The 476,712-nt window shown below is 37.9% G+C and overlaps 4 protein-coding genes across 41 annotated transcripts; 1 reads left to right on the forward strand and 3 right to left on the reverse strand.

Moving 5' to 3' along the window:
* Positions 1-4,341: 4,341 nt before the first annotated feature.
* Positions 4,342-105,835, reverse strand: MYBPC1 (myosin binding protein C1). Of its 36 annotated transcripts, XM_087968456.1 has the most exons (34): positions 105,433-105,798; positions 80,742-80,774; positions 80,197-80,238; positions 79,186-79,224; positions 76,336-76,368; positions 75,950-75,973; positions 74,689-74,724; positions 72,385-72,474; positions 69,680-69,828; positions 68,922-69,039; positions 64,533-64,581; positions 59,975-60,031; positions 53,096-53,262; positions 49,368-49,500; positions 45,518-45,642; positions 43,987-44,092; positions 40,565-40,731; positions 38,191-38,353; positions 36,244-36,350; positions 34,972-35,105; positions 32,178-32,337; positions 31,409-31,513; positions 30,528-30,716; positions 26,905-27,039; positions 24,773-24,859; positions 22,553-22,720; positions 21,786-21,874; positions 20,512-20,707; positions 19,217-19,356; positions 15,726-15,885; positions 14,166-14,302; positions 11,252-11,438; positions 7,066-7,102; positions 4,342-5,064 (listed from the first exon to the last, which is right to left on the reverse strand). In XM_087968456.1, the coding sequence occupies exons 1-33, from the start codon at positions 105,455-105,457 to the stop codon at positions 7,092-7,094; spliced, it is 3,561 nt and encodes a 1,186-aa protein (XP_087824582.1). In that variant the 5' UTR covers positions 105,458-105,798; the 3' UTR covers positions 4,342-5,064; positions 7,066-7,091. The 36 variants fall into 36 exon arrangements, with proteins under 36 accessions (XP_087824582.1, XP_087824585.1, XP_087824571.1 ...); XM_087968459.1 differs by lacking the exon at positions 80,197-80,238 and having other exon boundaries at positions 72,385-72,462; positions 79,186-79,227; XM_087968445.1 differs by lacking the exon at positions 7,066-7,102 and having other exon boundaries at positions 80,197-80,235.
* A 38,934-nt stretch (positions 105,836-144,769) lies between these two features.
* On the reverse strand, positions 144,770-161,072 carry SPIC (Spi-C transcription factor). The gene is made up of 6 exons (XM_087969112.1): positions 160,987-161,072; positions 152,690-152,720; positions 151,118-151,211; positions 148,173-148,282; positions 146,923-147,025; positions 144,770-145,641 (listed from the first exon to the last, which is right to left on the reverse strand). The coding sequence occupies exons 1-6, from the start codon at positions 161,070-161,072 to the stop codon at positions 145,181-145,183; spliced, it is 885 nt and encodes a 294-aa protein (XP_087825238.1). The 3' UTR covers positions 144,770-145,180.
* A 12,234-nt stretch (positions 161,073-173,306) lies between these two features.
* Positions 173,307-196,515, forward strand: LOC113432823 (protein mono-ADP-ribosyltransferase PARP12-like). Of its 2 annotated transcripts, none has more exons than XM_026695040.2 (12): positions 173,307-173,695; positions 177,811-177,946; positions 179,668-179,932; positions 183,098-183,190; positions 184,014-184,137; positions 185,556-185,736; positions 187,670-187,790; positions 190,034-190,130; positions 190,845-190,926; positions 192,783-192,913; positions 193,630-193,781; positions 194,412-196,515. In XM_026695040.2, exons 1-12 carry the CDS (start codon positions 173,382-173,384, stop codon positions 194,687-194,689), a joined length of 1,974 nt encoding a protein of 657 aa, XP_026550825.2. In that variant the 5' UTR covers positions 173,307-173,381; the 3' UTR covers positions 194,690-196,515. The 2 variants fall into 2 exon arrangements, with proteins under 2 accessions (XP_026550825.2, XP_087824607.1); XM_087968481.1 differs by lacking the exon at positions 173,307-173,695 and adding an exon at positions 177,328-177,387.
* TBXAS1 (thromboxane A synthase 1) lies at positions 196,515-435,193 on the reverse strand. Of its 2 annotated transcripts, none has more exons than XM_087968482.1 (14): positions 434,947-435,193; positions 420,976-421,095; positions 384,726-384,819; positions 356,900-356,952; positions 323,146-323,242; positions 296,471-296,587; positions 280,852-280,940; positions 279,494-279,642; positions 276,487-276,617; positions 256,392-256,679; positions 205,185-205,273; positions 200,839-200,976; positions 199,988-200,150; positions 196,515-198,948 (listed from the first exon to the last, which is right to left on the reverse strand). In XM_087968482.1, exons 2-14 carry the CDS (start codon positions 421,071-421,073, stop codon positions 198,874-198,876), a joined length of 1,581 nt encoding a protein of 526 aa, XP_087824608.1. In that variant the 5' UTR covers positions 421,074-421,095; positions 434,947-435,193; the 3' UTR covers positions 196,515-198,873. The 2 variants fall into 2 exon arrangements, with proteins under 2 accessions (XP_087824608.1, XP_026550826.1); XM_026695041.2 differs by having other exon boundaries at positions 434,997-435,192.
* Positions 435,194-476,712: the final 41,519 nt, after the last annotated feature.

Here is a 476,712-nt window from a genome sequence, read left to right on the forward strand (position 1 = left end):
TTATTTTTTTTTGACCCCTGAAAAAACAGCTAGTCCGTCTTTTCAGGGGTGACTTAATTTCCTCCCCCACCTAGAGCAGCCCATACACACGTATCTCACCGCGAGGCCGCTTCTATCAGCTGACGAAAGCTCCCCGAAGGCAGAGTCCCCAGCTGCTTCAGGGCGTGGCGTGGCGTGGCTGCCCATGTCCCCTCGCCTTTAGGGCAGCCTCTTTTGGGCGATGGAAGCTCCCCAAATGTAGTCACCAGCCACTTCGATCGGCTGGTAGAAGCGGCCTCGGGGCGAGCGCACACACACACTCCCCTCACCGCGAGGCCGCTTCTATTGGCAGATGAAAGCTCCCTTGAAGGCAGAATCCTCAGCCACTTCAGGGCGTGGTGTGGCTACCTGTGTCCCCTCGCCTTTAGGCAGTCTTTTGGGTGATGGAAGCTCCCCAAGTGCAGTTACCAGCCACTTCAATCGGCTGGTAGAAGCGGCCTCGGGTGAGCACACACACACACACCCTTCGCCACGCAGATGGCTCGCTTGAAGGCAGAGTCCCCAGCTGCTTCAGGGCGGCGTGGCTGCCCATGTCCCTCGCCTTTAGGGCAGTCTCTTTTGGGCGATGGAAGCTCCCCAAATGCAGTCACCAGCCACTTCGATCGGCCGGTAGAAGCTGCCTCGGGGCGAGGGGTGTGTGTGTGTGCGCGCTCGCCTCGAGGCCACTTCTACTGGCCAATCGAAGTGGCTGGTGACTGCAATTGGGGAGCTTTCATCGCCGGAAAGAGACTGCCCTAAAGGCGAGGGGACACGGGTAGCCACACCACGCCCTGAAGCAGCTGGGGACTCTGCCTTCAGGGATCTTCTATCGGCTATCAGGGTATTCTAGCCTAGGCTACCTGCAGGGCACTCCTAAAGGCAAGTTTTCTCCCCCCCCTGCCCTTCCCCCCCATTTCTCTTCACCTCGTGTAGTTCTATCAAACAATGTGAGAAATGGCGGGGAAACGCATGGTTTAAATAGGCCTAAATTTTGGGGGCGGGGCTTAATTTCACCTCATGCCTAGAAATCATGCTGGGCCTTCCTATTGGTGGAGGCCGTATTGTTGGAGAAACACAGTAGTGAGCGGAGGGGGAAAGGGGGAGGGGGGAGACTTGCCCCACTTGCCCTACGTACCTCACCTTGATACCGGGCTGCTTTTTTCCATTTCTTCTTCTGCTTTTGGCTGCACGCAAGGAAAGCAACAAAAGTCTTTCTTTCTCTCCCCCAAACTCCACAAGAAATAAGTCATTGGGACTCTGCAAGGCATCCTGCTCCAAGAGGCTGCACCAGTGTGATAAGTCTCACAAAGACTCATTTCTGGTGGGATTTGGGGGAGAGAAAGAAAGACTTCTGCTGCTTTCCTTGCATGAAGCCAAAAGTCTCTCTCCCCCTGAGAATGGAGCTGGAGGTGGTATCCTGCAATCCCAAATAAAAAATAATTGAACAGTAGAAAAATGGGGTGGGGAATTTTCCTGCAGACTTTTTTGGGGATTTTCCCAGGGTCTCTGGTCCGTGGGATTTAAAATTATGAGTTTGGTGGTCCCTGAGGTCCAAAAGGCTGGCGACTCCTGTTCTAGTGTGTCTGTGGTTTTGGATGTATTTTTTTTTTGCAGAAAAGGACTCCCAAGTATCAGCTTTTCCTGAAGATGAGGGATTTTTATTCCTTTGAACAATGCATACAGATTGTGAGGGATTTAGTCTTTGAGATGCAAAACATATTTCAGAGGATACTTGGAGAACATTCTCTGAAGTCTAAATCAGCTATACAAACTAAGGTTATCAGATCCGGGCAGCAAAAATTCATGCAACCATTACATGGTAGCCATAATAAAAAAACTCAAATAAATTTTGATCTGCTTAGGTCTAGTAGCCTTGCATGTGAAGTTTGCCCATCATTCTTCTACCTTGGCCTGTTTGACAGAAATAAGGAAGTCGATCAGCCTAATTTCCTTCAAAATACTGCATTCAAGTTTGGGAGGTACTGTACGAGCTGTATTTCAATTGCAGTAACTGTTCATAAAGTGAAGAATTAAAGTTGGTTTTGCATCCATTGACCTAAAGGGTTGTAATTTCAGGCACTCCTACATTATTTTAAATCCCAGATGTAGTTATTAATACATTAAAACAAGTACTATGCATACAATATTAAACCTTGAAATCAAGTAATACCACTCAGTTTAATTCCACTGGCATTTTTGTATAAAACATGCTTGGAATTATGTGAATAGGTGGTAACTCTATATCAAATGCTTCAGAAGAAGTAATTATTGGTAACTCTATAAATAGGTATATGTTGCTGCGTTAGAAATTATCAATACATGTCTAACATATACTATATTAATTTGTTGATGAAGATTTGCAGTCATCTAGGTAGAGTTGTCTGGAAATTGCCATGGCAAGTGGACTTATCTTTTTAGTTTGAAATGTTCTACTGCTTATCCAAATAGCTGCTTCAGTCTGAGCAAGTTGGTTAGGGGAAACCCCATATTTGGTTTCCAGGCTAGTTTCATTTCACATCTAATCTGAATAGTCTTGTTAGGTGAATAAGCATAGTCTCATCAAGTCTCATTAGGAGTAGTTGCTCCTAAATCCTTTCTCCTATGTGGGTCATTTAAGTGTGACCTCCCTGATGAATCTATGAAGTAGTCTTGATTTTCCTGGGGACTGACACAAGAGAAGTATAACAAATGGGAGACAGGTTGTGTCTGAGGCCTCCACCAGACTGACTCTGAGGAAGAGGAGGAACAGCCAACAGGGAGTGGGAGTGTGGCTTCAGAGGTGGTGGAGGAGGCTGGAGAAGGGCAGAGGCCGGCTGAGCAATCAGAGGAGGATCCAGGCCCATCCCCTATCCATCCTAGGTCACGCAGGGAGGAGAGGATCAGGGAAAAGCGAGGTCTACACAGGAGGAGATTACCATGATCCTCCTCGTGGCTTACAGCCGGGAGCTATGTATATAAGTTTGTAACTGCACAGTCAGAATTGCTGGAGTCAAAGTTTAATGTTTTCTTTGAAAGAGGTTTATCTTTGCTGGCGTTCTTCCCATGGACTCTCCTCCCTTATCTTCCTGGAATGTATGATTAATTATCCTGGCTTGCTTCGGAACTCTCATCAATGGTTTGTTTTGGTTTTCTTTTTGCCTTAATATTTACTTTTGTGACTTTAAACTGTGCCTAATAAAACAGTGAAGTTAAGTTGAAGGCATTACCGGACTTTAATGTATGTTTTGGGTTTTGGGTTATTTTGAGAGACTACGGATCATCACAGCTTCAGACCCCATATAGCTATGTAGTACTCTATTCCAAACTGTTCCAATACATTCTGAAATTTTGTATCTTGCCTAGCATTGTAATATAGACATGGCATATACATACTAGTTTGTGGGATATAGTAAATAATATGCTAGCTTGGAAAGTAGTCCCCATATTAAGAGACCCTGCCTTGCATAGAATAATGTGAATATGCTTGGGATAAAACTGGGTTTCGACCAAAATATGCCTAAACTGACCAGTACTGTCAGTTATTATTAGCAGGTTTGTGTAAAGAAATGGAATTGCCCATCATGAGCATCTGTACACTTCCTTATATGAAAATGAGTTTGCCATGATATAAAAACACAAAAGTTTAATGCAGTGGATCTTTAAGAAGTGTGTATAGTGAACAAGATAGGGTCAAGAAAAAATTAGTGCTGAATAAATGATACAAAAATTTGTGGTCAGGAAGATGAGGAAGTGTATTCACAGAGAATGTGACAACTGACTCACCAAACAAGTGTATGAGGAAAGACTAAATGTATTGAGAGAAGATTGAGAAAGTTGTGTTTGGATAAAGATTGCAAGATGTGTGAAGTGATAAATCAGGGATGTCAAACTGGCAGCTTGCAGGCTGGATATGTTACATGCAGGCCATGCCTACCCCAGTTCCACGAAGGAAAAAAACTATCACGAAATGTCACATGATAACAATGTGATGCCACAAGTTTGACACCCATGTGATAAATGGTGAAGATGAAAGCCCAGAAGATTTGCAGGACAAAAAGGTATGGAGAGGCATAATGTATGGCATTGGTGCAAACTATGCTTGCTTATATGATATTTCTTTTTCTGATACGATGCTTTTAATTTTTCTTTCTTCAATGGTTTTATACAACAGTGCTTACCCCCAAGTGGAATAATGTAATGGATAGGAATATATATGCAAGTATATCTGCATCCCAGCCCACAATCCAGTGTTTGTAATTGCAGACAAAAAGCCAAGACACTATGGAAACAAAATAACAATGACAGCTTAACATAAAATAAGCATAAGAATCCCAAATATGTGACTAGGTCATAAACACTTCAGCTTTATTATACATCACCAAAAATATCCCCTGTAGTAGCTCAAATAAATTGGATTCACAAATAAACAACAGTGGGGGGAAACCCTTTTAACTTGAGATGCATTCAGCTCAATTAATGGTTAAATGCTGTAAATCATGTGTACACAGGAGGCATGTTATTTGCTTATCAAAAGAGGTGATGTATGTTCCGATTCCATTGTTATTGGGTGTGGCAGCATCTGCTTTTCACAAAAATTAAAACATATAAATTAGAAACTAAAAATGAACTTTCATGCATATTTGTTTAGCTTGTCTTCTGTTTTGCATTAAAAAAAGAGAGGGGAAAGAGAAGGAAACAGAAATACACAACAGTACAAAATGCAGGTAAGCATCAGCTTATTTCACTAAACTTCAAAAAAAAAAAAAGAAAGAAAGAAAGAAAGAAAGAAAGAAAGAAAAAGAAAGAAAAGAAAGGCAATCCATGCGTGTGTTTTTCTTTCCACCAGGACCAGGAGGAAAACAGAAGGTGCGATATATATGATTTAGGAAGATCACGGTAGAAATGAGAGGCTGCAGAGTGGCTAGCAGTTTTTGGTGCAAAAGCAGAGAAGCACTGGGGCCAGAATTTATTTTTTTCCATACTTGCTGGCGTCCATTTCTTTCATATAGGACTGGGCAATATGTGGAGGTACCCCTTGTAGTAGTAGTCGGAAGAACGAGAGACCACCTGAGGACAAGAAAATTATGAAAACAACCAAAAGGATAGGTTTGCTCTTTATACCTGCACACACTTGTGCAATTACAAAAGGAGAAATATACCATCATTTTAGCAGAGCTTCCTTTAGTGTAAATAGGTTTAGGATTGCTCTACAATTGCTACTTTTTTTCCTCTGCATGTGAGTGAAATAAATTCTTCCAAGAATGATTGGTCAGGAATTCTATGTTCCATTGACCATTTTCACTGTTCATTGGATGGGGACTTGATGGATCAGCATGAAGTTGCTGCCAATAATGTCAAGTTATTTTTCTTGTGGCTGCAAAGTTGTCAGGTACTCATCAAAGACTCATAGTGTGAGTCTTCATAAATTCTCCAAACCAAACATAGTGAAAAAGCTTTGAAGTGAAGTTGCTTAGCCATATTCTAATTATTGGAATAAGGGAGTGGGAGAAGGAGAAGAAAGGAGACTCAGCAGGATGCTGGGGGGAGGGAGGTTCACATAGTGAAAGTCATCCAAAATAATATCTGTAGTACCATCAAGAATATTCAAAAGGGAAATACCAAGGGCAACCCAACAACTTTCTTCTGCAAACAATAATGATATTAAGCCTGCATTACATGTTAACCATGTGACTGTTTTTGCTTCCACGTTTCTTCTTTACAATTCCCAGTTACAGTGTTATATTGAGCTATATAACTAGGGGAGGGTCAACACCACCAAAATGGTGGGTGCAACTGGGCAGTCAAAGCCTCAGTCCTTTATAACATGCCTCACATGCACCATACACACATAAAAAGGGGGATGGGATTTTGATTGCCCATCTGTGCCAGCCATTTTGGAACTGATGATCACTATCCCCTGAGTATCATATTACTGCATTCAATGACCTCCCTATCAATACTTTCACCACACGACACATTTGTCAGCTATTGAAACCATCCTATCTAGGTGGGAATGGTTGATATTATGTTTCAGTGGGAGTTAATAAAATCTACCAGACCAATAATGCAAGAATATGCATAAGGTGCCAACCCAGTGAAATATAGTAACTTCATGTTCATTTTCTTGGATTGTTTAGCGATGTTGGTATCATGAGAATTCCATACAAGGATCTAGGCCATATTAATCGTCTAAATTCCAAGAAGAATTACCTTAGCTTGCTGAGATTCAATGAAGTAACAATAGTTAAAAAGCAAACAAACACTGAAATGCTTTGCTTTAAGACAGCCTTGGCTAGAGATAGAGAGAGGGGAAAAAAACATGCCCTTTTATAAATAACTTACCTTTGAATGTTTGCACCATTAATATCAAATGCAAGATTCTTTTCAAAGCTCCGTGGATTATATTTTGTGATTTACTGTCACAGAGATACATATATTGCACATTCAAGCAAATAAAAATGCAAATAACAATTCTGTGCACAACTCAGCTGAAATGAAACTACTTGATTTAACTTAGAGCAATTAAATCTGTTGTCAAATATCTTTTTCATTCTTTCTTTGTTCCTTCCTTTTTCTTTCCTTTCTTTCTTTTACCTTTTTGTGCTGTGACACACAAAATCTGGCATGCTTTAAACTAGTTCCTTAAAGTTGCTGCAATGTACATTTTCAAGAAAAGGAGGTAAGAGTTGGGTATAATTAAATAGTACTACTTCTTAGCTGCCTGAACCTTGACGCAAATAACTGGCATTAGACGGATCAAATGCTGTGATTTATGCTTATTTATGTATAGTAAACGGTTAACCTGGTTCATGCTTTAATACTCCCTCTATAGCTTGTTAGTAAGTGTTGGCATCATAGCCGGAACTGCTAGCACAAGCATTTATTCAGCAGATTCAGCGAGAGTTGTTAATTAAGAACACAATACAAATAATCAGTCCATTGCTACATTGGTTTTATTACCCCATTTTCATTAAATGACATAATGAAAATTATGCCATACTTTGGTAGGATTTGTATGACATGACAATAGAAATAAGCTTCATATGCAGAGACCATATGAAAGCTTACCTTAGATGACATACATTCAAAAATCCTTACTGTGTAACTACAGGAGAGAGAGAGAGAAAGAAGTTGTAAGCACTTTACTTCCTAAACATAAACATACAGACTTTATTGAGTGAAAGTATGTCCACAGGGATGAAAAGATGATGATTTAATTCCTTAGTCATGTAACACATGAAAGAAAGAGAATGAGAGAAAGAGAGAGAGAAAGAGAGAATGAGAATGGAAAGACAATGGAAAGTCAAAAGATGAAGGGATCTAGCACACTTTCAGCATTATCATTAATGTAGAAAGCTTAATTAATTATGCACAACACAAATGATTGGCTGCCACACTAATCTAAGAGATATAAAGGAGCCAATCTAATTGTGTCACTAATCTAAGACTAAAACAAAAATTAGGTTAAACTAAATTAAAATATTTTAATTAAAATTAAAATTGTAGATATAGATATATGTACACGCACACGCACACTAGCGTATCCAGAGTGTTTCTCAGTATAGGAAAAAGCCATATGCATAGCATTGAACCATCTATATCTATATCTATTTTATTTGAATAACTACTAGGCAAATTTATCAAGCATTATTGTATCGAGTTAACATTCCAGTATATATTTTTGCACAACAAAGTTGTATTTATTCTGCATTAGCCTTTTAAACTATGCATTTTTATAGGAGGAAAATATTTTCTTAAAATACAGTATAGTTAGCTACTAAATCATTATATTACAGGTTATAAGTCACTTTATACAATTTACTGTACATTCCTGTATTTCCTCAATTTTATGGTGTCTTATCAGAGCTTATTCTCATGTGTGGATTTCTTAATATATCATTAAATTATATGTTATCATTTTTATTCTTGACAATTTAAACACTGATGATGTGATTCTACTGAGAGACTGTTTATTACTTATTCAGCTCTGTTCTTCATAATTCTTCCCTTCTGAATATAAACTATTTAGAATTACTTTTTCAAACATATGATACATTTGTCATTGAAAACAACTACAGTATTTGATGTTGATTAAGAATCTACTTTTTTAAAAAAGAAAATGAAACTAAGACTATATTTATTGATAAATGAAAATTTAAATTTAGTTACTATAATCTAGACATTAGTTACTTTTGTCTTGATTAATTTGACCTTCTTTGCCCATGCCATAGAAGTATGCCATGAAACAAAGATGAAGAACAGGTATGAAATACACACTTATCATGCAAACATGTTTTATATAATAGGAAAGGGATAAAATGAAAGGTAATGTCCATCTGAATGTGATTTTAAACACCAGTTTCTGCTCCTCCAAGAAGATTGATTTTTCTGGCAAAATTTCTCCATAATATATCATTGCAGATTTATTGAGCAATATTTAATTTGACATTCTATTGCACCACTATTTAACAATATTAAGCTTCTTCTTTTCTTTCAGACTTGCAATACCAACTGTAATTCTTTTAAGCTTCCAACACATAGAAAGAAAGAAAAAACATTCTGTCCAATATTAAACTGCAGAGTGATATTAAAGCATCTATATATCTTGGGGCACCATAATCAGAATATGCAATTTAGGGTAGTTCTATTTATGCCAGTAGCATTTCTTGGAAATAATTAATTGTGGCTTTAGGAGTGATCCAAAGTGACTTGTTCAATTGAAAATTCCTGAGTCAGTGTGACTTAATTGAAATGAGCCTTATCTTTTCTTTCATCTGCTAAGTCTTTGGAAAAAATAAAAATAAAAGAAACTAGTCATCTCATCATTTTTTTAATTATAAAGAATCAACATGTTCAGAGTCTCTCATCTTTTTTATTGGATGAATACTAGTGGATAACTAGTTTCTTGGAGCTTATTCTGTTTGACATCTCAGATGGTGAATATCTCAGTGCCAGTTTAGGCAGGGGCAGAGACTAAACAATGGGCAAGTTCTAGAGCAGGGGTGTCCAACCTTGGCAACTTTAAGACTTGTGAACTTCAACTCCCAGAATTCCTCAGCCAGCAAAGCTGGCTGAGGAATTCTGGGAGTTGAAGTTCACAAGTCTTAAAGTTGCCAAGGTTGGACACCCCTGTTCTAGAGTAAGCCAATATCATTTCTCCCACAACAAATAATTATTATAAGTTGACTTTGACTTTTCCAAGCTTTGCCATTTTGGCTAAGAATCTGGAAAGTGTTATCCCTACACATCCAGAAGGTACCAGGATGGGAAAAGTTATTCTTTGTTTTTCAGCAAGAGAGGAGAAAAATATTGATTGCTTCAGAACCGGCAAATACCACCTCTGATTGGAGATTTTACAGTATCCTTCCCCTGCCACACCCACCAAGCCACGCCCACAGAACTGGTAGTAATTTTTTTTTGAATCACTCTAGCAGGCTGAACTGCCCTAATGATAGATGATCATGCAGGCAGTGAATAAAAGGTACTGGATTTCAGATAATAAATATTAAGTGGAAAAAGAAGAACGAAGAAAGAAAAAAAAATGCATAACCCAACCCCAGCACAACTGCAGTGAAATAGTTAGTAGACATATCTTCATGATTGCAAAAAATTGGCAACCAAGCTTTCAATATAGAGGCTTTTTAGTCTTTCCATCTCTAGGTAACAAAGGGAAGAAATAAAGAATGAAAACTGAAATGTGAAGAAAAAAATTGGTTATATTTGGCTAGGAGCTATCAGCCTTCAGTAGTTTCTTTCCAAGTAGTTTCTGGATCAACTCTTGTACCCCTAAAATGTCTCAATGCTCAGAATTGTAGTACTTAAGTCATGGTTACTAGTGCCATAGACATTAGACACTATGAATGTCCCATGGTGGCATTCTTTGCTGGATTGAAATGAAACAACCACATATAGGATTTGCAGAAAGCATGAGTTTAGATGTTTATGAATGAGTTGTAGTTCTATTATCATGTGATGTGGAAGAGTGAACTCCTTGAAATGAGGTCATGCCTTCTATGCAGAAAAGTGGGTAATAGAAAAACTGGGACAATCAGGAAATGTGAATACTATATTGCCCAAGACAGGTCACTTCTATCTTGCTTGAGTCATTGGGCAAGATAGATAAAGTATACAAATTCCAAAGCAAGTAAATACCCTAATTAACCAAACCAGAAGTATTATATGGGCAGTGAGGGCCACATTGGATTTTCAATGTCATAATAGTATAATTACGGATCTAATTAAGATTGAGAAGTAAGTAGGAAACAAAAGGTAGGCAGTCCCAAAAGGCAGAAATTAGTGAGTCTAGAACCTATATAACAGTGATGGTGAACCTTTTTGTTGTGGTATGCCGAAAGCACACACACGTGTGATAGTGTGTGTGTGTGTGTATGCTGGAACAGACACTGCAATGCACACACACCCTGCGCATGTGTACCCCCCTGCCCGCTTACCTGCACTGTGCATGCACACGCCTCCCAGCTGATTTTCGGCCCATTTGAGGCCTTTTTCGGCCTCCCTGAGGCTCGAGGGAAGCCTCTGTAATCTCGGAATGCTGAAAGATGGGCCTTCTGGAAATATCAGAAGTGCCCATTTTCAGCCTCCAGGGGGCCTCTGGAACCTGGGAGAGGCCATTTTCACCCTCCGGGGGGCTCGAGGGAAGCCTCTGCAGCCTTTGCAGGCTGAAAAATGGGCCTGTTTCAGCACTTCCAGTAGCTGGGAAGTGCACGCATGCGCAGTGCAGGTAAGTTTGGTTGGAGCTTGCTTGCCCACATAAATGGCTCCACATGCCACTTGTGGCACACATGCCATAGGTTTGCCATCATGACTATATAGATTCTACAGACAATGTGCATTACAGAATATTTTTATGAGCTCAGTGAAAGAAGGTAATAAACTGTTCCTTAGATAGGATCATTTTGTAACTAAATTATTTTAAAGTTAAAAATGGAACATTGTAAGCCAGTTACTAATCTTCTTTATGTATTACCTTAATCTGGAAATATCCTGAAGGCGTATTTCTGATGGATGTGCAGATATATTTACGATATTCAAAATGTTGCCATGTTGCATACTCTCCGTATAGCATAAACATTTGATTCAAATATTGTTACTCTACTTTTAACATTTTATTCATGAAAATGTGTTTTCCCGCAAAGCAAAAGAGGCAAAAATTGTCATAATAAGGAAGGCATCTTGCTCCCAGCTATTTTTTTATACTAAAGAAAGTTACTCCACCCAACAAAGACCATCTTACCTCTGACTTCCAATTTGCATTCAACTTCAGCCCCACCAAGACTGTTGACTGCCTTGCAAGTATATGTGCCACCATCATAGGGGCTGGGTTTTCGAATCTCCAGTGTACAAACACCCTGGTTACTAAACATTCTGTAACGTGGGTCATTCATAATAATGATTTTATTTTTCATCCATGTTATCTTGGGCTGCAGTTAGAATAAATAGACAGAGAAGATAGGAAATTAAACATCAAATTCCTTTTTTGTAGCATAATGTTAAAATCTGATGTTAATGAAGTAGATGGTCCATTTTCTGTTTTAAGGCATCTTAAAATAAATGATAATTTTTTTTAGCTTTTCAAATTATTTTATCAGATAAGTCCATTCCATACTTTTCCTAAAATTCTATCTACTCAAAAAAATTCATTTAATTATGACAGAAACTCTTAATACAGATAATCCTCAATTTATGATCAGTTGGTTAGTGACTGTTTGAAGCTGCAATGGACCTCTCCAGAGTTACTTATGACTCAGTTTCAAAGATGATGGCTACCCAATCCTTCATGATCACATGATGGCATTTTGGGTAGATGGCAATCGGTCTGCATTTATGGCCATTTGCAGCTTCTCATGGTCATGGGATGATGGTTCATGGCCATTGGGTACAATGGGTTTCCTTAATGACCACCACATTCATTTAATCCCTATATTTGCTTAACAACTGCTGCAAAAAAAGGTCATAAAATTAGGGATTGCCCTTCTGAAAGACCTACATATTTTGGAATGCTAAATTTTCATTTCATGAACAACAACTGCAATATATTTCAATTTCTGCAGCTAGTTTGTGGGACAGCTTTCTCAAATGTGATTTTTAAATGCAACATTTTACATGCATATTTTACATGCATTTTTATTGAACACATGGTTTTCACATTACACCATTAAAAGAGGCCATTAAAAGTGTTAAACAAAGGTGGTTATTTTAATATATCTAATAAAAACAAAATTCCAGAACTGGAGAACCAGAAGAATACCTTATGTAAATACTTTCATCATAGTAAGATTTTTAAAAACTCATCAGTCCTCCCAATATAAATATATTTTCTTTGGGAATAATATACAGGAAATATTGGACAGTTTTTCCTAATTTTAATTAGCAAGAAATCTATTTCATTGCCAAACTTCAGGTTCTTTGCACAGAGATAGAAACAAGTCTGAGCAAAACCATAAATCTGACATATGGTTCAAATAAAGACGTCATACAATTTATGAAGTATTGTGACAGATATTGTAAACATCCCTCCCTGATAAATTGCATTTGTGCTAGCTTCCAATTCTAAGAAAAACTCAAATAATTATCAGATTAAGGAAAAGAGGTGAAACACAATGGGTAGAAATGGGGAAATGAAGGTTTGTATCGGGGCACTGATGAAATTATTTATTTTGCTCTAGAGTGATGTAGCAGAAGAACAAACAGTTTACCTGGTAACAAGTATATTTGAGTGGTCAGTTTTGCATTTACATCTATGGATTTTCTAGGTGCTATTACAACTAGGAACAGGGGACATTACATGAGTTACAATGCCATATGTTACCTCACAGGGACACTCTTCTCTCTTTCCTCCAAAGTTCACATTTCAAAATATTTATTACAGTTAAAGACCAGTATATTTCCCTGTATTAAATAAAAAATAAATTTTAACCCAACTAGAGCACAGAAAGTTCTAGATGATGCAGACCCCCAATAGTTGAAAAAGAATTAAGGAGAGAATGGAAGGTATGTCCTCAACATGCACTGGGCAAGTGACCTTTCCTCTTAAAAACCTCCTCAGCTGCAGAAACTGAACATCACATATAAAAGTTCAGCACCTATGCAGAACCCCGTTAGAACCTATATATATATAACGTTCAAGAAGTGAGATGAAGTGAGATGAAGAAATAGCAGTCTTATACCTCAGCATTTCTCAATCTTGGCAATTGAAGCTATGTGGCCTTCAACTCCCAGAATTCTGGGAGTTGAAGTCCACACATATAGGCAGGGGTGGGATTTTACCGGTTTGGCCCAACTGGTAGCTCCGAAGATCATCTGGGAGCGAACCGGTTCACTTCAGTGATCAGCTGCTGGGCCCACTCACCCGCCCTGGCTCCATACTGACCTCTATTTTCTCCTTTTGAAGCTCAGCTGCATCATGCAACACAGCAGATTGCTGCAGGTCAGCTGATGAAGACACAGGGAGAGTGCAGGAGAAGGTCAGTAGAAAAGCTTCTGTGTGCGTGCAAAGCACGCCCACCAAGCCATGCCCACTGAACCGGTGGTACAACCATTTGAATCCCACCACTGCATATAGGTTCTACAGCAGGGGTCCCCAACCCATGGCCCACTACCAAGCCGTGCCTTATTTGGAATTGGGTTGCATGAGCGGGTGGCCAGAGTGTGCATGCGTAGCCCAACTTGTGCTTGTGGCATGCTGGTGGACACTTGCATGGGTATGTGCCAGCCCACAGCTTATGCAAGGGCTGCATGGGTGCAAGGGCTGCGTGTTCATGCTGGCCCACCACTCAGGCGAAGGACTACATAAACGTGCACTCATGAGGTACAGTTCTCTTCTCCCCCCCACCCCAGCCAGGCCGCCAAGCCACAAAGGTTGAGGACTGCTATTCTACATTACACATATAGGTTCTAATGGGGCTCTGCACATGTGTGGAACTTTTATATGTGATATTCAGTTTCTGCAGATGAGGAGGTTTTTAGGAGGAGAGGTTACTTGCCCGCTGCATTTTGCGGACGTATCTGGCTGGGGAATTCTGGGAGTTGAAGTCCGTACTTCTTCACACTGCCAAGTTTGAAAAATATTGTTGTACCTGATTTGTCTTATCCGCATCTTTTTAAAATTCTCTTGTGTACTTGTGATTCTTACTAGATTAGTATCTTACCTTTGGATTTCCTCGGACACTGCAGTTCAAAGTTGTATTATAACCAGATATGGCATATGTATTAACTAAAGGCTGAGTAAACATTGGTGGTTCAGTGAAATTGAAGTCCTCATAAACTGGATTTTTGTACACTTTACCTGCAAAAGAGAAGTTCAAGAATTGCTAAAAGACAGAATTTTGTAACATGTTCACTTCCCCAATTGCTATCTACATAAGAACAAAGTTTATCAGTAAATTGTGGAACTGTGTAATACTTCCAATGTGGCTTGTGAAAGCACTGGCAAGTAAATGTGGTATGTGTTTCTAATTCTTAAAAGCAGCAACTTTATTTCCTGGGTCATGAAGCTAACCTCTGCAGCTGACCTATAATCCTGGGAAGAGATACTGCATAGTACATATTGTTCAGTTGTCTGCAACCTACTCTATAAACTATCCACAATAAAAGATACATCATCAAAGATTTCTTCCTTCAAGAGTTCTAGAATAAGAGTTCAAACTTTTTTCCATGACATTTATAGACAACACTAAATATAAAGAAATTGAATATGGACCTTTGAAAATTCTATGTTTTGTGGACTCATAATCTAATTGCCTATAATTTTTTTAAAAACTTAATCTTTCTTGCCCATTGGTTTTGTTGGGCAGGATTAAAGAGGAAGAAGCATGTCATCTAATACCTCAAAGAATATAAATGAGATTAGAGGAAGAAAATGTTTTTGATTGGTTTGACATTCTGATTGGCTAGTAGCTGTTTTCCACCATTATATCCTTTGCCTGGTGGATTGCAGACTATCTTTCAAGAAAAGAATGAAAATGTACTATCTCTGCCTAAAGTGTGAACTAAACAAATTTCTTCTCCCTTCAAGATAGCAAAACACCGTGTTTAATGTATACTGGTGTTCTGAATGGATACAAGGCTGAACATTTCTCTTGTACAGGTGGCATGAATCCATAGGATCCTTAACTCTTCCTTAAAATAGGGTCGTAGGGCACTTAAATAGTTTTGGATAAAGTGCTGTTATTTGAAAAATTTTAAGTCACTTTCCTGACCATGTTTCTCTGTGCAAGAGAAGTCAATGGTCACAAATGACTTTTTCTTGATATTGATAATTATGGTGCATTCAGTTTTACTGAGAACCTACAGGACAATGTTGTGCAAAATCCACATGGGATACCTTGCTTCCAATTAGTATTTTTGCAAATTAGATATAATACCCATGCTTTTTAGCAGATGGGATACATGAAAAAAAAAATCCAAGTAATTTTAACATTTTTTTCTCTTCCAAATGTAGATGTGTTTCTGTTACAGCTCAAACAAGAACAGAGTCTCCATTATTTTATCCTTTCCCTCCAAACTGTACAATATTTTTTAAAAAGAATAAAGTATTTTCAATGTTCATTATTAACATGATTGGCTATGCTACATAATGATGTGGTTGCTAAAACTATGGCAGCTTAATATAATGAATAGATTAATATAAGCCTCCCAAATCTCTTTTAGCTGATTTCCATTGTCGTATTTGTGTCAGATAGTTCAGGAATTTCAGAGTTTTAGCTAACCATCCTTAGCAATCACAGCACTTTCTGTTGTTCTTGTGGCATCCTCACTGAGGCCGCACATATTTTCAGAGAAAATGCGGAAGAAATACTCATTTCCCATTACAAGTTCCGTAATAGTAGCAGCGGTCCGGTGATAATGTTCAATGACGGTGTACCATTCCTGAAAGATAGAACAAATTAACCTGAGCTTGTAATGCCACAAGAGTTATGCACTCAGGGGTAGCCTGGCTGAGACATCAATCCAGAAGTATCTATCTGTATTATGCTGCAGCCTGAGGAATGACTGCATTTTATAAGCACCCCCCACTTTAAAAGACAAATGAGATATGCAATATTAAATGAAGTTTATCTGTACATTTGGATTTAAACATATGAAATAGTAATATAGAGTGCAGTATTGCAGGCTAACTCTGCCCACAGCCTGGAGTTCTACTCTGATGGGGTTAAGGTTGACTCAGCCTTCCATCCTTCCAAGGCCGGTAAAATGAGGACTCAAATTGTTGGGTGCGATGTGAAAATAAAGCTTCAATATTATAAACTACCCAGACAGTCTATTTATTTATTTATTTATTTGATTTGTCAATTGCTTACAAGATAATAGGTATAAATATAAACATGAGTAAGAATACAGGAAATAGGTACTTATAAATGGGCTCAATAGGACAGGGATGGTAGGCACAATTGTGCACAGACCTCTTAGGAATGGGGTGAGGTCAATAGTGGATAGTTTGAGGTTAAAGGAGTGGGGGTTAGAGGATGTAACAACAGAGTCAGGTAGTCCATTCCAGGCATTGACCACTCTGTTGCTGAAGTCATACTTTCTGTAATCAAGTTTGGAGCAGTTTACATTGAGTTTGTATCTGTTGTGTGCTCTTGTATTGTTGCAGTTGAAGCTGAAGTAATCATTGACTGGTAGGACATTGTAGCAGACAATTTTGTGTACTACAAAACTGTACTACAAAATTACACTTAAGTCCAACCACAGGGGGAGTATATAAGCCTAAATGCTACTGCTATTGCTATAGATGAAAAGATAAATGTTATTACTATTATTCAACGTATATATAAATATTATACTGTGTTTATATTGAAAGAAATATTTTCTGAATGGCTTCAACCAGTAAAGCACAACAAAGGATAAAACTGGCAGAAAAAAAATCAGTCTGGGATACTAAATCTTAATTTGGCATAGGGAAAAGAAACCCTGAAGTAGATAATAGATGGGTCTCCCTACAGAAAGACTTCCAGAAATAGATTTCTGCTAACTGCATGAAGCATATATAAAATACTGTTAATTAATCTTGTATAGCCTCCTCAATCTGTTGGCTTTGGTGTCTTCTTGACTCCTGGTAAATTCCTGCACAAGTCTTGGCAAGATTTTTGGCAAGATTTCGGAATTGGTTTGCCGTGGTCTCCCTCCAAGAGCTGAGAGAGAATTATTGGCCCAGTCTCCCAATTGGGTTCATGCTTAGAGGAAGTACTAGAACTCACAGCTTCTTGGTTTCTAGCCCGGTGGTTTAATCTGTACCGCATCTTCAATTTGGTATGTGTTAATTTTTTTTAGCTTGTTTATTTTCATTTTCTTTTACCCTCTATTTTGGTTTGACTTTGATTCTGCTTCTCAAGATCTCATGATGTGAAAGGAAATCTTTTGTTTTGCTAGCCATTCATTGGGACAAGTTATGAATTACCTTGACAGAAGTGCCTTAAGTGTGCAGCAAAGGGATATCGTATCTCTCAGCTGGCCTTTTTGACGTGTGTTATGGAATCCCCTCTGGCCTGCACTGGAATAGTCTATCCTGGAAGATTCTCAATGCCACCAAAGATCCTTTGGGCTGATCCTGCCACCCCCTCAGTGCCCCCAGTCTGCTTCATGCTCTCTTAGGAGGCAGGAATGAGGTTCCTGCAGCCTGCTGTTGGAAGTTAAAACTCACCCCTATCTTAGAAAAATGAAATATTTTAGAATATATGAAAAAGACAGAATATTTCCCCTAAAAGAGAAGTAGAAATTCAGAGAGGCAGAAACTCAGCCTCCCACCTTTGTTAATTAAGGCTTGGGCCAGTCTATTCTACATAACAAAGATCTACCTCCTTGAGGCAGAGCCATAATAGGAATTGCTCAAAGCCCTTTCATTACATCATCACCCAGAAAGAGTCAACCAAGCCTGGGACTCAAAAGACAACCTACAGAGTTACCCCTGCATGGCCCCATGGGAGTCTGACAACCAATCAGAATACAAGCTCAAATTCAAAGCCCAACAGAGGGCATAAAACCCAGGGACTCTCAGCATTTCTTCCCTTTTTCCTGCCCAAGAACACATCCTGCTCATCAATGAACCATATTTCCAAGCAGTCACCATGTTTCCAGTGTCTTTCTTCCCCACTTGGAACTGAACCCAAAAGGATATTTCTTCCAACACTGCTACCCAACCCAAAAGTTCTCTTGGCCTTTTGGGTTGGCAAAAACACAGGGTTTTCTCCACCTTCTCCAGTCATGTGAGCTCTGAGGGGAAAATGTTAATAGTGGCTCTGAACTATTTCAAAGGAAATAACACGGAAACCCCATTCCTGCTTTAAAAGTAAAGGAATAATTGTGAAGTACCTTTAAGTGGTGCTTAGAGCTTCATCAAAGCAAAACACCCAGGGGTGGGATAAGACAGGGTTAACTACCGGTTCGGGATTTACAAGCTTCCCTGCAGGCTGCGAGCCAAGCCATCAGCAGCAGCTGCCTGCAGAGAAGCAGCCTTTGAAACAGCCCTCTTTTCTTGCTTTTCTAACTGCAGCTGTGCCTCGTTTGGCAGCTGAAGTTGAAAAATCAGGAAATAAAGATCAGGTAAGAGCCCAGGTGGGTGGCAGGCAAAAACATCAGCAGACATAGAACTGGTTCTATGTCTGCTGCTCTTCAGAGCTACCGGTTCTACAGAGGTGGACAGAACCGGTAGAAAACACCCCTGAAAACACCCCTTCAAAAATCCCTAATAAATAATTTTATTTTTTAACTTTATTTTCAACTATTTTCAATCCAGCCACTAACTAACTTAGAAGTCTTATATGACCTCCTTTACCACAGTTTGTCTCTGGGCAACTAACAAGAATTTATAGGAATAGCAATAATGTCTGTAAGTAAATAACTATACCAACAGCCAATTTAATGCAATAGCCTAAAGTCTGAGTCAATCCCCCTACCTCCTAAAACAAGCAAATCATTATATAAAGAAGATGTGCAGAAACAAATATGATAGCTTTAATAGTGAGGCTGTAGGGAATCATTTGAACGTAACAATACCAGGAACAAAGACAACCTGACAAAGATACTTATTATGTTCACATAAGGTCTTTTATAAAAGTGTCAGTTTAAGAATATTTAAATGGCAGATATTCCAGTTTTCAAAAGTCATTTAGATTCCCAAATAATAGCAGAGTTTCGAGGCCTTCTATGTGAGAACCAGGCAGCTTATCCTGAGATTCGCCATGTTAGAAAGTCTACCTACCATACTCTTTTTGTCTGCTTTTTGAATTGTGTAACCGGTAATGTTGGCATTGCCATCATCTTTTGGTGGTGTCCATTCCAAAGCAACATTTTCTCCCCAGACTTCTGCAATTTTTACTGCTTGGGGTGGACCTGGACGATCTGTAGCAGTAAAGAGGAAACTTTAACAGTACAGTAATTTTTTTCCAGCTTGTCTCAGTTTGGCAGGTTTTAATGTTCTTTTAAAGAGTGGCCAAAAGTTTCGTAAGGTGGCATTTCCTGTCCCTGATTCCTTCATGTGACTTCCTCCTTTATTTCTGAGTGACAGTTCAGCTTTGCTTACTGCTGCAAGTGCATCTGAAGACAGTTAATGTTTTCCAGCACAAAAAAAATCCACTCGTATTTCACTACATTTAATTCTTTCAGTCACATCCTATGCAACACGGCTTTTGCTTTTTAAATTTTATTTTACTTTATCAAATGATTTTCAGGCCAGCTTATGAAAATAGCAGCAAGATACAAAAAAGAAAATAGTAATCTTTTGATGCTGGGATGGCCAAGAACTGAAGGTTAGGATAGTCAAGCTATTGTTACTATGATATTGTTGGCTTTGCATTGAGGTATCATAACCTGGTACATAGAGTGTTCTGTCTGAGCAGGGGATTGGACTAGAACAGGGGTCTCCAACCTTGGCTACTTTAAGACTTGTGGACTTCAACTCCCAGCATTCCTCAGCCAGCTTTGCTGGACTAGAAGACCTCCAAGGTCCTTTCCAACTCTATTATTCTGTTAACTTTCTTCCAGTGACATTTCATGATGATGTCAAAAGGACATCATGTGTCATGGCATTATCACATTAATGATACCAAAACATACTGGCTTTAAAGATGTTTGTAATGATGTATGTCAATTGCAGCTCTTGTCTGATACCTCATTATACATTATACATGTATCAGAATTTGTCCTTCTGTGCCCTCTGAAGACATCTTTGGCTTCTCCCCTTGTTACAGGCAAGACTGTGTTGTAACTGTTAGATTGTAGGCCTTTCACATCCAGATGAAATGTAGCTTTGGCCTTAACTCTGGTTTGTAGGGGCCATAGATATGGTAAGGATCATAATGTAGCTTATTTCAAGCTCTTAAATTTTTGAGGAGGCATGGAAGACTCCAGACAATGGACTTAATCCAGCCCTCCACAATTTCTTATTCTTTTTATCCTGCTCCCTATATAAAATTTATGTTATTGTAAGGCCAAAGTATCGTCAAGGTATTAGAGCTAACAGGCCATATTCTACTCAGGTAGAATTTCAATACATACCAACTATTTGAATGTCTATTGTGGCTTTGTCCACGAGGTTATCTACTTTGACCTTCATGTCATATTTCCCAGAATGGCTCCTCTCTGCTTTTCGGATAAAGATGATAGAATCATTTTCACTGTTGCGGATATTAATTTGGTTCTTGTCTACATGGGTACCATTTTTCTTCCAAGATACTTTTGGTCTTGGCCTTCCCTGTGGAAGGAAACCCCCCAGATATGTATCCATTGAGATATACACCTTGATTATTATTTCCTTTTAAAGATATTCTTTAAATATGTTTGAATAGCAAAGAACTGCAAATTAAAATCAGTGAGTTGCTGATTGAAGCTACACATATGTTAATTTCAGGCTTGACATTAAGCAGGTAGAATATGTTTGGCTATCAGTCTTTTCTAAACTGGTTCCCTTCATTTTTTGTCGCTGTTATAGAGTTTCTCAACCTTGGCCTCTTTAAGTTGTGTGGACTTCAGTACCCAGAATTTTCCTGCCAGCACAACTGGAGGATCCAGGAAGACGGCCTTCCCTGCCATTTCTTCTGCCCCATGGAATATCCTCTCCCAAAAGGGGAGTGGGTCCCCACTCTGCTAGCCTTTCAATAAGGGCTTGTTCCAAATTTTGCATGGGGCTCCCAGAGCAGCACACAACCCTGGGAGTGATTGGAGTGTAAAGCTCCTTCCTGACTTTTAACTTATTATAATTTTGTTTCTACTTATTTTTAACTTTAACTTTTACATACTTTCAACTTATTTTTAATTTTGTTTCTACCTGGCTCCTTCTTCTAATATACTGCATTCTTATATGATTGTTATGCTTTTAACTGTATGCCACCCTCTCTGAGAGTGAGATGGGCAATTCCTAATTTTGGTAAATAAGAATAAATCAATGATGTTGTCAAATTTACCCTTACTGAGGTAAGGTAATGAGATTACTAGAATTAATGTATATTTTAAAAATGGGCCTTTCTTTCATGTATAGAGTTGGAGTACTCTATGACATCGAGTGACAATTAAAGGCGTTTAAAGTTACTCTGATTACAGTTGAATATATTTGTAAATGTATTGCAAATAAATTGATCAGTATTATAATTCCCATATTTTGAACACAAGGATCTTTTTAAACATTTGCTGACATTTAGCAAATATTGAAACTTCTTAGAACTTCTTCAAATGTAGAAGTTATCAGTGCAATTATATTAGTTACATACCCAGCACCTAATATGAGATATAGACCTTTATGCATATAGACACACAAACACTCATGCATTCCTTACGTGGAAAGGAATAACAAGATTCACAGCTTCTCCAACCCTTCGAATATAAGTTTGCTTTAAGTGTCTCGGCAGACGAATCTTTGGAGGTTCTTAATTTAAAGAAAGAAATTTGTTTCTTAATTCATAAGATCAAAATGTGTCAATTGAAGGCCAAATATGGCTTTTTCAAGCTCGTGCCTTGGCATGCATATTTTCCAATGAGACAAACCAAGACAGGAAGATCATTTTATTACAATTTATCAGAATATTCAGACAAAAGGGGTTCCTCTCATTAAAAGAGGGAACCCAGATCTTTAGCTTACATCCCCTTTTATAGTCAACATAACAAAGAAATCTGAAAGAGGAAAGTTGGTTGGACAGGATAATAGCATGCATGTTTATTAAAATGAGGTCTGACATCTGAAGGGGCATAAATTGTAAGGAGAAAGGCTGTTTAGAGCTCACAAAATAGATAAGCCAGAGCCCAATTTATATTAACAAACTTTTTCTTACCTGGAGCTAGTTTCCAGCTTGTTTATTAGTTTAGGAATGTTAAAAGCTAATAAATCCGAACATCATTTTTAAAAAAGAGAAAATAAATCAGATTAAAATACAAAGTAACGATGTTAGTTAACAAATTACCCATGTAATTTGCCCCTCACTATGTATGGATTTTTTTAAAATTGGAAATCAAAGCAACAGGTAAAGAAAGATGACACAGCTATTAGGCAAGGAAAAATAACTTTTATCAATGCTTATATGAGTTACAAATGAATAATTAGCCTCACCTATAACTTCTTTAACTAAAATAGGTTGTGGATGCATCCGGGGATCACTGGGACCTGCAGCATTTACTGCTTTTACTCGGACAAAGATTTTTGATCCAGTTGGAAGATCAGTGATGGTGAATTTTGTTTTATCTGTTAGATCTTTATTGGCCACAATCCATTCTTCCGCTAAAGTGGAATAAAAACAGAAAAAGACAAGGAGAAAGAAAAACATTCAGAATTATATAGAAAGACAGATAATATCCAGTTCAATAGTTTTTTTAAAAAAATTGCTTTTAAAGTCTATACTGGATATGTTATGGAATTTTGCACATTTCTGGTCAAGTCATTAGCTCCTATTATGGTGCAACTAGAAGAAACAAACATAACTAGCCTGCAAAGAAGATTCAATAAGAGACAGACAGGCACAGACAGACAGACGGTCAAGACATAAGAATTTTAATCCTGAAGGCCAGCCCATCAATATTATTATGCTCTCTTTTTTACGATAAATGTTAATATGCAAGAAACATGATAATTGACAGTTGGAAAAATGCATTTCCACATGGAATCTATCCAAATTCTGGATCTTAATGATTTCCTGATTTTTTTTTTAAAAAAAGAAGAGGTTTTCATATCAATATATTTTCACTCTGTATCATAGTTTTCTATATTCAGAAAGAAAGCTTTGCTGATTGGTCAACAATCCATGCTAATTAAATCCTGGTCAACAATCCAATCTAATTAAATCCTAGTGTAAATATGTTGTGTGTTAATGTAACCCCTGCAGAAAATGCTCCAGTATGTATCTTGGGAAACTTCCAGCAAGCAAATATTCCCCAATTTTCAAATGTTATTTTGCTATTATCAGCAGTATTAAGTTTAGAAGACTGCATGAAAACTGAATTAATTTATCTGAACAATGCATAAACAGCTTATTTTTATGTGATGCAAACTGTGATATTATGATAACTTTATTAAAAAAAATAAATGAAATATAAAAGCTAAGAGAAACTAATATTTAGAACAAAGAACGAAAAAAGAAAGAAAATCTAAAGAAGAAACTATAAGAAATATTTTCTTTTTAGCAAATATATGTGTAAATCTCTTATTCTATTATTACAATATGATTTTAATTTTTCTCTGTAATTATTATTTTTTATTACCATCCAACTATGGCTTTTATCTTAATACAGACAACCAATTTTACTGACATGGACAACAGAAATATAAGGACAACATAAATCTCTTATACAGACAAAAACATTTTCAAAGGCCTTAATTAGCAATGTTATTTAAAATGTTCTTTTGATACCAAAGGTACATTCTATGGTAAAATAAAAAAGAAGTAGCATTCAATGCTGTTTAAATAATATCTTCTTGCAGAAAAAAGGCTCATGCTATAAGAAACCTTTTGTGCTTTTGTACCTGGGCTATTGGATCTGAACCTCTGCACCAGGATTTCTCAACCTTAGATGTGTGGACCTCAATTTTTAAGAATTTGCCAGCCAATTTCTGGAGAAGTTCTGTCCACATTCAAATTCTATTTCAACTTTCTTACTTTTTCTTTTCTACTTACAAAATAATAATAGCAAGCAACCTTGGGAAGGACTCAATAGGTGGATAAAAATTCCAGATCCAGTCTAAATATCTGGCTGGCTATGTGACCAACCATAATAATGATGCATCTCATAGAGATACTATACAGGTATGAGCTGAAAAAACAGTTGTGTGTATTAAAATAGAAATTCAGCTCCTTGACTATTTCCCAGGTTTTCCAAATTCCATTGATTTTATTGGAATCTATCTGCCTATCCATCGATCTCTATTGCTCTTTCAGTAAGAATGTTTAAATATATTGCATACATTACCCTCCGGATTATGACTTGCCTCCAGAAAGTCAGCATTACATACTTCCGTTGGTAGACCTTATTTGGGATTCATTTTTATTATTAACTCAGAGACATCCATTTTCAGACAAGCATAACATAGTTAGTTAGTGTTCTATTAGTAAGTACACACATACTGCACCTTGAAGAGGAACTTGTGATGATCACAGAGTTGACAAAACAGTAAAACCAAGTATGCATTTATGTGGGGCATCAACAACTCCTTTAGGATAAAACATTGCCTGTCTTTTCACCCCCCAGTGTTTCAGCTCCAACCACTGATCAAAGGAAAATGGTACAATGAAAAGAGGCGAGAAAGAAGGGAAGAAAAAGCTTGATGCTGAACACTCACAGGGTTTGGATGTCTTCTCTTCCATCTGCCCTGGGCCCCCGGCTGTGTCCTCACTAATATTTTGCTCTGAACCAGAGTCAGAGGAACCTAAATGATTTGGAAAGCACAGGTGGGGATTTACAGTCATAGGCAGAAGTGCCTTTTGGACTGGTATAGCCGAGCATCCACAGAATCAGAATCAGAAACCAAGACAATTGAGAAATGTGGAAAAAAAAAAAAAAAAAGAGATAGGCGAGAGGCATCCATTCAGAAAAAGAGATTTAAGAGGAAGAGAAAATTAAAGCATGTTCCAGGATAAGCAAGAGGAAACTGAAAGAAGAAGAAAGATATACGTGGAGGGATATACAGGTTTAAGATGGTTGGCAAGACTACTGGCATGACTATCGTTGAAATCCGTTGGTTATCAGAAACTCCGGGTCTGCCAATACTCCTTGCTGGATAGTTGGCACCTGCAGCTCTCTGCCTTTTGCATCCTGTACTTTGTACTGAATGTATGGAGGATAGGTGTGCCTTGAAACATCATATTCAGGATCTGGACAATTAGCTCTGGGGCATATCATGAATCTGTCAACCACAGAGTTGGTACAGTGATCTCAACAGAATCCATGCTTCTGTTAGTGATTCCTTGTAGCATATAAGAAAACAATATTTTACCATATCATGATTTTTGGATTGAATCAGATGATTGTGTGCCAGTCTTTCCACCGAGTGATTGGTTTAGAGGAAGTATCATATAGAATACATTTCAAAAATAAATGGAAGACAAATATGGGGATCTCATAATGATAATGTTTTTCACTAGCTGAAGAACACTTCTGAGTAACATCTAACTCTAAATTTACAAAAATAAGTTTATTTTTACTCCATCTATTTTTCATTGTTGTTAATCTGTGACAAAACCCCACAAAACAGGAGAAAAGAGTAAGTTTGCTCCTTTTATTTTCTGTTCTTAAAAAACTTTCATTCCATTCTTGTAATGTAAATACTGTTGTTTGATCCTTTGAAGCTATTTATTTACATAGGTCTATTTAGAATATAGTACTGTTATAGTACTGTTTCCAATGAAAGAGTATATTTTATTAACTTTTAAACTGTCGTGACGTTTGTCTATTTTTCTATGGTTGGTTTTGTATATTTGAAAAGATTTTTTTAAAATAAATTTTGCCTTTGATTAAAGTGGTTCTACTAATACCCCATTTGAGAGGAACAGGCCAGCAAGAGAGAGAAGCAGAGAAAGGAGAGATTGGTTGATAGAATAAATAAGTATAAGCAAGAAAAGGTAGAACTGAAGAAATGGAGTTGAAAGATTGACAGTTAAAGAAAAAGATTGCTGAAGATCCAGGTAAGAGATTAAGTTTTATAGAGACATTAGTGGAAAGAAAAAGTACTGCAGGAAAGAAAATGAAGAATACAGAAATCCAGATACTAAAAAAGACATACAAAAGAAACAATGCATAACAAGAGATATAGCAAAGTAAGCAAAAAGTATTATTTAACCCTCTAGATTGTTCTGTTCTAAAACTTTACAATATATACATGAGTAACATAATTTTTGTGTCTGTGTATTTGCATGCATACATATACACAGGCAGTAAAAATGTAGCATGTATAATTTATATACCAATGTGCAAAAGTAGAGAATATATAGACTGTATACCAAATTTGTTTGTAAAATATATCACTATTGTATTTAATTCAAGGTGGGTCATGTCAAAATGGCAGATACAATCTACATTTGAGATATGTCCTCATTGTTCAAGCTCTTTTGTTTCTTGATGTACCCACTTAGCTTACTAAAATAGAAATAGCAATGTATGTTGACATTCATAAAAATCCAACATGGTTATCTTTAGTATAATCAATGGCACAAATCATCCACAGCCAGATGTTTTCACTGATTCAACAGTTGAGAAGCTGTATAAAACAGAACAATACACAGCTTACTAGTTACTTAAGAACTTCTGTGGGGAATTCAACACAAATTTTGAAATGGACTTTTTTTTTTGTTTACTTTGGAGAAGCTTTATATTTTACATACTTTGACCTACAGGTATAAGTAAAATCAAAGCTGTTGCTGAATAGAAAAAAATGGGTATATTTGATCTTTTGCATGAAATATGATTAGGACTTACTTCCTTCAAAGCAATACTCTATGACATAACCATCTAAACCTGCAGCTCCAATCTGATCTGGTGGTCGCCACTTCATGGTAACTGTAGTATCAGTGACAGAGTCCACTGCCAGACAAGTAGGAGGACTTGTGACAGCTAAAAATAACAAAAGAGAGTATTGACACTAGCCTAACAAAATATACACAATCTCTTGTAGGTCACTAAACAATTTTCATGCTCATTATATTAGTTAGCAAAGAATCTTACAGCATCCCCAAGGTAATGTGATTAAAATTCAGACACTTGGCAACTGGATTATATTAATGATGGTAGCACTGTCTTTGGGTCATGTGATCACCTTTTGTGACCTTGTCAAAAGCCAGGTTTATTTAACAACCAGGTTACTAACTTATCAACTGCAATGATTCACTTAACAACCATTGCAAAAAAAGTCATAAAAGGGGACTAAACCCATTTAACAAGCATGTGAAAGACTTTCAGTGTCGCATTATTAATCTTAATAATTTTTTTGCATTTGGAAAATACAGATGATAATACCAGCTTCTTATCTGTACAATTCTCTTGTTTTCATTAGGTGATATTTAGAACCATTGAGCTCATCCTCTGCAGTCCTTAACATAAACAATTGAAAAATCTGATCTCTCAAAAGAAATATCATCTTAAAATCATCAAAACACAGAGAAGAGGAATGAAACGGCAGTGTCAGTGGAATAAGGATTAGAATGGGGATGGCTGTTGGAGTTTCCGGTTTGTCGGCTTCGCGGCGGCAGGGATTTGCGAGCTGCGCGATCCCTGCCGCGCTAGCCGTTTTGGGGCTCCGACCCAGACGGGTACAGAGCTAGGCTGCCCTGCAGGGGCAGCTGAAGGTAGGGGATCCGGAGAAGGGTTTGGGGGTGCTGCAGACCCCCTCCCCAGCCGGCAGAACCCCTTTTCCCAGGACGGTGCAGCGGCGGTCCGTAATGGCGCCACAAAGAAGCTGGCAGCCGGGTAAGAATGCGCAGGAGGAAGTGGAGAAAGTGCTTGAGAGGAGAAAGTTTTTCTTGGTTCCTAGGACTCTAAGACATATTTAACAAAATTCCTGAAAAGCACGACTTTCTGAATGATACCTTCGAGAAGAGGAAAAAAGCGGCAGTTTAATGGTGCTGAAAGGATAGCTTACCCTCTTTTTTACGGAATAAAAAGTGAATATTAAGAAACCTATTTTTTTTAGGTGAAAACTGGCTTTAAGCGATGAGTGGGAAAAGAGAGGACTAAAAAAAAAATATTTGTATGCTAAGACTTTGTTGGAGGAGATGCCTTAAGGATTGAAAGACTAAAATATATTGCAATAAGATTTTAAGAAACAGATTTGGACTTTCTTTTTCTCTAATTGATACCACCCTAGGAGGAGAGAGTGGGAACTCTGTCTTGGTTTGGACTGACTGATAACTTTGGGATTGTCTTAATTTTCCTTTGGAATATTCTGGCTGTTGTAAGAGAAAAGAAAAGAAAAGATTTATAATGGCTTCTTCTATCGAGGAACTGAGAAAAGATTATGAGCAAGCAAAACAAAATGGTAAAGCTGGTTTGAAAGAAGCCTGCCTTTTTTGGAAATGGCGTTCATTAACTATCAACAAACATTGCAACAGATGAAGACAGCAGAAGAAGAACAAAGAGAGGAAGCCATCTTTAATAAATCTCAGAACTCGACCAAGAGGGAAGGAAGAGGGAAAAGAAGAGAAATAAAGGACTTAAGATTTAAAAAACATTTAAGAAAGGGAAAAACAAGGTGCAAAATCAATATAAGGATGGTAAACAAAAGGGAAGAGGAATACGACAGAGAAGGGAAGCCAGTAAGGCAGAGGCTAGAAGAAGGGGGGGTAGAAAGGTTTGTTGGGAGAAGAAAGAAAGGGAAAAGGTGGAGAAAAGCTACAAAGTTTTGAAATTAAATGGGAAAAAAAGAATTTTTTTTAGGGATAAAGGATAAGTATAATTTCTTCAAAGAGATTTTGCAAGGTACATAAGATGATATTGTAGTATTGTATCAGAAATAGAAAATTTAAATGGCTTGAGAGTTGATAAGAGATTAAAATGTTGAAATGTTAATAATGATTGGTTTGAAAATATAATATGAGGGAGATTTAGAATATTAAACTTTAATTAAAGAGTTTAATAAGATTATGGTATTGATGTTATTATAAAACTTTCATTATAGTATTTTGTTTTTAATATTTAGATTTATTGTTTAACTATGTATTTAATTGTTTTGGATGTATTATTCAGTTAGAATGTACCAAGCAAAATCGGATTGGGTATTTTAAAGATTAATTTGATTAATTTAGTGGGGAGATAGAAAGGCATCATACTCTGATTAGTGATTTCAGGAGAAATTTCTTTCTTTTTAAAAGGAATGAGACAAAGGTACAATAGAGAATGGACAAAAGATATAAATATAATGACTCAAATTAAGATGATTAATTAAGATAGAATTAAGAAGAGTGAAATATGTGGAGAAGTTAATATAGAAGACTTAGAATGGTAAATAAAATAAGTAATGATATGTAAGATGAGCATGAATATAATTGAAGTCCATGAAAAGAGAGATACCTGGGTCCAAGTTACTTCACTTCAAAAAGATCTTTTTATGTTTTGTGTGTTGTGTGTATATGTTGTTGTTTTTTTTGGGAGAATTAATAAAACCTTGTAGAAATATAGAATGAGAATAATGGTGACTAAGTCAGAAAGAAATAGATGAAATAATAATAATAAAATTGAATAAGAGTAAAGAGAAATAAAGGGAAATTGGATAAGAGGTTTTTGTATGTTTATATGGAAATGGTTTAAAACAGAATTATAGTTTATCTGACTTGTTAAATTTATAATGGAAAAAGGTTAAACATGTAATGGATAATGATGACTTGTGTGTTTTGAAAATTAATAAAACTTGTTTTTTTTAAAAAAAAAAAAAAAGAATGGGGATGGCTGTTAAAATAAAACGAAGAATATAGACAAAAGTTAGCAAAGGAACAACTATTAACCTTAGGAATGGTAAATGGGTGCTATTGAGAAGGATGCAGGAGTCTAGACCACTGTTTTTAAACCATGGTGACTTTAAGATGTGTGGGCTTCAAGTCCCAGAATTTTCTCTCAGCCAGCAATTCTGGGAAATGAAGTCCATGCATTGTAACACTTCTGAGGCTGAGAAACAGCGAACATATGATCCTACACAGCTCTGTAATATCTTCTGATGAAAAATATGTGTTAATTAAAAATGAAGCTGCAGCCAATATTGAATCATCAATAATAATAATGTTTAACATTGGTCAACTTCACCAACTTTATTGGTGAAGGTATTTCTTTCTGATGGTATTCCAGTATGTCAGATCAGACCAAAACAAAAGAAAGCATCATGACTGCAACATCAAGTGAGAAAGATTACTTTTTTTTCCTGCTTCCTATTTCTACATAACTCTAAAAAAAATTCTGAAACGGAATGAAATTAACTATCTTTCTTCCTGGATTTTATGACAATGAATATCTCCTGTATTTTTAATTAATTTCCAGGCTGCTACAGTACTGTATTGCAAATAAAATCATTCAATGAAAGTTTTGAATAATTAAATACATAGTTATGATTTACTTACCTAGAGGCACAAAAGGTTTTGACGGCATGCTTGGTTTGGAAGTCCCAATGGCATTGACTGCGAACACACGCACCTCATAGGCAACTCCCTCAATCATCTTTTTGGGCTCAAAAGTTGTTTCTTTAATAAGATCAAAATTTAATCTCATCCATCTGGAGCTTTGCTTCTTTTTCCTTTCAATATAGTATCCTAAATAAAACATAAAACATAAACATAAAACTATTAGTTGAGGGCTCAGAATTTCTAAAAAGAGCAAATGCAACTGACCTATTTCAGGATTAAATCCAGGGGCGTCAAACTCAAGGCCTGGGGGCCAGATCTGGGGGTGATTAGATGTGGCATGTGGGGCTGCCCTGGAAACAGCGAGGGAGTGCCACAGGACTGGTCCAGGAGGCCAGAAACGGAAGCTTGTGAGGTCTGTACACAGTCCTTCCAAGCTCCATCTCCACTGGCAAAGGGTTGCAGGAAGCTGTTGCAGCCGGAAATGGAGCTTGGGAGCCTGTTTTCATTGGTAGAGCACTCTACCAAAGGTGCCCCCAACACGAGTGACATGGAGCTGGCCATGCCCACCCTGGCCACATCCCTTCAGCTCCCTGAGGTCAAATACAACCCTAATGCAGCCCTCAATGAAATCGAGTTTGACACCTCTGACCTAATAAGAGTCCATCAGACCAGAAGTTTAGTGCTTTCAAAAGACCTATTTCACTTTGTCACCTCCATGCCATCTAAATAATAATAATAATAACTGACACATTTCCTTGAGCAAAAACTCTCAGTTGAAACCCTTCTACTTATGAATACTGTATACTTCCATTTCAAAGAACCACCAAATAATTCTACAAAATCATTAAAATACCAGTTTCAATGAGTGGTCCACACACCTAAGAGAGGAGATCCGCCATCATAGGCTGGAGGTTCCCAGGTCATAATACACCAGTCTTCTCCTATCTCAATCACATTGGGTGCCTCTGGGGCATCAGGAATATCTGTTGCAATTAGAAGTTTTAAGTTTTATTGGAAAAGCAAATATTTTTGTTCATCTCAGACAACATTACTTATAGCTATATTGGAACAAATATCCAGACTCACTTTAAAAAAATCCAAAGTCACTTACATTATGGAATTAACCACAAATAAGCTAAATCCTATTGGTTTCAAAAGATTGGATTGAAGACATATTTAGTTGGGATTTCACATCAAGTTTTCATTAAACAGATAATGTTTAATGAAATGTTACAAATGTTATAATCGAAATCAGTGTTTCTCAACTCAGCAACTTAAAAATGTATGGATTTCAACTCCCAGAATTCTCCAGCCAGAAATTCTGGGAGTTAAAGTCCAACAATTTAAAATTGCTGAGGTTTCCAGGATGAAATCTCTACTGAATTAGAAAGAAATTCATTTGGGGAAAAATCACTTAGAGTCCTATTTTAACTCACAGCTATTGAAAAGCTAAAGCCACACCATTTAAAATGATTGAAAATATACTCTTTTGCAGAATTCTAAGTCATTAGGTCAATTTTCATGCTGGTTGGGACTTATAGGAGTTTGCAGTCACAACACTTACTGAGGGCATCAGCTTGAAAAGGCTGAAATAGGAAGAGCATTGGTGCTACTTCAGTATAAAAGCCATGCATAGCATTGACATACCAACTACTTTTATATTGATGAGGGCGGAGTCTTCTCCAGCTTCATTCTTCAGCAGGATTCTGTAAGGACCTGAGTCATCTTTTTCAGCTGAATCAATCACCAAACAACTACTGTCTGGATAATTCTCTGCCCGTATTCTGGATGCAGAATCCATGATCCACTGTCAATCATTTTGCAAAAGGGAATAGGGTAGGGGGAGAAAAATAGTTTAAAGGGGGTGGCGGTTAGAAATCACCAGAGGATCGACAATCAGAATTGAATTAGGATAAATCATATGGAAGCTGCACAAATGTAGCAAGGAATTTGTCAGACACTCCATGGACTCATTCTTGATACCTCAGGGTTTGTGCTTACTTTAACAATGGTTTTTGTTTTTTTTAATTTTTAAAATCAGAATGAGAGGTTGGCAAGCCATAAAGCAAAGCGCCATGCCACCAAGTCATCTTTATGTTTAAAGACTGGCTGCAGCTTAACATGTGCCCTCAAGACTTTCTTAGCACAATTAAAAGTACATGATTGCCATTTTGTCTTGATTTGGAAGCATATCTATTTATTGGGAAAGTGTGTATGTGTAGGGGAAATCACTTGAGCTAATAAAGGAAAACTTGGGGGAGCAGCAATCTTCCCAGTTTATTTTTTGATAAATGGTTATTTTGCAAGACATATTCCACTGTGCTCAAGGCCCAGTCACAGATATTATTGAATCCCCTTGGAAAAATATTTGCATCCTTAAAATGTATCTCCCTACTCATGCATTAAGGAAGCATTGATGCTGCATGCTAATGTCTACCAATATTTCTCACTTGTACAGGTAGTCCTCATTCAGTGACCACAATTGGACTAGCAATTCAGTCATTAAAAGAAGTGATCAATAAGTGAAACTGCAACTGTGCTTAGGATCTGACTTCAGCGTTACTTGGCTTTATAGACTTGTCAAGGCTGTAAATGCCAGGATTGGTTGCAAGATTACTTTTGCATCATGGTTATAACTGTAAAGAGTTGCTAAATGAGGCAGTTCCTAACTGAGGACTACCTACATATTCTTATGAGTGTTTTCAAAACAGTTAGGAAACAATGGTCTAGCGACTAAGAGGGATAGTAGGCAGTCTTATCTGCTGGGTATGGTAAAAACAACAACAGCATGCCAGTGAGGATGGTATGATTGAAGCTTTGCCTATTTTTTATCCACCATGTTGGAAGAAAAAAATCTGGTCCATTTCCAAGCTGAGAGAAAGGCGCTGGACATAAAATGGAGGTGGATTGGAAAGAAGGATTCTGTTTATTGGAATCAGAACAATAGCATGCAGTTCTGGGACAGCTGGAAAATTGGTTGAATGAGTGGGTGGATCTTTATAGGTTTCTGTGACTTTGAAGTTTGAACTGTTTTTGGGATTGTACAATGAATGGGCTTTTGTGTCTCTTGCTATTTCAATGGTGGTGGGTTAATCCTATTCTGTCCTAAAGGTCATATCCTGTTCTTAGTATTTGTGTGGGGCATGTAAATTTTAATCTCAGCCTGGGGGAACTGTGGCTGAAGGTGTTTTGTTTGTAAACAGGATGGCCTGGATTTCTTAATGGGCACAAAATATCCATCTCTAAAGATTCCAGACATCTGCTGGAGGCTGTTTTACTATGCAGGAAGTTGGGGCTACTTTCTGCCTTTAAGAGTATGTTTATCCATTCCTCCTTTGGGGAAATATAATATTCTGCCTCTTAATATTCCCAAAAACATTTCCTTCTCTAGGAGCGGGGGGGGGCTTCCCACAATCACACCTAAAAAAGAGATGCGAAGCCTGGATTTTTGATCACACCATCACAGCGGCCAACTTGGATTTTTTTTACTATTGCCTTTGTAGGTGACTTAAATTCACAGGAAAAAAAAATTAAAGAATGTTGATCTATTCCTAATGTTTTCCTAATTTTACTGGTTGTCCTGGACTTAATGATCCTAGTGGAGCTGCCCATCATAGTTGTAAAGCAATTCACTGTGGGACTTCTCTGATTTTATGACCTTTTTGCAATGATTGTTAAGCAAACCAATTGTTTGTTATGGGCCAATTTCGGCTGAAGTAAAAACATTGCAAAATGTGATGATTTGATCACAGGCACTGGAAACGGCAGTAAATACAGGCTGCTTGCCAAGCACCCAACAAGTAGTCACATGTTGTGGAGATGTGTGTGGCCATCAGAACTTCAGAACCAGATCATAAGTACCAATTGGGAGGTCCATTGTAACTTCAGGTCACTAACCAATTGGTTGTAAGTTGAGGACTACCTGTTTGTCATCTCCCAAAGATACCAATTATCCCTTCTATCTTTTCTGGATACCTGTGATACTTTATGAATGGTTACTAATATACCCAATTATCTGAAAGTAGATTATTAGATGTGATTGCAACTTCAGCACCTTATAACCCCTCCTAAGCTTAGTTCAGATGCATAGTACTTATTGGTAAAAGAGATTCTGAGTACTTCAGCAATAGCAATAGCACTTAGACTTATATACCACTTCACAGTGCTTTCCAGCCCTCTCTAAGCAGTTTACAGAGTCAGCATATTGCCCCCAACAAACTGGCTCCTCCTTTTACTGACCTCGAAAGGATAGAAGAAGGCTGAGCCAAACTTGAGCTGGTGGAAATCGATCTGCCAAACTCTTGGCAGTCGGCAGTCAGCAGAATTAGCCTGCAGTACTGCATTCTAACCACTATGCCACCCCTTTCATGCCATTGCTTATATACCACTCTTTGTTTAAAAGATTGGACTTAAGATGTATTTGTTTAAATTACAATTTTACCTTCTCTCCCTTGCTCCACATAACCTTTGGTGGAGGCTCCCCAGAAACAGGGATTTCAAGACGTAATTTTGTTCCTGCGACAACTGTTACTGTGTTATTATCACCAAGGCCATCAAGGTGAATCTTAGGAGGATCTGTAAAACCAAGGTACTTAGGAAAACATCTTAAAATCTGAATGTGTGATACAAGAGACATTTCCATCTCAGAATGGAGAAACATCTTCGTACATACAAAGGCAGAGTTAATATAATATTCTGAAGAAGAGTTTTGGGAGTCAAACTAACCTTCCTAGAAAAACCTAAACTAGCTCAGCTATATAGTATCAAATTTAGCAGTCACCCTCTGCCCAAAACCATTTTCCCAGGGTAACTGAATTGTCAGCTCAGCCAAAAAACATTTAGAAGGTGAGCAATGAAATGTTACCAGAGAGCAAACAGACTCTGAGAAGTAGGAACATTTTGATTAACTTTGTAACATTAACTCCTCAAAAAGAAATTATGTATATGAATTGCAGCTTTTTTTGTTCTCTCAACCCCCATTGTCTTTTACAGTTCTGCTCTGTTATCTCATAGTTACACCCTAACCCTAACATTGTCTTCATTAGATACATGATGTACTATAGTCACATCATGTTGCTATTTCTAATTATGTGTACACCCTGATTTGCATATAATCCTACACTTTTTGTGTTATCTCCAGCACTGCCAATAAACTAATTTATGCTTTGACATACAGTAATTGTGTCCTAGTCTCTGGTTCAAACATATCCCTGGAAAAATGCTCATACAATATAGAGGATAGCAGAGAAACAATTTCTACATGTAAGTTTAAAAACATTTAATATATTCCTTATTATTTTTAAATCAGTTCTTCCTAAGTATTGTTTCAGATATTTATTAGCAAACTGATTTGTTTGGATGCAGTAATAAAAAGCATCAATATTTTTAGTTCTTTAGTGTGCTATAATCAGGACTCCCATTCCATTCCATTCATTTTCTACTCCATTGTACTCCACTCCACTCCACTCCATCCTCATCTCCACTTTCCATTCTCCACTCACTCCACTCCACTCCATTCCATTCATTTTGTACTCCATTCCATTCCATTCCACTCTACTCCACTGCACCCTCATATCCACTCTCCATTCTATTCCTTTCTTTCTTTTCCTTTCCATTCTATTCCATTCTATTCATTTTCTACTCCACCCCTGTGCACTTGTCTTATTATATAAATACATGACAGAACCAAAAAAGAGAGAAACATAGGAGTTACCTATAATATGAACTTTACAAGGGATGTTGATATTGTAGGCATCTGGAACAAACATGTATTCACCATCATCCTCCACAAGTGAGTTATCAATAATTAACCGATGGATTCTATAAAAAAAATCAAGATAGGAAACCAAAATAAATATTCTGATTCCTGCATGGCCAGATAAGTACATGGGGCAGAGGGCCCTACTTTGGAGAAACTGGGTGAGGGTAAATGCAAAAGGACAGCTAAACTGGAAAAAACCCTCTGAACTTGGTTATTAAGCTAGAAAAAATAATAATGGAGGAGACTGCATTGCACCAGCATTTACACAATTGTGTTTCTTCTATTATACCTTCACACAAGCCTATTAGTTTGTGTAAAACCTATAATAAGTTTTATTGTTGTGAAAAGGTAAGGCAACTTGAAAAGCTGAGCTTTTCAAAAGCTTTTGGGACTTTGGCAAATTCAGCATATCAAGCATTTCTTTTGTGTGCAAATTGCAGGTAGTTCTTGACTTACAACTGTTCATTTAGTGACTGTTCAAAGTTACATCAAAATTGTGATCAAAATTCAGACACTTGGCAACTGGATTATATTCATGATGGTTGTAGTGTCCCTGGGTCATGTGAGCACCTTTTGCAACCTTGTCAAAATCACAGTCAATGGGGAAGACAGGTTCATTGAACAACTGGGTTACTAACTTATCAACTACATTGATTCACTTAACAACTGTGGCAAGAAAAGTTGCAAAATGGGGGAAAAAACCCACTTAACAAATGTTTCACTTAACAACAGAAATGTTGGGTTCAATTGTGGCTGTAAGTTGAGGACTACCTGCATACCTTTTTAAAAAAAATAAGGAGGTATTGCAAAAATCTGCATAGAAACTTTATTTGAAAATTGAATCTTGAGTTCAAGAGGGAGCTATATAACATTTTGCAGAAAAAGGATGCTGGTGAAGAGTTTAATAATGTGATCCTAGGTAGGTTTAATTAGAAATAAAGCTTGGTGAGTTTAATAGTATAAATTCCCATGTAAATTTGTCTTTGTATCTGTTTATCATTATTACTGCAGCTTTTGAAAATAAATGCACTGGAGTTAAAGATGGGGGAAGAAATTAATTTAGTTCATATTTTAATTGAACGTTGGACCAATACATGAATTAACTTTATTAATTAACTTACAGTTGTACAGATTTTGAGATTATTCAACCATAACTTAAAACTATTTTAATCACCTCTTCTTCATTAAAACAATCTCAAGGTGAAAAAAAATACTGTACAAGTATATATATTCATAAACCAATATACAAAAGTGCTAATATTGGCAATTGTTTGCAAAACATGGCTGCAGTAAGCAAAATTGCAAAGAAAATTGCACATACCTGGAGGTATGTACATCGAAGTACAATTTTTAGGATTAATTAAAAAAAAAAGACTTCTCAAGTATAATGAACTAATGAGATATTTACAAGAATGAATATCTGAACTTCATATATTTATCTACGGAGCTGCAAAATTTTCTATTATGGCAACAGAGCTTTCTAATGCTCCCTGGAATCTTCTGATTTTCTTTCACCTGTTTTGGAGCTTGTTCAACATGTTCTGGTTCTGATTATTCTGAAATGGTTCCAGGCATTTTTCAGCTCATCATAGTTTCCCAGATCTGGGGAACAGCCACCCAGAAAACAAGGAACTCTTCCAAGAATGACCAGGCTGGCACATACCAAGTGAAAGCCAGAATATTATGGTCATTCAAGAACATTTTGTTGCTGGAACAGAGTTTTGCACACAACTAGATTATTGCCAACTTTATTGGAAGCATAAATGGAATGATTTGGAAGAATAATTGTTAGGCCAAAATGTTTTTATTCCAAAACCCTGGTTCAATTTCACAAATGTCTTTGAGAAAATCCTTTGCTTTTACTATCATTATTTCACCTGGTCTAAATTACAAGCTTACCTTCCTTTGTGATATATTTTGATGCGATCGCTGGGCTGGAGCAGCTGCCCATTTTTGTACCACTTTCCATCAACATTTTCAGAAACCTCACACTTCAAAGAGAGCTCTTTGCCGAGCCTGACGGTCTGATCTTCCAGTGGATGCAATATCTTCAGTGGCCTCACTTAAGAAATGAGGAATGACAGACTGCTAGTTTTGCCTTATTACGGGATATTTATTCAGTGACACCAGACTAGATCACATACTTACAAGTCTAGACTATGGGGCTGGTATATGTGTGTGTGTGTGTGTGTGTGTGTGGTGCCCTGCTGGCCACCTAATTTTGAACCTTGTAAATGTGCACAAAAAGGAGTGCATGTGGCATTGACACTTGCATAGATTTGGAAATTCTAATATTTATTTACATATCTAAATTTGAAATCACCCATCTTTCTCATAGACGGATACTAAAATTTTAGTACCTAAAAATGGTACAGAAACTTTAAAAACAGACTAGCGTGATTGAAAGTTAATTATAAGGCAGAGGGAGGACTTTCAGGGTGCTAAAGAGCCTGAATGGCTGTGTTCCCCAGGCAAGGTTGCCGAATCATGTTTTTCCACCTTTCCAAAAGGCCAGGAGGTTTGGGGCCTGTCCAGGAGTTTAGCAAATTTTAGCAAAGGGTTCTCTGCTCAGTTGCTGGGTGGGCATGGCCAAGGTGAGTGTGGCCTAGTTGGCCTCCTACACCATGGCGGGGGGGGGCATTTTTCCCCTCCCCAGGTTCTGGAGGCTTTTCTCGAGCCTCCACGAGGGCAAAAACAGCCTCCCGGGCTCTGGAGGCTCTGTGGAAACCGGAAACAGGCCCATTTCTGGCCTTCCTGAACTTCCGGGAGGCCCGTTTTCACACTCCCCGAGCCTCCGCACGCACCCTGCGCTTACCTGCATCCAAAATGGGCTATGTAGGGACTCCTGGGAGGAGAGGGGAGGGGAGGGGTGGGCAGGGCCAGCCAGGAGTGGGATTTGGTTTTTTTTTTTGAACTACACAGAATCTTAGCTAGGCGCTCTCCCAAACCCTCAGCAGCCCACTCCTGGACCTTTCTCACTTAGGGGAGGGAGAATGAGGATGAGAACAATGCCAGATAAAGTTCTCTTCCTGGACTTTGCCAGTCAGAATTCTTTAGCTAATATGCATCTACAACTTACCAACTTTTAAATAGGCTGATATGAGATGAGGAAGTATTATTCTTTAAATATAAAAAAATCATTTTTATGTAAACAAGGCTCACAATATAACACTTATTTGATGCAATGGGTTATCTGCTCTGACAGCTTACACTTGTGGGTGGGGTTGTTATTTTAAGCAATTCTAAGTGTTATTTGAATTATTCTTAGCTTTCTTGAATAGCTAACCCATAATTTATTTATGTATTCAAACATCTATGGGACTCAAAATGTTTTATAATCAAACAAAATCATAAACAATTATTTTTGTTTGGTCTAGTGGTTAAGGCACTAGGTAGAAAGTGGGAGACCATAAGTTCGAGTCCCACTTTAGCCATGAAAACCAATTGTGTGATCGTATGCCATCATTCTCTCTCAGCTCAACCCACCCAGAGGTGGTATTCAGCAGGTTCTGACCAGTTCTGGAGGACCAGTAGCGGAAATTTTGAGTAGTTCAGAAAACCGGCAAATTACCACCTCTGACTGGAGATTTTACAGTATCCTTCCCCTGACATGCCCACCAAGCCACGCCCACAGAACCAGTAGTAAAAAAATTTCAATCCCACCACTGAACCCACCTCACAGAGTTGTTGTTGTGGGTAAAGTAGGAGGGGGAAGGTGTGTTGGATGTGGTCACTGTCTTGAGTTATTTGTAAAAATAATAAATACAATAAATAAAATGAAAATAAACATAAGGCAGTTTGCTAGATAGCACCTTGTCATTAAACTTTTTTAAGGCCAATGGATTGGGGGTATTCCTTATCTCAGGAGGCATCAGATTCCAATTTTTTTTGGGGGGTGGGGGTGAGGGACAGCCACTTGAGAAGATAAAAGATTATCCTCAAATCCCTTAATGTATCCTCCCTCAGAATCATGGGATAGGCCATACCTAGACAGGAAAGATTATCCTAGAGGATAAGCATAGAGCAATTTAAAAGTGATAATGAATATGTTGAATTGGACTCTGAACCAATGTTGGCCTGCAGTACAAATGTTAGATCACTTAATCTGCTATTGATATGTCAATAGAGAGGCCATCACATTTTGGATCAACTAAAGGTACCACTTTAACTTCAAAGCAGTCAAAGCCTATCCATGAGGTGACAAGGACGTGCTTATAGTTATTTTTTTAAAAAGGATTCCTGCTAATAAGCTAGAAATAAAATCTTCACTCACAACCAACGTTCAGCTTGCCAGCTGATTGTCCTCCAGTTGTCATGACTGAGTATGTTGCCTTGTCCGCTTTCGTTGCTTCTTCAATAATCAAAGTGTGCTTTTTACCCTCAATTTTAACTTTATATCTTGATTTACTCTCAAGAGGCAACTCCACACCATTCTTAAACCTGATGAACAATAACAACAGCCAAAATGGTATAATTAACTTGAAAGTACTTTTACTTAAAAAAGGTATCAAAATCTTTATTTGATTGAAAAAAGCCATCCTTTAAACAAAACAAAACAATACAAAACAAAAGCATGGTCTATGAGACAAATGAAGGAGAGATAGGGAGAAATCTTGATTATGTAGGATCAGGTATAAAGTTGCAGAGTTTAGCTTAGTTTTGTTTTTTAACAACAAGCACACCAGCATCTGTGACTATGATTAAAGACAAGCAAGCTTGTAACTGCATGCATATACAAAGGTGCATGGTTTTGACCTATGTTGCACATCTTGCTTTTTTTGATCTCGTCTGCAGAAACCAGAGAATAAGCATGACATTTATCTTTGGTTTTCACTTTCAGAAAAACCATAGTTCTGGTATAGTTGAAAGGATTATTTTGACCATAAGATCCAATCTCCTATCTAATGCAAGAGTTTTACCTTCATTTCCACACTGTTATTAAATTTTACCATAATCAAGTTTTATTCAATAGCTGTGAAACAAATAGGCAATCAGAAGGGACCCCATATATCCAGAAAAGCCCTGGTGGTTCAGTGGTTAGAATGTAGTATTTAGACAAACTCTGCCCACAGCCTGGAGTTTGATCCTGACAGAGTTTAAGATTGACTCATCCTTCCATTCTTCTGAGTTGGGAAAATGAAGACCCAGATTGCTGAGGGCAATATGCAAATAATACTTACATTGTAAGCCACTTAGAGCGTGCTATAAAATGCTACAGCATAGTATATAAGCCTAAATGCTATTGTTATTGCTGTCCATCTATTTGTAATCCAGCTGCCTAGATTACTAATAATATAAATGTAAATTGAAGCCTTCATTTGGTATGAACCATGGAAGCTCCGTCTTCTTCATTCCTGGGAAATATTCTACATGAGGGGTGTCAAACTTGAAATGTCACGTGATGTATCATGACTCCCCCCCCTTTGCTAAACTGGGGATGGGCTTGGCCAGAGCATGATGCATCCAGCCCATGGGCCATGAGTTTGACAACCCTGTACAGAAACATACAAATTCCTTATTGCTGCATAATTCCAATGGGCATTTTGTTCTACTGTGTTTCTCACAAAATAAGACCGGGCCTTATTTTTTTTTTGACCCCCGAAAAAATGGCTAGGCCGTCTTTTCGGGGGTGACTTAATTCCCCCCCCTTGCAACCTCGGGTGGGCGGGCAGCAACAGCTTGGATGTTGACCTCAGCGTTGGTCCGGGAGACCTTCCACCACCGTTGCTTTCCCTTCTCCCTTGCTGCCATGGCATTTAGAGCAATGCCGCGGTGTTTGGCGCAGCCATGTGCGGCCAGCAGGGGCTCCTCCCTGCAACCGGAGCCCAGCAGAGAAACTCGGCTTCAGGCGCTCCTGTCGCCGCCTTCCCTTTGCCTTCAAAGGTAAAGCCAATTATTTTAAAAATGACGCCCTACTACAACAAAGCCTCCCCTGCCCGAGAGGGCAGCCCAACCCCACGTGGGGAGGCGAATCTCCCGGGGCTGCAGCGCAGGATCGGCCCACCTCAGGAGAAGTGCCCAGCCGCCACCCCTGCCTGGCGCTGGGCAGAGCATGAAGAGCTTCACCTGGGGCGCCCAGCGCAGTTGACAGGCGGGCCCTCCTTCCTGGCAGCAGAGCTCTCACCAAGGCGGCGAGCGCCTCCCTGCTGGATCCTCTGTTCATCCCACCAGGACCGCACCAGAGCCGTACGGGCTGGGCAGAGCCAGGAAAGTGAGCCGCGGGTGCGCGCCCACCTACCAAGCAAAAGAGCCGGGCCGACCTGAGCTTGGCTTCCTTCCCAAGTCCCTCCAGCGCGAACCTGAAGGGGCCACAGGGAGAGGCTGCCCGAGGCAGTGATAGCACCCTCCCATCCACGGATAGGGAGGCGAGGTGATGGCAGCGCTGCTTCCCTGGCTGGCGGAGACAGCCCAAAGCCGCCCGTCCTTACCACCCCTCGCCCAGCCCGTCCCCATGCATCTCCAAATGCGCCGGCAGCTCCAAACGCTGCAGCGGAATGGGCATCAGGCAAAGGCGCTGGCTCGGCGGGGCTCAGCTCGGAGGAGGACGTGGTGCAGGCCATTGCCTTGCCTCCCTGTCCATGGATGGGTGGGCGCTATCACTGCCTCGGGCGGCTTCTCCTGGTGGCCCCTTCGGGTTCACGCTGGAGGGACTTGGGAAGGAAGCCAAGCTCAGGTTGGCCTGGCTCTTTTGCTTGGCAGGCGGGCGCGCACCTGCGGCTTGCTTTCCCGGCTCTGCCCAGCCCGCACAGCTCTGGCGCGGTCCTGGCAGGATGAGCGGAGGGTCCGATGGGGAGGTGCTCGCTGCTTTGGTGAGAGCTCCACCGCCAGGAAGGAGTGCCTGCCTGTTAGCTGCGCTGGGCGCCCCAGGCGAAGCTCTTCGCACTCTGCCCAGCGCCAGGCAGGGATGGCAGCTGGGTGCTTCTCCCAGGGTGGGCCGATCCTGCGCTGCAGCCCCGGGAGATTCGCCTCCCCACATGGGGTTGGGCTGCCCTCTCGGGCAGGGGAGGCTTTGTTGTACCGGTAGTAGGGTGTCGTTTTTAAAAGAATTGGCTTTGCCTTCGAAGACAAAGGGAAGGCGGCGACAGGAACGCCTGAAGCCGAGTTTCTCTGCTGGGCTCCGGTTGCAGGGAGGAGCCCTGGCTGGCTGCACGTGGCTGCGCCAAACGCCGCGGTGTTGCTCTAAACGCCGCGGCAGCAAGGGAGAAGGGAAAGCAACGGTGGAGGAAGGTCTCCTGATACGAAGTGTCCCACCAATGCCAAAGTCAATGCAGGCAGCACCATATCCGGGTATGCAACAAAACTACTTCCTAACGGCAAGCCCCCCCCCGCCATTCCACCCCATTTTGCATGTTTAATATAGGCCTTAATTTGGGGGGAGGGGCTTAATTTGATTTTATGCCGATAAAACATGATGGGCCTTCCTATTGGTGGAGGCCGTATTGTTAGAGAAACACGGTAGTTTAGAAAAGCTTGATGAAAAAATTAGTCTCAGGACAGTTTCCATTTGTCTTCATTCTGTACTGTATGCTTTTGTAAAAGGTTATCAAGGCCCTGAACTGTTTGTCATCTTTGGTGACTTCTGTTTAGCAAGCATTAAAAAAACCTTTTTGTTTTTAAATAAATGAGTTTGGTTCATAAGGATCCAATTCAGCTCAGGTTTAAAATATTTATGAAAGAAAGAAGTAAGTGGCCTACCATTTAACGTTTGCGTCATCTTCAGACACTTCAACTGATAATTCTATTCTGTCACCAATATAACCATTGGTATCTTCCAGGCCTTTTGTCACTATTACTGGAGGCTCTGAAGGAAGAAAAAGAAAACATATCATGAACAAATGATTACAAAGACTCATTTAAAAAAAAACAAAAAACAAGCCACTTATAACAGACTCTATAGACACTATAACTTATGCCACCTTTAATGCAATATTAAACACTGAATGAAAGAGGTTCTACTCATTCAACTAATTTCTCACAGGTCCTATTAACTAGCTCATCTTGCTTCCTTGCTTCTTTTCTCCTTCTAGATTTCATTGCTAATGAACAGTGATGGAGAGAGCTTCCACGAGAACAAGGAGCTACTTCAGTGATCTTCACTGATTTTTTAAAGGCAGAGCTAATCATACTTGTTCTTCAGAATTCACCCCGCCTCAATACTTACGTTGAAATCAGCCAACATACCACAGAATATGGTGCAAACATGATCACCAAGACTCTTTTTTTTTTTAAAAAAAAAAAAAAGCCACTTACTTACAACAGACACTATAGATACCACACACAGAAAAGCACACACACTGCTAGAGAGAGAAGTTATATGAAGATGGGCTCCAGCATGAGTTCAAAAGCTCAGAAAGCAAAACCTCTGCTCCCGGTAACCGACTCAGATTGGATCCTATCCTGGGACACATGTATTCGCCTTCTTTCATAAAACAAGCCATTTCTGAAATTTGGTGGTTTCTCTTGCTATAGCTTTCTTTGAATCAGAGAGACCTATATGCCATCTAGAAAAATGAAGTTCTCAGGGATTTCAGAGGCTAATCAGGCATTTAATTTTAGGTTTATACACTTGGATCCATTTTGCATTGGATTCTAAGATCCTCCCCCATTCAACCAGCAATAATGACAGCACTCTGTAGATCTTACTGAAATTTTCCTATTTGTCTGCAAAATGATTGTCTGTTAAATGGGGATAAACCTGAGTTTAACTTGTCTGTGTTTAATCTGAAATCTAACATACTGGCATTTATTGAAGTGAGATTTGTATCAGGCTTCCAAGTAACAGACCCAAGGCAATCAAAACTCTGAGGCCTGGAGTTTCCTCAAACTATGAATTTATTAGGAATGTCATATTGGCACAACTGGGGAAAACCTGACTCTGAAGGACCCGAAGTTTCCCCCGCTCAAATCAAAACCCAAAGTTCTTGCCCACAGGTCACATGCCCATCACATAGTCCAATCAGGTCACAGTCCCAATTCTGGCTGGCCTCTGTCCATGCCTTTCCAACACCTGGTGGAGCATCCTTGGCTCCCACGGGAAATAATATTATTTTGGCTACACATCCCCCTAACTATCTTTATCTCTGCCCCCTCAAGTTCCCACAGCTCCAACTGGCCTTGCTGTGGCAGCCCTGAAGATGGTCCTAAAATGGCTTCAGGGCTGACAGTTTGACTGTATTAAAGAAATGGACTGAAGCTTTGAAATAACAACAATGATTCATTACTGTACCTCTAACAAACAATTCAGTGGAGCATTTCTCATCTCCAGCTGTGACATGATAACGGGCATCATCTGTCAGCGAGCAGTTGTTGATAAATAGGATTCTCTCATTACCTTTGTGTTCAAATATGTATCTATGGGAAAATGGCAGATTAACGAAGTTGGAATTATTAGACGATGTAATTATTCTTCAACCTTCAGATCCTAAGTGGGTACTTCACTGTGAAGTGATTGATGCAACAGGAGGTATTCAAAAACACTTACCTAATTAGGTCACTGTGTCTGGCATGCAGGTTCCCTTTTTAAACTGTAGATAGATAGGCTGCGTGCAGTTAGGGATCATAGTAGCAATTTGGAAGTGGGTATATTTATCCCTTTCCTTCTTGCTGTAGTCTTGATAACAATGAGGGATTTTCCCCCCAGAGAAAAATGATTCCCTTGTCTCTTCTCCAGCTGATATTTTTTGTACTAAATTCCTCTACTTCCACATGCTTTTTTAGAACTTGGGTCCAAGACTGATGCAAAGACAGATTTAACATTTGGCCCTAAAACTTTCATGGGGAAACATGCAGTGCAAACACAAACTTCAAGAGTTCTGAACACAACAGTGGCTGAAACTCTAGCTGGGGGGGAGATGGAAATAACCGTAACAGGAGCCTAGTTCCATTCCTGCACTCTTGAAATATTTTCAAAAGTACAATAATAGCTGGGGCAAAGTAGCTAACATTTCTGGTAGGCCATATAGCTCATGGGATACGTAATGGGATATGGTGCCTTTCACCTTAAGGTCATTGGTTCACATTTGTTTCAGGTCAATAATGACCAAAGCTCATTGCCATCCTGCAGCTGCTCAATAGTCTGGACTTGGTATATTCAGGCCAGTATATTCAGGCCAGAAGAAAGCATTGAAAGAGATACAGACTGTATTTTGGAAGTTGAAATTCTTTCACACTTGGATCAAAAAGTTAACTTAAAGGACATAGTGGAAGACTATACCTTATGCCACCTTTAATCCAATATTAAACACTGAATGAAAGAGGTTCTAGTCATTCAAACTAATTTCTCACAGGTCCTATTAACTAACTCACCTTGCTTCCTTGCTTCTTTTCTCCTTCTAGATTTCATTGCTAATGAACAGTGATGGAGAGAGCTTCCACAAGAACAAGGAGCTACTGCAGTGATCTTCACTGATTTTTTAAAGGCAGAGCTAATCATATTGGTTCTCCAGAATTCACCCCGCCTCAATACTTGTGTTGAAATCAACCAACAGACCACAGAATATGGTGCAAACCATTGGTGGGATTCAAAATTTGTTATTACTGGTTCTGTGGGCATGGCTCGGTGATGTGGCAAGGAAAGGATACTGTAAAATATCCAGTCAGAGGTGGTATTTGCCAGTTCTTTGAACTACTCACAATTTCCGCTACCAGTTGTCCAGACTGGTCAGAACCTGCTGAATACCACATCGGGTGCAAACATTACAGTTCTCTAGAAGCATTTGTCATGGAGAGTGAAGAATACAACATGTAGATTTAATCTCAAGATGTAGGCAGCCATGCTTTAACAGGTTATTGTCATGTTTTGCAATTAATCATTTCTCATTTCTGGTTATATGACTGAGGCCATTTTTCTCCTATTGGCCACCTCTGATTGCTGCAGGCCTACCCTTGACCAGAATGGAGAAGATCCTGGTTCTTTCTAATCAGGGTCTCCCCTTGCCCCAAAGAGCAATATATCCCCACTTCTGCCATGCTTGGCAGACTGGGCTGAAGATCCTTAGATATTGAAGGCTCACAAAGAAGCCCTGGGAAGGAAGCAGTTTTTAGTTCTAAGTTCTCATAGTTCTTAATTTAGTTTTTTTTTAATCAGTTCTCTGATTCCATGAAGCAATCCAAAGGACTATGGAGCTGACAGCTAAGGAATTGCTTTTCTGCATTTAAGTTTTTCCTTTTTCTTATCAATTCCTAGGAAATCAATTCCTTTCCAATTCCTAGGAAAAAGAAATGGGTGACAAGAGAAGATAGAGAAATAGAAATCTGGGGAAACTGCTCTTTAGCTGTTGGTTCTCTAATCAATTAGCAGCTAAAGAGCTGCTGCTTCCCACCTTGTCTTACTAGCCTGAGAATGGGATGACAAGATAAAGGGGGCATTTTTAACACATGTCTTATGGTCTTGTGGAAGACCACTAGACATATGTTCAAAACAAACAAATAAACAAACAATAGCCAGCTTCAAATATTGCATGTGAGAAAAGTACCGCAGGATGAAGCTTGGAGTCTCTCTAACCTCAACCAATTCTGCTCTATTTCACATTCAACTATCAGATAATTAATTTAAATTTATCCACTGAAGACCGCTAAATATGTGTCCATATTCTTCAAGATGGTCTCCACGATGGATGGCTTCTCCCTGGTAAAGTCTAGTGGTGGCAAAGGTCATAAGGTGGCTGTATTTACTATATTTATTAAATTCAAATATTACTTGATTAAAAGCTGGTTTACTAAAAGAAATAGTGGGATAGATGCTTACGGGAGCCTCTGCTTCCCATTATCCTTTTGAGTTATACCTTCCTGTTTATTTTTCTTTCTATAGCAACAAGTAATAGATTGCATATGATTCTCAAGCCATTTGTTTAGCCCCCAGAGTCCTAGGCCCCAGAGATTATTGACATTAACTTGCAAACTGCACACTAAATGATGTAGTTTCCTATAGATTTCAAGATAAATGCTTAACACAACCATGCTCAAATAAATACCCTCCTTACCACTACCCGTCTAAACAAACATTTTAAAAAATCCCTTACAAATGTGTTAATTCTACTTTGCTGCCATGGTATCATCTCATTATTGCCCATGTCATCCAGACTGGGGTAATCTATGATGCTGAGAGAGCCAGTGAAGTATAGGGAGCCAGAGTAAGGTAAGGTGCAGTTGCCCTCAACTTTTTGGGCACCAGGGACCGTTTCTGTGGAGAGGCATTTTTCTGTCGACCGGAAAGGACATGGTTTCATGTGCTGCCTGCATCCTGCAGATGAGGCTTCACTTGTTTGTGTGGCCCAATTTCTGGCATACCGTGGACTAGTACGGGTCCATAGATTGGGAGTTGGAGACCCCTGGTGTAGTGGAAAAGGTGCAAACTATGAGCAAGGAGACCCAAGGTCAGAGGTGGTATTCAGCAGTTCTGACCAGTTCTGGAGAACTGGTAGCAGAAAGTTTGTGTAGTTCGGAGAACAGGCAAATACCACCTCTGACTGGCCCCACCCCCATCTATTATCTGCCTCCCGAGTCCCAGCTGATTGGCTGGATCTTCTTTTGTTGCCCTTTACAGGACAACCGAGCTGGAAAGCAGGTTAGTGGGCTGGGGAAGGGAATGGGGATTTTGCAGCAACTTTCCCCTGCCATACCCACCAAGCCACACCCACAGAACCAGTAGTACAAAAATTTGAATCCCACCACTGCCCAAGGTGACTAGGAGTAAGGACACCCTTAAGAATGGAAGTCAGCTGAGAGACTTTGGACCAGTCGCTCTCTTCCAGTTTTAGTCTGGAAATTTGAGAAAAAAATCCCAGAAGCAGACAATGGCAAACCATTTCCATGATATTGCAAAAAAACCAAAACTCAATGGGCCCATCCAGAAAATCACCAGGAGTCAAAACTGATTTCAAATCAAACCAAATAGATAAATAAAATTTAAAACTGCATAGTAAATAAATAAAGCCATGGTCCTAAGCCACCAAGATGGCTTGTCCCTAGGCCCATATATTCATAAATGTCTTTTCTCTAATGCTTAATAGGCAACCATCACTATTAGAATAGGAATAAGAAAGGTTCTTCATACTTAAGTCAATGCACATACTTACTTTCCACTTGGTCGTATTTCTTGGCCATTTTTATACCACTTCAGTTCAATTGTTGGATCAGCCAGTTCCACGGCAAACCTTACTTTACCTCCTTTGTCCACTTGATAAGCAGGATCCAGAATCTTAGAAAAGGCTGTTGAGTGAAAAAAGATAATGGCCACTGACAGTAAAAAAAAAAAAAAGCCTTTGAAAAGCAAAATGTGATATTTAACTTCACAAAATCTAAACTTCACAAAATCTAAATCTAAATTCTAGGTGATTTTCAAATATATATATATATATATATATATATATATATATATATATATATATATATATATATATATATATATATATATATATATATATATATATATATATATATTATTATAGAAGTTTCCACATCTGAACTGCAAATCTCATAGCAAAAGAAAAACAAACAACCTCACTTCTGTATTTTTGCAGCCAATACATGCAGTAGTCCAGGGGTGGGCAAACTTTTTGGCTTGGGGGCCTCATTGACTTTTAAAATTTGACAGACGGGCCGGGTCAGCACAAGATTTTTTGGGAATCGCCCCACCCCCCACCCTTTACCCCCCTTCTCCTCCTCCTTCCCCTCCCCTCGGAGGCCCCCTGAGTCAGGAGTTGCTACCGACGGCACTGCTCCACGCGGCTCCAGTCCCGCGTTGCCTCGGGAAGGGAAAGGCAAAAAGGAAGATCTGCGGCGGTGCTTTGCAACGGCAGCAGCGGCACCGGAGGCTCAGGCTCAGCGGCTCATGGTTTTGCCTTTCCCTTCCCAAGGCAACGCGGGACTGGAGCCGTGCGGAGCTGCGCCGGCAGTAGCAACTCCTGACAGCCCCAGCCGGACACCTGAGCGGAGCCCGGGCGGAACTGCCTGTTGCTGCTGCGGGCGCTGCTGCAGGCGTCTGGCTGCCCAAGTAAAGAACCGCACCAGCTCAGGGCAACTGTGAGGAGCAAGAGGGGAAGCCAAGGTGCTCATTTCATAGCAGTCAACTTCGCTCTCTTTTGCTCCAGTTAGGTGCTCCTGGCATGCACAAGGAGCATGAAGGGAGGCAAACACCGCACGGATGCTTTTTAAAAGTCAGAGAACTTTGCCCAAGACTTCTCGTGTATTCAGGGGCTACACCTCTCCCAACGATGAGTTGGTGGCGATCTAACAAAACGTCTTCCAGCTCTTAAAGATTGACTTTAAGAGCGCCCCCATGGAAGAAGCCAAGAACGAGAACAAAAGTAGAGGCGGCGGGGGCAACAAGGGCATGTGATGAGTCCCTCCACGGTCCCCTCCCAGGTGACAGCCAGGGCTTTGGCACCTACTTTTTTCCTGAGAGGTGCGGTGTCTGCCTCCCCTCATACTCCTTGTGGAGGGACACACATGCCCCGTCACCCCTGCCACCACTACGTTTGCTCGGCTTCTTCCATGGGGGCACTCTTAAAGTCGACCTTTAAGTGGTCCCGGAACATCCGCCCACCTGCCCGGCACCCGCCCTCCCGGAGCACGCTTTCTTCCTTCTGGAGAACGTGCCTCTTCCAGCCCGGCCTGGCCCGGCCAGCCAGCAGGTGACCACATGTCCTGGGGTTTGTCGCAAGATGCCTGCAGCATGCTCTGTTCTATGTGTCAGGCCCAGCAAGTCCGAGCAGCCAGCGCATAGAACAGGGTGGTGCCGGACCATTGGAGAAGGGGAGCAAAGCCGGAGATTAGTAGCTGCCTCTTTCGGCACAGAAAGCTTCCCCCAACCAGCCGGCTGGTCTCTTCCTCCTCGGCCATACAGAACAAACAGGCAGAGAAGGAGGAGAGCAGCTGGCCAGTTGGGGGAGGCTTCTTGTGCTGCGAAAGAGGCGGCTAATGATCTCCGGCTCCGCTCTGCTTCTCCAACATCCGGCGCCGCCCTGTTCTATGTGTCAGGCCCAGCAAGTCCGAGCAGCCGGCACATAGAACAGGGTGGTGCTGGACCATTGGAGAAGCGGAGCAAAGCTGGAGATTAGTAGCTGCCTCTTTCGGCGCAGAAAGCTTCATCCAACCAACCGGCTGGTCTCCTCCTTCTCTGCCTGTTTGTTCTGTATGGCCGAGGAGGAGGAGACCAGCCGAGAAGCGCGCTGCCAGGCGGGGGCCACGCGGCGCAGGGCAACACGCCACCACCCAGCCCTGGCGAGGGAAAGCAGTGGGCATTTCCCGGGCGGCAGCCTCGGCCCCGCCACCAGGGAAGCGGCTGCCCAGCTCCGTGTTGTGTGTGCGATTTTTTGGCGCGCGGCGCGGGGTCTCTTTTGGCCGGCCCCGATTTTTTTTTCAGAGGGGAATTTTTTTTTTTCAGAGGTGGGCCGTATTAAAATGACCAACGGGCCGGATGTGGCCCGCGGGCCGTAGTTTGCCCACCCCTGCAGTAGTCCTATACTAGATAAAAATGAATTAACATTTCCTCCCCAAAACTCAGTTTGGACAGGGACAGGGAAGGAAGGATCCTGATTTCCCCAAGTTATTGTAATTGTATATTTTGGAATTTCAGTGCCTCTTTCTACATAATTAGCTCCATTTCAAATATGTGGAGCTCTGGAGATCTAGTCTTAACTCTATTTTGTCTAGTATGAAATGGTTTGAAAACAAAGGGAAAGAACCATGGCAGATTTGGGAAGTGTACTAAGATAATGATATAGACCTGCCCTGTACTTCCCTTTTATTCTCACATATTCAGAGAAATATGTGAAGAAGAAACTGTTGAGTTGTCATTGATAATGGAGTTGAATTCTTAAACTGATAATGTACATCAGGGGTGTCAACCTTGATTTCATTGAGGGCCGTGTCAGGCTTGTGTTTGACCTTGGGGACCCAGGTGGGCATGTCCAGCTCAACATCACTCATGTCAGGGGTGCCTGTGGTGGTTCAAGTGCTCTGCCAGCAAAAATGGAGCTTGGGAGGACCTCCTCCCAAGCTCCATTTTCACTGGCAGAGGCATCATGGGCAAGTCCTTCATTGTTTCCAGGGCAACCCCACGGGCCTGATCTAAACATCCTGTGATCCGGCCCTTGGGCCTTGAGTTTGACACCCCTGATGTACACGAAGACCAACTTTGTTTTATTCAGTAAAAAGAAATTGAGTTGATTAATTAAAACCAATTCCTTTCTGAAAGCTTTAATGCAGGGGTGGGATTCAAATTTTTTTAACAACCGGCTCTGTGGGCGTGGCTTAGTTGGTGGGCATGGCTTGGTGGTCATGTGATCGGGTGGATGTGGCCTGCTGGTCATGTTATTGGCTGGGTGTGGCCAACTCAATATCAGTCACATCGAGGCACGTATCTCCTCGCCTGTCCTCTCATGACTGTGGGGATCCTGCAACAGTCATAAGTGTGAAAAATAGTCATAAGTCACTTTTTTCAGTGCCATTGTAACTTTGAATGGTCACTCCACACAAACAAAGTACCAGCAAAGGAGGGGAAAAAAAACTCCAGAGAAGTTCCTGAGACAGGATGTCTAGTCCTGCCAAGAATGTAATAAGAGTTAATGGAGAGGCAGTTTCTGTAAGCAACACCAGAATGTTTCCTTCCTGCCTTCCTTACAGGATTAGGCCAGTCATTTCTTCTAACAACCGGTTCTCCGAACTGCTTAGAATGTTAACAACCGGTTCTAGTGAATAGGTGCGAACTGGTAGAATCCCACCCCTGCTTTAATGGAAGATTTTTGTGTGTGTGGGGGATTCCTGGGGGAAGAAAGATACAACTTTCCCAAGCAATTAATACCTGCACTCTTCTTCTCTTCCCTCCGAGTGCGCTTCAGACGTTTCAGCATACCCCTCAAGTCAGTAATTCCATACTGAAATGCAATCTTCTCATAGTCATTGGGATTTGCATTCTTTAGGAGTTCCCACACGTCTATATCTGGCTCTTCTGGTTCCTGCTTAAATTCCCTAATCAGGAACAAAGGTTTAAAAAAACAAAAGAAAGAAGAAAAGGGATGTGGCCTGGATTAATGAGATCTTGTATATTGTGAACGTGGCAGCTGGAAATCAAATCCAAGGAAGCCTATGTCTGAAAAGCTTTAGCTAGGCTTAGTTAGGCTCAGGAATGGGTTGGTTAAATGTTTGGTTATATGGTTAAAGATCTTAATAGCAGAAAGGAAGAGAATAGCAGGATACATACTTACCCCATGTCTTCAGTGGGCAGTACATTACAGATCTTCAATTAGCTCTTTGAATTGAAACCTATGCATTTTCACAAGAATGAAACTAGAAGTCTGTACTGTGCATTGTCTGAAAACTGTGAGATATACTAGAAACAGGAAATGTTAAAGTGTCTGGGTTTAACAACAAATGGATTAGTTGGGTCAGGAATTAAGTATGGAAAACTTCTATTAATATTTTAGTCTGAAACCTAATGAGATGTCATTTTCCGACCTACAGAAAGGATGTTAGTTAATGATGTCCTTCATTCTAAGGACATCGCTATCATGATTAGATTGCTTTTCGCTGCCATATTAAGATTTTTGCAAGGATGGACTGGTGAAATCATCACGGAAGGCAGACACATTCAGAAGAATTCTGTCTATTAGGCATAGTTTTTGAGTATCATCAGAAGTGTAATTCTGAAGTTCAGTGTTTCTATATTTCAAGATTACTTTTACCACATAATTTTACTTAAATTAACCTAGGGTAAAAAGAAAGTGGCCCGTCAAATTTGCTTTGAAATTAGTCTTCTACAACCTGAATTTTTCCAGAGGTTTTTCTAGATGTTCCAGAATTCCAAGTCACCATGGAGATCAAAGTCCAACACATCTGGATAATACCAGGTCAACAAAAGATTGATTTTAGACTCTTCTTAATTTTTAGTGTAGTGTGATCCTAATATAATTGGAACATCTTAAAGAAATGTCCTCAGATACAATACTTGCACATAGGAAAATTATATTTCATAACATGAAAACTTATTCATATATCTTATGCTGATCTTACACACTAATTAAAAGAGAAGTGAAATGAATTACATTGTGTTGGAATAAACATTTCTCCAAATAAAAGTTACTGGAAAAAAATTCTTTTTTGTTTATTACTTCAAAAGATTATTTTTTATTTAAAAGATGGTAAGAATGACTGTAGCTGATATTATCATGCCACACTGCAGAAAAACCTTATGTTCTTTTAATATAACAACATAGTAAGTCAATGTCTGTTGCAATTCTACACAATCACCTTGTCAATATATTGGAAAACTGGAATCAGCTAAAAATATTAGGACAATTAAATTATGGTATTAACATTTATGATAGTGACTTTATTTACTGCTTATTTGTTTATTACAACTAGAATTTGCTGAGCTTGGCAACTTGATGGAACACTGCAGTATCTTCCCAAAGGTCATATCAAAATATAAGCATCTTGTGGAACTTGCATACATTCAAGAGGCATTTTTTCATTCCACTACTTTGGCTGTGTTTTCTAGCTATGAAAGCTACCAGCCAGCCACCCGCCTCCATCAACAGGAATCAAAATAAGGATGTGCACCTTTATTTTTGTAAATAATAAGATGCATCCTGATTTTCAAACCATAATAAGAAAGTGTTTTTCAGCCTCTTCATTTAATTAAAGATGATGCTTCCATCAGGATTTGTTCGTTAGTTCAACAAAGAACATCTATTTCAATTTTATTTCATAGATGAAAATACCGGTTGGGTATATAACAAGGTGGATCTTTCATTTGTTTTAGACAAATCTCTAGCAAGTGATGCAGTTTTTTCTCTCTTCCCATAAAATATTTTGTTAAGCGTAGTCTGATTTTTTTTTTTAAAAAAAAACAGAAGTCATTAAAATATGTGTAAAACTATTTTACTCATTTAGATTTTTTAAAAATCCTCAAATGTCATTAACAATTACATTCATTACAACCAAATTTCTAAATCTACTTAGCTTCTAATATCTTTTTTTCTCCAGAGAGTGTGATTTTATATATATATATATATATATATATATATATATATATATATATATATATATATATATATATATATATATATATATATGCCTGATGATGGCAGATGAGATTCTGCCGAAACGTTGCTACAACTTTAAAAACACCACTACTATGACGTGGGAAAATACCCGAACAAAGCTGAATGCCACACACATATATATTTTCCCACGTCATTATAGTTGTGCTTTTAAAGTTGTAGCAACATTTCGGCAGAATCTTATCTGCCATCATCAGGCTTCTGTATTGTGTTTGTCTATGAGTCAGACTTTCACAGCCTTTTCTGTTTTAAATTTGGTGCTAGCCTACTGCTGTGCCAAAATGGTTTTTTCTTCATCCTGATTGGTTGGGAGTCTTGGTCTGTGTTTATTGGTCTTGGAGTTTGCTGTGTTCTGCTTGATTGGTGTTTCTAATATCTTCTGTCTGTTTTGTAGCTTTTTTTGTCTTGATTGGCTGGCAACATTGTGTTTCCTGTATTGGAGGCTTTTAGTGTGGCTTGGCTCCGAGTAAACAGACGGCTATCATTTATTAGCAAGCTAGGTTTCATCTGGGTGCCTAGTTGGGGTGTGTTTGAGCTGGAGGTATCAGGGGGAGTCTGTTTGTGCCCAGGTGTTTGCCTGGCTTGTGGTGTGGAGATTTTTTTGTTTGAGAGTGCAGGTTTCCAGATAATTGACAGTCTGGTGGAATCATCTCTTCTATTCATGCTTTCAGGTCTTTTTTCAATCTCTATGGCTTCTCTGACAATTCTGTAGCTGGAGTTTTCTATAGTGGCTAGGGTTTTGGTGCCACTGAAGTCGATGCTATGATCTGCGGCTTTCATGTGTTGGACTAGTGAGGAAGTGTGTTCCAGCTATTTTACTGCATTTTTGTGTTCATCCAGGCGGGTACTTATTCTTCTATTGGTCTGTCCAATGTATGTGGCAGGGCATGATGCACAGGGGACTTCATATATGCCTTGGTTTTCCAGGTCAATTTTATCTTTGGGGTTTACTTGGAGCCAAGCCGCACTAAAAGCCTCCAATACAGGAAACACAATGTGGCCACCTAGACCTACATACCTGTACCCATGAAAATCTATGAAACACACACACACACACACACACACACGTATATGTATATGTATATGTATATGTATATGTATATGTGTATATATGTATATATATATATTTGTTTTCTTAAGTTTTCGTGGGTATTTTTATGTTTGGTATTCAGCTTTGCTCCAGTATTTTCCCACGTCATTATAGTTGTGCTTTTAAAGTTGTAGCAACGTTTTGGCAGAATCTCATCTGCCATCATCAGGCTTCTGTATAGGGTTCGTCTGACAAACACACACACACACACATATATATATACTTAGATACATATCCAGCTGCCTTTGAAATTTAGTTGATTACATCACCACTGATAGTTTAATCTAGAATTTGGCCACTATTTGATGCAAGGCAAAGGCTCAGATTTCACAAATGCAGTTATGCATTTGTCTAATGACCAGGTTATTGATTGTTGACACAGATTATAATGTAATCTGACATCATGACAGATGCAAAAGTTCAGGTCCACATGTTAAGGTCCATGTTAAGCCAGGGCTGTCAAACTCATGGCCTGTGCCCGATTTAGCAAAGGGGGGAACACTCATAATACGTCACGTGATGTGATGATGCAAGATTGTCATCCCTGAGTTAAGCTGATTGATTGCTACTCCTGCCTATGCACAGGAATATTCTCAATGAATGGTTAGCACCTGCTGAGAGTTAGACAGGGAACAACAACGGATTTCAAGCAGGGGTGGGCTGCTGAGGATTCGCAGGGGTTCAGGAGATCCCCTACCTAAGATTCTGTGAAGTTTGGAGAACCCCAAAATCCCACTCCTGGCTGACCCCACCCACCCTGCCCCTCCTCTCCCCGGAGTCCCCACACGGCCCATTTTGGATGCAGATAAGTGCAGGGCAAGCAAAGAGTCTCAGGGAGGGTGAGAAATGGGCCTCCCGGAAGTTCGGGAAAGCCAGAAATGGGCCGGTTGAAAAGAAGGCTTTAAGTAGGGTATTGATTGATAAATCAGTTTTAAAAATTAGACAAATTATTTTTTTAGGAAGTGAGGATAACTGCATCATTTGCTAGAGATCTGTTTTAAAAAGTAATTAGGTCAATTAAGCAAAATTCGATTATGCTTAGACAGGAAGTAGATGGCTATTTCAATGCTCTTCTTGATTTCAGTATCCTACCCCTGGTGACGGAAGTTTCATTTTTAATATTTAAGTGAAGACCTCAGATTCACGTCAAAGCATTACTACTCTATCAACATAACAATACATTTCTATACATCGATACAGAGACATTTATATTCATATGCAACAAAATGAATATTATCCAAAGTCATCATTTCACACTATCACAAACTCTAATGAAAGGGTTTTCCGTGCATTAAGTTGCATCTTAGTAGGAAACCACAAAAGTAAAGCCAAGCATATGAAATATACATATGGAAAGAGAAAGAGAAAGAAAAAAATGAAGACCTGGCAGGAACAAATGAAAAAAAAAAGGTGGGTTTAACTTTTTAAATAATTTATTGGAGAACAGTATCTGCTGTGATTCGGAGTCAAACACTGCCTATTCCATATGTGTGTTTTATTTAATTTTATTTAACAGGCAGTGTTGGAATCAGTTTAGATATACAGGCACTTGTCAATTTACAAGTTTGTTTAGTGACCATTCAAAGTTACAATGGCACTGAAAAAAGTGACTTATGACCAATTTTCACACTTACAACCGTTGCAGCATCTCCACGGTCATGTGATCAAAATTCAGGCATTTGGCAACTGGCTCATATTTATGATGGTTGCAGTATCCTGGGGTCATGTGATCACCTTTTGTGACCTCCTGACAAGCAAAGTCAACGGGGAAGCCAGATTCACTTAAAAAACTGTGTTACTAACTTAAAAACTTCAGTGATTCACTTGAAAACTGAGGCAAGGAAGGTTGTAAAATGGAAGAAAGTTCACTTAACAACTGTCTCATTTAGCAACAGAAATGTTGGGCTCAATTGTGGTCATAAGTCAAAGACTACCTATAAAGTTAAGGCACGAGAATAGAAACCAGCAGGCTGTGAATTCTAGTTTTGCTTTAGGTGCAAAGCTGGCTGGGTGATCTTGGGCCTGTCACTTTCTCTCATCCCTAGGAAGGAGGCAATGGGAAGCGGCTCCTGAAATCTTGTCAAGAAAACTTCAGGGACTTATCCAGCCAGTCAACATGAACGTAAAGCACAAAATAAAAGAATTCAATTTATCCACCCTCCTTCTCCAAGTGACTCCCAATGGCTCACAATATAATAAAAACTGTGGTGTCGCAGTGGCTAGAATGTAGTATTCCAGGCTAACTCTGCTCATTGCTAGAAGTTTGATTCCTTCAATCCTGACTGGCTGAAGGTTGACTCAGCCTTCCATCCTTCCAAAGTCGGTAAAATGAGGACCCAGATTGTTGGGGGAAATATGCTGACTCTGTAAACCACTTAAAGAGTCCTGTAAAGCAGAATGAAGCAGTATAAATGTCTAAGTGCTATTTCTATTGCTAATCCCATTAGAAAGAAAATAAAAGAAATGAAGGATCCTTGGTGGTCTCTGAGCTTGGATGTTTTCTTGCAGGCTTTCATTACCAAAATTAGGTAACATTATCAATGCTACTAAGGAATGGAGTTTGGTCTCAGTTTATGTTCTAATGGTTTGCCCTGTCAATGTTGGTCAAAATTGTCATGGAGCTTCTTTGTTTGGGCTGTTTGCTATTGGCTTCTTTGGCAATTCCTTGATTGGGTTATTGTTTACTTGATTTTTGGTCTGATGTTAATACTACAAGTACTCTCCTTTATTAACAAAGGAAACGTTGTAGGAAACTATATGTACCACTTTCACCATGTAGATGGGTAAATTTGAAATGGGATCTCAGTCTTGAACCTTAACTATTATTGTTTTTGTAGCCTATTGAGGAGAATAAGGTGTGGAAAACCAAAACCATATAGAACTATAAAAATACAAACAAATGTCTGAAGACTTGTTCATATTGTTAATCATAGCTCAGGATTTTAAGTACAGCTGACATCTTCTTGGATTATTTTAATTTTTTAAAAAAAATGTTTCCCTCCATCTTGTTTTATAATACCTTCTCAAATTCCAGAGAGATGCTTAAGTTTACAGTCACACCATGGAAGCATTTACAATTAGAATACAGTAAATCATTTTGTAGCATTATAGCAGAAAGCGAATTCTCAAGAGCAGCTTAATTTTCTTTAAAATAAAAATTCCATACCAGGATCATTTGTTTGAATTTCTCATTCCACGTACGGGGGAGGTGGGGGGAAGCATGCAAGACAAAACACAAAGAACCCTCATCCAATGTTATACTTTAACTTATCTGAGATACTTCAATGTTATTATTAAAGCATAATATGGTATCAACTGTAAGAAATAGCATTATATTCTAGGATTTCACTCGTTTCTTGTCAATGTGCTGACTTAAATTTAAGCATGCGTTATTCTTTTGAGAACTCAGCTTTTGTAAAATAAGGAAAAAGTTATAACATTTTCTGAATGTATTAACTCTACACCTGACATTTTCTGTGCACGAACTTAACCATTTTGAATAAACATTTCTCCATTGCTTGGTTCTCACCTACGTTTCAGGAGACCACTAAAGTCAAGTTCTCCTGCATCCTCTTGTCCTTCACCACTGTTATTAATAAACAAACAAACAAACAAAAACAAACAAACAAAAAAAGATCAAGTCTTCATTTAATATGCAGAAAGTCAAACAACACATGTTGCATATATCCTAGCTGCCCTCCCAATGCAATATATATGCAAACACACAAGGAAAAATATTATGTCAACACAAACTTGTATTCTTTTTCACAGGATTTACAATTTCTGTAACAAGCACTTGTGAAACATGAACACAAAGATTTGCATTGCTCCAGGTTATACCTGTTCAGGCAAATTCTTGTAAATAGAATCATAAATTTGCCCCAATGTGTTATGTGTTTGTGTAACACAAACGTGTTTTTAAGGTGAGTTAGCACACAGGGCTTTCTTTTAACAGCTTCCAGTGTGCATACCTAAAAATGCATCAATAAATAAAATAAAGGGCTTATGCTGAACTCAGCTTTAAGTGTAAATCAAATACTTGCATTATTATTTGTGCTGTACAAAACAATGCAAAATTTCTATGAAATAAGTTAAGTTTCTTTTTAAACTAGTTAGCAAGGAGAACCTGAGAATCTGAGATCCTATCCCGCATGCATTATGTGCTGCATGATTTTAAAGATGGGAAGCCATAGGGAAAGATAGTTAAAAATAGAGAAATGCATGTTTAGAACATATTGAGCATTAACACTATCACTGAAATATTTATAAATAGGGTTTAATGTGTTTTGCTTCTCTAAGGATTGCTTTGGCACTGAATTCAAGAGCTTGAAACCAGCAGGCTTACCTCTTTAGCCAATGACTGGGAAAAAATGTAAACCAGTGTATAATTTAAAAAAGGGGGAGGGGGAGCTAGGTTGTTGTTGTTTTTGTCTGTGTGGGAATAGGGAATTATCTCTTCCTATTGCATGGCTATAGGAAAAGAAAAGGCCTTATGCTCTCTTCCCTTAAATATATTTATTCAACCTATACATGGAATATATATTAAGGAAGCTGGATTGGAAAAAGTTGAGTGTGGTTTTAAAACTGGAGGAATAAATGTTAATAATCTGCATTTTACTAATGACACTACTCAGATAGCTGAAAATGCAAAGGATTGGCAAGCTCTAGCAATAAAAATCACAGTGAAAATAGTAATTAAATTTAAAGAAGATAGTAATTAAATTTAAAGAGGACCAAACTAATGACAACAGGTACAACAACAGCCATACTTAGAATTGACAGAGAAGATATTGAAGCTTTTAGGACCAAACATCAACAGTAAATGAATAAGCAGTCAAGAAATAAACACAGGCTAGTACTTGGCAGAACAACCATGAAGACCATGGAAAAGGCATTCAGATGCCAGGATATGTCTATGTCTGCAAAGTTCAGAATAATGCAGGCAATGGTATTCACAGTGACCTTCTATGGAAGTGAAGTTGGACTTTGAAGAAGCAGCATAGAAAAAGTGTTGACACTTTTGAGATCTGGTGTTGAGAATACCATGGACAATCCAAAAACAAACAAACAAATAGATCAACCCAGAGTTCTAACTTGAGACACAAATGACCAGGCTATTCTATTTCACATGAAGACTTAGCTCTCTGGAGAAGGCTCTAATGCTGGGAAAGTGAAAGAAAAAGGAAGAGGAAAACCAATGATAAAATGGGTGGGCTTAGTAACAGCAGCAATGGAGACATCCTTGGAAGATCTGAAAGCCAGGTAAGCGATAGATTGTCAAGGAGAAAATGTATTTATGTGGTTGCTAAAAGTCAACATTGACTTGAAGGCATATAATCAATCAATCACACAGCTAAAACTTTCTATTCCTTTGTACCAATGTACAGGTAACCTGCAATTTTTCTGATATCTGTTTATTTCTCTTCCACCACATCAATTCCAACATCAAACCTCAAAGTCACTAGAAATAATGCTAGATGGAGAACAAATGAAATTGAGTAGATATGTCTTTTTAAAAAATTGACATCACAATTTGTACTTTCCTTAAACAGAATTTTATATATCTGCTTATTTTAAAAAAATAGGAAAAGTTAATATGGTGTTGAGGATATCATTAATCATTTTTGGGAGGCTGGGTATAAAAGCTCTTTTTATATTTTATAAAAGCATTTTTTTCAACTGCACTGCCCTATTAAAAATGAATGCCAATCAGTCCTTTGAGATTGTCCTTTGAGATTGTCTAGATCAGAAAACAGTTTCCTGCCTAAGCAGGGGGTTGGACTAGAAGACCTCCAAGATCCCTTCCAACTCTGTTATTCTATTCTATTCTATTCTATTCTATTCTATTCTATTCTATTCTATTCTATTCTATTCTATTCTATTCTAAGAGAACTAGAACTATGCTTTCTTGAGATAGGCTATGTTCAAAGAATGTATACAAGTCTGATTGTGTTTTCCCTTCCCTCCCTCTTATATCACAAGGAATCAGGGAAAAGCCAGGCTGAGTCTCTTCTTGATACATAACTTTCTCCTTTCTAGGATTCAAGGCCTGCGTTTAAACTTTTTGTTTTTGTAATGGTTTCAGAATATTTTCCTCAAAGTCATCTTCTTAGAACCTTACGATCCTTGTCTTAGAACCTGAATATTGGACAGAAAAAGAAATAGAGACGCTTCAAGTTCATGCAGAATTAAATGCTTGAATGTCTGAAGATGTATGAGTCCTTCTGACTGAGTAAAGGAGCCAGGAGGTCTTCATGGAGTTGGATAGAATATAGTTATAGTCAACAAAGGATTCAGCTGCTCAAATGTATTTAATAACAAGAGACTCGTGGTCCAATACCTGAGAGCCAGTTTGGAATAGTGGTGAAGTCATGAGGCTAGAAATCAGGAGGTTGTGAGTTCTAGTTCCACCTTAGCAGAGGTGGTATTCAGCAGGTTCTGACCAGTTCTGGAGAACCGGCAGTGGAAATTTTGAGTAGCTTGGAGACCCGGCAAATACCACCTCTGACTAGAGATTTTACAGTATCCTTCTTCTGCTACACCCACCAAGCCATGCCCATAGAACTGGTAGTAAATTTTTTTGAATCCCACCACTGCACCTTAGGCACAAAGCCAACTGGATGACCTTGGGCCAATAACTTTCTCTCAGCCCCAAGAAGGAGGCAATGGCAAATAACTTCTGAAAAACCTGGCTAAGAAAAGTGCAGGGATTTGCCCAGGCAGTTTCCAAGAATCAGACATGACTGAACAGAATTTTTTAAAAAATAGTCCAAAAGTAACAATACTTTGAAAAACTGCAAAATACTATATAGAAAATGTAATCAGGAATTTTAAGGAAAGATTAGTTTGTTCAAATATTCATAATATTTAGCTTTCCCTTCTTCCCCATCTCTGTGCTATTCCTCCCCATCTAAGAGAACTAGAACATATAACTTGCATTTAATTGCAATTTTAATGTGATTTTATATATAAAAATAATACGTCTTCTTTGTGGCAACAGATTTTTAAAAAGCTATTAAGTCTGAATAATTCTGAGACAAGTGGTGCCTTATATGTGGTGCATCTAAGTGATCTTAATCCATAAAAGGTCATTTCACAAGTCAGAGTCTTGATTGTTTTTTACTTTACATTTAATTAAGATGTCTGTAAGGTTAAATCTCACAATCTGTTCTAACGGGTAGCAGCTGGTCAGGATCTGAAGAACTTCTCTCAACTGCTTCTTAAGTGAAGGAAATGTAAGCTCCACAAGTGATTTACACTCTTGTCACCAGTTCTTTTTTTATTTAATATGTTCAAGGTGACCAGTCTATCTAGGTAAGGTTGGTCAAAGGAGACCATATAAAATTAGTTGGCAGAACGAATGGGTTTTTCTTGCTTTCTTGGCTTAGTAGCAATCTGTGTGTAAGTATCTGGCCTCACTGGAGGCCACTCAATGAAGTGGAAAACATCAAAGGAAAGGGGATTATAGGGACTTTCTATATCTGGAGCAGATCCCCTAAATTTCTCACCCTAAATCTATAAAAGTTGTGGAACTCACAGTCAGATAATTACAGAAGGCACCAGTAACATTTTAAAGCTCTGAGTTATATTACCATACATGCTGTTTGATCTGATCTTATAGTTCATGTTTTTCAATTGCTTCGTGAAGAATTGGAAGTTGCTTAAGATGTTGGAGCCTTTCCCATTTCTCAGACAAAAAGCAAACATCCAGACAAACCCACATGTCCATAATTACAAACTTCTTCCTCACAGCAGCATTCCTGCTGCCAAATTGCAGTAGAGAATTTTGCAGAGTTCCTGAAAGTTGTAGTGATGGGGACTTTAATTCTTTCCAATTTTCCTGCTCCAGACAATGTCTCTCTGCTAATATTAGCAACAGAGAAGTAGTGATCTCTACCTAAAATTAAGGTGACCAATTTTGGAACAAAAAGGTCAGGTAAAGGGTTTTGTAGGGGACAATCAGAGTAGCCACCGATTTTAGCTTTGTTTGAATCTACTTCCTGCAAAGGGTGTTAAAAGAGAGTGTAACTTGTGTGATGTTTTCAATACCTTTTACTGAAGGAGTTTTCAAGATCATTTAAAATTACCTTCTTTTGAATGCAGACCGGATATCTAATGACTGCGTAGGTCCTGTTTCTAAAAAATAAAATAAAAAATAAAGTTTAAATTTTTGACATTTTTCAAGGTTAAAACCTGGGCAGAGAGTGACTGTGTGATATATGACATTTATTTGATTTAGAATGTGGTATGTTCAGTCAATGCTGTGTACAGCTCAAGTAATCATGTATCCACACAGGCGAACAGAATCCTATTGGCAAGTGACAAAAGGATCTAACTCTTGGCAGTATTATAAACTTCTTTGAAATTCATTATTAAGAACGGTTTACCTGAAATGATAAATATTAAAAATAATAAAAGAGATCCTTCATAAAGTGAAAGCAATTTTGCAAACCTGTATCTGCAATATAATCAAATATAATAATCAAGGAAATTATGTAGGGAAGAGGCAAAGAGAGAGCAAGTCAGAGAGATAAATAAGAATGTGTGGTCCCCTGATTAAAGTGCAAGACTAACAATAGAGAGACAAAGGTTGTAGTCTTCGGTAGGCATAGAAACCATCCAGGTGATTTGGAGTCAGTTATTCTCTCTCAGCCCTACAATAGAAAGTTTTAAACAAAACGCTACTAGCCTGCACTGCAGTTGCGTGATAGAACATAATCAATAACCTTTGATGAAGAATTTCATCTTGCAGTGATTTGGTTTGTGATTATATATATATATATGTAGTCCTTGACTTATGACCACAATTGAGCCCAAAATTTCTGTTGTTAAGTGAGAAATTTGTTAAGTGAGTTTTGCTCCATGGAATGGCCTGTCTTGCCTTGGTTTTTAAGTGAATCACTGCAGTTGGTAAGTTGGCAACCTGGTTGTTTAATTGAATCTGGCTTCTCCATTGACTTTGCTTGTCAAAAGGTCGCAAAAGGGCATCACGTGACCTTGGGATGCAGCAGCAGTCATAAATATGAACCAGCTGCCAAGGATCAGAATTTTGATCACGTGATCTACCTGTGGAAAATGGGCATAAGTCCCTTTTTTCAGCACTGTTGTAACTTTGAATGGCCACTAAATGAACAGTTGTAAGTTGAGGAGTATCTGTATATGTAATCCTCAAATTACAACGGTTCATTTAGTGACTGTTCAGCATTACAACACCACTGAAAAAAGGGACTTATGACAGTTTTTGACACAACCATTGCATCGTCCCAGTGGTCACATGATCAAAATACAGATGGCTAGCCATTGACTCATTTTTATGACGGTTGCAGTGTCCCGGGGTCATGTGATCACCTTTTGCGACCTTCTGACAAGCAAAGTCAACGGGGAGGCCAGATTCACTAAACAACCATTCTACTGACTTAACTGCAGTGATTCACTTAACAACGGTGGCACTTAGCAACAAAAATGTTGGACCCAACTGTGGTCGTAAGCCGAGGACTACCTGTATTGTTGCAGTTGTTTTCTAAAGATAATGAATTTTTAGATAACCAGAAACAAAGTAGAATGATGTAAAAGTAAAAGGGATTCAACCCAACATTGTACAAGCAGACTTCCATGAAAAGTTTCTCTCTTCCTTTCCCTCATCTGAAGGCCCTTTTAAATGTGCTCTGGAAGAATTTGCCCTTGGAGCAAATTCTGAAAAGTGCCCAGAGAATTATGGGAGAAATGGATATTTCCCATTCTACTCTCCAAGAAAAATGGGTTCCGCAAATAAAAGCATATCATGGATTACATATCTGTTGTAAAGATTTTATTTAATTAATTAAACATATTATAGCCAAAATAACGGTGAGCTAAAAATAGAGCATAAGCTTATACAATCAGAACATCTAAAATAAATCATAAAGTGTTCCTATAATCTGGATATCCCTTAAATTCTTCATACTGATTGAAAAAAAAATGTCTTTAGAAGTCAGTAAAACATCTGACTACATTGGTAAACACAGAGGTCAGGTTCACCTTGTGTTTGATTAGGCACGTAATTAGACAAAGCCATTTACAGAAGCTTATGTCTGCCAAAAGGTTGGCTATCTGCCAACCTGCTTCTGAATTGAGCCAGAGGTTGTGGTTTGTCTGGTTAGCTGTCAGCTGCTGGACATTCCATTAACGTCCATTCCCTGATGACTTGACAGATTAATGAAGATGCTGACCTTGGTAATCTGGTAGACTTGTGTTGCTAGAGTGAACAACTCTCTGGGTTTGCTGCCAACTGCTGGAAGTCTTGGATATTTGGAAGGCCTGCCTAGATGTTATTGACAGCCATATGGTCAGCAAAAGTCCAGGAGTTGTGGCCTTCTGAGGTTCTAAATCCTTTGATCTTGGATGGACTCGGTTTAATCCATAAATACATTATATGCTGCAAATCTCCATAGGATAATTTTTTTTTGTTCCTCCACATCAGTGTTGCCTCCTGGCAACTGCCTGGAAAAGTCCCTGAAGTTTTCTTGGTGAGATTTCAGAAGAGGTTTACCATTGCCTTCTTCTGAGGGCTGAGAGAGAGTGTGTAATTGGCCCAAAGTCACCCAGATGGCTCCATGTCCAAAACGTCCCAATTTCTAGCCTGATACCTTAACCATTACATCAACCTGGTTCTCTTACAGGGCCACTAAGGCAGATTTAAACATGCTAGACAAGTATTAGGCTCTGATCTTCCATCTATGCTTAATGTTAAAGCTGAGACTTAAAAGTATATCCTAAGAAGTTTTTCATCGTTGTTTGTAAACTTCATCGAACTGGGATACCAAACTGACGGCAAAGCTGCTGCTCTGCTCCTTGATTGCCATCACATGATTCTGAGAGACAGAGACAACCTAAGATAGTTTACTGCCTGAGGGAATTCAAAGATGGCCCTTTCTCCAACTCTCATTTCATTTCTAAAAGATAGAACTGACTTTCTTTGCACAGGGAGTTTCACCAAATGATTTTGGCAAAGATAGTTCTATTATCCAACACCTATGATCCCGCTTTCCAACATCTGCTGTTTGGAAAAAACAGTTCACTCCCCTAGAAAAATGTAGAATAGGATGTGTTAATATAGACACCTCTAAGGTGTTTTGATGGTTCTAAATCACTATGATTTCATCATGCATTAATGAGGCAAAGTCTGCTTACATGTCTGGGTAAGCTCTTCTTTTTTGAAAACAAATCTATACCTATGCTAAAATAATTCAAAATCTGATGGCCCTTTATTTCATTCTTTTGTCTACAAAGATAGGAAAAGTTTGGTTTCAACGGAGTTTAAGGCTTAATGCCTTTTCTTTTGGGGGTTTCATGAAGATCTACTAACGGGAAAAGCTTTTGCTCTAGTCAAGATGAAAGCTGTTTTTGACATTCCTAAAGGATAAATTTATAGTCTTGAGCTGTCAGCCCTGGTATCCATCCTGTACTTTGTCCAAATATACACTGAATACTTCAGCAAGCTTCAGAAATAATTGCTTCAAGGATATAGCATGAGCTCACCAGCTCAAAGATATTCTGAATCCTTTCTCCCGCCAACTGTGAATTAAAGTGAGTGCTTTAAAAGATGGTGGAGATAGATAGGTCTTTCCATGGATATCAGCCAAAATGTTACATGAAACTTTCACATTCAGGAGCAGTTAGCTATTCAGTACCAGTTGTTGGGATGCAACAGTAGCAGTAGAGGAGACCAATGGATCTCTAGTCTGTCCTGTAGACTTTCAGAAGATCTTCCTTGTGAATTTTCTGGATGTTCCAGTTAGAACCCTGATCAAATTCACGAGTCTTGTATACTCATAATTCTTTGTCAGAAACACTTTATATCCTAGGACCCAAAGCTTGGGATATGAGCTAGTTGCCAAATTGTCAGAATAATTGATACCATTCTTATTTCCAGATATGACTGACATTTCTTTGAAATGGGGATAGAGATGCAAAACTCTAGGGATATAGTACTCCCTCACTGGGCCTAACAAATGACATTCTGTTCCATTCTTGATGCTTTTATCTCCTATTAGTCTCTTGATCTCTTCTTTTTCTTTCTTTCTGAATTTAGTTTCCTCAGCTCCACTTCATAGTGCCAAATCAAAAAACCCTTTTAGATTTCAATTCCAGTTCTAAAATGTTGTTCAGGATGGCACACTCCTGCTCATTATTTCTGAATAGTGCTAAAAATACAGAAGGATAATTTTCAAATATGGAAGAAAATGCTGAGCCTGGAGGCCATTTAAAATTTAAGTAAATATAAAGTAGCCTTTCCAAAGCCTGGGATAGATTTCATTTCATATAATCCCACTTGTTCACAGAGTTAATCTATTTTGTTTGTGGAATTACAGGAGCTGAAATCTAACATGGCATAAATAAATAAATTCAAGGTTAGTTTTGGGAACAGAAGTTTTTATCTTAACATAGGACACATATTCACCATTTTAAAATATATATATGTAAAACAAGATTCTTACCATGAACTTCCAGATCAAAAGAACAGCTATCAACTTTATCCTTATATGTTACTTCACATCTATAATTTCCGGCATAATTGTCCTTAGCTTTGATTATTTGCATCTCAAATGTATACATCTGAAAGCCAAAGGTATAATGCAATTATTCATATAAAATCGCAAGAATAATTGGAAACTAAGTACACTTACTTATGAGCATCTTGTATTTTGACATAATGAAATGGATTGAATTTTTTACTTCTTTTTCACATTTCTTAGTTCTGTTATTTTGCCATACTACTTCTGCAAATAATTGATTTCCAAAACCCCATCTTGACCTTCTTCTGACCATCCAGAACATGACAATTTTGGGTCTCCCAAACTGCATTGTAATTATTCTGACTCCAAGTCTGTTATGCCTTCTCCTTTTGATCACAGAATTCCCCATTTCCCAACAATTTTATGAGCTCACAGTTTGCCTGGAACCTATGTCCTATGGACTGAGCCTAAGACAATCCATTACTGTGTAATCACAAGAATCACTTGGATCAATAAATCCCATATCATCTTTCTATTTTTCCAAGCATGTCATTTTAGATAAATGGTCCCACCCACCACCATTAAATTATTTTCTTTAGAGGTATGTTTATTGTGGTGCTAACATTTGCCGAGTAGTAGAATTATAAATGACAATTTGGTTTAAAACTTAAATGATATTTTTTTAAAGTGAATATATTTGGAATGGTATATTTTGAAAAAGGTTATCTTTCTATATATACCTTGGTTTGTCGCTCGAATGTTTCTTTTAACTGAAGATGCTTTCCAACTTTGCTTGCCAAGTCCATCCATTTTCCTTTAAACCACTTAACAGTGGGTTTCCGAAGAAGATCCTGAGCTTCTACTTTCGCTATGAATGTGATATTTTGCCCTGAAAACAAGCAAGGCAACCAACATAAATCAAAATAGAATTATTCAATAGGGAATATCTGACACATGTAAATGAGATTTAAATACCAAATTCTAAAGCTGGAAAGACAGAAAGGCACACAATGGAAATTTGCAGAAAAGGCAAAATTGGCTTGTTTAATTAGGGAATAACAAATTCCCTAACAATAAAAATCTTAGACACTAACATTTGTCATGACGGAAACCCCTTATGGACTTTTTGCCATAGCTGGAAAAAAACATAAACCTGTTGTTTATGAGATTGATGATTAGAAAGGGCAGAATATGGAATGAAGGGAGCTCCTCTATAACTACATATAGGGAGAATAAAATATAAATGCATTTGCTATAAAGAAAATCACAAGACACTTCTTTATATCTCATTTTTCTTTCTTCTTCTTCTTCACTTTTTTTTCTTTTTTTCCTTGTTTATTCATTGTTTGTCAAGATTGAACCACTTTGCTTCTTTCAAATCTTAATATTTGTCAACTTGCCAATGAACTGGAGGAGGGAAATGGGGAAATAGAATGTGGAGAATATATGCAGAGATTGTAAGAGCATGGAAGCCATCAAGGTCACCGTTGCAGGTGCCTGAGAAAGAGATGGATTGTTACCATAACAAAAGAACATCTCATAATTGGACAATGTGATCATCCAGGGGAGGAGAAAGTATTGTTTAACTGAGCTGATTTTGTTTCTTCAGTATCAAAATGGTGTATCCAATAAAGTTTTACTTTGGGAATTCAATTCTCTTGAGAGTGTTTCCTTGTTGTGGGTTCACTAATTGGACAGTTAACATCTCTTCTTTTTCTTTAAATTTTTATTGTTTTTACTTCGTTAAAAAACACCCCTTTTTAATAATGAAATAAGAGATTGACATACCAAAATATTTATTTCATTATTTTTATATAAATAATTAATTCAACCGAAGGAAACCAAACAATGTTATTAAACTATGGATGGTTTGTTTCATGAGAAACGGGGGTGGGTGGGTGGGGAGAAATAATATCCAGCCCCTATCTAAGGATCAGATCATTGCTAGGGAACAGGGAATGGAAGTAGGGAAAGATTCACTTGTATACTTTCAACCTTGTGTTTACTTCCAATAACTGGGATGATGGAAGAGGACACTTGAAGCTGCTTGAAAGCAACGTATTCTTTTAAAGAGTTGGTGAAGCTGCTGTAACACTTCTTAAGTTTTCTTTAGGATTTCACTTATTGCTTTCTCCTGCTCCAGAGGTAGTAGAAGAAGCCCCAGAACAACACTGAAGTGCCACAATTAGGCAAACTGGATGATTGCTATGCCTCTATGACACAAACAGCCCACTTGGTTACATATAAAGCTTACTGAAAATGAAAGGATATTGAAAGAAGAAAAAACACCAAAGGAAAAGTACAGGTAGATAGTCCAGATATAAAAAAAACTAATTGGCTAAAAGAAAATGATCAGCAAGTAACATTAACTTGACTAGGGACCAATGTAAAGTTCTTCCCTTAAAAAAAAACACACCACATGCCCTAATATAGGATGGGATAACTGTGCTGTGGAAAATGGCTTAGAGAAGTAAGAGATTGCAAATTGAACATGGACTAACAGAAATGCTCGTCTCTTTTCTAGAGAGACTAGCAAAGAATGCAATTTGAGGCTGGATCATCAGCAAATTCTGGACACCAGACTTTAAGGATTGAGAAAAATTGGTATAGGTTCAGAGAATGACAATGAAAACAATCAAGGGATTAAAAGATCAATCCTACAAAAAGAGATTTAAAGTGATGGTAAATTTAGCCTTGAGAAAATATGCCTGAGAGGAAACATGATAGTCCTCTTACAATGCTGGAAAGGATGTCACCCTGAGGAAGATTAAGACATGTTCTTCTCATTCTGGGTGTAGGACATGGAAGAATAGCTTCAATTTATGGAAAAAAGATTCTGATTCAATGTTGTGGTTGGGCAACCTAAGTATATGATTGTATGAGTGCATTACATCCACATTCACTGACTAGAGGTCCGTGAGCAATGCTAATTCATAATCACAATGAGCTTTATCATGAACCATATCATCAGTGGTGGCATTCAAATTTTTTTACTACCGGTTCTGTGGGCATGGCGTGGCTTGGTGGGTGTGGCTTGGTGGGCGTGGCAGGGGAAGGATACTGCAAAATCTCCATTCCCTCCCCACTCCAGGGGAAGGATACTGTAAAATCCCCATTCCCTCCCCACCCTACTAACCTGCTTTCCAGCTCTGTTCTCCTGTGCAGGGCAACAAAAGAAGACCCAGCCAATCAGCAGGGACTCGGGAGGCAGAGAATAGATGGGGCTGGGGCCAGTCAGAAATGGTATTCTAAACTATTCAAAATTTCCACAACTGGTTCTCCAAACTACTCAAAATTTCTGCTACCGCTACCTGCTGAATACCACCTCTGCATATCATGCATCTATATGCAACCTAATCCTATAAATGTTTACAGAGAAGTAAGTCCTTTTTTGCCAGATAGGTATGAACAGGGTTGCAGGTGTAATTGTTCTTTTTACACTTACCTACACTAATTGAGCCACCTTTTGGTTTTTCAACAAATAAAACAGATTTCTGTGAATCTTGTTTTTCTCCTTCTTCTCCTGCAGACCATACTAGTATAGAAAACAAGGGAAAATAGCCATTATCAGAATGAACCTATTAACTAAGCAATGCTTACCTAGGTTTCTGGTTTTTTTGGCATTAATATTACTTCTTAAAAATAGACATGCCCTCCCCATAACTCTCTTTCAAGGTAAGATAAGGTTACTGAAGTAAGAAAAGTGGCATACAGAGCACACACTTATGAATGGAGTAGAGTTTTATTATATACTAGTGATATGAGCTGTAACTGTCAGTTACAGTCTTTGCAGTAGTTTTTACCATTGGAATGGCTTCATTGTTTCAAGAATGAACACAGAATACTTCATTGGGTTTCAAGTTTTAAGACGCATAGCATGGTGATCCCATCTCAGTTCTAAGCTGCACCCAACTGTGGAATGAAAGTGGGGTCTTGGGAATACCCAAGTAGGTAGCTAAGCGAAATTCTATCTATTGAGCTAAAAGAGGTGGTGATGCTAGTGCTGAATGATGCCCAGGTCCCTATTAGTTAACTATACAATATTGGGCAACAGTAAATAAGTCTTTTAATTTCTAATCCTTGGCCTTGCCTGAGAAAAAAAAAAATTAAGTTTTTTTTTTTTGCATAATAAAATCCTTCATATCAATTGCTGCAAGAATTATCCTGCTGGTGAAAGCTCTCTTCCATCCTTTCAGTAGAAGATACATTTAATGTAATTTTTTGCATGCATAGACATATGTTTGATATGTACAAGATATAAATCTCTGGACTAGAGTCTAGATAGATGTATGCTACTGGAATCTAATGAAGAATATAGTGCTATAGAAAGTATCATGTTAATGTACAGTGGAACCTCAGATTGCGACCGTAATCCATTCCAGGACTACGGTCCCAACCTGATTTGGTTGTGACTGGAAGCATGACTGACTACACATGCGTGGACATACAAAAAATGGTGCAGAAGGGGAAATCAGCATGGAAAGGGAATCTTTCTGCTCCGATTTTGTTCACCACCCAATTTTTGAATCATGACCTGATTCAAAAATCGAGTGGATTTTTTGGTCGCCACCCGATTTGGTCGCGAATAGAAGTGTTCGTGACCCGAGGTTGCACCGTATATCTTATGGTCATAGTTTTATGGTCTTCTGGCCAACTTTGTGGGGTTGTGAATATCAAAGTCTGAGTCATCTTATGAGGAAAAAGAGAATAACTTGGAATAGCCATTTCAATGAAAAAAAAAAAATCTGCAGAGGAATTTCAAGAACCAGCAGAGAAATCCCTTGACTCTATACTTATCGTACTGCAACAGATTATCTTTCCAACATTTGTCTCCCTATATAGATCATGGACAATTAATGTTGATGGCTGCATCTAGAGTGATGGCTAGATGGATGAATGTACCAAACCTTATCATATTTCTATCTGTATCATATGCATGGTATGCTACGCTATATGGCAAAAACTTCATGTGCACTTTTTATTGCCAAGTGTTGCTACTAAATCTTTATCCATCAACAACCAAGCTGCTCTATGTGTGTTTCTCTGCGAAAGAACTCATCTTTAGAGATAAATTCCTTCTTTCAGCTATATACTTCAGTAATTATATAATTCTTAGTCCGCAGTTTAATCCTGAGGGAAGAAAAATAATACATCAAAATAGCTGGAATACATAACTTCTATGTGGAATATAATGCATTTGATAACCAATTTAAAAGAATAATGCATTTTGCTAAACAAATCAATAAGAAATAGTTCCCCAATTATGAAATATTTTAAAAAGATTTTGTTTTAATATTTCCACTGTAAAAATGAGTTAGAGTGATAGCTGGTAGTTGATAGTTTACTTTATTGTCATTTCCCCTTGTACAACAAAATTAGTGGTATATGAATAAAGGTCAATATTTAGTTTTTCCAAATCCATTTCTTATATCCCAGCTAATTTGAAACACCACTGTGCACTAATGTACTCCAAAGCTTCATATGATTGGAGGCTTCTAACTTCACTTCAGGAACAAAGGAGAACCCTCGATCATAAGAAGCTATGCTTGCACATTAGGACTTCAGGAACCTTTGAAGCAGGGTTTTTATCTAGATCTGTAAAAAAAAAAAAAGAATAAAAAGTTTTAATGAGCATAAATCACTTTGCAACTGAAAAAGGAAGCTACAAAAAAAAACCTGTGAATAGGTAATGAAAATTGGAATGTTTTGAGTTTTGCCTTCTTTTTTTTCCAGATTTTGTGTATCTCACCTGAATCCTTCCTCTCTCCAGGTTTATTTGTACCATCTGAAAAGTAAGCATAAACTAGATGATATCAACATTCAAAAGTTATTATCTTGATTGCTAAATTGACTATGTAGAATTGTGGACCCTTCGTATTTTTTTCAAAAAGGAAGAAAATTATAGGTTGTAATGAATTGTTTAAAAGGAGAGTGGGAGGTACATCGTTTTGTTGAAGCTGAGCAGGTGGGGTCTTTAACCAGTACCTGGTCTGATAATGGGTTGAGCAATGGTGGTATTATTATTTACTATAAGTTTGTTATGGCCACTCCCTCCAAAATGCTTTGGATGCCTATGGTAGAGCCTCAAGCAATATTCCCGAACATTCCTAGTCTCAACAGAGCAGAAGGAACGAAGGAAGAGTATCATCTATTTTGTTTTCTTCTTAAATTTAAAGTATGGTCACTTCAATATGCACATTTTCTTCTAATTCCAGGGGCATAAAAGTATGAGGATTTCTTAATTTCCTCTCCTACTAATTTCAGAGAATGTTCCCATAATTGGGAACTGATTGCATTTTGCGTGACATAGTTGTCAACCTCATGATGTTAAAATGATGACATAGCATTCATGACATCATCACACCAATAGTGCAATTATTCATGTCATATTATTTGACACAAGCATACATCTTGCACTATGTGTAATGATACCATGAGACCTGAGTGGTTATTTACCCCACTTCTTGCTTCTACCCTGGATGCTTATGGCTACAATAATCTGATTTTTCATCTGATCCAGCAGAACCATTTATATTCTCATTAACCAACCTAGTCAACATACCTTGCTTATGCTTGAGTTTTATCAGGATAAAGAAATTATGTATAAATATAACAAATAAATAATTTTTAAGTCTTTCTAAGTCTCTTATTGGGAAATTCTAGTGAAATCAACTGGGGTGGGGGGTTGTTCAAAAATAAGTGAATTGGTTTATTTTAGATGAAATTATCCCTGGTTGGGAACAGAAGAACTAAATCTTAATAGGTCTTCATATTTTATCCTAATATCGTGGTGGTGTAGTGGTTACAATGCAGTACTGCAGGCTAACTCACTGCTCACTGCCAGGAGTTGAATTCTGAATGGCTCAAGGTTGACTCAATCTTCCAGCCTTCTGAGGTTGATAAAATGAGGACCCAGATTGTTGGGGGCAATATGCTGACTCTATAAACTGCTTAGAGAGGGCTATAAGTCTAAGTGCTATTGCTGTCATATAACATTAAATGGACCTGACCTGTTCCTGAAGAATCCTCTTCATCTGTAAAAAGAAATACATAACAGGTAAAATGGAGGATTGTGACAAGAAAAAGCAACAATGTAGTTTAGTAAAAGTGGAGGAAAACAAGAAACCTGTAATAGAAGGAAGGGAAAACCATGATAACTGGTAATGACAAAGGTAAACTTGTGAAGAAAGCTTTATGGGAGCGAGCAATGGTCAACTTTAATGCTGCACGCAAAAACAAAAATGGGATAGATGACGTGTAATCCATTATTAAAACATGGGTTTGAATGGGAGTTTTCAAAATGGCTGTGTTTGTTAGACACAAAATACAAAAACTGTGTGGGAAAATGGAATACAAAAAAGTTACAATGAAAATCAAGGTCAACCATATATCTGACCTGAAGAAGATGTTGTTTCAGTGACGTTTCCGTCTGCAAGTAAAATGTGGACCACAAATATATTTATCACCATGATCTTTTGGGTTTTTTTAAGAGGTAAAAATAATATAATCAAGAATAAGAAAGAACAAAAATTGCTGAAATCAAATGATTATTTTTCTTCATTCACATTAAGATTACCTATGTAAAAATAATATAAATGTCATGCCTGTTATTTCTGTCAAAATTAAGACACAGGGTTGGGTTTGCATAACATGTTACACTAAACTAAAAGGGGTTGGGAAAATCAAAGTTTGAATGAATGGAAAGGAGGAGAGGAAAGGATAATATATTCAGCCTGTTGTGGAAATGTAGTAATTGTTTTAGCATATTATGGCAAAAAGGCCACCATGTTTATCCATAGTATGGGTTTATGTTTTTGGACACAGTACGCTACATTGACTCAGATATTGTACTTTCCTAACCTATACTGTACAATGTCCAGTATAGTATGTAAACCCAGCCTTCTAGAATGTTGTATGCATGCCTATTAAGTTTAAAAAGCTTTTCTTCCGAGTAGAAGATTTGCATTTTGACAGAACATTAATTCAGTGCTCTGTTCCTTTCAAAGGAAGAATTAAGCATTAAGATTACTCATCATAAGTTAATGGGCCCTAAAACTGAAATCAATTAAAAGCAATAATGAGGACTTCATCCAATAATAATTACTTCTACAATGATATTAAGAAACATTATTGTTACACTATTAAGAAACAGACTGGGGTGACTTGATGGCAGCGATCCAATATCTAAGGGATGCCACAAAGAAGGGGGGGGGGGTCAACCTATTTTCTAAAGCACCTGAAGGCAGGACAAGAAGCAATGGATGGAAACTAATCAAGGAGAGAAGCAATCTAGAACTAAGGAGAAATTTCCTGACAGTTAGAACCAATAATCAGTGAAATGACTCGGGTCCAGAAATTGTGGGTGCTCCAATACTGGAGGTTTTTAAAAAGATATTGGACTATAGCCACCTGGGAATATCTACGTGTTTGTGTGTGTGTGTTAAAAAAAATAAATATGGCACCCACAAACATGTGATTGAAGTCCTGCTCTTTTTAAAAATTGTGTTGCACTAAAAGAGGCTGGCTTCAAACACATGGTCAGAGCTGCCATTTTGATGTTTCATGCACCCTACTCTGATCCCCTTTAAGTGTCCACTCTCAGGCAGAAATAAACAAAGTATTTGTTCCTCCCAATGTTTCAAAATTGTTCTTTCCAGCTCTCAAATGTTGCTTCTCATTACAAAGGAAGGAAGCCTGAAGCACATCTTAGCTGAGGAACAGGCCCAGAAAATAGCCTTCCCAGTGGTACTGATATTAACCAACTGCCTTTCAATCAAAAGCATGAAAAAAGAAAGCAAGATGAAGACAATGTCTGAAATCATCACTTTCAATACAGAGCTGAAAATTGAGAAATCTAATTGTCGGATTTCCGAGTATTGACATTTATTAGAAATAATAGGAAAAAGAGAGAGAGAGAAATGTTGATACAATTGAAACCCAGTCAATCAAGGATGCTACCATATAGCTACAATATTTTGTAGGACTGGTTACTATTTTGTTGAGAGATCTGAGAAACTGGACAATCTGAATCCAAACTATTACTGTGGCTCAGACATTATTCTTCAAAAATATATTTGGCTTTAATCACATCTCAATTTCTTTTAAAATTGACTTTTAGAAAATCCTTTCTTAAAACCCTTCACTGAACATCTGATCATATTTAATTCAGCATGTGTTGTCATAACATGTGTGCTACACATATAAAAAGTAGAATAAAATATAAAAATGTAATAAAGAAATAACAAATGTAGAAATATACCCAGTGATTCCAGTATTTCTGCTGATGGCCTGTGTATATACCTTTACTGCAATGGCTATTAAAAGAATACAGTATGAAAGAAGGAAAAGGACAACTTGTTTAGCATTTATAAGATGTAAGGCAGTTGAAAACTGGGTTGAATTTTTTTTCTTCTAATTTTCCTTTCCAGATCTGCCATGGTTGGTCCAATTTTAAAAATGGTAAACGTATTCTAGAAAGCAAGACAGATTTCATAGAAACTGCAATCACACATTCCATATGTTGACAAAGTAGAACCAGGCTAGAATAAGTTAAAAGAAAATAAAAGAGGGTTCATTAGATAACGGGATACCTGATGGGATTTAGAGAATATTAGTAAATCAATGTTAGTATTCCAAGTTATAGTCATATTGTAGTTGCTATATTTTCTGAAAAAAGGATGTTAATAAATGCATATTAGGGAATAAAATATATGAGAAACATTTATACATATATTGTATATTACATATTGGTACAAACAAATGCTATATGTATGTGGATGTAATATCTCTATCTCTATTTGTCTGTCTGATTATCTAAATGTTGAATAATACTGGGATTACATCTTTTAATGATTTTATTCTAGACAGGTGGTGACATTTTATATTGCTGAAGCTTTTCCAGAATAGATGCAATGTATACAATAATAATCCAGTATTAACTTGTTAAATCATAAATGTCTACAGATTGCTTTACCTTACCCATAATAATAAGATGTATTCTTTGTTTAAAAAAAGTGTACACAATGGACCAAATCAACTGTTAAAGGAAAAGGGAGAAAGACAGTGAGTAAACTTTGACTCTGAGACATGCACAAAAATAATCCAGGATGGTATATGGTTGATTGTACTTTTAAGAGAAATGAAATTCAAATTGAGTAGGGGGACCAGACTAAACAAAGAAGAACAGAAACATAATCTGCCTGAACTGTAGAGTCTCATCTAGCTTTTGAAGAATACTTGTACTCACCTTTTTCTGCGGGTTTCTCATCTTTCTGAGTGTTAGTTTCTACTATATAGGAAATAGAAGCACATTTTTAAAAGAAAAACCCTGATCATAAATATTTTGTATGTTTCAGATACTAGTGTTAACACTGTATTAACATTTTAAATGTGTAAACTAAACTATTGGGAATTGGGATACTTCATAGCAGTATTACAAATAACTTTACATAGCATAAAACTGGAACTTTGCATTTTTTTTTGTTTCTTTGTTTTTTAATAAAAAACCCACTTGTTAGCATACAACCTCCTAAGGACAGGAATGGCACCTATTTATATATGGTGAATTATCGTTTCCATCAGTCTGCACTTAAAACATGGGTACTTGTGCAGGAAATGAAATAATGCAACGTAGCATTAACAATAGCTACGAGAAAAACCTCTATTTAGAATCTGATCAGAGTAATCAATAGAGATGAAGAAAAATGCGAAAGACTGCATTTGCTTCGTGTACTAAAGTAGAATTGTGATGGCTTATTTTATAAATAAAACTTCCTTAATTATCCCAAGGATACCACAGCAATTGTTCGGTATCTCTGGTTGACCTTGGAAAAAAAACTAAGTAAGGCCCATATAGGTTACTATTTGAATGGAGGACTATCAGCAAATCCATAGAGCCAACTCAGTAGATATAGATTTACATCTCAGAAAATGCTGCTGAAAAACAGCATGGATGTGTCCTTGTAGTCAACAGGAAGCAAATTCTGAGAAACTTTGATCTTTCTGTTTCCTAGACAATACAGAACACTGTACTAGCAACTAAATCCTTAGAGAGAGAGAGATTCTCAGAAACTCAACAACACACAAAAAATATTAATGTGTGGTAGAACAAGTTTATACTTCTAATCGCTTCTTTAGATTCCTAATGAGACCTTTACAATATTCTGCTATTTTAACAAACTTACAATAGATAGATAAAGAGAGAGAGAGAGAGAGAGAGAGAGGTCTTGTCTAGAATTTGAAGAGTACTTGTACTCACCTTTTTCTGCGGGTTTCCCTTCTTTCTGAGCGTTAGTTTCTACTATATAGGAAATAGAAGCACATTTTTAAAAGAAACACCCTGATCATAAATATTTTGTATGTTTCAGATACTAGTGTTAACACTGTATTAACATTTTAAATGTGTAAACTAAACTATTGGGAATTGGGATACTTCATAGCAGTATTACAAATAACTTGAATACCTTTACATAGTATAAAGCTGGATCTTTGCATTTATTGTTTTTTTTAATAAAAACCCACTTGTTAGCATACAATCTCCTAAGGACAGAAATGGCACCTATTTACATATGATGAATTATAATTTCCATCAGTCTGCACTTAAAACATGGGTTCTTGTACAGGAAATGAAATAATAGATAGATGATAGATAGATAGATAGATGGATGGATGGATGGATGGATAGATGGATGGATAGATAGATAGATAGATAGATAGATAGATAGATAGATAGATAGACAGACAGACAGACAGACGGAGATTGACAGACAGAAAGACAGACAGACAAATAGATATTTTACTAACCTGGAGGAGGTGCACTTTCTTGTACTGGTATATCTGAAAAGGTTAAAAGAGAGATATTTATAACATTCTGAAAGAAATGAAATATACACAATGATGCTTCTGTTTTACTGTATAGTAATATATTAAAAAGATTTTAGTAATAATTTGTAAATGGAACTCTGCACTTTGATAAGGCCCAAGGGCTAATCAATAAAATAAAGTGAATAACTGTATAGTAACATAAATTCTGCATTATGACAGTTTAAAAAAATCACGTCACACTGTTCTTATTATAAATATGTACACAACTGGGCTCCATTTGCATATAGCCTATTACAGTATGGTGCATTATTTCAGGCAGGTTTTTTTAAAAAAAACAAATTACTAGAAAGTTTCTCCCCTCTTTTCTATAATAAGCAGCTATTATTATTACAAGGCAAACATTAATGCACAATATTTTGCAAACATTTAATACAAAAAATATTATTCCCCAAAATGCTGACAATCCATATTGCTGCCAAGTCTTGAAAAAATGGTTGTAGGACAACTAAAAATATCTTTTTCTCCAAGCAAAACTAGGATTGGCAGCAGGGTCATGTCCAACATTTCTTCATGGAGCCTCTGGTCTGATTTCATGCATTCTCAGTCTAATTTCCAATCTGCTATGAAGGCAGCCAGTGCAGACAGACAGACAGACAGACACACACACACACACACACAGACACACACACAGAGTCTGACTTCTATTCTTCCCACGCAGCCCACAGTTTGGGAGCTAGAGGAAATGTTGTCAGAAAGAGCATAGGAGGGGGGCTTTTAGAGAATAATTATCCCCACCTCTTAACTGTGAATTTTAGAGGAAACTCTACTGAAAGTGCCTTGCCCAAGATATTACCCCAACAGAAAAAAAAGGTTGCTAACCCTTAATTTACAAAGCTAAACCTCTATTAATCACTGGTTTCATCAATGGATCATTGAACAGCTAGCTTTGGGACTGCGGCGCTTGCACACACGACTTTGTCCTTTCATTAGAACATTTAATCCTACCTAGACGACTTTAGCTATGGAGCGTCTGCAATAGATTTTTAGGTGGGGGACAATAGGGATGGTTGGTATGAGGGCCTTGTCTTACATAGCATTCTAAGAATTCCCGCAGGCTCAACTGAACAGGGAACTCAACCACCTAGAGGTTTAATTTTGGTTTATCCGCATGGAAGGGTATTTCATGCATGTCAGTGTGTTTTAAATAGGACCCTTTTTGAATGCATAGCATTATCCTACTGCAGTCCTGTGGTGCTCCAGGTGTTGTTAAAGTACTCTTCTCAGCTTTCCTCCTATTTGCTATGTTAGATGAGGCTGCCATGTGATTCACTTAATAACCTTGGCTAAAAAAAAAAAGATCATAAAATAGCTGCAATTCACTTAGCAAGCATCTTGCTTAGCAACTGGAATTCTGTTCACAATTCTGGTTGTAAGTTACAGATTATCTGAGCATGGCTGTGGCTGTGGCCATGACAAAGAAAACAAATGTCTAGGTCCGTGATGGCAAACCTATGGCACACATGCCAGAGGTGGCATGCAGAGCACTCTCTGTGGGCACACGAGCCATCGCCCCAGCTCAGCTCCACCACACATACGCATGTGCCTCCTACCAACCAGCTGGTCTTTGGGTCTCTGTTGTACATGCACAGGTGCGTGTATTGTATTTTGGGGAGGGCATTTGGTACCAAAAAGGTTAGCCATCACCGGTCTAGGTGCTTTAAATCAGGGGTCTCCAGCCTTGGCAAGTTTAAGACTTGTGGACTTCAACTCCCAGAATTCCTGAGTTAACATGTCTGGAGGAGGAATTCTAGGAATTGAAGTCCACAAGTCTTAAAGTTGCCAAGGTTGGAGATCGCTGCTTTAAATAGTTTCTTAGAACTGATAGTAGTACTTCTAGCCAGAATACAGGTAGCCCTTGATTTACAACCATTCATTTAGTGACCATTCAAAGTTACAAGAGCACTGAAAAAAGTGACTAATGACCGTTTTTCACACTTACCACCAGGGGTGGGATTCAATTTTTTAACAACCGGTTCTGTGGGTGAGGCTTAGTTGGTGGGCGTGGCTTGGTGGTTATGTGACTGGGTGGACATGGCTTGGTGGTCATGTTATTGGCTGGGCGTGGCCAACTCAATATCACTCACACTGAGGCACGCATCTCCTCACCTGGCCTCTCATGACTGTGGGGATGCTGCAACAGTCGTAAGTGAAAAATGGTCATAAGTCACTTTTTTCAATGCCATTGTAACTTTGAATGGTCACACAAGCAAAGTACCAGCAAAGGAAGGAAAAAGAAAACTCCAGAGAAATTCCTGAGACAGGAAGTCTAGTCCTGCCAAGAATGTAATAAGGGTTAACGGAGAGGCAGTTTCTGTAAGCAACACCAGAATGTTTCCTTCTTGCCTTCTTTATAGGATTAGGCCAGTAATTTGTTCTAACAACCGGTTCTCTGAACTGCTTGGAATGTTAACAACCGGTTCTAGTGAATAGGTGCGAACTGGTAGAATCCCACACCTGCTTACCACCATTGCAGTACCCCCCTGGTCATGTGATCAGAATTTAGATACTTGGCAACTGATTCATATTTATGACGGTTGTCCTGGGCTTATATGATCCCCTTTTGTGATCTCCTGACAAGCAACATTAATGGGGAAGCCAGATTCCCTTAACAATCGTGTTAGTAACTTAACAATTGTTGCAAGAAAGATCGTAAAATGAGATAAAACTCACTTAACCACTGTTTCACTTAATAACAAAAATTTTGGGCTCAATTGTGGTTGTAAGTCAAGGAGTACCTGTAGAAACAACCTTGATCTAAATGTAGGTGGTAACCATAACCTGGTGTGAGGCATTTGTCTGAAACTAGTAGGAAACAATGGCCTTAGTGCTATTTCCTTTAACTTGCATGCAAATGGGAAACTGCCATTGTTTCCGTTAACTAAAAAATGAGAAAGTTCTGAAAAATGTTAGGACTGGTTAAAAAGGGACAGAAGAGTTAAGAGGATGAAATTTCTTTGTAATGCTTAGAGACAGGGGTAGGATTCTACTGGTTCGGACCGGTTTGGGCGAACCAGATGATCAATTTGCATCTGGTTTGCTGAACCAGTATTTGAACTGACTGGCTTGCCCTGCCCACCCCACCCGCCCCAGCCATCGATGCAGGTAAGTGCAGGGTGCGCATGGACTCCTGGGGGGGGGGGGGAATGGGACTTCCAGAAATACCGGAAGTCTAGAAACGGGCCTGTTTCTTGCTTCTGGAGGGCCTCCAGAGCCTGGGGGAGGCCATTTTCGGCCTCCCAGAGGCTAGAGGGAAACCTTTGGACCCTTGGGAAGGCAAAAAATGGCCCTCCCAGAAGTTCCAGTAGGCCACGCCCACCATGGCCATGCCCACCCAGCAACTGGGCAGCGAACCGGTTGCTGGGATTTTTGAATCCCACCCCTGCTTAGAGATGATTTTAAATCACAACAACTGAAGTCCGAGTGGAATGAATCATGCATTGTAAGAAAAGGTCAACCAAGTCCAGGAAAAGGGCCACAGGATTTCTCCCAGAACCCTAATAAAGGAGTCTTCCTTCAGAAATTAGAAAACCCACCAAGAGCAAAAAGGAATATAAACTCTGGCAGAAAAAGTGTGGGGTCACCATAAGGAAGAAGTGGAGGAGGGTATGATAATCAATCAACCAGAACTTTTTTCCCCCATTCTATTCAGTGCAGAAAACCAGCCAAAAAAAGCAGGTGATTTGTTAGATGGCAAAGGAGGAATAAGGATACTGTAGAATTGATGAAAAACTGAATGAATTCTTGACCTCTGTATTTTCTACAGAAGGTATAGGAGAAGATCACTACTTCTCCGATTGAGAGAAGCCAGTTGAGGTAACAAGAGAACATATTCTGGGACCTCTTGAGAGACTATACAGTAATAAATTGCTGAACTCTAATGACATCCACCAAAGAGTTTTAAAGGCCTCAGTTGTGAAATTGCTGCCCCCTTTACAAAATATGTAATTTATCCCTTACATTGGGCTCATTAGGAGAGAACTGGAAGGTAGCCAATGTGATATCAGTTTATAAAAATGGACCCAAAGGAGAAGTAGGAAATTATAGACCAATCAGTTTAATGTCTGCTCCATGCAAATTTGTACTAATCAAAGAAAAATAATAATACTAAATACAGAGGGAGGGAAATCTGCATGGATTCTGCAGAGCTAAATCCCATCTGTCCAATAGTTTAGAGTTTATTGAGGGTATCTGCTGGCACATGGAGGGAAGAAAAAGGCACAATCAATGCTAGGGACCATTTGGAAAGAGGTTGAAAATAAAATGCTTAACTTAATAATACTCTCAGATAACTCTTATCATATACATGTCCATCTGAAAAACTGTGTACAGTTTTGATTTGAAAAAGAAAGGATTTCACTGAGCTTCAAATGAATTCATCTAAAATTATCAGGCAGTACAATCACCTTCCTATGAGAAAGAGCAAGAATGTTTGCCTTTAGCTTCACAAAAAACAAACAAACAAACCATGAGACAGGTGGGGATTTGATCCAGACCTCTAAAATTATGCAAAGGATGGAGAAATCAAGACCAATGAACCTTACAAAAGCAGAGCAGTCAAAATACAGCATAATTAATCTGTGGGAATATACCACTCCAAGGGAAGGCAATGGCCACATTGATTTAAATGGCTTAGAAAGAAACTAAATACTTTTATGGAAAGGGCCTATTTAAGAGCGATTAGTGTTATGTCTGGGCGGTGGGTCCCAAGGAGAGACGAGACTCGAAGTAGTGACAACAGCTCTTTATTAGGTAACCAGATACTGAGACCAAAATCCTAGCCGCAGCAGCTCTTTTTATAGAGCTGGCTGCGGCTAGGCAGCCTATGACAGGCTTTTGAGCTTGCCGCGCTTGGTTTTACCCAATCGCAGCAACCCGTATACGAACCAATCAGGATTGCTTTATATCGTCCAATCACGGCCCGGCTTTTCCGGACCAATAGGAATGCAGGCCTACAAGCCTGCTAGTATGGAACAATTAGGCTTTAAGATTGGGGGTGGGGGGAAATGGGCCTTCCAGAAATTCCAGAAGTCTGGAAATGGGCCCATTTCCGGCCTCCAGAGGGTCTCCGGAGCTTGAGGAAAGCTTCCAGAGCCTGGGGAAGGTGAAAACGCCACCCCCCCACATTGTGGTGCAGGAGGCCGACTAGGCCACGCCACCATGGCCACGCCCACCCAGCAAGGGCAGAGAACCCGTTGCTGAATTTTTTAAGCCCACCCCTGCCTAGGGGTGTATGTACTGCTGCTGAAACCATATTTTTTTGTGTTTTAGCCAGGAGGCCAGTGATCGTTGACAATAAAATATACTTAATTGTAACTACCTCCAATGCTCTGACTCCTTATTTAGGTGGGCATTTTTCCTACCACAGAGGAGATAAGATGGAAGGGTGAAAAATGACACTCTTTACAGGCATCTGGATGGCCAATATGAGAAACAAACACTAGTATGCTTCTGGGCTAAGATAAACCATGGCCTAATCTGGTAGCAGCATTCTTATGTTCGCACACATTAATGAGTCTGGTTTCCTATTCCAATAATAATCCTGATCCATAGGTAGCATTTGACTTATGATCATCTGTTTAGTGACAGTTCGAAGTTTTGTTTGAAAAATTTGTATCCTGAGAAAAGGTTACAATGGGTCCTTGCACTTATGATATTGCAGTGCTCTTGCGGTCACACAATTTGCTTGTTTGGCATGTACTTACCACAGTTGCAGTGTCATGGGGTCATGTGTCATTTGCAACCTTCCCAACTGGCAAAGTCAAACTAATGACCATGGCAAAAAAGATCATACCATCAGGTGCCATCATGTAACATGACATCATTTAGTGTCATAAGTCCCAACTGTGGTCATAAACTGAGGATTACCTGTATATTTTCCTCTGAGTTAGCTTAGCTACACTGTATTTGTATAACATTCTTGTTATTGTTTTATGAAGAAACATTTCAGAAAGGAATTCTTTATAATAATTTTATTGCAAAGAGGTGCTATTATAGGACACTGCACACCAGAACAACTAGACGCAAGGATAGCTTTTCCCGAACGCCATCACTGTGCTAAAAAACTAATTCCCACACACTGTCAAACAATTTACTAAGACTGTATTACTATTATTCTTCTCATCCTTCCTATTACCTATCTCCTCCCACTAATGACTATAACCTTGTTGCTTGTGTCTTTACGATTTATATTATTTTATTTAGTTTCCTAGTATGATTTGATTGCTTATTTAGTATCCTATGACTAACACTATGTGTTGTATCTTATGATTCTTGATGAATGTATTTTTTATGTACACTGAGAGCATATGCAGCAAAGACAAATTCCTTATGTGTTCAATCACACTTGGTCAATAAAGGATTCTATTCTATTCTACTCTATTTAAACTTGGTCTCCCCACTCTAAATGAAAACATGAACCATAACACTTTGAACACTTCTTGATATTTGTGCTGCTTTTCTAATCTTAGCTGTTTGGAAGCAAAATATAAAGGTCAACTTATGTACTAAAGGTAACAAAGTTTCACTTCTAAATAAATAACTAAAGTTCAGTACCTGCTCGACTGACCAGTAAAACCAGTTTGCATACTTAACCCTGCCTAAATCTAAACATTGTCTGCCAGCAGTAAAATACACAAAATGGAAATTCCTTTGAACTTCCTTAACAGGGAGTTTCAAAGTTTCAAAACAACACTCAGTTATCGTCTTCAGTGTTGTAAGAACACTATAAGCTTTTAAGAACATCTCATGTTTCAATAGCATTTCTCGAAAGTTCTCATGGTTTCACAAGTTAATTTATTTTGTCACTCTTGAATCTACTGCTAGTCACTGAGTTTTTCAAATTCTTGTATAGCGAGATGGATTGTTGGAAGACTTGAAGGACCAGTTTAAGGACAAATAATCATGGGGAAAAATTATGTGAACGTTGAGTCTACATCAACTTTATGGCATATAATCAGTCAATTAATAATAATTCTGATTGTTGTCACCTTCCTGGTTCTTTTGCAATCCCAAATTCATTATACTTTCTTTCCACATTGATTTTTAGACCATTCATTTAAAATATCCACCGTCCAGATTTTCCCCATTAAATGATTTTTATACACTACTTCACATGGAATAGTCATATTTAATTACAGCCATCATCCTTCTGCTTATCTCTTGTTGCGTTTCATAGCTTTTTCTTGGGACTTTAGTGGATGACAAAGGGGAAGCAAGGGAAGACCATCTGGATACCTAATGGGAGAGTAGAAAAATGTGAGCTTTGGTAAGCACACTATCCTTTATTCTCCTCGATTCCACACTGCATTTTCTTTTAGGGTGACCATGTGCTGTCAAACCACCATGGAAACTGCAGAACAACCATCCTGACATCAATACCTAAGAAGATCCTGGAAAAGATAATCAAGCAACAGATCTGTGAATACCTAAAAGCAAGCAAAGTTATAATCAGAAGCCAACATGGCTTTGTCAAAAGCAGATCATGCCAAAAAAATCTTATTTCATTCTTTGACAAGGTGATTAAATTAGTGGACTAGATAAATGCTGTGGACATAGTATACTTGGATTTCAGTAAGGCATTTGACAAAAAAGACCACAACCTACTTCTTAGTAAGTTAGAAAAATGTGGGATAGACAGCGCCACCAGATGGATTCATAACTGGCTGACAAATTGCACTCAATGTGTAGTTCTAAGAGAAAATATATGCACATTACATGGAGGGAAGTAAGCGGTGTGGTAACCTAAGGTTCTGTCTTAAGCCAAGTACTCTTCAATATCTTCATAAACAATTTAGATGAGGGAATAGAAAGCGAACTCATCAAATTTGCAGATGACATCAAGCTGGAAGGGATAGCCAAAACTCCAGAAGATAGCCTCAAGATCCATAAGGATCTCAACAGACTTGAAAAGTGGGCTCTATCTAATAAATGAAATTCAACAGTAAGAAAAGAAAGGTTTTACACTTAGGCAAGAAAAAGCAAATGTATAGTATAGAATAGGTGGAACCTGACTCAACTGCAAGAGGGATCTTGGACCCCTAGTGGACAATCACTTAAATATTTAGCAGTGTGTGGCAGCCACCCAAAAAGCCAATCCAATCCTAGGCTGCATTAACAGAGGGATAGAATCAAGATCACATGATGTGTTGATGCCACTTTATAAAGCTCTGGTAACATTATATTTGGAATATTGCATCCAGTTTTGGTTGCCAAAACATATATTAAAAAAAGATGTTGAGACTCTGGAAAGAGCGCAAAGAAGAGCAACAAAGAAGATAAGGGGGATGGAGGCTAAAAACATATGAAGAACAGTTGCAGGAATTGGGTATGTCTAATCTAGTGAAAAGAAGTGACATGATAGCAGTGTTCCAATTTTTGAGGGGCTCAAATATTCCAAAATATTCCAAAGAAGAGAGGGGTCAACCTATTATCTAAAGCACCAGAAGGCAGGATGGATGGAAGCAATGGATGGAAACTAATTAAAGACAGAACCAACCTAGAACTAAGGAGAAATTACCTGATAGTGAGAATAATTAACCAGTGGAAGAGCTTGCCTTCAGAAGTTGTAGGTGCTACATCCCTGGAAGTTTTTAAGAAGACATTGGACATCCATTTGTCCATACTGGTATAAGGCACAGGTGTCAAACTCGCTGCGTCACATTGCCATCATGTGACGTTTCATGATGTTTTCCCCGTTCATGGACCTGGGGTGGGGTGACCTGTGCATGACGCATCCAGCCCATGGCCGCCAGTTTGATACCCCTGGTATAGGGTCTCCTGCTCATGCAGGGGATTGGACTAGAAGACCTCTAAGGTCCCTTCCAATTCTGTTATTCTGCCTCCTGGGCACTGGGAAGCAGAAGACAGGGCATCTTGATTCTTTGATCTCAGGTGGGATGGGGGAAATGCCAGCAACCAAGAAGAGTTCAAGACAGAAGCTTCTAAGAGTAAGAAGTTTAAAATAAATATTTCAAATGTTCTGTCCTAGAAGTTGATCTTAAGATTTATCAGCTCAGCTTTTTAAACTCTTCAGAAGCCCTATAGTTTTGTGGAGATGCAGAGGTAGGCACTGATAAATGGCAGAGAGGGCTGACTCTTTGATTATTAAATTTAAATTCTGTCCTGGCTTTGTTTTACCCACTTTTGGATCCTAGTTACATTCATATTTTGAACGGAGTCTCCAACATGTCACTCAAAAGGCCAAGAACAGCCCTTAACTTGAGAAACATCCTGACATGTATCAGCTATATATAGGGAAGGTCAATAGTAGCCTACTTGAAGTTAAGAGCAAGATTAGGTCTAAAAAGAAAGGCAAGAACTGGCACTTGGTATCACCTGCTGAAGGTCTGTAGTAGATTCCCTCTTTCAGTTGGCAATGAACTTGAGCTGCATGGTTCAGTTATGTATCAACAATAAGGTGTCCTTGGGTGCCACTTTCCATTCTGAAGGAAGCCAACAGTAAACATATCACAGCTCCCAGTACCAAAGGTTAATCAGACTATTAGCTTTCAGGATAGACTTTTCTGCCAAGAAAGGAAGAACAATAAAAAAAGAGGACATGTTTCCTCTGTTCAGCCTTTCTGACCCAGCATGCTCAGTGGTGTCCCTAGATGTCATTCTTTACCATCCAGTTGCCTTACAAGGTTCTCTGGTTAGGTGTTGTGGAGGCTTATAGTATGGATCAGTTCCTCACACTGAATGCCTGACAAAGCGTTTCATCCCCTCAGGGAGACGTTTTCCTCATTAAATCATGAGGACTTCTTCAGCTGCCAAGGCCGGGGAAATGTCGATACAGTTTTAGCCAGGAAAGCTCAAGGTACTTCAGTCTAAACATAGAACATGACCCAAAAGATTATAAATACCTGTAATAGAATTGCAGAATAAGAGAAGACTTAAAGGCCTGGAAGTGTAAATCTTATGTTTTAAAAAGTAGCAATATTGGTTTCTGTGTTGATTTCAAATCTTTCAAAAATGTATTTTTGAATGATTCAGTAAGAAGAAAGTCAAGTTAAACTCGGTTTCTGAGGACAACAGAGGTACATTCGTAAAATTTTGTCATAAGAATACTGTAGTTCTTGGCCACTGCTGTCTTCTAAGTTGTTTCCTGACTTTTCAGCCTACTCTATAGCTCAGCTATTCCCTGGAGGTCTCTTGCTCAAGTAATAACTAGTGCTAAACCAGCTTAATTTACAAGGTTAACCAAATATTGCCACCTTCTCAGATTGTTCCAGGTAACATGCAACCTGATAGCTCTGAGCTGAAAAATTGCGAGACTATGCTTAAGAAACAACAATCAATTACAATGACCATTCACCAGCCTCAATGAAGACATACAAGATTTAAATTTATATTTCATTTATTTATTGCATTTATTCTAAGACTCCCAGGACTATGCCATAAAAGCATAAAACAATTTTATATTCTATAAAATAGAATAAAATTAAGATAAAAATAATTTGGTGCAAAAATACAGCAGATGGACATAAGCATGATAGTCACCATTCTCATTCTTCAAATTCTTCAGGATAATTTGGTTTGAAATAATTTCTAGAAGTTGATAATTTCTGTTCCAAGAAGGGACCCATTCCAATGGGAAAACATTGGCTATCTCTTTACCTCAAGGGTGTTAAACTTGACGCGTCACATTGCTGTCACGTGATGTTTTGTGACATTTTCTCCATTCACGGAGCTGGGGTGGGCATGGCCTATGATGACGCATCTGACCTGCGAGTTTCACGCCCCTGCTTTACCTCATCAGCTTAATAGAAGATCATAGATTGTAACACATACTGGTAATACATTCTGAATAGGTTGGATGGACTACTTCTACATCAAGAAAGCTGATGTATAAGCCCCTGTCAGTACCCAGTTGTGACTCCTCATGGGCATTATAAGTTAAAAGTAGCACTGCAAGTTGCACTTGAACTCTTATTAGTAGACAATGCTGTGACTGAGAAACTGATGTTAGATGATTGTGATGACTCCAGTTTGCTTGCAATTTGGACCAACTAGACCACTTACAGTTTCCAAGTGTTCTTCAAAGGCAGAACTACGGAGAGTGACTAAAATAAGTTAGTTGGGTGTTGATGAGTGCCCGAGTATCCTTGACAGAGAATCTCACTCTAGGAACGATCACAACCATGCATCAGCCAAAGCTGAGTAAAAATACCCCACCCCCAATAAGTTCCATCTGCTTATCTAACAGTGAGTGGGACTCCTAGATCCTCCTGCTCTTTAAAAGGGAATATTAGCCCATTCATGGCTGACAGAGATCCCTTCTGCACAAAATATACCTTTTGCTTCAGATTTAGCCAGTTTTGTTTCTTTCATTCTTCCAGACTCTGATTCAAGACTTTTTTCCTCCAGAATTTTATGGCTGTCTGGTTGGCTGGTTTACTCATTCATTCATTTTCATTCCTTCATTCACATGCTTGTATGCTGTTTCCCATTTAGAACTCTCAAGGGCATTTATAATAGAGTATTTAATGATGAATTTAACTGTTAAACATGGAACATGATTAGCATTTAGCAAGACAACCTACTCCACAGAGACTTTGCTATGATGAGGAATTTGGAGGAGGGAATGCTATATACCTTGACTTGAGTTCCCGGAAAAAAATAGGATGTAAATCAACTAATCAGATAAATAAATAATGAAAAGTTCAATGGAGAGCTTTTTAAAAAGAAGAGGGGGAGGTCAATGCTAAAAAGATAATGAGTATGCTTCAGGTGTATGTCTTTGTATTGAGACAGCTAAAGTTGGAAGAGTGTCTAACATTTAAAAAGCATTTCACTAGACCAGGGGTGTCAAATTCAAGGCTCAAGGGCCCAGATCCGGCCCGTGGGGTGCTTAGATCTTGCACATGGGGCCACCCTGGAAGCAGCAAAGGACTGGCCTGCAGTGCCTCTGCCAGCAAAAATGGAGCTCGGGAGGGCCGTTTGTGGTCCTCCTGGGTCCCTTCTCCAGATGCAACAGCCTTCTGCAGCCCTCTGCCAGTGAAAACAGAGCTTAGGGGCACGCCTGGGTTCTATTTTCACTGGCAGAGGCTGCAGGAGGCCGCTGCAGCCGAAAACAGGGCCAAGGAGGGCTGTGTGCAGTCCCCCCCGCAAGCTCCACTTTCACTGGCAGAGGGCTAGTCCAACAAACTGGAGGAAAAAAGGGAGAAATGTTTCCCCTTTTGCACTTGAGCATGCAAAAAGGGACAGGAAAGGAGAAAGGGAAAGAGGAAAGACAAAGACAAAGAAGGAAAGATGGGAAGAGAGCAAGGAAGGAAAAATAAGGAAAGAGGGGAAGGAAGAAGAAAGGAGAAGGAAAAGGGAAGGAAGGAAGGAAGGTTATAATGAGAACAAGGGAGGGTCTGAGGGAAGTCCTGCCTTAGCACTTGACCAGCATAGGTGCCCCCAATATGAGTGATGTCAAACTGGTCACGCCCCCTGGCCATTCCCCCAATCATCTCCCCTGAGATAAAACACAACCCTGATGCAGCCCTCAATGAAATTGAGTTTGACACCCCTGCACTAGACATTATTGTCCAAGAGAACATGGAAGCCATTTAAGTTGAGAAAAAATCCATTACTTTCCCCATTAGAAATGGTAATATGAAAATTAAACAGATAGCTCAGTTTTCCTCTAGGACTCTGATCAATTGCCTTGTCCTCTCATAGAGTTAAAAGCAATCATCAAATTTGAAGGTGACACATTTTTTTTCTGAGCCAAGTGCTTCATTTAGCCTTTGACTGGCAACTCAGGATCCACAATCAGGAAAAGTGGCTAAAGCCAATTTAAAGTGATTTTCTTTCCTTACATTGATACATTCACCATTCACACATTTAACCATTTCTCCTCTCTATTAGGAATGACACTTAGATGGCTTTTGCAGGTTCTGAGGGCCAGAGCCATTTGTTTTTCTGGAAGAACAAGTATTTATTTTATATTGTCAGGAACATGACAGAGATGATGATATAATCTGCATTATTTATGCAATGTTAAAACAAGTGTGACATAATTATGGTTTACATGTGGTTGTACAGCCACATCTAGGCATCCCATTATGGGGGTCAAATAAGATCCTGAAGAGGTTTTGAAGAAGTTTTAATATAAAAGTTTTTATATTTAACATTTAATCTATTTATATTAGTGATGTTAAATTCACGGTTCTGAACATTTTCTGCAATTCTGGGTACAACTCTGAGAAACAAAGAATGAACCCATGGACAGAACAACATTTGCAGGCTTGTTGCAGCAGCAAATACTACATCCTGCATTTACAAAATTTATCTATTGCAGAAGAATTTCTTGAGTCACATTAAGGGAACTTTACTGGAAGGTCTCCTGAGGACACGTTCATGGACATCCCTTTCTTTATATCCCTCTCACTCTGTAGCAGAGTCAGGCCTCATCTCTATGTTTGCCGAAGGCACTCTATCTCTGCACCTCGGTGTTTTTTTTAAAGCAGGTTTTAAGATATTTTATACCTTCTTTGCATTTTGAACATCCAGATTTTCCAAATCTCTTTCAAAGGTATAAACTGGAAAATTTAAGTTTTAAAATGGGGAAAATATTTGTTGCAAAATCCAGTTTCCTTCTTCTCAAAGAGTATCAACCTTGGCCACTAGGTCTCACTGGTAACAGGGGAATCAAGTTTTAATCCTAAGGCAGGCCTAAATCTCATGGGCAAGGATACCACCTCTCCAGCTTTGAACTGGATCCTCTGGGTATTAGCTTCTTGTGTGCAGACTGAACAGCTGACAAAAGGTTGTCTGAGGCTGTGGGAGAGAGACTCCCATTGCATGGTGAAAGCCATTGCATCCACTGAGGGGCAGACTCCCCCTCCCCCCGGCTCCAGAATCTCTCTCCTGATGCACTGGACAGCCTTCGTTCTATATTCTTACTCAACAGTCCACAGGTCTATGCTGCACACTGGGGCAGAACCAATATTCCTGCTGCATCACACAATCTTTATAGTACCTGGCAGGCTGTCTTCAAGCACAGATTAGTGTTTAAATGATGGTGGGATGGCCAGGTGACACTGTGAAGCAGAACTCTTCTTCCTGCTGCACTAGGTAGCCCTTATATCTATTCCCTAATACGGCACACAAAAATCTAAAGCAGATGTCCTCAAGCAATTTCACTTGTACTATGTATTAACCAGTTCCTGCTTTTATCTCCTGACTAGCTCTACACCCGTGTTTCACTACGAAACTACGTGGTCGGGCTTAGTTTTAGGGGAGGAAAATAAGGGGGTGTAATTGTGCCTCTGCCTACCAGCATCCACTGGTATTCATCTGGCTAGCATCCTGTCAGTATGTGAGAGAGTTGAGGGCTATTTGGAAACTGAAGCAATATTTGCTGTGTGAGCAAGAAGGAGACAGCAAGGAGCCTGGGCCTGGCTTAGCTCAGCTGTTCTGTACTAAAGCTGCTTGCTGCTGTGAAACTAAAACTGAAACTCCTCTCCTCTGCTTGTGTTTTGCATTTGGAACAGATTTCTTTTCAGGTGGGAAGGGAGAATAGAACTCCTTAGCATCAGAGCATGTTAATAATAATATAAAAAATACTAATGCTCTGATGGTCATTTTGAAAAATCATTTCTTAGTGAGCACCTAGAAGCCAATACATGCCAAATTTCAAGTTTGTAGGCTTTATGGTTCTGGAGATTTTGTGATAATGCATGAGTGGTATTTCGCTTTTATATATATAGTTTCCAGATGAATTGTAAATATGCATATTTATTTTTTAAAAAGTAACTTCCATTGTGTTTGCTGGGACCCAGTATCTGATAAGGTGTGCAATAAATTTCAGCCTAATTTTGTGTTACTGTCTCCGTTGACCTAAAGTTTCAAAGGCAGCCTTGTTGAAGAAGGCTAAATGCTATAAGGTTGGAAATGTAACCCATCTCTGCTTTATACACTATTAGAAGGACATGCCTAGAATATCAAGATGCGACATCTAATTAAGAGAGTCAAAGCACAGCTGTTACTTAGGTTTGCACAGAGAAATGCTTTCATGGTTTAGCCATCCAAGAAGAGGATTATGGATCCTGATTTACATCAATAGCTAAGCTCACCAAGGAGCCTGATTCTTGCTAGAGCATTTGTTGACTGATGAAAATAGGGTAGCTACTTATGCATTACTATCACTCTTATTTTTAGACAGAACTGCATTGCTATTTTTTTTTAAAGAAAAAGACTAAAGAGGAACAGATCTGAAGAAAATGTGCCACTCAATAATGACACAAATTTAAGAGAAGATAGAGATATAGATATAGATGCAAATATAGATTTAGATATCAGGGTGCTGATAAACATCAGGGCAACCTCTGGATCTACCTTGCCTTGCGTATGAAATTGTAGACAATGTCACACAAAATATGAGATCAGATCTTTGGTTGCTGAATCTCATGTTAGATATGTCAAATGTTTTGCAATTTTCAAAATAGGGTGATTGGACCATCACATAAGATTGTACAGTTCTTGTGTGGTGCTGCCGTGGTTAGAATGCCATATTGCAGGCTAACTCTGTCAACAGTCAGGAGTTCAATCCTGACAGGCTTAAGGTTGACTCAGCCTTCTATCCTTCCAAAATTGGTAAAATGAGAACCCAGATTGTTTGGGAACAATATGCTGACATTTATAAACCATTCAGAGAGAGCTACAAAGCACTGTGGAATAGTATATAAGTTTAAGTGCTATTGCTATCTCTGGATCTCTGTAATGAAGGAATGGGCAACTAACAAGTGAACTAACAAGTGGACTTCAACTCTCCAAATGCCTGAGCCAGCCATGCTTTCTGAGGAATTCTAGATGTTGAATTCCACAGATCATAAAGAGGTTGCCCACCTCTGCTGTAATGGATGGAGTTTCTGACTCTATCCCTTTCAAATTATTGTTTGATGAAGGTCCTGGGAAACTTCATTTCCTTCATATGATTCCTTATTTGTCAGATTTGGACTGGCAGCCACTGACATATGCCCACATTCTTTATGCATTTGCATTATACTGTGATTTAATATTTAAACATCATTATAATTATTTATTGATTTGACTCTGTTACCCCATTTCCCTGAAAATACAACCTCCCCTGAAAGTAAGTCCTAGCTTGATTTTTACATGTGCTCCCAATATAAGCCCTACCTCCAAAATAAGCCCTAATTAAGATCCCACCCACTCCAGAGTGCATGGGTAAAAATTAAGCTAGGGTGGGGATGGGGAGTGGAGTTGCTGTACTACTTACCTTTGGACAGTTGTAGCCAGGCCTCACACATCCCAACACCTGCCTTGCCGTCCCATTTCTTCTGCAGCAAGCAAGGCTTTCCTGAAGGCCTCTGTAACTGATAACAGCACCCCAGATAGATCTCTGTTATCAGCTGCAGAGGCCTTCAGGAAAGCCTTGCCAGCCACAGAAGAAGAAATTCCTGAAGGTCTCTGACAGCAAAAAGGAGGTCAGGGGCTACGCATGCAAGTGAGATTAATCAGTGGATGACATCGTCTGATCATGCCAGTTTTGTAAAGATCTATGAAACACACCTCTTCATTATCCAATCTAAAATATCTTATGTCTACTATATTTGGTTATCTATAAACAAGAACCAGATTGCTGATATGAATTGAATGTAAGATCAGATTAATTGGAAAGGATTTACATAGTGCATGATAGATTGCTTTATTTATGGCACTTAAATAAAACATGGGCCCAAAGTGTTGGCAAAGGAAACCAGTGCTATTCATCAGATATATGAATGGCAGAGAAAGAGAGAATAGGATGATGGAGATAATAATTGCTTATTAATGAAAATTATAAAGTGGACCCTTAAAACATCTGTCAATAATTTTTCAGGCTATAGATATTTACACATAGTTAAAATTGATATATTTCTTCCAATTGTACAATCTTTACAAATTCTTTTAAATTCCCACAAAAAGAACAATCTCCCACAAAGAATGCTAGTTGCCATCCATACATTCTGCCATTTACATTTAACTAAAACAAAGCATCTTCATGATTATACTGTGGAAATAAAACTGAATTTGCTTCTGCTGCCTTGATTGTAAAATATTTGCTTAAAGCAGTATTTCTCTAATTTTCTGAAAAGATAGATAATTAAATAAACATTTAGAAAATGTGCAACCACTCAATTAAAGAAAGACTTTAATTGTTCTCCTATTTAAGAGCACAACAGTTCCCATTTTGTAGGAAAATAAAATCATGATTATGTTTGTATTTGTGTATGTCCTCCCCACTATTTCAAAAGCCCTTTAAAACTACATTTTGTACAAAAACGTAATCTAAAATTAAATATGTATTTACTACTTGAATTATTTTATCTACCCATACACAATAACAACTTGTATCATAAATTTGATAGTGAATGATTTTTAGTAGAATTTCTACTAATCTTCATCTAGATCAGCAGGTAAATACTTTCTCCACTTTTCTTCTTGACTGCTATATATACCTGTACCTTTCAAAGAGTATTGATCAATGTCAACCCATGAAAAATTTGAATTAACTGAAGATAAGTCAAACCTAGAGAGCCAGTTTGTTGGCTAGAGACCTGAAGTTCAACAAAGTACTACAATAATATGGATATAGGAAAATCTTCTTACAGACTTGCCTGTTGGGATTCAGTGTAATTCAGATAGTAACTTAGACTTATTGAGGTCCCCTGGGTCCCATTTTTCGACTTCAGAAGGTGGAAGGCTGTGTCAACCTTTAGCCTGGCAAGATTCAAACTGCCAAATTGCAGTCAGTCAGCCAGTTGTCAGCAGAAATAGCCTGCAGTACTGCATTCTAACCACTGTGCCACTGCGGCTCAATGTAGGTTAGTTGAGGACTATGATTGAATAACTTGACAACTATGTTTTGGCTGGTACTTTTCAGACTCCTTCCCAAATGGGAAATTTCAAAAATAGTTTGTGATATTGTAATATGTACTTGTGTGGGAAGGGATCCAATGTACAGTGAATAATAATCAAATGTACTCCAGAGGTGGTGAACTCTTGGCAGAGCTTAAAGTAGCCCTAAGTGATAGTGAGCTAAATGTCTCATAATTTGTGTTCAAACATTGGCTGATATAGTTTCCAGTGTTTACCAATTTAGCAACAACCTACTTGAATTGTCTTTAACTGAGATGCATATATTCAGTGATCTTGATTCAAATATGATGAGTGGGAGTTTTGAAGGTCAACATTAATTTAATATCATAGGAGGAAGTGTGGGAAGTGAACATGAAAACATACTTGTGAGGTAGCAGTAAAACTAACTCTAACCTCCCTGCAGAAGTTAAGTCCTGTTTCTACTGCTGGGTCTATTATGTAAGGAAAGGGGTCTCCAAAATTGGCAACTTGCTTGAGAAACTTCCCCTGGCTGTGGAATTCTGGCCTCCAAGCTCTAGTAAAAAGAATATTTGGGTTATATTTAAACTGTTCCACACAACTGACAGAACTGACCTGAGTACAATCTGAACTGCAGGTGAATAAGTATTTTTTTAAAAAAACCAAAAACAAAAAACTACATGTGGTAACCCAGGCACATTGGTGATGGCACTCTTTCTTTGTTTTGAAGTAAGAATAACATCCAAGTATAATATAGAGAAATAACATCAAAGATTCTGTCAGTTCTATCACCCCGTGAGCCATTTACTTCATCTGAACACTGCAACTTTTATTCATAAAACCTCTTTTATTTTGCCCTTACCACTGATTTCTGCTTTCCCTGTTGACAGTGCATAGACAGAAGTGGGGAAAATCATAGTAATTAAGGTAAAATCTCTGCGCCATATCCACCCAAACAGTTGGCTGTCTTGTCTTTTTTAGAAGCATCCTGTAAGAGAAAAACTTTCCATGTCCTGCAAACACTTGCTTGTATTGTCAGATTGTTTTTGTAGTCAAACACATTGGCCTGAATGTCAACTAAAATCTTCTAGACAGGGGTGTCAAATTGGATTTCTTCAAAGGCCAGATCAGCACTGTAGTTCTCTTCCATGGGCCAGACACTCTGCCAACTAGAATGGGGTCTGTTTTGGCAGGCAGAGTGCTGCAGGAGGTTATCTATGCTGAAAACTGGGTGCGGGGGGGGGGGGACACATGCCATTTTGGCTGCCAGAGGCACCGCGGGCTGGTCCTTTGGTATTTCCAGGCCGTCCCTGCAGGCCAGATTTAAACACCCCACAGGCCACATTTGGCCCACAGACCTTGAGTTTGACAATCCTGTTCTAGATTGTAATGCTTCCAAAAGCCCAACATCCTGCACTAGCATTGGATTCTAGATTAAGTCTGAATAAAATTCCTCTAGCTTGAATGCTGCTGAAAAAGGAACAGGGCCATCCTCAGAGCTTACCAAAAATGTCAAAATGATGCCTGAGGCAACACGATTAAAACCCTATCCCTTTTTTATATGGGTCAGACGCCCCTGAAAAGGAAGAAGGAAAGGAAAGCTCTTAGTGCTTAATTGGCCAAAATCCTCAGAACTTTCCTCATGATATCTGCAGTTTTGTGGCAGAGGAGAAATAAAAATCCCAGACAATCCTTTTTAGATGCTCCATTTATCTGTCAATTAGAAACTAATTTTTTCAGTTTCAGAAAAAGTTTCTCCAAAGATTGACTCTCTGTTAGCAAATATTTAATTAGTCACTCATTCTAATACGATGTTCCAATGAGCCATTATATAGCAATTCATTAGCAGTTAACAATGTATATCCAATAACTCTTTCTGAAGAATGGTATTTTAATATTGTTTTCCATTTGTTCTTTTAGACTTTGCATGAATCTTTATAGCTAAAAAGGGAAATCTGATTATTTTAAATGTCATACATTTGCTAAAGCCAATCATCTCCTGATCATTAAATCCAATTCTGTTAGAATACATTTAATGCCAAAAGAACAAAATAAACTATATCCTTGCACTTTTGCAGTTACAAAAACAAGGTTTAACTCTAGAAAATGTTACAAGAGAAAAAGGGAGCCATATAATCTTTAAAAATAAGATAAAAACAAATTACACAGGCAAAGAACTCATTTGATGTATAATATTCAGTTTCACTTATTAGGAGCATAATTTCAGAATCCTTAAACTATTAGACAATAAAAATAGAATTTATTGCAGATGAAAGAGAATAAACATAATTAATTTAACAATATTGTGAACATGATGGCTTTCTAGAGAAAGTTAAAAGCCAATCAATGACTGCAGCACATTATTAATTGTATGACATTGATTTGTATTTTACATTATAAGAGAGATAATACAATTCTAGTCCAAAAATTCTTCTATGCAAGTCGTTCTCTGCATTGAGAGCTGAGAGTCTGAGGTAGATAACTTCCATCTCAGAAAGTGAAAATGTATCTGAATATTGTAGTAAGTTTCTATTAATAAGTTTAATGTTGTTATATTTCATCTGTCTTTGCATGTATCTGTCTTTGCATACATGTAGACCATTTGAAGAAGTGCTATTCTGTATCCATGTGAACAATTCTGATTCACTAGCAATCTCCCATTTGTGACTGTGTGCAACAGATTAAACATTCTCAATATGCAGCATTACATGAAATATTGTGAACATACAATGGCACCACTACACATAGCAAGAGATTGATGGATGCTGATGAGTGTCATTTCCAGACTCTTTTCATTCTAACTTATCATTAAGATTGATTATGTTGAGTAATATCAATGATACTTCTACCCAAAGAGGTATAGATCAATGGAACAGAGTTTTTCTTAATTGATGCTCAGTTTTATCTGCAGTCATTTTCTGGCTTAATAAGCACAAAACAGGTAAATCATGAGCTTGGCACAATTTTAGCATTTCAGCTAAAACTATATAATAGATATAGATTTATTTGCATCTCTATTGCAATCCACAAATCAACCCATGATAACGGAGACCTTCCAGCTAACTTAACCCTACCCTGAAGATAAATTAGAAATATTTACTGTATCCCATTTGTATTACAAATAGAATACCTTAAAAGGAAGGCCTGAATAGGGCTTGAGCTTTCAAATTTGCACACATATTTTATACAGCTATTTTGGGGAAGGTGCCTTATACATTGTCCTCCTGCATTACAGAGTTCTGGCACCAAGAAAATAAAACCTTTCAGTCTGTCAACAGTAGTTGCTTTGGACTCAGCCTGTCTGATGCTGAGTCCCATTTTGAGGTGCTAAAATCCTTATAGCTTCCAGAGGTCTTAACCTCTTATTTCTATTGAGAACAGAAAACTTTATAACTTAGCAGCTTGGCAAGCAAGCCACTCTGTGTCACCTCATGCCACCTATGAGCATATGTTCATACATAAGAGTGGCATATACATTTGATAAACCAATAAGCAAAGTATATAACAAAGTTCTCAATCAAATCACAGACCCATGCATTTAAAATAGCTAATATTTTAAATATCTGTAAAGAAGTAATTTGCTCCCCCCCCTCCAATACTGCAGAAAATCAGCTGTCCTGAAACTAGAGCCTTTATAGTACTGGACTATAATTCCTATGTGTTGTAGAAGGTAATCTTAACCATTGATCTTTCCTGTTACTACCCCAGTCCGAAGATCCCTAATCCCTATGGCTTGACAGAAAAGAGAAAACAAAATTAGATCTTAATCCTGGAAAGTGATGGTATTTGGCATAATGTACTCATTGTAATTGGTTAAACATGAGATTCTACTCCTTATTTGTTTTTTTAAATGTCACTCTAGCTTAAATGTCATTTTTCATTTAAATTTACATTCATTTAAATTTAAATGTCACTCTGACCCTGAAGAGTTACTAAATGTTGTCTTTAGGTTACTACTAGAACTACAGGTTAAAATGGTCTGACCATATAGGAACTTTAGAAATTATTAGTAACTAACTGTTGTATATTGAGAGAGAGAGAATCAGAGAGACAAAGAGAAAGAGAATATAGCCTTTCCTTATGAATGTAACAGAATAAAATAACAATAAAGATCCCAAACTTAAAATTCACTAGCTAAACTTTGTAGTGTTTACTACTTCCCCAGATTATTATATAGTTATACAGATAATGCAAAACCAGCAGATTGTATCACAAAACCAACGCCCATGATAATCAAGTATCTTCAACTACATTCATGCTCAAAACAAATGCTCAAAACAAATAGCATGGCACTCCATTAAATCAGAGACCACATGAGAGATTTTAGCTTGTCACGACTGAAGTCACAACTAGAAAGATTTTGAAAAAAAGTACACATTCAATCCACCGTTCCAATCAAAGTTGGTCATAAAATGCATACATCCACTCATAAATTAACTCATATTATCAGCAGAGAATACAAAAAAGGGAGAAATGAAATAGAAGATCTGAGGGGTTAAACACACTAGCTATATAAGGATGTCATTTAAAGCAGGGATCCCCAACCTTTTCGAGCGCGCGGCCCGGTTCGGCGTCAGCTGAAGCGCCCAGCCCGGTTCCGGCGTCAGCTGGCGCGCCATCTTTTGACGAAAAATCACTTCCGGTGGCGTCACCGGAAGTGATTTTTCGTCAAAATGGTGGCGCCAGCGCTTCTGGTGAGCTTTTTGGGTAGAAATGGCTTTCTACCGGAAAAGCTCACCAGCGGGCAGCGCCGCCATCTTTTTGACGAAAAATTGCTTTTTTACCAAAAAGATGGCGCGCCCAGCAACCAGCGGCCCGGTAAGGCTTGTTCGCGGCCCGGTACCGGTCCGCGGACCGGCGGTTGGGGACCCCTGATTTAAAGCACACTTCACAAAACACTCAGAACATCCCTGTCACAGACAAGGTGTAATCCCCACTGTGGCATGATCTAATATGCCCTTTTCCACATCCCTAAAATGGAAGGGAATTATGTTCACAGTATGAAACAAACAGAATAACCTGAAACACAACAGAAGGGTATGAGTTTGCTAATATAACAACATCTTTTTTCATATGTTCTCCCAATCCAGAGAGCAATAATGATGGTGCTTTCACACATGGAAATTACCCATGAAAATATCATTTCCATCTTGCTAGATTAAAAAGGGTGTATTTCTCTCAGAGGAGGTATTTTTGAATAACACCTGTGTTAGGTCTTAAATAAAGGGTTGTGTTGTTTTCGTATTTCTCCTAAGAGGATGGCATTAAGGCCGATTGATGTACAGTGTGAATTTATAGTAGTGGAAAGGAAGGAACTAGGCTGGTTTTGTTTTCAGGGAGAATTGAAGTTCCCATTCTTTTCCTTCCAACGTGACAGTAATCCCATTCAATGTAATAGAATTTTGTTCCCAAAAAGGAATACACAACACTGAAAAGCAATAGAAGACCTGTGGGTACATTGTACTTGCAGTCACCCTTGGCACCCTATCCCACTTCTGACTTCAAACTTTTATTATTTTAGCTTTAGAAAAAATAATGTGACATGTGACAAAGCCAACAATCAGGGCCATCTTTATTTCTAAGAATACCTCTGCACACCGGCTTCTGAGGCATTGTTTAAAAATGGAAAGGTGGGTGGCCAGTAGGTAGTCCTTTATTTGACCTGCATGGAAAAAGAAGCCAAAGGTCGTACAGAGCATTCAAGTGGTGGGGGTGAACAGCAATGTCAATACTTCACAACCTTGTAAATAGATGCTTTGTGAATGACCAAACCCTTTTTGTCTGCCATTTTGTAAATGCAGCGCAATCATTTTTGAGAGTGCCCACAACAGCCTTTTAAAATTCCAAATAAGTCTATGGTGGTTCCAAATGTTTTCTAGTCCTGAACAGAACTAGCCTGTATGTGTTCTTCTAAGTATTCCCAAAAGAATAGTACAAAGCAAAGGAGTCTTGGTCTGGAGCTATAGGAGGTTGAAGAAGTACTGTATAAGAAGAAAGATGCTATTGTTGGGCTGTTGGGAACTTCTGACAATGAAAGTCGAGGAACCTCAAGAGCTAGCTGTTAAGAAACAACTAGACAATCTGCCCAATCTCTGTGCAGTGCTTGACGAAATGTTCATAAATGTGTACTGTAACTCTTTGTAAAGGTTTTACTGAAAAGAAATAAGGTGTATCTCCAAACTTCAGGCAAGGAGCAAAAGTAACGCCCTTGAAATTTAATGCATAACTTACAACAACTGCACTTTCATTCATATTTCTATCAATCTCTGTCTCTATCACCTCTATCCTCTATTTATCTCTATCATTTATGCTACGTTATAAACATAAACTATGATTTATTTAGGATAAAAATCAATGGAGTTTGGAAAGATAATGCAAATAAAATATCACCTTAAATTTCCAGATCTGCAAATGTTAGGATAGTATCCTTTCATAACAATTAAATACAATAATAAAAGTAGTAATAATAGAATAATAATTCAACTGCCAACAATCCTGATAAGTAAACCTGCACACAACCCACATCATAATTTTCTAGTTAGGCAGAGCTTTCTAATCTTTATTTACAAAACCATTCAAATGTGGTTAAATAATTATGTAAGTTGTTTTAGTTTCACACTAATGGCGTACATTAGCAGATGTCCATGAACAGAAATTCGATATAGCACCAATACAGTTTGCCTTCTCTGATTTCTCTTCATTTGCAAGCCGGTTTGAAAATGTGCATTTCTGAATTTCAATATGATATATGCATGTATTTAAAAAAAACAGTTAAACTTACCAGCTGTTTTAGTGGGTTCTGGCATTGTTTCAGTTTGTCTTTATTCCCAATATGTGCAAATACAACAGCAAGGAATCATCGAGCCCCCAAGATACAAATGCAGCCCAGTACGACAAGCAGAGAGTGAGAAGAATTTTTCCATTTTATATACAGCCTTAAAATATCAATCAGAGTAGTACCTCCTCTCCTCTCAATGCAAATCATCTGAAAATTGACAGTTATGGGAGCTCAGTTTACATCTGTTGTTTGAAGCCACTGCCCCCCTCGGCTTTAGGAAGGAATCTCCGCTGCATTTCATGTGGCTGAGGAGATCAGTTATAACTTTCTAATTTCAGACCTGTGGATCCACATACAACATGGGGAATCAAACAGCTTGCCAAGCTATCAGAGGGTTTTTAGAGATGAGAGATAGGTTAATAGAGAATTGTCGTTTCAGCCCATCCCTGTGGCACTATAGTCCAGACAGAAAGCCTGATCAGGAATATGCAATGCTACTTAACTATTTTTAGTGCTTTGATGGATAATTTAAATCTCAGAATGCTTTCCTTAACTTGAGGAACATAGAGCGCTCATCTTCCGGGACGGGAAATTATGGCTGGCTTTGGTGACGCTGCTCGAGACAAGGAGAACTAACAGAGGCGACACTTATTTTTTTCTTCAGTCAAAAATGATGGACAATTCTTATCTGGGAATAAGAAGGCAAAAAATTAGTACATTAACAAAGAGGACGCAAATACGATTTTCTACAAAAACTAAAAAAGCATGGCAGTAAAACAGCACAGCATTTGTGTACTTTCAGATAATTGTCCGTCCGTAAGTTCTTTAGAAGCATGGCACAGAGGCAAATGTCACAGATATCACAGTGTAGTCCAGGTCTGACTTTTCATGCAGAGTAATAAAACTAATCAATCCAAGTATGTATTTATGTGAATTAATATGCTCAGTTTCCCACATACCCCAAATTACTGTGTCATAAATGTCAACAGCTCTTTAGAAAGGGGAATGTAGTTTGATTAAAGAATTGTTCCTGTTTTCCTATTATATCTTTTGCTCACATTAACTCAACTTTCTTTTTTACTTGCCATGCTTTGCAATCTTTTTAAGGGAAGCGGAGGAGAAAAAACAAAAGGCTGCCTCAGAACCAACGGTAATTCTGTGGTACACTTTAAATTCTCTGCATAGGCTTAATGAATCATATCATGATGATTCCAGGGATGGCCCAGATATTACTTAGAGAATCACAGCCCTCAATATTCCTAGCCCTGGTATTGATCACCTAGAGCAGTGGTTCCCAAACTTTTTCAGTTCATTGCCCCCTTGGTGCTACAAACTCATCCTCAGTGCCCCCCACCCAGGGGTGGGATTCAAATTTCTTAACAACTGGTTCTGTGGGTATGGCCTAATTTTGGGGTGTGGCTTGGTGGTCATGTGGCTGGCTGGGTGTGGCTTGCTGGTTGGCGTGGCTTGGTGGTCACCTGACCGGATGGGCATGGTTTGGGAGTCATGTGATTGGGTGGGCGTGACCAGGTGGCCAGGTGACTGGCAAACCAAATATAAGTGGTCCTCGCTTAATGGTTGGTTGCTTAGTAAGTGTTCTAATTTATGACTGATCTTCCCAGAGCTACTTGACCTCTTTTTGGAGTTTTGACAGCCATGCACGCACACACACACTCCCTTCTAACCCTGCTGGAGCAGGTGATTGGACTAGATATTTCATTCGCTTTCTCCTCCCTCCCTTTCTTTCTTTCCTTTTTTTCTTTCTTGCTGCCCTTCCTTCCATCCCCCCTCTTTCTTTGCCTACTCTTTTTCTTCCTTTCTCTCTCCCTTTTTCTTTTCCTTTTCTCTTTCTTTTCTTTCTTGTATCTTCCTTCTCTCCTTCTCTTTCTCTCTCTCTTTCTCTTTCTCTCCCTCCCTCCCTCCATATCCCATTCACTTTCTCCTCCCTTTTCTTTCTTTCTTTCTTTCTTTCTTTCTTTCTTTCTTTCTTTCTTTCATTCCCTCTCTCTCTATCTTTCTTTCTGTCCCTTCCTTCCATCCCCCTCTTTCTTTGTCTATTCCTTTTCTTCCTTTCTCTTCCTTTCTCTCTCTATTTTTCTTCCTCTACTTTCTTGTCTGTTCCTTCTCTCTTTCTTTCTCTCTTTCCCTCTCTTTTCTCTCTCTCTCTCTCTCTCTCTCTCTCGTTCCCTCTCTCTCTTTTCCTCTCTCTCTATCCCTTCCTTAGCCTATCTACCTATTTTCTGCCAGGCAGGTGTGGCCTAATCTGTCAAAGGCCTGGGCTAATCCTGCATCACCCCGTATCCCCTTTCAGAGGCCCCGTAGGTCCACCCCATTGAGCTTGCTGCACCAGAGGGACTTGTCCAAGCAAGTCCAAGTGGAGTGGTGCAACAGTTAATGGGGTGAGCCTGCATGGCTGGTGCCTAGAACGCAGCGGTGGTGGTGCGTTGGAGAAGCAGAACAAAGCCATAGGTTGGTAATTTTCACTGCAAAAAACCTCCAGACGCCGCATGGTTTTTTCGGTGCGGCTGGACCCAGCTGCACCGGAAAAAAACAACATGGCGTCTGGATGCTTTTGGCAGTGAAAATTACTGACCTCCGGCTTTGCTTGCTCCGCTTCTCCAATGTGCTGTTTTGGCTGTCAGCGATTGTTGCGCATGTGCACGATGTCATGCATGCACAATAAGGACTGACTGGGCAGGGAATGGAGGAGCAGGCAGAGAGGAGCAGGGCCAGCCAGGGGCCCGTTTTATCGGTTCTCCAAACTACCAGGAATGGTAATGAACCGGTAGAATCTCACCCCTGAATTGTGCCCTGCAAGGGGCCCACCTCCAGCGCCCCGCTACCGCCTCAGTGCTCCCCTGTTGGCCCCCTTGCTTCTTAGCACCCCCCCAAGTCATCCCACCACCCCCGGGGGGCGGTACCACCCACTTTGGGAACCACCGATCTAGAGTATGTTCTAGGAGTACATTTTTTTGGTGATTTTTGCTCCAAAACAGGTAGAAACTACTACTTGTTGATTATAGCAAAACTCACAATAAGGATTCCTTTATCTGAATATCTATAGTTAGCCACATGAATTATTGTGCATTGGGAGAAGTCAATCTATGCAGCAAGGGCAATGATTGGACTAGCAGCTCCCAGCTACAAAATTCCAGATGTCCTTGGACTTCAGTTCCTCACAATCCAAACAATAAAACAATTGGGGGATGATGGGATTTTCAGCATATCAGGGACTCCAAGGCTGGAAAAGGATAGAATGAAGAAATTAATCACATGGCTTAAATAGAGGTTATTCTTGATACGTCACTTGTCCTCTGGAAAGACATAGATTGTTTATAACACTGTCTCTTAATGCTAAAGGGCAAGAATGCAGACCATAGCAGTTCTTGTAGCAGTACTCAGTAATAATATGAGCTTTGTTTATCTCATTCTTGCAGTAAAATAGGGTTGGGCAGTTTGAAATACACGGATCCATTTGTAGTGACTATTGGAATTACTTCTGACTAGAATAGTTGAAAACTGGTGGCAAAGTTTCCTGTCATTTTGTAGTGGGAATCAATTAAAAACAAATATGTATTGAAAACTGAAGAAATACAAAGGACTGCCACCCTCCAAAAATCCATAAGCCCATCAGGTTTGCATAATCTTGCCTCCCACACAGTCCCCAATCACCCAGGCTGGAAAATATTAAATATGAAAACGTTGCAATAAAACATAAAGGTGTCCAGTTTTTTATTAATATGTTTCCTACATTTTTTTCTTCTGTTCTATCATGTCCAATTCTTGGCAGCTGCCTGGACAACTCACTACAGTTTTCTTGGCAAAGCTTTTCAGAAGTTTACTTCCTTCCTAGGGCTGAGAGAAAGTGATTAGCCCCAGGTCACCCATTACCATTGTGTTGTCAAGGAAAATAAGAGCCAGATGACAAGGAAAAGAAACATAAAGTTACAAATGTAATAATTTTGCAAGCAGGGATTTGTAATCCAAACCACAGTTAATACTAGGACTTGTTTTTGCTGAATGAGTAGAAATTTTCCAACTTTGGTTGCAGAATATATAGTGAGTTGATTTTGGGTTGTCCATTTGGTGATCTCCATGTGTAACGTTAATCTTTCAGGATGTTGGAAGCTGAAACAAATATTTTGATTTCTAAGAATTGGGCTTTCTTTGCAGAACTTTTCATTAGTCTGTTTCCCACTTTGCTTCTACATCAAGGCCAAATTTCTCCATAATTCACATATTACTTTACTTCCAAATTTAGCATTCCTATAATTAGTAGGAGGTTTTTTTTCAAAGATGGGGAGGTATTGTGCCAAGTCTTCATAGAATAGTACAAAGTCTACTTCTTTTCCCTTTGTGGTTGGAACAAAGACATGGATCCTTATAAACCTTATTGATTTGTTTTGCATTCAACTAGAGATCGAACTGTACTATCATTTTGGGGTGGTGTGCAAACACTGACTTTGACATCCTTTCATTAATAAGTATGGCTATTCTATCTATAATAGACCTGATGCTTCTCAAATGTCAAGGGACACCTTTTAATGCATTTTATTGAATTGCTTCTCAGAATTTCAGTGTTGACGACAGTGTAACTATCATTAATGTGCTTTAATTCTACCCATACATTGTTGTTTTGCTCAGGCAGATCTGGTAATCTGCTGTACCTTTTGGGGATTAGAGGAAGCTTTCTAGTATCAATTGTTGTAGTCCTCCTTCCCTAATTTAGTGCATGACTTTGTCTTTTAACCTTGTAAATGTAGGGGGAACATTAATAAACAAATCCTTCTTTAGCCTCATTGGAGCTTTGTATCATTTATAGAAGCTATTTCTCAGGCACCTCACTGACAGAACAGCTTCTGTCCTTAACCTGTCCCTAACCCAGAGATGATATTCAGCAGGTTTTGACCAGTTCTGGAGAACTGGTAACGGAAATTTTGAGTAGTTCAGAGAACCAGCAAACACCACCTCTGAATCCCTTGCCCCCATCTATTTTCTGCCTCCTGAGTGTCAGCTGATCGACTGAGTCTTCTTTTGTTGCCCTGCAAAGGAGAACAGAACTGTAAAGCAGGTTAATGGGGTGGGGAGGGAACCTTCCCCCAGGAATGAGGAAGAAATAGAGATTTTACAGTATCCTTCCCCTGCCACACCTACCAAAACATGCCCACCAAGCCACGCCCATCAAGCCACGCCCACAGAACTGGTAGTAAAAAAAATTGAATCCCACTACTGCCCTAACCTGGTCTTTCTGGTCTCTCAGTAGTGCAATCACAGGTGGTATTCAGCAGGTTCCAACCAGTTCTGGAGAATCGGTAGTGGAAATTTTGAGTAGTTCGGAGAATCAGCAAATGCCACCTCTGACTGGAGATTTTACAGTATCCTTCCCTGCCATGCCCACCAAGCCACGTCCACAGAACCGGTAGTAAAAAAAATTGAATCCCACCACTGTAGTGCACTCAGTGTCCCTATGACAGTGTCCGTCCATAATGTTGTTGGTTGTCCTCTTCTTCCCTTTCTTTTACCTTTTCCTGCATTATAGCCTTCTCCAAAGAGCTGAGTGAAGATGTGCAAAGCAGGATAACAAGGGGGTTAAAGGGCCTTTTTTGCCCCAGCTCCCTGTACACGTTGAATTAAATTTTAAATATTTGATTCCTTGCTCAATGAAAGTCATGGTGCCTCTTTCAAAATTAATCAGAGTAAATTGACAGCAAAGTTTTCCTTGCTTTTTGTTTTTACAATAACTATTTTTGCTTCCCAAACAAAGTAACGTTCAGGAAACCTATAATACAAATAAGGGCCAGTGGCAGGAAAAAGATCCTCATTGAACAGTCTTTAAATAAATTATATATAATGCAGACAGGTAGGCTTCTTGGATTGAGGAAGAGTGTTGTTTATGCATGCATAATTCATATGTTCATCCCTGCCTACTTGCTGAACAATTACATAGAAACATTTTTATCGCGATTCAATGGGCTGGTAGTGGGGATGTGGATAATTATGGCATGGGGCCAGGTTACTTGAGGAACTGTCTCATCCCACTCAGATTGGCCCACTCCACCCATGCCAGCAGAGCTGCAGGCCACAACAGTCAAGGAATTCTGGCTGGTGGGGTCCAAGAGAAGAGCCTTCTCTGCCATGGCTCCTATCCTTTGGCCCCTCTTCCACTCTAGAAATGAGATCACCTCCCACCTCACCCCAGGAGCTTGAAGACCTGGCTTTGCCAGTTGGCCTGGAGCTTCAATGGGGGAAATGTCACGCTGGAGATGGTCGATAGATTAATAACAGATCCCACCCATCCCCGCTCATCTTACTTCCTCCCTGCACATCTTTTAATTATAGTTGATAATTTGTACTTTAATAGTGTTTCAGTCATATTGCATACATATTGTTGTATTGGTTTAATCTTTTTAAAGTTGTAAGCCTTCCAGAGTCACCCTAAGGTGAGGTGGGCAGCAAACAAAATTAATAATAAATAAATAGATAGATGATAGAGATAGATAGATAGATAGATAGATAGATAGATAGATAGATAGATAGATAGATAGATAGATAGATAGATAGATCCTTTGCCTTGAATAATAGCAGATTTGAACTGGAACCAATGTTGTAGCTAGAGGAAGAAAGCAAATATTAATGGATAAATCTCATTTATATAATCATAGTCCTCTATTTGCTTTTCAGTCCACATAAATTATCTCAAATAATGCAATGCATTTGTCTGATAGTTGAGCACCGTTCAGTGGGCTCTACATTTTGTCTTATACCTGGAATCTGACTGTGCTGCTGCTGTAGTTACATTGTTCAAAAACAGCTTTTTCAGAACCTTGAGTCATAGCAACAATGGTCTTTAATAGATCAAACAATGCAGCACACTGTATCTGTTTTTTTTTAAAAAGGACCTTTGTTTGGAATTATTGGAACTCGTTTACAGGAAAGATTCTTCTTCCAAAAATAAAATCTTCCCGAGAGCCGAAAGCTTAAGGGTATTAGTAGTCTGGAACCATAACAAAACAAGCTCATGATAAGTCCAAATGTGGCCGAATGGCATTTGTACTTAGTGTGGTCATTGCTTTGTTATGATAACATCAACAATCCATTTGGAATTGCTGCAAAAGTATTATTTTAAGAATATCATCTGGATAAGTAGAGAGAGACTGGTTGCCATTTACCTGCAACCGCACAAAGGTTTTACTAATTTTTTTTTTTTCCAATTGATATAGCCACACGATTGTTCTGGATGGAAGGTTTCATGATAGATGCTCTTAAGAGTGTGCAAATAATTGATTCAAAGATTCATTGGTGATTTGAATTTCTGAATGCAATCAATTTCCCAAATTAGACTGTTGATTCAGATGGAATCATTAAAATAAATTCTCCTGAAGCAGGAGATAAAGCACCGAGGGCTCTCTAATCAGGGGTATCAAACTCAATTTCATTGAGGGCCACATCAGACTTGTGTTTGAGCTCGGGAGGGGGATGGGTGTGTCTGGCCAGGGTGAGCATCACTTGTGTCGGGAGCACCTGTGGTGGCCCATGTGCTCTGCCAGCAAAAATGGAGCTCAGGAGGATTGCATGTGGCCTTCCCAAGCTCTGTTTTTACTGACAGAGAGTTGCAGGAGGTTGTTGCAGCTGGAAACGGAGCTCAGGAAGGCCTCCCATTTTTGCTGGCAGAGGCACCATGGTCCACTCCTTCGCTATTTTCAGGGCAGCCCCTTTAGCCAGATCTAAACACCCTGCACGCCAGATATACCCTGAGTTTGATGCCCCTGATCTAGATCTAAGGAAAATTGAAACACTGAGCAAAAATAAAAACATGTACCTGGTACTTAATAAACCACAGCATATACCCCAGATTTCCATAATCAAGACATAACAGTAAAACAGCACATCAAACAGCAAGTATATGAGATGATACACATGAGATAGGCACAAAAGTAGACTTGAAGCTTGTCAGTTCTCCATATATCGAGCCTTCATCATTCGAGACTGAGAATCACATCTTGCCTTCTTGCTTGGGCTGAGAGAAAGTGACTAGCCCAGAGTCAACCAGCTGGCTTTGTGTCTAAGGCAGGATTAGAATTCATTGTCTCCTAGGTTCTAGCCTGATGCTTTAACCACCACACCAGACTGGCTATCAGGGAATCGATATATATTTTACTAAAGAATATTTAATTTTAAAAAATCTACTTTGTTTTGAAAAAAAATTCCCCCAAAATTGAACAAATTATTCTGTAAAATTATAAATACATAAAGTGGATTTTTCAAAATAGGATTATGACATGATTAAATACAAGTGTCCTCCCCTTCCTTGACTACTCTCCTTCCTTTCAGAAAACTAATATGCCAAGATAGGAAAAAAAATAGCAGGCTTCTGGCCATGTTTTCTAGAAAATATTCATCAGGGACATTTCCCTAAATTATGTGATTTTTGCTAAAATTATCTTTTCTTTCTGATGTTCAGCGCCAAGCCAGTCTTGAGAAAAGTGATAGTGGTGTCCAGAACTTCACAGAGTGCTTGGCTTGACATTGTAGAAATTTGATACACACTTTAAAAGTCCCTCTCTCTATTTCTGTTGAACTTTGCAAGGCTATTCTTGGCTAAAAGCACATGTCCCCACAGTATTCCTCGGATGCTAACAAAAGAAGCCACAGAACTAAGGGAAAGAAAACATGTGCCCAGAAAATTCAAACCTTCTCAAACTTTGCCCAGCGGAGACTGACTCCCCAGAAACCCAAACACAAAAACACTGTGGGCTGGGAAAATATTTGAGATCAATGCACGTGACTTTGCACAACTATTTTGAGCATAGTATTATTGTGAGGAAAAGTTGTGCACCTTGAGTTGCAGCCCAAGATAAGCTGATCATACAAAGGGAAAATATCTTTCAATGGCAAAGCACATGTAAAAGATTCCAGGCTGAGTCTCTGACATTTCCTGGTTAAAAATATCAACAGCAGCACAGCAGGGGAAAAATAACATAGGTAGCCTCTCTACTGGAGAGAGAATATATCCAGGCAAGATGCATGGGTGCAGAGTTATGGGCATTCAGTCTCATGCCATATCTTGTGGAATAATCTAATGTTGCTTCCATTTCCTTGGAGTGCCTGGCCAAAGTCAGTAGCAGCTGGAATGGCATAAAATTGTGGCAAAATAAACAAACAAGTAACAATTTATTTCAAAATCCATCTGCAACAGGGAAGTCCTGGGAGATAAGCCCTGAAACTTAATTCTTGAGAAGCTGAGGCTTGACCTTGAGGCAAAGTATGTGCTCTTCATGAAGCTACAAGCAACTTTAGTTGCTCAGAATGGATCCACATATTTTGTTCGGCCAATGGAGCAACTGCTTCATCCATAGAACGTAGAAGACATTTTCTAGCCTAGCTGCCTGGTATTTTTAATCTCTTAAGACCTCTATGATGCTTTGCCTTTTTAGTGCAAGCTTCCTGCTGATATATTCAAACCATATTTTAACTTGAAGGAATAAAGAAGTACTTGAATCACAATATCCAAAATACCAAGGCCCCTTAACTCTAGCAAGCTTCTTTTAATAGCTCATTTCAGTAGTTCTCAACCTATGCTCTGTGGACTCCTGGGGGCCTGTGATGTCATCACAGGGGGTCTGAGAAGGCTTGAAGAAATGTTATGATTTAAATCTTGAGTTTGGTCTGTGTAGGTCTGTGGTCTGTGGCCATGATCTGTGGCCACAAAAGGTATTTATAGGGGGTCCATGGTGAAGAAAATGCTGAGAACCACTGGCTTGCTGTATACCTATACTACTGTATCCATGAGCAAAGCAAAGATGTCCCCCTTTGGGGTATGTGTGCCATGTTGAGTCATATACAGATAACAGATAATCAGAGTTGGAAGGGAGCTTGTAAGTCATCTAGTCCAACCCCCCGCCACCCAAGCGGGAGACCCTACACCATTTCTGACAAATGGCAGTCCAATCTCTTCTTGAAAGTCTCAAGTGATGGCGCTCCCACAACTTCTGAGGGCAAGCTGTTCCATTGGTTGATTGTTCTCACTGTCAGAAATACAAAGGGGTGGGGCTTGCATTGAGGCACTCCTTCCACCACAGTGCCAATTTTGAGGCTCACAAAATACCCTGAGCATGCTACTATTGCAGAAGCCTTTTCATTTCTCATTTTGAATGGACAATGCAGCATTTCAAGGCACAGAAAGATTTTATTCCTTTTCATTCTCCAATCCCAATGCTGAATCTCAGTCTGGTTCTAGATTTCCTACAGTCTCCTGTCCGGTGCCTGGACAACTCCCTTTCCCCTTACTGTAGCAACAGTGTTGTTTTGAATGCCATAAAAGGCATGTTTTCTAAGGAATGATCTCGCTGCTTTGTAAATCAGGTCTGAAGTTAAGGTTCTTGAGAACAGAATTGGCAGAATTGTTAGGGGATATCTATATTGCACTTTCATCGGTTGAAGTATCTGCCTTCATCTCTCTCCCACATGGCCCCAGCAGCCAGTTCTCAGCTTTCTTGAGCAGAGATAATATTTTTAGCCAGTTCAAATCTTGTGGTTTAGATATATCTTTTAACATTCCTGGCCACTTAAGAGGATTTTGGAGGTCACTTGTCTGACAGCCTTAAAAGCAACTTGATTCTTTATGTGATTCCCATCTTGTTATAGCAATGGGGATCTTTGAAGATGATATGCATCTTGCCAATTTGCACAATACATTGTGACATAAAATAACACATAATACATTACACATAATGCTTCCCTATTTTTATATGCAAACAACTGAATGACATCAGTGTTCTGCAAGTTTCATTTTTTGTATAATTTGCTTCCTCAGTCTTCTGTATTTTGTTCCTATTTATTAATGCAGTCCATTTATATCTGTCCTTTCATTCATCTTGAAGTGGCTGGTATCAAGTCACATCTGCTCATATTCTCTAGGACTGGATAAGCAACTTGTAGCTGTGGGCCATGGGTGGCCTTTGGATCCATTCATGCAGTCTTAGCACAATTTCAAATCAACAGTCCGTTTCTTTCAAGCAGATGTTAACTGAAGCTTAAGAGAGAGAAAATAGAAGGTGTTCAAAAGGGGAAAAAAAGAAGGGATGTCAAAAAGGAAGGAGAATGGGCACTTCTACTTACTCTTGGTTGAAGCTCCACTTAATTTATTCTGCCACCACTTAATACTGGCATGGACAATGGCCTCCACTGGTTTTCCTGCTGAAAGATGTTTGTGTGTTTTTCCCCCCCTCATGATTCCAGTTTTTATTTTACAAGCAGGACAATTATTTTATGGTCCCATTAAACCAGCAGCAGCTTTCACAAGCACAGTGTGCTGATGACATACCAATGAGGTTACATCAGTCTCCACCAAAAGCTGAGCACTTTCAATTCAGAGCATGCATTAATGTGTAAGAAATATATCTGGAACTGTCTGCAGATCAGCTGCTAAAGGTACTAAAAGTTATTATTACCTTAGCAAATGTGATAACACATCAGAATTTGCATCTCGGCACCCAGAAGAGTGTGCCAAAGCTACAGAGTGTGCTTGACTGAGGTTCAACACAAGGATGGACTATTCCAACCTTAAATTTAGGCTGTAAATTAACATCTCTTTCTATGTTCAGATAAAGAAACATAATTCTGTGCCAGGCAGATTATCTTTTTGGTTAATTTGACAGCAGGAACTGTTAAATCAGGAACTGTTAAACTGTTACAAGACAACCATCCACTCCGTTGCGCTGTATGGCACTGAATGATGGGCAGCAACAACAGGGACCGAAACCTCTGTCCATGCTCCATTGGATATCAGGCATCTCCCTTCTTGATCACATCACAAATGACACCATTCGACAGCATTTTGGTGTGGTACCAATTACAGAGAATATGAAAGAAGGCCAATTCCACTGGTATGGACATGTCCAGAGAGCAGCACCTTCCACCATTGCCAAGATAGCCTACCAACTAGAAGTCAATGGCCGACAACTTTGTGGGTGCTGAAAACAGAGATGGCAAGACACCATCAACAAAGACATGCAAGCTGGGACTTCCAGTTTGGGCTTCTTCAGCGACGGACTGAAATCGCGATCGTGCATGGTTTTGATCCGTGCTCGCCACTGGAGCACCCCGAGCCACCCGGATTTGGGGATGAAGCCACCCCGTAGAGGTGGTGAAGAAGGGGGAGCTGTCAGCTGGGTTGAGGAGAGCCACACCTCTCCTTCTTGGCTGGCCATTACTCCCTTTCCCAAAGGCGGTTGCAGCGGTTGTCAGAAACGGTCACCTCAAAGAAGAACCCGACCAGACAAGATTGTGCAGGAGGAAGTTTAAAGGAGAAAGCTTGACTGATCGGGTTGAGTGGAGAACATCTATTTAAGGTACCTGGAACCTGAACTTTAAAGACTAATACTATTCCTAAAAAAGATTTTAAGCAGGAAAAAAGAAAGGGAAAGGAAATGGAATTGGCTTTTCTTCCTCTCACATTGACAGTTTTAATTGACTTGGAACATTAAGAAGAGATTCGAATAAGAAATTGATACTAATCCTGCTATATATTTGCATATTTACCTATGATGGGTTGGTCCGTGGCAGCGGGAGATTTGAAGAGCCATCATTGGCCACAAGCCGCGAGCAGCCGGCTATAAAAAAGGCTGCCGCGGTTTCTCCGTGCTCAGATTCTAGAAGGAAATAAAGTAATAAAAAAATCAACTGGGGCTTGAGTCTCCTTTTCCGCAATGCAACACTGGTGACGAAGGTGGGATTCTGAGACAAAGGAGCCCAGTTGAGCACGTGGCAATGAGGACTGAATGGGACAAAATGGCCGGGAACAACTCGCCACCCGCACCATTCAACCCGACAACCGAGGACTGGAAATCATATGTCGACCGATTCCTCATGTTCCTAGAAGGGAGAGACCTCCATGAAATATCTGAGAATAGAAAGAGAGCTGTTTTCCTCACCCATTGTGGTCCCACAGTATTCAAAATGGCCAAGGCATTAGAGGCACCCACCAATGTAAAGACAATGGTGTGGACGGACCTAGAGAAATTACTGCGAGCCCACTACACACCAACCGTTTCATGCCTCATCAAAAGACACGAATATTATTTGCACAATCAAAAGGAAGACTAGAGTATCAGAGATTTTGTTGCAGGACTAAGAGACATTGGTGGAGCATGCGAATTTCTAAACATGGTTGAAGCCACGAGGGACCGCGTGGTCCTTGGATTAAAGGACTGTACACTACAGGGTCGATTACTAACAAGACCTAAGATAACACTGAAAGAGGCAATAGAAGAAGCCACCGCAGCTGAAGCCACACAGAAATCGACAGCCACAATGTGACAAATGAATAAAATACCAAAGGAAACCAAAAAAGCTGATCAAACACACAATAAGACACCAGTGGAAACTCAAAAACTCACCACCACAACACACCACGAGGACATCAAATTCCTATCAGAAGACGAAGAGGAAGAAGAAGAGGTAAATCAACTACGATCAGAAAAAGGAGCAAAATGAAAGAAGGTCAGAATTTTGTTGTGCCAGGTGTGGAGGAAACCATCCACGTTCCGAATGCTGTTTCTTCGATGCTATTTGGAGATATTGTGAACAGTGGGGACACATAGCTAGGGCATGCCGAACAAGAAATAACTATGGCCCTAGACAAAGATGAAACACCTAGGGGACCATGGTCTAGAATACACATTGATTTTGCAGGACCAACTAAAGGACACACATTTTTAATAGTCGTAGATGCTTACTCAAATTGGCTAGAGGTAAGCATCATGCACTCAACCACAACAGAAGCTGTTATTAGACAACTAAGGAATTTTTTTACGATACATGTATTGCCGGATTTAGTTGTATCCAACAACGGACCACAATTCACGGCAATAACATTCAAAGGGTTCCTGGCAGAACAAGGGATAAGACATGCACTAACAGTGCCGGTATATCTGGCTACGAACGGACGGGCGGAACGTATGGTCCGTTACACAAAGGAAACACTACACAAATTAGGACCTGGAGATATACAAGAAAAAATAGACAAACTACTAAGCATACAACACATGACACCCAACACCACAACAAATAAAAGCCCAGCAGAATTATTAATGGGAAGGAAACTAAGGTCAAACCTAAACATATTACACCCCACATATAGCCCAGAAAAGCCAGCAGACTTCTCCAGTAAGTGCCGTACATTCAAAACAGGGGGCCTAGTATATGCAAAGAACCTCACAGGGGAACCATTGTGGATACCGGCAAAAATAACCCAAATAACAGGGCACTGGTCATACAGGGTAGACACAGAGGACGGGAGGAACTGGAGGAGACACATAGATCAAATCAGATTGAGAACCACACTGAGAAACACAAACAATCAGGAAGAAGGAGAACCCTCAGATACAAACAGAAGGGGAGGGGGAGACCCTCCACAAACCTCTAGCAAAAACAATCCAACCAGAGAGGGGGGAGACCCCTCAAACACAAACAAAAGGGGGGGAGACCCTCCACAAGTAAAAGAATTGACAAAACAAACCCTAACAACTGCACAACAACCAATACTAACATTAGCCCCGATCGGAAGTCACAAACATGTACCGGAACCCATAGAAGGAGAAAACAACTTGGGGAGACTGGAGCAGGCTTCGAAGAACCAAATGTCTATCAATTTTTCAATGGGACATGGTCACCATTTTATCATGTAAGAGCATTATATGAATGGCTGTGCCCAAAATACCTTAAACTGCTGTTAGAAATGTCAAAATTAGCAAACCTTGCTTGCAAAAAATTGCTGGAATAAAAGAACCTATAACTCATCTATATCACATTACAATCACTTCTTACTCTACAACTATATATAAATTGTCTATATTATATTTCAATATCCCCCATTCAATCAGAATTGCCTCCAAGGCAGTTTGATAAAACAATATCCCACAAGTAGAAATAAATGTGAACTAAAAATAGCAAATAAATGAATAAATGTATGAAGTTAAAAAACGACCATCAAATGCCTCCAAAATGTCCGGGAAAATAAATAAAAATGGGTAGTTTTTTCTTATTGTTAGTGAAAACCTAACCTGATATAGGGATACAAATGGCAGAAGTACAGCTGCCCTGCTAAAATTCACATCCCTTCTTCATCATAGGATCAACCACAGCAACACACTAAATTGCATCCTGAAACAAATCCTTGCAGATTAGTCTATGTTTAGATCCTTCTTTCCAGAAGGAAATCCAAGTGGGCATTATACAAGTTTATAAAAAAGATATTAATGCCACTTAAGCAAAGTTGAAGATTGAAGCATATTTCCTAACCAGTGGATCCAGATTGATAGAATATTATAACCCCATTCATCTAGATCAGGGGTGTCAAACTGGCGGCCTGTGGCCTGGATGCATAATGCTCAGACCATGCCCACCCAGCTCCGTGAAGGGGAAAAACATTGAGAAATGTCATGATGGCAATGTGACAAGGTGAGTTTGACACCTATGATCTAGATGAATACCTCCTTTAATTATCTAAAGGACCATTCCAGTAGTGGGATTCCATTTTTTTTTACTACTGGTTCTGTGGGCGTGGCTTGGTGGGCACGGCAGGGGAAGGATACTGTAAAATCTCCAGTCAGAGATGGTATTTGCCAGTTCTCCGAACTAATTTCCGCTACCGGTTCTCCAGAACTGGTCAGAATCTGCTGAATACCACCTCTGGACCACTCAATTCCAGTCCATCTGGGTTAAGTTTTCATTTGAACGCCGTCAAAACAGCATAGATAAGGATATGAATGACATAGATCAATGATGGCTAATCTTTTCGGCACTGAGTGCCCAAAGTGCGCAAATCCCCAAAAAGCAATGCGCGTGTGTCCCCTGCGCATGTGGCTCACTCCTGCACATGTGTCCCATGTGCATGTGTATGCCCCCCCCCGTGCATGCCCCTATTCCCCACACATGCACACACATCTCCTGCATGCATCCTGTGCATGCGCAGCAGAGACCCGAAGACCAGCTAGCCGGTAGGAGGTGTGTGTGCATGTGTGGTGGAGTGAAGCTGGGGTGATAGCTTGCATGCCCACAGAGAGGGCTGCGTGCCATAGGTTCGCCATCATGGAGATAGGTGATCAATTCATCTTTGCAGTCCTCTTTAAGTGGTTTACAGGGTGAGCATATTGCCCCTAAGAATCTGGGTCCTTATTTCACTGACCTCGGAAGGATGGAGGGCTAAGTCAACCTTGATCCGGTCAAAATTGAACTCCTGCAGTGAGCAGTGAGTTAGCCTATAAATACTACATTCTAACCACTGTGCCACCATGGTTCCAATAATAATAAAAAACTGAAAGTTTAATAATTAAGCTCTCAATTGCATGATGCATATGACTTCATAACAGAAAAGTGACAACAATATAGATGAGATTTCCATTTGGGAAATAGATAGATCAGCCTTAAAGCTGGTCTGTTTTGCTGGCAGATGAGCAACAGAATATCTTCAAAGCGATATTGGGGTTTTTCCTTACCCTTTTCCTTAAATGTCAGGGAAAAATCAGCCAAGGTCTAATGTGAAGGATAGTAGGGCTGTGGCCTGTTCTTTCTCTAGGATATGGATACTTTGAATCATACCATCTCACTTTGGCCACCTAGGAAACCAGCAACCAGCTTACCTTGGGTCAGTACAATATAATATGGAGGCTAATTGCGAACTGCCCAGGATAGAATATGGTGCTTTACAGATGATAGCTCAGTACTGGAGGACAAGTTAGACCCATAAAGTCTTGAAGTCAATTCCTAATATATATCCATTCTATTTGTCTATGAGGTCCAGTGTAGATGACTAGCAGCGAGATGGATGGTTTGGTTACAACAATGATGAGTATACCATTGGGAGACTTGAAAGAACCGATTAGGGATAGATCATGACAGAGAATATCTATGGAGTCAAAAGTGACTTGATGGCACATATTCCAGCCATCCATCAAGATAATTCTGCTTTGGCAGTTCAGAATCCCAGAGTTTTCCATACCTAATATTTAATCTCTTAAGGTATTGGTATTTAAGAGCTGACCAGATGTAAAGCTGATGCAATGAAGATGAATCAGCATTTTAAAACTATGTATGGGTCCACAGAAGTCTTTTCCTCTTTAAGAGGTGTCTATATAAAGGCACCTATTAGAGGGCGTGTTCTCTCTCTTTGTGTACTGTCGCCATTGCAGAGTTCTCCATATAGAGTTAAGAAGATTGATTGCTTGTCAGGTATTTGCCTACCACATATATTTCTGTATATGTCTTGTATATAAACCACTGTTAAATGTCTAAGCCTTTGTGTGCTGTGTTTTGCTCCTGGGTTGTCTCATAATAGTAGTCACGCTGCAAACGCTCTCACTTAATCTTTTAAAATGAAGATGCCAGGGTTTGAACCTGGGAACTTCTGTATATAAAACATTCAGTTGGTTCAATTGCCAGGTATGGTTTATTTCGTTTAAATAGTTTGGATAGATGAGAAAAGACAAATTGATGCAATCTACTTTTGCCTTTCTGGACTAATAGATAACTAGTCAGAAATAAATTTGAATGCAACTTATACTTGCAAAGTCCTGAGGAACATGTCAGAGCCATATTAGTGGCAGTTCCTCACTGAGTCTGCGCTTGTGGCAGAAAGTGCAAAATTTCAGATCACCATTTCTTTTTTAGTCAAAAAGAAGATTTTAATATTAAAAAAGCAATAAAGCAAGGATTTGAGAGACTACATGAAATGCAACATATTACTGAAAGCTGAGATCTGAATTCCAAAACCACCATTCAATGAGCACTAAGGTTTGTGCAAACAGGAAGAGTCATAAAGGACTGGAGCAGATACCAAATTATCTTAGTCTGAAGATCAGCACTGAACATCATTTTAAATTAATATTCCCTTCCCATTTTATTTTTCTCATTCCTATTCTTTCTAGGCTTTCTAAAAATTTTGCCTTGAAATCCTCAGGTCCAAACACACAACATCTATTTAGATGCTTGGATTCTGCAGAACATTCTGGACAAAATCTAACTCTGGACCAAGAAATATACAACTTCTTTCCTCTCAGAATTTAATCCCTCTTCCTTCTCATTGGAAAAGACAGTGACTTTGAAAATATTTAAAAACTTCTACATCTAGTCAGCATCCTACTCAAAATTAAGAGTCCTCTTAATCTACTATAGCATACTTTTTATAATATTTGCATGGTTTTGGTTCCTTCACACAGCAACTGTTAAGTGGAATGATCATTCCACAAGTTACAATTTCAGGACAAAAAAGGGTTTACTATTTTCTTAGTATAGTTCCTCCCATGTAACAAATAGTTAATCTCTAGGCTAACTACTGCTTCTGGATTTGAGAGTTTCTAATATAAGATAGAATAATCGTGTTCTAGTTGTTGGCCATAAGCTCAGTTTCCTACCTTGATTCTTATTCTCTAATGTTTGCCTCAAATTGCAGCTCAGATCTCCCTGGCTAATGCTAATTGTAACCATAGTATGTATTTCACACTGTGGTAGCAAAAGAAAAGAAAAGATCCATAATTCAAAGCCCATCGTGTTAAATCTTCTATCATTTTGCCACAGTTGGCATACCTCTGACTTAGTAAAAATTGTACCTATAATTCAGGAATTACTTTTCACTAAGATTCCATGGGAAAAAATGAGGATGTCCACATTCTTCCCCAGCCACCTCTATTGTATCTGAAGCCTGACCCTTCACAAGGCTATAAAGAAGTCAGAAAACTGTACACAAGCTTAGGGAAGATCAGGAAACTGTTATTCATGTTAGTTGGATCACTCCATGTCCAAAGCATCAAGATATGATACTTTTTGTGCAATGTTTCCCTAATGCGAGAATCATATACAGTATGTCCAACCCTAAAGCACCACACAAAAACTTACATCTGATCACATCATCATTTATTGTTTTATTTCTTTGTTTTACACTACAGGTAGTCCTCATTTAAAAACCACAATTAGGACCCACAACTCAGTTGTTAAGCAAAGTAATTTTTCAGCGAAAGTGCAACACTGCTTATGGTCTTACTTCAGCTTTCCTTGGCTTGACAGACAAGGTTGCAAATTCAAAGATTGGTCATAAAATTACTTTTTCATCAATAAAACAGAAGATAGGGAAAATCAAGAAACATGAAGGAACGGAAAGATGAGGCCATCTCCATGTGCTCTAATTTGCATAATTTCTGCAGCTATACATCACTCATAAAGACGGTTTATTGCCATAGCAATGGCTTGTGTGATGACCCAGGGGGGAATACAAAATAAACACAGTCATAAAAACCTGGTGAAGCCCCTTTTATTCCTTCACTTTGCTTCCAAGCTCCAAATATCCTTGACGGAAGACAAAAAACTCCCACATAAGCAGTTACAAGAAGGAGGGGAAAAAAACAACACAAACCAGGCAAGATAAGGGCTGGAAGACATCCACAGATATCAGGACACACACTGGGAAGGACGCCAAACTCAGAGAGGAACCATAAACTAGAGATATTTCCATGCTTTGTTTCCAGCATTCGCCCCTACACATGTCCATCCTCATATTCAGTTGTCACAGCTGCAGCCCATGAAGAGGATCAAGGCCCCTCCTCCCAAGTAGACCACGTCTCTCCCTTATCCTCTCCTCCCTGCATGGAGAGGGGATGGGCTTGGGTCCTCCTCTAACTGCCAAGCCGGCCTCTGCCCTTCCCCAGCCTCCTCCACCACCTCCGGAGCCACACTTCCACTCCCTGTAAGCTGTTCCTCTTCTCCCTCAGAGGCAGCCTCCACCAGGGGCATGACAGCTTGGAAACACAGAAATGCTATAGTACTACTTTATATTCTCAATCCCTGGAATTTAGGCTCTGCAAATCATTTGAAAGATGTGCTTTGCAAAGGATGTCAATGCAAGCAAACATCTCTCCTCAAAGTAGCCACAACTTACATGGCTGAAGGCTACCTCACTTGTCTTTATGTTCATAGACAATGCTTCTTTGAGTCTGCCAGAAAGGTGTGTCTCACCTATCTTTGCCAGAAACTGTAACTGTTTACATTACATTAGCTTAAGAGAAAATAAAGTAGTTTTCAAAGTAATTGCTGTGCCGAGTGTCTCTCAGAACTGAGAGTGGAGGAATGGTCCAGAGTAAGGATGGAATTAACTTGATAGTCACCGTGTGAGTCTGAAATGTGAAGAACTTTCCTAAGTTATCATCACTCATGTAGAACCACAAGTGGCTGAACAAATGGAACAGCTTGGCCTACATGAAAATATTGCTGGTCTCATATTGCATTCCTCAAAGAACTGGGCTCCTGTAACTTGATTTGCATTCCCTTTTCAAAAGATCCATTTGTAACGTGTGATTCTCTGCTGTTCAAGAAAGACAAGCAAGTCTGTTGACTTCTGTGATGCTAATTACCAGCCCAATCTTCCACATGTCTTCTTAGAAATAAAATTGAGGAAAGTCAGTAGAGGATTTTAGTTTGAGTGGACTGAAAGAGAATAAGAATTAAGGCTGTAGTTTGGTAGGATGGGAAAGTTGCTATAGCCCAGTTACTTGATTCTATCCCTATTGCTTTCTATGGTCTATCAAGATTATTGTAGGAGGAGAGCCAGTAGCAAAACAAAAAACAAAAAACCAGAAGAATTCTGATTACTAATGTATTTGTGTTTGCTACATTCCTGGTCCTATTCTTTGGTTTATTATGTAAGGAAATATTTCTTCAGGAAATTGTGCATGTTCCCCCACCCAAGGAGAAATCTATTCCATTCTAAGATAACTGTAAAGATTAATATATCATCTGTGACAGTTTGACAGATTCAGTCTTGATTTTCTCATGGAATAAATATTAGACCTCTAGGCACAGGAAGGCAGCTGAAATCTCCTAGTTCCTGAGCTGGCAGAAAAATGTCACAATTACTATACTTCCCCAGCAACCAAATCCTATTCCGTCTCAATAACAAGTCCTGTGTCTGGTGCTTTCCTTATGGTTTAAAACAAGATAGGTTAATGAAAGCTTTGTTTCATCTCCCACTGGGTGAGCATTTACAGCTGTCAAGAAAAGATTGGTCTCCTTAAAAAATGACACGGTGGGGCTGGGAAAGTGTGTGTGTGTTGTGTGTGTGTGCGTGTGCATGTGTGTGCTTTGAATGTGGATGGGTATGTGTGTCCAAAAAGAGTCCAGCTGACAGTTTGCAGGTGCAGAAGAAGAATAAAGAACATAACTAAGCAGGCCACGCACTCTGGAAAGCACAAGTGAGGCATTATATGGGCAGATGCCCTTTTGCAGAAGCCAGGTAACTGGTGACTTTTGTAACGCAGGACAAACAGCCATAGAAGGCAATTGCCTATGACTGGTAGGGAGAGACATGTTTACAACTGGTTAAACTGGCCAATAAGAGCTGGAAAATCAGCCCCCCTAACTGTGTCATTAGCCACATTGACTATAAAGCATGCAAGATCATGCCCAGATCATGAATTATATTAGAAGAAGAAGGAAAACATAACAATAAAATTGGAATAATTATATGTGAACTATAAGATCAACTATAGACTAGGGATGGTAAAAAGTCAATGTTATAAGGACATGTCATATAAAAATGATTTTTGGGACTTGTTTGTGCCATAGCTGGAGAAACATGAAGCTGAGTCACCTGAGTTACTCTTGTCATAATCTCCATGAAGTTGACTCTAGATCTCCCCATTATTACAATCCTAGATTACAGTGCAAGCTGGAGAGGTCAGTAGAGATACTCTGCAAAAGTTTTCATGTGATGCTGCTGTATGAAAATCAGTGGTGGGATTCAAATAATTTAACAACCGGTTCTCAGCTCTAATGATTTCTTCCAACAACCAGTTCACCAAACTGCTCAGAAAGTTAACAACCGGTTCTTCCCGAACTGGCTGAATCCTACCACTGCTGAAAATCATATACTCTACACATATACCACTGTAATCAAACTATTCAATTCAACTGTGGCCTTCAAACTTGAATAATTTGATTGCAGGATTGGTGTTGCTACACAGGAACAAAAACCTATAGATCTCTCTGAGCACAGCTAAACCAACGGTGTTCATGGCTTACTCTATGAAGCTGCTGACGTAATTTGTTTGAGCTCTGGTGACAGCTGTTCCAAAGAGTTCATCCGGAATTGTAACTATGTTGGCAGCAGATACTTGGGACAAGCCGCCTATGCTAGGGGAAATATGTTACCCCCCACTAGGGGTGAGGAGCAGCGGCAGGAGATCTGGTAAGCCAACTATGATCTTGCAACACAGAGCAAGAACTTGTTGGCTTTATAACTTTGCAGCCTGATCCTGTAAATCTGAATTAATGATGGTATTATGAGGGGTAGTTTGCTTTCCTGTTAACAAAGGATCATTCTGGACCATCCAGAATGGTTTGTTTTCTTTGATGAAATAAGCATAGCTGGCTGGAGAATTCTGGGACTTGACGTCCACAAATCTTTAAAGATGCCACGTTTGGGGACCTCTGAAATAAGACCTTCTGCCTGGGCCCTTATTAAGGCAACAGCATCCCTTTTCTGCTGAATAGGGAGAGGTAGCCTCCAATTCTCACTAAGGCCCTGGAGCTCTTGTTGAAGTTGCCATTGAAAACTAATAGTGTGATTTGCTGAAAATCAGCAATGAGGTTTGCCAGTGAAACTGGCACTGTAGCTTTTCCAATATTAAAGTATTTCTGTTTTTAATATTGTCTTTATTTTCCAGATTTGCTACATTGAATGCCAAATAAGCATTAAGTTATTTTGTGTAGAGAGCTAGGAAGATAGCCTTGAAGCAAATATTTAGAAACTGTTAGGTTAAAAAAATGTATCTTATGCTTGTTGATGAATGTATGTTATTTTTTTCTTATGTACACTGAGGCTTATGCACCGAAGACAAATTCCTTGTGTGTCCAAACCCACTTGGCGAGTAACGAATTCTATTTTTTTAAAAAAATGACAGAAGTATTCTGAAGTCCTGGCAGAGGAAATAGTATTAAGAAGACAATGATTCCTCCCTGACTCACTGGGATGATTCCTCCCTGACTCACTGGGATGCAAGAGGAAGGAAGACAGGCACAATCAGATTTACAAAATTCTTTTATTAAAGTATGTATCAATAAAGTATAGTTTTGAAGTTCTTATGGAGTCAGTTGCCAGGTCTGATCTACCCTGTAGGTTTTGGAAGAAGGGTAAATTTGTGGGTAAACCCCTCTGCCAAGTCCTGCAATGATAGATTTCCATTACACAATCAACAAATGCACCACTGGAAGTGTGAAGGACTAGGATTTATCTAACAGTTAAATAAAGAAACAAATTATGTCTATACTTTTAATAGATCCTCCCATAAATGAAATTATAGAGTTGAGTTAAAAATAATCAGATCTACAATCCTAACACAACTGAGGAACTCTATTTTTCATTTGTGTTTTGGGTAGAACTAAGGAGAAATTTCCTGACAGTTAGAACAATTAATCATTGGAACAATTTGCCTTCAGAAGTTGTAAATGCTCCAACACTGGAGGTTTTAAAGAAGAGATTGGACAGCCATTTTATTTATTTATTTATTTATTTGATTTGTCAATTGCTTACAAGATAATAGGTATAAGTATATACATAGTTATGAATACATGAAATGGGGACATATAAGAAAAATAAAAGAAACAATAGGACAGGGACGGTAGGCACGTTGGTGCGCTTATGCACGCCCCCTAGAGACCTCTTAGGAAAGGGGTGAGGTCAATAGTAGACAGTCTAAGGTTAAAGTTTTGGGGGTTTGGGGAAGAAACTACAGAGTCAGGTAGAGTATTCCAGACATTGACCACTCTGTTGCTGAAGTCGTATTTCCTGCAATCAAGTTTGGTGCAGTTAACCTTGAGTTTGGATCTATTGTGTGCTCTTGTGTTGTTATGGTTAAAGCTGAAGTATTCATTGACAGGTAAGTCATTGCAATGTACCATACTTAGATCAGACCGAAGACGGCGTAATTCAAGGTTTTCTAGTTCTAGAATTTCAAGTCTGGTGGCATAAGGTATTCTACAACGATTAGAGGAGTGAAGAACTCTTCTTGTGAAATATTTCTGGACTTTCTCAACTGTGCTAATATCAGATACGTAATGTGGGTTCCAGACTGAAGAGCTGTATTCTCATCATTATGTATTATGTATTATGTATCTGTCTGAAATGGTTCAGGGTTTCCTGGCTTGAGCAGAGAGTTGGACTAAAAGACCTCCAAAATTTCTTCCAACTCAGTTAGTCTGTTATTCTGTATAGTTATTCTTTAGTTTGTCTTTCTCTCTTCTTGTGTAAATCATAACAAAACATACTTTAAAAATTCAAACATCAGAGTTGTAATAAAATTGCAAACCAAACCTAACCACAGGTACTTTTTTTTAAAGCCCATTTTAAAAATAAAGATCAGAGAAGTCCTACTCTGCAATGTCAAATCCATTAAAATCACCCATTATTATGCTTAGGCCTATGCTCTCCCTTTCTCTGATCAATTTTCTGACTGATGGTTTTACAGTCCCATTGTTTAGGCTTTCTAACAATGTTCCCTCTTTGTCACCTGTGCTATATACCTTTATCCAGTCTATATGAAGGCAATTCATTTTTATTATTACACACATTTCCACTCAGCTATTTTTGCCTCTTATTAAGATTACTCTGAACTTTTTACTCAGAGGAATAGAATATTCCCAGCACTAAATCAATTTGGCTGTGAGGCTGGAATTGTCCTAATAAAAAATGTCCATGTTGCATGGCAAAAACAAGTCAAGGTGCAACACATGTTAAAATGGACAGAGCTTTGATCACATCATCATGAATAACATCTTGACTTTACCTTCTTGTGACCGGGCATAAATCCCTGATCCTCATAATGGCTCTAGAGAGAAAATCCTTTTTAATGCATTCTATATGATACTCCCTTTGACACACAAAACGATAGCACTAATTTTATTCCTTATTTCCTTATTTTTTTTTTCTTTTGGAGTAGAATGAAATGAAAGTGTTGGCTTTTATTTTTGCCAATTTCTATGCAATCATTCAATGAATCGCTGATTGGTGTTCTGGTAAAAAAATAACACAAAGAGGGAGGGAATTATGTGATAAATTATCTTGCAAATGATTGAGATTAAATACTTTGCATCACTGAGCCGATTGAGGAATTCTATAACTCATATCATTTGTTCAATGGTATATATGACATCTATAGTCTCCCATCAGACGCCCCTATATATGGGTAGGTTTATTTATTTATTTACATGACTTATCAAAGGGGCTCACCAATGCCTTCCGGAGTGTGTTTTCACTTCGCCAGACTAGGTTATATAACCCTGAGATTTCCTGCACTAATCCAAACTTTAATCAGGTCTAGCCCAGATTAGCCTTTTGAAGACTAACAAAAATGGCTGGTTGTTTGATTAATATAACAACTATTATGATTATCATTATTGATGTTTGTATCAAAATGAATTATATCCAGGAGCCACACTGTTCATGTATTGATATTGTTATTCATTTAAAAATCAAAATCTAATAAAACATTAAAAAAAGAAAAGAATGGCTGGTTGTATTGGTTCACTACTCACAATTTTGGACACAAATGCAACCAATATTTCCATGGTTCCAGTTGGTCTTTCTAGTGGGAAGTCTGAGATATCATTTGTATTCATGCATTCCCTGTGGTTTACAGTCAGTTGATTATGATCTACATATTTAGGGACCATATGTCCATGGCTGAATTATGCAAAGTGAATTTCAGGTATTAAATTCTGAGAGATGGCCCCTTTGTTCTGGAAGTACAGTATGGTCTACCATACATTTTTGATATCTTCAGATGAGTTGTCCCATTATCAGTTGCAGAATTATTCAGTGGTCAGTACAATACAATTTTATACATAGGATGGAAGCTTTTGCTACCTTAAGAATTTGTTTATACCATCCATTTAAAAATTTAAAATAAGAAAAAAAGCAAAAAGGTTGCAGTAAGTATAACCCATTCAGTATCCCCTTTCCATGGTAGATACTAACAACAACAACAACAACAACAACAACAACAACAACAACAACAACAACAACAACAACTTTATTATGGTCATAGACCAGCAATAGACAAGAATCATCACCCTTTACAATAGTGTTAAAATATAGTACTACTAATAATAGTGGATAATAACATCTATGGCAGTGGTGGTTTAACCTTTTCAGCACTGAGTGCTGAAACAGGAATGTGCATGCATGTGTGCGCACACCAGAAACTGGAAGAGCATCTCTCCATGTGCATGCACAGGAGCGCCAGAAACTGGAAGCTTAGCTTCCGGGCACATGCGTGCACAGTGGCCACTGGTCTTCTGGTTACTAACGCATGTGCATGCAAAGACCAGCTAGCTGGTGCTCCTGCACATGCAAAGGCCAGCTGGCCAGGATGCACATGCCTGGCAGGGGAGCTGCTCTTCCGGTTTCCGGTGCTCCCCCATACGCGAAGACCAGCTGGTTAGCAGGCATACATGCCAGAACCAGAAAGGCCAACGGCCGTCTGCGGACCATCAGCGGGCCAGAGAGATGGCTCTGCGTACTACTTCCGGCATAGGTTTGCCATCACGGATCTATGATAATAGAATACATGGACTCAAACAGCTTGGATCATGCCTTTGTTTATGTGATTGAAGAGAGGGTAAGTCTATGTGTAAATATAGATATTGATATCTATTAACTAAAACATTATATTCTTCCTATCTGTTACTATGGATAGTTTGGTGTTGCCTTAGTATGCTCAACTGTCACTGATCTGTTTCTAGAGTCCCCTCACTTAGGGAGTGTTTAAGATTATTATTATTTTTTTTGTATTTTTAAACATTTTGGAATCCCTTTAAGGCTACTCATATCTCTGCCTTGTGCATAACTGATGTCAGTTCAGCTCAACCTGCTGAATTAATATCTGTGAGTTTCTATTAGTTTCAAGTTGTTCTTTTGCTCCATCACTGGAAATTGAAGCCAGTTGTCTCCCTTTCCCCTCCCCCTCCCCCCAAGTCCTTCTTTGTTCTTCAGGCCTTGGCATGCACTGTGTGACTCTGGAATGTCCAAAGAGATTTGTTTTTCCACCATCAATTTACACTTTGCACACTGGTGGCATCTTGCTAATGTAGTCCAGTCCTACTGAGCATAATTTTCTAATCCACTGTATCAACAGACATTATTTCATGCAGACATTCTTGACAAGATAGCTTTTTTGTCTTCTTTCATTTAATCTATTAATTTTCTTATTTACCAGGGCTTCTATACCACTGCCACCCAAAAGGACGGCATGGATAGCTTACATTTCTCTCCATAGAAGAGGCGGGTTGTTTTTTCCAAAGAATAATTAATATACAAATAGCAATTATAACACCTGCAGTAGCTGAGGAACAACTAAACATCATACAATAATCCATAACTGAAAGGCTCACCAATCACACCAATTTTATTCCAAAGGGTCTCTGAAATAGCCACATGTAGATGGCTTTCTGGAAAAAAACAACAGCTGGACACCATACACCATTCAACCTTTCAACCTGTTTTCTGCCCCTCTCAAATCAATCAACTTTCCATGAGTTCTCTGTTTGATAGGACCAGAATTTGCCATCTCAGAGCAATTGACAATTGGAACAGTCTTTCCTTCAGATAGAAAACATCCCCTTCTGTGCACTTCTAGAAAATGCAGGTGCAATTTCTCCAAGGATATTTATATCCTTTATAAAGGTGAGCCGATGTAGGAGACATCATTGCTTCATTCTTGCTCTGATGAAGGCAGATGAAAATGCTTGGGGGATAAGGACAGTTCCAGCAATCCTGAAGTTTACTATTACATTAACTTTAGCATCTACTGCGCATTCTGAAAGCTTCATCCCTTAGCAGTCTCTAGCCGAAAAACCTCCAACAGAATAAAAGCTGTGCTAGCTTCAATCAATCAATCAATCAATCGATCAACCAGAATATATCTGGAAAGGACCTTGGAGGTCTTCTAGTCCAATCCTCTGCTCAAGCAAGAGATCCTATACCAGGAGTGTCAAACTCTATTTCATTGAGGGCCAGATCAGCATTGTAGTTGTCCTCCAAGGGCTGGAGTGGGGAGAGGCATGGCCAGGGTGATCACAGATGACTAGGCATGGCCTGGGGGCATGGCCAGCTTGACGTTGCTCATGTGGGTGGTGACTATAAGGGCCGGGCAAGGTTAGGGAGGGAATCCAGGGGTTTCTGGTGGGCAGGACGTTCATCCCTCAGGATGAGGTGAGGTGAGGCAGGGGGCAAGGCAGCTACAGCAGGAAGCTGTCAGCCACCATATGCTTGCCCTCCTTTGTGTGTGTGTGGATGGTTTCTGCCTGTAGCTGCAGCCTGCCAGCTCCTCAGGTGCCAAGCTAGAAAGGCTGCAGTGCTGAGGTGTGTCAGGTGCACGAGAGCAGAGGCCACCCCCTCCTCACTGCCCCAATGCACCAGCCCTCAACCAGGCTGGTGGCCCACCTCTATAGCTGATCCTTGCACTCCCTATCCTGCTCTATGCCTGCTCCAGCTGCAGCCTCAGGGCTCCCTGGTGGCCTCCTGCTCCTTGTCGCTCCCACTGTATCAGCCCTCCACCTGTGTGGCCAGCCTGGCTCCCTAGCAGTCCCCCCACGAACCTCACACTCCCCAGCCTTCTCTACACCTGGCAGTGGTTTCAACTGCAGTCTCAGGGCTCTCCAGTGGCCACAGCGCACCCCACCTCACCCACTCCCTGAGCGGATGCACCACTCCCGCTGCCGGGTGCACAGCAGGTAGGTGAGTGCCTGCCTCGATGTAAAACCTTGCTTTTCTCCACAATAAATTTCACATTGTTGGATAGAGCCCATTGTTCAAGTCTGTCAAGAACTTTTTGGATCCTGAGCTTGTCTTCTGGGGTGTTGGCTATTCCTGCCAACTTAGTGTCATCTACAAATTTCCCCTCCTATTCCCTCATCTAAGTCATTTATGAAAACATTGAAAAGTACTGGGCCCAAGTCAGAACCTTGTGGTAGCCCACTGCTTACTTTCCTCCATGTAGACATAGTATCATTAAGGACTACTCATTGAGTATGGTTTATCAACCAGTTATAAATCCATCTGATGGTGATGCTGTCTATCCCACATTTTTCTAGTTTACTAAGAAATAGGTTATGGTCTACTTTGTCAAATGCCTTGCTGAAGTCTAAGTATTTCGCTGGTCTACTAATTTAGTCACTTTGTCAAAGAATGCAATAAGATTGGTTTGGCATGATATGTTTTTAACTAACCGGTACTAGCTACTAGTTATAACTTTATTTGTTTCTAGAGGTTGACATATCTGGTTTTTTTTATTATGTTTTCTAGTATCTTCCCAGGTATTGATGTTAGGCTGTAATTTCCTGGATCTATTTTTTTCCCCTTTTTTGAAGATGGGGAGCACATTAGTTCTTTTCCAATCCTCTGGTAGTTCCCCAGTGCTCAAGATTTTTTAAAGATATGGTACAATGATTCTGATATAACATCTGCAGCTCCTTCAGAACTCTGGGATGTAATCCATCAGGTCCTTGTGATTTATATTCATTTATATTCATGAGTATATTATATTTGTTGTCCCATTGGTCATTATTTCCTGACCCATCTAAGATTCCAGGTCATGACTTTGGCTGTTGCTGTAACTAAATGTAATTATAGTAATAAATGTTAGGGAAAGCACTAGCTGACATGATATGGTATCATCTTCAGTGAAAATGTAAGAGGCATTTAAATGCAGGAAGAATGACAGTTTTGCAGAGAGGAATATTTTCCTTGTAACAGCTGTTCTTTTAAAAATATTTTTGAATCAATCAGACCAATACACTCTGTACTAATAATGTGCCTAGGAAAGGCTTTTAGTAATTTCTTTCATTGTAATTTTCTGTGAAGAAGGAATGAAGAGAATTTTGTTCTTTCAGAATTATTGGTTACTCAGGGTAAAGGCACTATTAAATGAAACAAAATTAGAGCCAACTTAGAATAATGCAGCATTTTTTTCTAACTTGGCAACACTAAGAGGCATGGCCTCCAACTCCCAGAATTCCCCAGCCAGACTAAGGTTTCAGGCCAGAAATTGGGAATCTATGATTTCTAGTCCTGTCTTAATTATGAAACCTGGCTGAGAGACTTTGGGCCAGTCACTATTTGACTGATTAACCCAGGGGTGTCAAACTTGCGGCCAGTGGGCTGGATGCATCATGCGCTGGCCATGCCAACCCACCCTGTTTAGCAAAGGGGGAAAAAGTTGTGATACATCATGTGACGTCAACTTGACGCTGCAAGTTTGACACCCCTGGCTTAACTTATCTAAAAGGTCTGTGGTTGAAAGCTGAATAAAAAGTGGGAGCATTAGATATATACACCACTCTGATTTGATTAAAAAATAAAGTCAGGATAAACATCTTAGAATTTAGTTTTGGTACATTTCTGCCAGTCAGCCAGAGAGAACTCTAACTGGTTCTCTTCAAGGGAGATAAAACCATTGCCAGCCAGGTTCAAATTGTTCATGGATTTTGGAAACCAAAAACAGCAATATAGTCCCAATCCAGATGTTGTTAATATTTTACTGCAATATCTACATTTTAATATTTATATTCACTTATATAGTCAATTTGTGCACCCTCTGACTCACAATAGCTCTGAGCAGTTCTCACAAAAACAGGAGAATCATGTAACAATAAATGAAAATGCAGAAAGCAAAGGTGACAAAACTGAGCCACAAGAAAAAAACATTCCCACCCATCCTATCAGAGGCCTGGGCAAAGAGCCAGATCTTCAAGGCCTTCTGCAATGCCAATAGGGTGGGAGCCACCAGGATCTCAATGGGAACCTCATTCCAGAGAGCAGGTGCATCATAGTTAAATATAGAATAGTGTCTCTGTCTAAACTTCTTCCGTTAGATGAAACGTATCCTTCAAATTTTTATGATTCAAAAACAAAGATTAAAATTTATGGTTTGGATAAATGTATTTAAGAAATTGGATGGGGTCCCTTTGATACTGATTGGAGTTCTACATTAATCTTCTTCCACTTGATGGGTTTCAGATATGTCAGGTTTTAATTTTCAATCATCTTTTTTTTCTTTTGGGAGGGGTAGAAGATGAACATAGAATAGGCAAAGTTGCTATACAAAAAGAAACTAAGGTATAAGTTGCTAACTGATTAGGAAGAAATGGGCTGCTGTTCTCCAGTCCAGACAACCAAAGAGGATGGCTTTGTAATAATGGGCAAATTATCCCAAAGATGCTTTTTTTCAAGAGGCAACTGAGCTTTCTGATTTTTTCTTTGAAGACATTTCGCTTCTCATCCAAGAAGCTTCTTCAGCTCTTCAAAAAAGAAAGAAAAACAGAAAGTCCAGCTGCCTCTTGACAAAGCACCTTTGGGACAACCATGACCTGGATGACTGAGAATCTCCATGGACAATGGGCAAATTAGAAACGTTGTCACTTTTAACTGTGGTAAGAACAGCTGAAGAGGCTGGTTCAGAACTGTCCACTGTTTTTATAGTTGAAATAAGGAAGCCCGGAAAAAGGAAGCAAAGGACCAACTTATTAATTATACCAACTCAGAAAGCTCAAACTGCGAAAAGAGCTGCTGATTCAGTTCTACAGAGGAATTATTGAGTCTGTCATCTTCACCTCTATAACTCTCTGGTTTGGCTCTGCAACCAAACAAGACAGACACAGACTTCAGAGGATAATTAGGACTGCAGAAAAAAACAATTACTACCAACCTGCCTTCCACTGAGGACCTGTATACTGCACGAGTCAAAAAGAGGGCTGTGAAAATATCTACAGACCCCTCACATCCCGGACATAAACTGATTCAACTCCTACCTTCAAAACGATGCTATAGAGCACTGCACACCAGAACAACTAGACACCAGGACAGTTTTCTTCCCGAATGCCATCACTCTGCTTAACAAATAATTCCCATACACTGTCAACTTATTTATTAAGACTGTATTACTATTATTCCTCTACTACTAGATTATAATAACACTTCCTAGTACCTACCTCTTCCCACTTATGACTATAACTGTGTTGCTTGTATTTTTACAATTTATATTGTTTTATTTGTTTCCTAGTATGATTTGATTGCTTATTAGTAACCTTTGACTATCACTAAGTGTTGTATCTTATGATTCTTGATTCTTGTATTTTATTTTTTTTCTTATGTATACTGAGAGCATCTGCACCAAAGACAAATTCCTTGTGTGTCCAATCACACTTGGCCAATAAAGAATTATACTCTATTCTATTTTCACCAAGAAAAAATCCTTAAATGACACCAATGGACTGGACCATTCCACTATATATAAATTCCAGTTGAGAGGAATTTTCATAGAATCCCAGTAAGTTAAGAAAAAAGTTAATTCCTCACCATGCTAGCTTTAATTTCATCAGTTCTGGTCCCTTTCCTGTACATTTCCAACAAACTGCAAATTAGATCCATATGATTTGTGGCCCTCTATAGCCAAACAAAAATTAGATTTGCCTGGGAACTAGTTTGACATACAGCACCATCTTGTGGTACCCAAGTAAGGTTATATCAGTTTTAAACACTGGGATTTTCACCTGCTTTGCAGTAGCACTGAAATGATTTGTTACTATTCATTCATTCCCAAAATGGTGAGAAAGTTGTTCTACAGTGTAAGCCAGGGGTTGCCCAAAAAAGGATCGTGAACATTAGAGCTTTGTCCTGTTTCAATGAAGGCATACTGTGATTATCTGCTCTCTGAATTAATTGATTGATTTATCATATTTAGAGATCACCCATCTCCCTCACAGAAAGACTCATTTACCAACTCAATTTACTAATTGCTTGCCTTGCCCTAAGACTGGAGGTGGGATTCAGCAGGTTCTGACCAGTTCTGGAGAACCGGTAGCAGAAATTTTGAGTAGTTTGGAGCAGGGGTCCCCAACCACCGGGCCGCGGACCGTGCGGGCCGTGGAGCACTCTCTACCGGGCCACAAAGAATTTTTTTTTTAAAAAATGGCGGCTTTCTTCACCTTCGGTGAATGCTGCTGGGATCAGGGATCAAGGACACAAATGAAAGAAGGGGAGGGAGGAAGCAACCGAAGCCTGTCCTTCTCTCTGGGTCAGCTCTCTCAGTCTCTCTCTCGCTCCTCCACCAGCACAGGAAGAAACTGCTTCAAAGAAGCAGGGGGCTTTTCCTGTCGCCGAAGCGCCCGTTTCTCCCCCACCCCCACCCGTCCGCTCGCCCGCCCGCACGCGCGCGGGTTCAACCCAGTGCTCCGTTCTGCCTGCCTTCGTTAATGGTTGAATCGGAACAGCTTCGGCTGAGTAAAAGAGGCGAATAGTTATTATTCTCAGCCGAAGCTGCTCCCAAACAACCAGAAACTAAGGCAGGCAGGCAGGCAGGCAGAACGGGACACTGTGGATTGAAGCGGGCGGGCGGGGTGGGGGTGAAACGTGCGTTTCGGAATAGCTGCGGCAACAGGAAAAGCCCCCTCCTTCTCTCTCTCCCCCGGTCCTTGCAAAAATTTTCTGCTTGAAACCGGTCCCTGGTACAAAAAGGTTGGGGACCACTGGTTTGGAGAACTACTCAAAATACCACCTCTGACTGGCCCCCATCTATTCTCTGCCTCCCGAGTCCCAGCTGATCGGCTGAGTCTTCTTTTGTTCTCCTGCACAGGAGAACGGAGCCAGAAAGCAGGTTAGTGGGGAAGGAGTAGGATTTTGCAGTAACCTTCCCCCAGGAGTGGGGAGGGAATGGAGATTTTGCAGTATCCTTTCCCTGCCATGCCCACCAAGCCAAGCCCACCAAGCCAAGCCATGCCCAAGCCATGCCCACAGAACCGGTAGTAAAAAAAAGTGAATCCTACCACTGCCTAAGACTAAAAGACTTGAAATTCTAGAACTAGAAAACCTTGAATTACGCCGTCTTCGGTCTGACTTAAGCATGGTATATAAAATCATACATTGCAATGTCCTACCTGTCAATGAATACTTCAGCTTCAACCATAACAACACAAGAGCACACAATAGATACAAACTCAAAGTAAACCGCACCAAACTTGATTGCAGGAAATACGACTTCAGCAACAGAGTGGTCAACGTCTGGAATACTCTATCCGACTCTGTAGTCTCTTCCCCAAACCCCAAAAACTTTAACCTTAGACTGTCTACTATTGACCTCACCCCTTCCTAAGAGGTCTGTAGGGGCGTGCATAAGCGCACCAACGTGCCTACCGTCCCTGTCCTATTGTTTCTCTTATTCTTTTATTTTTCTTATATGTACCCATTTCATGTATTCACAACTATGTATACGCTTATACTTATTATCTTGTAAACAATTGGCAAATCAAATAAATAAATAAATAAATAAATAAATAAATAAATAAATAAATAAATAAATAAATAAATAAATAAATAAATAAAAGGTTAGTAGCACTGGTTCATTCTCCAACTCCAGTACTTTGACAACAGCCAAAGACATGAGTCACTCAAGGAAACAGCAGAGCTTCTTCTGAAGCTGAAAGGGAAACTCATGAATGTTCACCATCCAGTTGTAGAGACAAATACATCTAGAACTTCAGCATTGATTGATTTTCGCTATTTAGCTATTACTTAATGGCAAAAACTCTTGAGATGATCATATAACACGTACATAAACCAGGAGCTACAGCAAAAACATCATCTGAGTAGCAGATGATGCTACCAGATTTGGGTGACAATAAAATGGAGAACCCTTAGATGGGAACAATATCTGCTTTATCTAAAAGGAATTATATCAGTGACAGAAGAGCTTTATTTTTAGAATCCTGAACGAAAAGTGAAATTAATATATTGAAATATAATAAATGTGACAATTTAAACATAAAATATTCACCTTACAAATGATTCACTTCTAACTTAATAGAATACTATAGCTTTAAAATAGTACAGGTCAAGAAGCACTCAAACTTCATAGGTCTATCATCATCTCATCTTCCCAGGACCTGTAAATTGGGAAACTGTGATAGACCTCTCTGTATCTTTTTGTGCAATATGTATATTGGACTGTAAAAAAAACACCCAACTAACAATGTGCAAATTGTACATACCCGGTTCATTGGTTTATTACATGGTTCAGAGTATCATGCAAATGCAGAAAATTGGGCAACTGATGATTAAATTAATCATGGATTAAATTAAAGAGAATAACCAAGCCTGATATCCTCCTATCATTTTTGGGATTCTTTGAGATAATACATAATGACACAAACTGAACTTTTAGGGACTCTTACAGTAATATAATTTCATTCAGACAGCTGTTGGTTGATTAGCAATGGGATTAGAAGAATATAGCTTCAAAGCATTAGAAAGGAGAAAATACAGAGAGGGGGGGAGGGAGGGGGAGAGGGAGATATATATGTTTTTTCCCCCAAATAGAGGCTCATTAACTTTCGTCAACTGGTGCTTAACAGTGCAGATAAAATAAAAATGGAATAAATGTGAATTCTAATTAACATGTTTTATTGTAGGAGACAAATGCAAAATGGGTGGAGGGTTTTGTGTTCACATCCTGAATTTATAAGGCTGACAAACCAAGGAAAGAAGCCAGGCCTAGCTTGGGACAACCGACGGGGGAAAAGAGACACCAAGTAGTTTGAACAGAAAGCAAACCCCGTGTGGGGTGTGTGTGGTTGTGTGGGGCATTTATATGAGTGGATTTTCCCCGCTTTGTTGCTTTTAAAGTGAGCAATGAGCAGCTCGCCCTCAGGCTTGTATTGGCTGTGGCGCCCGGTTCGTTTGGGGAGCCCGCGGCCAAATGGTCCTCTTGTTGGGGCTGGTCGTGTGGGTGTCGCTGTGTTTCTAATTCAAATGGTTTTGGCTTTGTGTCTTGTTGGCGGCCTGGTCCTGTGGGGCCTGGCGCGGCCGGGGGGGGGGGGGGGGGGGGGGGCTCTTGTAGGAGCAGGTCTCTGGGGGCCTGGTGGGGGGTGTTTGGTGCCATTGAAGTTGATGCTATGACCTGTGGCTTTCATGTGTTGGACTAGTGAGGAAGTGTGTTCCAGCTTTTTTACTGCATTTTTGTGTTCATCCAGGCGGGTACTTATTCTTCTATTGGTCTGTCCAATGTATGTGGCCGGGCATGATGCACAGGGGACTTTGTATATGCCTTGGTTTTCCAGGTCAATTTTATCTTTGGGGTTTCTAAGGATGGCTGCTATTTTTCTGTCTGTTTTGAAGGCAGTCTTGATGTGATGCCTGTGTAGTATCTTACTGATTTTGTCCGTAGTACCTCTTATGTAGGGCAGGACAGCTGTTCCATAGGTCTGTTCATCTTCTAGGTCTCCATTATGTCCATTATGTCCATTATGTGTTTTTGTGGATCAAGCTGGTGATTTTGCTTTTGTGGAAGCCGTTGGCTGTCAGTACTTTAGTCAGGGTGCATAGTTCAGTCTTAATGTGTGTTTTGTCTGCCAGGAGTTTGGTTCTAGCAATTAGTGTTTTGGCCATGGAGTTTATCTGTGCTGGGTGGTGGTGGGATTGGGTGTTGAGGTAGCGGTTGGTGTGTGTTTTCCTCTGGTATATGGTGTGTCCTAGTGTGTCATCTGTTTTTTTGTAGATTAGTACATCTAGGAATGGTAGTTGTTTGTTTGTTTCCGTTTCCATGGTGAACTTGATTTTGGGGTGTGTGCTGTTTAGGTGTGTTAGGAAATTGTTTAGGTTTTATTTTCCAATCACACACACAAAAAACAAATATAAACACTCTCAATGACTATAGGCCTATAGCGTTAACAAGTTCCATCATGAAGGTTTTTGAACGACTAGTTTCACAACACATCAGAGACTGTCTCCCACCCTCCTTTGATCAACATCACTTTGCTTATAGAGCAAACCGATCTACAGAGGATGCTGTGGCCATCACACTTCATAAAGTGCTGCATCATCTGGAGAACAAACAGAGCTATGTGAGGATGCTCTTTGTGGACTACAGCTCTGCGTTTAACACTATCATCCCAGATATACAAGTAACCAAACTGTATAATCTGCAGGTCTCCACCCCCACGTGCTCCGGGATTAAGAACTTTTTGACAAACAGACCACAGACTGTTAGACTTGGCCCCCACCTTTATTCCACTATTACACTCAGTACTGGTTCCCCCCAGGGTTGTATCTTGAGCCCCCTGCTATATGCCCTGTACACTTTTGACTGCTCACCAAGCCACGCAACAAACACCATCATAAAGTTTGCGGACGACACGACCGTGATTGGTCTCATCTCCGGAGAGGATGAGATGGCATATAGGGCAGAAGTAGAGAACCTGTCTGTCTGGTGTTCATAGAACAATCTGTCACTGAATGTCCATAAAACCAAAGAACTGATTATGGACTTCAGGAAACATGGACAGGACCACGCCCCACTCATCATGAACGGAGAACGAGTGGAAACTGTCCTCACGATCAGATTTCTTGGCATCCATATTTCAGCTGATATCTCCTGGTCCCCTAATACCAAGGCCATAGTGAAGAAGGCTGCACTTCCTGCGGGTTCTCAGGAAGAACAATCTGGATAAGAAGCTGTTGCTGGCTTTCTATAAAGCCTCTGTGGAGAGCACTCTGACATACTGTCTGGGTGTGTGGTATGCGGGCTCCTCAGCTGAGGACAGGAAAACTGTAGAGAGGGTGATAAACACAGCTCAAAAGATCATAGGTTGCCCTCTGCCCTCCCTGGAAAACTTAGTCAGGTCCCGCTGCCAAAGCAGAATCAAGGGCTCTCAGACCCTGGCAATTATCTTTTTGACCTGCTGCCGTCTGGACGGTGCTTTAGGTCAATAAAATCCCACACCACTAGATTAACAAATAGTTTCTTTCCCTGGGCCATCCGAACCACAAATAAATACAAAGTCACTACCTTATTAAGATGTGAAAAGATGTGAAATCGCAATACCTCATTCAGATGTATAATAACATATTACAGTACAATCCATCTCTTGTGTATTACACTGGGCAAAGTGTCACAGTCAGTGTTGGATGTATATTTTGTGTATATTTGTACACAAAATTGCAAATGGAGATGCGGGTACTCTATTTTTCTTATCTTCATCTTTAAGTGCTCTGGTTTTATTGTATTGTGAACAGTTGCTGGGGTGCATCCACAGTTTCGTTGTACTTGTACAATGACAATAAAGTTCTTCTTATATTATCTTCTTATCTTCGACACAATAATCTTCCTTACAACATTGCTCTGAATAACTACAAAGTGTTAACTGTATAACTATAAAAGATCTAACACAAAAATTGTGTTATTTACAGTAAAATCAATTGATTTACATATTTACAATAAATCAATTGATCGTGACTAATTTGATCAAATGATTATTAATGAAAAATATATCCTAAAATTGTGTTCTTATATGATTTTATTCTTTATAAAAGATGCAGGTTGAAGTTGAATTTTGGACTTTAGCTGTAGATCTTAAAACCTGCAACTAAAAAGATGCCAGCTCATTTTTTATATATAAATTCCATCAAAGTTGATAAATGCTGATATGGGAAATTAATTTCATCTTGCTATTTTTATTTAGAATTAAACAGAAGAAAATTGAGTGAAGTTAAATGTGAGCTCAACTGCTTCTTTAATTATCATACTCTGGTTTACCATATAATTGCAGAACTTTTTAAAACCCTAAGCCATAGGATAGACAATAGTACATACTAAAAATCTTCTTGCTTTTTAACTGGGAAAGTCATCCAATTTTAACATATTATAATTTCATCCATGTATACTACATTCTTCCTTAACTTGTACGTGCCCTTTCTTCTTATTTCTTTCCTTTTCTGAACCTCACATTTCTGATATAAATGCAGGAGTGCAATACAGTTCTTTGGATCCCAAGACAAAATTTTTAGATGAGGCCCCCAGTGCTGAAAGAATTCAGATGTTGACCCTTCCACACCCCCAGGGATGGCAACTACAGGCAGGTAGGATAAAAGGAGGATCATGCCTTTGCTTTTTTTTTTTTTACTCACTACCATAGCAATAATTCTCCTCCCTTTCTCAGTCATCCTCCCCTTCTGCTTGATCTCCTGCACTCCTACATTCATGTTTTAGGAAATAATACTTCAGCCCATTGTCCTTGAAATGCAACAGATTCCAGTTTACATTTACAGCCAGCACAGGAACAAAGATAAAGAAAACTGCACTTAAATTAAGCACAGAAATTAAGATTTAAATGAAGTTGTAAAGGTGACAGAAGCTAGTCATTCTTAATATATTTTAGGTATAACAAAATCCAGAAACATTTCTGAAACAAAATCCAGTTAACATATGCATTCATTTTGTTACACATGTATATTTATTCCATGTATTTATATTACACCTCTAACTTTTATTGCAGTACTAAAATCAATCAGGAAGGACTAAGTTCAGTAAGTTTCCTTCAAAAAAAAAAAAAAAGGTAAGATACAGAAAATTCACTGAAATAAAAGAGATTTCCTTATAAGCCAAGAGAGGGAATGAATGCCTACATGCATGACTACGCAGAAGCAAACCCTCGTATTTAGTAAGACTTGATGCAATTAATCACGAAGTGCCAACTGGGGCACTTCAGTTCTCTAAACGCCTACTCTGAAGTTCAACAGAGCTTACTCCCAGCAAAATCTTTTTGCAGACTATACCAGATTAGCCTAAAAGGTGGTGGGGCTTGAATCTGGTAGCTGTTTTCTGATGAGTTAATCATTCCACATAAGTTTGTGGGGAGAGACATCATGAGGAAAAAGTTTCATCTAGTAAGCTTCATAGTAGAATGAACTTGTAAGGCTGCTGTCCTGTTGAAGGTCACAGCCTTTTTGGTTTATGCAGTTTTGATAAGTAAGCCAGTCAGCTGCATACAGGCATTCCTGTTCAGCTTTAACAAATTGATCATCAATATTTCCATCTTTTCCTGAAAAGCAGGCTAGAGAGAGCTTTCGCAAAACCACAGCACCAAACTGATAGGTCAGCTTTCTTCGAATTTTAGTTATTTCTCCCGTTCTCCCATAATTCCTCAGGGCTCTTGCCATTTTCTGGTAGGTCATGACTTTCCGGTTCCCTTTGCGTTCCCCCCACTGTTCTGCCAATTTCTCCTTGTTTTTGGAAATAAACTGGAAGACACCATTGGTTTTATCTATCCACTGGATACAGTTTGCCATGTCTGGATTATGAAGAGACTCAAGAATATATTCAAACAGTCGTAGTCTTTTCCGACCTGCCCAGAAGCAAAACGACAAGACTATCAATGGAATGGGTGTATGATTTAATTTATTTTGGAATTTCAACAGGAATTAAAAGAAACCTTAGCACGATTCAGTTATGAAAATTGAGATTGAGCAATTGGCTGAAGTTACTGTAAGTTGAATGCACCATGAGTCATTTTCTAGTTAACTGCACCACAACTGGGCTCATAAGCCTTAATGTGCTTTATTTGGTTCTGATCTAGTATGACATGTAAGTTTAGTCACTGTGTTCTAATAAACCATGACTTTGAATTGTATATACATAAGACCATTATAGCTTGCTCAATAAACAATAATTTAAACAATTGATGGTTTAATGCAAGCCATCAACTCATCCAGCAAGGCTATTACAGCACAGTATATGATTAAAAATAAAAAGTGGGTTCTCAAATGTGTGTTTTATCAGACACACTCTTGTTTTAATCTGATTGGAAGCATGTTGTACTATTAGGAATGTCAAGTTTCCTTCTCGGTTCCAAAGTTCCCAAAATTCCTTGGAAGACAAAATAATTATTAATCTGGGACAATTGTCCACTGATGTAAACTGGAAACTTCTAAATATGTTAATACAGATTTCCTATAGTTCCCATTGTTGGATATTCTGGAAGCAGCAAACCCAAAGTTTTTGGGAAAGTGGGTTGGAAAAGACTGATCTGAAATTCAGGAGTGATGAGGACAACCTCATCTCTGGGGGAGGAGGTTGAAGTTTCCACAATGCAAGTACCACAACAGAAAAGGCCTGCTGGTTAGAGCCTGCCAAATGCTGTTCTAACTCATTCTATTGGATCTGGTGGGACAGGCAGATGCTCCATTAGGTCTTTTGTGAAGCATCTCCTTCCCTCTTCCCACCTGTATCTGAATCTCATTTTTCTTGTCACTGTGATCTGGAACTTTGATTCTTCAGCCACTTATCATTGAATGGTTAACCTAAAACAGGGGCCTTCAAACATGACAGCTTTAAGACTTGTGGACTTCAACTCCCAGAATTCCTCCTCCAGTTATGTTAGCTCAGGGATTCTGGGAGTTGAAGTCCAGAAGTCTTACACTTGGCAAGTTTGAAGACCTAAAGAGTGGTAGCTGCCAAATCCTGAGTTCTGGTCCCTTCTGTGCTAAGGAACATATAATGAGTGGAAGGGCAAGGAGGGAAGGGAGGGTAGAATTGATCAGGTTCCCTCACCTATAGTACAAAAGGAAGGAGGAGAATAACTCAGAATCAGAATGATGTACATGTGAAAATCAAGATTTTTACAAACCTCTGTTGCTTTTTTGCTGGAGAACTGTGGTATACATCTTTTCATTTTCTGGAACAGTCTTCAGGGCACAATAGCTAGCTCCAGAATATAAGTCAATGTCATTCTTGCAAAAGTAGGCAATCACAATGGGAAGAAATATAACATTATAGCCATTAACCAATCAACAGGGAAGAAATAAGATAAACATAGGCAGCCAGTAAAAGCCACAATGAATGCCCAATGCATCTCGACATCATCATACAAAGTGAAAAGTGACATCACCTGTTCTACCCTGTGAATGCCCCTGGTTAATAATGACCCATTTCTTGTGATTTGGGAGAAAAGTAACAGAGTAGAGTTTGGGTAGAACATTCTAGATCAGAGGTCTCCCACCTTGGTGACTTGGCTTTGCTGGCTGGGGAATTCTGGGAGTTGAAGTCCACTAGGCTTAAAGTCACCAAGGTTGGAGACCCCTGTTCTAGATCATGCATAGAATCAGGAACAAAATCAGAAAGGTTGAGGAAGCAAAGGGAAGAAACTACAGTACTAACAACAAACAATGTATAGGAGTCAGAATCCCCCAAGCAACCTCCAAGAGATGGATATGACTGAATGGATAATATCATCATCGTATATGATCAGATTGCTTGGGGATTATGGCTTTTCTCTTATTTTCTTCAAATCTTCCCAAAATGTATTTTTAATCATAATTCATAGGGTTCGACTGTGTGCAAGATACATGTTGGTTGAAAGTAAGGATTAAAACTTGTTTCTGTTCCTTTCATGGTTCTATGCCTGGATCAATAATATTCAGGTTTTATGAATGATCTTATAAGCACAATATGGTGCTTATAAGCAACCCTTTTACTGATATCTAGATGACATTTATCTTCAGGCAGTCAAGGGTAAATTGGAACCCCATTTACACAATAAATTAATATGACTTCTTATGATAAGAGAATTTTATAGTCCCTTAATTAGGACCATACTGAACTTTTAGGCATATTAACAGAGAAGTAGCTTCTACAAAGTGCAATAAGATTTATTATCAAAATAGGATTCATAAGGTTACACTCTTGGTAATTCTCCTCTTGTCATCACTAATGATAAAGCCTCCCATAAATTTCTAAATACCAAACAGAGTGGCAATATTTTTCAAACTTAAACTGTACTTTAAAAAAAAGATATCAAAGCAATACAAAGCTTAAAAAATTAAATTAATAAATTAAACTAAATTATTAATCCCTTGTAAATTTTAATGTTTCACTTACTGTTGTATTATTCCAGTTATATGTTGTTTCTCCAGTGAAAGACTCAGGCAAGTTATTCACATTTGTTTGGAAAAGATTGTGATGCCAAGTCAGATAGTTTTTATAATCTCCTAAGGAAAAAAAAATGACTAGAATATGTGAGAAGGAAAAATGAAGGAAAGGAAATCAAAATAATCAACACAAGACTGGAATCCTGTTTTAAGCCCAGTTATATTTTTTCCTCAGTCACGTGAGTAAAACACATTTGCCAGAAGCATTTTATTTTACCTATGTGGAAAATGTAGGGTTAACGTAAAGAAAATTCAAATCTGAGGATAGACAGATGTTTCTTGCCCAATAGTGAGCATGGTTGGAAAAAGTGGGGTCTGCAAACATCTTTTCTGCAATTCTGAATCCCCTTCATAGTGGTTGAGGTTTTTTTAAAATGGACTTTTTGATATATTTGGGGAACCTGGGGGGATTATGACCCAAGCTCTGTAAAGGACCTTGGAATACTCACCTCTAATGATCTAAGTGCTAGAGCCCACTGCAACTACATAGCCAAAAAGGCATTAAGAGTTGTTAACCTAATCCTACGTAGCTTTTTCTCTGGTAATATCACACTACTAACCAGAGCATACAAAACATTTGCTAGACCAATACTCGAATACAGTTCATCAGTCTGGAACCCTCATTACGTATCTGATATTAGCACAATTGAGAAAGTCCAGAAATATTTCACAAGAAGAGTTCTCCACTCTTCTACTCGTTGTAGAATACCTTATGCCACCAGACTTGAAATTCTAGAACTAGAAAACCTTGAATTACGCCGTCTTCGGTCTGACTTAAGCATGGTATATAAATCATACATTGCAATGTCCTACCTGTCAATGAATACTTCAGCTTCAACCATAACAACACAAGAGCACACAATAGATACAAACTCAAAGTAAACCACACCAAACTTGATTGCAGGAAATACGACTTCAGCAATAGAGTGGTCAATGTCTGGAATACTCTACCCGACTCTGTAGTTTCTTCCCCAAACCCCAAAAACTTTAACCTTAGACTGTCTACTATTGACCTCACCCCTTTCCTAAGAGGTCTGTAGGGGGCGTGCATAAGCGCACCAACGTGCCTACCTTCCCTGTCCTATTGTTTCTCTTATTCTTCTTTTATTTTTCTTATATGTACCCATTTCATGTATTCACAACTATGTATACACTTATACTTATTATCTTGTAAACAATTGGCAAATCAAATAAATAAAATAAAATAAAAAATAGCACCTTATAGAAACTGAAGCCTAATTCACTTCTTATAACCCTTAATACTCCTGAGTCCTTATTCCAAGCAACTGAGTCCAGCCCCATTCACATAGGGGAAGGATCTCCAAAGTTGGCAACTTTAAGATTCGTGGACTTCAACTCCCAGAATTCCTCAGCTAGTCATGCTGGCTGGGCAATTCTGGGAGTTGAAGTCCTCAAGTCTTAAAGTTGCCAACTTTGGAGACTCCTGACATAGGGCTATGTCCTTTGAGTCTATTTGTTTATTTATTATATATTTAAGCTATCACAATCACGTAACACTGGGTAGTTTACAAGTCTAATGTCCATTAATGACTGACTGACTGACTGACTGATTGACTGACTTACTATGTGCCATCAAGTCAGTGCTGTCTCTGACTTGACCATATCAATCCAGGCTAAGTCTCCAAGGTCCAGGATCCTGGCTAGGTCTTCCAATAAAGCACCCATTTCACCAGAGTTTTGTTTGAGCCTGCTTGTGAGAGGTTAACATGGTCAGATTGAGCCTGATCTCTAGTGGTAAACTGTTCTACCATGAATGGGAAGTTACAAAGAAGCTTTTTCTTTTCTTCCTGTAGCCATCAAGCACGAAGAATCGAGATCACATGTATGTTACGATTCAGAAGATTTATTGTTCAACCCCATACATAAGAATCTGGTTAAGTAGCAATCAGCACTAAATTGATGCTAGATAACAGAATTCAAGAGGGGCTGGACTTGTAGCATTTGTGGACATGTAGCAATAGCACTTAGACTTATATACTGCTTTTCAGTGCTTTACAGCCCTCTCTAGGCGGTTTACAGAGTCAGCATATTGCCCCCAACAATCTATGTCCTCATTTTACTATTTACTATTTTACTATTTACTATTTACTATCATTTTACTATTTACTCATTCTACTATTGACCTCACCCCTTTCCTAAGAGGTCTGTAGGGGCGTGCATAAGCGCACCATCGTGCCTACCGTCCCTGTCCTATTGTTTCTCTTATTCTTTTATTTTTCTTATATGTACCCATTTCATGTATTCACAACTATGTATACACTTATACTTATTATCTTGTAAACAATTGGCAAATCAAATAAATAAATAAAAATAAATAAATAAATAAATTTTATCCACCTCGGAAGGATGGAAGGCCGAGTCAACTTTGAGCCTGGTGAGATTTGAACTGCCAAATTGCAGTCAGACGGCAGTCAACAGAAGTAGCCTGCAGTACTGCATTCTAACTATTGCGCCCCTGTGGCTCATAACTCATGTAACAATTCTAGGCTAAGTTGAGTCCACCCCAAGGGACTGCCTGCTGTTCTCCTATAGTAGCCCTTTGAGTCTCTTGCAGTGGGATACTTTGGATGTATAGAGTAAATATCCCAAGTCTTTAAGTAGTGGGTAATGCAATAGATAGCAAATATTGATCTACTCTGAAGATCATCTACCGGACAACAAATTGATTAAAAAAAGAATTCCCTGAATAATAGCTCTCTCTATATGTCCTGTTTTGCCCTTAATGTAATTTATCAAGTATTTTATGTTGAATGTATTAGATTTTTAAAAATTATATTTGCACAAACCTCTATAAATATCCATACACATTCATTCAGAAATGTAGAAACTAATTATAATAAAACCAGTGAATTGACCTTGTTGTTTCATTTTTACCTGGCATATAATTGTTGGTGCCATCAGAATGTTGCTGTAATACCTCCAAGGCATCTTCAAGAGCTTGTCCAAATAAGTCTTGGCCTGTAAAACTCTGCAACCATAAACATTGGTTTGATTTGGTTTGCCTCTGGGCAGTGGAAAGGAAGCAAGAGCCAGGATAATTAAATGGAACATTGGAACACAGACTTGGGTATCTGAGCCTTCATAAAGGAAAGATTGTGTCCCCCTTTGCTCTTCCCTGAGTCAAGATCATATTAATGTAATGCACATAATACAGTATAAATTAGCAATGTTGGTTCAGCTAATTTGGATGCCCCCTTGGTGGATGAGTAAAGGATTTCTGGAAGTTGCAGGCCCAAATAGTCAGGCTGAAAAAAAATTGAACCATGTGACCCCAGACTGATATAACTAAGCTTTTGGGAACCATCATTCTCCAATCCTATTTTCTGCCCAAATGATAAGAAGGTTAAAACAGATATTCACTATCTACTCATTAGCTGAGTGTGTTAGAAGGAGCTCTTTTTTTTGCAGACTGTGAATGAATGTCCTTTTGAAACTATTTCTTGGTGCATAACCAGTAGATACTCAGAACTCATTCTCATATATGTCCAGTGAACAGCTAGCAGAAATAGCTGGCCCTGATTGCTCTGACAGATTTTCCTGAAAAGGGCCACAGCCAACTCGCCACGGCAACTCACTATGGACCAGCTCATCACAGCCAACTCTCCATGGAATAAAAGTTGCATAATAACCAAAAAAAGAGAGAGAGAGAGAAATAGAATCATTAAGGAAAGGATGCAAAAAGAGGGACAAAATGAAATGTAAATGACAAAAATTAAAATATTTTAAAAATCATTTTAAATAATGAAATGAAATTGTTGAATTTTCCTGTGACAAGTTTTCCCATAGCGAATTGTTACATGGCAAGTTGGCTGTGGCAAGCTGCCCACGGTGAATTGGCAGTAGGGAGTTGTCCATGGCAAGTTGTCCCCTTCCGTTTTGTGTTACTTTTACGTAGCTCTTAAAGACACAAGATGTGTCTTCCCCACTAGGGAAAATGCATGAAGCCCCAGGTTGGACTTCAAGTACATTGGCTACCAAAAATGAGCACAGAGTAATGTTTGGAAAACTGAAATGTACCATAGATTTAATTAGCCATTTAACTACAAGACATCTTTTATCATTACAATGTCCTTATTCTTCATTCATTTTATAACTAATATTTACTTTCCTATCTAATATTAGTCCAGTTATAAAATCAATTTGGAATGTATGCAAGTTAGGTAGACATTATATATTTATTAATTATTGTTGGATTAATATTCCACTTTTTTCTTTGGATCTTGAGATGACAAGCGTAGTATTCTCTCCTCCTGTTTTCTGGTACTAACAAACATTTTTGGGCTGGGAAATAGTAAATTACTGGCCCAGATCACCTACTGAGATTCCATGGATGAAGGTAGATCCAAATGTGAATTGTACTGGTTCTAACTCATACTCCTTTATAAATGATTCTTAGATACAAATGGATAATTGTCCTCAAACAAGACATTAAGAGTTTGTACTTACCATTCTAAAATCCCAAATCAAATCTTCAAGCCTGTGAGAGAGATCAAACAGCATAATTTATTAAAGTAGTGCTTCATTTTTCCAGATGTCATACAGAAATTATATATTGTGAACTTAGACTGAATTCCTAATATTAGGGGCACTTATTAAAAATTCAGGCTGTAAACTTATTCATCAGTGTATTCCCCAAAGTAGTTTTTGGCAACAGAGGCAAATTACTTCTATTAAGAAGCTGGTGGTTCAAATTAATCAAAATCAGATAGGATTAATATTAGCAAATGATTAGCCTGTTAATTACTTATTTACTTTGTCACATTTTTAGTTCTTGTGGTATGTAACCATTTCTCTCTATAGATATATGTACACTATAATCCTTTAACCTTTATGTTTGAAATAAAATGAAAATATTTGCACTACAGGGGTTAAACATAAATGTTTTTAAAACACAGCATCATTTGAGCATTGTGTTATTTTTTTTCCCCACCAACTTTTTAATTGATGCAGTGCTTATAGCATCTATCCTACATTTGGATAGACACATATGTTTTCAGTATTTGGTGTCTGTCCTTTGAAACAGGTTTAAAAAAAACTCTAAGTTTTCAACCACATACTTAGAAAGGCAAAATAAAAAAAATAAAAAAAATAAAAAGAACATATACAGAACCATATCTGGAATTCTGTAGATTCTGGAATAATCTACTTAAATTTATGAGTGAAAGGAATGAAACAATGAAATATGATATTATAAATACATTTTGAGTTCATGGCCGCAGTTGGGATAAATATGCACTGAACGCCTTGTGGAGGTTTGAGCTGCTCCAAAAAGCTTTGCAAATATTAAAGTTTTGAAAAGCAGCTGTAATTCAGCCTTGGAAGGAAGAGCATGGCATTCTAGTACAACCATCAGGATGTCCAGAGGGGGAAGAGGAATTTTTTTTTTTAAAAGGTCAGGATTATGGTTGCAATTGCCAACTTGACATTTTTACATCTGCCTCACAAACACACAACTAACACCCCTGAGACGGTACTAGTAAGATGGTACACATTTCAAAAATGACTTGGAAGTCATTTTTGGTTAAATTTCCTCCCTACTTTGTTATTCATTAAAACACATAATTTTCTTCTGAAACTGAAGGAAGATGCTTTTTTAAGAGTTGCATTAACAAGGTATCACAGTTTTAAAAGGCTGCTGATATAAAAAAGCAGCAGCATGTTTTCAAGCTTGCACAGAAGTCTAATAAACAAGAGGCAGCATTGATGAGAAGCAGAAGGAGGCTATGTTCATGTGGGGTCCAAGGAAGTCCTTTCAAATCATTTTTGAAGATCGAACAGCCCTAAGCCTTCATGCCTTTAGTGTTCCATTAAGTTGTGACCATAATTCATAAAGATAAACTGATGTTTGCTACCAGAGTCTTGTGTGGAAGTTGTCTAGATGTTCCTCCAAATAAAGTAAAATAATATTAAATGCCACATTTTTCAAACAATTGCCTCTAAAACAATATCCACCAAACAAGTGGCATTCAGATGATTCCTCTAGGACTCAACTAGTTCTTCCTGCTTATATCAAACTGAACTTAGAGATACCAGCTGCTCATGCTTTGTTACCACAAACAAGACCCTTGTGTTAATTTTTATTTGGAGCTAAGCCATTAGCTGTCCAGGTTACAGGAGGTAAGATGAACACCTGGAAAATCAGCTCTAGCTTCAACTCCTGGTATCCTGAAGCAACTGTTAGAACTTACATAATTACTGGCATTGACATATAACTTCTTGCTGTCCCTTTACACTGGGACAGCACATGCTATTTGTAATGAGCCGCAGTTAATACCTGTGCCATTATTATCCCAAGAAATGCCATGCATTTTGAACTAACCACCCTTTTAAATGAATCCCATCATTAAAAAATAGGTAGAATAAGGCTAACAAATTGGTCTCCTCCAGGTGCAATAAATTATAATTCTCATGTTTCCTGATCATTTTGCCCATACTGGCTGAGATGATGGAACTGGTCTCAGTCTGATAGGGGACATCTGGGATGGTCTGGCACTCTAGCCCCAATCATCCAGTGTTATTACACCTTTGGTTATACCCACTGAAATATATTTTTCTCTAACCTGGAATCAGTCTTGTACATACCTGTCAATCTCTTTCCATGCACTCACCTGGAGACTTCTAGAAGGAAGCGGAAATAGGACTAAAGCTAAAAGAGTGGATTTTTTTTTAAAGCAGCTTGCTAAGGAATACCTGCTTTAATGGAACAGGAATTGCTAACAGCTACAGAAGTCAATCAGTAGAGGGGCTGTATTATGTAGACAGTTTTAGGGAAGTATTCCATTTGGGGATTTCTTTGCAAATAAAAGATGTGGTACAGTACTGTCTTAGTTGATGTATAAAGATCGCCTTTACATAGACAAAAGCAGTGAGAAAAAAGGAAGTTCCTTAAAGTTAGAGAGAGGGCAACCATCTGGGTAAAATGGACACTTTTGTTGAAAACAAAACAACTGGAATAAGTTATTTCCAAACAGTTATTTGGAAATAACTGTTTTAAACTAGGTAAAACTCCAAAGCCACTCCATCGCAGATTTTTAACAATGACAAACTATCCAGTCATTGAAAGGTTTCAAGCAATCTCAGAAAGACTCAACAAACATACTAAGTTTTTACACATTACAATTGTTAATTCATAAACTAATCATATTCTGTCTTACATGTACACATGTGCATGTACATAACTAAAATATTTTTTCTTCCCTCTTTTGAATCTTACATCAGTCTAGATCAGGGCTGTCAAACTCCCGGCCCACAGGCTGGATGCATCATACGCGGCCGATGCCCACCCCGGTTTAGCAAAGTGGATAAAAGTTGTGATATGTCACCTGACAACGTGACGCTGTGAGTTTGACACCTCTGATCTAAATATACTAATGCATCTGATGAAGTGAGCTTCAGCTTACAAACACTTATGCCTTTTAATACAATTCGTTAGTCAGAGAAGATGCTACCGTATTCCTGATCGATTAAGTCAGCTTTCCTCCTGTAATGTAAAACTTTTAGGAAAATCAAGGGCTTAGATTTAATCAGACAAGAGATATGAAGTGTAGACTGAACTATATTTTTGTTAACATTGTGCTAAATTGTAGCTAAGAATCTATTAACTGGCTTCATATATAATGTCAAACCAGGAGCCCTTTCAGGGTTTGGATTACAGCTCCCAGGATGGCTGGGCTAAAGCAAATTGAAATCCTAAACAATTGGAAAGCACCAAGGTGTTTACTTTGACATGAAGCGTGATTTATAAATTCTGTGGATGGGTTTTCAAAGAAATTAAGCTGATAAAGTTATTCTCATTGCTTGATTAAAACTTGGGGAAATCTGCTTTAGGCATGGTTCATTTTATTACTCTTGATTGGAGATATCACTTAACAATATGGAGACATTAGAACAGTAATTACAGCTGACTTGTCAATGCTTGTAAATGATGATGGAGTGATTCTGTGACATGACAGAGGGCAGTGGTAGGGGAAATGGCCAGTGGTGGGATTCACATTTTTTTACTACCGGTTCTGTGGATGTGGCTTGGTGGGTGTGGCAGGGGAAAGGATACTGTAAAATCTCCAGTCAGAGGTGGTATTTGCCGGTTCTCTGAACTATTCAAAATTTCCGCTACCGGTCTCCAGAACTGGTCAGAACCTGCTGAATGCCACCTCTGGAAATGGCCAAGGCCAAGCCAATGGGAAGCATCCTGATGTCCATTCGTTTCGATAAAGACATTAAGGAAATACTTTAGTTTCTCCCATTCATAGAATTTAATTTTAATTTTTTTCTGGAAAAAGGAAGAGGAAAGGGGTAGAAATGTATCAGTCTGAAAAGAAATTACTATAAGAGAGTTATCCTATCAGGGAGCTGGGCAGCATATATATTTAATAAACAAATTAAATACAAAATAAAGGGAGGGTTTTTTGTTTTGTTTTGCTATTTTTTTACAACCTGCTATCAGCTGAAGTAGAGTTGTTTTTAATCATTATTAAAAAGGATAATACTTCAAAATTCTATTGAACAAGGCTCTGGTCATTGAAGTCTGAACAAAAATGCTTTCAAGACACCAGTGTTTTTATCCTTAGCTTCCACATAAACAATTGACCTACAACTTTCTTAATTTCTGCTGACCTCTAAGATCGAAAAGTTGTAGGGAGCAAATCAATGCCTCCTCCTCTCTAGTTGACCAAGAGAAGAGTACAAAAAAGATGATTTATATCCCCCTTTCTGAGCAATGAAGGTTCCCACATCTTTGTATTATACAAAAGGAAAATAAATTATATTATTAGCGCCTTTCCACAAGTAACATTTTTCTATCTATATAGCTTGTGCATTTATTGGATGAAAAGTGTGTATATATATATGTGTGTGTGTGTGTGTGTGTGTGTGTATATATGTGTATGTGTGTATGCGTGTATATGTATATGTGTATATATGGCAGTGTCCTCGGCCTTCAAAAGTAAATATTTAGGGTGGAATTGACATAACTCATGTGGGTCCTCAAATGATGTAGAACAGGGTTGTCAAACTCAATTTCATTGAGGGCTGTATCAGGGTGGGCAGGGGGGTGTGGCCGGGGGGGCATGGCCAGCTCGACATCACTTGTGTTGGGGGCACCTGTGGTGGCCCGAGTGCTCTGCCAAGGAAAATGGGCTCCCAAGCTCCTTTTCAGCTGTGACGGCCTCCTGCAACCCTCTGCCAGTGAAAACAGAGTTGGGAGTGCTATCCATGGCTCTCTCAACTCCATTTTCAGTTGTGACGGCCTCCTGCAACCTTCTTTCAGCGAAAATGGAGCTCCGCTTTCACTGGCAGAGGCACTGTGGGCTGCTCCTTCACGGTTTCCAGGGAGGCCCCGTAGGCCACATCTAAGCATCCACAGGCTGGATCTGGCCCCCGGGCCTTGAGTTTGACACCCCGATGTAGAATAAAGTTTGCAATTATCTGGTGAGGTTGACAATTACTTTTTCGCTGTAACAGATTTACATACTCTTCAACATCATATTTTACTTATACGATGCTGATTAATCTCACATAGATTCTATATGCATTTATGGCAAATGGAAAGATTGTTATATGAAAATGAGCCTCTATCCTTAAAAACATAGCTGTGTAAAGTGATTTGAAGAACACCTAGTGAAACAAACTCTACTTTACACCTGCTGGTTGGACCATGAAAATAATCATATGTCCTGAAATTCCATTCTGATATTTTGAGGACCATAATACTGAAAACCTATTAGTCAGAACTGATGCAAAAGCAAATTCAATAAACAGTAAGCTCTACAATAAGAAATAGAAGACATGTTCAGTCCAAAATGCAGAAAACGTCATTAATTAAATTGAATTCTAATCTAAATGTGACATAAACTTACTTCAACTATGGAACATTAAAAGGACATTTTTTGTGCAGCAGACACAAAAATGTAGAGCCTTTGTAGTAACTATGGTTAGGGAAATTCTTGTATGCAGGATGTCCGTCTTAAAGACTTACTTGTGGTTGGGGAATAAATCAGCAAATATTGTTATTAGTAAGAAGCATTCCATCCTACAAAGTATGCTTCATCAGCAGTTTGGAAGGTTCCCCTAAATAATTTTGTAGTTCTGCAAACTGGTGGTTCCCATACATTTCTTCCATATGGATAATGCTGCTTGGATAACAGAAAAAAATCACATTTTAGGAATGTCTTAGTTTATGCACTATGTTTAGTGGCAGTTTATTTTCACTCTAATTCGTTTTGTGGTATATAATAACCTGGTTTGTACATAAAGCCTGGTTTATAAACCAAGGTGAATGGGCTCACATTTTGTGGTCATTGACCATAATAAAATTTGTTTGTATATGTTGTAAACAGAGGTGGTATTTAGCAGGTTCTGACCACTTCTGGAGAATCGGTAGCGGAAATTTTGAGTAGGTCGGAGAACCAGCAAATACCACCTCTGACTGGAGATTTTACTGTATCCTTCCCCTGCCACGTCCACCAAACTACACCCACAGAACCGGTAGTAAAAAAATTTGAATCCCACCACTGGTTGTAAGCCAGAACCAAACATTACAGCTTAGCGTGATGTATGATGTGGTGGTGGGGTTCAATTTTTTTTACTACTGGTTCTGTGGGTGTGGCTTGGTGGGTGTGGCATGGCTTTGTGAGCGTGGAAGGGGAAGGATACTATAAAATCCCCATTCCCTCACCACCCCACTAACCTGCTTCCCAGCTCCGTTCTCCTGTGCAGGGCAACCAAAGAAGACCCAGCCAATCAGCTGGGACTCTGGAGGCAGAGAATAGTCAAGGTGGTATTTGCCGGTTCTCCAAACTACTCAAAATTTCTGCTACTGCTTCTCCAGAACTGGTCAGAACCTGCTGAATACCACCTCTGGTATGAACTCAGCCATTGACCTGTATCGTTTCAGATGTGCACAAAGCTCTTTCTCTTAATGTACAGGTAGCCCTTGTCTTATGACTACAAAATTTCTGTTGCTAATTGAGACAGTTGTTAAGTAAGTTTTGCCCCATTTTACGATTTTTCTTGCCACAGTTGTTAAATGAATCTGACTTCTCCGTTGACTTTGGTTGTTGGAAGGCTGAAAAAGGTGATCATATTACCCCGCAGGACATCATAAATATTAATCAATTGAGAAGAATCTGAATTTTGATCAAGAGACCTTGGGGATGCTGTAAGGGTAATGAGCATGAAAAATGGTCATAAGTTACTTTTTTCAGTGTCGCTATAACTTTGAACAGTCACTGTTGCAAGCGGAGGAATAACTGTATATTTCTTTTTAATAAGAAATTCCACCCTATGTAGAACTTGCATATGCGGTTTGGCAAAGGCAAATATATATCTAGATATAATACAAATATATCTAGGTGTGTATGTTTACACAACACATGCATGTGTGCATGCACACACACACCCCAGTGCTGTGAGTTTAATTTAGGTGATCTTTCAATGCCTGTTTTTTTACCTATCTCTTATACATAATTCAGATACCAATCTTGGGATTCTCTGGGAATTCATACACATTCAGGCTATCAGATTTATGCTGAAAATCTCTGTATAACCATCAGATGGAAGCAAAAAGAAATTGAAATGTTTGAACACACACACACACACACACACACACACACACACACACACAAATGGAGACGGTGCCAATTCAATTTTACTTCTGATGTGCAAGTGAATATGATATTCAATTTAATGCACTGTAACATTTTTCAGAGAAATGACCCTATTAATCTGTTACAATAAAAACAATTATAGCCCTTAAGAAGCACTATATTTATTATGGTGTTTATGGACTGAAACATTCCTTTCCCCTCCTATCTTGTTTATCTTTTAATCATGTAAATACTTTTAATACAAATTATAGATACGTGATGAGAGATGTTTAAAGTAGAAAAGGCAAAACAAAATGATTTTGGACAAGGTGGAAAAAGCAGAACCTGTAAGGAGAAAAAACATATTAAAAAGTATATAATCTCTTGTGCCAGTAGCTTCACTAGCTTTATTTCCTCTTCGTTTTCTTACATCATAACTTTATTTGGCTTACCATTTCCTACTCCATTTTTGTGTTTTACATAGGATTGTTTAGTACAAAAAGAGTAGCATGATGGGCATGCATTTACATCTTTATGCAATCCTATAGACACTCAACTGAGATGTAGTGCAAAATTACTCTTGAAAACTTAACTTCTTTTATACAGATATGTATACAAATTGAAAGCAGTTAATGTCTCTGCTTCTCTTTCCCTGCCCTCTTTTTCATTCATGTTCCACATATGTCCCTATATTTAAAAATATAGCAAGCCTGAAGACAAAATTGAAATTTATTTCTATGTTCTGTTCTGTGTGATACCATGAGTCTTTATTAGGATTGCTGACTGTCAACCAGATAAAAGCCCTTATATAAGATCCCTTTTCATGTTATCTGCCTCTTTGGTCATTAAAATCGACATCTACATGAAATGTCTCTTTGAAGGTAACAGACTTGTCTGTGTCATTTGGAGAGGACTATTTTCTTCCAGCAATATTCGCTGCCTGATAAGGTCTTCTTTGGCAGAGTAAAAAAAATAGACAGAAGCAGGATGAAGAATAATGGAAGAAAAGCTAAGCTTGATTGAATTTGCATTAAAATTAGTTAGATGAAATGAGTATTATTCAAGCTCAAATTATACCTTTGGATGCATTATGCAAAGCCCTAGCTGAAGAAGGTCCTAACACCTGGGATCAGGGGTGGAATGCTACTGGTTCGGACATACCGATAGCTTCGAAGAGCAGCTGTCATAGAACTGGTTTGGTATGACTTGCTCCAAGGATCTTCAGTCGGGCTCTCCCACCCGCCCATGCTCCTAGGTACTTTTTATCCTCTCAGCTGTTCGGCACGGCAGAGTGGATTGCCCTGCTAAACAGCTGAGAGGTGCAGTGGTTTAACTTTAATCCTAGGACACATGCGCACAAAGCGTGCGATCACCGAACTAGTTGTTATGCCAGTAGCATCCCATCCCTGCCTGGAATGATGAAAAGAAAAAGGACAATCAACAACCAGGTAGATAAACTCCGTTATAGGAAATGCGTCATTGGAAATGTTGAAGAGCCAGATCATCATGGAGACAAGATGAGGGACAGATCATGGAGAAAATCTATCTAGGTGGTTGCTGAGAACTGATACCAACCTAGTGGTACATAATCAATTAATCATAATCAATTAATATTGTTGCAACATAGGCATTAGATAGTATCTAACTTTTGTCATATTAAGAATTACAATTTGGTGGCAACTTTTGAAGAGCTTATTTTAGCCATGATAATATATGTTTAAAGTCTGGACCAAGAAGACATTTCCTTATAACTAAGAATGTGAAGCCCAGATATTTGATTTATCATGTTTTAAAGTACTCTCCATCTAAAACCCAGAGTTTTGTTCAATTTAGCAATACAAGTATGGAAATGAAGCTATAGGTATAGTTATGAATGGAAGAATGCCTAAAATGTATAATTCAAAGTAGGAACTGGTATCATCTAAGATGTTGTAAATCAATATGAATATAGGGCTCATAGGTTGTCCTGCTCTCTCTCTCTCTCTCTCACACACACACATTGAGAAGTTAGGAGTCTTTATTGGAGATTCCAGCTCTGAATTAATATTCCTCAGAAATTTCCTTCGCCAACAAATAGAACACCCTCAATGAATTCAAGGCAAGGCAAGTCCACTGTCAAAGCCAGTCCATGAGAGCAAGACAAGTCCAGAAAGCGAAGGCAAGTCCACAAGACAAAGAGTAAGTCCAAGAATCAGAGCCAAGTCTACAAAGTCAAAAGACATCCACAGGCAGAGACAAGTCCAGAGTCCACAAAACAATCCAAATTCCAAGTCAAGAGTCATGAGCACAGGAGCACACATGGCCAGAAATGACACATTGTTCCCTTCCTTCTGCTGTGCTAATCAGCCAGCTCCTGGTGCAGCCCATTAAGTTGGAGGGACAAGGCTGTTGCTTGATGTGTAGTTGAACTGTCCTCTGCTGCTCCTGCCTTTTCTCCACTTTATTTATTTATTTGTTTGTTAATTTATTTATTTATTTATTTATTGTCAATTGCTTACAAGATAATAGGTATAAGTAAAAACATAGTTATGAATACATGGATACATATAAGAAAAATAAAAAAATATATAAAAGAAACAATAGGACAGGGACGGTAGGCACCTTGGTGCGCTTATGCATGCCCCCTACAGACCTCTTAGGAAAGGGGTGAGGTCAATAGTCTAAGGTTAAAGTTTTTGGGGTTTGGGGAAAAAACCACAGTCAGGTAGAGTATTCCGGACATTGACCACTCTGTTGCTGAAGTCATATTTCCTGCAATCAAGTTTGGTGCGATTAACCTTGAGTTTGTCTCTATTGTTTGCTCTTGTGTTGTTGTGGTTGAAGCTGAAGTATTCATTGACTGGTAGGACATTGCAATGTATGATTTTATATGCTATGCTTAGATTGGACCAAAGGTGGCGTAGTTCTAGATTTTCTAGGTCTAGAATTTCGAGTCTGGTGGCATAAGGTCTTGGATTAGGTGGAGAAGGTAGTTCCTCTTTGTCATTACTGACCAGCTGCAGCTGAATGCTCCCCCACCCAAAGCCTCAGGGTTGTCCTGTTGCAGTTGTGCCTCAACCACCCCTTTCTCATCCAGCTGTTCATCCAATCACTCTCCCTATAGCCACTCCATCTTCCTTGGATTCATAGCCTTCGCCTTGGAGCCTTCAGCCGCCTCCCCTCCTGGTGTATTGGAGACTGGCATATCGTCCTTTGAACTAACATCTGGAGAGGCGTCTGGGGAAGCATCTGGGGGAATAATTACATACATGTTATGCTGCAGGGAAAACTGACAATGAAAGCACCAAGAATGAGTTTTAATAAAAGCTGTGCATCATTCTGAATAGATGTAATTCAGAAGAAAAAATATTTTGTTAAGATGATACGATTGGGTGAATGGAAATGAGATGAGAGTATATGAGCCATTGGCTCATTCAGGAACCTAGACTGAATGCGAATAGTAAATGTGTGATAAGGTTGATTGGGTTGATTTATTTCTAGCACATGGTTAAGTAGCAGTCTTAGTGTTAACTTAAAATGCATGATTGGTTTTAATGATTTTTTTTTGCAAGAAATTAGTGAAGAATGTAAAGATAATCAGAGGCCTCTAATGTGGAACAGATCATTATTTGGCCGCGGAAAGGATAAGGGGAATAAAAGAGAAGTTGCATGAAAGTAGAACAACTGCAGAAGTAGTACAAGTCCTGTATGAAGAAATGTTTCCCAACATAATAATAGAAAGCAGACATGCGGAAAAAGAACAAAACAAAATTCATTGCAGACTGCCAGAGAGGTCTGTGGAATTATGCTAATAGAAGGTGTGAGAAAAGGGTGAATGGAGAAGTCATGAAATGAAAGAGGATGTGAACTGGAAAGAATACTGCCCCTCACAAAAAAAGCATGGGAAAAGGGTATTGTGCAATGTGCTTAAATAGAAAAAAAAAATGGTTGCAAAGAATACAATCAGATAGAGGAAAGAATGGCTGAGTTGAAAAGAAGTACTTAAGCTCAAATACAAATGTACATGAGTTGACGAATGCTTCAAATTTTCTCATATATGCAAATCATTTTTTATTTTTTATTTTATTTGTCAATCGCTTACAAGATAATACGTATAAGAATAAACATGAGTATGAATACAGGAAATATGTACAAATAAATGGGGACAATAGGACAGGGACGGTAGGCACAATTGTGCACTTATCAGAGGTGGTATTCAGAAGGTTCTGACCAGTTCTGGAGAACCGGTAGCAGAAATGTTGAGTAGTCCAGAGAACCAGCAAATACCACCTCTGACTGGCCCTGCCCCCATCTATATTCTGCCTCCCGAGTCCCAGCTGATCGGCTGGGTCTTCTTTTGTTGCCCTGCACAGGAGATTGGTGCTGGAAAGCAGGTTAGTAGGGTGGGGAGGGAATGGGATTTTGCAATATCCTTCCCCTGCCATACCCACCAAGCCATGCCCACCAAGCCACGCCCACAGAACTGGTAGTAAAAAAATTGAATCAGTGGCACTTATGCACGCCTTACAGACCTCTTAGGAATGGGGTGAGGTCAATCGTGGATAGTTTAAGGTTAAAGGAGTGGGGGTTTGAGGATGTAACAACAGATTCAGGTAGTGCATTCCAGGCATTGACTACTCTTGCTGAAATCGTACTTTCTGCAATCAAGTTTGGAGCATTTTACACTGAGTTTGTATCTGTTGTGTGCTCTTGTATTGTTGCAGTTGAAGCTGAAGTAATCATTGACTGGTAGGACATTGTAGCAGATAATTTTGTGTACTATGCTTAAGTCCAACCATAAGCAGTTTATTTATTATGCCAAAGTCAGTGTATGTGATTCTGAGGATGGTTCTATCCACCCAAGTAGGCCTCAAAGGAGCTACAATACCATTTTTAGAGATAATTTCCAGCAATCAGCATTGTTTCTCATGCCACCACTGTATGTCCTTGGCCTTTTTTAACCGAACAGAGGGCTTCTTTGGGAAGTCCCATTGAGAAAAGAACCCTTGAAAACCACAACAAGGAACAGATCTGCACATATTGAAAATCAAATGAAATACTTAATGTTTTCTAAAGATTCTGAGAGCATAATTTCATGAATAACAATAAAATGTACCTAGCAAAATGCATTTGGGATTCACCATTAATCCATTTAAAAAAAATCCCTGCCTTGTATTTACTGGCTCTTCTGAATTTCTCATAAATGTCAGGAGGTCATGATAAGAAAAACACAGACACATTTTCTACTAAGGGAAGGTTTTTTTTTTTTGCTAATTATATATTTTTTCTATATGGATGGTTATTCAGATGGAAATCCAACCATGATTTTGGCATGACAAAAAATTTTTTAGCCATTCCTGGTAGATTCTCATATAGCATTTTTAAAATTTAGTTTTATTATACAAATCTCTCAGCTAAGCAGAATCAATACATAAACACATGGATCTTTGATTTATTTATACCTTGTGTATCCAGAAAGACTTACAAAAATGACAAAGTTTAGACAATGCAAACAATAATATTAAAACACAACAGTACAAAACAGCAGATAAGACAGGAACCAAAAACTATAAGAATTCTCAAGTGATGTAAAAAGCAGTACAACAGTACACTTATTTGGGGAAGGTGGTATATCATGGGTGAACCAAAAGGGAAGGTATCAAATCAGAGAAGACAGCACCAAAAAATTAAAAAGCCTTGGAAAATAAAGAGGCTTTGTCCTAAAACCAAATGACATCCAGATGTGTGCCAGTTAATTTTGCATTTGGAATAGGCTGGTCACTACTTACTTATATAAATGGATGTAGTACTTTAAAAATAGTGATACACAGTTCTTTGTCTGCTGCTGAAAGCCACAGATGTCTCATTCATAATATGAACCATTACCTGAAGTGATAGGAATTACGTTCCCCGTTTATTAATCTCTATCTTCTTTCTCCCGGAGAAAAGGCAGAGCTTCTACTTCTGTTATCCTTCCCTATACATACAAGTGATATATTTATTTTTAATGATTACTGATGTTTTCATACCACTTCAGTCTCTAGTCTCCATTTAGCAGCATCCACCTATAATTACATATAACATATATACATTGCAATAATTAACAAATCATCAATATGATAAAATCATAGAAGCATAAATGAATATGGTATAAAGCATAATCAGATTAACAGAGTTGGAAGGGACCTTGTAGGTCATCTAGTCCAACTCTCTGCCCAAGTAGGAAACCCTACACCATTTCTGACAGATTGTAGTCCAGTCTCTTCTTGAAAGCTTTCAGTGATGAATCTCCCAGAACTTCTAAAGGCAACTTCTGTTCCATTAGTTGATTGTTCTGTCAGAAAATTTATCCTTATTTCCAGGTTGAATCTCTCCTTGTTCAGTTTCCGTCCATTATTCCTTGTCTGGCCTTAAGGTGCTTTGGAAAACAGCTTGATCCCTTCCTCTCTGTGGCAGCCCCTCAAATATTGGAACACTAAACCAATGACGGCACTGCATAATTTTAAAATAACCAGATTAATAACTAACTCAGGTATATCACCTATTTGATCCCCAAATGTGCATGGAAAAAACACAGGTATTAAAAAGCTATATATATGATGGAAGGATATTTCACTAAAGGAGAAATCTTTCCCCTGTGGCTGAATGCTTATTGGTTGGCATCATCTGCCTCTTTACCTCTTTATTAAACTTTGAAAGGAGGGAAATGATGTAAAACAGGATATTATGTCTGATGCTGGATTTAAACAGGGTTTCTTCATCAAATCAAACTGACAGTGAAAATTTTCTTCAACAGTCATGCCCAGAGACTGTTGTTATTTCTGTAAGAAAATCCATTAACTAAGAATCTGGTGTTTCTGTAACATTGCATGTCATGTCACATGTCTTTGTGTGTTACAATTATACATCTTAGCACATCTTGAAAAATCCTGTTTCCTATCATTCCTAAATGTCTCTGGACATCTGCTTTTCGTGACAACGCTACGTGTAATCTTCTAACATTGATTGTATTAATCTGAAGGTTGACTTCTTAAGAGCTGAGTTTCATAGGCAGGCATGAATCGTGGACTTAAATATGAGAACAATATCAACAATTGCAATCTAATATTCAGTTATAAATCCAGGGAAGAAGCACTTCGGAGATTTCATTGGAATTAATTCGGGTTTTGCCATCTAAAGCTGGTAAGCTCTTCAGCACTTAGTCAACCCTCCACAATATGGAAGTTAAATAGATTTGGCTCCAATTTGAACTTCAGTAGGGAACGTTTAATAATCTCAGGGTTTGAGACTATAGTAGAAGGTTGATAAACCAAACAGGAAAAAAACAAAGGCAAACCACTTGTTCTATTTTCAAGAAAATCACACTGATGCAGAACCAAGCTCACCTGAGGGCCATTTCAAATGTTTAAGAATGCCTTGCCAAATTTCTGATCTTTTCCTCTTTAAAAAAAAAATATCTTTTTCCAGATTGTTCTTTCATAGTCAGATAAATTGTAGCAAAAAGGGCATCCTTACAAATTTGTAGGAAAGCGTTCATATTCCTAAGAAACATCTTTCTCACTTGTTTCTACAGAAAGCTGAAATAGATTAAAGTTTCAAAAGCCTTCATCTTCCACTTTAGAGACAATAGCTACTTTCATCTTCCAGAATATACTAATGAATGTGCCAAATGCTCTAGGATTTAAGGGAGAAAAATCCAGAATAGATCCAAGCTGATATTCCTTTGTTCAAATTAATGGGCTTCAAAAGGAAAGTAGCTTAAATTGGAACAGTGGGGATAGGTTTGAAATGAATTTAGATGGCCCAGATTCTTACATAAAGGGAACTGATAAATGTTAAGGTATAGGCAAGCTTGTTTCCTTCACTTAAGGCACCTCAGTTAAATCTACTTTTCAACCATTTTTGCTACATATTATCCTTCTGGAAGTAGCTACTGTATTGGAAATGAGAAACCAACTTCTTTCTCATCTTAAAAATCTATGCAGCTTCATTTCAGTAAATCTTTAGAGATGGCAGGTGGATTCACATATCACACCAAGCCATGGATTCTTTAACTATGGTTTAATGAATAAAACACAGTGAGTTTAGATCAGAGGTCTCCAAACTTGGCAACTTTAAAACTTGTGGACTTCAACTCCCAGAATTCTCCATAGCCTAAAGGTCTAAATGCAGTGAATATGCTTTCAGCATAGCTGGCTAGAGAATTCTGGGAGTTGAAGTCCTTAAGTCTAGTTTAGATGATACAACTTGATACACTTTAACATATCACATTATGGTGTAACTTTTGGTATATACTAGACCTAATTCTTATTCTTTAGCTTCAATGAATAGGTATACAGTAATTGTCTGATAATTAACTCAGTATGAGAAATCCAATATACATATGTAAAATCAACATGAGTTTTCTCCATCATGGTGCCTGTGAATGTGGATGATAGTAGTCATTTCTAGTAGAAAACATCTACTATATATCCACTATGGCTTCCATTAGACCCCAATGTTGATGCCTTCCAGATGTTGGAATCACAATTTTCTTAATTTTCAACAGGACCTGAGAGGTGTCAGGTGATTAACTATATGTTTCGATAAACTATGATTGTAGAGACATGTCCCTTATTTTAGATTCATCACTTTGCAAATAAAAATAGGGAACTGAAGATGGACAAGCTGGTGTTCTTCAAATGTATACCCATAACTAATGGAGAGGAATTGCTGAACATCCTGGAAGATACTCTGCTTTTCTTTTACCGAGATTGTTTGAGTACTCAATAAAATCTCAGTGTTTTATTATATATCAAACTGCCTATCTGCTAAGCCAGAACAGACTTACATATTATTCTTCCCATTTATATGATTTTAGCTGAGTTCACAGAGTTGTTAATGTATTTTGTCTTAAAATATCTGAATGAACACCTGTTGTTTTATAAACCCTAGTTTAAAGCTTATGGTACGTGATCTCAGCCTAACAAACATAACAAAACACAGAAAAGCAAATCATGTCTCAGTTCAACATTTGAACCTAATCCATAGTGAACTGCAAACTCTTGTCTTCTCTGTCTCTTAACGTTGTTTTGGCTTAGGAGTCTGGCTCTGGACAGAGCCGCTAGCTTTGTTTTAGTTGCTCCCGTTACTAAGAAAACAGAAATAATTTTGCAACAAAGTGCTAGTGCACCCAGATCTTTTAGTTAGGGGGAAATCATCAAAAGTTGTAACTTGAGGTGATGTCTAAATGCAGTGAATATGCTATCAGCAATTTTAGAGGTAGGAAACAGCTTCCCACTCAATTTATCTTCTAGAGGCTTTGAGAATAGAGCTCAACTTTGAACACAGATTAGCAACTCACAACAGTAAATGTTAGCATGATATCTTTCTGTAGAGAATAAGAAAGCATCTTAATAAGCACACACATTAAAAAAACTGGCAACTATTCAACTGGCTTCTGTTGGATTTTCCCCCCTTTAAGTTAATAGCTTTTGGCTTTGCCTTCTGAAGCTTTCTAGCTGTTAGTCTAGCTGTTATCAAATGTTGCATTCTTAGTCAAGCTTTAAAAAAAACCAGAGAAAGCCATCTCAAACTACATTTCATCTGACACAAATGTTCTTTGTTCCTCTAAGGGGGTAATTTTTAAAGAGGAATTACTTCAATCCTTCTACAATAATGGTTCATTACATGTAGATTCTTTGCTATTGTAATATTTTTCCTGCTTTTCTATGATTTGTTTTGGGTTTGTACAGCCACATCAATATGATTAAAATCATACATAGAAGTGAGAGACAAGATATTTGTGGCTTACTCTGTATGCTATATATACAGGAGCTACTTAAAAACCCTTTACAGCAGTGAATTATTGGGTGTGATTCACTGCGTGTTTATTTCTTATGTCACTTATGCAAGATTGATATACAACATAAACTATGCTTTATTTTGTAGGGCTTTAGAGAACTTCGGAGCTGACCTGCAGAATCTATTTCCTGCAGTTCAAAAGTGAAATTATAGCACCTGTTTGCAAATGTCTTAAGGTAGCTGTCTTCTCTTAAGATCCTGGGTAAAGATACAGCTACTTTAATGCATTGCAGATATATCTTTTGTATGGCTTCCCATCAGTGGTGGGATTCAAATAATTTAACAACCGGTTCTCTGCCCTAATGATTTCTTCCAGCAACCAGTTCATCAAACTGCTCAGAAACTTAACAACCGGTTCTCCCGAAGTGGTGCAAACTGTTGCTTCCCATATATCCCAAAGTCCCCCTGGAGAGGGAATCTGAAGCAGTGAACAATCTAAGTGTGGACTGGACTTAGTGTCACTTCCATGTGCTACTTTCTAATCTGATTATTTTATCAGAAATAAGCTCCAATGACCTTTGAGTGAAAGTGTATTATATTAGTGCTTCATAGTTCAGGAAGATGCTAGATAAGAGAAGGTTGAACTTTAGCCAAATCCTTTCTGTATTGCAGTGATTTATTAATCTTTATATACAGTATGTGAAAAAAAAAACCACTAGCGTTTGGAAATGTACTCACTGCATTTTAAATATTTTTCTGCCAAGCAACTTTGCCTAACCTGGTTTACCTAATTAATAATTTTTTTTTGGTGTTCACATAAGACACTCAAGCATAATGTAGCTATTTAGATAGGGGTTCACTTGACCAAGCAGCCAAATTGCTGCTTCTGTAGCCCCTACCAATAGTAATCTCTGATCAAGGGAGCACATAAATTCTTTCCCCTCAAAGATAACAAATACACAGCCAGATATTGCTTTAAGAAGATCTTCCCTCAGACACTGAGGTTTCTGAAGGACCATCTTCTTCATCACTTCAACAGCAATATTTATCAGCCAGTAGTCAAAATGTACAGTTGGACATAAACAATATACTGATGAAGCCTAGCCTAACCTTAACCCAAAGATGATCTCATCCAATGGAAAATATTAAATAGGGGCTTATTAGACACTATGGCACCTATAATTATTACAAATTATAATTAATTAATTATAATTAAGTATTTCCTAGTCAAACCACAGACAACTACAATGATCTAATACATATTGATTTTACAGTAGACAATGTTGAAAAAGCACTAAGCAATCTAAAACCATTTCTATCTATTGGACTGGATGGAATATGTGCCTACTTCTTAAAAAAGCTATCCACTGCCATAGCCGAACCTCTAAGCATAATCTTTGAAAAATCTTTTAGGACCAGCTCCTTGCCAAAACTATGGTCACAAGCCACGGTCATCCCCATCTTCAAAAAGGGAGACCCCAGCCTACTTAAAAATTACAGACCAATCTCCTTATGCTGTGTCACCTGTAAAGTCATGGAATCAATTATTAACCAATCCATTATCCTCCACTTAGAGATAAACAACCTACTCTCTAATAAACAATTTGGTTTCAGAAAAAAACTATCCTGCAATCTGTAACTCTTACACTGCAAAAACATATGGACTACACAACTTGATCAAGGCAAAGCAATAGATGCAGTCTACATAGACTTCTGTAAAGCCTTTGATTCAGTGGTACACGGCAAACTACTCCTAAAACTAAAATCGTATGGTATCTCTGGAAAACTGCATAACTGGATAGAAGCATTCCTGTCAAACAGACAACAAATGGTCAAAATTGGGAGTGTCCTATCAAATTCTGTACCTGTCAACAGTGGTGTCCCCCAAGGCAGTGTTCTAGGACCAACTCTCTTCATACTCTACATAAATGACCTCTGTGATCATATCAAGAGCAACTGCGTTCTCTTCACTGATTATGTAAAGCTATTCAACACCACAGACAACACTGCTACCCTTCAAAAAGACCTTGACTATGTATCTGAATGGTCAAACAAATGGCAACTTCAATTCTCAACAAATAAATGCTCTGTCTTATATATTGGCAAAAATAAATAAATCAGAAAATAAAATACAGGCTGAATAGTCAAGACGTTGTTGATGATCCAAACTCTGTCAAGGATCTTGCAGTACTCATCTCTAATGATCTAAGTGCTAGAGCCCACTGTAACTACATAGCCAAAAAGGCATTAAGAGTTGTTAACCTAATCTTACGTAGCTTTTTCTCTGGTAATATTACGCTACTAACTAGAGCATACTAAACATTTGCTAGACCAATACTTGAATACAGCTCATCAGTCTGGAACCCACATTATGTATCTGATATTAGCACAGTTGAGAAAGTCCAGAAATATTTCACAAGAAGAGTTCTCCACTCCTCTACTCGTTGCAGAATACCTTATGCCACCAGACTTGAAATTCTAGACCTAGAAAACCTATAGTACAGTGATCCCCTTTTTTATGCCGCGGCCCGGTACCGGCATCAGCTGGGCGCCGCCATCTTTTTGATGAAAAAGTGCTCCGGTGACCTCACGGAAGCACTTTTCATCAAAAAGATGGCGGCGCCAGCTTCGGTGAGCTTTTCCGGGTAGAAATGGCTTTCTACCGGAAAAGCTCACGAAGCGCTAGGCGCCATCTTTTTGATGAAAAGTGCTTCCAGTGAGCTTTCTAACCGGAAAAGCTTACCGGAAGCACTTTTTCATCAAAAAGATGGATGTCAGCAACCAGCGCCCGGTAGGACTTGTTCCGCGGACGGTACCGGTCCGCGGACCGGTGGTTGGGGACCCCTGCTATAGTATATAAAATCATACATTGCAATGTCCTACCTGTCAATGAATACCTTAGACTTTCTACTATTGACCTCACCCCTTTCCTAAAGGTCTGTAGGGAGCATAAGCACACCAACATGCCTACCGTCCCTGTCCTATTGTTTCTTTTATTTTTCTTATATGTATCCATGTATTCATAACTATGTTTTTACTTATACCTATTATCTTGTAAGCAATTGACAAACCAAACCAAACCAAACCAAACCAAACCAAACCAAATAAAATAAAATAAAATAAAATAAAATAAAATAAAATAAAAAAAAAATAATTAAAAAAAATAAAATAAATAAAAAAAATAAAATAAAATAAAATAAAATAAACAATAAAACAAAACAAAACAATAAAACAAAACAAAATAAAATAAAATAAAACAAAACAGGACTTGATCTCTCTCTTTCCCAAAACTCTCACTTGGAGAAAGAGGAGAAACGTGCAAAACCCAACCCAACCCTCAGAGATGGCTCAGGAGGATACTATGACTGAAAGCACCTTTGGGACAACCATGACCTGGATGGCTGAGAATCTCCACAGACACGATCCCTAGCATTACTTTGGGATCGTTTCTCCTTAAGGTTAGCGGATCGCTTCACGAAGAGTCCCGGACGAGTCGAAAGCTTGCCTATTTTTCTGGCCCTTCAGGCGGTCGATTTGGAAGGAAAAGTTTCCCTTCCCCCAGCCCTCCTTCGCTTAGCAACCCAGCAGCACTTTGCTCTATGGGGAAGCTCCGGCTTTCGGTTTCATTTCTCCGAGAAGCGAGAGTGGAAGGAGCCGGAGTCGGGTCTCGTCCGAGGGGGCGGGACAAGCGTTCTTGAGAGGCGGGAGTCGATCGATAGATCGGCCGGAGGTGGGTGGGTGGACTGCGCTTCGCAGGGAAGAGGAAAGGGAAGGGGCGAGATTCTCGGGCCAGGATGGACGCGGGTTTGGCCAAGGACATCTTCCAGAGGGTGTGCGCCGCGGGCGGCTCTCTGAAAGTCAACGAGATTAAGGTGCAGCTGGACTCGAGCCGCCTGGACTCGATTCTGCAGGATAAGGCGAAATTCACCCTGGTGACCCGGGAGGATCCCCCCTCGGCGGCCGGCGGCGAAGAACACCGTGTTGTCGTGGCCACCACCGGGGCGCGGCTCTGCCGGGAGCACGGCAAAGGGAAGTGCGCCGGTGGTTGCCGGCAGCTCCACCTCTGCCGGTACTTCATCTACGGGGGGTGCCGCCAAGAGGCCGCGAGGTGAGCCCGTCGCCCCAACTGGGAAAGAGGAGGGTCGATTGCGGGAGGGAGGGACGGAGGGGGGGGGGCGGGCAGTCTCGATTCTTCCCCCTTTTGGGGGAGGGGGTGGCGTAGAGGGAACCCGGAGCCGCGTCCTCGGTCGGAGAGGAAGAATTCCGCTTTGCGCGGATCCTGGTTTGCCGGGAATTGATTTGCCGGTAGAGGCAGCCGGATGTGGTCCGGGTAATTGCGGTCGAAAGCAACCGGTCCTAGAGCCGCCCAGCCTCGGAGGCACAATTTGCCATTCTCTGTGGGGAATTCCGGCAGAGCGGAAGGCGGCGAGGGTTGGGGGGGGGGGGAAGTGCCTGGTACTTCGCAATTCTCATTCCAGATTCATTCAGGGGATTTTTATTTATTTATTTATTTTTTTTGAGATGGCAACTTTCCGTCTGAGAGGCTCGCTCCGTTTCCCAACCTGGTTGGGGGGCGGGGAAGCATTCGAAGGACGCCTCCCGGTGCCAAATTTTAGCCGCCTGGTCGGGATGCTGTGTTTATGGAAGAAGACCCATGGCATTTTTGTTCCCTGGGGTGGCTGCGCCTTGGAAAGGATTTCAAATTCTGGGTCTTTGGTCTTGAGGGAAACCGTGGGCGATCCCCCCGCAGATATTTTTCTTCAGTTGGCTTTGTACTCGTGATGAATGAAGCTGGGATAATTTTTATCCCAATCCAGCTTTTCAAAAATAAAAAATAAACGGCACCCCTATCTAGGCAGTCCTGGGAAGAAGTTACTCTTAGGTCTTTTTCTTACTTCTCTGTTTCTGGCCATCCTGCTTACTCTTTAAAAGACTTAGTCAGAGGTCTCCAAATTCGGCAACTTGTGGGCTTCAACTCCCAGAATTCTCCAGCCAGCATAACTTATCCACAAGTCTTAAAGTTGCCAAGTTTGGGGACCCCCTGGACTTAGTTGAAAAGGAAGTGCAATGTTGTGCTTCTTCATCAGTTTAAAACAATACATTTCTCTGATTATCTAAGAAAGGAATGAGTAACAAACTGCTAATAACAAGGCCTGCCAGCAGCATTTCTCAGTTGATTCTCCCATTGTTCTCCATTTACCTCTTTTACTCAGATTCTTCATTTCCCCCTCCCCAACATTTTATTGACATTATTACAAAATTAGGATTTTTTTTCCTTCAAGTTTTATTTTCAAGACAAACAATACATAAATACACATAAACACAAAACATAAAAGCATAAAAAATCTCTTTTCTGAAAGTTGCTTAGTCCCGGGTTAAAACTCTTGGTACAGACACAAATTCAAATTCATATTCATTTTACATACCATTTCATATCTTATTAACATTTTCAATTTTCTATATGACTTCTCTCCTTTAAATTTTCTTTATTTTATTTTATTTTATTTATCTCCTCTCAATTCGTATCATAATATTTATTATTCTTTGTCTGTCTACTCCAGCCAACCATTTATTTTTCTTCTTTAAAAAAAAGAAGAAATACTTCTCCTGTACACTATATGGAGTATGATGTCTTTATCTCTTTCCCCTATATTTATAATACTTAATATAAAACACATGACATACATTGGGATTCTGTCTGGTACATTCTAAAATTATACTATATTATCAAAAATAATACAAATCTATTCATTAGTATTGATATTCATTCATATCTTAAACATTTAACTCATTGCTTTTCAATTAAATCACATACTTTTATGGGAGCCCTATTTTCCATAATTATTCCCCCCCCCCACATCACATATTATAGCTCAATATTTAATTAAAATGTTCCTCCTTCTTCTACTTCAAATCTCATTTCACAAAAAAAATTCACTAGTATACCATATTCTAATCATTAATATTAACAATCATTTATATCTTAAACATTTTATCCATTTCAATTAAATATCATGCCTTTGTGGGAACACTTATGCTTTCCAAAGATTATTACCCCCTCCCCCCCCCACATCACAATCTTGAATCATGTTTCATTACAGTACTCCCTTTTTCTTAACCAAAAATTTCACTAATTTATGTTAAATATTTTATCACATTTTAAGTTACATATTTCTAATTTTCTATGATTACTTCTAAATACAAGTATAAAAATGCAGTCTTATGTACCTTTCTAGAATCCCTTTAACAATAAGATTTATCCATTATCTCTAAAAAGCTTTTGTTTCTTAACATCTTGCTCCCCACCATTAGGACTTCTCATCCCTTCCTTTCTCTCTTGCTTCTTCTTCTCCTTGTCCTCTTTAACCCCTTGTCTCTCCACCTCCCTTTTATTCTGCTTTCCCCCTTTCTGTTGTTTCTTAACATAATGTCCCCTTTTCACCTTATTCTTCTCTTTTTGGGCTATTTTTCCAGATCTTAAAGACCTTTTTTCCTTTTTCTCTTGCTTTTTCCCTTCTCCAATCAAAGTCATTTGTTCATCAAAGATGGCTTCTTCTTCTTCTTTGTCCCCATCATCCTCATTCTGCTTTACATAAGTATAAACCGCCATTTCTAAGTATTGAAAAATAGTGCCAAGACCATCTTCCCCTCCTTGTTTTTCTCTTTCATATTTTTGATATATAAGTTTCAATCCATCCATAGATGATGCCATTGTGTAGAGAAAAAGTTTTTCCAAACAACCACCCAGATGATTTAATCAGAAGTAATTTCCAAAGGTTCCAAAATCACCAAACAATCCAAACAGACTATTTCTTTTAGATACCTTCTTCTTCTTCACTTTCTCTTTCTGGGGTTAAAGTAATCACAAATCCTTTTCAAATATATTTTTTGGAAGTTTTTTAATGTTTAACAACTCTTTGCAATTCTAGGCAATCTTCTCCTTATTTTCAGATTTTTCTCTAATTTTTTTCCACTCTCCCTTCCCACTCACAGCCAAAAAGGGTTTGTTTTTTTTCCGCTGTCACTTTAGGAAGGCGAGTAGAACAAAGAAAAAACTTTCCCCTTTAGAGTATTCGCAGCTTGTAACTCTCACAAGGAACAATATATACTTAGCAGCCTTCAAGGTTCCAGGTCACTTTCTCCCGTCTTGTCCCGGTTAGAAGCAACTTTCACTTTTCTTCCAGCTTTCTCCCTCCTGCACCTGCTTGTCCGGCTGCAGCTTTCTTCGTGGCGGCCATTGCTGACCGCCGTTCTTCCGCCTTGGGAAAAGGGGGTTTAGCCGGCTGAGGAGGGGGTTTGTGGCACCCCCAAACCCCTTGCCGGATCCCCCCTGTCTTCAGCTGCCTCTACGGGGCAGCTATATCCCCCAGATCCAAATGGATCGGGGGAACCTTGGCGGCGAACGCAGCAGGGATCGCGCAGTCGCAAATCCCTGCTGCCGCCGAAAGCTTGCAAACCGGAAGTTCACAAAATTAGGATTTTTAAAAACACAATGTATCTAAAGCATTTATTGGCCAACTTGCAGTCCTATGTACATCAAAAGCGCTGGTTTCCAAGTTGTTTTTTTAAAGCACCCTGGAATTCCAGGAAAAAAGTAAATTCATTTTCAGATGAGGTCTGCTGAAAGTTCACTTGGATGTAGCTGTAGAGATTGCTTAGCATGAAATGGAAATAGTTTGCCATTGCTTTCTTCCTGGATTATATTATTTTTGATTCCTAAATTTTAAATTGCCATCCTTGGAATTCCCAGAAAGTCCCTATTTCAGTGATGGATAACCTTTTCATCGTCGCACACCAAAAGTGCGTACGTGCGTGCACCCACAATGCAGTGCATGCGTGACACCCCCCCATGCATGTGTGTGTGACCCCTCCACCTCTGCGCATGCACACATGACAACCCCGCATGCCCTGCCTCCTGCACATGCGTGTGCGTGCCCCCTGCGCATGGGCAACAGATACCCAACAATCAGCTGGCTGGCAGGAGGCGCATGCGCATGCACAGTGGATCTGTTTTGGGCGACAGCTCGCGTGCCGGCAGAAATGGCTCTGCGTGCCACAGGTTCGCCATCACAGCCCTAGTCCAAGGGCTGACCCAACTAAGCTTTCATGATCAATCTACATACCAACTTTCTGCTGTCTGCTCATGCTTATGAACAGTGTGTCAATTAAAACTTCAATCTGGATACAATTACAAAACATGTTTAATATTTTCAAAACCTTTAGGAAACCATGCAAGTTTATCCATGACATTAACACAGGCCACAACCTCTCTGTCGTAAAAGAACATGGCCTAGAAGTCTTAAACTCTGATGAATTATGTCAACTGCTGCTTCAGAACGATCCTTCACTCTTGCCTGAGGTGAGATTATCACACACAATTGATGCTTGTTAGGCAATGAAATTTCCATTGCGCAAGATATGGCCCTCTGAACCATTCTAATTACTCAAGAAATTCAATGTTGGGAGAATTTCATCTTTTACAGGTAGTCCTCAACTTATGACCACAATTGAGCCGGGTGGGTTTCTACCAGTTCTGTCCACCTCTGTAGAACTGGTAGCTCTGAAGAGCAGCAGACATAGAACCGGTTCTATTTGCCCACCCACCCGCCTGGGCTCTTACCTGACCTTTATTTCCTGCTTTTTTCTAACTTCAGCTGCGTGCGAGGCATAGCTGCAGTTAAAAAAGCAGGAAAAAAGGGCTTTTTGAAAGGCTGCTTCTCTGCACGCAGCATGCTGATGATGATTTACAGGTGCATGCTAGCAGCGTGCAGGGAAGCACATGGTAAATCACTGAACCTTATAAATGACCGAACTGGTAGTTAACCCTGTCGGATAATTGAGCCCAACATTTCTGTTGCTAAGTGAGACAGTTGTTATCTAAGGCTTGCCCCATTTAATGACTTTTCTTGCCACAATTATTAAGAGAAACAGTGAAGTTGTTAAATGAATCTGGCTTTCCCATTGGCTTTGCTTGTTAGAAGGTTGCAAAATATGATCACATAATCCTGGGGCACTGCAACTATCATAAACTTGAAGTGGTTGCCAGGCATCCAATTTTTGATCACGTGACTATGGGGTTGCTGCAACCAGTCGTAAGTCTGAAAACTGATAAGTCACAGCTTTCAGTGCCATTGTAGCTTTGAATGGTCACTAACTGGTTGTAAGTCAAGGACTATTTGTATTTAGTGGCACTTTTAGTGACTATCAGTGGTGATAAATCAGTATATATCCAGTGATAAATCAGTATTTCTAGTTGGAGAGATAGTTTGGTGTGGTAGTTAAGGCACTTGGCTAGAAATAGGGAGACTGAGTTCTAGTCTCTGGCACAAAGCAATTGGCTGACCTTGGGCTAGTCGCTTTCTCTCAGCCCTAGAAAGAAGGCAGTAGCCCAACTATTGTGACCAAATTGCAGAAACATGTCCAGGCAGTTGTGAGGAGTTGGCTGAATTGAAGACACCAAAACAAACCCCAAACCAAAATGATCTCAATTATTGGGCTTAATATTTTATTTGGGTTTAATCTTGCTTTCAAAACGTCTATTGAATAAGTGATATAATATAATAACCTTCCAAATAAATGAAGACCATAAATGTAAGGTTACAGCATAGCTATCTTTATAATAAAGAGACATAGTAGTATATGCTGTTGGGTTCCTTTAATAAGACAGTGGAAAATTGCCATTGAGTGGCCACGGGTATCAAACTGTTGGCGTCATGTTGGCGTCACACAACGTTTTGCAATTTCCCTTCGTAGAGCTGGGATGGGCGTGGCCTGCGCATGACACATCTGGGCCACGGGATGCCAGTTTCACACCCCTGGAATAGACATTTAGGAGGAAAGCAATCTATCAGTGCAACTGGTGGTCGTAGGTGTTCTTTGTATACCAGAAGATATGCACCTGGTATTGAGGTAGGATGGTTTCTGGCTCCATTTCTAAACATCTCCGGAGATGCTTTAATCCCATGTTCTTTGTGACATTTAGGCATCATTGTGTATTTACATCTTTGCTTGGCTAGAGATAGACTAAATATATCCATTTGCTTCAAAGATACCAATGTAATATTTTCTTCTCTTTGTTAGATTTGTCCATATTACAACAAAGGGGATGGGCCTTACGGATCGTGCACCTTTAAGAAGATCTGTATTAAACTTCATATATGCCAGTACTACCTCCAAGAAGAATGTAGATTTGGGAGTAACTGCAGACGCTCTCATGATATTTTTAATCCTGAATGTTATGAGAAACTGGAGAAGTGGGGAATGAGCCAAGCTTTGATTAGTAAAATTCCATTGCTCTACAGGAATGTGTATGACATAAAAAACAACACATCTTCAAAATGCAAAGGTAAAGTACTTTATCCAGTTTGGAAATGACTGTTGTGCTATTTTCAATCTGATGACCTTGGTGTTGGGAATACAATTCCTATTTTTTCTGGTGTGCCAATGGGTTCTGGGAGTTGTCATCTTTGCATAATTGGAAAGCAGTAAGTTGGGAAGGTTGCAGTGTCAGAATCACCTCTCTGCTTAGTATTGTCGCAGTTAGCTGGTTTGTGATGCACGAGCCTTGCATTGGGATAACTCAAACTTAAGTCTGACATTCACCCATGTTCAAGGAGGTGTGCAAGGGTTACATCTGTCCACTTTCCATTATGTGACCAGCTTGGTCCTCTCTGAAAATAGAGAGAAAATGATAGCTGGTATTCCATGCTTTCTTAGCTGTGTTTATCAATTATGAATTTGGAAACAGTATTTAAGTAGGCTGTATTTGGCTATTTGCCAGTTGGGATTGCATAGTTGAGTTTTAAATAATTTATGGGAAGATGAACATTTGGGAAGCTCATTTCTGTCTGTTGCATGATTAATCAGCAGTTACCAGTCATTCTTTTTTTTAAGCTCAAAATTACAAATCCTTGCTTAGGGATGGCAATGTAGACTGGAATTTCTATAGCTAAGCAGTGGAGTTATAAAATGTGATATGTGTCTATATCACTTAGCAACAGCAAATCTCCATTTCTGTTGTTGAGTGAGGATCGTGGGTTTGCTAAATAAGGATTTCTTTGTGACTTCCTGATAACCTCTAATAAGCAAAATCATTGGAGAAGCCATCAGTAAGTCACAAGTGCCCTGTGAGCATGTCAGTGATATTATGCAGTGGGAGGGCGGCCAGATAGGGAGTGGCTATCACTAGGTGCAAGAAGATGTACCAGTGACTGCTACAGCACTGCACAAGCATGGCTGGGAAGGCATTCATGCGCTGTGGGGATAGGTGTGCACTACAAAGGATAAGGTACAAAATCCAAAGGATCTCATATCCCATAGCCAAGATCCTTGGGAGAAAAAAAACAGCATAAGTAGAAGTGCTTTACAAGAGCAAACTGTGACCTGCCTTGCTGCCTTCCCCATTGACTTTGTAGAAAGCTGGCAACAAAGATCACAATGAGTATTCATTGACTAAGGTTTACCTCAGGAGTGTCAAACTCTATTTCATTCAGGATTCTGCATCAGGATTGTGTTTGACCTTAGGGGCCTGGGGTGGGTGTGGCCATGGCCAGCTTGACGTCACTTGTGTTGGGGGTGCCTGTGGTGGCCCAAACACTCTGCCACAAAAACAGGCTCCCGGGCTGTGACGGCCTCCTGCAACCCTTTGCCAGCGAAAATGGAGCTCTGCAGCCCTCCTGAGCTCCATTTTTGCTGGCAAAGGGCACTGTAGGCCGGTCCTTTGCTGTATCCAGGGTGGCCCCGCAGGCCAGATCTAAGCATCCCATGGGCCGAATTCGGCCCCTGGGTCTTGAGTTTGACACCCCTGGTCTATCTGAACCACCCAGGAGTAATTGTTGTGGGAAAAATAGGAGGAATCTCTCCCCTCTCTCTCTCTCTCTCCCTCTCTCTCTCTCTCTCCTCCCTCCCTCCCTCCCTCCCTCCCCCCTCTCTCTGTATGTATGTATATGTGTGTGTGTACACACACACACACACACACACACACACCATCTTGAGATAAATGAAAGTAAGGCAGTTATGGAAATCAGTGTGTTAATTTATGTTATTTGTTTCTCTGAATGTTTTGGTCATTCCACACTGATCTGAGAAAACCCATGCAATTCCTATTCTGCTAATTTTGTTCTCCACAAATATTTCTTCGCAATAAGCTAAAGATAAGACCCTGTTCTTTCCCAGCTTGTTGTTCCTCTTCCAAATATACAGTATTGCTTCTCCCTTACCCTTCACCACTTTCCCCCCCAATTCTTATATTTTCTTATCTGTGTAATGCAACAACATTGTTCTTATTTTGTACATTTTTTTCTGTAATGGCAGGAGTGAGTGTAAAATGAAAACATTAGAAAACATGCAACTAATTCCCCCCTTCAGGTCATTGGAAGACAATTTCTGATCAGGGAAATGATTTCTTGGTTGGCTTTCAATTTGGAATGATTTTGTTAAAGTACTGGGAAGAATATTTGTGTCAAAATGCATTGAGTACCAAGTTTGATGAGTTTCAAAGCAGTTGAGTACCAAAGTACCATTGTTATCTACATTTTATTGGTGACTGGAAACCCATATAGGCCTTTTGAATAAAAAAGAAAAAATCTTACATTTTATAGTTTTGATGATTAAACAGGATAGATTATAAAATGAAGAGAGCCATATAATATAATTTTAGAGACAATTTTCCCTGAACAATTGTACTTATAACTGCTATGAAAAAGCCACTCCTTACATCTTTATTTTTTCCTATATTTTTGCTGCTTTTTTCTTTCTGCACTTTTAGCGTTTTTTTTCCTTTTTCCCTTTCTGCTGCTTCTTTTCTGTTTTATTTTTGTTTGTATTAGTTTTCGTTACAGTTGTTAAAACTTTCAAAAATAAGAAAATTATATAAAGCATAAAATAGTTTATTCTTTACAGCATGATTTGTTTTAATTGTGGTTTGCTGACTGGCCCTGTTGATTGGATAAACCATGATAGATGAACCACAGGACTGGATTCATATCCCACACTAAGACAAGACCAAACTGCATTATAATTTCATGCAATTTTCTCCTCTTGCTTGTTTGTGTTTGTAAAAGAGGAATCACAACTGTTCTTGCTGAAAACAATTTATCTGTAAGTTGAGGATTAGAGGAAATATTGCATAAAACAATTCTTTTATTTCTGATGTTAATAAAGTTTTGGTACTTAAAATGCTGAGAGAAAGATAGGAGGTGCAGCTCAAATAAACTTGTGCCTGTTAGTAAAATACGTTAGTCTGAAAAGGTTGTCCGAACTACTGTTGTTTTTTTGCCACCATAGATTAACAGCTCTCTTCTTATGGAGTCTTCAAGAAATCAAGAAATCATCCTTGAAGTCATGCTCCCACCCATAACTTTTTATCCACAACTTCTATCTGTCTTTGTAATTCTAGAGCTGATCTGATTACTTATTTTTTCCCTTGAGGGCAATCAGGAGAATTGGAGGAAGTTAAAATAATGTATCTTTTATCATCTTGAGTCAAAGTGTATACTTCATGTTTCCTTAGAGAGAAGAGAAACTCAAATAGTATCTACCACAGACATCAATGAATCAGATACAATTTGTTTATACCACATTAGGAAAAGTTGTAGCTTTCAAGGTAAGTGGGATAAAACCAGTTAAGTCAAGCTTTCCCTGTTTCTGATATGAATGCTATGATTTCTCACCATACCCTTAAAATCATGGAGCTAGAAAACATCATTTAGGCTGAACCCCAATCCTTGCTCAATGCAGAAATCCAAAATAAAGGATTGCTAGATTGATGGCTCTTTGGTCTCTATTTGTATGGAGAACATCACCATTCAGAAAAATGGCTTCCCTTGTCAATCTGGTCTTGGATTTGTATATTTCCAGATAACCACAAAACTGACCTTTAGCATCATTTCAGAACAACTTATCTGTAGACCACAGGACTTTTTTAGGTCTGCCAACACCCACCTAGGTCTAATACAGTCCCTTCAGTAGAAGAAAAAATGTATCAAGTCCATATTTGTGCTGTGAAGTGAGGTTGTCATCTTGCTGTTATGATGTATGTGAGAATGAATAATTAAGAATAGGATCTACTATATTTAGGCTGCAAAGATGTGAACTAATTATTCAGCAAAGAATTATTAGGGCTTACGGTTCTTTCCTTTGCAGCTCAGTTTTGGAACTCTCTTAGAAACTCAAGGTCTAATTTGTAATACCTTTGATGATTTCTGATACGTAACCCAAACCAAGCTATTAATATGCAGCTGATGTACTGTTTGTAAGTATTTTAAAAAGAGAAAATAAAAGGTCTAAAAATGGAACATTTGCAAGAGGCTCTCCACCCCTCTGTATGCCTGGCAATTTCATCAATACAAATTCCTTACATTTCTCCTTGAAAAGTATCTTAGTGGATCGAGAATGTAATACAACATAACATGGCTTTATTTGTTTAGATAAATGTACCCGAGTTCATTACCATTTGCCATATAGATGGCAAGTTTTAAATGGTACTTTGTGGAAAGACATGGACAATATGAAGAAAATTGAAAAAGCCTTCTGTGACCCAGGCAATGAAAGGTATAAATATAGTGATAATTTGTTCTTATAATAATAACATGTTCTTGTTTGACTTGAATTGTATTGATGCTGTTTTGGTACTTTTCTCTTCTTTGAATATTTTAATGCATGTTTTAACTGGCTTTAATGGTTTGCCTGTTATTGTAATATGTAGACGTGATATGAAACATTTTAATATAGATTTCTTGTGTTAATTAGAGGTGAGGGAGGTTCAAATCAGTTTTGATTCCTAATGAGATTCCTGGAATTTTCTTGATACGATTTTTGGAAGTGGTTTGCCATCGCCTTTCTAGGTTATCCAACTGGCATAAATTTCACAATCAAAATGTGTGCGATTCTTGATACTTCCAATCATACATAAACCCCATATCATGTTACTCTGTTTCTGGATTTACATTTAGCGTAAATACACAGTAATCAGGTACAGATAGCAAGTGGATGAAAAAAGCTAAATGTTTCAAGCTTTGTTTGCAAAATGTTTCCCTCCAGTAGAGTTGTTCTTCTCAGTTGCTCAGGAATATATTAACGAAGGATGGGGGTGGAATGGTTTCTCTCATTCCATATGCAGATCCTAATCTGGATTGGGCTGCTATAATATTTACCGCAAATAGAATCTGAAAGTGGATTATGTGCTTCATATAATTCAACTTTTAGACTCGTGTGAGTTACTCTTAAGATTTTGCTGAAGTCAGTACAAAAAGATATAGAATTCAGTTGGTCCCAATTTACTCTTGAGTTACAGACTCCTCTTTTGAGTTTGCAAAATGGGAAGAATGGAGAGAATGGAAGGGGAGATTTTTCAAACATTTGATTTTAAACAAAAGCTAAGTACTAATAGAGTATTTATCATTAACCTGGTTCTACCCAAGGTTTTGGGATTGTACTCCTGTGGTTGGGCAAAGCTTATTTTGAGTGAAAGCATTCTTGTCTTAAATTAGCTTCACTTACCCTTAGAAACATAATGTTCATAGCAAATGTGATACAGTCACTGTTGTACAGGATGGAAAGGTAAAACTTTTCTTTTTGTGCAGAAAATATTTCTCACTGTTCTAATATATTGTTCTGGTTTCCATAAAAAAATAGAAGAGTGATGGTGAATCTTTTGGGCTCAGCATGCCAAAAATTCAGAAAGTGACTAACTTGACTCTTCTGATATTTTTACACAGACACAGACACAGACACAGACACACACACACACAGAGAGAGAGAGAAGAAACAATTATTTATCTCCCCCTCCCCCTATTTAGGCCACTCTGAACTGTGGCACTCAGCATTTGGTATTGGTGAACGTTGATGTGTCACCCAAAATGTTCTATGTTACTTTTGACAGGCATGTCATAGCTCACCATCAGTGAAATAGGCTAGAACAAGCCTTTAAAAAGAACAATTATAACTTTTTAAAATCCCATTGTCCACAGTATATTCCAATTGGGAGGACCAGAGCAATTCAATTTCTCCAGTATGACATGGGGCTCTGCTAAGATTAGACGGCTTTCCACCCCATCTTCTGTGACCAAGCCTCCACACTATATTCTTACAACAGATTGGATCTGGTACTGGAAGGATGAATACAATCAATGGAAAGAATATGGAAAGCAAGTAAGCCTTACTAATGTTTTCATCATCTTCATGCTGTATAGCAGGTTTCTTAAACTTCGCAAGTTTAAGATGAGTGGACTTCAGCTCTTGCAAGTTTCCCAGCCATCCAGAGAAACACAGCTGCATAGTATCCTAATGACTTTGATACCTTTAATAACTTTGATACCTTTAATAAAAATCCAGCTTTTACTACTAAATCAATGCAACATATAAATGGTGGGTTATCCTACCGGGTCCTCCATAACACGTGTCAGAATAGATCTGGGTAAGAGCTGCATCTAGATTAGTTACAGGTAGTCCTCAACTACACAATCATTCATTTAGTGGTTATTCAAAGTTACAACATGCTTGAAAAAGTTACCTATGACTTGTCCTCACGCTTTAAATTATTGCAGTGTCCCCATCATCACGTGATGATAATTTGAGCACTTGGCAACTGGCATGGAGTTATGATAGTTGCAGTACCCTGGGGTCATATGGCCACCATTTGTGGCTTTCCCAGCTGACTTCCAATAAGCAAAGTCAATGGGGGAAATTGGATTTGCTAAACAACCATGCTGCTCACTTTACAATTGTGGCAAAATAAAATCAGGTGCAACTTATTCAACAACCTCGCTTAGCAATGGAAATTCTTATCCCAACTGTGGTTGTAACTTGAGGACTACCAGTATTGGTAAAACTTTGTTACCTAAACAGAGAAGCAGTGAAATTAAGAAACAGCAGTACAAAATGGAAACTTTAATAACAAGAACAAAATAAAATCAATATCAAAGTTTAAAAAAAAAAACACCAAACAAATTAAAAAGGTGTTGGAAAGATGAGGAAACAGACTTCAACACTCATAATCTGTAGTAAGGTAGCCAATAAAAAGTAAACTCTATCACAGGTTGGTGTTTACTGCAAGAGATGATACCCTGAGTTTAATTTTATCTTAGAAATATTTTTTAAATGATGGGTATTAGGAAAGCCTAATGGTACAAATGATATGCAATATTTGGGGCACATACCTGCTTCAGCATCAGAATGAAGGCTCAACCACTTCTAATTAGGATATAGGGTTTAAGATTTCTTCCTGATCTATGGAGGGAATTTTCTGTTCCGTCTATAGCTCTCTGTTCTTTCATGGACAAAGGATTGAGGTTCAGGAAGAGTAGATTTCACCTCCAGCATTGTGAAGAAAATGAGGCAACCTCTTGCACTGACCATGGGTTGCAATAGAGAAGTAATACTGGGGCTAAGCAGCAAATACTTTATGCAGACTGACAGTTGATTTAGATTCTCGTCCAGGTACTAACTGAGTGGCATCTTTAGCTGGCCACGTCTTGTGTGCCACTTCCCATCTCCATAGTTATAACATGGCTCCCTTCTTTCCAAGGCTACCCTTTCCAATTGACAAATCCATACATCACAAGTTCTTGTTCTCTGCTTTTGACAAAAAGCCCATAAAGGGACTTTTAATGAATCCAATTGTTGTCTTTTTCCTAATTAAATAAGTCAGTTTTGCCCTTTCTGCAAATTCTATCATTTTCACCAACCATTCCTCCATTGTGGGTATTCTAGAGACTTTCAATCTTTGTGCATAAAATCTCACAGCAGTTACCCAACACAAAAACACTTCTCAAATTGTCTATCCATTAGTCACAGATTTTTTTTCTCCCGGTTTCAGTGGAACTGGAAAAGTTTTTATATTAATACAGTTCATAAAGTTGGTTGAACCCCAAATATGCTGCCTTTTTTTTAGAACTCCAAGTAGGATAAAATGACCCTTCGCCTCTTCAGCATTTCCAAGATAAATTTGAAGCAGCTTTAAACAATCCACAAATAGATAACTCATTCTAATTCTTAAGAAAGTCCTTTTTTAAAACAAAATTCAAAGGACCTTAATTTTTCTGGAGTGATGTGCAAATGCTTTTGTTTGGTTCTGTGGTATCAGGATGATGATCATGTTGCTGCTACTGTGACCAGCTTTGACTTGGAGAAAGCCTACCAATCTGAAGCATTTACGACCGACAAGTTCTCGGCTGGGACACAGAATTATGAGATTGATTTTAAAGGTGTGTTTTCTCTCTTGTATCAGCTGAGTTTTTTGGAAAAAGCACCAGATAAAAATCCACGTTGATCTGCCTTGGCCATAATATTTGGTTCCTTTACTCCAGGAGGTGTCAAACCCGATTTCATTAAGGACCGCATCAGGGTTGTGTTTGACTTTTGGGGGGCTGGGGGGGAGGCATGGCCAGGGTGGGAGTGGCCAGCATGACATTACTTGTGTTGGGGGGCACCTGTGGTGGCCCGAATGCTCTGCCTGTAAAAACAGGCTCCCAAGCTCCGTTTTCAGCTGCAATCACCTCCTGCAGTGAAAACGGAGCTCGGGGTAGCCATGCACAGCTCTTAGGAGCTCCATTTTCACTGGCAGAGGCACCACGGGTCAGTCCTTTGCTATTTACAGGGCAGCCCCATGGGCCAGATCAAAGCACCCTACAGGCTGGATCTGGCCCTCGGGACTTGAGTTTGACACCCCTGCTTTAGCCTAATATTGTCTATTAGGAAGAAAGGTCCATCTGATTAGAAATCAAGCAAGCAGGTTTTGTATTAATAAACTTGGATATAATTAAGTTAGCATATTAAATTGGTGGTTCTTAAATTGTTTCCCCAATGCCCTTTTCATGGTCTTAAGGATACCTAATATTATTATACATCACAAAGAAACCCCTCCAAACTCCCTTGTTTTATACAGATATTGTGGCCGTGGCTGTCCTGAACTTCAAACAAGCAATTATAAATTGCTCTGTTAGCAACAGCAGTTTGACTTATAGACCGACCTTGGAAGGATGGAAAGCTGAGTCAACCTTTAATCCTGTCAGGATTGAACTCTAGGCTATTGGCAAAATTAGCCTGCAATGCTACATTCAAACACTACACCACCAGAGATCCTTATCTTTACTCATTATCCCCCAAGATATGCTCGAATTGCCCCCACTTTAGTCATACAATTGAGTAGGATTATCGTGATAGAAGAAAATTTGTCCTCAAATCAAATGGTCTTCACAAAGCTTCTGTGATTGAACGACTATGCACCTGGTTTAAACATAGCTGATTACGGTGGATAAAACTGTTATGTAAAGTCCAAAAAAAAAATCTCCCTAGGATCTGTTATATTAGTGTGAATTGCTGGTGAATCGTACATCTCTATTACTCAGGTTCAACTGTTGTTTATCATCTTCTAGGCCCAATTTCATAGGGACGCGGTGGTGCAGTGGGTAAGACCCTGAGCTTGTCAATCAGAAAGGTTGGCAGTTCGGCGGTTCAAATCCCTAGCACCGTGTAAAGGAATGAGCTCCCGTTACTTGTCTCAGCTTCTGCCAACCTAGCAGTTTGAAAGCATATAAAAATGCAAGTAGAAAAATAAGGACCACCTTTGGTGGGAAGGTAACAGCATTCCGTGGGCCTTCAGCGTTTACTCATGCCAGCCACATGACCACGGAGATGTCTTTGGACAGTGATGGCTCTTTGGCTTTGTAACAGAGATGAGCACTGCCCTCTAGTGACAGAAACTAGCACGTATGTGTAAGGGGAAACTACTTTTCGGCCCGGTTTCATGGATGGTATCATCTGAGTTTGTAGTTCCTTAAACAAAGGAGTTCTGTGGGTCTCTGCTAGAGTGGCCTTGCTTGGCAAATAACTTTGATCTTTAAAGCATTAATATAATTTGGCATCAGGGTTGGATAAGAAGGAGAATAAGTCAACTTGGACCCTTTGATGTCTTGGTTAATAAAAGCGATTTTTGAATATAGTAAGGAGTTTTGAGATAAAAAGGTAAGGCTAGGTCACCTTGACTTTCTGCTTGGTTTTAAGGGTAGATTTTTATTTGCACCAATTTTCAATTAAAAATCAAATTGGAAACTTGGTAGGTCAGATCTGTGGGCAGAAGGGGGTTTAACATGCCTTAGAATGGTAAACAATCTTTGGGACCAGAAGCACGTTTGATATTTTGTAGGCAGAAGGATGCCTACAAAACATGTAATATGTACGAGTTCCAAGAAAAGCTGGAGAACAAAAAAGGGGCCTTTTGGCAGCTTGATATCAGTTTTTTATGATATCAAGTTGATATCAGCTTGATATCATACAAAAGGTAATAACAGTCCCTCTTGCATTGTTATCTGGTCTAGATAAGGGCGAACTTTGTTCTGCCTAGTGTTTCATCTTCTTAGAATCCAGCTAGGATCCTAGGCAGACTTCGATTTCATTCTTCAGCCACAAATTCAATGTTTTGAGAGATGTTTCTGTGGGCATTTTTCAGCCATGAAACAGAAAAACCTGAAATATCAGACAGAAAGAAGTGTTTGTAGACGACCTAAGTTCGTGTCCATGGAAGAGGTGGAGAAAAAGAAAAGCAGGTTGGTGACCAGATTTTGTATGTGTGTGGGAGGTGGGACCTCATTATTTGGTTTGTAATTTGGAAAGTATGTATGTGCATATGTATGTGTCTAGATCTCTAGAAGATTATGTTTTTCCTTGGTATTCTATCAGTCCAGGGTAGTACATTTTGCAGACCGTCCTGATTGATTTCCCCAATCTGGTTCCTGCCAAGATATCGGTCCAACACCAGTAAAATTCCCCGCAAGTTGTCAATTCTGCAGAAAATGGGAAGGCCAGTTTAAGGCAAGAAAAGAGAACCAAAATGACTATTATATGACATATCCACTATCTGCGTGGCCTGAAGAAAGTCCTAATGTAGGGGTTCAATAATAGATAATGAGGTGCACTGGAACTCAAGGATATCCACAGGATTGGTTTTTTAAAAAAGGTCTAAATGGCAGCCATGATGGTGTAGTCAAAGTTTTGCCTGTTTTTTTTAATGTGCATTTTATGTGGGTATGAAACTCAGTGCTTTCAATGTAGAATAAGGAAAGAAGTTCACTCACACATCACTCTCAAAGTATTGTTGGTTGCTTCAATTTCCCCTCCTTTATTCAACTTATAGTTGTTAAGACTTACTTTGAAGTCACATTCCAAATCAGAATTCCTGGACTTTGTTTGATGAACATTTTTTTCCTTTGCATTATATAAAACAGAGTGTTGGTTAATTCTGCAATCTCTTTGTTTACAAGCAAAACAGAGCAATCAAAGGGAAGTGCTACACACATTCCACCTCACTGGGACCAGGCAGCTTTACCAGAACTGGGATATAAGGTAGGTTTTACTAAATTAGCAGATGTTTCTATATTCTTAGTGTAGTTGTTCAACTCAGAATGTTGTGTGTATGTGTTTTAAGTCAGGTACTATGCATAGTGCTAATAACAAATAGACAAATAGCTATTCTTCTGGAATACAAATGCTGGTATTCCATCTTTGGCAGGTTCTGGTCCATCATTACTCATCATTTCTTAACCCTTTACTTTGAATGTCCCAAAGGTGCTTTTTCAAGAAGCAACTGGAGTTTCTGGAGTTTCTTTGAAGAAGTTTAGCTTCTGATCCAAGAAGTTTCTTCAGCTCTGACTGGGATGGTGGGGAATGGAAGGATTTATACTCCTTGCAGATAGCTGGTCATTTCTATTATTTTAGAAAGAATAAAAGGAAAGCGAAAAGAATGCAAATGACCAGCTGTCTGCGAGGAGTATAAATCTTTCCATTCCCCACCATCCCAGTCAGAGCTGAAGAAACTTCTTGGATCAGAAGCTAAACTTCTTCAAAGAAACTCCAGAAACTCCAGTTGCTTCTTGAAAAAGCACCTTTGAGACAACCATGACCTGGATGATTGAGAATTTCCATAAACTTTATTTTGAATGTTTTGTTTGAGTCCCTTAACGTATGTTTTGAGGAAGTAAGAAGTTTTTATTCTACCTCTTCCTCTGTGTGAGGGTGTATGACACCCTGTGTGAGGGTGTACTCTAATAAAACTTAAATTAACAGTCACCAACAAATCAGCCACAAAGCTCATATCCAGTAATGTGGGGGTGAGTTCACTTATTCAATTAACTCTTCCTCTGCCCTCTCCATCTCTATAAAATAAAGAGTAAGGTAGCTTGATGATAAGTAGGTTACAGAGAACAAGGAATGAAATTGGTGGCTAAGGTCTGGATTACAATATGTAATCAATAGGATGTGCTGGAAAGACAGGCTGAAGGCTCCTTCATATGACAATATGATGTGCTAGAAAGACTGAGGTTAAAGATTCCTTCATAGGAGAAGGATGCCCACTGAGTGATTTGAGGCCAGCCTATTTGATTTCTGGACTAATCTATATCATGGGGTTGGTGTTGAATTGAAACTGAAGCGAGAATCCTATATAAGGCAATTAACCATGGAATAAGCAAACTCTGCAATTATGCCTTACTCAGAGCAAGTCTGCCTACTAAGCCTGAGGAAGGAGAGAACAAAGTTCTCCTACTGACTTGGCAGTCACAGAAATGGGCATTTTCTTCCTCCCATCCTTTTGAATGTCATGGACCCCAAAGTAGGATCAGCCCCATTTTTAAGCCTACTAAAGACTTTTTAAAAAGTTTTTGTTGCTTCAGAGGGCCTTCCAAAATTGATAGTGTTGATGCTGAGGAGGCTGTTTCAATCTAAAGTTGTTATATTTCACATAGTGTTTTTAAATATTTTAGCAGTGGGACACATCCTGTGTTTTTCTGTCACTCACACTGTATATGGCTTAGACTGAAGTGGTACAACTTAAATCTTATGAGTAAAATAAAAAGTTCCTGTTTCTCAAAATGACCTGTTGAGAGTCAGATCGTGGAAGAACTCTAAATAGGCCCAAGCTGGTTCAGATGTTGTTCTACAACTTAAGTTAGGTAGTAGTTGGTAAGCCCTTGAAAAGCAAGAAAAGAACGTGTTAGAAATTTCTGTGGGCTTTTTCTACTAGGTATCCACTAGACAGAGAACTAAGTCTTCCCTTTCTCATCTTCCCTGATCAGTGAACACCCAGTGATTCTGTGACTTGGTTTTGTTTGATTATCAGGGTAAATAACTTTTATTTCAAATTTTGCTGCCTATATTAAATTTTGCTCCCATTTTTGAGATTGTACCCTTTTTTCCCTTTGCAGCTGATCAACCTCCTTTCATCCTCCAGCGAGTACATAAAAGTCCAGACTAACTTTCTGCGCACACTGCCCAAGGTCACAATACTGGCCATCAAAAGAATCCAGAATTTGTCTCTTTGGGAAGTTTATCAGTGGTATGTGCAAACTGGCTCCACTGTTGTCATTGGCTTCTCTGAAATTGATTTTTTTTTTCAAAAGCTTCGTGTTTCTGTTGCATAGCAGAATGCTCGATTAAAGGAGAATACTTTCTTGGAAGAATTTCTCAGTGTTATTTAAATTCAAAGTACTGAGGGTTGATCATGGTTGTATTGCCAGGGAGCAGAGAATTCTTTCTTACTCTTTGGGAACTACTCGGTGATGGTCATATAGCTAATTATATGGTTGAGAGTTTCTGTCTTCATGTGTAGTGGTTATCTCCATTTGGCTAGCAAAATGTTGGAGAAAGCTAACTAATGATGATCAGAATAAGCAAAATAGAAACTCTTACTCTTTCATTAATTTAGCTGCTGACATCTCAATTCTAAAGACCACATGTACTGAGACATTCCAAGCCACAGAAGAAAACCCAGCTTCTTCTCTTATGGAGTCTACCATCCATTAGTGTTCATCCCAGGAACAGGACATCATTAACAGCAATATTTCTCAACCTCTGCAACTTTAAGATGTGTGAACTTCAGTTCCCAGAATTCCCTAGCCAACTGTGCTGATGGGGGAATTCTGCTGAAGTTGAGAAATACTGATTAAGAGACTTCAGTGTCTTGGTAGGAATCTTAGCATCAGGTTTCCCCTTGCCTGTTCCTATTTTATTTTTGCCTGATCATATTTGTGCCATTTTTTCCCATATTTGTAGGCAGAAAGAACAAATGAAGAAGGCAAATGGGGGAAATGATGTAGTTGAAAGGTCTCTGTTTCATGGAACAAGTACAAAACATGTTGATGCCATCTGCCAGCAGAATTTTGATTGGAGGATCTGTGGTGTTCATGGTACAGCTTATGGCAAAGGTAACTTCTATGGTGTTTTGTGCGTAATAATTTAATTGAATTTGATACACTTCCTATACTTCTGTACCATTTATTTGGAGTCAGATGTTAGCAAAAATGGATGGGGAACTCTGATCATCCAGATGTTGTTGAATTGGGTTCTAGTACCTGTCTTCAATGATTATATTGGCTGGAAATAATGGATGTTGACATCTAACATATCTGAAGGGCATCTGGTTAAAGAAAGATGTAAAGTATTTAGCAGAAAAAACCTCTCTGCCTAGATACAGATTGCGCAAAACCTATCATTCAAAGTATGGAAGGTTCTGTTCTTCCTTTGAATTATGCTGATCCAGCTATGCTGGGGCTAGCCTGGCCCTGCCATAAATGATTTCAAATTTTAATATTGGATTTATTTGCTGCATTTGTATCCTGGTATCCAGGAGGTTAGGTTGGCCACATCCTCTTTTTGTCCAGTTTTATTCTCACCAAGGTGGATGGAACTGAGATGGAGTGACTAATCCAAACCAGTATTGATTTGAATGTTGGTCTTCTCAATCCTTGGTAGGCATGAAAACCATTAAATATACACTACAATTTTGTTGAATTTGTAATGTGGCCTGTTTTTCCTTATGTCTTTCTTCTTTATAGGAAGTTACTTTGCAAGGGATGCTGCATATTCTGATAACTACAGTGGAGGCAGCTCTTCTATCAAGACCATGTTTCTCGCCAAAGTATTGGTGGGAGATTTCACAACTGGCAATTCTTCCTATCTCCGCCCCCCTGCCAAAAATTATGAGAGCAGTCTTTTCTATAACAGCTGCGTGAACAGTCTCCTGAATCCATCAATTTTTGTCATTTTTGAGAAGCACCAGATTTATCCCGAATACCTGATTGAATACAAAAAATCCTGTTTAACACGCCGCTAGATGAGCTACTTTCTGGATGACCATTGAAGACCTTAGCCTGTCATGTTAGCTATATCAGCATTTTGTTGAGCGATTTTTAAACAAGTTTTTAATAGATTAAAAAGATATCCCCTCTCTTCCCTTCCCCCTGAAATTAGACACCATAAATGTAAAAAGCAGACTTAATTTTTACTATCAAAGCTCAGTACACCTATGAATGTTAAGTGCTTTTTTTTTAGAAGAGACATTATTGCTTTCTCAAGGAAGAATAATTTTGCTTCGATTATACTTGTTCTGATAGCTGTATGTCATGTAAAATCCAAGATGATGCTTTTGTATTCAGTGGAGAAATTTAATCAGTGGAATCATAAATGACTCATTGATTAGGTTTTCTTAGAAAAGCAACACCCATAATACTTAGCCTTAAAAAATATTATGCCCCATCCCTTTGCATTAATTGCAGCATAGGTCTGCAGTGGTTTGAAAAGCTGCTTTGGGACAGGCGTGTTTATACACCCTGCATATACATAAGGCAGTGTATTGTGTACGTGTGCCTTATTCTCATAGATGTGTGCTCATTCACACTTGCTCAGAAACAATTTTACAATATTAGATCTGAAGCATTGGATATCTCTAAATACCAGATGTTACAAGAGCCCACATGAAGAAGCACTGATTTTAATAATCTCTAAAGTTCCGTTTTAAACAATTCTATTCTTTTTGCAGATTTTAGTATTTTAGTATTAATATCTTTCAATGCTGTTCCATCTTTCTAAGGGCATAAGGGTAGAGAAAACCTTCAGATCAGATTACCTTGTTGTCATTTAGATTCTAAAAATAAATACTTTTTAAATGTCTTTTGTAGTATGATTTTTTTTAAACTTGTATATGACTGCAGAATACTCAGCATGGAATTCCAGAATTATAGCCCTAAACAGTGGTAAAATATCAGGTTGAGGAATGCTAGTGTAGCATTTTTCTGTGCTTTACTTTGCTAAATCTTGTGCTTCCTCTTTGACACAGTGATCTATATCACTGTATATCATTGTATATAATGATACAGAAAATTGTTTCTTCTTTCATCGCCTGTCAACAAGGGACCAACTTTTTAAAATTTTTAGATTTTGGATATAAAATATACGTTGGGAATGTGGCTTAAGAACTTGCCAGCTGCTTAAATAAACTTTAGCAAAAGAAGCCTTGTTTGGTTTTATTAGATAATATCATTTTGCTGCGTCTCAATGGATATATAGTTGGCGGTGGTGACTTAATCATGTGCTATTGAAACTTCAAGATACAGCCTTTTAGTGACAAAATGATGAATGCTGTATGGAGATTTGCAGGTTTATAATGAAACTCTTGGAGCAAACCATATCTAGCTACAGCTGTAAAACTCTTTATGGTTTTTGTGTTTCAGATAGATTTTTACCTTGAGGAACCATTCTTTCCAGCATATCTGCTTTCCCAAGTGTAAATTATGGGTTGATGCTATAAAGTTTACATGTATTTAAGTTGGCTTTATTGTTTGCTGAAAATCTCAAGATAGATGCCTTATAACAAATAATATAAAGAAAGTACTATCAGTGATTTAAAAGCCACCAAGGGGTTTTTTAAAAAAAAGTTTTAATGGCTATGTATGTTGGAAGTTTCAGCACTGTACCAAATCAGGGTGGGCTCGTTTTTGAAAGTAAAGTCTTAGAATTTTAATAACTGTAGTAGACTTCAAACCCAGGAAATAAGGGCATTGTGAGGTAGCAACATTAGTAGTACACTGATTTACACTACAGAATGCAGGAATTTTTTTTAATCAGTATACAGATTATACTGTAATAAAGGAATTTACAAGTGGCTTTAGAATCCTTTTATTTTCTACATGTAAAATAAACTTATAATCATTTGTTTAGTGGCTGTTCAGAGTTACAACAGCGTTGAAAAACGTGGCTTGTGGTCAGTGTTCACACTTACAAACTTATCACAGCATGCTCACAGTCATGTGATCAAAATTCAGACACTTGGCAACCAGCATGTATTTACAATAGTTACAGCATCCTGGGGTCGTGTTATTGGCTTTTGCCATTTTCCCAGCTGGCTTTCAACAAGCATAGTCAATGGGGGGGTGAGGGGGGGAGATCCTTATTTGTCTAATTACTTAGGATTGACTGAACAATTACAGTGACTCATAAAATAGGTCACAACTCACTCAGAAATGGTATTGAACCAGTTCTGACAGGTTCTGGAGAACCGTAAATTTTGAGTAGTTTGGAGCAATGGTCACCAACCAGTGGACTGGGGAACACTGGTGGTCCACGAGAAAATTTTGGTGGTCCACAGAAAAATGTCCCCCCAAAGCAATTAATCCAGGCTACGTGGGAACACAAGGCTGCATCGCCCACATGGCCCACCTCCACCCTTTGGCCGAGTGCAAACCTTAACTTGAGTAGAGCCACTGGAAGGTAAGACCAATGGCGGGAGGGAAACCCACTCCAGGGTGGCTTGCTGATGGTGGGAAAGTCAGTCCCATATTCCAGAGCTGCAGTAGTCACAGTAGTCACAAGTAGCCCTTTGGTCATCCCAGAGCAGCTACTCCAGTCTATGGCAGGCTGGTGCACCCGGGTGGAGGAGCAACTGCTCTAGGATGACCAAAGGGTCAGTCCTGTGACTACTGCAGCTCTGGAATATAGGACCGACTTTCCCACCAACGTCAGCAAGCCACTGTCAGTCAAAATTCATATTAGTGGTCCGTGGGATTTAAGTTTAAAATAAGTTTGGTGGTCCCTGAGGTCCAAAAGGTTGGCCCCTGGTTTGGAGAACCGGTAAATACCACCTCTGACTGGCCCTGCCCCCATCTATTCACTGCCTTCCGAGCCCCAGCTGATCAGCTAGGTCTTTTGTCACCCTGCACAGGAGAACGGAGCTGGAAAGCAGGTTAGTGGGGTAGGGAGCGAATGGAGATTTTACAGTATCCTTCCCTGGCCACGCCCACCAAGCCACGTCCACAGAACTGGTAGTAAAAAAAAATTGAATACCAGCACTGAACTCACTTTAACTGCTTTGCTTAGCAGTGGACATTCTGGCCTCAAATGTGGTTGCAAGTTGAGGACTACTTACACATTCATAGGAATTAAACTACATGTCTAACATTTAACAATCAACAAGAATAGTTTCCATACAAAAGAAATTCTTTAAGATGATAAAAGCAATTTTCTTCAAGTTAGGATTTAAAACGGGGGTCCCCAACCCCCTGGTCCATGGACTGGCATTAGTCCGCGGCATGCCAGCAACCAGGCCACACAAACAAGCGAAGCCCCTTGAAGGCAGCACATAAAACCATGCCCTTCCGGTCCCCTTCTCCTTGGAACCAGTGCCCCAAAGATTGTGGGCCGCTGCTTTAAAAACCAATGATTTTCAACTGAAATGAAATACGAATTCCTTGGGGGGGAAATTTAGAACATGTTACATAAATAACCGCAGTGCATTTTATTTCTAGTTCTCAGAGTTACTATGAATTACCATTAACCAAGCAAGCAGAGGATGAAAAAGGTTATAAGCTGTCATGCATACAGAACCGGATTGGAGAAGATTGCCTTGTTTAAAAGAAAGGGCAAAAACACTAGGTTCCAGATTGTCAGTTACATCTTGGGATCTTCAAACTTGACAGCTTTAAGATTTGTGGACTTTAACTCCCAGAATTCCTCCTCCAGTCATGTTAGCTCAGGAATTCTGGGAGTTGAAGTCCACAAGTCTTAAATTTGCCAAGTTTGAAGACCCTTGGTCTAGGTAAATCTGTCCATCACCTTAGACAGGAGAGGAACAACTCTTAAAGAGAAAATAGAGGCTAAGCTGATGATTGACCAATTATAACAGCCTGATTTAAAAAAAAAAAAAGCTTTCATTTTTAACAACTAAAACAGTTCATTTTATGAGCATCCTACTTTCATTATTAGCAAATACCCCTTCCATACACCATACCGCCACTCAACATAACGCTTTCGCAGTTTAGATGCATATTGGGCACTAAAGGTTAAGTTTGCAAGTATAGAAGTTTAACCGTCTTTGGAATTGAGCATTGTAAGTTGATTAAGGCTGGAAGGCAGACTGGGGTAAGAGCTTTGGCACCTTTAACAGGTTTTTCCATGTTACAAAATAGGTTTTCAGCGTGAGGTAAGCCAAAGCTTCTGGAAAAGAAATGGGAGGATGTGACTATCTTAACGAGAAACAATCTTGATGATGACACCATCCCGTGGTCCTAGTGTGCTGTGAGATTTGACCTGCAAAGGGATCTGGGAAGAAGGTGAAGAAACAAAATACAAAGCAAGTTAGGAAGCGGCAGTAATTATAGGAAAGGCAATAATGCTCTATACCAGGGGTGTCAATCTCAATTTCATTGAGGGCCACATCAGGGTTGCGTTTAACCTCGGGGGAGTGGGTGTGGCTGGGTTGGGTGCGGCTAGGGTGGGCATGGCCAGGTTGACGTCCTTCAGCTCACGTGGGCTCTGTTTTCAGCTGCGATGGCCTCCTGCAGCCCTCTGCAGGAGCTCGGGACGGCTGCATGCAGACTTCCATGGCCTTCCCAGGGTCCATTTTTGCTGGCAGAGGGCTGCAAGACAGCCCTGCTCTATATTCTTAACTTCTAGCAATCAATCGATACAGGTTTCTCAGGATGTTTTCCAATCAGATCAACCATGGTGGACAGTCTGGGCAACAACCATCCTACCTTGCAGTGTGCTACAAGGTTTGTTTAAGAATAGTTGGGGGCAATAGGTGGGCTGCATTTACATTCACAACCGGTTCACTGGTTGTGAGCATACACGCGTGCCCCTTTGGGACTGAAGCGGAGCTTCAAACATGCAGCTAATCAACTCGGGTAGCTCCAGTGAGTACAGCAGGGGTGGTGTGCACCTCAGCTGGGCAGCGTGAGTGGGGGGAACGAGCCAGAAAATTAGTTATATATGGAAAGGGTGGGCGGGCGGGCCCAGCCAGCGATCACAACTAAGAGTTCGCATGACCAAGCAGCAGCCTTGAAGATCATCTTGCGATCCTTGAAGCTCATCTTTTGGTTTGTGTTCATTTTTTAAATATATATGTATATCAAGCAGGAAGCCTTGGTGGCCCCATATGTTGGATGCTGTGTTGGGGATTCAGGGGAAATAGCTATCAGTCTATACATTTTCATTCATTGTACACATGTTGTACATTGACAATACATGTTTGATTTGATGTTTGTACTAAAGAGAAATGAAAAGCAATTCTTTCCTCACCCTCTAGTTTGCCTTTTTTGTTGTTACCACCTTCTCCAAAAAGTAAAAAACAGGCACAAACCTGGGTCTCAGGGCAGGTTTTGAACATGAATCTTTGCAAAATTCTCAACAGTGCAATTTTTATTATCATCAAGGCCAACTTCATGCCAATGCAGCCACGAGGACCTGCCCCAAAGGGCAAATAAGCAAAAGGATGTTGTTGCTCCATAGCCTCAGCCGTAAATCTGTGGGCAAAATTAAAATATAAATCTGCGGGCAAGATTAAAACATGAGAAAGGACCTTCCATTTGCATTTTCCATTTTAAAACACTGGGTGGGCCCCAAATGGCTTGTTCAATGATTAAGACATAGCAGTCCCAGGTAGTTCATGACTTAGAATCATTCATTTAGTGGCCATTTGAAATTACAATGGTACTTGTAAGTGACCAGTCCTTGCGTTTATGACCAATGTACCATCCCCATGGTCACGTGATCAAAATTTGGGAACTTGGCAATTGGCATGTACTTATGATGGTTGCAGCATTCCCAGGCCATGTGATCGCCATTTGTAATCTTTCCAGGGGCTTCCAACAAGCAAAGTCAATTGGAGAGGGGGCGGAAAGCCGAATTAATTTAACAACCATGTGATTCATTGAATTGCAGTGGTTTGTTTAACAGCCATAGCAAAAAAAAAGGAGCGGTCATAAAACTGGGAGTGATTTACTTAACAATGGCATTGCTTAACATCAGAATCCCAATTGTGGTGGGACCGGCTGAAGAGTAGCTATATTGTGTTCTGTGGGAGGGTACGCATTTTGCATTATGTGTAATTGTACCTCCCAGTGCTTTGTTGTTGCTGTTGCTATCTGTACAATAAATAATATTGTGATTTGACAGTTTTAACATTGTGATTTGAACGATAAGCCCATGTACCTCTCAGGAATAAACTTTTCAGGTTCTAGCCAGAACTTTGGATTATAATGGAGATGTCCAGCAGCAATTTCTATGATAGCGCCAGCTGGGACTTGCTGCTGTAGCACTGAACAGTCTTTTGCTGCTTCCCGGGTAAACCTACAGGAACAAAGATTGCATATTGCAGAAATAAGAAAGGAAAAACATGGCAATTGAAACACTTGAAGAAGCCTTCATGTGTAAGCTATTTTAGACCTAGGCTGTTGTATAAGTAGGAAAAATATTGGGATCATTGCAAAGAAAATCGAATGAACACATCAATATTGATTGAATATTTTGCTACTCCTTAAAATCTAGTCCTAGGCTTCTATTTTGTTTTTTTAAGAAAAAATGAAATACTTTTTTTTTAACTTGGATCGAGACATTCCCACATAGCAATTTCTGTCTTCAAATGGGAAAGGTATGTATATATTTATTTTATCTGGTTATATGCCACCCAATTGTGAAGGCTCTAGGCCAAGGGTCCACATGTTTAACATTTGTGGACTTCAACTCCCAGAATTCTTGAGCTAACATGACTGGAGGAGGAATTCTGGGAGTTAATGTCCACAAGTCTTAAAGTTGTCAAGTTTGAAGACCCCTGCTCTAGGCAGTTGTGGAAAGAAAGGAAAGAAAGAGGAAAGAAAGGAAGGAAGGAAAGAAGGAAGGAAGAAAGAAACAGGAAAAAAGAGAGAGAGAGAAAGAAAGAAAGAAAGAAAGAAAGAAAGAAAGAAAGAAAGAATGAAAGAAAGAAAGAAAGAAAGAAAGAAAGAAAGAAAGAAAGAAAGAAAGAAAGAAAGAAAGAAAGAAAGAAAGAAAGAAAACAAAACAAAAGACTAAATATTCCTTAGGATTTACTGGAGTTTTCCCACTAACTAATATGGTTATCAATATTTTCCCCCGAGAATGCAAGGAAAGTTATGCCATGTAAGGACATCATTTGCATCATGACTCAGCCTTGTTAGAGTACACTGTGATAGGGGGAAAACATAAGAAAAAAAGATTCAGTGTTATGCACGAATGTCCTTCATTTGACTGTCACACTGTTAAATTTTCAAATGACACTTATTTTGCTTTGTCTGAATTCAGCAGACAAAAATGGAGTGTCATTTTAGATTCAGCTTTATTAATCCTGTGAGTTATCTGGGAGAAGGAAATCTGAAATATTTCCTTCTCTTATATTCTGAGTCCATGTTTGCTCCTTCCATCCGAAGTTTTATTTAGTTATGATGGTTCCAAGACCATTATTCTTTACTGCCAAATTAACATGTTTCCTAATATTTGTTTCTTTTATTGTTACTTTTAATTGTCCACCATAATTTTCTGACAGATTTATTTCTTGATGTTTTTAAAGCAGATTTTGCATGTTGAAAGTTTATTTTTGTTTTAAAGTTTAAAAAAAGGTAGTTTGCAAGTTCTGATGGAAAAATATATGGTTGAAAACAAAACCAGATGTTGCCTGCTTTAAAAACGTTGAATTCAGCTTGATTTCTAATATTAGAGAGACTATTGAGAATATCCTAACAGATGACTTTATATTGGCATAAGGAACAAACACCTACTCAACATGTTATTGTCTTGTGGGGTAAAAATACTATGTACAGCAAAGGAGTAGAAAGTCTTAAGCAAGGAAAAGCACAAGATAAGCCCATAGAAATCTAATTCATTGTAATTTATGATAATACATTTGCCACAGGTCTCCATACTTTTCATGCAACCCATACATCATTCCATCAAATCCATATATACATTCATTCATTTCCTTTCATTCTGTAAAGATCTCACATTCTCTTTCTGAAAAAAAGCCTGATTCAGTCTTAATTTACTCTCTGTATAATCGAATCACATCCTTCCTTCATCCTGGATCTCATTTGTGGATTCAATCTGCATTAATTCAAACTCTATTAATTCTTCACCCCATCTCTTCTTACCTCTTAAATATCCCACAGCCACAGCATTCAATTTATTTTTAGTAATTCCTCCCTCCATATTGAGTTCTAACAACACGGGCAGAAGCTATTATTAAGTATGGACACGTTGGGTTTTTTTTTTTTTTGACAATCATTCCTGACAAGAGACCACATACAATCTGCTACTTTTCTGCAACCATTTGCACACTTTAAAATTGAATTGTCTATCCATTTTTTCCATCTATCAAAGTGGAATAATATATTTCCAGTTTTAATATTTTGTTGAAGGATATTTGTTAGCCAATGCTGGAGAAAACTTCAACTGTATAACTTTGAACAGTAATTTTCATGTAGCAGTTGAACAACTACAGATAGTAGGCGCTTACCATTGGTAATTGAGATTGGTAACTCTGACACCAAGCATCACAATTGTAAAATATGATGACACGTGACCATGCTGGTTTAAGAAAGCAGTTCCAGTTATCACTGTTAAGCAAACCCTACATGGTTGTTAGTTACAATGTCACATGATTATCATTTGCAACTTCCTGCTGGCTTTCCCACTGACTTTGCTTGGAAGCCACCAGTGAAAATTACAAATGGCAATTGTGACTGCAGGAAGCTGTAACATCATAACTCAGGGGTAACTTCAACCCCCGGTCCACAAACTGTTGGGACCCAGATCGTGCAAGCAGTGAGTGAGCCTGCAAAGCTTCATTTGCACATGCACGGGATCTAGGTTGTGTGTGTGAAACCTTCACCCCTCCCCCGGCTGCTGTCACAGGTCTGTGAAGCCAGAAAGATTGGGAAACGCTGTCATCAAGTGTGAGATTCTAGCAGTTCGGGCCGGTTCTATACAACCGGTTGTTATGATTCTGCACAGTTCAGAGAACCGGCAAATCATGTCCCTGGCTGGCCCCTCCCCTCTCCACCCAGCCCTCCCCTCCCAGTCAGTCACTATCTTGCATACGCGACATTGCATGCATGCCTGACATTGCTGACTGCGTTCTCCCCTGCCCAGTCACTCCTTAAGGTATTTTTTTCCTCCTGGCGATCAGCTGTGCCGGGATCCCTCTTGCTGTCTTACTGCTTCGCCCAGGAGGCTTCCCTGAGGACCAGGAAGCAAAGGAAGCTTGTGGGGGTGAGGGGAGAGCTGTGCCCCCCTCGCACTCCATTTTTTGTCTTCCTGGGCCCCAGGGAAGCCTTCTGGGAGCAAAAATGCCTCCCCAGGAGGCTGGCATCCCTGAGGCCCAGGTGGCAAAAAAAATGGGGGGGATGCGCTGCCAAAAAAAGAAGCCACGTCCGCTCAGTCACATGGCCATGCCCACCTAGCCATGCCTACCTAGCCACACCCACAGAACTGGTTGTTAAAAAATTTGAATCCCACCCGTGGCCTGTCATAATTGCAGACCAGTCACTAAGTGCCCAAATTGCAATTGTGTGATTGCAAGTATGTTGTAACAGCCATAACTACGAGGACCCACCATAAATATCCTTTGTTCAGTCCTGTTATAACCATGAATCATTCTGAACAAGTAGATGTTAAATAAAGATTTATTGCAAGATTTAAACACTCTACAAGAATCTGAACTACTAATGGCCAAGGGAAATTAACAGGAGTTAAGAATAGGAAGGAATTCAAGATGGGCTAGATTTAGATCTCTTGTGGGCACACAAGGATTCATGACTGATGATGTGTTTGACTCCTCCTTCATGCTCAGCCTGGTCATCTCCTACAATAATAACCTTGTAATGGAGTTTCATTGTTAGAATTCTTTGCAATGTGAGTTTTGAAATGTTCAATTCACTAGATGTATGGTACATTGGTTTTGGGAGTCTCTGTTCAAATACCCTCTCAATTTCTATTTGCTTGCTCAGCATCTCTTAGATCTATGCTCATCATGAAATGAGCCAGTTTCCCTGAACGTTTTTCATCCAGTTGTTAATTAAATTTCTGCTGTGAGCTTCCTTCTTGTAATGGAAAGTGAATTTTCCTTTTACTGCCGTTTGTGACTTAAATTCAGCTAACCAGAAAATGCAGCTGACTTCCCCACCCCCACACACAATATTTGCCATTTTACAAACAGAGAGACTTGAAAAAAAATTAAAATCAAAAACATATTATTCTTAACTCACAAATTTAAGTATAAAAGAATTTTGATTCATTAAACTTTCCAATGACTTTTTGGTTTTGTTTTAAGCTTGTAACTTTTATACTTCTGAAGTTATTAGAGTTTAAAACTGAACTAAGAATTTAGGAACACCCTGTACTGTACCATGCCTCCTTCAAGACTCAGAAAAATCCTGACTCCTTATAGGTTAAGAGAAGACTCACATTCATTCCCTGGAGTGGCGTGAATCACCTACATAAGAAAAAAAATATGCTTCAGCAGCCGCAGTGCCTCCTATCTTACTAACCTGAATGCTGGAGGATACATGCGCAGAGTCTCTGCTATCACCATATCAAGGTATGGAAGTTCCTGTATATTTTCATAATGTGGAATGTCCTGTGGGAATGGGAAGAAAAAAATGGTTATTAATTTAACAAAATATTTATATTATACCTATCTCTTAGCATCACAATGGCCACCAGAAACACAACATGAAAGCATGAAGTATCAACCAAAGAGTAGACCTTAACCCTAACTGAACAAAAACATAGCAAATAGCAAAAAGAAAGAAAGAAGAACTAGCAAATCATATTCCTTGATGAAAGATTGCACCTAGGTATTACAATATTTTTTACCCAGGAACTTGTAAGAGATGATGACTTTGAAGATGACTTGAAAATGTGGCAGTTCATATGCTGGCAGAAGATACTTGCTTCCGCAGTGGTACATTTATATCATGGATCCTTCACTTATTATCAGAATGTTTCGAAGTACAGTTCAAGAATGTTGGTTTGTATTGATCATACTGTCTGGAGCTAGTGTCCAGGTATACAGAGTCTTCAATTATCCCTAAAGAAAATCTGCAGGTTTTGTATGACTACCCAGGAATGGTAGCTTACAAGCAGGTCTACAACACTCCCACCCTTCAACCTTACAAAGACCTGAGAACCTATGTTGCAGAGCTGTTTTACTCAGGGAGCGTTATAATATTAGTATATAGGAAAGGGAAGGGAAGGAAAAGTTTATACTAATATATATTTGGATTGTTGTGAGGAAAGGAAAAAAGAAGCCTTGCCCTTTAAGGAAAAAGGCAAAGTTCTTTCCTTTTGTGGATTCAAATTTCCCGGCTGGGAGGTTTTAATGCAAAATGATTTGGTCAGCTGCGTTGAAAGTCAGAATCAGTTTATTAATAGGAAGGCAGATAAGAAGAAGTCTCACAGAGTTCCTAGGATTAATCTAATAAGTGAGTAGGAAAACCTCTCTCTTAATATACTTCAGGTTCTTTGATTTGTAAGTGAAGTGTGTTGAATTCCTGTCTCTTTGAGATTGGGATCTCTTCCTGGGATCTTGGTAGGAGTAATTGTTTTATAGTCCAATCTGTTTTTCCCTGACCCTTTGTAGCTATCAGTTTGCACCTGGTTGCAATATCCTGAGTTTCCTGTTATGCTGTTTGCTTTTCTCAAGTTTTTGTAGCTTGCTATCTATTTGATTTCTATGGGAAAGGATCCTAGCTAATGTGTGTCCCATGCAAATGGAGCTGTCCCTGCTTGTGTTTTCACCTCTCCTTTCTTTTAGGGGAATTTTCCTTCCCCTTCTAACGTTTTCCTAGAAGAGAGGGGAATCGTAACTTCCAACAGTTGTGAGCACAAAATGGAATGATTGCCATGACCACAACTCAGCTTCCTGGAGAAAAGCTGGTCTGCAAAATGTGATAAAAAACAACAACTCTATTTACAACTTTGGTTGGAAACCAATTCACACTGTGAATCAAGGAGCCACAGTGGATTGGATCCAGAATCATAAATACTGTTACAGAGATAAAGAGTTTGATACAAGGGCTTCCAACACAGTGTACGTATCTTGATGACAAGAAATGGGGTTGTTCCCTTTTGTTCTCCCTGCCATCTCCTAATTCATACCCCTCAATTTTCTGGGAGTAGCAGACAAAATGGGGCATTCACAAATGTCATTTTTTCTGGGAGAACCATCTCGGTCTAGTTATTCCTAAAGCCAGAAATTGGAAGAAAAAGAAAAAATGAATCCCACCTTTTGATCTTTGTCACGTTGAATAGCATTTTTGGATAGGATTTGGATTCATTAAATTAATAAATATAAATTTACATGTCCTCCTTGGGTTTTAAATTGTAAAAAAAAAGAAGCAATTAACATCTTCCAACCCTGCTTTCTAAAAATCATGGTTTTTTTCCTTACTAAACTATTATCTGTCCACCCTTCCCATTGAGAAAAATCAAACGGAACAAGGAAGTAATATAATACTCTGATGAGCCAGGTGAGGGCAGCAAAACTATACATACCAATTATGTGGCTAAAGCAGAACGCTTTACAATACCTGAATGTTCACTTCAAATAAAACACGACAAGATATTTTATGTTAACATTTCATATTAATTTTGAGAAACGTTCCTTAAGGTTTAGAATATATTAGCATTAGAATTTAATTCCCACAATCCTTACCTCTATTATGGCAACTGGCCATCTTATTCAGAGATTATGGGAATTACCAGTCTGTGTGTCTTAACCAACATATAAAGGACTCGAATCAGGTCGGCATGAAAAAACACATTTCATTTTTTAAAAAATATGATCAAAATCAATGTAGGGTAGCTATTTATGCTGGCCTTCCTGTTCTTCCTGAGATACATCACTATTTAATCCAGGATCAGCAAACATGCCAGCTACAGATGAAAGTTTACTAAAAGACTGTGTAGAAACAGGCACAGATGTCTGACCTTCCTCAGTTTCTAGGGGCAGGATAAGCTTCCAGCTAAACCAGATCCATTTCGATTTCCTACCCGGCCAAGAGAGGTCAGGGAAATCTGATAATGTTAGGCAAGTTCAGAGCCTCTTCGCTGAACACATTTGCTATTTTGCCTTACTGATAAATGCAAGGACAGACTCTGGGTGGGATTTAACAGAATCTCTTCCAGAGCTGTTTGCTGAAGCAGGTTCTGTGCTTGCAGAAATTGTGAAGAGGAGACAGTGGGAGATCCTTGGGGTCCATTCAAAATTGGAAGTGTGGGGTTCTTGCTGCTCAGAGACCACCCCACAGTTCAACCCTGAGCTACAATATTCTCTTGTTAAAATTGGAAGTGCAAAGCCCAGCCTGGACGTCATTACATATACCCAGCCTGTGTGAAAAGGGAAGGCCTGAACATCCATTTGACATGGAGTTTTTGACAAAAGTACATTTGAACTTTGAGCCATGGTGGCGCAGTGGTTAAAATGCAGTACTGCACGCTACTTCTGTTGACTGCCGACTGCCTGCAGTTTGTCAGTTGCATTATCACCGGCTCAAGGTTGACTTAACCCTCCATCCTTCTGAGGTCGGTAAAATGAGGACCCAGATTGTTGGGGGCAAGATGCTGACTCTGTAAACTGCTTAGAGAGGGCTGTACTGTGAAGCAGTATATAAGTCTAAGTGCTAGTGCTAAGCGCTGAATAACCAAAAAAGGCAACCAATACTGTCTTTCTGAAATTATACAACTCAAGGGGATTATTTGGTTTCACTCCTTTTTCATAAATTTCCCACTTACAAGAAGGTGGGAAGAAAATTTCTAAGCTTGCTTCCTCTCGCCCAATGTGCTGCTTTTTCTTTATAGAAAAAGGGATTCCTTGGGGGGTTTGTTTGGTCTTCTTTAATGCAAGGAGGCATTCATGCTTGAAACTCTTCCACCTATATTCTGAAACATTAGTCCCAGACTGGCTACATGTATGCATGTGTAAACATTCTATCAAAGCTTGATTTAAAAAATTATAAAGAAGCCTCAGCCCTCCATTTTTCAAGAAAGGAGGTTTCCAGTGACAAAGCTTAGGTAAACAAAAATTATCACTAGCCACTGCTACATTTCTTGGCTCTTTTTAAAGCTGATCATCCCTTATAAGAGGCGCAGTGGCACAGTACTGCAAGCTACTTCTGCTGACTGCCGGCTGCCTGCAATTTGGCAGTTTGAATCTCACCAGGCTCAAGGTTGACTCAGCCTTCCATCCTTCTGAGGTTGGTAAAATGAGAACCCAGATTGTTGGGAGCAATATGCTGCCTCTGCAAACTGCTTAGAGAGGACTGTGAAGCGGTATATAATCCTAAGTGCTATTGCTATTGCTATTCAGTCTTTTACTTCCTGAAACTGCCATTTTATGGTCTCTCAAAAGCTGTGTGAGATACAGTGGTGGGATTCAAATTTTTTTTACTACCGGTTCTGTGGGTGGGGCTTGGTGGGTGGGGCAGGGGAAGGATACTGTAAAATCTCTAGTCAGAGGTGGGATTTGCTGGTTTTCCGAATTACTCAAAATTTCCACTACTGTTTCTCTAGAACTGGTCAGAACCTGCTGAATACCAGCTCTGGTGAGATATAAGGGATTTCCTTTCTGAGGGACTGAAGAGAACAAATCATAGTATCTTTCTACTGTTTTTCTTTCCAATAAAGGGGAATATTTGTAGCTCAAGGTTGAAATTCAAGGTTGAAGTCCTTAGTGCTCTCAGAGCTTGCTTGTTTTCTCGCAGACGTTTCATTACCCAAACTATGTAACATCATCAGTGCTCGTGTCTTTCTTTCACCAGCAGCACTTCTACTGCAGTGAAAAGAAAAGTGGGGGGGGGGGGCAGAGAGTGGACAGTTTGATTTGCAAAATTTCAATGGTCTGGATTCAAAGGGCCTGTGGAGGTGCACCTTGCACCTATCACCATCTGCATCTCCTTAAATCAAATGGGTCTTTTCCTAGTTTCATGCAGTTGAGGGAAAGCTTAATACAGCTTATTTAAGGAATTGCTGACAAGGATTACATGATAATTAACCATGCTCTGAATCACCTTTTCCCTTTAAAGTACATAGGCTTGCACAGCTGTGGCAAAAGTACTGAAAACATGTCAACCCTAGTGTTATTCTCTTTCCAGCTGCTTCCCCCCAAACACTGGCATGACTCTGACAATAATAAGCTTAATTAAACAGGCAGTAGTTTAATTATAATGCCCTTTCAGTTCACTTGGCAAACCACGGGACATCATGGCCATTGTCCTATTGACTGGCTTTCCTGTATATTACCAAATGCAAAGACCTGCATTTTTAAAGCACATTCATCTATTCAGTGATCCTCAACAAAGAAAAAAAAAGCCCTTAATTTTACTGACCAGGAGTTTTTATTTGTAAGCTAATAATCAGATTTGGGGATCTCAAAATAGAAGATTTAAAAACCAGGGCTGGAAGAATATTTCCTGCTCTAGTATCTACATCAGCTTTGGCCATCTTTTATATTAATGAAAATGAATGGCAACATGAGTTAATACACTTGAGTGAATATTTCCCATAACCTACATCAGGCAATGTTGAGGCTGAAGATAAGAATGTTCAGGTTGAAATAAACAGATCAAGTTAGCCATGGCAAATCATAATCCTACATTCATTGGCATATAAAGCCTCAAGATCTAATTTCTAATAACTCAACAGACAAACCATTGAAATGTTGACTTTACATTTTTTACTAACAATAAAGGGAGACTAGTATAGATCTACTTCAAGCTATTTAGCTCTCATCCGCTAGCCATACCCTTCTGGGATTCGAACCTGGGCTACTTGCATATTAGGTCGATGTGGCTTAGAGGTTAATACATCTATCTAATATGCAAGTAGCCCGGGTTTGAATCCCAGAAAGGGTATGGCTAGCTGATGAGAGTTAAATAGCTTGAAGTAGATCTATACTAGTCTCCCTTTATTTCTTTGTCGGTAAAAAATGTAAAGTCAACATTTCAATGGTTTGTCATGAAAGCAACTACCTATGAAGCAACTACCTTGGGGCTGAAAGGCGAAAGCGGAGCAGTATGCTCTGTCCCATAATTGGGTAGACCAGGGTTGCCCTGATAAAAAGCACTTAAACCACTGAAGTGTTTCACTTCTTCTATTTTGGCTTAAGGTTATCCAGTTAAACTGGGAATTCCCAGCACAATCAGGAGGGCTTGAGTGGAGAAGGATTATGATGATCGAGTTTATAAAGAGCAATCAAATTCAAGTTGGACAATGGTGGAGGAAGTGGGGGGATATCCATAACTGGGAGATGGATCAGTTATTAGGAGCAACTGGTATAAACCTATATTCACATGCATGGGTATAGGTCCTATTAAACCAGTGCTTTATTTTACTTGTAATTTATTCTTCCCTTTCTATTAGTCCAGTCCATGTGCACATAGGAGTTTCCCAGGCCACAAAGTATCAGTCAACTGTTATAGGCACATTCAGGGTCTTTTGGGGGGGGGGGAATCATGCTTACAATAGATTGAAATTTGTTTCTCTCCCCTCACCTTTCTCTCTCTCTTCCTCCCTCCCTCTCACCACAAAAAAGCTATTTTTCTTTCTTTTGTACTTTCTCTAGTTGCCTCTAAGTTGGTCTGACACAATCTCAAATTGTATGTGGGTAACAACCCATCAATCTCACACCTAAATAGCAAAGTGTCCCAAGGGGGAAAAAGCAGAGAGAGGATATGAAGTTCTCTTAAAAAAAAACAACAACCCAAAACACACAGCTTCTCATCCTAATGGAAAATGACATAGGGGTCCAAAGAGTATCACAGCAGTTAAACACCACACAATTTTTGCATTACTGTTCTGCATGAGATATAATATCCAGAAGTAGTTATTACGGATATTTTACAATACAGAAATCTCCAAACCTCCTGCCTCTTTCTCCCTTGTTTCCACCACCCTCCTGCACATCTCAGCAGACATTTTTGGGTCTCACTTAGAAGTCAGATGGTAAATTTAAATCATTTTTCCTCCAGCTGGCATTTGCGATGTGGAGGTGACGGCGCTTTAAATTAGGATCTGTAGATATAAAAGGCCCATGTGTTTAGTTTAATCAAATGTTCATTTCCTCAAGTTTGTGTTTATATTAAAAGCCATCAGCAGCGGTGTGAATTTTCATACGCCGCCCTCTACCCTCCCCTTGCAACAATGATGATCATGTGAATCTTGAACAGTGCTCCTTTTCAATCCCCTTTTCATCTACACAGACTTTGTATGCCAAGCAGGCAGCAGCAAGTAAAAAGATTTCCCCTCACATCTGTGCAGAAGGCAGGAAGGGATAACTTCGCTGGGGGGGGGATGTCTGGTTTTGAAGGAGAATGGAAGGTTTATCCAGATTTTAAAACTTTAAAAAGCCCAGTCCAACATACATTTGGACTGACAAGAAAAATGTGCAGGGAAAGTTATCAAGGACCCAGTCAATCCCACAACCTTCCTGTTTTCTCCAGGAAAAGCAAAATTAAATGATGCTAAATGTAAATACCCAACACTGCTATATCAGGAGCTTTAACCAACCCGGGGCCCTCCTGAAATTCTAAGATTACGCTACCCAGAATTTCCAGTTCGCAACACTGGAAGTTGTGGTCTTAATACATGAAGCCACTTTTCCAGGGAGCGCAGCTTCAATTTTAGGCTCCTACTAGGAACATAAGAGTTGAAATAAAGATTATCCAAGATTCTGAGCCAAGCTAACATTTGTACTTGATTTTCCCTAGACCTGATTCCATTCTTAACATTTTTCATGCAACTTTTCATTGGGCTAAGGCACAAGTCCACAGGTAGAAGTAAGCAGTGGCACATTGAAAACTCTGCACAATTAAGTGTTGGCCAGGGATTCTGAACTAAGCTAAGCTCGTTTCAAGATCAACTGGAAATGGTGAATGTCAACTAAGTCCAGTGATTCATGAATGGTTTCATTCAGAAGAAATAGCAAGTCATAAGGTAGCCAACATCAGCAAGTCCTTCCTTGCATATCAACTAGTAGAAAAAAGATGAGCGCCGGGACAAGATTTCTGCTTCAAAACACATCAAATACCGAGTTCGACATATTTTGAAACAGTCAAATGCCAAGGTATGACTGTATGGTTCAACCAAGGGAGAACAAACAATTGAGTAATCTATAGTCTTTGACAGCTTGGTAGAATCCAGAAAACTATCTCTGTATATTGACCCCCCCTATTTGGTGGCAATTGTGGATTGTGGGCTTTGAGCTGCCTTCCACAGTTTCTTACTTCAAATTTCTGATGAACGCCATCAACATCTTTGTAGTTGAGCCTTTCAGTTTGAGACAGAGCTGTCACATTTCAAAATTGGATCTTGCAGTTTAGCTTGCATGTACTGAATTTGGAAAAACTCTGTATTAATTCGGGAGAAAGATGTTGCCTGACAGAGCAGACATAACCGTGTCACACTTTGGGGTGTCAAAATTATTTTTCACAGGATGTAGAAAAATCTGTATATCAAAATGAATATCTCAAAAATGTTGAGTGAGCTATGCCATTATGGGAGGTGACTCTATCATTTGATTCACCAGAGAAATTATGATTAGATAAGCTTGAAAGCGGTAAAACTAATACTGAGTATTAGCTTTATCTCAGCTAAGATTTTGCTGTGCTGACATCATGGCTTTGGTCAAAACCTGAAAAAATGCTTTTTATTTATTTTATTTATTCTGATGATAGAACAATTGTTTCCAATAAAGAGGAATATTTGTAGCTCAGGGTTGAAATGAAGGGTCCTTGGTGTTCTCTGAGTTTGGTTGTTTTCTTCCAGATGTTTCATTACCCAAATTAGGTAACATCTTCAGCACATCATCAGCAAAGTAAACAACCAAGCTCAGAGAATACCAAGAACCCCTCAGGACAATTATTTCCTAATCTTCAAAATATTTTATAATGCTACTGTTGGAAGAAATATCCTTCTGGGTTCAGTTCCAAGTGGGGAAGAAAGACACTGGGAACATGGTGACTGCTTGGAAAGATGGTTTAATGGTGGACAGGATCACATGCCTTGGGTGAAGAAAAACGGGGCTGAGATGCTGAGGGTCCCTTGGTTTTATGCCTTCTGTTGGGATTTGAATTTGAGTTTGTATTCTGATTGGTTGTCGGACTCCCATGGGGCCATGCAGGGGCAACTTATAGGCTGTCCTGAGTCCTAAGCTTGGTTGAGCCTTGCTGGCTGATGATGTAATGAAAGGGCTTTGGGCAATTCCTATTATAGCTCTATCTGGAGTAGATCTTTGTTATGTAAAGCAGACTGGCCTAGGGCAGAGTAATGGCATATTAGCAAAATTGGGGGGACTGAGTTTCTGCCTCTCTGAGTTTCTACTTTTCTTTTTAGGGGAAATATTCTGCCTCTTTAATATATCCAAAAATATTTCATTTTCCTAGGAGAGTGGTGGGTTTTAACTTCCAACACTACTTTACCATTGTTTGATAACTTTAACCAGATAGGCTCAAATGCATTTCATAGAGAGGTATATCACTTATGTTCTCATAACATACACTAACGTACATATTATAAAAGTCCCAGAGGAAAACAGAATTGATACATCAAGGCTTTAACAATTAGGAAATCAACTTCACAATCCCAATGACTGGAAGGAAACCAAAACACATGAAACCTTTGGTTTGGTTTCAGGGAACACATTACTGACTTTGTAGATCCCTAACCCCCTGTCTGCGGACTGGCACTGGTCCACGGCATACCAGAAACTGGGCCATGCAAACAAATGAAGCTCCATCTGTAGGATGCAAGAAGCATGCAAAACCACGCCCCCTCCAGTCCACAGAAAAACCTCTCTCCACGGAACCAGGTCCTGGTGCCCAAAAATTTGGGAGCTGCTTTGTAGATCAGGGGTGTCAAACTCAAGGTCCACAGGGTGCTTAGATCTGGCCCACAGAGCCACCCTGGAAACAGTGAAGGACTGGCCTGTTGTGCCTTTGCAGGCAAAAACAGAGCTCAGGAGCCCATTTTTTCTGGCAGAGTGCTCAGGCCACCACAGACGCCTCCCAACACACGACTGATGTCAAGCTGGCCACACCTGCTCTCCCCCCCACCCCCCCGAGGTCAAACACAACCCTGATGCAGTCCTCAATGAAATAAAGTTTGACACCCGTTGTGGATTGAAGAACCTAAAAAACATATCCCTTAGACTTATTTTTTCCATCCCTAGCTTGCTTGCTTGGTGGCATGTATTAAGCATTTTCCTCTCTTCCCTTCCCCCCAATCAATAGGAGAGTGTTCTCTCTTTCTTAATTCCATCTGACAGAAACTTAAGAGGTGATTGTTCCCATTCACACTTCTTATATCAATCACCTCAACAGACTGTTGCCAAGTGTTAATGGCAGAATCCTTCCGCGGTACTCAATGAAGTACCTTTTAAAAGTATTGTAAATCTGCTTCCCCCTCCTAGCCCCCATGCTTAGATCAGACTGGTTCATCCTTGATCTTTCTTGTCAACCCCCCTCTTCAAAAAAAATATATGGGAAAAGATGAAAGCATTAAATTATAATATAACTTGGGCAAGTGAAAAGCTGAATGCTATATTGGTCTATTTTAAGGATAATGGATCACTACTTTGAACTGTTTTATTATTGTATGGCACTTCTATGAGCAGAAGGGACAAACTACAAAAGATTATTCTGGAGACTAACAAATATAAGCTTTCATGCATTGCTGTCAACTGCATAATATCCATACAGTATTTCCTTAAGAGCATTAATTATATCTCTGTATTTATATGCCTGTTTCTATGTCTAGCTTTGGGGAAGTCAGGAAAATCTAGTTCTAAATTTGGAATCTTATGCACATTTATTATGGAGTAAGCACCATTATACACAATGATACATTTCTGAGTAATCAGGCAGAGATTTGGAATGCAAACGTGACTTGTTTGTGTGGTGAATATATATAATAATAACTGATTGGTGAGCTTTCACAAGTTTGCAGATTGCATAGCAATTCAGTCTTCTTCTATGTCACACTTTGTTATCTCTATTTTTATCTTGTATTTTAGATAACACTGCCTAGATTAACAAAAAGATTGGCTATACTAATTGGTTTCTATAAATTAAGGCCAGTTGAAGACCAACATATGTATTTTCACAAAATATTAAGCTTGATTAATATCAAGCCTGGCTTGGTTTTCTTGTAATTTATAGTGCTGTATGAAGCCAGCCCTCTTGGCTATTTCTGTTTCAGTGTACTGATACACTGTGCAAATTCAGAAAATTGGCTAACACCATATCCAAATCAAGCAAGTTGCACAAACCCAGCCACTGGGGATAATGTATTATCTCTCATCTTAGTCTAGGTCAGAAGGTTGTTATGAAGATAAAATGGGAAAAGAGAACTACGTATAGCAGCCCAGAGTTCTGTTCATATTTATCTTAACTTTCATAGAGGGTTTGTTACACTACAGGTACAACTATTTGTTAGGAATATAAGTCACCTAACAGGTATTTGGGTTGACAATATATAAACCAGGATAAACATTTTAATATTGTCTCTTTAAGAAAATGCAAAAACTGTAGTTGGGTGTGGTTTCTCAAACAGCCATAAAATGGAGCCAGAAACCTGGGTTGTCTTAGTCTTAATCTCAGAAGAGAGTGTGTCTCAGTCTCTGTTTCCTTCTGTTGGAGAGTATTGCCGTTCCTCCATTTTTCCTAATTGACCTCTATTACTGGATTTGATGTAAGTCTGATACTGAACTGTTTTTGATACTGGACTTTGTTATTGGATTATCCCTGGATTGAAAACTGACTGATTTAACCTGTGAATGACTTTGGACTGCCTATTCTGAACTTTGTTTAAACCTTTCTGGAAGTAAAAACCTACATTTACTGTACAGTGTATCTGTGTTCTGTGTGTGTATTATTCAAACACTACTCTCTATACGTCTCCCTGTATGCGCTCATTCTCCTAATGGGGAATTACCTCAACACTATTCATTTAATGATCGTTTGATGTTACAATGGTACTTTTGACTGTTTTTCACATTTACAACCATTGCAGCATTCCCACGGTCACTTGATCAAAATTCAGGTGCTTGGTAACTGACTCACAGTTGTGACCGTTGTAGTGTCCCAGGATGATGTGATTCCCTTTTGCCACCTTCTGACGAGTAAAGTCAGTGGAGGAATCCAGATTCAATTAACAACCATGTTACTAACCTAACAACTGCAGTGATTCATTTAAATACTGTGGTGAGAAAGCTGTAAAATGGAGGAAAACTCACCTAACAACTTTCTCGCTTAGCAACGGACATTTTGGGCTCAATTGTGGTCATGAGTCAACGACTACCTGTATCTCAAGTCCCACTGTAAATAAATATGCCTAGCTACATTAAAAACTGTGATCCTCAGAAGAAAACATGAACTTAACAAGCCCAGTTGTGATTGTGTTGTGACCTAATAACTTTCTGAATATGCAGCAACTTTCCTGGAGTATTTTCAGTGATTGTTCAGGGCATGATAATTGTTAACCTAACTACTTTCTTCTGAAACTACTTCCCCAGTCACCAGCAGATTGTTTGTACCAAAGACTCACATATATAACCTTTCCAGACACTCACTGCACCAAATTGGGGCAGTGGGGTGGCTTAGCGGTTAAGACACTAGGTTTGTTGGCTGGAAAGCCATCAGGCCAGGTTCAAGACCCGAGCACCACACTATGGGGTGAGCTCCCGTCCTCACCCCAGTTCCTGCCAACCCAGCAGTTTGAAAGCATGCAAATGTGAGTAGATAAATAGGTACTACCACGGTGGGAAGATAATGCTGGCCACATGACCTCAGAAATGTCTTCGGACAGCACTGGCTCAATGGCCTTGAAACGGAGATGAGCACCATCCCCTAAACACTAAACATAAATAGTACACTAAGCAACAACTAGAGAGCAAAATCCACAGGGGCTTCTTTACCTTTACTTTTTTACTGCACAAAATAGGACTTGAATCAAGGTTGTAAGAGCCATAATTTGTGCATACCATACTGGAACATCCTTCTTCACTTCTTTTTGCCTCTATTTCAAGCCCCACAGGACAGCCTTCCCATCTGCTTATGATTTTCCCTGAACAATACCTTGTTTCTGATTGCACAGATAAACATACTTGGTTATTTTGCAGGCAGCTGGTTAGTTCTAATTACACTCTTACTACATCAGAGCCATGAAAACCTTTGCCACCCTAGGAGAAGAAAAGAGGTGTCTAATGAGAGCTATGCAAGAAACATTATTCTGATTTTGTTTACCTTCCTAGAGCAAACCTGTCCGATGCCTTTAATCCTGCTGATCGCCATAAAGTACTTTCAGATTGAATGAAAAGGAAATAATGAAAATTTCATAATTCCCTATATCTAAGGAGAAAAAACTGGCAATTGAAACTTCACAAAGCTTACAAAATACAGAGGAGGGAGAGGATATTTTTGTAGTCATCGAAATATTCTGAAAGTCAACTATTTTGCTGGAATTGTTATTTTTCTCTACTTCGCATAAATTCATGTGTCCATGGATATTCCTGGAGGAGTTGATTCCTGAACAATAATGGCTGATGAAGCTTTTAGGAAGAGTTTAAAAAATTGCATATACTGACAAAAATACTACTAGAAGTTACTACCATTCTAGAACCTATAAAACAATTACAATTATCCTTTCAAAGGTTAGCATTTTTTTAACACTCCCAACAGTTCTAATAGTTTGATACATGTTTTGCTTTGGTAGACAGAGCAAAATGGTGGAGGAGTATATGATTTATACTGAATGTACTCTATCCTTGCTGGAAATTCATATTACAAGTAACCTTAAGGCAATTGTACATCTTAAGTGAAAGATTCCGAGTCTGGCACTCTCTCTTCAAAATAATTATAGCTTCTTTGAGTTCTATGGAAGAAGCAAATCAGAATATACAGTAAGTAAAATCAATCAGTCCTGACCAGCCAACAGATTCCATGTTTATTCCTTGTTAGGTTCTTATACTCTGTATACATAATTTCATGCTGGATGACTATGTGAGACCTATAAATAAAGAAATAAATAACTAGCCAGACACCCAGTCAGCTTCCTAAATCAGAAGAAATGAATACTCCAATAAATACTTCTCCTTTGTGGCTTGATACATAAATAGTACACTAAACATTGATGATAAGTGTATATTATTTCTTTAGTATTGTGAACATGAAGGAAAAAACCCAGTGGATTTTTTTTCATTTTCTCTAGAGAGTACACAGCACAAACATTTCTGCTTGTGTGAGATTCTACTATTAAAAGATGAACAGCATTTTTATATTTGTTCATATGAAGAATGTTAAGGAACAAAGGTATGTGTGACAGTATAATAGAGTAACAAAAATACAATTTTCTTACAATTATCAAAGACATAGGATTCCTTTCCTCCACTTTTGTATTTCTCTTTCAGGAAATAGGAATGTTGCAAATGAGGATGCTCTTTTATCTATCTGCAGTTATCTATTTTAGTAGGAAGTGATTCACCTGGAGGATCCAACTTTATTTAGTCATTTTATTCATATCCCACCTTTATTATTTTGAACCATGAGTGTGCTGGCGCACTGGTTAGAATGCAGTATGGTAGACTAACTCTGCCCACAGCCAGGAGTTCGATCCTGACTGGTTCAAGGTCGACTGAGCCTTCTATCTATCCAAGGTCAGTAAAATGAGGACCCAAATTGTTGGGGGCAATATGCTGACTTTTGTAAACTGCTCAGAGATTGTTGTAAAGCGCTATGGAGAAGTATATAGGTCTAAGTACTATTGCTATTGTTATTGCTTTTACACATAGTTCAAAGTTGTGAATATATAGAACACATCTTCCTCTTCCTATTTCCCTACAACAACAATATGAGATGGGTTGGGTTATGAGAATGTGACTGGCCCAAGGTCACCCAGCTGGCTTTCATGGTAAAGGTGGGACTAGAACTCACAGTCTCCTGGTTTCTAGCCTGTAGCCTTAAGCACGAAACCCAATTTTTCATCTGAAGAATAGGCTATTTTAGGGCATCTAAAATAGTTGGACTTTCTTATCATCCAGCCAAAAACCATCCTTCAATATGTTGGAGCTGAAGTCCAACATATTTCAAGGTTTCCATACTGTGGAATGCAACCATACATAATTATTTTTCATGTAATTTGGAAAATATTGCATTTATGTACATTATCCAGAATGGGTTCTACTTTTAGCACAAGGGAATCCCATTCAATCTTATGAGAAATTGGACTTTAAAAGAAATAGTTCATTCTAATTATATATGGTAATAATACATAATTTGGCTTAACTGATTTTATACATAATACATTACCCAAAATTACTCTCTGGCCTTTTTATGACATAATATTGTTAAAGTTTTTAAAATTACAATTAATATTTATTTAAAATGTAGTTATTAGGATTTTGTAATTAATAGGAATATAATTATATCATTGCATTACTATTGCATAAAATGAGGACTCTTAAAACAAATCTAATCCCCTGTATAAAAAGAACTATATGGTGAGTCGAGAAAGAAAATAAAACAAAAACCAAAACCTCCTATACTTCCTAAAATACCTAATGTAAAAAAGGCTGGCTCCAAGGAAAATGGAAATAAAGATTTTTTAAAAAATTAAATAGAAAGTTAAAAACTCATGTCTAAAGTATATCTAATTTTAATTATTTATTTTATTTATATTCCACCTTTATTTTTTTACAAATCATTCAGGGTGGAGAACATATCCAACAAACCTTTGTCCTTTTCCCCTCAACAAAATTCTTGTGAGGTAGATTGGGCTAAGAGAGTCTGGCCCAAAATCACCTAGCTGGCTTTTATGGCTAAGATGGGACTACTAGAACTCACGGTCTTGAAATATTTGTTTGTATTTATTTACATTCTTTAAATACCGTATTTGCCGGCGTATAAGACGACTTTTTTGCCCTGAAAAAAATGCCTCCAATTGGGGGGGTCGTCTTATATGCCGGGTCGTCTTATACGCCGGCAAATAGTAATTGGGTAGCACTGCGGCTGCCCGCGGCTGAGGCACTTTTGCGCACCGTGGAAACGAATCCCGTGAAGCCGAAAGGAGCAGCCAGCCTTCTCCCAGCTCCCAAGGAAACGAGGCTCGCACCGCCCGAGCTCCGCTGAGGTATCCGGCTGGGGCTGTCAGGAGTTGTTACCGCTGGCGCAGCTCCGCGCAGCTCCAGTCCCGCGTTGCCTCGGGAAGGGAAAGGCAAAACCAGGAGCCGCTGCTACCATTGCAAAGCGCCTCCGCGGCTCTTCCTTTTTGCCTTTCCCTTCCCGAGGCAACGCGGGACTGGAGCCGCGCGGAGCCGCGCCAGCGGTAACAACTCCTGACAGCCCCAGCCGGATACTTCAGCGGAGCCCAGGCGGTGCGAGCCTCGTTTCCTTGGGAGCTGGGAGAAGGCTGGCTGCTCCTTTCGGCTTCACGGGATTCGTTTCCACGGTGCACAAAAGTGCCTCAAAAAAAAAAAGTGCAAAAGTGGAAGGCGTGCGGAAGAGAGGGCGAGTATATAACAAACTATATTTTGAGTGGAAATGTTGGGGGGTCGTCTTATACGCCGGGTCGTCTTATACGCCGGCATATACGGTAATAATCCTTTAAATAATAGATTCGTGTATCAGTACATAATAATCTTTTTAAAGAAATTTAGAACAAACTCAGTGCATCCAAAATTCTTCATGGAGGAACAGTTTCTTGTGACCCCGAAGATTAATTGCATAGTAATATCAATGATACCTAACAATATCAGTAACACCTAATTCAGCCTTGGGACTTCATGAATTTAACATCTGGTTGGGGGAAAACTTTGCTTCTTTTATCTACACACCTACTTAAAAGAAAAGAATTAAACATCATGCCTGATGAATTGTTCTGAAGAACTTGAAAACTTAGCACATTTTTAAATAATTATTATTATTTTAGTTAGTATCAACTAAACAATTAGAGGGGGACCAACATAGTTATGACTGCTTTTAATCATAGATGTAGTAACATACTGAGGAGATGAGAGGGAGTGAAGTAGCCTGTGATTTTATTTCATCATTTCTCCATTGCCTGCCTTTCGAGATATACTTCAGCAATATTAGATCAGCTTCTCATCTTGAAAGAAAGAAAAGTCACCACAGAACAAAGTATGTTGTATCTTTCTTAAGGGAGGGGTCGGTTGTTGTTGTTTTTTTCACGGTACCCATGACCCCATGAGGTTTGTTTCACAATGAACAGTCACTGGGAAGGAAATAAATAATGAGAGGATACAGAATGAGTTGTTATGATCTCCTGGAGGAAAAAAGAAAAGAATACAAAAATGACCCCAGAGACAAATGGATGAAGGAGCTTTGGAGGTTTAAAAGGGCTGTTTGTTTTTTAAAAATTGTTTATTGTTCCATTGCCTCTTGAATAGGATTGCAAATCAAAAATTAAGTTTTCCTTTCTTCCTCATTATTAGAAGCCTGAGGTAGAGAAGAAAACTGATTACAAATCAATTCATAAATAAATACAACGCAGCAAGTAGACAAGAGCCTTCAGCAGAATGTGATAAGATCTACAAGTAGAATGCCATTATTATAATCTCTGAAAGGAAGACAGTCCCTATGGATCCTACAAAAGTAGTTCATGGTAGTCTACCAGTTTAAGTGCTGGATTAGCAGTTGAATCATTATAGCAATGAAGGGCTATAGCAGGGCTCTTCAAACTTGACATCTTTAAGACTTGTGGACTTCAACTCCCAGAATTCCTCCTCCAGTCATGTTAGCTCAGGAATTCTGGGAGTTGAAGTCCACAAGTCTTAAATTTGAAGACCCTTGGACTATAGGATAGCTGCTATCCTTCCACTTAATCTAGGGCTGTCAAACTCGCGGCCCACAGGCTGGATGCGTCACATGCTGGCCATGCCCATGCCTGGTTTAATGAAGGGGGGGAAAGTCGCAATACATCACGTGACGATGCCGTGATGCGAGTTTGACACTCCTGACTTAACCTAATTGAAAGGTTTTGGTAAGGATTTGTTGTGGCCTTCAAGGCATTGCTGAATTCTGGGGACTACTTGGACAAGTCCCTGCAGTTTTCATGGCAAATTTTTAGAAGTAGTTGCTTCCTTCCTAGGGCTGAGAGAGTTTGACTGGCTTTGTGCTTAAGGTGCGATTAATTCCTTCTAGCCTGGTTCTTTAACCACTACATCAAACTTGCTCTTGGTGAAGATACATTGAATCATATATGGAACATGCAACTCTTGAGTTTCTAGAAGAAAGGAAACAGAAATGTAAATATCTCAGTGGCTGCATAGCAAATAGCATTATTTTGGGACAAGTACAGGTAGTCCTCACTTTATAACAGTTCATTCAGTAACTGAAGTTACAACAGCACTGGAAAAAGTGACTTATGACCCTTGCCGCATCCCTATGATCACATGATCAAAATTCAGATGCTTGGCAGCTGACTTACATTTATGAAGGTTGTAGTGTCAGGCTTCAAGACTCCTTTCCTTTCTCTCACATCTTTTCGGCTGCCATAGTAGCGGGGGAGGGTGAAATAATTGGACTTTGTGGGAGTGGGAAATCTGCTAGAGATTTTAGAAAATGAACTGTATAACTTGGGGAAAACTTTATTGTTTATGCTTACTTGCTTGCTTACTGTGCAACTGCAGCTCTTTATCAAATCAGGTCAAGGTCAACGGCCAGATGTCTGCATCACCACCTGAAGATGCCCCACATGACACTATACACATCTTCGATTGGATGGACCGTTTGAACGATGGTGGGTGGGAACGTTGCCATCACTTTGTATGTGTGTTTTTCGCACCTAAATCCTCAGATCTAGAATTCTTTTGATGCTACCACTTGATTTCCAGTAAAAGTTTCTTTTCTCTATAATAATGGAGTCTAAGAGTGTCTTTCTTGGATTCTGAATGGAGCACCATCTGACACCCAGGCTCATATGATCTCCTTTTGCGACCTTCTGACAAGAAAAGCCAATAGGGAAATCAGATTCACTTAACAAACATGTTACTAAGTTAACAGTTACATTCATTCACCTAACAAATGTGGCAAGAAAGGTCATCAATTGGGGCAAAATTCACTTAACAATTGTCGCACTTAGCAACAGAAACTTTGGGCTCAGTTGTGGTCATAAGTCGAAGACTAGCTATAACATGCACAGAACAGAAAAGGAATAAGGGGCAAACCAAAGAAATTAAGGCATGAGAAAAGAGAAATAATACAACTAGTTATGGGGGGGTGGATACAGCTAAATCTACATTATAGTTACATCATTCATTTTTGCATCTTTATGTCTTTGCATCCTTGCAAATCATCTTATTTCTACCATGCCCAGACACTATTCAAATATTGTTTTTTAATGTATTTTTAATATTGCTCCATGTTGCTCCTACTGATGATTCCATCAGTTCCATCCAATCATAAATTTTCTTGGGCTTTTCCTTTATCTTAAGCCATTCACTCTATTGTACTCAATCCACATTCACAAAACATTCATTCTTTTATCTGTTTCTTCTTATGTTACTATGCATGCTTCTTAAAATAGCATATTTCTGCAGTATTTATTTATCTATTTATTTGAGCTTCTTTGCTGTTAGATGTATTTTCATATTTCTCCTGACGTTTCCAATGCTCACACCCAGGTAACAAAGAAGGTGCATAGCTAGCCATTTTGATTAAAATTCAGACAATACCCATAGCCCTTCTGGAACCATTTGTACATCTTAAAAAAATTTCTATCCATTTTGCCAACCTTCTGTCATGGTAAAAAAAAAACAACCCACCTTCTTCTATTTGACTTTTCCATCATTTATGTATAACATAAAATTGTTTGCTGCATTTTTGGTCTTGCTACATTAATTCTCAGATCCATACACCTTGCTACATTATACAATCTAACAAAAGCTGCAAAGATGTACGTTCTCAGTCAATAACAAAGCATAGCCTGCATACCAAAATTCATATTCCAGCCGCCACTTTTCTAATGTACCACATTATTTATACATTTGTCAAAATATGTAAACACACACACACACACACACACACACACACACACAATTGAAGGGTACAGCGTACATTCTTGTTTTATATTCTGATAAATGTTGAAACATTCACTAAGCATTTAATCGATTTTTGGGCATGTTTTACATTCCGTATTAATCAAAGTCAATTTGTTGTATGCTTTCTTGAAATTCTACAAATGTATAGTGAACTTTTTGTAATTAATGAATAGATTGTATACATTATTGGCAAAGAGGCATGTGTCTACAATTATTTGATTAGGGTACAGTGCCGAATTATCAATCGTTCTTCTACCACTGTTTTGCCATTGCGATTTATTGCAAAGTCACAAAAGTACTGGATGACTTTTTTCAACTCTTAATAAACTTTCAGAATCAAAAAGTCAGCAAATTAGAGACACAGAATCGTAATGCAAAAGATTTATAAAAAATACCTCAAATGTTGAAGAAGGAGTTTCATTAGGACACATTGAAGGCATTATGGGAAAAAATCATAAATAAAGATAAAAATACTGATCAAATCCCTCTCCCAAAGATACCCAAATCCTGAACAACAACTTGGTCCATCATCTGGACTTCCAAAAAGCCAAAAATATTGGCTTCATTAGGAGTGGTTGATTCAATATGCAATCATAAAATACAACATAAATCTATATATAAAACATAACAATAAACAAATAAATAAAATTCTTGGCAACCTGATGCATAAAGATAATGGGATGTTTACATCTGAAAAGTTCCTTGCATTGACAAGTAACAAGACAATATTTTTTTATTCATTAACCTTCTCACCTACAACATAAGTGTCTTATCACACTCAAATAATGTGTACTCACATTACAACTCCTTCCTACTGCATTCTTTGCTCATTAAAGAAACAACTCCTCCAATTCTGCCTTTGTTTTCACATAATGAGGTCTAGTTATTGGGTGTGTGCTGAATTTTTACCATACCACTCATCCTATTGAGTTGGCACTGCTATATTTGATTTTTGTGGGACCTGCTGTTTCTGATTTGCAAGGCTATGCTGACTTCTGAAATTCTAAATGCTCTGCAGTTTCAGAAGCTGAGCTCCTAGGAGTGACAATAAAAAATGATGAATAAATAAACACGAGGGAGGCAGCTTGCTAAAGGGGCTTAGTTAATCTCCAACTTTGAATATACGAAGGGAAATGAGATTGCCCTTACAGAGAGGAAAATATGTACAGCCTAAAGATCTTGATTGGCTGTGACAGACAGATGAGTTCTGAGGGTGGAATAAAGAACATTCCCAGTGGGGTCTGAATCACCATCATCATCTCTGTTAACAGCTGAGTTAGTTTATTTTTCATTTGTTTCTGGAACAACTGTGTTACATCCAAAATTACAGTGAAGCCAGTTTTCCATAGTTTTCCATTTTCCCATTGTTGGGAATTCTGGCCTCATTTTATCTCCTGGCCCCTAAGTAATCCTTCACAATAAAACTTCAGCTTCTATAAAGGTAAAGGTTCCCCTCACACATACATGCCAGTCGTTTCCAGCTCTAGAGGGCGGTGTTCATTCCATTTCAAAGCCAAAGAGACAGTGCTATCCGAAGATGTCTCTGTGGTCATGTGGCCGGCATGACTAAATGCCGAAGGCACTTGGAGCGCTGTTACCTTCCCACCAAAGTGGTCCCTATTTTTCTACTTGCATTTTTACATGCTTTCGAACTGCTAGGTTGGCAGAAGCTGAGACAAGTAACGGGAGTTCATTCCACTAGGGATTCGAACCGCTGAACTGCCAACCTTTCTGATCAAGCTCAGCATCTTAGCCACTGAGCCACCACATCCCTTTTTCAGCTTCTATAGTTTCATGCTATTATGTCTTTTCATCCCCCATCACAGCTACTCTTCAGGGTTTTTTTTACATATTATCTAACAAATGGAAACAGCATGAACCAAAAGAATAGAGGGGACAGGATACTAAATAAGATGGTTCACATATAATTTTGAAAATAATTACTTTCAAACCTGTTCAATAGTACTGGTTATTATGCATAAACATTTACTGAAAACTGGATTTCCACGAGATACACTGGGTAGAAGAAGTGCTGTACGTTCAATGCATCTATTGATGCTTATTATCTACATTGAAAAAATTCCATTGCTATGAGTTAGCAGATTAAAGGAGCTTCAGGATGGATCCCCATGCTTGCACGAAAGAAGAGATCTGCAGAGCTGAAGTAAGTTTTAAAAAGCTGAAAATATGTCAGCAGAAAGGAAGGCAGGAAGACATTTACAGAAAGACACACAAAAGGACTTTGCACGTATCATTTCCATTTTGTTTTGGTTAATAGTTGATTAATAGTGGTGTAAATTCAATAGATTGGAAATTTAATTTAATATGAAAATATCAACACATCTTGGAGGATCAACACAAAATTAAACTGTGTAATTTAGGGGGTACAGTGGAGAATGGACCTACCTATTAATTTTTAATGCACACATTGACACAAAAAAAGTTGTCATGTTGGGGAAAAAAAACTACTTATTTCCACTTAGTAGTGACTCAATAGGGCCACAGTTATCTATTTTTAAAGCATCCTAAGGAGCATACCAATAAAATATGTATTCAGAGAGATAATGTGTAGCAGTTTGTGTTTCCTGTAGTTGCACACAGGAACTCTTCTTCTGTATCTATTTTCTTTCAGTATGAAGAACAATTTTAATTATATTCTTCCTGGCAGAAAGCCAACTCTGATTACCAAACAAGAAAATGACAACTGTCTCAGCCCATTTAAATTTCCTGCTCTAAATGACATTTTGCTAAATTGTATTTAAAAGAAAAAAAAAGAAATAACTGCTAATAATACAATTATTATTGCACCAAGTATAAACCATGATTAACTGTATTAAGAACTCCATTTGTGAAGAAAACTGACAACCCAAAAAATAAACAAAAAAGGGAAACTTGAAAGATTCTAAAACAAGAAGACAAGAGGAAGGGAAACTAATGCTCAACAAATATAGAAACTTAACTCTAAACCAACCAGAAATAACTTGTTACTATATAATTGCTTGGTTTTCCATGAATCTAAAGGGCAATTTACAATATATATATATATATATATATATATATATATATATATATATATATATATATATATATATATATATATATATATATATATATATATATATATAGAGAGATTGAGAAAATAAATTCCATAGAAAAACATGGATTGTTCTATATTCTATCATTAGTTATAACTCAATAAGGAGACTAAAATTTGAGATCATCCAGGTTTGGAACATTTATAGAAAATCTGTTGAGCATCTATATACAAGAGAGTGTCAATTACCAATCTGTTGTTGCTTTTGAACTAGGTGTTTGCTTAGCCTTTATAGGAAAAGCACATTGTCATGGTACGGTTCACAGAAATTGCTCTTAGACCTCAGTACAAGTTCTTTAAATGGTATCTGAAAAGAAATATGGCTTCTCCTATCTAGGCAAAGATTATCTATGAAATGATTATCAGGAAAGAAAGCACTGTAATACACAACTGATAAGATCACACAGTGCTGGGCATCAAGAAAAGAATCTTGTTGTCCTTGATCTAAGGTCTTATTGTAACAACTTGCATAAAGATTGAAACTAATGAGACTGGAAAGCTGTTTTATAAACAAAAGACAGATGGCAGAGAGCTTCAAGGCTGGGAAGGGAAGGTTAAAAAGGTGGGAGGCCCAGGATTTGGACCTTGAAACTTGACATGTGTATAAGATATGGTGTGACACAGAACGTCACATGTATGGCTTTCTAATTCTCTAGCTGCTTTTCTAACCTTCTTGTGCTTGCCTGGGAACGTGGCTTTGGAAAAGAGTTTTCTATCTATCCGTGGTACAAAACCTTGATAGTGGGATCATGTTTTCTCTTCTTGGTTCTACAAGAGGCAATTTGGATCTATAGTAAAGCAAGGCATGAGAGGAAACTGTTAGAACAGGGATGTCAAACTGGATGTGTCATGTGCAGACCACGCCCAACCCAGCTCCATGAAGGGGGGAAGGTCTTGCAATATGTCACATGACAGCAATGTGACACGGCAAGTTTGACTTCTTTTTCCAAAAGTTGGGCCAGGATAAAGGGGGTTAGAACCCATCTTTATCCTGTCCCAACTTTTGGAAAAAGAAAATAAGAAATCCAAAGTAGATAAAGTATTTGGATCTAAATCAGGATCCCATTTCAACCCCTGTGTGACATGCTATATATTGTGTGAAGATGTACAGCATGTCATCTTGATGTATTTGTCCTCAAGTCATTGAAACTGCTAGTCAGTTTCACTGCGTGACTCTAAGTTGAAATCTTATAATAAGGGAAAATATAGTTTATTCACCCTAGGACCAACACCTCTTACACAGATATTGTAAAAGGTTGAGGGCCTTTGCCATAATATACTGTATAGTATACAATAAACTGTACAGTACAGCTACATTTTAGCAATAAGTCCAAAATGCTTAGTGGCAATTGCTGTTTTGGGAATGTGATAACTAAAATAGCTTGCAGTTTGTAAACGTAGCTTTCTAGTGTGGTTTTACCAGTGATGAACCTTTCTGAGGGATTTTAACAAGTACTGTACTGAACTTCTTTGAACATCTTTATCTGCTATTTTGCTAAATGAAAAAAGCTATTTTTTTCTAGCATCTACTTCCTCAGACTTGAAATTATATTTTCTGTGTAAGGTTCCCAAACTCCCACCAATGCCCTAGAGAATCTAGGTCCTAAGCCCAAGATTAGACAAGATGCCATATTTAATTTTACAATTTTATAGCTACATTCCTTCCAGACAAATGACTTAAGCATTTAACAATGAAGTATTACATAGCTTATTTACTTTAATAATTCCTTAAGTCTCTTTTGATTAAAAAAATCAACTTCGATATTAGGCTAGCTAATATCTAACACTCTTTTGCTACTTGGCACATAACACCAATATGAAAACTGCATGATGGCCAGTCATTGATCAAAAGATATGGATGGTTATTGTTTCATATCATGTACTGTGTAAGCACTTACAGGAAAAATAAGCATGTACTGAATCAGAATTTAAGACTTTTTAGAGAGATCATATTGCCAGCAATGCAAATACAAAGGCTAAAACTAAAAAGCAAAGACACTTTTTATCTGTCCTTGTTGTTGCTGATTCTAAGGGGTGGTGCTCATCTCTGTTTCAAGGCTATTGAGCCAGCATTGTCTAAAGATGTTTCCGCAATCGTGTGGCCAGCATGACATCACAGAGCACTGTTACCTTCCCACTGAAATGGTATCTATTTATCTACTCGCATTTGCATGCTTTTGAACTGCTAGGTGAGGATGGGAGCTCACCCCGTCATGTGATGCTCAGGTCTTGAACTTGAGCCACGGTGGTGCAGTGGTTAGAGTGCAGTACTGCAGGCTACTTCTGCTGACTGCCGGCTGCCTGCAATTTGGCAGTTCGAATCTCACCAGGCTCAAGGTTGACTCAGCCTTCCATCCTTCTGAGGTGGGTAAAATGAGGACCCAAATTGTTGAAGACAATATGCAGATTCTGTAAACCACTTACAGAGGGCTGTAAAGCACTGTAAAGTGGTATATATGTCTAAGTGTTCTTGCTATTGGGCTGCTGGCTTTCTAGCCAACAAGCCCAGCATCTTAACCACTCAATCACCCACTGCCCTTACATATATGCACAGATATAGATACATTTACAAAATCAAATATATATTGGCTTAGATCACATGCTCCATTTTCTGATTAAAATTATGAAAAATTAGAAAATCAACTGTGTGATCCAATAAATGATATTGAATTTTATCAACATAGATAATAAATCAAGGTTGGTTACATAACATAACAGTAAAAGATTGTGTGGTGGATTTGTGTCACAATTTCTGGGGACAGATATACTGAGTAGGTGAGCAATAAAGCAGGATTTCATTTTACTTTACTTTAGTGTTCTCCCAAATGTAAACAGACTCATTTAGCCAGGTGTATCATTACAGGATCCTACATATCTTAGTGTAAAACACAAAGAGAGGAATAGAGCATACAGGATCCAGTTTGCCCAAAGTAAAAAAAAATAAAAATCTGAAACAGTTTTCTCTGAGGTCTGAGTTTTTCAGATATATCATGATGGGATCACAACTGCCAGGATTCCATTAGCAGGTTGGCTGGGATTTGAGAGAATTATAGTCCTGTTACATCTGAATGAAAACAGGTGGAGAGATCTGTTAGACAATCAACTTCCCGAGGAATTGAAAACTAGGCCAGCACAATGTAAGATAGGGAGGGGGAAAAAAAGGAAAGCTGTTTAAAAATAGAAAGGAAAGAAGGAAGAAGATCTTGAAACCTGATAAATGATAGCAAGACCCTTTACAATTTTTGAACATTGGAAGAGCGGTGGAATAAAGGCTGGTAGAAAATTATGGGGCACATTTTGTTGGTGAAAAGTAAAAGCCCATCCCCTGCTAATATAAACAGTTCTCCCTGCTGAAACAGCAAATAGGGAGCTCACTGGAATGTCTGCTTTCATTTCACAAAGGAATTAAAAGGTCATTGGCACCAATCTTTGAACAGGCGGCTGCTGAGACAAGGACCTGGCGGTGCCAGTGGCTTTTCTATTCCTTCCCTTTTGTTCTCTCTCTCTTTTCCCCTTGATTTCCCCCCCACACACACACACACACACACCCACGGGTAAAAACTCAGTTTGGGCTAGTGACCATTTAATCCAGAAGCCAGAATCACTTGCATTCCTTGAGGCCGCCCAGCAAGCATACTTGCCCATTTGCTGCAGGTCATTTTTAAAATTGTAATCAAATAGAGTGCGGTTCGTAATGGGACTTTTGAAAACAACTGTGAATAATATTTCCAACACTGGGAATTGTGTTTCCTAAAAAAATTACTTCTTTTTTTTTTTTACTATGAATAGATTTGTATTACACATTTATACTCTCTCTCCTTCCCCTCCTCTCTCTCCCCTTTTCACCCTCCCTCTGGTTCTCATTTCTGCTGCTACAATGAAAAGGGAGGGCAATGAACTCAAAATGGCCGTGTTCATACATGCTTCAGGAAACCACAGGTGAAATCCCAAACATGGGTTCAGCAAAGAATCTATGTTCCCAACTAAACTTTGCTCTTTGGAGCAAGCACTGAAAGGAACGACAGCAGACACGCAACGTTTGCAGTAGCATTATGGTGAAATCATCCAAATCCAATTCATCCTGGCTCAAAAACAGTAACTGTGAGAGGGACCTTGGAGTTCTAGTGGATGGATCACTTAAATATGAGCCAGCAGTGTGGGGCAGCAGCTCCAAAAGCTAATATAATCTTTGGTTGCATAAACAAAGGCATAGAATCAAAATCACCTGAAGTACCACTTTAGAAAACCTGGAATACTACATCCAGTTTTGGTCACCACATTACAAAAAAGATGTTGAGACTTTGGAAAAAACCGCATAGAAGAGCAACTAAGATGATTGGCCTGGAGACTAAAACATATGAAGAATGGTTGCAGGAATTTAGCATGGCTAGCCTAGAGAAAAGAAGGACTAGAGATGACATGATAGCAGTATTCCAGTATTTGAAGGGCTGCCACAAAGAAGAGGGGGGTCAACTTATTTTCCAAAGCACCAGAAGGCAAGACAAGAAACAATGGATGGAAATTAATTAAGGAGAGAAGCAACATGGAATTAAGGAGAAACTTCCTATCAGTGAGGACAATTAACTAGTGGAACAGCTTGCCTTCAGAAGTTGTAGGTGCTGCAACTTTTAAGAAGAGACTGGACAGTCACTTATCTGAAATGGTACAGGGTCTCCTGCTTGAGCAGTGGATTGGACTAATAGACCTTCAATGTCCCTTCTAGCTCTATTCTGATTGATTGAAATTTTAACTATACACAGGACAAGACCTATCCAAAGGAAAGCAGGAATAAATCTAGCAGTGTTGCCCACTGCATGGCTGTGTTCAAATTAAAGTCAACCCACGCTTTCAGAGTATCATACCTTCAGCACTTGGAACGTCATCAGTTGAGAGGACTGTGGTTGGGGCTAGAACTATCTGAACACTCACCATATCACAACAGAAAGATAAAAAAGCTAGCATGCAAAAAAAAATAATGCCATTTGCTATATAGCAAAGGAGCGGGATAGAAAATGTAATTTACAAGGTGAGAGTAAGGTATTACCAACAATATCTTATGTGGGAGAAAACCCAATAAAGAATTAATGCAGGTGGAATAAGAAGGATGAATTGGTGGAAAGCATTAATGAAAACTATGCTTTTTTTGCTTCCATTAATCTTGATATCTTTAAAGCAGAAAATACTCTTCTTTTCAAAGTTAAAACAGTTCTAACTGAGCGCTGCCTGTATGCATCACTTCTGTTTGTGTATAAAGTTGCAGAACAGGAACATATAAATCCACTAGAAGTCACTTGAGGAAAACAAAGGACTAGATAAAAGGGGAAAAGCAAATAGCAGTAAGTTGGTTAAACATCAGAACAACATTTTTGTATGTGACTGATAGACTTTTTTCTTTGGAAAGAGAAACATCTTTTTCCATTTAATTCTCCTTTGCTCTGTCTTCACAAATCATGCACAACTCCTTTCTCAGAAAAGGATACGACAATCTCCTCCAGAACAGCAAATTCCAGTTACGGTGCCTTGTTATTTCCATTTATAGTAATGGAAATAGAGAACCCAGAAAATATCTGAGAAGGTGCAGAAAGCAGAGCTGAAAATGGTTTCCATTGGTTATGGGGAGCGGAAAAACATAGATTTTTCTTTCTTATTATCTGCTTTCAACAACCATGACAATCAAATCACTACTGCAGTGTCTGTCTTTATTTCAGGAATGGAGATACATTACAGCAGCCTTGACTCTAAATTCCAGCAAATTGCATTGTGTTGATAATTAGAACTCCTGTTCCATGTAGAAAGATAAAGTCACTTATTTACTTGTAATATTTATAGTCTACCCTATTCCCGAGACTGGGCAGCTTACATAAAAGAATAAAGAAATTAAGTAATAAAAGCATAAACATAAACAAGAAAACATCATAACATTTTTTAAGGGGAAAATGTAATCTGTATTTGTGACTCCACATTCAAATACCCTGATAAAAAGCCAAATGCTTGTTGCTTTACAAAATTACACAAGGAGTGGGATGGAGGACTATTAATTTCATAGGAAAGCACATTCCAAAGTCCACAACAGAAAAATCTGCTTCCAGGTCCCAAAAATCCACAGTAGAGCAGTCAAGGAATTGATCATTCTTCCTCCACCTCTAATATTGAGAAAACCACCTATTCAGAAAGGAGCAGAGCCTTTACAACACCCTCTCTACACCTTTACTGAGCCATGGTGGCACAGTGGTTAGAATGCAGTACTGCAGGGTACTTCTGTTGCCTGCTGCCTGCCTGCAATTTGGCAGTTCAAATCTCACCAGGCTCAAGGTTGACTCAGCCTTCCATCCTTCTGAGGTGGGTAAAATGAGGACCCAAATTGTTGGGGGCAATATGCTGTCTCTGCAAACCGCTTAGAGAGAGCTGTAAAGCAATGTAAAGCATCATATAAGTCTAAGTGCTATTGCTATTTACATTTCCCGATTCCCTCCATTATTTTCCACACCAAATGTAGTTTCCACACCAAATGTTTTAACCACAACAATACTTAAATGTCATAAGCACTGATGGCACTAAATCATAATAAAGTATTACATTATTTAAATGGTCATCAGAATAGTTAATATCCCTTATGACTTAATGTTTTAAAACTGAAGAGATCATGAATTGAATTTAGGACTTCCTGCATGCAAAGCACATGTTATACTGCTGAGCTAGGTCCTCCTTCCTTTATACAATAGGATTGCAAATCCAGAGTAACATCAAACCCAGAGAAAGGGAAAACTAAGCTTAATTAAAGCACGCAGCTTTATGGTTCAAAAGGATACTTCATCTACTAATTCTTTCACTATAAACTATGAGAAAAGAGATGGGTGACAGGACAGAAAAATATGAAACTTAACTTTCAGGCATATTGCAGAAATGAAAAAAAAAATGACCATGATTGGTACTGTTATTACAAATAAAAATTTGAAGAGGCAGATATCCCCAAGGTGAATCAATAAGTGTGGCATTTTACAGAAAGATAAGAAGAAAAGAGGAGGATGGAGCAACAGCAGGAAGCTCCTTCCTAAGTCGGAGATAATGAAATGCTTTTAACCAGGCCTGACTGCTGAATATTACAAGAACTATCATCTTGTGTAGGTTCCATGGGGCTTTATTTTGTGCTTCCCTGCGTGGAGTGAATGCTGTTCACAGTGGAGTTGTGGGAAACAGTCATTACTATTTATTCAGAGAGCAATGAGTGACTGTTCTAAAAAAAGCATCAGATAGCAGCACCTGGAAAGACTTGAATTTTAATTCCTCTAAATTATTATTATCATTTTTCCTTTCCAAACACATTCCCCATACTTGCCTTGTTCAATCCCAAGTCTCAGGCCAAAACTAGAGACTGGGAAATCTGATTTGCAAGCATATCCATAGAATGATTTTGAAGTGATGAGGACAGGAGAGGATAGTATTCTTTACTAGCCAAGTGTGATTGGACACACAAGGAATTAGTATCTGATGCATAAGCTCACAATGTACCTATAAATAGCAAGTAATAGGTCATAGATCATAAATCATAGTTACAATCATTAATCATAAGTTACAAGTAACAATTGATAATCATAAGAAACCAATAGGGGAACATTTCCCAAACAGATACCTTCCAATTTGGACCAAGCTTCCCACTTTATTGAAGTGCCTTGTATACAAAAATAGTATGTAAGTAGTTAAATATTAGGATAGGTCTAGGGAGTAACAGGAATGCATCCACTATGGAAATTCACTAGGTTAAAAAAAACATCTCAACCTTTGTTAGTCCAATATTTTTTGTAAAACAAAAATATTGAAGATAAAATATAATACTTGCCATTTCAAACTACTGGAACAAAGTCAAGATAGAAATCAAAGAAGCAAAAGTAAATATCTGTTTGTTTATATCATTGCTGTGATTGGAGCAGTCTGCTTGCTTCCCTTCAGGTTGTAAAAAAATATATCCAGAAATCTGTTTTGGAGCTAAGTGTCCAGAAAGGAATGCTGGAAAAGCAAATATATTGCTTCTGGTTTAGCTATAGAAAGATCCACCCTTCAATTTCTCTGCTATATTCTTTTGAGTGTTTGCTCCTTTAAAAATAATGACCAATGTAAACCAAGAGAGTTTACTTGTAGACACGGCAAATGGGAATGTCTAACCATAATCATTTCTACAGATTTGAAATCCTGAAAAACAGCAGCTGAAATTGTTTTCCTGTCCCAAGCTGCTGAAAAATTTGCAATAACAAAACATCCCTGACTCCACAGAAAAGAAAGAAGGATTGTTAGTTACAGTGCCTTTTCCAGTACTGTACTAAAAAAGGAGAGTCTAATAAAATTTTGTTCAATTTCACCACTGTTTCTTATGTTTGGGGTATTTAGGAGAAGCTCTCAAACCAGTATTTGTCTTCTAGGACTAACTAAGAAGCTGGGAAGATGAATACAAAGAGTTCCTTGTAATAGGAAAATTGAACCATAGAATCTCAAAACAACAAACAAATAAAACAATCCTAGCTTTGGAATAATTTTAATTTAATATGCTGACTCTGTAAACGGCTTAGAGAGGGCTGGAAAGCACTGCGAAGCGGTATGTAAGTCTAAGTGCTATTGCTATTGAACAGTCTGGCTCCTAACATCAGGGACCCATTCAGGTTTCATTAGTTCTGCAAGGAAGGGAGGGGAGAGCTTTCACTTTGCAGGAATGTCATGTTAACACTTAAAGTTCTAAATATTGAGAGTAAAAAACAAAAATAGCCACTTTTTTTTACTACAGGTAAAAATGACTGTGAAAGTTAGCTTTGCCGATATGCTAGCAGTTGTGAAGCAAAATGATCAGTTAAATAAAGTCACACTCCTAAAACATAGTTTAATTAGTTATTTGGAATCTTCTAGGAACCCATTTGCTAAATGGGGAAAAAATGATGATTTTCCACCAAGGTCAAACTGTGAATAAAATAGTTTTCTAGCAACCTTGCTATTAGAAGATTGCGCATTCTTGTCTGTGTATACATTATGCTTCCCAGAGAGCTGTCTTCAGCTGATGTCTAAAGCAGGAAGAAAGGTGGGTAAAAAATTAGATTTCACCTATACAGAATGGGGCTGGAAGCAATCAAAGAAATCTAGGGAAGTAAATTCTATGAATACACAGCACTTATTTAAAATGGGTCTTAAAATTCTATCAATCCTTCAGGGGACCATCACTATTTTTAAAACCTGTCCATGATAAAGTGCGATTTTTGTTTTGCTTTTCATGGAGAAAACACAGCAATTGTTTTGCATACATGGCTTTATAACATCTCCATGCTGTTTATGTAAAAGCTGTATGTCTGGAAGAGGAAGAGGGGGGTGGGTTTCTCTGACTATATGCAAGTGAACACCAGGTCATTGCCCCCTTCCTCCAGTGGCCATGAAACCAGGCAATAAAAACAACCAAACATGATTGCTGCTTAAAATATCAATTAAAAAGATACACAGTGATTAAAAACTGGCATTCTCTGCAAAAAGTATTTTTAATAGCCTCATTTGAGTAACACACACACACACACACACACACACACACACACACACACACTGTTTGGACATATTGGTGCAGTTTTCTTGGCAAGATTTTTCAAAAGTGGTTTGCCATTGCCTCCTTCCTAGGGCTGAGAGAAAGTGACTGGCCCAAGGTCATTCAGCTGGTCTTGTGCCTCCTATCCTGATCTTTAATCACCACACCAAACTGGCTTTTTAAAACAAACAAACAAACAAACAACTTCTGAGATAATGTGAAAAGACAGGTACATTTTTGCCTTGCAGCTGACAAATGATGTATTAGCAATAGGCGCTTCTGCTTGATACTGTATTTCTTGTAATTTTTCTCACTATATGTTCTTTTCCTTGGGCCAAATTATATCACAGCCTTTTTTTAATGAAAAGCAGACAGCACTCAAAACTATTTTTTCATAAGTAGAAAACCCGAGAAAGTGACCATTTTAAATAGAAAAACAGCTGGAAGAAAATGGTAGAAGCAATTCTACCTCTCCTTACCCTCCTCTGGCCTTGCTTTGCTAAACTCTCAACCTTCCATTATTACACTTTACTAAAATAACAATTACAACATTAACAGAGGGAGCCTCTTTCAACATACAAGGTGCCGTTTGTCTTATATAAATCACACATTTAGGATTAGAGACATCAGAGAGAATGGCTTTTTTGTGGCTCAATGCGTCCCACTGTCTCTCCTCCAATTAAACGGAGCCTTAATTATTTAATGATTTGAAATATTTACAGAAGACAGAATTGTTATAACAATTGGTTAATTGTCTTGAGACTAGGAACAGTGATGCTCTGTTTCTGTACCTGCCATCAGAGATTCGGGATTTATCATCATGCTAATCACATCAGGTTTTTATCTGCCAAGCTTTTTTTTTACACACAGAATCTAGCAGAGATACTCAGTGATATTCTGTAAAGAACTTGGGCAGAAGAGGAGTGAGACTTGGCAGAGAGGTTAAGGACAGACTGGTTTTGGCTCCACATTAAACTACAGATAAGATGCCACTTTAGAAGGTTCCCTTTTCTCAAGCAAGAAAACAAGCAAGGAAGCAAGCAGTACAAAACCAGCAGAACAAGAAAAAGGTTGCCTCATGGAAATAGCCTTTGGGGTAGAACCAGGAAATGTTGGCACTCTACAGCAAGGGTCTTCAAACTTGGCAAGTTTAAGACTTGTGGATTTCAACTCCCAGAATTCCTGAGCTAACATGACCGGAAGAGGAATTCTGGGAGTTGAAGTCCTCAAGTCTTAAACTTTATGGATTTAAAGCTGTCAAGTTTGAAGGCCCCTGCTCTACAGAACTGACTTGGAGGGAGGTGAGATACTGTAAGTATTATTTAAAGTATCTCTTTGGCAACAAAATGTTCTCGGGTTCCAGATTTGGACCATCTATTTTTGCTGATCTTTTGATTAATTCCACTCTGTCGCTAAACAGAGTCAAAGCTCTATCCTAGACAGGAAGGGCTCTCAAAGGCTTGCTGTTTAGGCTGGAACTTTCTTTGATGCAACAATGGAAGCTTCGATCTGCTGCTCTCCTTTTTAGCTCTGGCGTCCTCCTTAGTTGCTCTTTAGACACAGCTATAACAGTAGCATAGCATTCAGAAGTTGCATATTCCCCAAAGATAGGCTGATACAATGCATTCCTTTTACCTACCCACCCCAGCAGTCTATTAAATTCTTGGCAACAGCAAATACAGAACCAACTTAAATGCTTTATCCAAGGCTTTCCTTCAATATGGCACCAGCAGATTCATAAATTCTGCTTCCCTGTGAAGCTGCTATGTAATCGGTAACTTCTTGGCTCCTCCGTATCCACTTAAATCAACAATCTTTGCTATTTTCCTCATGCAACCTTTAAGTAAAGCATCTATAGCTAGTTCATACATTGCGCTGGGCAAACTAACCTCATCAAGACTTAAATGAAATATGTAAACTCAGCCATGAGAGATTATAAGCAATGACCCATGGCTTTGTAAGATGTAGAACCAGACCGACTGTGGCTTATTCAGCAATCTAAGCTAATAACCTTGTTTATTTGCCCAATGTTTGAATGCTATCATGAACTGCACACCTAGACAGGTTGAATAGTAATTTCTACTCTTTAGGACTTCATAGAATCAGGATGTAAACTGACTGGAGTTATAAAAGAACCTTCATAGGACTCAGTACTGGTCATGAAGCTCTATGGCATGTGCTATTAATATCAGTTTTTCTCAATGGTCCCACAGTAGTGCTTTTACCTTGAGTCCAACATAAATGAAACATCTTGAAATTGTCATTAGGTACAACAGTGTAAAATGCTTCCGTTTTAAACACGCAACATCAAGGAGTAGCGCCTGGACCTGAACAAGTCAGCATATTTTTTTGTATGAACACAACTGGTTTTGGCAAGTGCTAAAAGGGATATAGCCTCTTTTGGCCTCAGCCAGCCTCTAGCATAGCCATTTATCTCCCAGTCTCTTGTCTTTCCAGGAACACTGTGATTCCTGAGTTCCTTTCATAACCGTTACTTGCCACATATCCTAGTCTTTTATTCCACTTTTTCTCCAGGTCATGAAAAGAGCAGAACTCCACTAATACGTCAAGGTGACTCAGTGTTTAGCATTGCAGGCAAACTCTGTTGACTGCCAGCAGTTCGATCCTGACCAGGTCAAGGTTGACTCAGCCTTCCATTCTTCTGAGGATGGTTAAAATGAGGACCCAGATTGTTGGGGGCAATATGCTGACTCTATAAATCTAAGTGATATTGCTATTGCTATAAGGGAGGGGGGGTCATTTTTGTCCTATGCTGCTGTAACAATATTTTGAAAGGTTCACAAAATAATGTCAAACTGAACATATGGTTTTTGTTTTTTTTTAGTTTTCCTTATATTTGTCCGTTTCAATCATTATCCCACATACTAGAAAGAGAAGCTGTTGTTCAACAGTTAATTTCAGTTCGCTTGTGATCCTGGACCTAATTAGTTGCGCAACCATGCCAAGGACTCATTCCCTTCTCTCTGTGATTATTTCTTTCTTGGTATATTATATTTGCATGTGTTTATTTTACATTATATTAATATCATCCTAATTTTTAATTTGTAGCTGGGTGTGGAGTTCCTAGGCTCAAACAAAAAACACAAACCTTCTAAGTTCTCCAGAATGTCCATAAGAACAACTTGTACATAAAAAGGTAACATTTTGCTTTATGTCTGAAAAACTCCAGAGCTCACACAACTTTTTGTCATGCTTTAATACTAAAAGAGCTATCATTCAGCTATGGCTTTTACTTTTCTCTCCATGAACCAAGTTGATTATGATTGACTTCTACAGGATTCATAAGGTGCTTCAGTTATACAAGGAGTAAGAACATCCGAAGTGCCTGTTATTTAACTGTCTCCTTTCATCTTCCCATGTTTGTAGAAAGTTAATAGAATAACAGAGTTGGAAGGGACCTTGGAGGTCGTGTAATTCCATTCCCTCAGGCAGGAAACCCTATACTGTTTCAGACAAATGGTTGTCCAATCTCTTTTTTAAAAACTTCCAGTTTTAAAGCACCCACAAGGTGCTCTGGAGTCAAGTTGTTCCGCAGATTGATTGTTCTATCAGGAAATTTCTCCTCGATTCTAGGTTGGTTCTCTCCTTGATTAGCTTCCATCCATTGCTTCTTGTCCTGTCTCCAGGTTGACTCCCTCTTCTTTGTGGCATCCCATTAGATATTGGAACACTGCTATCATGTCACCCCTAATCCTTCTTTTCCTTAAACTAATCATAACCAATCCCAGCAAATGTTCTTTATGTGTTTTAGCCTTCAGTCCCTTAGTCATCTTTGTTGCTCTTCTCTATACTCAACTCTGTATTAGATAATGCATGTAAATTATGAGTGGTAATGACCTTAGCATCAGGTTACAAGCAGAAAGGTAGAAAATTAAGATAATAAAGAAGCTATCTATGGATTCCTTCTTGTTCTTTTTTCCCCTTGCAGTCTAGGTATCATTTCCCTCCCCAAAGTCATCAATATAGCACTCTGTGAGCTGCCCACAACAGAAGTAATACTAATCTGAAGTGATGCCTGGTAACTGCAACATATAATTTCAGACTGAAGGCACCAATTTGCTAGTCAGTTTGTAGTGACATTGCTGTATTACTGTAACAGACTTTCTGCACAATTATCTTCATAGATTAGTATGCTATTCATTCTGTCTGCGGGGAAAGGAGAGGAATATGATCAATTTGCTATTTCCATAATAAAGACGGTGTTCTCCCCTAAATCTTTTGAAACACGACTTCCAGTATTAAATAAAATAAAATACATTTTCTGCAGAAAATGATGAGATTTGTGAAACTTTGTTAAGAAAACAAAAGATTACGTTCATTTTCATAATCCAAATTAAAGAAAACACGAGAGAATGAGAGGGGGGCAGGAAGGAGGAGGAGGAGGAGGAGGAAGAGGTAGTAGTAGAAGTAGAAGTAGTAGTAGTAGTAGTAGTAGTAGTAGTAGTAGTAGTTTGGCAAGGTTAAAAAAAGAAAGATTTCACATTTTCCAAGAAGTATTTTTAGCTGATCATAAAAAATTGGTACAATATGTTAAGCTGAAATTTTACTTTATTGTTGTTTTATAAAGATTTATCTTGAGTCCCACTGTGCCAAAGAAGCCCTCCATCATGCAACTGAATGACTACAGACCAGTTGCTCTAACATCTGTAGTTATGAAAATCTTTGAAAGGCTTGTGCTGTCCCACCTGAAAACCATCACGGATTCACTGTTCGATCCCATGCAGTTTGCATACCAAGCAAATAGATCGACAGATGATGCTGTTAATATGGCTCTGCATTACATCCTACAACACCTTGAATCTCCAAATACCTATGCAAGGGTCCTCTTTGTAGACTTCAGTTCAGCATTCAATACCAAGAATTCAGACATTCTTCTAAGTAAATTAAACCAACTAGCAGTACCCGAACACACTTGTAAGTGGATCATAAGCTTCCTAACAGACAGGAAGCAGCAGGTGAAGCTAGGCAGAATCACATCTGATACCTGTACAATTAGCACAGCTCCCCCCAAGGCTGTGTGCTTTCTCCACTTCTCTTCTCCCTATATACCAATGACTGCATCTCAAATGATCCATCTGTTAAAATATTGAAGTTTGCTGATGGCACAACAGTGATTGGTCTCAACTGAGACAATGACGAATCCGCATACATGCAGGTTGTGCAACTTGCCTCGTGGTATAACTGGAACAATCTGGAACTGAACACACTCAAAACCGTAGAAATGGTGGTAGACTTTAGAAGAAACCCTCCCATACTATCACCCCTTACAATGTTAGACAACACAGTATCAACAATAGAGACCTTCAAATGTCTAGGTTCTACTATATCACATGATCTAAAATGGACACCTAATATCAAAAAGTCATCAAAAAAGCACAACAAAAAATGTTCTTTCTGCGCCAACTCAAAAAGCTCAAACTGCCCAAGGAGCTGCTGATACAGTTCTACAGAGGAATTATTGAGTTTATCATCTGCACCTCTATAACTATCTGGTTTGGTTCTGCAACCCAACAGGACAGACACAAACTTCAGAGGATAATTAGGACTGCAGAAAAAACAATTACTACCAACCTGCCTTCCTTTGAGGACCTGTATACTGCACAAGTCAAAAAGAGGGCTGTGAAAATATTTACATCCCGGACATAAACTGTTTCAACTCCTTCCCTCAAAACGATGCTATAGAGCACTGCACACCAGAACAACTAGACACAAGAACAGTTTTCCCCCCGAAAGCCATCACTCTGCTAAACAAATAATTCCCTCAACACTGTTCAACTATTACAAAGTCTGCACTACTATTACTGTTAATCTTCTCATCACTCCTTATCACCCATCCCCTCCCATTTGTGACTGTAACTTTGTCGCTTGTATCCTTACAATTTATATTGACTACTATGATTTGATTGCTTATTGTACCCTATGACTATCATTAAGTGTTGTACCTTATGATTCCTGATGAATGTATCTTTTCTTTTATGTATACTGAGAGTATTTGCACCAAGACAAATTCCTTGTGTGTCCAACCACACTTGGCCAATAAGGAATTCTATTCTATTCTATTAAAAGATAAGAAATTAAATAAAGAGTTTCAACTAGTCTAAAACATTTCCGGCAATATTATTTTTGAAACACAGAAACAGAATTTGACTTTTCCTACTCCTCGCCCCCATTTAGAACAACAAACTAAAATCAGTAGGAACCCCGCTGAATTCACTTATTGCATCAAGCATAGTTTATTGACTATGGACTGTTGAATTAAGAAAAAACTGGCTCAGATTCCATATCATGCTAAGTTCCAATAAGGGCATAAAGCTTGTTTTAGGCCAGAGGTCTGAATTACAAGTAGCATGCTACGTGTCTCAATTAAAAAAAAATACTGAGTGGAGCCCATTAAAAAATACATTTTATTTTACTTACATTTAATTTTAAATTAAAAATTAATTTGATTACTCTCCATACTAGTTTTTCCCTTCCGGGTCATTATAAATTCCATAATTTGTAAGTATCTAGGGGCCATATTCAAAGGTTTGGCACTGAGCAGTTGGAGTTCAAGTTTGCATCCTCAGGTTTAACTTTGGCTATGTTTCCATATCCTGCAGCTAAATCAAATCATTATTTATTTATTTAATTGGATTTAAAGGGTAACCAATTCCCAAAAATCTCTGAGTAGGCTACATTTTAAACCTAAGAAAATTCAGCTTTAATCTCCCCTTTATAGGTTCCATCCTGATTTTTTTTATCATAATCTGTGGACATCCAATAGCAACAACAAATACATACAAGTTTGCACTTTATACTTTTAGTCATTTAGGACTTGGAAGTTATAAAATGAGAAAGCAAATGGTCAAAAATACAGTAGAAAGAACAGGTCAGTAGATAAAAGAAGTGTTCTAATCATTACAGGTTTTTTTCATATTCATATAGAAAAAATAAAAACATACAAGACACAAAGTTGTTTTGCAGAACTCCAATTACCTGTACAATCAATTGATAAATATTTGAGCTGAAAAAGTTTTCCAAATGTTTTGTTTCAAAAGATCACAATTTGCCAAAGAAACCAATTTGCTGATTAAAGAATGGAAAAGAAATTGGTGAATATCTAATTTTATCATACATACATCCCTGCATCAAAGAGAAAAAACAAAACCTTTTCTTCCCAACAAAAAGAAAACATTTTCTTAGCATATACCATATATCTCCTTTTACATAATCCTAGAGTAACTTCAATGTTAAAATCCTGTTGAATTAGACGAATGTTTTAAAGTTAATCATTCCTGTATTTACCGAAATCTTCTAATTGCAGAAGATCTTTATCAAAGCACCATCAGATCTGGGATAGAAATTCCAAAGAGCCACTAGATGGCAGCAAAGAGGATTCACCCTCTGAAAAGATGGGGATCTTTTCAGTTATTATGACCACCGTGAGGCACTAAGTGACCAGCGGAATCCTATTTGGGACTTGACAGGCAGAGATAGCCAGACTTTTATTCTGTGCTGGGGTTCAAACATTCAATGGTTGTAACTGTGAAAAACAGTCATAATTCACTATTGTCAGTGCCATTGCAACTTTGAACCGTCACTAAATGAACTGTTGTAAGTCGAGGACTACTTGTATATTTAAAGGAGATAATAGTGAAATGTCCTTCATATATACTCAATTCACTTTTTTAAAAATCCTAATAAACACTAAAAGAATATTATAATTTTTAATAAATAATAATAAATACTCTCAATGAATTAATAATTAATAATTATAAATTAATATTAATGATTGATATTATTTAATTGATATTGATAATCATTAATTAATTGTAATAAATAATAAAAATAAAAGAAGAATTCCCATCTTTTGAAGATTGGGTCAAATCATTGAACCTAAAAAATAAGGCAAAGTAATTGATCATGTGGCAGCAAAAGTCCATTCCTAGGGTCAGAGTATGGAAAGAAAAACCCGGAAATAGAAGGAAACAGATGTTGAAGAGAAGGAAATTCAGAGAGAGGGAGAGTAAAACTAGCTGGATATATGACCATCAGAGAATCCTAAACACACTGATGCATATAACAAACCTCAGCAAGGCCCAATTTCTAACAGGCAGTGGATGTTCACTTGTTTTTTCTATAGCCAATCCTTGAGCAGATAATGCTATAACTTAGCTATAAAGTAGTTTCAAATGAAATTATTTATTATTATTTATAGCCAGCTTTGCTTTGCTGGGGAATTCTGGGAGTTGAAGTCTGCCAGACTTAAAGTTGCCAATGTTGGAGACCCCTGATTTATAGGGTCCATGGCAATGCAGTTCCAACTTAATCAGGTTAAATTACATACAAATATGTAACTTGATGGTTGGAGTCCAAGTCTTTTTTTTCGAAGGGGAAGAGTGAGTGTGTGATTTTGGGAGGGGTAGGGAACAACCAAAAGGTATAATGTTTGGAACAATGTGGAACTGAGGTTGGGATCTGTATTTTCAAGGGTTTTCGGGGGTGGTGGTGGTTAGGTGGGAATGGGTTTATGATATAGGTTGCCTTTAAAATTATATGTTGTGTCATCACTTTTTACTCCGGAACTTACAAAAAGGGGTTAGAGACGACATGGAATTTTATTTTAGATCAATCAGATATTACCAATGGTTCCTACTGCATTCAGCTAGTAGTGCATGAATCAATAAATAGAAAACGTGCTAATTCAATCCAGCAGTATGGTCAGCTGCAGAAAGTAGGGTACACCAAGAAATGCAAAGCCAAACAAAGTTTCTCTTCACTTCACTGAAGGTACTGCTTTACATAACCATTACATACAAATGAGTTTCCATGCTTTCGGCAACTGGTATTTCAGCTTTCACTTTGCACAATTATTGACAAATAAATGGACTCTTGATTCCCATTAATGCTACCCTAATTTATGTACATACCTGGAGGAAAAATTCCATTCTGACTATATACTTATAACCCTATATTCATACAATCTGGAACATTTTTTAAGCTACAGGGACATTAAATTGTTGCCTAATTCCATTAGTGATAGCTTCTAGGGATTTAGTATTTCTTAATAAATTAGACAAGCATTCGCATTGGTATTCAGACTTTGCAAATAGAGTGTGCATAATTAAGAGTGGGGAAAGGGGGATTAGGTGATAGAATATACTTTCTTTCCTTACCCATTTTGTATCCTGTCATTTACCTCTGTAACACACAGGCCTGCTTCATGATTTATTATGTGGCTTGTTTGGTTTTGATTTAACATGTAATTTGAAGTTAGATAGTTATGGTTTGGTAAAATATACCAACTTTCTTCCTTCTTCTCTTTAAGAAGCACACTGGTTTATGATTATTCTTTTATGGTATATAATAGGGTTTCTTGTTTACAAAGGATGGGGTTTTGGCAAAGTTATTGTTATTGGTTTGATTTTTCTTCCTTGTTCTTGTTTTAATACCAACCATCTGTACTCTGCAAATCTCCCACTACTGCAGTTCAGGTGATGTGGTCTATATAGCAATCACATAATAAAATATAAATAAGGGCACTGCTTAAAGAGGCAACAACCATTTTCCTACATTTCTAACCCTTACAAATAGCTTTGTAAGGGAAAAAAAGCTGCTGCAACAGGTTGAGGTTTTGCCAGTCTAGGAAAATGTCATTTCAGAATAACTGATGTTTAGAGACTCAACTGTCTACATTCTCTTGACCAAAGACTTCTGTAGATCCTTAAGGAATACAGTGATTGATAGTATTTGGAGAAACTAGAGAGACCTATTCTTAAGTGTAAAATAATAATGTTCAGATTGAGCATTTATCTTCTAAAGATTTCCAGCCTTTCAAATTTAATTCTGGAATAAATTTACAGAAATATGAAATTGTACTGTATACCAGAAAACACAGACAATATTCAGTATTTACTTTCAATATATATCTATAAAACAATTTAACCTGATAGATCATTGTAATAATTATGATGCCTAAGTCACTAGTATGAAATCTCCTTTGCCTATAATATGAACCATTCTGTTTACTAGGAATATTTCAGTTTATAATTCTCTCTTTCAAAGCAAAATCTTCAAAAAACTTTGAATTCCCCTAAAATGACTGAAGCATTTATACATCATCAGAAAGTTTACAGTTTGGAGTAAAATAATCTTATGGCTAAAAAACAAAAACAGAATACTATTATAAAATATACCTTGAAATATCTCATTTCACACAGAGCTTTGAAAACTGAGAAAGTGTCAAAATTAAAATACTGTGCACAATTCTCAAAGATTCATTGATAGGACAGGGATCTTAAGCTATATACAAAAATATGTCTTTTTTGAACTTATAAAAATGCCATTAAACAATGGAGAATACAGGATTTGGCTGGAATGTATTTTATAAACTCTATTCATGACTCAATATCCTCTGTAATAAAGTTTCATTTTCTTGAATGCTTAACTAAATTTACATATGCCCTTTATTTTGTAGACTTTAAGTGGGTATGCAGAGTAGCACTGAAAAGAGCAAAAACTATGGCAGGTGTGCAGCTATGTAAGTAAAAGGGAAGGGAAATATAGAAATATCTGTCAATCAAAACCCATCTTTGAGACTTTACCCTTCATCTTGACAGGCAGAGTATACTTCCACTTTTTTCATCTGATGAGAGGAACTACAGAAATTTGACAATCTTCACCCTTAAAATGGAAATCTTCCCAGTGATTCAAGCAAATATTAAATGTTGCTTTATAAACAGTGATCTTTCTTTTTTTAAAAAATAGAGATTGGCTCTTTCCTTCCCTAGGAAAGAATTAGTGATTATGTTTTATTTTCTATAAAACCCCTTTGCATGCAACACAGGTTCTAAAGTGCAGAGCACATATAAAGAAATCAAAGTACTTCGGTGTTTTTGTTTTTGGAAAGGCAAATTATATCTATTTGCTGCACTTGCTTCTGTTGTGTGCCTTTGTACTCACAATAGTGTCTTTCACCTTTGCAACTCTTCTTCCAACTTCTGTTGACACCTCAGTCTCTCCTGATACATTCAGCCTTTTCAGCAGCATATTGATTCAAGAAATTGTAGCTTCTGTAGTTCTGGGTGTAAAGTGCTTTGAGACTACATGGATGTCACTAAATACATGCAATGGTTCCTGGGTGGTTTCTTGGCAAGCTCCTCTCTGAAAGTATGACAATTGGTTTCTTTTAATAGTCAGAGAAAGCTGTTTTTGTTGCTGAACAGTTCACTGCATAATAACCTAAAATATAAAGTATCAGAATAGGGGGGAATGAACCACAAAAATCTTTGTTTTTCATTGTTGTCTAAAAACTCCATGGAAGGAAAAGAATTTACATGCTGGTGCATGTAACATGAAATCATGGCTTACCATTACGTGTGAATTTGGCCAATGTATCACTGATGTAGGGGTAGGGAAACAGCCTTGCAATATATTTTTGTTCTCAGATAGTAACAAGTTCAGTGAAGTAAGGGGGATATTTTCCTCTAATCACGGTCATGGATGAGGGTGTACAACTTTTAGGAATCAAGAGCTCCTGAGTTGTTGAATAGAATGCTATATGTCATACTTCAAAAACTGATGATTTGAGTTAGAAAAGATGGTGAGGCCAGAATAAAAAAAAAGTCTATGGAGGACTTCCGGTTTGGGTCTCTTCAGCGACAAACTAAAATCCGCAATTGTGCGTGGTTTTGATCTGTGCTCGCCGCTGGAGCGCCCTGATCCGTTGGATTTGGGGCTGAAGCCACCCCATAGAGGTGATGAAGAGGGGGGAGATTGCTAGCTGAGTGGAGGGGAGCCGCATCTCTCCTCCTTGGCTGGTCTAAACTCCCTTCCTCGAAGGCGGTTGCAGCGGTGGTCAGAAATGGCCACCTCAAAGAAGAACCCGACTAGATAAAATTGTGCAGGAGGAAGACAAAGAGGGAAGCAGGACAGACCGGGCTAAACAACAGAGAACATCTAAGCAAAGTACCCTGAATCTAAAAGTACATAGAGGGATACTTCTGAAAGAAGACCTTTAAGTGGCGAAGGAGAGAGAAAAGGAGGTTAAAAACCCTTTTTTAACTTTTATATTGATAATTACAAATGGTATGGAAAGAAATTTATATTAATCTATTTTGACACTAATAGGCAACCTTAAGCTGAAATCTAAGTGTCAAAAGGAGAATAAAGATTTTTTCTTGGTCATTTTAAAGCCCTAAAAAGAAGAAGAGTGGAGGCAAAAGGGTGGGACTTGGAATAATGGAAAAATAGAGTGCCACCTGGAAAAATAAAGAGGATTAACAGTGAAACTTTGAAAAGACTCCCAAGGATACATTGTAACTGAAATCTTATTAAAAGATACAGTAACTCACGGAAAGAAAAAGTAAAGGAAAGAAACAAGAAGGAACAGTCTGGGATCATTTGGTGATTTTTTTAAAAAGTTTTTGGCATTGGTTTTTTCTTTCTTTTTCTATTTTTACTTAAAGTCAATCGGGTGGTTGTTCAAAAGTGTTTAAAATGCCATCACTCCTGGAAAAATTGAAGATAAGTCTTAAAAAACAGAAAGAAGATGCAGAAAGGGGAGGAAGATCCTTTGGCTTTGTATTTGAATTTTTTGAAATGGAAATCCTGAACTATGAAAAGCAAAAGGAAAAGCTTCAAGAGCAAGAAGAAGAAGAAGAAGAAGAAAGACAAAGACAAAGAAGAAGCCATTTTCAATGATCAAATAATGCAAAGTGTGGCAATAAGGGGAAAAAGGGGGAAAGGAGTTAAAAGTTTGAGATCAAAGGCAACAGCCAAAAAGAAAAATAGTCTGAAAAAGAAGTATAACAGCAAAGAGAAGCAGAAAAGAAAACTACAGAAGGGAAAATTAGAGAGAGAAGGGTATAAAAAAAAGGGATGAGAAAAAGGGGGGAAAGATAGAAAGGGAAAGAACTTATGAGGGACAAAAACAAGAAATAAAGAAAAAGGGGAAATGTACTAGGATTAAAGGTATTTGCTCAGCTAGAAAACACAGAGACAATGGTTAAATTAAGTTAAAAGTGAGGATTCTGCAAAGGTACAAAAGATACTGTTGTGACAGTAGAAAACTGTAATGAGTTAGAAATGAAATAAGTAAATAATCTATGAGATAAAACTGTATTGTTATGTAATGCTATGTTTATTTATAATTAATGCAATAATAAAAAAGAGAGGGAGACATTGCAATTGTTTCTAAAGATTGATAAAATATTGAAAAGAAATGTGAAAGATTTATAAGGAAATTTATACCAGTTATTAGAATGAATTTGAATAATTATTTTGCTTATTAATAGTAAATAATTTATAAGATAAAACTGTATGACTATCCAATGGTATACTTATTAACAGTTAAGTAATAACGAAGAAGGGAGGGAAACATTTCAATTGTTCTCAAAGATTGATAGATATTGAAAAGAAACATGAAAGATTTACAAGGTTCATACCAGTACTATATATATATAGTGTTTCAGCTTTGTTCAGGTATTTTCTCACGATTGTGCTTTTGATGGCAGCGGCAGACTCATTCTGCCATCATCAGGCTTCTATATTGTGTTGCTGTGAGTCAGACTTTCACAGCCGTCGTGTGACTCACAGACACACAACTATAAGCCTGATGATGGCAGATGGAAAATACAACTTTAAAAGCACAACAAAGCTGACCAACAAACCTGAATACATGTAAGTACCTGCGAAAACTTAAGAAAACAAAAAACATAATATATATATATATATATATATATATATAGATATAGATATAGATATAGATATAGATATAGATATATATATAGATATGATATAGATATAGATATAGATATAGATATAGATAGATAGATAGATAGATAGATAGATAGATAGATAGATAGATCTTTGTTATTCGGTTTTCCCGCATAGAATTGGAAGTATCTAGGCAACATTTCGATGAAGTCTCATTCATCATCTTCAGGCTTGTGTCTTCAGCCTTGTGCTTCTCAGAGTAATGTGAGCTTGCAGCTGCTTCTTCCTTTAACTGCTAGTGGGGTGTGACTTGCACCGCCTGCCCCACCACATACATCGGACAAACTAACAGAAGAATAAGTGCATGCATTGAAGAACACAAGAACTCAATCAAAAAGAAGAACCGACCTCTTCCCTGGTCCAACACCTCAAAGCCACAGGACATGAGATTGACTTTAAAAATACCAGAACTATCGCCAAAACTGAACACTTCAACAACAGAATAATCAGAGAAGCAATAGAGATAGAAAAACGCCCACACAACATGAATAAACGAGATGATACCTCCCGCCTACCAGCCATTTGGAAACCCACCCTCATGAACAAACGAGTACCTAACATGAAGAATGACACCAGACCCACACCCACGAGGGCCACACAAGATGCTACCACCACACTTCCATGTAGAAAGCAGACTCACACCCACACAGAAGATGAGACACGACCACGGACCAGAAGCCGTACTGCAGCTGCATCACTACCCGCTTCAAACCCCTCCGACCCACACATGTAGCGAACTGATGCCCAGCATGAAGATGTGGCACGACCATGAACGCGGAAGCCAAACAGCAGGATCACAGCTCACCAGCTCAAATCCCCCAGCAAAATAGACTAACCTGAGCACAACCAAGCCCCCACCTGAACAGAACACACCCCAGACAATCAGAACACAGCCAAGCCCCCACCCAATCAAGTCACACCCCACTAGCAGTTAAAAGGAAGAAGCAGCTGCAAGCTCACATTACTCTGAGAAGCACAAGGCTGAAGACACAAGCCTGAAGATGATGAATGAGACTTCATCGAAATGTCACCTAGATACTTCCAATTCTACGCGGGAGAAAATCCGAATAACCAAAGATCCACATACAAATACCCCAAAACCTCAGAAAACAAATATATATATCTATATCTATCTATCTATCTATATCTATATCTATATCTATATCTATATCTATATCTATATCTATATCTATACACACACACACACACACACACACACACACACACACACACACACATATATATATATATATATATATATATATATATATATATATATATTCTTAATATATGTTTTTCTTTCATATATATATATATATATATGTTATTCAGCTTTGTTTGGGTATTTTCCCACGTCATTGTAGTTGTGCTTTTAAAGTTGTAGCAACGTTTCAGCAGAATCTCATCTGCCATCATCAGGCTTCTGTATTGTATTCGTCAATATATATATTGTTTTTGCTATTTTTTTAGAATTTTTCTTTTTACATTTTCAAGGGGATGATGAATGATGAGATCTACATGATATAAAATAGATATTAGAAATTTGAATGTTATAAATTTAGAATCCACAAATTTGATGTTTAATGAGATATCATATGATAATAACAATAAGATTTAAAGGTGTTGCACTTCGATTGGCAATCATCGGGGGAATTTTGCTTCTTAAGAATGTTGGAAGAGAACATATAAAATTGTAAACAAGACAGACGAAAGTATAAGTACAATGAATAAAAGATATAGAGATTTAGGTAAAAGAAATACAATTGAATAAGAAGAAAATAAGATAACCATAAAAGAAAATTAAGAGAAGTAAAGGGATAAATAGTGAGAAGTTGGAAAAAGAGTAATAAGATATGAAGTTGAATACATAAGATGAATATGCATATGAAATTGTGTCTGTATGGAAATGTGATAACCTGGAACCATGCTGTACTCAAATAAGATGTTTTATTTGTTTTGTTAAAACTCAATAAAATTTTATTAAAAAAAAAAGTCTATGGAGATTCTCATTTATCCAGGTCATGGCTGTCCCAAAGGTGCTTTTTCAAGAGGCAACGGGACTTTCTTTGTTTTTCCTTGAAGACGTTTCACTTCTTCAGACGTTTCTTCAGTTCTTCTTGGATGACAAAGATAGTCCAGTTGCCTTCTGAAAAAGCAGCTTTGGGACAATAAAAGAAATAGTTATTTCCTTTGCTTTTACATTTAATTACAATCAAATCCTGTTTTAATGTTTTGCTCCCAAATACTGCATATAGTATGGCCCTTTATCCAAATCAAATAGTAAACAACTACATATGTGGATATGATGGACTAAATTGTAGGGATAATGTAGAAATTTGATTTGCATTTCCTTTTAGTTCTATCTTTTTGTAACGCATGGTCTTAGTATTGTTCTGTATTTTATACATTATATCCTTATATAGATTAATGGATGATCAATAAAGTAAAGCATTTGGTAATTTTTCATCCTTTTATGACATTAGAAATGGCTTGCAATAGTGGCAACAAGGGTAAAGGTTTGTTCTCCGAGCTTGTGGGTTGGTTTCTGAATATTTCATTACCAGGCTGGGTAGCATCTTCAGTAGAGTTTAGTGCCAGTATTCTTCTGTTTATAACAGTTTCAGGTGTAGGTGTGTCAAGTGAGGGTCTTGTGATGGGTCAGGTGTGAGTCATCAGTGAGAGTCTTGGGACAGGTTTTGTGATAGATTACATAGGTCAGAGTCCTTGGGAGGTGAACTGGCTGTGGAGGTGGACTTGCATGGGTTGGTTGAGGGTCGGTGCTATCTCTAGTTGGTTGTGCAGTTGATTTGGATTATGAGGGGTTTGTAGGCTGATTGTAGGTCAAGATGTCTGTTGATGGAATTGCTTGTGAAGTGTCAGGCTTTGATGAACTCATGAGCATGGCGGGTGAGGTACATGGCCTCGATGATTTTTGTGTTGTACCAATCAAACTGGTGCTGTTTGTAAACAAGACAGACGAAAGTATAAGTACAATGAATAAAAGATATAGAGATTTAGGTAAAAGAAATACAATTGAATAAGAAGAAAATAAGATAACCATAAAAGAAAATTAAGAGAAGTAAAGGGATAAATAGTGAGAAGTTGGAAAAAGAGTAATAAGATATGAAGTTGAATACATAAGATGAATATGCATATGAAATTGTGTCTGTATGGAAATGTGATAACCTGGAACCATGCTGTACTCAAATAAGATGCTTTATTTGTTTTGTTAAAACTCAATAAAATTTTATTAAAAAAAAGAGATTCTCATTCATCCAGGTCATGGCTGTCCCAAAGGTGCTTTTTCAAGAGGCAACGGGACTTTCTTTGTTTTTCCTTGAAGACGTTTCACTTCTTCAGACGTTTCTTCAGTTCTTCTTGGATGACAAAGATAGTCCAGTTGCCTTCTGAAAAAGCAGCTTTGGGACAATAAAAGAAATAGTTATTTCCTTTGCCTTTACATTTAATTACAATCAAATCCCGTTTTAATGTTTTGCTCCCAAATACTGCATATAGTATGGCCCTTTATCCAAATCAAATAGTAAACAACTACATATGTGGATATGATGGACTAAATTGTAGGGATAATGTAGAAATTTGATTTGCATTTCCTTTTAGTTCTATCTTTTTGTAACGCATGGTCTTAGTATTGTTCTGTATTTTATACATTATATCCTTATATAGATTAATGGATGATCAATAAAGTAAAGCATTTGGTAATTTTTCATCCTTTTATGACATTAGAAATGGCTTGCAATAGTGGTGACAAGGGTAAAGGTTTGTTCTCCGAGCTTGTGGGTTGGTTTCTGAATATTTCATTACCAGGCTGGGTAGCATCTTCAGTAGAGTTTAGTGCCAGTATTCTTCTGTTTATAACAGTTTCAGGTGTAGGTGTGTCAAGTGAGGGTCTTGTGATGGGTCAGGTGTGAGTCATCAGTGAGAGTCTTGGGACAGGTTTTGTGATAGATTACATAGGTCAGAGTCCTTGGGAGGTGAACTGGCTGTGGAGGTGGACTTGCATGGGTTGGTTGAGGGTCGGTGCTATCTCTAGTTGGTTGTGCAGTTGATTTGGATTATGAGGGGTTTGTAGGCTGATTGTAGGTCAAGATGTCTGTTGATGGAATTGCTTGTGAAGTGTCAGGCTTTGATGAACTCATGAGCATGGCGGGTGAGGTACATGGCCGATGATTTTTGTGTTGTACCAATCAAACTGGTGCTGTTTGATGTTGGTGTGGATTGAGATTAAGGATTTGGTATCATGGTATTTGATTGCCACTTCGTGGATCCTGGTTTTTAACTGTTGTGACGTTTGTCCCATGTAGAATTGGTTGCAATGGTTACAGTTGATTTTGTAGATTACATTGTTTCTTTCATCCTTCTGTATCTTGTCTTTAGTTCTGGATAATTCCTGGCGGAGTATGGCTGTGGGTTTGTGTGGGCTATTACTATTCCTGGGGTTTGGAGGATTCTGGCTGTCATTTCCGACACAAAAGGTATAAATAAGCAAGTAAATAAATAAAACTATTGGGAAAAACTGAAAATGCAGGGGGAGATTATGTATTTCAACTCACTGGCGGAGGGTATACTGATGCAAAAGACTCCCAAGTTTAATATTTGGAATCCATTAAAAGAACTGAGAAGGCTTTTTGTCTGAAAGTATGGAGAACTGCTCCTAGCCAGTTGATAGAGCAAACGGATCAATCGAACAGTGTTTATCCATTTGCAGCAGAATGCATGCACTTGAGAAATAGACAGACACATCTGGCCTGTGAAAATATTATAAAGCATCTTCTCCATTCACAGAGATAGATTGCACTGATCCTCCATCTGGAATTGATCTGGCTGTATTGCTTTGTTCACAATAAAGATCACCGATGGGGCATGGATTTGCCCTGATCAAGATGGCTTGATTTTGACTGAAATATACATTTTATTATCATGTGGGGCAAATGTAACCCACATTTAAGCCACAGTGGCACAGTGGTTAGTGTGCAGCACTACAGGCTACTTCTGCTGACTACTGGCTGCCTACAATTTGGCAGATCGAATCTCACCAGGCTCAGCCTTCCATCCTTCCAAGGTGGGTAATATGAGGACCCAGATTGTTGAGGGCAAGATGCTGATTCTGTAAACTACTTAGAGAGGACTGTAAAGCACTATATAGCGGTATACAAGTCTAAGTGCTATTGCTATTTTAAACCAGAATGGCAGTCAGGATGCCTACTTACATGTTTTGAATAGAAGTCATCCACCTCTTGCAGCAGCTTCTCCTGGCATTGAGGGTTGGTAGCCAGCAGGTACGTGCCAAAGGAAAGTGTGCTGTTGCTGGTTTCATAGCCAGCAATTAGGAACAAAGAGGCTTGTCCAGCTATCTCATCATCATTCAACCACACCTGCTGCTTTTTGGGCAGAGCTTCGGGAAAATCATCTTGATTGACTCTGTCTGACTGCTTCATGACAGTGTCAGTGGTTGGGATGCGCGCATCAAGCATCAGCTGCAGAAAGTCTCTGCGTCTCTGTAAAGCATATTGTAAAAGAAATTAAAAATCAAGGAGTCTCATAGTACTTCTTCCAACTAAGAAAATATTTAAAACTATACATATATGGAATTGATGAAGTGAGTTGCAGTTCATGGATGCTTAACTGTTTTTCATAAAATGTGATAAGTTAGAAAAGTTGACTACTTTGCTCCTGATATTTTGACATAAGACCTCTCTGCCCTGCAGTGTAATAGAAGTTACTATTTGAACAGCAAGTTACTAGCTGGTAGATGGACATACATTTGCAGGTAGTCTTCGACTTACAACAGTTCATTTAGTGACCATTCGAACTTACACCACCACTGAAAAAAGGGACTTATGACCATTTGTTCACACTTATGACCACTGAAGCATCCCCATGGTCACATGATCAAAATTCAGCTGCTTGGCAACTGATTCACATTTATGACGGTTTCCTGAGAGGATCATTTTTTGCGGCCTTCTAACAATGGGGAAGCCAGATTCACTTAACTGTGTTACTAACCCAGCAACTACAGTGATTCATGCAACTGTGGCAAGAAAGGCCTTAAAATGAAGCAAAATTCAGTTAATAACTGCCTTGCTTAGCAACCGAAATTTCGGGCTCTGTTGTGATTTAAGTCAAGGACTTCTTGTATTTTGACTGCTTCCACGTCTTTTCTACAGAAGACAGCAAACCTTCTTTTCTTCATTGCTACCGTAAGTAATTACACCCACATTCTCCAGTCTCTCTATTTTTTTAAAGCATAGGTGAGTAACCCACAGCTCATATGTCACATTTCTTCCCCAGGATTGAATCAGTGATTTGGTGGCAAACTTACTGTTTTCAATGCTGCAAAGTTTTGTGTTATGTTTTATTGTTGTTGCTTGGCTAACATTTAAACCTAAAACAGGTTGGGAAATCACAAGAGCCACATATTGGGGTGTGTGTGTGTGTGTGAATTAGCCTCCCCCCCCCAAATTTGATTCCTGATGACTTCACTACACTGAGGTGACAAACTTGGTGAGCTGAATATGTAACAACGAGGAAAATGTAAATACATTTCTTGGGTGGGGAAGTTGCCTAACTCTTCAAATAAAGTTCAGAAGTTCTTCTTCCCAGCTAAACTAAATATAGTCTGAAGAAGACCACATTTTTTCTTTCAATTATTTTTTTTAAATCAGTTCAGCAGCTTGAATTTGGGATCATATTCTAAATCTTTATGGGTGTCCTTAACACTGAAGTGGGAAAACTCCATGCCCAGTTATCAGGGGTGGGATTCAAATTTTTTAACAACCGGTTCTGTGGGTGTGGCTTAGTTGGTGGGCATGGCTTGGTGGTCATGTGATTGGCTGGGCGTGGTCAACTCAACATCACTCACATTGAGGCATGCATCTCCTCACCTGGCCTCACATGACTGTGGGGATGCTGCAACAGTTGTAAGTGTGAAAAATGGTCATAAGTCACTTTTTTCAGTGCCATTGTAACTTTGAATGGTCACTCCACACAAGCAAAGTACCAGCAAAGGAGGGGAAAAAAATCCAGAGAAGTTCCTGAGACAGGAAGTCTAGTCCTGCCAAGAATGTAATAAGAGTTAATGGAGAGGCAGTTTCTGTAAGCAACACCAGAATGTTTCCTTCCTGCCTTCCTTACAGGATTAGGCCAGTAATTTCTTCTAACAACCAGTTCTCCAAACTGCTTAGAATGTTAACAACCGGTTTTAGCAAATAGGTGCGAACCTGTAGAATCCCACCCCTGCCAGTTATTCTCCATAATGTATCAAGGCTACAGCTGCAAATTACACTAACATAGGATTTCTTTTAATGTTGGTTTGTTGGACAAAACCAAAGCCACCAATGACTTATATAGGCAAAGTACTTGCTGGCTTTTTTCCCTTCTACTTTTTAGCTTCTGTTAATAGACTGATTAGCCATTTGGGGCAGGGTATATATAATCTCTCCCAAGATTACTCACACATGTTATGCTATGTCAAAAAATCGAAACAAAGCAAAAACATCAACATTGTGATTTATCACAAAACATAGATCGAGCAACACTCCGCAAGTAGCCTCTGTTAAACTTAGATTGCATCTAGAACTAACACAAAGCCTTTTTTTTTTTCTTGGCTATATGCTCCTTTGAATCCAATATTGAAAATGAGTATCTTAGATACATGTTGCCTTTTTCAATTAGCAAGGTATATCTCCTCCCTTAAACAAAGGCTTTTAAAAGAATCCTTTCTAATAATATTAAACTGGTGCTGCTGACTCAGCGATGCATATGACATTCTCTTGTTTTCAGCTCCCTTCCCTAGAATCTGCCTACATGGTTTTTTTTTTCTGTTTAGCAATCACTTTTTATGACTTTATGAGTGAGTGACCTGACCCACTAGCCTTCAGTCCTCCATAATTTTATTTGTTTGTTAGATTCATATCCTGCCTTTCCTCCAAGAACTCAAGTCAATTTACATTTCCACATTCCTTACGTTCAGCTGGACTGAGAGAAATATATCCCAGTGAGTTTCTATAGCTAACTACTGACTCAAACTGGGTTTCCAGAGCCTACTATTAAAATTTATACATCAGGGATCAAAATATTCAGTGATGCGCAGTATTTCAGGGACAGTCTACAGAATTTTTGCATGACAAAATGTTATGAGAAAAATTGCAATATTATAATATTCTCATATCATGTATTATAATATAATATAATAATTTTTAATTTTGCTTTATTCCCCCCCCTGCTATTGCCAGTACTGTAATGTTTCTCCTTATTGGCCAAGTTGACTTAAACAAACTTTAAAATGTTTGTCAAACTTTTTAACATTGTCCAATCTCATAAAGACCCTAGGATGACTATATTAAAAACAAGAAACAATATTACAGAGAAAAACATGATGGCCATAAATAAGATTTAAAAAATATCCATGTTTGTGTGTATGGGGGTGCGTGTGTGCGTATGCATGCCTTCTGTATTGACTCCTGGTGACTGCCTGGACTAGTCCCTGACGTTTTCTTGACAAGATTGTTCAAAAATGGCCTCCTTACTAGGGCTAAGAGAGAATGACTGGCCTAAGGCCACCCATTTGTAGCTAAGGTAGGACTAGAATTCACACTTTCTAACCTGGTACTTTAACTATTACACCAATATACAGGTTTCTGTAAATGCTTGCAAGGATCTAAATAGCTCATATGCACTCCTGAATGGAGCGTGTATGTGTGTGCATGAGTTGATCAAGAGGCACAAGTCCAAAAAGTACTTAAAAGTGTCCAACTTAATTTGTGATTCCTTAGATCAGGGGTGTCCAACCTTGGCAACTTTAAGACTTGTGGACTTCAACTCCCAGAGGAATTCTGGGAGTTGAAGTCCACAAGTCTTAAAGTTGCCAAGGTTGGACACCCCTGCCTTAGATTGTGCCTACTGTTTCAGATTCTGACGAATAATCTGTCTTATTAGCAATGCTACGATCTCACATTTTCACCACCAGTTGCAGCTCAACTCACCATTCAGCTCTTGCCCTATACATGGAATATTTGATAAATAAAGTTGCTTGAAAAAGCAACTTTCCACAGAAATCTACCTGATGACAATTTATTAAATCTGACATTTAGTCCAATGTGCCATGCATTGGTAAGTACATTATGGCATTAAGTTGTTTTCAGTTCTTGAAACTCTTGTGTAATTTGACAGGAGAAAAAAAAACAGATGCAAAATAAGTGCAAAGCTACAATTACTTCAGATGCTCGTGCAAGCTGAAACAAGGTTGATTATGCATTGTTATAACAGTTAAAAAGAGCAAAATAAATATTCCAAATTACATTCCTGATATGATAGGAAATAGAGGGAGGGCAAGAGGCAGGAGGAAAGGGCAAATGAGATAAGAGGGTGAAGGAATAATTCGTTACACAGGTCAAAGGACTTTATCAGATTATTGTCATAGGAATGGTGAGAAACAAAGGAGCAGAAATATTTAACATACTGCACTTTGACTCTGCAGCTGGTTAAGTGGCATGACTCAGCTAGAAGGAAAGGGCCTTCATAAAGTTCCTTGGGCAGGAGAAGGGATGGGTGTTCAATAAAACCAATTCTGGGCATTCTGTCTAAATTCTAAGGAAATAATTGGCGTAGCCATTTCCAAGTCCTGCACCCCATTTCCCTTATAAAATGCATTGTCTCTTAACATCCTATATGGATAGATAGTCCATAACAATTGAGATAGCAATGTTATAGGAATGTAATTTGGTGTTGGCTGCATACACTGGAAAAACAATGGAAAAACAATATCAAAGCATTAAATTGTAGTCAATGATGGCAATAAAGGATATTGACTGATACTACAGCAATATATTTCTGCAATTGTTATTGGGGGGTGGGGGGGGGGGGGAAAGACACGATATTCCACCTGGCAGTATTTCAAAATTTCCATCAGAATGCACAAGACAACTATATTTGCTGCTATATGCCAATGACACAAATTGTTTATAAAATAAGTTATGAACAAGTCTCACCCTTATGTAAATGTTCCTTTTTTCCACATGTTTTAAGCAAAAACCCAGAATCTCCATGGGGCCACATTTTGCTTGATATGGGAGGCAAAGACTGCTGCATTCAGTTCAAAGTCACAATATTAAATATACTCTGAATAATACTGCAAGTTCCTGGCATGTCCCCATCCAGATTTCATCATTTCTTAATTTCAGCAAAATAGCAAACTATGTCTAATTAAAGCCTTTGAAATTATGCCCAGGAAAGAGGGAGGGAAGGAATCATGTTGGAAAGAACACTAAGAGTTCTAATATTTAATTTGTTTTTCTGTTGCTTTGTTCATTCATTCATTCAAATTTTTCAGCCATTCAATTTCATTGGACATCTCTAGCAAGTCTGATTTGATCCCCAGGAAAATATATCCAATTCTAGTCAACAGCTTGCCAGAGTTAAAGATAGCAAGGCAGGAAGAGGAAAAGCTGGAAACTGAGATGTCAGTTATACAAATATTATGCAAGTGACCATAGGAGATAAGGCTGAGAATAGGTCAGCTACCAGAGATGTAAGGACAGCAGAATGAAATTTAGGATTTAATTCTGCATTAAGTAAACATATGACAGGACTCTAAAGTCGTTAGAATGTGTTCTTTGTCTCTTTTAGGCTGTTGTGACTGTAATAAAGGGGTTTTATATAGTATTGTATATTCAGTGTAATAAAGGGGTTTTATATAGTATATTCAGATTGATTCTAGACTTTCAGTGAGCGTATCCACTTGTTTTGGTAGAAGGTCTATAAAACATTTTTCCTCTTCTACATTGTCAATGAGCCCACTGAACCAGCATTTATATACCTTTATGGGTATTCATGGGTAGTATATGATATGGATGTAGGGATTTTGACAGATACAGAGGGAAGGAATACTTAATGGGAATGGGGCATAATGATCTTACTCCCTGCACTTGCTTTAAAGTGGTATTTCTCAACCTTAACAATGTTGAGATATCTGGATGTCAACCCCCAGAATTCCCCAGACAGTATCCTTGCTGGGAAATTCTGAGAGTTGACATCCAGACATCTCAGCTTTGCCAAAGTTGAGAAATACTGCTTTAAAGAAAAACAGAAATACTAAAAACAATGGGATTGTTTTTTGAAGAAAAAAATTTAAAAGTCACATGCACTGCACTAATTTTAATTTCTTTATTTGCATTACTTTGTCACTAAATATTAATTTGGTTCCCATCTTCATGGAACATAAAACTGCTCTACTGACTGAGATGCATCTTGGTCTAAGATTCAGTTTCTCAGAGTGGGCAAACAGGTGCCCCTGAAGTGCTTGCAAGTGGAATAAATACAGGTAGTCATCAAGTTACAAACCTAATGAGACTGCCCATTAGGGCTGCATGTCACAATGGCCATTTAGCAAAACATTCTTGCTTAAATGATCTTCTGATGCATCTGTTAAACAGAAATGTACTTTATTAAACAAAGCACAGGGTGCTTCAGAGTTGTGGGAAACCCTTGGAAGTCTAGCACAGGCCCAGAGCCACCTCTGCAGACTTCATTAAGGCAGCAAAATTAAGCAGTTTATCCCATGGCCGCCATTTTGATGCACCCCCAAGTGGGCAGAACAAAATGGTAGCTCTTCCCAGGTTGCTGCCATGTGGTCCAGGGACAAATTGCTCAATTTTGCTGCTTTAATGAAGTCTCACAGTACTGCAGAAAGCTTCTGAAAGCTTTTGCAGCAACGTGAAAACCTTATTAAGGTAGAAAAATGAACCAGTTCGTCTCTAGACCACGCAGTGGTGACCCAGATGTGGATGCTATTTTGTGCAGGTGAGATGAAATGGCAACCACTTTTGAACTACGGCTATGCAGACCAGGGATGTGTGGCTTGTCTGCCTTTCCCAAGATGAAGGGGAAGATCTTGAAAGATCTGGAAATCTTCAAAAAGGCAGGTATGATGAATGACAGGTATATGAGGAAGAGGCACAAGCACAGTGGGGGCCTAGTGGGATGGGAGGTGGGGTCTCCATAGCATCACTATGGTCAGTTCTAAGAGCAAATGACTACAGCAGCTTTGCAGCTGCTGTAACTTTGAAATGGCACCAAACACTTAAGGAAGATCTTAAGATTATTTCTGTCTCTTGAGATGATGCCTCAAATGCTGTGAATGATCAAAACTGCTGGAAAACACTCACTGCCCAATGAACCTAATGATGATGTCATAACTTAGAACGGCCATTAAGTGATCGGTTGTAATTCAAAGATTATCTATAAACCAGGGGTGTCAAACTCGCAGCCCACGGGTTGGATGCATCACAACCTGATCCCGCACCCACCTGGTTTAGCGAAGGAGAAAAAAGTCCCAATACGTCACGTGACACTGCCATGATGACGTGAGTTTGACACCCCTGCTATAGACATATGTTCCTCTCCAATTGTTGTTCCTTTGCAACCAACATTTGGAGGAACACTGAGTCTTCAAGACTAGAAGCTATTGATGGATCTATCCCCTATGGCTAGAATTATCATAGAATTATGCCCAATGTTCAAGATGTAAACATATCATAGATTTAATGAGCATTAAAAGGATCTGTCCTTCTAACATTTTAATTTTAACTCTGTCTTAATTATTTCTAGTATGAAGATTGCCTTTGTAGCTGCTGTAAACTGAGCTTTCCATTGTGCTCCCAATCGTTTTCCTGGGTAGAGATAATTCAGACCCTATTAATGTGTCTGTAAAGTTACTGATTCTTATCCTAATGGGCATTAGTTTATCTTTACTTAAATTGTGTTTATTTGCATTTCAGTTAACCATCCACTTAAAGAAATACCTCCAGAGATCTTCATTTTATAACCTATAGGCCTTACTAACTCACTGCTTGTCCCTAATCCAAGATCATTTGCAAGCAAGTTAAAAGCACCGATGCCAAGACAGATATTTGATGGGATCTTCTTCCTTCCTTCCATTGAGAAAACTGTTTGTTTACTGCTATTCTTTGTTTTCTGTTAGCCACTTGTTAACAATTTGCAAAAGAGATGGCTTTTTTATCCCATGAGCACTACTCAGGAGACTTTGATGAAGAATGTTAAAGGTTTTTTTTGAAAAACTAAACATATCAGTCTTATCTACATCCACATGTGTGGTAGAGTCCTTGGTGCTGAGTTTGTTTACTTGCAGATGTTTCATTATCCAACTAGGTAATAACATCACAAGCAAACAGGCAAGCTCAGGGAACACCAAGGACTCCACAATTCAACCCTGAGCTACAGATAACTTCCAAAAGGTCAGTGGGACACATTTTCTTTTCCATGCTGATTTTCCTACAGCAAAGTGGATAGCTAGTTACTGTATACACACATATATTTTCAATTACTGTTTCTGCCAGCTTGACTGGAACTATAAACCTATTGATCTATAATTTCCTGCAACATCCTTGAATCTCTTTTTTTAAAAATTAGTGACACACTGGCTACCTTCCTGTTCTCTGGCACAGAGCCTAATTTGAGAGATAATAAATTTTCCTCTGCTGGAAATTTCACATTTGAGTTCTTTCAGAATTCTTAAGTGACAGTTTCTTTTTTTTTTTAAACCATACCCAATTAAATTGACCCAGGCTCAAGAGAGAGAAGAACTGGATCCTGGACCAGAAAGTTTCTTTATAGCTTTTTCCTCCCTCTGGACTTTCCCCTCCCTCTGAAGTAAAAATAATGCCTTTCTTTTGTCTGCTGTACTTCTCCATTCACTGGTGACTGCCGAGCTCCAAAAAAGATTTCTCTTGTCCCACACCTGTGTCAAGGTTGTTAGTTTAGTGGCACAGCTCTGCCGCGTTGATGTGGGAAGAAAGGCTCCAAGGAGAGGGGAAGGTGGCAGCACAGGTAGCATTGCAATTTTCTTAAGCAGCCTGCTCTTCCACACTTGGGTGGGTGTCATCAGGTCTCCATTACAGTAGAGTCTCTGAAGGTGATCTGGCATAATTTCTCTTCTTATCCCCATTTATTTTAATTGTTTATATTGTTTCCCTGAGAAAAATCAATATAGGCTCAGTACAATCTCTGTTCTATTAAATGCAAATGGAACCCTTTCATTCCTTCTCTGAGGTCTCTATGTCCACCTCAAGAATTCATTCATTCTGTTATATTTCACTACACAATTGCTTCCCTTCCTGATTTTTTTGTTTCCAATCCATTTATACAAATTGTCCCATGGTTTCCTTTAAGACTGTTGTCAAACATCAAGCTTTTGGGGAAAGCAGATTTCCCCCCCTTTGTGTTCTTTCATCACAAAATCAAAAAGAGTCAAAAAGAGGGCTGTGAAAATATTTACAGACCCCTCACATCCCGGACATAAACTGTTTAAACTCCTTCCCTCAAAACGACACTATAGAGCACTGCACCCCAGAACAACTAGACACAAGAACAGTTTTTTCCCGGATGCCATCACTCTGCTAAACAAATAATTCCCTCAACACTGTTCAACTATTTACAAAGTGTGCACTACTATTACTGTTAATCTTCTCATCACTCCTTGTCACCCATCCCCTCCCACTTGTGATTGTAGGACTGTAACTTTGTCGCTTGTATCCTTACAATTTATATTGACTGTTTCCTAGTATGATTTGATTGTTGATTGTACCCTATTACTATCATTAAGTGTTGTACATTGATTCTTAATTTTTAACTAATGTATCTTTTCTTTATGTAAATACTTTATGAGAGTATTTACACCAAGACAAATTCCTTGTGTGTCCAAGTCCAATCATACTTGGCCAATAAAGAATTCTATTCTATTCTATTCTATTCTATTCTATTCTATTCTATTCTATTCTATTCTATTCTATTCTATTCTATTCTATTCTATATCGACTAAGGTTTTACAAATTCTTGAACATTACTGGGATGCTATGCTAGTCTCTTCCTGGATTTTTCAGTATTGTTTTCACTAATGCCCTCATTTTTTTATTTTAGAAGTTTCCTCTTTTGTAATAAAATGTGACTGTATTCCACAGTGCTGGGAATTCTCATTCATGTGTGTGCTGACAGTATTATGTCCAGTTTTCTAATATTGGCTTCAACTACCACCAGATCATTACCACTACTAAGAATTAAGTCTAATTCTAATAGTCTCCCCCCCCCCCCTTAGTTCCAATGTGCTCCAATAACTCATTTACGTTTGTGACCAGATATTGTCAATCATAATAATATGATTATTATGATAAACATAATGATTAGGGGACTGGAAGCTAAAATATATAAAGAACGGTTGCTGGAACTGGGTATGTCTAGATTGATGAAAAGAAGGACAAGGGGTGACATGATAGCAGTGTTCCAATATCTCAGGGGCTGCCACAAAGAAGAGGGAGTCAAGCTATTCTCCAAAGCATCAGAGGACAGGACAAGAAGCAATGGGTGGAAACTAATCACAGAGAGAAGCAACCTAGAACTAAGGAGAAATTTCCTGATAGTTAGAACAATTAATCAGTGAAACAACTTTCCTCCAGAAGTTGTGAATGATCCAACACTGGAAGTTTTTAAGAAGTGACTGAATAACCATTTGTCTGAAGTGGTGTAGGGTTTCCTGCCTAAGCAGGGGGTTGGACTAGAAGACCTCCAAGGTCCCTTCCAACTCTGTTATTCTATTGCCACTACTTAAAATTAAGTCTAGACTTGTCTCCCCCTCTGCTTAGTTCCAAGAGTACATTCCAAGAACTCATTTACATTTGTGACCAGATATTGTCAATCATAATGATTCTACAAGAAATTTGGTCTTTCAATGTTTTCTAATATGTTAGATTTTATACCCTCCTTGATATAAAGTCAGCTTCTTCTCCCAATGTTTCTTTGTCTTTTCTATAAAGTTTGTATCTCAAAATTTATTTAACTTGTTTACTGCCCAATGTGTCCCAGAGCAGGTCCCAAAATGATTGCATTTCACCGGTTCTCTTCCACACAGTTTTAGTTATATCCACTATATTTGCACATTTCATTTGCCACCTAGTACCCTAAATCCCCCATAGAAATCTTCTTCAACAAATTATTCAAATTATTGTTGGCTTTCCTTCTCAGAAGTGGGTTGTATGCAGGAAACAATAATATTTCCTTTCAGGGAATTGAAGATAGTCTGTACTGCTCATATATGGACTTTCATGCAACCTTCAAAAATATGTTCAGGTTCATTTCTAGGTTTTGAAGCAGAGATGACAAAAGTTATATGTATGCATATTAAAGAAAAAACAATATTAAGTTCTTCAAAGCCATAACTCAAGCATAGCCTTAGGGCACAATCCAGACAAAATTAAATGAAATCAATTGGGTATAAGCATTTTAACTGATGTACTGAAATTTCATTGATTTCAGTATCGCTTAAATGCACTTAGCTCTCCCTGAACTCTGGTTTTAGTGGTTTGTTATGCAGTTGTTTGGAATAAATCCCTGCAGAGTTGGGAAGTATGTCAGCAAAAAGAAGGAAAGTGGCCCTACCATTTTTGTTATAGAAATTATAAAAAAAAAAAATTGAATATTTTTCTTTCTTGACTGAATTTATAAGATTCCCTGGGTGCTTCGTATCGTTGCCAGTTGTACTAAGTACTATCACAGAAGACAGCAAAGTCCACACCAAATTTCCAGAAGGCAGGGATAAAAGGCCAAGTTAAATGAGCTGTCCTCTGTAAGGGGCTCAGAGGAATACTTGGGGTAATCAGCAGTCAAGACTGAGTTCTTAAGCTTCTTAGAAGGACCCCCTCCCTCCAAAAAGGACAATCTAGCTCTTCCAAAAACTAGCTCTTCCAAATACAAACAGCTTTTATTTTTTAAGAACTCAACACATTTCAGAATCGAGTATGAGCTTCTTTTTCAGGGGCATTAATTGTGATAAATACTTTAGACATTCCGATTCTTAGAAAAAAAAAAAATTCCAATCATGTTTGAAAGGCTGTTATTATTTGTACAGATTGTTCCAGCTTGTACCTGGCATTTTAATGTGAAAAGTATTAGTATGCTTAATGCCTTGGAAGGAGGAGCTTGAAATTCCAAAGAATATTGGGTAGTAAGAAATATCAGCCACTTGCATTTTAGAAAATTAGTTTCTCTTTTTGCATGTTCTTCCTTTTTATCTCCTGTACCACAAGCCCACAGTACAAAGATGCTTTTTATAGTCAGTTACAGTTTCAAGTGCAACTCATTTTGGTTGATAAAAGTTAACCGAATGGAGCTGGTCCATCATTGGGACTTCTTTTGACTGCCACATTTTGTTTAGAATCTGATATCTGATACATTCATTGCTCTTTAAAACATGTCTATTTGACCTAGATTTTTGTCCTTGGCTTCACTGATGTCTCAATCTTTTTATTCAGAGCCACCAAGTGTCAATATCTGAAACAAAAAGTAGATCCCTCTTGTGACCTAATAAGATAACCTCAGAGACAACCTAGATTTTTTTGTTGCTATGATCATAGGTTGGGATGGAAGCATTGATATATTTGGGAAGGTCCAAAGAGATCCAAAGAGTTTTAGCTTCTTAATACTGAGTAACAATAGCATATTAATATGATAAAATGATGAAGAAAATAGATTGCTTCCTGGAGCAAATCTGTGGGATATTGCTATACGATATCAAGCAAACATATAGGCTCTATGCTTCGCAAGGTAGTATGAATCAGATGTGGTATTCAGCAGGTTCTGACCAGTTCTGGAGAACTGGTAGCAGAAATTTTGAGTAGTTCAGAGAACCGGCAAATACCACCGCTGACTGGAGATTTTACAGTATCCTTCCCCTGCCACGCCCACCAAGCCATGCCCACAGAACTGGAAGTAAAAGAATTTGAATACCACCACTGGTATGAATATAAAATAAATTAGACTCAATGTATCATTTTTAAATATGTTAGGAAAAGGGTGTGATATGGATAGGATGGGATGGGGAGGGAAATAGAAAAGAGAATAGAATAGAACAAAGACTAGATAGAATAGATTCATACCTTCCATATCTTTTTTTCACTGAAAGAAAGCCACCCATGTAGAACACTGCTCATTTTGCTCATCGACACAATAATTGAATTATAGAAATGTGCAGCAACAGCACTAAACTAAGAGGCATATAATTAAATATCATATATTCTTTATCCAGGGGTGAGGTATGAAGACAAAGCATTTATCACAAAATCAACTGTTGCTGCATTCACAGAATATCTAGCCCAACATAGTTTTGCAAGAGAATAAAAAAACTTGACTTTATGGTATTGTAGATAATAATCCCTTCCATTATTGCTTGTGACATAGTAGCTCTGGGCCATGTCTTTTCTGTTCATTGGATTTTTTAATCACTGTCTGATTACCCAGGAAACAATTCTTCATTAATGGAAATAGCAAACTTTATGTCACATAAAGGACAAATACAAACCATGCAAAAACTGTAGTTCTTTTGGTAAGGTTTTTCAGCGGTGGTTTGACACTATTTTCTACTGGGGGCTGAGAGAAAGTGCCTAACCGAAGATCACTCAACTGACTTTATGTCCAAGTTGAGACTAGAACTCCCAGGCTCCCAGTTTCTAGCCTGATACTTTAATCACTACTGGCTTTCTCTTTTTATTATTAATTTCTATTAAAAGTTTTTATGTAACTAAAAAAAGCCAAATATATAAGCATAGAAAGAAAAGAAAGAAAAGAAAAAGTGCAGAAAAGGTAGTTAAAGAAAGAAAAAAGTTACTTAACTAAAAGACATCTGCTCTTTTTTACAGCAAACAAAATCGGTACCTCACTCTCTTCTTAACTTCACAATAACCCCTTATTCAAAAAAATTTCAATCATGAAACCAGAAATTACCATTTCATTTTTTTCTGTTTTTATCATTTTTATTTTCAAACTTTACTAAGTCAGTAATGTCCAACAAAATATAGAAATATAAAACATGGATAACCCAGTTTTACTTTTAAAAAAAGAAATATTAAATATCAATCTTTAGTTTTTTTTTCTTCAATTGGACTGATTATTTGTCTTTAACTGGAAATACTGAATGCTTTCTCAAAGAAGTTAATTTCAACTTGCATGCCTGAATTATATCGTGGTGGCACAGTAGTTAGAGTGCAGTACTGCAGGGTACTTCTGCTAATTGTTGGCTGCCTGCAATTTGGCAGTTCAAATCTCACAAGGCTCAAGGTTGACTCAGCCATCCATCCTTCCTAGGTCAGTAAAACAAGGACCCAGATTGTGACTCTGTAAACTGCTTAGCGAGGGCTGATATATAAGTCTAAGTGCTATTGCTATTTAGATATAGTACAATACCTGAAAAGTAATCAAAACAGGACTAAGAATATCAACGCAGGTTCTTACATATGAACCATCTCTTAGAATCACAATGATCAGTTATTTAACTCCTCCCTCTAACTTTTCTATACCTGCAACAGCTTATCTGAAGCCAGAAATACATAACAAAATTAATGTTCTGCAGAATTAATGGAAGCCAAGGGCTTTGTTTGCTTCTTACTATTTCAGTGTAAATTATACATGTTGAATTTGTATGGTACGGTCAGGGATCAATCATATTTTCATTGTGCAATCTTGTACAAAAGTCAATAAATAGTTTTAAATAACAAAACCTTATGAAATCATAGTAGCTCAATACCTTGTTTGAAACCTTACAGCACTTAATCATCTGTACTCTCAGATCTGAGAATGTAAAAACTAATGAAGTTTGTTAAGCCTATGAGGGTTATGCCATTGTTCAAACTCTTTAAAACTCTAAATATTAATTTTATTTAATTTTGGAGGACAGTGGTCACTGTGCTAATGATTCCCTACCTAAATTAATAGCTTTCCTGACCTACTTTCACTGGTCATGCTGGCTGAAAATTAGTAGATCTACATATCTGAATAATAGTAATAGCACTTTATATACCGCTTCACAGAGTTTTACACCCCTCTCTAGTGAGCCTATTACCCCTCCACAGTCTGGGTTCTCATTTTACCGACCTCGGAAAGATAGAAGACTGTGTCAACCATGAGCCGGTCAGGATCTAACTCTTGGCAGTCGGCAAAGTTTTCCTGCAGTACTGTATTTTAACTACTGCGCCACCATGGCTCTTATGTCATATTACAGAAAAATTATAATGGCTTTAGAAAAGAAATATTCAAGCTGATGCTTGAATCATGCTTGAATTGCTCTGTTCTGTCAGGTAGACTAGACTTGAATACCAAAGTCATGAATACTAAAACTCCTTTTATGATGATAAGGCTGCAATAATTGAATCTTGCAACTCTGAATGTGGGTCCTTCCTCTGTTTTTCCCATATAGAAAACTAGGAAGAGTCAAGCATAAGACATTTTCTCAAATACCATTCCTGCTTTGGAGTCTTATCTGACCACTGCCTTGGCTACAGCTCTTTCTCCTGTTCCTCAAGGCTATTCTCATAATTTTTCAAAGAAGACTTATAAACATTACATTATCTTAATGTCTAACCAACTACTATTTCTTCCTCGCTAAATTTATATATTATTAATTATGGTTTATTATGTCACAATTGAATGTATTTATATATCAATCAAGTTTACAACCCAAAATAGCCATATTCATACGATATTGTAAGACAAACCCAAACAAACACATCAGAGCATAGCAGGCTACGCAAACCAGGACATTCTTTTGTAAATCTGACCATCTGCTTCTATTATAAGGAATACACTGCATAATAAGCAGGAAAGAGGAAAGATGAGAAAAAGAACCACAGCAAACCCAAATTTGAAAGGTTATTTCAACTAGAGGAAGAATGAAAGATGGCACCTCTCTGTTTCATTCTCTCTGCCAAAGTGGATTCTTGTCTTGAATCTAATAGAGGAAGTGGTCATTGGATCTTTATAAACCGTGTCAGTATCTCATTCTGCTTGTGAGGGCATCAAACTAGTTTGGAAGTAATTGAGGCAAACATACCTCTATCTGGCAATTTCCACCATAATCTGCCCAAAAGGGATGTGGTGGCTCAATGGCTAAGACACTGAGTTTGTCAATCAGAAAGGTCAGCAGTTCAGTGGTTCAACTCCCTAGCGCTACGTATTGGAGTGAGCTCCCGTTACTTGTCCCAGCTTCTGCCAACTTAGCAGTTCAAAAGCATGTAAAAATGGAAGTAGAAAAATAGGGACCACTTTGGTGGGAAGGTAACAGCATTCCGTGCACCTTCAGCATTTAGTCATGATGGCCAATGACCATGGAGACGTCTTTGGACAGAGCTGGCTCATCGGCTTTGTAACGGAGATGAGTACCGCCCCCTAGAGCCAGAAATGACTAGCATACATGTGAGGGGGACCTTTACATTTTCCTTTACCTGCCTCTAAATATCTGCAATATTTAATAGTAAAACTGGCTCTGGTTAAAAGTGAAATCTTATCTCTCATATAATTTGTAGACATTTTGCTTCTTCCTATATGCCTTGTTTGAATGAGTTGGCAAAATTCTCCATGCATCTCAGTAGTTACTCCTTAGGTTTACATTTCCATTAGGTTGCTTTTACATTGATCTGCAGCAAAAAAAAAAGCCAATTAACCAAATTAACCATAACCTATGTATGTTGGTGGGTTTATAAAGCAAACAAATTCACAGCTCCATTTTTTGTAAGCTTTTAAAAAGCCACTCAGATGGAAATGCCACTGCAGTCGATGTTCCTCTAGGGCTGAACCAAGAACAATGAATTATTAATCTGCATGACAATTTTCATGATAGGAAGCAGTGGGAAAACTAAGGAGGAACTGTGTGTTTTAGAAATTCCCTGTTTGGGCTAGTTTACATTTGATTATAGCTTTTATGAAACTCATTTAGAATTTATGATGGCCGTTATCTGAAAAACATTTTCCATTCTTCTGCCTTATGCAAACAATAGGCTTAACAAATCAAATGTTTGTAAAATGTATATATATATTACAAGCCATCACTGTTTTGATACAATGATTGTTTAAAAGCTGCTATTTTAATCAAAGAATTTTTTCACAGTGGTTTTACCAGGTCAACCAACAGTCCAGCTACTGTAAACATATTTTCCTGGTTCATATATTTCCTCCCATCTGTTTTTTCAAATTAGCTATAGAAATGGTCTTATGTAGGAGTCTCATTAATAGCATCTTGGCTGATTTAGGATGTTGATGATTATAATGATGATGGTGAGGATGACAATGATTCTTATCACTTATAGTTATTGTACAATCTCTGGATGCATCTTAATGTGGAAAAAAGCAGAATGATAATTAATTACACTTAATATAATAACAATTAATCAATAGGGATTCTATCATATTCCAGAATTCTCTGAAAGTATTACTTATCCAGTTCTTCTTCCTTTCCCCTTAGAATGTACCTGTTCTGTAGATACAGCTTTTCAAAATATAGCTTCTTGCAATTCTGCTTTCATGAGCTCAGCTTTCATGGAAACAGAAAGAGACTAGCTACTTTTCTCAAAAGCAGATTTTACAAATCTGCACAGCCATAATATTCTTGCTGCCTTCTTTTTTCTCTTCTGAAGAAATTTGAAAGGGAGGGAGTTGAGGGCAAATATATTTCTGGGAATGCAATATATTGCATGCAATATATATATTGCTGAAACAACGAGGACACAAGCAACTTTGTCTCAATAAGTTAATTTCAGAAGTGGCTACATTCTGGTCTGATTTCTGCAATGTGTTGGCTTATTTAAGCCTTCTGAAACATGCCTTTTAAAGCTAACACAGATCCACATAAAACAATTTACAAAAGATACATTTTCAGTACTGCCAGTACTACTGGAATGATGGGTGGAAGGTATAATTAAACTGCATTTAAAAAACAATAAAGTACATGATGTAAACAAAAAAAATTCCTAACCCACTTAGTGTCCTGGATTAAGAATGTCATCTAGGCTGTGACAATGCTGCAAATATACACCTTCGGCTGGAACAGACTGCTCTACCATCAGGCTCAGAAACGGATGTGGGGCAATTTACTGTTAATAAGCTCCCACTTTCTTCCTTCTCGTCAAGATGCAGAACATCTAATGTAAGCCAATTTATTTTGGCATCTGAAACACAAATTCAACAAGCACATTCTCTCCTCCCTGACTGAATAATTAACACAGCAAAATTTAAAAGTAAGAGTTTTCTGTCTTTTCATGATAATGCAAACCAGCTGTTTGAGGTGACCTTCTCAACCTTTTAGCTGCTCCCTCCAGAATACAAACAAAACCCAACTATGTTTGACATCCCTTTCGTAGTCACTCTGAACAATATTACAAATGGCTGCAAGAATTATACTGGTCAGATTTCTTAAACCTGTTTTCACCACTGATGGGCAGCAGTTGCAGATTTTCTAGCCCTACTTCGAGATGCCAAAATTGTACCTAGCACCTTTTACAGATAAGGTTCTATGTCTTCTCCTGCCCCGTCCTTGTAGCTCAGATTTGCAGTCCAGTTTTTCCATATCAGTTATTGCTTTACTTGCTATGTGTTATATTTTCCCTTTGATCTTGGAAAAAATAGCAACTAGCTTCAGAAATCAGCTGCTATTAAGCCTTTGGTGCTTCATACACAACATCAATAATTATAATCGAGTCTGAGAAGGATTTATCTTTCTATTAACAGCTAACTGGAAGAAAAGAATTTAGACTTGCAACTAGAAGGAAGCAGGAAAGGCCTCTAATATGATTGATTTATTTAAGAAAATTAATATGGTATCCCATCTTGTACAACATAACTCTGAGGAGTTCACAGCAAAAATAAAAATATGTAAGAAAAAAGATCTTAAAAAAAGAGCACCCAGTGCTCTAAAATATCAATCCCCAATGACAACATAGCACACTAGAGCCAGTTTGGTCTAGAGATTAAGGCAACGGACTAGAAAGTGACATATTGTGAGTTCTAGTCCTGCCCTAGCCAGGAAAGCCAGATAGGTGATCTTGGACCAATCACTCTTTCTCAGTCCAATCACAAGATAGGATTGTTGTTGTGGGGTGAACAGGAGGAGGAAAGTGTGTTGGATATGTTTGCCACCTTCAGTTACTTGTAAAAATTGATAGTAGAAAATAAATAAATATTCAAGGATCAAATATATGATCAAGAATAAAAGCAATAAATATAAAATAAATATCTGGAATAACAGAGGATATACAGAGATGGAGGGGGGGCAAATGCTTTGTGGAAAAACAATTTTTAAATGGATGAAATGCTAATTTTGGAAATTATTAAACTTTGAAATGCAATTTTCATTCTAGTTTTAATGAGGACCTTTAACCACCAGAAAAATATTCTTGTAGTCTTTTCATACTTCCTTTTGCAATGAACTTCATGAAGAGCAAAAAAACATCTAGAAGTCAAGGTTAAAGCAATCAACTGAACTGTTTAGAATATTAAATTGAGCAGCTATGGCATTTTGAACAGTGTCCTATGCCAGTTTAGTTGTCATTCCTATCATTGGCAGAGGCAGAATACTTCTAAATGCCAGAAGAAGAGAGAAGAGAAAGTAACAGAAAAGGATTGTTGAATTAATGCCCAGTTTATGAGTTTTCCAGCAGTAGCTAACATTGTTAAGAAACAAACAATATTAATGTACAAAAAAGCTTGTGTATTAAGTTAAATACGAGTTACATTTCATGTAAATTAGAAAAATAACTGTTGCAAATATAATATGAAATAGTCACAGAAAAACAAATACAACTAGAAATTGCCTGAAAATATATACACTTTAAAGAACAAAATGCTTTAAAATCCTTTTCTTTGGCCAATTGTCAAGAAAACAATTATTAAGATAAAATGTATGGATCACCTTTTTCTGTGATGCCAGCACAAATTTGCCCATCCAATACTGTACAATAGTTCTCACAATTATCCTGTTCACCTTAAGTTTCTCATAGATTCTTTATGTTAAGGATATAACTTTGGAGTATGTATAGATTCTTTCTTTTAATGCTATTTTATTATATTATTGTAGAACATAAGTGGTACATTATATTATTTAGGTAGAGTAGTTTTTATGCAGTGTTGAATAGAGATTATTAAAACTCTTAATGTTTTAAGTTATAACTTAAACCTTCAAAAACAAAGGAAAAAAGTTTATATCAATATTTATTATGATTTCTAAAATGTTAATAAGCATAACATTATTTAAATTTACAACTACCGTTAATTGTTTAATTCATATATGTATCCATAACAGGTATGACTACTGTAGAATCAGTCTCACAATTCTATAAATTTCTACCCAAATATAGCCATGTTAAGACAAGCCCAAATGAAATAAATTCATTTTTGAACTAATATGACTAACTTGTTAGTTATATAGAATGAAATTAAACAGATCTCTAGTCTGGTCCAGCAACACATAAAATGCCTTACCTCATTTGGATCCTGCTGGTTTCGCAAGGTAATCATATTCTTGATGAGACTGATAAAAAATCCATTCACTTCATCTCGTTTCTTATTTGGCAAAATGCGAAGTAGAGGGATCATTATAAATGGAAATGCAACTTTAATAGAATTTTGAAAGAGCAACATTAGCAGTTGTTCAATTATCAATTAATGCAATTAGCCCTTAACTTCAGTCTATTCGTTCTTCTAAATTGAGATATCTACTTTTTTCCCTTTTTAACTTTTTTTTAATGATCTAGATTATCTTCTAAAAAAAGTGAGATATTTTCAGTAAAAAAAAAAATTAAAGGTTGTTCCAATTAATAACATTGTCTAAAATGATTTTGCTGCATTAGATGCTGAAGCACATTTAATGCATGACAAGGCTTTAAAAAAAGTCCCTACAAGTCGTGATGTATCATAGTTCTAAAACATGATTGGGAGGTTACAAATTCATACCCATCTTACTCTGAAATCCAATCTGCCTCACTCACTAATATCTGTATATTCTTCACAAACAATATTTACAGAGTCCTGAAACAATTAGAAGGCCTGCCTTATGGCTGTGGCAAGATTTTGTGGAGATGTACCATTTAATTAATGAACCATGAAGCAGAAGGTCAGAAGACTTTTCATATGAGGAATTTGCCCTGAAATATTTGTCCTTTATAGGAACTATCTTGCTGGTATTATTACTAATATCTTACTTATGTTCGCTGCACAAATTTGAAGCTTAATTGGTGTTCCTTACGTCAGTACTTTAAAGTGAAGAACAGTGCATTTCTGTTTTACGTAGTGGCTATTGTAATATAGATGGATTCAAAGTTTACTTGGAAGTAAATCACCATGGGAGGCATATTCCCATGAGAATATTAATAAGATGTTATTATATTTTAGCTACACTGAAACTGGGACATTCAAGAATGAAGCTATAGCAACAAAGCCACCAATATTACCACTTGCAAAAAAACAACATAGTAGACATTCACTGTTCATTTCCACTGATGTTTTTTAATTAAAATATAAAGTAGCATTGTTAAAGAGATATTTTATTTTATGTTTATTTCAAATATTTAAATTTGCGGCATAATGCTACTTGTCACACAGTTACAGTATTTGATGGTATACCCTTTTCTTTTTGATGATTTTATATCGGCTACATCCAATCAGTACTACTAATAAAAATATTCTTAAAGGTGGGATAGAACTCTATAAGGACAAATCCAGGGTGTAGGGGGAATCAGTTCAAAAGTTGGCATTCAAGAACAACAGGTAGTCCTTGCTTAATGATGGTAGTGGAGACTGGAATTTCCATTGTTAAATGATGCAGGTGTAAAGCATGATGTCACATGATTGTGTTGCTTAGCAATGGCCAGCAGTCCTTGTTGTCATCATTAAGTGAAAATTGTGGGTCACGAAAGAGGATCTCTTTGCATCTTCCTGCTGGTTTCCAAGAAGCCAAGTAAAATGGAAAAGCTGGCAGGAAGTTACAAGTCCTTAGTGATTAGTATACAGGCTGGTGGGTGGGTGAATGAGGTCAGAACATGGCCATGGAGAGGAGGGAGAGTACAGATTGCATCTGCCGCACTAGATGAACACAGATGGGAGGTTACATTGCTGGCTGCCACTTCATTTCACGGACACAACCAGCTGGGTAGGCAAGAGTGCTGCAGGTGGCCACACATTACACAGTATAAAATCCTGTGGATCTTGTATCCCATAGCCACGCTCCTTGAGAGAAAAAGCAGTGGGAGTAACTTGAGTAACCTTTGCTATTAACTTTGCTTCTGGAAGGCTGGCAAGGAAAGTCGTCAATGAAGATCACGTGACCAGGGGTGGGCTTCAAAAATTTTAGCAGCAGGTTCTCTGCCTGGTTGCTGGGTGGACGTAGGGGTGGCCATGGTGAGTGTGGCTTAGTCAGCCTCCTGCACCACGGCGGGTGGGGGTTATTTTTGCCCTCCCTGGGCTCCAGAGGCTTTCCTCGAGCCTCCGGAAGGACGAAAACAGATCTCTGGAAGCCAGAAACAGGCCCATTTCCAACCTTCCAAAACTTCTGGGAGGCCCATTTTTCACCCTCCCCGAGTCTCTGTGTGCACCCTGCACTTACCTCCATCCAAAACAGGCTGCGTGGGGACTCTTGGAACGGGAGTGGTAGGCAGGGCGTACCACAGAACTGCACAGAATCTTAGCTGGGTGCTCTCTCAAACCCCTGCAAATCCCCAGAAGCCCACCCCTGCATGTGACTGTGGGTCCCTGCAACTGTCTGTCATACTTGAGAACTGGTCGCCAAAGGCCCAGATTGCATTCAGATGGCCACAGGGGCTCTGGGACAGTCAGAATTCTGAGGACCAGTCATAAGCACCGGTACCATTCATTTAGCACCATCAGAAACTGAATAGTCACTGAACGGATGGTTATTAACCAAGGATTATCTGCAGATCTCAGCCCATCTTGATCCTGCAAGTTTAATTAACCCATATCATGTACCCAGTAATTTATTTTGGAGCAGAAGAAAGAAGACAAGTAGAAAGCATTCCTCAGATCCCAGAAAGCTTCTTCTCCAAATACGGATGGGATTTGAGGAATGATAGAAACAGGAAATTAATGGATTACACGTAATTTCACTCTATTGAACAGAAAGATGTGGAGAATGGTTGGTTGTTTGCAGCAAAGGTCATTGGACACATCCTCTGTACTTTTTACAGTTATTAAATCAAGGGAAAATAACAAGATTTTATGAAAATGTGATATCTCCCAAAAGTTTCCCAACTTTCTCAGAAATTTGACACCTTGCAAAGCAGCTAAGAGGATGCTTAGGCATCTCTAAATGCAAATAGACGTGCAGTCGCATCATAGCTAACAACAGAAGAGCTAAGAAGTTTTTCCAGCTTTTGAATCTTTCTTAGTTTCTTCTGATATTTCTCAAATGTTTTGATCATCCATTTGGATTAAATGTGGAGGAATAGAAGCAGTCACCAATGTGAGATATACTTACCAGCAAGGATGAGAAGAGGTTTAAATATTAAAGGTTCAAAGAATCTTTTGGTGTACTTAACAAAAATGTCATTAGGAGTCTTCTGAGAATTAATATGGGTACCAAAAGCTATGCTTGCAACAATATCCAACATGAAGCAGCCATAGTTCCTACAACAAATTCAAAAACATGGAAGTTAACATGCTGTTTTTTCATTACATCTTATTTTTTTTTTTTGCTGCAAGGCATTTTTTTTTTGGAAGGGGGGGGTTGCATCAAAGCATTTAAAACTCATATCATAGTATTAAGAGTTATTTATAACAACTTGCCATACGATATGTAGCTTCTTTTAATGATGATTTTTAAACTGTATTTATAATTCTTGTTTCATGGCAAAAAAAAAAATCCTATACAATACTTTAAAACCATAAAATGGAAAACCACAGTTTCTTATGCATGGTTCTAAATGCAGTACCACTCATATTATAAATTCTGATGAACAGCTGGAAATCAGTTCGTCCTTCCTTTCTCTAAACAGAATTTTCAAATGGTTGATTCATCTTTTGATGCTTCCCAGATCAAGTGATAATTGCGTTTATGAATGTGACACCACAAATACAATTGCAGAATGGATCTTATTTAAGATGTCAATGGCAATGAAAAAATTTTACATATTCAGTTGCCAGCCACTAGGTACCGAAATGAAATTAAAATTTAATTAAAATTAAAAAGTAGTATTAATTGCTTTTAAAAAATTAAAAAATGATATAAACAACAAATAGCTAAAGTCCCTTTCTTCTGCAGCAAGAGCAATGAAATCCTTGTGCTAACATGTAGAGTCAATATTTTGTTTATAAATACATAACCAATCCAACTTCTTCCAACAAACCATAGTCCAGGGTCACCATAATGTTAACCTGAAGTTAATCAAATCAGGAAACAGGTATTTTGGATCTCATACTTGTAACTGTGCAAGCAGAGAGGAGAGTTTATATAATCTAGGCTTATTTTTATTTATTTTTATTAAATTTATACGCCATCTATTTCACTATTGAAGTGATTCTGGGCACTATCCTACAGGTTCTCATGGCATGCAAATGTAGTTAGAATTTGGGTTTATTTCCTTTCTAATTTTTTAAAATTTCATTGTAGACATTTATTGATTTGGATACCCAAGAACCCATCATTTTAGTTACAATTACTGTTTTTGAATAAATCATTATTATCAAATCAATAGAAGAAATATATGCTTGCCTGTCTACTCTTGAAAGTGACAACTGACAACAACAAAAGGAAAGGAAAAATTAAAACATTCACAAAATAATTACATGTTTAGGATAGTTTGGCAAGTCAATGATGATAAAATTATCCTGTAGTACCTTTGAATGTCAAAAGCAGCACCAGATTCTGCATAGACCTTTAAGTTATTCAGCAGGATATTGCATGCCTCATCAATTAGCGGAGTCATCTATAAAGAAGCACAGTATATGGTCCAATTTTAAAATATACTGTATTTTTCTACATAATTATATACTGTAGGAGCAAACGTATCTCAAGAGCCCCTCGTTGATGAAGGAAGTTATTTTCTCAAGGAAGAAAGTGAACTGTTACATTTATACAAATGAGATTTCATATTTTAAAATGCTTTCTCTCATACTGAAATGCCCCAACAGTCTCCTCTATCTTGATAATTGTGATAATTATTGTTGGCCAAAAGAAAGCATTGGATTCTTTTTATGACAAAATGATACCCAAATTGTACATAGTTTTAATAAGAGTTGGAAGCAGGACTTGAAGCTTCTTAAATAATTATGCTTGAAGAGTTTTTCTGGTATCAGAGAGATTTTGAGTTTTTTGTTGACTGGTTTAAAAGCAAGTATAAAGACAAAAACGAGATCTTTCTGGATAACACCAAGAGCATGGGTAAAGGCTATCAAAACATCACACTGCTTAGTCTTGTTGTTGCTGATCTGCATCTCTTCCCTGAATTTCATCCACCCCAATTTGACTCCAATTTGATTCAAGATTTGTGCAACTACAATATTTTGGTCCAGAAATGAGGTCAAAAGTTCTGTTGGCAGCAAGCAGCACCTATACAGAAAAACTGGCACCAATTATGCCCTAAAAGGAGGCTAGCAGACAGGTTCTGGATGGCTTGCACATTGACGTTAGTCTCGCAGAAAAGCGGATTGCCCTCTATGACCTTCCTTGCTCAGCAATTTCTAGTAGCATTAGAGAATAAAATGATATTAATGTGACCCAGGAATGACCTTCCAAACCACTTACGTGACCAAAATTGTACAAACATCCCTTCCATTGAATCTTTTCGGTAAACAAAGGAAGGAGCCTAAAGATCCTATCAAGCTCTATCAGCTTCTTTGACAATCTTTGTTCCTGCCAGCAGGAAAGCCATTCTAGAATTATGACCTTTAAACTTCTGCTTCTGTTCATTAATCATTGTTTTTGTAATGCAGTTTGTGCTAGGGATGATATTTTTCCCTCTCCTTCCAATACCCCCTATCTGGTGTCTTTTGGTTTAGTAACCCTTTGCCCTTAAAAAAAAAAGGCCATATCCTTTCTTACAGCAAATGCTACTTAGAAACAGGAAGAATTAGAAACCAAAAGCAGATTCAAGTAGATCTTGCTGACCAAGCCATTGACCAATAATATTTTAGCCAAATATTTTAGCTGCTGATACTTTTTGGTGAAAGATGTTTCTTTCCTGAAGTGTAGACTCCATGCATTTTTTTTTCTTTTGCACTTAACCCCATCATACTGTAATATATTGGTTGTGCAAATGTTTACCATTCCAGCTTGGTATAGGCAGAAGAGAAAAATTGTTTTAAAAACACAAGCATGTTAGGTGGTTCTGTGAGCACCCTATCACCACAAACTCTATTTTACCTTCCCTCCTCCATTAATTTTTGTGCAATTGAAGTTGATTTATTTATGCCAAAACAGTAATATTATTATTTATGTATGCCTGTATCTGCATTTGCATGGACACACACAAATATGTATATGTACATATATAGAAAAATATCTTATTGTCCTTATGCTGGATATAAATGACATGGATTCATTTTGAGAGATTAGAATAATTTGTAACTCCAGTATTCTATGTTTACCATGTTTTGTGACTTTTGCCAAATCTGGTCACTGCAGTAAAATCTATTGGTTAGGCCAGGGCAATGCAACAACTAAAAGATTCTATCCATCATTGTTCCATAGTACTAAAGAATCTCATTCTCCCTTGGCCTAAATCTACATACGAGAAATAAAAACCAGATTTGCCTTTTCTTCTTTTTATTTAATAACTTATTGATGATCTCCTAAGAGCCAGTAGGAGAATTTTGATTTTCTTTTTTATTAGCTAAATCCTTACAGAAATAATAACCCAGGAGTCGGAAGAAAGCAAGGTGTGTGACACACTTCTCTCACAATCTTCTTCCTTCATCCAAAATAAGGTAAGCCAATTTCTATTGGAACTCATTTTCTCACCCAGCACTTCCAGGAAGGGTGATTCTTTGTCTTTTTCTCCTTCTTCATCCAGCAATCCTCCCTCCCCGCCTAATCCCTCCCCCTCTAGCTTTTTTGTAGAAACATAATTTTCTCTATCTTTATTCTACACAAAGACTTCTGCCTTGGGCTGCGGGTTGGACTAGAACACTTCCAAGGTTCTTTCCAGAGCTATGACCCATCACTCCCAAATTAAGTTGGGCCCCTGGCAAAAATGCTCCCCTTTAACATGGGTATAGAGTTAGTTAGAGCCTGTGTCAGCCTTGGAAGCCATATTTTACTTGGAAGATTCGAGGCTGCTGCCTCGAGGGAGGGAGGCAGCTGTCAGAAGTTCTAAACATTAACTCCCAACCACCAGTCATCAGTCAAGGACTATCTATGGATGAATGATGCTTCTTCAAACATCCTGCTTTCTTTGTAGAAGCAAGAGGTCTTAACATTGCTTGCTTGGGGAGGAGACTCATATATCTTTTAACCTTACTTTGAATTCCTTATTTCCTTCTCTTGGCGGGAAACCTTGTCATGTATTGTACTGACTTAATTTTCTTCTTTTTCTAACTAGAACTGAATAGGTATGCACATTTTCACTGACATTCTCTCAAAATGTCCTGTTTCACCACCTTTATTTGAATTAATTCTTCATCTCTTTCTCATGTAGCAAATGTGTTAATTTCCCCATTGACTGTCAATTACTTAAGAACCTGCTAGCTTTTAAATTGTGGAGTACTTCTGATTTCTGTGTTAGCTTGTAACCTACTAAATTTAACTACTAAAGACCAAGCGATTATTTGACAGCTTTACATTAGCCAAATATATTAGCCAAATATTATATAATGGATTCTGCTGAATGATGATTATTATTTATAGTTTCATTTTTTAATTTCCTGAATGCAGAAGCCTGTTTAATAATTTGTAGCATTCAGTTTTAGCAAAACTGGCATTCTGGTCTGATACACTGTACTTAAAGAAGTCCTACATTTTAGTAGTTTTATCTGCAAATTAAATCTTCACTTAGCTGAAACAGCAAAAATTCTTAGCCATTTGAAAGACGGAAACGTCTCCCTTAATTATTCCAAACTTTTGTTAGCCCGCAGTTAACATTTTATTTAAAAAAGTTGTTAAGTGAAGATTTCACACAGCCGAACAAATTAGAAAACAGAGCTAGTGGCCACACGAGGTAATAGCTAAGTTGTGCAGTATTTTTGAAGAGTTTAGACCAATTCGTGGAGGTTAAGACAATTTGTGGCTGCATGTCAAGATGATTATATGCTATCTCCAAGTTCAGGCACATCATGCTTCTAAATTAACAGTTGCTAGGACGCAAGTGGAACAGAAAGTTATGCTTTTATTTATTGAGGAATCTGGTTGTCCGCTGTGAGGAATGGAATGTTGTGCTACATAGACTTCAGTCTGATTCAGGAGTATTGTTACCACAACAGTGTTATCTGATGTATGTCACCTTCAACTTCCAGAATTTTCAGCAATATTGCAGTCATGCAGGCTAGGGAATTCAAAGAACTGAAGTCTATATACTTGATAGATATACCAAAGAGAGTTACACTGAACTTCAGCATGAAAGAAAACTTTAAAAAAACACTGAAGTATTTAATATTTTCCTTATTTGATAAATCATCAATTAAATTTAACTAATTAAGCATCAGCTTAATCACTGCCATGAAGATACCACAATCAAAGGCACAGACAGGGAAGGAGATTGTGATTCACTGTACTCTTCTATCTTTTACCATAGCCTTCTACCAATCCTCATTCTTTGTGAAGTTTTGCTATCTGTAGCAGCAGGCACCTAATGTTCCGGTTTTCTTTCTCTATAGTTATCTTTCTTATGCACCTTTTTAATGTTTCCATCATAAGTCCTCTTCATCTGGCACAGATATCTGTCCTGCACAGTTCTTTGATACAACTACTGTAGCCAAACTGGTTAGCAAGATGGGAGACAATAGTTTGATTTTTTTTTAAAGCACTAAGATACTTTATAGAATATTCTTGCTATTTAAATTATCAAAACCTTAGCAATAGTACTTAGACTTATATACCACTTCACAATGCTTTTATAGCTCTGTCTAAGTGGTTTACAGAATCAGCATATTGACCCCAACAATCTGGGTCCTCATTTTACTGACCTCGGAAGGATGGAAGGCTGAGCCGCTGAGGAAGATCTAAAAATAATATTCTCAAAATCTACAGTATTTGTATACTGTAATTTGTTTTTCCTGTTTTAGATTTTGCTAGGTAGTGCTAACCTGGCTAGGATAGGAAAGTCCATTTAGATATATTCACTGCTTATTTAGCACTGAAGTTCACATAAGCTCATTAAACAAACAAAAATTCAAGAATCTCCAGATGTCAAAAATCACATCCTGGCACTTTATATGTCATATGTGCCTGTTTCCAACTTCCGTTAATTATGACACTGGGTAATTCTCATCAGATTTCATAATTTTCAAACTGTGCCTAAATGTTATATTTCCAGCAAGATTTTATTTAAATTACTATTAAATTGTGATGAGATTGGAAAACCACTTCAGAGTACCTAGCTATATAGGTTAGGGCTGTGATTTTATTATGTATGTATAAAATGAAAGCAATATCACCTTTTCAATCAGGCAAAAGGAATGTCTTAAGCTACATCATAAATTTTATTGATGCAAGCTTAGTAAGTTGAAGAGCCTCCTAAAAAGTCAGTATTGTAATCTGAGAATAGAAGTACATAATCTGAATTGCTAGGGCCATACGTAACCCTTGAAAAGTTGAGATATGACAACAAAATCAAATGATTATCATCATATTGTAATTTTATGGTGATACAAAAGGGAAATTGCTAAATATATGAAGGATGATTGTCATTATTTATAAACATAAATGAAAGGGTTATTTTTTTTCCTGCCCTCACCCACTATTTTGCCTGGTTCTTCCTACATCTGTAGAAAGCTGATAAAAAAATGAAGATGGTGGCTTTGTTCTTTTATACATTGCACTATCTTCCAATAAATTCTATTAAAATACCCATAGTAAACAAAATAAAAAATAGGGATATAATGAAATATATAAAACATAAACATAAAATTAAAAATTATCACCACAGTAATATAAATAAGTACCATATTTTTCACTGCATAGGACACACTTTTTCCTCCCCCAAAGTGGGTGGTAATGTCTGTGTGTCTTGTGGAGTGAATATTGCATCACGGTGCCGTTCCTTTGGTGAATAGCATCTGGGCCTGTGGCGGCGGGGTCCTTTCACAGTGCTGAACACCGCCTCTTCTGTCTTTGTCATTGCGGCCTCTTCTGTCTCTTTTGCACAGTGCAGGAGTCAATAGGCAGAGCTGGCACATGGAAGGACACCTATCGTCTTCTCAGGCTCTGATTCAGAATAATTTTTTTCTTGTTTTCCTCCTCTAACCCTAGGTGTGCCATATGGTCCGGTGCGTTTTATGGAGTGAAAAATAAGGTAGATGGCAAAGTCACAATTCAAATATTCTTCTAAATAACTTTGAATGTGAAACTTCAGTCAAGTATTTAATCATGTAATAGTGTTCAATTATTTAATACTTTTCTTCTCTGTCATATTAATCATTACAATTTGCTAATAATTTTACAGGTTTCTGAGTACTATATCCCAGACTTCTGAGAACTACATGGAGTTCCAGGAATTCAAGTGAGGCAATGCTATGCAGAGAAATAAATATGTAGGAGGGTTTTTTTTGCAAATGATTTTATCCTATTAAGTTATTACTAATTTAACTCTGTAATATAAATGAGGAAGAACTTCATCAACTATATGTTCCAATTACTTAGGATTCTGCACCTTTGTTTAATCAATTTTCCATAGAGTGTGTAGGTAAAACTATGCATTAAACCACACATTGATAATGACAAGAGTACAGTCAGGAAAAATAAAAAATCAATATACTTTGGATGATGTCAGCTGAACAAAGGAACGAAGTTATTTATCAAGCCTGACAAGAGATTCTTAAACATAGGATATTCCATTCTTCTAGTCTATCCCGCAGCACTAAATCAAGCCTTCCTGTAGTTTGGTACAATATAATCAATCATCCATTCTTAACATACTTCCATAAAAATGAATTGGAATGTCATTAAACATTTCAGCCATCTTAAGATTGAAGAACAACTACTGCTAATGCTTAGCTTTATTATAGAATTCTTATATGCCACCTTTCCTGCAGAAGATCAGAAGTTTTAATGGAGATTTCCGCTCATTTTATCACTACATGATAAAAAGCTCAAACACACCCCAACCAGGCACCCAGATGAAACCTAGCTTCCGAATAAATGATAGCCATCCATTTACTTGGAGCCAAGCCGCACTAAAAGCCTCCAATACAGGAACACAACGTTGCCAGCCAACCAAGACAAAAAAAGCCACAAAACAGACAAAAGATATTAGAAACACCAATCAAGCAGAACACAGCAAACTCCAAGACCAATAAACACAGACCAAGACTCCCAACTAATCAGGATGAAGAAAAAACCATTCTGGCACAGCGTAGGCTAGCACCAAATTTAAAACAGAAACGGCTGTGAAAGTCTGACTCACAGACGAACACAATTCAGAAGCCTGATGATGGCAGATGAGATTCTGCTGAAACATTGCTGCAACTTTAAAAGCAGAACTATAATGACGTGGGAAAATACCCGAATAAAGCTGAATACAGTGGTGCTTTTAAAGTTGTAGCAACGTTTCAGCAGAATCTCATCTGCCATCATCAGGCTTTTGTATAGTGTTCGTCTGTGAGTTAGACTTTTACAGTGGTTTCAGATTTAAATTTGGGGCAGCCTATTGCTGTGCCAGAATGGTTTTTTCTTCATCCTGATTGGTTGAGAGTCTTGGTCTGTGTTTATTGGTCTTGGAGTTTGCTGTGTTCTGCTTCTAATATCTTCTGTCTGTTTTTTTGGCTCTTTTTGTATCTTGATTGGCTGGCAACATTGTGTTACTTTATTGGAGGCCTTTAGTGCAGCTTGGCTTCGGGTAAATGGACGGCTATCATTAGTTAGGAAGCTGGGTTTCATCTGGGTGCCTGGTTGGGGTGTGTTTGAGCTCATTATATATATATAATGTAGGTCTAGGTCTTTTCCCGTGTAAGATTAAGAGTATCTTGGCGACGTTTTGGCGAGGTCCCACTCGCCATCCTCAGGCTGGTGGTTTCGGCTTCGTGCCAGTGCAAGAAGTGTGTGATCAGAGCTGCTCTCTCTCTATAAATACTGGGGGTGGGGGCTGGTGTGCTGGGCTGGTTGGCTGCACTGCTGCCTCTTGATTGGTTGATGGAGTTGATGTTGGTATAATGGGCTGTGTGATGGCCTTTTGAGTTTTGTTGTGGAGATATCCTGGATCTTGTGCTGTAATCTCCTGGGTCGTTTGTTTTGTAGTGATCTTTTTTCCATTAGCCTCTCGTGTTTTAACGGCTTGGGTAATGGGTTGTGTGATGGGCTTGTGAGTTATTTTGTTGTGGTATCCTGGGTCCTGCACTGTAATCTCCTGGGTTGTTTGTGTTTTGATCTCTTTTCCATTAGCCTCCTGTGTAGTAATGGCTTGGGTAACGGGTTGTGTGATGACCTTGTGAGACTTATTGCTGTGGTATCCTTGGTCTTGTGCTGTGATATCCTGGGTCATTTGATGTGTTGCAACTTCTTGAGTTCTTGTGGTGTAATTTCCTGAGTTTTCTGATGTGATATCCTGAGCGGGTGGCTGTGATGTAGCACTCTGAGTTTTAGTCTGTCTTCAAATCCAGAAAACAGACCATGGCTGCCTCGCCAGCTGTTGCACCCCCCGACCCCAAAACCAAACAAGCTGACACACGCCAAGAACACAGACCCAGACCCCAAACTCGAAGCCAGACTAAAACCCAGAATGCTACATCACAGCCACCTGCTCAGGATATCACATCAGAAAACTCAGGAAATTACACCACAAGAACTCAAGACGCCGAAAGCACCATCCTGAGGATGGCGAGTGGGACCTCGCCGAAACGTCGCCAAGATACTCTTAATCTTACACGGGAAAAGACCCGAACACACCTAGACCTACATACCTGTACCCATGAAAATCTACAAAAACAAATTATATATATATATATACTGTAGAATTCTGTTTGTGCATATAACTCTTTAATTGTGTGTGTGTATGTGTGTGTGTGTGTGTGTGTGTGTGTGTGTATTCCACAAAAGAGATTTCTTGGTTCATTTTTATATCCTGAAACATTAGGGTAGCTGTTTGCTATCCTACAGAAAGCATCCTAAATCAATAGTTTTAAATGTAACAGAGAAGTGGAATAAGTTTCCAAGAACAAAATGGCACAATAAATCTGACAATCTCATTTTGTGTCATATTAATTTTGTTCTTTGGTTTTTAACGTATATCCATTATTTTAGTTCACATTTAAATATGTTCTGATTTTCAAAATATACAAAACTGAAATGTAGTTTATTAGGCATGCTTTTTCTGTTCTCTCTCTCTCTCTCTCACACACACACACACATACTTTCAATGTGAAAATCTGCAAAAATTGCATTTATGAATGTTGTTAACCAAAATGTGTATGTTTGGAAAAAGTGTGTGCTAATTTCAGTGCAAACTCTAAACAATTCTCAAGTTCAATTAACCAGAGAGCTAATGTGGCCTAGATACCTGAACACTCTGAATTCTAAACTAGCCTCAGCCATAAAACCCTGGGAAAAAGTGAGCTTGATAGATCAAAAATGAGAAACTGAAGGGAATTAAATGTGTTGCTAAACATCAGGCTGCTAAGGAAGTTTATTCATAAGTTTGTAATAAGGTATCATCAGTCCTGCCTCTTCATTACAGAACTGGAGCTGGGCAGAGGTGGAGAATGGGCGGGGGGGAACGGACCACAGGTGTTACTGAATGAAAGGACTATTTGTTCTGGATAAAATCACATTTCCGTGAAGGAGTAGATATATAGACCTGGATCAATTGTGTCACAGAAGTCAGTTTTGTTGATTACACAAAATACATTTTTAGACCTGTTGATGTGTTCACTGGATTGGAACAAATGGGATTTTATAGTTCCTTGAGTTTTCTATCTTTATTTTGCTCTGCAAATTGCTCTGTAATATTTTGTGAAGAACAGTACACAAATTAAATAAATAAACCTCTTTCATAAACTTAGCAAGGTTGTTCAACTTTTTGATATAACCCACTGTTTTAGGTTCCTCCATGATAATGTTGAACTTTAACCCTTCAGGTTGAAATTTTCCATGCTTCATTCCTGCCAGTACTTGTTTTCAGCAAACAGCAAATGAAGTAAAATTCCACAAGCATGTTTTGTGTATTTCCTAATAACAGCATGCACCTAGCTTTATGAAAGGCTGAGAAAAAAACAAGATAAATGCTACTAAGTTCAGATTCCTTAAAAAAATAAATAAAAATCTCTATCTGCAAATGACCGACTGAAATTATCATTGTTGACCTGTGCTGTAAATACAATTTTTAGAGAGCATCTAGAGACCCTAGCCAGAGAGTTTTTTTGGGGGGAACACGTTTATTTTTTACATAAATAACTGGAAAATATACATTTTACATGAGGCCAGGTGCTCATTAAAGAGTTTGCTGCATTTTGCCTACATCAAAATAATCACATAGATGGAACAATGATCCGAAATGCACATTTGAAAACCATGAATGTGTCAGGCCAGACATATGAAGACAGCCAGCAAGAAAGAGATTGCAGCATAAAATATAATGTGGGTAACATTGAGTAACTACAGAATGTGGTCATTACGGGGATAAAAGCCAACAATCCTCAAATATTCTTTGGTTGGAATAAAACTAAAGCATCTTATCATGCTAAATACTGAAATGCAGGACAGTTTTCCTCTGAATCTCACACTTTACATAGAAAAAATAAAATGGAATGCAGATGGAAATTGAACTGTCTCCTGTTGTCCCTTTGCTTCTGTTTTGTTTTTTATTCATTTTTATTTATTTGATTTTATTTATTTGATTTGCCAATTGTTTACAAGATAATAAGTATAAGTGTATACATAGTTGTGAATACATGAAATGGGTACATATAAGAAAAATAAAAGAATAAGAGAAACAATAGGATATTGTGATTGGTAGGTTCAGATGAATAGCAACACTCCTCTAGATCAATTCAAATATATTTTTGAAAAAAACCTTGGCTCCAGGTATCGGTCATATCTACTTTTAAGATAAAGCATTGCACTGCCTTGCATTCCCTTTTGTTATTTTGATCTTTGCCCCAACAAACCCTTGCATTCTGTAGCTCTTCTGTGCATGCTTTTAATTCCCAGTGGACTATTTGGTGGTGTTGGCCTCCCTCGTTTCTCTTTATTTTGCAGTTCATGCAAATGTTATGGTTTTCTTCTCCCTGCTTTCTCTGCATAGATGGTGGTGTTGTATAAGCTCTGTATAACATACTTCCCAATCTTTTAAGATTTTGTAACCTGTAATTTATGTTGTATGAATCTACTCAATTGTGGCTTATTTATAGTTAAAATGACTTGCTATGAAGCATGAATAAAATTATCCTGCTGTTGTTTTTTAAAAGTGCAATTGTTTATAATTTTCCTCTGAGACTCCTGCTCCTTTTCCTCTCTGGACACTTTTTGCTTTCTTTCGTGCTGCTTAAAAAGCAACAGTGTGAATTTTCCTCTTGACTTAAATAATTAACTCTGTAAACAGAGAAATCTATCCCTCCAAAGCACAATATCCAGGAACTATTTGTCCTTCTAAAGTGTGTCTGGCTCCTGCAAGCAGGGTCTGGCTCTGCGCATACCAGGGGTTTTATCTTTTGTTAGATTTGAGGAAGGGAAGGAACGGAGGCAAAGATTTGTCTTGTGCCAATGACCCATAGTAAGAGGGATTAATTTCTTTCAAGGCAATACAAAACTCTCTTCTTTAGCCTCTCTTCCTCCAAATTATAGAGCATTTATTTGCATTTATTGTTTCCCTTACTTTAAATCCTGTCAAATTCACTATCAAACCAGAGAGTAAGCTAGTTGTCTAGGTGCATTACCAATGATATTGTCAGTTCTGATTAATCAGGGGTCCTTGGCAGGCTTATGGCCAATTAGAATTTACCATAATAAGGGGGTGACAGCTGGTGTTGCTAAGCAACAGCTGTCTATAGAACTAAAGAAGCCAGACACATTTAGATGCTACTGTCGAGTTCGACAGCAGCATGTCAAAATAACATAGGCTTCTGTCCAGCAATTTTATTTCCTAACCAAAGAACAGGCAATGGAGTGAGAAACATATTTCCTTTTCAAGAATATGATTCTGAGGGGGGAAAATGATCTCCTTCTTATATCCTTTGGAGATGAATTTTCAGCAATGGAGATGCTATCCTCATTTTCAATTAAGAGAACATATTAATGAACCTGACGTTTATCCCACCATAAATTAAGTCTCCAGATGCTTGATGAGTAGATATAGAGAAATCAGCTATTAGACTAGTGAGCAAGAGAAATTAACACCCCCAAACACTTTCAGATGCCCTCTCTATAAGTGCGCTATAATCTGGAAAAATTAAGTCTGGAACGATCTGTTTAAAAGACAGCAAGAGTTCTTTTTCTAAGACAGGCAATGGTTAAAGCCAAGTTACCAATGAAAGATTAATTACCATTCCTTAGCAGTTATCTAGGCAAATCCCATTCTTAGCAGAAAACAGGATCCAAATTTTCAGTTGGTTTGAGTAAAATAGGTATTAGGTTAATGGGATTATATTGCATTTCAAGTTCTTGTGTTAATCTGAGCTGGAATTCAAGAACTATTGCTTTCCTGGAAAAGCCCAATAATACTATGCAGTTGGCAAAGTAAAAAAATCAACATTTTTGTGGGGAGCTGGATAAAAATAGGCATGCGCAAGAAAAATTCTCATTTTATTTGTTTGTAAATACTGTTTTATATGTGTGGGCCCAGAGAGTTATTCTTAGAAATACGTCTGCATATATTGGAACAAGTCATATGAAAACAATAAATAAACATACAAATGAAGGGAATTAGAGAAATAGCTTCAGGCAGTTCTCATTTAGAAAGTTAAAGTAAGATCATAAACACAGTTGCGATTTCTCTAAACATCCATTTTGTTTAACAACCAAGTTAATCTGTGATAACTATCAAGTTAAACTGTGATAGCTAAATGAGGTCTATCAGCACAAGCTTTAATTTAAGGGTGGGTAACCTGCAGGGCCGCTGAGAGGATTATTAAGTGCTGGAACAAGACTAAAATGGGCCCCCTCACCTACACATTAAGTTAACATCTCCCCTCCCCACCACCCTGTGGATTTCATGTTACTCCTTGAACTAACTCCTAACCAACCGAGAGGCTCGTTAAAAAACAAAAAGGAGGGGGGCTGCCAGGGCAGCATAGCAGATCGGGAAGCGGGGGTGGGGAGGTGAGGACGAAGTACAGAGAAGCAATGTTAGAGTCCGTGCAGCCCACAAGTAGATGTTTTTTACAGACTGGGAGAAAAATGATTCACTCTAGTCTATATGGATGAAAGAAAAGTGATGCTTCCCTTGCCTGCCCCCCTCTCCTCCTCCAGTTTATCCTCCTGTGTTTTAAAGCCACCTCTTGCCAGTTATCCTTTGGCATGGCTGGTGCACATAGATCCTCCAACTAAGCCAACAGTGGCACCTCCTTCCTTTTCACATGGAGGATTTCGACAGGGTGAGAAGTGGGTGGGGTGAACATTGCTGCCACTGCTGCACAGGAAGGGCACACCTTCCTTGCCGTTTGCCCTATGATGAGTTGATTTGATCCAGCTTCGGAGTGTTTCGCTGTGAGCCGCCACCACCATCCCCCACCATCACACCCACCTGGCTGCATCCAGGTTGATACATCGTCCCAGTTTTTCTTTTTAAAAATTTGGTTTTGTAAAATAATTTTTTTTTTTAAAAAAATTCCTCTTCATGGACCCCCTTTGAGCTCCATGAGCCCCGGAACAATGTAGTGGCTGACTCCCCCCTCTCCTCAGGCCTGCTAACCTGCAGCCAATCCTCTTTTTAGCAGACTATGAAACCTCCTCTAGCATCAGATGCTGAAAAGTGACAGCACTATTTTCCACTATTTGAGTTGGGAAACAGATGAAGAAATATAAAATTGTAGGGACTGATGTCGACAAAGCAGTAACAAGCTCTGTTTGGGGCAGCCAGAATGGTTGTGCAAACACTGAACAGGTGCCCTCTTATCACAAGGCTGGGAAAATGTCTACAAAAGACAGCAGGAAAAGTTGGGGGATTTAAAACTTGGGGGGAGGGGAAGGGAGAGAAGAGACAGCAAGAGACAGACAGGCAATCTAATTTATGTGTTTTGCATATATATGATTTCTTTCCTAAGCTGTCTATGAAACATCTGTTATTGGCTATCCTAGTTGATTTTATGGACAGTAGAAATGTATTTTTGTGTCCAATATGCAACCTGAGATTTAGGTTAAAACAGAGATAAATTAAAAACTGAAGAACACCCCTACCACAACAAAGGCCAACTCACATAACTGATGTGGTCCACATAACGTAGTTTGTGACCACCAAATATTAACATACACAGCTCTTCCTATTCTAACACAAGCAATCCAGAGATGGATTCTCTTCATTTGCAAAACACAGAACATAGATTCCAACTATTTACTCTAAGCCTTTGTTCTCAAAGGTATTTTTTTAAAAGAAAATGCACTTTTAATGATACATCATTGAGGAAATCTCAATTTTATATACTAAATACGAAGTGTTTAAAAGTTGTGGTAGCTTTACTTTTTGGGGCACTCTAAGGAAACAAAATACATAATGTCTTGTGGTAACTTCAAAGGCCAACAAATGCATTTTTGCATAAACTTTCACTATCAAAGGCCATGTGCACTATAATCCCTGCAAGCTTGTGCACTAATAAATTGATTCTTTTTTAAACTGCCACATCAATTTTAAAGTCATTCATGTAATCTCATGTGATTTATTAATTTTTAATGTGCCACAAAATTCCATATTTTGCTGCAAAAAGATTAATAAAGTCAGCCTTCTGGGAAGCTCTTGAAGAAAATATATGCTTATATAAGCAGGGGAAAAACCAAGTCAGGAAATTTCCCATTGGCACTGTGAAACTGGTTACTTATTTCCACAGTGGTGACTTACAACATCATTTGGCATTATTCAATATCCCTATGCCAAAGTAACAGTAATAAGGATAGGCTTTTCTTTGCTGCACTGATGCTTTGATAATGTTATGTCACTATAGGAAAATGGCCTAATGTATTATGAAACCAATTAGATCAAGCTATTGGATAAGACAAGCTTGTGAAACATAGAGACATATCACATCACATCACATAGGGACCGTGGCAGGAAAGGAGTATTTCGAATCCCTGCTTTCCTCAAGAGGTTGTTAGATAACAAAGGACTGATTGATTGGTGTAATGTTTTTAAAAATCTTACATCCACAGCAAATAACAATTTGAACTCATGCAGTTTCATGTACAATTTTTTTTAAAAAAAATTGCAACTACTCACCTCAAAAATTCAGCTGCTACAGTTATGGCAATAATAGGATGTATGCTTTTTATGCATGCCCTAAATTAGGGGTGTCAAACTCAATTTTATTAAAGGCTGCATCAGGGTTGTGTTTGACCTTGGGGGGCAGTGGGGGCCATGGCCAGCTTGACGTTTCTTGTGTCAGGGGCACCTGTGGTAGCCAGAGTGCTCTGCCAGTGAAAATGAGCTCCCAAGCTCTGTTTTCAGCTGTGATGGCCTCCTGCAACCCTCTGGCACAGAAAACAGAGCTCGGGAGGGCCACACATGACCCTCCCGAGCTCTGTTTTTCACTGGCAGAGGCACCATGGGCCGGTCCTTTGCTGTTTCCAGGGGCCTCAACTGACCTGTGGACTTTGAGTTTGACATTCCTGCCCTAAATGCAATGGATGTTGTGTTGCACTGTTCTTCTGAACCTACTGAATAGCAAGTATCTTAGAAAGTATTATTTTTATAGTGTTTCACACATGAAAGTTGTTCTAGTTGAGATTTGGCAAAGGAACATTAACCAAACATTTCTGCCAAATATATACTGAACTACTATGTGGAAATTGTTCTTCCTATGTTTATAGATATTTTCCAACTTTTGGGGGACTCCATAGTGGTATATAAATTTCTAATGTCATATCCTTTGGGGAGGGAGATATATCAATCACAGGGAGACCAAATCTGATAGAAAAATACAGACAAAATGCATATAGGTCATTTGTCCAGTTGAAACAAAGCTCATTCATTTTCTCATTAAACACCCCAGAAATCCTTCTCCTTAAAGGAGTAGTGATTTTGCAAAGGGCAATCAGAAAGGCATTAACTGTGTTGCAGTGGATGAGTGAATCACTTTTTATGTAATAGTGCACATTTAAGAAAGACGAAGCAGAAAGAAAAAGAAAAGGGTTTTATATGTGCAAATGTGACACCTGCCTGCATCTTACCTCCTTTATCTTTGCAATACTGAAGGCTGGGGTCAATATGCTCCGGACCTTTTCCCACTTCTCATCACGCAACATGACAATGCTGTCTGCAAATGGTTTAAAAACCAAATCTGGACTCTAATTGAAGACAAAGATAGAACAATATCAAAAACAGACAAATCTTAGTAGCAATTTTAAAATTCAGAACTAGTAGAGACATATTCTAAAGAAAGATTGCAAAAACAAAATTTTATGAGTCCAAGATTTAATACCATTGACTTTAGTTAGCTTAAATTCAATTTATCTAGGTTTAAGCAAGATGAGAATAATATTATGACAATTCAACATTTCAGTAATGTTATATGAGAACTGTTAAGCTGTTGAATTATTGGAACCTTTGGAAATGTATATTAGTTTTAATAGCATTTTTCACAATGCTAGAGACAGATAAAAATCAGAATGCTGCATCTTGGACCTCACCCATTCATATAGTGTAAATTCCAGCTATGTCTCCAGGTCATCTCATCCGTTTTCTAATATAAGTTGTTGGCCACAGGGTGGACACTTTACCCTAAGAAACTGCAGTGAATGATCTCAAAAAACTATGCCCCATGTAATGTGTGCAGGGGAATGTATCACTAATACAGAGTCAAGAGGACACAGCTAACAAGTGTGCTATACAGATTTCTGCTCTGAGAAACCCTGGTTCTCAATTACACTCCAACAAAATTGAGGTACATTTAAATTTGTTGCCCAGCAGCATCACTAAAAAAAAAAAAAGCAGCACTCCACACTGCAATATTTATTGCAAATCTGTTGTGACTTGTCATTCTGATCAATGGTTGTAATAAAGAATGGATCTGTTCTGGCCTAAATGCATACCAACTGAGCATTCCCTTCAGATCCCTCTTCAAAGTCTCTATTTTTCTTAAAGCACTACAGAACTCTGAATCCCATACAGTATAACCAATCCCAAGTCAGGTTTTTAAAATTTATTTATTTAAATGATTTATACAGCTCATCTTAAGCAACTTAGGACAGCTCTCAATATTTTTTCCATGCCTCTATATCCTTCTCCTGCAATTCCTATATCAAACATTAACTTAATCGTTCATGAGGTAAAAACCTATCCATTTATACTTTTCTAATAGGCTTTGATATTATCTGTCTGTAAATACTAGGCTCTATCTCATTTCAAATTGGAAAAGTCAAGCCAATCAACCAGTTATGCCTTTCTGCAGGATATTCCATTCTGTGTTCCTCACCCACTTTCTAGGTTACTGTTCTAACTATCCTTCTACATTCCATGATTGCTGATCTTCCTCAAACCCCATTAGGCATTTTTAAACTAGCAGTTGTTCCTTTAAAATGTATTTAGCAAGCTAGAGTGGATTGCTGCTACTGTTATTGCTTTGGTATTTTTGCAATCGTTAGTGTTCTCTGGAGATGGGAGATACTTCTTTATTTCTCAGTCTGAATTGTCAGGTTGTCAATACTCAGTCACACTTGAGGAGTGCGATAATTGCCATTTCTATATTCCATAATTATAAACTCTGAAGAAATAGCACACTGAGTCCAACAGAAGAAGTAAAAAAAAAAAAGCTTGAAAGAAAAAAGAAGTTTGTACTTTAGTGAATTTATTTACCACAATAAATAAATTATAATAGTAAATTTATTAATCAAATTTATACAACCATCCATTTTACCAAAACAACTCCTGGTGGCACACAAACTCATACAATTGAATATATTTCTTAGATTTTTTCCTACTGAAATTTTATTTGGTAGAACAAAAGCATGCATGCATTTAAAAATGTCTTGTTTTGTTAATGAATCATAAGTATATTTATAATCAAGAGTATTTACAGTGTGTAATGATTGTACTAGGAAACCATTCCTGTGTGTAAAGAAATGCTATGAACAATATCACCCCTTAATTAATACTTTTCCTTGCCAGATATTACATATGTAGAAGAGAAATAGCCAGGGACTCTACTTCAGTTTCATTTCTTTCTTTTCTCTACCAAGTTACAACTAGTAAAATGAAAATGCTATGTGACATAGAATCATTGTGGTGAAATGCACTTCTCCCTCAAGGCATCCAGTGAGATGCAATACGTACATAGACAAAGCACCCAACCAAAATCATCTGATCCTCTTTTACATGATTATTCTCCCTCTTAATCTGTATCATGTTTAAATCTTACTCATGACTTGAACTAATTCACAAGTTTCTTCAGAAGCTACCATTATTCTCCTTCAACCCAATATATCCTACCAAGGTGTTCTTGTAGAGCAGGGAGGACTGTGTACACTGCCCTGAATACCTGGACAAAAGGTAGGATATGACCTGCAAATAAATAAATAGTATCTAGGAAATAGTTCTTCAGCACTTAAAGGCAAGTGCCTTAAAAAAAGAGATGAGCAACACAGTGTGTCCCATTAAGTGCCCAACTTTCACTTTCTGAAAGCTGATACATCCATAATTAGTGGATTTGGAGTGGCACAGTTTTGAAGCTTTTTTTTTTTTTTTTAACAATATCCACTAAAATTGTAGATCTATTCTTCCAGTAAAAAAGAAACAAACCAACATCACACAGTTGCATACAAAAAAGCAGAGGGAGACAAACTGTGTATCACCATATGTCCTCTGGAGCCTTCACAGGGAATATGTGTTTTTTCCCTTCCTTATATCACTTTTCACCAGTATTATGTTGGGACATAATGACATTGGCAGAGTGTTTCTCAATCTCAGGAAACACAAGATGTGTGGCCTTCGATTTCCAGAATATACCAATCCACTTATTACAAGTTTTCTCTTCATTCAAGCTGAGTCTGTACAAGATGAACAAAGGAACTCAGCCCATAGACTTGTATTTTAAGATACTGCCTAATAAAAAAGTCAAGAGGATAAACAAAAACCCTTGAGGCTTTTTTCCCCATCTTAGAGCCAATGTTAAAAGATACATCACTTTAGCACAGTTACACGTGTCATTTTTTTCCTGAAAAAAGAAAGACAAGTAAACACAAAAATGCCAGTCAGTAAAATACATGTTTTCTCCTTTTGTAAAAAAAAAAAAAAAAAGGCATACACCTCAGCAGGCAAAGCTATGAATAAAGTTACAATTTATTAATACCTGGCTGTGATAATCCTACTAAAAATGCTTGTTTATAACTGCAGAATGAAAGCTGAAGAAATGAATGCAAAGACAACCCTAAGGCTATGGGGCACGCTTCTATCCTTCTGAACTCAGAGAAAGTGGTGTGAATGTGTTCAAATGTTGCTGATTTAAAACTGGATTTCTGAAAGTCTCCTGCTTCTGCAGTTGTCAGTAAAGAGGTTCATAAATAAAGCCTCCTTTGTGTTCACACCAGCTTTGTGTACAAGCCCATTTAGCTTTCTTGCTGACAATATGGCAATTGTTTATTATTGTCTTGAGATATTTTCTACTCTCCAGTCAAAAACCACAATCTTCCATCTAAATATTAATGAGGTTCAACCTTGCTTGGCTTTCTTAGATCATCCAAGATCACTTTGGTGCAGTCACCTAGCTAACAAAGCAGAAGATAGAAGATAATTGCAGTAGAATAAAAGAATTAAGTGGACCATGATGGCCGGACAGTATAGCTTCAGCTGCATTGCTAGCATTGGATGTCTACTGGTCACTGATAAGACTGATTGATTGTGCTTTAATGTCATTCAATAACAAGAGTTCTTTGGCTAAGATGTCAATGGACATCTCTTCTGCTCCATCAATGATGTCTTTTTACAGCTGCAACTCTATCAGTTCAGAACTTCCTCCTAATACACTTTTATACTACCTCTTTTTTCCACAAATCTCTCCCAAAAACCTTTAGTATCAAGTCCACCGAAAGAAAGCAAAGTCCATGTAAGTAAATCAAATTTATATTTCTCCTTCTATCTACTGAAATTAAGCCCAGTTAAATGTAACAAATGAGACAGGATATTTTCCTTGTTACATTATTTCCAACCATGAAATCTTCTGTTTCTTTATACAGAACTTTAGATTATCAACCACTTGGATGAAGGATACATTTTTATTCTTGTCCTATAACTGCCATGCAAAATAAGAGTTGTACACAAATTGTTGAATAATGTCAAGATAAAGAGAGAACTTAACAGACTGTAGCTTTCACTGCTAAGAAACCAATAAACATTTGTAGGTAAAAAAATTCTGTTTACACATGTTGTCACTGTATGGCAGTAGCAAAACTGAGTTAGATGAAATTAGATCTGGAATTAAAGATATTTTCAAGGTCTGACAGTTCAGTAATACTTAGAGATCATGTAATTTACGATATCATCCATTCGTATTCATGTTAGCTCCCAATAACTGTTGGGAGCTAACATCTTTATTTTCTTTATTTTAACGTTTTTATTTTTCTTATATGTATCCATGTATTCATAACTATGTTTTTACTTATACCTATTATCTTGTAAGCAATTGACAAACCAAAATAAATAAATAAATAAATCTCTGAAAAGGATATCACGAGGGCAGCCGCATTTTCCAAAATCAGTTAATTCTATTTCTACTCCTGCCTGTTTATTTATCTGCATATTAAATGTGTGTGGTCATTAAACTCAAAACAATGTAATTGTGGGTAGTTTGTAAAAAAAAGAATCAAATAAAAACAGTATCAGGCACTCATATTCATATCATCATTGGTTGTGGCTGAGTGTGGGTCTTTCCCCACTCAATTCTACCCACAGAGTAAAGTTTCTAAGGCACAATTATGCTATTATTGAATGTTTAATGCATTATACGGTTGCAATCTTTATTGTTTTGAAAAGAAACAAACTGTGTAAGTAAAACTTTACTGTAAAATGAGAGGTTTCAACCCCATAGCAGCAACTCGTGCAGAGAGATAATGGGTAATTCCTTCAAGCATTAAACAGCCTGCACCAAGTGTAGATTCACTAACACTGAGCACTGACTTATGCCAACATTCCTAACTTTGGAAAACTAAAAGCAGTGACTCAAATTGTTCACAGGTTCTAATAATATTTCATTATTTAATGAAAACTTATAGGAAGTTGCCTATGGAGAGGAGTTTCTTATATGTCAGATAACTGGGTATTAATATTAAAAGAGGTATTCAACACAGGCCTGCTGACTGCAGAGGGCAAACAAACGAGCTGCTTCCAGTGATGATCAATAGGTCAGATCATGTGTTATTCAGCATACACAGAGAGGATTCATATAATGGTGGACTTTTTTTAATTGCCTCCACAACTTGGGCAACTCCAGGAGTCAGTTCAAGAAATCTTCACCCATGCAACAGCTTTTGCAAAAATACCTCACATTGTTCTTCAACAATAGTTAGCTGCCACAACAATCAATAAAAATATTGGGTGGCTTCTTTGGTCAATGCCCCCGGGATGAGTCTTTAAAGATTGCAACCCACCTGCAGAGTGAACACTTTTGAGAAGGAAATGCAAACAGCTGACACACAATAGAAGTTAAATGTCAAATAAAGGTTTCCACTTTGAAGTGGGGAGGGCTCCAAAGCCGCCTCACTGACTATATTATTTTCTTGTGCAAAAAAATACTAACAGATTTCTAGCCGTATTGCCATTTTTTGGTATCTAGGTAATCTTGGCTTGTCCTTAAGGGATTAATCACTGTATCCTCTGTAAACAGACACGTAAGGAATGAAAATGGGGTAGCATTTATTTGAAATGCAGCTCAGCATGTTGGTGCATTCATATAGACCGAAATGATATAATGGTTCAAGTATGAGATCACAGAAATCCATGCTCAGTCCCCACTTGGAGATTATGTTCATGGAAAGATCTTGTGCCAGTCATTCAGTCTAATTAGGCTTTTTACCCTGAGTTTTTTTTTCTTTTTTTTGAACAAGGGTACAATAAACTTGCAATAAATAAATGGACCTTTTAAACGTAGGCTTAATCAAGTCTCAATGTACTCTGCTAATAATTCTGCACTTCATTTCACATTCCTTTCCAAGCAGATTTAATTCATTACCATATTACAATTATAACCTGTATTTCAATAAGATGATTCTCAAGAGGCTCTATGACAGTTACTTACTAAAATGCAAGAAAGACTTAAAAAAACATGGAATATAAAAACATACCATGGCAATTAAATAGCAGATCAGCAGTAAAAATATGCCCTCCATGTTAAATGCCACCAAATGCTCAGATACACAGAAATATTTTCAGTTGGCATGTGGAATGCTAACAGAAGACACCCATTAGAAGCCTGGCTGCCAGCCAACTTCTGGACACAGTACAAAAGGCTAATTATGACCTGTAAAACTGCATCAATTTTTTAAAAAAAAAACACCTCAAGTCAAATTATTTTAAGATTGTCTTCTCCTATAAAAGCTGAGATTCTCCAGAAAGTCTCTTATTCTGCTGTTCCTACGTGTGCTGAACTCTCAACATTTAACCAGGAAAGCAAGGGAAATAAATAGTAAGCATGAATAATCTGTACATTTTATCTCTTCTGTTTATGGTAACACCAAAACAACCTTGGTCATCTCAAAAAGCTAACCATGGCCACGTTTTCTTAGTATTTGGATGACTGGTCCTCTGGAAATCCCAGGGCTGGGGGCCAAAAGTTAAATCTGAGAGGAAAGCAATAGCAAACCATTTATGTACTGCTACCATAAACACTATGTGGGTAGGGTTACATTATCTCATCAGGGTTCAATCTAGAGAAAAGAAGGTCTAGGGGGGTGGGACATGATAGCAGTATTCAGTATTTGAGATGTTGCCACAAAGAGGAGGGGGTCAACTTATTTTCCAAAGCACCTGTAGGTAGGACAAGAAACAATGGATGTAAACTAATTAAGGAGAGAAGCAATCAGGAATTAGGGAGAAACTTCCTAACAGTGAGGACAATTAATCAGTGGAACAGCTTGCCTTCAGACATTTTGGGTGCCTGATCACTGCAGGTTTTTAAGATGTTTTTGGTATACTGCAGGGTCTCCTGCTTTAGCAGGGGGCTGGACTAGAAGATCTCAAAGGTGCCTTCCAACTCTATTATGATTATTACCAAAGGGGGTGTCCCTTAACCATATTTACTTTATTAGTTTATTTTACTTCTTTGGTCTCCAAAACAGAAATTCTCACAGAACAGGATTTCTGTCACAACCAGTGAGCAACCCATGTTTTGTTTCAGACAGATGCTTGGGACTTTAAATGACATTTTATTTTATTTTTATTTTATTTTTATTTTGTATATTTTATTTTTTTAGAAATGTCTATAATAGAGCTTTTGTTATTTTACAGCAAAAGCATTTACAGAACACTATCATTGGCTGTATACAATTCTCAAGCACCTTTTCTCTAACATATTTAGACAACAAACTATAAGAGTTGGCAGCATAATTTCTAATTGTTTTCCAACAGAAAAAAAATACACCTCTAAAATTCCAAAATATCCTCCAACTTCTGTCTAATACCCTACCGCACTCCGCCCCTCAGAAAATGTTGGATTAAAGACTTTGGCCTGGAGGCTGCAAAAATAGGTGCTGAGGTACTGAAGAGTGAATATCCCTGAAGTCATATTTCAATAGTTCAGGGAGAAAAACAGTGTTCATCCTCTACAGGCGAGATGAGGAACGATGGCCCTTTTATGACTTGTGGACTTCAACTCTCAGAATTCCTGAGCCAGCATGACTGGCTCAGGAATTCTGGGAGTTGAAGTCTACAAGTATAAAAGGGCCATTGTTCCTCACCCCTGCTCTACAGGGCCAAGGAGCAGCCCTTTCTCACTCTACATTCCTCAGAAGATAGAGGAAGAGGTGGAATAAGGAAGAATATAGCTGATGATTTTAATGTTTTCATACTGTAAGCTACCCAGAGTTGCTTTGAAAGGAGATGGGCAGTAAATAAATTTAATAAATCAATACTCATAATAATACTGCATCAATTGTTGCTTTCTCCCCATTCTCAGTAAGTGCAGCTACTGCATTTCGAAGGTGTATATCTACTATTTGTGGTTTTATCATGTTAGTATGTTGGAAGAATGATCTTTCTGGGTTCAGTTCCAAGTGGTGAAAAAGACACTGGAAACATGGAGGCTGTTTGGAAAGATGGTTTAATGGTGGACAAGGCCACATGGCTTGGAGCTCCAAAGAAGGAAGGATGATCACATGCTTCAAGATGTTGGGTGAAGAAAAAAGAGAAAGGAAGGGCTGAGATGCTGAGAGTCCCTTATATACCCTCTGTTGGGCCCCACCTTAGTGTTGCCTGTTCCTGTGTAAGAAATGTATCCCATTGGCTGTCAGACTCCCAGGGGTGGGGGTCTTAACTTTGTAGGCTTTGTCTGGACCACATGGCTTCACCTGAGTGTTGGCTGATACAATCTTCCCAGGCCAGGTGGTAAGATGGGTAGAGGCCTTTATTATGTAGAATACTCTGGCCAAGGCCTTAGTGGCCCATTAGCAAAGGTGGAGGGGCTGAGTTTCTGCCTCTCTGAGTTTCTACTCTATTCTTTTTAGGGGAAATATTCTGCCTTTTTAATATTTCCCAGGATATTTCATTTTTTCTATGAGAGGGGCGGTAACTTCTCTGCAAGTAGAGAGGCAATCCAAAAATGAACAATGAAATAAAAGGGCATGTTACCATTAACTCTAACAGGACATATACTTCTTCGCGAGCAGAGTAATTTTTAAATTTGACCAACCTAGCAATAATTTCTGGCAAGCATACATGAAATGCCTGTTGTTCACATTTCATTTAGTCCTTTAGATGTACCCTTTTAAAACCTTAGATTGATCCTTAAGAAATATTATATGCAAGATGGCCTCAGATCAACTTTTGTGGGCCAGAAAGACCAGTCTATATTTATCTTCATGTGTGCACATGATAGTTCTCCCTATCCTGCCATAAAATCCAGCATGGCTTGCCAAAAGCATGCTCAAGATCATATGAGGAATCTAATAAAGAGACCCTCATCACTTGAGAGCGGCTGAAGAATAAAAATGAAAACAGATCAGCTTCACTGCATTTTTGACAGACCTAAAAGTAAAAACTGGTGGAAATAGTGTGATCTGAAATGTGCATGTCCTTTTGGAGGGTGAGGGCAGTGCTTGGCCTCTGAGTCATATCTAGGCAGATGCACCCTTAGAATTGTGTGGGAAGGGCCAGAATAAAAGAGATGAAGTGAGAACAAAAACTACATTTACAGTTATGTTAAAATTAAATTGAGCATTAACTGAACGTGACCAATAACTTTACCCACTATGTGGTTAATTCTTTCTCCCTTTTGTCCTATTGAAAGTGTAATTTGGTCACAACCTTTAGTGGAGAGTGGGTAGTAGGTAGCCTTGAAGATGGAAGTCCTATGTCCATGCATAGCATAGTCACTGAGTTATCTATAACAGCTGGATTGTATATTTTCTGAATGTAAAGTCACAAGTACAATCCAATATTCTAAATGGTGCTAAGTTTCTTTTATGTTTTTACTTACTAATCACAGAAAATCCAGCAATATAAGCAAACTCCAGTTTGTAGAAACTCCCAAATTCAACTTCACTAAATGTCTCTCTTGAGACCATATGACATTATAAACAGCTCTCCAAAACCTCTGATTATCCAGATGTTTTGGATGTCCTCCAGCCCATTCCGACAAATGAAGTTGAACTCTACATGCTTAGCTTTAAACAACTCTTCATGCCCTGCTGAAACTAATGGGAGTTAAGCACATAATTAAAATGCTTTTCTAACTGAGGTTTGCTTCAGAAGTCTGCTTACCAGTCTTTGTTTGAATAAGTGTTTGAATAAGTGTTTCCTAAGTTGCTGACATTCTCATTGTAATGAGTGTGACACAGCTAAAAAATATTTTAACATCAAGGCATTTCTTCCTGCTCTTAAGAGCAGGGAGACTGGCTGACTCCCAGGATATGCTTGTTGAATGAGGATATAGTTTCTTTTTCCTTGCTTTCATGCAAGGTATGCAAGGTATAATCCTAATATTACAGCCAGGGATTTTAATAACTCAATAGTAACATGCAATATACTATGAAAAAAAAGATTTGGTTGCACAGAGGCCTACAGAAGCTGACAAAGAGCATCTTATCCCAGTTGCTAATCAGCAGATTAAGCTTTGCTATAGTGTAAGTGACTCTAATGCATGGAGTTCCTCTAAACATTCTGCCATCCAGAATGTGGGAATATTGCACGAATAATGCTGATCATGTGATTGGTCAATCAATGTTTATTGCAATTTGCTGCCAAAGTACCACCCTGGGAATGTAGTGAACAATTCTACCAGGTATGTGTTGGGTGACTGACAGAAAAATCCATCCCTCCTTTTCCCCAGTTATCAAGGATGAGCACAAGGAAGTTTAAAGAAACAAATTACACAGGTCCGTGTAGAAAGAAAAGCTCTCTTGCCTTGGCTCTGAATATGTAGGCAACAGAGATTTATCAGAGCCCCCCCCCTTTTCTGAGTTTTTTTGCACCACAGTATATTTTATTCTAGCAGCTCTTAATTAGTAATTTTAGATACCATAGCTGCTCAGTTTAACTGTTTTATATACTGCTGATTTTAACAAAAAATTTTATTTGGATTCTATTATTGCATTTGGTTTAATATGCTGCCCAACACAGCATATTTTTAGAAACACAAAAGAAAAAAGCAAAGAGAAACCAAGAGGATAATGTAGAAAGTTAGCACCTATCCAAGAAGAATGAAATATTCTAGGAAATATTAAAAAGGCAGAATATTATATTTCCCCTGGATGAGAAAAGGAGAAACATGTTTTTAAAGACAAAGCACCTTCCTGCAGCTCCCTGCCCCCTACTTCAGCTCCAGGGTGATGGGATTAAGACATGGCCCTCAGGACATGATAGGATTAGCCCTCTACCCATCTCACCATATGACACCTGGGAAGATTGCATCACCCAGCAAGATTCAACCAAGCTTGGGACTAAAGACAACTTACAAAGTTATCCCTGCATGGCCCTATGGGAGTCTGATAACCAATCAGAATAAATTTCTTTCACAGGAACAGGAAGGAAGTTCAAAGCAAGTTCAGAGGGTATAAATAAATCTCACTCTCGACTCCATGTGGTCAGCTACCCAGGACTTCAAACCACGTGGTCCTGTCCACTGTTAAACCATCTTTCCGATCAGCCTCCATGTTTCCTGTGTTGTTTGTTTTCTTCCCACTTGGAACTGAACCCAAATGGACATTTCTTCCAACAATTATAAAGCTGTTAACAGTATTAAAAACCCATTAGTATAATTAATGCAATAGTAAAGATGAGATGCCCGATAGGAAAGCAAGGTCCCAGTCTGACTTTCAAAAAAATACAGCAAAAAGGTTCAGAGATATCTCTAGGACAGAAATACACAACTTTTTCCAGGATGAGGGCTATACTAGCTGGGGCTGTTCTCCAACAAATGTAAGATGGATCCAAAACAATGTTGAATATGATTTTATTTCAATCTAATTAAATTATAATAACATGCATATTCCCTTGTGGAATATGTAAGATTTTTCCTCTTGATGCACACTGAGAATTACAATGTGGTAACAACGGATGATCTCCAAAGAGCCATATTGAAAGTCTGTTATTTCTATTCCAGAAAGAGTCCATTCCGCAGATCATAAGCAGCACTAAATGGAAAACTTCTTCTCTTCTAAGCCATCTGTGGGTGGCAACATCTGGTGAAGAAGTTGTGATATAGATGCTGTCAGCTTTATAACAACCTCAGGAGAGATGCAAGGCAGAAATAGCAAATTACCAAGTTTCTCATACAGCCATATGCAACATTAAATATTTATTTATTTTGAAGGCCAGTTTGAAGGCAGAAAATTAGAATATAAGAAGTAGCCGTAACAACTGGCTCTTCAACCATAAATATATGAGTGGTAGATAAAATTTTAATAGCGTTAAAAATTACTTGGAACCTTCCTGAGTATAGACTTCTTTTTACTGTAAGAAATACATCGGACACAAAAGGAACTGCCACTGAAGTGAGCTTAAGGAATGGGTTTTAATTCAGTTCACACCAATTTACATGATTTAGTCAATATATAAATATGTGACTATAGAAGCATATATAGGAAATAAATCCATCCAAGTTTTATTTAAAATCACATGCATTTATTCATTTTTTCATTTCTAGACAATACAAGAACTAAAATTTAGTTATCATTTGAAGCATGTTTAGCATCATTAATGACAAGCTATTTCAGTTAATCAATTATCTGATCAATTATTAATCAACAAATAAAATGTAAGTTAAGGAAAAATGTACAAAGCATTCTTTGTATTAGAAGATGGTTTGTGAATATTGGATGCATGTTTGGAGAAATGTTCGCTAAAATGAACCATCATTTTCTATGAATTCAGGAGAATGTACAAATCAACTACAAATAAAAATGGAGAAGGAATTTGAAAAACTGAACAAGGGAGTAATGGCCAGTCTATATTATGCTGAACCTAATATATTTAAAATATTCAAAGTTTAGTGTCAGGAACCTTTATATGTCCCAATGCCACATAGTTTAAATTCACACATTAAAACAATGACTTTTCAAATCATGTTTGCTGAATAAGTTACAAGTTACATAGTTTCACACTTCACAATGAACAGTTCACGGAAGACATTTAAGCAATCCAGTTAAAGTTCTCAAAAATTATCACTTGCAGAACAAAAATAAATGTGTTTAGTTTTTATAGTTTGGTGTACATGTAAACTCTGTGAACTTATTATAAGTGTGCATGCTGGCTAGGGAATTCTGGGATTTGAAGTCCACACATCTTTAAAGTTGCCAAGATTGAGAAATGCTGGATTATGTAAAAAGAATGAATAGATTCCATTCAGTTGGTGTCCGTTTTAACCTATTTCAGGGCAAATTGGGATTATGGTATTTGGGAAAAAGTAAACGGATACTAATACTTTAGCCACATCTGAATAAGCTCCATCTAGAATAATTGCCCCTGCTGTAAAGATATAAACTTAATTCTGTGCAATACTTGTGCAATTAATATTCTGTCACTTGGATAGGAGAATGAATATATATCCAGCACTTTAAAGTAAGCCCTTATTTAATTACTTTGGAAATGTAATGTTGCTGTTCAATTAATAAATGGTGCATAGGAACATTGCTTTTACTATCTCCTGTCATTGCAAAATTAGGGATACTGACAATTAGGGCAAGAATTACTCCATTTTGCCTTTCCTTGCTCTCTGATAGTTAAATGCTTCTAAAAGCATTACAGCTTTCTACAAAAGTGGAGAACAGTCCAGAGAACATTAAATTTGCAGGTCATGGTTTAGAAAATGCAAGTGCAATTAAATTCATCAGAAACAATCCAGGACAATAGGGATCCAAATGAGCAATAGGACTGTGATCCTTTGTACCAGTGGTGGGATTCAATTTTTTTTACTACCAGTTCTGTGGGCATGGCTTGGTGGGTGTGGCATGACTTGGTGGGCGTGGCATGGCTTGGTGGGCATAGCAGGGAGAGGCTACTGCAAAATCCCATTCCCTCCCACCCCACTAACATGCTTTCCAGCTCCATTCTCCTGTGCAGGGCAACAAAAGAAGACCCAGCCTATCAGCTGGGACTCGGGAGGCAGAGAATAGATGGGGACGGGGCCAGTCAGAGGTGGTATTTGCCGGTTCTCAAACTACTCAAAATTTCCTCTACTGGTTCTCCAGAACAGGTCAGAACCTGCTGAACACCACCCTCTTCTTTATACATTTGAGAAAACTAAAACTCACTAAACAAACTGAAAATTTCAACAAAAAAAAAGGATGTCTCATTCCACTGCTTTTGTATGATTTAACTGTTTTGTATTATTTAATTTTTGTGTGCTTTTGTATGATTTATGCCTTGATAAGGCCACACGTGGAATATGCATCCAGTTTTGGTTGCCACAATGTAAAAAAGATGTTGAGACTCTAGAAAGAGTGCAGAGAAGAGCAACAAAGACGATTAGGGGACTGGAAGCTAAAACATATAAAGAACGGTTGCTGGAACTGGGTATGTCTAGTTTGATGAAAAGAAGGATTAGGGGTGATATGATAGCAGTGTTCCAATATCCCAGGGGCTGCCATAAGAAAGAGGGAGTCAAGCTATTCTCCAAAACATCTGAGGACAGGATAAGAAGCAATGGGTGGAAACTAATCAAGGAGAGAAGTAACCTAAAACCAAGGAGAAATTTCCTGACAAAACAATTAATCAGTGGAACAACTTGCCTCCACAGGTTGTAAATGCTTCAACACTGGAAGTCTTTAAGGAGAGATTGGATAACCATTTGTCTGAAGTGGTGTAGGGTTTCCTGCCTAAGCAGGGGGTTGGACTAGAAGACCTCCAAGGTCCCTTCCAACTCAGTTATTCTATTTCTATTAACTGTAACTAATTGGATAAATATTAGTTTTCTGGAGTCATTGTTATACTTTTTCCCCTACATACATAGACATCACTAAAATGATCCCACGAAAATGATCCCACGAAAAGATGAGGTTTTTTTGACACTTTAAAAGTACACAAATCAATTCTAAAGTATTTCTACCTTTGTATAAGCCCATACAGCATCTTTCATCTGTATCTTCCTGGCAAACATCATAAGTTTTGATTAACTATCAGAACTTCTTTCAATGAGAGCATTCCATCATAATAAGCATCTATAAGCACTTGTTTTAGTTGGAAGGATATAACCACAGATTTAGTTTTCCCAAACTAATTCAATGATTGTGAATTAATTGGAAGACTTTCTAAGAGATGGAAATAACACACATAGAAATACGCATAAATTTCATATTGTACAAAACCTACAGCAACCTTTGGTCCAAAGTCTAAAATCCTAGGTCTGCCTCTTGGACCATTTGAACCGTGGTGGCGCAGTAATTAGAGTGCAGTACTGCAGGCTACTTCTGCTGACTGCCAGTCGCCTGCAATTTGGCAATTAAAATCTCACCAAGTTCAAGGTTGACTCAGCCTTTCATCCTTGCGAGGCGGATAAAATGAGGACCCAGATTGTTGAAGGCAATGTGCTGACTCTATAAACCGCTTAGAGAGGGCTGTAAAACACTGTAAAGCAGTATATAAGTCTAAGTGCTATTGCTATTTCTCCATAGCTGCACCAAACCGATCATTGTAGAGCTTGGCTATTGTTATTTTATGCCAATAAAAACATCAGTTAAAATGTTCCCTCAAATTAAGAACCAAAAGAATGAAACCAAAATAATAACATTTCAGTGTGGCATTAAAATGAGAGTGAAAAAACATAACACATAGGAAATAAAATTAATATTTTAGAGGTGGTCCTCAATTTATGAACACAATTGGGACCAGAATAACTGTTGTTAAGTTGTCAAGGGAAATATTTGTTAAGTGAATCAGGTTCAGTTAGTTGCAGTGGTTCTGTGAATCTGGCTTTCCCCATTGATTTTCCTGTCAGAAGCTGCTTTGGAAGGCTGCTAATGGTGATCACATGACCCCAGGATGCTGCAGTCCTCATAAATACACGTCGATTGCCAAGCGCCTGAATTTTGATCCGGTAACTGTGGGGAATGCTGTGATGGTTGTAAGTACGAGGTCCAGTTGTAAGTCACTTTTTTCAGTGCCCTTGTAGCCTTGAATGTTCACTAAATAGTTGTAAATTAAGGACTACCTGTATTACACTTCATAATGAGTACAAAAACGTATATTCGGCACAACAATCTGCAGTCAATTCCATACGATACTAATATATCATAATACACAGATAGACAAATTCTGATTGAACCTTAAGGAAAACATACTAATATAAAGAACAGTTTAGTAGTGGAACTAGTCACCCATTTGTCGGGGATAGTTTAAGTTCGATTTTCCCACTAAGCAGGGAAATTTGATTCATCAATATCATTAATAGCTAAATGAATCCTCTTCTCCCTCCCTTTTTTATTAATTCACAAGAAAAAATAATTTCAGGAAAAGATTAAATACCTTTGCCAAGCACCACAACTGGCTCCTTGATCTACTTATCCTCTTTATTATTAATACAAGAAGCCATGAAAGTTCCTGCAACTGCTTGAATGCACACTGTTTAATTAAGGGTAGTAGGGGTTTGGAGAAAATGTACCTCTGATAAAGAAAGCTGGCTAGAATTAGTGGGAAGCAGGCAAACAAAAGCCGAATATATTAGTACCACTGTTCCTCTTTTATTGTAATTTTTTTAGGAGTAGGAGTGACAAAGGGAAGAGTCTGTTGTAACTAAACACACACAGAGAATGTTCAATGTTTAATACACAGAGCCCTACCTATAACAGGTGAACACCATCAGAATAGCTAGTTACGATTCACAGCAAATATTTAGATTAATTTAAATTAATTTTACTTTGTTAGAGTGAGCTAGTACTAATGATTACTTTGTCTCCAGACTTTAGTGTGTTTCAAGGTTGAAATCTACATTAATTCATACAAAATAATAAATATTTTTATATTGTTATTTTTGTTCATTCTTGTTTTGTTAGCTGCCCAAAGTTATTCTGGTGACTGGATGGCCTTATAAATTAAGTTTAAACAAATGAGTTATAACCCAGTTTAGTTCATGTGTATGTTAAGGAGAAAAAGATTAGGCCATTACAGGTAGTCCTCAACTTACATGAGTTTGCTTAGTGACTGTTCAAAATTATAACAGCGCTGAAAAAAGTGACTTATGACCATTTTTCACACTTATGCCCTTTGCAGCATTCCCATGGTCATATGATTTACATTCAGATGCTTGAAAACTGACTCACATTTATGACAGTTGCAATGTCCCATGGTCACATGATCAACTTCTGTGATCTTCTGACAAGCAAACTCAATGGGGAAGCTAGATTCACTTAACAACACTTACTAATTTAACAACTGCAAAGATTCACTCAACAGTGGCAAAAACAGTTGTATAATAGGGCAAAACCTCACATCTCACTTAGCAAAATTTTGGCTCAATTGTGGTCATAAGTCGAGGACTACATGTACTGCCTCCCTAATAATAAAGTGCATAAAAATGGAATATACTTAGTTCTACAGGAAATTAACACTCTGTTTGTTGTATTTAGTTGTCTTTATAAAGTAGACACACCCGCAGGAAATCTTACTGCTGTCTGGATTCATAGCTTCCTTCCAGGCCTGCTGCAAATACTGCACATGTAATTAATCTAGGCCTCCCAAAAAAATCATAATTAAAAAACTGGGAGGAAAGCCTAAAATGCTTTTCTGAAGAACATTCAAAGGAAATTTACTTGAAGATCTGGCAAAGCTAAAGCAAGTAAATATAAAGATACAATCTAAGAGCCTGATGCCCACAAAGGCACAGGAGGCTGAAGTTTAAATTTGAATCTCTTCCTCATCAGATTGATCAGAAGATTACCCCGAAATCTACTTTTAGAGTTGCTGTTTTGGTTCCGGCAAAACAAGTTAAGAGAAAAATGACCAACCTGTTGGAAAGCAGAAGATAAAAGCACAGGTGGGACAAAAGGAAGCATTTAAGCTGCTCCCCATTTCTCAGCTTTAGTCTTTTGGAAAGAGGAAAGCAATAGAGCAGGGGTGTCACACTTGATTTCATTCCATATCAGGGTTGGGTTTGACCTTGGGAGGCCGGGGTAGGGTAGGCATGGCCAGGGTGGGCATGGCCAGATCGAAGTCACTCATCTCATGTGCCCTTAGAATCTGTTCCACAGAACTGGAAAAAACCCCTGTAATGAGCTCTGGAGCACAAGTGTCCAACCTGAGATCTTCAGAAGACTAGGTTCTCCACCAAGGCTTCTCCAATACTTGCCTTTAAATTATAATTTATTAATATGAAAGAGGAAAATCTTAAATATGTATAATTAAAATGTATTCAATAACATTTACGTATGCTGTATATTACATAAAATCATTTTTTTTTATTCTAATACTACCTACTTCAGGGGTGTCAAACTCGATTTCATTCATCAGGATTGTGTTTGACCTCGAGGGGGTGGCGTGTGCATGGGCAGGTTGTGTATGGGCAGCTTGATGTCACTTGTGTCAGGGGCACCTCTGGTGGCCAAGTGCTAAAGCAGGACTTCCCTCAGACCCTCCCTCACTCTCATTATAATCTTCCTTCCTTCCTTCCTTCCTTCCTTCCTTCCTTCCTTCCTTCCTTCCTTCCTTCCTTCCTTCCTTCCTTCCTTCCTTCTTTCCTTCCTTCCTTCTTTCCTTCCTTCCTTCTCCTTTCTTCTTCCTTCTCCCTTTCCTTCTTTTTCCTTCCCCTTCTTCCCTTCTTTTTCTTTGTCTTTCATCATTCCCTTTCTCCTTTCCTGCCTTCTGCCAATGGAAACTGAGCTCAGGGGGGGCTGTATGAGCCCCCCCGGGCCCATTTTCAGCTGCAACAGCCTCCTGCACCCCTCTGCCAGTGAAAACGGGGCCCAGGAGAGCCACACATGGGCTGGTCCTTTGCTGTTTCCAGGGCAGCCTGCAGGCTGGATCTAAGCACCCCGTGGGCTTGAGTTTGATACCCCTGACCTATTTCTTCATCCTGGCTCTGACAGCTTTTTTGAGTGTGATCACTCAAGTGCACAAACCGAAGACCAACTGTGTCACAGACCAGCAGAACCAGGCAGCTGTTCCATGTGGGAAAGAAATGCAGAAGGAAGGAAATAATAACAAAACTGAAGTTTGGAAGGGACCTTGGAGGTCTTCTAGTCCAACCCCTTGCTCTAGTCTAGTGGTTGCTCAATCTCTTTTTAAAAACCTGTGGAGCACCTACAATTTCTGAAGGCAAGTTGTTCCACTGATTAATAGTTCTGTGAGGAAATTTCTTAGTTCTAGGTTGGCTAGTAAATATCACAGTACTCAAATGGAATTTAATTCATAAGAGAATGGATTTTGCTGGTCTGTAATGGCATCAAACTTATGAAATTCCCTCCTTAGGAAAATTTACAAATCCTTTCTTATTAGTTTTCAGATGCGAAACCAAGAGGGTATACATTGAAAATTTCTTTGGCCTGTCCTAACAATGGACAGAATTGTCAATTTTCAGTTAAGTTTGCACAACATTTTGCCAAAGATGCAATTCTTTCCACAACAGTGGATTTTTTACATTAGTTTTTATATTTTTCCTAATTCATTTATTTATACTGGTAAATTTAATCCCAAAATCTGGGGAAATATGAATACATATTTCATGTTGCTAAGAAATTGTTTTATTTATGTTGACATTTTTAAATGACATGAATTTCTACTGAATCTTGAAATCATTCGGCACATTAAAAAATGGAATAAATTTGTCTAGTATATATGGATTCACATTTTTTACACTAACATCCTAAACAGAACATGAGTGACAAGATATCCTGAAACTACACTTGAACAAAATGCTTTCAGTATTTCCAATTTTGTAAAATTAATGTCTTAACTACATTTTTTATTAGCAGCCTTGTCAATCCTTTAATGGAAACACAAGTTATACATTAATTCAACTGAATTAGTAAAATACTAGTAATACTTCTTTCTGATATTATGTAACTACTGAATAATTTCAATCCTCTAATTTTAAAAAGGAGTTGATATTCACTTGGAATTCACTTGCAAGATAATATGGTGAGTCTACATTTAACAAATTAAAATCCATTTTTCCCATGAACAAAGGCTGAGACCTGGTTATAGGCACTTTAACAAAAAGAAAACTGTTAGCACAAATGGTCATCTGACTTTTTTATTAACATCTGCTAAAAATATTTTTGATAATATGGATTTTTGTCCTACATGCCTGGGAAATTTTCTCCACTGAAAGTTTTTACAATTCCATTCTGGTAACAAATACCTTAAATTCCTGCTTCTTTTAGATACCTGTATCACAGATCCTTCCGTCAATCAACTCAGACATCCTAACTGCATGAATATTCAACAATTTGTGGGTATTGATGCTTAATGTTTCAATTATTCATTTATATCATAATTTCATCAATGTTTCTAGTTTGTTGTTTTAATACCCCATCCAAGGCTTGCTAATGTCAATTAAGTAGCATTATTCTCCCCCATGTCTCTAAATGTCTCTAAATTTCTGGCAGTTGTGCCCATTTAATGCCAGGGTCAGTACTTCTTCTTGACATGAATGAATAAAAATTTCTTGAGATATCAACAAAATATTGTTTTCATCTATTTTCAAAAGTCCTCTTTCAGCATTGCATTGTGCTGGCCTCAGAATTATTCATTTATCTCAAAATGGACTTTTGCATTTTTAGTTCTTCCAGCTTTGTTAGGAGTCTTTTGTGGTAACAAGGTGGATAGGATATATATTTAATAAACAAAAATAAATCATGCACATAATGTAAACAGCTTAAAATATAACAACATGCAGGAGAGCATGTAAAACAAGCAGTCAAAAACAGATTTCTGAAACTAATTGGTAAAAAATAACAGCAGAACAGTAGAAATGAATCAACCTGATAAAGACCTGCTTAAATTATGTTGAAGAGTACTGGACCTAAAACAGATCCTTGGGGTACCCCCATTGCATGCAGTTCCACTGAGGGCTACATGTTCAGTTCAGTTGGTCAGCCAGTTACGAATCCATCTGGTAGTGACGCTGTCTAACCCACATTTTTCTATCTTATCAAGTAGTAGGTTATGGTCTACTTTATCAAATGCCTTACTGAAGTCCAAGAAAATTATATCCACAGCATTCCTCTGATCTACTAATTTTGTCACTTTGTCAAAGAATGCAATAAGATTTGTCCGGCAGGATTTGTTTTTGACAAACCCATGTTGGCTTTTGGTTATTATTTTGTTTGCCTCTAGGTGTTCACTAGTTCGTTGCTTATCTTTTCCAGAATCTTCCCAGGTATTGAGGTCAAGCTGATAGGTCTGTAGTTTCCTAGATCTATTTTTTCCCAGATCTTGGCAGGTTCCCAGTGCTACAGGATCTTTGAAAGATACAGTCCCGTGATGGCAAACCTATGCCATGTGTGCCGGGAGTGGCACGCAGAGCCATTTCCCCCGGCACGTGAGAGCTCGCCCGGAAGAGTCCCACTGCACATATGTGCACGCCGCTGCCACCCGAGAGCTGATAGTCAGGTATCTGGTGAGCATGTGTGGGGGGGTGCATGGGAAACATGTGCGCATGCATAGAGATGCATAGTGTACACTGGGGGTCACAGGCACATGCGCAGAGATGCTCAGCTTGCACAGAGATCACGCATGCATGTGCAGATGCATGGCACATGGGCGGTGATCATGCGCGGCAAGGGGAATCACAGGTGCAGGGTGCGCAGAGGGAGATTGCACACATAGGCGCAGACGCGCAGCGCACTGCAAGGGGATCACGTGATCAGGCACAGGAGGTGTGGGGGGGAGCTGGCACGCCTTCTGGGTGCTAGCACGTGAGCCAAAAAAGGTTTGCCACTACTGATATATCCAATGGTTCTGAGATCACGTATGCCAGTGCCTTCAGAACCTGGTCCTGGTGATTTGAACTTGTCTAGGGTGAACAGGTGCTCACTTATCATTTTAAGTTGTGTTCCTAATCTGTTTTTCGTGGTGGTGTTTTTGATAAGTTGAACTGTTTTTGCCTTTTGTGTAAAGACAGAGGCATGGGCTGTTCTTTGTGCAACCCTTTATTTGTTACAATTCTTGGACTTTATTGGGTCTCCGCCCAGATTTTCTAACCAGACCTTTTTATCCTCACCCAAACTTAACCCTAACCCTAACTAGAACTAGAGAAGACTATAGGTTGGATAAAAAAATAATGTTACATGACTCTTCAACTACACATACTACACATACAACAGCAACAAATTCCATTTAGATAATCTCTTGCATGGAAAAAAAAACTCTTATGGAACTTGCCTGTCAAATTTCTGTGCATGTACATGTAAAACATCACAACTGATAGTAACTTTTGTTATAGTTTCTTTAAGCTACTCTACTAGGTTTATAAGATCGAATCAGTTAGACAGGGAATAATTTCAATGAATTCTAGCAAAAGAGCAATTATCAGATGAAAAATGATAGATCTGTAGCCAGCTCCAACATAGTTTTCAATTTTGCTGTGGACTTAAATCAGAATGACGTGCCTTTAAATTTATCTCAAAAGCAAAACTGGACACTTATACATTATCAAAAAATATAAAAGGTCTCAAACTGGGCAGCCTTTCAAACAATGTCTTCAAATAAAGGAATGTTCTCTGTTACTTGAAATGTTCATTCTAATGCTCTACTGTTCAAATTAGCTTATGAAACAGATATGTCCCACCCATGCCAAGTTCTCTGAAGGGTGACAGAGAATAAGAGTGAGATATTTTTTTTTAAAAAAGTAACATTTTATAGTCATTCTAATCTGAGAGGGGAAAAAAACAATCCTAAGAATATTTTGTTTCAAGAATGATCTGTATTATCACAGTATTGTGGTCAGCATTTACGCCAAAAAGCTTAATGCTTTATTCTCTCTGTTTCATCAGAAAAGGGACAGGAAAGAACAATGCTAGAGAGTAAGTTTTATTTTTGCACCGTAGACTGAACTCAGGCTCTGAATAAAAGTATTGGAGGGGGCTTATTGAAGTGATATTCAAAATATAGTACTTCTTACCTAAACAATCTATTGAGCTTTACATTTGTGAAACCTACACAGAATGAGTTCTGTGTACTAGGTTGAATGTTTCTGTCTCATTGCATATCTGCTTTTGCTTGGAATACAGTTGTGTTTTCAGACTAAGACTTAAGTTTGATTGTATTTTATATAAAATAGACTCTCCAAAGGGATTATCATGTTGACCTTATGCAGGCTGAAAGCCATGTTGGCTTGACTGTGAGCTTCTTATAAATATTGTTGGTGCTAAACTTGAAAATGGAGGGCTGAAACCGAAAATTGTGGGGCTGAGGGTAGGTGGGGTTCTCCAGACATAAGAACCGCCAACCCAACTACTGTAAAAGGAATTCCGGATTCAATTCAGGAAAAGGTAATGGAAAACTCTTTCTTTAAAGATGTTAAAGCAGGGGTCCCCCCAACCCCTGGCTCACAGACCGGTACTGATCCGTGGCCTGTTGGAAACTGGACCACGCAAGTGGTGGGCAAGTACACGAAGCTTCATTCGCACATGCATGGGATTTAGGTTGAGCAGTGCACGCAAAACCATCCCTCCCCTCAATCTCCACCTGCTGCCACTGCTACTGGTCCATAGAGCCAGAAAGTTAGTGACCGCTGTGTTAATGGACATATATGGACATGGCTAAAATATTTGTTTGAATAGATTCCCTAGTCAAACATATGTCTTGTTTTACTGGAGAAGAATGCTAAGCTTTCCTAAGGAAGTCTGAAGATGATGACTTGACCAAATCCGTAAGAAAGTCTAAACACTTCTTTACTTACTAATTGTGCCATTACAATTGTTTTAAACAATACATGCTGTTAGAACATAGAATATGAAAAGCATAAACCAGGGAAAACCTACAATTGAAAAAAAAGAAGAAGAAGAAGCACATTATATTGGGCATTTTAGAAATATGTGAACATAAGTAAATTTGCAAGGCTACTAAAATCAAACAATTATATGACATCCTATTCAGAATTGGAGAATATACAAAGGAAGCAGTGATACTAAAGCAGATGGGAACCCCAAAATAGTAAATATTCAATGAGCTTTCAAGATTCTATTACTATAGCCTTTATCACTAAAGTATTTCTTGTGCATGTCTATTTCCTGACTTGGCTTATCTCAAAGGGCTGGCACCTACAGAGCTTGGAAAGAATTTTTTTCCCCTACAGGCAATGATTTGTTTATTATTATTTATTCAATTTATATGCTAATCATATCCTTGTCAAGTGACTCCAGGTGGCTTACAACATTGTAAAGGTAAGTACAAAATGTTAAAACCTTAAATAGTAAAATAAACACCGAATAAATAAAACCCAAAATATAACGTGGTGGAGATGCGGGGAAGGAGGCGGGAATCTCCTTCCCAGTCCACTAACCACCTCCAGCATAGCGGTACACCCCCACTGTGCCCCCCCCTCTGACCAAATGGCAGAATCAGATTTTGAGGCTTTTTTGGAAGGCCAGGAGGGTGGGGGGGGGGTGGATCTCAACTTGAGGGGTATCTGTTTCCCTATTAATTTATTAATTCTGATTTCATCTTGATTAAACAATTATATTCAAAGGCGAGGAGGAGAAGGAAGAAGAAGAAAAGAAGAAGAGTTGTCACTTACTGTTCCTATGTCCTTGCCTTGGATAATTGCCATCTCACAGAGCTTTTGAGAAACAATTGAGCAGTGGCTTTTTTTAAAGCATTCAAAGTTGAACCAGGGTGCTTCCCCCCCTCCTGTCTCTTTAAAATGTTATTTTGCATTTCTTATTTCAAGCAGTTAGGATTGCATGTTGAATCTGGGTGAAGTTTCATTGCAAAAACCTATCCCAAATCATTTAAAACAGATGTATTTGTGTACCTTGTATGCATTTTGGTATGCCTTTAAATATTGCACACATCCTAAATTCTTGGGAAAGGACAGGAGTATATATATTAAATTCAGGAGCCAGACATAAAGTGAGAAAATGACTGAACCTAAAGCTGTCTGGTTGACACCATCAAAGTGTGCTAAGTCTGGGAACGAGACAGGATCATGAAGAGATTATTAACTGGCCAGAGATGGAATTTCAGCCTAAAGGCATGTGTGGCCTTTTAAAAGTTTCCAGGTATTTATTTCATCAGTCTTGAATACAGAATTTCGGAGTTGGAAATACGAGGTAAATTCATGAAGAAATTGGCTATACAGGTATAAGCTTCCAAAAGTTATTTTACTAAAGCAGAAATAAACAAGAACCTGTGATATGATTTGGATATCATTGTATCCAAATTCTGCCCCTAAAATATGCAATAAAAATTAAGGCAAGAATGGTATAAGATTTTGCATAGATTTAATACATTTAATAGCAATAATAATCATTATGCAACCCCTCCCCAATGTGCAATCTGCCTGAACTGTAAATGTATCTATATATATCACAATATCACAGCATTCTCCCCCAAAATTGCCCATCTCTGCTATAAAATAGACAGTGGAGAACTGTATTCTCATCTCAAACTGAAGACAATAACAATGAACAAAATTAAAAGATAGTGACATCTTTTACTCCTGGACAGGAAAATGACATTTCATTTCTTTTCTACAAGTTCTCATTCAGTTTTTTGACAAATAATTTCTTTAATAAAGTATTTCAAAGGAGTTTTGAAGACATTCTTATGGATACAGTGTGATGCATGAATGTGTTAGTCTTTTCTGTATTCTTTCAAGAAATCTACAAGTTAACTGTAAAATTCCAAAACATTGTGGAGAAACGCTGTTCACAGTTTATATACATTGCTTATGTATAGAGATCCTTCCATTTCTTTCTCATGTGCTATGATGCTCTACCACTTAGCTTCGTGCTTTTTTAAGAGGCAACTGGACTTTCTGGTTTTTCTTTTTGCTTCTCATCCAAGAAGCTTCTACAGCTCCTGAAAAGCACCTTTGAGGCAACCATGACCTGGATGACTGAGAATCTCCATATTTTAACTTTATTCTAAGGAATAAAGTTGATGAAATTCTACACAAGCAACTAGCTACTACTGAGTAAATGGCTTTTGAAAATAAAGGGCCTGTGACTATAGGTAATTTGTATAAAAAAAATGTGAGACAATCCAATTCATTTTCTTCTCATAGCATGGGCCTAATAAGTCAAAGCAACTTGTATATTTTTTCCAATGGGCATGGGAAGGGAAACTTCAGTTGAAGTAATGTGTAATTAACTTCCCCAAATGTAAACAGCAACTATGTAAATCCTTGTTTGGATTGAGCAACATTTAAACTGTAGCAAGCAAGCAAATAAATAACTCGAATTCTCAATTCAATTTTGCAATTCTAATAGAAACAAAAAATTATATTCCTGTTATTCTTTCCCTTTCAGTCATCCCTTTATTCCAAACCTTTGATTTTAAATTATTTAAATTAAAAATATTTATAGTTACAAATTATTTAAATACTTAAAAAAATAGTACACCCTGCTTTACATGATTGTCTGTTATCTTGTATGATACTGAACCAATCCAAAGTTGCTGATGGAAAAATCTGGGCAAGGGACTTATTGCTAAAACTCTTACCCATAACATAGTTCCATCCCTTTTTGTTCATTTATTTAAAACATTTATAAGAAATATGGGAAAGTACTGGAGAGATATTTGTCCCTCTTTAGAGTAACTTACATCGTATACCAAAGAATCAGTGAAATACTGAAAACAACAAAACAGTCAAATAGTCCTTGTAGCATTCTTACTATTTTGTTTGCTTGGTTTTTCCCTAAATTTAAAATTATTTATTTATTTATTTGCCACCCATCTTGCCTATATGTTGTCCTTCAAAACAAAAGTTTTCCTAGTGTGGTTTTTAAACATTTTAAAGTCACAATTAAATGTTTCAATTAAAGACAGCATAGCTATTTTAAGACCTCAATTGCTTAGAAGCATAAAAATGTGTCAAAAATCTACAATTATCATGATAAAGCCTGAGAACATGGAAGTGTCTTAGTTTTATACTTAACAGAGAACAAATTGCAGGCAAACTATTGGGGAGGGTATTATTGAAAACGGGGCCACCTACTCTTTATATCTCTACACAGGAGACATTCAGAATAGGATCACTGAAGGCAATATTAGGACATGAAACAGAGAATCAAAGAGAAGGAACCAGAGTTTTAATCTGCTGACTTACCATTCTGTTCCTGAAGTTTCTGAAATCATCCTCTAAGATACATTTTATCATATCTGGCTCAGATATCACGATGTACATTCGACGACCAATGTAATACCTGTATTCAGTTACAAATGAACAGAAAAAGGAGGTTCCATTAGCCACTAAAGTAAGCAGGCAGTAGATACATGGATTTCCACAAAATAGCAACACTAAGTATAGATGGAAGTCACAAATATATGCTTTGAAATATCAGAGGCTAATAAAAAATTGTTCAGTACCGGTATTCATCAGAAGTTTCCTGGTCACTACTATTATAATGTAGTAAAGAATCTAGTTTGATCTTAAGAAAAGCAATTTCATTCTCGATTTTCCTTTTGGTTTATGTGAGTTGTATATCAATTTCTGGAAGCAAGATTGAGCTGGAGAGATACACAACAGAATCCCTATTCTCCCTATTCTAGGAAAGCTAAATAAAATATTAACATTTTTGCTATGCCCTCAATTGTAAAGTCCCCATGTTACACTAAAGCAAGATGTGATTTTTACTTATTTTATTTTTTATTTATTTATTTTGATTTGTCAATTGCTTACAAGATAATAGGTATAAGTATATACATAGTTATGAATACATGAAATGGGTACATATAAGAAAAATAAAAGAAACAATAGTACAGGGACGGTAGGCACGTTGGTGCGCTTATGCACGCCCCCTACAGACCTCTTAGGAAAGGGGTGAGGTCAATAGGAGAGAGTTTAAGGTTAAAGTTTTTGGGGTTTGGGGAAGAAACCACAGAGTCAGGTAGAGTATTCCAGACATTGACCACTCTGTTGCTGAAGTCGTATTCCCTGCAATCAATTTGTTTCTTTTTGCTGCGAGAACCCTGTCAACTGTAATATATTCAAGCAATCATAGATTTATACACAGGACTTAGTCTAAGAAGTAAGTCCAACCAACAGGGTTTAGCATAGTTCACTTTAATGTCAATCACACTACGAATATTACTGAATAAACAAGTAGTCTACATAGCACATAACCCAAATTCTTACAAGAATACATGTAGCTTCTATGTAACTTCCCTTTTCCAACTGTAATCCCACATTTTATCAAAGGGATAAAGTTAACCATTTGAAAGATACAATGTTCTTGACAAAAACCTGACCAATATGTGCTATATTTATTTCAAAATATACAGGCAAGTGGATGTTTGATAACAGATCTACCTGACCACCTATAATGAGGCTAATTGTAGCAATTTCTTGTGCCATCAGTAACTTTAGAGAAAGAGCTTGCAAACAAATCCTACCAAAACACAAATGAATTTTAAAACTGGTGAGGGAAATTGAGCAAAATGCCTTTCATGTGAAGATGCCTTTATTGAGCCAATCTGCAATCAGGAAAAGAAGTATGAAGAAAAAGTGAAGTATAAAGCAGCCTACTACTTCCTTTCATCTCCAGCAGCAACTCTTACCTCAAACACTTTGCTCTGGTTTTTTCCACCAGCATATTTGCAGTATATTTCACCCAGCCTTAATTGGTAAATAAAAGATGTTGGATGCACTGGAGCACTCGGATGGAAGACAGATAGCTTTGGCTTTTACAGATTACTAAGTACAACCTTATCATAGGTAAACACCACAAATATTTTTCTATAATTCAAAGTAATTTGGTTTCCTTTCAAATTCTTATTCAGATCCTTTCAAACTGATTTGCAAACTGTGCTCAAAAGGACATGGTGTATAAGTTTTAATGAATACATTCAATTTTGTGTTTAGGCATTTGTGAAGAGGGCATTTGTCTCTTTCACTCCTCAAGTAAAACACCATTTTATTCGTCTTCATTTCTAATGTGTATATGTAATATTATTTATCGAGTATCACATTGTTTTCCTCTATGGAATGCATTATATATTTCCTCATTTCATCAACCAACAATTTCATGGTGTTGGCCAGAATAACCAGTGATGTGAGCTGCCCTGCTCCTCTATCACACACATGCACACACAGCAAGATTTCTACAAATATTTATTCAACACCCCCTCCCCCCTGCAACAGGTACTCAGAAAGCACCCCGGTTGCACAGGTTTGGATTCTGAAATCAGCATGGCAAGAGCCACTGGGTAATCGAGTCAAACAGGCATACACAAAGTCCTGGAAAGCCGTACACAGGTCACACGGGTAAGGATACATGGCATGAGAACATAAGGCATGGAACTGGGCATGCTGCTCCAGCAACACTCAGTTCCTTGAGACGGGATTAAGTGAGCAATGCTACTGCAGCCCTTCAAGAAGGTGCCTCCTTCCGAGTAGTCTAGCTGACCAGCCATGGTGCCTGCCCCCTCTCTGTTCTACATAGCCTTGGATCAGGAGGAGAAGTGGACTCCACCTCCTACTCATTGCTAACAGGCGGCAGCTGCTCTCTGTCTTTGGTTGGCCAACTTGCTGCAACTGTGGCTAATCTCACTTAGCCTCCCTATGACCAAGCTGAGGCTGCTCCATCAGGCTAGCACTCTCCAAGCCCCAATCTAGGCCATAACTCAGCTCCGCACTTTCCTCTCCTCCTCCTCCTCCTCCTCCTCCAAACTTGCATCTGAAGAGGGATCTGAGGGGGCGGATCCATGACGCAATTATCACGGAAGCATCCAGTGTCCAGTTACATATTGGGTTAGACATGCAGCATTCAGCTAATCCTTTCTTCCTAATTTTTTTTATTCTGAAGTTTTTTATTCTAAAATTGACAGAAATAGCTGACCACTCTTTAGTTGTTTTTTTAACTAAAAAAAAGTGGCGAAACTGCAAATCAGACTGGGAATCCCTGTGCAAAGGAAACGACGAGTTAAGTTTGCTCTTTAATGCACAGTATAAGGGAGAAAACAGGACGAACTAGAAATCTTCACACAGAAAAGCAAATATGACCTGTGATAGCTATTACTAAGACTAGCAGAATGGGAGTTAAGCTTGAAAAGAGGAAAATACAAGTGCCTTCTTGTAGTATCTTCTACTTGTTCCAAAGAAATAGAAAAGGGGAATCAGTATGACATTGTATGGGGGGAAAAAGAATCCAAAATGACTGTGAAGAAATTATTGTCCTTGAATAAAAGCCCTATTTGAAAGTATATAGATAAGGTTAAAACCAGTAAGAAACCATTGTAGGAGTTTACTACAGGCCATCTACTAGACAGAGGATGTGAACAATGCCTTTTTAAAATTCTCAAGAGGGCAGATTAGAATGGTAATTGAAGACTTCAGCTACCCTGACATTTTCTGGAAAACTCATTTAGGTGTGTGAGATAGAGCAGAATTCTGATATGTTATAAATTTCATCTTTCAGAAATTTATTTTGTTTTTTGTTTTTTCAGAAAAGGGAAGAAATACGGAGGTCAACGATTCAGGACATAATTCTGACTAACAGAGAGGAATTGGTCAATGACCTAAAGGTACAAAGCAGTTTTCTAGAAATTGGCCACATCATGTTTGAATGGAAGGTATTTAAGGAAGAAAAGATGGGAAAAGTCAGTCAGGTACTTTGAAAGCTCTTTTTAATTATTTCAGGAAAATGGGCAGCTAATTATGGGATGAAATTGTCAAATAAATTGAAAAGGAGCAGAAATCGTAGAAAAAAATAGTCTAAAAACCATAGGTATAAACAATCTCCATGAGAAGGAAGATTTGGAAAAGTTTAAAAAAGCCAGTATGTGATGACCCGGGGCAGGGTACAAAGATAAGACAGGCAGCTGGCAGTTCAAACCACCCCTTTATTGCTCCCAAATTACCACAAACGCTCCCACATTTCTGGCAAGTTCCATAGCAAAGTGATGACAAACACGCACACACACCTCAAGCAGCCAATTTTCTTGTATATATGTACAATGACCATAAAGGTTATTATTATTATTATATACTTTATTCATTAAACATGAATCCCAGTCAACTGAACATTCAAAAATGCATCGCAAATACCATTGACTGGTGCTAATGGTTGATATGGGTTGCTGCCAGCCTCCTAGGTATCAACCAAGGACTTTCTTAAGATGTAGGATGTTCCAAGTAGCGCATTTTTTTTGCAGTTCCGCTGGTGTTATTGCAGGAAGCTGCAATTTCTTGATGTGTTTTGTAAAATTCTTGGACATGGTACCAAGTGTCCCGATGATAATGGGTGTCACTGTTACATGTTTCATCCATAACCATGTAGTTTCAATGGCCATGTCGTGATATTTCCTGATTTTTTCCCAGTTCTTTTTCTCCGACTGTGGTATCTCCTGGTACAGCGATATCAATAAATTGTACACTTTGGCCCTCGACAAACATAATATCTGGCATTTTCTATTCCAAATGGCGATTTGTCTGTATTCGAAAGCCCCACAAGATCTTCACCATCTCATTTTTGACAACTTTTTCCACTTTATGTTCCCATGACCTTTTGGCTACAGGCAGGGTGTATTTTTTACCTAATGACCAGTGGATTAATGGATTTAGCAACTCGATCATGTCTAGCTTTGTAGTCAGTTTGCATGATTTTGCTGCACTCGCATATTAAGTGTGAAACAGTTTCAACTTTGTCATTGCAAAGTCGGCAGTTTGGATTGTCAGAGGATTTTTATATCTTCGCTTCCATGGCATTAGTTTGTAGTGCGTGTTCTTGAGCAGCAAGTATTACACCTTCCGTTTCTTTCTTTCTCTCTTAAGCCATGCCTATGTCAAGTTGTTATCACATTTTCCTTCAATGTTTTTCAAGTGCTGTCCATGCAAAGCTTTGGTTTTCCATCCATTTAATCTGTCATCCAGCTGTTTTCCCTTATATTCTGCCTTTGTTTCTGTTGTTTTTATAATGTTCTCCATTTTCACGGCCTGCAGCAATTTTTCTGTTCTTTGGTTCATATAACCATTCAAACTTCATTTTTCTTCCACAGTTTGATAGATTTGCAATAGCCCTCTGCTCTCTATTCTTCTTGGCAGGTATAACCTGTCGATGTCATGATGATGATGATGATGATGATGATGATGATGATGATGATGATGTAAGAGTACTTAGTGAGCCACCAGCTCAACACAGGGAAGCAGCTAAAAAGCCCAATGCAATGCGGGGCTCCCTGAAGGGAACTGTGTGTACAATTGATCATGTTTAGCTTGCAAAAGATTCAACTAAGCGAGCCATAATCTGAATCTAAAATACTTTGTCATGTGCAAGGACAGATGTGTTCTCCATTGAAACAGAGAGCAGGCAAAAACTTGTGGGTTCAAAATAAAGGAAAGGAGATTTAAGATGAAGATTAGGAGGAATTCTTGATATTAATAGCTATTGCAGGGTGGAACATGAATAGACACCCACCCCTCCTGCTGGAGTTTTTCCAACAGAGGCAGTTGCATTAGAATAATAGTTCCCTGCATTAATCCAAAGAAATGGACTCAATGATTTAAAATGTCCCTTTCAACGCATGCATTCTCTATGAAGAGATATTGCCAGAAGTGAAAACTTCTTAGAAAACTTCTTTTTACTATGAAGGTGATTTTTTTTAAAAATACAACTTGCTAGAGAAAAAAGAAGGGAAGGCATTTTGATTTATCATTTGGACTTACTCCAATCCAGATGATGATTCCACAATATAAAAACTAAAGAGAGAATCAGCAAACATACCCTTCATTCCCTACAAAGTGCAGATTAAGCTTCGCAGAGACTGAAACAGTTTCTCCAGTTCTAATCTTTAGGACACATTTTCTGTTTAATTCTAGTTACAGATAAATGGTCCTGAGACCCAGGGCCTCAACACAGCAGGAATCACGAAAGTGGACAAGTAATACTACTGTACATAGTTCATTGAACAAAAAAATGATAGGACTACATGTTTAAGTCAAAACCTGTCTTTCTTTACACAAGGAGCTTCCGTATTGATTCTCAGAGTGTTTCAGGGGGTCGGGATGATATATTTCATCTTACATTATGCGAATGTAATAACCTTCAAGAAGAGATTGGACTGCCATTTATCAGAAATGGTGTAGGGACACCCGCTTGGGTGGGAGGTTGGACTAGATGACCTATAAGATCCCTTCCAACTCTGATTATCTGTTAATCTGAATGAAAATGTTGTTTTTTCCTCGCTCCAACATGGTACAGCTCTCTTGGCTCCTGTATCACAAAGTTTTCTCCTGGGTATGTCTAGTTTAGTGAAAAGAAGGACCAATGGTTACATGATAGCAGTGTTCCCAAAATTTGAGGATGCTGCCACAAAGAAGAAGGGGTCGACTTATTTTCCAAAGCACCAAGAAGGCAAGACAAGAAGCAATGGATGGAAATTAAACGAAGGGAGAAGCAATTTAGAGCTAAGGAGAAATTTCCTGACAGTGAGAACAATCAACCCGTGGAATGGCTTGCCTTCAGAAGTTGTGGATACTCCATCACTGGAGGTTTTAAAGAAGAGAATGGACATCCATTTGTCTGAAATATAGGGTCTCCTGTTTGAGCAGGGGGTTCTACTAGAAGACTTCCAAGGTCCCTTCCGATGATGAAAATGACAATGATGTTGATGATGATTTACCTGGAAGGTGAGTAGCCAATTGTATCCTTGAAGATAGGGTGCTCACTGATACTCCTCGGCCATCTCAGAATCATGTCAGTGCAAGAATCATGCAGGCCAACCATGGAAATCTCACCATTTGGGAGTAAGGCGTGGAAAGCCATTTGTTTTCCACTAGTTCAGGGCTGTCAAACTCGCAGCCATGGCTGCGCTGGCCATGTCCAGTTGAGCAAAGGAGGAAAAAGTTGCAATACATCACGTGATGCCACCATGACAACGCAAGTTTGACACCCCCTGTACTAGATGAAAAGGGAATAGCTGAAAAACTCCAGAGTTTTCCACAAAGATATAGTGATTTCTATCACTCTGATTCAGCCTTATGAACAATCTTGTCTTCAGACGTAGCCACATCTTTATATCTCTATAGGCAATTTCAATTTTAGAATGGTGTTGGGAGGAAATCTAGATTATTATGGGCTAGGAGACAGGCATATTTATCAAATATTTATATTTACAAATATTTATATTTTTCCCCATATATATCAGAGACATTTGATTATCAAGAACAATTCTGTTACATCACCTCAAGAGGGAGCCAAAGAGATTTTGTTCCCGCAAATTAGGTTGCTGGGTTACTAATGTCTGCGTATGTTTTCTTGCACGTTAAAAAGGAGGAAGAAAGAAACTGTGAGAGAGAAGAGGTCTAGATCGGCATAATGTAAGTAATCACCCTTCAAGATGTTACGATTTTATGTTTGTTTTTAAAGGGTTGCACAGATCACATACTTCAAAAACAAAAAACCCATACACCTCCCAAATACCGATTCCTATAGGCAAATATCTATTATTATTGAAAAGTTAAAGATATATTGCACACACTTCCACTGTCCTAACAATTTGTTCATTTATCTGTACTAAATAAAGCTTCAAGCAAACAAAGAAACCAAATAGTGAAATGAAAGAGAAGTGCACAGATAAAACAGTTGTCAGCTAAAGACTTACACATCTAATTAAACAAGAACCTACTACATCACAAGACTTTTTCTATACCAGTATAGCCTGGGGAGGGAAGGAGAAATATATGTTCAAAACAATGTAGAATTGCCACCCCCTCCCCCAGCCAAAATAAAAGCTGAATTGCAAAAAAGGAACTAGTCTGAGGGCATAAGCAGGCCGATATGTCAAAAAGGCTATTTATAGAAAATAATAGACCAAAAAAAGACATCTTCTATTTTCATAGACTTTCTCATTCTTGTTCCTAGAAAAATCATTATCCATATTATTATTATTTTATTTTTGCGGGTGCCTTCTTATTCTTTTTTAAAACACATACTGCTAAAATGGCCATTTACCAGGGATATAACTTGCTCCTTGGAAGTTTCTTGAAATCACATCTTAACACACAGGAACCTTGCATCTTTTTCCTAATGCATGAATAACCAGGATAACCATGCAACATCTAACCTGCTCATTTCATAATTAGGCTCCTAGTAGATCAATATATTTTGAACTACTGATAATCTACTACAAAACAATTAGAATTAGAATAAGTCTACTTTTAACTACAATGCAATTTTGTGGTTTTTAAACTAGTGGAGAACAGTCAGAGGTAGAATAAATAGAATTAGTATAAATAAAACAAAAAGCATTTTTCAAAAGTACGTAATGGGAAAGACTCAATAGGAAGAATTATATCCCTTTTAGCATATATGAAATCTACAGAGAATGTTATTAGTGACCATGTTAGTGAGCAGTGGATGTTATTATTGGGAAAGAGTTGTCAATCAATCAGAATAGAGCTGGAAGAAATATTGGAACATTGCTATCATGCCACCCCTAGTCCTTCTTTTCTCTCGAGTGGCCATATCCAATTCCTGCAACCATTCTTCATACGTTTTTGTCTCCAGGCCTTGATCATCTTAGTTTTTTTCTTCTACACACTTTTTCCAAGTCTCAATATCTTTTTTGTAATGTGGTGACTAAAACTGGATGCAATAGTCCAGGTGTAATCTTACTAAGGATTTATAAAGCGGTACTAATACTTCATGTGATTTTGATACTATGCCTCTGTTTATACAACCAAGGATATTAGCTTTTTTGGCTACTGCTGCATATGCTGGCTTATCTTTTTTTTTTTTTTTTTTTTGTAAATTTTATTTGAGTTTTCACAAAAAAATACAAATAAAACATCTTTTTTGAAAGTAGCATAATCCCGGGTTACATTTCTTCGTACAGACAAATTCAATTTCATGCTCATTTTTATGTTCTATTCCATATCTTATTACAGTTTTACATTTTCTACATAGCTCCTCCCCTCTTTTAATTTTCTCAATTTTATTTTAATTATCTCGTCTCAATTCAAATCATTATATTTATACTTTTTGTCTGTCCTGTTTCAATTTCATATTATCTTTTCTCATTAAACAAAGTTTCTCTTGTAGCTGCTGATTGGAGTATGACACCTTTATATCTTTTAATTTTATCCATTTAACTCTTATTTAAGCTTCAATATATACTTTAGAGTTATAACATTCAATATAATACATAACTTCCATTCGGATTCTGCTTGGTACATTCTTAAAATACACACTATATTCTTTAATAAAAAAGATTATAAATATATGTAATTAAAACAACACATTCCATTCCAATTCAATTCTATCATTAATGTTAAAATTCATTAAAATCTTAACTTCTTTAACATTACTTTTCAATTAAATATCATACTTCTATGGGAACAGTTATAAGCTTTCCATAATTAATTCCCCCCCTTCACTTATATTTTATAAAACATTAACTAATTAAAATGTTCCTGTCCCTTCCTAATTCAATTTTCTCATTTATTTTATTTCATTTATTTTATTAACAAACATTTCACTAGATTACAGTAACTATTTTATCCCTCATTTTAATCATACATTGTTTCCAATTTTATAAAATTATTTCTATTACTAATATAACAATACAATTCTTATGTACCTTTACAGAATCCCTTTTTTCAGTTAAATTTTCACCCATTATCTCTAAATAGGCCCTGTTTCTCTATATCATGTTTCTGTCATTTGTAACTTCTTTTCCTTTCCTTCTTCCCTCTCTTCTTCTCTCTCCCCTTTTTACCCCCTCGTCTCTCTACCTCTATGACTCTCTTCTGTATTCCCCTCTTCTGTTGCTTTCCAATATTATGGAGAGAAGGACCTGTACATTGACTACCATGCTGACTGTATCAAAAGTAAGCCACGCAACCCAATACTCAGCTTTTACCCTCAACCACAACCCTACCTCAACCCATCCACCATCACCCAAGACTAGGCACGCACGCCCCCAACTACCTCAATTCCAATTACTGACGGCCTTAAATGCAAACTACTCAATGCAAGAAGCCTTGTGAATAAAATACCTGAATTTCTCTTCCTCCTAAATATGGCTAACTTCGACATTATATTTGTCTGTGAAACATGGCTCAATGCATCTCTCCCCGACTCCATTACCACAGTAAGAGACTATCATGTTTACAGATCAGATCGTGAAAATCGTCGAGGAGGTGGTGTTGCTATATTCTATAAAAAATCCTTACATCTAAAAAATATCCAAGTTACCCAGGAGCTTGCCCTTCCTGAAACCATCATCTGTGAACTATCCTCAAATATCACAATTCGATTCTTACTATGTTACAGAGCACCTGATTATGACATCGAACATGTAAACAAGCTAAATACATTACTAACATGGGCTGCATCCTGCCCATACCCTTTTATCCTTCTTGGTGATTTCAATCTACCTCATATTGACTGGACCCTAAATGATTGTACAACTGAAATCATACACACAACCTTCTACAATGCTATTACAAATCTGGGACTGGAACAACTAGTAATCAACAACACTAGACTAAACAACTGCCTCGATCTCATCTTCTGCAACAGTTTGAACCTAATTTACGGAATACAAACTAAAGAACCCTTTTCCAGTAGTGACCACAATATGATTGACTTTTGTCTCAACATACATCCACACAAAAATCACCACAATGATGTAATCCCCTATTGTAACTTCAAAAAGGCAACTATGATCTTATAGACAACGCATCTCTCATCCCTTGATTGGCAATCTCTATTCACTGGATGCAATACCGTTGAAGACCATTACAACATATTTTTACTTGAAGTCAAAAGAGTCATCAAACTATATGTTCCAACAACAACTCCCAAAACAAAACAAAAAGCAGATTACCCATATCAATAAGGAAACTTCAATCCAAAAAGAGATCACTCTGGCGGAAAAACAAATCTGGTCACGTTGCCAATTTCAAAAACCGATACAAAAATTTATGCCACCAGATAAAGACTGAATGCACCAATTATCACATTAAACAAGAGGAAAACCTTCTAAGCACCAATTCCACCCGAGCTTTTTACAATTTTGTAAACAACAAACTAAAAGACTCAAGGTCCATCCCTCCCTTGATAGGACCTGATGGTAAAGACTGCAACGACGACACCATTAAAGCCAACATCTTTAACACATTCTTCGCTCAGTATTTGTAAACAGCAATGGATCATGCCCAGTATTTCCTAGCCGTACCACAGATAACAACAATGATCTAATACATATCGATTTCACAGAAGACAATGTCGAAAAATCACTACGCAATCTAAAACCATCTCTATCTATTGGACCGGATGGAATATGTGCCTACTTCTTAAGAAAGCTATCCACTGCCATAGCCAAACCTCTAAGCATAATCTTTGAAAAATCTTTCAGGACCAGCTCCTTGCCTAACCTATGGTCACAAGCCACAGTCATCCCCATCTTCAAAAAGGGAGAGCCAAGCCTAGTTGAAAATTACAGGCCAATCTCCTTATGCTGCGTCACCTGTAAAGTCATGGAATCAATTATTAACCAATGCATCATCCTCCACTTAGAGACAAACAACCTACTCTCCAATAAACAATTTGGTTTCAGAAAAAACTATCCTGTAATCTGCAACTCTTACACTGCAAAAACATATGGACGACACAACTCGACCAGGGAAAAGCAATAGACGCAATCTACATAGACTTCTGTAAAGCCTTTGATTCAGTGGTACACGACAAACTACTCCTAAAAATAAAATCCTATGGTATCTCTGGACAACTGAATAACTGGATAGAAGCATTCCTGTCAAACAGACAACAAATGGTCAAAATCGAGCGTCCTATCAAATCCAGTACCTGTCAATAGTGGTGTCCCCAGGGCAGTGTTCTAGGACCAACTCTCTTCATACTCTACATAAACAACCTCTGTGATCATATTAAGAGCAATTGCGTTCTCTTCGCTGATGATGTAAAGCTGTTCAATACCACAGACAATACTGCTACCCTACAAAAAGATCTTGACTATGTATCTGAATGGTCAAACAAATGGCAACTTCAAATCTCAACAAATAAATGCTCTGTCTTACATATTGGTAAAAAAAATCAGAAAATAAAATACAAGCTGAATAGTCAAGATCTTGTTGATGACCCAAGCTCTGTAAAGGACCTTGGAATACTCACCTCTAATGATCTAAGTGCTAGAGCCCACTGCAACTACATAGCCAAAAAGGCATTAAGAGTTATTAACCTAATCCTACGTAGTTTTTTCTCTGGTAATATCACACTACTAACCAGAGCATACAAAACATTTGCTAGACCAATACTCGAATACAGTTCATCAGTCTGGAACCCACATTACGTATCTGATATTAGCACAATTGAGAAAGTCCAGAAATATTTCACAAGAAGAGTTCTCCACTCTTCTACTCGTTGTAGAATACCTTATGCCACCAGACTTGAAATTCTAAAACTAGAAAACCTTGAATTACGCCGTCTTCGATCTGACTTAAGCATGGTATATAAAATCATACATTGCAATGTCCTACCTGTCAATGAATACTTCAGCTTCAACCATAACAACACAAGAGCACACAATAGATACAAACTCAAAGTAAACCGCACCAAACTTGATTGCAGGAAATACGACTTCAGCAATAGAGTGGTCAATGTCTGGAATACTCTACCCGACTCTGTAGTCTCTTCCCAAACCCCAAAAACTTTAACCTTAGACTGTCTACTATTGACCTCACCCCTTTCCTAAGAGGTCTGTAGGGGGCGTGCATAAGCGCACCATCGTGCCTCACCGTCCCTGTCCTATTGTTTCTCTTATTCTTTTATTTTTCTTATATGTACCCATTTCATGTATTCACAACTATGTATACACTTATACTTATTATCTTGTAAACAATTGGCAAATCAAATAAATAAATAAATAAATAAATTATTCTTATTTTTCGAACAATTTTTCTTTTCTTTGGTTGTTTTTTTAAGTCTTAAATTCTCCATTCTCTTTCCCCCCTTTCCTTTTTCTTCCCCACATAGAATTACTTGTTCATTAAAGATGGCTTCTTCTTTGTCTCAGTCTTCTTGTTTTGCAGACGTTTCTTGTTGTTTCTCATAGTTCCAAATCTCCATTTCTAAGAATTGAAAAACGAAGCCAAAAGAACCCCTCCCTTCTTGTGTATCTTCTTTGTACTTTTTAAGTTCCATTTTCAATTCATCCAGAAGTAGTTCCATTGTATAAATTTTTAAACAACCACCCAATTAATTTTAGTCATTCAAATGCAATAACCAAGAATCCAAAGATCACCAAGTAATCCAAATACATGCAAGCTGTTTCTTTTTACTTTTTTTTTCACTTTCTCTTCCTGGGGTTCTACTATTTAGTTGCCAAGTTTCAGTTAAATGTATCTTTTAGAAGTCTTGTTGAAGTTTTACTGTAGATTCCTTTTAATTCCAGGCAGTCTCCTCCCTTTTTTCCAGATCCTGCCCTTTTATTCTTTTTCTCTCCTTTCCTGCTTATAAAAATTTTTTAGTGTCCAGAAATCTTTATTATCCCTTTGACATTTTGTTTTATTTTCAGCTTAATTGCCTATTGATGTCAAAGCGGATTTTTTCCCCCGATTTCTTATTTAAGTCTCTTAGTTGTCAGTATAGGGAAAGGGAGAGAAGAAAAAAAAAAACCAAACCTTTCCCTTTTCACTTTCCTTCGCTGCTTCAGAATCTTCTTTGGAAACGATGTTGTTGTTTTTTAATTTAAATTCCAGGGTACCTTAGTTGTTGCTTTTGCAATTTAACCCAGTCAGCTAAAACTTTCACTTCTTATCTTCCTCCTGCACATTCTTTTTCGGTCGAGTTCTTTGAGGTGGCCATTTCTGACCACCGCTGCAACCATCTTCGGGAAAGGGAGTAATGGCCAGCTGAGGAGGAGAGATGTGGCTCTCCTCAACCCTGCTGGCAGTCTCCTCAACCCTGCTGGCAGTCTCCCCCCTCTATGGGGTGGCTTAGCCCCGAAACCAGCCAGCTCGGGGCGCTCCAGCGGCAAGCCCAGACCGAAACCACGCATGATTGCGGATTTCTATTTGTCGCCGAAGAAGCTCAAACCGGAAGCCCCATATGCTGGCTTATCTTTAAGTGATTGTTCACTAGCACTCCAAGGTCCCTCTTACTGAGTTGTGCATGTTAATATTTTACATAAAGTTTGAGATGTAAGAAGGCTTCTAACAAAATATTGTGCCCGATTATTGAGCAATTGAGGATATCTCATTTTGCTGAAATTTCTGATTCAGCTCTTTCTTTTAGAAAAAAATGTTTTTATACCATATTCTTATTTTCTATTTTTATTTTGATCTCTCTCCATCACAGAAGCAGTCGGCCACATTCTCTGATCAGAAATATAGATAGTAATGTAGTTATTTGTCCTATTAAATCTCTGCGGATATCTAGTTTCAAAAAGCTCCAATTAGTTCAATTATATTAGAGGCCTATTTATATACAACCAAAGGGCATCACATTAAGGAAATACAATTTATGGTAAATAAAATTTACCCAACATTAGATCATTCATTATTTCAGAAACCATGCCATTGTTATTTGCATGCTATACTCCAGATTACAAATTGCTGTTATCTATAATGGTAGCATCGCCCAGTGGATTTGATCAAAACAAGCACTTGGATAAAGTCTTCAAATATTCTGAGCATTTAATGTACATTTTCTTAGCAATACTTATTTGCTCATCCTTTTTAACAACTGAATAAAGTAACTCAGCAGTATTCTCAATATATTGCAAATGATGGGGTTCAGGAGAAGAATGTTAGCTTATTAAAGACACCTTGTAAGTTGGTGACGAGATCTAAGCAAGGGACTCCAGGCCTCAGTTTGGCAATTGTGAAGTACAAATATTCCTTGGGGGGGGGGTTGTAATATTTTGTCTGCTACTTGTATATTTGTATAATAAGAATCATGGACCAATATCTAAATAGTCACAGTTGTTTTTCATTTTAATCACTCTTGTAGACTTATTTACATTCAATCCCAAATCTTCTTATTTCCCCCCTCCCCTGTCATTCATTAATGCTACATTAGGCATTAAGTCTTTATACAATGTGCATTTGCCACCACTTAGGTTCTGCCTCGCTTCACAGACAGGCACTCCATAAAGAAGAGGCTTGTATGTGGGAAAACACCTGTGCTCGTTCTCTCTGTTTATAGCAAGGCCATCAACTTGCAGACAGCTTTGATCTGCCTTTCTGTTATCAGTTCTATGCATTTCAAACATGTTGCATGCATCATAATAAAAAGGGAGAAAGAGCAGGATGTAAAACAAGGCCTTGCTTTATTCTTTAGACCAATGTCTGGCAGAGCCACACAGACAGCACCTGAAAAACCAAATGCAAAGGAAAGCGATATTATCTTTTATCTGGCTGAGAGAAAAAGGGGGAAATTGTCCTCTTAAAAGAGAGGGGAGGGGAGGAACAAGCACGCTGAGGTGAAATGCTTTTTTCTAAAGTGTCCATTCATTTCTGAAGAAAACAGTGGGAGTGAGGTTATCCTGTCTCTTAGCTTTAGATAGCCATATTCATAGCAGGTAGTGAATCTCCCAGCAAATAAAGCTCACATTGATTTCTTTAAAAATAGATATTCAGCCATTACTACTTGCCTAATATATGTGTATGTGTTTTTTTATGTGTTGTGATTTAATAAGCCCCATGAAAAGCTTGAAAGTTGCTTTGACAAAGCCAACAATTTTGAACCTTTAGTGTCTGTGTGCATCTATTTTTAAATGAAAGCATAGTTGTACTCATATTTTTTATTAGGTAATTGCATTCTATGGCAAATTTCTAAAATTGCTACAAGAATGGACATGACCCTTAAGACTTCAGGAGGCAGAGAGGCTGGAAAGAATAAAAGAGCCAGCAAAGAAGCTGCTTACAGATAATAAACAGGGAGGAAAGTACATTTCTATTTTTACATGCATCATAATTATAGGTACATTAAGCAACACAGGTTGGCAATTTGCTTTTCTTAGGTGAAGAAAGGTATGTCCTTGGCATACATATTGTGAACTTAGCCCATTTTATTATTTATAAGAAATGTACTTTATCACATATATGTAGTGTTTACCTCAAAGGGGGGTGGGGAAAAGGTATGACGTGTGAAGGACATCCTTTCTCTCACTTAATATGTTGCTATTGCTTTAGACTATTTTTTCCTCTGGCACATTTTACATGGTTTTGGAGTAGGATTGGGAGGAAAAACAGAGTAGGAAGCTATCTTCTGCTGAGTTAGAATCCATAAACTTTCTGAACCAGAATTGGTCAACAACAGTCTTCTTTGGGTTCAGGCAGGATTTTTTCCCAGCCCTACCTAGAGATGCCAAGAGCTGAAAATAAACCTAGTTTGTTGACCCTTGTTCTTATAAAGTTAAACATCTGAGAACAGACTTGTGCACATTGTTTTGTTCAATCTAATTTAGAATGTAGAAGCAGTCAGTTATTCAGAAATAATAGGTGCTTATGAAGTAATTCTGATCCTTCAAGAAGATAGCCAATGATTAGTCAATAAACTACAAATGGCAGCTTTCTCAGTGAAGAATTGCCCTATATTCCATTCATGTATCTAGCCTGGCCAGTAAATTCTTCTGGCTCCAATTTTTTTAGCTGTATAGATTTGGTTCACAGAGCATTCTAAACCATAGTTTAACAATATGCAAACCACAATGTTTGGGTTTGTCATAAATTCATTGTATGAATTAACCAAATTCCATTCTGGTTTAGTTTGATATGAAAGCTGTGTCTGAATATATCCATGTAATCAAAATTATGCATTGATTTTGCATTTTAGGCCTTTCAGTTCTGACTTGTTTTTGTTCCTGCCTTCTGGCTTGTCCCTGGTTTCTGGATTCCCATTCCTAACACTGTTCAATTATTGACCTAACTGAACAAGCAATTATTTCCCACATGTTCTGTTTTAAGCAGGTCTTAATCATATCCTTTGACCTAGACCTGTGATGGCGAACCTATGGCACGTGTGCCAGAAGTGGCATGCAGAGCCATCTCCGCCAGCACGTGAGCCATTGCCCCAGAGCAGGTCCACTGCGCAGATGCGCATTACTGCCCGTCCGCCAGCTGGTTGGGTAGCTGCCATGCATGTGGGGGGTGCATGCAGGAGATGCGCGTGCATGTGCAGAGATGTGTGGCATGTACAGGGGGTCATGCACACATGTGCAGAGGGTGTGGGGGTCCCCGTGTGCATTGCCTTATGGCAGGGGTGGGATTCTACAGGTTTGCACCTATTTGCTAGAACCACTTGTTAACATTCTAAGCAGTTCGGAGAACCGGTTAATAGAAGAAATTACTGGCCTAATTCTGTAAGGAAGGCAGGAAGGAAACATTCTGTGTTGCTTACAGAAACTGCCTCTCCATTAACCCTTATTACATTCTGGGCAGGACAGACTTCCTGTCACTGGAACTTCTCTGGAGTTTTTTTCCTCCTTTGCTGGTACTTTGCTTGTGTGGAGTGACCATTCAAAGTTACAATGGCACTGAAAAAAGTGACTTATGACCGTTTTCACACTTATGACTGTTGCAGCATCCCCACAGTCATGAGAGGCCAGGTGAGGAGATGCATCCCTCGATGTGAATGATGTTGAGTTGGCTATGCCTAACCAGTCACATGACCACCAAGCCATGCCCACCAACTAAGTCACGCTCACAGAACTGGTTGTTAAAAAATCTGAATCCCACCCCTGCCTTATGGGTGCTGGTGTGCGCGCACACTTTTGGCATGCAAGGACAGAAAGGTTAGCCATCACTGACCTAGACAATTCCACAAAAACTTTGCAGTATTTCTGACATTAAACTTTTGTGGAATTATTTTTCTTATTAACTGGGCTATGTTTTCTAATGCATGGTAATTCAGGACCGAGAAACTTCATACCTATCTTCCACCAGGGATTTTTTTAAAAAAAATATATATCATTTCATTAGTAACTTAAAGAATAAATTTGTATTAAATCAAGAAAGGTGCTTGGGCTGTTATCTGTTCAGGGTGCTGACAACAAGCCCAATAGACAAAAAGTCCATTCAGACAATTATCAAAATAATTTAAAGAACTGCATGTGGCTATTTCTACTGATAGTTCATTTAAGGGTTTTCTCCCATAATTGCACCAATGACAGCATACCAGAAAGCTTGCTTTGTGCATAGGCTATACCTAGACCGCAGATGATTAATTTTTTAAAAAGAAATTTTAGCATAGTTTTCAAGCCTTATTGCATATTATCAATAACTGTCAAGTGAACGGAGTTTCAAATTTCATCCAAATTAAAGTAATCAGAACTGCAAACTGGAAGCAGGGGCAGGAATACATGGTGCGATGACCCAGGGTGGGATATAAAATAAACACAGTCACAAAAAACAGGTAAACCCTTTTTATTCCTTCACTTTGCTTCCAAGCTCCAAATATCCTTGACTGCAGACAAAAAACTCCCACACAAGCAGTTACAAGAAGGAAGAAATGCATTTAAATTATAAAAAGTAAAAAAAACCACACAAACCAGACAAGATAAGGGCTTGAAGACGTCCACAGATATTAGAATATACACTGGGAAGGACACCAAACTCAGAGAGGAACAATAAACTAGAGATACTTCCATGCTTTGTTTCCAGCACTCGCCCATACGCATGTTCGTCCTCTTATTCAGTTGTCACAGCTGCAGCCCATGAAGAGGATCAAGGCCCTCTCCTTCCCAGTAGACCACGTCTCTCCCTTATCCTCTCCTCCCTGCGTACCCTAGGATGGAGAGGGGATGGGCCTGGGTCCTCCTCTGATTGCCCAGCCAGCCTCTGCCCTTTCCCAGCCTCCTCCACAACCTCTGGAGCCACACTTCCATTCCCTGTCGGCTATTCCTCCTCTCCCTCAGAGTCAGTCTCCACCAGGGGCATGACACATGGCATGCTATTTCAGATTTACATACACATAGTTGCCCCTTATTGTATCACTACAGTATCTTGCTCTTGAAAATTAGCAGCTTACAGAAAGAAACAACAATTGAACAGATTTTGCAGCGGACATAAGGAAGTGTCCCACTGACTTTAAATGAAATTTTCGTATGTGTATGAACTTTTAGAACTCCTCCCCACTTCTCTATAAATATATACAGATATACAAATACATTTAGCTATTTTCATTTGATTGTATGCATATGTGGTATTTGGATTGCATACAAAGCCCGTAGAAAAAGTGACGACTGAATGAAGTATAAGAAAAATAATTCCACCCATCAATCTCCCCTATTCCCTTCCTTTCCTTTCCTTCCTGGTAATGAAAACAGGCAAGGCTGCGACAACATTTTTTATATGATATTGCATACAGACAACTATTCTTTCAGCTTGCTCTTTTAAATGACACTCTAAACACATCAGCATTTGTTACACTTTATTATTTTTTTCTAAAAATTCCACAGTGAAATGTTGAACACCCTGCCTTAAAAAGTGACCCTATGTTATTATTATGTTCCCATATAATCCAAAAACATTTTTTATCACGTCTACATTTTAAAAATATTGAAAAAGGAAGAAAAGTTTGAGTTGTTAAGTATACAACACTGCTAAATCAAGCTTTCAGTGAATGCTGTTTGTACAGTTTTTCCAAAAATAGCCAATCATGAAGGCCTGCAATAAACCGCTTACTTAAGGGTCAGTAAGTAATAGCCTGTTCTGCTACAGCTGCTAATTCAAGGGTACTTCTAGACGGAAAGCTTTTTAATGCCTCTCGGTAATTGCTATTGTGTTGTAAGCTACATGTAGAATTGCAATCAACTTTCAACACTTTATGGGTGGAGCGTTTTTTAAATATGTGAAGAATATGTGTTAAAGCATCCTTAATACACTTGCGTGATTTTTTTTATTAAAGACAAAACAAACAAACAAAAACATTCAGTGCCACTTAAAAATTGAGTTGTAAAAACTCACACAGTTAAAGTGGGACTGACCAGAAAAGCAGATGAGAAGATATGCTCAAGTAAAGGAAGACAACAAGGGAATTCAAGGCCCTGAAATGTTGTTTGCGTCAATCAAAACCACAGAAGATATTAAAATGAACCACACATGCAATCTGTTGTTCCATTTCTTCCAGTATCAGTGGAATTGTGCAGAAAATAAAATACAAGCTGAATAGTCAAGATCTTGTTGATGACCCAAGCTCTGTAAAGGACCTTGGAATACTCACCTCTAATGATCTAAGTGCTAGAGCCCACTGCAACTACATAGCCAAAAAGGCATTAAGAGTTGTTAACCTAATCCTACGTAGCTTTTTCTCTGGTAATATCACACTACTAACCAGAGCATACAAAACATTTGCTAGACCAATACTCGAATACAGTTCATCAGTCTGGAACCCACATTACGTATCTGATATTAGCACAATTGAGAAAGTCCAGAAATATTTCACAAGAAGAGTTCTCCACTCCTCTACTCGTTGTAGAATACCTTATGCCACCAGACTTGAAATTCTAGAACTAGAAAACCTTGAATTATGCCGTCTTCGGTCTGATTTAAGCATGGTATATAAAATCATACATTGCAATGTCCTACCTGTCAATGAATACTTCAGCTTCAACCATAACAACACAAGAGCACACAATAGATACAAACTCAAAGTTAACCGCACCAAACTTGATTGCAGGAAATACGACTTCAGCAATAGAGTGGTCAATGTCTGGAATACTCTACCCGACTCTGTAGTTTCTTCCCAAACCCCAAAAACTTTAACCTTAGACTGTCTACTATTGACCTCACCCCTTTCCTAAGAGGTCTGTAGGGGGCGTGCATAAGCGCACCAACGTGCCTACCGTCCCTGTCCTATTGTTTCTCTTATTCCTCTTTTATTTTTCTTATATGTACCCATTTCATGTATTCACAACTATGTATACACTTATACTTATTATCTTGTAAACAATTGGCAAATCAAATAAATAAATAAATAAATAAATAAATAAATAAATAAATGACAGCATTAAGGAAATGATTTGATATTATATACAGGCAGCACAGGTTTTTTTTCCTGCTACTTTTCCTTAACTCTGCTTTGACACTGAGTCTAATTCTCATTGTTTCTCTTCTATAACTCAGTTTGAGTTTGGTACAGAAATTATATTAAATAAGTCAAATGAAATAACATTTCTCTATTCTGCATACTAGATATATGAGCAGATATAGGGTCCATCACATTTGAAGAGTGGCTATAACACAAAAGCACATCTTTTGCATGTAAATTATCCCAGATGTATCTGCAATTAAAACTGAGACAGTAACTAATGCTTAGTTCATACATCATAATAAACTATGATTTCAAAAGTGCAGCATTTGGGTTCAATATAACACTAAATCAGAACCAAACAACCACATCGTGTACTAACACAATGCGGAAACCAATTTATGAACAGACATATTAGTTTACATCAAAGGTATCAAACTTGTGGACTGTGGCCCAGATGCATCACACGCTGGCCATGCCCACACCCGGTTTAGCAAAAAGGGAAAAAGTTGTGATATGTCATGTGATACCGCCATGATGATGCATGTTAGACATCCCTGGTTTACATGAATAAAGTCCAATCTAATGACGGAAAATCACTTATATTAATCTTACAATGAAGCCAAGGGCTCATACAAAAAGAATCTGGGAATGAAAACAAATATTTGGGATACTGTGCAGATATGGGGAGAATGCAGTTAATGGAATGGGCAAATTATTAAAATTGTTTAATCAAGGCAGGGATGTATTTGAAGAAAGAGTAATTTAAAACACTCATTATATGACTTGCAAGTTAAGTGTATAATGCATAATGTGCAGTCTTGGGGTGGTGGGTCACAGGGCCCCTCCAAAACCATGGGACTGATTGGCCCCATGAGAACACTCCACAGACACACCTGTATTAACTACTGCTAACCTCCCAATCTTGGAACTCTTTATCTTTTGAAATTTTATAATGTTGTTTTATAGTTTTTAAAAAAGTTAATCTTAAATTACTCCATTTTTAAAGCTTAATTTTATTGATTAAATTGTACACCGCCCAGAGGGAATTCTGGGGGATCATATAGACCTGACATATCTGAAAACTATCAGGTTGGTAAGCCTGGATTACCTTTTAAAAAAATGAGACATTAGCAGAGAGCATCTTGTTTGGTGGGTGGGCATCCTAGAATTCCAAGATTGTTTTGGCTCCTATTGTTGTAACAGGCTGTACCAGAACTACATCGGTGAGCATATGTCATCTTTTGCTGCTGCTGATTAGCTGAATCAGTATTCCATTTCATTAATGCATAATGAAAGCAGTTAATAGGATTGGGCTTCTCAGCTCTGAATAGAAATGTGATGCTAATAAAATAAGAGGTCACCTCTCCTGCTTGAGAGGAAGAAACTGTGGACAATACTTTATCTTGGCAACCCCTGGAAAACAAGAGTGTTTTTAAATGTTTTTCGAAGCCAGTTCCCATTGTTATTTGTCCATTTCATTACCTGTGTTTGGTTGTGACATTTTAACTCAGCTCATCTGAGGCTCATTTTGCCTGCATTTGAAAAAAGACAGCTTTTATCTGGCTAACCTTTTGTGAAATGGCAAAGTTTTTAGTGGCCTAGCCTACTGCTATGAGGGAAGGGTTGTTTCAAATATGACATTCTCTTTTGTACACTGAAAAAAAACCAGTTTGTTTGTTTATTTATTTAGTTATTTCATTAAATTTCAATATTATCACCTCACTATCAAGTGACTAAAAATATTTCATATCATGCACATTTTCTTAACACAGAAATGATTAAAATTAAATACAGTGAATATAACTATTAATGTATTACTTTGATCAGTTGGATAAAGATTTTATGTGCCTACAGTGTCTGTGTGAGCAACATTCCTGTATGTGTTTCTGTTTTACAAACACACAACTGTTCATCCATATTCAGTCTATTTACATAAATAATGTACCAACGTGAGCAATGTCCCCAAAGAAAAAAAGAAAGAAGTGGAGATGGTAGGCACTGTGTAAATTGCTGACTTTTTGATTTTACATACCTCATCACATTTCTTTTCCCATTTTATATATATAACATTGGCAACTCTGATTTTGCTGCTCTCCTATATTTCTCCAGGGCACTTGACCAATTAATTCCTTCCTTTCCTAAGTATGGTTGACCGTGACATTGGGACAACCGCCTCTTTCCAGTTCAGCCTCGTTTTTACATAATTCTAAGCTATATAAGCAATCTGTTTTCTGAAAAAGTAACTTATGTTTGGTCCCAATACAAACTGAGAAACAACACAGCTGTTCTCCGGATTTTCAGTTTGTTTTGCTATAAAAATACCACAATTGTTTTGCTGGGTTAAAGCTAAATCCACATACAGTACCCCAGGATTCTGCATCCAGCCTGTAGGGCAACAAAAGGTAGGAAAAAAATTATTCTTGAAACTCATTTCAAGTCAGGATTCAAGGATCAGTCTTGTTAAATGTGAAATCAGCAGAATAAGAAAGCAATATATGTAGATGTTATGTAGGCTTACAAATAAATAAATAAATAAATAAATAAATAAATAAATAAATAAATAAATAAGAACATGCATCTCTGAAAAACAGGGACCTATGTTCACATTTGTTTATTTATTTGGTATATAAAATCAAAATGGGGCTCTTCAGGAAATGAAAATCCTTATGGTCTCTGTCCCTGCAGGGGGATATATTAGCGAGTAGCCAGCTGTCTGTTCAGCAGCTGTAAGCTTTTCTTCTATTCTCTTAAGTAAACAAGTGGACACTGTGGAAGTAAGAATGATTTCTAAGGATAGATTGGTATGGAAAGGTATGATGGTTTGTTGGTATAAACAAGATTTAACTGGGTCTCTTTTTCATTTTCTTATCTCGAGTCTTTAATTTTGCAGGCCTGCTCTTTTTACTTTTTTCCCCTGAGTTATGAATAATACTGTTTACTCCAAAAGGAAACAGCTAGATGGGTTAGTATGTATGTTAAGTATAAACAAAAATATGAGCAACTGCTTACAAAACTCTAATAAAAGAGGGAAGAATAACTTTTACAGTTAGATGCACACATTCACATATGAATAATTGTGCATGACAACACACTATGATCTGTCACCCATGCCACTAAATGAACATGCAGCTCATAATCACTAGTGATGTCATTCATCCTTATATGAACATGCAGCTTATCCAAGGGAAGATTTGGCTGAATACCGTATGGTATGAGAATCCAATCCATTGTGACTGACTGACTGACTGATAGACTTTGTGCCTTTTGATTCAGTATCGACTCCTGGCAACTGCCTAGACAAGCTGCCGCAGTTTTCTTAATAACTTTCTTCAGAAGTTTCCCCCTTGCCTCCTTCTTAGGATTGTAAGTGTGTGACTGGAACAGGTCACCTGGCTGGAAAGCAGGACTAGAACTCATGGTCTTCCGGTTTCTAGCCCAATGTTTTAATCACTACACTAAACTGGCTCTTTGGTAAAATATGATTCCAATGTATTTGTTCACTCAAGCTATATTGCCTCCTTTGACTTTTCTAGGTTTGGGGCAGTCTCATTTTTTATTTCTTTTTGCCCATTCCAAGAAAATTAGCACAAACATTGCCTTTCATGATATGAGGATATTTTAAGCATGAATGATGGGAAATATATTCAAGTGGACTATTTGTTCTAGTATGCTATTTGACATGATTGCAGTGTTCCAATTGAGGGGCTGCCACAAAGAGTGGGGGAAAATCAACCTATTTTCCAAAGCACCAGAAGGCAAGACAAAAAGCAATGGATGAAAACTGAAAAAGGAGAGAAACAACCTAGAACTAAGGATACATTTCCGGACAGTAAGAACAGTCAACCAATGGAACAGCTTGCCTTCAGAAGTTGTGGGCGCTCCAACACTGGAGTCTTTTGAGAAGAGGCTGGACAGTCATTTGTCTAAAATAGCAATAGCCCTTAGACTTATATACTGCTTCACAGTGCTTTACAGCCATCTCTAAGCAGTTTACAGAGTCAACATATTGTTCCCAACAATCTGGGTCCTCATTTTACTGACCTCGAAAGATGGAAGGCTGAGTCAACACTGAGCTGGTGAGAACTGAACTGCCGAACGGCTGGCAGTCGGCAGACATCAGAATTAGCCTGCAATATTGCATTCTATCCACTGCGCCACCATGGCTCTTAAATGGTATAGACGTTGTCAAACTTGATCGTGTCACGTGACAAATTGTGCTGTATTGAAATGTTTTTTGTCTTTGCGGAGCCGGGGTAGGCGTGGCCTACACGTGATGCATCTGGCCTGTGGGCTTCCAGTTTGACAGCCCTGCTCTAGAGTCTCTTGCTTAAGCAGGCAGTTGGACTAGAACAGGGGTCTCCAACCTTGGTAACTTTAAGACTTGTGGACTTCAACTCCCAGAATTCTCCAGTCAGCTTTGCTGGCTGAGGAATTCTGGACGTTGAAGTCCACAAGTCTTAAAGTTGCCAAGGTTGGAGACCCCTGGACTAGAAGACCGCCAAGGTCTCTTGCAACTTTGTTATTCTGTATTCTGTATTCCTTGAAGTCAATATTGTTTTATTTGGCGACAATTCAGATTTTAGTGTTTCCTATCACTTTCTCCCAGACCTCTTAAATTGCAAATACCATAACTGTATTTAGTAATTAATGTGTACAAAATATACTTTCCACCACTGAACTCATACCAAATGTTTTGATGCAGTTATGTGAATTCCCATTCTTTTAGGTTTCAGTGAACAATGAAATTTGTTTGCATTTGGACATTCCATATATAAAACCGGGCTTGATTTTTCAAACACACACCCAGAACTAAAGGTTATCTAAAGAAAGGGGAGAAAAAAATGGGCCCTACAAAACCTGAACTGAAATAATTTCCCAGAACTTGAAGGCTTTCAGAATAGACAGACTACAGCATGTTGTTCTGACTTGATTAAAGCTGAAAAGTTGATTTGACATCCTGTTGTCAAGGAGACCAGTTCATACTGAAAGAAAACAAGTTGTGATCCTATCAGTCAAATGATTCAAGTGACCTTAGGAAACAAAAATAATAAAGGTAATAAAGGTTCAATTTTCAAAGCTCTGCTTTCATGAAAATGAAGGAAGGCGTAAATGAAGCTCTTCATATTCATTTGAAAACAGTTTTCAATCTGGAATGCATAAAATACAGCTTCTTCTCCAGCGCTGTCATGTCAAACCCTTGAAGTCAGTTATACATATAACGCTTCCACATAGCATTCATTATCAGCATTCATAAGAACCATGAGAATTGCAAAAATGAGCACTAGCAAGGCTTCTTGAGTGACAGGAGATGATGCATTTCTCAAGCATAGCAATACTGAGTCTACACAGGATTGTGTGTATCCCACAACACCCGCCAACAATTTGTGTGCCAAGAATAAAAACACAAAACGCATTTTCCTTGTACTTCAGTAAATGGTATAATCTCTTCTGCTACCCAAGAATCAGAGTTTCAAAGGATTATAAAATCAGCACTCCCACAGAGAGTTTTCTATATTTTGACAATTTATTTTATTTACCCATGATGGACATGAAATGAATTTTCCTCTCCACTGCCACCATCTGTAGCGATACAAGAGGGGAAATAAAGAAATGCAATATATAATGTATACAGCTCATAAATACCATGGATATGGCCTCTAGAACTATTCTAATAGTTGCCATCAGATGGTATATTCAGCAGTAGCAGAAGAGGAAACTGGCTAAACATTCAGGGAGTATATCCATTATTAATTAGTCATCTAATGAAATGTTATTTTAATTCAATTTAAATGGAATCACATTCAGTTTTCGTCTGTTCCATCCATTTCTTCATTTACATGCTACTTACATTTGGAGAGCATTCTTCAAAACAGCAAACAAAGTTTGTGCATTTTTATTTATGTATTTGTTTGTTTGTTTATTTATTCTGTGAAAAGCTTACAATACAATAGAAATAAGAATAAACATAAGTTTAAATATAAGAAATAGGAACTAAAATTGGGGACAATAGGACAGGGATGGTAGGCACGATTATGCACTTATGCATGCACAATGTCTTGTCTTTAGGATCACGGAAGCCCTAATCTCATTTCCCCGGTCAGTTAGGAAAAAGTCAGGGAGACATCTTGTAAACTGATTGAAACAAGTCAAAGTAAGGTCCCAGCAGCTGAGAGGCAAGTTTCCAGAGATGCACATCAACTCTTCTCCTGCCCTTCCTAGAGACACCCTAGATGTCGAAGAACCTCAACAACCTCACTTAGCTATAGTAGCCAAAATGCCTATCAGTTAACAAACAACTATGTTTGAAGCAACTGCTGGACTGGATTTCTTTAAAGAAAAATTAATCTCTTCATGACTGCCTAACAGAAGCAAAGTTTTCTTTGAATGAAGCTCAGCTTCTAAAGACTTTATGGACATTTCCATGCTGACTTCTTGGCAACTGTATGCAAACTGGTTGAAAAAACTTGTTACTAGTCTGTATCCAGCTGAGGGGATGAATTTGGTTACTCTTCAGTTTTCAGTACTTAGTTTGTTGTTATTTTTACTTCTCTAAAGTTCTCAGATCCATTAACAGACACTCTAGAGTGGGGTCTAATGTCACAACAACCAATTTGTTCCCCAGTATGAGCTTCATTTCCTGAAAGCTTCTGTCAAAAATTCACCTCAGAAATCTGGAACAATGTCACAACTGCTGTTTGTTTCTAGCAAATAAAATGCTTCTGGCACTCTCCATATTATTCACCTCCACACTTTTCTATGTCAATTTGCTCCATAGTAATGGAATACTACATGTGCTCAAATGTTGGCACTCTTTTTAATAACAAAGAGGCATGCGATCTCTAATGGATGAACCAGCTAGAAAAATTAGTTTAAACTGTTAAAAATAATCTTTTAAAAGCAACTACAGTAGGTTAACATTCTTTTTTCTGTTTTGGGGCATTTTTAAAAGTTAATTGTTTTAATGAAATTATAAATATATACAAATTGAATATAGCAAGCAATCCCCTATCACACATAAGAAGGAAGATATTTTAGCCAGTTGTAGTCAGAACATATTTGGATTTCAGAAGGTATGTTCTGTGTGATATGGTGGCCATGAGGGACTTTTCCATTCACAAAATGATTGTCAAGCCAAAATGGTGGCTGCTTTAGCTAAAACAAAGAAATCTATGTTTTGTATACTATACATCTACATATATTCACTAGAAACAAAATAAGTTTAAAGTATAAACTTCTGAACAGAGATATAGAAATGTACTTGTTTTAACTGATTAAAAGGAAAGGGATTAAAAAGGAAAACAACTATGTCATAATTTCCCCATGTACTAAGGAACTGCTATTTTGTGGCAGTATCTGTATTTTGAAATAATTTACAATTTAAACTGAGTTTTGTCTTCTGGAAGCTATTGAATGTTTGGAAATTGTTGAACATTTCTGGATGGCCTAGGTCCTAGAGTGATACATGATACTTAAGACAGATGACTGTATTATGATTTTCCACTTTTATCATTTTTTAAATTTGGATGTTTCATTATACTAAACAGTCAGCATTAAGTATTTCAGAGAGAGCATAGAAAATGAATATATGAGAAGAGACTACTTTGAAGGTTAACCAGAGGGAACCAGAGAGAATTAAGCATTATAATTAATATAGTAGCAGAGACCTATTAAGACAACAGAAAAATACTATTTGACTAAGGCTGTTTCAGTTTAATTGTGGTCATAAGACAAAGGCTACCTGTATTGTTTGTATTATTATTTTTATCTATTTGTAAACTTTAGAAAATTATTTTAATTCAGCATTCCATTCACTATTATTTTGGAAGTATCACTTCCCTTTAGAATTTTTTTAGAAAATGTTTTTGTGCTTTTGCCAACATTGGCCTTTCTTCAAAGCAGCAGATCTTTTCACTCAGGTATGGAGTGAACAGATGTGCTACCAATTTATTTTTTAGGGAGGGTGAAGGAGGGACGAAAGAATTGCTAGAAATCTAGATTTTAGCAAAAACTTATAAAGTGCAAAGTTCTTGAAAAAAGTAAATGCTAAATACTAAAGAACGAATAATCTGTGTCTAAGACAGAAATAAATCAAAATCTTAAGAGGTTTTGTATCATTAACATAAATTATTGAATATCATAATATAATAACAAATGGTAACAAAAGAAAGATAACACACAAAAATTTCTTATCAATATTTAGCACTAATTAAAATATTTCAACATCTAGAATATGGCACTTAAAATAATTAGCATTCTCTTTTTTTGTAATCAGTAAAGGCTTAAAAGTGATTAAACATGTATCACTTGAGAAACTTTGTTATTTAAAATTGCAGAGATATGACATTTGAAGATTTTGGAATTTTGTTTTTAATGGCTTTAAATGCAAGTGTCATCATTTAGCATTAAAAAGCACATTTTCAGGAAAATGGGAGGTCAGTCCTTATAAATGAAAAAAAATATTGAGAAGATAAAGCTGAAATGTCATAGCTGTATTAGTTTAACAGAAGTCATATACAAATTATAATAATTGTGAGAAACTAAAAGTGTTCCATTGGAAATTACTGTATGTATTTTGTCTCATCTGACAAATCTATTCTAACTGTGGAAGCTTTCTGAAGGAGTGTTAAGTGTCTGGGTGCTCCCCTGAACATTGGTGGGGCAAAACAGATAGCTCATTTGACAGAATTTAGAAGACACGAGGGAACTAATCATCTCCTTTTAAATGATGATGAATCGACCAGGTCCTATAGAAACAATGAAAGTTATAACACAATGTATCTTCAGACAGAGCTTTTCTTTCAGATGATAGTAAAAAACAACAGCAAATCTTTGAGTAAAGAGGATAAAGCATGATATTTGCTTAAGCAAAAGGATTGAACATGAGAAGTCTTGAAGGGACATTCTGAGAATGTAGAAACTAACCTAGTTTATTTTACCAAGTCCTGGTTGAGCTTGAAAGAGGGTGTACTATTCTTAAAACAGTGTTCATTCAACTTTCTGGTTTTGCATCAGCCAAGACACTCTTCTTTGTGGAAAATCTTAAAAACATGGCTCCTGGCCTTGGGTTAAGTGGGTGGGGCTCTTTTTTTTTGTTTGTGGTTGTTAGATTCACTTTACATTTTTAATTCTAATTGTTATATTCTGTTTTTATGTTGTTGGTTTTATTGATATCTTCCAGAGCCAGTTGAAATTGGGCAGTATCTAAATTGAGTTAACTTAAATTATCAACTAGCCCACCAACTCAGGAAGAAATGGAACCACTGTAAACCATTGCAAAGGATTTAGAAAGATACCATGGTAAATGGCATGAGTGCAATTTTCAATGAGGAATCTGGAGGCAAGTATATTAGGACATGTTAGGAGGTCTGGAATTCTACGATGACTTTATAGTCTGCTGTTCAAACAGTGGCTCACAAACAGGATGAACCACTGTGATAAGCCTGCTTAGTAAACATTTCACAGTGCTAACAAGAATCTGCTACATGACCTTCCACAAAACTGAAAAGAGAAAGTTTGTGTTCACTCATATAGGAAGTCTGCAGAATGGAGTTATCCAGAATTCTTCAGACAGAGAAGTAAAAAATTAAATAAAGTAATTGAACAAATCAAATACATTCTAGGATCATTACAAGCTCAAAGAATGTGTGATATGCCTATATTTTGGTTCATAATTTATCTGTATGAAACTTAGAGATTACAATAAAAGTACAGTTATTATAGTATTATTAAAGAAACTTCTTTTTCTTCCTTTCTTAGCCCCAGACCATCACGCTCTACCTCCTCTGTCTGAAGGCAAGCAATATTATGGAATGAGGCATATGCAAGATTCATAATATTTTGGAGAACCTCAATACCTTCTGCTTATCCTCAACACCAAGCAGTTCAATGGTCTCCAAAAGTAAATCCTCTGTGCTGGAGGTGTTTCAAAGAGTACCAGATACGTGTTTTCCTTTTTTTGTTGTTGTTTTTTTAAGTCTTAAATTCTCCATTCTCTTTCCCCTATTTCCCTTTTCTTCCCCAGCTAAAGTTGTTTGTTCATTAAAGATGGCTTCTTCTTCTTCATCCCAACCTTCTTGTTCTTGTAATTTCTGATAGGTAGAAATCACCATTTCTAAGAAATGAAAAACAGATCCAGAAGAGCCCTTCCCTTCTTGTTCCTCTTCTTTTAGCTTTTTAAATTCCATTTTCAGTTCATCAACAAGTAATGCCATTGTGAAAAAATTTTAAACAACCCAAATGTTTTTAGTCTTTCAAATAATAATTTCCAAAGGTCCCAAAGTCACCAAGCAATCCAAATAGACACAAACTGTTTCATTTAGCACTTTCTTCTTTTTATACTTTCTCTTCCTGGGGTACAGTTCAATTGCAAAGTTCCAAAGTATATCTTTTAGAAGTCTTGTTACAATTTAACTCTGATCTTATAAGTTCCAAGCAGCCTCCTCCAGCAAAATCTTAATATTAATTCTTTTCCTCTCCCTTCCCACTTATAGCAAAAAAAAAAAAATATTTTTTAATTCCAATGTTCAGAAATCTTTAATGTCCCCTTGGCTTTAGTTTTCCAATTTAATTACCTGCTGGTGCCAAAACGGGTTTTTCCGATTTCCATCTGCTATCACCGTAAGGAAGGAGAGTGAGAAAAAACAAACTTTCCCTTTTAACTTTCCCCCGCCGCGTTTTCCGATCTTCGTTGGGAACAATGTATCTTTAATGAAATTAAAATTCCAGGGTATTTAAATGTTACTTGTTATCCCGGTTCAGCCAAAAGCTTTCACTTTCTCAGCTTCCTCCTGCACATTCTTGTTCGGATGAAAGCTTCTTTGTGGCGGCCATTGCTGACTGCCGCTCCACCGCTTTTGGAAAAGGGAGTTAAGCCAGCAGAGGAAGGGGGTTGCGATTCCCCCAGACCCCTGCTGGATCTCCCCTGTCTTCAGTTACCTCTACGGGGTAACTATTAGCCCACAAATCCGGCTGGATTGGGGACACTCCAGCAGCGAGCGCAGCAGGGACCACGCACGATCGCGGATTCCTGCCGCCGCCGAAGCCTTGCAAACCGGAAGCTGCTGGAAGCCCACCAAACTGGAAGCCCACCAAAAAAAGGGAAAAATAAGGTGAAAAATCGATACAATGTCAGAAAGCAACAGAAAAGAGGAATACAGAAGAGGGTGGAGATTAAGAGGGTGGAGATCAAGAGACGGGGTGGTGGTGGTAAAAAGACTAGATTGGAGAAGAAAGGAAGAGAAAAAGGGAAGAGAAGTTACAAAGGTTTGAAACAAGATGTAAAGAAATAGGATTTATTCAGAGATAATGGGTAAAAATATAATTAAAAAAGAGATTCTGCAAAAGTACATAAGACTGTATTGTTGTATTTGTATTTGAAATAATGTTAGAAAATTGGAACATTATATGATTATAAAATGGGATAAAATATTAAAAGGAATGTGTAAAATGCTTAAGATTTAATGATAGAGTTTAATTTGCTATGGATTATTTTAATTGTATTATAAACTTATTATTTTCCTATTTTAAAATATAGTACGTAGCTTTAGAATGTACTAAGCAGAATCAGAATGAAAATTATATATTATTTTAAGTGTTAAATTTAGGGGGAAGATATAAAGGCGTCATACTTCAATCAGTGATTACAGGAGAAATTTTGTGTTAATGAGAAAAGATCATAGATCATTGAAATAGAACAGACAAAAGATACAAGTATAATGATTTAAATTGAGATGAAATAAATAAAATAGAATTAAGAGAGTGAAAAGAGGGACGAAGCTATATAGAAAATGTAGAATGGTAAAGAAGATATGAAATGGTATATAAAGTGAGCATGAATTTGATTTATGTCTGTACAAAAAGATGTAACCCGGGACTAAGCCGCTTTCCAAAAAGAAGTTTTATGTTTTCATGTTTTATGTTTTGTTTGTGTATGTTTGTTTATTGAAAATTAATAAAAAAAATATTTTTAAAAAAAGAGTCCCAGATACGTGTTTTGGGTCCAGAGGCATGTTTTTCAACTGGCGAATTTGCACATCTCTATAGTTAAGAATATTATCCCTCTCATACTACATCTTGATGTGTTGATTCCCTTAGTTTTGTAACTGCTTACAATAGATTCAAAACTACCTTATCACCTTGCTGTAAACCTTAATTAGCAAATTTATGTCCCCAGTAAGCAACCTTTTAGATGAACTGGAAGAAGGGGCAAATTCTGTGTTCCATCTAATTGAGCAGAGGTCTTCAAACTTGACAACTTTAAGACTTGTGGGCTTCAACTTCCAGAATTCCTCCTCCAGTCATGTTAGCTCAGGAATTCTGGGAGTTGAAGTCCACAAATCTTAAACTTGCCAAGTTTGAAGACCCTTGTAATTGAGGAATGATAACTGATGGGATCCAGAAAGCATCTCTTTTATTTTGCTGCACCTGCTTTTGAAATATCATACCCACAAATTAGGTTGGCTGCTGATCTTTTGGAGGGCACTTAAGACCTACCTGGCTGATCACCCAGGCCTGATGAGTTAAGAGGTCAGATAAGCCTATGTGCTATTGTTATTAATATGGATATTTATACTTGGACATTTTTAAAAATATTTTTTCTCTGTGGTGTACTGCCATTTTTATAATTATATTTATGTTTTTAACCTTTGCTTGCTGTCCAGAGCCACATATGTAAGATGGATGGATGGCCATATAAATTGAATAAAACACAGAAATAAATAACTCAGGGAGAATAATGTAAATTCTAATTCAGTATCATTAAAAATACCAGACCAGAGATGAGTGATGGCTGAGCACATGTCAAAATTCACAAGAAGTTTCATGCCCTACATCAAAAAGTAAACAGGAAAAACAAAAAGAACAACTTACCCACAAGAAGGTCCATAATTGCGGATCAGCTTGTTGTGACTCTCCCAAAAGCCCTGAGTGAAAAAAATGACAGAAACTATAGCTGGTTCTTTGCATTATCAGCACTCAAGTATCCATCAGATTTCAAGAACCTTTTAGATGATCTATTGCTGCTCTAAGCAATGTTTTAGGTATCTTCAGGCAACTCTGTCCACATTTTTGCCTACTTGATTTTTTTGCTTTTCCAGTAAGGAAGAAGTGGGATATACTTTCTTTTTGTTTTCTGTCCCTCATAAATGAAGAAGTCAGTAGTTAGTTTCTCACTGGTGATATACCTTGTACAACTTTCTATAAGCATTTCACTAAAGATACTTTTACCTTCTGAATCACTGGCCCTTATGCAAAACTATCTATCCGTTTTGAATGAGCAGGATTAAATGCTTTATTAAAGGCTATTAAGATTTTTTTCTTTTTAAAATTCTTATTCAAAGAACATACATATGTTTTCTGTTTTAGACTAATTCTTGTTTGTATTTTAAAGCTGAAACTCATTGTATCATACAGAGATATGATTTATTTCAAAATCATATATTTCGGCAATTGATTCATGGTCTATTATGGTAGGTTCCTAAGTGTGATATGACATATCTTTATTTGGAATACCGATGGGTTGGACATGACTTCGTGACTAACAACAATAACAAAAAAGCAAGCAGTACAGTGATAAACTTAAGAAACACTGATAAAGTTCATTTATATGCTGCCACATATTTTCCAGGAGCATTTAAGTGTTTCTCGTAGCATTTGTAATTTCTAATAAAACACAAAATATTCAGATAAAATTGTCATGGAATATGAATTTCTAAATGCACAAAACTGGCTAATAAAGCAGTGGCAGAGATATTCAAACTCAAAGCAAAATTAGGCTTATAATGCTGAACATCAGCAAAGAATTTCAAATGAATTGATTTACCAACATATCATTTAGTTGAATTATGATGCATTTGTTTTTCAGTGTAAACACTGGAAAGTGAGATGTATGGTTTCTAAATAAATATTTTATAATGCCTTATTGAAACAGAGAATCAGCCGCCAAGAATTAAAGATTGGCTCTATGCAGTTTAGGGAGAGTCACTGGATCTTATCCATGACCATGATAACATGCAAAATATAAAGCTGTGATGAAGGGAATGGAACAACTTGCCACAACCAACTTGCCATGGCCAACTTGCAATAGCCAACTTATCATGGCCAACTCACTGTGGAACACGCCCAACTCGCCATGGGAAAACTTGCCTCAAGGCAATTTACCAATTCTATTTAATTATTTAAAATAAATAAACATTATTTTAAATTTTGCAATTCATATTTCATTATGTCCCTCATTTTGTATCATTTCTTTAATGATTCTACTCCACCAATTCTTTGATATTAGTGTAACTCTTGTCCTACAGTGAGTTGTTCTGTGGCGAGATGGCCATGGCGACTTGTCTTGCAGCAAGTTGGCCATGGAAAGTTGGTCTTGGCGAGTTGGCCATGATGAATTGTCATAGATCTGTGGTGGACACAACTTGAACTTAAACACAGAGTAAATCCAGCCATTAACCTTTTTATCCTAAACATTGCAAATGAGTCACTGTAGTTAGATCTGAAAATGACACATCTTCCTTGTCACAATCTCCAGTTTCAACAATCCCCTTGTTTAGCAACCGTTCAGAGTTATGAACACAGACACACAGACACACACACACACACACACACAGACACACCCCAAGGCATTTATGACCCTATTTTGAAGTTCTGAAAGCCACATTCTCTCCATAACCACATAATCACATTCTGGGCATTTGGCAACCAGCTTGTTTGCAAAAAACTGTGGTCACATGATAGTGATTTTTGGCATTTTTTCTAGTTTTGGGTGTTTATTTTTGACTTCTGGGGGGAAAAAAACAACCAGTGGATCAATCAAATTTGCTTAATGACCATGTGTTTGTTTAATGACCACTGCAAAAAGGTTGTAAAATCTGATGTGTTCACATGGTTACCTGCTTAGCAACCACAACCATTTACAACTGTAAATATGGGCTCAATTACAGTTATAGGCAGCATCTCTTGTCCTTATCCCCAATATCTTCCACACATTGCAATACAATAGGGTAGATGTTGGCATAATATACATTTTTGTACTATCTGTAATTTCTTTAGGATATGATCAAGTCAAGCAATTGCTCACTCAAAGAATAAAGAATAGATTTTAGGGTTAGGGTTAGTTAATAGGTAACTCCAACATGGCAGAAACTAGATAAATAAAGGCACTTGGAAACCAGCAAAGTATCTAAAAATGTAACTATCTTCAAGTCTAGAATAGCATTTTTCAAAACTGGCATAACATTGATCATCTACATTGCTACAAGTTAAATGGTAGGGATACCTGGCGCATCAGTGGTAAACATTGTAATAGATATATTGCATCCATACATGTGCACAAATGCAGACCATTTGCAAAGCATAAGGCTGAGAATCTGTATAGACTTTCAAAGCATTAGTTTTCAGTCCTTTAATTATGTCAATCTCCATATAGCAGAAATAGGTGTCTTTTTAAAAGTTGTGTTTATACTGTTATATAGCCTTAAAGAGTATGCAAAAATGCCTCCTCCAAAAGATCAACTAATGAATAGTAACAAATAAGAGAATAAGCATATTATGTGTATCTCTAGCATGATATGAAAATTTCTAATTTGAAAGAAAAAAAATATGGTTGTTGTGAAAAACAACGCAAAGAGAACCATGCCACCTTTTGATGGATAGAAAAATCTATCAATTTCAAAATGTCAAAAATGGATAGATTACAAATCTCCTGAATCCAGTCCTTAATATTACTTTTCCAATTTCTCAAAATGAATCTGTGATTTCCCATGCCCAACATAGCCAAAGTTCCTCAAAACAATATCAGATATTTGGAATGTAAATTTTCCCAAAACCTACTTACACATATTAACATATTGTTTCCAAAAGATGCAAATAGGTCATAAATACTGACTATGAGGTCAAACTATATGAATCAATGACCTCTCAAAGACTGTACATCAAGCAAAAATCTCTCCAATGACCATTGTTTAAATACATTTGTTCTTAATAAAGCAGAAATAAGCATGGAAACCAGTTGCTAGACACACGTGCATGAAATTCTATCTATGCCATTCTTTTTTAAAAAATAAATAAATCATGTACACAGTTTGCTTCCTTTGATCATAATCTCTAATAGTCATCCTCTGTGGGTAATATTCTTTAATTTATATATGTGCCATTTCAAATTTTAATGCACATATACTTCTGAATTTAATAAAAACAGCTTTTCTACCCTTTAGAGTTATTGAGAGGTTAGTGTTACATAATTAAATTAATCCTCATTTGTAAAGGCTAATTAACTAAATGCTAATTGAATCCACATATGAACATTAGCACAATGCACTCTCATTAGACAATTTTAAAAAGTTACCTTAACTAAAACCAAGCAAATTATTTTGCTTCTTATAATCTTTATAGAAAACGGAAAAAGAAGGCTATTTTGATACAACAGCATGCTTTTTGCCTGTGATTTGCATTTTCTTTGTCTGACAAAATATACAATCAAAAGCTATTGTTGCCTGTAGCATTTTACCTAAGGCTAAAATTCTATACCTATTTACTTGGGAACAAGCTCCACAGAATTTATTGGGACGTATTCCTAAATTAAAATCTGGAAGATTATACTATAAAGAAATTTATATTTTAAATCTACTGTAAATGGCAACTCAAACATTCCAAGGAAATCAAGAAAAAAATTAATTGCAAGTTATTGTAGTATGTGTATTTTGCCATCTTGGTTTAATTTCATATTTGAATAAATTGTCCACACTGTAAGTTTTGTCTCCTTCATCCTTAGATCTATGAATCCTGAACTCAGAATTTCCCAGAGCACTTACACAAACATGCCTCTTTTTCTACACATCATGACAGAGAACAGATGATGAAAAAGGACAGCTTCTTACAGCTACTACATACTTTCCCAAAACAGATCATACAGATAGTCAGTTTGAAAAAGTAGCTCAATCAGCCATTATTTGCCAAATAATAAGGAGCTATACAGTAGATATGTGGTGAAGGGCTGCCTATATCCAAAGTACAAATGCTATGAGAAGTTTTCAGTATTCTTTTATGGTCTCAATGAGGAAAATATACACAAAAGACTTACATAATTTATCTTTCTATTCTCTTCACTTTGAATCAAATCAGGGGAGCCAAATTTGTCTATTGTGGAGCAGCCTCTGTCTTAAATGATTATATTGGGGTATTCATCAAACATGCCAGACAAAGTCTATTGACAGCTACTCAAAGCATTTTAGCAAGCTGTCTGAAGAGGAGAGATCTATGATGGGTATTCCCCCCACAATTGGTGGTTTGTAAATTTTAATAGAAATAAAAATTATTTTCTAGTTTTCTACTAATTATTGGATCAGCTCATTTTGCACCACACAGCAACCACCATTTTATCTGAACCATCAAAGGTTTCCTCATACTCTTCATTTCAGTGAAATCTTATACAAAAGGTACAAAACATTTTAAAAAGTGAGAAAATAAAGGCACAGTAATCTGTATCAGGGGAAATTCCTTCTTTGAATAGTTTTAAATAATAAAACTGTTTTAAAAAGCTTGTGTTCCAACATTTCATTCCACCCTTCCTTGACTTGATGATCTCTGAATATACATCTTTCAATTCCTCATAATTCCTGGTCAACATGTCACACCAGCTGTGAATCATACCATCTGAACTCTAATACACAAAGGACACCAAGTTTGAGGTGAATATTGAAGTTCTGCATTCTCAATTTGTTGCACAAAACATTTTTATTAGAAATTATTGCTCTTTTATTCACGCGTCATACATCTATTGTTTTAAGTTTCATATTTTAAAAAAGGATTAAATATTCTGAATTTAAGAAATGGACACCTGAAATATATGGACATATATTGATTCAGGCAACACCATTAACAAAAAAAATTAAAAAGCTATTGTGGAAAAAATAAAAGATAAAGTATTTTCTATGAATGTTTTGAACTTCAGCAGACATTCTATGCTATGGCAGCTGAAGCTTTTACAAAGACCAATATTTAGAGAAGAAAAACAAGGGTCTAGTCCTTTTATTCCTATGCACCTATCCAAATATCTCAAGCAATGTTCCTAGCTAATCATCTTATTTGCTTTACCAATACTGCCTTGTAAGAAAGCTGAAAAATAATACTAATAATTAAAATAAATAAAGGAAGAGTGTGAATAATTGATGTGGCAATATCAGGTCATAGATACAATAAAAGACAAAGAATTGGAGAAATTTGTAATGTACAAAGATCTGAAAAGCAAAGTTGAAAGATTATGATATAACCAGCTGTCATAATCCCAATGTTTACCAAAAGATTGGATAACATACCCCGCCCCCCAAAAAAAAATTGGATAATACTTAGAAAATCTATGCATTGACAAATTTTCATTGGCGATTTACAAAAGTCCATACTTCGTGAATCCACATATATACTATGCCAATACATTAGAACAGGGGTGTCAAACTCAAGGCCGGATCTGGCCCATGGCCTGCTTAGATCTGGCCCATGGGACCACCCTGGAACCAACAAAGGACTGACCCGTGGTACCTCTGCCAGTGAAAACGGAGCTCAGGGGCCCTCCTGAGCTCTGTTTTCACTGGCAGAGGGTTGCAGGAGGCCGTCGCAGCTGAAAAGAGAGCTTAGGTCACCACAGGTGCCCCCGACATGAGTGATGTCAAGCTAGCCATGCCCACCCTGGCCATGCCAACTCTGCCCCCCCCCAAAGTCAAACACAACCCTGATGCGGCCCTCAATGAAATTGAATTTGACACCCCTACATTAGAACATAATTGATTCTTGGGAATAACTTGATGTTTATGAAAACCAACAAAGGGGGGGAGGAATCAGCAGTTGTAATTTCACATTATTGTGTACTTAATAATCATTCCATGCTTACCATTCACAGGAGAAAAACAGGAAAAAAGTATTGAAGGAATCAAGATGCCCTGTGGAAATAATATCAAGAGGGTGGATAAAGAAAACTACTACATATACCTGGATAACCTTCAAAATGACAACATGAAGCACATTGAAATAAAGAAGAAGGTTAGAAATAAATATATCATGAAAGTGAAGAAGAACTTAAATTCCAAACTCAGTGGAGGAAATATCCAGGCAAATAACACCTAGGCAATTCCTGTCTTTAGACATACAACTGGAATAATGAACTGGTTTTATGCAGAACAGAATGTCCTGAATTGGAAAAATAACGCAATTAATCATGCCCTTCATCTACCCAGCAATGTTGACAGATTTGACTTACCAAGGAAAATAGGTAGGTATGGAATGTTGTAAGTATGTCAGACAGTTGAAGAAGAAAAGGACATTGGAAGACTATCTGAAAGATAGTGTACAAGATGCACTGACTTCCGGTTCGGGCTTCTTCGGCGACGGACCGAAATCGCGATTGTGCACAGTTTTGATCCATGCTCGCCGCTAGAGCACCCCGAGCTGCCTGGATTCAGGGCTAAAGCCACCCCATAGAGGTGGTGAAGAAGGGGGAGCCATCATCTGGGTTGAGGAGAGCCACATCTTTCTTCCTCGGCTGGCCATTACTCCCTTTCCCAAAGGCGGTTGCAGCAGTGATCAGAAATGGCCACCTAAAAGAAGAACCCGACTGGACAAGGTTGTGCAGGAGGAAGTTTAAGGGAGAAAGCTTGACTGACTGGGTTGAATGGAGAACATCTGTTTAAGGTACCTGGAACCTGAATTTTAAAGACTAATACTATTCCTAAAAAAGATCTTAAGCAGCGAAAGAGAAAGGGAAAGGAAATGGAATTAGCTTTTCTTCCTCTCACATTGTTTTAATTGACTTGGAACGTTAAGAAGAGATTTGAATAAGAAATTGATACTAATCCACTTTGACATTAATAGGCTATTTTTAGCTGAAAATAAAGTGTCAAAGAGATAAAGATTCTTGGATAATTTAAAAATTTTCTTAAAAAAAGAAAGAAAGCAGAGGAGGGAAAAAGGAAACAAGAGGGTGGAATCTGGAAAATGGAGGAGATCACCTGGAACTTAAAAAAATTGATAGTGGAATTTTAACAAGGTTTGCAAAAGATACATTATAGCTGAAACTTTGTTACAAGATAACAAAACCCCTGGAAAGAGAAAGTGAGAAAAGAAGCAAGAAACAGTTTTGGATTATTGGATGATTCCTGGAATTTTGGATGGTGGATCCTAATAAAACAAAATAAAATCAATTGGGGGTTGTTTAAAAATTTTTAAAATGGCATTACTCCTTGAAGAGTTAAAAATGAGACTTAAAGAACAAAAAGAAGCACAAGAGGGAAGAGGATCTTTTGGCTTCATGTTTCAATTTTTAGAAATGGAGATTTTTGAACTATGAAAAACAAGAAACACTGGCAGAACAAGAAGAGCGGGATAAAGAAGAAGCCATCTTTAATGACCAAGCAACTTTAAGTGGGGTTAAAAAAAAGGGAAAGGGGGGAAATGGAGTTAAAAAATTAAGCATTGAAGCAACAACCAAAAAAAAAGAGTAATTTGAAAAGCAATCATAATATCAGGATGAAGCCAGAGATGGTATTCAGCAGGTTCTGACCAGTTCTGGAGAACCGGTAGCAGAAATTTTGAGTAGTTTGGAGAACCAGCAAATACTACCTCTGACTGGAGATTTTACAGTATCCTTCCCCTGCCACGCCCACCTAGCCACGCTCACAGAACTGGTAGTAAAAAAATTTGAATCCCATCACTGATGTGAACATGCTCGCACTGACAAAATCATCATCAGTCAATTGCAAAAGGCAGCTCTATCTGGAACAGCTTACATCCTGTGACTACATTTAACCCCATCAAACAACATCTCCAAAGTCCTTGGGAAGGACTGAATAGATGGCTAAAAATGCCAAATCCACTCTAAACATCTGGCTGACTGTGGGAACAACCATAAGAATAATAATTTGTTAATTTTATATGCCATCTGGCTCCCAGTAACTCTGGGCAGTTTACAGTTGTTAAAACATTTAAAAAGAAAAAGCAATACAAAACCACAAAAACAAAAGACAAAAGAACAATAATGGCAAAATATATATATAAACAAACAGATCCAGAAGGGAACAAATAGGAAGAAAGGGATATCAATCGTAATTACTAAAAGCCGGAACACCAGAAATCTGATGTTATTTGTTGCACAACTGAAACAGAATAATTGCCAACAAATTATTTTTTTTAATGCTGCAGTTTCTCTTTATCAAATTTTTCCTTAAAGTTAACATTTCTTCTTTACTAGCTGACTACTCAGAGTAGAAAACAACTAATTGACTAAAAGAAAGGATTTGTGGAAAAAAATAATAAATATGATGAGATCATATGATGAGAGAGATGTTTGCAAGAAGTGATCAGAACCTAACATCCTTGCACTGTTGCTTTCACAACTATCAGTGCACAAACTTAATGAGATCTGATGAATAAAAGGTATTATCATGACTATGGATAGGTCCGTATACTGGATGAATCCATTGTGTGTTTTATTTGATTTTGGCTAGTCCTAGTATAAAACCCAGCCATTATAATTTGTAACTCATACTGTAAATCTTAATGTGCTATGTGAACCTAGCCAATAGTGGCTTCTTCAATAAAACATCATAAAACAAAGTATGATATGTACATCTGGCCAGGCACCATACTTCATAAAGATTAATGTAATCAGCTGACCAAGGAAGGCAATAAAAGGTCAGACAGTGGGAGTCCAAATAAATAAGATTTGTGAGGAAAGATTGTCCAACAAACTCAGGGTTCTCCAAGAACCCTGATGGAATGCCAGGTTAACAACAAAAGAGGAGCTACGTAGCATGAAATAACTTCAAGTGTGATGCTAATAGTGCTTCATTTGGCAAAGCATTTCTTAAGCATGTGATAGCCACAATGCTCAACCCCCTGCATAAATAACATAAATGGCCCAATATGAGGGGAGGGGTTATTAGAACTACAGGCAGACAGATATAGAAGAATCCACTGAGAGGAAGCCAAACCATAGCAAGATGCCTGCAGAAATAGAGATAACAGCCTTCTTTTCCCAACACGAGTATCATAGTTGTCCCAGAATATACTATTAACAAATTTTGGGGATGGTTGAGTGAAGTAAGAATTGCATGAATTACACATTCATGGATATTATGACTTCCTAGAGGTAACCTTATCAACCTAAAGCATAGTTAGATGCCCCATGCTCTGTAAGCTTGAAAGAATTAATCTTCTGCAAGGCGACTGAAATAAGACAACAATTCTTTGTCATTGACTTTGCTCCTAGCATTGCACTCAGTCAGGCTCTGCATAATTAAATACAGTAAAATTCTCCAACCTGGTGCACACCATTGGACTACTATTTTCAACACTCACAGCCTGCATAGACAATTAGATAATGGGAACTGTGTATTATTGGAGGGAGCTGTTCCAAAGAAGTCAGGTCTGTACAACAGGCCAATTAGTCCTATGTTCTGCATTGTGAAAAGTCACACAAAGAAGCTGACTGTTTAGGTAACCAGAGATAGCTTGTTTTCCTAATGTGTTCAGCATAATCTGAGAAGCCAAATGCTAGTCATTCTACCATAGCAACTATACTTCAATCAAATGGATGAAATACTTAGTTTTGAATCTCAATACATCTCACTGACAAATTTTTGACAATCCTGGTCAAAATATTGCTCATAGAATCAAACTGTTAAGAGTTTCTTTTGATGAGCGTGCAATCTTCAATGTATAAAGCATGAACCACAGAAACTTAATAATATATCTTTTCATTGAAAAATCGCACAGGAAGGATATTTACATTTCAGAAACTGAAAAGGTGTGATTTAAATCCACATGGAATATAAGAAGAAATGAACATAAAATTGCCTACTATGGTTAGATTAATTCAAACAAGTATTTTTAATTTCAGCAAGTTCATGTTTATCATAGGTTTTACACAATATATTACACTGTAGTATTATACTTAGCTTTACTTTTGATTTAGTGTAAAAGGATACAACCTGATTCTCTCAAAGCCTTTATTATAGCACTCTTGAATTCCTTCAAAAACTGACATATTCTAAAAATTATTTCATTTATTATTCAAAGTAAGCACCTTCCCAATCAGGGAAAGTAACTCGGGGGAGCATACAAGTTACTGATATTTATAAATTGCAAAAGTTGCCAGAAAAATATAACTATACATTTCACTGTGAAGAATTTTGAACAATCTGGTCAAAACTTATAGAGTTGGTTTCTAGACTTTTTAAAATAATTTAATATGTAGACCATATAATTATCAGTATCATCATCATCATTCTATCCACTGTCTATCTACTGCATATGAAGGCCTCTTCCGCATATTTCCAACAAATACAGTCTTGAACTTTCCTTTGCCAGATGAGCCCACAATACTTCCCAATGTCATCGCTCCATCTTGTCTTAGGTGTCTTTCATGGACACTACTGTCAAGACACTTAGCATTGGCAAATCCACAAGGTTGTGTCCTTAGTCCACTACTGTTCTCCATCTATTCATCTGATTGCACAAATAAACATCCCAACAATAGGATAATGAAATTTGCAGATGATACTACACTTGTAGGTCTTATTTCTGGGGATGATGAGTCTGCATATCGGGATGAGGTATTACAGCTATCCCGCTGGTGCAAAAATAATAATCTTCTATTTAATATTAAGAAGACCAAGGAGGTTATAGTGGATTATAGGAAAAAAAGAGCAGACATTCAGCCACTGTATATAGAGGGAGTTCGTGTGGAACAGGTGGTTGAATGTAAGTTTCTCGGGACCATCATTACAAATAACCTGACCTGGAGTGCAAACACCGCTGCTTTAATTAAGAAGGCACAACAACGGTTGTATTTACTAAGGATTCTTAGGAAACAACAACTGGCTGAGAGTCTACTGACTACCTTCTATCGGAGTTCAATTGAGAGTATATTATCCTACTGTCTCTGTGTATGGTTCTCGAGCTGCACAGTGGCAGAGAAAAAGGCAATTCAGAGGGTGATCAAGACGGCCCAAAACATCATTGGCTGCTCACTCCCCTCTTTGGAAGAACTGTATAGGAATAGACGTAAGAGGAAGATACTTAATATATTGAATGACTCCTCTCATCCGGGACATCAGCTCTTTGAACTATTACCATCGAGAAGGAGATTTAGGGTATTAAGAACAAGGACGACCAGATTTAAGAACAGTTTTTATCCAAGTGCAGTTTTGAGTTTGAATGCAGGGTCATAAGATTTTTGTGGAATTAAATGGCTGAGAGTAATGGGGTATTTACATTTTTAAATTGCATAGAGATGATTGTATGGTTGGTTGTGTTTAGTTTAATTTTTTTTTCTTTTTAGTGGTGTTTGTCCAGTTTTTACTTTGTGGAAGAGCACCTCATTTCGTTGCACCCGCTTGCGAGTGTAATGACAAATAAATTCTTATGTCTTATGTCTTTATCAAGTGGAATCCATTCTATGACTGCCTTATTCCACCAGGCAATTATCAGTATATTGTTTTAAAAAGCAAGCACACACCGCACAAAGGATTTACAGTGTTAGATATACTAATGAGAACAGTGAGATTCCAGTGTCCTTCTTCATGTGTACTGTGTTAACATAGAGTAGGACTGGCCCCTGTCCTATTAGGAATAGGCTTCCATAAGAGAAAGCTGATACAAGCTGATGTCCCGGAAAGTGGGATGATGTTTGGAGCAGCTCGTCATTCCATCTGGGATGGGGGCCTGAGGAGGCACCCCTATAGCCCCATGCTCTGTAGAGTTCTGCCTTCATGAAGAGAGCCACAGTTAATTCCCTTTGCCTTCAAAAGGCTGTATACCAGAAAGAATAAGTTAATTAACCAGATTCTCTGATTATATGAGACTGTTTAGCTTAGATGAAAGAAGGAAGGGTGAATGAGTAGACTAAAACCACAATGCAAAACAATTTCCTACGTAAGGGAAATTCTTAATTATTTGTTTCAATTAAAAAATGCTGTCACCGCAAAGATTTTAATGTGTGGGGGTCATGAGACAGTAAAAACAGATGAGATGGATTGCAGTCTAATGCCTCCAGCATTTGCTATGCATCAGCTAAAAACCCGTTAGTACATTTATATAAATCTTATTTATATAGTGGAATTTGTTAACAATATATTTTTATAGTACAACATAAATCTTGTTACTAGATTCTGATTCTGTCACTTCCAAAGTAACAATCAATAATGGATAATCTTTAGACAAATAGCAGTGCTTAGAAAATCTCTTGAAATAATTATAGCACTGTCGTCTTTCCACAATACGTAATATAACAGTGTGGCTTGCTGGATTCAAATAATCAAAAGCATGGCATCAGTTCTAATTCTTACTATAACATTTTAGCATGTTATTTAGGACAGATTTAAAGGCTCCGTATCTGTTTACATTTTTAAGCTTTGACTTTGCAAAAAATAAAATTAAACCAATTTATCCTTTTTATTTATATATAATAACAGCATCATAAACTGCATCAAATCAGGAAGAGAAATTGAGAAATATTGCCAAAATATGTTGTTAATAACAACAGTCTCATATGTATTTTTGATATCATTTACTCCTAGTTCCCCAAAATACAGAAACCTAAAATGAATAGTCAGAACCACAGATCAATATCACATCCATCTGGATTCATTTCTGCCAATCAGTATTCAATTTGCAGGAAGTATTAGTCCTCTGAGAAACCATTAACAAGTTCAAATCTCAAAGATTAACACAAAAAAGATTCTGTAGCATTTCACATTTCATACTATACATTATCTACTATGATACTCAGCAGATTTTGAATTGTTAAAAATCTACAAATATGAACAAAGCAACCATATTGCTAAGATTATCATTATGAAACATGTAATAGCAAGTTGTGAATTTGTGTGTTATCCCTCCACACAGAAGATTTTGCTTTTGATTCTATGAATCCTGCTTGCCCATCAGAATGAAATGAATTATAGTTAGCCTAGAATACAAAATATTCAAATCTTGGGTTGTGATAGTTTATAAACAATAATAGTTAAGTTTAAAGAAGAGGGGTCAACCTATTCTCCAAAGCATCTGAAGGCAGGACAAGAAGCAATGGATGGAAACTAATCAAGGAGAGAAGCAACCTAGGAGAAATTGCCTAACAATTAGAACAATTGATCAGTGGAACAACTTGTTTTTAGAAGTTGTGGGTGCTCCAACACTGGAGGTTTTTAAGAAGAGAACCATTTGCCTGAAATGGTATAGGGTTTCCTGCTTGAGCAGGGGGTTAGACTAGAAGATCTCCAAGACCCCTTCCCACCCTGTTATTCTGTTAACCACAGTTGAGATTCACTCGGTCTCAATTGTGGTTAACCTACAACTGAGATGTACCCATCCTTTCACAGCACAGGCAGCAGCACATGGACAGGACATTTATATCATCATCAAAAAGAGAACCATCTACCCCTTCTTTTATTTTTGCTACAAAAACTTGTAATTTCTAACTGGATAATTTATAAATTTAGTAACATCTGGAGGGTCAAATATTTCCCACTCCTCATTTACACATTATATATTCTGTTGAGGTAATTCCCCGTTAGGAGAATGAGTGCACACAGGGAGACGTAGTGAGAATGGTGAAGAATAACACACAACCAGCACACAGATACACTGTATAGTAAAATGTAGGTTTTTACTTCCAGTAAACAGTTAAGCAAAGTCCAACAAGCAGTCCAAGTCATACACAGTTATAGCAGTCAGTTTTCAGTCCAGGGATAATCCAAATATCAAAGTCCAGTATCAAAAACAATTCAGTAATAGACTCACATCAATCCAACAATAACGATGATCAGCAACAGTCAATAGGGAAAATGCAGGAACCAAAAATAGCGAACATCAGAACATCGACCAACTAGCAACTAGCAACACTCAGGGAAATCAGGTTTCTGGCTCCATCTTATGGCTGTTTGAGGAACCACACCCAATTACAATTTTAGCATTCCCTTAAAGAGACAGTATTAAAATGTCTATCCTGCTTTATATATTTCCAACCCAACTGTTAGGTGTCTTACATTCCTAACATATTCTTTTTAAAAAAATACAAACTAGAGCGCATCTATTCTAGCACATTTTAGGGTGGTTCGAGGTACCTTATTAACAAATACAATACTTACTAATATAAGACAATACTGAATAAAAGTTCAAAAGTATCAAAATTCAAATATTTAGGAACAACATTCAACAAAGATGATAAAATGGACGAAGAGATTAGGACAGTGGCGGGAATCAGCCTGTTCCCACCAGTTTGGGAGAACCAGTTGTTAACTTTCTGAGCAGTTTGGTGAACTGATTTTTAGAAGAAATCATTAGGGCAGAGAACCGGTTGTTAAATTATTTGAATCCCACCACTGGATTAGATATGATACAGTAAGGCAAACCAAGTGTTAGGACAACTTGCTCCACTCCTACAACTTAAGGTAGTACTGACCAAGCACAAAGAAGCATCTTATGCAAAGCATATTCATCCCCACCCTATGTTAATGCTAAACATGGACCATTTACAACAAAACATAAATAAAAGTTAGTCACCACAGAAGTGAGATGTTTGAGGAAAGCTGCTGGAGTGACCAGAAGAGATAAAATCAGAAATGAGACCATAAGAGAAATAATAAGCATAAAGTGGTTTGCTCACATAGAGAAGATATTGTGGGATTCCATACAGTATCAGATGTATACGAAAAGAGGAGGAGGTAAAAAAAACATGAGGCAGACCCAGAAGAAGACAGAGGGACAACATCAAAGATATACTACAACATCAATTAACAATGATTGAGGTTGCCAAAGAGCAATAGCCAGAACTTTAAATGTACACTAATCGGCATAAATTAAAATAAAATTCATTGCATACAGATCTCAAAGGGAGGTGGTTAGTGGTGGGATTCAATTTTTTTTACTATGTGGGCATGGCTTGGTGGGCGTGGCAGGGGAAGGATACTGTAAAATCTCCAGTCAGAGGTGGTATTTGCCGGTTCTCCGAACTACTCAAAATTTCTGCTACCGGTTCTCCAGAACTGGTCAGAACCTGCTGAATACCACCTCTGGAGGTGGTGAGCCTTTGAGAGCTATATGCAATGAAATTTCATTTTAATGTATGCCGATTAGTGTACATTTAAAGTGACAATAAAGTTATTCTAAATCTAAGTTCTTTGTATCTCCTCCACACGCAAAGCAATAAAAGAGGAAGTCAAGAACAAGATACAATAAAATCGAGAATCACCATAGTACTATAGTCAAGATGTCTCAAATATTCACAGGACCAAACACATACCCTGGCCCTAAGCATGAGGGAAAAGCCAAGTCTTCACACTCTTCTGAAGTACCAATAGGATCAGGGTTATTTGAATCTCAGGAAGACAGCTGTTCAGGGCAGATGTTGCAACAGAGAAGGCATGTCTCCCGAGTCCTGCGGGATGATATTGTTTCACAGAAAGGACCTGTAACATGACCATCTTGCCAAAACTGGTAGGATGGGTACAAACATTGAAGAGAAATGATGCTGAAGTTAACCCGGCCTTGTGTAATGCAGCAGGACTTTAAAGATGATTACCAGCACCTTAAACTGTACACATCTTAATGTTGCTGAAGTTGAGAAACACTGACATAGAGAATTCATACAGCACATTCCAAACCAAGGTCATTATCCCCTGCTCACTGCAGATTGTATAAGATCTTTGTTGGTCCATGCAACAGGGGTACAGGAATAATCCAAAATTCCCCTTGAAACCCCAACGGATCAATAGTTACATGGATAAACGAACTATCCTAAGGTTGGAGCAACTGATAAGATCAGATTTCCCTGCCCTTTCTGCTCCCTCCCACCAAATGTTATGCTGAAAGATGAAGAATTAAGTTGAACCCAAGGACTGAGATAGAGACATGGGAACTTTTATGAAGGGAAAGCCTCATAAGGACATCTCTGCAGGGCAGCAGTCTCTTTTCCATCCAGTGGACTATCTTCTTTAGTAAGGTTTTCCACCCTACGATGTACATGAAATGGAGGGAAGGCTGTAGAGAAAAGCAGACAAAAATATTGCTGCATGAATTCAAGCCTGGTCTTAATCTGTTATTTATAGATGGGTATTAATATATGCAATTTAATTTCTGTTCTGATTAGAAATATTGTTACCCGCCAAGGAATTGCATTCAAATTAGAAACAATCTTTTTAAAATAACTCACTGAACAGAAGACTCTAAAGACTCCCTCTCTATAACACTGAAAGATTGTTGCTCTCGTATTTCCAAAAAATGCAATAACTGGGTTTAGATATTATGATTTTAAATCTGAAATGTGAAGCTTCCTCCCTATGCTTCCATAACAGACCTCACAGAAATTTGTAGATTATGATCTGTTCAATCCTACAGTTTATATTGGCTGAAAGGAGCTCAATTTTAATTGGTTTGAACATTACAATGAATTCTGGCTTCAACAAAGTAAGCAGTATTCCCTCAAGCCCAGGGTTCGATAGTAAGGAGTCTCTCTTAGACTGCAAAGCTAGTTGAATCTATGTTCTCTTTTTAATCCCTCTAACTGAAACTGCCAACATAAGTTTCCTCTTAATTCTGATTCTGCTGAAACTGTGCTCTTGTCACTTTGTCATTTAGAATATTATTGAAGACCTACTAAGACTATTCCCAACCCAACCTGACCTACTATTTTATTTGGTTAAAATAGCATGTGTTAATGGCCTGCCTGTTTAAGTTAAAGATTCTGTACAAACAGTGGCAAGTCAATTTTCTTGTTTTAAGTTACCTTCTAAATTGGCTCTGAAATGGAGAGCTGAAGTAGACACTGTTATGAGTACAAGCTCTGTGGATGAAGGATTCCCCACACAATCACACTGGACTCAACACTGTCCAGATTGTGAGTTTTACATGCCAACGCATTGCTCAAATAAAGCTAAAATTGATCTTGGCACCTTAGATAAATGCCTGGAATAGTTTCAGCAGAGACTCCAAAACTTGGAGGCTTCCATATTAGGCAGAAAACCACATTAGGGATTCTTTGGGGGAAACATGCAGGTAAATGGAGCATGAAGAGAAAGAGAAAGTGGAAAAACTATACAAATTGAATAATTCACACAAAATGGAATTTTCTTAATTAGACTAGTATACTGTCCCTATTTGCAGCTCCATAGCAAAGTCTACTTTTTTTTCGCCTTGGGGAGCCATTCATAGGGTCACAATAATTGTTTTATTTCTCTTTTCAGAAATTAAATGTCATGAAAGCAAAATTCTGTATTTACAGAGGTCACATAGGAGAGAAGAGGGAGCATAAAAAGCAATGATGAAAAATGTAAATATACCTAAATATGGGAATCTATGTGTTTCCTAATTTAATCTATCCAGGATTCTTTATTAAAGTGATGACCTCTGGTAGAAAGGCAATTCTACCTGTGGCCCCTATCACTCCATTATAAACTGCCCTTCAGCCTCCTTGGTTATGAAGGGATTCTTCCTATGCTCCATCTGTCATTGCTACCTATGTTAGCATTTATCTTGCTCAAGGGAACCAGCAATTTGAGAAATAACTCACAAAACTCTCTGCAGTATCGATATGAGCTGGCTTTCTCTAACAGGGTATATACTAGAGAAACTGTATTTGTTTATATTTTATGCATGAGATCTACTGTATATCCTTCTCAGGAACTCAAGACAGCTTACATGAGGATCTCTCTTCATTATATTTCCACACCTATTCAGTGTGGTAGATTGAGATGAAAGTTATTAGATTGGCTGGAATTGATGGGAAGCGTAATCCAACATATTTGAAGGTGTTGGGTTTGAGAAGTCTGGTGTTAAGTGGGTTGGAGGGTTGGAACTGGCAAGGCAAGAAACCAAGAGCTTCAGATCAGACAAAACCATTATGTAAACATAGTGCCTATGCCGTGAATGAGGGGAAAAGAGACACAACAGTCTGTTTACTGTGAAAGAACAGGAGGAAGAAAGCTAATATTTAAACCTTGGTGTGTTCTCTCTCTCTCTCTCTCTCTCTCTCTCTCTCTCTCTCACACACACACACACACACAGAGAGAGAGAGAGAGAGAGAGAGAGAGAGCTATATTCCTGTATTCTGTAGTTGTCAACCTTCTGCATGGATATGACTTCTAGTTTTCAGCCAAGCTTTCATCTACTGTGCTGGGTGCTTAAATGTTCTGTGATTAGCTGGTACTAAGTATGGCAAGTTGTGCATCTCAAGAGTTGTAAATCAAGACATGCCTGGATGATATCCAAAGGCAGAAGTTAAACCAATCAACTAATAATATGATGAAATAATCATGAAAAGATACATAATTTATGGATTACTATATGTTTCAAATTATTGAAGTTTTTAAAAAACTGAAATCATGATCATATTTATGTTAAAGAAAAATGTTTTAAGAGTTGGAATTAAGAGCAAAGGAAAAGTCACTATGATGCTAGCACCTGTGATACTTTGAATTTAAGTGAATAATTTGGGGCTTTTGTTAAATGTACTGCCAAACAATAGAATTGTTAAGCTGCCAAACAATAGAAACAAAGACTAAACAGACATTACAGAGGAAAAGCACAAATCAAAGTCATACCAGGATTTATTTACTGACCTGGGATTGATGATAATGAATTTAATGGATGTTTTAATTGGATAAAAGAAAAACAAAGGAGTGAAAAGAAGACATGCTCTTAAATTATGAAATAAAACCTTCCCCCAAATTAAACATGAAGGTTACATCAACAATAAAGCAGAAGGTAAGAGAGAGGGAGAATCCATAAAAAGACAGAGAAGTCATTAAATTTTTAAACAATTAACATTTACAAATGTTAGCCATATATAATGCACAGATATTACTCTGTAAGCCTAGTTTCACATTATTATACAATCTTATCAACTGCATGATAATATAACAATCTTAAGCACATTTACTCCCAATATCTGCACAATTATTACCTCAGTTATTCATATGTGTATGTGTAAAAGCTTTATGGGGTTTCACTAGCTAGCATTATAGTTTGTAAAAGAAAGCTAGAACAGGAAATGGGTGAATTCCTCCATTAAAAAAAATTGGGAAGATGTTTCTTACAGAATCCCAGCTTGGCCAGCTTGGTATAATCTTAAGTATTCCACATCTGAAAACAAGTTTGCTATAGTGAGTAAAAACACCAGGCTAGAAACCAGGAGACTGTGAGTTCTAGTACATCTTGGGCATGAAGTCAGTTAGGTGACCTTGGGACAGTCAGTCGCTCTTTCAACTCTTAGAAGGAGACAAATGCAAACTGTTTCTGAAATCTAGCCATGGAATCTACAGAAATTAGACCAGGAGTCAACAGTGATTCAAAGACAGAAAAACCAAAACCATAATTATACATTTAGGACTTGTTCATATAAGGAAGCTACTAAGCATAAACCAATTAAAATTGCTTCCGCAGGCTCACTTACCAGTCATAACTTGGTATATAAATGGAAAGTCCTGAATCCATTAAACTATGTATTTATTAGCCTCAGCCACACATGTATCAGAAATCTTGGAGGCCTCGGGATTGCATGCAATCTCCAAAAGGTTGACGTGCAGTTGTGGAGAGCACCAGAAGGTTTTTCTAATTTTTAATTTGGTGTACAAGAAATGATTAAATTCATAACTGGAGAGTATAACTGGAGAATCAAATATAGATTTTGCCTTGATTTTACCTGAGGGGACCAGGATGATAAAGTCCCAGCATACCTAGCCAAGTATAGCCTTCAAAGTTTGTTTTATGTTTGTTTTATGATCAGAGATCAAAAGGAAAGTAATAAGACAATGTAAGCAATAAAACAAGGTGAGATATTAGCATATTAGAGAACAGAAGGTACTGGCAAACAACTAAGTGCTGACATTCAGCAGCCAGATCAACAAACCCTGAACATAATTCAAACCCAGAATCTTCTAACAACAATCACAACTGAACAGAATTTGGCAATTTATTCCCTTCTTAATAATGCAAGGGTTAGCTTGAAATGGAATTTGTCTGCTCTTTATTAACAGAACCATTGACAGAGATTTTTAAGACAGTTTCCCTTGTTTATTTGTTTTAATAGTGTAGCCTTCAACTTGGGAAATGTCTGAACAGAGGAAATACATGTTTGGGTGTCAATCCAAATATTATTAAAATTAATGCAGCATGCACATCCACTTTTCCCTTTCAAAGTATTTGCCAAAAATATCAGTAATTGTCTTAAATTTAAAAGCCTACATTTAAACAACTGCTGAAAACAATGTCCAAAAGCAATATAATTATGCCCCTCAACTAAAGAGATGGGAAAAGACCCCAAAGAGCCATTGCCAACACTAAACTTCGTGGCTAAACAGACTAATCTCTTCTGAGCAGCATCCTCAGATGCTCAGGACTTGCCAATGAAATTGTAGACAACCATCAGCCAAAGGCAGTTTAAGGAGGCCTTTGCAGGGCAGTCTTAATATTCTAAGAAATGAAACTTCCTGTTCTGCAAAGCCAGCCTAATAATGAAAACCCAGCAAAGCCAGAAGCCCCTAACTCAATAGCACCTGTCAAAAAAAAAAAAAAAAACTAATGAAAATAAATTGATATCTATTTACACATATGCTGTAGAGTATATGCATAATGTGTTTAAATATCACTAATAAAGTTAAGTCTCAGCTAAATTTATTGGCTGACATATAAAGACCAATCTCAATAGCAAATCAAGGTTGACAGCAATCTTGGCTGTGCAATTGTTCCTTGGGAATTTGTTTTGTGTGATTTTTTTAAGTTGTCCATTTAAAAAAAAGTCTTCTGGCCATCATGAAATTTCAGAAGCATGATCAAAGCAACTCAGAGGCAACAAGAATCAGGTAGGGAGGCTATGAATAAAGCAGCAATTTTCTAAGCTCTGCAACAATGACCAAAGAAGGGAACAGAGACTGTTCAAGGTAAGATCTAACTTCTGATAATTCTCCCTCTTGAGGAATCATGTGACAATTATTCTATTTTACTATATTGTCTAATGCCAGGCTATCTTGATAGGCTGAACTGCTTCAGCTAGATCAGGTTGTCAAGGGGTATTGGGGGACCATTAATTAACTTTTGACAGTTAGACCGTTTTCTGTTCATGCATTTTCCTGGCCCAACATCCTTTTCTATTTGGGGGCAACTTCACATAGCTACCCTTTCTGATCTCAAGGGACATTAGCAATATTTCTTTTATCACACTTGCTTAACAAGTCTTTTCCAGTTAACTGTTTGTTTGTTTTTAAAAAAAAACTGCTATATTTTTAAGGCAATGCTCACTTTAAATGAGTAGACACAAAAGATTTATAAAGGATTAATCAGTGACTTGTTTTAATAAAAGGTTAAAGAGTCAAAGGCAACTCTTTGGGATTCCAGTTAATCATGCATTTTTCTGCGAGATTCCATTCCATTTCTCATCCCTATCATTTCCAAATCTCTCCAAGAGTCAATCCTCAGTCTATGCCACTGAGCCTTTCTTCATCAGAAAGCCACAGGAGTTATTGATGAAGTGATATAAAACCCTGTTGACATAACAATATGTTAGATTGAGTCCCACAGCTATTCAATGTGTTTTGCAGCTAGCAGAAATCCAGTTGGCAGACAACATACTCAGGCTGAACTGTTGATGGATAACTAATGGCATGTCTGGCCTGTCTTTCTTGTATCAACCTTTTCTTCCTATCAATATCACCACCTGGGCTAAGAATTCAATAGTGATGATCCGGACTGATCAGATCACATAAACATATCCCATCATGCTGCTATAGAAAATCATCACTGGCAAATTCACAGAGCTAGGTGACATCAACAGTAACGTATTTCTATACCTTAGCAAGAGCTCAGGCTGATAGTCACAAAAGGTGGCAATAGCCAGCTAACTTTGGCTGATTTTGAAAAAAACTAAGGATTAGAGGAACTGTGAGCCATGGTGGCACAGTGGTTAGAGTGCAGTACTGCAACTACTTCTGCTGCCTGCCGGCTGACTGCAATTTGGCAGTTCAAATCTCACCAGGCTCAAGGTTGACTCAACCTTCCATCCTTCCGAGGTGGGTAAAATGAAGACCCAAATTGTTGGGGGCAATATGCTGACTCTGTAAACCACTTAGAGAGGGTATCATGGACTCTGATTCTGAGGGGGAGATTGAGCAGCTGACAGGGAGTGGGAGTGTGGCTCCGGTGGCTGTGGAAGAAACGGGGGAAGGGCACAGTCCGGCTGGGCATTCAGAGGAAGACCCAGAGCCACCCCCTCTTCATCCTAGGGCACGCAGGAAGGAATGGAGAAGGGAGCAATGTGGCTTGTAGGAGAGAAAAGGGCCCTTCATTAGTTGCAGCTGGGAGAACAGGATATAAGAAGGGTGTTTCCACATAGCACCTTGCTGGAAGCAAAGCGTGTATTATCTTTGTCGAGGCTTATCTGGGTTTTGGCATTCTCCCAACTGTGTGTGCTGCATTATCTGTTGGAAGTCTGCAATTTATTATCTTGGCCTGTTGTGTTAATTACTTCAGCGTGGTTTGTGTTGGTTTTTTTTATATCTAATTTATTGGTATTTTGGGTTCGGACTGCATCTCTTCCCTTTGTAGACTGTTTTTGGAAGAGTTTGATCTCCAGCTGAGGATAACTGGACATTGGGGGCCAAGTTGGAGGTATTAAAGGGAATTTATCAACTTTCGTGACTTTGTTATTTTTGTGCCATGGCCCGGGTCATCACAGAGGGCTGTAAAGCACTGTAAAGTGGTATGCAAGTCTAAGTGCTATTGCTATTACTAACTGGAACCCAAAACACATATACATGGAGGGCACAGTGTCTACCCTGTTGTTGAGTGAGACAGTCAGTGATGCAGAATAAACTGAAGGAAAAAATCAATGACAACCTGTGCACCTCTTTGCTACTTGTTAAGTCATGGGAACTGGCATCAATAAGAACAAAGAGGAACAGTAATCTTGCTTACCTTCCTTAGAGAGTGTGCAAATTGGACCTAAAGGTGAAGATCAAGCAAATGGATTTACTGGCAACTCGAGGCAAAGAGGAAATTGGATCAATAAGTCAATATTACTCAGATAACCACCAAAACCTGGGGATAGCTCTGATTCCAATTACTATGGGCCATATCTCCCTTAGACTATTGTGAGCCAAGTAAAATTTTACAGCTTTGGTCCATCAGTGGGGGAAAATGCAGTGGTTAGATAGGTGCATTTCAGATAGCTGAATTAGGTTTAATGAAAATACCAAAGACTACACAGGTATTCAGACTTACCTAGTAATCAAGGTAGATGTCAAAAAAACAGAAGATGGAAAAATTGAAGTCCAAATCTCTGACCAAATATTATGCCAATGAAATCTACAGCTCATTTGTGGGGGAGGGAATGGTTTGTAACCTGAATGCATTTGTTAATTATAGGTATCATCAGACATTTAAAGGTACAAGAGAGAAAAGTCCAGATGAGGGTTAGAATCTGTTTTCAAAACTCAGAAAGATCATCTCAGGAATACTCTATCCACAGAATGGATGAGAGACAATGTGTTAAATGTTCTAATACAGAGGTCGCTAACCCCCGGTCTGTGGACCAGGGCCAAGCCGCACAAGCAAGTGAAGCCCCATCTGTGGGATGAAGGCAGCATCTGAAACCATGCTCCCTCCAGTCCACGGAAAAACCTCTCTCCACGGAATTGGCCCCTGTTGCCCAAAAGATTCTAATAAACCATTTTGCAAGAGTAAACTGTCCTCCTAATGATGACTAAATTAAACCATTACTGTTACATCACTGGGAGGTATTAACATAGAGTTGTTATCCTGCTTCCTATTTCCAAAGAGCAACATGGTGCTTCCTTGGAAGGATATTTCTGTTACATACTTCATTAACTTCCTGATGGGTAACAGGGCTCTGTGAAGTTTGACCATGACAAAAATCAGAGGGGAAGTTGAATTGTTTTTCAATTAAATCTGACAGTACTGGCAGCGAGAGGCCACTAATACTGTAGGAGGCAAAGAGAACACATGATACTCTTTCAGAATCTCTGGATGAGGGCGCAGAACTGTGATCAGCAGCTTGTAAAATCCATGTGACCAGAAGCAAAGGGAATCTGGTGGAATGTTTGACACAATCAGACTTACAATAAATCAAAACAACTGGGCAATTAAATGCATTTTACCTAATGAGAAATAATGATCTAGAGAAAATGTTCAGAGTTCAACTCTTAGGATTACCAGATTTCTCCTTAACCTGAAAATTATCTTTCACCCAGGAATTTGGAATTTTTAATTTCATAGAAGTCATATTATTTTTAGCTAATTAAAATTATTTTGCAGACTACCAATTGAACTTGTCTTAAGAAATAAGAGTCCTGCTTGGCAGGCACTCACTAAAGGGTGTGTGTGTGTGTGTGTGTGTGTGTGTGTGTGTGTGTGTACTGCACAGTGGTGGGATTCAATTTTTTTTTTACCACCGGTTCTGTGGGCATTGCTTGGTGGGTGTGGCAAAGTTAGGGTTAGGGTTAGGGTGGCAGAGATGGTATTTGCCAGTTCTCCGAACTACTCAAAATTTCCACTACCGGTTCTCCAGAACTGGTCAGAACCTGCTGAATACCACCTCTGCTGTATATGTATTAGCTATGTACACACACACATAATTTAAATACAATACAAACAAAATGTGGCAATCAGTAATGAATTCAATTCCTAGTAAAAAGATTTGCAAAATAAACCTTTAATCTAGCAATGTCCAAGAGGGCATGTGGTGACTGCAGCTCCTACAATTCTTTGCTCTGGAATCTATTTAGATGTCACAGCAGAGAAACCTCCTTTACAGCTTACCCTCCGTATCCAAATTTGGGAGGGGAAGAAAAGAAAACATTAGGTTTTGTTTTTCTTCAATGTAAATATCAGGCAAATGGCTAGAAAATACTCCAGTCAGTTCCATTCTATTTACTTCTTCACTGTCCAATGTTTTTGGTACAAGCTTTTCCTTTCCAAGATATACTGTAAGTATTGGTAATATAATTTTTAAAATAGCATTTTATTTCTGCAAGTCTGTTCTACTCTGTGTTTGTCTTGCTTATCAAAGGGAGTTTAATGTGGGATAGAGAATGGGTAATGTCTTCTCTCTCTTTTCCCTGCCCCCTCATCCTCCCAGCAGCTATAAAATAGCTCAGCCCAGCCAGAACCAAGAGCTCAACAAAGCTCCCACACCCCACCAGCTCCCATCTTCCATTCAACCAAAATGGGCCACTCAGGCAGAGCAGTCCAGGAGTTACAAATAGGCCAGACAGGAATAAACAGAGCAAACAAAGAATATCCTGTCCACTCTGAGAAAAGCTCAAGAAAGTGATGTCTCCATTAAAATTCAAGGCAGGGAAGCTGCACACACCCTGTCAACAGCTTGGCTAATAAAATGAAAGGGGAGGGAGGGAGGAAAGGCTTATAGAGGAAGGGGGGGAAGCTTATGAAGGCATGCCGATAAGCCAAAAATATTACAGCCAATATTTTTACAACGTTATAATTTCACTCATCTGTTGCAATGAAGCAGAGCACAAACTGTGCCATGTGCCCCCATCACCAACAACAACCGACCCCAAGTCCCATTCACTTTCCATTTGGTAGCATTCCCAAGATCATTTCTGGGGCTCATCGGTTTAGCTGTGGTTTCTGAGACTGCATGGCATTATCCAATGTTTGTTGAGATGATTTAAATAAATAACTAGGAGCAGGAGAGGACAGCGTCTCTGATTTAAGAGGTGGCGTTGAATTTGGGGCCGTCTTAATTGCAACACTGAGGAGCTACCTACTGACACAGAAGGGTATTGCTTACCTGATTTGTAAGTTTCTTCCCCAAATGCTGACATTCTAAATGTAAACAAACCACTTCATCTGTTTTGCCGCACTTTTGATTAGCACTTGTGTAAAATTAACTGCTGAGGAAGCTTTAAGCAATACTACTTAGAAGTTAATGCTAGTTGCAGGGTTGAGGAGAGAAGCTGTACATATTCCCATTCCTTATCTCTACGTGTATTCACTTTAAAGTTTAAAGAGAACCTATGTACATATATCTTTACATGGGTTGAGCCGTTTTGCACAACCTCAACAAATGTAATACGTTAGCCTGAACAGGATCCATTTATTTTAGCTGTATGTTTGAGACACAGAATTAGTGTCTTGGTGTGAATTAATGAAGCATGAATAAGAATGGATATAAAGCATCGTCACCAAATAAGCACAAGAGCACTGATGCTAAGAGAAATAAAAGGGAAGACAGGGAAGTAGATATCTTGTTGAATTATCTCTTCCTGTGAAAGCCATTGAAACAACAGATTATAGATACACACCTCTCTATATTTCAGAAATTAGAATAACCTCATTGAAATTCTGACGTTCCAGCAAGTTTTTCAGTCTGGATTATTGCAATACTTGTATGTAATGATTACATTTCTGTGTTTTTTCTTTCTTTTTTCTCTCTCTCTCCTCTCTCTCTCTGTATCTCTGTCTTAAAAATGTTTTTAAAAGTTTAAGATGAGACAAGATATTAAAATTACTTAAAAGGCTAAGGGAGGGGTTTCAGGGGACTAACCAGCTCCAGGGCTGCATGCTCCCTTGGGCTCCTCACATGACACCACAGTTTTAACTCCATTTTAGAAGTCCAAAAGAGTGGGGGCCTGTCTCATCTCCAAGGGAAGAATATTCCCTAGGGCAGCGGTCGCCCACCGGTGGGCCTTAAGAAAATTTTGATGGGCCGCAGAGAAATCTCACCCCCAGAGCACCCACCAAAGCAATTAATCCAGGCTGTGCAGAAACACAAGGCTGCGACGCCCACATGGCCCGCAGGAATGCTCCCTGCCCACTCACTCCTTACCCGGCAAACTTGCCTGCTAAAATTGCTATTTTTCCTTTTTCCGATCATCATCTGTTCTTCTGTGCTGGGAGATTTAGATTAGCTAGGAAGCAGGAAATGGTTGGATTTCTTGCTTTCTAGTTCATCTTTAGATCTTCGGCTCTGCTTCCCTTAGGACTGAAGGTTTGCTTGCAAGCAAATTCAGTGCAGACTCATGGCAAGCAAATTTGAGAGACTGAGTTAGCCGATGGCAGATAGATAGATCACTGAATGATTCTGTGAGCAACTCAATCTGCCTGCTTTGCCTGCTTTGGGGTAAAAATTGCTTTTTTATATAAAAGAAATCAATATTTATATACATGGTCTGTTGTGAGTTAATTTTGTGAGTTTGCTTGCAAGCAAATTTTATGTGACAGACTGAGCTAGCCAATGGCAGATAGATAGATTTCTGAATGAATCTGTGATTCTGTGAGCAACTCAATCTGCCTGCCTGCTTTGCCTGCTTTGGGGTAAAAGTTGCTCTTTTTATAAAAAATTCAATATTTATATAAATATTTATATTTACATACAAGCCATGCCCAGCCAGTCACATGACCACCAAGCCACACCCACAAATTAGGCCATGCCCACAGAACCGGTTAGTGGTCCCTGGGATCTAAAATTATGAGTTTGGTGGTCCCTGAGGTCCAAAAGGTTGGCGACCCCTGCCCTAGGGTGAGGGTGATGGCAGTGAAGGATCTCTTCCTAGATCCTAGCAGTTGGGATTCTTTAGCTCACAGGGTCTGCAACATACCTTTCCTGTCTGACCGAATGGAATGGGGCGGATGGGAAAAAGATGTCCAAATTGCTATCATTCAAAAGATTTCTTACCTCACGAAAATATAACAGATTTCCAATGAAAGGCAAAGGCGGAGGATGACGGACTCCCACTTTATCAAGCCTGGAGAACGAAGAGGTGGTATGCCTGGATTTAAAAAAAAGGGGAAAAATTTTCAGAGTTGAAGGAATAGGGCTCAGAACTCAGGTGAGAGGAGAGCTGTGAAGTCCAACTGGTGCAGCAATCATGGGGAAATCCCAGAGTCACTTGCAGTGCAAGATGGGATAGGAACCTTTTGTTCCATTTTTATTCTCAAATGTGCTATTGCTTTACTTCAGAAAAGGCTGTTGATTCAAGCTCTAGATATATGAAATAAAATCAGATTCAGTAGTCTTAGATTGCCCCAATATCATACAACACTATGAAATCCAACCCTACTGATCTTACTACATCAGCCTTCACCCATCTGGTATCTGCTAAATAATTTTGATTATGGCCTTTGTGGGCCATGCAAGCTGTAGATTTATGGAAATTATCATCTAACACAGCTGGAGAATGCTACACAGAGAAAGTCATTTGAGATGCCTTCAATACAACTCAACAAGATCTGATGTTCATTTGTGAAATTGCTTGCTTGCTTTCCAACATTTCGATCTAGTGCTGGCAAAGACACCTCAGGAGACAGTAATGGGAAAAATTCACTACTCTTTTTCCTTCATGGTATAATAGGAAATTCTGCTTTATATAATATAACATTTTTTCCTGGTACTATTAAAGCAGAGACAGGCAATCTAGTGGGAGAACATGAGCTATTCTGTGACAGGACACAACAAAAAAAGAACCCACAGTGAGCAAGGAGGTGATTTACAGTGAAGATGGGATTTCAAGGATGGTTCCTTATGGTTGGTTTTTTTCTTTTTCCAAGGGGTAAGCTTTTTTGTGGAAGGAGATAGCTAGGCCTAAAAGAAAGCTTGCATAACTTTTAATATTTGACTTTTCTCTGCCCTCCACTCTGAAGAAAAAAATACCCTTCTTTTTGTCAAAGGCAGAATTTCTGGGTGTTCATGATCACAACAATGAAGGCCAAGCATTTGCTATAAATGTTGTTTCCTATAAATACTTTCACAAGATTATTTTTCTTCAATTTTGTGAGAAAGCAGAAACAAATGCTGGCTGGTACTCCAAGCAGACAAGCATGGTTTTCCCATCATTGCTGAGTTTCAGATTCTTCTAGTAGTTTTCTCATAGAAGAGAGTTATTGCTCTACAACTCTTCTTGTTAGCTCACATTATCAGAAAACTATTCAACAGGTGTAAGAAAGAAAAGGCCAGCCAAAGGCTTCAAAGCTGCTGTGTAGGGTACTACTACCCTGAATAGGGTACTATAGATACCAACAAGCTTTGAGTAGGGTACTATAGATACCATCCAATGGTCACCAAGAAATTGCCATTTTTAATGTGACAGAAATTAAATACAGAAATTAAATTGTTATTAAGTACAATAGATGCAAATTTGAGGGGTTAAATCAATCATCAATCAATTATTTTATCAAAAATCAATCCAGCAATGAACTTGAACTCCTTTTTCTCCTTCCTTTTCATCCTCCTCCTCCTCATCTTCATATCCCCCAAGCTCTTCAAAGCTGAATCAGCTACATGCAACATTCAACATTGTACAGCTGCACCAGATGTGCTTTGACTACTGCTAATGCTCAGATATTAATCCAAATTAAAACATAGTTGGAAGATGAAATATGGGATTTTTGCATTAGCAAATGAATAAGTGTTGAATAAGGAAGGTTGTAGTGCTTGCAAATCCCCATCAACTGGATTTCAAGAAGTTTTTATATTACAGAACATGTGTAAGCAGTAGTACTTTTGAACTTTATGAAACAATTTAGTAGATCCTAGCTAAATATGTATCCTGATGAGAGCAAATATCAGTCAACGTTAGTACCCTAAAAAAGCAAACTCAATAGGCATATTTTTTTTTATTGAAGTTAGGGGCACATATGATTTTATACATTACTTGTCTTAAACACATTGTACAGGCAAATAGTGTCAATTCAACCCCAATAATGTTAGATATAAGCCATGGTTTATAAATCATATTGTGGCATAGCACAGAATGTGACATTACCCTCTGTTTACGATCCTTCCTTCTTTTGGCCTTCCAGTTGACAATGACAAAAATGTCACTTTTCCATAAATCCCAAAGCAATGGATTATGAATCACTCCATTTTTGTTTCAAATTTACCAGTCAACAGTAATATCTGGCAAAATCTGGGACAAACGTTTCACCAAAGCTATAAAGATATTTGCTACACACCAGCCAGTGGATGATATATATATATATTGAGGTTTTTCTCCCAATTCTATCCAGTGTATCCTAATTAATTCACTGTCAACCATAAGATGACAATTATTTATTCATTTATATCATGCAGGAAATTTACTAGGTGCTAAATAACATCAAAATAACACCACAAATACATTTTTACACTTTCTTCCATCTCTGACAGAAGGAAACAGATACACTTGCTTGCTGTATATTTAGTGAAAAAGGTATAGTAATGAGGAAATCATAATGAGCTAGCCACGATTATAACATGCTTCAAGGAATTTCTCCACTAACAATATCTAGGTATACCTTACTGATACTAAAGCAGAGGTGTCAAACTCATGGCCTGTGGTTCAGTTCCGGCCCATGGGGTGCTTAAATCTAGCCCCCGGGGGCCGGCCTGGAAATAGCAAAGGACCGGCCTGCAGTGCCTCTGCCGGCCAAAACGGGGAACAAAGTGCTGCAGAAGGTTGTCCAGGCTAAAAACGGGGCATGGAGTGTGTGTGTGGAGGTAATATATATTTCATGAATCTCATTCTTGAATATTGTCAACCATAGTCTGAACTTAACAGTGATCATCTCGTGGTAGCAGAATTACAGGGTGATCTTCCCTTCTTAGGGATTAATCCATTAATGACTAAAACTGAATACACAGGTAGTCCTCAACTTATGACCACAATTGAGTCCAAAATAAGTGAGACATTTGTTAAGTGAGATTTACTGTAACCTTCCTTGCCACAGTGGTTACGTGAATCACTGCACTTGTTAAGTCAGTAACAGGGTTAAGTGAATCTGGCTTTCTGTTTGATTTTGCTTGTTGAAAGGTTGCAAAAGGTGGTGATCACATTACTTTGGGACACTGCAATAGTCGTAAGTATGAGTCAGTTGCCAAGCATCTGAATTTTGATCACATGACTATGGGGATGCTGCAATGGTCGTAAGTGTGAAAAATAGTCTTAAGTCCCTTTTTTCAGTGCCATTGTAATTAAATGAACTATTGTAAATAAGTTGAGTCCTAATTCACATGTTGCAATGTTGTGAATAAACAATGATGCCATAAACTATGAACCATGGTTCTATAAATCATCATTTATAAACAGTGGTTCATATAACATACAAAACTATGGCCTATTATGGCTTAGGGCAACTAAGTGGCCTTATCTGACAAATGGATGATATTATTTAAGAAGGAAAATGCAGTAACTATTTTATTTATTTATTTTTGACAAAAAATGGGCAGATAAATATTTTGAAAAGATAATGCTGGCCAAAACGGCAATTTTGGGCAAATTGAAACAAAAAAACCTGTTAGTTGTATATAAAAGGAAAGCTTTTCTAATGGTCTGTCTTAAAAGATGTTACAGTCATCCTGGTTTTTTAAAAATAGAAATTTTACAAAATGTAATAATACGGTGCAAGTTGCAGTTCTGAAATAGACCAATTTTAAAAATTGATTTGATATCTCTGAGTCCAGATATCACAGCCCAAGTCCCCAAACGTAATCTCCTAATCACATGTTGCAGTAGGACCCTAACATACAATTTTTCCTTGATGAGTTCTGGATATGTACTTTCTTTTGCTTTGTATGCTCTTAACTCGGGCAGAAGCACAGAACATTTATTATGCCTTTGAAATGTGATATTTTTAAAAATGTTTCAATGCAATTTCAACTAAGCAGCAGAAAATTTCATAACACTTTTTCATCATATAATTACATGTCTTAATTATATAATTTGATGTCTTAATTGCATAATTAAAAAGACATGATGTTTCAGCTTAATTAGACATCTTAATTATTATGCAAGATCATATGCTAGTATTGCGACCCCCTTTGCAAATGTAAAAGAAGTGCTTCTAGATATAACTCCAGCCATTTTGAGATGTTAATAGGATGAATGAATTTTGATCTGAATACATTGAGACACATGAGAAGCAGATGGAAGCATCTGCCCTGTTGTACCATTAATATTCTTTGCGTTAAAATGAGTAAGATGAGCCACTAACTCTTCTACCTTTTAGAAACAGCACAGAGGTATTCCTTGTAAATTATTTGAGATATGGTTACAGTCTCAATAAAACTATCCAACTTCTCAAAGATTCATAAGAGAATTTTGCTCGTATCTTGTCAGTTACACACTCAAGCATCCAGCCCTTTGGTACACCATATGCTCATCATTTCACAGTTGACAAGTCAGTATACACCAGTCTGTTTTATATACTGGGCAAAAAAAGAAGATACAAGTTATAATAGTGAATAATAATAATGCACAAGAAGAGAATGGCTCAGATTGATAAAATCTAAACAAAGAACTTCTAAAAATTGCAATATACTGGTAGTTTTTGACTTATGACCACAATTGAGCCCAACAGTTCTGTTGCTAAGTGAGACATGTGTTAAGTAAATTTTGCCCATTTTATGACCTTTCTTGTCAAAGTTGTTAAGTGAATCACTGCAGTTGTTAAATTAGTAACATGGTTGTGAAGTGAATCTGGCTTTCCCATTGACTTTGGTTGTCAGAAGGTCACAAAAGGTGATCACATGACCCCAGGATACTACAACAGTCATAAATGTAAGTCAGTTCCCAAGCATTTAAATTTTGATCACGTGATCGTGGGAATGGGATGCCGCAAGTCATAAGTTTGAAAAACAGTCATAAGTCACTTTTTTCAGAGCCGTTGTAACTTTGAATGGTCACTAAATGAACTGTTGTAAGTCAAGGGCTACCTGTAATTGATAAAGGAAGGCTCTGTGCTTGCCCAGTGTGAAATTTGGGCATGTAAGATCTGTAGATCTAATTCTTAAGAGTTGTATTATATGCAGGCATCTTCAACACTGTTCTTGGATTCTCTGACTAGCAAAGGGAGTCAATCTCTAAGATGACAGAATTTGGACTATTGTTCAGGCTTAATCTTATGTTGAAATCCCTGACTATAACAATACAAGCAAAGGAGGAGCATAGCCAAAGACCATTAATGTGGGTTTTCCACCTTTGACCAGGTTTCTATGATTCAAGATCAAGGTAATATTATGTGCATATAAACATTTACTAGAAACAAATTCTAGTGACTGGCTGAAATACGGATGTTCAGATCTGCAAAAACTGTGTCTTGTTCCAAGGGCTGCTAGAAGAGACAAGCATTTATCACCCCAAATATGCAAATCACTATGCAAATTCAGTCTCTGAAATAAAAGAATTTTTAACTGGGTTATATAATTTGTAAATGCAGGTTCGCTTATTCTGAGTTCTCATCCAGCTATTTCCAAAAGAGCAGTAATAATAATTCAGGTAATATTATAAGTAAACTGGACGTTTTAGGAACAAAGTGGTAGGAACTCATATGCGATGCCAGGGCTTGAGCCTAGACATGGGGGAACTATAGAAATATCTAAGATTCTGCCACCAACAAGAAAACTCAGCAACTTTTAAAAGCTATTGGATTCTTCCAGATCTTTGTTCTACAATAATTTTGACAATAATTAATAATCTGCCAGGTACATACAGTGGTACTTCAGTACTCAATTGGTTCCAGGAAGCGTGAGGAGTACCAAAAATGATGAGTACCAAACAAATTTTTCCCATAAGGAGTGACTCACTAGGAAAATCCACAAATAGGTTCTAGCTTGTGTGTTGAGTTCCAAACACACGATGAGTACCAGATCAAAATGTTCATGTCAAAATGCATTGAGTACCAAATTCAATGAGTTTCAAAGCAGTTTGAGTACCAAGATACACTGTATAGTTCAATAAATCAAAAAGAACTATGAATAGAATCAATCTTGGGGCAGCAAAGGATGAACAAGGATTTATATTCCTTTATTTCACATACTGGGCAGAAAATTCAGATACAATTGAAATAAGATGAATAGCCTGTTAATGGATTATTTGCTGTTTACTGAAAGCAAATATTAATTGCTTTTCTAGAACTCACTTCAGTTTTTATTAAGGGATTAAAAATAGACCAAAGCAAATCAAAGAGTTGACCAAGAGACAGAAGATCAGTACCCATGTTTAAAATGGGACTAAATAAATAGTTGTTTGAATCAGTGGTCACCGGAGTACTTTTGATTATGCAATGGCCTGGCCCTGTTACCCTATTCTCAAATTATTATTAATCACATTTACTTGACCATACATCTCACAGAAATGACCCAACTCAATCAATTGGAATAGAGCCAGAAGGGCCCTTGGAGGTCTTCTACTCCAACCCACTACTCAAGCAGGAGAACCTATACCACTTCAGATAAGTGACTGTCCAGTCTCTTCTTAAAAACCTCAAGTGATAAAGCACCTACAACTTTTGAAGGCAAGCAGTTCCACTGGTTAACTGTCCTCACTGTTAAGCTTTTCCTTAATTCCCGGTAGCTTCACTGCTTGATTAGTTTCCATCCATTGTTTCTTGTCTTGCCTTCAAGCGCTTTGGAAAATAAGTTGAAACGTTGCCCCCCCCCCCCACTTCTTTATGGCAGCCCTTCAAATACTGGAATACTGCTATCATGTCACCCCAGTCCTTCTTTTCTCTGGACTAGCCTAACCCAATTCCTGCAACAATTCTTCATATGTTTTCATCTCCAGGCCCTTAGTTATTTTAGTTGCTCTTCTTTGCACTTTTTTCAAAGTGGCAACATCTTTTTTGTAATGTGGTGACCAAAATTGGATGCAGTATTCCAGGTGTGGTCTTACTAAGGATAAAGGGGTACTAATGCTTCACATGATTTTTATTCTATGCCACTGTTTATACAACCAAGGATTATATTCACTTTTTCGGTGGCGGCTGCACACTGCTAGCTCATATTTAAGTGATCATCTACTAGGACTCCAAGGTCCCTCTCACAGTTACTGTTTTGAGTCAGGTTTCACCTAATCTCTACTTGTATTTTTGGTTTTCCCTCCCTATGTATAAAACCTTGCTTTTCTCCACATTAAATTTCATATTGTTGGTTAGGGCCCATTGTTCAAGTCTGTCAAGATCTTTTTGGATCCTGAGCTTGTCTTCTGGGATGTTGGTTATTCCTGCCAGCTTAATGTCATCTGAAAATTTGATGAGTTCCCCTTCTGTTCCCTCATCTAAATAATTTATGAAGATATTAAAGGAGACTCACATAACTCACATAAACTCACATTAGACTTTGGGCAAGATCCCCATATCTTGTGATTATTATTATTATTATTATTATTATTATTATTATTATTATTATTATTATTATTATTATTATTATTTTATTTTGTGAGACCATATTGTTAACTTTTGAATTTGAGGTCCACTGAACTCAACGATTCATAATAAACCAATCTTTCTCCAGGAACTTGTTATTTAGATATATATTTAGCAAATATCAGCTAATGCAGGAAGCAGGATGACTACAATCTATTCAAAAGAAAAGGACTTTACGGGCAAATTTCAAATTAGGAATTACTCAAAATCAGTAACTTCAAGCTAACTTCCAGTTATTTTTCTTTTGTAACATCAATTTGATTTTCAAATATGCAGCTTATTGGAGAATACTGATTTCTGGAAGTCAACCACTGTTTTTCTCTCTGAAAGACATAATTCTGCATCTTCTCCAACAACACCATTTATGTTATCTGTATACTAAGAGCCTTCTCTAACTTGGCTGCTCCAGATTTACACGAGTCCTGTTCTCTCTCACACTAAACAACTGACAGAACATGACATGTAAACTGCTTATCTAAAACTTGATTGAGAATGCCAGAATCTATTCCTATTGCTTCCTCATTTTGGGTCCATATTTAAACACAGCTCAGCTTTACATCAATCTGACTGGGGGAAAAAGCTATTCTGGCATTTCTCAAAAAAAAAAATGACATAAGCTTAAGTCTCTATGATGCTTACCATGAATCTGTTTCATGTTTCTTTGGAAAAGATATGGATGTTTTCTAGGAAGAATGCCAAAGGCTGGAAGAACGAAATGCCACCCAGTTTGACCCCTGCATGTGCTTACCTATTTCAGATACCTTTCCATATTTTGTGTCTGTTTTATTAGGGGCGGAGACAGTTTGACTAATCCATCAGTTTACTGTGTTGACTGCAGGTCATAACAAATAATGTGCTTTAATAGTATCCTGCTTGATACTGCATGAGTCTCTCGAACACTTGAGGGCAATCTGTGGTCACTGTCCATCTCCACTACAGTCTGTGGAGACAAACACTTGTAGTCATCCAGTAGGTAGCTTCCCACAAACCTGCAGTAGGTTTAAATTGAGGAAAAGCCAAAAATTTCTCTCTAGTTTTATTGCTCTGATTCAAGCAACCTGAACCAATAGGATCAAAGTATTGGCAGAATCAATAGGATCTGTCAATTGGATCGAAGCGCTCCTAACTGCAATTATGGCTGAGATTGCACAATATAAAATACCCATGCATTTTGGTTTAGCTTAATGCATAAACCCACATAGCAGCTGAATTCCTGTCCTTTAGCTACATACAGTGCTCACTTAACAACATTTAACAACATTCAGCAACTGCTTGAAGTTACTTTGCTGAAATAATGATACAAACATCCAATCTTCAAAGTTATGGCTATTGCGGAGCCAGGGATTGTGGAGTGCAGGAAGGACAGAAATGCAGGGGGAGTGGAAATGAGAGCAGGAGAGTAGGAAAAGGAGTAGGAGAAGTATGTAAGAGTAGGAGAAGTGTGAGATCTGTTAAGTCTGGGCAGTGGGTCCCAAGGAGAGACGAGACTCGTGGTAGTGAACAACAGCTCTTTATTAAGCAACCAGATACTGAGACGAAAACCCTAGCCGCAGCTGCTCTTTTTATAGAGCTGGCTGCGGCTAGGCAGCCAATGACAGGTTTTTGAGCTTGCCACACTTGGTGTTAGCCAATTGCGTCAAGCTCTATATGAGCCAATCAGAGTGTCCCAATAGCGACCAATCATGGCCCGGCTTTTCCGGACCAATAGGAACGCAGGCCTTCAAGCCTGCTAGTACGGAACAAGATCCTCACCCAACGGCGCAGTGTAACATTTGCAACTGACCTTACTAAAACTACCATCACTAAGTGTGTGGTCACGTGATGTTTCTTCTATGACTGCATTGCTTGGTGATAAAAACTCTGGTCCTAATTCTGCTTGTTATGTGAGGACTACCTATATTATTTTGCATTTTCTTTACACCATTAACATTAGCAGCAGATTTTAGGACACAAAAATATTCTCCAAATACAAATCAGAGTAAAGGCTTGCTTTTTTTTTAAACACCTTCTGCAAAGCTTATGAGAGGATGAAGTATGAAAATTTTCTCTCTCACTCTGCAGGGCACCCCTCATTTTTTTTGCTCAGTCTTTCACAAAGGTTACTGCTAAAATTAGTTTCCTCATCACTCACAATTTCCTTTCTTCAGCAAAGAGAGATTCCTTGCATCTTTTTAATGTCTTGTTTTTCTCCCACAGTCCTAAAACTCTTTGTTATAATGAAAAATCAGAAATTGCCATCAAGAGAGAAGTCACCGGAAACATCTTAGTCAAAATGTTTTCCTCAAAGACGGCAGTTAAGAAGAGGTTTGCATTTTTTCAGTTATGGCTGCTGGCATATTGGCAAGCACAAGGCTGAGCCATCTCGCACTTACGCACACCTGGTTCATGGAAGAGAACAACAAACAGGAGAGATGAGTCAGTGGTGCTTATGAAACACACATTCGTCATCTGACGCTGCTGTTGTGCCCATTGTTTTGTTAACAAGCTGCAGCTGGTGATAATAAACCAACACAAAGGTTGATGGGGTCTCAGCTCCCTAAGATTACAGCTTGGTTAGATTACCAGGGTAGAAGATCAAATCTATCCTGACAGACTGTTGATCTGGCTAAAGAAGAGTAATTGGCAAATGCCAACCATTGATAGGCAAGACTAACAATTTATTTATTCTATTCACATCTCATGCCTCTATTGATCATTTATTCAGCTTTCTAAGTCACTCATTCTAACTGAGCCAATTAGAAAGCTGCAGAGGTGGAAAATCTCTCGGTCACAGGGTTTCGTTGCTAGCACCACTTCGCACATACATTTTTCAGATGCAACCTTTATACTTCACAAAGAAAAAATATTTCATATCATGCAATGGTCAAAATAAATGGATTTCCCTACTTCAGTTGTAAGCCTTAAGAAGCTAACTCATGATGTGGTCTACACTTGCAGTGAAATGAGGGAAGAGGGGACAAAACTATTCCTTTCTTTTAAATAATCCCCTACAAAATATTTGCTGGCAGTGAAGAACCAGCCTGGCAGAATTGATCTCAATCTTTTTCTTTCTAAGTGCTGTGGTGGACAAGACAGGAGAATTACACATAGTTTCTTTTATGTAGTCAGGTAGAGAGCAGTCAAAAATGGTATCTCCTACTGCATTTGTAATGGAGTCAATTCAATTACTTTAAAATGTCACAACACATTTTCTACTGAATACGCAACCTAACTGAACACGAAGCATATGAGGCATGTTTGACTGCAGACATTAGAACACTGAAACATAGAGCTGGAAGTGACCTCACAGGTCTTCTAGTCCTGTCCTCTATTCAAGGCAGGAGACCTTATATCATCCCGTCAAGTAGTTGTCTGGTCTAGTTTTGAAAACCTCTAGTGATGGAGCATGCACAGCTCGGGAATGGGGGGAAGCTATTATGGGATTCAAGCCTATTTCCAAGACATTGGGCTTCAAAACATCTTCTGGCAGCACGACTACCACCCCAGATACCCACGGTTAATTTCTCAAGACTGAAGAATGCAATAGTTGAAAATGTCAGTAAATCATGTCTATCTTATTAGATGATTCCTGGGACTGAAGTCACTCTCTGCATAGCATTAGCTTATCTCAATCTGGTGTCCTGTAGACACATTGATGAAAAAATTTACAAAGCCCACCTACTCATCTATTTAGCATTTTCTTCATGAATCTAATGATCAAATAAGTACTGGGACCACAAAAAAGGGAATAGCAGCATCCACCTCCAAGCATCTTCCAAGTCCATGGATCATTCACTTCCAATTTAAGGCATTAACCTTCACAGAAAATTGAAAGGTCTAAGAAACATTTCTTCCTTACAACAAATCCATGATTATCACTGGAGGAATGAGAAAAGCCTGGTGGCTTTCAGTAACTATAATAATTCTATGGTCAATAAGAAAGTTCTGCCCACTGTATATATGCAGGTCTATTATCTACATCTAATATCTACAATATCTACATAATGTCTAATATCTACAATATCTATATGTAGACCCATGGTAAAGCAGTGGTTAGAATGCAGTATTGCAGGTAATTCTGCTTACTGCCAGCAGTTCAATTCTGACCAACTGAAAGTTGACTTAGTCTCCCATGCTTCCAAGATCGGTAAAATGAGGACCCAAATTGTTGGGGGCAATATGCTGACTCTGTAAACCACTGAGAGAGGACAGTAAAGCACTGTGAAGTGGTATATATGTCTAAGTGCTATTGCTAAGATTTGGATAATTTAAATAGCAAGAATTTTAAACAAATGACTGTCCAGTCTCTTAAAAGCCTCCAGCATTGGAGCATTGAGCAGACAAGTGCTATCTTCCTGCCCATCAATCAACAAGATCTGTAGAGCCTAAAACATATCTTCATTGCCCTGCAACATAGACTTTTGGGTTAATATATTGCTTTTAATGAAATAATTAGCAGGTATATGTAAATGAGTAAAAGTTTCTACCTGGTGCTCTATTCCTTAAAGCCAAAGAATATAAGCACACAGTGCACTTAACATAAGGCAGTACGAAAGTTTCATTCTATAAGAATGCTGAAGAAAAGTTCCACCTGACCTAGATGAAGCAATCAAGCTAATATCTTCAGAGGACACTTGCACAATCTATATTTATACAGGTTTAAGAATGAACCCCTTCAGGCTAGTAAGTCAGTGGTACAGCAATGACCTCTGAAATCCTTCCAGTATATAGATCCACAGGATAACATGAGCAAGTGTCTGGTTATGTTGTGCTGACTTGCAGCTTTCATGCTTGGATTAAATGTAGATTCTCCTAGAATGCTAAAACTGCCATTTGAAGAGCTTTACAGGTGAACCGAAGAACTTGTCTCTGAAGGCATCTGATGATGTGTTTCCACTCACTCTAATTTTACATCATTTTTCAAGTTTAAATACCACGCACTTTTGAAAGACTTCAAAGTTGCCCTAATACCCTGTGCACAATTTTCTTTTTATATTAATCCATGCAGTCTTGAATAAGGAACAGAATTTTCTCCATGATCTCAAATCAGATTAATAGGGGCTTTGTTCTTATAAGGAGCAGATGAGAGGAGGGCTTGAGTCATACATAGGTAATTAACTGAATACCTCTTTTTGGAGAGTAGACCTATTACAGTGCCAGGTGCCAGACAACCTTTAAATTCCACAGAGCTCAGAATATTTTGTCAGTCTATAACACAGATTAGTTAATAAACTGCATAGCAAAAGAGCAAGTAATGTGTCAATTGTGTGCTGTCAAGATTCCAACTTTATACGTAAGAAGATCTTTTATGCCAGATTAGACTTTTTTGACAGACTTTCGCCCTAAATATTCAATTCTTGATTGAAAGGAACTTATGCAGAAAACCTTCCCATCATAGGTTGCTAGGATTGCTAGCAGACACATTTCAGGATTTGGGAAGGGAATCCAAGACTATCAAACTTGGCAAGTTAGGGTTTAATTATCTGAATTATATGCCATATTTATTTATTTGTGGGGTCCTTGGTGGTCTCTGAGCTTGGTTGTTTTCTTGCAGGATTTTCATTATGATTCACCAAATGATGTTACAGTTTGGTAAAGAAACATCTGCAAGAAAACAACTCTCAGAAAGCACCCAGGACCCCCACAGTTAAACCTATATAATAAATGTATAGCTTCAGAAAGGCTCGGTAAGTCAAGGTGGAATATATAATGTTCCCTTCTCCTGTTTTTTCCCACAAAAACAAGCCTGTGATGTAGTTTGGGCTGAAAGATCATGACTGACGTAAAATCACCCAACTATCATAGCTTCTGTGACTAAGGGAGGATTAGAATTCAGAGCCTCCTCACCTTCTAATCCAGCATCTTCTTCAATTAGTCTTATCTTTTATTATAGTCACAGATCAGAATATTATTTATTTTTTAAACAATGCACAGAAACTCTAGAAATTTTGTTATAAAAATGTTAATATTACAATGTTTCCTTCCTAGCCAGATTCTCAAAAGTATAGAAAGATAATTCAACATTTTGATTTTGATTCTGATGAGTTGAAAGTTTTATAATACAGTATGATACTCCCCCCCAAATGTATGTAAGTCATCAAAAACAACATAAAAATAGTTTAAACAGAATAGGAATAGAAACAGAAGTAGAATATATAATTCCACTTCGGGTAGCAATATCCATTTAGTTACGAGTTTTAGCATAAATGTTTTGAGGTTACTGAAAAAAATATTATTTATTTCTTATTATTATTATTTATATAATTTATTGTTTATTTATATCATTTATTATTTATATTATTTTTTTATTTTGTTTATTGCTTCATTATCCATTTCTAGCAAGATTTATAAAATCATATGACATAAGAAACTCATTCAATTTTTGTTATAAACTGCCAGAGCATAAAGCATTGAAAATTAAGCACAGTGTATATTTCTTTGGATCAAGTGAGATTTTAAAATATAGGAAATATCACTCTCATAAATTAACAGCAACAGAGTTCTGAGCAGTCCTTTAATTGGAGACCATAATATTTACATTAACAGCTATTCCTATATAAATGTATTTTATATTTTAGGACAATATAATGAACATTAATGTTAATGCTTCTAAACTATGCTTTAAAAAAATCTTGAATAAATTTTTTCATTATGCTATTTTCAGCCCTAATGTTTTGTTGATGTACTGTTTGCTTACATAAAAGCTTTCAAAACACCTCATTCTATCCATATTTATTCCAAATCTGTTGATTTATTTTGTACTAATTACGTCCAAGATTGTAGTCAATCAAAAGATCATCATCTTTTTCACAGCTCAGTCTAAAGGAAGGACTGGAATACCAGAGTTTTTTTACTATAACCATTAAAACTATAATTGTTCTAGGAGGGGCCTTCCTGAGCTCCATTTTCGCTGGCAGAGATACCGCAGGCCCTGTTTCCAGGGTGGCACCATGGGCCAGATCAAAACACCCCGCAGCCAGATCTAGCCCCCGGGTCTTGAGTTTTGACACCCCGATATAAATATTACTCTACTAACAAACTTTCAAGTTGCAAACTTTTGCTGATACAAACAAGCTTATTTGCACCTGGAAGTCGGGAGAAGGCAGACAGGTTTGTTCATATTGGCAAAATACATACACTGTGTACCAGAAACAAAAGCCCCTCCAGCCTTTTCCCAACTCCTTGGGTCCCCCCAGGCTGCGATTGCAGACAAGTACTGCATAATTCTCAACCATACATTGTGGTAGCATTGTAGCAAAATTTGACAGGTCCAGTGAATCCTGGACAGCAGTAAGAGAAGGAAGAAAAGGAAGATGGGAGAAGACAGAAAAAGGCTTCTACCACGCCATGTAGTGTGCCAGAAACCAATTCCTTCTGTACTCTCCCGATGTCTGCCTTATATCCCTTCCTCCCACAACCCCAAAACCACTGGATTACCGCCTTTGCAAGGTCTGAATTGAGCATATTTTTATGCTTGTTGGAGCAAAACACAAAAGCGGTGTCTCAAAATGTAGCCTGTTCATAAGTAGCGTAATATATGTAGTCTATAAATGTAGCTTAGGGCTTAGCTTTTTGTTGGTGAGACGACTAAGGCATAGTCAATAAGCCATGGTGAACTAAAAGCTTTATGTTTTTGCATATGTGTCATTTACTGAGACCTGGATGAACTGATGAAAGAAACTTGATGGGCATGAGACATTTTACTGATTTGATTTGATTTTGACACTCTCCAGCTCCTGAGCAACTCTGGGACAGTTTGGTCTAGTAGTTAAGGCACCAGGTTAGAAACCAGGAGACTCTGAGTTCGACTCCTGCCTTAGACATGAAAGCCAGCTGGGTGATTTTGAAGCAGGTACTCCTTCTCTGCCCCAACCCACTTCACAGTATTATTGTTATGGGGAAAATAGGAGGAGGAAGTAAGTATTAGTTATATTCACAGTCTTGAATTATTTATAAAAATAACAAAGTTAGGATGGAGATGTAATACAAACACAATAAAAAGCTCTATGATTTGGCAGGAAAAAAGGACAAAATGTTAATCTAATTCTAATTTAAGGATAACTTCCTAAAATAAAAAAAGCAGGAAGATGACCCTAAGTGCATGGCAATGGGCTAAACTTTTTAAATAAAGTGATTAAGTTAGAATTTGGGGGGGGGGAGGTTTACAAAATGTAAGGCTGGGTGCTTGAAATTAAAGACCAACCCAGGCTTAAATCTGGGCAAACACCTCATCTCCAGATGCTTTTGAATGCTGGCAAGCTTAGCAGTAAACTAAATATTATTTCCAATATGATCCCGATTCAGCTTCCAAATAAACAATCATTAAGTAGGAGAAGAGGCAATGGCCCCAACTCGAAATCTTGGCAAGGCAGGGTAGATTGACAGGCTGACTTAATAGCAAGATTTTGCTCTCAAGATGCCTGAAAAAGTACTGAAGAAATGCTGCAGGATCTGGATGAGATCTTGTAAATTTTCAGTGTTTGAAAAGAATTTGTGAAATCTCACTCTACAAAACTGGAAACTTGTGAAGCTTCAAACTATTTCACATAAGATGCACAAGTTTTTGCAAGTTTTAGAAACCTCTGACTTGTTAGTAACTTCATGCTAACCTCTACAAAGAGAGTTGTGTATGGATTCTATTCTAGTCAGAAACAAGAAAAATTGATATAGCCAGATTTTCATTCAGAAATTCATTAAATGGATTCTTTCAGCTCTCTTTATATCTGGGAAATAAAATACTTCCTAGTCCCAAGAAATCTCTCTCTCTCTTCTCATTCAACATTCTCTTCATTTACACATGTTCTTGGCCTTCACAAGGAACATAAACAGGAGCCTTCCATATGAATGAAGTCTTTCATTTAATTCACAGGTGCTACTGTGTATTACAGGGTGTATGTAATAAATATGGCAGAGATCCAGGCTCCTAGCACATCTGTTATGTCCTGCAAAGTGACCACCTAAGAATTTATTTTTAAACTCACACTCAAGTTGAATACAGCCAATAATTATGCACCTGGATTAACTTTTTTGTTCCTTGTATTAATGAACACAATGCAAATACCCCAGATAACACGGATGCAAGCAGGGCTGTGTTATCTCAGAATAGATCTCGGGATGCTTTCAGCACACAAGTTTGATGTTTGGCTTACTGGCAGCATGAAAGAAATCTGCAGAGGAAAAATGTTGCACAAACAGACAATTCCGACTGCAACTAACAAAGTGGGGGTAGAGAAAAATAGGGTAAAAGTGGAAAGTTATGCTTTTGCAACCCAGCGTACATTTTCAAGCCAAATTCAACAGAGACACGGGGGAGGTGGGGGGGAGGAATGAAACAAAAATATTCTGTTGCATTAGATCGATACATATTCAGGCTAGCAGTAACTGTTAGAATCTATGAAGTCTATTATTGACCTTTCGATATGTTTATTTAATATGTTTTCACAATATTTGGGCACAGGTAGGCAGGATACGTGTAGCCTTGTAACACCAACACATTTACAGTAAGTACAACTGATATGGGGGCTGGGGCTGCTGTGACACTGGAAAATGCATAGCATTTTTTATCAGGTCCAGAATGTAGAGGATAGATCTACCTGTGGGAAAATAAGGAAGTGTTCGCAAGGAGATCAAATGGCACCTTTCCCTATCAGGCTCAAACAAAGGCCCTTCTATGGCTCTTTTTGAGCATATGAGAATGATACACCTGGAATGATAGAGCTCTAGAAATAAATCACACTCTATTTACCTTTTTAAAATTATCCAAACGTTGAAATGGCCTGAAAACATACTGAAATAACAATAGCACTTAGATTTATATACCACTTCATAGTGCTTTTACTGCCCACTCTAAGCTGTTTACAGAGTTTACAGCCTATTGCCCCCAACAATCTGTAAAGTCATGGAATCAATTATTAACCAATCCATCATTCTCCACTTAGAGACAAACAACCTACTCTCCAATAAACAATTTGGTTTCAGAAAAAAACTATCCTGTAATCTGCAACTCTTACACTGCAAAAACATATGGACGACACAACTCGACCAGGGCAAAGCAATAGACGCAATCTACATAGACTTCTGTAAAGCCTTTGATTCAGTGGTACACGACAAACTACTCCTAAAAATAAAATCCTATGGTATCTCTGGACAACTGAATAACCGGATAGAAGCATTCCTGTCAAACAGACAACAAATGGTCAAAATTGGGATTCTGTACCTGTCAATAGTGGTGTTCCCCAAGGCAGTGTTCTAGGACCATCTACCTCTTCATACTCATACATAAATGACCTCTGTGATCATATTAAGAGCAATTGCGTTCTTTTCGCTGATGATGTAAAGCTGTTCAATACCACAGACAATACTGCTACCCTACAAAAAGATCTTGACTATGTATCAGAATGGTCAAACAAATGGCAACTTCAAATCTCAACAAATAAATGCTCTGTCTTACATATTGGCAAAAAAATCAGAAAATAAAATACAAGCTGAATAGTCAAGATCTTGTTGATGACCCAAGCTCTGTAAAGGACCTTGGAATACTCACCTCTAATGATCTAAGTGCTAGAGCCCACTGCAACTACATAGCCAAAAGGCATTAAGAGTTGTTAACCTAATCCTACGTAGCTTTTTCTCTGGTAATATCACACTACTAACCAGAGCATACAAAACATTTGCTAGACCAATACTCGAATACAGTTCATCAGTCTGGAACCCACATTACGTATCTGATATTAGCACAATTGAGAAAGTCCAGAAATATTTCACAAGAAGAGTTCTCCACTCCTCTACTCGTTGTAGAATACCTTATGCCACCAGACTTGAAATTCTAGAACTAGAAAACCTTGAATTAAGGTCTTCGGTCTGATTTAAGCATGGTATATAAAATCATACATTGCAATGTCCTACCTGTCAATGAATACTTCAGCTTCAACCATAACAACACAAGAGCACACAATAGATACAAACTCAAAGTTAACCGCACCAAACTTGATTGCAGGAAATACGACTTCAGCAATAGAGTGGTCAATGTCTGGAATACTCTACCCGACTCTGTAGTTTCTTCCCCAAACCCCAAAAACTTTAACCTTAGACTGTCTACTATTGACCTCACCCCTTTCCTAAGAGGTCTGTAGGGGGCGTGCATAAGCGCACCAACGTGCCTACCGTCCCTGTCCTATTGTTTCTCTTATTCTTCTTTTATTTTTCTTATATGTACCCATTTCATGTATTCACAACTATGTATACACTTATACTTATTATCTTGTAAACAATTGGCAAATCAAATAAATAAATAAATAAATAAATAAATAAATAAATAAATAAATAAATAAATAAATAAATAAACAAACAAACAATCTGAGTCCTTATTTTACCAACCTTGGAAAAATGGAAGGCTGAGTCAACCTTGAGCCTGATGAGATTTGAACTGCCAAATTGCAAGCAACCGACAGTCAGCAGAAGTAGCCTGCAATACTACATTCTAACCACTGCGCCACCACCACTTTATTTTAAAAAAGGAAGAGAACGTAAACATTCTTTTTTAACCTTTAAACATTCTCCTGTAAAACTCTCAATGGCAAAGAACATAAAAAATATATACAGCTGTTGAAAATAGGTAAGAGTGTGGAAAGAACCTCCAGTCAAAAAGTACCCAGGACATTCAAATGCTCTGAGTAGACCACAAGAAGATAGAGTTGCTATAGGGAGTCCAGTCTTTCTAAAAGTAATAAGATTATCAGGGTAGCCATTTTTATCCTTTCTTCACTTAGAGGTTGTATATTCATTTTTTATATATTATTTATATTATATATATTATTGTTTTATATATTATTTATTTCATAGGGTAGTTTTTTTATATTTTTATATCTATTGCTTTTATATGTGTGATTTTTTTTTCAATTAATGTGCACTGCCTAGAGTTGCTTTTGGTGAGATGAGCAGCGATACAAATTTTCTTAATAAATAAATATGATGATGATGATGCAATATTTTGAGTGTTGAAGTCCACCCATCTTCAAGCTGTCAAGGTTGAGAAACACTGACCTGGAGGATACCAGTTTGAAGAAAGTTGGCCCAAAGCAACTTTCCATTAGTACAATGGGAAAGTTAAAAAAAAATACTGAATAGTCAGGGAGAAGATAATAAATAACTGACCATGTAAATATCCCAGGAAAGAACATTTCGTAGGCAATCACAAAATGATTAAAATTCATGGAGTAAGTTACTCTGTGAGTTACATGGAATTCAGAATAGTTATTTATAGGTAGGTATAGGAAGTTCTTTGTTGCTAAAAATGGAAAGGCCAAGCCAGATTTAATTTTATCTTGGGGTGGTTTCTTCAAGATAATTGTGTCATGCTTAAATCCACCTCTGCCACACACTCTTCTTTGCATGAGGAATGAAAACTGAATAACAGTTATATTGTACTTTTAATTGTACATTTAATTTTAATAATGTGTGTGTGTGTTTGTGTGTGTGTGTATACAGATTGCAGTCACATTCAATGAAAGGCATGCTTAGTAGGCTGAAATATTTAAATGTTAACATTAATATTTAAAAAATAATAATTTTAAAAATCTCTGCAGCTACTTCAGTTGTTAAATATTAGAATTTTTATCTCAGAGCCCTACACAATACAGTCAAAAGGTCAGCTGCATTTTTACATCAAGGTGTATACTGGTGGTAGGAGTTTTACTTCAGATTTATGACTGCTTGAAAAAAACTAGATATTTCTGGAATGGAAGATCTGGTAAATAAAGAGCGCTTTCCCACTGTTTAAATTTAAAACAATCAAAGCGAACCAGCTTTGTTAGTTTTGCTGGATTGTTGGAAGTCACTCAGAATCACTTTCGGTGAGATAAGCAGCCATATAAATCTGATAAATAAATACATAAAAGTAATTCTCACAAGTATATAATACAGTCACAGGATAATCTAAGATATTTAAACACATTTTCTAAAGTTCTCCAAAATATAACCGATGTGGACATGCATTTTTTATTTCTTATTACTAAATAATATTCCCAGGAAGCTATACTATTCAGATGCACAGAATTTGCAGTTATACTGTAGATACTGGTGAATCTATCCAAGTACCAGCTTGAATGCAAGCTACAGAGGTTCATAAAATTTTGTTGTAAATAATTGGTGGGAGTAGGGAGGCATGCAAATTTAATAAATTACTATTATCATAGTTGATCATACAGTCAGCCAGATGTTTAGACTAGATTTGGCATTCTTGTTCACTTATTGAGTCTTTCCCAGGGATCTGGGATAGGCAGATGCAGGCTGTAAGTTATTTTAAATAAAGCTGCCTTCTGCTACTGACAGGTGATAAATTTGTCAATACCGACGGTGTTCAAGCAGTACTCAGTTGTTTTGGCATTGCATCCAAAGGGTCTATGACTATTGGTACTATTTTTGCTTTGCTTTCCCAGAATAATTATTATTATATTAAACAGAAAAGTAAAGCAATATACAGTCTCAAATTTCTCCTAGCTACAGAATTCCTGAGGAAAGTAGCTGGTTCCACTGCTACTCTTTAAGGTAAATAAATGTCCACAATATATTGTAGACATCTAAGGCTTTTTAAATTCTGCATTGAAAAAGTCAAAAAAATTCCATTTTAAGACTTCCAAGGCCCCTTCCAACTCTGTTATTCTATTCTATTCTAAGTTATTTTACATAGAACAAGACTAAAAGTACTATTACTACCGTGAAATTTTTGTCAAACAATTATACAAAGGTTTTTTAATGTTCAACTTTTAAAACCACGTATTATCAGATTGTCTGTAACACTTATACACACTCTTTGGGGTCCTATTTTTGGAATATTTAGATCTTTTATGGTGCCAAGTGTTGCCATGGTGAGTAAGGCCAAACATCAATTTTTATTGGTAGGTACATTGTTAAATATTGCTATTCCTTGTAAATGCCCCAAAAATATCTATATAAAGATTATTTTATATATTATTAACTCTCAAAATACCCTCAAGATATGTTGGTATTCAATTTCCATAGTTCTTAGCCTTTCAATCCAACTTTGACATTCTTCTTCCTCCAGACAGAGCATTCCTAGGACAATCTAATGACTAACTTTAACATAATAAATGGAAATACATAAATACAGCATGTTATATAAATGAAACAAAACAAAGTTGCATGGTTTGCATTGCTTTTGTCTGGTTTCTTTCTGTTCACAGATAAAAAAAGACTTCACCTGTAAAATTTCTACTTGTCACAAGTCTATGACAAACAGAGCAGCTTCAGCAGAAAACAGATGGGAAGCCTACTATCAGCTTGGCAGAAGTATCTTCCATTGGGGGGAAAAACTGCATACCTTGTATTTTATTTTTCTCTTCTTATTATAATGAATGGCAATGCTTAAATTCATGCTATAAAATGTGAAGTAGCTCCATTATTATCAACATCCCTCCATCTGTTATTTCCTTGTTTTATTCTTTTTTTATATAGTTTCAAAACATTTTTATAATTGATAAATGGTATTTATTCTTTGTTTTAGCTTCGTTATATGCCACTCAGAGATGCTTTTGATGAGATGGGCAGCTATATAAATTAAATCAATCAATCAATAAGAAACAATGCGCAGAATTATCTAGTCTTCTCCATTTCCTTCTGGCAGTGATCTTTCCAAACTGTAACAGAAAGCAAGTTTCTCTTCATTTGGCAGGATTTTCTTCTGAGTAAACCTGCTTATATCTATATTTCCTGAAACCAAAGATAATGTATAAGACAGTGAAAAAATACAGTCTTATGAAAACTGTTCGACTGATATTCCCTAATTGGTACGTAATGTTTCTTCCTACCACCTCCTTCCTTCTTATTATCACAAGACACATTTGTAGAAAACAGGATGTTTAGAATTCATACAGCTCACATGACAAAGTCCATAATTGGGGGGGGGGGGGAGGGAGATGCTCTGTGATCAAATGTGGATTCCCAAAAATCATGCATTGAAACAAATGCCTCCCTTTACTCTCCATCTAGAAGAAATGGATGCCAACAATGTGAGCCCAGCAAGAAGCTGTGCTTGCTAGGAGTTCTACCAGTCATAGAATGCCAGCTAATGGAGACTAGGAAATGCTTTCTCTGCTATAGCTCTGCCCTCTGGAATAATCTCACCTGAGAGAATGACCCCAACCCTGTGTAAGCCTTTTGTAAGGCCTTGAAGTCTGGCTTTGGGTCCAGGCCTGGGCCCTGAAGTTGTGAAGGTCTCTGTTTCCTGGCTATTGTCAGGTTTCCAAGTGATGGCTACATATATGTCAATTTCGGGCTCAACTGCTACATTGACATTGATAATGACATTTTTCTCACCTGCCATAAATATTTAATTGGTATTATATTACAATTGGTTTTAGTTGCCTTAGTACTGTTAACTGAGTTACTTGCTTAGATGGGTGGCTATAGAAAATGGATGGATGGATGGATAAAAGTTAATTTACAAGAATGGTGAAGTCCATATTAGGCTAGGATGGATAAAGAGAAGATTCTTTCATAGCCTACTTGCATGTGAAATACCATTAAAGAACAACGAAAAGAATGTAAAAAAATAAATGCATTTCATTATTCCAAGGATGTAAATGTTTAAACTGGGGAAACTATACTTTAAAAGGCAAACCTGGAGCACACTCCAAAAGATGGATAGGGCCAAGGCCAAACATTAATTAGCTACAGTTGATACAATTATTCCTGTATATTAACAATGTCTTCTTCTGCTACAATAAAAATAAAAATTTGGTGGCAGTTTCTGGACAGGCTCAGAAGGGGTGCATACCATAGAAGTTGAACCCATATTGTACTCCTCTCCACTATCACACCTGAATGCACCATCTGTATTCCAAGCAAAGCTGTTTAAAGTATTGCATTTTAAGTGTTTATAGAAATTCTGAGTTCTCTAGATTATCACTTTTGTGTGAACATCATAGAACCTCATCCTACAGTAACAGGACTAGTAACTGAATGGCTCAGCTTGTTATTTTTTCTATCCCTTTGATAGAATAAATCTATGCTTGGAGATTGTATACTATATTTTGTTTTTATTTCAAGCTTTTTTTCATTGGGAGAAACAAAAGTTGACACCTCTTGAATGACACTTCCAATTGCATCTTATCTGTCTCTCACATCGGCACAAATTGTTATGTGATAAGTTCCTTAAGCACAGAACTTTCGTTACTGCCAGGGAATGCAAAAACAAAAAGACCCCACGCCAGAATGAAGAAAGGCTATAATTTCTCCTCCATTTCATTATTGTTTGACCTTCAATACTTGTTGCCTTTGGATCCTTTTTGCAACTGGTTATAGTCTTCACTGTTTAGACATTTTACAAAAAGCAGCTTTTTGGTGCCAAAAAGGAAGGAAGTGTTATAATTTATTTTTGCTCCCAATTGTCTTTGGAGTAGATTTTAAGGAATGGATTTAGAAAAGAGAGTTATGGTTAATACTTTTACTACAAGCTCAATTTTAGATCACTCCTAATGAAAATACTATGAATGGCTCAAATTAGATTGTGCTAATATTAAATCAGAACAATCATTCCTCTATGTACAATGTTTTCTCCATCCAGATGGATGCCTTTATAATGTATAAAGATAAATAATAGAGAAGAATTAATTCCTCTCAGAGTAAGGGCAGAAGCATTTTAAAAACATTGTCCTAATGGGTACAATTATAGAGAAAAACTATTTTGCTTCCCAGCATGCTCTAACTTCAAGACCTTATGAGATGGATCAAAGAGAGTGGTCAATCTTTGGTTCCATGCTTGGTGACACCTCCCTTATGTTGCCAATGCTGCCCTAGAGAGCGAGAATATATGTATTTATGTGGATACACAAAGGAACTAATTAACTAAAAGACAGTTCAGTAAGAACAACTGTGGGTCAGATTATAGCTGTAATAAATATCAAGATGGGATATGGTAAAAAAAAAAAAAAGAAATCTGGAGGAATGTTGACTCTAAATAGCATATATTATCATATTACAACTAGGCTGGAAAATTCCTAAGAGAAGATCTGGTACTCTCAACCATAAGAAAGTAAAAACAATATATACAAAAGACTGACATACATAGTTTAGAGAAGTATAACACTTATTTATATTTCTTGATTCACACAAACATACAGTTGGCTTGGTTTGCTCGTGAAATCCCATCACTATGACTACATAATTCAGTGTTACATGTGAGTGAAGCCACTGTGGCTTGTTCAACAAATCATAGAAAAACAACTTACTTGAACACCTGAATTTAATCACTGGCTAAGTTCTGAAATGAATAATTTAGCCAATTTTCACTAAATAAGCCACAAGGGCCTGGATGCACATATCTGCCATGTCAGAAATCATGATTTACAAAGCCTGTTGGTTGAGTTCATCCAAGGTACTAAACCACACCATAGCATGACTGAGCAACCATTGACTCAGACTATCCATCCATCTGGCCCAATTGTCACTGCAGCTGCTCAGATAGATGATTTTACTCAACACCTCATTAAAAAGAATGGGTGGCCATATAAAGATGATAAATACATAAATAAAAATTTAACCAGAAATGCTGCAAAATTAATTTTCTGTAAATTCAACCAAGAGCTATGGCTTCACCATTCTGTACATGAATTCCACAGTGCAGTCTTTAAATCCCAGACAGTAGAAATGGAGCTGAGATTGGGCAAATTCAATTCCTGCCATAATACAAAATGGGCCAATAGAAACCAAGACATCTTTATATATGTATATGTGTTTATATAACTCCGAGAAGCACAAAGCCGAAGACACAAGCCTGAAGATGACGAATGAGACTTCGTCGAAACGTCGCCAAGATACTTACAATTTTACGCGGGAGAAAACCCGAATAACCAAAGATATATATAGTGTGTGTGTGTGTGTGTGTGTGTGTGTGTGTGTACACGTATATGTGTGTGTGTATATATATATACAGTATATATATTTGCATTTATTACCATCCAAACCTGAATCCTCCCTTTCCCTTCCCAATTCCTAAAAGCAGGAAAATGTTCTTTTTTCCCCCATGCTACCTTGTAAACTTCTCTGTACCTTCAGACACTCAGACATTCCCCTCAAATGACAAAAAATAAATTCCACTACTGCAAAATGCAGAAAAGTGTCCCCAGATTCAACTCTGTACAAATTTTCTAGTTAGAGTTAGTTCCACTATTTTTAAAATTCCTTATACATATAGTGGCAAAAGTGAGCTATGTAAATATGATGTTGAACTTTTCTTCTGCAAAGCTTCAATAAATAACACCAAACCAACTGATCAACTATTTTTACAATAATTACAATAATTTAGATCCAGGAATTCTATTTATTTATTTATTTATTTATTTATTTGATTTGCCAATTGTTTACAAGATAATAAGTATAAGCGTATACATAGTTGTGAATACATGAAATGGGTACATATAAGAAAAATAAAAGAATAAGAGAAACAATAGGACAGGGACAGTAGGCACGTTGGTGCGCTTATGCACGCCCCTACAGACCTCTTAGGAAGGGGGTGAGGTCAATAGTAGACAGTCTAAGGTTAAAGTTTTTGGGGTTTGGGAAGAGACTACAGAGTCGGGTAGAGTATTCCAGACGCTGACCACTCTGTTGCTGAAGTCGTATTTCCTGCAATCAAGTTTGGTGCGGTTTACTTTGAGTTTGTATCTATTGTGTGCTCTTGTGTTGTTATGGTTGAAGCTGAAGTATTCATTGACAGGTAGGACATTGCAATGTATGATTTTATATACCATGCTTAAGTCAGACCGAAGGCGGCGTAATTCAAGGTTTTCTAGTTCTAGAATTTCAAGTCTGGTGGCATAAGGTATTCTACAACGAGTAGAAGAGTGGAGAACTCTCCTTGTGAAATATTTCTGGACTTTCTCAATTGTGCTAATATCAGATACATAATGAGGGTTCCAGACTGATGAACTGTATTCGAGTATTGGTCTAGCAAATGTTTTGTATGCTCTGGTTAGTAGTGTGATATTACCAGAGAAAAAGCTACGTAGGATTAGGTTAACAATTCTTAATGCCTTTTTGGCTATGTAGTTGCAGTGGGCTCTAGCACTTAGATCATTAGAGGTGAGTATTCCAAGGTCCTTTACAGAGCTTGGGTCATCAACAAGTTCTTGACTATTCAGCTTGTATTTTATTTTCTGATTTTTTTGCCAATATGTAAGACAGAGCATTTATTTGTTGAGATTTGAAGTTGCCATTTGTTTGACCATTCAGATACATAGTCAAGATCTTTTTGAAGGGTAGCAGTATTGTCTGTGGTATTGAACAGCTTTACATCATCAGCGAAAGAATGCAATTGCTCTTAATATGATCGCAGAGGTCATTTATGTAGAGTATGAAGAGAGTTGGTCCTAGAACACTGCCCTGGGGGACACCACTATTGACAGGTACTGGATTTGATAGGACGCTCGATTTTGACCATTTGTTGTCTGTTTGACAGGAATGCTTCTATCCAGTTATTCAGTTGTCCAGAGATACCATAGGATTTTATTTTTAGGAGTAGTTTGTCGTGTACCACTGAATCAAAGGCTTTACAGAAGTCTATGTACCTTCAGACACTCAGACATTCCCCTCAAATGACAAAAAATAAATTCCACTACTGCAAAATGCAGAAAAAGTGTCCCCAGATTCAACTCTGTACAAATTTTCTAGTTAGAGTTAGTTCCACTATTTTTAAAATTCCTTATACATATAGTGGCAAAAGTGAGCTATGTAAATATGATGTTGAACTTTTCTTCTGCAAAGCTTCAATAAATAACACCAAACCAACTGATCAACTATTTTTACAATAATTACAATAATTTAGATCCAGGAATTCTATTTATTTATTTATTTATTTATTTATTTGATTTGCCAATTGTTTACAAGATAATAAGTATAAGCGTATACATAGTTGTGAATACATGAAATGGGTACATATAAGAAAAATAAAAGAATAAGAGAAACAATAGGACAGGGACAGTAGGCACGTTGGTGCGCTTATGCACGCCCCTACAGACCTCTTAGGAAGGGGGTGAGGTCAATAGTAGACAGTCTAAGGTTAAAGTTTTTGGGGTTTGGGGAAGAGACTACAGAGTCGGGTAGAGTATTCCAGACGCTGACCACTCTGTTGCTGAAGTCGTATTTCCTGCAATCAAGTTTGGTGCGGTTTACTTTGAGTTTGTATCTATTGTGTGCTCTTGTGTTGTTATGGTTGAAGCTGAAGTATTCATTGACAGGTAGGACATTGCAATGTATGATTTTATATACCATGCTTAAGTCAGACCGAAGACGGCGTAATTCAAGGTTTTCTAGTTCTAGAATTTCAAGTCTGGTGGCATAAGGTATTCTACAACGAGTAGAAGAGTGGAGAACTCTCCTTGTGAAATATTTCTGGACTTTCTCAATTGTGCTAATATCAGATACATAATGAGGGTTCCAGACTGATGAACTGTATTCGAGTATTGGTCTAGCAAATGTTTTGTATGCTCTGGTTAGTAGTGTGATATTACCAGAGAAAAAGCTACGTAGGATTAGGTTAACAATTCTTAATGCCTTTTTGGCTATGTAGTTGCAGTGGGCTCTAGCACTTAGATCATTAGAGGTGAGTATTCCAAGGTCCTTTACAGAGCTTGGGTCATCAACAAGTTCTTGACTATTCAGCTTGTATTTTATTTTCTGATTTTTTTTGCCAATATGTAAGACAGAGCATTTATTTGTTGAGATTTGAAGTTGCCATTTGTTTGACCATTCAGATACATAGTCAAGATCTTTTTGAAGGGTAGCAGTATTGTCTGTGGTATTGAACAGCTTTACATCATCAGCGAAAAGAATGCAATTGCTCTTAATATGATCGCAGAGGTCATTTATGTAGAGTATGAAGAGAGTTGGTCCTAGAACACTGCCCTGGGGGACACCACTATTGACAGGTACTGGATTTGATAGGACGCTCCCGATTTTGACCATTTGTTGTCTGTTTGACAGGAATGCTTCTATCCAGTTATTCAGTTGTCCAGAGATACCATAGGATTTTATTTTTAGGAGTAGTTTGTCGTGTACCACTGAATCAAAGGCTTTACAGAAGTCTATGTAGATTGCGTCTATTGCTTTGCCCTGGTCGAGTTGTGTCGTCCATATGTTTTTGCAGTGTAAGAGTTGCAGATTACAGGATAGTTTTTTCTGAAACCAAATTGTTTATTGGAGAGTAGGTTGTTTGTCTCTAAGTGGAGGATAATGGATTGGTTAATAATTGATTCCATGACTTTACAGGTGATGCAGCATAAGGAGATTGGCCTGTAATTTTCAACTAGGCTTGGGTCTCCTTTTTGAAGATGGGGATGACTGTGGCTTGTGACCATAGGTTAGGCAAGGAGCTGGTTCTGAAAGATTTTTCAAAGATTATGCTTAGAGGTTTGGCTATGGCAGTGGATAGCTTTCTTAAGAAGTAGGCACATATTCCATCCGGTCCAATAGATAGAGATGGTTTTAGATTGCGTAGTGATTTTTCAACATTGTCTTCTGTGAAATCGATATGTATTAGATCATTGTTGTTATCTGTGGTACGGCTAGGAAATACTGGGCATGATCCATTGCTGTTTACAAATACTGAGCCGAAGAATGTGTTAAAGATGTTGGATTTAATGGTGTCGTCGTTGCAGTCTTTACCATCAGGTCCTATCAAGGGAGGGATGGACCTTGAGTCTTTTAGTTTGTTGTTTACAAAATTGTAAAAAGCACGGGTGGAATTGGTGCTTAGAAGGTTTTCCTCTTGTTTAATGTGATAATTGGTGCATTCGGTCTTTATCTGGTGGCATAAATTTTTGTATCGGTTTTTGAAATTGGCAACGTGACCAGATTTGTTTTTCCGCCAGAGTGATCTCTTTTTGGATTGAAGTTTCCTTATTGATATGGGTAATCTGCTTTTTTGTTTTGTTTTGGGAGTTGTTTTTGGTACATATAGTTTGATGACTCTTTTGACTTCAAGTAAAAATATGTTGTAATGGTCTTCAACAGTATTGCATCCAGTGAATAGAGATTGCCAATCAAGGGATGAGAGATCGTTGTCTATAAGATCATAGTTGCCTTTTTTGAAGTTACAATTGGGGATTACATCATTGTGGTGATTTTTGTGTGGACGTATGTTGAGACAAAAGTCAATCATATTGTGGTCACTACTGGAAAAGGGTTCTTTAGTTTGTATTCCTTCCCCCCACACATGCTTAATAATTGCTTCCAAGAAACAGAATGTAGAAATATCATAACATACTAAAAAAAAACACCAGTGTTTGGGTAAAGAATCTGCTGGATATCAACATTTAAACTGCAGGAAAGAATCCAGAAATCATGTAACATAAACAGTCATTGTTTTATTACAGAGCACTTGGGCAATGATGATTTTGAGAAAATTTAATCATACTTAGTTTTATTTCTTCCTGTGAATATCTCATCTGATATTAAAGAAGCCTTAATAACAAATTGATCTGAATGCCTGTTTTAAGCTCAGAACCGTATAAGTTGGAAACATGTGGAAGAGGCCTTCATCCTGCAGTAGATAGACAATGGCTAAAATGATAGTGATGATACACATATATATATCTTTATCTTTACCATATTTATCTTTATCTTTATTTAGGTTCTCTAGTTTTTCCCATTATATTAAAAAAATCTACCCAAGGGCTAGAGGCCAGATTAATCATATCAAATCAAACCAGCAACTTATTCAGCCATTATTATTAAAATTATTATTAAAGCCATTATTCATCAAAAGTTCCATGTTCCTCCTGGTCTAAAAAGTAAGCAGCATTGATCACTTATGGATGGCACTTAAACAACATTTTGTGGGCTCGGGGGTGTCAAACTCACGGCCCGCGGGCCAGATCTGGCCAGTGGGGTGCTTAAATCTGGCCTGCAGGGCCTCCCTGGGACAGCAAAGGACCAGCCTGCAGTGCCTCTGCAGCGAAAACAGAGCTCAATACCATTAAAGAACAATGAAAAGAATGTAAAAAATGAATGCATTTCATTATTCTGAGGATAAGACCACGAGTGTCAAATCCAAGGCATGGGGCCTGGATTCTGGCCTAAGGGGTATTTAGATCTGGCCTGCGGGGCTGCCCTGGGAACAGCGAAGGACTGGCCTGTGGTGCTTCCGCCAGTGAAAACAGAGCTCAGGAGGGCTGCGTGCGAGCTCCGTATTTGCTGGCAGAGGTTTGCAGGAAGCCATTGCAGCCAAAAACAGAGCTCAGGATCCCATTTTCACTGGCAGAGCACTCGAGCCACCATAGGCACCCCTGACATGAGTGCCATCAAGCTGATCACGCTCACCTTGATCACGCCCACCCCAGCCCTCCAAGGTCAAGCACAACCCTGATATTGCCCTCAATGAAATCGAGTTTGACACCACTGTGTTCATTGTTTTAAAATAATGGTTTATTTAATACCTTTAAATGCCATTACCTCCCATTTGCTGGGACAATCTGTTTCTTACCCTATATATCCATATTTATATTGCCATACACTATATTTTATACCATCCTATACTTGAAATCTGCTGTTGATATGTCCATCTTTCTTTAGCGCAGCCGCTTTTGGTGGAGTGCCTGTTAGGACTGTGATATAATAATACAAACATATGATAGCACTCAAGAATGAGCTTCTCAGTCTCCACCTGGGCTAGTATAGATGAAGAACAGGAGGAAGGAAATTTATTTATTTCAAGCTGCTGTGTTATATTTTCTTTCTAATGCTGGATTCAGCCATGGTGGTGCTGAGCTATGATTCTCAGAGCCAGGTTTCCATCTGCACAAAGAAACAAAGTCTAATATGCAAAAGGAACATCGAGAGGGATCCATGTTTTAGAAACACGTCACTTGGGCTACTTGAATGCATTGCATTGCCCCTTGGACATAATCTGAAACACCAAACAGAAGTCAAGATTTGGAAAGGGGGAGTTGGCGTGGCTCACTGAGAATAAGGACCATCAGTTTTGTCAGTTCTACATTCCTTGATGTTGAGATCTAAAACCTGAGGGCCAAGTATCTTAAAGAACATTTCCTCCAATCTATTTGAGCTTCAGAATCTTTCACTAAAGCTCCTTTCATAACGTCAGAGATTAGATTGATGATAATAAAGGAGACTTTACTGTCTGTTGTCCTAGTGATGGAATTCTTTACAGTGGTACATCTTAAGGTGCTGAGTGAATATAAATTTATTATGGCAGGCATTTCAATCATTTGCATTTTAACTGGAAGGATGCTATATTTTAAGCAATGCTGCTTCAATGAATAATTGTGTTATTGATATTAACTGAGCTACTATATTAGGGATAGTGCTGTAGATTTTGTTTAATTGCATACTAAATTGTCCTTGGATAGAAATGGAGGACTGCATGTAAATATACCTTTAATGATGTGAACTAGACAAAAATACAACTGGAGTAGCTTAACAACTATGGCAAAAAAAGTGGTAAAATTAGGTGTGACTCATTTAATGACCACATTGCTTAGTGACAGACATTCCAGTCCCAGTTGTAGTTGCAAATTGAGGACTACATGGATGACAGAACCATTCATAACTACCTCTTGTGCTTCTAGCTCTGGTGATAAGAGTCACTCTAATTCTTTTCATTATCATCTCAAATTTTCTTAGGTCCCCTCTTATCTCAAAGTAGCAATCCTGACACAGAATGATATCAGTTCTTCCAACGCAATGGAAGCAATGTTATTTTACTCACATTTACATATTTCATTGAGCCACTTGTTTTAATTCTAACTAACCAATTTGTGTTGCATATCTTTCAATTGCTTCCTGCTGCACAAGCAGAGAACTGGGTTTTTTACTTAAAAAAGGAGATAGTATGATTCTGGGATCGTGAAACTATGCCCAAACTTATATGTGATTTAACAACCACATTGGCTGGGTTCTCTAACATGTTAAGGCAAAATTAGATAAGCCATGGAAAACTTGTGGTACACTATATTCCTGACTTAAACACAAAGTCATAATGAGGTCTCTTCAGTTTTGGCTTCATGTGATGGCTGGGAATATATTTATAAATAAACAAACAAATAAATAAATAAATAAATAAAAATAAATAAATAGATTTCTGCTAGTTGTAGCTCCAGCAAACCTGGAAGGCATCAGATGGGAGGAGGACAGTTTGTTTCAGCAACTAATCTTTAGGGTCTGAGGCAGAGATATTTCCTGTTACATTTTTAGTCAGAAATGGCCAGCACTGGAGCTGGTGTGGCATGAAAATAATGGGTTCTGTAACTACACTGTGGTCTCGTTACACAGCCACTAAATGCAGTGAAGCAAAAAATCTCATGGTAGCAAGGAAGATGGGATCTTCCTCCCATTTGCCAAACAAACATCTGTGAGGGTTTTGAGCCCAAAATCTGGCTATGTGGTTCTATGGAATATAGTGACTAATATCTTATTCTCTTCTACTATAGAAGAGATGAAGCTAAGCCATTTCTATTAAGACAAGGAGGGAGGGAGGGAGGGAGGGAGAGGGAGAGGGAGAGGGAGAGAGAGAGAGAGAGAGAGAGAGAACTACAACTCTATTTCCACATTTCAAAAACACAAGAGAACTCAGTTCTATAACTAAAGAACTGACAACAATACATACGCCAACAGCCAAGAAGTTGCTCACTCAAAAAGCATGAAGGTTATCTTTGCAGAGGGTAAGTGACAAGTGACGCAAACATTTTACTACCAGCATTAGCCCAGGCACATCAGGGTTGCTTTTCACAAACCCCTTCTATCAGCCAGCATATCATTTAAAGCGTGGCATTCCACAACATGTGTCTAACAAAGAGGCCATTTAAGACCCAGGTCTGCCTGTGCTAATCTTCCAACGCTGAGAAGGGAGACATATCGCAGCACTATTCGAGTGTTTAACTTAACACGGGAAAGCTGCATCCAATAGTCTCATGCAGTATAGACACAGTCCAAGAGAAGGGCTTATATTGCCACCTCTGCTGAGAAACAGAAGACATTTTTAAGCAGCATCAGATAAAGAACAGAGTCTGAACCCGCCGTCTCCATATATGAAAATGTGAGATTAGCACCTGGACTGAAAAAATAAGCAGAAAAGGATAGAGGGATACTTTATCTCAAACAACATGGGAAGGTCACAGTGTGTGCATTGCAGACAAGCTTCATTAAGTGCCTATTTCAGAATTATGAAACAAGCAATTTTGAATGTACCCCTCCTATACACTCACACACTACACACATATATACAGAGAGTGAGTGAGTGTGTGTGAGAGAGAGGGAGGGAGGACGGGAGGGAGGGAGAGAGGGAGAGGGAGAGGGAGAGGGAGAGGGAGAGGGAGAGAGAGAGAGAGAGAGAGAGAGAGAGAGAGAACTACAACTCTATTTCCACATTTCAAACACTTAGGTTTGTTTAGATAAGCTGGTGAAACTCTACTTTGAACAACGACATCTGAAAGCAGTGACAGCTTCTTCATAATGCCAAGCTTATGGCACATTAAACTTTAAATGAAAGGCAAATTCCTGTATTAATTTTATCAAGGCATTCACAAGCAGAAGTAAAGCCATAACTGGAATAAGCACACCGAGGCCAGACAGCAGCAACTTATCTCCCTATTCAATTAAATATTTTTAAAATGTACTATTTATAGCAATAATACTACAGATGAGGAACTACACTGCTCGTCATCCTCAAAATTTCAGAAGCATTGATAACTTAATACTTTCTCATTTAAATCTCAGTATTTTCAGTGCATCTATATCCTCATGCTTATCTATTATCCATCCATCCATCTACCCGTCATCCATCCATCCTTTTCAGATAACTGCAAAATTGGCTCAAAACCAAATCAGAACATTATTTGTTGGTTGATAGTGGACCAGAAAGTTCAAAACCACGATTATCATAACTAAGAAACCAAGACTCTTTAGAGTTGCTTGATAACCGCTTAAAATGATCTATTTCTTGCAAAGAACTGCTGACTTGAAGGACTACTTTAAAAAAGTATCCATCCTTAAAAACGGTCCCCTAAAAGAGTTCTCCTAGGCACATCCACACATCCTCAGCTTTAGACATACATTGTGTTCCTGTAACTGAGTTACAATGAAAATAAGTTCTCCTTGGAAAAAGTAGATTTTGGAAAATCTAGGAATGCAACGGAATATTTTTCAAAGAAGCATCCAAGTTATCTTTCTATCATTAAAGCAGAATTAGTATGCTGCTAACAAACACCAGTGAATCTATAAACATTTTATTAGATATTTGCCAGGTAGTTCTCTACTCTGACTTTAATTTTTAATTGAAAATGGAAAGTTGTGATGCTACAAATGAATGTATAACCTACAGCATCTTATTTTCAAAGTTCCCCCAAAGGCCCAATTGGCATTTTTAGAAAAACAAAATGAGAATGGAGGGAATTGGTTCAATGTTATATGTGGAAAAGTGTTCACTTACCTACAAAAAAAAAAAAAAATTAAGATATGTTGTGTTGCAGTGATATACAAAGAATCCTATATAGCTAAATCTGGTCTTATAATAAATGGATGTTGTATCACAATCCTGTAACCATTTTGTGAATAAGTGTTCCAACAATAGCTGTTTTGGAAGGAGACCAATGACATGCTCTCAAAATTCCAAATGTGCTCAGAACAAAAATACAGTAAAGTATATAAATGATAACAGTAATAGCTATTATTAACAGTAGTACTATAGGCTGCTATTTATACCCATTGCACTTTGCAGAATCCTGAGGCTACCCTAAAAAGTTTACAACATAAAAATTGATTCATGGGTATGGGAATGAAGAGGGTAGTCCCATAAAGATTTATGAATCTGTGGGTTTTGAGGTAAGATTTATAGGAATATTATAAAGCAGAAAATATTTGGATAACAGAAGATAGTAGAGCTGGAAAAGTAAAACTTATAGGCAGAGATGTATCAGAAGAAGAAAAAATATTTCCAGCTGACAACGATTACTTATTTCATTCCCATTATTTTGAAACAAAATAATCACATAAATATAAATTAATTCCTATGGAGACTTGGAGTAAGGAAAAGGAAAAAGAACAATTACGCAGTTTAAAGGCATTTATAACAGCCATTTAATTATGAGTTTTCAATAGATTTTGTTTTATTTATGGTCATGAGCCTGTTTTTTTAAAAAATTAAGTCAATCAATTTCTTTGTTTCCTTCTATTCATTGATCTCAATAATATAGCATAAAAGGCCCTTGATTATTCTAATAGTTTATGTCAAGGAGAATCACAAACTACATATTGTTATGGAAATAATGTTGAGTGACGTGTTTGAATCAGAGTACAGAAAATAGTTTACATTAGCATCTACACAGAAACTCTTTCATAGGAGTCTAATTAAAATTTAACTGCCATTAAATTTTCAAACAAGCAACCAGTTGATAATGATGATGAATTCCTGCAACCATAAAATTAACTATTTCTAATTTCACAAATATATTAGTCTTTAATATAGCACAAAATGTTTTGTTGCAAAAACAATCATAGTCACATATGTTCAACTTTCTTAGATTATTTTAAAGGGATTATTTTAAAATCTTTATCAGAGGTAACCTTTTGCAAGAACTGAGTCTGCTTCCTGAGATGGACAGAGTCTTCCTTAAGTTGATAGTATCACAAAAGTCTGTGGATTTTGTTCTTCAAAAATAATTTTAGTTTGGAAACCAAACAGTCATGAACTTGTTTCTTTAAACTGTATTTGAGAAAGCTTAATTCAAAAATCCACTTACCAAGCAAGGAGAACCAACATTATCACCAGAAAAGTCAGTGTGGCTGTTGTAACATTAGTCTCAACCAAGTCAAGCCTCAAGACATCTGTAAGTTCCATTGTCTTCTACTGGAGAAGCACACTGGTCAAACAGGCAGAAAAAAAAGGATGTTTCATTAGTTAGGAGGTGACAGACTTCCAACCGTTAATACAAGTGACAAGCTACAGCAAAAGAGGAACCAAGGAAGTTAAGTGTTACATCAGCGTCACTCCAAAACCAAACACCAACTTTTCCTGTTCTTGAATCTTTACAGAGACAGAATTAAGGGTTTCCTGCATTAGTAGGCCAAGACAATGATCTTCCAAACCTTTCTCTTCAACATTTAACGACTGCAGCAGCAATAAATATTTACATAGCTGCCGCCTGATATCACAGAGCTGGCATGTGGGGATGAATAAAGGATAAGAATGAACTAACCTGGTATAGATTTCAAAACCCAGAAGGCAGTGAATAATAAAAAAAAATCAATGAGTTCTTCATCTCTGTTTAATATAAAATATCTTACACAACACAAAGACTCTGGGTTTGCATTCTTGATTAATAGCAATACTGCTTTAGAAATAAGCTATCCAAAGACTTAAACAAATTTTGAATGGGCCAAATTGCTCTTTGCAGACCTGTCAATATCTCTTTTCCCACTTGCATCTAAGTGGGGCAGAAATATCCATGACCATATCTGGCTTTCACTGTGTCCTTGTGACATTCCCTTCATCTCATTCCTAGACTAGGAAGACCCACTTCAGTCATTTTTATCTTAATGGTTTTTAGAACAGTTTTTTCCCCTCACCCATTAACAAGGTTTGTAAAATCTGTGACACTTTTGCCACTTTTTATCCAGAAGGTGAAATCAGATGATCAGTAGTGGGAAGGGACAGAGGGGCCCTTTTTGGCCTTTTCAGACTGAAAGCTGTGGGCTTTTTGTTTTTATTTTTTCCTTTCTTCCAATCCATGATCTGTCTCATCTGCTGCCATTCTGATGTTGTCTCAGAATGGTATTCAGTTCAGTTTACAACAAAATAAAGTAGAGGAGGAAGAGGACAAGCAGCAGTTTGGAGATGATACCAGAATCCTGCATCCAGACATGCACTGTGCTGCTGCATCGCCTTGATGGGCAAATTGTTTTTCCTGTGAGGCAGTGATGTGCAGAAAAGGGAGGATGTGAACTAATCACTTTGCTTATCACATGTTCACATGCACAGACAGGACAACACCATTCAGCAGTGAGTGAGAACAAAGCAATTGAGGGAGAATAGTGATCAGCACTGGAGCAGCAAATGTCATAGTTTTCTGCTGACTCAAGGATAGATAGTATTTTAATGCAGTAGTGGGAAAATGATCTACATTAAAAATCACCTCTAGAAATGAAAAAAATAAATTATGTGGAAGTACTCTGCTTGGCATCTAAAGAGGAGGTTAGTTTGAGTAGGTCAGTGGTTCATTCTAGTTCAGCACTAATTTTTTAGTGGAAATAATCATCCACCATTTAAGTCTTTCTCAAAAGCCTACAAAAGTTAAGAACTAGCAGCACTGGAGATTAAATTTGGGAATATGCAATTGGCATCAACTGGTAAAAAGACCTTTTCTGTTGTGGCACCCAATTTAGAGAAACCTAAGGAAATCCCCCTACAGAAAAAGTACTATACTGCTATCCAGGTTGAAACCTTATTATTCATGCCATCTTTTGATATCTCTCAGCTAATGGTTTGTGTTTAATACATTTTAATATTATTTGATGTGCTTTACTGGACATTTTCTGAAAATGCATGATACAATGTATATATAGACCAATGCAAGGTCTATAATATAGTAGACCTTGCACAAATAGGATGTATAATTCTTGACAGACATCTGTTTAAGGCTATGAGAACAGATTGTTAGATTTACATAAACCAAGGTGGATTTAATCCAATGTTTGTGCTAGAGGACTTACCTAGAGTTTTAACAACATATCATGAGTACTTTCACAAAATAACTGACATAGTGAACATAATGTATTAATTGATGCAAAACTAAATATCCATTGATGTCACATCCCTTTTAGCCCCCCAAAATATTCTTCACCATCTTGGATAAGTGTTTGACTCCTTGGCAAGAAGTCCACCCTCCATTATAAATAAGGCAAATCAGCTCCATACCATTTAAACATGTCCCTGTGACTACTTCTGGTCAAGATATGAATTGAAAGGTGGTTTCAGTGTTTGTGAAATTCAGCAAGCTTAAGACCTGAGGACTTCAACTCCCAGAATTCCCTAGTTGAGCTGTGAGTTGAAGTCCACACATGTTAATGCCGATGACATTGAGATATACTGCTTTAGATTCAGCATGGGCACCCTCAATCTGTAAATAGCACTCAAAGACAGCAATAGGAAATATTCTTGTAAACCACCTTGAGTTGACATGTGTGAATAGGCAGCAATATAAATCTCCTAAATAAATAAATAAAATAAATAGAGACTCATAAAAATGTTTGAGTAAAGATGAAGTGGGTAAAGATGAAGGGGACGCGGTGGCTCAGTGTCATTTGAAAGGTCGGCAGTTCAGCGGTTCGAATCCCTAGCACCACATAATGAAGTGAGCTCCCATTACTTGTCTCAGCTTCTGCCAACCTAGCAGTTCAAAAGGAAGTAGAAAAATAGGGACCACCTTTGGTGGGAAGGTAACAGCATTCCGTGCGCCTTTGGTGTTTAGTCATGCCGGCCACATGACCATAGAGGCTGTTTGGCTTTGAAACGGAGATGAGCACCGCCCCCTAAAGTCAGGAACGACTAGCACATATGTGCGAGGGGAACCTTTACCTTTAAACTTGAAGTGGCAAGGCAGGTATAATATAGTTCTATGTGATTACCACCTTCATTACAATTTCCAATACATAATTCCTTTTACAAGCTGCTAACAAGTGTAGAGGAGGTATTTATTTGGATTCTCTGCCTAAGTCACTTCACTATAGAACATTACAATAGGCCTTAAACGGGACTGCCCCTGAAGACCACTCAGAAACTACAGCTGGTTCAGAATGCAGAGCATGAGTAGTTATTGAGAACCTTAGTACAACCATGTAACTTTCCTAATTGTACTGTATTTATTACTAGGAAACTTCCAGATACAATTCAAGGTGATAGTTATCACCTACAAGGCACCTTACATGACATAGGGCCTGGATATCTGAGGGACTATTTTTCTCCACTTGTCTCTGTCTATCCTGTAAAATCAAAGAGTTGGCATACCTTCTCTGTCACCCTCTCGAACAGCTTTTCCCTTGAGGTTTTTTGGATTTTATTTTCCCTTGATTTGGATACTTAGGCTTTAAAACATTCAGAGTGTGGCTTTATCAAATAATTGTTTGACAAGATTATGCAAATTTTAAAACCTTAAAAGTCAGGTTTTTGTACCTTCTTTGGCAAGTCTTATAAAAACAAGTATTCTATATTTGTATTCCCATAAATGTAAAGGCAGACTTTCAAAGCAGCCTTTCAATTGTTTTTATTGCTGTTTTTAATGCTTCTGGTTTAATTTACATATTAGATTTTACTTTATGTTTACTGAGACATTGATAGAACTGGGAGTAAAATAAATTTAATCGATAACATAATTAATCCTAAAAACACATATTTTTGTTAAGATTTAAGGCTTCTCTAATTCTCTTTGTTATATTTTGTATTCTTATCACACCAAAGCACATGGACATATGCTCATTAAATCACCACCAATGTAACAGAAGTCAATCCTAAGAAGACTGGCCCATACAATATCCAAACTAGAGTTTGGTCTCTGTTTTAAAAAAGACATGCAGTGCCTTTCCTGTATATTCCACAGATTAAGTAAAAAGATCAATGAGTTCAGTAGCAGCTTTGCAAAGCATTTCACACATCCAATGTGTTGTGCCTGTGTTTAAAGCATTAATAGCACCAACACTTCCAAATGCAAAACAAAATCAATAAATGCACTGCCACATCACTGCAGTCCAGAAAAAACTGCTTCAAAACAGGGAAATTGCAATCAACCAACTCTTCCCTATCGAGCCATTGGACTGTTCTCCTCAAGTCAGCATCAATAGTTTCTTCATTGTACCCTTTGTCGGCATAACTGGCCAGGACTATTTGATTCTAAACGAACAATCCATGTTATGCAAAAATGCAGGAATTATGGCAAGCACAATACAGGAAATCTTGAACTTATGAGGTTGCTTTGTATTGTGCCAAAATATTTGGCATGTTGATGCCATTACTGGCAGCAGCTCTCTGGGGTTTCAAGAAGGAAATTTTCCCAGGTTCTGCTGCTTGAGATTATAAAGAAAATAACCATTGTCAGAGGTTAGGATCAGGGCATCATGCAAGGCACCCCTTGGAAGATAAATTGTGGCAGCAAGAACTACCAAGCTGCTACCACAAGAATGAAGCAGGGCCAGGATATACAAAGACCCAGAGAGCTTCTAGAACAGAGGTCTCCAAACTTGGCAACTTTAAGACTTGTGGACTTCAACTCTCAGAATTCTCCAGCCAGCTATGAATTCTATGGCTGTTGAAGTCCACAAGTTTTAAAATTGCCAAGTTTGGGGACCCCTGTTCTAGAACTCCAACTACTTTAAGATGCGTGGACTTCAACTGCCAGAATTCCCAAGCAGGGTGGAAAAATTAGATGATTTTTAAATAAAAAAATGGATTTTTTATTTAAATTGGATTTTTAAAATTTTTATCAAATTTATTTTAATAAAATGCTTTTTCCAAAAACTATCAAAAGATAGTTTTCTATTTAAGATACATTAATATTTTAATTTATTCAGCATGAAATGAAGCTTAGTTATGTAGCATGAGGCTGTATATTCTGCAATATTTACAATTTTGGTAAACTCATTTAATGAATCCAAACTCTGCAAGCTGAGAGAACACGCACTGCATTGATGATGCATTCACACAGTTTCACAGTATGATTTATGAAATAAACCATAAAACAAAGTTCAGGAATATTCCTTTATCTCATTGTTTTACAAATCTATGTACACTACAAAGTGTATGATTATTTGAAGAGAAATACACCTGTACCACCAGGCTTTAAGTGTGAGGAAGAAGAGCAAGCAGTAAAAATGAAAGTGAAACCTTTAATCAGCTTATAAATATATTAACGAGCACCTATCATTTCAGATCCATCATGGCAGCACCTGTTAGCGGACATCCACTCACCTGCTGCCTGCCACATCCCTCACCTTGCTGTGTCATTATCGCATCACCAACCGTCCCATTTGGGGCCGGAGCCTAGAATGCAGCCACAATGGTGCGTTGGAGAAGCAGAGCAAAACTGGAGGTCAGTAATTTTCACTGCAGGCATTCATAGCGGCTGCAGGCATTCATGACAAGGGTGATGTGGGCTGGTGGGGAGCCCAGCGACAACAATAGCTCAGTCCTGGCTTGCCTTCCCTGGCAGACAACCACGGGAGGAAGGTAAAGTCACGGCTGTGGGACGATGAAAGAGGCGGTTGTGGGGGAGGAAACGGGCCTCCGAAAGGGGAAACAGGGTGATGCCGGATTAGCCCAGGCCTTTGATAGATTAGTCCACACCTGCCTGGGCAGAAAATAGATAGATAGGTTAAGGAAAGGATAGAGAGAGAGGGAACGAGAGAAAGAGAGAGAGAAAGAGAGAGAGAAAAGAAAGTGAGAGAGGGAAAGAGAAAAAGAGAGAAGGAAGAGACAAGAAAGAAAAGGAAGAGAAAAGGGAAAGAAAAAGGGACAGAGAAAGGAAGAAAAAGGATAGACAAAGAAAGAGGGAGGATGAAAAGAAGGGACAGAAGGAAAGAGAAAGAAAAAAGATAAAGAAAGAAAGAAAGAAAGAAAGAAAGAAAGAAAGAAAGAAAGAAAGAAAGAAAGAAAGAAAGAAAGAAAGAAAGGGGAAAAAGAATAAGATATCTAGTCCAACCACCTGCTCCAGCAAGATTAGAAGGGAGTGTGTGTGTGTGTGTGTGTGTGTGTGTGTGTGTGTACATGGCTGTCAAAACTCCAAAAACAGGTCAAGTAGCTCTGGGGAGGTCAGTCATAAATTAGAACACTTACTAAGCAACCAGCCATTAAGCGAGGACCGCTTATATTTGATTTGCCAGTCACATGGCCACCTGGCCATGCCTACTCAGTCACATGACCACCAAACCACACCCCAAAATTAGGCCACACCCACAGAACCAGTTGTTAAGAAATTTGAATCCCACCCCTGGGTGGGGGGCACTGAGGATGAGTTTATAGCACCAAGGAGGTGGTGGACTGAAAAAGTTTGGGAACCACTGATTTAAATCAAGCCTCTTTACTTGTGATTTAAATCATGATTTAAATTGTGATTTAAACTGACTTGATTTAAATCAAATCCACCCTGTTCCCAAGCCAGCATGTGTTGAAGCCAGGGGTGTGATTCAACTGGTATAACAACCAGTTCGGTGAGCATGCGCTTTGTGCACACACGCATCAAACACATGCTCCTCGTGCGTGCTCCACATTTTAAAACGCTAATACTTACCTTCAACTGCAGCGGGAGAAAACAACTGAGGCACGGCAAACCACTCTGCCGCGTGCATGAGCTGTACTCTAACAAAAAGACATAAAGCACAAGAAAGAGTGCAGGCAGGCCCACATGCTCGTCGGAGCGAACCAGTTTGGAGCCAGCTGATTGTCGGAACAAGGGGTTCATCCAAACCAGTTCGAACCGGGAGAATCCCACCCCTGGTTGAAGTCCACACATGTTAAAGTTGCTGAGGTTGAGAAACACTGTCACAGAAAGAGATATTTGAAACTGCCAGCTTTCCATCTTACAAGTTTACCTAGACAACTATGAATGCAAAAAGAAAATGTAGTTTTTTTAAACATTTGGAAGAGCTAGCTGAGCAGAGAAAAGTGTTTACATCGTAAAATATTGTTCCTTAAGTACTTCCCTGTTGAACAGGTCTTTTCACGGGTTTATTTTCCTTTCCAAATCATTCTTCCTCTTCTACAGAATTTCTCTAGAAGCATCAGCCGAAACTTCTAAAATTATATAAAAAGAAAAAGCAACATATCCAAAGATAAATTTAGCTTGACTAGGTGCTTCACTAAGAAACAGAACTGGAATTTTAAGAGAATTGGGAACCCAGTCCTTATCTCAATTTAATAATACAATTTTGTTGTTTTATATTTTAAAAAAATATTTGAGGATTACAGTTTCTTTCACAAACTTTAAAGGCATCAGCAAGTTGTGAGTCACTGCACTTGAGGCCGTACAATCTCAAAGGGCAACCTTTACACGGTTCCTTTTTTCTCTTTCCTTCTCCTGCAAATATGAAACTATGTGGAATGTCCAAATAGCTAGTTAAAAAGAAAATGCTTTAGCCTCATCAAACTGAGATTAACTTCAGAAAATGGACAAGACACCCCTCCACACACACAATGATAATCTAGTTAGGTAGACTCAGGAGAAGAATGCTAATTCTATGGTCCAAAACACATTTACTTGACAATGAAGAACTTCTGAATTATATTGGAGGAAATGAATTTGACAGTAACATTGTTTTAAGGAAGAGAATGCTCTATTAGTGACACTTGACATTTTCTCACTATGCCAACAATGTTTTCAGATGAGGAATATTTCCCCCATGATTCTGGTAATAGGAAAGGTTTGCATACTTTGTATGCAAACTTAATGCATCATCCCTAAGACGATACTATAAGCATTGCACATTTAAGCTTTAACTTCGCCAACCAGAATCAAACCATCTGATTTGCATGCCTTGGGAAAAACTGCAGTTGGCCCGAATTTTTAAAAATGAGGTACATAGACACTGTTTTCCAATGACCGCAACTGAATTACAGTAAAGCCTTTCTCAAGTGAGACTTACTCTGAAATGGCTAACCTTGTTACTTAACATATTTTTCAAAACCCTTGTAGAGAATAAGATGATGCCATTGAACAAATAGTTATAGTATTTTGCTATTTTTTTATAGATAGGTTAATTTCTATTTAATTACCTTGGGCATTGAATTACATAGTGTTACTTTGCTATTAACTATCAACAGTCTTGTTTGGTTGCAATTATATTCAAATCTAATCAACAAAAGAATCCCCACTATAACTTCAAAGAGGCATTTTATTGATTTATTTTACTAGGCTTTTATGCTGCTCCAGGTGTCAACTTGTGTGTCAAATCTATTTTGCAGTAATACCTACATTGGTCAACCATCAAGTTTCCTACCATCAGGTAAGAAAATTAAAACACCTGGGGAGGATGTAGGGGGGATATAATTTGACTAGTGTTATTGTAAGATCTGTAGCAGAACAGTCAATTGCTCTAAGAATCTGCAGACATGTAAATTGGGACCTATCAGATGCAGACATGATGTAAGGTATTATCAAATGTCTTTTCCATCTACCAAGAGAAATATGTAGCTTGCAAAGATGAAAACAATTCTGATGTTAACAGATGGGTTTTATGATATTCAGACTGGAGGTTTTGGTGGGTTTTTTTTGCTTCCTCTTAGCAAACTTTGGAGACCTCTAAGTAAGGACTATACCAGCTGCTCAGCTCACAATCTTTTTCTTTATACAAACCCTTGTGTCATCATTTAGAGCAGGGGTATCAAACTCACGTCGTCACGGCAGTGTCACGTGACATAGCGGGACTTTTTTCCCCTTCGCTAAACCGGGTGGGGTGGGACCAGCACGTGACACATCCGGCTCGTAGGCCATGAGTTTGACACACACCCTTCTTTAGATCTTTTGAAGGCCACCACGTAAAATAGGCATCAATGATGTAATGCCTATGAATGAATTTGAGGGAATGCTCAATAAACCCACTTTTATAAAATATTTTATTTTATTTTATTTTTATAATGCAAAATATTTGCTGACATAGACAAATGTCATTACTGTAGATAATCCTGCCTGATCTCTAACAAGCTGTAACAGCATGTGAGAAAGACTTTGGGAGACTAGGTGAAAAGATGCTGCCAAGGGAACAGTTAGATAAAAGACAGCAAAACTGGGGAGTAGGTGGGGGAAGAGACCTTCCCTAGTTTCTTGGGCAATAAAGAAGAAATGGGGGAGTGGAGAATTTAATTTCATACTTGCACGATTCTGTCAGTATTGCTTTACAATAAAGTAGAAATAGCTCATCGGGTTGTGGTTCCTGTTTGGCTTATCCTGCAAGGTTGACACAAAGTTAAGCAGAAGTGCTAAAAATTTACCAAATTTAACAATTGCCTGAATTATTTTGTATCCACACCCTAGACTACAGGCTGGAACTCACCAAACTGTATAACCTAGCAAAATTATATGCCATCAAGTCATTTTCAACTCTTAGCAGCCATGTAAATAGGAAAAATAAATAAAATAAAACAAAATACAAATAAACCTGTAAGAAAAAAATAAGTTCATACTGAATTATGTTCAGACATGGTGTGAAGTTATATTGTGTTTAACCGTACAGGTAGTCCTCAATTTACAACCGTTCATTTTTCAGTGCCATTTGAAGTTACAACAGCACTGAAAAAAGTGACTTAGGACCGTTTTTCAGACTTACGACTGTTGCAACATTCTCATGTCACATAATCAAAATTCAGATGCTTGGCAACTGTCATATATGTATGAAAGTCGCAGTGTCTTGCAGTCATGTGATCCCTTTTTGCAACCTTCTGACACGCAATGAGGAAGCCAGATTCATTAACAAGCAGGTTACTAAATTAACTATAGTGATTCACTTAACAACCATGGCTGGAAAAGTTGTATAATGGAGAAAAATTCACTTAACAGCTGTCTTAAGTAGCAACAGAAAATTTGGGCTCAACTGTGGTCATAAGTCAAGAACTATCTGTATGCAATTGTGAAGCTAAATCACAAATGGCTGGATTTCTACCACATATAATGTTTAAGCCAACCAAACCAACTGTGGTGCTCAAAATCATGCAACTTCCTCAGGGTCTTTTTTTGTTTCACCCACTATGGGAAACAAGTCATCTCTAATCATTCCTCCAACTAGTTCCTTATAATTATCTAGGCATAATTCATAGACTCAAAGAAGTGAAATTCTGAAGAAATGAGGTTGAGAAATACAGCTGACTGCAAGTTAACCTTGAAACTTAACTTATTCTAAATCAAAGGTCACTCTCTCTCTCTGTGTGTGTGTGTGTGTGTGTGTGTGTGTTCACTTTGTCATTAAGGGTACTGAGTGCAGATTAATGAGAAAAAAATGAATTTCAACAATTGTAGAATCAGACTGCAGCATAACAAAATTGACAAAAATGAAAGTGGGGTCTGAATGTGTTCTGAATACACATTTTGCTTTAGCAGCAGAGGTCATAGATATATCTATGTTGTTTTCTCAGCTACAATAAGGAAGTCCTTTCTTCTAAGATTATTATTTCTTTAATTCCCAGTCTGGTCTAAAGCCCTGGTATTGCCCATCTAGAGTCTTAATCAGGCTCAATCTTGTTTAGTTTCCAAATCCAGAAATCTCTGCCAGGGCTTGTCATCTGCTGAGGCAAGAGAAGCATAGGTAACTAAACGTGAGGGTGAGAAAAATCTACCAATCTTTAATAAATGCAATGCATTATATATCAGCAGCTGTACACCACAAATGAGAGTAAGAATTACTACTATAGCATCACAATTGAAGCAATTAATAAATTTGTTTCTCACATTCACTCCCCAAAACTAAATAAGACCTGAAGCATATCGGTTTGAAGGAGGTTAAGTTAACCAAAAAACTCACTGTCCTTTTTATTTTTTCCCATCAAGCACTGAAATATGAAACTAAGACCGTGAATATCAGTTACCATATCAGTTATCATATACTTTGGGTGCGAACAGTGAAAGCTCGTTGCAAATATCTAATATACAAATATGCCCAAGAACATTGACCATTTCCCCAGATGACTTCAGAATGAATAGTTTTCTGTTTCCATAGGAAAACAAATGGCTGCAAGAGAGACAATAAATTCATGCTGCTATCACTTGGTGTTGAAGATTTGGCTAGTCCAGTGTTTATTTTAGAGACATATGGTAACTGTCAGTACTCCCAGCTGCTTCCAAAACTTCTCAATACTTACTTTCTCTCACCTGGGATTAAATATCTAATACACAAGTTTATAAGGCAATTCTGTACAGACTCAGGAATAAGTTCCATTGAACTCTATAGGCCTTACTTCAGTGGCAGTTTAATCTAGATTCTTCTTTGATTCTTCTTTGAACATGTAAAAGATGCAATAATTTCAAGTAAATCTAATAAGGTCCTTCGTGTTATTTAATAATATCTGGAAAGACAGCAATGTGGATCTGCTGGAGCAAAAACAGTAGAATCTTGTGGCATCTTAAAGATTAGTTTACACAATAATAAATGTAGTAGTCTTTAAAGTAACGCTTTGTTTCCTCCACTGGCAAAAATCTCTATTCGAACAAGTCTGAACACTTTTAAGTCCAAGAATCAATTATCTTAAAACACATCAAGTTCAAAGAAAGTAAGAATATATAATTCTGGGAGGTATCTGTCTGGTAAGAGGAAATAAAAATACAGTCATTTAAAAAAACAATACTTGCAAACAGCTAATCAGCACTCAGGGGAAAAAATATATTTAACCTGACTTTCCTCTCTGTGAACTAGCTCCTACACTATTTGCAGATAACATATGTTGTTACCCCCTAGGGAGCTTTGAAAATTGTGATACACCCTGTCACCTTCGCTCTGAAATAATAATGACCAGAATTCTACAGCTTTTTCATGTTGCATAGATTACTTTTTAAATGCCAGATGAAACCACACCGAACAATTTGCTACTAAATTGTGGCCTCAAAAAGACTGCCGGGAGCATCTTCATGCATCAAATAATGCTCCAAAACAGGGTATCCATTTTTCATTGATATTGAATAAGAATCCTTGTAGGGCAGCATTATCTTACTTTTAAAATTACCCTTTTGGCACATGAATCAAATGGGTATGTCTTATATTTCAAAAAATACAAGCATTAGAAAAACTCAAATACATTTTGTCCATTTTATTTCAGATCAGTTAATTTATATCCAACATATTTTTGCCTGTTTTTTTAAAAATCTATCAAAACCTGTAATTATTAAAATATAATTTCAAAGGCTAAGCACGTAAAAGCAAGTAAAATTTCCACATGCAATATCTGGTTATAATTTATAATTTATTTCATGCCTAATGTACTATATCTGATTTTCAACAAGTGCTTCTCAACCTTAGCCATTGTAAAATATATGGACTTTAAATTCCAGAATTCCTTAGTCAACATGAAGAAAAGGGCTAAGGTTGGAAAACATTATTTTAGACCAATAATCCTAGAGAGGAAGTCTTTTTTTTTTAAACAAATTTTATTCAGTTTTTCACATAAAAACAAAAATCTCTTTTTAGTGGACAACATATTTCCGGGTCATCACCTTTACATACAAATATGACAGCAATTATACATTCATATATGCATACTTAATTCTATTATTACCTTTTCCATTCAAATTTTCAGTAAGGAGAGAAACAAACACATTAATTCTGGCCTCTTTCATTAATCTCAATCGAAACATCTTTTTGTTTCATTTCAATTATTTCAAATATAATCTCTCCTTGCTTTTAATAGCCTATATTAATTTATTAATTTAGTTGGTTCTTTAGTCTGTCATATTCCCTTTCCATTACACATTTTTTTTTATAAATTCTAAATTAATACAAATTTTAACACTAAAGAAAAAAAACAAGTATAGGTTTCCCCCCTTTTACTGCTTTGAGTGTGACACCTCAATGGTTAAAATATACCTTTATTCCCTCATCTTGATTCCCAATAAACTATTATTTTTAAGAGGTTACAATAATAATCATTACATCATTTCATTTGGATTCCGCAGCGTATTTCCCCCCTTAATTTTTAATAAGAGTTATCAATATCTATATTACCCTATTTTCTAAATATTTTTAATTGCAGAAATATTCTTATTACCCCTTGTCACCCTGCAGAATCCCCTTTTTAATTCATCAACCATTATCTCTGAAAAAACAATTTCTTTTCAACATTTTACTATTTCTGTATTTCTTTATTTCATGCACCTGTTTCTTACTGTTCCCCTCACCCTGGCTTGCAGCTTCCCCTTACTCCGCTGCCCCTCCAAGGCAGCTTCAGCCCCTAATCGTAATGATTGGGGCTCTCCAACGAAAGAGCACGGACCATAGCTGCAGAGAGATGCGATCTACAGTTGGTCAGTGAGGAGGCTCCGCCTTCTTTCCGAGAGGAAGTCTTTTTATGAGCATTGTATTTTCTCATTGTGGAACATGTTGTATTTTGTAACTTGGGAAAAAAGGGTTCTTTCTCCTGAATAGAAGGTGGTGCAACAACATATGTGGTTCAAGTGATAATAAGAACTACAATTCCTTCTCTTTACACCCATCCCAGATTATTTTTTTTCAGAGTTTTTTTTTTCCAGGCTGGATTTCCACTGGACAGAGATTGCCCCTTTCTCCCCCAGAATGCATTCACACAACAATTTTAGATAATATACCAAATTCTCCTGATATATTAACTGTACCTGGTCTATTTTATTTATTTTTGATCTCCTGCAAATAATAAACAATTCACAGTTCTTTATAAATCCCAAATTATATTAAATGTCTGCAAAGATACTGTTTTATGCATTATCACAACTCAATCCTTCAAAACCCAGTCTCCAAAGAAAAGGGCTTCTACAACCAGGGGTGATATATTAGCTACTTAGATTACAATCTATAAACTTAGTCTCAGGAATAAGCTGTGTGGAATTCAGTGCAATTTACTTGTGAATAGACATGTATAGCTTATGAGACAAAAGCCTAGCTAGTCTTCTACAGCTCCAATATTATTTAGCACAAACTTCCATTTTAAAATACTTTGGGAAGTGCTATATAGTGTTTCATTAAGTTTTCATCTCCAGAAACAATAGAATGCTACTCACCAACCAATCCCTGTTGTCAATCACACATGTAAAGATATCTCATCCCATACCTTTCTCTTTGAATGGAGTATGTATGATGGAAGCGCACAAAGACCCAAAGCTGTGATTAGTCAGAAATTCAGTGATTACTGGAATAAGTCCTTCTCGTCACAGTTCTCCCATGCAAGTAAAGAGGAAAAGACGGGAAAATCTCACCTACTAAATTTTTGCTGGTCAGGTAAGTGTTAATTTCATGGGGCGTGGAACAGCCAACTTTATTAGCTCCTGGCTGTATTAAATGTTTCCTTTTATCTCATTCTCACCCAGAAACTTTTCAACCACACCACAAGCCTGTGCAAGTCAGCTCCACCCTTTGGACTTTGGATCTCAAAAAATTAAACAAAGCAGAAGAATTATGGCCTATTCATTCATTATCTAAAAACACTGACCTTTTTTTCCTCCAGTATTTAGACCGGTTCCTTAAAAGAGCTGGAAAATTATAGTCATTGTTTGGCTTTGTTTGGGGGTACACTCTACCTCTATAAACTAGTTTATGATTTAGCACAATTGGACAGATAAGTAGAATTGTCCTTGCAGTTCCCATATAAAAGTGCAATTTTCATATATCAGCCACCCACATGTCCTTTCTTCTATCTTTAGCACCTAAGTGCTACAGTAGTGCTAATAAAGGAATAGCCTAAAGATCTGTATACAGAGAACCTTGCAGCCACTCATAATTTCCCAATGCCAATCACACTGCCGCCATTACAACAACATTGTTCTGGTAAAGTGTATTTACTACTAGGCATTAATTATATGTTTTATTTAGGTTCCGGACAGCTTCCCTTTCAGAATTTGCAATTTAGAATCCTTAGCCAGCCTTCATAACAAGTCATTTTGGGATGTTAAACTAAAAGATAGTAACTGATTTCAAAAAGGCAATGTAGGTCTTATGGCAAAAGGGTTTTTTTCCCCTTTTTATTATATTGTTATAAATCTTGATACATTTTTTTTTCAAAACTATACTTGTACAGTATTGTTTTATAGTAATATATTGGTTAGATAAAGCAGAGTATTAGAAATAAAAAAGTACTTTATCAGTATAAATTACAATTTAGGATATGTATATTAAAGGTATGAAATTTGATTTTTTTCATACAAAGTTAAGGTTTGGAAGAAAAGGTTGATTACCTCAAAAAATACACTAGGTTTTGGTTTTAAGCAGAATATTGAAGTCTCCATTATGCACACAAATACACACACAAGGTTAAGAAAAAGAAAACCAGATCAGCAAATCATATTTAAGAATAAAGCACCACAAGGGCACATTTTAAACCAAGTTTCCCAGGTCCCAACAGTTGGGAGTTCACAGCATCCTGGATAATACAGGTAGTTCTCAACTTATGACCACAATTGAGCCCAAAATTTGTGTTGTTAAATGAGACATTTGTTAAGTGAGTTTTGCCCCATTTTACCACCTTTCTTGCCACAGTTGTTAAGTGAATCACTGCAGTTGATAAGTTAGCAACCTAGATGTTAAGTGAATCTGGCTTCCCCACTGACTTTCCTTATCAGGAGGTCGCAAAAAATGATCACATGACCTTGGGACACAGCAACGGTCATAAGTATGAGTCAGTTGCCAAGCATCTGAATTTTGATTATATGATCAGAGGGAATGCCGCAAAGTGAAAAATGGTCATAAGTCACATTTTTCAGTGCCATTGTAACTTTGAATGGTCATTAAATGAACTTGTAAATCGAGGACTACTGTATATGGTTGCTAGTTTGTGCCTCAGTACTTGTACAAATGCAAGTTGCTTAATTCCATTAAGGAAATCATGAAGTAATCAGTTATAACTTTTAGTTTTAGCTTTTTCTCTGGTAATATCACACTACTAACTAGAGCATACAAAACATTTGCTAGACCAATACTTGAATACAGCTCATCAGTCTGGAACCCACATTACGTATCTGATATTAACACAGTTGAGAAAGTCCAGAAAATTTCACAAGAAGTGTTCTCCACTCCTCTACTCATTGCAGAATACCTTATGCCACCAGACTTGAAATTCTAGACCTAGAAAACCTGGAACTACGCCGCCTTCGGTCCGATCTAAGTATAGTATATAAAATCATACATTGCAATGTCCTACCTGTCAATGAATACTTCAACTTCAACCATAACAACACAAGAGCAAAATAGATACAAACTCAAGGTTAATCACACCAAACTTGTTTGCAGGAAATACGACTTCAGGAACAGAGTGGTCAATGTCTGGAATACTCTACCCGACTCTGTGGTTTCTTCCCCAAACCCCAAAAACTTTAACCTTAGAATGTCTACTATTGACCTCACTTCTTTCCTAAGAGGTCTATAGGGGGCGTGCATAAGCTCACAAACGTGCCTACTGTCCCTGTCCTATTGTTTCTTTTCATTTTTCTTATATGTATCCATTTCATGTATTCATAACTATGTTTATACTTATACCTGTTATCTTATAATCACTTGACAAATAAAATAAATAAAAAATATAAGAATCTATTTACAGACTCCTCACATCCCAGACATAAAGTGTTTCAACTCCTTCCCCCAGAGCACTGCATACCAGAACAACTAGACACAAGGACAGTTTTTTCCCCGAAAGCCATCACTCTGCTAAACAATTCCCTCAACACTGTTCAACTATTACAAAGTCTGCACTACTATTACTGTTAATCTTCTCATCACTCTTTATCACCCTTCCCCTCCCGCTTGTGACTGTATGACTGTAACTTTGTTACTTGTATCCTTACGATCTATATTATCTGTTTCCTAGTATGATTTGATTGCTTATTGTACCCTATGACTATCATTAAGTGTTATACCTTATGACTCTTGACAAATGTATCTTTTCTTTTATGTACACTGAGAGCATTTGCACCAAGACAAATTCCTTGTGTGTCCAACCACACTTGGCCAATAAAGAATTCTATTCTATTCTATTCTATTCTATTCTATTCTATTCTATTCTATTCTATTCTATTCTATTCTATTCTATTCTATTCTATTCTATTCTCTTCTCTTCTCTTCTCTTCTCTTCTATTCTATTCTATTCTATTCTATTCTATCCAGGCACAGAGTTCTCGCTGAAAAACCCAGGCTCTCCACCAGATTTTCCAAATTCAAGCTAACCTTGTAGAAGGGATAAAATACACAGTAAAAGCGCTGCCCGTTTTCTAGCATTTTCATCCGGAAGCTCTCAATGGGACATCTCTGCATCCAAACCCAGCAAAACTAGCCTGCCATGATAGTACAGGCATTAAAAAACATACCTCTTGGAGGGCGGAGCTGGCGTCGCGACGATACGGCATGCGATCTCGGAGATCTGAGATCGCAGCCGATATCATTGCTCCTGGATGGTCCAAGTGGATCTAAACCATCCCAAAGAGATGGTGAATGTAAAGAGTGCATCCTGCCAATCCCAGGGATATCACAAAGTCCCTGGTAGATCCAGGAGAAGCTCTTTTTGCCAACGGCAAAGAGGCAGCCATTAAAACTGCTGAAGTTGGGACAGCTCCGAAACGAAAGAGAACAGAAAGAGAGAGTGTGCCGGTTTGGTGAGAACTTTTTCTTTATTTTAAGACTTGAAAGGACACCCTAAGGGAAAGAAAGAATCTGTAAAAGTTTTGACAGAAGTGATTAAGCGGCAATTTTAAACAGGAATGTCAAAGTAATGGGTTTTTTTTTTCTCACTGCTGGATTTCCTACACATGATCTTATATTTTGAAACTGGACTGGTTTTCTTCTTCTTTTTATATATTCTTCTCTCCTTTTTGATTTTATAATATTTTAAGCCAGAGACTCCCTTTTAGTTATTTTTTAAATATCTTTTTCTTTTTTTAATTAATTCTTATTATATTTTGCTTGGAAAAGGAGGAGGAAAGTGAAAGCTAAAGAAACTTTGTAACACTGCCAACTAGAGGCTTGGAAATATTCTATTTTTCTTTCGACCAGACAAAGCTGAGAAAGAACTGAGACTTTGTTTCAAGGACATTGCCTGCTTGATAAGATAGAGGGAAGAGCACGGGAGAATATTATAACAAGTGCTCTTCTGGTTTTCTATCAACAGCTGGAGTCTGGTGTTAAAGCTTAGGAAAAGAAAAGGTGATAAGTCTTTGGAGAAGAGAGTTATAACAAGAGCCTTGGATAATCAAAGTGCAGTGTGCTCTTTTTATTCTTTTTAAGCTGTGCTCCCCCTCCTCATCAGTTTACATTTTTTTTTTTTTTTTTTTTTTTGCAATAGCTATTTGGATTTTTGGCTCTCTGGAACTTGTCTTTGTTTTGTTTTTTTCTTGTCTTTGGAAGTTAAATTTCTACGTCTGCTTTTTATTTTAAAGGAACAGCTTTGGTATTAATACTTCCCTTCCTTTTCTTTTTAAGGGAGTAGCCTTTTTCTTCTCTTTCCCTTCCTGGTATTTTTGTCTTTCCATCTACCTTCCATATTGTTTTTTTTCTTTTTCTTTTTGGTTTATTTTTATGCATACTTTTTATATTTGAGACCTCTTAATTGGATTAAGGTGTTGAAGAACCTGAAGAATTTTTCCTTTCTGTTTTAGCCTTTCTCTTCACTTTTTCATCTTTTTTAGGACTTTACAACTTTTTCTTTTTTGTGTGTGTTCATGGTGTGTTTATGGTCTTTTCCTTCATTTTTGAATTTTTACTGACATCTAACCAACCAATTGGATTAAGGTATACAAGAACCTGAAGAATTTTTTTCTTCTTTTTCTATTATTATTACTATTTGGCTTCTCTTTTCTTACTATTCTCCTACTTTTTTCCTATTATTTTTATTTGGAACTGCAATTGGTTATTTTACAACTGGATTAAGGTCCAGAAGAACCTGAAGATTTTGAACTTCTCAAAATGAGTAGGAAATTAACAGCTCCTGGTTCTTCAACTTCCACTTCTTCCTCTCCACCATTTGGAGGACAACGTTCAATACAGACAATATTAAGGCAAGAAAAAGAACAAGAAAAAGTGCAGATGATTATGCAAGGAATTCAAAATATTCAAACAAGATCAGAGAATATTGAAAAGAGAATAGAGAACATTGAACAAAAAACAGAGAACATTGAACAAAGAACAGGGAAAACCAATGAAAAAGTGGAGAACATCCAACAAATAATGATGAAGTATGATGAGAGACTCCAAAAAATTGAAGAAGAAGATAAACAAAGAGACAAGAAGATTGGAGACATTGATAACAGATTAACTGTGGTTGAACAAGATAAAAGTGGTATGCTGAGATGGGAAATGGACAGATCAGAATTTTATCTTAGATTCCAAAACATAGAGGAAGAAAAAGGACAAAATCTAGCTGAGATAATGATAGAAATATTGGCTGAAGCTTTGGAAATAACTGAAGAGAAGATGATGGATGGAATAGATGAGGTTTATCGAGTCTTCACAAGATATGCGATGAGAAATAGCTTACCAAGAGAAGTTCACATCAGATTTACAAAGAAAGCCATTAAAACGCAAATATTACAAGTGGCAAGAGAGAAAACATTGAAATATAAAGATAAGGAGATTGTGGTCTTGAAACAAGTACCCAGAAGAGTGAGAGAGATGAGAAGGGAATACCGATTCTTGACCAAATTATTACTTTAAAAAGAGGTGAATTATAGATGGCTGGTTCCAGAAGGTTTAATGTTTACATGGCAAGAACAGAGATATAGAATTGACTCAATTGAGAAAGCTGAATCATTTTCCACAGATTTTTTTCAGAGGGGAAGAAGAGGCAGAAAAAGAAATTTCACTAATTAAATTCCAAGAGGACTCCCAAATGACGACTGAAAAAGAAGAAGGTGTAGTAGGTGGAAAGGAGGAAGCCAAAGAACAATGTGAACCAAGATCTACGAGAGCTGTTAAACCTAATTACAAAATATAACCATGGAAGAGAAAAAATTGATTACAATTAATATAAATGGACAACTCAGCCGTTAAAAGAAGGAAAATCTTTCATAAATTAGAGAAAATAAAATTTGATATAATCTGCCTACAAGAAGTACATATTAAAAAACAATATGAACAATTGTTGATACGGCCAAAATTAGGGAAAATATTCACTTCTTTGACACAATGTAAGAAAAGAGGAGTGGTTTTATATATTAAAGAGACCATCTCAGCGAAATTGATTTATACTGATGACGATGGAAGAATATTAATGGTGGAAATAATGGACAATAATATGAAAACACTCCAAACAAGAAGAATTCTATAAAAAATTACATATGAAAATAGTTGAACTGGACTATGTTAATATAGCTATGATGGGAGATTTTAATGGAATTGTAGACAATAAACTGGACTACACAGCACAGAAAACAATAAAGCAAAATAGAAAGACTCTCCCTAAATCTTTTTTTAAAATGGTAGATGAAATAAACTTAAAAGATACATGGAGAGAAAGAAATGCTAAAACTAAACAATACACCTTCTACTCAAATAGACACTTATCATGGTCCAGAATAGATATGATATGGATGTCAATAGAAGTGTTAACTAATATTCAAGAAATAAATATTGAAACAAGTACTTGGGCAGATCACAATCCAATGACAATTAAATGGAAAGGACAAAGAAGAAGATCTAGATGGACGTTAAATAATACTATTTTAAAGGGAAAAGACTTCACACAGTGGATGGAGAAAGAATTGGCCTTTTTCTTTGGAGAAAGCAAAAAAGAAGATACATCAATCCAGAATGTATGGGATACATTGAAGGCATATGCCAGAGGCTTGATAATAGACTATACAAGGAAAAGAAATACCATGAAAAGATTAGCCTCTAAGGTATTAGAAGATGAGTATAAAGGACTCAAAAAAGAGCTACAGAAAATGCCACAGAGAAAGGACATTAAGTTAAAAATGGATATAACCAAACATAAAATGGGTCTAATAAAAAAAGAAGAATTAGCACAAAAAATTAGAGGTGTCAAACAGAACTATTTTGAAGATGCAAATAAACCAAGTAGATGGTTAGCATATAAATTGCAAAAGGAGAAAGAATCAAGGTAAATATCACAATTAATAGATGACCAAGGCCAAGTTTGCTATGGTAGTAAAGAGAAGAAGGAAATTATTTGAGATTATTATGGGAAACTATACACACAAGAGAATATTGATGAGGAAAGAGTTAAACAGTATTTACAGAATGCTAATTTACCCCAGATATCTAAAGAGATTGAAACAATGTTAGAAAGCAATATAATGATGATGGAGTTAACTGAAGCACTCAAGAAGCAAAATAATGGAAAGGCACCAGGCCCAGATGGACTTCCAGCAGAATTTTACAAAACATTACAAGAATCCTTGAATTTTCCACTGCTAGAAGTTATGAATGAAGTTATGTTAAAGAAGAGGATACCTAAATCATGGTCAGAAGCTTATATCACACTTGTTCCAAAAGAGGAGACCGATCCATTACAAATCAAGAACTATAGACCTATCTCCCTACTAAATGCAGATTATAAAATCTTTTCTTCAATATTGGCAGAAAGACTTAAAAAATATTTAAATAATTTTATCCATCCTGACCAAAATGGATTTCTGCCAAAGAGACAAATCAAAGACAAAATGAGAGTAATCTTGGACACTTTGGAATACTACGAGGCACATCCCGAAAAACAAATTGCTTTGATATTTCTAGATGCACAGAAGGCATTTGATAATGTGAATTGGCGGGACTTCCGGTTTGAAGGGCTTCGGCGACAGACAGAAATCCGCAATCGTGTGCGGTTTCTGTCTGGGCTCGCCGCTGGAGCGCCCCGAGCCAGCTGGTTTTGGGGCTAAGCCACCCCATAGAGGTGGTGAAGAGGGGGGAGACCACCAGCAGGGTCAAGGAGAGCCGCATCTCTCCTCCTCAGTTGGCCATTACTCCCTTTCCTGAAGGCGGTAGCAGCGGTGGTCAGAAATGGCCATCACAAAGAAGAACTCGACCGGAAAAGAACATGCAGGAGGAAGATAAGAAGTGAAAGTTTTGGCTGACTGGGTTAAATTGTAAAAGCAACAACTAAGATACCCTGGAATTTAAACTTACAAAAAATAACATTGCTCCCAAAGAAGAGTCGGAAGCAGCGAAGGAAAGTGAAAAGGGAAAGGTTTGGCTTTTTTTTCTTCTTCTCTCTCCTTCCCTATACTGACAACTAAGAGACTTAAATAAGATATTGGAAAAATCCGCTTTGACATCAATAGGCAATTAAGCTGAAAATAAAACAAAATGCCAAAGGGATAATAAAGATTTCTGGATATTAAAAACTTTGTTTTTCATAAGCAGGAAGGGAGAGAAAAAGAATAAGGGCAGGATCTGGAAGAGGGAGGAGACTGCCTGGAATTAAAAAGAATCTAAAGTAAAACTTCAACAAGACTTCTAAAAGATACATTTTAACTGAAACTTTGCAACTAAATAGTAACCCCAGGAAGAGAAAGTGAAAAAAAAAAAGAGCAAAAAAGAAATAGCTTCCATGTATTTGGATTATTTGGTGATTTTTGGATTTTTGGTTATTATATTTGAATGACTAAAATCAATCGGGTGGTTGTTTAAAAATTTATACAATGGCACCACTTCTGGATGAATTGAAAATGGAACTTAAAAAGTACAAAGAAGATGCACAAGAAGGGAAGGGTTCTTTTGGCTTCATTTTTCAATTCTTAGAAATGGAGATTTGGAACTATGAGAAACAACAAGAAACGTCTGCAAAACAAGAAGACTGAGAGAAAGAAGAAGCCATCTTTAATGAACAAGTAATTCTATGTGGGGAAGAAAAAGGAAAGGGGGAAAAGAGAATGGAGAATTTAAGACTTAAAAAAACAACCAAAGAAAAGAAAAATAATTCGAAAAATAAGTATAATACTGGAAAGCAACAGAAAAGGGGAATACAGAAGAGAGAAATAGAGGTAGAGAGACAAGGGGGTAAAAAGGGGAGAGAGAAGAAGAGAGGGAAGAAGGAAAGGAAAAGAAGTTACAAAGGACTGGAGCAAGATATAGAGAAACAGGACCTATTTAGAGATAATGGGTGAAAATCTAACTGAAAAAGGGATTCTGTAAAGGTACATAAGATTGTATTGTTATATTAGTAATAGAAATAACTTTAGAAAATTGGAAACAACGTATGATTAAAATGAGGGATAAAATAGTTAGTGTAATTTAGTGAAATGTTTGTGAATAAAATAAATGAAATAAAATAAGAAAATTGAATTAGGAAGGAACATTTTAATTAGTCAATGTTTTATAAAATATAAGTGAAGAGGGGTGGGAATTAACTATGGAAAGTTTATAATTGTTCCCATAGAAGTATGATATTTAATTGAAAAGTAATGTTAAAGATGTTAAGACTTTAATGAATATTAATATTAATGATAGAATTGAATTGGAATGGAATGTTGTTTTAATTATATACATTTATATTTTTTTTCTTTTTTTAAGAATACAGTGTGTATTTTAAGAATGTACCAAGCAGAATCCGAATGGAAGTTATGTATTATATTGAATGTTACAACTTTAGGGAAAAGATATAAAGGCGTCATACTCCAATCAGTAACTACAGGAGAAATTTTGTTTAATGAGAAAAGATAATAGATAATTGAAACGGGACAGACAAAAAATATAAATACAATGATTTGAATTGAGATGAGATAATTAAAATAAAATTGAGAAAATTAAAAGAGGGGAGAAGCTATGCAGAAAATGTAACATAGTAATAAGATATGGAATAGAATATAAAAATGAGCATGAACCTGAATTTGTGTCTGTACGGAGAAATGTAACCCGGGATTATGCTGCTTTCAAAAAAGTTGTTTTATTTGTATTTTTTTTCTCTTTGTGAAAACTCAAATAAAATTTACCAAAAAAAAGGTAATGTGAATTGGCGATTCATGTTATTACTGCTGGAACAGATGGGCTTTGCTAGAAAATTTATTCAAGCAATAGAAGCTATATATCATAAGCAGACGGCAAAGGTAATGATAGAGGGAGAACTAACAGAATCTATCGATATAAGAAAAGGAACAAGACAAGGGTGCCCACTATCACCTCTGTTGTTTGTATTAACTTTGGAAGTGCTTAAACAGAAATATTAGAGATGAAAAGAATATAAAAGGGATGAAAATTAAAAAGGAAGAATTTAAGTTGCAAGCATTTGCAGATGATCTGGTTTTTATCTTAGAAGACCCACTAGAAACAGCATCAAAATTGATAGAAAAGATAAAGACATATGGAAAGGTGGCTGGTTTGAAAATAAATAAAGATAAGACAAAGATCTTGACAAAGAATATGCTATCAAGACAAAATGAAGAATTGGCAGACCTATTGAAAATTCAGGTCACGAATAAGATCAAGTACTTGTTTTCTTAATTACTCAGGCTTTTGTCTATAGGGATTCTTTAATACTTTTTATTTGATTCCTTTTCCTATGTAAGTTTGTTTTCTGGCTGGCCTGATGTTCCCCTTGGGCTTTTCCTGTTTTTTGTGACACTACTGCCTTCATGAAATTCCCTTTCCACACCCCCAAATTTTGTTCTATTACTAATTTATTTGATTATTTTTGTTAGTTTTTGTTAGTTTTTATTGTTTTTTATTTTTTGTTTTAAATATGGTTTTACATTGTGTAAGTCGCCTCAAGTCTCCATGGGCAAATAGGCGGCAAAATAAATAAATAAATAAATAAATAAAGCCATTTGTTGTAAGTAAATAGATTTGCTCTTATAGATTCTATACTTACAAAATCACAGGGCTGGAAGGGGCTTTGTAGATCTTCTAATCTAATAGAGTAGGAGTTGTTCCTTTTCTAATCACATTTCTTTTCCACTCTCATATTGCAAGACACTTTTGAAAGAGAGACAGAGGCAGTATATTGATGAAGATGCTCTTTTTTTAGTTGACACTATGACAAAACCTTCCCTATCACATCTTCATCTCTCTATGCAGAGGTAAGAAGGTTTTGTTTAATTCACAGCAATTGTCCCTTTGGATTTAGACAGGGTGTCAAACCTAGGGAACTTTAAGATTTGTGGACTTCAACTCCCAGAATTCCCCAGCCAGCCAATTCTGGCAGTTGAAGTGCACAAGTTTTAAAGTTGCCAAGGTTGGACACCTCCCCTGATTTAGACCTATCAGAATATAATACTGTTGGAAGAAATGTCCATCTGGGTTCAGTTCCAACTTCCAAGTGGGAAGAAAGACACTGGAAACATGGTGATTGCTTGGAAAGATGGTTTAATAGTGGACAGGACCACATGCCTTGGAGCTCCTGGGTGAAAGGGAAGAGAGTCCCTTGGTTTTATGCCCCCTCTGGGCTTTGAACGTGCTTCCTATTCCTGTGGCAAGAAATGTATCCTGATTGGTTGTCAGACTCCCATGGGGCCATGCAGGAGTAGCTTGGTGGAATCTTGCTGGGTGATGCAACCTTCCCAGATGCCATGTGGTGAGATGGGTGGAGGGCTAATCCTATCATGCCCTGATCCCATCACCCTGGTGCTGAGGCGTTGGGCAGGGCAGGGAGCTGCTTTGTCTTTAAAGACATGTTTCTCCTTTTCTCATCCAGGGAAATATAATATTCTGCCTTTTTAATATTTCCTAGAATATTTCATTCTTCTAGGAGAGGGGTGGGTGCTAACTTTCTACAATACCTCTCAGTAATCTCTCTCCTAGGCTTCTGGGGGATTTTCCATCTGGCTAAGGTGCCAGGGCTACCCTTTGACCCACTTCATTATATTGTAATGGATGGGAAAGCTCTATTTGATAAGAGTAACCTCATCTCTCATGAAGCTGCCTTCAGTTTCATAGCCAAAGCTGTACTTCTTACTCTGTGCTTGGCATCAGGCTGCTTCATTCCTTTGAAGCACCCTGAAATTTAATATTATAAGTACTATACTTTCTGCACAAAATATTTTCGATGTAGTATGTGACATAAACTCAAATCAATTTGGATTATCTCAGTTATGGACCTCTTCCCACAACATGCTGCTGCTCAGTGTTTGCTTAATGTCTGGTTCCTGTAAGAGAAAAAAAAAGGAAGGTGGGCTTTCTCCAAGATAGCTCTCACCCTACAGTGACCCAGAGGTGTCCTTGGTTTTATCAGTTTGACTGCCCCCCCCCCGCAAAAAAATCACAATGGCATGTGACTACGTAATCAAAGTTCTGCCTCTTTTCTATGTGGCACGCATAAATTAAAATTTTCACTCCATCACCCCCATCACCACAGGTGCCTTGCTTCCAGCATTCCAGCAGGCACTAAAAACCAATGTTCTTCAGCAAGCTTTAGATTCTAGCAAAAGAACAATAGGTGATTTTTAATTGCGTTTATTACTTTCAGATATGCTCTTGTTATGCTTTAATTGTTTTAATGAGGGTTCGTGTTGGATTATTTTTGTAGATGTTGTGCTTTATGAATGGCTTTATTGCCCAATGCAAGAGGTAACTGATTGGGGCAATGTGGAAATGATGCAAAATAAACAAATTAATATTGTACATAAACTGTACCATTACCAGTGCATCACATCAGAGAGATCCCACCACAGACTATATCATGCCAGAAAAAGAAAGATTATATAAATTCAGTCCTATTCCTGAATATTATAATATGAAGAATTACAATAATTGAAATATGGAAAAAAACAAAGCTAGAAAAACATTCCACTGGACACAATTAACTACTAATATAAACTTTCTCCTTTTGTTCTCCTCAACCTCTTTGAAGACCACTACTGCTTGTTTTTTGGTTATATTTGCATCAACCCATAATTTACCAATCATAGTTTGTGTTTTTTGTAAACCCAGCTGGACTGGTTATGGTTCAATGTCTTTTGATCCCAAATCTTGGTTAGCTGAAATATAGATAGTTGTGTCTTATGAGCACAACTCTGAGGATTATGCTTCTCACCCAAGATTCTATCACATGTGCAATTCTCAATGTGTATGATTAAAGAACCTAGATTTTCATTACTGAAGACTACACTTCAACACAAATGGAGTTCAAAAGCAGAGGTAGGCAAGGCAATAACGCAAAGTAGTTATGGCTTGGATTTTTATTCTCCCTCACTTTTTGGACAGGTATTTTTGCATTGAGACAGTTAAAATTAAGGTAGGTTTTCCATTATTTTTGTGTGTATGGTACTGCTTCGCTCAAAAAAACAAACAACTGTCACTGAAATTCAACAGTGCAATTTAAGAAAACCCTGGGAGTCCCAAAATAGGATATGCGATGCTTATGCCGATCTACAGTTGCAGTTCATCAGCTCATCAGTGGAAGTGGTGGGTTCAGTTTCTTAAGCTTCCTAAATTAGTGCTATTTCAGTTCCCAGAGTCTGGAGACAGCAATAGTGTGGTCTCTTCAGATTATGCAACTGAGTCTCCTTGAAAAGCTTCTGCATGCAGAAGGCCAGTTTGCATATATTTTTCATGATTATGAATGGACATTCCTTTGTATAAAAAAAATGAAATAAGCAAACACTTCTTTTCTCTTGTAGTACCTCTCATGTTTGCTCTTACTGTGATGTTCAAATCCCCAAGGGATTCTTTTTAAAATTAATTAAATAAATATAAGAAGCTCTTTTGTGTTTTATCTGTTCTCACCTACACCCTTTTCACTGAAGGCTTTACTCTTTGTTATTGCCACCAAAATGAATGAAATCTTTTTTATATGTAAAAATTCACCAGTGTCTCATTTGCTTAATAATAGTTGCAAACATCTGAGGACAAAACAAAGCGAAGGGTGTCACATATTGATTTAGCTGCTCCTTGTCTCTTATGTTAGGTATTTTTGTTTGGAAAAGCAGAAGTCACTTATACAGAGCAATTTTAAGCAGCCCATCCACTCCACATCCTATTTATATAGTCCTTTGCCCAATCTGCTGAGTGGACAATAAATGGTGCAATCATTTATATAGTTTTTGTGGGGCATATACTATACTGTATATTTTTAAAAAACCTAACGTAGGCAAATTTGCTCATAAGCAAAGTAAAATATTAAAGGGTTTGAACTGAGACAGCTTCTGCATGAAGAGGTCTCCAGACTAATTGATTCATGCATACAAGAAAGAGATTCTTTGTTTCAATTTCTGTTCTGTTCCCTTTTTAAATATTTATTTTTTCAAATTTAAAGTATGTTGCAACTTAATGTCTTAGCTGGAGCAAGTTATATTTATTGCATATCTCAGTGCTGTTGGTAGAATACATTCTTTATTTCAAAACCAAAACTCAAACCTTAGAAAACAGAAAGAAAAAGGGAAAATGATACTCACACAGGGAAAAAATGAAACGATTTGCAGTTTAAATATAAAAATCATATTTATATTTCATTAGACTGTAGCATGCTAGTAGGTTTCACAAGTAGTCCAATGTAGAATATAATAAGTTGATGTATTTCAGTGTAAAAATGGTAAGAAGTGAATTCCAAAAAACTAGTTGAAATAACATACTGAAATTGGTTGACATATTTTATATTCTGAGGAAAGCTTTTCATTCTGGTAATGTGCAGACAGCTGATGTTATCCAGACATCTGAGTTATAACAAATATTAATAGGCAATCTAGTCAAATAAATATCTTTGGGTAGATGGTGTATTTCCAATCCATAAAAAGCAGAGCAGCTTATAAGGAGAAGAAATAGCACTTGTGAGCGTTGCATGATAGGAAAATGACTTGGAGTTAAGACTGTGGCTTTTGTAGAACAAGTATTTGCTGGGTCAGAAAACTAATCTCTTATCTTCGTGTCAATCTCCTGGCAAATACCAAGATGAAAGACAATGTATAAAGATGCACATTGTATCAGCTATTTATCTAAATGTGTTATATTTACATCAGAAAACTGGATATGAGAAGGAATGAGTTTACATGGGTATTATTCAATTGTCCTGCCAGTCAATGTGAGTGAAATTAGGGGAAGCCCAATGGAGGGTTAGGAAAATTGGTTTATTCCAAATTTTGTGTTTCACGTATTAAACTGCCCCCAAAGACTGATAGCCAGGCACTAGTTATTATATTTAAACATATTAATCTCATACTAGTGAATGCATTTCTTCATCCCAATGCTACTAAAGCACAATTTAATTATTATTGCTGCTCTTTGAAGACCTATTTGGACAACTTGATAATGGGCTATCGGGAAACTCACTTAACAGGAAGTAGTGATTTTAATGCTAGACTAGAAATGAATGAAATGGAAATTCCAGCAATATTCACCTCCCTAGTACAACAATCTAAAAATCAAAGTGCAATTGGACCAGATTTAATTAGACTCTTATATTTATATATGGGGGTGTATAAAGGCAAAAAACTCAGGAGAGCATACCTATTGCATGGGTACCCCAGTGAATACCTTAGACCAGGGGTAAAACTCTATTTCATAGTGCCACATCAGAGTTGTATTTGACCTTGGGGGGCTGGAGTGGGTGTGGCCATATTGGGCATGGCCAGTTCGACATCACTCATGTTGGCGCCTGTGGTGGCTCAAGTGCTCTGCCAGAGAAAACAGGCACCCTAGCTCTGTTTCATCTGTGATGGCCTCCCGCAACCCTCTGTCAATGAAAACAGAGCTTGGAAGAACCATATGCGGCTCTCCCAAGCTCTTTTTTCACTGACAGAGGCACTGCAAGCCACTCTTTTGCTGTTTTCAGGCGGCCCCGCAGACCAGATCTATGCACCCCATGGACCAGATCTGGCCTCAGGTCTTGAGTTTGACACCCCTGCCTTAGACTGTTCGGATATTGCATCCATGATTACATTTAGGGCAGGGGTGTGTGGAAAGGGAATTTCACAAAGGCAGTAGTGTCACAAAAAACAGGAAAAGCCCAAGAGGAACATCAGGTCAGCCAGAAAACAAACTTACATAGGAAAAGGAATCAAATAAAAAGTATTAAAGAATCCCTATAGACAAAAGCCTAAGTAATTAAGAAAACTAGACAAATAGGAAAAGGAAACAAAAGATAATTCAGAAAACCCTTTCAAACACAGGACATACCAAATAAGCAAAACAAACAGACAAAAGACACAAAATATAAATTACAAAAGGGACAGACAGGAGATTGCCACAGAACAAATACGAAAAACTATCTTAAAGCTAAAAGAAAGAAAGGCATTTTGACACCTTTCAACAGGTGGGATTCAATTTTTTTAACAACCGGTTCTGTGGGCGTGGCTTAGGTGGTGGGCGTGGCTTGGTGGTCATGTGACTGGGTGGACATGGCTTGGTGGTCATGTTATTGGCTGGATGTGGCCAACTCAATATCACTCACATTGCGGCACGCATCTCCTCGCCTGGCCTCTCATGATTGTGGGGATGTTGCAAGTCGTAAGTGTGAAAAATGGTCATAAGTCACTTTTTTTCAGTGCCATTGTAACTTTGAATGGTCACTCCACACATCAAAGTACCAGCAAAGGATGGGGAAAAAGCTCCAGAGACATTCCTGAGATAGGAAGTCTAGTTCTGCCAAGAATGTAATAAGGGTTACCGGAGAGGCAGTTTCTGTAAGCAACACCAGAATGTTTCCTTCCTGCCTTCCTTACAGGATTAGGCCAATAATTTCTTCTAACAACCGGTTCTCTGAACTGCTTAGAATGTTAATAACTGGTTCTAGCGAATAGGTGCGAACTGGAAGAATCTTACCCCTGATTTAGGGTTGAATTGTTGCTTAAGAGTCATTTACTTGTGATGCTAAGCTTCAACACAGAGAACAGGATTTATATATCAAGGGTAAACTGAAACTGGGTATTAAGGAGGAGATTTAACTCAAACAATAAGATGAGTAGAATAAAGTAAAAATATCCTTAAAAGATACAGGTAAAGGTTTCTCCTGCCAGTCATATCCGTCCCAAGGGACTGTGCTCATCTCAATTTCTTAGCTGAGGAAGGCAGCATTGTCCAAAGACTCTTCCATGGTCATATACCTGCCTAACTATATGCAAAAAGTGCAGTTATCTTCCCATAAAAATGGTATCTATTTAATACTTGCATTTATATGCTTGCAAACTGCTAGGTTGGCAGAAGCTAGGGTCAATAACAGAAGCTCACTCCATCATGCAGTATTTAAGTCTCAAACTGCTAACCTCCTAGTCAACAAGCCCAGTGTCTTAATGGCTCACCCCAATAATACCTCAATTACGTTGTTAATTACTATTAAATACTTACATCTGATGCTGAGAATAAAAACCTGGCTCAGAAATCTTGATTTCTTACAAAACTTTGGTACAAGAACTTCATTCTGTACAGCCTTAAAACCAAACATAAAAGAAAATAACAAACCAAGATGTTCTCACTAATCAACGGTTTTATTCAGATTCTGATAAGGCCTAAAAAACAGATCCTAATTATCTTTCAGGTCTAAATTCCTGTTAACTAAACAAATGAGGAATTTAAAATGAAAAAAGGGAAATGGGAAAAAAAGATTGACTATTGAAAACTGCTGAATCAAAATACATTTCCAGATTTTGGAGATTAGTATCTTTATCTCTCTGGGACTTTCTTTGGAATGTCATATCCCAGCTATGAAATAGAAAGAGTATTTTCATGCCTTATATGCACACAAGCTCAGTCCTATAGTCTCTTCAGAAAGAGATTTTGGAGTCCTGCCCCTTTTCTTTCCTATTTTGATATCAGAGGTTGTTTCATTAATCAATTAACAGCTGGAAAAGCACTAGGGCAGATGACCTAATTCCCCTAGAGCGGATTAAAAATAATCTGGATTTGCAGGCTTCAATCTTAATGTCCTTTATATAGATAGCACAGCCATTTATATAAGACAAGAGGGTGGGCTAGAGTAATCTTTTAGAAGGGAAAAGAACAAAGTGGCTAATTACTGCCTGGTTTTGTTAAACCTAGTTAAGACCTGTATGACACCTACACTAGAAGTCCACTGATTGGAGTTGCAGAGTATTTTAACCCAAGAGCAAGCATTTGTGCTGTGAATTGTGTTATAAGATTTCTAGTGGAATAACATACATTGCAACTTAAGTTTGAATTATATGCTGCATTTAGTGTTTTCAAAAAGGTTTTTTTTAGCAAGTTTCAGTAGTAAAACTATAGGGCAGAGTTGGAGCCACATCAACTGACTGTTTTTTACTTGCTCTTATTGATAAGATACTTTAGGATTAGTATTTTCATATATTATAATATGTAACATTGTTGGTTACAAATTTGACTGTTTAAAGAAAAGAGGTAAAACCAGAATGTTTGTTGTCCTGTTGGTCTGTAATTTCTGTATTCATCCAGACTGAAAACATGAGAAAATAGAATTTAATCCCCTTAAATTGCAAATAAATATATCCCAGTGGAATAATATACAGATAGTGCATTTCATCACATACATCTCTGAATGTGTTTTTTAAACTAGGAACAATATTTATACAGGTAGTCCTCAATTTATAAGAGCTCATTTAGTGACCATTCAAAGTTACAATGGCACGAAAAATGTGACTTATGACCGTTTTTCAAAGTTATGACCTTTGCAGCATCCCCATGATCATGTGATCAAAATGATGCTTGGCAACTGGTTCATATTTATGACCGTTGCTGTGTTCCAATGTCATGTGATCACCTTTTGCAACCTTCTGACAAGGAAGTCAATCTTGCAATCTGGGAAGCCAGATTCTCTTAACAACTAAGTTACTAACTGACAACAAATGGTCAAAATTGGGAGCGTCCTATCAAATTCTGTACCTGTCAATAGTGGTGTCCCCCAAGGCAGTGTTCTAGGACCAACTCTCTTCATACTCTACATAAATGACCTCTGTGATCATATTAAGAGCAATTGCATTCTTTTCGCTGATGATGTAAAGCTGTTCAATACCACAGACAATACTGCTACCCTACAAAAAGATCTTGACTATGTATCAGAATGGTCAAACAAATGGCAACTTCAAATCTCAACAAATAAATGCTCTGTCTTACATATTGGCAAAAAAAATCAGAAAATAAAATACAAGCTGAATAGTCAAGATCTTGTTGATGACCCAAGCTCTGTAAAGGACCTTGGAATACTCACCTCTAATGATCTAAGTGCTAGAGCCCACTGCAACTACATAGCCAAAAAGGCATTAAGAGTTGTTAACCTAATCCTACGTAGCTTTTTCTCTGGTAATATCACACTACTAACCAGAGCATACAAAACATTTGCCAGACCAATACTCGAATACAGTTCATCAGTCTGGAACCCACATTACATATCTGATATTAGCACAATTGAGAAAGTCCAGAAATATTTCACAAGAAGAGTTCTCCACTCCTCTACTCGTTGTAGAATACCTTATGCCACCAGACTTGAAATTCTAGAACTAGAAAACCTTGAATTACGCTGCCTTCGGTCTGATTTAAGCATGGTATATAAAATCATACATTGCAATGTCCTACCTGTCAATGAATACTTCAGCTTCAACCATAACAACACAAGAGCACACAATAGATACAAACTCAAAGTTAACCGCACCAAACTTGATTGCAGGAAATACGACTTCAGCAATAGAGTGGTCAATGTCTGGAATACTCTACCCGACTCTGTAGTTTCTTCCCCAAACCCCAAAAACTTTAACCTTAGACTGTCTACTATTGACCTCACCCCTTTCCTAAGAGGTCTGTAGGGGGCGTGCATAAGCGCACCAACGTGCCTACCGTCCCTGTCCTATTGTTTCTCTTATTCTTCTTTTATTTTTCTTATATGTACCCATTTCATGTATTCACAACTATGTATACACTTATACTTATTATCTTGTAAACAATTGGCAAATCAAATAAATAAATAAAAATAAATAAATAAACTTATCAACTGCAATGTTTCATTTAACAACTGTATCAAGAAAAGCCATAAAATGGGGCAAAATTCACTTAACCAATGTCTCATTTGGGGAAAACTGTACCCATAGTAAATCATTGTTTGCATAACCAACATTGATTCACTTAACAACAGTGGTGATTCGCTTAAGGACCATCACAAAAGGGTTCTAAAATTGAGTAGTTCACGTGACCAACTCATTTTATGCTGTCACAAGTTACAAACATGAAGGGCAGGTTCAAATACAGGACTACCTGTACAATCCAGGTTCTTATAAAAAGGTTTTTCAGGCAGGAAATCATGTCTCAAATGCGGCAGTTTAATTAAAGCAAATTGAAAATGACAGAGTCCAACTTGGCTACGCATAATTAATTTTTGGCTTAAGAAAAGCTTCTTCCAACATGACCAGGCCCCCTGATCACTTCCTGGCTTCCAATATTGGAGAATAGAATGATTTGCATTGGATTTGTCCCATAGATGCTTCTGAGGGTGTTATATGATAAAGCTAAAGTACTGCTAAGACAGAAGATAATTGCTATTGACATAGAGATAGAGCATAATAGAATCACTACAGATGTAATAATTGGAAAAGGGATGTTGAAGCCCCAGGTGACAAAATATTTGGAACATCTTTCTCTAGCAAAATAGCACAGAGCATTTACCTTGGCTCAGTTTAATATCCTTTCCTCAGCATTTATGGAAGGTAGGTATGTGAAAAAATACACTATACAAAAGACTTTGCCCTGGTGAAGTACACATAATTGAAGTGTGGGCGGCTCACATTCTTCTATATAGTTCCTTCTATAAGGATTTTTGCAATACTTTTGTTATATCCTGTAGTTTGCAAAATCCCTGATGGCTCAGATGATTTTTCTGTTAGCCATTTACTTGTGATTCTAGAATTATGCAGCAAGTGATAAGATTTTGTCTGGCTGTTTATAATGGTTGAGCAGCAGCATTTAGAGACGAATGAAGTGTACATAAATAGAATAACAATTCATATGCTTATTAAGAGTTATGTTATCTAATTTTCTCTGACTCTAAATTTTACATTGTGCTTGTACTGTCTGTTGAGCATGTGAACTGGAGTATCGATCAGTGGCATTAATAAAACTGAATTATTAATAATACAAATGTCCATCTACCTCTTTCCCCCTTGCCACTCTCATTTACTGCCTCTGTTGAACCACAAATAAACCAACAACTTTGTAACTAAGCAAGTTGTAAGAACTGAGTCAGCAGTTCAGTGAGATATGTTCACCCCAAATATAGGTATTCAAAACCACTTTGGTAAAGCACCAGGCTAGAAACCAGGAGATGTGAGTTCTAGGCCTGATTTGGGCATAAAACCTTGGGCCAGTCACTCCCAGCCTTAGGAACAGGCAATGGCAAACCACTTCCATAAAAACTTGGCAAGGAAACTCCAATTGTCCAGGCAATTGTTTGGAATCAAAAACTAACTTGAAAGCACATGCATACTAAAACCATGGAGTAATCCAAAACAACCATTGTTAGACATCAGGTAAACATATGCAAACATAGGTACTATGCATTAGCATGTTAGAATGCTGCATGAACCAAGCCATCATAGTAAGCTATGATTTGTTTTGTTTTGATAGTACTCTTTTTATTAAAATTTTTATTAGTTTGTATAATATGGCATACAAAGAGAATACAAAAGTAAATAGTAGGGAAGGTAGGAGAAGGAAAAGGGAAGTGACAGTGGGGGAAAGCAAGGGGAAAAAAAGGCATTGACTTCTGACTCTTTTGATGCAATAAAATAAGGCATTAACATCTAAGCTCAACTTTTTACTTTTGCATAATAATATAAACTAGCCATTTCTATAACAACAAATCTATCTAATTGGTAAAACCCAAAATCAAAGTTTAATTTTTTTTCCACCTCAAGCACAAAGTCCAGAAGCGGTTTCCAGGTAGGAAAAAAATGTATTTTTTTCTTTAATCGGAACAGTCAATTTAGTCATCTCTGCTAACTCTACCAGTTTTTTCAGCCATCCACCCACTGTGGGGATTGAGGTGACCTTCCATTTGTTTCTGTTATAAAATAGTCTTGCAGTCAACATATATAACATTAGAGTTCCCCACAAAAAAATTCCAAGTCTTTTTCCATTAAACCCAAAAGAAAAGTCTGTTTTTTTCTATATTCTATATCTCTTTCTATATTGATACTACTCTTGATCTTATTTAATTAATTTATTAAATTTGTTTGCCACCCATCTCTCCATGAAGTGATTTTTAACCAAATGGCTGATCCTGTTTAGCATGTTGCATTTTTATTGCTATTGTCATTCCAACATGAATTTTTCAGTCATTAGTGAGTTGTTACATCAAATGTAGCTCTGATTTTTTTAAACCAAAATTTATTGACTAAGCTACAATAGCTAGCTTCTCATATCCAGCTTTACACATTTTGGTTCACACCTCACACTATCTCACAAAATCTTCCAACGCTATCTTGAAAATACCCCAGGCTGAAGGATGGTGTTTGGATTCACATATTATACTCAACTGAAATAAAATAGCCCATATTATGACAGTGTGAAATGTGAATCCAGCCATAATGCCTCGACCTAGCCTACCTCAGAAGTTCTTCAAGGAAGTGTGTTTAGGTTTATGTATCTCATTAAGCCATAAAAAGATTGGTTTTGGGGATTTCAGATTGTGAATCAGCCAATGAGTGTTACAAAGTACAGCTTGTATATCTATGCTGTATGCTGTATATCTCTAGTCAGTTCTGGTTTATTCAACAAACCAGAGTTAAGCAAGCTGTAGAGTAGTTTATCTGTGAACCCAGTCTGAAAAAACAACCATATAGGCCACCTGAGTTTTTTGAAATAAAGGCAGTATTTTTTTTTTGTCTGCATATACTTTTCATAACTATCCTGACATTGTCAACTTAGCTTTCATATTTTGAATATTTGAATATCATTTCTCTCATGCTGGTTAATGACTGCAATAAAGTAATTTATTATTTACATTTATCTTTGAAATAATAGGCCTTCTTGTGCCCTAATGCGTTTCTATGTGCAACAATTTGCCAGGCTTCCTACATCACCTGATTTTAATTATTTAACATTCTTTGCATTGAAAATCAATAAATAGGAATGTAGCATGCTTCCAAGCAAAACATTAACTTCAAGCTTCTATCCTTCCTAATGATGCCTGTGGGGTCCAAACAGACTTGAGTGGCATATTTTACAAATAAAAATTGTGGTGAGCAGCAGCAAGTGTTTTGTCTGAAAGTGGTCTGCCAAGGAAGGGCAAATGTATTGGGAGCACACTGGGTAGCAGCAGCCCCATTCTGCTATTTGAGAAATGGGTGTTTTGTGATAGGCCAAGCTCAGCAAAGGGTAGCCATTTTGTAGGCATGTCCATTGCATGCTCTCAACATTCCATTTTTCGGTTACAGGAACTGGGCAGGGTTAATCTAGTGAAGAGAAGGACCAGGGGAGACATGATAGCAGTCTTCCAATATTTGAGGGGCTGCCACAAAGAGGAAGGGGTTAAGCTATTTTCCAAGGCACCCAAAGGCCAGACAAGGAATAATGGATGGAAACTGATCAAAGAGAGATTCAACCTAGAAATAAGGAGAAATTTTCTGATGGTGAGAACAATCAAGCAATGGAACAGCTTGCCCTCGGAAGTTGTGGGAGCACCATCACTTGAGACTTCCAAGAAGAGATTGGACTGCCATTTGTCAGAAATGGTGTAGGGTCTCCCGCTTGGGCAGAGGGTTGGACTAGATGACCTACAAGGTCCCTTCCAACTCTGTTAATTTGTTTCCAAATCTGCCCTTTAGCCCCCAAAGTGAGTGGAGCATCCCTCATTTCTTAGATTGGGGATCACAGAAGAGCAAATAATGTAAACATTTTGGATATAAAGATGTGTAACAAACATAAAGATGATTTTATATGTATTTTAATCTTTGATTGGGTGCCTCCCAGAGTTGTTTGAAAGGTGAACAGCGTATCAACATTTTAAATAAATAAACTTAAATCATTATCTTACAGGATCACATTGTGTTTTGCAGAGCTGAGGAGCCCCTTTCTCTTCCAGTGGGAATGTTTGCTTGCTGGAACTAGGAATCCTAAATCTGTGAATTTTCCCAAGCTTTTCTTAATGGGGCAGGCACCAAATAGCAGCTGTGGGTGGAGTAGGAAGCTTTTCCTCTTTGTGGTTATCAGACAGAGCTAAGTTTAGCCTCTGTTTACAATTCTCCAACACTGCCTGTAGTTTAGATGGGAAGAGGGTTTGGCTGCTGCTGCTTTTTAAAAATCTCTTTCCCAATAAATAATACTTGCAGGCTTGAAAAGAGCATAGGCTGGCACTTTAGACAAGAGGAAAGGAATGTTTGGCATAAATAAAGCATGTTTGGCATAAATAAAGCCGAAATAGGATTGGAATTTAAAACAAGAGACCCCACCTTTCAACTTTCCCCACTTCTCAAGTTCACCTTCTGCTGCTGAACTTTCCTGGCTTGTTATCTTCAGTATAACAAAGTATGTAGTCTCAGATTCCTTTATTGCCATCTATTTGCTTTATCAATGAGAGATCAACTCGTAGTCTTCTCTACGTGTAAAGCTGGAAAAAGGAGCTGGGTCAATGGTGGGATTCAAAAAAAATTACTACCTGTTCTGTGGGCGTGGCTTGGTGGGCATGGCAGGTGAAGGATACTGCAAAATCCCCACTGCCTCCCCACCCCACTAACCTGCTTTCCAGCTCTGTTCTCCTGTGCAGGGCAACAAAAGAAGACCCAATCCACAAAAGAAGACCCAATCCATCAGCTGGGACTTGGGAGGCAGAGAATAGGTGGGGCGGGGCCAGTCAGAGGTGGAATTTGCCGGTTCTTTGAACTACTCAAAATTTCCACTACCGGTTCTCCAGAATTGGTCAGAACCTGCTGGATACCTCCTCTGAGCTGGGTCCATTTTTAGCCAGAAATTTTCAACCTGGAGTTTTTCAACATGCAGGACTCACGTAATTTGATGGAATTTCTGGCTTAAAAGTTTCCCTCTCTGTCAAAATAACTTCATGCATGAGGCCAGCTGCTTCTTGGACATACTGTACCCTACTCCACTCCAGTATGTCCACTACTCTCCTGACAATTTGACATCAGATGATAATTACCATAAAAAAAAAAGGTTAAAGCATATTTTCTCCATGAGTATTTACAGGGGGACAGAGAGGGGAAGACAATTGACTATCATGGACATCATGACATTGTGGAAATGATGTGATTTGAATTGAAGATTACATTGCATTACACAACTATTGCATCAATAACACAATCAAACATTAGTATAACAAAATGTGCTACTTTTTTAAAGCTTCTTTTCACTTTCTAAATTAGGGAAACAATGTAAGACTAGATGATAAGCTCACCTATCTACATTTTCTTAATGCATTTTTTAATTTGTGTCCAAATCTGTTGTATTTATTTCTTCTTTTCAGCCTTATTATTTATTAGATAAACATTTTCCATTTCCTCTAAGAGCATAGATAGCATTTCTTATTTCATTTCACTACCCACACCCCATGAAATAAGTTGAATTGAAAGATAGTGGCCAGCCTAGTATATATGTTTCTGCAAATTCTAAACTGAGGAGAAAAAAATGAAATGTCTTCTCATAAAATTTAAAAAGGAACTAAAAATGGAAACGTTCTCACTTTTTTCTATCTTTCAAGCTAATATATCTGCATATCCATAATCTGTCATATTTTAGATATATAAAGAAGTAAAATATGTTCTATTCTGGTTTAGAAAAATAATGGTTTAGAAAAATAAAGCAAAACGATCTTATTTTATAAAGCTCAGCAAATAATAAACATATTAAGACCACAAAAAGGACTTTTTCAACAGCACCCTGACATTGTAGCTGTACATTCTTATATCTTGCTAAAGCCATATTAGCGTAATTAAAAATTAGACTCAGCAGATTTTGAAGTTTTCCAACTTAATGCATGTTGTTTCTGAACACAAATGTACAGTACAGCTGGTTGCAGGTCAGCTAAAAGCTCTATAGATCCAAAGAGACTTAATTAGGCCACAATGAATGAACTTGAATCATTACAACCTGCTTGGCAGTGACACAGACATACATAACCCTTTCACCAGAAGAAGAGTGCATAGAATTTGCATGCCCACCTTTGACAACAAAGCAGCCTTTACTTCAAGGCCCAGTGCAAAGCACAAAGACATAAAACAAATGGACACAACCACATAACCTTTTCACTGCTCAACTCTGCCCAGACATCTCATTATGGTAAATAATGCTGCTTCTTATTGAAAAAGGCAGTTAAAGAGGGGGTGAATACTGACAGGAGGACATGCAGATCACGTGCCAAAAGAAGGCAAAGCTAATATATGTTACTTTCAATAGCCAGTCTCCAAGAAATTCATCTGATGGCTTCCAGGAAGGAAAGTAGAATTTAAAACCCATATTTTGCTCATGGAATGCTAATTAGTGTTTTGTCGGGCCATCTGCTGGGCGCAAGGTGGGTGGCTTGGAGAGCGGTTCAAAAACGTCAAAATGGAAGCCACAGTTATGCAATCCAATTTTAATATGTGTTACAGCAAGTCTTCAATCACATAATCATGGCCATCTTGATTGCTTTGACATTACTGTCTCCCCTGTCGCCCCAGGGGTGGGATTCAACTTTTTAACAATCTGTTCTATGGGTGCGGCTAGGTGGGCATGGCCATGTGATTGGGTGGGCATGAATTGTTTTTGCAGCACACACACACCCCTTTTTTTTTTGCCTCCTGGATCTCAGGGAAGCCTCCTGGTGGGACATTTTTTTTCTCCAGAAGGCTTCCCTGGGGCCCAGGAAGGCAAAAAAATGGAGTGTGGGGGGTGTAGGGAAGCCTCCTGGGCGAAGCAATAAGACAGCGAGGGGGATCCCGGCACAGCTGATCATCGGCACAGCTGATTGTCAGGAGTGGGGGAAAGGACTGACTGGGCAGGGGAAAACACAGTCGGTGATGTTGGCATGCACATGATGTCACGCATGCACGATAAAGACTGACTGGGTGGGGAGGGGAGGGGAGGGGGCAGCACAATTTGCCAGTTCTCCAAACTGCACAGAATCATAACAACCGGTTCTATAGAACCGGTCCGAACCAATAGAATCGCACCCCTGCCCTGCCCCCCTGCTGATACTATTTCATTTAATCCTAATGTGATTTGCTTCGATCTACTTAAATCCTTTATGGCTTCAAAACCATGCTTTACCATGAAAACCATGGTAGTGCTTCCCAAACTATTTCCTTCATTATCTAAACCAATGTTTACCAATCTTGGAAACATAAAGAATATGTGGACTTCAACTCCCAGAATTCCCCAGCTAGCCATGCTGGGAATTCTGGGAGTTGAAGTCCACACATTTTTAAAATTACAGAAGTTAAGAAACACTGAATTCTGAATCACTTATTAGAATGTCCTATCAAACTTTGAGGACTGGTCTAAGTTCCTTCCTTTAGCATTGTCACAATTTTAAATGATCACCCAACAAATGGTCATAACTTGAGAACTACCTCTATTATAAAAACAATATCACTGAATGATCATTATGTCATTTCAATAAATTACCATTGGTACCTTCATTGATTTTTTTTAATAGGAATACTTTGGGAGAGTTTTGAATATACTGTATTTTAATACATCTGGCAATTTTAAAGTCTATTTGGATGTCCCTATTGTGATGGGTAGCAGACTTGTGTGTTGCTACTCAAACAAAAATCATTTTTATCAGTTTTTGGGTAATTTATATACAGGTTTGGGAAGCACTGGCTTAGAGCTATGGGGGAATATAGTCAATGGTGTTTTACTCAACCAATTATAATCAGGCAAGGTCTTTGGGACAGAAGTCTGGGCAACCAAATGAGGAGAAAGACCTCTGAATGCAGGACCAGCCTTATCATTGAGCAGATTGAAGGAACTTATACAGTGGTGCGATTCATCCAGTTTGCACCAGTTTGGGTGAAGCGGTTGTTAAATTACCCCCCACCATGAAAGTGCATCCTGCGCACTGCACTGCGATGGAGAAACGGGCAACGGAGTGGCTGGTATGAGGGAAGGAAAACTCTGCTTTCCCTCTTTCTTCTCCCTGCTCCTCCTTCTTCCCTCGCACCGTCCGCTCCGTTGCATAGCAGCGCAGCTCCCAGGATCCACGTTGATAATGGGGGTGGAGGGGTAATTTAACAACCAGTTCGCCCAGGGTCAGGTTGGCCATTGTGGGAGGCTCATCCCCTATGTGCAGTGGAGCTGGAGGATGGGGGTGGGCCACACCTCTCACGACAGCCAACCTGACTCTGCCTGAACCAGTTGTTAAATTATTTGAATCCCATCACTGAACTTATCCCAGGAAGCAAATATTGACACAGTCAGCAGCATCCATAGGATGTTCATTTCTTTTGAACCCTTTCCTTCCCAAAAGATTTCACTATGTTTTATAGTATCCTGTAATACATTAAAATGCTCCCTCAAAAATTCCATTACCACCCTAAGATTGCCAGAGATGTGTAAATAGGATCCGCTAAATGCAATGTGTGAATGCATCCAGGGGCAGAAAGTATAAAAAAGGCAACATCAATTTTGTTTTACATCTTCCAGAAAGTCATCCAAGAGAAATGTCCAATATTGAAAATCCTATAGAATAAAATAGGGCATGACTACAGGGCAGGACTACATGACTATGTAATCAGTTTTACCTAGAATTAAACCCTGTCATAGTTCCGATCCCTTTCTCTCAGGAAGGTTATTGGGGAGTGAGAGGAATCCTGTATAGAAAAGAACATTAGCAGTGAAAATCTTTCTCGTGAGGAACAGTTACAATTGGAGACTTTTACTTTTGAAAGAAAGAAAAAAATGAATCAGTCAGTGTGGGAAAAGAACATATTAAGAGTTCTTACAATTATAAATACAATGTGGATAATATCTATGGGGATTCCCAGTCATCCAGATCATGCTTGTCTCAAAGGTGCTTTTTCAAAAGATAACTGGACTATTTTTGTTTTTCCTTGAAAACATTTCATTTCTCATCCAAGAAGCTTCTTCCATTCTTAGATGAGAAGTGAAACATCTTCAAGGGAAAACAAAGAAAGTCCAGTTGCCTTTTGAAAAAAAACACCCTTGGGACAATGAAGAGAAGATGAATCTAGGGAAACTGAAGCATAAGAGATTCACATTAGATGAATGGAATACTTATTCATACTGCAACTAGCTAAGCTATAGCATTCACTGCCTCAAGATATTGAGATACCTATCCTTTGGGACATTTGAAAAGGGAATTAGGCATGAGATTTGCAGTAGCTAGAATGTCTTTTGCTATCAGTTGCTGGGGGAAAAAGAATAGGAGAACGTTGCTGCTTTGGTGACCCATTAACATTTATTTGGCCATTGTGTGAATGCAGTGTTAGGTCAGCTGGATGTATGACCTGATCCTTCCATGGTTTGTCTGACACAGCCTTTGACACAGTGTCATAATAATTTCCAGAGCTTATTTGGTTTTGAAATACAAAGGGGTTCATTTTTTTCCTTTGACATAAAATAAAATCTTTCACAGCATCTTCTCCTGTGAAATTATTTCCCCTAACTTTTCTTTCTGTTCTGATACTTAGCCTCTTTTATTGTCAGATTGGAATCGTGCAATAGAAAATGCACAATTCTGACAACATTTTATTTTTCGTTCTGCAGTAGAAATGTCAAGGGAAAGAATATTCTACAATTATACTTCAGAAAGACTATAATTAACTTTCAATTAAATTGTGGTCTTTAATGTTTGAATGATTTGACCACAATTAAATGTCATTATCTGATAAACATGTTTTTCTTTTTTAAAAAAGAAAAAAGAAAAGAAAATCATTTAGATTTTACTGACAATGTGTGTGAGTGTGTCAGTCTGTGTAATGTGATGTGTATACAGACACTCCCCAGATTAAGAATGCCTGATTTAAAGGCAACTCACAGGCATGAATGGGCTACCTATGAAATGGAGGTTGGCATTCTCCTTCTTCAATCCATTGAAGTGCCAAAGGTTCACATTGTTAATATATAGCCTGTTTTAAGCCACTTTCAGTGGTTCCTGAAAGCATTGCACATTTTCAGCACTTTGTTGGCTCAAGGAAGGGCAATGCGGCCCTCCATTTTTAATAATAGACAGTCTATTTGCAAGTATGAGTTCTGACTGAAATACAAATCTGGTGAACAATCAATCAGAACAGGGCGGGAACAGACCTTAGAGGTCTTGCTCAGGTAGGAGACCCTATACAATTTGAGACAAGTGGCTGTCCAGTCTCTTATTAGAAACCTCCAGTGATGAAGCACCCACAATTCCTGAAGGCAGCTGTTCCACTGGTTAATTGTTTTCACTGTTAGGAAGTTTCTTTTTAATTCCAGGTTGCTTCTCTCCTTGATTAGTTTCCATCCATTGTATCTTGTCCTGCCCTCCAGTGCTTTGGAAAACAAAGACCCTCTCTTCTTTATGGAAACCTCTGAAATCCTGGGATGGTGCTATCATGATCTCCCTAGTCCAGGGGTCCCCAAACCAGAATGGGAGTTGAAGTCCGCAAGTCTTAAAGTTGCCAAGTTTGGAGACCTCTGCCCTAGTCCTTCTTTTCTCTAGACCAGCCATACCCAATTCCTGCAATCGTTCTTCATATATTTTAGTCTCCAGGCCTTTAATCGGGTTAACCCAATCCCTGGGTTAACAGATTCTGGTTAACCCAAGGACTCCCCGTATAAGTCCAAGACCTTAATATACTATATTAATAACCCAAGTCCAGTCCCTAACAGACTCTAGTTAATCCTGGGTCTGGCTGTATAAGTCCAAGATTTTAATATTAAATGGAACAGTTGCTAAAAGAAGGTAGGCTTCTAATTTGATTAGAAAGATTTCCCATATTCTCAAGAACTAATATACGACATTGCCCTTACTGTCTCTTCTCCTCATTGCCAAGATATGTCTCACCTTTACAAAGAATCTTATCTGCAAGTTATGACCACTGAGAATACTACCATTGGTTCTTAAACCCTAAGCACAATGCCAATGGTAGAAAAATTCAATTCTACTCCACTGCAATACTTACTATTGCTGTAACCTTATCCCTTTGAGGGTTCCATAATGGGGAAAATGAAAGAAAGGGCAGCGTTTTGATCAGGATGCGAATCCCTCTGAAGTCTGTGGCTCTTTATAAATATTGACTGCAGCCTTCAAAGGCCTCCAAAATTTGTTACCAAACTGTAATTTTCAATGCAAAATCTTTTCAAGCAAAACAGAAGCCCGAAAGGTATATAGCTAAAAGCTAAAAGCCTTTTTTCAAAAGACTTAATAGTTCATAGTATTAAGTCTTTTGAAAAATGACTCATAGGTTTTTTCCCCCCTGTATATCAATTCTCCCCCACTTTCTTCAAAACCTTGTGTGAACAACCATAGCTGGTCATACAATATATAAACTAAAACAAACAAGCAAAACCAGGCACACAACCTCTCATTTCAAATTGGTTTTCCAATTGTTTTCATAAATCTTTAATGCATTCTAGTTTTTAACATGTACAACTCAAATGTTGCTATGTTGAATTTTGGAACAGGATTCAGCTGTGGATCTGAAGCTGGATTCAAAAGTTCAGAAGGAAAGCACAAAGTTAAAATCACCTTGTCTCTCCTATACAGTACATTCAAATAGGATGTTCTCTGTCTAATTATAATAATTATCAGTATTGCCCAGTGCATCATATAAGTGAGTCATATTGCTGTGATGTTATGCCACAAGGGAACCAATAAGTAAATGGTCAGGTTCGAGTTCTCTGACAGGGCTGAAAACAGGAGTTGAAGTCCATTGTATCTGGAGGGAACTAACTTAGAGACACACCACTGATGTTGGTACTGCTAGCCAAGCACAAGCATAAGAAGATGACTTTTCTATCCAAAGAATTGTATTCTTCTTCTTCTTCTTTGTTTTTGCAAATTTTATTGGTTTTCAAAGACAAACAAACAAACAAAACATAAAAACATAAAACATCATTTTTGAAAGCAGCATAATCCCGGGTTACATCTCTTCGTACAGAGACAAATTCAAGTTCATGTTCATTTTTATATTCCATTCCATATCTTATTACTGTTCTACATTTTCTATGTAGCTTCTCCTCCCTTTTAACTTTCTTAATTTTATTTTATTTATTTCATCTCAATTCAAATTATTATACTTATATTCTTTGTCTGTCCCGTTTCAACTGTCTACTATCTTTTCTCATTAAACAAAATTTCTCCTGTAATCACTGATTGGAGTATGACGCCTTTATATCTTTCCCCTAAAATTATAACACTTAATATAATACATAACTTCCATTCGGATTCCTGCTTGGTACATTCTAAAACTACACACTATATTCTTTAAAAGAAGAAAAAATTATAAATGTATAATATAATTAAAACAACAATCCATTCCAATTCAATTCTATCATTAATATTAATATTCATTTAAATCTTAACATTTTGCACATTACTTTTCAAATAAATATCATACTTCTATGGGAACATTTATAAACTTTCCATAGTTAATTCCCCCCCCTTCACTCACATTTTATAAAACATTGACTAATTAAAATGTTCCCGTTTCTTCCTAATTCAATTTTCTTATTTATTTTATTTCATTTATTTTATTCACAAACATGTCACTAAATTACACTATTTTATCCCTCTTATTAATCATATATTGTTTCCAATTTTCTAACATTATTTCTATTACAAATATAACAATACAATCTTATGTACCTTCACAGAATCCCTTTTTCAGTTAGATTTTCACCCATTATCTCTGAATAAGTCCTGTTTCTTTCTTTCTTTTTAAAATATAGTTTATTAGTTTTTACAATTAAAACCAACCAACAATACATACACAAATAAGCATAGAAAAAGAAAGGGAGAAAGAAAAGAAACGAAGGAAAAATTTTAGAAAAAAGAAAGAAAAAGAGAAAAGGAAAAAAGAGAAAAAGAAGAGAAAGAAGGTTAAAAGCATTCTTATTTTTACAGTTTGCAAGATCTTTTTTCATAACCTTAATTTATGTCATGTACACACACCTGTTCTTTACTTATATCGCTACCTCATTATTATAGGTTAATACTTTTCTCTTATGCCTTATGATATATAATTTATCTTTGGTCAATCCAATTATACCAACAATTCCAGCTATCATAATATAGTGAAGTGTCTTTGTTTTTTAGCGCCAAAGTCAATTTATCCATTTCTGCACATTTTGAAATTTTTTCAATAATCATTTCATCTGATGGAATTTGATGTTGTTTCCAGTGTTGAGCGAGGCTAATCTGGCCGCTGTTAAAATGTGTATTGTTATGTATTTAGCTTTTTTGGAAATTTGTTTATCAAAAATCCCTAACAGGAAGGACTCTGGTTTGTATTCGATCTGCTCTTTTGTAATTTCTTCCAACCAAGTTTTGATTTTCTTCCAGTACCTTTGGGTTTCTGTACAAGACCACCACATATGGAAAAAGGTTCCTTCTTTTTTCCTACACTTCCAGCAATACGGACTCATGTTAGGGTGCATCTTCGCTAACCTCGAAGGAGGGAGGTGCCATCTATAAAACATTTTATAAAGATTTTCCTTATATGCTGCCGATTTGGTGCTCTTATTATTTCTGCCTCAAACTTTCTCCCATTCCGCTAATGTGATGCTCTACGTTCTTACTCCAAGCGATCATATTTCCTTTTACGATTTCTTCTTCTAATTCTGTTTCTAATAAGTAATTATAAAATTTTGTTATGTTTTTTTTTGTCTGATCCTAATAAAATTTTATCTAATTGTTGAAGTTTATTGTTAATTCCGAATTCTTTCTTGTCTTGTTTGTATCTACTTTGAATCTGAAGGTAAACCCATTGATCAATTTTTTGTCCTTGCTTCTGAAGTTCCTGCCTTGGTTTCAAATTTCCTTGTGGATCCAATAAGTCTTTGTATTTAATCATTTTGGTAAGTCCTGTTTCTTTACATCTTGCTCCAAACCTTTGTAACTTCTCTTCCTTTCCTTCTTCCCTCCCTTCTTCTCTCTCCCCCTTTTACCCCCTGTCTCTCCACCTCCATTTCCCTCTTCTGTATTCCCCTTTTCTCTTGCTTTCCAACATTATATCCACTTTTCAAATTATTTTTCCCTTTTTTGGCTGTTTTTTTAGGTCTTAAGTTCTCCATTCTCTTTCCCCCCTTTCCCCTTTCTTCCCCACATAGAATTACTTGTTCATTAAAGATGGCTTCTTCTTTGTGCCAGTCTTCTTGTTTTGCTTGCTGTTTCTCGTAGTTGCAGATCTCCATTTCTAGGAATTGAAAAATGAAGCCAAAAGAACCCTTCCCTTCTTGTGCATCTTCTTTATATTTTTAAAGTTCCATTTTCAATTCATCCAGAAGTGATGCCATTGTAAAAAAAATTTAAACAACCACCCAATTGTTTTTAGTCATTCAAATATAATAACCAAAAATCCAAAAGTCACCAAGCAATCCAAATACACACAAGCTGTTACTTTTTACACTTTCTTCTTTTTTCACTTTCTCTTCCTGGGGTTACTATTTAGTTACAAAGTTCCAGTTAAAATGTATCTTTTAGAAGTCTTATTGAGATTTTACTTTAGATTCTTTTGAAATCCAGGCAGTCTCCTCCCTCCAGATCCTGCCCTTATTCTTTTCCTCTCCCTTCCTGCTTATAGAAAAAAAGTTTTTAATATCCGGAAATCTTTATTGTCCCTTTGGCATTTAATTATATATTCAGCTTAATTGCCTATTGATGCCAAAGCGGATTTTTCCGATTTCTTATTCAAATCTCTTGGTTGTCAATGTAAGGAAGGAGAGAGAAGGAAAAAAAAACTTTCCCTTTTCACTTTCTTCCGCTGCTTCCGACTCTTCTTTGGGAGCGATGTAATCTTTTATAAAATTTAAGTTCCCGGGTACCTTAATTGTTGTTTTTTCAGCTTAACCCGGTCAGCCAAAACGTTCACTTCTTATCTTCCTCCTGCACGTTCTTTTCCGGTTGAGTTCTTCTTTGAGGCGGCCATTTCTGACCGCCGCTCCTACCACCTTCGGGAAAGGGAGTTTGACCAGCTGAGGAGGAGAGATGCGGCTCTCCTCGACCCTGCTGGCAATCTCCCCCCTCTTCACCACCTCTACGGGGTGGCTTAGCCCCGAAACCAGTCGGCCCAGGGCGCTCCAGCGGCGAGCCCAGGCAGAAACCATGCACGATTGCAGATTCTTGCCTGTCGCCGAAGGCCTTCAAACTGGAAATCCAGAACTGTATTCTTCAATGATAACGTGTTGGGGTAAGCCAGCATAGGTAGGACTGAATCCAGGAATGAATTGGATCAGAACAGTAGAAGTGAGTCTTCTTTGTCTCTGTTCTTTCTCTCTCTAGGCAAGCTGTTTCTAAAACTGCTTATCAATTGCCTCAGAGCCACCCTAGATGGCAGCAAGGTGTTATCACTTTCCTGCCATCTAGTGGTCCTTTTGAGTCTTACAGCCCAGATCAACCTTGGTTGATGCCTATACTATCTTTTCAGTTTTTGTTTGGGAGAAGAAAAGAGATGTAAAAGACATTGGAAAAACAAATAGGAAAACAATGTTATTCTGTACAGTTTGAGGCTGATCAATCAGTACACAAACATCTCATTTGAAAGCACATTTCGCCTCTCTTGTATACTTTCTAACACACATACACTTACATTTTCCCCCTGTTTAGTCTCCCTCTTTCTTCTGACCCAGAAAAGGAGGGACAGATTGTTTTACTCAGATACCTGACCTTACTGTTTATTAAAACTGCTTATATTTAAGCCAAGGCTGCATGAAATTTTGGGGGTGCTGGTTGCCAATCTCCCAGGTTTAAAGTTTTTCTCATCCAGCATTGAAACAGCTATATCAGTGACAAAGAAAATCATACTCAAAGATCTGTGGTTGTTCCCCCACCCAAAAAAAACATATAGGGTTGATGTTGTTTTTGCAAATAAGTCACTCCAACCAAAGCAAACTTTTATTTTTCTGATTTTTCCCTCCCTGCTAAATTTACATAGCCTCCCTACTTTCTACATGGAATTTAGACTGGAACGTACCAGTCTCCGTGTCCTTTGCTATTGATTAATGTAAGCTGTAGAGGGTTAGCACGAGCTATCCATCCACAACACCTGGCTAGGCTGGCTCTTGCAAGCCACAGGCACAGCAGTCATTGCTCTGTGCCTGGAAGAAAAAAAACACAATCAGTACATTCAGTACAACAGTAACTATTTTGTGTGCTGATTGCGTTCTGAGGACAGAAACTGAAATGGCAGATGAATCATTGTTTATAAATACGAGACACTCTGATGCAAATAAAACAGTCTCCCTTGACACTTGTGTGCAATAACTCCATTTTCATTAAATGTTCCAAGCTCTAACTGCAACAATCATTTAAATTAAAAAAAAAAGCTTGTGCATATTTACTAGGAGAAAATATTTATTTGCAAAAAGGTTTTAGGTATCTCTTTCTATTACTATTTAAACAGCTTCTCCTTCTTTATAATAGCTAATTTATTTATTTATTTCTAATGCTGTTTGGACAAATAGTTCAGTTTATCAGTCTGTTCAGACTCATCTCTTCTTTCATTTAAATTCTTAATATTTTTTTAACATTTCAATGTCCACAATAATTATAGATATCAGATTAGAATTTCTAGAAAATTCATACGAATCTCTCTAGTTCTGCAAACTGATGCCATTGAGATGTGTTGGATTAGCATAGCTGGAGAACATTAGAGCGGAGATGGCTCGGTTTGAGGAAAAAGACTTTTTTGTCTCTAATTCAGCTGAATGAAAGAGAGAAACATACGGCTATGTCAGGCGCAAGCAATCATTCGTAAAGTTGCAGCATAGAAAATTTATTCAGTTTCTACAGACAAGAAACTAGTCAACAAATGATCAGTACTAAATTTGTGCAAGATAAGAGTCAATACAATTCATGAGAGGGGGGTGAACTTGGATCTCTTGTGGTAACGCAAGGACTCTAAACTGATGCCACATTTAACTCTGCCTCCTAGCTCGGTCTGCTCTTCTATGAACATTTTAAATTGATACATAGAACAGACCTTGCACTTGCTGGAAAATGCTAGCAAAAGAAGAAAAAAAAAGGAAGCACAGAGCAGGGAACATTGGTTCTTTTCCGGTTATGAATTTGCAAAGAATTACCTCTTCTTTAAAGAAAGGAAGAAGTTCCAGATGTTCTTATCTTTAAGCACTTTTTTTTTACTTTTTTCCAGCCAAAAAAATATCCTATTAAGGAGGTGAAAACCCGCTGGCTGGGTAGCTGCTTTTATTTGATAGTGGTGTGTGTGTTGGTCTAGAAGCACCAAACTAAAGGTCAGGGGCCACATTTTTTAAAAGTGTTTTTCTAAAAATAATTTTTCTTGGAAATAAAATTAAGGAAATCCTGAGTTGGTATAGTTCACAAACTGCACTAGTCAGAACATGATTTGCTTGGTTTTAGCTTATTGTATTCTACAAACAAGCCATTTGTGATTTAGTTAACAAATCATAGTTAACCTAATCATGATGTAATGTGTTGTATAAACCCAGCAGTTGAGGTTCACTCAACAAACCATGATTTCTCACAATTTGTAATCCAAATCAATGTGATAAATTCTAATCTAGTTCATCAAATATTATGAAGCTGTTGTCATGCTACACGCTAAAGAATTATTTAATCACTGTGTATTGAAAAGGCACAATTTACTATGTTCAAATCCCATACTATACTTTTTTATTGATTGATTGATTTTATTTTATTTTATTTTATTTGTCAATTGCTTACAAAATAATAGGTATAAGTATAAATATGAGTAAGAATACAGGAAATAGGTACAAATAAATGGGGACAATAGGACAGGGATGGGAGGCATGATGGTGCACTTATGCACACCCCTTACAGACCTCTTAGGAATGGGGTGAGGTCGGGGATGGGATCCGATTGGTATAACTACCGGTTCTGTTGCTCTGTGTCACATGCACATGAGCAAGTCGCACGAGTGCAATTTACGATCTGCTGAGCTGCCCGGACAGTGGAACAGCGCTGCGTGCAAGTGCACAGTGGTTGGAAAAGCAGGTGTGCCGCGCAAAGCAGCTGAGGTTGGAAACGCAGGAAATAAAGGTCAGGTAAGAGCTTGGGTGGGTGGGTAGGCCAAAACAGCAGCAGACATAGAACCGGTTCTATGTATGCTCTCTGTTTGCTGCTCTTCAGAGCAATCGGTTCTACAGAAGTGGACAAAACCGGTAGAATCCCACCCCTGGGTGAGGTCAATAGTGGATAGTTTAAGGATAAAGGAGTGGGGGAGTTGAGGATGTAACCACAGAGTCAGGTAGTGCATTCCAGGCATATGTAAAGCATACTTTACAAATCTCAGTGGTTGGTTTCATGCAACACTATGTCACATAGGTATATGTAGAATTATATGAGGCTAGTAGTTGCTGGGGTTGGGTAGCATATAAATTTAATAAATTATTAGCAGTATTATTACTGCCATTGGATAATAATATGCAGAGTCCCATGAAAAATGCCACACAAAAGAAACACATTTTGGCTTAGTATTTTATATGAATGAATGGTATTTTCATTCACTTAGGAATTTCCATTTCAAAGTTGGAACAAGAGGAACAAGAGAGACTCCCCAATGCAGTCCCACATAAATTATTGTCCAAAGAGAGTTTCAAGTTGCTTCTTGCCTAACTCTCACTGTTTCTGTCCAGGAAATCTCTAAGGCAAAAGCTAAATATACAATACTGGCAAACTCAGGCAAATGCATGGCTTTGAGTTATCGTGGAAGGAGAGAGTTATGAGATTAATAAAATGCCTGAATGCATAAGTCAGGAAATCACATGCCACCATGGGGCAGGTCATCATGATTAGGAAGGAATGTGGCTTCCATTTAGGTGTCTGGTATTTAGCAATCACGTCCACTCCTCATGCACAACCTTTGGCTGGCCCAATGCATCACAGCTATATGGTACTGTAACTGCTGTACGTTGATTTTTGCTTAACATATTGTTTGGAACCAGCCCTTGTGGTATGTAAACTACGGTTTCTAGTTCAATGCATTATGTGAATACAGCCAATTTTGGTTCATCCAAGAAATCATAGTTAAATCACTCATGAATTCATACAGCGTGTGAGCAAGATATGAATGTAGTATTTGCTTTGCTGACTCAAGGCATGTGGAAATTGCATTTTGCTCTTTTCACCAGCCTTCCCTAAACTGGCACCTCCAAATATGGAATAATTACAAAGTCTAGGATTCCCGAGAAATCTCAGAGTTGCATTCTCAGCACATCTGGAGATTGTCATCTTTGGGAAGGAAGTTTTCTAATCTTGTTGAGCATCAGTTTTGGTGCTTCTTCTGGGAGGAAGCAATCTATTGCCTTTTAATGAAAAATAGAAGAAATACATAACACATATCAAAAGTTCAGGATGCTCTCTTATGGCATCAAAGTCACGGATTTCGATCAGCTTTATCTATACATAAATATTTGCTTGAAGTGGGGAACTACTTCAGATTCTGTTCTCCAAAATGTTTTAGTGAAAACTTGAATGATCCTCTCTGGACAATCAACAAACATGAACTTGGTGCAGTTTCTTCCAGACAGTCTTTTCTCAAAGAAATGTTCCCTTTTCAGGAACACATCAAGACAAACACTTTTATGATGGCATAAAGCTCTTAGTATAAATTTGTCAATGGTTCCATAAAAAGCCTTAGGTAGAGTGGATGCAAGGATACTTTAATAGTTGGTTGTTGTTTGGGGGATAAATCCAGAGTTTTTACAAGGCCTCTGATTAACCACCCAAAACACAGTTGGTAAGTGAGGTTGAAGGATTAATGTGGAGTGATGCAGCATGTGAGAGTCACATTACATTGAAAAGAAATGGCAACATTGAAACAATTTGTTTCCAGCATAAAAAAAGTGGCACATGAACTACTCGTTGACCCATCAAATCTATGTTTGCTTCTGCTCACATAAAACTTGGGCTGATGAAAAATTTTGTGAAGGTAGAGAAGGTAAAACTTTTCATGATTTGAGACAGATGTTTCAAAAAAAATCTGATGCCAAGATTAAGGAAGGCATTTTTGTTGGTTTGCAGATCAGATATATCATCAATGACAAGCAATTCAAAGAACTGTCAATTGGACCAGAGAAAATCACCTGGAAAGCGTTCAAGGATATCATTGAGAATTTTCTCAACTACAGAGTATCAAACTATATTCAGTTGGTTGACAAACTTCTTACAGCATACAAGACCTTGAAGTGCAGTATCTCACTGAAGATTCATTTTCTATATTCATGCTTGGGTTTCTTTCCCAAAAATCTAGGACCAGTGAGAATGAATATGAATATTTCACTAAGACATTTTCCACAATGGAAAAATGGTATCAGGGCAACTGGAATCCATCAGTGCTGGACATTAGAGAGAGATGCATTAGACACGGAATACAAACAAAAATCAGCAGCAAAACAATTTTAGTCCTGCTGAGTTCATGCAGCATGTTAGAAACATTATGCAATTAAATACATCATTAAAAGTTAATTTCATATTTGTCAAGGTTCCTATGTAATAGTCATTCTGAAATTGTATTTGTGTTCAGTTTGAAGGGGGTCTATCATAATCACCAAACATTTTTCAGGAGGCAAAACTTCTGGGGAAAAAAGTTGGCCTCTGTAATTAACATACATTTAACTGGGTTGCAGGATAACCTTGTTAAGATTTAGTCATTGGCTTCTTTGCCTAATTGTTTTGGGAAGGTATACAGAACCAGTATGAAACAAACATACTATTGGTCTGAACTTGTCTTCCCTTGTGTGATGATATCTGTTTATCTAAGTGGCATAGTGTGGATAACAACTGATTTGAGCGAGTTTGTTGGTAAGAACACCCTGGGAGGTGATCCTGGGGGGCGTTTGTGTATTGTGAAAAACACAACACTATACCCAAGAGTTGTCTATAGAATTAATTTCCATTTAAAGCTGAAATAGAAAAGGTTTTGCCAGCAGCCATGGGGAAATGTCCTGAAGACAACTTAGAATGAGTTGACAATGGCAAGGCAGAAATTGAGCAAAAGAGATGGACCACTTAAAATGAATACAGGTGGGGGGCTGCTTGCCTATCAAACTCAATGTATCAACACTGTTTTGATGTGGCATTTTCTACCAGAAAAAAATACCCCGAAAGCAGCCGTGCATGCTTATCTAAAAATGCACCCCATAAATATATACTCTGCTTATAGCAAATGACATGAGGGGAAGCAGTTTAAAAATAAAAATGGCAACATCTTAGAACAGCCAAAGATTACAAAATGCTAATAGAAATCAGAGTATTTGTTTTGAAAGGGACTTTATTTTATTGCAAAATGCATATTGCACTGCAAAATAGATCTTGCACTGCTGGGATGTTCAACCTTTTAAAACCCAAGATCACATTTAGCCTTTTGAGATGCATGCTCCAACCATTGGGCAGGCCGATGGACAAAAATCTGAATTTCTTTGATAACTCTCAATGAACATAATTCCCCACATTAGTTTATTTTTCTGCTCCATATAAAATAACCCAGCGGCTGTGCCCCCTTGTTGAAATGAAGACCTTTCGATCACATTTTCGTTGCCCAAAAGAGAAAAGAAATGATGAGATAATTAAATAAGTAAAATGCTACCCACAATAAAAACGCAGCACTTTATTGTTACATATGTATATATTTGTAACAATATATTAAAACAACATTAAAACAACATTAAAAGAAAAGCAGCATCTTCCGTCTCCCTGGCCTGGCACCACGCAGAAAAAGCAACGCTGAAGAAGCTAGAGAGAAGATTGAAGACAGTTCTGCGCGCCCCAAGAGGCATACAGTGTCGAACGGCTGGCTGCAAACCAAACCAGATCTCTCTCGGGATCTCTCCGGCCGTCAGGATCC

This window comes from Notechis scutatus, chromosome 6, assembly GCF_049901735.1.
Source record: "Notechis scutatus isolate UNSWTSFEM ecotype Mainland chromosome 6, rNotScu1.2, whole genome shotgun sequence".
Classification (NCBI taxonomy): Eukaryota; Metazoa; Chordata; class Lepidosauria; order Squamata; family Elapidae; genus Notechis; species Notechis scutatus.

Excerpts from the sequence above, each read along its gene's own strand:
- MYBPC1 (XM_087968444.1), bottom strand. The coding sequence starts at position 105,457 with ATGCCAGAACCCACTAAAACAGCTG. Across the intron at positions 36,351-38,190 it reads AAAATATATCACAAAGGAAG|AATCCATCGGTTAATTATTG; the intron begins GTAAGCTTGTAA and ends TTTTTTTTATAG. Across the intron at positions 32,338-34,971 it reads TGTGGAGCAAGGGAGAGAAG|TGGATCATGGATTCTGCATC; the intron begins GTAAAATTGTAA and ends AATGATTGACAG.
- SPIC (XM_087969112.1), bottom strand. The coding sequence starts at position 161,072 with ATGGGCGGGTGGGAGAGCCCGACTGAAGATCCTTGGAGCAAGTCATAC. Across the intron at positions 152,721-160,986 it reads GCTGCTCTTCGAAGCTATCG|GCTTGAAGATTTGATTTGGG; the intron begins GTATGTCCGAAC and ends TCTCTCTCACAG. Across the intron at positions 147,026-148,172 it reads ATAACTGGAATAATACAACA|AATGACATTGACTTATATTC; the intron begins GTAAGTGAAACA and ends TACTTTTGCAAG.
- LOC113432823 (XM_026695040.2), top strand. The coding sequence starts at position 173,382 with ATGGACGCGGGTTTGGCCAAGGACATCTTCCAGAGGGTGTGCGCCGCG. Across the intron at positions 173,696-177,810 it reads TGCCGCCAAGAGGCCGCGAG|GAAACCATGCAAGTTTATCC; the intron begins GTGAGCCCGTCG and ends CAAAACCTTTAG. Across the intron at positions 187,791-190,033 it reads TTATGAGATTGATTTTAAAG|CCATGAAACAGAAAAACCTG; the intron begins GTGTGTTTTCTC and ends GGCATTTTTCAG.
- TBXAS1 (XM_087968482.1), bottom strand. The coding sequence starts at position 421,073 with ATGGAACTTACAGATGTCTTGAGGCTTGACTTGGTTGAGACTAATGTT. Across the intron at positions 323,243-356,899 it reads AATTATGGACCTTCTTGTGG|GTATTACATTGGTCGTCGAA; the intron begins GTAAGTTGTTCT and ends AACTGAATACAG. Across the intron at positions 296,588-323,145 it reads GAAACTTCAGGAACAGAATG|AGTCCAGATTTGGTTTTTAA; the intron begins GTAAGTCAGCAG and ends GTCTTCAATTAG.